Source organism: Syngnathus scovelli, chromosome 8, assembly GCF_024217435.2.
Source record: "Syngnathus scovelli strain Florida chromosome 8, RoL_Ssco_1.2, whole genome shotgun sequence".
NCBI lineage: Eukaryota > Metazoa > Chordata > Actinopteri > Syngnathiformes > Syngnathidae > Syngnathus > Syngnathus scovelli.
Window position 1 is genome coordinate 11,768,373 of NC_090854.1, and position 469,438 is coordinate 12,237,810.

General features: G+C 41.7%; 25 protein-coding genes and 3 long non-coding RNA genes across 66 annotated transcripts; 14 read left to right on the forward strand and 14 right to left on the reverse strand.

Annotated features, from left to right (window-relative positions):
• The first annotated feature begins 1,161 nt into the window (after positions 1-1,161).
• LOC125973627 (FAST kinase domain-containing protein 5, mitochondrial) lies at positions 1,162-134,549 on the forward strand. 7 transcript variants are annotated; one of them, XR_011087236.1, is made up of 11 exons: positions 1,171-1,275; positions 5,566-5,653; positions 34,614-34,678; positions 40,717-40,837; positions 72,023-72,163; positions 82,761-82,907; positions 94,556-94,681; positions 107,242-110,374; positions 110,433-110,485; positions 128,046-128,135; positions 132,183-134,549. XR_011087236.1 is itself a non-coding variant. In XM_049728013.1 (2 exons), the coding sequence occupies exon 2, from the start codon at positions 2,135-2,137 to the stop codon at positions 4,556-4,558; it is 2,424 nt and encodes an 807-aa protein (XP_049583970.1). In that variant the 5' UTR covers positions 1,162-1,275; positions 2,124-2,134; the 3' UTR covers positions 4,559-4,855. The 7 variants fall into 7 exon arrangements, 1 of the variants encoding a protein (XP_049583970.1); XR_007483243.1 differs by having other exon boundaries at positions 107,242-110,485; XR_007483244.2 differs by lacking the exon at positions 132,183-134,549 and adding an exon at positions 128,536-129,733 and having other exon boundaries at positions 107,242-110,485.
• On the reverse strand, positions 22,074-29,432 carry slitrk5b (SLIT and NTRK-like family, member 5b). Its single transcript, XM_049728005.2, has 2 exons — positions 29,165-29,432; positions 22,074-28,769 (listed from the first exon to the last, which is right to left on the reverse strand). Exon 2 carries the CDS (start codon positions 28,712-28,714, stop codon positions 26,117-26,119), a length of 2,598 nt encoding a protein of 865 aa, XP_049583962.1. The 5' UTR covers positions 28,715-28,769; positions 29,165-29,432; the 3' UTR covers positions 22,074-26,116.
• On the reverse strand, positions 65,686-79,849 carry LOC125973617 (protocadherin-17). Its single transcript, XM_049727996.2, has 4 exons — positions 77,375-79,849; positions 74,952-75,010; positions 74,633-74,802; positions 65,686-67,662 (listed from the first exon to the last, which is right to left on the reverse strand). The coding sequence occupies exons 1-4, from the start codon at positions 79,847-79,849 to the stop codon at positions 67,091-67,093; spliced, it is 3,276 nt and encodes a 1,091-aa protein (XP_049583953.1). The 3' UTR covers positions 65,686-67,090.
• pcdh8 (protocadherin 8) lies at positions 102,497-107,089 on the reverse strand. The gene is made up of 4 exons (XM_049728004.2): positions 104,200-107,089; positions 104,045-104,115; positions 103,689-103,822; positions 102,497-103,137 (listed from the first exon to the last, which is right to left on the reverse strand). The coding sequence occupies exons 1-4, from the start codon at positions 106,543-106,545 to the stop codon at positions 102,803-102,805; spliced, it is 2,886 nt and encodes a 961-aa protein (XP_049583961.1). The 5' UTR covers positions 106,546-107,089; the 3' UTR covers positions 102,497-102,802.
• Positions 128,932-145,661, reverse strand: LOC137840528 (uncharacterized). The gene is made up of 4 exons (XR_011087237.1): positions 145,128-145,661; positions 142,401-142,500; positions 130,290-130,350; positions 128,932-129,074 (listed from the first exon to the last, which is right to left on the reverse strand). It is a non-coding gene; the product is annotated as an uncharacterized lncRNA (long non-coding RNA).
• A 564-nt stretch (positions 145,662-146,225) lies between these two features.
• Positions 146,226-150,184, forward strand: si:ch211-199f5.1 (protocadherin-8). Its single transcript, XM_049728003.2, has 3 exons — positions 146,226-148,851; positions 149,275-149,473; positions 149,544-150,184. The coding sequence occupies exons 1-3, from the start codon at positions 146,425-146,427 to the stop codon at positions 149,855-149,857; spliced, it is 2,940 nt and encodes a 979-aa protein (XP_049583960.1). The 5' UTR covers positions 146,226-146,424; the 3' UTR covers positions 149,858-150,184.
• Positions 150,185-151,865: 1,681 nt separating this feature from the next.
• Positions 151,866-157,390, forward strand: cnmd (chondromodulin). Its single transcript, XM_049728041.2, has 7 exons — positions 151,866-151,942; positions 152,036-152,161; positions 153,844-153,984; positions 154,090-154,203; positions 154,276-154,429; positions 155,394-155,569; positions 156,389-157,390. The coding sequence occupies exons 1-7, from the start codon at positions 151,886-151,888 to the stop codon at positions 156,632-156,634; spliced, it is 1,014 nt and encodes a 337-aa protein (XP_049583998.1). The 5' UTR covers positions 151,866-151,885; the 3' UTR covers positions 156,635-157,390.
• Positions 157,391-167,063: 9,673 nt separating this feature from the next.
• LOC125973639 (endothelin receptor type B-like) lies at positions 167,064-174,534 on the reverse strand. Of its 2 annotated transcripts, none has more exons than XM_068651688.1 (8): positions 173,839-174,534; positions 173,319-173,727; positions 173,046-173,158; positions 171,419-171,611; positions 170,794-170,913; positions 170,574-170,704; positions 170,388-170,496; positions 167,064-167,726 (listed from the first exon to the last, which is right to left on the reverse strand). In XM_068651688.1, the coding sequence occupies exons 2-8, from the start codon at positions 173,679-173,681 to the stop codon at positions 167,619-167,621; spliced, it is 1,137 nt and encodes a 378-aa protein (XP_068507789.1). In that variant the 5' UTR covers positions 173,682-173,727; positions 173,839-174,534; the 3' UTR covers positions 167,064-167,618. The 2 variants fall into 2 exon arrangements, with proteins under 2 accessions (XP_068507789.1, XP_049583997.1); XM_049728040.2 differs by having other exon boundaries at positions 170,574-170,707.
• A 12,848-nt stretch (positions 174,535-187,382) lies between these two features.
• Positions 187,383-195,827, reverse strand: cog3 (component of oligomeric golgi complex 3). 2 transcript variants are annotated; one of them, XM_049728012.2, is made up of 23 exons: positions 195,617-195,827; positions 195,287-195,433; positions 195,139-195,200; positions 194,606-194,771; positions 194,388-194,462; positions 194,200-194,292; positions 193,901-194,026; positions 193,738-193,818; positions 193,622-193,665; positions 193,421-193,547; positions 193,113-193,204; positions 192,863-193,002; positions 192,118-192,278; positions 191,900-192,008; positions 191,698-191,816; positions 190,983-191,072; positions 190,226-190,346; positions 189,864-189,952; positions 189,624-189,758; positions 189,161-189,236; positions 188,909-189,036; positions 188,250-188,348; positions 187,383-188,107 (listed from the first exon to the last, which is right to left on the reverse strand). In XM_049728012.2, the coding sequence occupies exons 1-23, from the start codon at positions 195,785-195,787 to the stop codon at positions 188,078-188,080; spliced, it is 2,481 nt and encodes an 826-aa protein (XP_049583969.1). In that variant the 5' UTR covers positions 195,788-195,827; the 3' UTR covers positions 187,383-188,077. The 2 variants fall into 2 exon arrangements, with proteins under 2 accessions (XP_049583969.1, XP_049583968.1); XM_049728011.2 differs by having other exon boundaries at positions 191,698-191,825.
• A 2,486-nt stretch (positions 195,828-198,313) lies between these two features.
• Positions 198,314-220,943, reverse strand: mid1 (midline 1). Of its 5 annotated transcripts, none has more exons than XM_049728021.2 (10): positions 220,781-220,943; positions 205,024-205,745; positions 202,387-202,482; positions 201,300-201,407; positions 200,847-200,995; positions 200,646-200,773; positions 199,970-200,113; positions 199,588-199,749; positions 199,307-199,514; positions 198,314-199,032 (listed from the first exon to the last, which is right to left on the reverse strand). In XM_049728021.2, the coding sequence occupies exons 2-10, from the start codon at positions 205,687-205,689 to the stop codon at positions 198,684-198,686; spliced, it is 2,010 nt and encodes a 669-aa protein (XP_049583978.1). In that variant the 5' UTR covers positions 205,690-205,745; positions 220,781-220,943; the 3' UTR covers positions 198,314-198,683. The 5 variants fall into 5 exon arrangements, with proteins under 5 accessions (XP_049583978.1, XP_049583982.1, XP_049583981.1 ...); XM_049728025.2 differs by lacking the exon at positions 220,781-220,943 and adding an exon at positions 216,440-216,460; XM_049728024.2 differs by lacking the exon at positions 220,781-220,943 and adding an exon at positions 213,069-213,273.
• A 5,654-nt stretch (positions 220,944-226,597) lies between these two features.
• LOC125973629 (rho GTPase-activating protein 6) lies at positions 226,598-252,570 on the reverse strand. 4 transcript variants are annotated; one of them, XM_049728017.2, is made up of 15 exons: positions 252,554-252,570; positions 248,782-248,879; positions 239,034-239,127; positions 232,139-232,298; positions 232,002-232,073; positions 230,812-231,074; positions 230,520-230,718; positions 230,346-230,401; positions 230,122-230,272; positions 229,901-230,049; positions 228,845-229,024; positions 228,393-228,490; positions 228,115-228,320; positions 227,802-227,879; positions 226,598-227,588 (listed from the first exon to the last, which is right to left on the reverse strand). In XM_049728017.2, exons 3-15 carry the CDS (start codon positions 239,067-239,069, stop codon positions 227,098-227,100), a joined length of 2,139 nt encoding a protein of 712 aa, XP_049583974.1. In that variant the 5' UTR covers positions 239,070-239,127; positions 248,782-248,879; positions 252,554-252,570; the 3' UTR covers positions 226,598-227,097. The 4 variants fall into 4 exon arrangements, with proteins under 4 accessions (XP_049583974.1, XP_049583976.1, XP_049583971.1 ...); XM_049728019.2 differs by lacking the exons at positions 239,034-239,127; positions 248,782-248,879; positions 252,554-252,570 and adding exons at positions 232,951-233,051; positions 235,349-235,816; XM_049728014.2 differs by lacking the exons at positions 248,782-248,879; positions 252,554-252,570 and having other exon boundaries at positions 239,034-239,308.
• Positions 237,348-244,031, forward strand: LOC137840503 (uncharacterized). The gene is made up of 3 exons (XR_011087186.1): positions 237,348-237,799; positions 241,957-242,145; positions 242,699-244,031. It is a non-coding gene; the product is annotated as an uncharacterized lncRNA (long non-coding RNA).
• On the forward strand, positions 245,558-271,037 carry frmpd4 (FERM and PDZ domain containing 4). Of its 4 annotated transcripts, none has more exons than XM_049727992.2 (16): positions 245,558-245,679; positions 258,592-258,708; positions 262,266-262,426; positions 262,578-262,680; positions 263,256-263,301; positions 263,817-263,921; positions 264,460-264,567; positions 264,745-264,996; positions 265,102-265,238; positions 265,403-265,529; positions 265,690-265,779; positions 265,887-266,069; positions 266,150-266,282; positions 266,505-267,458; positions 267,984-269,150; positions 269,267-271,037. In XM_049727992.2, the coding sequence occupies exons 1-16, from the start codon at positions 245,636-245,638 to the stop codon at positions 270,421-270,423; spliced, it is 4,884 nt and encodes a 1,627-aa protein (XP_049583949.1). In that variant the 5' UTR covers positions 245,558-245,635; the 3' UTR covers positions 270,424-271,037. The 4 variants fall into 4 exon arrangements, with proteins under 4 accessions (XP_049583949.1, XP_049583950.1, XP_049583951.1 ...); XM_049727993.2 differs by lacking the exon at positions 245,558-245,679 and adding an exon at positions 249,259-250,013; XM_049727994.2 differs by lacking the exons at positions 245,558-245,679; positions 258,592-258,708 and adding an exon at positions 249,259-250,013.
• Positions 259,961-295,973, reverse strand: LOC137840502 (uncharacterized). The gene is made up of 4 exons (XR_011087185.1): positions 295,857-295,973; positions 295,695-295,756; positions 290,893-290,990; positions 259,961-260,062 (listed from the first exon to the last, which is right to left on the reverse strand). It is a non-coding gene; the product is annotated as an uncharacterized lncRNA (long non-coding RNA).
• Positions 271,481-275,881, forward strand: tlr7 (toll-like receptor 7). The gene is made up of 2 exons (XM_049727997.2): positions 271,481-271,607; positions 272,357-275,881. The coding sequence occupies exons 1-2, from the start codon at positions 271,593-271,595 to the stop codon at positions 275,489-275,491; spliced, it is 3,150 nt and encodes a 1,049-aa protein (XP_049583954.1). The 5' UTR covers positions 271,481-271,592; the 3' UTR covers positions 275,492-275,881.
• Positions 276,961-282,055, forward strand: LOC137840496 (toll-like receptor 8). Its single transcript, XM_068651516.1, has 4 exons — positions 276,961-280,011; positions 281,052-281,133; positions 281,510-281,620; positions 281,716-282,055. The coding sequence occupies exons 1-4, from the start codon at positions 276,976-276,978 to the stop codon at positions 281,739-281,741; spliced, it is 3,255 nt and encodes a 1,084-aa protein (XP_068507617.1). The 5' UTR covers positions 276,961-276,975; the 3' UTR covers positions 281,742-282,055.
• On the forward strand, positions 289,273-296,280 carry egfl6 (EGF-like-domain, multiple 6). 3 transcript variants are annotated; one of them, XM_049728027.2, is made up of 13 exons: positions 289,273-289,578; positions 290,922-291,028; positions 291,655-291,747; positions 291,838-291,957; positions 292,031-292,150; positions 292,774-292,908; positions 292,971-293,093; positions 293,393-293,455; positions 293,874-294,116; positions 295,094-295,162; positions 295,247-295,342; positions 295,519-295,781; positions 295,859-296,280. In XM_049728027.2, exons 1-13 carry the CDS (start codon positions 289,505-289,507, stop codon positions 295,964-295,966), a joined length of 1,614 nt encoding a protein of 537 aa, XP_049583984.1. In that variant the 5' UTR covers positions 289,273-289,504; the 3' UTR covers positions 295,967-296,280. The 3 variants fall into 3 exon arrangements, with proteins under 3 accessions (XP_049583984.1, XP_049583983.1, XP_049583985.1); XM_049728026.2 differs by having other exon boundaries at positions 289,274-289,578; positions 295,091-295,162; XM_049728028.2 differs by lacking the exon at positions 293,393-293,455 and having other exon boundaries at positions 289,274-289,578; positions 295,091-295,162.
• Positions 296,281-296,488: 208 nt separating this feature from the next.
• On the forward strand, positions 296,489-298,815 carry rab9a (RAB9A, member RAS oncogene family). Of its 3 annotated transcripts, none has more exons than XM_068651540.1 (3): positions 296,489-296,615; positions 296,993-297,113; positions 297,544-298,815. In XM_068651540.1, exon 3 carries the CDS (start codon positions 297,585-297,587, stop codon positions 298,191-298,193), a length of 609 nt encoding a protein of 202 aa, XP_068507641.1. In that variant the 5' UTR covers positions 296,489-296,615; positions 296,993-297,113; positions 297,544-297,584; the 3' UTR covers positions 298,194-298,815. The 3 variants fall into 3 exon arrangements, with proteins under 3 accessions (XP_068507641.1, XP_049584005.1, XP_068507640.1); XM_049728048.2 differs by having other exon boundaries at positions 297,566-298,815; XM_068651539.1 differs by having other exon boundaries at positions 296,490-296,615; positions 297,547-298,815.
• A 671-nt stretch (positions 298,816-299,486) lies between these two features.
• trappc2 (trafficking protein particle complex subunit 2) lies at positions 299,487-300,680 on the reverse strand. Of its 2 annotated transcripts, none has more exons than XM_049728049.1 (5): positions 300,568-300,680; positions 300,272-300,442; positions 300,046-300,194; positions 299,870-299,951; positions 299,487-299,799 (listed from the first exon to the last, which is right to left on the reverse strand). In XM_049728049.1, the coding sequence occupies exons 2-5, from the start codon at positions 300,362-300,364 to the stop codon at positions 299,701-299,703; spliced, it is 423 nt and encodes a 140-aa protein (XP_049584006.1). In that variant the 5' UTR covers positions 300,365-300,442; positions 300,568-300,680; the 3' UTR covers positions 299,487-299,700. The 2 variants fall into 2 exon arrangements, with proteins under 2 accessions (XP_049584006.1, XP_049584007.1); XM_049728050.1 differs by having other exon boundaries at positions 300,272-300,437; positions 300,568-300,667.
• Positions 300,681-300,835: 155 nt separating this feature from the next.
• Positions 300,836-418,820, forward strand: ofd1 (OFD1 centriole and centriolar satellite protein). Of its 4 annotated transcripts, none has more exons than XM_049727999.2 (23): positions 300,836-301,140; positions 301,231-301,419; positions 301,582-301,650; positions 301,722-301,743; positions 301,870-301,977; positions 302,043-302,179; positions 302,255-302,428; positions 302,514-302,620; positions 302,692-302,811; positions 302,912-302,985; positions 303,061-303,152; positions 303,223-303,412; positions 303,481-303,611; positions 303,684-303,795; positions 303,865-304,494; positions 304,663-304,813; positions 304,897-304,988; positions 305,471-305,611; positions 305,679-305,839; positions 305,925-306,080; positions 306,485-306,549; positions 306,711-306,793; positions 418,811-418,820. In XM_049727999.2, the coding sequence occupies exons 1-22, from the start codon at positions 301,048-301,050 to the stop codon at positions 306,754-306,756; spliced, it is 3,060 nt and encodes a 1,019-aa protein (XP_049583956.1). In that variant the 5' UTR covers positions 300,836-301,047; the 3' UTR covers positions 306,757-306,793; positions 418,811-418,820. The 4 variants fall into 4 exon arrangements, with proteins under 4 accessions (XP_049583956.1, XP_049583957.1, XP_049583955.1 ...); XM_049728000.2 differs by lacking the exon at positions 418,811-418,820 and adding an exon at positions 330,218-330,227; XM_049727998.2 differs by lacking the exon at positions 418,811-418,820 and having other exon boundaries at positions 306,711-306,903.
• Positions 306,855-328,915, reverse strand: gpm6bb (glycoprotein M6Bb). 2 transcript variants are annotated; one of them, XM_049728046.2, is made up of 7 exons: positions 328,756-328,915; positions 313,773-313,959; positions 313,217-313,373; positions 312,458-312,626; positions 312,307-312,380; positions 312,159-312,224; positions 306,855-309,324 (listed from the first exon to the last, which is right to left on the reverse strand). In XM_049728046.2, the coding sequence occupies exons 1-7, from the start codon at positions 328,757-328,759 to the stop codon at positions 309,175-309,177; spliced, it is 807 nt and encodes a 268-aa protein (XP_049584003.1). In that variant the 5' UTR covers positions 328,760-328,915; the 3' UTR covers positions 306,855-309,174. The 2 variants fall into 2 exon arrangements, with proteins under 2 accessions (XP_049584003.1, XP_049584004.1); XM_049728047.2 differs by lacking the exon at positions 306,855-309,324 and adding an exon at positions 310,188-311,428 and having other exon boundaries at positions 328,756-328,914.
• Positions 338,676-350,492, forward strand: glra2 (glycine receptor, alpha 2). Of its 4 annotated transcripts, none has more exons than XM_049728037.1 (9): positions 338,676-339,015; positions 339,231-339,352; positions 342,442-342,509; positions 345,088-345,311; positions 346,203-346,285; positions 346,393-346,530; positions 346,613-346,827; positions 348,318-348,467; positions 348,765-350,492. In XM_049728037.1, exons 1-9 carry the CDS (start codon positions 338,936-338,938, stop codon positions 349,047-349,049), a joined length of 1,365 nt encoding a protein of 454 aa, XP_049583994.1. In that variant the 5' UTR covers positions 338,676-338,935; the 3' UTR covers positions 349,050-350,492. The 4 variants fall into 4 exon arrangements, with proteins under 4 accessions (XP_049583994.1, XP_049583993.1, XP_049583995.1 ...); XM_049728036.2 differs by lacking the exon at positions 342,442-342,509 and adding an exon at positions 342,586-342,653; XM_049728038.1 differs by lacking the exon at positions 338,676-339,015 and adding an exon at positions 342,586-342,653 and having other exon boundaries at positions 339,241-339,352; positions 342,482-342,509.
• fancb (FA complementation group B) lies at positions 339,438-356,663 on the reverse strand. Of its 3 annotated transcripts, XM_049728008.2 has the most exons (10): positions 355,791-356,663; positions 355,414-355,569; positions 355,096-355,185; positions 354,860-354,988; positions 354,355-354,527; positions 353,489-353,919; positions 352,927-353,167; positions 352,444-352,753; positions 344,060-344,127; positions 339,438-340,263 (listed from the first exon to the last, which is right to left on the reverse strand). In XM_049728008.2, coding segments are annotated over exons 1-10 (2,472 nt in total). In that variant the 3' UTR covers positions 339,438-340,262. The 3 variants fall into 3 exon arrangements, with proteins under 3 accessions (XP_049583965.1, XP_049583966.1, XP_049583963.1); XM_049728009.1 differs by lacking the exons at positions 339,438-340,263; positions 344,060-344,127 and having other exon boundaries at positions 351,944-352,753; positions 355,791-356,276; positions 356,358-356,663; XM_049728006.1 differs by lacking the exons at positions 339,438-340,263; positions 344,060-344,127 and having other exon boundaries at positions 351,944-352,753.
• Positions 357,041-372,315, reverse strand: LOC125973641 (ankyrin repeat and SOCS box protein 9). 4 transcript variants are annotated; one of them, XR_011087184.1, is made up of 8 exons: positions 371,906-372,313; positions 371,764-371,843; positions 371,121-371,228; positions 370,852-371,002; positions 370,646-370,780; positions 370,023-370,214; positions 364,566-364,658; positions 357,041-358,667 (listed from the first exon to the last, which is right to left on the reverse strand). XR_011087184.1 is itself a non-coding variant. In XM_049728045.2 (7 exons), the coding sequence occupies exons 1-7, from the start codon at positions 371,970-371,972 to the stop codon at positions 364,630-364,632; spliced, it is 762 nt and encodes a 253-aa protein (XP_049584002.1). In that variant the 5' UTR covers positions 371,973-372,313; the 3' UTR covers positions 362,750-364,629. The 4 variants fall into 4 exon arrangements, 3 of the variants coding, with proteins under 3 accessions (XP_049584002.1, XP_049584001.1, XP_049583999.1); XM_049728045.2 differs by lacking the exon at positions 357,041-358,667 and having other exon boundaries at positions 362,750-364,658; XM_049728044.2 differs by lacking the exons at positions 357,041-358,667; positions 364,566-364,658 and adding an exon at positions 369,270-369,943 and having other exon boundaries at positions 371,909-372,315.
• On the forward strand, positions 357,050-367,557 carry mospd2 (motile sperm domain containing 2). Of its 2 annotated transcripts, XM_049728029.2 has the most exons (16): positions 357,050-357,198; positions 357,304-357,361; positions 357,909-358,064; positions 358,548-358,634; positions 358,740-358,894; positions 359,929-359,989; positions 360,076-360,114; positions 360,199-360,323; positions 360,478-360,666; positions 363,670-363,767; positions 365,407-365,500; positions 365,744-365,840; positions 366,090-366,210; positions 366,290-366,383; positions 366,501-366,542; positions 367,124-367,557. In XM_049728029.2, the coding sequence occupies exons 1-16, from the start codon at positions 357,166-357,168 to the stop codon at positions 367,274-367,276; spliced, it is 1,602 nt and encodes a 533-aa protein (XP_049583986.1). In that variant the 5' UTR covers positions 357,050-357,165; the 3' UTR covers positions 367,277-367,557. The 2 variants fall into 2 exon arrangements, with proteins under 2 accessions (XP_049583986.1, XP_049583988.1); XM_049728031.2 differs by lacking the exon at positions 366,501-366,542.
• gpr143 (G protein-coupled receptor 143) lies at positions 373,331-378,685 on the forward strand. The gene is made up of 9 exons (XM_049728035.2): positions 373,331-373,688; positions 374,488-374,597; positions 374,673-374,767; positions 375,092-375,184; positions 375,359-375,468; positions 375,554-375,662; positions 375,737-375,854; positions 376,088-376,343; positions 378,092-378,685. Exons 1-9 carry the CDS (start codon positions 373,433-373,435, stop codon positions 378,193-378,195), a joined length of 1,251 nt encoding a protein of 416 aa, XP_049583992.1. The 5' UTR covers positions 373,331-373,432; the 3' UTR covers positions 378,196-378,685.
• On the reverse strand, positions 378,744-400,789 carry tbl1x (transducin beta like 1 X-linked). Of its 3 annotated transcripts, none has more exons than XM_049728032.2 (15): positions 400,458-400,789; positions 385,588-385,693; positions 384,363-384,508; positions 384,064-384,283; positions 383,068-383,200; positions 382,455-382,596; positions 382,306-382,369; positions 382,098-382,195; positions 381,807-381,867; positions 381,594-381,715; positions 381,425-381,499; positions 381,195-381,322; positions 380,707-380,872; positions 380,522-380,623; positions 378,744-380,374 (listed from the first exon to the last, which is right to left on the reverse strand). In XM_049728032.2, the coding sequence occupies exons 2-15, from the start codon at positions 385,643-385,645 to the stop codon at positions 380,348-380,350; spliced, it is 1,542 nt and encodes a 513-aa protein (XP_049583989.1). In that variant the 5' UTR covers positions 385,646-385,693; positions 400,458-400,789; the 3' UTR covers positions 378,744-380,347. The 3 variants fall into 3 exon arrangements, with proteins under 3 accessions (XP_049583989.1, XP_049583990.1, XP_049583991.1); XM_049728033.2 differs by lacking the exon at positions 400,458-400,789 and adding an exon at positions 397,925-400,427; XM_049728034.2 differs by lacking the exon at positions 400,458-400,789 and adding an exon at positions 388,590-388,801.
• On the forward strand, positions 411,893-457,659 carry LOC125973630 (anosmin-1). Its single transcript, XM_049728020.2, has 14 exons — positions 411,893-412,226; positions 421,442-421,489; positions 437,054-437,116; positions 437,560-437,782; positions 441,740-441,924; positions 442,398-442,527; positions 444,667-444,872; positions 446,741-446,885; positions 447,833-447,985; positions 451,082-451,170; positions 453,367-453,538; positions 454,014-454,234; positions 455,162-455,303; positions 456,683-457,659. The coding sequence occupies exons 1-14, from the start codon at positions 412,020-412,022 to the stop codon at positions 456,739-456,741; spliced, it is 2,043 nt and encodes a 680-aa protein (XP_049583977.1). The 5' UTR covers positions 411,893-412,019; the 3' UTR covers positions 456,742-457,659.
• Positions 457,660-469,438: the final 11,779 nt, after the last annotated feature.

Sequence of the window (469,438 nt, forward strand, 5' to 3'; positions counted from 1 at the left end):
TGTATACCAATTTATTTGTGATATTATTGATTGGGATAATTTCCTTTTGGAAAAATGTTTTGTTTGAGGCACTAACTTTGATAAAAGTACTTCAATGAAATTGCTTGATTTTGTTCTGCTGGTCGCAGAGGTCATGTTTTAAAACGGTAACTTATTATGTTTTAATGCAAAATTATTTATGCTTATATGTGAAATTCATAGGGTGAAAAAGGTAATGAAAACGTGATAAGTTTGACCTCCGGTTAAGGTCACTCGAGTCCTTTTTGTGTCTTATGAATTAAAGTTAGTAGCTGCAGTATATATTTCTCATTTGGACACTTCTGAGCAGCAAATTTAATGTTGTGTTTAATTATTTTATTGTTTTAAGGGTTGAATGAATTTTCCCAGGCTACTGTTTAAGTTTTTACTTTAATACGAGCCTAAAAATAAAACACCAGCAAACAATTGTGATTCTGGCTCATGTGTGGTCTTTGCCTATGCATTAATGAAAATAAATACACTGATATCCAAGACTAACTTTTATCATTTATTTACACAATTATGATCATACAAGTATTCACGTTTGCATTTCCTGTTAAACTAAACACAATTTTTCTAATAATGTGGAAACGATTAGGAATAAGAAAATGCAATTAACCCACTGTTAATAGTTGCCTCAGTTTGTTTACATTCTGCTTAGTTTGTGTAGTATCACTGATGACTTTTAAATAGCAGTCTTAATAGGCTCTTCATTAGTATAAAGTCATATTTTGTGCGCATTGAAATTATTATGAAATTATTATAAATACATTCGTTCAACTTGGCTTGATATGGTTACTGTAAAAGTGTTACAACGTAATAAAAAATTTAAAAACAAAAGTATTAACACTTGCGTTTGGTCTTTTTGACACGACCGGGTTACCGTAGGCAACGCTGTGACGTTAGGACCGCCTTAACGGAAGTATCCATGACATTTGAAATATTTCAAAATAAGAACCTTTCCATTCACGTGATTACACTTAATCACAATAAACGACCAAGAAAACTGCTGTGTAGCAATTCATTACGACATATTTTGCACAAAAGTAAAATATATCCCTTGCCTTTATTTGTCTTAGCTCACAATGTTCCCTGGAACGGTTTGAAGCTTTTTATTATGAAGGTATAGGTATTTCAGGATTTCCTGTTAATTTCGTAGTAGGAGATGCATGTGACATTCACCTTCCCCATGCTCAGCTTCATGTCATCTTTACGTCAATACCATCACATCTACATTTTCACGTCGAGGAAGTGATGGTGAGTTTAGTGTGAACACTTATGTGTTCGTAATTCTTCCGAACACACAAATGAAAAGGAGGTTAATACAAAGCGTAAACAACATTGCCCTTAATCAATTGCAACATTCCGTGTTTGCATGGTCTCCGGTGTTATAGTTGTGTCAAGGCATGTTCAGTAATAATTACTTAAAAGTGTGTTCAATCATCTATCTGTCGCAGAAATGACTCTCATTTGAATTCAATTTACTGTATCCCAGAAAGCGATTTTATTGCCATTGTCAGTGAAAGGTTATGTCCAATGGTGCAACATAAAACTAAAAAGGTGACATGTAATTTAATAAAGTCATGCATATAAATAAGTATAGTGCAGCTCGTTTGTATTTAATCTTTATAAGAACTAACTAACTAACTAACTAACTAACTAACTAACTAACTAACTAACTAACATAAAACATTCGATTTTAAGGATTTTTTTTCCCCCAGTCCTTGACTTTCACAAATGTATTTACTGTTGATACATGCGTGATTAAGCAGAAGGCAAAATCAGTTTGAAAATGTAATTGCATTTACTTGGATGATTTAAACAGAGCCCATTAAAAATGTGTCCTAGTTCGGATGATAATGTTTACTGTAAATATTAAGGGAATAAGAAGTTCATATTGCATGAAATTTTGAGAATGGGTTCACAATATAATGAAATAGTACCTGTTTCACTTTTATTCTTGTACTGTTTTTTTATGATTTAATAATTTGTACTTGGCATTTTCAGTGTAGCTGTAGAAGCCCCTCTTAGTTTACATTTACACTATAACATTACATTGTGATATAAAACAAAACAGTCAACAGTCTCGCATTTGTCTTTTTCAGCCGACAGATTCATGGCTGCCTGCGTGCTGTGTCGCTTGAGACCGAGGCTACGCTCCCTTTCGGGTTTGAAAAAGGGTTTTGCTCACTGCGTTATTAGCAAACTTGACATTGAGTCGGATGAGCAGGACAAAAGAACGTCTGCGTTCCAACTCATGGATGCCCTTCCGCTTGATGGCTACAGGGTCCATTATAGCCCATCTTCATATCACCACCCTGTAGGAACTAAATCTGCCCTCTCCAACAGTCAAGGTGATATTGATGATGAAGAACCATGTCTCCCCACTCTGGCTCCTTCCTTCTGGCAGCAGAGCAATCACTACAGCATAAACTCCTCACGGCATCTTTCCAGCTCCAAAAACACTTTGCTCGACTTAGCCTTCAACAGAGGTTCCGAATCCAAAATATCAGTGCAGCACCATCAAAGAATATCCACGTCACCTGATGTTCACGTTGACACTCGTGCCTTTCTCAAGTGCCGGCCTGATTATTCATCCAGAAGCCTTGATCTTACCCAAAGACCTCCTCCTATTGAATGGGAACAGGTGGTGCAAGTACTCCGAAAAGTGTCTGTCCTTAAAGGCACCATGAAACCGTCCGACATTTGCCGTTTCTTTGAGGAGCTCAGCCACACCGACGCTGACAAGGTGTCACTGGTGAAGACTGACCAACGCTTCATCATACTTCTTCGCTACTCAGTGGAGAACCTTCGCCTCTTTTCTCTACTTGAGCTCCTGAACATACTGAGCTCATTAGTGTGGCTGGAAATGCCTCATAGTCACACGGTACTCGGGCTGTACGAAGCCGAGCTGAGACGCCGTGCCGACCAGATGACTTTAGACCAGTTGCTTTTTGCAGCTGACTTGTGGCGCTGCCTTGGCAGGAGGGTGCCTCAATTCCTCAAGCAATTTTATGGCTTAGTCCATTTGTATCTGGGACAAGTCAGGCTCCCAGAGCTGGTCCAACTTTTGTACATCATGGGAGAAGGGAGGCAGTGCCCCAAAGACCTGATTGAGCCCATCGAGCAGTTACTCATGCGACACGTCCAGCAGCTCCAGCCGGAGGAGGTTGGCACAGTCTGCTTGGGCCTCTTCAAATCCCAAACGGCCCTTTCAGAGGTAGCGGTGAATCGCCTCGTCAATAAGGCGCACTCCCTCGTTGGGGATATGAGTGACTTTGCCATGGTCAATGTGTTCAAATACCTGCGTTTTAGCTACATGTTTCACAGTGCCTGGATGGAGGCCATGACGCACGAGGTACCACGGCGATCTCACGGGATGGGTGTTCAGGGGCTCATGCACGTGGCGCTGGCTTGCTCGGCTTTGCATTACCGCAACGACGGCATCCTCGTCGCCATCGGCGAAAGAATTCCGGCGCTGGTGCCACATTGCCGGAGTAAAGACTCATGCAAGATGTTGTGGGCTTTAGGCAACTTAGGCTTCCTCCCTGCACAAAGCCCGAATTTTTACCCAAGTCTTACCGAGGCGCTTAGATTGAAGAAGGCTGAATTTCTACGCTACCCAGAACATCTGCTCACCGGTCTTCTCGGCCTAGCCTTCGTCTCTCAGTTCCCCGAGGACCTGATCGAGTTAGCCTTGAGCCCGGATTTTGTCAGCTTAGCGCTGAAGTCACCGGAGCTGGATCTGAAGAAAGACTTGTTCACCTTGGACGGAGCCGTGGCTCTGGAGTTGCCTCACTGGACCGGTCCTCGGTTGAGCCTCCAACTGAGAGAAGAGGTGAAAGAAATGTTGTGGAAGTTTGTCCAATCGGACGTGTGCCAGAAATTTGAGGTGAAGGAGGCAGAGGCTGCACTGCAAGAATTGCTGGGAGGAGACAAGTTTGTGTGGAAAAGAATGATCCTGCCCCACACGCGATCCATCGACCTTGAAGTGCACCTTGACTCTTCTGGTCAGCCCGTTCCCGTTAATACAGAATGTCAAACAGTCACCCAGAACAGTTCCTCCAGATGTCCTCCAAAGCAGGGTTTGGGGAGAATGAATCTAGGCGTGAGCGTGACTGACAATCTCATAGCACAACTTACAAATGCCAAGAACCTCCCAGGTCCACCAATCGCCCCTCCCAAAGTTCAAACTCTTTCTGCTGTGCAGCCCGATGAAAGAGAAACTTTGTTTGACACCGGGTTAAAGTTGACGGGCGCCATCACAGAAATGATCACCGCTCCCAGCAGCCGAAGATCAGCCCCCGCAGACCCCGGCGCCATCGTGAAACTCGCCATCCAGGTGTCCAGCCGGAACCACTACTGCATACGGTCACAGCAGCTACTGGGCCTTTACGCCATGAAGAGAAGGCAACTGGAGTTGGCGGGTTACAAGGTTGTAGAGCTTTGCTATAACGAGTGGATTTCCATGTTGAGAAAAAGCAGAACTGAGAAGATGGCCTACCTTCACTGCAAGCTCTACAACAGCCTGGAAACTTGACCTCACACAGCTAGCTGCTGGACTTGAATTAATTAGGATGCTTTACAAATTTGCCATGAGAATGTGCTAAGCACAGAAAATGTCTATTAATAGACTTTTGTGTACATTATCCATATACTGTATGATAAAATAAAATGTGACATCTTAAAATTTGTTTAAAAAAAATCATCCATTTGTCATTATCCTTGTCCACACACTATCATGATGATGCAGAATATATTTGTGCAGTGTCTTGCAAAAGTATCCACACCCTAGTCTTTTTACTTAGTTTGTTACATTAAAACCTCTCATTCCCAATTTATTTATCTGGACTTTGTTGCATCTGCACAAAGTTGTTTTCAATTTTAATGTAATTTTAAGTTGTTCAGGGCTTTGTAACAATGGCTGATTATACGCTACAATATTTGTTTTATTTAAGCATTTTTAAAATGTATATAATGTACATTTTATTTCAAACCTGATACTAGTTTGTGCTGATCCGTCGAATGAGAAAATTTAACAACAAATACTAAGAAAACAACAAATCAAAGACGAGCAGGAAAAATAGAAATTTTCTTTTAAACCCTTGCTGCTATTATAAATAATGCCACTAGTGGGCGCTCTCCAACAAGTTACTAGTACAATACATCATCCAATAAATTCCAGTTCAAAAGCTGCGTCATGACTTTTGTATGACAATGCAGTAGGTTCATTCTGATGTCTTTAGATGGGATTTTCTACCCTGCAAACTGCAACCACAATAAATGTGATACATTCAATTAATACACCTACAGTTTTGACATATAATTAAAGTGAAAAAGATTCGGTATTTATATTTTCTGTAGAAGTGATTAATTGGTCCCATTGCTATGTTTAAGCTGTAAATCATACAAGGAAGTGGCAGAAAATGTAAATATGCAACCTTGCTATGATGAATCTCCCCAATCATTTAAATTTCAAATGATCACTTCAATAGCATTTCAGAGAAATAACATAAGAACAATAACAAGCTTTTCTATTTTTAACAGGTTCATGGGCTACTTATGTGGTCCTCGAGGGTTACCAGCTGCCAAGTCCCGTGTATCCCAGATCCTTCAAAATGGTGCCAAACATAAAGTAGGTGTTCCTAGCCAATTTTTGGGGAGCGCTCAAGCACCCCTAAAATTTGAGATGTATTATTATTTTTACCACATGTCCCTATGGTACTGAATGTAATATTTTGTATTTAATTGTAGCTCACGTTTTATATATTAGGAAGGAGTTAGGTTTTTTTTTTTTTTTTTCCACTTTCCTCTGAGTCAGATGAGAGACGCTTGCTGTTATGCCATGTGCATATGTTCATCTCAATCCAAGGCTACTGACTGAATGCCTATTAACTCATTCACTGCCATCACATTGATATTTGACATCTTGAGCCGTCAATGGCAGTGAATGATTTAAGACGATCACTCCTAACACCTCACGGAGAGTGGAAAGATCTTGGAAAGAACAATATTAGTATTCACAAAACTGCAATGCTGTTGTTCTTTGACTTTCGGCTTAATCCCTTTTAGTCAGGCAGTATCTAATACTTTACGCCCAAAAGACAGTAAGTGCATTTTAATTAGCGAAATGCAGAGTCAATGGCCTTGAGACATTACTGTTAGAGTGAATTCACATTTGGACCTTTCATGTGGCAAACTCTGGCAGCCAATTTCACACCTCTGGGTGAGCAAGGAGCATTCCTTTTGAAGTTCACACGACTCCCTTTCTCATTTAGCGCCTTTTATTAAATATTATATAACTCTTGCGCTCTCCCCTTTACCTGTGCTCAGTGACGTGTCTGACCTTGGTTTTGTATTTCGCAAACAGTCAATTTCTATAATTTCCTTGATCACTCGATGGCCTTTCTGCTTAATTAAGCAGCTATCAATACAAGTAGGTAAATAGAGGATAATCATCAGGCTCAGACACGACGTTGCAGGCAGTTAGCGGAGGCGCCGTGAATGCTGTCTCAGTAATCCTCATCTTATTTGCATTTCAATTCTTCTGCTTTTTCTCCGGCTGGAGGCTAATCCAGCGGCATCTGAATATGTGGCCTCGGCGTGCAGTCGGCATCTCTCGCCTCATCCCGAGGGAGAGATACTACATTGTGTCTCGCTCTAATTCTTTCATTTACTTCATTGTAGGGAACAGACAAATCCCAACGTCTCGTAAAACGCTGACGCAACAGCTCGAATGCAACAGAAGCGGCCAAAATGCGCAAATCGTTTTGTGGAGTCAGTCCATCCCTAGATGGTGTTTGGGCGTACGTCGTCTCGGCTCGGCTGACCTCTCGGACGCCGTTCGGAATTGTGTCTGGTTCTGAAGCTTTTAACATTCCTCACACACACATGCACACATTGTTAACCAACTGCGGTCTACTTAAATTGATGGAAAGTGTTTGCATTCAGCTCTATAGATACACTTAATAGAGTTCTGAATGGCAATAAACTGGAAGCAAGAGGTTGAAGACAATCTGTTTTGAGATACCGGTTCATTTAGGATCACCGTTTCCCATAGGAAATAATGGAAATTTAATGAGGAAGTTCCAAGGTCAAATTGTTGCTATCAACTCAAATTGATGGGGGAAGTCTTTGCATTCAGCTCTTGTTTGAACTACTTTAGACACGATTATTGGACGTAATATAGACAAACTTAAGCAGCTGAAGACAATCTGTTTTGAGATGCTGCTCGACTCAGGATCTATTATTTTTTCGCACACAGAAATAAACGGTTTCGGGGTCAAAGTGTTAGCGTCATTATTCCGCTATTGTTATTTATCTACAGGCAATGTTTTAAAATAACAGAGTGAGGATTGAAGGAAGGAAGACTTGCATCGAGACCTTTCCCTTTAGCACTTTAAGCAGTCCTGTTTTGATCAGCGATTTTGGCAGCTATGGCGGGTTGTGCTAACAAGATGTCAATATGGCTGACAAGTATGCTGAGTACTCGGCGTGATTCATGGGCAAAACACGATGGTACAAACCACGAGTAGGGAGTTATGAATACTTTGCGACTTTTTTGTTTTTAGAAAGTACATCTCGGTGTCATCTTGAACGTAAGCTCGCGCGGGGAGAGCCACGCACAGGGCTAATTAGTCTAAAACCATACTACCTCGTTTTGTCTCTTTGTCCTCCATTTTTTACACGCCTGCTATAAATACACCCGCTGACAATATGCTCCGAGGGCTTTGTAATTATCGCGGGATGTGTTTTAAATGCTGAAATTTCTCTGTAAATGTTTACTCCCGCCGAAGTCACGTACAGTATGAAATTCATTATGAGTTATACTTGGGTTCATTAGTCACTCGTTGCTCCACTGCTCGGTCATGACTTTTTCCATGCCCGCCACTTTATTAGGCACATTTACAGAATTGGATGAGTTCCACTACGAGCTGTTTTAAAGATTCTGCCTTTACAAAGATAGTTTTGAGAGGTATTCATTTGACTATCTTAAGGTGTGCTTCTAAAATTATGGTTACCTTTTCTTCAGGCTAATGGGATATAAAAGCAAGGAATTTTAATCCTTCATATCTTTTGATGAAAAAACTTGATTTATTGTAACCTTGGCTGATTGTAAGTCAGATGCAATATGTTATTTCCTTTCAGTATTTGTTGCCGGCCATCTCTTTGGGTCTATGAGGTACTTTCCGAGCCTGAGGCAGGGTGACAAGCTTCACCTCAGGTTTTCAACTCTTGGCAGCAGATACGCACTTTGCTCAGTCACACTGTTGTTGCAAAGTAAAATTCGCATGTTTTGACACTAGCGGACATGTTTTATTGGGGAGAGTACAGCATGCGGAATGTGCCTTTTAATATTTAATATATTATATTTAATATATAAATTTAATATTTAATATATATTATAATATTAATTTAACATTATATTAGTATTAATGGAGTTGACAATGGGTTTGTCCCTTTAGATGTTTTCAAAAATGGAGGGATATGGTTAGTATCATTAAAGTGCTTTGTTATAAATTATTCATATTATACCTTTTTTTGTTCTTGATTCAAAATTTCCATGTCAATTATTGTTGGTGTGAAGTGATCATACGTGAGCTGGAACTTATCCTATGGACAATTTAGAATCTTCTATTGTGAAATCAAACAAAAACATTATTCATATGAATATTTCAAACTCTATTTATGTACTTATGGTATAGGCCACTCCTCTCGGCTGACGTGCGGTGTTTCTCACCGTTTGTAATTCATAACCGGCGTTTGGTTCTGTTTACTATAAATACAGTATCTCCCTAGAGGCCGATTTACTTTTTTATTTGCCTGCAATCTTGCTTTGCTGCGCTTTAAAGCCGTTCCAGCCAGACTTGTGTGAAAAGTGTTCACAAGCACTTGATCACAGGTTTGCTTAGTGATGAGCATGGCTTCGCCATCTTTTCCTCATCATTCATCATATTGTGAGAGCAATACATATCACAAGTGTAGTTTATTGACTGTATAACTAAAATCACCATTTTAACATATTTCACCTTCATACAAGTGTAAAACGATTTTAACCACTGTAATACTAAAACAAAAGCCGTACTCACCTCCTTGTTTGCTGACACAGCACTATGACCTGCTCCCACAATAAATATTGTCAAATTGTGCTAAGCTTAAATTTATATCCAGATGTTGTATTGGATCCTATTAGACCATGCTGGTAGTTAATTCTATCAAGTGTGAATGTAGCAATTAAGAGAAAACAAAAGTGGCTCGGACTTGGTGTCATACATTTAGGAGAGTCGTGCACTGCTAACCTCGAAGCAGACATTAAAGCTGCCCACATTCTTTGCTTTTAACTCCTCCTTTCCTTTATGCTAATTTATATTTTAGTCTGCGAGAAGACCTCGGTAACCCTGTCGACAAATGTAAAGTGATGTGCTATGTAATTATTCATGACATTATCTCAAACACTCGTAAAAACTCGCTGTGGAGCTGTTCAGTGCCAAGTCACCACGAACACGCAATCGCCACATTGGCAAGTGTAGGGAAAGATTGTGGTCAGTGTGTTTGTTTGTGAATTGTGTCCTTGCCTGTGTTGTGTTGTCAGGAGGGCTGCTGAGGAAGCTGTTTGATGAAAGAAAGAGCTGCAGGAATTTAAAATCTTTCCAGTGTACCAAGTTCTGTTTGTAAATAATTGATGCTTTTTACAGTACATTCACATTGACTTGACATTGCAAAACATTGTGCACTGCTGCACATTGTTTGAGAACATTCCCATCCCGTGAAAAGCATTGCAACATCTGTGCCTTTCATTTTACAAGAGGAGCCACAGTGAAATCAGAAAACCTGTCTGAGACATAACAACCCAAACATTGTCTCATAATAATAATAATAGTAAGAATAATAGCAGACATTAGTACAATTTGCATCCCGAGGCAGGAGAGTTGATGGCCTTGTCATTCTTCTTATCCACATTTTTATTCCAAACCGATGACTGTGCAAACTCAAATCAGCGGTGTGATTTTTTTTTATTTTGCATAAACATGCTAAACAAGATGCTTGGTGGAGGTAATCCAATCCCGCTGAGGAAGCTTTTCATTCAGCAGAGGAACATGATGCCTATTTTAAGGAACCCAGCAATGTTATCTCTAGAAAAAAAGCACTTAGAAAGCTATATGTTGTCTCAAATAAGCATGTTCTGCAATTTTGAGAACCCTTCAAATCGACAACACTGCAAAAATGAAGGACATTTATATTTTTTTTCATTTTGCCCAACCATTTAGACGCGGCAGCCCGCCTGTCATCTTCGCTGATTTAATGGACTTGACTGCAAACCCACAGCAGTTGACCTCATTCCGCAGAAACCAAAGCATTCCGAGACCTCCTGATCAAAAACTGTGACTTAACGCTTATCAATCTATTCTGCTGCTGATTACAACCAGTTCCCCCTTTTAATCCGCACAACTTAATTATACAGGAGATGTCCGACTCCCAAGGACGCTCTTATGCCATAAGCACTGAATCCAAATATGCATACTAGATGTAGCATCTTTTTTGACAGGCATAAAAAAAATACCTGAAAATAAGTTTGCCTACTACATCAATGATGTCACAAATATAAGATGAATGGGCAAAAAAATGTCCTCAACACATTTGTCCAAAATTTTTAATCACAATCATGCAAAACAAACTCACATCAGCGCAAGCTATTTAATTGTGATTAAACATCTCTGAAACATCTTTAATTAGACGGAATTCGATCGACAAACCCCGCAGCTACCCTCATGCCGTACAAGCTGAGCCTTGCATTGTTTGATGTTCTTAATGTGTTCCCACGTCGTGCGTATTACGCGTGCCACAGAAGTGGCATAAGTTGCTATAGCAACAAGCCTTTTCCCCACTCAATTGTATTCCTGTGAGTGGATGTTGCTTTGATCGGGTAGCCAGCGGCTAGGTGAGCCGTTTAATTGTGCCATAACCGCTGGGAGACTCTTCTCTGTGGAGAGACGCAGACATGCAGTCGATATGTTTTACAAGAGGAAATGAAATATCATCAGCGTCCACTGGAGTCTTTGAAAAGTCTGAATTATTTATCCTGAGCATTATAAGCACTGATCTGTGCGGAGGACATTTTGGACCACATACAAAAAATATAGGTGTAAACTAGAAAACGCAAGTCACAAATTGATTTGACAACTTGTATTTAAAAAAAAAAAAAAAAAATGTAATGCACTTTTCTACTTTGCACATATGCACAGTATATTCACTGCAAAGGTAATTTCCGATATTCCAATATTAAAGATACAGCCTGCATTATTAATAAATGTTGCAAAATGGCCCATTTGAATAATTCATCCTACGTTCTTTGGAGTTTCACACCGTAAAGCCACCGGTGAAAAGTGCTTTCAAAGAATTGATTTTAAAATCTAATCTCCATTCTCATGCGTCTGCCATCCAGAGAGCTTCATTTGCAACAAAAAAGACAAAAAGAAAAAAGATAAGAAGATGAGATCAGCTGTAGCCGGTGGCTGGGTTGGTATTAAGTAGATGCAAATATAATTTCTTTGCGTGCCTTTCATTGAAGTTATCATTCAGTTTACACCTGAACGTCCCACCATGGGAATACTAGCTTTCTTTGGTCTTTTTTTTTTTTTTTTTTTTTTACATTAACTACCTTTCTTCCATGCACACACATTCACACACACTCCTCCTCAATTACTCAAGTGTTCCTTTTACTGTTGAAATTTATTTTGGTGGGGTGCTCTATATCACGGATGAGTGCTTTGCCAAGTGATCTGTAGCGAGTGTGTCAAGCTGGCGGTCATGTGTGGTCATTGCATCTGCAGCAACAAATACAGCTGTGTTCAACACTCCATCAGGGATGGATGACTGATGAACAATTTGCCTGCTAACTTGAGCAAGTTGACCTTTCGGTTTTTATGACTAAAATATGCTTTTGCCATCAGAGAGGTAGCATACTCTGCATGTGTGTGTGTGTGTGTGTGTGTGTGTGTGTGTGTGTGTGTGTGTATATGTGTATATACACATATGCATACAGACACACAGACTCTGTATGCATATGTATATATACTAGTATATGTATATATGTGTGGTTGGAAGTCAACGAAATAGAAAGAGAGGACAACCAGAACCAAGATGAAAAGGGTAGCCCTTCCATTTCGGCTCGCACCTTTAATATGGGTTGAGTCATTGGTTTTGTCAGGCTTATTAATGAAAGTCCCAAACAAAGGTGTAATTTTGCCTTTCAAAGCCTCAGGTTTGCTCAGTGTTTTGGAGATGTCTGTGTAGACATCAGAGGAGACTCCTTGTTTCCCCCCTAGTGTATGTAAGACAAACAAACAGCAGCAATGCGACTTGTGTTAACTCTATTGAAGAGCCACATTTGTTTTCTCCCAGACAGATACAGTACTTGCAAAATACTTTATGTTGCTATTTTGGGCTCAGCTTTAAATGAGCTTGCAATCGATGCTTCAATGACGCGAAATAGCCGCATAATGGATCGTTATACCTCACAAATGGACTCCTTGTATGGTGTTCATCCAGTTTTCTTAAGAGCAGGCTAGTGAATGCTATAAATAACAGAAGTGGCAGCTTGATATTAAAAAAAAAATAAAAAATAAAAACAGCAAGGCACCAACCACTTAAGTAGACTACATACTGGGAAACAAAACTATCATGCTAACCAAAACAGAACAGGACAGGAAAGCAAGTAATTTGTAAACCAAAAACAGTGAGCAATTAAAGGTCAAGGAAAAAGAGTCGAGTCGAAAGTAAAAAGGTTATTTGTGTTTTTAAATCTTTTTCTTCAATGCATTTATAATCGGCACCAATTATACACAAATTTTAGCTGTTAACAAATAAAGAATGTAATACATTAAAAAAGATAATCTTGAACATCCTATACAAATTCTGTATCCAGGGTGTCCCCAGAACTAAAGTTTAGTACAATTTTTTTTCAACATAATATTTTCAAAAGAAATGAATTTGACCTGTATCTCATAAAAAAACAAGTTATATCGAAAGAAGTCATTTTCATTAACTGTAATGAAATCTTGCAAATGGAGGGAGCAAGCTGACAGTTATCTATCAGCAACGGCGGGGGTCGCGGCATCGTATCTTTGCCGGATCGTGATTAACTGAGCGGTATGCGACTCGTGTTGCGGCGGAGGGTCGCCTCAGTCCGCCAGCTCGTTAGGAGCCGCCGCGCTTGATTTCCAAACTGGAAGGAGGAGGCAACTTGAAAGTAAAAATTGTTTTGATGCCCTCGCCACCAGCCGCTGGTACATAGCCCGCAGCACATAATGCTTCCTCGTGCGGTTAATGAGCAACGATATGAATGGTCAAAAGTGGCGTGCCGCTGTTGCCGCACCGCTCTTTGAAGTGGAGCCTTTTGAATATTAATGACATTCATGACCTATTTGCTACTTTACTTTATGGAAATTCTTGATGGCCGCGTTGCCCCAGCGGATTCAGGGAGAACGCGAGCATGCGAGCTGTGAGCAACAACCGTCTCATTCCAATGGGATGATGCGGTTCATCGTTTGAAAACGGCGTCCTCCACCAGGCTTTGAAATAGAGACAGTGAAACTTTTATGCAGCGATATATCCTTGACACCAGCTATTGCGAGCATCTTTCGTGCGACATTAATCGAATTAAGAAGGACTCACGTTTCAACAAAGAGAAATAATCCCTGAACGTTGAAGAGGACTGATTGAAAATTGTACGCAGTAGAAGAGGCAATTTGCATGTGGTGACCTTAAACATTCGCCCCATTGGCTGTTTTATGTTGGAAATCAATAAGGTCTCTGCTGTGACATTGAGAAACAATCCCTCAAAGAACTGCTTAGAACTGCTTTAAAAAAACAAGCACTGATCTGCCTTTTTGCACCACTTATTTTCCAGTTAATTCAGGAATTTTGAATGCCCTAAAGTCCAACAATTTGCAATTCAAAATTTGGGGGGGTATTTATTATAGGCTGTTGGAAATTTCGTACAAAATAATCTGTGCAAATCTATCAAGATCTCAGTTCACTTTATCTCAAGGGCAGATTGAAAGGATTTTTCTGAAACAAATATTCCAAAGGATTGATTGCTAGCTGTCCTTTTTCAAAAACAGTAGTTGTCGTACATGGCATCACGCGGAACAAAAAAATGTCTTCTTAATGTTCAAATCCATCTTGAATGTGCAAAGATGAAAAAGGCTCCCTTCAATGTGTTCCGTCCCGAACGGACAGGGAAATCTATTTGAACGAGTTGACAGGTTGTCCTTCTGTTGAAAAGGTGATAAGAGGGAAAGCAAGCTCTTCACGATATTCCAACCAAGTTTTTGCATCAGCGTCAATGTCTCGATTCGTCATTTTAGGGTGTCTGAACAACTGTAAACAGGACTGTCAAAGCATCGCATGATATTACGTCGCATCTGACGGTGGGCGAAGACATTTGCTTGACAGCTTGAGTATGGTCGTGCTCCCAGGGGTTCGGAAGATGGTTACCCAACACACCCACCTCGCCATCTGTCCGACTCCATTGTAGCTAGCTGCAAAGCCCACAAGGATGTGCACAGCGAGGGAAGACAGAAACACAGAAAAGTGCTTTTAGGAACTATGGCGCAACCTCTCCAGTGTCTTACATTAGAATCATCTTTTTTAAATGTTAGCTGGTGTGTGGTCACGAAATCTTGCTCGCATTTTGTGCGAAAGCAGTACGGCTCAATTTGAAAAAAACAAAACACAGTTTTGCAATTATACAAAGTGGACGTTTAAAACTGAAAACGGAAACAGTCGGTTCAACAGCTGTAGTTTGAATTTTCAGCGGAGGTCAAACTTGTTTGGATTCTAAAAAAAATTCACCATGCAGCACCCCAATGTTTTTGAACGTTGAAACAAATATTTTTTGTTCTTAGAGTATTTTTGAAACATTTTTGATTATCCTAGCGTGACATTATGTTCGTTTGAAAAAATCTACCCGATGTAAATTGGATATAATTCGGTTCAGCGTTCAAATGATGCCATAAATAAGTAAGACCGGTAGTTGGTAGTTTTCTCTCTTCTTCAGTGTGCGAAGTATGGTCAAGCTTGTTTTTCATTTCTTTCATTTCTTGAACTTTTAAATTGCCAGTCTCCATTTAGACCATACAGTTGAGCTAAAGTAGGACATTGTTCTCATTTCCCTCCTTCATTGTTGCTATTTAGTGCACCAGTCTCTTGACTAATGCATCCAATGCATATATAACAAGATGGGCTATGCAAAAGTATTTTTGGGGATTTGGGATACCTCATATCACCCCACATAAAAGGTCACATGCCTAATATGAATCTATCATGATTATGATTATTGGGCCATTATAGTGATCCTCAAATGAAACAGAATGAAAAAGAAGAGAGTAGAAAAATACATATCTGGCTGGAATTGCTCAAAGTGTTTTTTGGGAAACGGCGTAAGGAAAGCCATAATTTAAACAGACAGTGCCCTGTGCGGCATGTATGTACTTTGCTGTGATGTTAGTGCACCAGATGCCAAAAGCATGTGTAGATCTGTGTAGCTATGCGGGTCACTGTATGCCCCCAAGTGTTCATTCTGATGCCACATTGGCCCAGGGACTCTGCCTGAGTCCTTATTGGCTCAGTGTCGTTTATGTGACACTGCACTGAGGAAAAACATATTGCACTCTATTGCCTGGGTAGTTTTTTTTTAATTGTATGAAATAGAAAAATATGCATTTTCATCACTATTATTATTCATCTCTGTCTGGTTAATGTGGCCACAGAGCTATGTTTTTCCATTCATTTTTTCTAGTTTGCTGGCAAGCATTGTGTATTCTAAAATTTAAATTTTCAATTACTATGCTTAAATTACAGAAAAAAAATAAAGCCTTACAGAACTAAAAAAAAAAAAAAGCTTTCCTTTGTGATCAGTTATACACAAAGCTACAATAAAATGTAGTGCTGAGTTGTAAAGTTAAATGAAACATATCTTACAACCTGTGGTATCATTATTCTGTTTCAATTATTTTGCTGACTTATTAATTTTGTGTAAAACATTTTAAGCTCAAGTAGTCATTTAATAAGGGATAAAAGCTTGCCTCATTAAAGCAAATGCAATGCTGAAGTCATGTCCACCCATACAAATAATGAAAACTGCATGATGACCTGATAAATATTACCTACTTGAACTACATAAGTCTCTTCCAGTTGATTAACTGCCGCTCTTCAGGGCCAACTCCATTTACGGCCGAGCGGTCAGCTCCTCCCGTCTGTGGAAGGCCGGTTGTTCCAGAGACGGTCGGGAATTCAATTTTTTCCGTCGCAATCTGCAGTCATACGTGTCACAGCGTTAAATTGTGCTGCTGGATCGCATTAGTTTTCGGTGGGCAAAGTGATGACATATTTGTAAAAGAACGTAGGGAATAACATATAGTGCTGAATTATCTTGGTTAAAATGTGTCTTTGTAAGGTTGTGAAGTAATCCGCTTCAGCGTAGTTTTAATAGAACTGTCACTTCTGATGTCAGCCTTATTTTTCCTTTCCTGCAAAATTTGCTGCAAACATTCAGACTTCCATTTGTCGAGAGCTCTGCAGCCAAAAACTGGCATGTATTCAGGCTAAATGAACCCCTGGATAAACAGACTGCAACGTGGAATATATTCTTAATGAATTCTGGATGACAACCAGAGTAAACATTGTTTTTTTTTTCCTTATCATTGGGCAAGTTAAATTTCATTTGGTTTTGAGGGTTTTGCGTTCCATGTTCATGTGTGGACTATTAAAGGGTCATCTTGAACTGCCATAAACTTTGTCACTTCATGCAAAATGGAAAATAATATCTACTGAAACCAAGGAGAAACATTTTTGGGCCATAATTCCCAAAATGTTTGCGACAAACACAACACTGCTTATCACCCAAACAAGACCTGCTCCTTTTCTTGAGATGGGGGTGGAGGGAATGATGAAAGTTTCCAAAATAGCATCCAGTTTCAGCACAACACCTTTAGGTTTCTTCTCGAAAGCAAAAACAAATGTCAGGAAAAGTCTACGAAAATAGCTGAACTTGACTTGGGGTTAAGCAAGAAGCACTCTGTGCTGACTTCCATGACATGAGCTTGAAAGGTATTGCTTATTCATGAAACAAAGTTATGAGGATGTGCACACTTTTGCAACAACAGTATTCCCGTTTTTTTACTTCGATTTTTTTCAAATTTAGATTTACAGATCACATTTATTGTGGGAAACGTTTTGAAATAATTAATCTCATTGGTTTATCCCTCAAAATCTATCATTTACCTGTGACACAAATGCGGACAAGTGTGCTAGAAAATGGATGGATGGATGGATGGATGGATGGATGGATGGATGGATGGATGGATGGATGGATGGATGGATGGATGGATGGATGGATGGATGGATGGACGGATGGACGGATGGACGGATGGATGGATGGATGGATGGATGGATGGACGGATAGATGGAAAACATACATTACAGATTCATTCAGAAACTGAAAAAAATCAAAGGTCAGCCTCCCGGTCATGGTTTGCCGAGGTTCCGTGGTACTTAGCGTGTAGTTCACGTATTTCCGTTTGTTGTCCCCTATAAATTCCAGGCCAGCATCAGCGGTGCGTGGCACTACAATTTGCCCTTGATGTGCTCCAGAGCCAGGCGAGGGCGGAGCTGATATGAAGGGGGGGCGTGGGGAGAGGTTAATGCTCTGCGGGGTAGCGTGAATCCGATTGAGTGACAGTGAGGGGGGACAAACACTGAGTCATGTTGACACGGGAGGATGTTATTAATTTGCGTGCGTACAGGGAGAATTACCTTATGTACTCAGACAGTTTGGAAAGCCTTCTCTAAGCATCCGTTCGCAATGTTGCCAAATCCCCTTTTCTTTCTCTGGAATTGTCTCCTCTGTCGTATGTGTTCTCTAAATGGAAGGATGAGGAGGGATTGTGTCACTTCGCTCAGGTTTGGCAAGTCATAAGCCCGGATAAGCCCTCATGAATATTAGTGTCTTTTCAACAAAAACAGCTCTGTGTTGTTGCGAATATACTGGCAGTATGCCGCCCCCTGCCAAAGACACCCCCATCGACCCCTCCCCTCTTCAACCCTGTGTGTGTTTGCATTTATTGCCCAGCCCCTCGCAGCGTGTCATTTCCTCTCAAATCAGCAGGGAGACATCACACTGACATAAACAAACGTGACGGACACAGACAAATTGCTGTTTGTATTCAATATAGCAAAAAAAAAAAATTGAAGTCTGCCCCTTCGCTTTGTTTTGCCAACAGAGACGTTAAACGAAGAGAGGATGCAGCCACTGTGTTTGGCTGCAATCCTGGAGGCAGGCATGAATTCACTGAGTCAATAATTTATTCACACACATATAAATGCAATATACAGTACAACACGCAGCTGAAATTGAGTGCTGCCAGGAACCAAATACGCACGTTTGTCATATTTCCGCATGCAACTACACAACAATCCTTTTCCCAGTTTACATGCGCTGATCTGATTAAACTCACCTCCCCAATTTACTTACTTGGAGCTTGTTGTCAACTTGTTCGCTCATTGCGTTACATCATAAGAAGGTAGCTACACACGGGACCATTTTCAAAACTGAAAATTTATTAGAACAGTTTTGTTTAAATGGTGTCAAATGAAAAAAAATAAAACATTTTGAGGTCACATCTCAAAATGGACGTTTGTCAAATTATTCTCCCCACCTAAACACTGAAAACCGTATATTTTCAGAAGCAAGGCTCTCCTGATGGCGCTTCTCCAGCAAAGTGAAAATATACTGTGACCAACAATGACATATTACCGCCATCAATCATATTGGAAGACAGAATATGCAGTCGGGGGTTTTCAATCATTTTTACAGCTCAGTGTGAGCCGGGATTGTTTTGACAACGTCGTCGCCTGTACGTGGACGTTTTCTTAAACGTAAAGGAAAGAAAATCCTGCTTTATCGAGCTCGTTCTCTCGTAAAGGGACTATTAAACAAGTCGGCATCGGCTTCATGTACTTTCTGTCCCCAAAAAGTTTACTGCGAGATGTAGAGTCGGTGTTTAAATGGCAAACCTTTAAATATATGACTTTGTCCCTTTAAAGGGGAACTAAAACCAAAATGTCAAAACTTTTTGCTGTACGATAAATGTGCATATTCTCTTTATTCATTCTAAAACATTGCCTCTACTTAAGAGTTAGAGATTCTGCTTGTGAAAATTGGTTCGTCATTTTTTGTCTAATCTTGTCTTGTAGCCCCGATATCGTAATGCGATGCTGGATTCAATTACTGCAATAATAATAAAATATATCATAATATATTGCTGTATTGTTCCAATGTAATGCTTTAACCTCAATCTTCCCTCCATTACTGACTATCAAGCTCCATACAATAGTTATAATGAAACAGGAAGTAGCTAGCTCACTCACAAATTGAAGGGGGCGGGGCTTGGCAGAGATCTGTGTTCTACCGAGTGACAGACACGTTAGTCAAGAATTTCCTCAAGCAGTGGGCGTCCTTTTAATTGACGCCTTGCAGTTGCTATTTGCGTCAACTACAGAATCCATTTGCTAACTGAAATTCTGTAGTTGTTTTCTTTATGTGGGTTTTTATTGCTGCATTGCTTTTATCTCATTGTTATTTATTTATTTATTTATTGCAACCTGTTTTGTATGCCCTATTAAGTGTTTGTTTAGACCGAGTGTGCATTTGGACCTGGAAGCTGCAAAATTAATTGCCCGCACCGAGATCAATAAAGTCGTCTGAATGTGATCCAAGCACGTCAACAGGCTCTCACATGAATTAAAGCTTGGAGTCCTTGCTGAGTATTAAATATGATTTTACATTAATGACAAATAGCATTTGAGGGGACCCTCGCATCTCTGCAGTGTTTTGTGAGTCACTTGATGGCTGGCGAGGTAAGCGTTCCAGAGAGCCAACTATTTGTATGCAAATAATTTACTTTTAGAATAGAACATTTAAAAAAAAACATATTTTTTTTGGGTAAAACTGATAATTTTATTGAGGGTATTCTAAGTTTATAGAAATTCAGAAGTGAACAAACTACCGTATTTTCCGCACTATAAGGCGCACTGGAGTATAAGGCGCACCTTCAATGAATGGCCCATTTTAAAACTTTGTCCATATATAAGATATATACATTTGGCCCGCGGGCCGGACTTTATTGCCTGCTGTAGTGGCTCTATATTCGTCCATATATAAGGCACACCTGATTATAAGGCGCACTGTCGGCTTTTGACAAAATTTGAGGTGTTTAGGTGCGCCTTATAGTGCGGAAAATAAAGAGACCTTTGACGTCATTTCACGGCAAAAAACAGAAGATAAAGACAATATTTTTCTCTATAGGCAGACACGTTAAAAAGTTTTCCCCACAACTGTAAAATTACACTGAAATAGTCAGCATTACACCTTGTGAATGAAAATTAATATCCTTTGAGTGTACTTGACAAGCATCTCTTATACTAACGCCTAATCTTACCTTAGCCTTCAAAGGGAGAGAGACAAGTCACGCTGATTGCACAGTTATCTTCAAGATGGCCAAGACTTGCCCTTTCTCACAGAATCTGACAACGAATCTCAGTGATGAATTCACGACATTATCTCTCTTGGAATATTTCACACAAGTTAGCATAGCTCAAGCTCACTTGTGAACACTTATAAGGACATGATAACATATGGCCTCAAGACTGCTTTCAATGTGGATTATGCTAGCCACAGTAAAATTAATATTATGGCTCTTTTGGTTCTCTGGAATAAATTTTATTTCCGACGGGCTTTGCATAAGATTTGTTTGCTTTTGTAGTATTAAGAAATGCAACATTGAACAATGCTGTGATAGGAGCCTATTTTCAACTAAATGGCACTTGTTGGCTTTTGAACTTATCAATTAAATTGTAAATTTTCCGTCATCCCTTGTCCCCTTTGATTTCGACTTTCCCTTAGCATGAACTCTACTAAAGGCCTCCCGTATAATAGATCCCCCCCCGGGCAAATGTGATGTCAACGACTGTGATGTCAGTTAGAGCAAAATGTTTACGTATATTTTAATCGTCTTGTTTCAGTCAGACTAACGCAATAAGTCAATTTTCTTACTCATGTAAGTGTAATGACTAAGAAAGCTTGCAGGCACGGGGGGCTTGAGACATATGTCTAAGACTTTAACAACCGCGAGGCATTGCGTCGTGTACCAGATGTGCGGTTGTCTTCTCGGCGGTGAAAAGGAAGATGCAAGTATCAAGAAGCTTTGAGTCAGCGGCGTTTCTGCCGCGTCCGCTCGCCTGATGCGAGTCGATAGTCAAGGTTTCCTCTCTCGGCAAAGGCTTGCAGTCATACGCTGTCTTCGCAGCGCTTGACGCGTCTCTTGGAGCTTACATAATGTAGATCTGCCCTAATTTCCCCTCTCCCCGGCGAAACTGCTAAACAACATAACACTGCCGTTTTGACAAGCAGATGAGTCAAAAAAAAAAGGTAATCTTTGGCTGTTTGTCTGAAAATACGGAACAATCTCTTGTTTTAATAATGACCAACAGATGTAGTGGTATGTCAAAAACCCAATGGTACAATTATCTACAATTCATAAGTTTAAGGGCCTCTTATTATTTTCTGTGTCAGCCAAGTGATGGTTTCCATGGCTACCAGACCTTGATTTGAAGCTGCGTCTGCGGTGCGAACAGTACAATTGATTAGCAAACGTTTGTATGCAAATATACGCTTCAGTCTTGGAGGATGAGGTCTCATTTCACTTCCAACAATGTTGCCCCACCAAGAAAAAAGGCATATTTTGCAAAATGGCCCTGAGCATGTTCCGCTTAAGTTGTTTGCTGACACACTCGAAATATCGAATTGGTGACGTCCCATCATCCGAATCTTAGCGTTCCTTATGTAACGCATCATTACAGCCCATTTACTTGATTGGAACCATGAAACCTGATTTGAAATTCTAAAGTGGCCATTTTAATTTTAGTAATGCCCTAAAAACACCAATGGGGATTGCAGGCAACGTGCAGACATGCTGAAAGGAAGACAGAGGCAATTTGAAATGAACGCATATATTTTTATTCATCAACTAGCAACTAAAGCAGCAGCACATATACTGTAAAGAAACCTTCTTTGACAAATCTCTCCAGTGCTTGCGATCGTATTTCAGTCCTTGCAATTCCGCACGGATAAAACTAAGACAGAGAATTTCTTTTGTCAACTCGACAAAAACTAAATTAATAAGACACATAGTGCATTTGCTCTATGCCAGACGGTTGCATATTACTAAGGCGTATGAGGGCCGCACTGGGGAAAAAAAAAAAACATTCTAGAAGAGTTCATACAAGTGAGTAAAGTTGTACATAAAGGAAATTTTTGTCTCTCGCATAAAGTATATAAAAAGCAATAATATAAACTTATATTATGGGGCAATTTTGACATCATTTTAATGACTTTATTGTCATAAGATTTTACCCTCCGTATCATACACCAAACGTTGTTGACATCCATTTTCACAATTCTCAGAAGATGACGAGATTTTTATCTTTATTCTCGTGACGGGATCACAAAAATAAACATATAATTTACGGAAAAATAAGTTGTAGCTTCACAAGAATGAACTCGTAGTATTTTGTGGGAATTTTAGTATTGTTAAAATCGTGACTAGTAATTCTTCTTCTCATTAAATTTGGACTTCTTAATGCAATATTCCAAAAGGAGATTACACCCTTGCCTAGACCAACAGTCCCAAGTTACAAAATAAAATCTTCAGTCATTGATTTACATACAAAAACATTGCAAAACATATACGGTATATATATTAATTATATACAGCAAATACCTTGTTTGCACACAGGCTTGCTTTTGACATCATCAACAAAAAGCGCGTGAGATACCATTCATGTTGTGATTTAACCTCTTTTATCCTATTTGGTGCTTACACACTTGAAAAATACTTCATCAGTCAGTTCGTGGTACGATTCACCGCATGACGACGAGCACGTTGAGTCAAGACACCGATAACGCATACAACAACGTGACTAATATGCATAAATTCCAACCATGGGAGCTGAGTTAAGAAGACAGCTTCAGTGCATGTTACTGCAAATGATGTGTGTATTAAAGTCTCATGGAAATCCAGGGACTTTTGTTAGTTGCACGGTATCGACCCAGACATTACATAGACTGCATAATTTGCTCTCATGGAACACTCTATGCATATTACATCAGATATGCCTCTATCCAGAAATTCCATTTGTGATTTTTTGTGCTTTTTAATTCTTTAAAGCCATTGTCAAGTGTTGAAGAAAAACAATCTTGAGTCAAATGAATAAATTCGTAAGATCAATTAAGTTTTTGAGAAGTAAATCATAATCGGAATGTTCTGACCAAAGCATTTGAAAGAAATGTACAGGAAAAAGGAAAGGAAAATTTGGGGCTAATTTAAATTATATTAGTAATGAGAATAAATTCTTCATATTACTAGAATGATAATGTTTGAGGTGTTTTTAACCAGAATAGATTTGTAATATGACACAAATATAATAAGCGGAAGTACAAAATCTACACTATAACAGAATAGCCATGCTTTTTGCCGAAAAACAACAAAACTTTACTGTCTTAAAATATCATATTTTTCCTAAAATCATAACCCATTTCAATCTTTTTCCATGACTATTCCAGTAGTATTTTATTATAAGCATGGCCCGAATACTTTTTCTAAGCAGTTCATGGAACACACGGCAGTCTATACAGGATGTCCAAGGTTACTCTTCAGAGAATCTGTATGGCTGTATTGTAGGAACACAAACAATACTGCACGATTCAAGGAGTGACATCATTGTTGACTCTTGCAAGTCCGTAGTGCATTTTCAAAAGAGGAACCAAAACGTATCTGCTCATATCTACACTTCTTTCCTATAAAAATACATTTTTCACACGGCTGAGGCCTCGTATACTGTTTTTGACGAAAAATCTAACTTGTTGTATTGCACCATTTTGAAATTCACATATTCAACTCTATTTGCCCTTGTAACGTTTCTGCAAATTCAATCTACAATCCAACATTTTTTTCCCATAAAGTTATGATAATAATCCTTTACAACATTTCACGGTGGAGTTACATCATGAATCAATTCCAAACAAGTGCAGTAGTTGTCCGTAATCCCCTGCGGGGAGCTTTGAGGGAACACCACTGATTTGGAGAGATTATCCTATAAACAAGTGGTCGGTTCCCTTTAATTTTTGGATTCTCTCTTTGGTCTCAATCTGCAAACCAGAAAGCTCTCGAGATCATTTTCGGAGCTCCTCCGCAGCAATTGTATGTTCTTCACCTTGTCAAATTTGTCCAATTTCAGCAAAATGACTCACCTCACTTCACGCCTACTCAGGTCAAAACGGATGGGCACTTTAACAAATTAATTTCAACTTCGTAAGAAAGGGTTGGTGGTAAATATCCGTGGAAACAAGCTGGTTTATTTTTAGATAATCTTCACGGCTGATTAGCGCTAATGAAATGCAACCGATTTGAGAGTAAAAAGCACACATTATTGCAAATGAAATAGCTCCGGGGTGTCTGTTATGAAAAGATGAGTCATTAGGGGCCTGGCTTTCTGCTTGATTGTTCATATTTACACATTTAATTTGAACTGTTAAGCATTACGTACATACGGCAGCACTGGCGCTGACTCGAAGCGAGGCTCAGGCAGCATTAACATGCGTCTCGGGTCATCCTGTCAAAAGTGGATTCTTAGCATTTAGCCCTCAAGTGATCTCGCTTTCCCGCTTGATATGCAAACGAGAAAGATGTGGGCTAGCAAGAAAAAAATAAAAGCATTGATTCGAGCAGGAGTCAACATGGAGCAAACTGTAATGAAAATATGAAGAAAAATAGTTTTGTTACATGCTAGGAGGGACTATTGAAATGAGGCTACATGAAAATCTTGCTTGCAGTGTTTAAACTAAGCTAAGCTAATAACGAATTTAAATTCTCGTTCAAATTTTTTTATCTTATGTGTAAAATCTAACAAACGTATCAAACGTAATTGTATGTTTAAATTTGGTCTTTCATTTATTTTTTATGTATTTACCTCCTCACTTTGTAAAACTTTTTGAAGCAACCTGTTCATTCAGCACAACTTGACTTCACAAAATGAAATGGTAAAAGCAAAATACTCCACAAAACATGAACATGGTGCGCTGAATATTTAGCTGCACTTATTATATTATTTTGGATTAGTTCTGGCTAGGTTTTCAAAATATGTTTCGTTTCCCTTCAATAATCAACAGTAGTGTACATTGAGGTGTTAAGAGATTGAGGTTCGCCTCAACTCACGAGAGCAACAGCCGCAGTCTGAGGAAAAAAAAAATGTTCAAAACCGATTCATCAAAGTTCGGAATGTATGGAGTGATTTCATTGTTCCCAGGGAGCGGAAAACTCACACATAACGAGCTCCTGAAGATCATTTTGTTAAGGAAAGCGTTATTAAAAGGCCTACCATCCCATCTTGCCACTGCAATAAAAAGAGCATTATGCACGCTGCACAGTCATGAATCATTTTGGTGTTAGATCCGCTGTGATAAACGTCGGGGCAGCCCCAGCTATTTTTTGGTTCGCTGAGGGAGACTCTCTGTCTGACACTTTTAGGCTACAGTGTTAGAACATCTAACTCACAAAAATAGTTTGCCAAGCAACAACCCGCCATCCCACACAACACAAAATTGTCCACCTAATTACTTTTTGTGTAAAATCTTGAGTTTGTGTAGTTATGTAGTTCTCCAGTGCAAAATACAGCTGAGTTTGGACATTTAATCAAATCTAGAAACAACAACAAAGTCACGTGTCACTCGAAGCCATATGGTCCGAATGAATTGTTCATATCTCAACACGTTTTCAATACAAGTCGAGGTACTTGTGATTGAACCATCTGACATGGCGTACATGCCAGATAAGACCCAAAGTCATTACTCAATGCCACAAAGCTCGAGCATTACGCCAACGCATGCTGCAATCCTTCATACCGCTGAAGATGCCGTCACGTTTTACCTTTTTGCGTTAAAGTATAAAGTCCCGATTCAATGTTTGTCAGCCAAGGTACTTTAAAACTGTGTAAATGTTGTTCTTTTTTCAAGAACCTCAAGATAATCCGGATCAATGTGAAGCTTTGCCTTCAGTTCCCAATATTCGCTTCTGTTTGGCTCCACGTAAACAGTACTTGGCGTCGTGCAGTACAATATTGTCTGTTGGACTCTGTCGGGATGCACGTACTGAGGCCTTACGTCAAAGTCTGACGTGTGTTGACCGGCCTGACGTGCTGCATGTCTGCAAGGTAGCGTATGGCTGTAGTGGGGCTTCTGCTCCGGATTGAGGACTTCTCTGTAGCACGACGGATCATCTTGTTTCATGCCGAAAGGCTTATTGAGTGGCTCCGAAGCAGCGGTGCTGTATTCCGAGCCTATTACATTACTCGCCGCGTCTTCGTCCGAGTTCCCTAGAAAGGCGCCGCTGAGCTGGTCGAAGTCCGGAAATCCCTCGGCAGATTTGCTGTCGGCAGAAGCGTGACCTGGAGTTCTGCTTGTTTGCTCGGAAGGGGGTGGAATATATTCATACACGTGTCCGGCTGATGTTCTGACCTTTGGGACGGATCCCTTTTTGTACAGTCCATACTCCATGTTAAGCGAGCTAATACAAGCGTTCATGGAATTGTTCTGCTCGTTTTGATTCTTAAGGTGTCTCTTTCTCACTGTTACAAACAGTCCTGCAGCCACGAACACGGACATAATGAACATGAGTAAGAGGGCGAGGATCATCACGGATAAAGGAATGGCACTGTACTGTGTGTCGGAGTCTAGTGACGTTTCTATTGTGATGGTGCTGCCAGGGATGGATTCCTCCGAGGGTGGAATCATTGACGCCGGCATGACCGAGTTATTAGGGCAGAAATTAGCTGTCTTGATGTATCGCATGTCTTCCCCAGCGAGCCTCTTGGGTGAGCCACAGATGACATTGTTGACAACAGTGCCCGTGCTGAGCTGTTCCACCCACATCTTCAAGTCGAGAATGCTACACGAGCAATCCCAGGGGTTTTCGTACAAATCCACCTGCACCAGCGCCGTTAGCTGATCCAGCACACCGCTGACCGGTAGATATCGCAGGTGGTTGCTGCGAAGATTGAGGCGGGCCAACGTGAGGCCATGAAATGCTCCTACCGGAAGTGTTTTCAAGAGGTTGTTGTTTAAAAACAGTAGCTGGAGTTTAGGGACGTGCTGGAACGTGTCCGCTGTGATTTCCTTAATGACGTTGTATTCTAAATATAGGAACTGCAGACTCTCTAGTCCATAGAAAACATCTGCGGTAAGGTGGTCTATCAAATTCCCGTTAAGGTAGAGTCGCCTGAGATGAGTCAAATCACCGAAAGCTCTGTCGTGGATTTGAGCTATCCGATTGTTGCCCAGATGAAGCAAATCTAATCCAGTTGCCTCAATGAAATCCGTTCTGCGCACCACGGGGATATAGTTCCCAGTGAGATACATCTTTTTGGGGTTGTAAGGTTTCGGTTCTAAATCGGAAATGTTCTCGATCTTTCGCTCCTGGCAGTTGACGTTGAGGCCGAGGTCTGAAATCTGAAGGTTGCAGGTGCAGGCTGACGGGCAGTCCAAAGGCACGGGAGATTTGGTTTGGTAGGAAATAATTTGGCCGTAGTTCTGAGGTTTGTTCACCGCCAGTCGAGCAGTCGGTCTTGATTTCAATTTACCCGACTGCCGAGGTCCCTTGGTGGGCCTCGACGAGGATCTCGCGATGCCAGATGAGGTTAAGGAAGCCGTAGCGAGTGCCGGCGTGCTCCTGTAGTTGCCATCCGTGCTCAAATGCGGCTGAGGCGGCATCTCGTATTCAGCGATGGCTCTTCTGGGACACAACTCTTGCTTGGAGACCTCATCTAGATCCCTCCCGTGGAGGCGGAAGGGGAACTCGCAAACGACGTCGCCCACCAACGCCGTGTAGGAAATGCTCTCCAGCCACGTTTTGAGGGCAATCAGGTCACAAGAGCAGTTCCACGGGTTTTCCTCCAGCTGCAGCTCCACCACGCTGTTCATGTGCTCCAGCAGACCTAAGTAGGGAAGGACTTTGAGCTGATTTCCCCTCAAGTCAAGATGAGTCAATGGAACATGCTGGAAGATGTTCACAGGTAGAGTCGATATCAAGTTGTCATTCAGAATCAACACTTCCAGGTGCCGAAGTCTGCCGAGAGCGTTGGGGGCCACTTGAGTGATGTAATTATAATCTAGCTGCAGATACTCCAGACTTTCCAAGCCCCAGAAAAGCTCCTCCTTCAAGGCATCAATTTTGTTATTGTTAAGATGTAATCGTTTTAATCCTTGAAGTCCATTAAAGGCTCCAGCTTCCACCTCGGATATCTCATTATTTCCCAGGTGTAATATGGTGAGTCCTCGATAGTCGACAAAGTCGTTGGCGGCGAGCTTTCTTAAAAAATTACCGGTGAGCAGGAGATGATACTGGGGGAAGTTTAGCGGGTTTATTTCAGAGACGCTTCCAATGCCCCTGTTTTCGCAGCTCACCGTGAGTGTCCCCTCTCTTTCCTCGCACGCGCACACTCGCTCGCATGTGCTTTCAACAGACATTCCGGCTGTACATACAGAGGTGGCGCTCAGCAAAACACAAGCGAGCCAAAGATACATTTTCCTGCGCCTGACGTCCGAGCTCAGAGTCCCACTAAAGTGTCCTCAATGTCATCTGGAAGGAAAAAAGAAAGACAAACCATAATGGAGCATGATGATGATGCCAGGCAAGCGGGCAACTTCCACACAACCAGCTGTAGCCGGCACGAGTCAAAGCCTCATTTGTCGCTACCCAGAGGTAACTTCTGGCCGTGTGACTGCTGATTTAAAATGGCTCAAACAAACGCAGCAGTGAGCGAGAGAGAAAGAGCAAGAGAAAAGAGAGCGGGAGGACTCCCTCAAGCAATGTAAATAACACAAAAAAAATCAAGGTCAAAGGCAGACTTGAGTCCAAAACAACACAATCCCATCTCATTATATGTGAAGCACAATTCCAGCCGAGAGTTGTGCACGTGGTCGAGTTAAAGCCCGATTTAGTGCATCTTCTACTTGGAGAGAGAAATAACCTACCTCACACCCATGGGTTAAAACGCAGGCTCACCGGGTAATGTCAGTGCGCCTTTTATGTTTCATCCGTCAGGAGAACCCAACGGCGATCTATTTGGCACACTCCTCCAATGCCCTGAAGAGGACGGAAGAAAGGCAAAAGCAGTGATCGACCATAAATGCTTCTCCTCTGCCTCACTGTGCAGGCGGAGATGCTGCTGCGCCTGATAACAAAGTTCCTTATTCTCTCTGCATCTCTCTCTCTCTCGCTCTCTCTCTCCCCCACCCTCTCTCGCCCTCTCTTCCTTACCCGGTGGTCGGGAAGATGTCAAGTCATTTCATTTCACGCAGAAAGAATCAGCTCACTTGAGCATCGTACTGAGATGTGGGAGAAAAAAAAAAAGATTCATGCTGACCTACCTTCTGAAAGATCCCTCAAAATATCAATAATTCAGCCAAGCGGAGCGCTTGAGACGCGCTCAAACGGTTTGTTTTAAACCCGCTTATGGCGTTATTCATCCTGAAAGCAAAACCTCCGCTAGGATGTCACGTTACATCATTGTTGCGCTTAATCTGTCAATGTTTTTTTTTTTTTTTTTTTTTATAGCCCAGGTTGAAAACATTCACGGCAGCTCAACCTGACGAAAGCGGCTGATATTATTGGACTGCTAAGCCTCTGTGGGAGTGCAAAGGGGGGGGGGGGGGGGGGGGGGGGGAGATAACCTGACACCTTTATGTGACTTGTGCCAATCCTGGTTTGGAGTTCACTGGGTTTTCACGCTGCATCTCCATCACTTTCTAGGGGAAAAACTGTCACTGCCATCTAAAAACAGCACTTAAGTGGTTCGGGAGTCTACAGAAGAGCCTTAATAATCACGTCACTTCCCGCGTAATGCATTAGCACACTGGGACTCACCAGTGGGTCTATTGATCAGTTCTCCGAGCATCAATCTCGGAAATTAGAACTAATGGCTCACAGTGGCGCAGTGTTTTATTTCTTTTTTTTATGTGTTTCTTTAAACTGTAGTAAATGAGCCACACAGAGAATGACTCATTGCCCTCATTTGAATGTTTCACCTAGTCCTACAGTTCTGGCATGAGAGGTGTAATTTATGTGAATTATTCATTTGTCCCATTTTTTTGTTTGTAGCAAATGAATTCAAATGCTATTTAGTAGGGTGGTTTGTAAATCTACTGCTGAAAAAAATACCCAACTCACTAATTACCACCATCATGAGCAATATCAAATTATAGTGGCAAGTAAGCCTAAGTGTTCATAAAATAAAATAAAAAAATATGCAGAGGCTTCATTTTCAAAAAGTATATTGAATTTTATTAGCTATTTCATCTTTTTGCATTGACTGTTATAAAAAAAATATGATTCAATGAAAATATTTTTCACTTAAAATTAATATCAAAATTGGACTTGGAAAAATATTTAAAAGCAATCAAACAATTCCAAAATATTAGACGCAATTGTATTGCCCTTAAAAGTCAAATACAAGTAAAGTGTAACCGGACAGTTTTTTTTTTTTCTTCTTTTTTCCTGCACAATCCCTGAAATAGCTGTTGTTAAATGCACTGTCATGTTTTGGCCATTTCTTGTGTTTTAGAAGTTCCGTTTCCTATGTCGGCGACGTAGCCATAATTTGTATGCGAGCGACAACGCACCGCACTCTATCACTAACACAGTAGTTAAGTCATCCATGCATCCGTGTCCTTGTCGCACTCGTCGCAATCGAGCTGGAGCTCGTCTTAGCTGGACGAGGCAGAGGCGGTGTGGGCTTAGCAAATGTTCATATTCAACCATTCAGTTTCTATTTATACATTTGAGGGGGCGGTTGTGTCAATTTATTATAGATTTGACACTTGAATTCTGGCGCACCCAGATGGGCAGTCTCTAGGTTACGCCACTGCCTGTTTTTTGGCAGCCTACAAAATGTTTTTCGACGCAGACAGAGATGTCATCGTCTTTAAATGTCATTACGATGAACAAAGTAAAACCTGTGTTTAAAAATACCTACGTACTCGTAGAGGAGTCATAGGTGCCGAGTTGCCTTAGCCGCGGCAAGTAAAAGAGAGACACCTGTCATGCCCTTGTCAAGCTGAGGCCGTGCCGCTCTCGTGAAAGCCTGTCAAGTGTAATACATCACTGCAAAGCATCATCCTCTGCATCCCTCCATCCTCTCCATGGGGAGGATGGAGGGATGCGGCCCCAAGACAACATTCAGCATGCATGCCATTCGTCTGTTTACTCCGCCTCCAGCACATCATCCGGCCTAACGGGCTGGACCCAAACTCCATCATTCCGCTGGCATGTGAAAAAAAAGAATGAATCTTGGGCTACATTTACATTTCATGTTGATGTGTTGTTGGCTTGCCCTCTGTGGCACTGTTATGTGAAGAAGTAGGTTAAAGGGAAATTATCATTTTTGATGGCTTGTAGGATATAAATATTTGGATCTCTTGAGTGCGTGTATAGATTAACAGCAAGGCGCTGATTTCAGCAAAACAAGTCATAAGAGGAATGAAGTGTAATGTTATTTTTAATTCTTGACTAGAATGTACACCGCTAAGTCAGCATCTTTGTTATTGTCATCAAAGTCAAGGGAGGGTTTAATTATTATTCCATCTTTACATTATGGTGCTGAACTTCTCTTTCTTTACACTTGTATGCTAATTAAAGGGCCAGATTTATTTATAATCACTGTGCATGGCATAATCACTGTGCATGGCGAATGATTGACACTTTGTCTGGCAAGCCGTCTGTCTGATGGGTTCTTTTTCTTCAGGCGCGGTGGTTTCTTGCAAAATAAAACCACAACATGAGCCCAGAGAGGGCAGATTTCATTTTTATTATAATCCTTTACTACTCTGAGTCTCAACTGACATTTCCAACATTTTTTAATTGCAAACCACTGTTTTAAGAACATGTAAATCATTAAAACAGTGTGTAAAGACTTCCTTTGTTTCCCTATATGAGAAGCTGATTTTCAATCAAGCCTCCCAGAACAGACTGTTTGACCTCGATTTAACTACAAAAGCAGCAGATACACACACAATATCATTGCCAAAAGGAGCCCTTGCTCTGTATTAACACTTTAAAAATAAAAGACCAAAAACAGTGCCATCTGGTTGGGTACAACCCCCCTCCCCACCCCTCCCCTTGGCCTTTAAGCCATATTTCCTGTTCACTCACTAGACGGACAGGAAATAAGTGTTTACGTCTTTGTTTAGTGTCTCTCAGAGGCTTCCTTGCCACTTAGCATAATCTTCAGCAATTTGGTGTGCATCATCTCCGCGCACACACACATTCAACATATGTAAGGAAAGGGCATACATGCGTGGAAGACAATATGGTGACTAACTGTTACGCTTGGAGGTTAGAAATAACGTACGGCGAGCTGGAATCCCGCCGCCGCCTATCATGGTGTTCTACTTCTGATAGACGCTCCTTACAGATGGCGCACGGAGCACTTTGTCATTTGCACCCAGCTGGAACAAATAAGAGCGTTTGGCATGATAAATCTGCTCCGCTGCTGTCTGGCAACATCTTTAGTGGCCTGCTCTAACAAGCCGTCCTTATGTCCCACAATATGTGCTCGACCTGGGCTTCGACTCCAGCATTATCCCGAGAAAAAAAAAAAATGCTGATGTTGTGCTTTTTTTTTGTTTCCTTTTATTTTATATTGGATTCGGTGTTCTTTGTGTGCAAAGGTTTCTTCACGGGTGTGGTTTAAAGGAAGAACTCGATTGATTTCCAATTGTATTTAAGTTGGACTTGACAGCCCGCGTGCAGCCCGGGGCTTTGTGCTGGTGTGACCGCTGTGGCGCGCCAAGTTGCATGCTCTGTGTCCAACTAAACAATTTATGTGTTCTTCAAATATTTTGAACAGTGGCAGGGAAAAGAAAAATCGGAGGCCTTGTCGGGGCAAGATTTGTGGCATATCTAGTCTGAGCTGTCGCCGTAGATGAGGTCAAATTTTAACGGTCCTTGTCGTTGCTCAGCCAGGAACCAATTTCTCACCATCAAGGATTTGCTACTCAGGTCAAATGACAGTAAAAAAAAAAAAAAAAAAAAAAAGGCTTTCTTTGTCCGCATCTAAAGAGCTGAAGTTTTCACCTATCTTCTCTGAGGCATGACAAAAGAAATATGTTTTAACTTGAAAGACTTGGGGGGGCTAAAAAAATATCAATGACTTTATTGATTAATCTCCTTGCATCACTTTTATAGTCCATTTAAAAAATGTCATACGATTTTGAAGGCCATTGCTACTATCTGATGTTGATGATACGGTAGATAAGCGTAACACTTGACCATCAATCATTCAGGGGATGATTCCTCGCCTAAGAAGAACCATATTGATTTGAAAGCAGCCAGCAAATGACAGCCTTGCTTGTTGAGGTCAAAGCGAGAAGTACACCACCTTCCATGTTCTGCTCCCCCCCGAATCAGAAGGAGCTGCTCAAGTTAAAGGCTCTCATTAAAAAAAAGTAGTTTAAAGATAGACTTTGTGAAGATAGCAGCGGGGAGGAGGTAGAAGGAGGATAAAGTTTCTCCAAGCATGAAAAGCATCTTCCTGTACAAGTAAATGAACAGCAGGCAGCCCCCTAGAACATGCCTACTGAATTATTCCTCATTTCCATTCGGAAAGGATGAAGATTGCATTACTTGGCCATCACTGACATCATCTTTGACCCTCTCCATATGGATCCATATGCTCCTGACTTGTTCACCTCCAAGCAGATGCTGGAAGAGACATCATTGTAGTGCCTTTATATGCCTTGGCCATTCACTGCAGACCAAACACTTAACCTTTAAACCCTTTTTATTCTTGCAATCAAAACCTGATGCAGAAAGCACCTCATTGAGTTTATTTGTTTTTTTAATTCATCATCTTTCTGTTGCTCTTTTGCACGGAATGTTTGTGACATAGTTGAAGTATGACTTTCTTACTTACTGTGCTTTTTCCTGGCGAGCTGAGTAGAAACTTAGTAGTGATAGTCAAACGTAGCGTCGCTACATTTATAGTTTTGCTGTTGTGTATTGAAATCTGACTTGATTATAAATAGAGCTTATTTTACCCAGGATAATTTGTAGATTATTGCTGCTGTTCACTTCTGTTTACTCAGAATTGGTTTGTTGACGTATGGTTTTCACATACATTAACATTGAGAGACAGCATTGAATAACATCATGAGAAGTTGGCGCAATAAATGAGTGAAGCACTTTCTGTTTATAATGTGCAGTTTGCCATTCACATATGCATACTGCATAATATTCATTCATATACACCTGCCAGAAGCATTTCTGCTATCATTCTGCGCCATCTTATTGCCTGGTGTTGTAAATGTGTATATGAATATCAGAGAATTTTGATTGACAGCCATTTGGACACATTTGTGGGGGACTGCTAAAATATGCTGTGATGAAGGCAACAGTGTTTTTATTTTTATTTTTTCTTTCTTTCAGTTCAAGCTCGATGGCACCTTCTATTAGCACTAACCTGAGTGGACACTGCATTTTAACATATAAATGTAAGTAACATATTATATATTTTTATATTTTAGCTTATAAATGTAAGTAAAATATTTTGCTGGTCCCCTAAATTGGACAAGCGCAACTGAAAAATGATGGCTGTTTTAGTGATCTAGATTGTCAAACTGCTCATAGGGAGGAAAGACAATCACTTCGTGCTGTTATGACGCCCTCTGCTGCCCAAGTCTTTTTCTTAATCTAATTCAAATAGTTTGTGCAAATAAAAAATACAGGCAGAAGTTGCAAAAATGCTCACACTCAATCAGCACGTCCATAGATAGGGAAAATATTGCTTCTCCAGGTCTGTTCTCCCTCATTGATGTTAGATGGTGCACCTGTATTCAAATATAGGGAGTGAAAGTAAAAATTGTCTGAAAAAATACTTAAATATAGATACCTGTAAAATCTACTGAACTACAAAATAACAAAATACAATTACTTGTTTCAGGTGTATTCTTGCCACCACTGAGTACATGTTATTTAACCCATTTGTACCAATACATAAATAAGTTAGTAAGTGTATAAATAAAAAATAGGTCATTTATTCTGCTAATGAACAATAAAGCTTTTTCATAACCAGCATATGTCTCAAGGCATAAAAGGCCCTTAGGAGTGAAAACAATCATCTGTGGTGTACGAGCCAGAAAGAAATCACGGAGAAATTACACTGAAATCTGAACCATAACTAACACGAGAAGACCCACAATAACCCATGTTAAATTTTAAATGTACTCTAGTTATTGCCAATGGCTCTCATTTCTCCGTGCACGTGACTCGTGATTTAAAACCATGAATCAAGTCAAGCAGTTGCATATCCAGCCTAAAGATGTCACTGTTGACCTGTAAATCAGAAGTAAAACCTTTATTTTTATTTATTTTTTTTATAACTGCAGCATTCTCCTCCTGTCGCCATTCAACGGGCACACGAAAACAAAGATGCACAGCCAAATTGGATGCAAATCTAATTTTGACAATTGCCGGATGGATGGCACGCATCTTAGTGCCTCAATCTGATCAGCATAATTTAATTTGAATGTTAATTCAAGTTGCAAAGTAGCCCCGATACTTTTTTTATTTCTATTTTTTACAAGTAGTAAACAGCCTTTAGTTGTGTCACAACAACTTTGGCAAGCTTGTCACAGCAGCTTGCTGAGAAGCAATTTGCCAGTGCCAAAGTGGGTCCTGATGTGCATTTATTATTCATGTGTTTTAGGAGCATGATTACACATAGAGGCAAACGATGTCATCGCACTTGCCTGAATGAAAAGAAAAATAATAACCTATACACATTTTTAAATAAATAACGTGTCTGCTGTAAATCGTCACGATTGGGGTGGATCAAATGTCTGAGAGCTGTTGACTGTCTCCCAGCCAGGTGATGGGAGCAAGATAACAAGCAGACATGTTCACTAAGGTCAATTGCTGTGTGCTATCTGTCTGTGTTTGTGTGAAGCCAGATCCTGCACTCTTAATTAAACACCACATTGAGCTTATCTGCCCTTCTCATGCTGACAAGCAAACTAAAGACACATTTTCTTTGGGGCTGCTCTTGAATAAACAAAGCCAACCAACGCCCGGGTACCGAACGGACGCCGAAGCGCCGGAGACGACTGCGAAAAAACCGCAGTGTGCTAATCTGATGCTGGGTGATCTCTGCGGGTTTTATCTTTTGACTTGGGTGACTCAGGAGCTCAGGTAATTACCATGGTCAGAGAGGTCGGAATGAGGAAGTGTGTTGGGAGTTGAAGTTGGTCACGTTTAATCAAAGCGGCGGTCACATGCAGTGCTGTCTTTCCATGGGAAAGCGTGGCGGGGTGCCAATTACTTAGTAGACTCCATATCAGGATAACCACAGCAGTTCCCATTTTTGAAAAAATACTAATTCCAGTCATGTTTGGCGCAAATAATTGTGGCGACATATTAGCAAAAGTTAACTTTTTAATTGCTTGTGTACAACTTGTTGGATCTCCAGTGCCTACCCAGCCATCAAGTGTGAAATTAAACAGCCAAGTAAATATTTTATCTGCCTAATTCTGAAAATGTGTCAGTCACTGAGCTGCTGTGCTCCCCCACGAGAGTGGGGCTAATTTACATAATACCCGCCCCCATGCCGAGTTTCTCCGCCTATGACTTGATAGCTCGGCTGGGTGAAGATCCGAAGACGTTTCATTGTGAAAGAAAAGATTTGCAAGTTTGCCTGGCCATTTGTTGATAGACAGAATTCAATTGGGTCAATCATGCGAACTTACAAAATGACTAAATGGACTTTTGGACAGGAGGCAAACACTGAATATAAAATCTAAACACCCCTATTCAAATATGAGGTTGAAATGACATTAAAAAATAAGATAAATAATTCCAAATCATTTTCCACTACTTATGTGACCTCGAAACTTGTACAACTAAACTGAAAAAAAAATATTTTGAGAGATCAAGCAAAATTAAACAACTATGAGAATAAATTTGCACAAGTGTGCACACCCTCTTATAATGTGATTGGAATTCCTTATCTTCTAACTGAAGGGATGTGGCTGTGTTCAGAATTACCCAATCACGTTCAAGCTTATATGAAATCCACCACCGTTTAAAGTACCTCCGATTAACCCCAAATGAAGTTCAGCTCCTCTAATGTGCTTTTCCTGATATTTTCACAGTCACGTCTTACAGCACAAGGCGTGGTCTGCAGGGAATTTCCACAGCATCAGAGGGATCTCATTGTTCAAAAATATCAGTCAGGAGAAGGGCACAAAGGAATTGCCAAGGCATTAAATATACCGTGGAACACAGTCAAGACAGTCATTGTCAAGTGGAGAAAATATGGCACAATAGTGACACTACCAAGAACGTCTTGTCCCTCTAAAGCTGATGAAAAGAAAAGAAACCTAGCCAGGGAGGCTGCTAACAGCCCGACAGTGACCTCAAGGCAGTCATTTCTAGCATCATCCAATCCCAGCTATATTTTGCCCCCTCCACGCCCTAAATTCCAATTGCATGTGTGGAAAATATGTTTTGGCACGATGAAACCAAGGTTGATTATTTGGGCCATAATTCTGTTTGGTGCAAACAAAACACAGCTCATCGGTAAAAGAACAACATGGCGACAGTGAGGCATGATGGTGGCAGTATTGTGCCTTTGGGGCCTGTTTTACCCTCCTTTGGACCTGAACCTCATTCAAGGCGGAGGAAATTATGAAGAGTTCCAAATACCAAAGACGGCAAGTTCATTTGTTAGAGCGCAATTCATACACTCTAATTTTGCTTTGGCCCACTGCTCTGTATTTGATTAAAAAAAAAAAAAAAGAAAGAAATTGCCTTTCCCCTGCTTATGATGCAGCGTCACTACAGCAGAACAATGAGAACAATGTGATGTCACAAGATAGCTCCAGGCTGCAGCTCTGTGTCGCCCAATTACGGTGACCTGTCAAAACGTGACACCGATGTCGTTACGTGTCGTCGTAATTGTTCTGCAATTAAGATTCACATTGCCGCTTTGATTGTGGAGCGTTGCAGCAGAAAGGGGCTGTTCCGCGCTATTCCCCGCTGAGAGGAGACAAACATGAACTGTCAAAGTGTGTCAGCAGGATACTTGAGCTTTATTTAGCGACGTGACTTTAATCCACCGGGGGGATCGGGAGCAACTTTTTGATTGTTCGCAAGCGTTTAAAAAAAGAAAAAAAAAAAAAAGAGCCTCTCTGATGTTGCCACGGTAACACAAGAGGCTTTAATGACAACCTGTGTTCGGGGTGATCATTTGCAGCTCTCCTCTGCATCTCAGATGGCTTTACACCTTTTCACCATCAGGCATTCATTTGCATGTCAAACTCATTTGTCTTAGGCGCGATAATTAACTTGTGCTCTGATGTATGACAGCCTGCATGTTTGCATGCATGTATCAACAAAACTCTTGTATGTCCTCGTTCCATACCAGTGATGATCCTTTACCTGGCCCCCTCCCCGCCATTTCCAACTGGACTTAAATAAACACACTTATTTTTTTCGGGTTTATCAGACCTTCCACCAGGCAGGCACTTATTGGGATGCCTTCATTTTCCAGCTCCATCTTGTTGCACAGCCCGAGGCAGACTATATTGGCCAGTAGCTTGGCAAGTAGGGCTCGGGTAATAGGTGTACATCGTCAACATATTAATGTCTCCACTCAATTAAGGTTGAAGCTACATGTTGGCCAAATATCATCAGGCTAACAGCTCAGACTTCTTCCATGGGCACCTAATCAATATTTCATCTTGATACGCACAGGAAGAAAAACATATGCTGTTTTATATGTTGTTATAATAACTTTGTTGGAATTTGGAATGAGCATTTTACACATTATTATTTTTTCATATGGGACAATGTGTGGATGTTCCTAACTCCTTTTTCCGTGCCTGTGTTGTTAAGTCAAATCATTGGGCTCAGACGAGTCGTGCCATAACTCGGATATCAAGTTGCTCAAATTCCCATATGAGGTTGCTCCTCTTTAGACGGAAAACAAGCTGACACTGAATCGACAGCGCATCTGCTGATTGGAGCCCAGTCGCTTCCAGACGCTTTTAATCACCCAATCAATTGCACACAATCAACGGAATTGTTAATGACCAATTAATTAAGTGATCAATTACAGTGTCATCACTGTTAAGAATACAGCGGGACCTTCAAAGTCCAACCGAATTCGTAGTTGCAAACTCGAAATAATAGTTGCCTATAGTAAATTACTACATTGGTAATTAAATGTGCTTGTGAATATTTTCATCAGTTCACTCTTAAGGCATTGAATCGATCGCAGCAAAAAAAAAAAATGTTTCGCCTCTCATCCTAGATAGAACAGCTCCAGGCTGAGGGTAGGTGCAGAAATCCAATTATTTATCCTCGAAGTTAGAGGCAGTCATTAGGGGAAAGCCAATCACCGTTGCTTGGGCGGAGTCGGGCTAAGATTCAATTGTTTTCACTTTTAAAAGCTGGAATTGGCCCCAGCTCGCAATTTCCACATCACAATGAGGAACTTCTCTTGTCATAATAGTTTCATGGTCATAAGATCTCGACAAGTTTTGGATACTCATCAGCTCATCCATTGTTTACTTTTCAGCTTGCAAATGAAAATCAAGCAGAAAAAGGTCAAATCTGATTGGCTGCATTTCCTGTCGTGTAATCACGATTCATTAAAAAAAAACACATTTGATGACAAAGCCCGAGCTTCTTACTGATTAAGACAAAGAGAAAAGTCATGTCGGGCATACGTGACATAATCACCCTTTATAGAAAAATATATTTCATAACTACAGTAATAAATTTCATATGCACTTCTTTTGGAGCTCATACTTTTGAGTATGAATAAATGATGAGGTTATTTCCACCTTTTACAAGTACACATGCAAATGGGTGGGAATCTGCATCCAGCTTCAAGTCTCCCCACAGAGACAAATTTTCATTTGAACACATTATCGCCCCCATTAAATCTTGGGGAAATTGGTTAGCGAGCCGCCGACTTTATTTACGGTTACCTCGGGGCGTGTTGGAGCTTGTGCGGTCTCTTAAAATCTCCAACAAAAAAAGTTCACAGTTAGCGACATTAGAGTTATACATGCTTTGCTTTGACTTTTCAGATAATCTTTGGACCTTTTTTAAATTCAGCCTTGCTTGGTGAAAATGCACATACTCGATTTTAGCCCCCGGATATGAGACGTAGTTGTTCTTGTTGATGCATAAAACAAAGTTATTTGAGGTTATTTTTCGCAGTGTAGAAGCTTAAAGGCTTACTGTATCCACATGCGCTGAGATTGTTCGGGCAGTAAAGACTTGGAAGAATGATGGACTTGTGACCATCCGATGGAAAGAAAAAAAATAGACTGATGTGGAGTGACTGATAGAAGGAGAAAGGCAGTAATGATTGTTCATCACAATGAATAACACACTCTCAAATCCGCCATTGCTATTATCAACCTTGATATTGCAGACTTGTATTTTATACTTGGGTCCGGCTGTAAATCTTTTTTTTTTCTCTCTTTCTCTCTCTCTCTCTTTTCCCATCCTTTCTCAACAGCTGTTGCAAGCAGGGCTGATAACAGCACGCCCACGCTGATTAAATTGCAATCGATTGCTGGAAAATGTCAGGAAATGCAAGGATCTGCTGCCATTCGATGTGCATCGGCGGAAAGTTGAAGGTGAGACTGTGTATGTGTGTGTGCTGTGTCACGCAGTGTGAAGAATGACAGAAGGCTTCTGGCTGTTTAATTGGTGTTAACACTTGTGGCGCACAGTTTGCAAGCGCCGTCTCCTCGGCCGTGACCAGTCAATGAGAGTCAAGAGGGTTGAAGGCCTTCATAGGGTACAGAACTAACGGGTTTTGGTAACGGAAGGCATAATTGACACGGAACTACATGCTTTCTTCCGGCCAACTACTCAAAAGGTGATACAGTAAAACCTCCAAAGGTGAATTATTAATATCAAAATGTATGTCATGTGAAGAGAAGGAACTTTTTTTCTAAATTCATTACTATAAGTGAATTAAAATGCAGTAAAACTGCTGACACTTTAGTTTTAGAAGAGTTGAGGAGGCTAGTATGGGCACTTTTTGAAATATGACATAGTCCTTCCGTTTGTGTTTTTTCTTTTTTGATTTTTGGGTTAGCTCTCTTGGACACAAGTTGAACCAACTGAGCCTTTTCATTTATGGCACCCTGTGCACCTGTGGTCTCAAAAAAGTGTTTTTCAGGGTGAAGAATGATTTCTCTCACGTTGCCATAGGGGTGCAAAATATTAATTGTTTAAAAGCAGTCAGCTCACTTCACAGGTTTGAGGCAATTTTTAAATAGATCTCTATTATTAGAATAAGTAGTTGTACAGTGTGCAGTAATTGCCTTAATGATCTGCTTGTTAAAATACATAATTGTCTTTATTAATTGTGTTGCTCATATTTTACTGCCAGACCTTTTCCCATGTCTCGATAATTTATATATTTACTGTTATCCCACATTCACCATCTCTTATGAAATAATGATGATCTTATTAAACGTGTATAGTGAAAGGCACGCTTTGAACTTGCCAAATAGTGATCCGGCCCTAATTGTTAAAAACTACAGCCATTTCTATGCATTTTGTTGTAATTCACTGATTACACGTGTGACTATTTCTCATCTTATTTCAGGTGTTAATAATTCACATTTATGGGCCTGTGAAATCAGTTTAGCGTGATAATTTTTTATCTGTCAAGATGTTAGCTATGCGAAGGATATGCATGTGTTAGGTTGGGTTTTTTTTTTTTGGGTCGAAAATATCAGCTCCAAAGTCCATCCGGTCTATATTTTTGAGTGCATTTGTTATTATGGTTGCTCTGATGACTTTGAACGAGAGGCAGGGTTCAAGGACATAGACAAACAAGCATTCACACTTACATTCACGCCTTTGGATGATTTAAAGTCGTCAGTGACTCGAGCATTCATGCACCGTTTTGGAGTTTGAGCGACAGCCGCGGTACGCAGCGAAAATCCATCCGAGCGTGGGGAGAATTATATCAAAATCCACACAGGATGGCAGAGCACAGTCCAACCCCCAAAACTTCAGAATTGGAGGGAGATATGCTAACCGCTCATGCAGTGTCGTAGATAACAGATGGGACGTTTGTAAAACTTACAACTCTCAAAGGTCTCATATTGGAAATTAATTAAAAGAATAAAATAAAAGTCAAACATAATTATGAATAAAGTGATAACACAAAGTTACTGATGTGAACTTTTATATACAGCATTTTTTACAGAAAACCTGGCAGCAGCCTTGAGATGGATTTGAATAGAAACACCAGACAATAAGTAAAGTGACACGCCAGATGGTGTTTTCTTAGTTGGATATAAAAAGAGTTGGTTTTGACTAATCCACTCGGGAAAGCGTTACTAAATTCCTTTGAGAACAAGTAAGTGAGCTCGGGGTTTACCCGAATAAATGCAATGGTTTACTGGTAAAAACCCGACTAATAACACAACGCCTCAGTGCGATCAATAGCCCCACGAAGCGTCTTTTCTTCTGGATGCGTCGTGGATATAACTCGATAAATACAATCATGCAAAATACCCTCACTGGATCTATTCGTTTATATAACGCTTAGACTCGCGGTGTTTCGTAAATGAGCAAACAGGGAGCCTAAATTGAAATAGTTCTCGCTGCTGACACTTAGTCATGGTCAACCTGCTCACTTTCAAAGACAAGAGAAGACTTTCTCTCGGGGATTTTCTGGAAGGCGACACACGGGGGAGAAAGCCATTAATCAAAGGCACCCTCCGGTCACAAAAGAGCCTCATGGAAAATATCTACAACCTTCTCATTTCGGCTGCTAGATTTCTTGGCAAAGCCTTAAAGTGCAATGTCATGAATGACTGGCCTCCCTCCAAAGCCATTAATGATCCCGCGATTGAACCCCTCGTTTGCGCAATCAACCCCGCCACGTTCAAAATGTCATATCACGTTTGTCAGGAATGGTTATTCTGAAGGTCACATTGTGATCGTGATTCTTCGGGACCGCTGCTTATTGTACGACTAAAAAATGTTCGTTGACGGACAGCGGCTGCTCTCTCAAGTGGACCCCTGAATCGTTTTTTTAAATTTTTTATTTATTTAGGGGGGCTGTCGTGAACATAATCATTTCCCCGAGCGCATGAAATCGTCCAGAAAACAACAGCTGATGGATACGTTATGTTGCAGGCGTTCATTAGTCACTGTCAAAGCAAATATATAAAACACTCAATTCAAGCATGATAAAGCTTGGCCGACGACGTTCGTGCTACAAACAATATATTTCCGTGAGGAATTTGATGTCATCATTTTCACGGCCACGTGCATCTCCTGCCGTCGAAGCCATGTGGAACGCGTTGACTCTGACAAGGGGGTGGAATCGCCAAAATCTTTTTAGAGATAAAAACAGGACACAGGACTGCCGCTTGCTGTCTTTTTGTTTATTTAATTGGAATTCCTCTTCTGACAGCGGCATAATGAATCATACAGACAACACAAATAATTTGTGATTCACTATAAAACTTAACAACTGCAATAACATTTTAACTATCTTGCAATGTCCATCAACTGAATTGCTCATTCTTTAATTTTTTTTCCCCGGTTACGTTGGCGTGGCCAATTGTTGCTCGACAAATCACAGAGCTCAAACATAAGTCAAGTGCAGGTAAATTATGCGTATGCCATGCTCACTTCCAGTCAGGCAGAAACTAAAGAAACTTTCTGTCGGTTTGCGACATTCCCAACACACGCTTAATTTGAAGTGTGTACCAATATTTGACCACATGACACACGATATACTCAGTTACCGCTTTACTTACCGGTTTTCATTTAAGCGTGTATTAAATCGAGTAACTGGGCAAAAACCCGGCCGAGTGACAGCTTCTATCTCGAATAACCCGCACGTTCGCTCGTGAGTCAAGACGCCACTCTTCTGTATTGCATGAGCATAATGCACTTATCTTCAACAAGCATCTAAAATTAACCTTGGGCTAATGTGTCATCAAATTGAAAGACATTACTTGATTAATGTAGCAGCCATTTCCATTATACTACATTTATAAACCAATTAAAACAATCAAGCTATACAATGGCCATGCCTGTTAAACATGCATCAAGGATTTTTTAAATTTTTACTAATACACATTAATTTTGCATTTCAATCCATACTCTGTATTAAATATTTAATACATATTGTGATAAGAAAAAACATCCTTGATTTCCCCATGCAGTGTGTAGTCACTGGCCAATGAATACAATTGAGTGCAACCAGAACAGCAAATAATGATTGAGGAATTGCAGCCCATGTCGATGATAAAAGAATGTGGATTTCCCAAAGGGTCTCATTTGTTTAGAGAAAGAAGATAGAAATACATGTTGAATGGCTACTGTGTGAATACTAAATAAATGGCATTATTTGGTGAAAGCGTCTATGTTGAAGCTGTAAGTTGACACTAGTTGCATCTTGATTGTTTCATTTGAAATCATTTGTGGCTGTGCATAGAGGCGAAAATCACACCCACCAAAAAATTCAAGCCATAGTTTTTCTACCTTGCTGTAAATGAGAAAATATTCAAATTTGTATGTTTGTATTTAACTAAAAAAAAGTGTGTTTTAAAGTTGAAAGACAAACAAACGTCATTCACAGGGCACAAAGTGTTTAGGCAAACAATCATTTACACTCACATTCGCACCCATGTATTTTTAATGAATCGAGCATGCATGTTTTTGGAATGTGGGCAAACGACATCACACAAGCGTGGTGGGAATACTCAAGAACAGGAGCACCTGAGCTGAGAATCAAACACAGAACATCTGGACTGTGAAACAGATGTACTAATTACAACTTTAGCAAGCTGCCCCATTAAGAATCTTGCATTATTCAATGAGAAGATAGGGAAAATGTCTAAAATTGCACCCTATTAACGATGTGATCTACCAGTATTTAAAGATCTTATTAAATGAACTCTGAGATTTCTGTGGAGATAAATAAGAAAGCTTCCCTACATTTTGGGACATGGTTAAAACGCAGAATTACGTTAACTACCGTATTTTCCGGACTATAAGGCGCACCTATAGACCTAAAATGTTATCAAAAGCTGACAGTGCTCCTTATAGTCCAGTGCGCCTTATATATGGACCAAATTCCTAAATATAAACTGGCCCGAAGCATTGTGTCATGAAATCAATCAAAAGTGGCCCGCTGAAGACTATGAATCATGAATCAAAAAGACTATGGATCATTCTTTTGTGATTATAAAGTAATTTGTTGTGTCTGAAGTTGAAATAAAAAAGATAAAATGGAGAATGATTTGATTTGGATTTAAAAATCTGACATGATGCATTAATGGTGCGCCTTATAGTCCGGTGCGCCTTGTATAAGGACAAAGTTTTAAAATGGGCCATTCATTGAAGGTGAGCCTTATGGTCCGGTGCGCCTTATAGTCCGGAAAATACGGTAGCTAGCTTCCTTGAATATTGCAGAATTGTGAATGTTTTAGCGAGAAAAAAAGAGCTTGAACATTTTTTAACACTTGTCCTTTTTTTAATCATTCCAATTTGGCAGGATTCATAACAACACTCCTCTGTGATGTGCCATATTTACAAGATATATTTATTCTCATTTTCAAAGCCTTTGATGGATTTTCCTCTGTGTGCTCAGTAACATTCTTAGAAAATGCAAGATAGTAAGTACAACATTCATAATGGCAGTAAACATCAAACATGTTTTATATTTACTGAAGTGAGCATTAGTTGCTGTGAATTTTTTGTGTTCCTTTACACATTTTGCTGGGTGACCTTTGCTCAAGGGCATTGGCACTGCCTCATACCATGTCAGTCACTATAGCCTCTGGCATTGTTTTCTTTTTCCTTGCTTGCCACTGACAGTCAAGATGGTCTTTCTTGGCTGGCGTTGCTCCACGGCAGGCACACATCACCCTTCTCACAGACAAAAAAAACAAAAAAAAAACTCAGACGAGATGAGATGAAACATCGTAGGGCTGCACTTCTTTTCTCAATGTGACATGAACATTTTGCTCTCAACAGAACAAACATAGCGGACATGCCAAAGACTGTCTGGCTCCTTGAGTTTATGACACAACAACCTTCTTTTTCTATCTTGCTAGCATATTTTCTGTAGCGATTGTCCTCGTGAGGATAACGGCTGAGTTGGAGCCTATCACAGCTGACCTTGGCCAAGAGGCAAGGCGCAAGGGCTATAGACATTTACACTCAGATGCACACAATAGACAATAAAAGACAATGTGTTGTCTTCAATGAACCCAGACAATATACACGCTGAACTGGTCGGCAGTCAATTACATGGACTGTAAAACCGACGTAAGCACACGCAGAACATGCTAACTCCACACAAGGGGTGTTCAAGTTGAGATTCAACTGTGAGGCTGACATGCTATGCACAAACCCCGCTGTGCTGCCAACCACGTGACGCCCTAAAACTATTTGGAAATAATTAATTGATTTAACAGCTAAAACCTTGCCTGAGGACCACGCTATGCGAGGGCCGCTTGTTAGCGCTTATTAGTTTTAAGTGTTTCCCAGCATTGATTAAGCCATAGCACTTTTTTTTTTTTTTAATTATAAACATTTTAGTACTCACCACCAAATCAAAATGTCACAAAACTTGAGTCTTGAGTTTGGGTGCAGTTGATTTAGCTAATACATTTATTTTATTTATGTAGGCTAAACTGATGAGTCCACTATTGTTTTATTGCCCCGTTAAATGCAACACGTGAGGAACAAGCTTGCTCGTCACCAAAAACTTCTAATTGAAGTTTGGACATAAGACGTCACAATTTTTAACCAATGCGTCGCTCTTTCAATTATTTGACGATGCCGTTGCGTGAGACATTTTCCGATCAGGCAAGGCAGACTTAAGGCTATTCTCCGGAAACCGCGATGCATTTTTCATACAAAAATGTACCACGAAATCAGACAGCATGAACCCACAGTATTTTCAGCTGTAGAAAAGTGAGGGGTAATCACAGGTCACGGATGGCCAGCTCAGTTTTTAGGCGTACTTATCTGAGGCTGCGGTATTTGTTTAGGGCCGACAAAGGCGGCTGTCTTCTCCTCTTGTTAAAAGGGATCATCCGATGACGAGGCAGCGAGAGGCGAGGCTATAAATTTGATGGGGAATACAGGAAAGAGAAACTCTTATCGTGTAACTGCTTTCCACAAAGGTCATAAAAGACACCCCGCAGGCATCAATGTGCTGTGGAAGCTCTGGCCAGCAGATGAGGACTTGTTTGCGCAAGTGCTAACACGTGCATTTTATGCAAAAGTGCCTTGAGATAATGGTCTTAAAATGTGTGTGTGTGTGATTGTATGCAGTGTTGCCGCACACAATCCAATGGTACAACAATCGGAGTATATAATGTCCTTCAGCGTTGCATTTTATTTCCCCTCAGCCAAGGTGGAAGCATATATTGCTGTCCCTGCATGAACCCTCCACCAGAGTTTTATTCAGGTATCACTTTCTGCAAATGTCATTTTTCTGTTCCCCCTGTCTCCTTTTACATATCAATGGTGGTAGCTGACCAAAGAAAGTGAATAGCACTTATAGAGAGAGAGAGGATCTACCGTTGTGCACAGCACAAGTCGCTGTAATTGGGCTCACCACAATTTTGAAAATCACAACACCCCACCGAAAAAAATTTCCTTTTTGTGTGGTAAAAGTTTTTTTTCCTTCTGGTAGAACAAAAACCATATGGCTTGTGCAGCTTCTTCTGTCATACGCCACATGAAATCAAGCATAAGCATCTCTATAGAGCGTAATATTTTCTCATGAACCAATTGAACAGTAATTAAAAATGAAAGTTTTTCAGAATAAGCGTTTTTAAAAATACACAAAGGAAAGTCTTTTTGGGGACAGTGTTAAAAGGCCACTGGAAGTGCAGTAGTTCATGTCCCTTCTGCTCACCATTTCTTCGCTGTAGATTTTCTTGACCACAAGTGTTATTATATTTTTGCAGTAAGAAAGTGGTATCAAAGGGAGAAAAAAAAAAATTCAACTATTCAAATGCGGCTATAATCAGCTTTACTTGAGAGGACCAAGGGAAGTATCAGACACGACAGAGGAGTCATTATAACGGATTGGCGAGGAAAGATGACGAGAGCCCGAGCAATCAGTCCATCCTCTGGTGCAAGAACCAAATCCCCAAAGGAAACTCGGTGCAAACATTCGATTTGTTCACGGGCGCCTCTAAGTGAGTCTGACTTCTGGTGTGTCCTACCTCTTGGTGCACATCGAGCTGCAAACAATCAAAAGCAACTCCCGATTTGCAGCTTTCCTGCCACGTCTGTCATCATTTGCCTCCATCTTGACAGTCGTCATGGTTTAATCGTGTTAAATGAGATGATAAAGATAATTGTATATTCATTTGGTTTGATTTGGGCATAATCAGCGCCTTGATTTGTTTGTTTGGATCAGCTGGATAGATCGCTCAGATGTTGCATGATGGGCGGTATCATCAGCAATGGTACCATGTCACATCATTCAGACAAAATCTATATGTATATTATGTATTATATGTGTATATATATATATATATATATATATATATATATATATATATATATATATATATATATATATATATATTTACACAAGTAAAGCATGCCATTTTTCACATGCGTGCGCAGTTTTTAGCTTTTGCATCAGAGAAAGACGAGCAGGAAGCACAGGAACACACACACGCACACACACACGCACACACAGATTTTTCTCTTTTCAGAAGCTCTATTAAAACCTTTAAAAATCAAGTGTAAAATAATTGACCCTGGGGAAGTACTAATCTTATCTCATTTGCTAGCATATAATATCCTGACTGATTCCACTTATAATGTGTTTTTTGGGTTACATGTTGTGTCCTTTGAGAGCTGAAATGACAGGAAGGATTGCATCATTTAATACGAGTGAAGACTTTATTTTTTCTCCTTTAAGTGCTCATGGAACCAGAACCTAATTTGCATCTGCAGTCAATGGAATTGGTTGGGACATTTACAGGGAGCCCCTGCAGCACATGTGAATATTCCCAAAGATTATAAGATTGTGTTTGGCTTTTGTTCATAATGTTTCCGTGTTTGTTCAGGGCAGAGGGGGTGGCGCAAAGTGAGCCGCGCTTGCGGCTCGGGGGTCAATATTGCAAATAGTGTCTCAAGTTGAAGTCAAACAGTTTTGATCCCCAGCTGATCGAAACGTTTACTCATCCAAATGTATTTTCACTTATTGCCTGAGGGAACACAGATCCCCATCCACTAGCAATGGCGTTTTTATAGGGGAAAATAATCATCGCAATGATTTTTCTTTTGTAATTCAATTTTCTCTTTTATGGTCTACGTTATACATAGCATCTATAATTTACTACAACGTTTCAACAATGACAAACAAATTGTTCCTAAGATGCAGCAATGAGGAGTGGCTCAGAGATAGTCAAGCTTAGATGGATATTTTACATGAGCCACTTGTTGCTAGGCAGAATTTGTAATCGTTTGTGCCAAATAGACTGACGGAAAATTGGCAAATACAAGCTGATTGTCAAACAGGTCTGAACAGCAATATGGGAAAACAAGAAACAATTGTCACATACAAACCACGCCCACTACAGTTTGAAAATTAGACAGACACACAATAAGCAATAAAAAAAAAATCTGTGCCATTATCTTAAGTAGATTTTAGTCTGAGGAATTGATTGACACACAATTATCATTATAACTGTGAAATTTGTGTTTGATGATGTGCTGTCCGAATATTTGGCCAAATGGTTCAATAAATGTTGGGAAACACCGGCTAATTTAATTTATTTATTTTACGAGTGTTGTTAGCCATGTATTATTATTATTTTTACTTCATTTATTTGTTAATTTAATCTACTCTGTCTTTTTCAGTTTAAGAACTTCATTTCAGTTTTTCTTCATTGTTTACGGGACTTGCTTCAACTAACTTTTACAAATGTACATCATCTTTCTACGTCCTCCCCCAAAGCACCGAGCAGCAGATTGGTGAAAGGTTTTTAGATGTACGGTATGCCTCTTCTCACACCCACCGTTATGAAGGAAAATCAATATTCTTCCAAAAAGCAGAAAATAACGAACATTGTGTTCTTTGTATTTTAGTTCATGTTTTTATTCAATTCGAAGGACATATTTTTATGTCTTTTCGGAAGCCAGACATTCAATCCCAGGTCTGTGTTTAGCCTGTATATTGAGAAATATATATTTTCTGGTGATATGGTAAAGGAGGGTCTGAAAATTTCTGGCACTGAATGAATTTTAAAATTCTAGTACTGCTTGCATTGTTACTCTCAAATAAAGACAGACGGGAATTTTTGTTGACTTCATCCTTTAGGAGCGCAAAGAAACTCAAGAGTTTGAATGTACTATATCACTTTTTGACGTTAAGCTAAAATTGTTTTCCCCACCTTGATTGATAGAAACAAAGTTAGTCATCAGATCTGGCAAAACTTTAGAAAAAAAATGATAGAGTTAATTTTCATTTTCTAAATTGCTTTCTGAAACAAGTAGAATTTTCCTTGGAACTGAACGTAAACATGCACTTGTTGCTTTTGGAAAAAATTCATACTCGGCTATTGACTCGAGATGATAAATCCGCAAATGTCATACTGCCCAAAACCGGAATTGGCTGAGCTATTATGCCGCAATAGATGTGATGTCATGCAAAGGGGCCATTAGGCTACTGCTCTGTGTTGAATATAAAACGCATATTAACAAAGCCAAATTTCACTCGTACACTCCGCCGTGCACCCGGAGATCATAAACGAGAACCTTAGATCCCAGTAACAAGCCTTGTCTATCACTTTATTTAAACGCGTTTTGTCACTTTGCTACAGCGCCCCTGCTGACATTGAATTAATATTCATCTCCACCTTGAGACCTTTGCAAAACTTCTCATCAACACTGCCGCAGCGGCCGGCATGCACTGAGAATTCTCACTTTAATTATGGGCTCTTATTATCATTGCACAATGACCACAGAGGTCGATAATTCTTTGCTAAATTGACCCTCAGAGTGTTTTTTTTCTTTCACCCGCCTGGTTTAAATAAAACATTTTTCCATGCTTATAGAAGAGGAATATAAAGATCGCAATCGCAGAGCCGTGAATGAACAGCCGAGCGTAAACGCAAAGACCGCAGTTGTAAATAATAAAAAAGATTTCAAGCGCACAAATGAGTATATCAGGAAAAAAGAAGACATACTGTATATTTCTCATTTCAGACAAAGACAGATTGAGAAGAGAGATATTCTAACATTGCATGCAATTATATTCCAAACCATGCATGAGCAGAAACGGGGTGATTTCCCAGGGGGGGTTGTGCTAATCCATTCAAGTACCATGGCACCTTTTCATGCACTTCTTTAAACAAATGATATTTTTAGCCCGCTGTAAGGTCACGCTATTTACATGCAATTCCGCAGCTTCCAAGACTATTAAAGGTGGCAAGGCCTTCTTCAAACATTACACAGTGTTCTGGATCCCAATTTACACCTTAACTAGGTCTTAAGAATGAGTCAGATTCTTCCCTCTTTCTCTCTTTGTGATTGTGTGTGTTCATGTTCATGTGTGTCTTTATGTGTGTGTTTGTGAGGCAAAGAGCAGCTCTTTGTATGCTCTCATTTGCAACCCGGCAACACGTCCGCCATGCTCCAACGTCAGCATGCATCAGTTAATGTCTCGACGTGTTCTTTCATGGGAAATTTGAAAAAAAGCAGAGATGGACTTATGAATAATCTGATTTTCTTTCTTCTTTGTCATTGCTTCACTAACCCAGCGTAAAGCAAGGCAATCGGAAGCAGGGATGAACAGTGACAGTATACGTATATATCGGTGTCTCTGATGGTGTCTTAATCTTAGATTTACAACTAGTGACTGTCAAGTGACTCATGTCCCGACTTCTCTCGTTTACCTTCTTTTAGAAGAGATATTTTGGATGAAGGATTTTCCGACCTATCACTCCCAGTAGGGTAGCTCTAAGGCAAAAATGTGCGCTCCCTCTAAAGGGCAGAGGTGCTGTCAGACAAAAAAAATGCCTTTGGCCTTCCTTCTAACCTGTCCGCTGTACACTGTGGATTTTCCTGCACATTTTTACCATATTTTTCTAAAAGAGAGTTTCTGGCCTTTTTGCTGGTATGGCTATACTAACAAATCAAAGAAAAGTTTTTATTTTTTCCAACCAATGTTAAGACTTCAAAAAAGAGCTTTGAGCATGAGCGATTTATCGACGTGGAACTCTTGAGTTTCCGCAGCTAGTGGAAACATCCCGGGCCCTTTTTTGCACAGCATCACTTTATTGAGGTGAAGTCTTCTAGTCTAGTCTTCAATCTTCTGTTCTCAATAAACCATTTACACTAATTGACAATTTAGGATCTTTACCAAACCCAGAACTTTAGATTCGTGATGCGGATGTTCATAATATAACTTTTTCAAGTAACACACAAAAAAATGTCTTGTTTTGGTTTAATGCTCAGCAGTCCAACTGAATTCTCACGAGAACAAGCTGGGACTGTGAATCAAAAGCAATTAGCACGCGTTTACCTCCATCGACGAACCGGCGAATTAGCTCTTTTGCCAGCGTGTGCCTTTGTGCGTCTGTCATTTGGAGCTGTACTATAATCAAACGTATAGACGCGTACACTCGAGGCAAGGTGAAGAGGCGTGCTGGGATATTTACCCAACGTGCATTGCGTTATGGTTAACCTACTTTCTCTTATTCAAAAGAGGGGGAGCCAGGAGCTGGCAGCTGCTCCTCATACTTTTATGCCAACTGAGTGTTCTTTGAATGTGGCTCAAACACCATAGGTGGATACGGAGATTCTCTAATGCTTTATTTAGAGCTGCTTGAGCTTCATCAACGTCTCAAATAATCTTGCTAACCTGAAATTATTACACTTCTGAAGGTGTGTGGTCTCCATGGTCACAGTTTTAGGTCGTCCCTATTAGATCCAATGCAAAATAGAATATTGCCCAGTGCTCACTTAGGCAACTTTATAGATATCATACATGCTAACAGCTAACACCACTAATGATAATATCCTTTATAAATGTTAGTTTTCTTTTGCGTTATTATATTTTTATTATTTGGCAATAAATTTAACATTTACTTCTTTTTTTATTATTTGGCAATAAATATAATATTTACTTCATCACTTTTCGTTATATTTACAATCAATACATAATAATAATTTCAACAATCTTTGCACAATTATGATCATTTTAATGGCTGACGCCCAAGGATAGAGCTTTGGTACTGGATGCCGTTTAGCTGCTGCAAGTGTACCTAATGAACTGGCCGGTAACTGTATATCAAGGACAGCTTTCTCGGTCAAACTTCGTTAAAAATGCATCCTCCTAAATAATAATTAATTAATGGACTGAGCTCGTGGTGCCCATTTATATTCTCTTTTTTTACAGGCAGTAAAATGCCCGCACAAAAGAAGAACAACAACAACAACAAAATAAACAATCTATAAAGGCATTTAAAAAGATGAATTAAATAAATTCTTGTCAACAAAAGAAAAGTGGTTTGGATAACGACAGAGCGGAATTGTTTGATGTTCACTTAAAATAATAATTACCGTTTGCAGTGATAACACAAATGACACGTCAACACCTGTCGTTTTTATTATTAGCGGTCCCCCTCATGCGGTGGGGCTGCTGTGACATCCCCCACGTAAGCAATCATTAAGGAGATGTTTTAATCAGCCGAAAGACACGAGAGCAGCTATGCACGCATGCATCATTTATGCTCGCTTTACTGCTGGGGAACCGTGCTGCAGAACTTAACTAAAAAATAAATAGCATGGTGTTTTCTTTTGGGCTTCAGTCTCTGACAACATCGCTCAGAGAAACAATGCTCTTTAATAATTGACCAGCCGAGAGTTTTTTTTTTTTTCTCTCATCACTGCAGTGCTGCACCATTTGTTCCCCCCAAATGTTGATGCGGGCAATGAATTGAGATGGACGCACACTTCCCAAGGAATGGAAACAACACTTTGAGGGCATTCTTACATATATGATGAATGTCTTTGGAAGAGCTTGTCTGACATTTCAAAAGTGATTCACCAAGTGCTTTTATATCAATAGTTTGCTTCCTCTGGTCTCAATCAGTTGAAAGGGTTTGTAAACAATGTCTGTGTGTGTTTGTATGTGTGTGAGAATTTTTCACTCGTACAAAAATGTCACCATAAACCGATATCAGTCTCTTCTCAAGAGTGTAAACATTAGCAAGGTTTGCTGAACAGACTAGCAAGTGATTAGTCAATAAAGCGGCGCTAATTAACACCAAAGTCTGTTGATAACTTTAATATTTATCCGGACAATCAAGCATGATATAAGCAAACATGCGTTATATTGAATTGGAATTTTTGAAGCCCCTTCCCCACTGAGGGGTAAACATTTTCCACAGCTGGTAAAAAAATAAAAAATACACGTTCAGATTCGGTTTGTCCAAAGTCGCAAATTTTCGCCAAACGTTCTTTTGCCAAACGTTTAAATCATCCAAAACTGCACCGGTTATTTTTTGCGTTTTAACCTTGAGTTGCAAACTTTCCTCTCTCTCTTTCTCGCCCCATAAGTTTTCCAGCTTGTTTGTGACACGGAGACAAAGCGCTTAAAAGGTGACACTTTTGGAGACCCGAGATATTTAAACATGACAGAATGTCTTAGCGTCTCCGCTTTATGCATCTAATGGCCCACTTTGTCTGAGGGAAATAGGCAAGCGGTGGACTATTTTTGCCCAATTCAAAGGCAAGGAAAGTGTGTCATGACCCAGTAGCACATGATAAAAAAGCGGATGAAACTTGTGTGAAGTCCTGCCGCCTCGGCCCCCTTCAACGCTGTAAACATTATTCATGATCGACAGATTGGCATGCATCTGAACCCCTCCCAGAGGAGAGCCACTTTTGAACGAGAAATCTAAATAAAATGCGTGTGTAGTTTGGGAGCTTTTTGTTCGACGGGAGTCAATAAAAGGATTGTTAACTGCCGAGGGTTTAGAGTGACGACCGAGTGTCAGACTCCACCAAGAATAGTTGCAGGACAATGTGAAAAAAATTGAATCAAACTGTCTGGCCTGTCAGAGTGTTCAAAGTGGAAATACGCTTAGCGGCCACCCGGAGCGCCATCACAAACGTCGCTGTAACAAAGACAATCGCGGCCACTTTTGATTGACACTCTTGAGTCATTTCATTTATGTTATGAAAATGACTTTTTGACAGTTGATGAGGGTTAAAACCGAAACACACTAAGTAAGGCTTTGAATCCTGCTCGTCAGTTAGCAGGATTACTCAATTTCATTGGAGATTTTCATTGGGGAAAGTTCATATATGCACAAAAATTGGTCAGCAAATAGCAAACGAGAAGACTTTCCAGGGTTAATTTACCTGAAAATACTGCTACATATGCTTGAATACTGATTTTTATCTTTAGTGAAGAAGCATGTGGCTTATTGCCCAATGCTGTGTTCCAAGTAACTATAATGAGCAGCTGCCGTCTTAGTCAGGAGACCTTGTGCGCTGCATTAGATTTTTGCGGCAACATCCCTTTGGTAACAAGAATGTATTTACTTTTTTCACAACAAATGGTAGAGGCGTGTGACTATTACTTATGTCGTTTTCCAAGAGCCAGTTGTCTGAGAACTAACAGACAAACAAAATATCTCGCTCCATATTTCGTAACTTTTGTCAGATGAATTTATCTTGTTTGCAGCTTCCTCTCCCATTCCAAAAATATGCTTATTAGGTAAATTAAAGATTTGAAAAATTCTAACAATAACCTTAAATTTTTCCCCTCAATATTGTCATTTAGTATGCTTTGTTCCCAATGTCCCTTTCCTAGTTTAACAAATGCAAGGAATTAATGAATCTTAATTCAGTTTCATTCGTGAAATCAAATGACGCAATATCCAACCACATACAAACAAATTTATCCTCTTACTACGTGACCGCTGACAACTTTTCCAAATCATTTGACCCAAGGATGCATTTTAATTGTTCACTACTCAAGTAGCACACGGCGACTATATTTTTTTTACTACGTGAGATGAAAAAGAACGTTACATAATCACCTCAAGGTCTAGTGAGACAGAACAATCACTGAAAATTACACGCACCCAGCACGGCACTGTGCAGCAGGCTTTTAGCGCAACCTGCTCGGCAGCCTTGCAATCTGCTCCCAATGACTAGACAAATTACAGCATTTCTATTAGCAAATTTTGTCATGTCACAATTATATTGCAAATAGAATAAATTGACCAGTTCTAGTACATAGGTTTGACTGTGTTCAAATGAGTGCTTCCTGTTTATTTTTTGTTGATGGTGTCATTTGTCTAGAAAATTATGGGTTTGCTAAAGACAACAAAACAATAAAATAAATGTACACCAACTTACAACAAACAACTTTATTCAAAATGTTTTAGTCCATCACAGAAAAGATGTGAATTACAAATTACAAACCAAATTTTCGGAAATAGAAAATATTGCCACCTACTGTAGTGGTTGTGCAATTACACTTGCCACTTTTTGACTGAACTCAAATAAAAAACAGATGAGTAACAATTGCCGATACACATTCAGCTGTGTTAACAGTACACAGTTAAAAGTACAAAATGAAAAAACTCGCTACAGTAGACCAAGACATACTTCCAAATGCTGACAAGGGCCATGTTGCTGATGTCAGTCATTAGGCCACGCCCCTTAAAAGGCACACAATTTAGCCACTGTAATTTCCTGCTTGTCCAGGTATACAGTAATCCGACTTTATAAGATCGGTTTATTTCTTTACATTCATTTGATCATATTATATACAATACAATGCAAATTAAACAATACAAGCTCTATTTAAAAAAATAAACTTGTCTATCAAGATACCTGCGACGTTAGTTTTTTGACACTTTGGTCAAGTACTACTACGGAGTGCCTCTGAATTAAATTGGCAGCTATTACATTGGTTTTCATTAGACAGGTGTATCAAATGAAGTGAGGTCGGTTAAAAAAAGCATTATACTCCCCAGCAGCTTTGAATCCAAACTGCACATTATCAAATAGAAATACATTGTCTCCATGTCACTGAGTTTGTTAATTCAGTTCAACAGCAATCTCTATTGTGCATCTCTTACAATTAGCTTTGTGAAACTCTGCTAACAATTGAACGTAATAGACAGATAGAAGCTAGTGAGAATGTTGGCCGGGAGCTGGAAAGCCGCCCACCGTTCCACCGTGTCACTAATGGTGTTTGCGTGCTGTGATCACAACTGTGATGAATTAAAGGCAAGGGTCACATTTTGTGCACTGCATGTAAATGGATTGAAGGAAAATGGACACATCTTAACTTTAGCTTAAAATATTTAAATAATTAAATCGGAGCGGTTGCCTCAAAAACGTGACATTGAAACCATTTTGTAAGTTTCACCTGCCGGGTTGGAAACGAACGCGGTGTATTCAAACGGGGAGCTTCCAATTTTAACTTGCTTCTGAGTAATGTTGAAATAATCAAAGAAAGAAATTGATACAAATTTGGACTATGTGAGACATCACCAAAATGAGCAAGAATTTAGCTGGAGCCAAGTGAGCATCTAAAGTAGGAACTCTTTTTTTTTTTTTTGTGGCAGATTTATCCCGCCACATGGTAGATTCTGGACGTTTTACTAGGCAATCGCGCCACATGGTAGATTCTAGACGTTTTACACAGCCAGGCTTTGACCTTGGACTTTAAAGTGGTCTTTGTTGTGTCTGTTCTGCATAGCCTTGAATGCGAAAGCGTGTGAGTAGATTCTCCGAGTTGACACTGACTGAATGCGCTCCACGACGTTATTTTATTTACCTAGCGATTGAATAAACATTCATATATTGTCACGGGAAAAAATAAAGCTGCTCATTCATAACATTTAATGTGAACACATGGTACATGCACTCTTGCCCAGATTGCTACGTATCACAGCAATAGTAATTAAAGGCATGCTCACGTACCCCATAATGCCAGAGCGACGCTGTCACAAATGCAAATAGTAAATAGTTGTTCGCTAATGCAAAAAGCGAATAAGCTAAGCTATCGATTTTATCAATCCTCAGTTATGCGATATTACAGTATGTCCTCTTCTACATGGTAATAAAAGTTTAACCAAATGAAAGTAGCAAGCCACCATTAGTCGACGTTTAAAGGCAAGGCCAGCGTAAAAACGAGTTGTCCATTTTAGTCATTTAAATAGTTCAGCGTTGAAGGAACACCATGAGACTTGTAGGGTCGATATTATAATGCAAATGTGGAAGCATCACAATATGGATGATGGCATCCTCTCACTTCTGATTAACATTTTATCCAACAACTCCTACTATACTAATCACAGGGCTTATTTGCTTTTTTTGCAAAGTGACACCAATAAAAAATTAAACAAAAGCAGGTCACATGTTACATCTGCATGCATTTTGAGCTGGTGATTAGTTTGTTATGCATTTAGCTGATCGGTGATGGGGTGAAAATGTACTGTAGCCGGTAATGAAACCATCGAGAAGACATGCATGGTGAGCTCATTTGAGGGAAATTACATATCCCCACATGATTGTTAGCTTGACGTTACATCCAAAACCTGTCTCATTATCAAAATGACTTTTCCCATTATGTCACAAAGGGTCAATTTTGCTCTAAAAGAGAAGATTGTATTTCTTTGTGAGTTGCTTTCCAGGTGCACCATTGGAAAAAAAAAGAGAAAAAGAAATTACCATCAGAACCATCTCGCTCTGACTGCAAGTTCAATGTGTGTGTGTGTGAGGTGTGTGTGTGTGCGTGTGCGTGTGTGTGTGTGTGTGAGGTGTGTATAAATCATGGGCAAAGAACACCAGCTGTTCACAATCGAAGAGTGTCTTTCTGAATTCTAATAAGTATTCTCACCACCTCCGTCAATGTTGTTTGTATGTTTGTATAAAGGCCTATGCCAAAAATCTCCAGAGCAGTTGTCGTTACAATCTGGAGTGGCGGCTTCATGATTTGATGCTAAATTTACTTTTAATGGGGTTTTCGCTACATCTACTAATCCTTGTGGAAATACAGTTGAACAATTTATTTGCAGAAATACTTCATAATTAGGATCTGAGAATGATGGCCGTTTTGGAATTACTCTTCTTCTCGCTAATAACATTTTTTTTTTCCTCAATGTGCTGGAAAACTGACCAATTCTTCAAGCCTGGTTAAAATGTATTTGATTGGTTCCTAATGCTCCAAGTCGTGACCCTTGACCAGACAAAATTGCCCTAAACATCAGTTTGACTGATTGACACAAAATTGGGTCACATGTCAAAATTCAACATTTTAGTTTTTGGGCAAATTTCATGCCTTGTATTTTGACAAAACCTTACTAGCCTCATTTGAAAGTAGCCTTTTCAATTGGGCGGAGCATGACGTCAAAGTCTATTCATGATTTTGAAGATTCTACAGTTTCATATAATAGTATTATGTCAGATATTATTTTATATCAGATGTGAAAATCAATACAGACATTTTTTAACAACATACATCTGATTAGCATTATCTTTATTCACAATGGCATCATCTCTAAAGATTACAAGACTGTTCGGTATATATTGTAAATTGAGCCATTTTCTGACCTTAAAAAATCATTATTGATAATCACAGTGAGAACTCAATAACATAATCAGTGTAGATGAAAATGATTTTTAGAAATAGCATCAACTTCAAGGTCATTTGAACAACTTTGTTATGCTGTTACCTACAAAGTATAGCTCCCAGATTGAACAACGGTGGAAAAAAAAGTATTGTTGCTGGAGAACTGACTCGGAGTTTTCACATTGGTCATAATGATCGCTGGCTGGCTAATGTTTGTTGCATCGTTGCCTGAGGCTGAACTGGATCACCACTGGTGCTCCTTTATGTTAAATCGAGCTGCCTATTTGCATGAAACATAACACAAGTGGTTATTGGGCTTATGTCGGCGTCAGTATCACCGCTGTCTGTCAACAGAATCACATTACACCTCCCGAGGCCCCTTTTACTTACATTTATCAGCGCGAGAAAGAAGCTGTCGCGTTGTGGAACAGATCCAAAGCACAGAGCAGATCGCGGGGAGGGTTATTTCTAATGAAAGATGAAGTTGACCTTTAAGAGACACAAGATCGGGCATATTTGGGGTAATATTTATTAACGTGGTGGATTTTGAGGCGGTTTTATCCAAGCCACTGGCCTTGGCGGCGGTCTGTCCTCTTGAGTGCACTTGTAGTGGTGGCTTGACAGCTGATGTCACATATTCATATGCTCCCCCCCACCCTCACCCCCACCTTCTTTGTTGATCAAATATGTACTAACCGCCCTCTGGCTGTCATTTCATATCACACAGACGACACAATACTATCAGTTCCTTCCTTGTGTACTTTCCCCGAACATCAAACTCAAACCTCCCTTGGGCTGAAGTAATTAAATGACAGCTAATTCCTTTCATGAAATACCCATTAACATCATGTTGTGATTCAGACACCTTTGTCATTCAAAGGTGTTTTGTCGGTTAGTGTCAAAAGAGCGAACTGCTTTTTCTAATGTGTTTTTCTAACAGGTTGTACAAATATACGTAAAAGGAACTCATTAATCAACTCAATTAATTGGGTTTAATTTGCGATCCGTACATAAGTTTTCTGCAGAACTCGTCCTCATTAATGTCCCGGGTGAGCTGCAGCCTGTTCCAGCTGACTTTAGGCCACAATCATAGTTTATATAATCTCCATTATTTGAAAATGGATTTTAAAACACTGCAATGTGCATCCCAGCAGTTTTCCTACTAGGATAGAGATCCATAAAGAAACAATACACCAAGTGCCGAATCTATCATCTTTTTTTAAGGACAATTTTTCAATGTTGTTAAGTACATGTTAAGACATTAATATGACCTGGAACCTGCAAAAGCTGAAGTCCCATCAGAATTAAGTGTGAAGACTGGGATAACTCAATTTTTGTCATTTTACCGGCGCGCGATTTAAGGTTTTATGGCTGCAATAAAATCTAGGGGATTTATATCTTGGTGATTTATACGCCAATGATTACTTCTTCTAGATCCTTGGTTTTGCAGAAATTGTGGTTTCACCCAGATTTGGGCATTTTGTCAAATCTAATAAATCTGAAGCCGAATCATATTGGATCACGTTAGTAGCACAACTGTCAGACGATTATTTTCAGTTTCATTGGTTGGATCCCATTCAATAGCACCAGTCAGTCAGTTCACTAAAAGACACATACTGGGATTAGAAAAACAACAAAAAAGGTTGTGCTCAAAGTCCAAACATCTAAACACCAACTGTCATGTTCAAAAACGTAACTGGACTCTCACGAAATTCCCGATGGCCACCGCAATCGTGGTCTTGCTGAAACTAAACATGTTTGGTGTATCAATGGTTTCATGTGCGGTGCCTTTTTCGTAGAACCCAGCAAAAGCGATATATTGTTGCAGTTATATGCGCTTTCAGAAAATAACGCAGTACTCGGCACTGTATTCACCAACATCTAGTGTGACGTATAAAATATTCATCAGACAGCAACAACTGCTTTCAACACAACAGTAAGCAGTTACGGCCGTTACGGCTCTGATGTTACTTCCTACGCCGGAAAATCGCTGCTTCCACTTCAACACAGTTTGTTGTGGTTTATTCCAAATAGAGACAGTGTGGGCAAAATGCCAGCTTTTACAGGCAGTGTGAAAGCGGGAATATATCAGAGATCACGGCTCGCCAACCCCCGGAGGGTTTAAGAACCATGGGCATAAACAAGCTCTTTGTTTGCTTTGAGATCCAAAACATAAAAAGATTCTGTCATTTTAACATTCGACCCCCTGAGGGCAGGCACGCCGCCGCGTTCAATGACATCCCTCAGTCCAAATGAAAATGACCCTCTCCATATCGTCGCGTTGATGTGCCCAGCGTCGGCGAAAGGTGGAAAACGAGCTCTTAATCGGCCGTGTTGTTGAATTATTGAATTAAAAGCTTAAGTGAGCGGGGTGAGCGTGTCAATTTGGCACAAATGAAACGGCGCTCTCCTTGTTTCATTTCCATCTGAAAAGATGGCTTGTGTATGTAAAATGTGGAAGAATGGGGGGTATTACGCCGATCACTTTCATTGTCTATAATTCCTTTTCACCGCGACTGTCATCAATCTGAGAGACAAGTCGCATTCATCCAAACGCAGCGCACTAGTCTCTAATCTGCATTCTGCTCCATGCCGGAGCACTTTTCTGTACCAGAGCTCTGTGTAATCAAGGGAAAAAGGTTTATTCCAAAGCCAATTCTTCTTAATTATGGCAGAAGTGGAGGTTCAAACTGCCTCAGTGAGATGGAGTTTAAGACAACGTGAGGGCTAAGTGTGGCGCACACACACGGAAAAAGGAAAATTGTTGAGCCCTCGTCTACTTGACATTCCTCTCACCTGTCTGCCGACATTCCCCCGTGATCTCAAACCTCGGGACTGATCCACATGAAATGATGCCGTGTTTGTATTTCAATGGGATGAGTTGCCGTGACCCACGCAATCTCCTTCTCCGAGACTATTTCAACTTATGCAGATGAGCTCATCAGAGCTTGCCTGCTGAGATGAGACATCTAGGTCTGGAATTGTGTCAATAGCGGCAGCAAAACAAATGCAAATCAAAATCCAAATTAATGTGTTTTACCCGAGGAGGAAAGCGAGAGTCGCACTTAGAGTCTGTGCTCAGTAGATGACAGGATTCGGTTTTCCGCCAGCTTGCGCGCAAACATGGATGCAAATACACGTTCTCAAAGTGCTGACCGTTGAAAGTGAGCTACAAAAATTCCCAGATTCCACACCAAGAAACAAGAGCTTTCAATGTTAAGATAAAAAGTAGAAATCACTGCTATATTTGCCCGATCCATCTGTGTAAACATGCAGCCGCGCTTAGACTTAGTCGCTCTTCATAGGCTCTGTAAAGCAAATGAATTGGTTCTGGTCCAGAATTTTAGAGCAGAATTCCCCCAGTCCTGCCGATGTTTATGTCCCATGTCGTTCGTCTGCAGCCTCCTTCGCGAAGCAGGTTATCTCCAAAAAGGGAATCAACCATCGGATGGATGGACCGAATGTTTTATGTATGCCGACCAAGGCCTTTTGTCACACGCGCCCACTCTTTCATTCTCCATTTTGCTGAAAGTCACATCCAAGGCTGCGTTTTCACTGCGTGTCTGGATGCCTAAATTCCATTCACATGTATTTTCCGAGTTATCCTTAACCAATAAGTCTCCAAATGACCCACATGCCCCCCTCGAGTGCACATGGAAAACCAAACAGGTGTTAACAATGGGCAGAGGCAACACAAAATGAATCATAATAATAAATAATTAAAGACCTTGTGAATTTGGCACGCCACAGAGAAGCCAAATCTGAATAAATAAATAAATAAAAAAGGCAAGTGCATGAAATGAGGTGCTCAGATCGTGAAAAATCCGCACTTTCAAATGCTGTGGGCGTGTCAGTTGGTAACAAGAACACAGTTCACCTGCACATACGAAAAAAAAAAATCACAATAACAGCAATCACAAGAGGGTCTTTGTACTGCCTGTTTGTATTACAAACGTTAAATGTTATATGGTTTTCTTCTTGCACATAGTAACTGCAAGAAACCTCAACACTACTAAACTGGCATTCATCTGTAATCGTTCTTCTTGTTTGGTAACATGAAATATTCAGAGTATATTCAGTGGTCTTTTTTTCATGCGTGTGCGCACTGTGCAGGTGTGTGCGTACATGGCATCAATCGGCAACGTGAGCCTTGTATTAATGAGGTACACCCAAACCGACCAAGAATTCAAATAGTACCTTTTCCTCCTCAAAGACTAATCATGGTAACACATGTATGGAGACCATTCACAATGATTTATTATTTTGAACAGATAAGAATGAAGCAGCCGATCGGTACTCTTACCTGAATCCGTCAAGCAAATCAACAGTTAAGCAACGTACTTGTTGCCTTTTAAATAATGTTTTTCTCTTGATAGCTCATTAACCCAAATGCTAATATTGTGCGGCTATCTTTATACATGATGCCGAGTTACTATCCGTTGTACAAATTGTCTTCCTTGAACCATGTCGTGCAATTTGCTCCTTTTTTTTAATGAGCATTTTGGAGCAATTGATGGACATATTGTTCCCGTCGGTAAAATTTTACATATTTAGTGCCACGGGGGGCTCGTGAATAGGAAGTCATTGCGGATGTCCCCCCCCCCACTAATCAAATTATCTCAATTTTGTATTTACAAGTGTTAACACTTAATGCATTATTTGTTCGGTTGTTTGCCGCTGCAATGACCCATTTTACCCCCCACGGGGATTATTAAAATTTAATTTGCTCCACGGTCTCAGAGTTGTTCTCTAGGAGGAAGAGAGGGAAGAAAAGTCTCATAGCAGTTGAGTGTTATTTATTTATTTATATTTTTATCACACTCACATGTCTGTTTGAGATGTTTAAAATAAATAATGTAACAGAAAATATACTGACGCCTCAAGCTCCGCTGTCTTTGAATTAGCATCGCCGACACTACGTGACGCCATTTGGCGGGACGCATCAGAGAGTGAGTCAACTCACCTTGTGATGGGATGCACTAATGTACAGTGCATGTTTTTTTTTTTTTATTTGTAGTTAAAAATATAGAGAGCAGTGACAAAAAATAATGGGAAGGGGGGCACACCGAGCTCCTCCAACAAGCTTCGAGATTCGATCCCTCCAAAATACATCTGCTGCCACAGTGCATTGCTATTATTGGAACAGTTGCAGGGTTATTCATCTTGTTGTTAAAGCAACACCATGCGGTATTTGTACTTTAAAATAGAAGCTTGTAAAAGATGTTCAATGAAATATTATCATGTCTTTGTGGAGTTGCAACTTTACTGCTTTTTGTTGGACACATACTACAAGAATTGTTTGGGAGATGTGGATTGGCCATACTTTTGTTTGTACATTTCTTTTTTTTTTTGTGTGTGAATCCTAGTACATTTATCACTGGCGGTTACATCTGTGACATGAACCAGAGATTTACATTTTGAATCACAGCAAAACCTATTGCCGACCGTCAGCCGTGAAAAGTAGTTGCTGAACCCCGCATGCTGCGTTACAGTTCGGTTGGTTTCAGCCGCATCGCTTAAAAGGTTGCCTAAAAAGCTAAATTTGCTGCTCAAGTGATTAGACTGTGGACTTTTCCATCATTTTTCAAAAGATTGCATTTTAAATGTATTTTGTATTGTAAGTTTTTGATAACTTTTTTGAATCAGAAAACCAACCATTTTCACTGTTGATTTGTATTCATAACAGTCAAAGCAAAATTACATTCTGCACTTGAAGGGAGAGCCCAAGAGCAGATGTTTTACCATCACACAAATAAACAAAAAAAGTCATACTGTTGCTTTAACATCTCTCGTATATGAACACGACAGCTTCGGAAGTCATCATTGGTTGGAAAAACAACGTCCTTCCATGCACACAGTGTATACAAATTTAATAAAATACACAAGTACAGTACAGTAGCCCACATTCACGTGTAAGCCCAGCTTATTTTCACACAAACAGCAGAGAGGACGACGATCAAATTACAAATACATTCTTAAAAAATTGTTTCATCGGAACCTCCGAATGGTTTCATGAAAAGGGGCGTCCCCTGTTGCACCACCGTCACAGTTCATAAGACACTTCACTTTTGTAACGCCACTGATATGTATGCGGTCGGCCTTTAAGTTTTCAAAGTGACGTTCCTTCAAACACTTAATGGAGACAGAGAGCTTCACCGTACAAAAGCAGACAGGACTCAATAGCTTAACAGTAGCAAGTTTGTTCCAACAGCCACACAAAATTGGCGCTTGAAATATGTAAAATACAGACATCTAATTGACAAGTACAGTACACCATGGAAACACTTGAAGTCAGGTGAGCACTGATTGGCCCGCAAACCTTCACAGCAAAGAGTCAAGGACACGATTTTCACCGAAACACAACGAGTCACTTGGGATGGGCCGGTAATCAATTCATCGATTAATTAATCGTCGCGGTCTATTGAGTGCAATCGATCGATTGAAGCGGTTGCGGCAAAACTGCTTGGCGTACACTTCCGCAAGCAGCTGTTGACTCGGGCTTGATTTCAGGTGCATCTCAATCAATTGGAATATTGTGGAACAGTATTTCAGTAGGTTCATTCAAAATATGCAAATCATGTGATGTATAGACTCACTACACACAGGTTGAAATATTATATTTCATGATATTTTTAATTAGAATTTGGAGGATTATAGCTTCGAGCTAAAGAAAATTCTGTTGTGAGATATATCCACCCAATTTTGTGTCGAAACAGGTCTACCTTTTGGGTAGTCATGATCAGGACCCCTAAATTATAATCATTTTCAGCAGACCTCCCGCAATAATACTGTATTTTAATTTCTTGAGATGTTGAGTTTTGGATTTACTTTAGCTCTCAGCTATTGTCATCCTGTAACTTTATGAACTACAATAATGAACTTTTCAACAATATTCTGATTCCTTGAACTGCTCCCGTTAAATGCCTCAAGTAGTACCATGTGACGTTGGCTACGTCCTTGCATGGCCCAAATTCTCCCCTAGAACACTGGCATGGCAACAGTAGTCCAGAACATTCAGAAAGAGATTCTATTAAAAAAAAAAAATTAATCGATTAATTGATCATTATTTTTCGCCATCATCAATCAAGGAAAAGCACTCAGTTGCCCATCCCTACAAGTCATCGAGTAAAAAAAAACAAACAAAGAAAGACACAAAGCAGATGATTTTTGGTTATACAATGTTTGGACCCCAAAGAAACAAACAAGAAAAAACCCCAAATGGGCCCCAATCACACACTTGCGGGCGTTGGCCGCCGCGTTAGTTCCCCGAGTCCCGCTGCTCGTACTCGGACACGCCGCACTCCTGGCTGATGACGGCACTGTGAATGAGGCTGCTGGACAGCGCCTTGGGGCGGAGCTCGCGGGTCAGGTAGGAGGGCTCCTCCAGCGCGGTGTGCAGCGGGGAGCACTGGCCGTCCGGCGGGCCGTAGGCACTGCTGTCTGAGCCCCCCTCCCGCTCCTCCTTCACCTCTCGCTCGGCCGAGTCCAGGGCCGGCCCGCTCTTGGTGGGGCTTCCGGGCGCCGGCGGACTCTCCTGCAGGGGCAGGCAAGGCGCGCGCTGCGACTTTAAGTAGGGCTTGACGTTGGCCACGAGGACGGTGCCGTCCCGCTGCTCCTTCCCGAAGGTACTGAGGGTTTTGCGACTGCCGCGGCTGATGGTGCCATAAATCTCTGTCTCTACCATGGCATCCATTCCCACGGGGATGAAAAGGTTGGTGCGATTATCGCCGCTGTCTGCTTGGCTTCCGATCCGTAACTTTGGCATCCAGCATCTGTCAGAGTGTCCCAGTGCACGACACTCATCGGTGCAGTGGACTGATTTGTCTTGTTCTGCAAAAACAGTTTAACATTTGTTACTTGGTCCCGCCGGGTTCCATCGAGACTACCAGCATTTGGCGAGGGATGACTATCAATACTAAAAGCATTCCAGGGGAAAAAAATCAGGACATAACAAAGTATACAGTAGAATATCTACTATACGTTACTCAAAATGAGCTAAATAAAATGTGTAGAGTGAATAAATTATGAATCTTGGTGAAATTTTTCCTCATTAAGCTACTTAAGACCTTTATATTTTTCTCCTTGTGGGTCAATGACCCCCCCTCCACCGCCTCACCCTTTCATGATGCCACATTGAAACAAAAGGGGACAAAATGTAAATTATTATATCTTTTAGTTTCACTGATTCAAAATACAACATTCAAATGTATACGGCACATTACTAGAAATGTTCAAAATTCAATTGCTTTTTACGGTACAGCTACAGAATTGGAGCTTGGAAATTTTGCATTTCACAGTCTCCCGCATGATACCACATCAAAATGATGATATGCAATAAAACACATGAGCATCGTATTTATTATTTATTTTTTCTTCCCACTGCGGGTCAATGCAACAGTTGAGAGTGATTCATAGAATTCATGAAGGTCTTTTTTCCCCCTCCCCATCACAACCTGCGTAGGTGTTTCCTGGAAAATGTGCTTGTGGTGCAGGGGAAGCATTTCTTTTTCTGATGCAGAAGCAGCAAAAACAAGTACGGTAACTGTGTGAGTTGCATCAGCAAAGACTCGCACGCATAACCTCTCAAAAATGTGTCAACATCAATTTCAGTTAATTCATTAAAACAGATTCAAGGACAGCTTGGAATTACCATTTGTGGTACAATCGTTAACCTAACCTTAGAGGTTATTGCATCATTTTTCATCTCAACCCTCTTAATCAAGCAGAGAATAAGTAATGTGTGCCTATTGATTGAACCACCGTTAATATGTAGATGGAAAACGAATAAAATATTGAGGAGAAAAATGCAAGTCACATCAAAGACGTGCCTAACATGTCACATTTTGATAAAGAGTAAAAAGAGGTTCCATCTATCTAATTCTTGTGGATGGATGGATGGATGGATGGATGGATGGATGGATGGATGGATGGATGGATGGATGGATGGATGGATGGATGGATGGATGGATGGATGGATGGATGGATGGATGGATGGATGGATGGATGGATGACAGGTGGATGACAGGTGGATGACGGGTGGATGACGGGTGGATGGATGGATGACGGGTGGATGACGGGAGGATGACGGGTGGATGACGGGTGGATAGATGGATTACAGATGGATGACATATGGATGATGGATGGATGATGATGGATGAATGCATGGATAGATTTATCATGCCATTCTCATAAGGAGCATTAAAGAAATTTGTGTCAAGTCATTTGAAATTCCTTCAAAATGAGAGTCAAGGACAAATTGGAGTTTGGCATTACCATTTGTGGCACAACCATTAGCATAACCTTTTTTTTCCCTTAAGACTTTATTGCATCATAATCAGCTCCTTATTTGCATTTCCTGGCCATTTTTCATTTCACTCCTTATTAGACGTGTCGTAGATAATGACCCGTCCTTGCCACTAAATGACCTCATTTGCATGCATGGAAACATGAAATGCTGGGAAAAAAAACAATTATTTAATTCAGTAGCCGAATAGTTACTGGTGGAAATTAGCACTAAGTGAAAAACAATTACCTTCAAAACATATCAACTTGCGGCATGAATTTCATATTTAATGGTGGATATTGCTTTTTAAACCCCCCCTCCGTCCCCACCCCACGTGTTGCCTCCAACAGCCTTTGAGTGTCTGCGTGTATCTCTTTTCCATGGCCCGAAAAAAACAACATGTCAGGTTAATTGCCGAATGCAGTTTACCTGCAGGCTGAAGTGCGACTCGTTGTCTGTCCCGATATATCAGCCTTGCGATTGACCGAAGACTCCCGCAAAGATTCGGGTTGAAAAGTAACAGCGCCAAGCTATAGATAATGAATGAATAATGAATGAATGCTTATGTGTCTGCAAGCAAAAAGCCCACTGATCTAATCTAACGTTGAAAATTGATGTCGTTCTTCGTTCGTATTCCTCACACGTGACTCTGCTAGTGCTGGATGGCGAACCAACTAAGCGCACGGGAATGAGCCACTTGTTATTGCAGCAATTACGCCGCAATCAACATTTATTTGACGCCGCTGCAATAAGTATTAGTGGTTTGAGGCAACGTGTTACAAATGTTTGCACAAATGTCTTGCCAAAACAAGCATTCCATAACAGTTGTGTTTGTTTGGGGTCCATAACGTAAAAATGAAGTGACTCATTCCGACTAGAAAGCACAAAGTTATTCTTCCTGCTGCTCGCCTGCCTGCTTTAATATGGCCGTAATGATCAATTAATTGCTGGAAATTATGTCGTTTACTCACAAAGGCCCTCCTCCAACTATGAATGGAGACACTTGAAGTATAATGAATGAAACCGAGACCCTGATGTGGAAGCATCCGCTTGAGTTTTTCTTATCAAAAGGAAACTTCCAACCTCCAGTTTGCCGGGATGGGAAGCGCCCACAAACAAAAAGAATCCACACGCCTGACAGCAAGATGTGAAGCTTCAAGTGCCGAGCTCCCTTTCAGGAATGCAAGCAGTTGTCGGTCTAGGGACAGCGAAATACGCGGAATTCTCAAGCCTCGGGGGCTGCTTACAAGATAGCGTCTTGACTAAAAAGTGCACTTCGAGGTTGCAACAAGTATTGCAAACCTTTGAAATTAGGTTTCGAATTGTTAAAAAAAACACACACCCACAGCTATCCTCTTCCTGTTTTAATTCTCTGTCTGAATTGTTTTAAATCCCTGCTCTTAATTGAGCGCTGATTTCAAATTTGATTGGATGTGCAGTGTACGGAGCGATACTCGGAATTATGTTGGCCCATTCTCAGAATTTCAGAAGCCCAGCTTTGTTTGTTCGTGTTGCTTTTGGCATCACTTTTGGTCCCTAATTGGTTTTGACTATTTTTTAACATTTCAAATCGCAGTGTGCACACCGTGTTCCAAGTTATCATACAAATGATGTTTTGTACCGTCTACTTAGAAACTTCAAAATTTAACAAATGATTATTTTCAGTTTTTTATTCGGTGCAAAATATTCAAGCATTGTTTTGTTTACCCAGCAAAGATTTGAGAATAACACTAGTACTATTTTGGAACAGCTCGATAGTCTCATTTCTTCCTTCTTTGTAAAAATAAAAAATAAATAACACAATTGATCATTTTAACTTGATGTTTTTATGTAGTGGAGAATGTGGAATGTTCCTAATGCATTTGTGTGTTGGGAAGTAAAAGCTTGACTCACTCTCTAAGTATTGAGCATTTATGACCTTTATAGTCCACTTCAGTTTTTTTGTCGAAATGAGCCAAACATGTCCGTGTGAATGTTGAGTCCTCCATCACTTTGATTTAAATGCGGTAATCAAAAAACATCAGCCTCGAGCTCGCAATGACCAACAGATGGCGCGAACAATTGCTATAATTATCCCCTCTGTTATTTTTGACTTCTTTTGGAAATTTTAAGCCACAAAGTGCTTCTCTATACTTGCTTGTTCAAGTGTCAAGTAGGTAATTATTGCCTTGCACAACAAAGTTGTTACTCCCGGCCTGCACTCACATCAAAAGCTGACATGAATAAAATAAGTATTATCGACAAGCCCAATATTTGTCCCTTCATGAAATATATGTTTTCTTTTAATTTAGTCGTAACACTTAAGTGTTTATTTGGAACTTTTTCTTCACCACAAACAGAAATAAATGCTGGATCATTTGATGCATGGCGTCACCCAATTCTTTTTTTTTTTTTTTGCCAGACTGCCATAAATACTTAGATTTGGGAATTAGCCGTACACTAAAACCTGCTAACTTCTTTTTACCACGGTTAACTTTGCTTCCCAGGCCACATTGTGTTCAAGTGTAATTTAAACTCTTTGGTTACTAATCTCAGTTTTGAGTGACTCCTACAAATTGTAAGAGACACAATTTGTAAGAGATACAGCCCCCCCCCCACCCCCGTTCTGTTACAAAACGAACCCGAAGCTCCATCGACACTAAAATGACCAGTCTTTGATTCCCCCTACCTGCCACATTACATATTATGTGACTGAGATCAAGAGAAAATTCATGTGAGCTCAAAATGCATTTTACATCAAAAGGACAGACTAAAACATTGCTTTGATTTGGCAAAGCCACACTTGTAGATATTTTGAGTGCTCGGCTTTGAAGCATCCACACTGTCTGATTATGCTTCTGTGCTATTTGTTTCTCCATTCCTCTTCCACATAGATGGAATGATTATCTTATTTCTTTTTTTGTGTAGATACATGAGGGCAGAATGATAAGCGAGACAGGAAGATGCCGCGCTTATTTCCATAGCAGCCATCAGCACTGAAAAGAAGCTTGCAGATTATACTGATGAAGAGATGTGCCTGTTTTGGAAGCTCCAGGAAATCACACGGAGGTATTGCCATTGTTCTCTTCGACTTGGACTCGTGTAACTCATTGTGTCACATAATTCTTTTTTTTTGGAACAACAAAAGCGGGGACATGTTTATTTTTTATCCCTCCTAAATTAATCATGTTATTTTTTTTTATGGGCACGCAGTACATTAATAAATAATCAACTGCATTTTGGCACATAAATCACAGCTCAGATTTATAACGCCTTTGATTAAAAGTAGGAAGGTCACGATGAAGCCAGGACGCTTTCATCTATCGTTTCTGCCATTAGCTTCTTTACTCATTCTTTAATTCATCTCTGAATAAAATACGAAAAAAATTGAACATCGCGTGGCAAAATTGTACATTCACTTTCATGCTCACATGAAGTAAGCATTTCAATCTTTTAGATCTGATTGGCTAATAGCGGACAACCAACGAACGTGGACGCCCATTAGAAAGAGACTGAGAAAACGCCTAGCAACACCCACACTGCATCTGGCATCTGCGAGAAGTAATAAATATTCTGGGCGCATGATAGCAGGAGCTTCACAGGTGCATATATTACCTGTATCAAAGCAGCCAGGAGACTGGAGGGATGGCAAAGGTAAAGATATAAAAGCAATACTACTTAACACCGCAAGCTTTTTGTGCCCGAGCAAAAAAAAAAAACTTGTCTCTGTTTTTTGGGGAGAACATTTTCCAAGTCAATCCCAGTGCAAAAAAATGACACACTTTATAAATGTCATTCACTGCTAGCCATCCCAGTTAATATGCATCTTTGACATAAAATATATAACGGTAAATGGGGGTGAATGACATCATCAGGTGTCAACCAATCAACACATTGCAATTTAGCAGGAAGTTGTATATGACAGATATAATGAAGGTTTTTGTTTTGGTAACTTATTCATTTAAAATAATATGACAGCACGCACGATACAATGATGCATTTAGGAATTTTGATTCCGTTATCTGTATTATATACATGTTGCTAATCAATTTCACCCGATGCCATCTATTTGTAAAATACTTTTTAGCACCTTAGCCTAACAGTTGTGTCAGCCAAAACTTAAATTTCGGATGAATGGAAGGATGGAGTTCTATTTTTATTTACAGGAATTCAAAACTCAGACTAATCAGATTTAGTTTGACTGAAGTTTGGCCTGAAAACTACGGTAAATTCTTACACTTGGGCATCTATAATCTGATCAATGTTTACCTTTTGAACCTGCAAAAAGGAAAAGCGGGATCAAGGCCCTCCATTAATAAACGCAACACGATGCACCACCTCTTTGCGTTGCCCTTATCTTTCATATACAGCCGTATATATGAAATTCCTCGGGCGGCGCCGTAGTGCATGTAAATATTCCGTCGGCGCCAATGTGCGAGACATCTCTTTCAATATCTGTGTGTGTGATTGGCCTTAGAACTCGGCACTGAATCGCGTTTAGGAAATGTGCTGCAAAAATTGTGATTGAATTTACACCTCCTACGGAGACAAGTGTGGTCTGCCATAATTCCCCACAGTGCTCGCACAAGGGAGGGAGGGGGACGGTGGGGGGGTGGTTCACAATCTCGCTGGCTCACTTTTCTCTCCCTCTGGCAACCACCAGAGTGTTTCTGTCTGTGCCCTCCCGAGCCTGCCCGCGTACAGGCGGTTCATAGCAATGTAAATGGTGTGGAAAGTAGCGCATAGGGAGCAGATGACCAGAGCCGTTCTCCTCCAAGGCTCATAGCAGCAAATGAAAGCCATCGCCTCCTCGCTCCAGCCCGCCGTTAGCCTTTATCTCACCTGCGAGGCTGGCTCTCATATTTGCTGTTTGTCTCCACTCACGCTAAATATATCAATCCCGAGCAGGTCGGGTGGGTCGCAGCAGCTTGGCAATCATCTGCGATTGCACTCTTGGCAGTCATTTCAGTCATAATTAAACTTTAATATTCCTATTTTTAGTCGTAAAGCCCACCAATAATAACTTAGAAGCACTTTTGAGGGGCGAAAGGTGGAAGCACAGCTGCCACAAATACCTGTGAGCGTCTGTCACGCTGTCATGTTAAGTCAAGGCATGCGTGAAGCGTGTTCAAATGGAGGCCTGATCAAAAGAGACGCAGGCAGACGAACACTTTGCCATGCATATGAGTTTGTTTGATGCCAAAATCAGACGCGGGATGTTTGAACATTCCACCTTCACACATTGCACCCTTTTATCCTTTCAAAGTATCCCCTTTAAAGCTCGTTTTTACCTGGCACTCTGCGACACCAGCTCAAGGCGCCTGCCATGTAAACCCAGCAGCAGCCGCAATCTCAACCCCCCCGCCCGAAAAAAAAAAACATTGTAGATTTACCACCTGCATGTTAAACGTTTGTCTACCTCGGTGGTGCCCAACGGCAGGCGGAGCGGCGCTTAAACGAGTCTCTGCGCATAAAATATAAACAACGGTGCGCCGCAGGAGAGCGCCCGGGCATCTTGACGACGTCGAGTCCACTCACCCTGCTCGAAAGGCTGACCATTAACTGACGTGGCTTTCATCTTGAGGGCCTCCCTGCCAGACGTGTCACACTGGGAGCCTCGATTAGTATCCTGGTCACTATCAGCCTGGTCACTATCACCATGGCCACTGTCTCGGAGGCTTGCTCGTTCTGCATCCTTAAATGTAGAACTGCGGCAGGAAAAGGACAGAGGAGGGGCGGCATATAACTTTCCATTCTTACTGTGTGAGGACTGGTGTTTGATTGCCAGGCGAGCTTGATACAGGGATGAAGGAGCGCAAAAGACGCGGTCAGGAAGTGTCTGCATGTGAGCTCTTACCTTTGAACAAACGGCTGCCTGCTGCCAGCATAATTGGGCTCGGAGGGGAAGTTTTCTGTCTGGAAATGACAATAAAAATTGTGTTTTTATTCCTCCCCCAAAAAAATAATAAAAGCGCTTCACACTGTTCACTGATGACATTAGACACAGGCGTGGATTGAAATGATCTGTGGAGCCTCTTTGACACAGCCTGTTCAAACTGCGATTAAGCTGCCTTTTTTGCGGGTCGCCGTTCTGTGAAAACGCCACTAAATGGCTTTTGAGGTACTTTCAGTACTGCCGCTCACTTGTGCCTCCCTGTCTGGTGTGTTTGGACATTCAAAATACACATGCATAAGTTTGGGATTGTTTTCCCAAACATCCTTTTAAAACCTCACGGACATTTTTTTTTTTTTGCCGTATAATTTTGGGGCGTAAACTTGCCCATAAACGCCACACCAGACTCTCTGGTGCTAACCTTGTTTCTTATTCAGCAGCATTGTTCGTGGTGGGGAGGAAATATGGACACCGTAATACTTGTATTGTGTAACGGAATTCAATATTGATTTTTGAGTTTCTTTTAATCTTGTAACCATCTTAGGTGGTCCTTGGTTCATGAATAAGTTTCGGCTTTGACAAATCCGTATATAAATCGTAATTTACCGTAGTCGACTTGTAATCTATTCTATGTAATCTACGCAATAGTAAAATCATGCTTACGGTGCACAAAAGACACTTCTTCAGCTAGGCTTTGAATATAAAACAATCAAATAAAATCAGTAAGTAAGGCAGTAACTGAGCCTATCTTGCGCCGTCACCTTGAAACTTTCTATGTCGCAACAGTAATAAACTGATGCCCGCCTGAAACGGGCTTTCATCTGACATTTATATGAGTGACTCAAGTAATTAATTTCTTTCATTTTTGTAAGTTTTGCCTACGTCAACTCCTACTGATATTTATAAGCTTCAGTTCTGAGCAACTCAATTATTTCATTCCTTTCGCTAGGTAACGCCTTGGTCAATTACTGATAAATCGTAACACATTGGACATGGTTTTCTTCCAAGATACGAATGAATGAAAAAAATGCTGTGTCATGACTTACTCTCTGAAAGTTAGTTTTATTCTCATGTCAGTCACTGAAGGTTAGAACACTTTCTTTCAATGTTGGAATGTGCGTTAACTTTTTTTCTCCAGCAGCATTATTCTATACAGATCACTGTAACCTTCAGCTTTACTGATGCCGTTTCTACTCTGCAAACTCTATGTTGTGGTAAAGACATCTCTAGTGACACATGGTGATATCAGTTATACGCCAGTTATATGAAAGCCTACAACCAGAGCCATAAGAGAAAATTTGACATTAAGCCGCTTTTGCTTTTTACACAGAACCCAGTGAAGCGGGATATTACAGCACTTTCACACACCGATACGGCATCCTGCCATCAAACGCTTCAATGACTGAAGTCAGCCCCGGCTTCTTCTGCGAGAACACTTGTTGGACATACACATTGTTTTCAAAACAACACGACGGGAAGCGTGAGTGTCAGCTGTCAAACTTTACAGCCCCTGTCCCGTTGCCTCTGGTATGGGTTGGGTACTGGATTTTGCACGATGTTGTTATCAAATGGGTTTTATTGCATCACCTGGCAGTGACGAGGACACGGTTAGAACGGGACGCCGTTGTGACCATATGTGCGTCTTTGGCAAGACATAGAAAGGAAAGCACAAGTGCTTTCATTAGTGCCCTTTTCCCATCATCTTGAGAATAATGTGTTTGTGTTGATCACACCCACGTAGCACAGCGACTGGTGACAGCGCCAGGCCTTGTCATCTGTGCTACCGTCTCCAAATGTGAGACTGACCCAGATATTTACATGGTGTACGGGCTCACAATTCAACAAGACCGTGCTGGCCAATTAGCATGTTAGCTGGCGAGGCTCGGAAAAGCCTGTCATATAGGGCCGCTTCGTGCCAACTCCGGATGAGGCTTGGCAGATCTGACCCATATTTGGGATGGAAAAATGCGATTGTTGGGGTTACGCCGTGTGCATCTCACTGTCTGGCGCACACCGGTTGGGTAATGCGATCGGACAAGCTGCTCAAACACCTGTCTGCTCCAGCATCTCAGGCTGGGTTTTGTTTTCTCTCCACAGCCCAGGATCTGCTGGGGGTCACAGTGGCCTTGTTCAAGACTCCCACTGTTTGCCTATTCCCGCACGGAATGAGCGCGTGCGCGAGACAGCGTTTCCTCATTACGTGGCCTGCAGGCGAGCACTTTGCGAGAGAACAAATGTGGATAAAACATTACCCTTATTAGTAAACTGCCAACTAAAACAAAGTTGTCATATCATGCTTCATTTGCAAAGTGTTTGCCTTAAGCGAGCAAGCTGAAGTGATAATGGTTTTGCAGCTAAGCAGAGAGCACAGATCAGCAGCGTCTTACCTGTATCACTGACATCCTGTTTGCCGGCGTGTCTGTGCTTAGCCCGGCAAAGCTGGAGTGGCAGCCTGCCCTCGGTACCGTCAGGCTGTTCGGTGTTGTCTTCAGATACATGACCTCGGATCTGGGCAGCGTGAGCGGCAGGGGGCTCTGGTAGTCGAAGCATATAGGCGAAGTTATGAGCGAGGGGCTGCTCACCACATTCATGCGGCTTGCCGAATCTCTCTCCTCCATCTCGCTTTGCACCAGCATGATGTCACTCTTGTTGATCCGCTTCTTCTTGCCCTTCCCCACCGGAGGATTGGAGTACTCGGGCATGCGGCAGTTATAATTCCCGCTCTCTTTATCTTGATGCTTGGACTTGACGGCGATGGCCGTCATGACGGCTAAGAGCATGACAGAGATAATGCAGAGGGTAACGATGAGAGGCAGGGATACATCCCAGTGCTGCTGCTCGCCGCTCACTCCAGAGCCGCCGCCGCCACCTGATGCCGCTTCCGTATTGGCCTTGATGACCAGCTTAGCCACAGCGGATAAGGGCGGTTTGCCGTGGTCGGTTACCTTAACCACCAGCTCAACCGTGGGAGAGACTTCTTCCCACAGGGCGTGGGTTGTCCTAACTTCGCCTCTTATAGGATCCATGTCAAACAGGTGGTCATCATTCCCCTCTGTGATCTCGTACGTCAAGTGTCCACTGTCTCCGTGGTCGTGGTCCACCGCTTTCACCGTAGCCACGATGTAGCCGATACCCACGTTCCGAGGCACTGGGATTTCCGCCGTGTCATTTTGAAGGAGCGGTAAAATGATCACTGGGAGATTGTCGTTGACGTCAAGGATGTTGACCCTGACGGTGGCGGTGCTCTCCATGTGAGGGGAGCCTCCGTCTTTAGCCTGAACTTTGAACTCAAATGATTTGGTTTGCTCATAGTTAAAAGAGCGTGATGCGTATATGGCTCCATTTGTGGGGTTAACAGAAACGTACGTATAAACGGACACCTCGCCGATATGCGAGGGCATGATGGAGTAGGTTACAGTGCCGTTGCGGCCTACGTCCGGGTCATGGGCCAGCACGGAGCCCAGATACTCGCCCGGAATGTTGTTCTCGGGCACCTGTAGCACATAAACGACTTTTGTGAAGCGAGGCGCATTGTCGTTCTCGTCCAAGATTTTCACAGTGAACGACTTGGTGTAGTTCAAAGAGGGGATTCCGTTGTCTCTGGCCATGATCGTGACGTTATATTCGTCCTTGGTCTCCCGGTCCAAAGGCCTGTCGGTGAGCAGCGTGTAAAAATTGTCATTGTTCTCCTGCAGTCGGAAAGGAACGTTCCCCAGCACGCGGCACTGGAGCTGGCCATTTCGTCCGGAATCTTTATCCGTCACTCTGACAAGCGCGATGACAGATTCAGAGGGTGCCGCCTCACTGATGGCACCCTGCCTCACAGAAACAAAACTGATTATTGGTGAGTTGTCATTTTTGTCAAGCACTTTGACAGTAATTTTCGCATGGCCCGGTATGGGGTTCGGCCCGAGATCCTTGGCTTGCACATCAAATTCTATGATGGGATTCTCCTCAAAATCAATTTCCCCCTGGACTTTTATGACTCCGCTATTGGGATCTATCGAGAACAAATCTTGTATTCGCTCAGATGCATATCCCGTGAAAGAGTAAACCACCTGTCCGTTGCTTCCCTCATCATGGTCGGTGGCGTTCAAATCTATGAGTATTTTTCCAGGCGGGGAATTCTCCGTCAGTTCCAGCACATAGGAGGATTTCTCAAAAATGGGGCTATTGTCATTCGAATCAGTCACCCTGACATTGATTTGCATGGAGCCTGATCTCGGATACTCCCCCCCATCGATGGCGGTGAGGAGGAGGGTGTGATGGCTCTGGTCTTCCCGATCCAGAGGTCGCTGAACCACCAGCTCTGGATAAATGGTCCCGTCCCCTCTTACTTTTAAATCCAGCGAGAATGTATTGTAATCATCTCTGGTGACCTGATAAGTCTTGATCCCGTTCTCCCCGGTATCCAAGTCATGTGCAATAGTCAGAGGGAAGCGTGTTCCCGCCGCTGCATTCTCCGAGATGTCGATGTTAATGTGATCTGAGGGGAAACTGGGCAAGTTGTCATTGATGTCCTGTATGTCGATCTTGATCATGCATATTTCCTTATCATTGGCGAACACCTCCATGGAGAGCTGGCACTTTGGGTTCCGCCTGCATAACGTCTCCCTGTCAATCCTTTGTTTGGTGAAAATAAGTCCACTCTCCGGGTCGACGTCCACCAGGTGTGGTGCGGAATTCTCCAGCACTCTGAAGTTGGATTTTTTCCCTCTCTCCAGGGTCCCATATCCGCCGTCTTTCGCGATATTACCTATGACAGTGCCGGGTCCTTGCTCCTCTGGGACGGAATAACTAAGGTTTTTCAATGTCAGGGCTTTAACCCACAGCAGAAGGAAGATGGGAACAGAGAGACGCATCCCTTCTGTTGGATATGCGGTACTGGCACACAGGAGGAAGAGAAAAGAAAAAAAAAAACCTTGACTTTCAACCTGTTGATTATTCCGCCAAACCTTTAGTGGACTATATCCAAAGCTGGCATGTTGCTGCTGGGCTAATTGGATATCAAATCGATTTGTGAACCCCTTTTAATGGGCATTAGCTCTCTCACATGCCGCTCCGCGATGATGAACTCTTTCTGTAAACAAAGATGACCGCCCGACGACACCCGGTGCATGAATTAAAGATCAAATTCAACATTGGAATGCTTTGTTTCCCCTCTCAGCGGGGGCTCCCACAATGAATAATCGATGAGAATAAAGTATTAATATTCCCCTCTGCGTCCAAGGTTAAAGCATGGTGAAGGTTAGAGCTTCTCTTTCAATAGGAAGAAGAAAAAAGGAGGAGGAGAAGAAAAAAAGACAGAAAGGCGCATTGCCCTCATGCGACATCTGCTCTCTGCAAAGCTCCAAAATGCACCATCGCTCCGCGTTACCACCGCCGGTGCATTGTGACTTTAGTCTCCGGTGCGGCACACTGTTGCATAGGGGGGCTGCCTGCCTGCCTGACTGTGTGTGCCTCCTCCAGTAAAGTGCACGGAGCAAAAGAGCGGGGCTGCAGCCGCTCGCTTCGCCCTCCCCTTCCTCCGGCGCAACCTTTTGTGTGCTCCTTTCGCAAAGGAACACTCACAACGGCCACTTTTTCTTTCCCCCCTTTCCCTTTTTTTTGTGGTCCACTAATCAGTCCGCTAATCCCGTAATCCAGTCTGATTCGAAGGCGCTCCTGTTTGCATCCATCAGCCGCCACGCTTATCTGTTGCACGGCGGAGGAAGACGAGAGCGAGTCGGTAAGCGAGAGAGAGGAAAATAAGGTGCGATATGATTGAAGATAATCAGAATGAGTCGCGTCTCCTCCTCAACTGTTGAAAGCTGCTCCCCTCCTCCTCTTGCGTCTTTCTTTCTTTCTGCCCCCCTCCTCTTTGCCGCACACTCACGCGCCTTCCGTGCGCGCACTTTAGTGCTCCCTTCGCAGCTCCGGTGAGTGAGCGGTGACAGATCTCGCCGTCTAAGGTGGAGCACATGGATGGCGTGAAGAAAGGCTGTACTAGTGCTACGTGATTCATTTACTGATGTGCGCGCAGTATTGGTGGGGATGGAATACCAAAAAAAAAAAAGAGGGGGTGGGGGGTGCCCGTGGTAGTGAATGTTACTCCAAACACACACAGATGTGAACTAGGGGAGGATTAAGAGTGGATCAATGAACGCTACATGTGGTCACTCCAGTGAAGAGCCAGGATAAGATGTGAAATTAAAATGGATCACGTTAAATCCATCCACCCTTTTCAAAGCACATGTCTGGATGACAGGATGCAATCCAGTCAACTAAATCCACAAGTAGACTGATTGACAGAGAAAAAGTTTGGTCTGGATTTCTGATATGTGATCAGTAGGTGTACCTAACCGTCTGAACATGGAGTTTCACCTGTTGGTATTGACTTGATGCTGGCCAAGGGTGATAAAAGTACTCACATCCGGTCCGGAAGTAGAATTTCAATAACATCCTCGTAAAAGTAGTTTGACCGATCGATAGTTTTATGATAGCGATTAGGTTTTGGCGAGATGGCTCTGAGGTTACTGGCTAATGTTGAGGTGCACTTGAGCAAGGCATCATCCCCTCTACCCCAGCTCAGGTGATGCACATCTTTGCACACCTCTTTCATTTTCAATCTCTCCTGACTTTATGAATGAAATATACACCAGAGAGAGAAAAAAAAATCAAAAGTAAACTAACCTTATTTCACCATTTATGCTATCAAACATTCAGATGTTTATTTGTCGTATGTTCATTAAAAACACAAGAGCAGCACTTAGCAATTCTAACTTTACTGTTGAATCTGTCAAACAATGTTGTGAAGTGACTGACATAAAACAACTGAAAAATAAACCATCTATGATTTCTCAGACGAGATGGAGAATTTCTGAAAGGCAGCAGCTGGTTGTTGTTAGGCTGATGCAAGACACTACGCATCCACCTCAAATCATTCTTATAGCTGACTCCATCAAACACTTCTCTTAGATAAGGCCACTAGATGGGGAACACCTTGCTTCTCCAAATGTGTTGCAATGCGTCATGGTCATTAACATGTCGCTGCTGCCCCTAAGTCCCCAAGCTCTCAATCAATCAAACACAGTCTCACCTCTATCTATTTACATCTTTTTTTTTTACTGTGTCATCATGCGTGGGTACTGAAAAATACAATTTTCTCCTACTTGCAAGCAAACTCAGCAAAGGCCAGTTTTTTTTTTAGATGATAAAACAAACAAAATAAAATGATTTCCCAACCCAAGGACACAATTTGCATTACAATCTCAAGGCACACAACCAAACAAAAATGTCACAAAGTATATAAACAGTAGAGTCCAATCATGATGATCTTGTCTCTAGTTTCTCACAGATTTACCTTCAGTGTGGGAAACCTATAATTGAACACAAAGCTATTATTGTGTTGCATGAATGGCAACAAGTGGATACACAGATTCATTGTAACTACTTCTGCCATCTAATAAAAGAACAATAATTATTCTGCCTCTCAATATGTCTCTGTGGCATAGATACTGTATAAATGACGATCTGCCGTAAATAATAATTATAGTGATTTAATTTTCTGTGCCACACCTGATGTGGCAATGCACATTGGTTGACTGGTGCAAAAGTTGATATGATTATCTTGTGGTGTGGGTGTGGTCAACCATGACGGTGTGGTGACTTAAAAGAGAAATTAGAAAACAACCTGACATTTGCAGTTTCCAGACACAAATAGAGAAGAAACCTATGTTAGGTGTTTTTATGATGTGTCTGAAGTAATTATTTCTACCTTGATTGTTCCCCCAGATGTCCTCTGGCCCTGTGCTGCCTCTCACATGCTGGTGTTGGTACTACAACTAAAATTGGGGAGATAACTCACAATTGGTTCAGCGGATCATTGTGATCGTCATTGCTGTTTTGATCATCTCCAGTACACCACACACTACAAGACTGGTAAGTGCACACACTTGTGCCTGCTGTTTTTCTTTTCGGACATGTTCTGCCCCTCACCTTTAAGATATCAGTTACAGTATGATGTGTTTAAATTGCATAAGACACAACTACAATCTAGATGTTCTTTTTAATATACACATGTGCAATGTGATCCAATATAAGCGCTGCATCAAAGATGACTGACACTCAAAGCCCTCCACCAAGGCTTAAAATATTCAGACGTATACACATAAAGCTTGTGATCATGTCAAATTGGATTTTCCGCGGTATATTGAAGACGCTGCCAGAATGTGCAACCTGGATCGCAGCCAGATGACTCTTGGTTGACCTTACGTGTACACATACTGTTACGGGGGCGTATTGGACCACATAAAAGTGGACAAATAGTGTATGGTCAGATAATCATAAGAATAAAATTGTTACATGTAAAAACGGTAGTAATTGCATGAAAAAGGTCAGTAGTTTAAATCAAAATACATGGAGTAAAAAAAGGGTTTTAATGAGGAACAAGTCATATGCAAAAATTTAAAAAGAAACATGGTAACTAACCAAACAGTGATATAATATAATATCATAATAATAATATCATAAATAATATAATAATGATAACTAAGCAACTAAACTAATCTTATAAGAAAATGTACTCACTTTGTGAGATAATAGAATAATCAAAACATTACCACGTAAAAAAGACGGAGAATGAATTCAGAAAATCAAGGAAGAAGTTGCAGTTATGCCATAATCGAGTTGCAAATTTTTCAAATGCTATTAAAAAGTTATTTTTATAAGTGTCCTTCTGCAATTTCCTCTCGGGAATTAGTATAAAGCCACTCGGAAAGCTTTCAAAGAATAAACTAAATGCCATACTTATCCACACATTCTTTGCAGGGACAAAATGTGACAGTAAAGTGCAGAAAAATAAAGTAATCACAACGGCTGTGGACGGCAACACATTCGAAAAAAAAATGAAGGCCCTCTAAAACAAATATTCACACGTCAGCTAGAGTTACTGCCCAAAATGTGAAATGGATGACATCAGAACAACCTGTCGGGACCTTTGCTTTTAGTAAAACTGATGACACTACTGTTTTTCCACTCATGATGTCACCTTTAAATCTTTGCAATATTTTGCGAGTGTTAGCAGTGAAAAGCGCAATAGAGCATTTGAGACACTTTTTTTCCCCCCAATCCTCAAGTGATAGTGCCGCTTTGCTCACTAAAAAAAAAAAAAAAAAAATCTGTGGCAGAATAACTAATGTGCTTGACTCTGTTTCCGCACTTTATTACTTCAAAAATGAAACTACATCATTATTTTGTAAGGCCAAGACTTTCTTTTATATTTGATTTGCGCATTCAGGTGTACCTAATGGAGTGTCCAGACAGTGTATTCATTATGCGCATGTCCTTTTAGACGCTACAGTAAAAGGTTTGCAAGGCAGGATGCTCTCAGCTGGAGGACATTTCCAAATACTTCATTCTCTGATCAAATATCATACATGTTGGCATAACCTGTCTTTTGCCTCTTTTCAAACATCAATACTCCCGCCCTCTCACATGCACATATCAAGCTCATATCCAACATTGAAAAGATGGACTGACATTTAGCTCTCAGCGTTTCAACAATATGACATTTGCATTTCTTTTTTTTTTTTTTTTTTTATCCTCCTCCCTTCTACCACTCCATCGAATGTGGCGCTAGGCGCTCCCCGCGAGTATCATTGCGAGCCGAGCCCGCGGTCGGTCGTCTACGGGGCCAAAGAGCGAGCCCCGTCTGGCCCGGATCTTCATTTAATTCTGCGTTGGCCGCCATCTAAATCAACCCACTGCTTTGTCTCTGAGTTCATTTCCATTGTCTGCAACATGGCTACGGCACTCCTCTTGGGAGCATCAACTTTGCCTGGCTGGGTTGCAGACTGCATAAAATGTCCATTTCTGCAGGTAAGAGATAAGGGCAGAAAGAGAAGCTAATTATCATTGGGTGTATGTTAAAACCCCAGCAAAGGGCGGCTATCAACAGCGGTGTCTGCTCTGACACAGGCTAACTATTTAATAGGATCTGAACTCCAAACTCAGCTTCATATTCATAATAAATAACCCATGTCTCAATGCCAGGCTTTGGCTGTTGTGCTTGTCTTAAAGCGAACTCTGTAATGAGGCCGCCGCCCTCAAATGAATTGCGGGCTGTTGCCGGTAAAACACTGGGACGCTCCGCTTGTTTCACAACAAATTGAATTTCACAGAAAAAGACATTATTCCCGCTGTGTGTAACGTCATACTTGTTGTAATGGACTCCGTCGTAGTGGAGTTGACTAACATCTCGGCTCATCTTTCCCTTGATTCACTTTGCGCTCAGCCGGGGCCTGATTGCAGGTGAGATTAACTTGTTTGTCATTCGGGTTTTGCTCCCACCACTGGTCGCGCAGTCAACAGTGGAATACTGATGGCTGTCGACAGGAAGGAGGAGCGACGCAGCCCAGTAAACCGATGTATCAAGTAACAAGTGTTGTTCTCAACAAATTTAATAATAACAATAATAATAATAACAATAATAATAATAATAGCAAGAGCAATAATAACAACACCAATAATAATAATAATGCATGGTATTTGACATCAGTCAAAGACTATTGGATATTACCAACAGGATTAAAACATTCAGACCAATACAGTCAAGCTCTGATCATGTCAAATGGGATTTTCTATGTTAAATTGAGATCAACTGCCAGAATGAGCAAGCAGGATTAGCTCCAGTTGACAGACAATATAGCGCCACACTGAAGAGAAGACAAATACCACAATATCAGGTCAGACAAACAAAACTGAACGATTACAAGAACAACGTAATTGTGAGTGAGATGAAATGTGAAAAAATGTAATGTGAGGATTTGTGAGGCTGAAGACTTTGCGGCTTATTCTCATTATAGGGGGATGACTTTGGGTGAGAGTTGGGGGGTGTACATTCTGAATTGGCGGCCGGTCAATTGCGAGCCACGTATTCGCACTCGACCTTCACTCCTCCGGACCATTTAGAGTCCTTAATTAACCTACCATCCATGTTTTTGGAATGTGAGAGGAAGCCAGAGAAAATCCCTCCAAGCATGGGGAAAACATGCAAACGCCACACAGGAAAGCTTTAGTTGACGTTTGAACACAGAAGCAAACAATTTTAGAAGATTGGCATTTTTTCTGCTAGCACAATAGCGTTGCCTGAAAGCGTATACAAAATGTCCACTGAAATTGCTCTGATGCTTTATCGCTGCCTCTCACGGTCATTTTTACATGGTGACTGGCCGATTTCTGTCAAGTATTACGCCAGTAGTCGTTTTTTTAAACTCTTCTAAATTTAAACCTAATGGTACGCAAAGCAAGGCAAAACAGATTTAAAAACAAGGCAAGGCAAATGTGTTTATATAGCACATTTCAGAGACGAGGCAACGTGAATATGCTTCACACAATACCTAAAAGCCTTCGCAAACACAACAGCTGAATACAGCCTCGATCTGTTTGCTTTTTTTGTCTATAGAAAATGTCGGCCCACATCATTGTACAGTGTCGCATTTATCTTGTCTGTTTGATTCATTGGCGATTTGGACTCCGTAGTGCTGCTGCAACATCACACTATTTCCATGTCTTGTCCACATCCTGCAGCCAGAACCACATTGAGCAGCAGAAACATGTCTTAGGATATGCAAGGTATGATGTATGAGATTGTTCCTGAATCATTTCTCCTTTTCATCCGGGTGACAGCATTCCTCTCTCTGAGGCAATTGCATGCATTGAGATTCGGAACAGGAGTTTCAATGTTGCGATTTGACTGGCAAAAGGAGAAAGTGAACGATTGTACTCCTTCTCCAGCCCAGTTGTAGCTATCTATCCTTGAGAGGTCAGATGGGTCGAGCAGAAAGAGGCTATGTAATCTTGCAGATCCATCTTGGCCAACTTCAAACTGTACACAACCGGTCAGAGTTCTTTAAAGAGATTAAAGTGATCGAAAGCCTGCTTGAAACGGGCCCAAAAAGCAGAATTGATTGCTTGCAAACAACGGGAGCCCCCTCCCCCCGAAAGAGCGTCGCGGGACGATGTTTGCCACCACGGCAGTTTCGACAGAATTTCACTCATCCATCCATCCATCCATTTTCCATCGCGCTTGTCCTCATTAGCGTAGCCGAGGAGCTAGAGCCTGTCGCGGCTGAATTTGGGCTCCCTCCCACTCTCGAGTAAACACGCAGGAAAGATTCCTGAAGATTCTAAATTGTAAAGTGAACGTGAGTTTGAATATTATTTATTTATATTATTCATTTATTATTGATTTGTTATCTGATATGATTTATTTATTATTATCATCATTATATATTTTTGTCATGCGATCAGCTGGCTTCTTATAGTTTTGTTTGTTTTACTTCCCATCTGGAAACTTTTTAATGGATAGATCGATAAGAGCCGAGCATTTCAAAATGAATATCCCGCAACCTTGAAGAACCTTGAAATCATCCGCCTCCAATTTTTTGTTATGAGGATTCTATTCATAGACTTTAAAGACTAATGAGCCGGATTGTGTTTTTGTTTTTTTGTCTATTTAAATATTTCGCTGCTTGTCGGAGGAAGATTATTGCATATTGGACGAAGATGTACTTTCTCCTGACATTTCTGGTGACACCCTCCGGACCAGATTTTGGCGTTTCACCAGCAGCCGTTGCTCGGTGCATTCTCGGAGGTGAACACTTGTCATGTCGCTCGAGCACATCCACAGACAGAGCTGCGGGCCCGACGGTGCATCTAACAAAAGAGGCCTCATGCATCTCATAAGCCTTGTTATCAGGAGACGTGTAGAATAAATTATTTTTGTTAGCGACCAGCTGTGGATTTGCATGCAAATTCCAATCCTCAAGGGTCAAAACGCCATTTTTCAAACGTTTCAATTCCAAGTCCAAATTTCACACTCGCAACAATACAAGCGGAAGAGATTTGATGTTTCTCTGTGTGATTGTTTTAAGAGGAATCTCAGTGTTGTTTTTTTAGGTAAAATTGAACAATGCGCATCTGCCTAATTTACATTTTTGAGTACATAACTAGTGTCACTCTCTGTTAAGGAGGTGCCCTATAAATGAGTTATGCAAATTCACACCAAGGTACATGCTCAACAGTCTGCTTGCATCATCTCTACTGTTCACATGCTATTCACATCACATCACATCAAACACTGCTGGTGAGAGGCAATCTTGGGAATGTTGCATGCAATCTGATGTTCAAGGTTAGCAAAAGACATTTTTGAATTTGCTATGTTTAACTGAAGAATGGAACAAAAGTATCGTGGCGCATTGTGTGTCGTCAAGGCACCGAGGAAAATATGCTGGAAATTGCAGGGGGGGGGGGGGGTCGTACTTGAAAACACAGAGAAAAAAAAAAAAAAAGCAATGCGATTCTTGGCCTGCCATCAAATGATAATAGATTGTTTGGAAAATTGTGGCGGGTAGTTGAGCACTGACGAGAACGCGGGTGGTCATGTGACATTTAAAACCAATAGGGTGCACTAAGCCATGAGTTTTCTAAGGAGAATCTATTCTGATAATCCCATCACCAAAACCGGCTTGACTTTCAATCTCATCTACTTCAGACATCTTGTGTCTGATACCAATCAAAATCAAAAGGCTTGTTCTTTTTTTAATACTGAGCTATGATCCGTTAAGAAAATCAATGTAAATTGTGACATCTAAAAAGGGACACCTAACAGAATTTTGAAGGTCAATCTTATCAAACATACTTAGATTTGAATGTAGCCTCAATTCACTATAATCCTTCCAACACGGAATCGCTGACAAAGCCACGCCCCTCACCAGCATAAACTTCAATATCAAACATGGCCATTCCTGATGGCATATGTGAAAATGCAGACCCAATGCAGCGATTTAAATTTAGAAGAGGTGATACCTGTCAATCAAACATTTGGATAATCCTACTTTGTTTCTGAATCTTCTCAATTTTCTGAGCTGCCTTAGCTCTGCCTCTGCTTGCAAGTCTTATGCCCAATTAGTGGTGTCCCGATTCAATATTGATATCAGATATATATGCCCAATTGAGGGAAGATGAGGGATGGGCATTTTTGTTATTTTTAGCAACCATACCAAACTGCTCTTAGGTCATACTTGCAGTTTTAACAGAAACGACAGTGATTTTGGGAGGGAAAATTTGAATCTCCCACTTCTAACACAATTTGTCATACAATTTTCGAGAATTAACTCCAACAACACAGATTTGAACATGTTTGACGGTTTGAATAAGGTCAGTGTCAAACTGGCGCTAATAGATACTGAAAAGGGCAACTGCAGATATCTTGGGTAAAAGTCAATTAGGTTATTCTATATATATATATATATATATATATATATATATATATATATATATATATATATATATATATATAACCATTTTTATGCTGTTAAATCGAAATATGTGGACAGTGGCTTTGTTGGTTTAAAAAAAAAAAAAAAAAAAAAAAAGACAAAACAGGTGCCCCATTCCGACGATCATTGCGCGTCACCCATCTCAGGTTTCTATCACCCCACCCCAGATGGCAATCTCCCCATGCCATTCCTGCCGCTAATTGATCAAAAAATTCCGAGAAAGGCATCGCACAACCTGCATTTGAGCCACGATCTGCTGTCTTCAAAACTGCACACCGAGCATGACCAAGCTTCTTTTGCATCCTAGCCAGATTGCATACCCAGCCGAGGTGACAACACACTCCGTCCTACCAACGAGCCAGACCCTCAATCACGCTAGTCTTATTGCGTATACAGTCATAGAGTCGCTACACTCTAAACGACAAAACATTTCTGTTTGGGCTTGATTGGTCTAATGAAATGAAAGAGGCAATCTTTACACTGACCTCAACACATTAATGCACTTTGGTTGTTAACAGAAACGAGACCGATTGACACGCATAACAAGCAAGCCAACTCAACTATCGGTGCTTTTTTGTCAGAGAAGTTACAAATGAGAGCTGTTGTCGGAAGAATCAGGCCTGCACAGCTATAGATCCATACTATTTACCAACAGAGTGGGTTTTATTAAAGAAGCTGGCGCCTCTATTGCAAATTAGTCATATAATTGTAAATGGCCTGAGCTGGAAACACCGCGTTTCTGCAGCCGTAAGGAAGACTCACCCTCCGAGAGTTTCATTGATTATTCATCTCGGTAATGACCTCATGTCTCGGCCTGTTAGACTCTAGTGCTCATCAGCCTGTCACCTAGCTTGGCCAACAGACTGCCGCTAAATTTCACACCCACTTTTTGCAACACATGTTTATAAATAATGACAATCTCATTCAGATGAGCTTTTGATTCATGTTTCCCACCGAGGCTTGTCACTTTCAAAGGTGGGCATGTGCATCAGCTGTGTGTGAGGAGCTGCGAGGATGTGTGTGTCGGGGGGGGGGGGAGTGCATTGATGAGATGGCAGGGACACAAAACAGGAGACAAAAGCAATCATGGCATCGACTTGGAAGTTGTCAAAGTCATTGACCCGAAGTCGGTGAACGGCTGGAGGAGAAAAGGAAAAAAAAGTGAAGGATGCAATTTAGTGAGCAACTCCCTTGGACAAAGTCAAGCTGCACACAAAGTTGCATTCTTCTGCTTCACAACGACAAGCGGCAAATGTCCATCTCATAAGGATGACCCACTCTGGGAACTTCTATTGGGGAAGTAAGATTGTTTCACAGCCATGATTTCTCCCGGCTATACGAGGAAAAAGCTGATGCTACGCTTTAGTGCCTGTGTGGGCGTTTAATACATCTTGACAGCCTTATGTCTGCTCTCAAGAGGATTTTGGAGCATTTGATACAAAAAGGAGCAGTATAATTAGTTCCCAAATCTAAAATTGTTCTGAAACTGTTTTTTTAATAGCTTTGATATAGGGCAGCATAGTGAACTGGTGGTTTGCATGTCTGCCTCAAAGTCGAGATGATTTTTTTTTTTTTTCTGGATCCAACCACATTTTAAAAACATGCATGTCAGGTTCACTGAAGATTAAATGGATGTGATTTTTATTGTAAATGGTGGTGAGCTATAAATTTGCATAGAAGTGTTTTTTTCTTGTAAAATTGCTGCAATGTGGTTTGAACCATGGGGTCATTCTAAACATTTCATATAATTCCAAACTGCCAAAATACATTGTGTCATTCTGTGAGTATAATTCATGTGTACTAATGAAATATATAGGACATTATATCATAATTTGGTTTGACATTTTATCATCAGAAAACTCACAATGGTCACCGATACAAAATAAGCTATCTAACTATAAACGGACTCTGCATCACATTGAAAGCAACATCTTTTGCTAAATAAGCAGAATATTAGGGACGACAATAATAAACATTATTATTATTAAAAAAAAACTCTGACAATATCAATCAAAACAGTGTTATGATAAGGCAAATTATTTTGCTTGTGATCTCATTAGATTCTGTGGGTGGACTTAGAGTTGTAGGCGGCTAATGGTTTTCCACATCCAAACCAAAAAGGCAATTCTCTAATTTCTTGAATAAGTAGGAACAATAGCAAGCTCACAAATTTTGCATAAAACTCCACCTAGCTACATAAACGTTTAAACCCTTTAATATAAACTGTTTATCGGTGGGAAAATAAAGGAATATATATAATGTAAATATCACGTGTGCCATTTTGTTTCACGGAGGGGTGCTTTTCTTGTCCCACGTAGAGTTGGACAGTCACACGCCTGATAGTGAAGAGATGGAAGGGGAAAAAAAATAAAATAAAATAAAAGCTCCTCCCAGGAGAAATGAATGCAGGCGGGGGAGAGCAAAGTGAATGCAATTTCAAAGGTGGAAATAATGGAGGTCATGTTGTCTGATGCTCCTGTGCTAGCCACCAAAACAACCGGGAATCAATCACATTTGCGCACGTTACTTTCTGAATGTTAATGACGACACGTTTAAGTCCGTTTTTTAATAACGGTGCTCATATCACGACGGGGCCATCCATTATTCCCCAGACTCAATGAAGTGCAGTGCAGTTATCGGTGAGGCGTTATCAGCTGACTGGAGCAATAATATTTGAAATGCATTTTTTTCCCCCTCTCTTACCCTCTGTTTTGTTCAAGCTCTTCCCCCCCGCCCTGTTTTTGTTGTGACGCAAGGTCAAAATGGAGTTTATCCTCCGATATCAGCTGCCAGTCTAGACGAGAGCAGCGCTCACTCAAGGTGACATCGCTCCGCCGTCTGCTCTCAGCACGCCGCCACACCTTTCATTTCCTGCAAGCTCAAATTTACAACTTCATCCTCTGACAGAAGGAGTCAACATGTCTAAAGTGACCCCCAGCCTTTGATCCTCTGCCAGTCAACAAAGCTTTTGTGGCCCCTGACCACACCAAGAAAACAACAAACGAAGCACTTTTCGACTGCTCAGTATAGTCATAGCACTGTATATGTTGTGTGAGAGATCGTCAGGGTTGCTGCGGTAAAATCATTCACCTCATTTGATTTCAAATTCGATTTCACTTACTTTATTTCTCTATTCCAACGAGGCCAACAAGCAGAGGCGTGAAATACTTTTTCATGAGAAGGCCGAAGGTACAATAAACCTGTTGCCATTCATACATTACAATAAGTTATGAATCCTGTGAGCACATCATCTTTGTGTTCAATTAAACAGGCCCACATTTCACAATATACATACTTTGTACATTTGTGAGTGGATTGATTAAAGAGTATCATTATTTCAACATTCATACTTTTTGTGACTGAGATTTGTCTTTCTGTCCAGAGGGGGACAAAATAGTAATGTTGTTTCCAATATTAAACTTTTGATTCAAACTTAAAGTTTTAGTTTGTAATTAAAATGTCTAATTATAATAAGAAAAATTCAGAGGAAGTTTTAAAATTGAGATTTTAATAACAAGAACATCAGACTATTTTGTATATTTAGATCCTTTAAAAAGTCAGTTTCACAAAAATCTTACAAAATACAATATAAGATCAAATGACAGTAAAATAATAGTCATTTTACAAGAAATATCCTTTTTAAAAATGACACAATTTTACCAGACAAAAAAAAATCATAAAAATCATAAAAACGTTTTATTTTAAAAGACAAAAGCGTAAATGTTTTCTTTAGCTTGCCTCAATACACCCCTGTAGTCCATTCATGTGTGTTGAATTACTCAAAGGTTAGATACTGAGATGGCAAAAGTGACATTAAAGCTCAGAACATTTTTCACTTCTTTCCTTATCATTTCTTATCTCTGCCTGAAAACGTGATTCAGTAGGCTCCAATCATCCGTCTGAAAATTCATTTAAATGAACTTCTCAGCGAGATATTTATCCTGCAAAGTGGCAAACAGACGACGGACTATCAGAAAATTAAAGAGCACGTAACAGTTTTTAGGGAGGCGTGTGAAATTAAAATGGGACAAAACGGTGCGAAGCGTTGTGGAAAAGCAAACACTTCAAGATGTTGCCCGAACAGATTGGGCTTTTATTTTTATTTCTTTATTTAATTTTTTTATTTAGCTTTTCTGCTCATTAAGTCAATGAATAGACAGCCTTCTTTCAACAGAGAGCATTTGTCACCTAAACTCTTTTCAATCCTGCATGCACTGTGACGACTGCAACATAACTGATGTTTGAAATGTTGCGGGCCACAAAAATCGGACATTGGGGCGCAAATGTCCCTCAAGCCATAATTTGGACACCACTATTTGACTAAATTGCAGATTTTATGTATCAGTGACCTCTGAGGCAGTAATAGTTAAACCCCAAAAATTCTGCTTCGATTACTCCACCGCCCCAACACAAAAAATATGAGCTACTTTGCTCCCTATGTATTCATTATTTGAATTTCACAATACAAAGTGGTGCAAACGATTGACAGAATAAAAAAAAATTAAGATGTCACCAAAATCTTATTTTCTGGTAAGTCAGACGAAGTGTGGTTTAATCGTAGAAAATTGCTCTAATTTCGACTTGCAAGGCTTTTTGAGACTCCCCTGCGCATCTATGAATAGAAGTGCGTCAGAGTGAAAGCTGGACTAAATAAAAACCAAGCAAATGCAAATGCACAGCATGTGTAATTGCACATGATTCATGAACTCCAAAACGCCAGTCGCCGCGGCGATACCCATGATAATGACATTTCCATCGAGGGCGTCATTTGTGCACCCTCCCTCCCCGCGTTACCACGGCAACAGCGTGTTATTAGCTTTGACAATCCTCAGTCATGTTAATGCCAGGGAGGAAGGAAGTGAGGACGACGGGATGCCACCTAGTGGGATGTGACTAACCCACATATCTCAGCAGCAATTAGCATTAGGCCGTACAGTAAAGTGACAGGAACTAATTCCTAAATACTGTAGCGACATGAAAGAGGAGGGAAGTCACCCACAGAAGAGGAATGGCGTGTCAGTGGCAAACGGATCGGCGCGGGCCCACATCGGCGCGGGCCTCTCCAATTACTTCAAGGTTAACTGTGATCCACTAATAACTTCGGGGAACTGGAGAAACAAAACATTGTTAGCTAATTACATAAGCAAGCCATTTAGACTGATTGATGCAACTTATTATCCCGCGCTCGCCTTTTCGCTGGCCTCGCCGTCTCGCCCTCCCTTTCTAATTTGCTCTTTCCATATATAGGATAAGGACGCAGCTTCATTTGGCAGCCGCCTTCGCCAAGGAGATCGGCAGACAACGGGCTTCTTCCCTCCGCCCCGATTGATCATCATCTGGAGCCAAATGCTCCCGCGTGAAGTCACAGACGAGGTAGGGGTCAAACGACGCAGACCACCCTGATGAACTAAATTCATTAGTGATGCATTCATTGCTTCACGCAGACCGCAAATAACAAAGAACTCTTAAAGCAGAGGACGGGCCGGGGTCATTTATATTTATTATGGTTTTTTATTCCGTGTCTCCCTTGCCCCTGCTGATGTAATGCTCAAAAGCGACACGCCCGCTCGCCCATGCAGACGTCCTGTGTTGTTGTTGATGTCGTAATAACAGATCATCTTGAATTATCTCATTTTTCTTTTCTTTTTGTTTTTTTCTTTTGCTGGCCACCATTGTAAATAAGCTCAATAGTAATGTGTATTAGGCGGCGGCAGTGTCTCACGCCTCATGAATATGATTAATTGCAACAGCAACAAAAAAAAAAACTCGGAAGAGAAAATATTAATTTGCTTCGGCCGTGAGCTTGGGTTAGCTTGTCGGTGATAAGGAAGGAATGCAAGGGTACATGTGGCCAATTATTGTACGTTAATGTCGATTAATTAATCACGGAAGAAAAGGGGGTTTAAAATAAAGAACGCATTTAATCTCACTTTAATATTTGTGCACTGCAAGCGACAAAGAACTTCTCTGAGTGCCCATCATTCGTGGTACAAGGCTTTCGCTTATCGCCCGACCACTTCAAGCCTACGATATTACCTTCAGGCATAACAAACGCGGACACCATTGCTAGTTTGAGTGCAACGGTTCAACAGTTCAAGTGGACTTACTCTTCAAGCTGTAAAGGCTTTGTGTCTAAGAAATGTTAGTCTCACTTTTATCATCAACATTTCTATTTCACAAATGGAGAATATTGTTGTCTTTTGGATTTGTTTTGAATATCAGCAACAGTTTGACAGCACCTGCATGACTTCAGTTAAACAACTCAACAAGTCAACTTTAGTTCATTCTGTCTTTGAATTAAGACCAAAAAAATTTTTGACCAAATATTTATAATCCTCGGCAATAAGGGCCTGCAAGTATTAATACTTATCTACATTTCCAAAATGAACTGAAATAAAAAAAAAAATCACTAAATTATACACCCATACTCGAGATTAGACTCATTTTTATTGTCTTTGCACGGAGTACAAATACTAAGACGACAAAACCTTATTGTCCATTAACACTCAATGGGTTCCACATTTGGCACTCAGCACGCCATACTGCTACTGCTCTTCAGCAACGGGTCAAATGTAAAAAAAAAAAAATGTCTGTGATTATTGTCCGTGTGACAAATTTAAGTTTTAGTTCGGCAGCTGCTCCACTCAGCTCCCCTCTTCTTGCCCCTACCAGTTTAGGAGTCCCTTTTGGTCACGGCCAGCTATGAGGCCTTTGCAATTTGGGCTGGGGTAATATTTCTTCCTTCTCAGACATTTTTTCATTAAAAAAAAAAAAAAAGATCCACTGCAGAAGTCTGCGTAATTTGTTGATGTTGCACCCCAAATGCGTCATCTGTCGTCAAACAACAACAACACATTATGGGAAAGGTCATGCGGTGGACAACAAATGGAAGAGTGTGGATGTTTTCTGACATCAAAACATTATTTCTGTGCGCTATGCTTCCTAGAAAGAAAAAGAAATAACAATCATGTGGTTTCAGAAACCGTGCCACTACGCTGAACCAGAATTCTCCTGGTCACTTAAGTACACTTGAGAGACAAGCAAACGTAGAGTCTGACAGCAAAATATTTGATTTGTGGGCTCCCAAGTTTGACAATCGCAGAAAAAAAATGAACACAAAAGTGATGCACAATACCATAAAGAAATGCCAATTATCAACATTGCTGTTACATTGCGCACGGACAAAAAAAGACAAATAAGAAAAACAATCACACAACACTAACAAACCATCTGCTGTGTACACAACATTTCTCACCAAGAAAATTGAAAAGAGAGGAGCCATGCGCTCTTAGCGTTCTCATGCGGCAGGCGTGCACCCAGATTTTGACAATCACTTGTGTAAATATGTACCAAAGCCACCCCGTTCTGGTCCCTACTGGGGGTTTGCCCAACTTTGATGCACAACCGCGGAAGCAGCATGTACTTAATTTTTTTTGTGGGTAGTGTAAAGATTTATGCTCCATTTTGTAAACCCACTACACAAACTACGGTGGCCCAAAAGTTAACTTTCCCCAGAATAAAAAAAAATTCTAATTGTGTACCGTTAATTGTTTTGCCTGTCATTATAGATAATCAAACAAGGATATTTATTCTTAGTCAACAAATTATTTTTCGACTAATTAAATAAAATTGGATTCGCTTGACAATCTCTCATGGCACACTAATGTCCCCTTAAGGCAATCCATTTTATAACACGCCTTTCACCCATATTCATCTGGGAGAGGCTCCACTTCAACCGAAACCTAATGAGGACAAGCACTATAGAACAAGGATGGACAGATGAATGCAAGGCACCCAAGGAGTGCCACAGATCCCAAAAGCTTTCCGAAATCGAAACCTAGTTTCTACCATCCAGCCGCTTTTAGCACTTAGGATGAGGTAGGTCGTGTGGAGAACTTGCAGCACAATAGCAAGCTTCGTTTGAAATAGCAAGCACGTAGGAACGCGGGGGGGACGTTTAACAGAACTCCATTAAAAAAAATAAAGTGACCCTGTGTAATAGCAAGAGCTCATGAAATGACTCTTCTCTACAGGAGAGAGAGAGAAATGTCCTCTTTCTAATGAACTATAATGAAATGCTCTATAAATTGCTATTTAGTTTCTTTGATCACATTCTTCAAATTGCATTCAGAAAGTGTGAGTTGAGGTGCTTTCTTTCTGCTGTGCTAGTGTGTGTGTGGGATGGGGGGGTGAAAGAGGAGGGGGACTCACAGCAAAACGTTGCCCCCTAGCGGTAAAAGAGCTGAAGCTTTCTCACCTGTGATAAAAGTCTTTGTTCAGTATACAGCATTTCTATCCTGCAGCCAAGTCTAAACAGTTCATGAATGTAGATTGATTTTTCAAAGGGCATATTTGCACAATTTGTATTTATTTATTTATTTTGCGTACAGCTTCCCTTTAAATCACCTGGAGAATTCATAATTAATGAATGCTGACATTTTCACTTCTGTGGCCCAGTTTGAGTCATTTATAAAATCCACTAATGCTCCTAGTAATTATTTAAAAATAGCTGTGTGCCATGGCTGCAACCGTGCGTTGTGAAAGCTTTAATTATAGACAGTTTCATAATCAAAAGTAATTTTGTTTTGTATTCTTTCCACTTCTTAGTTTATTCTTTTGGTCATTATGTGACTGCAAGGACATGGCAAACATAAAAGTATTCCATACATGATGTAATCATTTTATGTTCTCCCTACATACTTGATACATACATGTGTGCAAATGATAAAGACAACATCTTTGATATAGTGTTTATTATAATGCCGTCCGGTTCTACACCATTGTAAAATGCCAAAATACCACATTAGTAGTAATTTATGTCTGTATTATTAACTTTTTAAATGCATTATGTTTGATGCAGATTCTGCTTTGGATGTCATGCTCTGTATGCTTAGCGCATTGTTTGTAAACCTAAACAATACAAAGTGTTAGACACCAAGCTATGTGACATCAAAGTTCTGAATTGCTAATGACAAAAAACAATAGTAGTGAGGTGAAGCAACTACTGTAAATTCAGCTGATTTGGAAATGTTAGCTTAACTAGCAAGCTATCTGGATCAATAACTAAATAGCGGATGGATGGATGGATGGATGGATGGATGGATGGATGGATGGATGGATGGATGGATGGATGGATGGATGGATGGATGGATGGATGGATGGATGGATGGATGGATACTGAACAGGATTTTAGTAGAAGCATAAAAAATATTATTTTCTCAAGTGACATTTGAAAAATGCAAATATTTGCTCTGTCACTGCAAATTTAGCTGAGATTTATTTTTGTCAGTGAAAATGAACAACGCAATACGGGCAGACAATCAAGTCACTGTGACACAAGTCACCGTTTGGCAAATTTGTTATAAAAAGTGAGGAGCACAAATGTCACCGTGTGCCGTTAAGAGAGGTGATGCCACACGAGTGTCTCTTGACCAGTGGTATCTGTGTGCCGGTTGCCCGGCAACGCCGCTGTGGAGAGCCCAGATACCTGTTTCCCTCTCACTTGGCAGTCTGTGTACAAGGCTTAGCAAAGCTGCTGAGCCACACAGCACTAAATAATGACTTGCTGTTTCATTTAGGACGTTTGCTCTGCCTTGGAAGGATGATTGCCTCGGGTCAGGTGATCGAGAGCGTGCGTGTTTAAGCACTGCGGAGGTTGTGCACGCTCCTTAACTCCTACCAAGCGTGCATACAGTACTGTGGAAAAGTTTGAACTTTTTTGTTTTAATGACTTTTTTTCCGCTGCAGTCTTTGATGTAAAACAGTAAACAGTAGGATGTATACAGTTAGCGGCTGATTAGTACTAAACAGTTTCTGAGAAACTTTGTCGAGAGGTGGTGCATGGGTCGAGGAAAGTCATTACATACAATGAGCCTCATTTACTAATACATGCGTAGGAACGTTTGTACTTTGCGCACAAATTGAGCATATTTGCAAAATCACCATCAGACAGCTGCGTTACCCTAACCCATTTTCTTCGCACAACTGTGCCATATGTTGATCGGAATTTATTCTAAACGACAACATTCCGACAAATGCGTTTTGTCGAGTAGAAAAAATGAGTAAAGCAGACAGAGTATCATTTTTATATTCACTTACACTAAAGAAGTCGCATTGGAGCAAATGGTGTCTTTTTAATTTTCAACAGCACTCAGTCTTGGCGTTCCATACGAAGATAAAGACTCCAGGTTTTTAAGTAGCTGCATCTGTTGTGACAACAAAATGGCAACAATTAGTTATGAATGGAGTCTTATCGACGTGAAACGGCAACTCGTACCCAAACTGTCTCATACGAGGTGCACTTGGTTACACACACAAAAAAAACCCACACACATTTCACAGCAAAAGTGCTGATGAACGCAACCCCGTGGCTCATTTTGACAGGTCAGTGCGCTACTATTTGACCTACAAGAAGTGTATAATGAAAGCTAGCGCATTGTATTGATTGATAAATGCATTTTTCCCCCTGTGTTAAATCGGCTATCTGTCAGATGACCGCACGTCACCGAGGGCACAAATTTGACCTCCTTTCTTATTGCCTGCCATTTTTTTTTGTTTTCATATAAATGTGCCCTGAATACACCTTCAAAGCCTGGATGAGTTAATAACTGAGCAACTTTGCATGCTGGAAGCGCAGAAGGAGATGTAAAATATATACGCTGAAGATATATTTCCATGAAGCATATTGCCTTGATGCGTGGGAGCTTTGTTTAGAGCCTCATGCACACACCAAAAAAGGCAACTAATCCTCTCCATCCGAGCTTTTATCACTGCTATCAAAAGATAGAAGAGCAGCTTCGTCTTGCTTATTTATGCTTATACCAGTGAAAGGCAACTCACTGCCCATTTCAGTCCCCCCCCTCCCCTCTTCCTCGTCATCCTCCCCCACCCACTCATATCAAAAGAAGCAAAATGGTTGAATGTGTCGTCAGTTTTAGGTCCTTGGCAGCACTTTTGGGGATGATTATCTCCTCTGGAGTGGCCCTCAGATAGCTATCATGTCATTTGTGACGATGGTTGTCTGATGCTCGTTATCCTTGCAGGCGGCTTTTGGAAGTGACCTTTAAAGATAATGAGGACAGTACACGCTCACACACTCTGTGGGTTTTCAAAGCCATCTTTAAATCGCCTATACGTGCACTCACCAGACGTAACATTAGGTACACCTGAGCAGTCTAATGACATCCGACAGATGAGTACAAAAAGCGATTCCTACATGAGTAACAGTTGTAGTTATATAAGAAAAAAAAAATTCGGCGGATTATTGCACAATTTCTTTTTTTTCAAAGGCAGATTTGAAGACTGTCTTAAACTGACACAAAAATGTTTGTTCGAGAAGTCCCACTTTTGATAGGAGTTGACCTTAAATGAACCAAGTTGTGATATAATTTACAAAAATGTTTTGAAAAATTTGAATTTTACGCAAAAAAGTCCAAACGTTAACACAGCAATGTCGGATTGTTCGGATTTTTCTTAAAGTCAAAACAAAATCTATAAAATAAATAAAGTGGGAAATTAAGATTGAAAATTCCTTACGATTAAAGTCTGCCACTTTTTACGCACGTTATATGTTGTTATTCTTGGCTGCTCACTTGCGAAAATCAAAGAGCCACGTCAACACACCCACAGCTCTGCGTTACACTTTTGCCCTCCATGGCGGCGTCAGCCTCCTAGTTGTATACACAAATGTAAATGACATAAAAGATGGCAAGGAAGAGTGACAGCAGCCTGCAGCTTTTTCTTTTTCTTTTTTTTTTTTTTTTTTACCTCTGGCATATAATGGCTCCTGCTTGCGCTTCCCCGCCCTCGTTTGCATGCAAGACGCTCAGCCGAGTAACCTGGGAGTCTTCAAAGGCCGTCTCCCGGGTAATGGAGCAGCATGAGATTTTCCATCTGATCATCACTGACTGCCGTCTTGATCGTGTCAAATCCAACTGGGACAAGAGTTCTGCATGTTAGCAAACTCCAGCAGGAGTTTCATCTGAAAAAGGAAATTTGCTCGGGTTTGACAAGTGAAACGTAATTGACGTTCCTTGATTCAATTCCACGCTTATCTTAATGATTTGGTGAACGGAGCAGGACATTGTGCAGGCGGGACAGACAAATATAAACCATCATTATCTCTGATGAAGCAAGGAACCATATTTGGTACCTTAAGTCGGAATTTAAATTGGACCCTGAGTGCTTCATTATGAGGCATAAGAAGCACATTTTGTAGCCAATCAGGAAAGAATAATTATGAAAAATTCCAGAGATGCAAATGCGTTGACCCCCAATTGCCCCAAATTATAAATTTCACAAGTTAGTTTTTGGTTTGGAGCAAAAACTGCCACAGATATTGCGAACCTTTAAACAATTTAACACAAATGGTGCAGCAACACAAGCAGACAGAACAACCGTAATCACAGGCAAATGTTATTGATCTGCTTAGAAAAATGACTCATATAAAAGCAAATTAATTGCCACGGTCTTCTTTCTTTATATGAACGTTATCATTTGTTTTTTGTTGGGGGTGGTCTAGAACAGATTAGTGCCATTTTCTCTCATTTCAATCACTCAGGGTTCAGTTTGAATTTGATATGAGGTAGGATTAATTTGAATTATTCTAGATATTTGTGACTTGCCATTGTTAGATTAATGTGGCATGAGTGAATGTTTATTCATATTGTACAGGCTGTCCTATGAATTTCCAATCAAGAGATTTTTCGTAAACAAAGTTTTATGAAAAGCATTTTTTTATGATCGATACGATTTCAGTTTGCGATCTTGTGTAATGACGGAACAGTATGACAAAGAAAGGTGAAGAAACAAGTGAATTATATGCAGTGACAGAATAATTGGATTATATAGTATGTTTTTTTTTTTGAGGAAAATGGACTATATCATTTTTTTAAAGTCCTGTGGAGTGATCTCAGCCCACTTGATTTTTATCTTTTGAGGCCTTTGAAGGTGATAGTGGATCAGGATAGGAATGATAGAAAGCAGAAATTATCTCAAGAAATTTATCACCAACACCTTTACAAAGAACTCCAGCTGTGCTGCGGAGGAGGACACGCATTGTAATGTGTTGTCCAAACATTGGCGGTCATATAAATTGTTTTTGTAGAGCATATAATAGAATTTAAAATGGTTTGGAAACTCATGAAACACCCTGTATCCATGTTCAGAAGCCATTTTTTCAATATAGTACTTTTATTTTGGGCTTGCAGTTTTAGGAAGAAAGATTCAGAGGAACATGTCTCAGCGTATTAAACAAGGACAGCTACTGGATCTATGTGACATATCGTAAAAGCACATCATTAAACATATATTGATTCTGATGTCACTCCTAATGAGAATTTACAAGTACATGAATGAAGCTCCAAGAGTTTTTTTTACAATCACACATTTATTGGGAAAGCCGCACTAAAAAATATATACAAATACACATCAGCAAATGCTAATAAACACTGAGCAAATTTTTACAAGTATTCACAGTTCACATGAGGTTAAAACTCAAAACATAGTCGCTACCTCTGACTCCGTTGCCACGGTTACAATATTTGGCTTGTGGAGTTTAGGGTCATTCTGCACCTGAGACAGGTAAGGTGGAAGGGTTCCCGTTCTACCCGTGTAGTTCTGCACACCGCCACTATGAGGTTTCTTGGGATTGGTCGCATAGCCGGACTCCTTCCAGGAGTGGGTGTAGCCATTCAGATCATTGAAGAGGATTTCCGGGGAGAAGCCGACAGCATACGCCAAGTCTCTGGGGTTCCTGAAGCACTGCTGCGGTATCGCACAGTAGGTGCCTTGGCAATCCCCCGCTAAGCTGTTAGCGGTGCTGGACGAACCTAAAGACGAGTGAAAGAAATAAGGATTCGTTTGGCTCTTACATGCGTGTGTTTCACAATAACCCAACGGTTCATTGGGGACACTTACTCTAATGAGATCCAATAATCTTTTGAAGAGATAATAATGATTACTTTTTAGGACTATTAATTGTGCTGTATTTCCCAGTAAGTGTCTATATTTGGCCCATATTAATTACACCAGTATAAAATTGCAAGGATTAATTCATTTTACAATTGCACTTTTTAGTATTGTAATGACTTGCGTCTCTGTTATTGCTGTTAAAGTGTGATTACATAGTTGTCTCACTTGGCTTTAAATTGTTACCATTTTAGCTATGTAAGAGGGTTGAAATTTTCGAAACATTTCTTAGTGTGATGCAGTAAAGTTCTACACTGATGCAGACTGCAAAACACTGTAATACAAATTTTGACTTACTTCTTATATACATATACATTATAATAACTTGACTGTTATTGAATTATTTTCTTTTCGTATATCTAAATACGTAGCTCTTCTGTCAAATATTACTTAGTGGTAAAAAAAGACTTACTTTTAAGTCTTGGGTGAAAGGTGCTGAAGCTCCTCTTGCCAGCGTCTCCGCTGACGTCCGAGTCCGAGTCATTGAAGTCGCTGTCCCCTTTGCCGCTGTCCTTCACGCTCAGCTGGTCAGTGTTGGTCGTGCCACTGCAAATCAGCACAGGGTCACCATGAGCCACCAGTGCAACACATTAGCTTGATTATTGATGCCTCCCTAATATAACCTCCGATAACCTAATTGCACACATGGAGAAGGAGTTTTGGGTTAGTGCGTCGGAGCCGAAAGAAAATCCTTCTAGCGGGATGGTTTGTTTGAGAGATCCATGTACCAAGAACAAAGTGGTTCCTGCAACTTTGGGTGACACTTACCTCACTTGCAAACAATACTTGTCAGCTTGCCATATAGATGACGGCTGGAAGTGCTTTGAGGGAATGAACACCTAAAAAAAATAAAAAAATAAAGTTGAGTTTTACTTTTAGATACAAGAAAAGTACAGATTGTGTTAAAGAAGTGAAAAAGACACCTTTGATTCTGAGTCGTTGCTTCTCTCCTCATACGAGCAGGAGTCATCCAAACTCGAGGAGGTCCTTTCCAGGAAGAAGCCTCTCGAGCCAGTGTATATGTTACCATTGGTGGACCCGGGGGGCGGCCTGCTGTCAAACAAATTGTGGCGGCCTTCCCTTTTAGATGGCCCTGAGCGGCCGCGGCCCACTTTGCACGTGACCACCACGGCCACGATGGCCACCAGCAGCAGAGCGCACCCGCCGCTTAGCAAGATGATGACCACCAGCGAGCCATCCAAGCCCGCCACGATGCCTTCTTCATCGCTTGAACGCAAGACCACCACGGCTCGGTCCTCGTCGGGATCCGTGTCAGTGACCACGAAGCGCACTGTGGCGCTGCTGGAGAGTGGCGAATGGCCGCGGTCGCTCACGACCACGACCAGTTCCAGGATGTCCCCGATTTGGGCCTTCAGCCATTGTTTGAGGGTGATCTCCCCAGTGTCCTTGTCCACACTGAATAATTTGCGGTCGCCTTGTAACATGTGGTAGGACAGCTCGGCGTTCACGCCGTCATCTGTGTCTTCGGCAGAGAGGCGCAGAGCCAGATAGGAAGCGGGGGCGTTCAAGGGCAGCGGGATATCGGCGGAGTCGTTAAACAACACGGGGAAGGTGAAATACGGGTAGTTGTCATTCTGGTCCACCACTCGGATTTTAATTGTCGACGTGCTCGAAAGTGAGGGGTACCCTTTGTCTTCCGCTTGGATGACCAGTTCGACTTCATGGATGCTTTCATAGTCGAAGGACCTGGCTGTGTACAAAGAGCCTGTTTGGGAATCTACAGACACGAAGGTGGAAACCAGCGACCCGCCTTGCACGTCAGACTCCAGAAGCTTGTAGGAGACTTTTGCATTTTTGCCCAGGTCAAGATCGCGGGCCACTACTGTGGTGATGTAAGAACCTGGAATGTTGTTTTCTATAATTGAGACTTCGTACGCCGACTTACTGAACAGAGGTGCGTTGTCGTTCTCATCGGTGACCCTGATGGTGTACTGCCGCACGGTTTTAAAAGGGGGGCTGCCCAAATCTTCAGCAACAATAGTCAGGTTATACTCAGGGATCCTCTCCCGGTCCAGAGTGGCCGTGGTGACTATCATGAAGGTCTCCCCGTAGGCTTGCTGCAAGGTGAAGTCTTCGTGGCCGAGAAGGCTGACTCGCACGTAGCCGTTGGAGCCAGAGTCCAGGTCCGAGGTGCTGATGAGGGCCACAAAGCTCTCTGCGGCTGCAGCCTCTGTAATGTACGCCACGTCGTCTGCACTGGCGGTCATGGGCTTGATGTTGATCTCAGGCGCGTTGTCGTTCACGTCCACCACGTCAATTGACACCTTGCAACTGGAGGACGCAGGCTCGGCGCCCAGGTCGGAGGCCTTGACACGCAGCTCGTAGGATCGACGCCTCTCAAAGTCCACACGGGCCCTCAGCGTCACATCGCCAGTGTGCGGGTCGATGTGGAAGACGCGGGCGGCTTCTGCTGTGATACCGTCAAAGGCATACATCACCTCGCCGTTGACACCCTCGTCAGGGTCGAAGGCGTGCACCCGCACCACACGGTGGCCCACCGGAGCGTCCTCATTAAGCTCCACCTTCAGAGAGCCATGCTCAAAAATGGGCCCATTGTCGTTGAAGTCTAGCACCTTGATGCGAACCGTCGTGGAGCCTGATCTGCTAGGCACGCCTCCGTCAGTTGCGGTTACCTCCACCAGGTAGGAGTCCTCCATCTCCCGGTCCAGCTCCCTCACCAGAACCAGCTCGGCAAATTTGACACCATCCTCCCGCTCATGCGCCTCCACGGCAAAGTGGCTGCTGGGGGAGATGTTGTAGCTCTGGATGTAGTTCTCACCCACATCCGGGTCAACAGCAATAGGCAATGGGAAGCGAGAGTCCAGGGGCAAATTCTCCAAGATTTCCAGAGTGCTCTCATTGCGGGCAAATGCAGGGGCATGGTCGTTTATGTCCCGCACTTCAATCTCAACGTGGATGAGCTGAAACTTTTCATTGGAGAGAGCCACCACGTCAAAGGTGACAAAGCACCGCGGGGTGCGAGGACACAGCAGCTCGCGGTCGATGAGCTCAGCCACGCACAAGAGCCCGTCGGCCTCCCGCATGTACACTACCGAGAAGTTGTTTTCCTGCATGAAGCGAAAGGACGTGTCATGGCCTTCGGCGGGGTCGATTTTCAAGTCTCGGGATAAGTTGCCTATTTCTGTCCCAGGTGCGTCCTCCTCGTAGGTGAAGTATCTTGTTGTCGTGCACTGGACTTTGTAAATAATTAAAGCCAGCACGAAGCAGCAGTGAGCAAGTCTTGCCATCTTGTTAAAAAACAAAAGAAGTTCTACTCATGTAAATCACAAATGACCTGAGCAGACCTCAGCTTTGTGAGTAAGTGCATGCTTCACACTTACAGGCAGGCTATAAACTGGGCCGTATGTAAATGAGCTGACCCATCCACCAATGGCCTGACACCACACGCCACCAAAAGGGGGCACTTTTGGCTAATGACGAACTGCTGCTTACCATTTGAAAGGCAAATGTTGAACTTTTTTGCACCTTAACATTCCAAAAGTAGTCTTGTAATTGTTTACTATTTTTCATTATTACCACCATCATTTTTTCTTACTCAGATTTTGTTCTACTGATGTACAAAGTATTCATTTAAAAAGAAGTATTAGTGCAGCAACCTGTAACCATAAGTCACACTCAGAGCCGTTTCTAATAATTTGACCTTCTCATCTACCTTATTAAGGGAAGTGAAATACAAACATCTGTGTGTAATGCAGTGCAATTCCACATCACAACAACACAACAATAAACATGTTGTCAAATGAGTAGCTTTCATGAATGCAAAAGTATTGATTACTGCTTTCCATTATATCTGCAGGTGTCCAGCAAATGTAGAGATTCTACTGAAATTCTATTATGCTCTTGAGCATGAACAGAAAACATGCTCTCACCGTTATTGTTTTGCGTGTGTGTGTGTGTGTGTGTGTGTGTGTGTGTTTTCATAGGCTGCTATGCAAATGTGCACTGACCCATCCATTGATGGTCTGGCAGCGGTCCACCCAAAGGGAGCGGAGGCTGCCAAAGAAGCTTTCAGGTCAAATCAACAATTATCTGATGTAAAAGTACAACTGCATGACAGCTTTTTGACTGCTATAAACCTTTGTGGAGCCAGATAGCATATTGGGTGGGTGGTCAAATGGGCCCAGCATCTCAGTATGAGACATTATAACCACAATCTGGCACAAGAAATTGAGTAGAACCTTCAAAGTTAACCTCAAGTTGTTTGTATATGGATGGCTGTTAGCACATCCATCTTTTCCCTCGTCCCTTAAAAGCTCTTTTCAAAGTCCAACCAATAAGTATAGTTCTTGCAATTCTCATCATATCTCATGCAAATATTAATTAGTCATTGAATTATTGATTGAATCTTCTGTAATTTTAGTAGAAGATGATTTGGCTTCGTGTTTACTACTAAGCTGACAGTATTTGGCACCGTTCTGCTGTGTTCCATTATTTAAAACTAATAATTCACCAGCTCTCCTGCATATCATCAAGCAACACAGTGCGTGCTCACCACTAAAAACCAACGACAGCCTCAGCAGTAATCAATAGACTTCAATAATCCGACGCGTACTCATGAATCAAAAGCAAAGTGGCTTTAAAAAGCTTAGTTCGGCGATTAACTAAAGAGGAAAGTTAAGGTTTCCACATTAAAATGCAGCTTTGTATCATCGCCGATGCTCACGAGAAAAAATCCACTTCTTGACATTCATAGAGTTCAACCTCTCTGCGACTCATATCATTCTGTGCAAACAGAGTGTGAGGGTAATATAAAGGATGAGCAAGAATGTGCCTTTGTCTTCCTCTTTCAAATAGCAGGGGAGGAATATTAATGCAGCTCTTCAGACCTCAAAAGTGTCGTTAGCGCCGTGTTGTTGCGGGGATACACGTCACGCTAATTGGCCTGTTATTAATCTGCAATTTAATAAATCAACATTTCATTCAAACAATAGTTCTCAAAAACAGGTTGGGTTATTTATTTATTTTTATTTTTTTGAAGGGTGATAAGAGAATAAAAAGCCAACACACACACGCACACATACACACGTCAACGCGCAAAAGAACATGAGTCAAGCAGACTTTTGTCAAGCATATGGGTGATTAGCCCACGCTGATTAAAAAGCATCCTCGGCCCTTCAAAGGGCCCTTGACGCCTTTGCAAATGTTTGCGTTAAATCTGTCTGAGCCGCCCCCGATGGGGTAGCAAGGTGTTAAAAAGCACACAATAAAGAGAGGGGGAGAAACAGACGGCACAGGGATGGTTGTGATAGTGAGGTGAGAGGTGCTAAGAGAGGGTGAAGATGCAGGTGATGGGTACTATGCAAGCTGATTGTGAAAATCGAATTTACTTCCCTCGGATAATGTGCAAAAAGGACACACTTCTTGCTCGGTTTTTTAAAAACGACACTGATCTGATGTGGATGTATTGACTATAAACTGCTTTTATTGTTATTTCGATGTCATTTCAACGGAAAACAGCTGTTGAATGGTAGAATGAAAGGTACTAAATACAACAATCAATGGTGGATGGAAGTCAGCATGCTTCAAGTAAATCATTTTTACTACGATAAGGCATGAATTCACTGCAACAAATTAGATTTTTTTTTTCCATCCATAACAAAATCCACCAATGTTATAATCATAAAAAGAACATTTAGAAGCATTTTTTTAGCGCTAACAATATTACACCATGAATGATGTGTATTACTAACAACTACAACAACAAAGAAATTGTATTTATTTATTTATTTAATTAATTAAAAAATATTTATTTGACTTGATTTATTTATTTATTTATCTCTCGAAACAAACCAAAATGTTCAGCCTAGTGTTATTGTACGTTAGAAAAATTAGCACCCCATCATACAAGATGTATCAAAAATATAAAGAAATTTGCCATAAATACTGTATATAGATCCTTTTGGAACATTTAAGTGAAATTGGATGATTGGTTTATCATTCATTAGCACTAAAACGCCACTGCTACATTAGCACTGAGGCCTCTACATGAATATTCATCATAACATAAATGTATTAAATAAAAAATAATGATAACAATTGGTGTTTGATGACAAGGCAAAGACAGCAACACAAAACGTGTCCGGGCTGACCCACTGATATTTTACACTTAAATTAGGTTGTGCCGTTCTCCTTATTACAAAGCAGCATAAAGCTGAAGGTCATATTACTGCACATTGTTGTTTTAAATCAAGCAAAGTTGCATGATTATGTTGGTAATGGCATTATTAAGCGTACCACTCGAGACACATCACAGGAAATGACATGATCTCTAATGCCTACTCATTTTCTTCGATCTCAGTTAATTTTACATTAGCCTCCCTCTTTCTCTAAATGAGGTCTGAATGAATGTATGAACCCGGAGCCACAGCTGTAAAAGAAAAAAGCATGTAAGTTACTCCTGCGTCTCTTTACCAGACACGTGGAGCTTTTCTGTTCAACAGCTCCACGTTGACTGCTTCTTGAAAATCCAGGATTTGATGGCTATGATGAGTCTGTGGCTAATACAGAATTATTAGCCAAATTAGTTGTTTGCCAGTAAGAGGATTCACATTTTAATCTGATCATACGTCTCACGTGCAAATCAATGTGGCAAAGGTGCCAAAACAACAGCAGCTGTACAGTAGATTAAAAACAATCAGAAGACCCCCCCCTGAATTGTAATTCTTTATTTTTGTTAATCCTATAAACGGAAGTTTGTGTAGTGTATTTAGTGCTAAGACATTTGAAGATAATATTGGCATGTGGGTTTATTTTTTTGGCATTTTGAATTTCATTAAGTAGGATACTGGGGGCGGCATGAAAATGGACCACAACATCCCTTTGGAGCCTGGGTGAAAATACTGAGCGAAATCAAAACAGCATGGAAAGTCAACATTAGCATGTGTGGTTTGCTTTATTGTTTCAAATTTTATTCAAGGAGGGTAAGTCAATGTTTACCATATTTTTTTTTTTTTGTCTTACCTCTGATGTGCTTCAAAACTGAGCCCAGCAAGGAAAACAGGCCATTGCAGCAAAATGGAGACTGCGGAGTTCAATACAGTACTGCAGTGTCCAGAGGTGATTCATATTTTAAAAACGTGGGGGAAGCCAAAAAATACTGAATCTCTGCAGCCAGGTGGAAACTGTGGCGGAAAATATTGCATCATCCAAAGCTGAGACACAACCGGGGTAAGTTACCATTTTTGTGTGTTTTGTCATTTTTTGCAGTGTGCCATGGCAATGCTAAATCTAGTCACCCAAAAAAAAAAGACAAATAGCGGTTTACCTGTAGTACATATTTTATATTGTGCAGTATAAAAGGTTAATTTGTGCAATGTGCAATTACATGTTATGTGTTAAATTAACTGTTTCATTTGAGCAACAGCATCCTGATTAAAACCAGCAGCTTACATCGAGAGTGTTTATTCCCCGAGCAATGCATCACAACAAGGTCACCAGAGGTCTGACGGCAAACAAAGCCAGGCTAACAAAGGAGTGATACCTGTTTGCCACTTTAAGTCATGTGATTAATGCAGATCACGGCTCCATTAAGATGCATGTGTGGTGACAGTAAGAACATTATGGCGGATGAAGAGCTTGGCCCATCTGTTCTTTTACAGGGGTGATTTTAATTAAAGAAAAAAAATACTGCTTTGACAGTCATAATAATTGGGATGGGTGGGTTATGATTTAGCCTGTCAGTTTCTTCTTTTTTTTGAAGGCCAATAGTGCGACCTTCACATCCGGCTCAGCCACCCACTCAGTCACCAAGCAAGCAGACAACGAGGGAGGGAAAGCATTTGTTGACAGTGGAAGCAGTAATCCTGGCATATGCCACAGGGAGCAAATGTCTCAAAAGCCCACCTTTTGGAGTATGTCCCACATGTCACACCTACTGCTGACAAATTGTCACCCTAGTTTTGTTTTTCTGCCCAGATTCCGGGATAATTTTAGATAAAATATGTGTAATTTTCTATGATGGTGGCTTTTCCTCACATTTAAACTGTTCCAGTATTCAGCATGCAAGCTGGGAGCGTTTGACATATTCGGGCTTATGGGTGCATTGAAAAACTCATTAAATATACAAAATATGATTTTAAAAAATTCAATGTTCCCTGAGAAGACTTGGACTCACTTGTCTTTTATAAAACACTGTGAAATTGTGTTTTATTTACTTATATTAGGCTTGAATAAGTTTGTCATATGCACAGCAGAAACTTTGTTATACAATTAATTAACAGTACAAGTTTTGTGTGAAGTAGCAGTTTCACTTCCCCTACTGTGATCAAGTACTTTAATTAAGTTTTAAATGAAGGCTTATTACAAAGGTGTCATTACATCTGACTTTTCACACGATTAATTGGCTCACAGGGGTTAAAAGCACTCTCAATAATAATAATTATATTAAGAATAAAATCAACTCAAAATCAAATCTTAATTTTGATAAGTGAAAATAATTTTAATTAAATCTGTGGCTTGCTATCTAATTGATAGCAAACTTGTTTTTCATATTAAGACTTTATGTATCTTTTCAATTTTTGTACTGCTTCCTACTAAATTCAAGCACTGACTCAAAATGCAAAAACAAAATGTGAAAAAGCACAAAGTATTATCGCTGCTCTTGAAGACAATATCAAAGTGCTGTGTAGCATCATTTGCATACGCATAAAGAGAGTGAACATGCTGCTGTTACGGATGTAGATGAAGCCATTTCCACCCATAAGATGTTTTTACATTTACTCTCAAAGGCATCATCGCTGCATGATGTCACAAGCTGTTGATTCAACTTCCTACTGATGCTGCAGTATTCAAATCTTTGCGCATGAACATTCCATTTTGATTGTGAGCTCTTAGGGCCACCTCACCTTTTTAATCAAATATTCTGGCATTGAAACATTCAGCCTGCAGCTGAATATCTAACAACGGCATCGCTGCAACCTTGAAGACAGCTCGGTGTGCACACGCACACATTCCCAGCGTTTATTCAATTTAGATTTTGTTCTCTGCAGAGGCAGCAAACTTGCAGCGGTCCTTTCGGGTCACCCCCTTATCAATTTCAGCGTCTCACTTTGACCCGGAATGCTCGACTAAACTGGGGGTGTACATGTCACTGCCGGGGTCATGCTGAGCGTTTAATCTCAGCGGTTTGGGGTGTCTGAAAGGCAGATAAAACGAGATTATCCCGCGCTTGCTGCCGGTCCTGGGTGAGGTGAGACAAGAGGTTGGAAGAAGCAAGGGAGGGGGCAGCAGCTGCCGAGGTGCAAAACGCTCAGACGAGCTAGTGGTCCCTGTTGCGTTTGGCACCTCCTGCGGTGCTACAGGACCAGATAAGACCCTCGACACTTCCACCCCCACCCAGCCCCGAGCTCATCCACGAAGCCAAATGTATAACATACTGGTCCTAATCACACTTAACATTGTGTCACAATATGCTCTTAAATGGCTTTTAGGGGCAAATAAATCACATTGCAGTCTTGATGTTATTAGGCCTAATTGTTTTGGCTTCCTGTTGAATTACAACCCCCCCTACCCAACCTCTTCAAATACTTCCTCTCTTTACCTGAGTGCTTGAAGTGATGCTTTTGAACATCTATTGAACGCACGCGGGACAATTTAGGGTCCATTTCCAAATGAAAAGGAACAACCATGACACCCCCAAAGGTGTTGATAATTCTCCAAAAGTAAAACAATAAGACAACTGATTAGTACATGAAAGTCATTTTAATTTGCCTCTTAGTTTGAACAATTAATTTTCAGCGATTGTTTTTCTTTTTTAACTCAAATTAAACGATGCTGCCTTGAAAAAAAGATTTAAAAAATAAATAATGAACTTGCCTTTGTTGTATACAACTAAACATTTACTACAAACACTGAGCTCCTTTTAATAAGTCCCCTTTAAACGGGAATTTAAACTTGAAATATCAACTTTCTTTGCATCAGTCATCTGAAATTTAATGAGACATTTGAGTTGACACAAGGCTGTTGTCATTTTGCCGCTACTGCGCCACACGTTATTGTCTCCCCAGTAGTGAGTGAACGATTCGTTCAAAAGAACAAAACGTTTCAGTGAATGAGAGTGAACGAATCACTTACTAAAGTGATTCGTTCGTTTTCCAGTTCATATGACTTCAGCCATTAGGTGTCGCTAATGCACAATGAAGCTAGTGCCACCTTGCCGTAAAACAAAACGAAGAAGAAAATGACGTAACTTCCTGTTTACGAACGAGTTGTGAATCGCATTTCCCGTTCACCTACCAACGAATCAGTGACTGTGATTTGCATGTCCAGTTCATTACGGAGAACAGATCAGTGAGGGAACTTTCCCGTTCGCGAACGAGTCAATGGGTGAACTGCCTTCCTTCTCGTGCATCAACGGATCAGTCAGTGAACGTGTTCCGTCTCCCTCCTGGCGTGAACTATGTAAGCCAGAATGTAGATTTACGATTTGCCAAGGAGGCGTGAACTATGTAAGCCAGAATGTAGATTTACGATTTGCCAAGGAAAAAATGCACGTTTTCTTCACGTTATATATATATATATAAACCTCGTGTTTAGTCCATTTCAATATTTTGACCAAAATAAATCCAAGGTCTAATACAATGAGTGCCAAAAGTCCCAATGATCGTGAGCAGCAGGGGGGGCCCCATTTCAACCCCTTACACTGAGTGCCAAGCAGGGAAGAAATGGGTACCATTGTTATAGTCACTGGTATGACTCGGCAGGGGTTTGAACCCACAACCTCCCAATCTCAGGGCGGACACTCTCCTCTTAGGCCACTGAGCTGGTAAACACTTGTATCGTAGTGTAACACTTATAGTCGTTTTTAAATAACGTGTATATATACGCCTAAATATTGTTATCCAATATATCCACTGCAATTTCACATTAGATTGCTGGTTTGAAATTTGCTTTTATTATTATTATTATTGTTATTGTTATTATTTTAATAAACATTATGTTGAAACTTGTCTGGTGTTTTATTCCTTGTTTTTATATTCGTCAATTAAAACATGAAAATCTGACATTTAGTTAACTGCTTTTCACTTTCACTTAAGCTTTTTCCCTAATGAAGTGGCCTGTGATTAGGTACACCTCATGGACACTTCAATAGGTACACTACACGAAGTTAAAAAAAGAAAATGAATGGAAAATGAATAAACGAATTGTTTACACTTATACAAAGCGAGGTACGAATTCTAAAAGCACATGTATGTGGTCATGCCTGGGATTGAACCAGGTTCTTACCAAGTGAGAGCCCGTGTCACTAACCAGTCAACTATTTCAACCCATTAGACCAGGGCTGTCCAAGTCCAGTCCTCACCAAATCTTTCGCTTTTTTTATAGTTATTAAATAACATGTATACCTGTGTACACAACGTGTTGTGATGACATCTGCTGTGGAGTCTTCACTGATCTAGTCGCTTGTGAGCTGCTCTATAAAACCATACATACTCCATACACTGTGAGCATAGGGTAGTGGTTAGTGCTCTGGGCTTTCACCCCAGCGACCCGGGTTCGAATCTCAGTGGGACCAAAAATATTTTATCATAGAAAATTTGCAACACAGTTGCTCGTGTAACCATATAACCTTAGAGCTAGGGTTAGGTTTAAAGTTAGGGTTAGAGCTAGAATTAGGTGTAGAGCTAGTGTTAGGGTTAGGGTTAGAGCTAGGGTTAGAGGTAGGATTAGAGTTAGGGTTAGGGCTAGGGTTAGGGTTTGAGCTAGGGTTTGGGTTAGAGCTAGGGTTAGGGTTAGAGCTAGGGTTAGGGTAAGGTTAGGGTTAGAGCCAGGGTTAGAGCTAGGGTTAGGGTAGGGTTAGGGTTACAGCTAGGGTTAGAGCTAGAATTAGGTTTAGAGCTAGTGTTAGGGTTAGGGTTAGAGCTAGGGTTAGAGGTAGGATTAGGGTTAGGGTTAGAGCTAGAGCTAGGGTTAGGGTTTGAGCTAGGGTTACGGTTAGAGCTAGGGTTAGAGCTAGGGTTAGGGTTAGAGCTAAGGTTAGGGTTAGAGCTAGGGTTAGAGCTAGGGTTAGGGTTAGAGCTAGGGTTAGGGTTAGGATTAGGGTTAGAGCTAAGGTTAGGGTTAGAGCTAGGGTTAGGGTTTGAGCTAGGGTTAGGGTTAGAGCTAGGATTAGAGATTGAGTTAGGGTTAGAGCTAGGGTTAGAGCTAGGGTTAGGGTTAGAGCTAAGGTTAGGGTTAGGTCTAGGGTTAGAGTTAGGGTTAGTGTTGGGGTTAGAGCTAGGGTTAGGGTTAGAGCTAGGTTTAGTGCTAGGGTTAGGGTTAGAGCTAGGGTTAGTGCTAGGGTTAGAGATAGGGTTAGGGTTAGAGCCTGGGTTAAGGTTAGAGCTAGGGTTAGGGTTTGAGCTAGTGTTAGGGTTTGGGTTAGAGCTAGGGTTAGAGCTAGTGTTAGAGCTAGAGCTAGGGTTAGGGGTTAGGGTTAGAGCTAGGGTTAGAGCTAGGGTTAGGGTTTGAGCTAGGGTTAGGGTTAGAGCTAGGATTAGAGATTGAGTTAGGGTTAGAGCTAGGGTTAGAGCTAAGGTTAGGGTTAGGTCTAGGGTTAGAGTTAGGGTTAGTGTTAGGGTTAGAGCTAGGGTTAGGGTTAGAGCTAGGTTTAGTGCTAGGGTTAGAGCTAGGGTTAGTGCTAGGGTTAGAGATAGGGTTATGGTTAGAGCCTGGGTTAGGGTTAGAGATAGGGTTAGGGTTTCAGCTAGTGTTAGGGTTTGGGTTAGAGCTAGGGTTAGAGCTAGTGTAAGAGCTAGAGCTAGGGTTAGGGGTTAGAGCTAGGGTTAGGGTTAGAGCTAGGGTTAGGGTTTGAGCTAGGGTTAGAGCTAGGGTTAGATCTAGGGTTAGGGTTAGAGCTAGGGTTAGGTTTAAAGTTAGGATTAGAGCTAGAATTAGGTTTAGAGCTAGTGTTAGGGTTAGAGCTAGGGTTAGAGGTAGGATTAGAGTTAGGGTTAGAGCTAGGGTTAGGGCTAGGGTTAGGGTTTGAGCTAGGGTTAGGGTAAGAGCTAGGGTTAGGGGTTAGGGTTAGAGCTAGGGTTAGTGTTAGAGCTAGGGTTAGGGTTTGAGCTAGGGTTGGGGTTAGGGTTAGAGCTAGGGTTAGGGTTAGAGCTAGGGTTAGGGTTTGAGCTAGGGTTGGCGTTAGGGTTAGAGCTAGTGTTAGGGTTTGGGTTAGAGCTAGGGTTAGAGCTAGTGTTAGAGCTAGAGCTAGGGTTAGGGGTTAGGGTTAGAGCTAGGGTTAGGGTTTGAGCTAGGGTTAGGGTTTGGGTTAGAGCTAGGGTTAGAGCTAGTGTTAGAGCTAGGGTTAGGGGTTAGGGTTAGAGCTAGGGTTAGGGTTAGAGCTAGGGTTAGGGTTAGAGCTAGGGTTAGAGCTAGGGTTAGGGTTTGAGCTAGGGTTAGGGTTAGAGCTAGGGTTAGATCTAGGGTTAGGGTTAGAGCTAGGGTTAGGTTTAAAGTTAGGATTAGAGCTAGAATTAGGTTTAGAGCTAGTGTTAGGGTTAGGGTTAGAGCTAGGGTTAGAGGTAGGATTAGAGTTAGGGTTAGAGCTAGGGTTAGGGCTAGGGTTAGGGTTTGAGCTAGGGTTAGGGTTAGAGCTAGGGTTAGGGTTAGAGCTAGGGTTAGGGGTTAGGGTTAGTGTTAGAGGTAGGGTTAGGGTTTGAGCTAGGGTTTGGGTTAGGGTTAGATCTAGGGTTAGAGCTAGGGTTAGGGTTTGAGCTAGGGTTGGGGTTAGCGTTAGAGCTAGGGTTGGAGCTTGGGTTAGGGTTAGAGCTAGGGTTAGACCTAGGGTTAGCGTTAGGCTTAGAGCTAGGGTTAGACCTAGGGTTAGAGCTAGGGTTGGGGTTAGGGTTCATTCTAACCCTAACCCTAACTCTAACCCTAACCCCTAGCTCTAACCCTAGCTTTAACTCTAACCCTAGCTCTAACCCTAACCTTAGCCCTAACCCTAGCTCTAACCCTAACCCAAGCTCTAACCCTAGCTCTAACCCTAACCTTAGCTCTAACCCTAATCCTAACCCTAGCTCTAACCCTAGCTCTAACCCTAACCTTAGCTCTTTCCCTAACCCTACCCTAACCCTAGCTCTAACCCTAACCCTGGCTCTAACCCTAACCCTAGCTCTACCCTAACCCTAGCTCAAACCCTAACCCTAGCTCTAACCCTAACCCTAGTCCTACCTCTAACCCTAGCTCTAACCCTTGCTCTAACCCTAACCCTAGCTCTAACCCTAACCCCTAACCCTAGCTCTAACCCTAACCCTAGCCCTAACCCTAACTCTAGCTCAAACCCTAACCCTAGCTCTAACCCTAGCCCTAACCCTAACTCTAATCCTACCTCTAACCCGAGCTCTAACCCTAACACTAGCTCTAAACCTAATTCTAGCTCTAATCCTAACTTTAAACCTAACCCTAGCTCTAACCCTAACCCTAGATCTAACCCTAGCTCTAACCCTAACCCTAGCTCTAACCCTAACCTTAGCCCTAACCCTAGCTCTAACCCTAACCCAAGCTCTAACCCTAGCTCTAACCCTAACCTTAGCTCTAACCCTAATCCTAACCCTAGCTCTAACCCTAACCCTAGCTCTAACCCTAACCTTAGCTCTATCCCTAACCCTACCCTAACCCTAGCTCTAACCCTAACCCTGGCTCTAACCCTAACCCTAGCTCTACCCTAACCCTAGCTCAAACCCTAGCTCTAACCCTAACCCTAGTCCTACCTCTAACCCTAGCTCTAACCCTTGCTCTAACCCTAACCCTAGCTGTAACCCTAACCCCTAACCCTAGCTCTAACCCTAACCCTAGCTCTACCCCAAACCCTAGCTCAAACCCTAACCCTAGCCCTAACCCTAGCTCTAACCCTAACTCTAATCCTACCTCTAACCCTAGCTCTAACCCTAGCTCTAAACCTAATTCTAGCTCTAACCCTAACTTTAAACCCAATTCTAGCTCTAACCCTAACCCTAGATCTAACCCTAGCTCTAACCCTAGCTCTAACCCTAGCTCTAACCCTAACCCTAGCTCTAACCCTAACCCCTAACCCTAGCTCTAACACTAGCTCTAACCCTAGCTCTAACCCAAACCCTAACACTAGCTCAAACCCTAACCCTAGCTCTAACCCTAACCCTATCTCTAACCCTAGCTCTAACCCTAACCCTAGCACTAAACCTAGCGCTAACCCTAACCCTAGCTCTAACCCTAGCTCTAACCCTAACCCTAGCTCTAACCCTAACTCTAGCTCAAACCCTAACCCTAGCTCTAACCCTAGCTCTAACCCTAACTCTAATCCTACCTCTAACCCTAGCTCTAACCCTAACACTAGCTCTAAACCTAATTCTAGCTCTAATCCTAACTTTAAACCTAACCCTAGCACTAACCCTAACCCTAGATCTAACCCTAGCTCTAACCCTAGCTCAAACCCTAACCCTAGCTCTAACCCTAGCTCTAACCCTAGCTCTAACCCTAACCCCTAACCCTAGCTCTAGCTCTAACACTAGCTCTAACCCTAGCTCTAACCCTAACCCTAGCTCTAACCCTAACCTTAGCCCTAACCCTAGCTCTAACCCTAATCCTACCTCTAACCCTAGCTCTAACCCTAACCCTAACACTAGCTCTAAACCTAATTCTAGCTCTAACCCTAGCTGTAACCCTAACCCTACCCTAACCCTAGCTCTAACCCTGGCTCTAACCCTAACCTTACCCTAACCCTAGCTCTAACCCTAACCCTAGCTCTAACCCAAACCCTAGCTCAAACCCTAACCCTAGCCCTAACCCTAACTAGAATCCTACCTCTAACCCTAGCTCTAACCCTAACCCTAACACTAGCTCAAACCCTAACCCTAGCTCTAACCTTAACCCAGGCTCTAACCCTAACCCTATCTCTAACCCTAGCACTAACCCTAGCTCTAACCCTAACCCTAGCACTAAACCTAGCTCTAACCCTAACCCTAGCTCTAACCCCAACACTAACCCTAACTCTAACCCTAGACCTAACCCTAACCTTAGCTCTAACCCTAACCCTAGCTCTAACCCTAGCTCTAACCCTAACGCAATCTCTAATCCTAGCTCTAACCCTAACCCTAGCTCAAACCCTAACCCTAGCTCTAACCCTAGCTCTAACCCTAACCTTAGCTCTAACCCTAATCCTAACCCTAACCCTAGCTCTAACCGTAACCCTAGCTCTAACCCTAGCTCTAACCCTAACCTTAGCTCTAACCCTAACCCTAGCTCTAACCCTAGCTCTAACCCTAACCCTAGCTCAAACCCTAACCCTAGCTCTAGCTCTAACCCTAACCCTAATCCTACCTCTAACCCTAGCTCTAACCCTAACCCTAACACTAGCTCTAAACCTAATTCTAGCTCTAACCCTAACCCTACCCTAACCCTAGCTCTAACCCTAACCCTGGCTCTAACCCTAACCTTACCCTAACCCTAGCTCTAACCCTAACCCTAGCTCTAACCCAAACCCTAGCTCAAACCCTAACCCTAGCCCTAGCCCTAACTCTAATCCTACCTCTAACCCTAGCTCTAACCCTAACCCTAACACTAGCTCTAAACCTAATTCTAGCTCTAACCCTAACTTTAAACCTAACCCTAGCTCTAAGGTTATATGGTTACACGAGCAACTGTGTTGCAAATTTTCTATGATAAAATATTTTTGGTCCCACTGAGATTCGAACCCGGGTCGCTGGGGTGAAAGCCCAGAGCACTAACCACTACCCTATGCTCACAGTGTATGGAGTATGTATGGTTTTATAGAGCAGCTCACAAGCGACTAGATCAGTGAAGACTCCACAGCAGATGTCATCACAACACGTTGTGTACACAGGTATACATGTTATTTAATAACTATAAAAAAAGTGAAAGATTTGGTGAGGACTGGACTTGGACAGCCCTGGTCTAATGGGTTGAAATAGTTGACTGGTTAGTGACACGGGCTCTCACTTGGTAAGAACCTGGTTCAATCCCAGGCATGACCACATACATGTGCTTTTAGAATTCGTACCTCGCTTTGTATAAGTGTAAACAATTTGTTTATTCATTTTCCATTCATTTTCTTTTTTTAACTTCGTGTAGTGTACCTATTGAAGTGTCCATGAGGTGTACCTAATCACAGGCCACTTCATTAGGGAAAAAGCTTAAGTGAAAGTGAAAAGCAGTTAACTAAATGTCAGATTTTCATGTTTTAATTGACGAATATAAAAACAAGGAATAAAACACCAGACAAGTTTCAACATAATGTTTATTAAAATAATAACAATAACAATAACAATAATAATAAAAGCAAATTTCAAACCAGCAATCTAATGTGAAATTGCAGTAGATATATTGGATAACAATATTTAGGCGTATATAGGTATACACGTTATTTAAAAACGACTATAAGTGTTACACTACGATACAAGTGTTTACCAGCTCAGTGGCCTAAGAGGAGAGTGTCCGCCCTGAGATTGGGAGGTTGTGGGTTCAAACCCCTGCCGAGTCATACCAGTGACTATAACAATGGTACCCATTTCTTCCCTGCTTGGCACTCAGTGTAAGGGGTTGAAATGGGGCCCCCCCTGCTGCTCACGATCATTGGGACTTTTGGCACTCATTGTATTAGACCTTGGTTTTTATTTTGGTCAAAATATTGAAATGGACTAAACACGAGGTTTCAGCCAGAAGGCAGCATTGTGTAATCTGGGTTTGAGACTGTGTACATGCTCGAAGCAAGACGTTGATGTTTTATGATTCTCCCTTTTAAAAATATTTTGCTGCCATATTGTGGCATTCATATGCAATTCATTTGATGGGGTGGGTTAATTATTGAACTATTTTTGCTGTCCTCACAAATATTGGGGATTCACTGTGTTGTTTCCTTACAAAGCGACATTGCCAACTACTGGCCTGGCATGCGTATTACACCTTTTTCTTTCGAAAAGCACAAAAAAACCTAACCATTTTCGCTCAGTTAATGCCGTGTATACTTTTACAAGGTATATTTGTGTAGCATTGATCAGCTATGTAAATAATTGCGTGACATACGTACGAATAACCATAATGTTTTTGAATGATAAATTAATTAGTCTATTAGGACCAAGCATGAATAATACAGGCTTCCCGTGTAATTAGATCTCCGTGGACCCCATGCACATGTTTTAACAAATCCAGAACATTAATATGGATGGCGTGTAAACATGTTTCTTAGCCTTCCTAATATGATTCCGGCACAGGCGCTGGTCTATTAAGACATTTAGGAAGACCTATTTTGTTGTTTGACTCTCACAAAGGCTGAGGCGGATGAAAAACGGCATTAGTATTCACAGACAAATCACGTTTGGCTCAGGTTCCTCTCCTCACTTTCCACTCCCAGCAACAATCCCCACTGTGCAAATAACGCTGGCAGCCCGGGAACAACACTTGCTTGCCGCACTCACTCATGTTTACACATTCCTGAACAAGCTTTGACCGCAAATGAAGAATACGTTCACCCGAGCTAAATGTACGCTTCAGAGGGGCAAACGACAAAATTATTCCGACAGGTTTAGTAAGTGAGAGCGTGTTTATTCTAAATGTGGAGTTACCGCCTGGAGGTTTGGGGATCAAAAGCAGGGATGAGAGTGCCATCTACAGGTTGAAGCTTTGTCATGTCAATTGATGCACACACACAGTGCTGGAAGCATCTCCCCCCCCCCCCCCCCCACCACACCCCCATTCCAAAATGCATTTCACAATTGCACAGCATCCCCGGTTTACGTTAAGCCCGAGCAAATGTAAACAAGCAAATTTAGAGCCCAAATTGGAAAGACTGTGCACTTAAATGATTGCATCCGTCTCCCCTGCTTTGTGCTTCCTGCCGCTCCAGCTTGCCTTTCAATACAATTAGGATGACTACTTCCCATTTCATGCCTCATATTGAATTTCCCTGCCTCCGGCGTGCATGAGTGAGGGCCCCAAAAGATCAGCTGGCCCCGTGCATTAACCTCTCCACTGAGATTCGGCCCGTGTGATGATTGCATGCACATATTTGACTTGACAGATCCCTAACCAACTTTCACTTTGATTTTCGTTCTCCAAGTCAACGCTGAACTGTGGGTGCCTGCGAATATCAAAGATGCCCTGGGTGGCCGCAGCTCGGGTGTGAGTGCCTACACCATGCACACTTTAGTGCACCGTGCCGGCAGTTATTATATCAGGTGAGGCTTTGCCCTCTACTCCGGAATGGCAATAATTGCATTCTCACTCGGACAGTTATATTATTCAAAGCAGGGAAGATGCAGTATGGACTCTTTTGCGCATGAATCTGTGTGTGTGCGCTCATAAAAATGTCCTCGTGCATATGTGTGTGTGTACGTGTCACCGTTAATTTGTGCCTTTTCAAGCACCAGGCTGCTCTCCTACTCTACTTTGAATATATTTCACATCTTCATATTGCCATTCCAGAATGTCACTGTCGTTGAAGCAATTTCCCCTCAGCCGTTATCTGATGGCTGAGCACGCTTCTTTCCCCATTGGCATGGCCCAAAAAAGGCACCGACTACAAAATGAAATAAATAAAAATGAGACGACTGGCTCCCCTCACTGGGAGACATTCTGCCCGGTCAAAGCGGTCCAAAGCGGGCTGGCTGCCGAAAGAGGATGCCGAGGCCAAGCGAGGAGCGCAATTGCTGCTCATTTGGCTTCGAGCTGTGCATGGAAGGCCTGTGCGAGCATGTTGTCTAATCCTGTTAGGCCAGAAGATGGCAACATTGAGGTGGGGGAGAGAGAGAGAGCGAGACACTTTTCCTCATTTGGCTCAGAGCACAGACAGAAAGTGAGGATCTGTCTGAGTCATGACAATTTGTAGGACAGCAAAATGATTTTACATTCCAACTTGATGGTCCTTCAGACTACAAAAGATATTTCACCTTGGCGACCAATGCAAACCAATTGGCGTAAATTGTGTAAAGTAAGTGTCAGTAAAGTTGACAAGTTTAAAGCATAATGTCCAAATAGGGTGGCTTTGGAGATAGGCTGACAGATTTAATAAAAAAGTGAGCAAGGTACCGAACACCCAATCTGCTACACGGTTGACGTCCTAACTGTTCCTTGTTTGTGGAGCAAAATATAACAAGGTATAAAGAGAATCAATAAAGTATATTAAATAAATAAAAGCTACCTTATCGTCGTTGTCCGGTAATAACCGCCACCTTTCAGTTTTTCCCCCCAAGGAGCTATATACCAATAAAATGCTTTACAGCAAAGTATTTCATAAAAATCACACCACAAAGGATTTTTACTAGACAGGTTTAGCACCTGTAACGTAAATCTATCTATTCACAGCCATTCCTGAATGTTGGTCATTTAATGTTTTCAAATGTTCTTAAGCCGAACAAGGACATACGCGCACATATAATGCGATTTAATTTGGACACCTACAATCTAAAATTCTACTCTTTATGTTCCTCAAAGCCAAGAAGAAATTATGTTTAAGAGCTCACAATGTCATCAAAAAGTGGATCTTTGACATTGAAATCAGCACATCTCACACTGTAGCTCAATGACTCATTTTGTTACCCATCAATCTGACATGGTTGAGTGAAATACTTTCATCTGCTCAAGGCATTACGCTTATTATCCAAGGCTGGCGACGTGTTTTAATAAAACAAAGTTATTGCATTGGGGTTTGGATGGATGGATGGATGGATGGATGGATGGATGGATGGATGGATGGATGGATGGATGGATGGATGGATGGATGGATGGATGGATGGATGGATGGATGGATGGATGGATGGATGGATGGATGGATGGATGGATGGATGGATGGATGGATGGATGGATGGATGGATGGATGGATGGATGGATGGATGGATGGATGGATGGATGGATGGATGTTGCACACGATAGTGGTAACATACATTCTGATTCAGCGTTGTTACTTTCACAGATTTCCATTTCCAGCATTCAAATGTTAATAGGCGGCCATTTACATTGCACTGTTTTTAACAGTAAACAGATAAAAACAGTAAACAGACAAAAACAGGGTTGTTTGAACGGCCCCCTAATGAGCACACATTCATAGATAATTCCGATTCCGTTTTAAGGAGATGCTGTCTTATTGTGGTAACTTAACGCACAAGCATATCCAATTAGGAGTAAAAAGTTGCAAAACGACACGCCGAAGAGGGCGCCCGGGGTGCGTGCGCTAGTTCATGATGGCGCTTCGAGATAGATTCATGTCGGGTGGGTGGGGGATGTTCGCTGGGAGGCTGCTTTGTTTCCTTCAGCGTGTCGAGTGTAGGGGGAGAGGGGGTGGAGAAGGGGCTCGGGGTGGCGCTTGGGTTAAGGGATTCAAATCCGGTCGTCGAGTCCTGCGGTGCGCAAAATGTTTTTGGAGTGTGCTTTGTGATAGTGGACTCCATTAGACGGCGAGTCTCAGGGTAGGCCGCCATTGTAGCAGCATGCGATGAGGTTAATCAGATGCCAGCTCCATTATGAACGCTGCTAAAAGGGTCTCTATGAATAGAATAGTTTCATTTTAATGAAAGGAAAATCAGCCCTGTGCTGTTACAGAACAGGGTCACAGTAAAAGAATAACGTTGACGTGAATTTGAAAGGATTTTCTTAGCAAAAAATAAAAGTGTTTTACGCGCCCTAGTTATTAATTATCCGTGATTAAGAAATTCTCTTTTCTGGCACTGCGGCAATGCTGCGTGTCTGCTTTGTTTGTTTTAAATGGCAGATTAGCTTAATTGATTTTTTAAAATCCATATTCATGTGGTGAGCCAATGACATCTGTTTGCTGAGATGCTATCAGTTGCTTCCCATTACAGCACAACAATCAAACTAACATACTCAGGGCTACTCAGTTAATGTTGCTTTTAATTAGTTTGTGTAAAGATTTCTGGCAGTATCAGAGCAGGTGCAGGGGATTTGAACATAAAAAAACTATCAGGATTATTGATACACGTAACTGGAAAAAAGAAAAGCCCTCTTCAAAATGAGCTGGTTAAAGAAGTCTGCACTCAACATGACCCAATCAATTTACTGTAAGAGAAATTTGTCCGAACAGGTTACCAACATGCAATCGGATAATCAATTATTTGTCGTTAGCTGTGGAGAAACAGCATGTGGCTCATAAGCTAATGCTATTCTCGTGTACATTCCATCTGTAAAAATTATACGTTCAACATTTGTACCAGTGAGACGGGAGTTAAAGTGTTAGTCAGAAAACCTTGCCTACTCCCTGCTTGTCTCAAGAACCTCTTCAGAACAGAGCTAAAGTGAGCTCTTTACTACAATTTTCAGTAAAGAACAGTTCTCCACAACAATACTATTTCACAAATCTTACAACATTTCAACACAGAAAACACACTCACACAGGAGCTGCTGTCACTCACATCTCATGCCCAGAGACTCACGCACAGGGCGAATCTCATTTATCTTTTAATTGCTACCTTAGTAACTCCTTGATGCTTCGACCGTGACCCGAAAGTAAATACATCAGTGGGGCTCGGCATCTGCCTGCCCGCGCCTCAACCAAATCCATCAAATTTGACCACCTGCGCCAAAATTTAGACCTTCTTTTAGGTAGTCTAAAATGGGCTCTGTCTTTTGTTCAGGTGAAACTGTTTGTTTGCTGATGTACTATGCTTTGGGACATCTGAAGGTTCCGGGCATACCTTTACTGGTTTTTGAAAGCATTTTTTGACTGATTTATGGCAATCATTTTTTTCCAGTAATTTTTACTTACACTGTAAATAATGTGCCGTGTTGCATGCCACACTGCAAGTCTGTTGAGGTTTGGCGTGTAAAACTCAACAAATATTAGTAAAGAGGCACAGGAATACACAAGCTTACCAATACACGCTGCTGTAAATCTTTTAGATGAGGGGACTGGCAAAGGCTGCAAGTTGATTTAAAGGCAGCGTACTCGCATGTAAACCATTTGAGGAATCCAATCAGTCACTATCCCGAATGGAAGATTGCCTCGGGCCCATTTCTATTAGCCTATGTTTTATTTCTGCGTTCTAACTTTTATGGCTCACTTTTGTGATTTTTTTTTTCCTTTTTTGTCTCTGCCATCCTCCGCCATTGAGGCACTTTAAATTACAATTTGAAAAGGGGAACGATAAATACAAGGGCATTACTATGAAGGCTGCAAAACATAATGCGCTAGCATGTGTGAGTGAATGGCGCGGATGATAAGATGTGACTGCGAGGATTAAAAAGGATATGCGGCCGTCAAAACAACAAACACTAACTTTGATTTAGGGAGCAATAAGGACAGGCCTAATAGAACAGTACACATTTCACACAATCTGCGGAAAATCTCATTTCTGGATGAAGGCGGACGAGCTTAAATTCGACCAAGCTGTGTCGAACAACAAAGCCCCTCTACGGGAGGAAATGTGTTAACACACTAGACAGTCCAATTCGCTGCAAAGAGGTTTTTAAGTACTGAAGATGAAGTGAGATGGAAAATCTCATTTCCATAAGAGAACAGAGGAAACAGTCTGGCAGAAGGTGTTTTTTTTTTTTTCCTGTTGAATTATCAGAGCAATCATAGCTGAGATGCAGCCAGGGCGGCAGACTAAAGGGGAGTATGAAGGTTCGGGTGTGTGTGTGAGGGGGGGAGGGGGCGTCGACACCCATTTTCCCCAAACACATACAAATGAACTTGAACGCACGTACACACAGATAAACACATAGATGCACAAACAGGGCTCAGTCTCCGAGGAGCGGACCGTGAGCACATTATGCAAACAGAGGCTTCTCGCATATGCCGCCGAACGTGCCTGCGTGCTGGCGAGAGAAATTAGGCTGATTAAAACTCAGGAAGGGAAAAGGAGGGCAGAGGGGGGGGGGGGGGGGGGACACAACAAACTCTTAGTCGAATCTCCTAGGGGCTAATTAGTATGTTGAATCTGGAGCCAAAAACACAGTGTTTAACAAATCTACAAATGGCGTCATGTTTTGTTTTGGGTTTCTTGTTAAAAAAGTAGCGGCGGACACCGGCAAGGCTTGATATGCAAAACGACAAGTGCAAATAGACAAGCGAAAGAGGCGGAAATGTGTTATGCATGTCGCCGCCATGACATTTTGTTCCCTGCACGCAATCAAGTTTATTTGCCGTACTCCGTCTGAATGTGTAATGTGACACAGTTACAGGAGTGACAACAATACGTAGCAGAGCCAAAGTCACTTACGGAATGACAAGATTCATAATGAAAAACAAGCACACTGTCGGGAACGAGGTTACAATAAAATGCGGGAGTGCAGTACACTAATTCTTACATTCTCCCTCAAAGCAGTACTTTTCATGTTTTGACACCAAGTCCCCAAATACTTGATTTTCAAGTACCACCGTAATGACCAAAATTAAATCACAGGTGTGTAGTAGGCGCAAGCGTTTATGTACAATGTGACCCTAAATGTATAATGTGGTACGAGTGAATCACTGTGAAAGTTTGCCTTTCTATTCAACAACAAAAAAGTTCCACTATTAACTTTTCTGCACAACTTTGTAATGAGAACAATTGAAGCGAGCCGCTTCACATCTTATGATAAAAATTTAATTCAAACGTGCATATGGGGGGGAAACAAAAACACCATGGAAGGCATTGTTGTTGTCCATGAGCCAAACCCCAAAGGTACGACTTCAATAAGCTACTCACAGTTCTTTCATTGTGCCATTTTATGACTCGCAACAATTTTTCAGGGAAAAAAAAAAAAAAGAACTGGACTGACTGATTAAAGGAGCTCTGCCCTTGTATAAAAGCTGGATTCCTTACAGGAAGTGGGGGAGAGAAGAATTGACGTCTCGTAAAGCACTCAACAGCGACAAAGTCATCCACCCCAAATGTCGGATGGAAAGGTACTGCAGGTACTTTTTTTCCCCTTTCTATGCCACTATTTATAAATTATTCACTCATCTCCAGTTACCACCCGAGTGCTGCTATTCAATATGCTGGGTTCATCCCAATTACATATGGATTACATTGATTTTTCATCATGGAATGAAATTAGCATTAATTGTGACCATGTTGCGACATGACTATAAGCAATCACATTGATTTATTCCCGTACATTATGTTTTGTCAGTACCATGTAGACATCACATTCAATGCTGCTACTTTCAATTAGCTGCTCCAAAACCGGAATGTTCTCAACGTGAGACTAATAAAGACCAATTCCATCCCATAGAGGAGGCAAATTCAGAACAGCCTGCTTCTTGAGAATATATCATTTATACACTTTTGATTTTTTCATGCACCTACTATCAGAGCAGTCAAGACAGCGCCAATGAATATATTCAACAACACGGCAAGACGGCGAACAGTGGGAAATCAGTTTTAAGTTTTCAGCAACAGAAACCGAGGTTTGGTTTAATATTTAAATCACCTTTCCACTCCTCGGAGTAATCTATCAATCATGACTGATCAATAGAACAGCCGAAGGACGTGGAGATGAGAAAGGGGCGAGCGGAACATCCAAGCGGAACAATTTACAACGCATGTTTTGATCTCACTGCGACATACACGCTGCGGTATGATAATTGCGGCGATGCCTCCAGATTTAAGGGACAACTGTGAGGTAGCGTACAGTTTTTCCTTTTTTTTTTCCCATTGTCCTACTCTACTGCTGCGCTAGAAGACTTTGTTTTGTATTTCTTCTTAACATCTGATGTTTGTTTTGAGTGATTTCATTGGCTACCCGTGTGTTTGCCGCGAGCTGAAATCCGGCCAAAGCATCGTCGCTGGCAGGACACAAGCCGAGTTTCAGAAGACGCTCCAAGCCATCCGAGCAGGTCACTGAAGTACACCTGTGGGAGGGAGTGGGTGTGAAGAGATGCTCGGGGACTAAGCGCACACGTCTGCTATTGTTAAATATTACATTTGCACTCGCCATAAGGTAGTGGTGGGAAATAACAAAGTACACATGCTTTATTAATGTACTTAAGTAGATTTTTCCAGTTATATATACTTGACTTGTTTATTTTTCCAATTACGCCCTACTAAGTTTTTGTAACAATCCGCAGATGACCACAACTGAAAGAGAGATGTAAATAGTAAAGGGATAAATTCAACCGTGTCTGAGATTGAGATCTTGGGGACTTGCAAGGTGGGGAAAAAACAGATAGAAGCAACATGAGCGAATGTTAAGGATGATCATACAAGAGCAAAAAATGTTCCCCAATCCACAAGTGCACTCATTTAAGATGAAATGTTTGATGTTGGCAGCGCCAAGAATGTTTTGTGGCAAATACGCTACGTAGTGTTTTGTGCCAGCCTAAAAAACACATTCAGCTCTGGTGTGTTTTTCATCTATTATTCGGTAATTGAGGTTTTTTTTTTTTTGTTGTTGTTACTTTGTCAGTTCAAAACATGGGCAAAGCAGTGGGAGCACGTTTTGATTGCGTGCCTAGTGATTTATTTTCTTCACAGTACGAGCACTATGAAACTCAATAAAACAGCAAAACTATTTTGTGAGCAGACAACTTTTTTTTTCTGTTTTGCCAACTTATTAAAAATAGACATTGTCTATAATTGACAGTGATGATTTATTTTTACTTTTGTACAAAAATAAGCTGATTTTGATTTTTTTTAAACTAGTTTGCGAGCAGACAACTTGTTTTTTTTCTGTTTTGCCATCTCATTAAAAATAGATATTGTCTATAATTAACAGTGACAATTCATTTTTACTTTTGTACAAAAAGGAGCTGATTTACATTTTTCTAAAATTATTTTGTGAGCAGACAACTTGGTTTTTTTTCTGTTTTGCCAGCTTATTAAAGTGACAACTTATTATTGACAGTGACAATTCAATTACTTTACTTACTGATTTAGATTTTTTTTTTTAAATCATTTTTGTGAGTTCTGCCATAGTAGTCAACGTTCTGCGAAAAATTTTTTGCTGTCGCTGACTCCATTTTGCAAACAAACTTTATGCCCAAGGAAAAACAAGTGTGACATCCAAGGTACCATGGACAGCAGCAATATGTACTTGCGCTTGTATGTATTGTATAATGTCATCTGACCTTAAAGGAACTTCTCTCCATCCTTCCCAACAGGCAAGAAGATTTTGTCAAAGGCCAGAGACTAAAAAAAGAGACAGAGGTCAAACAATTGGTGCAGATAACCAGCTCACGCACGCACGTGCAAACACACACATACCTCTCAAGTCAATATCGTGTGCTAGCCCTAAATGGAAAGTGTCCCCAGCGAACTCGCAGTGTGCCACCAGGAAACCCCACAGAGGAGCGAGCTTTAAAATATTAAAAAGCCCAGCACCATACTTAAAAACTATTTAGAAGATTATAATATGCGGCGGAGTGGAATTAAGAGACAGTGACAGTTAGACAGGAGTACAGCATGAAAGTAAATTATTTCACATGCCCCTTGGCTTGTACATACTGTCACTTTCACAGATTTTCACCCAGGCTAGGCAGCCACAGGTCTGTGTGGCCTTGGGGCGCTACTGCAGTCTGAAAAATCAACGCAAAATCTTACAGACTGCTAATTTAAAGCGCACATTTGAGCATGATATGGATTCGTAGTGAGCTTTTAGTGCACTCTGCAAAACATTTTTTGTTTCAATCTAGCACTTCTGTTGTTTCCTCAAATTGTGGCTGTCCCCAATTCAAACCATTTAAGACAAATCACACCTATGGACAATTTACGGTTTTCAATAAAGCTAGCATGAATGGTTTTAAAACCTTGAAACAGACTCGGTAACCACTATCCACCTCGTCTCTTCTTTTTTTCCCTCCTCAAAAATACATTCCTATCTGTATTGATCTTATTTCTTCACACATACACATGGAGTTGACTTCTGAATTTATTGGAATTTAGTTGCTAAGCTAAACAGTAGCACAAAAACACATGAGATTTGCGGTATGTCATGAATAATTTCCCCTTAAATTAAAAAAAGATCTTATGTGGAAATGGGATCGCCAGTATAAAAGGTGATTCTTGACTTCAATGGTATATTTGTTAGACTTTGATGTCTTGTGGATATGCGCTTTCATCCAGGTCATTTAATTCTCAGGGAATTAAATCGATCATAACTGGACTGTTTTGTTTGCCTTAAAAGACGTTTCACCTCTCATCTGAGTGGGCTTCATCTGTCAATAATGTTGCTGCTTGGCCAGCAGCCAGCTCATCTTCATGCTCTTGTATGAGCTTTACGTAACATTAACCGGCTAAATCCTGCATCTTAAATCTTTGTATGCAGACGTAATAATCTTAGAAGGCAATCGGCGTTTCCTTTCTTGAATGCTGCAGGCACGGTTTTGTCCGCCACGAGACGAGCCTTCCCTTCTCTATTTACCGCTCACGCCACTTGATTGGCAGACCGCTGGCGTCTTACGGCTTCATTTTGGGGCTCGGAGAGAGTATCGAGTCTACCGAGGCTAAAGTGCAAGTGAAGTCATCAGTCGATAGTGTTCAAGTCCGTTTGCAAAGCTTTAATGAAGTTGTCACGACTGAAGTTAATTCGTGACTCGGTGTACAGTCAGCCTTTAATAATGATTTAACAGGCAAAGAGCTAAAGTGAGGTCGTATAATTCAAAATTGAAGAGGAATTTCGTCTGGTCGCCATGCGTGATGGCACGCGAGATGTTATCGAATCTTGAGACACTTGTCCTCTGTTCCCCTTCATGGCAGCTGAAGAAAAATCAAGACAATTTTAAATCAAAAAGCACTTATGTTAATGAAAACTCTTTTGTTTTGTTTTGTTAGGACTGATGTTTTGTCATTTGTTTTCTAAAGTCATGAGTTCAACCAAGCGATAAGTTCAAACTAAACTGATTATCAGACAGATCAACATGAATTAGCTGATATTGTGCAGTCAAACCAGGAAGGCTCGCCTCAATTTCTATTTTTGCCCCCTCTGCCATCCCCCCTACAGCTTTCTTTCTTTTTTTTTGAAGGGACATGCAAATCTCTCAACACCACAGGACATCTCAATAAATTCTTCAGTGGCCTGTCAAAGTGACTTTCCACTCCCCTCACCACCAGCAAGACTCTACCGTGATCTACTATGAAATGGCCTCATTGTGCAGGGCATCAAGGATTTCGACATCTCCATCTCGGGCTGAGCTCTCAAGCGTGACTTTCCGATTCCGACAGCTAGGGGCCCAAGGCCATGAGCCGCTGGCGCTGCTGCAGCACTCTGTTGCTTCACACGTCTCAAAGTGGCTGACTTGTTTAAGGCGGCCGCACCTTTGCTCAATCTCTACGCGATTGCTCTCCGAGGACGAGGTAAAGCCGAGCGACTCAAGACCTACATGTGTCAGAGCGATGAAGCGCCCCTTCTCCAAATTTAGACTGCGTTTCTACAACTGCCACGACGTACACGCATTTTGATGAGAATTACAGTGTGTATACACAGGGGTCGGTCTGACACATCAGCATGTAACGTGATAATCTCAAAGAGGATGTTTGACAGATCATTTGGGCTCAGCAACTCATAGTGGTGTAATCCTTTAATATCTTCCCAATAACTATTAAGGATTTAGTGTCAATCCGGCTCTGTCGGCATCCGTCTCCGTTTACTTGAACCCGAGCTACCGCGGAGACTAACTGAGCCATTAAAAATCCTTAAACTCTCCAATCATGGGTCTTTAAGTTAACACATGAGGAGTTAGTGTGACCAGAGGTTGTACAGAACAGGATTTAAGGATGTTGTTTTTTTTTTTTCCCAAAGAGAGAGATTTCCAAACACTGGGCTACAGGCACAGTTGTGTGCCATGAGAGATCATTTAGTGCGCTGCGGAAAACTAGTAATTTTCATTTAATTGGCCAGAAAATGTACTATGTACACAAAAATTTGATATTTTTATAACCTATTCATGCCGGTTAAATCAATTTTTTTCAAAATCAAAATGCAACACCGCGTCAGTACAGCAACTCAATTTGACCTGTCCTGTTGCCTTAAGTCAAGTCAATTCTATTGATTTAGAGCCAGTTTACAGCAGAAGTGTTCTCAAGGCACTTTCCACAAGAAATAATAAGAAAAAAATCTCAAGGGCTTTCCTACCAATAAGAGGCTATGCTAGTGTTTGGTATATAATGGCTTTTGCAATGTGGCTCGGCCAGTTGTGGCCAATCATGGCCAAGAGGATTGTAATCATACGATGAATGGAGAAGGTTTGTTTTGACCTCCACTGAACCCTTTAGCCTGACTCACTGAAAACCCCGGGGCTTTGGGTTAGCTTAATAACCACTGAGCCAAATATTAAAAGTAAACAAATAACTGCGGATTCTGTAAGTTCCACTATTGACCTGGCGGGTAAAAATAGAGATAAAAAAAGTAATTTCAATCTGATGATAAACTACATCACTATGATACAGTGTTGATAAGATTACCTTTTTACTTTTGCAGAAGTGGGTGGTGTAATGGCGTTGAATCCATTGTTGATCTCTTGATTCATGCCGGCTCCCTACTTTGCTACAGTTGCTATTGAAAGAGGACTTTGCTGCCCAAACTGTTTGCCGAGAAGCCCAAACTCAAGTGAATCATGGCGTAAACAAAAACTGGCTCATGCCAGCTAAGGCAATACAACACAGTCCTGCAAGATCTCCCGCCCGTTCATCTCTTATGGCTTTACCTTTTTAGAGAAGTGTCAGTTTGATTTATCGTCAGGCTGATGGTTATTGGTTTTGGGTGTTTACCTCTTATCACTTCAAAAAAAATAAAAAAAAACTCGAGAGGCCCTGGAAACACACAGAGAGACATCAAAAATTAAGATCTTGACACCCTAGAAACACCATAAAAGCTTTCTATTATACTGCCCGGGGTATAATTGGCTATGCTGTCTGTATGTGAAGAGGGCAAAGGTACGGCGGACATTTTATAATTCATGGCTATTTTTTCCTATTCAGTATCAGGATTGACTCACCCAGTTTCTGTTTGATGGATGGAAGTGCACCACACACATTTTGTTTTTGCCTGTGATTATTGAAGTGAAATCATCACGAAGGCCAACCAACAATTGTGGCTAATAGTTTTCAGTCACCAATTCAGGCAGGTAGAAATTCATTGGAGTCAAAACATTTTTAACATTTTACGATTGATTAGTACAAATATGTCTTTCCAACCGACACAGTGATGATGATCGAATGACTTTCCAGCAGAGACAAGATGGAAAGGTGTTTATCCCAAAAAATTATCATTAAATATATGTCAAAACAACTATTCTTAGTCTTGTAGAAAATGTCCTTAAATGTTGCAGTTGTTGTTGCTGTCAATACCAATTCCTATGTCACCTTGTGAAATGAAACCAATTTGCAGATTTGTCCTGTGTTCTTTTTTTCTTTACTCTCACGGATATGGAGGATTTTAAAGAAAATCATGACAGCTAAAGCAACAGTGGTGCTATTTTGAACATCCATCTGTCCATCATCCCTTCCTTTTATAGTGCACCCTTAAAAGTTTGACTGTGTCAAATTGGACTTTTGGCACAATAAACACATGCGCTGCTGCGGTGGACGCACGCTCGCTGGCACTTTTGATAAAGCAAATCTTTAAAATGGAGGCTTACTGTGAAGAAAATGTCTCCAGTGGTTCCAAGGATTTGAAGTGGAAGACGTGAGGATTGATATTTGTGCGCCGAGGCCCGACGTTGAAGTTGCCCAAGGTCTAATCAGAGACCGACAACATACCTCGCCTGAGCTAGCCCCCCCTCGAACCCCCCCCTACGCACACACACAGACAGAGGATTTTCTCACTATTCAAGTGGCTGATAGATGAGCCCCTCTTTGTATTTCAGCCGCAGACTTTCTTAAATCTTAAAAGCCAATTCATCTTGGGCAAACATAAGGAGGTGGGGGGAAAGAAAACTTCTAAACTCATTTTTTTCATTGCTTGCCAGCGCCCGAGTGTCATTCACCGACCCCGCAAGCACTCATCTCTCCTTCATTAATTGTGTCTCACGACTGAAATTCAACCCCAGCTGGGGAAAACGGAACTCAAAGCCACCACGGCCCCCCCATCCCCTCGGCCCAGCTTGTTCACTGCATGTTTAAGTTGACAATAGCTTGGGAATGTTCTGCTCCGCCTGGCTGAGTGGGGGAAAAGATAGCTCACAAAATAGGCCAAATTGTGTTTCTGTTGTTTCCTGATGGACTCGATTAATCTTTACTTTGCAGGTACGGCGCTTTTCATGCGTTGGGCCGGAGTAGTTTATCTACTTGGGCTGTCAGAGGGAATTCGAGCATTTAGAGAGGCAGACAAATAACCGGCGTAATAAATCATTCTTCTTTGTTCGGCGGTGCATCGACGAGGCGGCCGTGCAGACAAGTTGTTTGAAGTTGAGGCACTTTCATTACACACGTGTCAACAATATGTGCAAAGCATTACGCTCTTGTTGTCAAGTGTTCTGGGGGCAAAGTGAAATCCTCCATTTCCCCAAAAGATTATCTTCCAGTGGGGAATGTGATATTCGCCGCAGTGCATCCTGCAAAAATCTCAGTGAGCCGTTCTTGTGGCGAGAGAAAATGTGTCAGCTTTAATTAGCAAATTGTCAACTGTCTACACAGACACCTTGTTGACGCGTCTATTCCACGTGAGCTACTTTCGCAATTCTTTGAATCCAATTTGCATAATTATATCTCATCCCGTTTTGTGAAGCATGCGCGTTTAACAGGGTGATGTGCAGCGAGGCCTATTAACATTAGTGACTGCTCACAATGCTCAAGTTTTTTCCTCCATGCTATGACGACAATGAGTTCTGCTGACTGAGCAACTCCGACAAAATCTGTCTACTTTCAATCTAAATTAAAAAAAAGCTGATATAAAGGCGCTTTCTCTATATCGCACATAACATCCCGACAATCAGTGATCTGGTCTGAGGAACGCTGATAATAGAGCGGCGATCAACCCTCAATCTGAGCGTGACGGCCGCACCCGCTTCTCCGTAACATTGTTGCTGTTGTATACATCACACCGGACAATTTAGCAGAAACTGCGTGAAAGGGGAACAACCACCTGGAGAGAAAAAAAAGGAACATCCTTGCTTTAACTGACTGTGTAATGGGACTTTTTATTTCTTTTTTTTTTCTTGGCCCATTCCCCATGCCTCAGGGGCCTCGCTGTTATCTTCTTGGTGGAGGTAGTCATTGTGGATTATAATAATCGTGGTTCTGGACAGATAACAATGTGGACTTGCATTACTGAGTCAAGTCATGTTAAATATTGGAAAATACTTTGCAAATGTGAAACTCTAGATGTACAGAGCAAACTTGGATGTGTGAGACTGTTGCGAATTCTGAATTAAAGGAAGTACACTACAAAATTTCCCAACTGAAAATATACTAAAACCTTTGCAGGTTTAATTTGACCTTCTTTTAACTTGTGAATGGGCGTCTAACTGTCTAATGTCTAACTGTCTAATTTTTCCAAATTTTTTGGGACAACTGCTGAAAAGCAAAATTTAAAACAGTTCTACAGAGCTACGAAATGACCAATAAAATTCCAGATTTAATTCCTGAAAATAAAAGTCCTGATCATCATGCCGTGCATATTTTGGCATCATATGACTAGCGCTGACATTATCGAATATTTTTAGGATCGATTATTCTATCGATTATTCCATCGATTAATTGGATAATCTGTTACAATTTTATTTGCATTAAAGTGTATTAAAGACATTTTCCCTGATTACAGTTTATTGGCCAATTATTTCTGCTTATTTGGTATTATTTAGTGATGAACACCTGATAGGTCAGCAATATCACACAAGAAGGGTTGATGATCATTGTTTTCGAAAGTAAAAGCAGATGTTAGCAAATGCCTTATTTTGATTCAACATAAAGGATCAATCAGTCCGCTTTCTTGAAGGATGAGAGAATTCAGGGAATTATTACTTTTGAGAGCCTGAAATTAGAAGATTTGGATGAGCTTTTCTTAAAAAATAATTGCCTCTCAACGATTACTCGATTATTAAAATAGGAGGCGATTAATTTGATTGTTTGTTGTCGATGGGTTGGCTAATATTAAAACTTCCACATATGACCAATAGAACAATTGATCAGCAGTACCTCACCGCTGTGAGGTACATCACCACTGCAACAGAATGTTCTTAGTGGCCACTGAGTTTAGAGTGCACCAGTGTCATCGGGAGGTTGACTGAATGGGAGAGTGTCAGAAAGGCACAGAAGGCGACGTCCTTGGAATGTGAAATGGCTCAAAGACCTATTGTGAACATTGCTATTCATCGCCATGTTGGAGAAGAGCACGTTGTGCAAAAAAAACCACTGAGAAATTGAATGGATGAATATGTGTATTCAAAAGTTTGGTGGAGGTCAAATAAGGTTCAAGCCAAATATCCAATGTTTTGTCATGTATGTCTATCACAAGTATTTAAAAATAAAATATAAAACTATCAAATGACTCTGGGTGCCTTGATGTTCTGTCGTTGCACTTCGCACTGCTCGTATCCTCGAACCGTATGTCAGATCAGTCATAATTGTAAAACCCACGGAATGTGCTGTTTGACTTATCCATCATCCCAGTCTCTTGGGTCGACTTTCTCGCTACATGTCACTATATAGCCGCAAGATTCATGACTTTTTCTTAGGTAATTGCTACAACCGTTACAGAGCATCTGTTGTTCACAGCTAGCAAAGGGCCCCGCTAGCCGTAATACAAGCTAGTCTTGTTGTGTTCCTTCCACTAAGATTGTTTATGGCAGCTACGGGACACGTCTGGAGAGACACCTTGAACACCTTAACATGGCTCTCCGTGCTAACATAGAAAAACTATCCTCCATCTTTATTGTCTCCAAACTCCTGGAGAGGAATCAATAAAACATAACGCTGGCTCCTTTCTGAGTTTAAGACTTCCGATGGGGTTTGAATCCCCCGTGTGGCGTTGGAGGCTTTACTCCAAAAAGAAAAAAAAACCCGCACAGTTTTGTTTTGATGTGTGAATTAATCAGCCGAGAGTATCTTCAGAACAAAAAGATCTGATGTTGCCTCTGGGATGCGAAGCCATCTGAGATTTCACGGTCCATATTTAAACGCATGTTTTGAAGAGAGTACTTCAACAGCTCATAATAAGCTACGGCAGTCTGGCGGCGTATCGTGTTTGCTTTAACTCGGCAAAACCTTCTTTCGCCCCCGCCCTTATACACACCGTTGAGTGTTAATGTCCCAATCCATGCCCTTGGCATGTAAGAGGTACACTGAATGTTCATGGGGAAAAGAAAAAAAAAAGTTCACTTAAGTAAAGACACAAAAAAAAACGTTTTTTTAACCTTTAAAGAGCTGTCAAAGAATGCTACAATTATTTTAATAGTCTCAGCATAGTTTTTTGTTGGGGGATCGATCACCAAGTTTGGCATTCTTCCCTACTATAGTTAGTTCGTGTTAATTAGTCTTCTTTATGGATTCTGATGCAATCGACCACAGATTAAAAAACAAGCAGTTAATTAGGAGTTGGGGGGGGGGGGGGGAGAGGTGTGACAACACCTGTGCTGTTAGAGCCACCACGTCTATATTTAAATTCAGAACTCCGGCAGGGAAAACTCAAGTAAACATTATTTGTTGTCTTTACAGATGCTGTGGTTAAGTTCTACATGTTTTTTTTTTTTTATCAGTAGCAGTCGTGATCATCATTATGATGTTTTACAAAACCAAATGCTAACAACAATGTCTCCTGTGTTTTTAAACACACTAAATGTGTTGAGGCTTGGAAATGGAAATAAACACTTCATAGGTCAAAATGTTATCATTATGAAACTAATTTGCCGGTGTTAAGTGCAATTTTACATTCTAATCATTGTTAGTATATAGCTATAATAACAACAAAACACACAAGTTAGCTACAATGAAGGAATCAATTGTTGTAAAGAAAAACAAATGTCTCCACTCACTCCATTAAGCACCAGTTTTATGTGTTTTTTTTTTAAGATTTGGTCTATTAAACTCTTTGGCAGAGTTAAGTATCTTTGATGTTTGAAGACTGAGAAAGAGGGCAAGGAAGAGGACCCAGAATTGGCACACAAAAGTCAAGTAGATATTTTCCAGTGGATTAAAATCTGAAGTTCAAATCATTATCATACATACAGTATGTCAAGTCAAGCATACATCAAACAAATATGAAATTCTAGTGGCTTTCTTTAAGTTGTCACCATAGAAAATATAACACAGAGTACCGTATTTCCCGGACTATAAGGCGCACCTAAAAACCTAAAATTTTCTCAAAAGCCGACAGTGCGCTTTATAGTCCGGTGCGCTTTATATATGGACAAAATTCCTAAATTTAAACTGGCCTGAAGCATTGTGTCATGAAATCAATCATAAGTGGCCCGCTGAAGACTATGAATCACGAATCAAAAAGACTATGGATCATTTTTTTGTGATTATAAAGTAATTTGTTGTGTCTGAAGTTGAAATAAAAAAGATAAAATGGAGAATAATTTGATTTGGATTAAAAATCTGACATGGTGCATTAATGGTGCGCTTTATAGTCCGGTGCGCCTTATATAGGGACAAAGTGCGAAAATATTAGTTATTTCTTTAAAACCGCTGTTATTTTGTTTCATTATAGAAAATACCTTTTTTTGTTTGTTATTTTGTTAGTTTTTGTTGGATGAAGCTGTATATGGCAACTCACCACAGTGTTGGCTGTAGAAGCTATCTCTTCGCATTGATTCCATTTCAACCTTGAAAAGTATTAACACAAAACGACCTATTTACACAACCTCAGGCTATCTCACAATGAACGACGGCGGTTATTTTTCAGTCAGGTAACGTAGACAGTGTTTTGCAACATATTGACAGCGGAGCAATCTGACCTTTCCACCGGAAATTCTTAACACATTGCCGAGAATAAGGTCCATCACAGGCAAAGATTGAAAAACAACAAGACTGTTTTTTTTTTTTGGGGGGGGGGGCGAAAATTGATTTAGAAGACCTAATATCAGTCCAGCTGATTAACAGAGTTCTCAAGTCAAACTGCATCATGAAACAGACTGGTCAATTTTGGACATCCCACTGTACTAGAGTGAAAAGCTTTTGATATTTAAAACTGTAGCGCTGAGATGTTCAAAGTGTAGAAAAACAGAATTTGCACGAAAACAAACCAGCTGCTTATGAATTCAGTTATTCTGTATGTTATTTGCTGCCAGGGCGGCATGGCCTCAAGTCCCGTCTCCTTTTGAGACCAAGTTGCCGTTTCCTCAAGCAAAAAAAAAAAATCCTTCTAATTGCTCTCCAATGAGCACAGCGACATATGTGAAGTGCAACACATCGCATATAGGTGCACATAATGTGACGTGAAAATATCCGCTCGTGATGTGTACTGTACTTGAGGTACATTTTTATTGGACTTATTTTATATGAATAAAAGAACTGCCATCAACATTTACCAAACAATAAACATCCCAAAGCTAACCCTGAACACTTGAGAATTATAAAAGGTATAGAAAAAAAAAAGTATTGAAGGCCAATGCAGAGGCACATAAGTAGGAGACACGTGCAAAAAGGAAGAATTATAGTGCCTTAAAGAGCCCGAATATTGAGTCCTTTAAAGCGAGCGCGCTCCCAGTGGAGCAATATTCAATTGAGCTCCTGCACTGTAATATGCTGCCGAGTTCTAATCGCAGTGAGAGAGCGTGAGGCGGAGTGCCCTCCACAAGCGCAGACTATCGTGGCATTTCTGCAGGCATATTACGGACCGCTGTGATTAGACAACTTGAAATGCAAAGGCGAGCTCTTGAAACGGAATGCATTTACAATCCCATTAAACGTGGAATTGTGTCTGTGGGCCAACTGTAAATTTGAGAGATTTTTTTTTTTTTAATTCGCCTATATTTTCCATTTAACCGCTTAGCTTCCTACTTAGCTCGGCGATGCGTTGTAATATGACAAACTTTCAAAGAAAGTGCCACGAATAGTGCAATTAAATAAAAACAATCATTGCAAGTCCTAGTAGATTTTTTTTTCATTTGTGTCATGTTTTAATTTGATGATGGATCGCTCTTCCGGGAACCATTTCAACATTTGGATAAATGCTTCAATGGTCATAATGAAGTATAATGTAGAACGTGGTAAGAAAAAAGTCATTCACAAGATGAATGATTTATGTAAAGTGTTTGCTCCCCACACTGTAATGATCGCTTCTGTCAGACTGAGTCACAATTCATCTTGAAAATACTCTACATCTGCATTTCAGATGGCAAGACAAGAGAGTCCAAAACGAAATATGCAAATGAGGCTCAGGCCAAAGACTGCATTTTCTTTTTTTTTTTTTTACATCACCATCTGCTAAATAGTTTCTTTCCATTCTAAAACAACAATGCAGTAAGCATAGATTCACACACATCTACAGAAAATAATGCTCTATTGTTGTGTGATAATCCATCGAGAGGCGGCGCCGTTTGACCCGGTTCCATGTAATCCAAAGAAAAAGATCGCCTACGCCGAAACTATAATCACCTCTGTTCTCATTAAAGTAAAAATCAGCCTACGTAACGTACGCATATAAATGCTGGTGAAACAAGCAGTGAGTGTTTATCGGCCTGTTTAATGAAGCAGCCGCGATGCACTCTGCTCTTTTATTTACTTCATTAAAAGTACATTACATTGAGAGCTTGCTATCGCAGGTTGCTTACACAGGAATCGTTTTTAATGTATGGAATGACAGGTGGCCGCACCACGGGATAGTGGTGAGCACGGCTGCCTTGGATTTCTGGTTCAGGGTTTGAATCTTCGTTTGCTTTCCTATATGTTGTTCTTATGTTGTCTTGCATTCTGACAAATTTGCATGTTCGCAACAGACAGATGGACGGACAGACGGATGGATGGATGGATGGAATGCTAGGTAGGATTTTTTTGGTAAGGGAGTAGCTCAACTGTTAACAATTTGAAAGTCGTAATATGCATACAGGAAGCTGAATTTCAATTCAGATTTCAGATGAAGTGGCTTGTTCGGCTAGCTTCTTCAAATTTGTTTTCTACGATACTTCTTTGACTTTTTTTCTTGTGTTTTCCAACAGTCTGGCAGGAATTTGGTTTGTGCCCCCCAAGCCCCAACTAACAACAGAAACCAACACAGGCTGACACAAGAGTGAAAGAAAGAAGTCTAACCTGCAGTAGGTGCTTTAAATGTATTCTTTTTTGAAAAATAAATGTATTTCTTTTACCTTACAGCAGTTGAGCCTGTGGGCTGCAGTCTTTATTGTGTGTTCCAAGAGAATGAAGCAAGGACAGTCCACCTTGCATTCAATTCCGGAAGAAGGACATCTGTGATGGTCAAACGACAAAACAAAACAAAATGAGTTGATTTAATAGCCACTTATCAAAACATGACAATGATGTCAAAGGATGTGTTGTCAGGTTTTAACAGATTCGCTCACCCTTTGGACCTGTCTTGTTCAATCAGACAAAGAGTAATTCATTTGAGGATCAACTGCTGTGGAAGGAGAGTGTTTGAGGGTGAGAATTTGAAGCTTGTGCAACAGAGTTCCTCCATTCGTGCTACTGAGGAAATACGCTCAGTATGAAAGATGGCAGCATCTCTTCACGTTCGCCCAATGATAAATATTTAATATATAAATTTTGTAGGTGGTGCGCACGATTGTTTACCACAATCACTTTGAACAGATTTTGATCAAATTTAGTGTGTTAGTCCATATAGAAATATTAATTAACTTTTGCTCAGGATCTTAATCACAAACTCGTTTTAACGGTGCATACAAGTTAGCATCACGCGTACAGTAAAAATGTTGGCCAATTTGAAATTCAACTCATGCCACATGTAATCAAATCATGATTTTGTCTTTAGTAGCAGCATGTCATCCATGGCTGAAGTTTATTCTTGCAAGCGCCCTTCCAATTGTTAATAACTGTTTGTTAAAAGCAAGGCTGCTTTTCAGGTGTTGTACAAGTCAGGAGACCTTGTACGCCTGACCTCTGTACAAGCTCTCCTCTTTCTTGCAAGAACGGAACAAAAAAGACAATTTTTGGTTTTTCTATAGTGTTACGGAAAGTTTTTCCAACGCAACATGTTTTTCTTGCTTTGTTACAGCTACAGTTGTTGCGAGAGCGCTTTATAAATAAAGGTGGATTGTATTTTAAACATATTCTCATTTAAAGCAGTGAAAATAAATGTACAAGTTATCTTTTTACATGTGTGTAACCGTTAATTTTATTGCGTATTGGCATTAAACTGTACTTAATTTTATACTTATATGAAGGTTATAAATGTTACTTAACACACTGCCTGTACAGTTTTCTGATGTTTTTTTTATTTTTGATTGTGTATTTATATAACCTTGTTTTATGTATTTATTTATTTTTTAGCACTCCATCCCCCCACTCCCCTCAAAGAGCCATTGTTCTTTGGGTCAGGCCGCAGTTGTAAATAAGAACTTCTTGTTTGCCTGGGTAAATAAAGGTTAAATAAAAAATACAAAAATTTAAATGGTGACATATTCATATTATCTGACCATCGGGGGCTACCCGCTCTGGGAAATTTCTAATCGAGTCAAGTAAAACCCTTTTATAGGCACAAAAAGCAAGCAATTCATTTCGGGAAATTGAAAGCCAAATGTACAAAGTGTTAAAATGAGTTAGAAGTGTAAGTGGTTAATAGTTCAGAATTCAGCTGTTTGTGTGCAGTTGATTGTTAGTTAATCGTGCAAATGAGCCAAAATAGAGCGCATTACTCGAATGCAGCCAGCAGAGGCGCTGTTGATTCGTTTGCTGTCCAAGAATAACAGTTTTAAAATATATATCTTTACATCAGAAGCCTCTGTAGCTCAGGCTGCTGTTAAATTGATGACATTTCTGGGTAGTACTGTGCTACTGTGAATTGCCGTTTCAAAACATTTTATTCCCAGTGTGATATTTTCTTTGAGGAACATGAAGATTGCGAGGGTAACGCGAGGCTCCAACACCGCTGTCAGCTGCATCCTCTTCCACTTCACTGTGCCTCTGTGGGCTTTTCCCGACGTTTCACTTCATTATTGTCAAAGTCTTTGTCTTACGTGGTGAGTGTGCACACGCCGTGACTGATGGCAGATCACTCGCAGCCAAATGGACACAATCTGTCATCTTCAACATCTTTTCATTAAGATGTATAGCAGACAAAAAAAATTGACATGGGGAAAATAAAGACGCTTGAATAGAAATGGGCGGCAAATAAGCAAAGGGAAAAAACGATTAGGCTCTGCATTTGTCACTTCTTTCAACTCATCTCTGTGTCAAAAAGTAAAGAATAAAGCAAAAAAACACGGAGGCGGTAGAGTGAAAAAAAAATTCCCCAATTATGACGGTGTATACTGGCAAACATGAGCTTGTGTATCCGATTCATGACCACTTCTTATGTAAGTAAAAGGCTAAACTATTTGTTACTATTAGCATTGCCCTATGTACAAGGTAACCTTAACTAATTACACATTGTGAAGAAAAAGCACCACACGTACTTAAGACAGACTGTTTAGCTTAATGCTAACAGACAATACAAAATGCCATTGACAGGCTAACTTAGAGGACTGGTGTCACGGTGTCCTAATTACACTATAACCCTTAAGCAAAAGAGATTTCAACACAAACGATGGCGCAACACTTGTCGACAGACAACAAATCGGTATTATGGGCATGTATTCTTGATGCTTTGTGAAAAATGACTAATATTGCTCCACCTTGTTGAATCATTTGTATAACTCTTTTTCACGTGTGTCTATGTCTCTGGTGGGCACGATGTGTATGCACCAGAAGGAACAGCACATGTCCATTAAATTGAAGTTTTTAAATCTTACTTATTATTGTACTGCTGTCATAGAACCAGAAACTAGAACCTGAGCGGATGTTTTTTTGTGCTAAATTATTATTTGGGTGGCAGACAAAAATGACAGAAATACACGCACCATTACGATGTGGCTTTGTATAAGGTCTCAGTGTCGCAGTACTATAGACCACAGTCTCCACTTGGCTGCAGCACTCAGTTTTCTTGCAGCCCACTCCTCTGGAAAAATCTGAAAAGAAAAATAATGATATTTAGATCGCTCAACAGTCAAATACTTACATCACAAATGTCCAACCCTGCCCACTATGCTGTTTCCATGACAACCAAGTGACAGTGGACTCCACTGCTCGACGTAGCATATAAAGTTAAAGTTAGAGGTCAGACAAACTCACTGAGCAAACTACTCAATAAAACAGAACTATAAGGAAACAGAAAAGAAATTTAGCATACAGATTGTGTTGACATTGCAATCAACCCAAGCGTTTTCAATTTCAATTTTCTCCGCTGAAATAAATTGACATGCCATTAATTCTTCCCAGCCACACAGCACAATTTCTTTGTTGCATATTTTTAATAAAGAAAAATAGCACTAAAAACATAATGAAAGCGAATGTAAATAAATTGCTTTTATGAAGCCAAAAGTCTTTCATACTTCTGTATAACTACATTTAATTGTCCCTTCAATAAATGGCCGAATGTGCATTTGCGAATGTATTTCTCCTTTTTCCCATTTCCCCCTCTTTTTATAATCTGGGATGGTTGATGATACGCTGCAATATATTGACCACCACAATAGCTCTCCACTGATTTCTTCTCTTTTGTCATTTTAGTCAAATCTGCAGATAACGTTTTAATTTGAGAGAGCCGTGCAATTGTTGTGTGTGTTTTTAAAGAACAAAAAGGCAACACCAGCTAAATTAATGGTTTTTGCGCGCACCCGCAAAAAGCACACACGCTCACACTGACGGGTGAAAAATACAATAAGTGCACATCAAAAGAGAGAAGAAATGTGCTTTTCCTCCAGTAAATAAAAGCTGCAACTAGGCGATAAACAGCGCTCGAAACTATCACAAAGCGGTGCATTATGATTATGCACGTCTTCAAATTGCCTTCATGCGCCCCAACAACAGGCTCGCATGTGTGCGTTTCTTCGATATAAATATATAATTCTAAAGACGCGGATTGGCCACACTTGGTCTTATTAGCGCGACGTGCGCTCGAAACCCCGCCAGTGCAGAATCTGGAGGTGTCGGGGACGCGTCGACACGCGTGTCCGTGACTGGCTGCTGCGTGTGCGTAAAGGCGCAAAGTAACTTTCTCCCCGCAGCCCGCTCGCAGCTCTCAGTGTCGGTGCGCGGCGAGTTCGCTCCAGAGCTGAACGGATTTCTCACTCTGCTGTCCCGGTGGATACTATCAACATGCAATTTATTAGGTCTACTCATTACTACTGGTGGATATTTGTGCTCTCCTTTCATCCGTTTTTCTGCGCCTCTCTGGCTCGAACCGAGGGGAATACGATCCGCTACCAGTGCAATGAGGAGGAGGCGGCGGGCACCGTGATCGGAAACCTGGCCAAGGACATGTCCTTGAACCCGCCCCACTCCTCCAGGACCAATTTTCGAATGATGAGGCAGTTTAATGACTCGTTCATCCGGGTGAGGGAGAGCGACGGGCAACTGAGCGTCGGGGAACGGATGGACCGGGAAAGAATGTGCCGACACAATCCACAGTGTCTCGTCACTTTTGATGTGGTGAATTTTTCCAAAGAGCGCTACAGATTGATCCACGTCGAGGTGGAGGTAAAAGACATCAATGACAACTCTCCGGAGTTTCCCAGCGCCGAGTCTGTGGTGGAGATTTCTGAAAACGCAGCCGTGGGCTCTCATATTCCTTTGGACCCGGCCGTGGACGCGGACGTGGGCTCCAACTACATCCAAAGCTATCAGATTTCTGTCAACAGTCACTTCACTATTGATGTGCTCCTGAGAGCAGATGGGGTTAAATATGCAGAATTGGTATTAATGAAGGAGCTTGACAGGGAGAAACAGGCATCGCTCCCTTTGGATCTGACGGCCACAGACGGCGGGAACCCATCCAGGTCCGGTTCGACCAAGGTAACCGTCCGAGTGACGGACTTTAACGACAACAGTCCAGTTTTTGATCAAAATAGTTTCTCGGTGAGTTTGCCAGAGGACGCACCGGTCGGCAGCGTGATCCTGGACCTGAACGCGGTAGACCCTGACGAAGGTCCGAATGGCGAGGTTGTCTACGGTTTCGGAAAGCAGGTTTCGCACGAGATCCGGGATCTCTTCCACGTGGATAGCAAATCGGGCCGCCTGACCCTCAGGAGCCCGGTGGACTTTGAGGACAAGCGTACGTACGAGCTGGACGTGCAAGCCACCGACCTGGGCCCCAACCCGACGCCCTCGGTTTGCAAAATCGTCATTCACGTGAGCGACGTCAATGACAACGCACCAGGCATCAGCATCACCCCCATGACCTCTATCACCACGGGCACAGCACACATAAGTGAGGCAGCGGAAAAGGACAGCCTGGTGGCCTTGGTCACAACCTCGGACCGGGACTCTGGGGTCAACAGCCAAGTCCACTGCACCCTCTACGGTCACGACCACTTCAAACTACGGCAAGCCTATGAGGACAGCTACATGATAGTGACAGCTGCCCCCTTAGACCGCGAAAGGATCAGCGAGTACAACCTCACAGTCATGGCCGAGGATTTCGGGTCACCCCCTCTCAGAAAGATCACCCAGTACACCATCCGAATCAGCGACGAGAACGACAATGCGCCCCACTTCACCAAGCCCGTGTACGAGGTGTCGGTGGCGGAGAACAACGCCCCCGGAGCCTACCTCGCCACCGTGGAGGCCACAGATGCCGATTTGGCCTACAACGGCAAAATTACCTACAGACTCGTGGACAGTCTGATTATGGGGTCCCCCGTGAACACCTTTGTCTCGCTCAATTCGGTGTCAGGGTCCATCTACGCCCTGCGAAGTTTCAACTACGAGGTCATGAGGCAGTTGGACGTGCACGTCCAAGCCAGCGACGGCGGCTCCCCGCAGCTGCAGAGCACGGCCGTCATCCGTTTGAAAATAGTCGATCAGAACGACAACGAGCCTTCTATTATCGAACCGCCTCTTTACAAAGGCTCTGCGGATGTCTTTCTGCCTAAAGACGCCCCTGCGGGTTACGTGGTTACGCAGATAAAGGCCACGGACGCAGACGAGGGCCTGAACGCGCAGCTGTCCTACAAAATCACAGAAGGGGGGCTGCTGGGTTTCTCAGTAGACAAAGACACAGGGAAGGTGCACGTGAGCCGACAGTTGACGTACGACCTCACGGACAATGTCAAAGTGGTGGTGTCAGTCAGCGACAACGGCTCTCCTTCTCTGACCTCCAGTGCGATCATACACTTCAATTTCATCGAGGGCACAGTCCCCAGCGTGCCCTCATCCGCTCAGGACGGCGACGAGTATCTATTTGAGTGGGACACGTCCGTGGCCGTCATTATCATCCTGGCGGGGAGCTGCTCCCTCCTCCTGCTGGCTATCATTCTCATCACAAGCATTTGCAGCCGCCGCAGGAAAGAGACGAGGGAGGGCTACGATGACAGGGAGGAGGCGCCCAAAAAGGCCGAGAGTGTGGAGAGCGGACGCGTGGACAAGCTGATCGTCGGTCACATGGGCACAGCCTTTGAGCCGCACACCTTCCCCGAGCAGCCGCCCGTGGCCGCCAGCAATGTGGCCGAGATGACCTGCGAGGACGGGCACCAGGCGGCGGGCGTCTTTGAGCCCAACAACAGGGTCGTGGAGGGCAAATTAAAGGTAAGTCAGTCATAAGATGCGAATAGTCTATTGGCACATTTGGATAACTTCAGTGCAGGGAGGGAGTGTTACCACTCTAATGGTTTGAATGCGTGTCGGTTGCTATACGAGCCCTGTGGCTGACTGGTGACCAGTCAAGGGTGGAGGCCGCTTTTCGCCTGGGGTGAAGCGTTGTGCCTACTCTGCTCGACCCTGAACGGGAAAAGCTGTGTAGAAAATGCATTCATGGATCACTGCTAATTTGAGTGTCTGCCTCCATGTGCGATTGTGATTGGCTGGGGACCAGTCAAAGGCGCACCCAGCCGAGATAGACCACCTCAACAGCGTAGAGGTCAACACTGGTAGAATCATTGGATTGTGGACATAATGAAAGTGTGTCTTGCCTTTTACCTCGGCTCATTTCCTCTCTTCTGTGACTTTCAGGGCTATTCCACTCTGCCCGGCTACGGCAAGGAAGCCGTCAGACCAATAACAATATGGAAGGGTAATTCGTTCACAACAATCTCAGCGAGGGACCCTCACATCAGCGGCAAGGACAGCGGCAAAGGGGACAGCGACTTTAACGACAGCGATTCCGACATAAGCGGGGATGTGCACAAAAAAGACTCGCCCCCCACAAACGGTGAGCATCACGGCGTCGTGGCAATTATCTCGCATGGAGGTCAAACAATGAATGTCGTTCTCCTCCGCAGCTCTGTGGGCGTGCACGAGCGAGTGCAAAGTGCTGGGCCACTCGGACAGATGCTGGAGCCCGTCGGCCACCAGGCCCAATACCAGCGTGGCTTCCGGGTCCAACCTGACAACTTTCTCCAAGACGGCTTCGCTTCCTCGGGACACCAGGAGGGAACACTACTATCCATCGCACGTGCCCAAAGGCAACGGCCTGCAAAGCGTGTACGAAAAGGTTCAACACCAGGAGTTTGATTATATTCTCGTCGGCCCGCCCACACCTGCCAGAATACAGGAAACTGACGAGATCTCCATTCCAGAGTACACAAACTCTTAAAAACATTCCATTGTACACTACATTGTAACTGACTCGACTGTGTGTTGTGATTGGTTGTATGTCATTTGTCTGTTGGCCTATCTTAACGTGTAAGATCATGTGGAATATGCAAAATTTTGTACATTAATAATATATTTTTCATAAGGCTTCAGTGTAAATGATAAGGACTTTTATTATGACTTTTCAAGAGCATGTGTTATTTAAAAGGGGACATGGGGCATCAAGGGGCTCTTCTGCTGTGAAAAACAATCAATATGAACATTGTTAGTGGTGTTTTCTTTTTTTTCTTGGTCACGTTGTTGCACAAATAAAAAAATGAAAACTGAATGTTTGTGTTACAAGTCAATACCGGCATCTTTTCTGGAATTGCACGATATGATCAATACTTAAAAAATATATATATATATAGCTGATAATTTAATTTGGTCAAAAAGGCTCCAAAATGGCCACCCCACTTTGGTAAAAGTAATCACGTTTAAATTGAAAATATGTATTTCTTCTGTTATTATTGCCATAGATTCTCACTGGTCCAAAATCTCTTTTATTGACAACTCATAAGATTTCACATAAATGCTGTAATGCTATATAGGATTCAAATAAGTAATACTACATTTTGTACAAAATCCTACTAACTGCTCATCTGAAAATATGGGCATTATGTATTTATTAATCGATTCACTCACTAATTTATTTTCATGAATGTAAATGACAAAAAATGATAGATTGCCATGGATGTAAACATTTTTATATCCATATGAAACTATTCACTGACGAAAAAAACCCAACCCCTTAAAATCCAATCATCACACTTTCTATACAAAATGCAACCAAATGATCTTGAAAATAGATTCATCTGAATAATCTCATCAATATTCAGACCTGCTTTGCCCAAAATGTCGACTGAAATGACTAAAAACTTTCCCAAACTCCTAAAAGATGTGTGTTTATAAATTTATTCATTTCATTTTGACATTGTGTAACAATAGAAACCCAAACACTTAAAATATGCTAATTTCACAATCAATAGAGCTCCCCAAAATATAATTCACTGCAAAACTGCTATAATTTGCCAAAACTTTAATGCAGATTAAAAACTGAAGAAAATTAAATAGTTCATCTGAGCACATAGTTTTTGCCCAAGTCCAACTAAATTCTCAAGTGATGAATAATGACAAATGCCGTAATGTGTTATTCTTGTCATTATTCATTCATTTATTTATTTTCAATATGCTCATTTCCCAACCATTACAGTTCATTACTTTTTGCATGAAAGCTCATAAAATGAATGTGAGAATTGGCTAAATAACCTCATCTGGCTCCTAAATGTGGTCTTGTGCTAAACTGATAACGTGCATAAGACAGTGTCGTAGTCATTCCGTGTGCTGCCTTCAATTTGCATGCAAATACTGCGTTGTTGATCAAATGCGCTTCACAATTGCATTTTTTTTTTCCAAAGGTCAAATAACTCCATCACCTTTCTGATTGCCTTCCAGCATACCAATTATCCAGAAAATGAGGTTCAATCTGTTTCCAAGCAACAGCAGCACTGCATATTTGACTCTCTTACCCTGTTTGTTCCCCCCCATCTCGTTCTTTTCCATTTGTAGCGTGAGTGAGATCATGTGACTGGCCCCGACCGCCGAGTTGGCTTTCCAAGCGCAACCTTAATGAATTAAGCCCGGCGCTCGTGTTTGATTGTGCGTGCTGACGCTACGACGCAGTGCTGCGGATCACAGAGCTCATTAAACTATTAAGAGGATAAAGGCAGCATTAATCACACTGGAGCACACAAACTGAAACAAGCTTTCCGCCTCTGCAGTTGATGACACTTATCACTCAGTTCAGACTTTTAAAATAAAAATAAAAGTGCTTTTAGTTTGGCACTACTGCACGACACGCCCACAGGTAACATCAAGAGGGAAAAAATTCCTCTGCACGTCATTCACACTGACCTGTGAAAATGAACCTCGGGCCACAACGGGAGTCTCAGTGGGAGAGTTTTCAGGGAAGACGAGAGGCAGGGCGACAATGGAAGGACACCCAAAAACTCAACCAAGTTGTGCTTTTGAGCCTTTCGTGCATCGGGTAAGACAAAGTGTAGCCTTTCAATTTATATTACACCGCAGATGTAAGGCTCTGACTGATGCGTCTTACTTGGGTCTTTTGAAATCCGCAAAGGTCAAAACTCCCTCGGGGACCGCTGGGCTGCTGAGATATGGCGCTGTGGCTCTTTCCGTTGGTGCCGTGTTGATGCTCTGCGCCTCCATGGCCGCTCTCCTTCTGAGGAAGGAAAACGAAAGGAATGTAAGTGTCCGCTATATGATTTTAATAATGACAAATCTCAGCAAAGACCCCAAACTCAACGACTCATCATGGAAGGTGCTTTGAAGGCATCGCTTATTTCCAGTTTCACCAAATCGGTTCACAAATTACTTATTCATAAATATTCTATGCCAACCATGTACAGTGACAGGCAAAGTGATTAAATAGAAAATAAGAAAGCAATTAATTGGCGTAACCTCGTTTTGGACAATTGGAATGTGAGAGATGCCTTGGTTCAATCAAAATAAAGCTTTAAAATATGCCGAAAGCAGAAAACGTCCAACCATAGCCTATCCGTAGCTACAAATTGTATTCAAGTAGTAAGTAATAATTTGAGTAAAAATAAGTAGGCATCCCGTGATTACGAACTACACAGTAACCTGATTTTTTAAATTAAAGCATGATTGTCAACTAGGCAAAAATATAAAATGAGGACATGCAAATTCAGATATTGCTCAAGGCCATTTTAAGGGAAAATATTACAAATTAAATATTTATTTGACAAAATAAAACGAAACTAAATTCCACCACTATTTTTTTAATTCAACTCTATTTTTTAGGAGAAATAAGAAATATTTTTCTTAAAAAATAAGATAGTTTCACACTTGCCATCGCTTAGAGTATTTGGTCAAGAGTCATGGCAGAATCCAATGCCGCATATTTTTCCATCTGAGATGCCATTGGCGTTATGTAAGTATGTGAATGGATAAAGCAATTCACAGGCCAAATAGGTTTTGACTCACTTCAACTATGCTAAAAACAAGATGAAATACAGTGTCACAAAAAGCTGGGAAAATGAGACGAGACTCATGCTGCAGGTCCTTTTGTTAGGGGGTGCAAGTTCTTGACTTGCCTCAAGTGGTGGCAACCACTGCATTGATGCAAGTTGCAAGGTATGATGACATGAGTTAATAAAAGGCTTTTGGGGGATCCAGACAGTGCGCAGGCACTTTTAGAATCCTTGTGTTTAAAACTAAATCACACATAGATCAAAATCAAAACTAGATCAAACATAGATCATTTCAAGTAGTCCGAAAATGAATGAGAGGTCGGGCATTTTGGTTTAAAGCAGCCAGTTTAGCCAAGTTCCGAAACTCAAACTTTGCCCAAATTCTACGTTCCAAATTAATTGGGTAATTCACAGATAGATGAATTTCCATAGTGACAGGTGGTGCTAGAAAGACACTACAACACTTTTGTAGTCATCTGAAGCTGTTTTAGTAGAGAAGTGCGCGTCCCAGTAAAACAATGTAAAACAATCGAATTTCGCTCAATGCGACGTTGTTGTATAAAGAAAAAAAAATAATGAGGACCGCCTGTCAATCACCTTAATGCAAATGTAAAACGTGCATTTTGAAATATGTTTGTCAAAGCACATCAAATGCTTGTGAGCCCACCGCGTATTTCTATGTTGACTCGCATCGTAATGAGCTCACCTGTAAAGCAAAGATCAGCAGGCTACCCATCGCCCCACTTGCCACCCCCTTCACAGCGCCCCCTGGCTCGGCTCCTGCTGAGCACAACGCACACAGGACGTCTCGAATGCGAGCCAACACGAGGAAAGCAAAAGCAGCATTGCACTTGTTTCCCCGAGCCCCTTTGCACTTCCAGCGCTTCCCACTCCACTAACGACTCATTTAACGTCCCGCGTTGAACGCTTGCAGGTGTACAGCGCTCATTACAGCATGAACATCAACGGGGAGGTGAGGGAGGGCTCCGTGGAAATCGATTCCGACGACAACGTGGAAATGTTCAAAACGGGCAGCGGAGACGAGGAAGCCGTGGAGATCCGGGACTTTCAAAGCGTGAGTGACTTTGCCCCCGTCGCTAAAAAGGTCGAGCCGACGTTCAGTCTGTGTGTTTTCGCAGAGCTGTGAGTGTAAACATGGCATCTCTGTGATTTGGCGCAGGGAATAACTGCAATCCGATTCTTCGGGGGAGACAAGTGTTATATAAAATCCCAAATCAAAGGCAACCTACCTCGCCTGGGAGCTCACAACAAAGGCTCACTGATGTCTGACCCGGTATGTGCACACTGGCCTCTTTTGAATGTCACAATTTCCACTTTTTCTGAGTTCTTCTGCTTCTCCTGGCAGACTGATGAAGACATGCCTGTGAGGTTTGATGAAGAGTTCCTCATCTGGGTTTCTTCCGAGCAGCCGCTCAAGGACATCGCTTTCTTGAGCCCCAAGATTCTGGCTCTGTGTGGAGAGCTACCTATTTACTGGCTCCAACCACTTATCCCCAAAGGTTTACTTTTCATAAAGTGACTCACAGCATTCCAAAGTCTGGGGAAGAACTGAGTTGATATTGGCCAGCTTTGGTCTATTTCAAAAGTCTTTCATAGTTCATCCCAGTGGAAGCCCGTGTGAGGGAAGTGCCCTACTAGATCGTCATTTTATTTGGCATTGAGGTTAGACCACACTCCAGTTTGTGATATTTGTTGGATCGTGTAAGAAGCTAACACAGAAATCTATATAGTCACTCAATACTTGACCAAAATCAATTGATGCAGAAGAACAATTACTCAAGATTCAATTTAAATTCCTTTCATCAAGTCGTTTAATACCCGCTGAGTCAAGCCAATCAAACAAAAAATAGGAGGTAACAACCTAGCAAATAAAATCAAGAATGGAGCTCACCGGGCAAACAGACTGGCAGAGTCTTTACTGTTGAGAAATCAAGTCTACAACAAAATAACTTTTCATCTTTTCCACCAAAATAGGACACATTTCAGCGGAACATCTCGGGGCCAATGTAATTAAATCTGGCTCGTCATTCCCTTCTTTAATCCTTATAGAATGTTTTAGTAGTCATTTTCACCTCCTATTCCTGATCACCTCTAGCTAATGTCAACCAGAAATAATTATAATGTATTTGAATTTATTTTGTCTGAACTGTCGTTTTGCCTGACCTGAGTAGTTGACGGTTCGCTATTGAAAGCTGCCTACGGTTTGTCGACACACTTGTGCCAGTTAGAGAAGTGAGTGAAACACATGTGAACACACAACGACAAAGGTGGATGTATTGTGTAGGAAAAAAAAGAAGGATAGTCATAAAATATGCAAGGCCACTTCATATCACTGCTGCTAATTGAATAATTCACCACGTCTGAGGAGGTTGGGGCCCATGTAGGATTGCACTTGGGAGGGCACGGTGGGCATCTTTGCGAACGCTGACCCAATACTCTCGCCTCTTGTGGCTGCCCTGACAGATGGGGTAAGGGGGAAGAGAAGGAGGAGGGACTCACAACGGGCCAAGCGGCAGTCCCGTGTGGAGGTGTTGGAGGTGACGGCAAAGGAGGACTCCTCCAGGTTGGGAAAAGATGGAGGGGAGGAGGAGCTTCAGTCAGATGTGGGATCGGGATTCAACCCAGAGAATCCCTATCATGTGAGTAGAGTGCGTTGTACTCGAAACCAGGCTTCAAAGCTGCTGAATTTTATATGAGCCGTCAAGAGGCGTTTACGGAGCTCTGCAGAAACCCTTGAAAGCAACAACAACCATTGAAACTTTGCTGTTTTGTCAACAATTTCACACACGACTGCTTTGCATTCGTCTGGCCCTGTTACGATGAATGTTGGAAAAGAAACAGTCGAGTTCCCATAACAGAAAAATGAAATTGGATGGATGGATGGATGGATGGATGGATGGATGGATGGATGGATGGATGGATGGATGGATGGATGGATGGATGGATGGATGGATGGATGGATGGATGGATGGATGGATGGATGGATGGATGGATGGATGGATGGATGGATGGATGGATGGATGGATGGATGGATGGATGGATGGATGGATGGGACACAATGATGGTCAAACAGATACTATCGATCACAAGTGTCAAGGTCCGGACCTCATGAGCCACTATCCAGCATGTTTGAGATGTTTCCCTTCTCTAAAAGGACAAAGTTTGAAAGAGTGTTCACAAATAAGTGTTTAGTATGTCACAGTGAGTGGGTAGCGGCCCAAACTGCAGGTCACCAGGGTAACAGCTGCCACCACAAGTTGTTGAACTTATAAAAGTGATGCAAAAACTCCCATTGCTTATAAAAATTCATATTGCCTAAGAGAACCCCAGTCACATGTTTGGCCGGATGAGAGCTTTGGACTTTTTTTTTCCTATATTCAGACCATCTAAATTGCAAATGAGCATGAATTTTAAAAAAGATCACTCATCAAAAGTAACACTGCTTGAAAAACTTGCAGCGCGGCGGAGGCACAGGGACCGTCGCTGGCGCCGACGAGGGAGGCGCCATGACCTTTGACTCCATGCTGGACCACCAGGGGATCTGCTGCGCCGAATGCCAGCGCAGTTACACGCACTGTCAGAGAATATGCGAGCCTCTGCGCGGCCACTGGCCCTGGCCGTACAACTACAGAGGATGCCAGGTAGCTTGCAGAGTCATTATGCCGTGTCGCTGGTGGGTGGCACGCATCTTGGGCCTCGTGTAAGCGATGCACCCAAGACCCTAAAGGTCTCTCAACTTTCTGCTTGTGTGCCGCTACACTTTCTTTTTAAGTTAGACTAGCAGAGAACTACTCGCAAGCGGGACATTTCAAGAATGATAGCACGTTAACTCGGAAGCATAACATGACTGTGTGAATGCGGAGAAAGAATCTCGTATAAAAGTGCATTAAGACATTTTTACAAGCATGTCTTTTTTGATCACTAGCGCTGATATGGGCCAATAAATATCTCGGCTAAACCTATGAAATAATTGAATCACAGAAGCCTTTTTGTTCAGCTCAGTAACATTTTCAGCAAATAATGGAAACGAAAAAGCACAGATGCCAAAGCATCATCAGATCATTGCATTAACCAAATGTCCACATTACAGTGATGTCATAACATAAGACTTTTCAAATGAATTTTAAAAGTGATTTCTGCCTACATGTAGCAACTTTTATTGAGCTTGGCTGCGATACGCCATGATACACAAACTAGCCTCATTTATTTATTCTTTAGCATTTTAGCTTAGCGGTAGTGTCTCTCAGCATTCATCAGTGGTAAACACAAGTATTGGTAATATCAATTTTAAAAGCAGTAGTTCTTTTTTCTTTCACACTAACAAACACAGTGTCTACAATTAGCAAGCATATGTAAGTATTGTGGCGCCTTAATGTGTATTGCAGCACGCTAAAAGGTATCCCTCTGACATCGTGTCGCTTTTGCGAGTGCAGCATTTGCAATAAATTGTCGGTTAAGTATTGGCTGGCCTTCATGTGTTTTTATGTGTCACATGTTGTTTCCATGGTTCCACTCCGTACTTCTCTGATAAAACTGAAGTGACAGCGAGGTCTGCCGCATCTTCCATTCACAGCTCCCAATGTGTTTGAAGGCAATGCAATTTGCCCATGCTGACATCTGTATTGATGTGAACTAATGTGAGATGAGTGTCGTAGCGATGATGGAAAATATTTCTATAAAAGTGACATTTTGATTAAACCTTTTTCTTTGCTTCACCCTGGTGAAAGGAGAAAGAGGGTACGGAAGCTGAGCGGCCCGATAATGTGATCGCAGCCTTTTATTTCACCGCTGTTATTTGAGCTTTTGGGCTACTCTGAATAGCTGTGACGAAAAAAAAAGGAACAAGGATAAAAAATCAAAAGAAATCTGATTACTATCTCCAAAGCCATATGCCACCTCTCTAAATAATTGAGAGGAGCCGTGTTGCGATCAGGATGATTTCACACAGTGTGATCCAGGCACATCAAACTACAACAGATGTGAAATTGCATCATATCTGCCAACACGTACAACCGCATTGAAACTCAGCAGTGTGAGGAAACGACACAAAGAGATGCTTGTCTCTTCTGCGGGAGATTTGTGCGGGTTTTCATGGGGGTAGAGGTGCTTATCACATCTGCTCCGCTGATAAGGCGTCCTGTGTGCTTCCGTAGGCTATATAATATTAATCCTTCTCCCACGTCTGCACATGCACTTAAAGGAAGGTGACAAGCGTGACATATCCAGGACCTCCTGACGGCTCGCGCTCTGCATGGCAGCCGCCAAAAGAGCCCCCCGAAGTAGCCTCCAGTGATGTAAATTTGCAGGGGGGAGTCCAATTTCCATCACAGCACTGTCAGCGCCATGGTCATTAAACTAAATCATCCCGCTGCGTGTCACATCTCTCCCTTCAATCATTGACTTATGTGTGGACTGCAGATTGCCGTCGCCCACAACAACAGTGTCGTTCGGACTTGAGTGATGTGAGGGTATCATTCTCAAGGTGTTCAAGGAGTTGAAAATATGCCGGATTTTAGGAGTGCTCCATTGTAGTGTCCAACAAGATGGTGGTACCGCAGTCCAAAAGATACAAAACATTTTGATCAGCTAGCAACTCGGGCAAGGAGCTCGTCGACATCCTTACGGCTCATTCTTGTCAAACAGCGCAAACGGATGAAACATTTCAGGGTGACTGGGGGATCCAGAAATTCATTTTCTATACTGCTGTGCTCATTAATTTTCCATCGCAGTTGATTTTGGGTGAGAATACACCTTGGATAATTTAAAGTATTCTATGAAAGCAACAAGATAGTTTTAAGCTGAATTTATATAAAAAAGAAAAAAACAAATCATACCGAATTCTGGTAAAAAGTTGACAGGTGGTGGCTACCTAGCTGCTAGCATCAGAAGCCAATCTCAGCTACGTAAAATTTGCATGTTCTCCCGATGCATACAATTCAGTTCAATTCAACTGAGCTTTGGTGCGTTTTGCTGTCAGCTATTTCTTCATTTGAGAACTATCGCCCACCTTCTCGGAATATGTTGATACAGCTGCACGAGACAAAAGCGTGTGTCTGCGCAAGACAAAGAAGATGAAAAGCACAAAGAAAGACAGAACAAAACCAACAACAACACACAAAAAGCCCACCATTTCACCACAAGCAACTGCTGAAAGATGGCATTCCAACAAAAGAGGGAGAAACAACAGTGGAATATGTTATCCCGAGGCCCTGTTTGCAGAAAGTCTTGTTTTCCCTTCTCCGTCTCATAAGAGGAGACGTATAAACCCCTATTGAGGAGAGGAGATGAATGCGTCAGAGAGCGTGCTCAGCGTGTGAGACGGTGCATCCCTCTGGAGCCGAGCTTACCCAGGCAGCCCTGCAGGCCCATGAAACAAACAGAGCTTTGTGAGCACTGACCCACTGTGCCCAGCGGCCACACTGCAAACCTCCACTAGTGTGCGAAAAGAGAAAAAAAAAGTCTGCGGCGGTGGCGGGCGGAATTCGCTCAACCCTCCACCTGCGTTTTCATCACTGTGAAACAAGAAAACGCAGGCGGGGGACGCCACCGCTGTGACAACTGAATTAAAAAGCCACTCGGAATGCCTCTTGTCCGGGATTTATTTTGTGGCACGCTCTAATCAAGGCCCCCCTACGCTCCCTCGAGGTCCGTATAAAAACGTCAATAGCTGCCCATAAATATGCCTGCTGTTGACCAGGAGGCATTAGAAGTGTGAAGTGAAGCACTCTGCTAGTCGCGGCGGCCTACATTTGATTGCATGTTTTCCATTACATCCAGACATGAATGAAATAAACAGTAGTGACAGACCATTTTGCACCTTAACCACAACACAGAAACCCTTTTAGGCTTTGCTCATTATGCTTCCTTTTTTTTCTGCAAGAAAGCACTGTGGTATATTCACAGATGCTGGCAAACACACACACACAAACACACACACACCAGCAATAAACACCCAAACACCAGTGATTGTTCCATTTCCTTCCCTGCTGAATGGTCCGAAATAAAAAAAAAGGAGATGGGGGTGATACAAGGCTTAAATGCTTTTAATCCCATGGTTGAGTGACCACTTGCAGCCCAGCCAATGAGTCTGACATTTGCAGCTCTTTGTATTTCTTGAACATCTGCAGGAGAGCTCACTTGAGACTCCTATTAGCCTCTGCCTCCCTCCCACCTTCAATTTTCTCACATGCTCTACATTTAGAATGCAAGCTTTTTGGCATGATGGAACCAAGTGTCAATGTCATCTTCAAGCAATAAAGGCAATATAGCTCAGCCATGAAATACAATTGTTGCCTTGAGGTACTTTATACATCTGAACTTCGTGAATGGCGTATACGCTGGGACAAGATATATATTAAGGGTTGAAAATATGAGTCGGCACGTCAACTTCGTTTCACAGTTTGAAGTCGAAGAATCGCCAACAGTATGGAGGCCTCACTAAAATCAACAGGAGTTAACTTTGCACGGAAAACTAGCTGCAATGCTTGTGTGGGAATATTTACCTAAATTGAAACCAGTAGCAAAATATTCAAGTCTATCCTCTGATACAACAAACGTTACCCACTAACGCTAGCTGACCAGCAGCCTTAAATCTCTGTGTCAGCCATCAGCAAATTTACCAAACACCCTTATGTGACAGCAAAAAGACAGGCACTAAACTGCAACGGTCGATCAATAACCACTTAATGGTAAAAATGAACGGGTAATGTCAATAAAGAAAACTTCCAAGCAGCATTTGTCTCATCTATCAGCTTTTTACCTGCAGACACCTGCAGACAATTCTCTTCCTTCTTCTGCTTGCCATCCAATCACAAATCAAAGACACCTTCAGGCTCTCACAAACAGTGGGATTTTATAAAAGTCATGCAATTTTTCATGTAACATGACTGTAGGTTTCCGCAAAGTATTTTAAAATATTTTTTTTTTAGTTTTACCCTTGCGAGAAAGTGGCGTGGAGCGCATCATACAAGGTCTTCTGACTAACATGACAGCTACTGTCACAATTCGTGCTAAACACTGAGCCTCCTCGTGATGACGAACATACAATTGCTGACAGTTACTTAGAACAGGGTGTTCAAAAATAACCGGCAATCAGGAGCCATCTGCTGAATCTTTGTGTGTGCCATGAACAATTTCTAAAACTTTACCAAATATGACAAAACAAATATTCTGAATATAACTTTGTTCTTCTGTCTATACCAGCAACGTATATGGACAGATGGACGAATTGAATATTCCTCCATTAGATGGCAAAATTTACCGTAAACAAGTGTTCACATTAGTCTGTCTAGTATCTCGACTTTTGACAGTTTTTTCTAATAAAAACATGAAAACAAAATTGCTTATTCTTAGCACACTGCATTTGTCTACTGTTTTGACTCAGATCAAAATCAGATCCCATTTTCTGAAACATAATTTCCTGTCGTTCCAAATTCCTTTGCGTGCCACAAAATACAAATAGATGGGAATGTGTCCAGCATGATTGAAATCAAATCGTAATTTAAAATGCAGATTTGGATTGATAGTTATTTGCATGTATTACATTTCATCTTGTATTTTACAGCCAAATAAATGTCAGCTAAACTGCCGGTGTAGTATATTTGTTTGAGGGCAAAGACGAAGAGAAAGAAAGGTTGCCTTCCAAAAATAACGGCCCGAGAGGTCGCGCGGTACGAGTATGCGCGCCAACAATCATCAAGCACGTTGGCAGCGTGCAAAGCAACACAAAGCACTCTCCAATTATACTGTGGCATTAGCGGTAGTTGGAGTAGCAGTAGTGGGATTACACTGCCTGTGTAATGAAACATTATAGCAATTCTCTGTGTGCAGCAGCCACAGCAGGATTGTTTTGCTCCATGTGCCGCAATCGGCAGCACACAAATAGAAAATGTGGAGAGAGTTGTTGCTCTAAATTGAACAAACAGAGGGATTTTTTTTTTCTTTTCTTAAAAACACGTGCTGTTCATCGAACTAAGTGATGGAGGTTTTCGGGCGAACAGCCGCCAACGTATGAGCTTTCATTTCATTTTTCTAAAGCGCTTGTTTTTATTAGGATAGCCGGTGAGTTTATGTCTATCCCAGTTGTCTTGAGCAAGCGGCAGACAAATAAACAAACACTCAGTCATACTCACATTCTCACCTACGAATAATTTAGAATCTTCAGTGAGTCTATGGCCCACCGCGCACTGAGGAATGTGGTCCAACTTGACTGAAATGGACCATTGCAAAATGTATTACAGTTAGCAACTCTTCGCTGGACGCCAAGTAATTGAGTCCCTGAGAACTTGTAACAGGTTTTGAGGCTCCACATACAAAATACACTTATTGTTTTTTTGTTTTTGTTACTGAACCACAAACACATAACGCGATTGTCAACCAAATTAATAGCTACGTTAACTAAGCTAGCAAGGTGCGATGCAACCAGCAACACCACTCATGAAAAACAAAAAGCATGCAAATTTTACAGAGGGAGGCCGCAGATAGTTTCAAAATTCAAACTCAACTTTTTTCTTGCAATGCAATTTTAATTTTTGTCTTTTGTAACTAACTCAAAATGTGATCAGGGTATGACTCATTTAGGATTTTAGTTAAACTATAATCACCACTTTTTTTATAGACTATTAACAGAGCACCAAAAGATCATCGGTATGAAAGAGAGTGACAAACCTCCCTCTGTGCATTCCCATTAATTTCTGTTCCAAAGACCTTGGCGGCGCTGCAGGAAATGCAACCCAGGTTCGCCATCAAATACGTTGTCAGAACCCAACATCATATGATCCTCCGGTGGGGTGCATAGAAGAGGCTATAAATAGCTCAAAGTCAAGCCGCCTTGAGACGACACAACTGCAAAAGTTAGGGGAGAAAAAAGAGCAGTTAAGAGGTTTTGTCGCTTGAAAGCAAAAGCGATAAACTTTATGAAGGCAATGCATTTTTTTTTTTTTTTTTTATTTTTTTTAGGAGTGAGCAAGCTCGGGCGCTCAGATGGGTCGCCCCAGGGGCCTGGCTCCATACTTAAGGCTTACAACAGCCTCATTATCTCACGTCACATCCCTGCAACAGTTTTGTCACAGCAAGACGGCCTCCTCTAACGCCACGAGGCATCGCACCAATCTCCTTGGAAAAAACTATACTGTACACCGTTGCCATATGGACACCATTTTGAACCGGAGTGAAGACAAAAAAGCCCGCGGGCTGATTCCCCTGATAACAAAATGAATATTTTATCTCATCTCCATCTCATTTGCACCACATTATTAAATACAACTCCCCGTTTTTTAATTAATTGATAGAACAGATCAAACACAGGTTTACACTTTGATTTTTATAGAGAATCATTTTTCCACCAACAACCATTTTAATCTTACTATAGGAAAACTATCATACGACGCGTGGCGCAAATTAATAACTGTCAGCACACTTGAAATGCTTGTCGCGCTTTTGCGTGAGCCGTTTCAGTGATGAGTTCTTTTACCTGACACCCCACTGATTAATTAATTTCACACTGTTTAATTAAATCCACAGTCTGGGCAGCACCGTAGGGGAGCCTCCAGATTACCAGAGGGGGTTTGAGACGGCTGCACCCTCCCTGCGGCGGTGTGCTGACGTCATCATGCGCCATCATGGTGTCACTGTCACTTGGACCTCATCTGTCTGCATTTACATTAGCAGATGCAAAGTTTGACACCACTTGACATTGTTTAGCATATGACACAAGGACTGCTGTTGTGGTGTATCAATAATCTTGATGTTAGCTCCAAGCGTAACCTGCTGAGAATATCCGCTACGGTATGTGTGAGATTGATGCATATGACTGGCTAGTTTATCATTATTTTCCAGACTATAAGTCGCTCTGGAGTATAAGTCGCACCAGCCATAAAGTGCATAATAAAGATCGGAGTATAAATCGCATTTTGGGGGGAAATGTATCTGATACAATTCTACACAAAGAACAGACATGTCATCTTGAAAGGCAATTTAAAATAAAAATAGAATAGGCAACAACAGGCTGAAGGTACCGTATGCTAACATTACATAAACACATAGTAAACAGGCCTAGAGCGCCCACCAACAGCTTCATTCTCCAGTCTGTTAGGATCCTGAACTCTCTTCCCCCTTCTGCGTAGCGTCCTGTACTTATTTATTGTGTTATTTTTTTATTTATTATTTATTCATCACTCTTATTTACTCATTGTTTGTGCCTTCTTGTTTTATTTTCTTGTGTTGTTTACTTATATGTACATTGTGAACTATGTCTTTTCACCGTGGGATAGCGGGAACGTAATTTCGATCTCTTTGTGTGTCTTGGCATGTGAAGAAATTGACAATAAAGCAGATTTTGACTTTGACTCATGTGGTTTAGTGTGAAAATGTGAAATGATATAATGTGTTAATAATGTCACACATAAGTTGCTCCTGAGTATAAGTTGCACTCCCGACCAAACTATGGGGAAAAAAATGCGACTTATAGTCCGGAAAATACGGTAATTGAGTGTTTTTAATGCAAATGATACAGTTAGCGGCTCACAATAGCCAAAGGTAAATAGTGGGCTCTCTTAAGATCAGAAGTTATCTGTTCCTATGTATTTTGTTATTAAAAACTCAACAGTAATTATTTATCTTAGTAAACAACCATCAGTTGAGATTGTGTGACCCCATGGCCTGAATTCAACAGTCAATAACCCTTTCGAAACTTGAACATTGTCAATATTTGGCTGTTACAAAGTTATGTAAATGAGCAAAAAACACAAAAAGACCCCTGGGTTACCCCCTTTCCAAAACGAATATGCGGTCATACAAAAGGGTACCGGAATACTTACTCATTAGTCGATGTTTTATTCTCAGAAAACAAAATCTCTGTTGTTTGATGTGTGTTTTGCTATCTGTTTCCCAATCTGTGATTGACAGATAAGCTTGTAAAACAATCCATCATTGTTCGGTGGAGCAGACTGACATCAGAGTAAACGAAACAATAGAAGTTGCTATTGTGCCCGCCATTGTTGTTGAGTCAAAAGCTCAAAGTCGCACTGATGTCGCCGCATGTTTTGTAGAAAGCAACCAGGGTTGCGCCTTTTTTGCGGCGCAGCGGGAAAATCGTGTGTGGGGGCATCAATGCGCGACGTACTCTCTCTGTTCTCTTGAAACATATTTTTGGAACATATTTTTGGATCTCTAATCACAAACAATAACAGAAGATGCTTTCATTTGGCACCGACGGGGGACGGTTTGGAAGGCTCAATTACACATTTAGATGGTGCGCATCCATTCTCGTTTCTTGATTCATCATATTAATGAGAATCAAACGGAATTCATGCAGCAAAGATAATCAAGTTTTTATTAATTGTTAATGATTGGTTAAACATGGGCAGCATGGTGCACACCTGGTTACCTTGTCTGCCTCAAAGTTTGAGAAACAGATTGGTGCATTTGCTGTAAAGTTAGACAGTAAAAGTAAATTGGCATATTGATGTTTGAAACACAATCAGTCTGGGAGTACATTTAAATACCAATTTGGTCATGGATCAAATTCAAATCTCAAGTCACTATTCCGCCGTATAGAGAAGTGATAAACGTGAAATGGTAAAAGCAACTTCCCTGCCTCTTGTAGTTATTAGCGATCACACATTAGTCCAGCTAGCAACGCAACCTTGAAAAACTCCCAGTCCCCACGCACAATAACAATGTCAAATGGCGGTTTTTCTTTTTGGTCTGTTTTTTTGTGCAAGGCAACATGTGTTTTGGCGTGAGTACCCTAGAGTTCACACCACTTGCCCTGGGCAAGGCCCGTGACTCACTCGCAGCCATTATACCAAATCGGCGCAAGTGTCAATCGCGTATGATACGCCGCTCGCTCTCTAATCACTCCTTTGGCCGTCACGTTAACATGGCAGCCATCATCGTGAATCTCATCACACCTTCCTGACACTTACGTGAATATTGTAAGGGCCCGTCGGGGACATCATTCAGGGTTACCTCTCTCTCTCTCACACACACACACACACAACAAAATCACGCCAACACGGTGCAGGTTTTTTTTTCCACACATACGAAGCTAAAACACTCATACAATTCACACTACTGAAATTTTTGCGCTTATATTCACTACTGAAACATTCTCACACACACTACTGAGATTTTTTTTTTCCGATTGAGAGCATTTCAGTAGTGTGTGAGGAAAGGTAATCCTGAATTAAGTCCCTGACGGCCCCTAATACGTTGTTGTGCTGCACGAGTCGTCGGCGTCTCCGCCCGCCTCGCGATGACTGATTGATGGCGTCTTATTTTTAATGCATTGTTAAATGTGTAATGCTGGGAGACATTTTATGAAAGACCTGCGAATGGAAAGGGGAAGGAAGAGCGCAGATGACAGAATGAGGTCAGGAGCAGAGATGGATGTGTGCGAGGGGGGGTGAGGGGGGCGGTGAGGGGCTAGACGGCAGCACCTGATAGGTCTCGCTGTCACAGGACGAGGTGAGCGCAAATAAGAGCGTTAATGCTGTGTCAGTCAGTTGCCACGCCAATTAAAAGTTGAACCGGTTGAAAAAGGTTCTCGCATTCCGCCGGTGTGCTCGCCAGGCGTCCACAAAAGGGAAGGCGAATTAAATTGCTGATTCTAATCGCGCTGTGTTTTCTGTTATTGTTTGGCCTTTATTGTATCAACACTGCAAAATGCTCTCATTTATCCTCCCTGGCGCAGCTGACATTTTTCCTGAATGCTCGGTCTTTGCATTTAGAGCGGTATTGGCAAACTCTCAGGGAGGAAAGCAAGTAAACGATTGACTTTGGATGGTGTCTGAAAGAAAGAAAACTCAGGAACCTGAGGACAAATGATGAATTCGCATAATTTTTTTTTCTGCAAAAAGAAAAAACTCTTTTCTTGTGATATTCCAACATCATTTTTTTCTTGGATGATGACACTGCAGAATACAATGATTGTGCTGTAAAATGAGACCACAAAAATGGCAGACGAGAACTCTTGAACTTTATCTGTAGTTAATTAGAGGCGCTTTAAATGCCGACAGGTGAGTGGTGACTTGAGTGTGTAATTGGTTATTTCTCAATGCAGCCACATCATTACTTCTACGAGGGTGTTCACACTTGTGCAACCACATTATTTCTGTCATTTTTTTCCCTCCCCTCATTAAAAGATTTTTTTTTTTTTCCCCCCAAATGAGTTGTACAGTATGGTTCACATTCATGGTGAGGAAAAACTTGAAATGATTTACCTCGGTCTTATGTTTTTAATCACAAAAACAAAATTATATACAGCAAATTTTAAAAATCCGAACCATTCTTTCTTCATAACAATTTGATTCTTGTCATATGAAAATTAATTTTTCTTACATTATGACCGATACCATTATTACAACCATTCTTTCAAATTGTTCCTTTTTTTCTAAATTTAAGATATTTTTCACATTTTTAATTTAACAGTTGCAAACACTTACAAATCTTTTTACATAGTTCACTTGTATTCTTATAATAAATTTTGACTTTATTGTCCAACTTGGACCTGAACAAATTTTAATGGTCTCTGATGGTATCAAGATGGCCCAGACAGTGAGCAATAGCGTTGCAACCACACTGTAAAATATTATTTAATTACTACTGTATTCTTAAAGGAGCATGAGAGTAAATACAGTGTTTACTTGGAGTGTCTTATGTGAGTTGTTGCCCCAGGTAGGTGTCCTCTCAGCCAGGCAAGCAGCCTCTCTGCTTACAGGTTTGATCTGACAGTTTATTGCGCCGGTCATCACAAGGAACTTTGTCCAGAGGTGGACGCCGACTGCAAAGGCACACCTGGAGAACCACACACACATCAACAATGAGGGCTTTAAACTTGCACAAACACCACTGTGGAGGAACATTTAGATCCCGAGGCGTTCCCAGGGCAACCGGAGACATGATCTCTCCAGCTTGTTGTCCTTCAGGGGGGACAAGCCTTAATAACCTCACCAAGGAGGAAGCATCCTAACCAAATGCCCGAGCCACCTCTTCTCACCAATCACCCAAGGAGATAGCATGGGCACATCAATTATTTCACACAAGCTAATAAACGTGTCCACTTTTTTAATTGGAAATGCCTTGTTGAGATACAACTTCATCTCCACAAAAAAAAAATCAAGTACTATAGAAAATGACATCCACACATTTTGAATAGCAAACATCCAATGTAAAAAGTCGCTCCTGAGCACTAGGCCACATTGCATAAATTGTCTTCTCTTTTGATAGAATCTTCTCGCATGTCTTATCCTTCCCTGACAGGCTTCTGCATCAATTGCCAGACAACCTGCATTCAGTGCATCCAGCAGGGACATCTCCCAGTAAGCCGGTGATCAAACACCTTCCATCTCAACAGCGTTGTCATAATGGGACTGCGCTTCTAACCATTCATTCACAAGGTAGAAGAAGAAGAAATTGTTCCAAATGATGACATAACAAGTCATGCCAGGCCCCAACAGCCTCATCATTGCAGGTGGAAATTGGCTTGTGCAGCAGTGAATGGAGCAAGGTTGATGAGGTGTTGAAGGGACCAATGTTAGGGATGCAGCAGAGGACTCCATTGTTGGAGATGGCAGCACACGTGGTGATATTTGGCAGCCTCCCCCCCCAATGTTAACATATGGTTGATTACACAGCCAACAATTGTGGTCATCGGAAATCTGTGGACTGGGATGTCTGCCTACGCCGTTTGATTCACCACACGTTCTCCATGCTCTTCCTCTCAAATTTGTCTTTTTGCTATCTATGTGTGCAATCTACCTTCGTTTCATATGTTCAGTGTAAAAACAGTGACACTGGATGTGTGTCACTTGCATATATTGAATATAAGCGTTAAATTAAAAGATCTGCAATGCAAATCTAGCTTGTAATTTGCAATTTGCACTTCTCGCTGAGATGTACTTCTGATGTACACCTAATGTTGAGAGTATATCAAATTTAATAAGACCCTGTATGGAAATTGTAGGCTGCTAGTGGTCACAAGTAGGAAGAGAAGCCGCTAAAGTGTATTGCAACGTGTGAATTTGTTCTCTTTCCTTTTTTTTCTGTTTTAAACGATATAAAATAAAAGCTTTTAAAATACGTCCCTTGAAAATTGCTGTGAGGCTATCTGCTGATGTGTTTTTTTTCTCATCTTTCCTCTCACAATGCTTTTCCGGACCATTTTCACTTATTGCACCCTTGGGTGCTTGCTCACTGCAGTCTGCAGTCCATTTTATGGACATGACTCGATGTGTACGAACTGAGAGGAGGAATGTACACTCACCGGCCACTACTTCAAGCACGTCTCTAACGAGAGTCAGTACAACACGAAGGATGTATGAAGCTCATGCACAGGTGTAGGGTTGCACCACAAATGTGTTTGTGTTATTTCTCCGCACCTTATTCAGGGCAAAATTTTAGATCTGGCTCTCGGGGGTGATACAGTGCAGTCCAACACCACTGCAAAAGCGCAATCGTAAACATCCATAAATCATATATCAAATAAAGGCAAAAGGCGACAAGAGTTCACACTGGATTTACGATCCAAAGTGTTGCCTTTACATTTTCAATGCACATTTAATGCTTGCCGGACTTCTTTGTGCAAAAAGGAGGATAAATCAAAAGCAGCGTTATATCACGGCGGAGTAAAAAAGACCTTATAAATCCGATCTAACCAAAGATCCAAACAATAAAGCACACAGTTCAACAAAAACAGGGCTGACACTGAATGACAGCAAAAAAACCTGAGAATTTATGTTCCCTAGCAACAAATGTTTTTCTTTCATGATGCTGACAAACACTAAATGTTTCTTTCAAATGCTCAGATAAGTCTTGGTTCCATTAAAAAAATTTAATTACTGCAAAAATGGTTGCAAGTTGCAGGGGTAATTTTCCAAGCAGGATAAATCTGCCATTTGTTTATGATCAAAATCATAATATTCTATAATCGAGAAAAATAAAGTTGCAGTTAAAAATATGAACTCTGAAAATCCTGTTACTTTAGAAGCCTCATAATATGAAAATAAAGTTGGAATTTCAATCTAAATAGGACACGACAGAAATACCTTTATGAGCATAGACTATATTATATTACAGAAATAATATAATTATACCTCCACAAATATTTAATGTGATAAAGTCGCCAGTTCACAAGAACGTTTTGGTACTATGAACATAAAATACAGATAGAAGGGAGAACATCATATTTTTACAAAGATGAAGATGAAACACACAAGGATGACCTTGTGGTGGGCGGTGTGGTCATAATACAGCATTATTTAGATGAATCCATACACAGAAAATAAGGCTGCAAGAAAAGAGCAGCAAGTTACTGAAATAACAAAATGAATCTAACCGTATGTGCTGTACCATATTTTCTATTGTTTTTCTCCAGTGTAGAAAAAGCGAGTTGAGTTCTACTACAAAGAAAGAAGTCCATTGAGTCACGTCATTTGGATGAAGCAGATAATATCTCACCTTGAAACAGCTTTTAAATCTTTCGCTTCCAAAGTACAAGGCCACGGGGTTGATGCATGAGTTGAGGGACGCCAGATTGATGCCAACGTAATCCAGCACAAGAAAGACACTAGAAGAGTGGAAATTCAGAGTCGAGTATTGCCAATGATTTCTACAGAAGATGTTGCCTCATATAATCCAACTCACTTTAGGAGCCGGCACCTGTTTGGATCGTTTACATCGTATACGGTTGCCATCAAGATTTTGCTGAGGTAGAGTGGACACCAACAGACAGCAAACACAAGCACCAAGTAGAATAGACTCTTTGATTCTCCTTGCTTCTGAAAATACAACACTGTTATCAATAACGGGTCAGGTTGAAAATCAGAAAAGATGAGTAGGCCTGCTTGGTGTCGCCATGTATTACTGTTTTGTCTTTGTTCTTCAGCACAGTCCAGGCGGTTAGCACATAGAAGATGACAGTCCAAGCCAGGGGCATGCAGAAGTAGAAGCTGAAGAGCCACCAGTGCTTAACAACTTTATACGACTGCTCGGCAAACAAGACACAAGCAGGAAATTATTGTCACAGGGACCATAAATCATATTTTTTTCATATATGTAATCATTTATAATATTGCTAATATAATACAAGCTAGGACACCATATATTACAATTTGTGCTAACTTTGCTGCTCACATTCACAGGTGTTGTTTGATGGAGTACCGTATTTTCCGGACTATAAGGCGCACCTAAAAACTTAAAAATTTCTCAAATGCCGACAGTGCGCCTTATAGTCCGGAAAATACGGTAAATGTATTTACGAAAAAAACATCTAAAACTAATAAACTAATACAAACCTGACACACCCGCTCCAATTAAATCAAACTGAATGTAAATAACATGCTGACTACTAATACTATTTACAATATACCTGCTGTGAAAGCAGTCATTAAAAGAACAAAGTAGGTTGTTTTGCAACCTACTGTATGACATCAATGGCTTAGGAAGTCACATCAAAGGTAGGTTGTTACTGGCGGATTGCATCAGGTCACCTGCATAAATGCTGTGGTCTGCACCGGATGGAGCAGACAAATCCTCAGATGTCGCTCTTTGTAGTCGGCATTTATCACGCTGAAGCCAACAAGTTCAGGTATGGCCAGCGTAATGGAGACGAGCCATATGAGAGACGTCCAAACGCACATTCGGGTTCCTTTGAGCCGTTGCCGAGATACGATGGCGAGGTACCTACAACACGCATTTTTTTTTTTTTTTACAGTTTTCGAAGGGTAAACATGATAATACATTTGGTGACATCTTGAAATTTGTTCCAACCCCCATAATTGCGCAATTTGGAGTTCAACCAACATTTTCATAAAGAATATGCACTTTAGTAGACCTTGTTACATTATTGTTGGAGTACACCACATTGGTAACATTTCTTTTGAAAACCAGCGTCACTAAATGAATGAGCATAATTTAATTCGTTTAAAATGCAATGCAATTCCAATTCAATCTCAAGACACAATAGCACATGAATACTAAAAAGAATACGAATTTTAATGGATGGCAGCACTCACAATTTTTTTCTCTCTATTATTTGCTGAAAGATTCACATATTCGCAGTTTTTTTCTCAGACTAATACAAAAATATTGCTTGGGCACAATTTGGTGGGGTCTTGAGGCCAAGAAATGACCTTGAAATGAGGGGAGGAGCTTAATTTGTCTCGAAGGAAAAAAAGTGCTTTGTTGCGATGTTGTGGCAGCTTCAGTACAGGCAATTAAGAAACCTTTGTAAGTGGGCATCAATTATTCACAGATATTTTACTATTTACAGCGGGTTTGGTCCCTATCCCCCACTAATAATAAAATGGAGTTTACTGTATTGAGACAGGAAATAAAATTGAATATGTGAACATAAAATGATTAAATTATTTGATTTGAATATCAAACCAAACCATGTATTGTTTTCTTTTTTCATAAATGATACAGCCTTTGCTATAAAACAATCTAATGATTTTCCTTCCCTTTTTTCCTAAGCTGCAAGAAATTCTTTTTCAGCGCTTCTTAAAACCAGTTTGGTGAGTCGTTTTTTTGACATTGAAGGCCTGAGATATGTTTTATTAGTTTCAGTGTTGAAAATGACCTTTCACAACTTGCCACTGAAAAGAAATTAAATGTGGTTTATTCGTCTGCAACAGTGCTTGCTGTCTATTCACCTCATATGTTCTATGCACCCCACTTGTCGAAACAGGGCATCCTGATTAAAATTGTGTTGTGTGGAATATGAATTAAGTGTTGTTTTCATCCATCTCAGGAGGGGGCCATTTTGCCATCACAGTGCCCCACGTAAAATTTGGACAACCCTCCATTTTTGCAGTCCACTGCTTGTATTACAACTTGGCGCAACCGGATAAGAAGTCTATTTTAAAATACGCTTTAATGAAAATTAACTTGATTTTTTTTCTCTAAATTAAGTGACAAAATAAACTTTAAATAAAACGTTTTTTAAATCCAAATTTCTATCAACCCTGACAATTGTCATCTATTTACCTGTCAACGCTTGCTTTAATAAAAATGAAATTGGATTTAATTTTTTTTTTTAATTAAGCGACAAACTTTAAATTAAAATTAGTTTTTTTTAAATCAGAATTTGTCTGACTGCAATTGTCATCTCTTTACCTGTCAACACTCAGAGAACACAGACTCAACACGATAACACCAACTGAAGTTTTCTGCATGAAGGGTACGAGCTTGCACAGCACAGAACCAAAGGGCCAATCTTTCGCTGTGAGCTACATGTGAGAGAAAGAAAACAACAACACAAAATGTGTTCGCTGTAATAACAATCAATTTAAGATAAGCCTGAAATGAACAGAACGTGTGTGAAGAGGGCCGATAAGGCCTCGCATAACGTTGGCCTTGTAATTACATGTTGTGAGGCAAATAACTCACCCTGTAGGTGTTGACTGGGACGTCTACCACAATGTGGAGGAGGTCTCCTAAAGCCAGACTTGCAATCAGGACGTCAGCCCCGCTCTTCATGCATTTGTTGCTATGAATGATCTTCAGGAGTATGGAATTTCCCACAAGTCCCAGCACAAAAAACACTACAGCAACCGCTGTCAAGAGATACTTGAAGCTATCCGGGATTTCGGCCGAGCGGGCGCACATAGGCAGGGGCCTCGCAGAGATGTTGGCTCTGTACTTGTCCATCCCAGAGAGTTGTGCACCGGCGACTGGCTGGGAATCCTGATCGTCGGCCTCGCTGCTAATGAGAACATTTCCAAGACAAAGAAGCAGAGCGACGGCCCACATTGTCTGCGGTCTCTTCAAAAATGGCCCTCGGATGCGTTTGCCAGCACTGATTTAGGAACGAGAGTAATTAGCATCAGAGCTGCCTCAGAGTTTGGCAGTAAAGTCACTCGATACAGTGATCAAAAGGCAAATTGTAAAACGAATCGTTCCAGCTTACCTTTTGATCAGAAATGCCGTGTAGTTCGGCTACTAGCAACGTCGCCTTGTGTGCGCCTGCAGTAAATACCGCAGCTTGGCCATTGGAAGGTTTTATAGACGAAGAAGCCGTCGTGGCCGTTATTCATCGGTGCTGTCAGTGGTGACTGTAATTACCACCTATGATGCATCACCTTCAATAAAAGGACGCCGTTGAAGTGTCTGTTGTTAAGAGTGAGATCATGTTATGGCTTTCTGCAGGTGTGCTGTGCTACAGCGGTAAAATGACTCAATCTTAAAATAAAAAAAAGAGCAGCATCTCTCACGGCAACAACATCATGGCATCTTACGAAAACACAGTCATCTGCCAACCACATCTTCCGCAAGTGTTCGGAAATACAGAACCTGTGAACGGAGGGTGTGTTCACACTTCGCAGGGTCATTTTCTTTGTTTTCTTCCAAGCGTAATTTAGACTTTCTTTCATAGCATAGCATTCTATAAGGGGTTCTTGGTTCACGAGGTTCATACCGTATTTTCCGCACTATAAGGCGCACCGGATTATAAGGCGCACCTTCAATGAATGGCCCATTTTAAAACTTTGTCCATATATAAGGCGCACCGGATTATAAGGCGCATAGAATAAATAACTCAACGTTGCTCAAACGTTAATGCAGTCACAATATAGTAACACTCGAAATAGTGAAAACAATAACAATATATCAACGTTGCTCAAACGTTAATAGCACACAACACACAAAATAAATACGTAGAGCTTACTTTAATAAATTAGTCCTCATCCATGAATCCATATTGGTCCATATATAAAGCGCACCGGATTATAAGGCGCACTGTCGGAGGTTTTTAGGTGCGCCTTATAGTGCGGAAAATACGGTACATAATGTAAGTATACGTGGTTGAGCCGCACAGGAGCTGTTTTTCCATCTGATTGTATAATATTTGTAGCTTAAACGTGCATTTTGTATAAACAAATTTAAGGCAATTCCAAATCATAATCATCTTTGAGGTGAATGAAACCAATTTAACGTAGGTGGCCGAGATAAGATTTATTAGAACGTCTTTGGTTGGAGGCGGTAATTAAAATGTCAATTAGGATTGTTTTGAGTTCAACACAAAGATCCATGTTAGACACGATGCCAAAATCAATGTGTTGAAGACTTAAATGCATCATTTTATTTACTGCTACTTGAAATTAGCTGCGCATAAATCAGCGGAAACTTTCAAACTATACAATCCTTATGTAAAGCAAAAATACTATACATCAGGGTTATAAAACCTTTTGGCTGGATTAACTTATATATTTATGTTATTTGATTCACGTCAGGTTTAAAATCACAAAATGAAAAGTGAAAGAGTTAGAATATCGCAATAGCACACATTTTAAAGCTAATAATTTAGCCAGTCTGCACACTGTGAACATCTATTGTGATGCGTATCTTATTTTGTAAAGATAGTTGCGACAGCTTTTGTATTGGATGGCATTGGATGATGCAGATGTCGCTAATGTTTTGGCTGATCCTATAAACTGTTGGTGACGAAATCACCGGTCTGTGGAGTGATGTTAAAATGTACATGACCAACACCCCCAGCCCGCCCCGGTCTACTACCGCTTACCGGTTGAATTGTTGTAGCGGAGTATATTTTCGGTTAGCAAATACCGCGGTCATATATCAGCACCCACAAACCCTCATGATGTTTTTTTTTTTGACACAACTTTTGTATTAGATGTCATTGGATTGTGGCGGTGTCGCTAATGTTGTGGTGGGCAAGTGCACAGAAGGTTTCTGGCTGTGCCATGGCAGACCAGCTACAGCGCCCGGAGGTACAATAGACACGCAGTGAACAGAAACATTCCTTTGTTAATTGCATCCCGTCTCCCTTTTGAAAACTCCTACTTGTACTCGGCTGGCGAAGAATGACCTTGGCAAGGAAGGTATTGGCGCAGTTCCACAAAAACAAGCGATTAAGGCAGAAGAATTGCTTGAGATGAGTGCGCGAGCATATGACGAGTGTTCTCGGTTAGGCGGCTGACATACAATGTTATTGCGAGTGTTTCTCTATATAGGTCACTGGAGAGAGCCAAGACACTTCACGGCCTATAAAAAAAAAGTGAAAAGAAACAAAGCTGCGAGGAACATTTTCCTGTCCGTAAGAGTAATAAAGAAGAATAAAGCAATCCCCTGTGATTTCACATTAAGCTTTTAAAGTGTTTTTATCATTGACCTGAATAGTTCCGTTTAAATCTCTTGTTTGTGTTTTAAGCACATTTATGATGTGGCCCGCATGGACCTAAAGAGCTTGTTTGCCATTCAAAATGAGTAGAAGGGAATATGTCCATGCACTTGTCTTTGACTCTCATTAATGTCGCCAGTTCGAGTTGTCACGCTCAGTCGACTACAAAAACGTCCGGCGTTTACTGGGTCAGCGCTTCGGCTGATTGACGACATGATTTGTTTGCGTTGTTTAACATGTTCAAACGAGGCACAAACACGCTGTCTGTTCCCCGCCCCGCCCAGCATCGATGGAAGGAGAAAGAAGACGCACTTATCAGAGGCATTAAGCGTGACTGATTGAGTTAGAAAATTACACCAGTTTTTTTTTTTTTTTTTTTTTTTTTTCCAACGACACAAAATTGTGTGGACATGTCAATCGTAACACGGCGGATGAAAACGTCTCAAGGACTCTTGCCTGAAATTGAAGAGGAAAACGGACATTTTTGTTTGAAGCAGCAATCTTGGGCCAATTTCAGCACTCAAATTTTAAAGAACCTTTTGCAGGGCATTGATCCAAATGTGTATCTGAGACAGATATGTCACACTAAATTGCAAAGATTGTTTTTGGCCTTCCTAATCTAACATGGATGGAGCGTGGGGTCAACATTTAATCAGCATTTGTCTGTGTCTACATAAAACATGAGTCCCTTCCTTCATAGTAACGCCCAGGCATTTTTTGTTCTCCAAGAATAAAGCAAGAACATAGCCAAAGGATAAGGCAAAAGTTAAAACGCATGCGCTTGATCTTTTGATGCTGTCTGAAATGAGGTCTACAGAGTGGCACTGAAAACTTGTGTTGTGATGTCAAACTCCAAAAGGGGGTAACTTTTGGAATCCTCATCCCTTCTGTCAGTTCCAGTTCCACGGCCTTAATACATGTTTAAATATCACAACGCCCCCCTAAAGAATATATCACATTCAGCCGCATAAATTAATGCCCCTTCCCCACAATGTTTACTGCACATGCAAACACTGACAAGCAACAGAAGCAGCTGGCAGTCATTCATTTTCAATGAAAGCCTCAGCAAGCGTCCCGCAGCAACCACAGCAGAAGATGTGGGAAGAGATCGTCGCTGCATACATCAGTGTTGCTTTCTGTGTTGACAGTGCAAAGCAACGTGATCACGGCGTTCCTCGCTTTCTCCCTGATCTCTACAACTTACACCCTGTTTGTCAAGAGACATAAACCAAAATAACTCTGGAATAGTGTCAAAGGCAGAAAGGATGCCTGGAAAGTGATTGGACTGACACCTGAGCTGCTATCCCATTCAATACACTACCTGAAAAAAAATACAATCCCAGTCAAGGTCATTTTTTTTGGTGTGTATAGAACAGATGTGAAAAGTCATCAAAAGATGGGAAACCATCTGTCCAGGATACACAACTTTCAAGATAGTCCCATTTGTAATGAAACATTTTTAGATCAGCAAAAGCATTGAAACAGATTTATGGTTTTTAATCTTCGAAATGGACTTAAAATAGATGAAAGTGAATACAACTTATAATTTGTTGCAAATCCTTTGCTTGCAATAACTGCACCGAGGCTGTGTGAATCGGCCAACTTTTGCATTCCTCTTTTGTCATGTCTTTACATGCCTTTCATTATTTTGTTATCGCATTCCTGTCCCTTTTCGGCCATGAAAGTACATGCTCTATCGGGTTTAATTCTTCACATTAACTTGGGTTGTCTAAACATATCCGCGTTTATTTTCTGCTGAACTGCTTTATTGTTTTGTCTCTGCGGAATAGGCACTATAGACTCGGTAAGTCTAAACCGTTCCACGTCTTCCCGAGGTACGGTCGATAAAATGAATGCTCCATTGGGTTTAAATCTGAGAATTGACGGGAATTCTTACCTATTTGAGTTGTGGGTCATTATCTTATGGCATCATTTGCAAATTGGTTTAGCTGCATCTTCCGTTTCACCTTGAGTAGCCTTTCAGAGTATATTTTGCTGCTTCTGCCATGTGTTACATCACTGAAGATTAGTGAGGAAGTCTGAGAAGAAGGCGTGCAAGCCCACATTATCCCCACTAAGGTCCACAGATGAGCTTGTAAATTTGGGATAATGCACAGAGTCTTTTGCCAGACTTTAACCTTTTCATCACTTTGCCAAAGGTTAGCCTCAAAAGTCCATAAAACCTTCTCCTGAAAATTTTTTGGGGCAAATTCCAGCCCGTCTGTCCTATTCTTCTTACAAATATGTGTTATGCATCAAAGAATTTGTACTTTTGTGCATGAACATAAACTTTCACATTCTGGAAGTTCTTACTGATGTCACTAATGGTGTCTTTTAGGGTCTTTCTTTACAGCTCTCTAAAAAATGTCTGCTGTCAACGGCTGTTATTTTGCTTCTACAAATGTCTTTAAGCTATGTTGTTTTTGGTCCCTGTAACAAGGACCAGAAATTGTTCACGTTTACACGTTTGTCACGTAGGATTGAACTTTTCATTTGAACCCACATTAAAAAATAAATAGACAGCAATTGGTAACTTTTTCCTACAGTGTAAATCCAGCCACTAATTCCAAATATTTATTTAGCTGCAAGAGGTGGCTGCAATGCTTTGATAGGATGGAGCAATACAGAGGAAGTCCACTGTGGGGTTTTGCACCTGTCAGATAAAGACCTGCGGCTATTTTGACACGAGCCTCAAATCATGTATCGACTTTAAATTTGTCAACACTCCCAATAAAATCTCATCGCTACGTTCCTCTTCTCCACGAGGCATCGATACGTGGACGTGGAGGAGAGGGGGGATATTGCTGCTCATGTTTGATTGTGGTCTCGGCAGATTTAATGGACATACTGGATGGGAGATGTATTACCCCTCTGATTTGTCCGACCCGAACAGATTGGGAGTGGGTGGCGCAGCAGACCCCCCCTATCTCAGCTGTCGCACTTTGCCGTGTCATCACTTTTCAGTGTGTGAGGGCAACTCTTGCCTGCCCCCCTTTTGCCTCTCAGGACGAGCACATCTGCCACCTGCTTAATTATTTCTCTCTGTGGCCCAAAAAAGCAAAAGCAGATCAAAAGGGGAAACGACGCACGCGGCCAGCGTTCCCTGATTGCGTCTACGGTGTCACGTCTCATTTCCACAGCCCAAAACGCTCGCGTCGTCTGGAAATGGCAGCAAAGGCTTTTCTCATCTAACTGACTGTAAAAGCCCAAGTGTGTGCATGTCTGCGTGGGCTGCAGCGGTGATCGGGGACTCTCATTTCACAGAGTTGCAACCCAAATAAGAATCTCGCCTGCAGCTCTCTGTCAGCCGCCTCAAAGACAGCAATCTATCAGGAAATAACAGCCAACTCAAATGTAAAAATCAATTCATGAGAAAATAAGGAGGCCTGTGGTTGAGGGAAAGTTCATGGGCACGTGTGATCATGTTTCTGTGCATTCAGCCGCTCTGGCGGTGAATGAGCCAGACAAATGATAGGGGTTACTCTGGCAGGAGAAGAGAGATGGCGCTTGATAGAAAAGCTGATGTGAAGCCTCGCAAGCTGCCTACTGCACTTGAGATGACAGAAATGTAGATTCCATTTATAGGGAGAAAATATATTTATTGATTGTGCTATCTTGCAGGGAAGTTTACGCTTGTCATATACGCAGGCAACCAGATGAACCCCTTGCATTTCTTGAAATTCATGCTTCAGTCAGCTATTTTGGTTTTTGTTTCTCTTTTTGGGAACATGTCCTCCATCACTTGCTTTAAAACTCACATAGTGTGTCGTAAAATAGTGCCAAAGCCCGTCTTCGAAATGATATTGAATTGTTCGGAATCACAATACAAAAGGCAAATGCCAACAACAACAGACAGAGAGCGGCTAAGTACGTGTTTCCAGATTTTGCTTCGGTCTTGCTGTAAGCAAACTTTATAGTAGACTAGAACTGCTTAAAAGAAAACAAAAAATCATTCCCATGTGGCGGCCATGTTGGCTGGGGTTACTGTCCCATCAAAGGTAATGGAAATCTCCAACAAACAACCCCTTCCACAATTAGTTTGTTAAATTTTGGTTCAATGTACTTTGCGATGGGACTTAAACATGCCAATTTCAAGTCATTAATTGTAGGAAAAAAGCCTAAGCATTGAATTTCTAATTCTGCAGTCCCGAGCTTTTCTCACTGTGATAATTAATGCACACCTCTAAATAACAGATATATTGAGTGAGCGTGAAGACGAGCATAGTGCAACACTTGGCATGTCACCAAAGCTCTATACACTCACATTTTAAAGGTGTGAACTATGGAAAAATGGCTTTCTAATAGCTTTTACATAAATAGTTCATGTCTGTAGTGCCTGCCTAGTCATAAACACCCAAGTAAAATTTTTTCCTATTTGGGAAAACATAGTTGGCTTGCTATGTCACAAATCAGCTAATTTACACTATAACTGCCCCTTAAACCAAGATTATCTATTTTCCACGTCCTTCAATTTCTACTCAGCGAATAAACGATAGATAATAGCAATTAGTGGGGTGAATTATTAATGAATGCAGTACTAATACAACGAGCTGTGCCTTCTGTTGGGGTGTTTTTACACGAGAAACTACACTGGGCCCAATTGGTCTCGAAGCATCTGTAAGCAATGCATGTTTACCAAAATGAACCGCAAATGATATGTAAATGCCACAACTGTAGAGGGAGGGTAGGGGAGGGGTGGGGTGGGGGACGAACAAACAAACAAAGCCTCAGTTACGCTATGTTGTTTCTTTCTTAAGGTCGTGCAGCCTCTCCCAGACAAATCATCAATAAGAGGACACTTTCATCTGTCTGTGTGGGTCAAATTGTGATCAAAATGAAAATCCTCCCTCGAGCTATGGTGACAGGGCTCGCTGGTCTCAGATCAATATCAAAAGTATGACTGGAATGTTTCATGAAGAGTCAGACTGGGAAGCTGAGGAGCTTCAGGCTGGTGATTTATGGTTGTATTTACCAGATATTTGAGGAAAACATTCCTCCTTCTGCGTTGAAAAGTTCAAGATGAAGGGCGGCCATGTTTCCTGCCCAAATTGTGTGTGTGGAGGGTTTCTTTTTAAAGCCCGCTATCAAGGACAAGGTCGGGCTGTTTAATGGGGGTAAACGTTTGTTCCCCTTTCAAAGGTTTGTACAATGTTAATGATCTTAATAGATGATGTTATCCCTCCGGTGAAAGTGGCCATCATATTATCCTCAGCAAAGGCGTCCTGCAGGACAAGGACGGAGCGCTTAGCACCAAAGGCATTGCCACAAATCACAGCCTCTTCACATGTGACACCGGGATGGGCTCACTGATAAGTGGTCGCACATCAAACCGGCTTGTTCGTTAATTCAATGTACATTACATGGGAAACAAAGATTTCCCAAATGACCTTTGCAGTTCTCTCGTCTGCGGGGGGGTCATTGAGCTCGCGTGGACTTTTTACCTTTAAGATACGTAAGCAAGGGTGAGGTCATGAAGGAATGGGGTCGAAATACAAAAAGTCCTGCCTAGCTACAAAAACAGATATGCTCAAACCTCATTGAATAAAGTACATAAGCAGACAAGTATATTCACATATTAAATCAATAAAAGAAACATTTTAAGCATATAATTATACCTACACACCAAATCAATAAAGAAGACATAACTAGACATTTTTGATAAGTGGTAATGAGAAAGGTTTTTATAATTTTATGATCTGATATATATTTCTGAGCACTTTGAAATAACAAATGTTTTTTGATAGATTGCCTGAATAGCCTTAAGGAACTGTTTAATGCATGCCTGATGATTTTCTAAATCACGGACACTGCCAAAGTCGTCTAAAAATGTTCAGTACTTGATTGTATCTTATGTTTTGACTAATGCTAGACGCCAGTTTTCGATTACTGCTGAACGTTCTGGACAGAGGGAAATATTTTGCCTAACAAAGAAAAGATATGGTTGAAAGCATGATTAAACCAAGAATACGATGACGTAAGCAAGCACATGGAGATCAAAAGAACAAACAAACGAAAACATGGTAAGTGGTGAGTACAAACTTTGCATAGTCAGGGAACATTAATAAATTGATGATGTCACAGCCAAAAGCTCACATAATTCCGTACAAAATGACAAAATTGAAAGAATGATGAATGGATGAGGTGGAACGCTGTATGTGCAAGAATGGAGGAGAATGTTTACAGGAAGGTCACTTGGAGATAAAACCAGCAGGTGCCAGAGGGAGACAGCCCAGCCAAAGATGATCGTCAAGGCTGAAAGACGGAAAGGAAATCAACAGCCCCCACACATCGAATCGCCCATAATCAGCATCCAACCCCACGGAACCAGCTCTCACCGAACCAGCACCCACTCCCATGGAATCAGACTCTCCTGCGAGCTTGCCCCACCCCAAAGACTCATCACACATCAAACTTGGCCCACACTGGCATGTGCAACGGAATATAAGCTGACCAAAGAACTTTGAACGTTGCCTTTTCTGAATGGAGACTTTCCGCTCTTGAAAGGCCCAGCGCTGTATTGTACTTTCCTGAAAACAGAGCTTTCTTAACAAGAATTGTGATTGAACTCAACCAACCTGTGTAAGTCTAATTTCTGCTTCAGTGTCTTAGCATTTTCCTAAATCTGAAGAAATCAAACGAGCACGCAGTGAGTAAATTGGGTAACAGGTGATAACAGGCAATGGCTTTTGCCGTGAGGCACAGATAGCACGCTCCCTAAATTGTGGACAAAATCCAACAGTCATGGACGACATGAGTGTACAAGCTTCGGGGTCAGGAGATAGGCACAAGGACAAGTGTGCTGCAAGTCATGTGTGTACACACACTAGCACAAGCTGATGGGATCCAATACACCAGTGCTAATAAAAAGGAGGACTTTACAAGTTAATGAGAAAAGCATCAGTACAGAGGTTCGCCAGGGTTATTTTTGAAGATCATTCTCCGAAATCTAATTCAAATGCACTCAGTCCACATCATTGCCAGTGAATGAAGGTTTTTGTCGAACTGTTAAACCAACTGTCAAATTAAAACGAAAAAATAAAAAAAATTGAAAATATGTTCCTTGATCCTTGAACAAAATCTAGATGAGACCTTCTGTGCGCACATTTACAATTACTTGACAACTAATATGATAATTACTATTATTAGTAGTATTATTATACGTACGTATATATATATATTATTACTGCAATGTAAAGGAATGATGTCTTCAGGGGTGACTTGCATGGACAAGACACATATTTATGTGGTTAGTAAGAGATTGGTATCACATATAACTGCATTTTTGCATTTGGGTCATGGGAGCTATCTAATTCTACTGGTTCAGAAGTAAGGCAACTAACTGAATTCCCCTGATGCATGTGAATTGTGTGTGAAGTGCGTTGACTGGTCAGAATACACGGAAAAGACAAGCGGGATCTGTCATGTCTCGTCAACGTGAGGCTCTATTGACTATTTCCACAGAACGGGAGAGCAGGTTTTACATAGAAGACAAGGCTCAGAAATACAGTACGTGTTCAAAATAATAAATTAAAAAGCAATTTAAGCATGCATTGTGTGAAAGACGGGTTCAATGTTTTCACAACACTAACAAAAATGTAATTAAAAGCAAAAGTTTGTTGAGTTTCTTTTCCTCAGTGCATTCACAGACGTACGAGTATATAGTACAGTATAGTCTCCTATAATGAGGTGCTGGATTCTCAGCGTCTCTCAAGAAGAAACGTATAATAAAAAAGGTAGAGTGCTTGAAACAGCTCTTGTTCAATGTTTTCATGTCAAACCTAAAGAGAGGAAAATAATGTTCGCCTTTGACTGACACCCTCAGAGAGGTTTTCATTTCAGTAGTCATTATTCTGCTTGTAGTGGTTTACAAATGAGAACAACTTCAAATATGATTAGAATGAAGCTAAAAAGTCATTAAAATCAAATAATGCTTACATTTCACGGGAATGTCATTTTATCAGAAATAAAAACTCATTGGCTCTACCTTGTGATTTAACTCTAACTCTATTTCCATCTATTTTATGTTGGGGTCTTCTTAGATCTGCCAATAACTCCAGATTACAAATGTATTTATTTTCATTTTATTTTATACTAACTACCATTTTTATTACTATTTTATTTTAATTTACTCCTTGTAAGGTGACGAAGTGTTAAAAAGGTGCCATCAGATAAAATGCACTATTCGTATTATTATTCAATATTACAAGAATCAATTTGCTTTTATTCTAAGAAATAAAATTGTAATATTACAGGAATGAGCTCGCATTTTTTTTTTTTTCATGTAAAATAGCCACATTCAAATGTTACTTTTTGGGAGCAAAAATGTAGCAATTTTTTTTTTTAAGAAAAAAAGTCAGCACTTTACAAGCACCTCAAGTCACCTATTTAAAAGAAGAAGAATTAGTTTGTAATTCCTTGACTTCTACCATTGGGGGAAAAAAAACATTCTCTAAAAATATCCCTGTATTCTCAGTTCAAATGTTTTTCTTTTCAACGTAGCCCTCATACTTCTTCGTAACGTACTTATCTACCGGATTGGACGTAGTGGTCGTCTAATTGAACAATAAGAATCGATTGCTGATGAAAAAATGGCGGCGAAGGAAAATACACAAGATCAACATAAGCGCATATACATCCACAGTCCTCGACTATGGACTACATAATTAGAATGCTGGCATCGAAACAGAAGATCAGAGCATTCATAGAGATTTCCCTGATTAATTAATTCAAAATTAATTGGCCAGTTATTTTCCCACCGTCGTACAAGGACGTTTAGTCAGAAGCACATCCTTAGAAGCTACATCCGACTTGCACTGGGAGTCACAAAGTCAGCTCTTGTGTGCGTATGAGCGTGCGCGTCTTTAAAGGCGCTTATCTCAGGGCCATGCCTTAATTAGCTATGATAAGGAGCTAATCAAGCGTGAGAAAGATGTATATCTTGAGCCACAAATGAATGCATTTTTTTCAATATGATGGGGTGAAGGCTACAGCTTAAAAATATAATGAAGAACCTAATAGTAGGCTAGCTATGTTATCTGACTATAAAAAGAATTTTGTGGAGATTGTCACCGATGAAAATGACTATTAAAGGGCTTTAGTAGTGATTTTAAAATAAATGTGCTAATGAGGCAACTGTCACTTGATGATTGTTTACATTTGAAGCATAGAGCTTGTCATCTTGGATTAGCTGCTTTATGGATGATTTTACTCTTATGACTAACACTGTGCTTCTTATTTTTAGACCGCAATTAAGCAGGCATAAAAGGGTTATAGCGACAAGCGTGAGGTCTTTGTTACTTTGTAATTTTATTGGAAACCAAAATAGTGCAGTGTAGGCGCATTATCTTGTCTTGGCTGTAATTTACCACCCATCCTGGTCAATAAGGATGCTACAAACAAGGAATTGTTTGTCGTAGCTGTTTTAATGGGCCGTTTTGAAGGATGATTGCCGACTGGTAACATCATGCCGTTCGACTTCCATCTTGAATTAATTTAATGAACGCTCGTTTGGTTACTGCATGCTTGCTAATTGGTGAGACATTGTCCTCTTTTATTAGTATTCCCAAAGTGATTCTTTGCTTGAGAATTAAAAGAATGATTAGAGAGTTTTCCTTCCCGACATCTCAATTCTCTTTTACTCGGTTGTGCTATTCATCAGTTCATCATAATTTAAAACGTGATATTAATTGAAGGCTTGGCAGCTCTGAAGCTATTCTGAGAATAGCAAATTGACAATTTCCACCTGACAAGAGAAAACATGTTTTCTTAATTAGTGGGTCGCATTTCTTCTGGCCATCTTGTACCATGAGTGTAATTATGAAGGAGCAAAGAGGCTCTGTGCTAACAAATGAGTTTCAAATAAAAGACAAATATGTCCATCTCCCAGGCAACAATGGCAGAGGAAGTGTTCAAAAATTGGAAACCCTACGTTAACTCACGGCCAACATCCTATCCGAGAATCTTCTCATTTGAGGGTGATTGACAGAACACGCAAGCGGCGCTTTAATAGCGATTGCAAATTCCCCCGGAAATTGAATGCATGCCGAGAATGAACTAAAATAAAAAAAATTGTGTTAATACATCAAAGCACATCAAAGCAATACCTCGACATGATGTAAATGTGCCCCGGAGGAGTTGTTATGCAGAATAAGGGATGACATGAGAGCAACGTGGTTGGAAGCTTCAGAAGATCATCTTATCACGTTTCCAATCATTACCAATTGTCCATATTCTCTTGATTGGACTGACTATGTGGAAAAGTCAATCATTTTTTCTAAAATTAGTTTAATGAGATGGGAAACATCTGCAGCATGGTGAACTAGTTGTGGTTAAAATGTTATCAACATATCACTGAATGTTTAAATATCAATAACATGATTATTTCCATTTGTTGAATATGTCGACGCAAGATAGGAAGCAAATATGGTGCCTTGTGCAAGTGTCCAGTGTAGGGGACATGAGATCAATCCAAGTGGATTTTAAGACGATGCTATGACATCAATAGCTGGGTTTAAATGGAGCCTTGTCGTGCCATTACAATGAACCTGAATGACAAAACGGAATGAAAACGCTCTATATAAACGCCTCAATCGTGTCATGCAGCTCTAAAAGGTCTGTTCTGATGCGTAAAGGCTCTTTAGTCAGAAGGATTTGAAATGGAAAGACAACAAAAAGTCTCCATGTAAAGCCAGTTATTGTGAAATAATCACTTTTCGGTCGCTGCTCTTATCTTTGAAGTGAGACGTTTCAGGAGGCTAGCACATTTTTTGTCATTTGATCAAATCTGAATGAGTGAATAATACATTAAGGATTTTCTTGTCGTGAGACGGAATGCGTGCGAGGTCAAAGGAGATATTTCAAATGTGAATATCAGAACTATAGGCAGACTAGTTCAAAACGCTGCTTGTAAACGTTACGTTGAGTACTAATTGAACCTAATGTTTATATTACACCATTGATATCATTTGTCCAAAAAAAACAAGAATGAATACCTGAGATTTACACTTCTTAGCTACTGCTGTAGGTTTTCAGTGGATGCAAATAATTGCCATGTTATATCATATGTCAGCAAAATCAAAAGTGTCACCCAGCAAAAAACCTGGCAGGCTTCAGTTGGGGGTCTCGGAAGCAGACCGTGAAAAGATCAACATACCGCTCTGGACCATTCAGTCCCTTCGCACGGATTCCAGACTGTCAGTCCACAGAAGGTCAGGGCACAGGTGCAAAGATGGTAACAGCGTGTTTGACAAGTAGACTCCCTAAAGGGCAGAGTCTCATTAGCCACATGATGGTCACAGAATTACATTCAAGTCACATAGGTCAAACCAAATCAATAGTTTTAATCAGAAGGTCCATAAATAGTACAAGTGTGCACATCATTGTAACGCCATACATTATATTTCCCCCCAATCAACTAGTATTAGTTTGAAATTAGGTATAAAAGAAAATCAAGTAAAAAAAACATAGCATCTGTCCTTTTTACATCCTTGTAACAGATCTGTATGTACTGGAAGTCTTATCACAAACCTGAGCAGTTGGTAGCACAGGCAGAAATGTTTCTTTTAAGCATTAGAAGCACCGTGCTAAAATATGCAAATAAAAGGTTTTGCGGCAATTTTCTTCCAATGGCCATCGAGGGAATCGGAAGGCGAGCTGCCTTACTGGCCGCGAGCTAAATGACTGATCAACAGCCCTCCAGCTCCCCTATTCACACACCCAAAGAGTCCTCGGCTGAACACTCCAACATATTCATCTTGCTGGCCGTGAACCATCGCTGTGTGCAAGTACGCTTTTATCCTTTACTATTTGCTGTTAAGTGAGATGCGGCTCGGTTCTTTTACACCTCTGTGTTTGAAACAAAAACAAAAAAAGCGGAGATCTTGACTTGTGCCGCATGGCTCAGCACATCTTTGGCTCTATTGGGCTGGATCAGCTCCGAGCGCGGCTCTTGTCGCCCCCTCACAGTCCCGCGGCTCAAAGTGCGACATCACAAGCAGAAGACTTCTGATCATTACTTATTCACAGACAGCAGCAGGTTAATCTGGGAAAAGAGAGAAGACTTGTTTGTGTAGCCTATTTAAGGCGGCTGTGAGTCAATCTGCTCTCAGCACAAATGAGACTCGCAGCTGCATTATTTAAAACATGTCGAATTTGGGTTCTCTTTGCTTCATGATAGTGCGTACCTGCTCCATTGACGGACATGCAATGATTTGGAGGTCCTCCCCGCTGTATTCCTCCTGTAGCAAAGTGTGCAACCTTTGGAATACCTGCTGAATATTATTCTGTACAGAAAAAAAAACATCACATCACAAGAGCTGAAATATTTATACAGACAAAGAGCTTAAGACGCCTGGCTACCAGGTCACTGATATACACAAATTAAAAAGTTACTTTTGACATGTATGATGGGGACAGACTGCGACCCTTAAAGCGCTTCAGACAATGGATGCATGGCTGCCACTGTATGGATTGAAAAAATGTCCCAGGTTCAAAAGCAAATGAAGAAACACATTCATATCACACTGACCTTTAAACGTGGTTACCTAGGCTACATTGGGTCATGTCTAATTATAAAACAATATCCCCCATTAATCATATTATGACTCCGCCTGTGAACTATAGACCTGAAGAGCAGTGCTCCATCTTTGCCAAACTCATTAGCAGCCCCTTTCACTACAGTATTTACAGCAGTGCGACTAATGTGATTAACTGAAATATGCTAATGTTCCGCTACGGATGAGTTCAAGCTGACTCTATCGCTGGATATAGCATTCTTTTAAACGGCTGATGATTAAAGCTGGGGGGACAAAAAAGGAAGCTCTTGCTGTTTTGAGGAACGCACCCGCACAGGCTTGAAAAGGATGAACTCGGTATCCCTGTTGGCCAAGTACAAGGACATGCTCTGCAGCGTGCTCGGCAGCTTGTTCTTCATCACCCGGTAGGTTGCCATCACGAGATCGTTGATCTTTGCTGAAAGGAGAGGGAAAATAAATTCAGGAGGAAAATACAGACATAGCCTGGAGGGTGCTCGGTACACATTGAGACGAACCGCGGCGAGATGCCAGTGGCCTTTCCCCGAGCCCCCAAAACCTACCGGGCTGAGCCCACGGCTGTTTAGATAGTGTGTATGCGGGGCCGCCCTGGATGGCCATGTTTTTCAGCTCTGCAACCTGTGTCCATAAAAAAACAGAGTTAGTGATGACCTTGGAAATTAGCAACATAGCTCAACGGTCTTCACAAATTCAATTAACTCCAAAAGAGAGACTATTTTGTAAGCCAAATGAACAATTGGTGTTGCTAGCAAAAATAGAGTACAATGGAAATGAGTTGGGTAGGTGGGAAAGAAGGAGGAAAAAAAAAAAAAAGGTAGACCGCAAATGATCTAAAGGGAATTGTGTTGAAAGAAAACAATATAGGAACATCATAAGCGCACATCCCAGCTGAAGGGAAGAAATTTGTCTGTAGGTGTCAGTCCAAATGGATTGCAATAAAGTTAAAAGCTGAGAGCTGAAGGTCAGGACGCGCCGTTTTCGCCTGAGGCCACGTCTGGCGGTTACCTTGGTGAGGAACTCCTCAAGGTTCGCCGTGAAGATCTGAGTCTGCTGCTGAATGAACTGCTCACAGCTGAACTTCAGGTGTCGGTCCACATCCTTCTTGGAGTCAATGTAGTGCTCCTTTATCTCAGGGGTTCCCTGCAGAGCAGAGAAAATGATGCTTTTATGTGCCGGCTCCCTTGGCAGACAGTGAATGGCATGTTGAATTAAAGGAAGGACAAAAGGGAGGGAATAAATAAAAACCTCCAACAGGAATTCGAGAATGGCGTTGTGACTGTTAAGCCGGAAGAAGTTGGGAACAGCCTTTGGGTTCAGGATTTTGAAGGCAGCAGCTTGACAAAGAACACATAGATGACAATATCAGGGTGCAGCATCGGAGTGCCCTCTAGTGGCGCAAATCAAATATGACCTTGGGTGAAGGTGGTGGGAGGGGCAAATGTGCCCCAGAGAGGCAGCAGTTAGCGTAGATTAAGGTGTTGGATGACACTGTAATTTTCAAATTAATTGTTGCCACCGGTGCATGTGATAGGCACAAGTTGCTTAACGAGCATGGGAATGTAATGACGGGCTTTATGGAGCTGAACACCAACGTTTAATTATCTTACCTCGCGTTTTCTTCAGGTCCAGCGAGATCTCCTTGATGGCAAAATCGGTGTGAAATGGAGCAATCTGTTCACGCATGATCAGCAGGTGCTTGATCAGGAAAAGCTGCCCGTCTATTTGTGTCTGCAAACGATGAAAGACAGAAAGAGAGGAGCGCCGCTCAAAATCCACAAACAGCTTCAAAAAGCTTCGTCTGTCTTTCCAGGCAGTCGAGAACGTGGAGAGCGCAAGCAGGCTCGGAGATGATAAGGAAATTCGGCTAATTAATAACTTCTGCACAGCCAGAGCTGGAAAGCGAAAAGATTCTGTGTGAGAGGGGGAAGCCCCCCCCCATCCCAAGCCATTTATTGCTCTAGCTCGTTATTAAAGATCGTCGGATGAAAAAAGAGGCACGGGGAGGACACTCGTCATCCGAAATTGATGTTGCCGCATTAATTCCAAATGGTAGGTTGAAACGGGCCAGTCAGCGTAGATATTAACAGCAAATTTGAAGGTGAGAGCGGCCCATAAATAAGAGGACGCTTGGCTGAACAGTCTGCGGAGCATAATAAGGCCGCCATTACAATAAACTTTAAATGACATCCCAGCTGCTTTAGTTAAGTACCCTATTGCCGCAGGAAGTTCTAACAAAACTGAATTAGGGAGGCTACAGCGTCCAAAAGACAGGCGCCGTTTCCAGCTGTTTTTATAATAATGCAAAAAATAGAGGGGAGGGGGGGGGCTAACAAAACTTCTCTTGAGCGAGTGAATGTGCCAAACCTTGTTCTTAAGGATGCTATCAGAGGCACTCAGCAGAGACTGGATGCAGGCAGATAAGGCTTCTTGAGATAAACCCTGGAAGACGGCTCTCTGGAAAAAGCAATATAATAGGGATGGGAATTAGGAAGACGAAAAAAAAAGATATGGGGATATCCTAGCCACAGATGCCCAAACCTCAGCATTTCCCAGACAGACCCTGGAGGCGGAAAGCAGTACAACTAACATTATAAATGTCTCCTAGATCCTTCTGATTGAAAGAAAGAAAAAAAAAGGAAAGCCTTGATTCATCTAAGTGTTATGGTTCTCTCAATCCACTGTGGGTGCATTCTAATGTAAATTGTGAATCACACGGCACTTTACATCCCGCAAACTGGTGTCGGAGATATGGAAATTAATATGCTAAAGACTTCTAAAGACCTTTTTGAGGCCACATTTTGGACCTCTCAGAGACAAAATGTGACCACTCACTTTTGGACATTGGCAGACTACAGAGCACCTATGGAAAATGTACTCGTCAATGAATTGAACATGCATGTTTGTAAAATGTAGGATGAAGTTCTTGCAAAAAGCCAACTCAAGGATGGGGAGATAAAAAAAAAAAAAAGAAAAAAGACATGATAATGAAGGCAGTGTTGTGCAACGATCTATTGAGACAACTGCCAGGCCTTCCAGAAAAACCAGATCAACTCTTCTACTGTGTCTACGGGGTACTCACATCTATACATCTGTACAGTTTGGAGAGGCAGACCAGCGTCCGTCTAACTGTGGGGTACCACATGCCGTGCAAATCGGCGGGGGAAACGGAAGGCTGCTGACGGGACGCCTCTGCTTTCCCTGCAAGTCCTTACGTAAACAAAGACGAAGGTCAGACACGTGACTACGACACCCTACGTGTTTAGTAACGCGTCAAAACGCACCGGCGTTACTGTTTCTTCTCCCGTCGGAATCCTCGAGGTGAACGTCGGAAAAGACGACCGCTTGGGACGTTTGTTTCATCTGCTCTTCCTTCAAACTCTGAGCGATTCTCTGGCGAGAAGGATACACAGGATTGATAAGATGCTAAATACTTTAGAGGGATGGAGTGTTAGGGGCAGAATTTACAAGCAGAGAGTGATGGCTTCCTGTCTGGCCTCACCTCCATCATCTCCAGTTTTTCTGGATAGGCCAGATCCCCGGGGGCAGGCTTGTAGCCCGTGATGTCCGTCTGGATGTAAATGTGCGTCCTGTAGACGAGTCTCTCCTGCACGTCCTCTAGCATCTGCTTGACCACTGCATCAAAGGCTCCCAGCTGTCCAGCTGTTTCAAAACACACATGCAGGTGCTTCTAAAATTAGAATATTGTACAAATCCTCATTTATTTCAGTGGTTAAATTGAAAAAACTAAACTCAAATACTGTGCGAGATCACCACAGACTAAGTGGACTGCTTTGATTTAATTAGTGATCACTTTGATTATGAAAGTTCGAGAAAAATCTGAAATTCTATTTGAGACATTGAAATATTTCTTAATATTTCAATGTCTGAAATATTGAAATATTAAGAAATAATCAAAATGTTTAATACGGAAATTAGGCCATCTGAAAATGGTTTCATTTAATAAATCTTTTTTTAAATGAAATCTTCAAATTGATGCAGCTGCATGTCTACTTGTGCGTGAATGTTCAATACAAATTTGTGCAGACCACGTGATGGGAATTTTATGAATACTACATGCAGAAAATAAAGTTTTATTTCATACACACCACATGACCACAAGATTAGGAGTAAGTTATGAGCACAAAAAAAAAAGAATCTGCCTTTCCGAATAATAACATTCCTCAGTTTGACCGATATTGTTTTTATTATAATACGCTCTGAGGGGAACAGACGCTTTAACCCACCGTTGTGGTGAACGTGGTCTTCCAGCATCTCGGTCTTGAGAATGCCACAGAGCTCCGACAGAGTTTCCAGGTGGACGACGTGGATGATCAGAGGGCGCAGAACATCATAAAGGGACACACACAGCTTCTCCAGTAACTCGCTGTCAAACAGTAAAACAAGTCTGAATTTACATTCGATGAACTAATAACCGCTTATCTCTAATTCCAGTGCATTTCAAAACACAGCAAAAAATGTAGCGGCATTACTCACTCCAGTTTGGGTGTGGGCTTGGAGAAGAACTCATTGTAAAGCTGATGCTCATCCTGGCACACATGAACCATGAAGGCACAGCCACTGCGGACCTGCACAGAAAACAGAAAAGTCCTTTTGAACCACCCAACAACAGTTGCGACGGCCCAAATGTCAGCAAGTTGAAGCCATTCATCATGTGCACCGATTCCTCGAGACGCCGGGAAATACGTTTGGGTCTAAGCCTGGGCGCGTTCTCGTCCGATGGGAAAAGTCAGAGGAGAGCTTTTAAGAAAGGCAGCTGTGCTTTGAGCTTGGTCGTGCCTCACCAGGGCGCAGTGGTCTTTGCCGTTCTGCTGGGTCAGATCCGTGATGGTGGAAGTAATGCTGGGTGTGAGGAGCTGCTCTCTCTGGTCCAGGTAACACTGATGGATTTCATCCAACAGGTGATGGTATCTGCAGGAAGACGCAGAGACTTGATGCAGACCCCATTGTGTGGAAATGTACTTTTAAAAATGGAGAGCACTCACTCTGGAATCTTAGCCGCCCGCTGTTCGATCTGTTCTATCAACGACTAAAAGAAAATAAAGGACACTTCTGCACAGTGCTAATATTTATTTAAAAAAATAATTTTAAAAAGACTTACTCGAACTTTGGGTGCAGCTGCTCTAAATCTAACATAGTAGAGAGTAAAGGCATTGTCAGCGTTGGCCAAATTCATTGGATCCTGGAAAACAAACAGAAAATTGTTCCATCACGAAACAAAATGACAATTATATCAACAAGATACAATTATGGCTGTGTCTTACCCTTTTCGTTAAAGAGCTTGAGAGGTTCTGCATGGTGTTTACAATGTGGACTTTCATGAAGTGCATGGCTTTGGAGAGACACTGTTTAAACTTTCCCATGTAAACAGGGTAGTCTTTGAAATTAGGCTTTAAAAAAAAAAAAAAAAAAAAACACAGACACACGCACAATTCATTAGCAAGTCGGTCAATTTCAGTACGGACACATACACCAATAGGGAAAGATCCCTTCTTTCTAGCAGGATTTTTTTTTTCAGCTTTTAATAATGTGGTGACAAGAACAAAAGACACAAAGTACTTACATGTGAAGAAACATACTCAATGCAGTCATCCAGTTTAGAGAGCATTGGTATAAAGCCTTCATTATTTACGGACAAGGTGGACGAGTTCAACTTCTGAAAACGCAGACAAAGAAAAATTTGTAAAAAATGTGTATATAATACATCGACTAAAATCAGATTTCTTGAAAGAAAAAGAAACAAAAGCCAACCGTGTTTATGTGCTCGAGTTCATTAAAGTATGAGAGTTTCTGTTGTATGTTCTCCGCAAGGTCAACAAGCTCTGCCTGCCAAGGAGAAATAATAGAATTTTTTTTTTTAAATATGAAGTAGCCAGACAAGCCAAGTATTGCAAAACAGTAATGTTATGTATGCTATTTATTTAATGACACCACTAAACATTTATTTTAAAGAACTCATTATTGCTTACTTGTTCTTTCAAAAGTTGCTCACAAGCCTCGTGTAAAGTGCCGGTCTTGTTGGACACGAACAAGTACTGTTTTTGCAAGGAATCCAGCTGCTCCAAAGCAGCACTGACATCTTTCAGGATGGCATCACATTGCTCCTGGTAGCAGTTCAGATCATCTCGCGTTCGCCTGCAATTCAAAAATAAATGTAGAATATATCGCTTGCTTTAAATGAGGTGCTAGTGCATCTTAGCAAAAATCTATGTAATTTGTCATCTGTGATAAAATACTGACAGATTGGACAGACGCTTGGAAAAACAATTATCTGAGGAGAACCACTATGTCTGTAAAAAACAACAATATAGGGGGGGGGAGAAAAATCAAACTAATGAATAATTTGATTCTTGCTGAACTGAGTTCTCCAACCAGAACAGTAAACATCTGTAATGTTTGAATACAACTCCAAACTTTATTACCAAAGGATAGTAGCATTGGACATGCCTCATAGTGCAACCAAGCAGTGTGCGTAGTATAAAAGCATTAAATATTGACACACCTGTACTTTGCACTCTCATCCTGATCCATGTTGGCTTGTAACTTTGCAAACCAGGCGAAAAACTGCAACACACAACATGTTGTGATGCTTACAGTACATAGCATGTGTCTAGTGACATGTAGAACGTTTAAAATGAGTATTAGGAAACCTGTTGTGCAGTTTCTATCTGATCATTGTCCATGTGGAGCATCTGGAAGCCTTTGAGGAGGATGTCCTCTGTTGATTGGGGCACAGTGGCGGTGAAAGTAGATGGAAGAGAGCGAGATGACAGATTGCCCAGGTCCTCAATTGGTAACTACACAGCAACACAGTCTCAGTAAATCCTCAATTAAGTATCATTTTTAAAAGTTATTAAATGCTGAAAAACGGAACGATCGTATTACTGTTAATATATTATTATATGAGTGAGTTTAGTGTAAGTGACAGTCATGAGAAAGTCAGTTAGCATCAATGCTAGCGAGCAAGCTCCGCAGCTCACCTCGGAGGGGATAGCGATCGTTTCGGCGGCGGCTCGGATGTCCAGCACGGAGTCCGTCTGCTTGCCCGTGAGGGGAGCCATGGCGTCCGGGCGTCCGTCCCACAGCGATAGCTTCTCCCGGGTCTCCTTATCTGTCAAGTCGAGTAGAGACTGCTGCTCAGTGGTCGCCATCGTCACTCGTCGGTAGGGAGGAGCTACAGAGGTAGCTTAAACGTCAGCAGGACACGAATGCTACTTCCTGTTCCGGAATACTAGTAGGCGGGGCTTAGCAAATGAATGAGGGTGAGCCAATCACATAGCGGTTTACGTTTTGTTTCGGTAATGGCTCATAAATGATTTTTTTAGATTAATTTGTATGAATGTAGAAAAGTAATTAATTTGAAAGTGACAAACATATATTATTTAAAACTAAAATTATTATTTTATTATCATTAAAATGTATTATTGTTTATTTATTATTTATTATTATTATTATTAAAATTATTATTTTACAGTGCCCAATTTATAAATACACTTACACAACAGCCTAAGCATGTGTTGGGAATAATTTGTGCATTCCCTACTCAATAGTACATCTTAATATGCAGACTCACATTTTAAAAACACACATATTCACAGGGACTGAGACACAATCATATTAACTACAATTTAGAATGTGTGGATGATGACCCCTAAGTGGACAAAAATAATACTTGCAACTCATATGCATATACTATATTTGTTGGTAATGTATGCATGATGCTTGAAAATTTATGCAGATCTTGTGGTTACTTTCATTTGCTGGATTTTAACAACCCCAGAATAAACGAGGGATTACTGTATTAAATACTTGATGTCTTATATTGGGTAGCGCATGGCCAAGTGGTTAGTTTGTCTGCTTCACAATTCTGAGGTTCAAATCTCAGCTCAGGCCTTTCTGTGTTGAGTTTGTAGGCTCTCCCCATACTTGCATGAGATTTTCACTGAGTACATTGGCTTCCTGCCCACATCTCAAAAACATGTTAGACAGGTTCATTGGTGACTCTAAACTCTCTATAGTAGTGAATGATTGTTTATGTCATCTGTCTGGCATCCCAAATGATGAGCAGTATAGAAAATGAATAGAGGTCAGATTGAGTTCAGTGCTGCATGTTTTGCTTGCAATATTTGGGTGGGACTTGGGTGAACTATTAGGAAATCTGAAAATTCTTTGGAGGAAGTCCAAATATTTTTGTAATTGGGTGGGGTCGCACTATACAAATACCGTAGAGGATATGACATGAATGAAATATGAAAAGGCACATGCAAAACCTCAAACTCTTTTTTTGCCGTACGCGACATTGAACCATGTGAGTTTACGAACTCAAAATCGATTTACATCAAAGTCTGCCATTGTGTTGTCTTTCTTTTCAAATTCCATTCTACTTGTTCCAAACCCATTTCTGTTTCTTCTATGTATATTTTATCTCTACAACAACAAAACTGGGGACCAAAAATGCATTGGAAAAACGCTTACATAAATACAAATGAATAAGTGGAGCCTGGAGGCATATTTTTAAGGACATTTTCTGTTTTTCTGTGGGTGAATGTGCAGTTTTCATTTTGAGGCGCAGTTTAGCATATCACAAGATGAGATGAAAAAGAAAACAATATTAGTAGGAACATTATGTCTTATTTTAAATTGCAAAAACCTTTTGATGCTGTGTAATAATGGGTAATTTGGTTTCTTTTATATGTATATGCTTTTACACTAATTGACTCATTTGGGGGAGAAATTATGAAGGCGGTGAACATACGCGTACGCATTTTTCATAATTGTTCGATAATGGCCTGCAGCATTTGTTGAAGGGTCTCAAAGCATGCAGGTGGCAACCTTGTAAAAGCCGGCCGGGGGTCTCGTGGGGAGGTCACATGGAGTTCAGTGTGCTTATCCGCTTTGCTGGAAAGGAGCCACTGCAGAGTTCAAGCTGTGTTACACCAGCACAAAGATACACGTCAGAGCACATCACGTCAAATTACACGTGCACACACGCACACGCGCACACATTGCTGTTTTTATTCCCTACCCACTTTTTGACTGCAATGTGATGAATGCTTGTCCAAGATTTAATCAGAGATTGCTGGGGTAGGTTCCAACGCGCCCACCACTCTCGTGAGGATAAAGCGGTTCAGAAAATGGATGGATGGATGGATGGATGGATGGATGGATGGATGGATGGATGGATGGATGGATGGATGGATGGATGGATGGATGGATGGATGGATGGATGGATGGATGGATGGATGGATGGAGGGAGGGAGGGAGGGAGGGAGGGTGGGAGGGAGGGAGGGAGGGAGGGAGGGAGGGAGGGAGGGAGGGATGGACGGACGGACGGACAGTGCAAAAAAGTCAATGGATGATCATGTTAATTACCCTACCTCACAAGTGCTCAGCTCAACAAACGAATTTACATGATTGACACTAACAAACATGATTAAAATTGCTCTTACCGTAAGCAGGGTCATTGCTGTCCACGTCATACCAAGTCATCTTACGCCGGAAAGATCTGAAGACAAACTGTTGCTTGGCTGGTTTTCACCCATTCAGGAGACATGCTTACAGAATTTGACACCCTGATTTTGAAGCCTGTTTTTTTTTTTCATACTTTACAATTTCTTCAATTATTCAAATTTAATTGAAACTGGAAAATAAAAATGAAAACATTTTGACTTTGAAAGTGACTTAGAAATACATTTTATTGTGGCAGTCATTTTTTTCCTCCTCAAAGTGCTGAAAAATAGAGATTTATCACACAGCCCTCAACTTTCGAACTATGATGATTCCTCAAAAAAAAAATTTCCATCACATGGACACAAATGCGCAAATTAAGATTAAGTAAAAAAAATTGCAGCCTATTTAAAATATTTTAGTCATTTAAAACAGTAGGTATCCCCTTTTAAAATGCTCCAGCAGAATAATGTACATACATGTGCAAAGTAAAATGCCTGACAATAATTTCAGAAACGCAAATTGTTAAACTTATTAAAAAGATTGCATGAGAAACATTTATTGTGCCTATCAAAACGTCCACAAAAAACGTCCAGCGATTCAGTTGCTCGACTCGCTTCCCTCTAGATGGTCTGGGATGGGCAGTCCAGTGAGGATAGTGAGACATCGGTTCCACACGTTGAACACAGGGCAGACGGGCTGTGCGAAGGGGATGTCAAACGTGTGCAAGTGTTGAGAGCCCACGGCGTCGTAGAACGACAAGAATCCCGAGTCGTAGTCGAGCAGGACGCCGAGTCGGCGAAGGTGGGGCGAGGGCTCCAAGGGGTTCTCCTTGTTGTTGTGACGGGCCACCCACGAGTTGTTACAACGGGACAGTACCCAGGAGGCCGAGTTCTTGCCCACCCACTCGTGTTTTGGTGCCGACTTGTAGGCGATACCCACTGCGAACCTCCATGACGGAAAAGAGGAAAAGAAAAGAATGACTAGAATAACAGTTTTGCTTTTCCACTGCACGTTATATAGCAATACTACGTCCAGAGCTAAGACACAACAACAGCTATGTAAGCTAACGTGCCTAATTTTTACTTGTCCTCCAAACAAAAACATTGTCATGAAAAATATTCCGTTTTAATTAGTTGCTAATTTTTGCTTAACTGTCCCAACACAAAACATTGAATTAAAAATGACAGATTTTGATTTTAAACCGGACTGCGATTATTCACCATGTGCTTCCTCCTATGAGAGCCTCCCAGTAATGGCGGCCGCTGTCGATGTAAACATTGCCGGTGACGCCGTAGCTGCTGTTGCTGCTGAAGCGGTCCTGGCTGTGACTCTTTTTGGACGACGTATCATCCCTCTCCACAGTCAGGTTGTCGTGGGACACCCGTAATTTTCGGTGAGCGGACTTTGGATCCAGCTTGAACGGTTGACCTTGGACAAATCGAGACAAAGGGCTTTGACGCCGGGGAATCTTGGCCGGGGAAATATTTGAAAAGTGACCTACTGTTGGTTTTGAGCTTGCCCGGTTCGCTGCTGCGGTTTCCGGCCTGGTTGATGGCTTTGACGATGAAGACGTACTTGGTGCCACATTGGAGCCCGTGCACTGTGTAGTGATTTTGCTTGATGTTTGGGACAATCATCCAGCTGTCAGCGGAATTGCACAAACCTGCAGAACATAAGAAAGGCAGAAGGCAATCTAGTAACAATCTAATTCCCATTCACATTCTCCTCACATTTTCCCGCTGCTACACTCAGGAGAGAGACATTGAATGACTAGAACACAATTTGTCATCAAACTTTTAGAAGTGATCAAGAGAACACTGACAGCGACAACACAAAATGAGGACAAACACAATCAACAAGCCCAAAAAAAAAAATTGACTTACTGACAACATTGGTGTGGCTGGTGAAGATGGCGTACTGCAGTTCGTAGGACACGACAGTGAATTCGTCATCTGACGTCCAGTGAACCGTGATGGTGTCGTACGAAGCCGTGCATAATTCTTCACGGATTACTGGCGGATTTGGCGCTGCAACAAGGAAGAAAACAAAACAGAACAACAACGACAAATGTTGTTTGGAGATTATCATCAAAGGCTTCGCTCTGCGCGGGGGTAAAAATAGCAAACAAAAAGCAATTTGTCGCAGGGATTAGACGGCACTTATTAGCATCAGGTCTTTGTGATTTGTTTAATGCCTAACAAGTGTAATTCAGATGAAGTCACTAACCCGGCAGCGAAATTCACAGACACAAACATTTGTTGTTTTGAGCATATGACCTTTTTTGTGTTGTTTTTAGTACCCGGCAAAGTTTGATTACGGAGCTTGAGATGAGGTTTTGTTCATTTTCACAAAATGATTGTCCATTTTTTATTTTTTTTTATTTGGTAAAACTGTAATTCATCAACTTCTCCACTAGGTAGCGCAATTATATTTTTGGAATGAGGTAAGAAGATGAACAGTTTGAGAAAACCCCAACTACTGGGAAAACCAGCAACCTCGATTGTTTTTAATCAAGCTAAGCAAAACGACATAAAAGCAAGCAAAAGTAAAAACACTCACCTGTGAGATAATCCAAACTCTCTAACATTTTTTTCTCTTTCGTAAAGTCTAGAGCAAAAGTATCAAATGTGTCATTCAGGTTTATTTCCGGTAGCAAGATCTGTGAGGATGCCGTTGCCATGGAGACTCTGGAGGATGTCAAAGAAGGCAAATCAGGCTCTGCAATTTTCATCAACTTTTTTACTCTCATTGTCCACTGACCTCTCGCAGACACTTTTGGCTGACTGAAGGAAGCGAGAGGGGTCGGTCTCTTTCAAAGTGTGGTCGGCCTGAGCGATGAGCGAAGCGGACCTCTCGACGCATTGCTTGCAGCTGCTGATTTGCTGGGCCAGCTTCCTCAGGCGCACCGTCTGGAAATCGATTGGTGAAAAATGTGCCAAAATTAGGCTTACTCGGGAACAATGAATAGAAAATAGCATTGGAAAAAAAACTTCCATGTGTGGAAGATCAATTTTCTGCCTTTGAGATTCCATCACACCAAAGATTGTGTTCAACCTTGGTGCTTCTTTTCATATTTATTTGGCCTTTTGTAGCCATTAGTTTTTCATCTTTTACAACAGCGTTCCAACAACAATGGCCGCCACTGTTGAATTCCAACATCTCAGCGGCTAGGGTTATCGAGGTTATCGAGATATAAAAAGTGACAAACCGTACCTTTCCCTCTTTTATCTTGGTACCGATGATTTGCCTTCTCTGCTGTATGATATTGATCAGGAGGTCACACTCCTCCAGCAGCTTGTTTTCTTGCCTGGATGCATTTATCTGGACACGGGAGACAAGTCCAGATAATCACCAGTCAGTAATGGAGTGTCGTCAAGTAAAGTGTACTTTAAGCCTATACAAATCCCACACAAGAGGGTTGACTCACTTAAACTACAAATAAGCAATTTGATTTCACGGTGCAGCGAAACAAAGCTCAGGTAAACACGAGGGAGATGAATATAAACAAAACTGCTTGTTTACGCACTCGTGTGGAATTTATTGTAAATTAATATTGTCTTCAGGTATCTGGGGCAAACTGGAGTGGGCTACTTTTCAACCAGCAAAGGCATTGTTTAGTTACTTTCAACTGATTTGCTAGTTGCTGGTAATTAGTTTTGAAATCAGGGACTAGTAAAAACTGTTCAAATATTTTAAAAGTATGAATGGTGATAAAAATTGCCAGCAATATATATATTTTTTTGTAAAGTGTGGACAATTTGTATTGACACAAGTTGATGCACAGTTTGTCTTTGCGGGCCACATGAAATGATGTGGCGGGCCGTATGTGGCCCCCGGGCCTTGAGTTTGACACCGATGAGATGCAGTATAGTGCAAGCAAGAAGAGCTCCACTTTGGCACAAGTGGGCAGCAATATTCTTCTCAATAGAACGATGACATGAAAGTCTATTCAAAAAATATATTTGTTATTTTTCTCCTCTAATTTCAATTTTTTTTTACCAATTCAAACTTTTAATTGTTCCCAATCAATGCCGATAATTCCATTACATTTTCCCGAAGTACGCACAAAAAAATAATAAAAAACTATGATCTCTTTTGTTTTTCTCCTCTAATTTCTCTTCTTATGACTGATTCAAACCGTTTGACTGACTCACTGACTGACAGACTAACTATCTGTAACTGAAAATAAAACGCTCACCTCAAGCATCGAGCCCTTGTAGGCGATAATTATAGATTTACAGGCTAATGACTGTTTGATGATGATGTAAAGCCACCATTTCCTGACCGCTAATAGCCTCACCTCCACGTGTTGGCACGTCTGGATGAGTTTGCCCATCAGAGTTTCCAACTCACTGGTCCTCTTGATGAGATTGCTAAGGTTGGTGTCCAAGGCATGCTGGGGGAAAAAAAGCCACAGAAACCAACAGCATTAAAGAGAATATTTAATTACACTCTGGCCCCACACTACGCTTTGAATGCAATAAATGCTGGAGCAGAGTTAAGCGAGAGAGAGAACAGGAATGGCCGCTGATTGGTACGACGGCCTGCAACCGTCACGACGTGCCAAAGAAGCCATCACGCCGCCTGCTGAGGCCGTGAAGCTTATCCGAGCATCTGTCTAACTAAACCCCGGCCCTTTTAATCACCGCCTGCGATCAAAGGCTTATGTCTCCAACTTCATATCTTGGCTGTAATTGGCTGCCATAACGACTCTCCCATTATGATACATTATCGCCGCTGAATTAAAGATTTATGATGTGTCATTACATAAAACTAAATGGAGCGATATATTGTACAGTAAGATTCAAATGGTAATAAGGTGCGACTTGCAGACGGCGTGATAAGTGTTTAAATAGACACCTGAGGATTAAGATAGAACTAGACTGAGAAGAATTGCGTAAGAATTGGATGGAAGATCGTGGTGACGTAAAACTAAGATCCGTCCTTGCTGCTCAGTATCAACGAGAAATGAACTCAACGCACACCTCAAAATCATGTTAATTTTTTAGAAGCGACTCACCTCTCGGGCATAGACAGTAATCTCAATGTTTGTCATCCGTGACATAGTTTTATTCTAGGGCGCTTAATTTATGTGCACGAAGTGGCAACCAGTCCACCGCCTCTCACCCATGTGACCCTAATGAGAACAAGCACTTTAGGAAATGGATGGCGCCAGATGTACAACTAAGTCACTTTGACATTGTCAGTCAAAAAAAAAGAATTATTTTTGCATTGGCTACCATCAGCGAGTGCAGCTGTGCTCATGTTGTTTAAAAGCATACGGCAGAAAACGAATAAGTGGAGAAAAAGCAACCCTGAAATGCACATTATGCCTTCAGCGCAGGTGAGAGTGAGCTGAAATGGGCTTTATATTCAATACATATGATTTATTCATGCGTAAGAGGGAAAGGATTCGAAAAGCCATTCAAGACGCTGAGCTGCAGCGAGAAAAGGTGAATATGGCAAAATAGCAATATCCATCAAAGTGATGCTGATTGTTTCCAACATCTGAGCCGAAATGTCAAGTGGAAGTATCTTGCAATTCAAATAAACAGAGAGAAGGGCAGCCAATAGAAAAACACGGCAGGGAGAGTGAGCCCGAGCATATCCTCTTCCTAGTGAGCCGGCAATACGTCCTCCCTGGTAAATGCAATTCCTTCATTTTGTTTGAACAGCCGTCCGATATGGACATCTCTTTTCCTAAAATCATTTTGTTCTGATGAGCGGAAAAAATCTTTCTCTTTTTTTGTCCACATTTTGTGGTCCACACCTTCACTGCGGCTGGTCTTCCTTCCTATGTAGCCTGATGTGTGTCCGTCCTGCTCTGGAATTTTATCTCGTATCAACATGTGGAATTTTTTGCCATTGTCTTCATTAAATGATGGATTTGAACACAGTGGCCTGCACTTGTACACCGGACACAACATTAGGTACATCTGAAAAATCTGATAAGCTTAAAGTCTTTGCTGCCAGGGTCAATCAAAAGTTAGCATGGTAAAGACAAGAATGCTTTTGAAGATCTTGGTGTGGATCTCATTACTTATATGCGTACCACGTGTCTGTGAGTGTATGAAGCTTTGACATTTAAAAAAAAAAAAAAGAAAAAGACCATTCTCCAACAGGGTTGGGGAGTGCATCAGCTCTTACAGCTGAACCCCTGCAGCGAAGTGTCACATTCTGAAAAGATGGCAAGTACTGCAACAATAAATATGGCCGTAGTAGCCTATTTATTTATTTTGATCAGAAAAATGATCCTGTTTTTTCAATGCAAACTTGATATTTTATCATGAAAATACTCCATATGCAAAAAATACTATATTTTGGAAATTTACTGTTATATTTTGTTTCGGAAACAATAGTTTGCTATGAAAATATGCCATTTAGTTATTTTTGAAAACAATATTTGCAAAAAGAAAACCATTTAAAATGTATCGTGTCAAGCAAATGCGTTAATGCATTTTATCATAAAAACACTACACGCTAAATTACAGAGTACATTTTACTCCAAAATGAGTCTATTTCTTCCCACTATGAGCAAAGAGAAATAAATGAACACTTTGAAGAGAGTATAATATTTTGAGTAAATTTTACACTGAAACCAATTTATAATGATAAGTACTTAAAAAACTTTTTTGCTACGATTGTTAACTAAATTTATTGTGTGAATTTTTAAAATGAAAACAAACTCATATAGCATTTTGTCATTAAACACTGCTTAGCAATGAACGTGATGTATTATGTTTTAAAAATATACGGTGCCATTAAGACAATAATTTGTCATAACAATATGCTACCATGGAAATATTCATTTGCCGTGAGCAAAAATATTTACCTGTGAAATGTATTTGAAAAAAAACTTTGCATGGCAAATAAATAAAGCGGGAAAATCTACTTCCTGTGTGTCAAATGTATTTTTAGGGATTAAAAGGCACCTCACCTTGAGTTTGTCGTATCGGTCTCCCAGACCGGCGACTTGGTGGTCCCTGTGTCGTCCGACCAGCTTGCACAAGGCGCAAATCAACTGCTCGTCCGTCAAACAGTACATGTTGACCTTTTTGTCCTCGTGCTCCACGCACATGACCCCTCGCATGTGGGAGTCCAGCAGGGGCTCCACGAGGCGGTGGCCCGTGAAAGGCTTCTTGTTGGGGTGGGTGGCCTTGAGGCAGTCGTCGCAGTAGGACACCTCACAGGTAACGCAGGTCTTCACGGCTTCATGGGGCGGTTCCTGCTCGCAGAACTGACACTGCACCCGATCTCCGGGCTGAGTCATGGCGCCGCCTTCTGGGGTTGCTCGCTCCCGCCGGGGCTGGCTGGGCGAGTTGGGTCCGCTGAGAGAAGCCTTCTGGTAGCGGTCGATGATGTTCTGCAGGGTGACGTTGCGCTTGAGTCCCTCTAGGCCTCGTTGGTTGAGGTTGATGACATAGCGGCAGGTGGGGCACTGGAAGGCGCGGATGGACTGGATGGGCTCGCTGGGGGTGCAGTGCGACACCAGGATGCGGTGGGCGCAGTTGGAACAAAGGCTGTGAGCGCAAGGCAGGAGAAGCGGGTCCTCAAAGAGCTCCAAACAAATTGGGCATGTCAGCTCTGACTCCAATGTTTCCATCTTCAAGCCAAACTAAGAGGAGAGGGCAGCGAAATCCAGGGAAGCCGCTCAGCTTTCTGCACACATACAGGAACGCTCATATTTAGACATTACAATGACTTCAAACTTCGGACATGATGATTTACATGTATCATTGTGACAAACAACCCAAATCTGAAAACCTTATTGAGGGAAGGCGGTTCAGAAAATGGATGGATTTGGTCGGTTTGTACTTTTATATTGTTTGCATTGTATTGTACTTTAAAATACATTACTACTGACAAGTGTGCATTGTTCCCATTTTAAGGGCAGAATTTTGCTGCCAGTGTCTAACACGGCAACACATCTGCCTTCCTGCCATTTCACTGGATCATCAGCCTTTTTAATTTGGCTCGGCTAAAGTATTTTCACCCCTCTCATCCTTCACCATATGCTGCGGCGGGGACTGACAGCTCAGTCAAGCAGAAGCGGATTGGCCCGCTTTGCTGATGGCTCGGGCCTCCGTGAGCTCCACACTATCACACACACTGACTCCTTTGTTCCCGGGCCGGGTCAGACACCCCAGCTGTGAGTGGACATAGCGCACCCTCTGACCTTCCACCATTCACACCCCCCACCCCTATTTCCACGGGCGGGGGTGAATCCTTGACATACCCGCTCATTATGTGTGAAGAACTTAAAAGCTTGTGTTAGTGGGGAAGTAGACAGCAATTACCTCGGAGCATGTTGGTTCCTTTAACGCACACACACACACACACACATGAGTTGACAAGTGTGGGATTGTTAAACTGAAGCTCAGGTGATATGCCATCCAATCAATAACTTCAACTTAGGTCTTACAGAATAAAAAGTGGAGTAACGGAGTCTCACCAAACTGTTTTCTGCTGCCCAAATACAGAAAATATAACAACTCTATAACAAACACATGCCGGATTACAAATTTCCCCCAAAACACCACAAATCTGTGCAACACTTTGCCATTGACCCACCGATGGATTCCGCCCCGTTTCGCACCGCCGATTCATTTCTGCAGAAGGAAGAAGACCTTTGACCACAATGGGTAGAAAAAAAATCACATCCACCAGAGCGGAGGAGGCATCGTCGGCAGGCTGGGAAGCATGGCTGTGACTCCCGAGACCGACATTCCCCTGAATCCCACCGCAGAGCTGATTGAGCGAGACCGGAGCCAGCACAACAGGAAAAGTTGCCCGACAATTCCAGGAAAGCTCCAGCTCCACCTACAGCCGGAGGGATGGCCGATACTGGAAGAGGAGCGTGTGCGGCTGTGTTATTGTGTGCGTGCGTGCGTGTACGTGTACGAGCAAAAGTAAGCGAGAGTGAGAAAGAGAGGGGCTCAGCCCATAAGCTAAAAAGGTTACTTTTATGTGATAGCAGCTCATATCAGTGTCATGCTTTCCTTTGTGTGAGTCGGTTGGTGTCCCTTTGACCTTTGCATAACAATGCAATGCTGTGTCAAACGGAGATGAGGGCAAAAATTCTTCCAGGAACTCTGCAGTTAATATAGAGAGAATCCAATCACAAAGAAGAACAAGAAGAAGACTAAGAAGAAGAAAAGGAACAAGAAGAGGAACAAGAAGAGGAACAAGAAGAAAAGGAGCAAAAAGAGGAACAAGAAGTGGAAGAAGGAGAAGAAGACTGAGAAGAAGAAAACTGAGAAGAGGAAAAGGTACAAGGAGAAGAAAAGGGACAAAAAGAAGAACAAGAAGAAGAAGAGGAAGAAGAAGATGGAGAAGAACAAGAAGAACAAGAAAAACAAGATCAAGAATTTCATTCAGTTGGACAAACTCCAACAAAATAAATACTGTGCACTACAATTACAAACGTTTTCATACAGTCAGAGGACTGCGTTTTGCTCGCATCATAACTGCTCCACATCAAACTCCATGCAATGTTGTGCTATTCACCAGGGAGGTGTAGACAAGCACATGAGTCACGTCGACAAAAAGTCAGACAAAACTCCCCCGTGATCCACCCGGCAAACACTGAGATGTCCAACAAATCCGAAGGACAATCCGGAGCGGCGTAACAACCGAAACAAATGGCTCGGAAACACAATGCCGGTGACTTGCAACATCTAAACTCTCCCCCGGTGATCGACACCGAGCCAAAGCTGACATGACATGACATCATCTGCCACATCCCAGTCGGCCTTCAAGTGGAGCTTGCCGTCAGCTTTCCATGCCTCCGCCACTCATCGACTGTCCCCTGAGTGACTCCTCTTACGGCTTCAAAACACACATACACACACTCTCTCAGTTGATATTAAAAGCTACGCTAAATTCAAACAAAACCTAAGTAGTTCTAGGAGACCGACATGGGAATCTTAGTGACATTCCCTGGGAATGACGAATGGGCCTTTGACTTAATCTCTTTCATCCACGGTCTACAGTTGAGAGTTTGTGGGTTCGAATTTCGGTTAGGATGTCTCCCGGAACTGCGGCTTCCCACCACATTTCAAAAAAACATACGAAAATGGTTGTTTGTGACCATTCAGTATGCCCTGTGATTGGTTGGCAACAAGTTCAGCGCAGGCATACCTTATACCTGTCCAGCTCTGTCGCCCAATCACAAGGCAGTGACCTCACAACCTCATTCGGACCCGGTCAACCTACGACCCATACGGCACCAAAAAACGGTAAAGCAAGCAGTCAAGGTCAAGCAAGGGCGTTCCAGTGTCAAACCGGTATAATAAAGATGAAAAAAACGGCTTAAGTTTGAATCAGCTTTTTTAAGGTGAAATTATTTTTGCTTAAATGATAATGCTAATACATTTTGACATACAATTAAGCGTAGTTACGCACCGCTCGGCACAAACGCGTGAAGCTTTGTCAAGAAATGAACTTATCACCGGCACGTTGATTTGATGAGCAAGTAATAGCTCGTTTAGAGATCAAACGAAGACAATGTCAAAAGATAGGGAGACAATTTCTCGCTCAAGCACTTTCTAATCCGTTTGGACGCGGCCTTTTATCAACCATTAATGACAGCCGCAAAGCATAGCGCTTCGCAGCCACTTTTTTTTTTTCGGGGAAGACACCTAACGCCATTACAGGTAATGAGCGCGGCCGTGACCAACCCGCGGTCCTGCCGGTGCACCACGAAGCCGCCACGCTCCGCCGCGGCCCGCTCAGGCCTATAATGTGATTTACGGCTTTAGCCCGGCAAAGCGCTTCATTAGAGCGACAAATGTACCCTGATCTGCTCCCCGACGCAATGCTGAGATTAGACGCACACTTCCTGCTTCCTGACCGGTCCGCCTCATTGTTGCCACTATTGGATGCTACTCCAAATTTGCAAAATCTATTCAACCAGAATTTACAATTGGGGTTCAAACTCTTGCATGAAACGTTGCCATGGAAACCATGGGTGTGGATAAAAGTGCAGACGCATCAACAAGCAAACAACAAAGGCATATAGCCTATATCAGTTTCTTTGTTGAAAGCAAACTACTCTTAACTTTTTGTGGTGGTTCTGGTAAGAGAAAATTGGTGCAAAAACAACTTGAAAGTCAGCACACGTGCATACCAGGAATTTACATCTCCAACAATCTCAAAAACAAGACACGAAAGGTCATGTTTTCAAATGGCAAGTGAAACTTAAAGAACGCTTGAATGCTTTCCGCTTAACGTCCGTGGAATTTGTGATATGTAAACATAGGTTTAAAAAAAAAAAAGTTACATTACAAACATGGTTCAAACTAAAAACAGCAACACACATTCCATTCCAGTGCAAATAGTGCTAAAGTGAAAATAAATACACTATAATGTCTTAAAAGTCATTATCCAGTTATTTTTGGATGTCCTGTTCCAAGTCACTGCAAACAATGTATAAACAAAATTACAAATATAATATAGGAAAAATCTTAACACCGTGGTTCTATTTTTAATGTTATATCCAAACAATCTTTGTCTACATTCCTTGCTTGTAGTTGAGGTCAACTGCACAAATTTCCTGAGTGTGACTTGGCACGTGCCAGCAGTGAGGAAAACACCATGTGTGCACCAGACCATAAGGAACATTTTTTTTTTTTTTTTAAACAATGAGACTTCCAACCTGTTGTTTTTGTTACAGCAACACACTTCAATTTGGAGAAAGCAAACATCATCAAGGGTTACCATGCAGAAAATAGTCACAGTGCACCACTGTGTGGCTCATTTAATAACTACAACTATTGTAGACCCTGCAGTGCAGGATTTGACATTTAGCTATGAATTGTTTAGATCCAACTTCAATTGGCTGGCGACCCTGGTCCAAAAGTCAGACAAGAGCGGAGGAGTACTACCACAGGGGACCGCGATATTTGTGGATTGCTATAATACGCGGGGATTTATTAAACCACATTGCAGTCCTGGAGTCATTCATTTCTTTGGCATGTTGATTTGATAGCTCTGGGATTTTACACGGATGTGGCAATATTGTTCAAATGTAAAGTACTGCAATAAACATTGGAGCCAGCAAGAGTCATCCATCTTTTGAATCAATTCCTTTTGGACAACAGAAAGTGGCAAAATAGCCATAGTCTGATTTTTCTGCTTAATTCCAATTTCCGAATTCCACTTCAAACATCTAAGTATCCAAAAAATGTCAAAACCAAAATATTTTCTCGTAATACTGTCTTACGAAGCTAATCTTTCTTTTAAGAGTCTTCAATGAACCAAACCTACAACACAAAGATTCAAACCAAGAAGCTCAAAACTGTGACCAGACGTGCTAACCAACCACTACTTCTCCGTTGCACCCGTGGTGGTCCACAATCTTGCAGATTTCACAAATTGTGACCTTAATATCCACTCCTTAAAGAACACCCACATGCGTTTCCACGGCAACGCCTGTCCAAGAGGCCATCAAAGGGAACAACACACTCCCGTGGGAAGATGTCAAACATTCCTCCTCACACAAACAAGATAAGTAAGCAATTAGCAGGACAAAGCTTGCGTACCAACTTGCATTCATGTCAAGCATGTAAATTGTTCGATGCACGCATGGAATAATTTAGGCAACCCTCATCGTGTCAATCAAAAGTGACTTTTCAGTGAGCGACATTTAGCAGGCTCTTGTAATAAAAGCCATAAAGGAATTTTTATGGTGGTCACTAACAGAGGGCGAAGCCTTCACATATTTACAAGCTCCAGTTCCGTATGCATGTGCTCTTTTTAACAAGCATGCTGCTCCACAAATAGATGCTCTGACTGGTTGGAAAAGTTCCGTCGTGCTTTGATGCTGCAAAATTCCCCCATCAGCCTTCCTGATTAGTCATCCGCGTCCCTTTGGGAAACATTCCGATCAAAAACACACCAAGGAATCAGTAAAGACGAGCCGGCCCAAACCTGTTTGAGCTGATGATGACTCAATGTTTACATGCATGCACACAAACAACTTACCCAAGTCATGATGGCATCCATCAATAAGCAAGGAAGAGAGCTAGCTGCAAGGGAGTCTCACAAATACATAGAGCAGAGACAGAGTGAATGGCTGCGTGAACTTTGTCCACTCCTCTTCCGTGACTATCCGGCCTCCGCTGACAAGCGGGCGGATCGAAAGTTTCCAGCCAGCCTCTCGATGTGTCAGCCCGCTTTTAGGCACGCAGGCCTGAGAATCGCAGCGCCGGCCAATAGTAGAGAGGAGGGGGCAGAGCGTGGAAAGAAGCCATAACTCTCCACAAGCATGTTTATGTCATATTCAAATAAAGCAAATCGACATCAGCTTTGAGTGCATGGGGGGGGGACATTTGTCTCAACATGTACTGTGACACTGATGATAGACTTGAGATTGCAAAGTATTTATCGCCTTGATCGTTGCACTCGGAAATTATAGGGTACTTGAGTCACTGAGCCTGATCGGCAGACAGCTGACACTAGTATTTTATCATTTGAAATAATAGGACTTGATGTGTTGGAACGTCTAATGTAATTTATCACCGTGAAGTTGTTTATATGTTCACATTTTGTGTTCCAGTAAAAATAAAACACATTTTCACCAGGACACAGACACTTGGAAAAATTGGGTAAAAATTTCAGGCACACTGACGCCTAGTGAGGGATTATTTTATCTAAAGAATAATCGATTAAAATATTTCAGGTCGGCACTGACATTTGTGTGACTGTGACAGCAATGATAGGCCCGATAGGCATCTCATTTGAATTCGAGTACAGTCTGATCTATAAAAGCCAGCGGATGTCGTTGATGTTGATTAACTTATTATTGATTGAAAGCGATGTGGCTCTGCGATTGATTGCCGTCCTGGATGAGCCACGCCTCTCTACCAATTGTCAAGTGACCTGAGCGCTCTGTGACCTTGTACGGGGCAATCTGTATTCATGAGTGACGGATGAGGGAGCCATAAGGGTTTATGTTGCTGTTGTGTTAACATTAGTGATGAAAAAATTAAAAAAGCACTAATATAACACAAAAAAATAAGCAGCAGTCTGATTAAATCAGTGGTCTGGGGAAATTGTATTGAAAAGTTTGAAAATGGTGAAATGTGACGACCACATCAAATAATATCACGTGCCAGATCTGGCCCTCAGGCCTCGGGTTTGACACCTATGATTTACACACTCTTAAAACTGCTTGGTTAAAAATGAAAACTAATAGCTAACCCAGCACTGGGTCCATCTGTCTCTTCCTTGGTCAGGAATATCAATCATTACATGCAGATTTAGTTATTGATTATCACATCCTTCTCTTTGTTGGCCATGTCAGCGTTGCCAGATAGCACACAGTTACTTTACGTCAGGCATTCTTTTTGGCGGGAGTTAGTCTGTCAAACATAATAGACCAGTGATCGATCGTTTCCACCATTTAATCTTTGTCGGTCAGTCTACACGTGATACAAAGCACAAATGATTTAGAAGATGGATTTTATCCATCAGCCGGCCCGTGTATGTTTCCCACTGTAATCAGAGCACGCAGGGATCCATTACAGCAGAGACATACTGTCTGAAACTCGTCTCCAGTTGTTGGCAGCCGATTGCCATGTCTTGGCGGCGTGCAATTAAAATACCCAAGTCAAACAAGACTGGCAGGGAGATGGTGTTTGGAGAAGTTTTCAACTCTGGCTTGGAGCCTGTGCACGATTCCCCCCTCCCCACCCACTTTGTAACTTTTGGAATTAGGACGGAACAACTCAGAACGACCTTGTCACGGCGGCCGAGAGTGTCGTGTAATAAAAGCCAAACGCAGCCCTCGGGGTCGATGGAAGTATGAAAACATAAGTGAGTGCACTCAAAACAAGTGCGATTTTTGAGCAATGTTATGGCACTGCGTCAGTTTCGTAAATTAACCGCTAGCATGATGATGACGACGGCGGCAGAGTGCAAAAGGTCAACGTGACGGAGGAAAACTGGGACACTCACTAGAAAAACGAGACGGTCCCTTACCTGATTGTGAGTCGGCCAGGCCACAGATGAGCACAGAAAAGTGATTCCCTCTCATAAAACACCAGCTTGCCTCTCGAGACTTCCTCTATGCGCAAACTGCCTCCTCAGTCTCAGCTCTATCTCCCCCCCCCCAAAAAAGCCTCCTCACACTGCCTCTAATCCTCTCTCAACAAAGTCAGGGCCGCTCCAAATGCTTCAACCAGACTTCTCAGGCTTTTTTCTTGTTTTGTTTTTTTGGCCGATTATTTTGTTGGCCGGGATCATTAACTTTGTCCCATGAGAACATGTTAAAAGGACCTCCTTCCCGTGGGAGGCTGTCAATCACACGTGGAGATGAGGAGCAAGAATTGGCCATTGGGGGACTCAGCATGATAGATGGGATGAGTGGGCAAGGGGTTGTAGGGGTGGGTGGGCAGCTGAACCTCCTGCGCCAACATTTATAATAGACTTGTATGCGCTAAACAGGGACGAGTGAGTAAAAATGTCAATTGTGGCTTTTAAAACAATTCGTCTTTTAGTGGTTTTTAGCACAGTCTCTACACTCAGCAGGGGCAGCGAGAGCAGAGAACATAAAGCTCCCGTTGCCATGGCGTTGAAGCAAGAGCGACGACGCATCCTGGAGCCGAAGCCAAACGCCACTCTGAGCTTTTCACTGGCGGACCTTTGCGCTCCGTCTCGGCGGCCTGTTTGTTTCTCGCCGCAGACTCCCGCTGTCTGTCACTGGCAGCCTCCCTGCAGCATCCCGGGCCAATTTGAACTGGCTAAAACATGTTTGTAAAGACACTTTTAGGGAGTAGCACAATACCTGAAGAGGGGTCGCTCGGATCCCAGTGACCGCAATGAAACTCCGCCCCCCCGCGGAAACAATGAATGAAATAAGGGCCTCTGGTGATGTGACTCCTTAAGTGCCCGAGCACGTTTGTGGATTTCAAAGCAGCAGGGGTAGCAGAAACACAAACAAATGGCGCAATGCAACTCCAGATCCAGCAGATGGCACTGTGATGGAAAAAGTTTTTTTTTTTTTTGTAAAAGTAGCAATTTTGTATTTCCTCAAATAGTGCCATTGACTACAAGTGCGACATTTAAAGCCACGAGGAGATGAACATTTGCGACTGTTAGCAAAGACAGCAAAATGTACGATAGCGTCATCGTTCGTTCATCGCGAAGGTTTGCCGGATGTTTTAGTGGATTTTCTTGTCGCAAGGACATTTTTTAACATCACCACGGTCGAAAATCCATAGTAAATAGAAGATTGATCGGTTTGGATGGTTAAAGTTGTTCTCCGATAGAAATTACCAAAAACACATGGCTACCATACCTAACTGAACCGAGAAGCTTGGTGGAAAGAATGCTGTCGTTTTTCCTCCCTAAGTGGTTGATGCCCTATTAATTTGGCAATATAAAAACAACCCCGCATGCATTACGTCAATTCTCATTCATGTCACCCCCCACCAATAATTTACAGGCAGAAAATTGACTTGAAAGTGTCACCGTTGCCGCCCCGCAGCCATAAACATCCATAAATTGTCTGTGAAGAAACGACTGGCAAGAAAATCTCATAGGCAGATTCATCTCGGCGCAATAAAGTGCAATAAGAGCGCTGACATTTACATTTGGAGCACGGAGGCCAGAGGGGAATCCGAGGAGGTCAAAATACCTCGCTACGACCGAGGTCAACCCAAAGTCACCTTCCGTTTTGGATTCAAATTAAAAATTTTTGCTTCTGCTGGTATTTTGCGGTTTTAGGATCTGTCCCCATTTCACCCGCTGTGGTCCAACGCCAGGTTTGTCTGGCTGGAGAACTTTTATTCTTGTGCATTCCTGCGTCCAAGCAGCAATTACGTGTCCAAACCAAAACAAATATGATCTACCCTGCGCAACCAAACATTTAACATTGACTGTGTCACATTTGATCAAGTCTCCACACAGACAAAATCAATTTTTTCTTTCTTAGACTCACTGTGGGCGAGCTCAGAGCCTCATATTTTCACTCATAATCAAATCCAGAGGTTGCGAAGCTGACAAAAACAATTCCGTCTTCTGCAATCAGAGCGCTGACACGCTTGTTATTATAAGCCCTATAAAGACGGAGAAACAGTCATAAGAATACTCCCTAATCAATAAATAACACGGCTGTCAAAGTGTTGAAAACAAATGAATATTCATAGATCTTAAATAAGGCCACTCGCAGCCTGAAGCAAAATGCTGCGCTTGCCAGTTGGCAAATGAAGAGTGGAAGGAGGCCAGAAAACCAGATCAGAAAGAAACTGAAGAAAAATATGATTTTAAAAGAGCAAATACGAAGCTACGTGAACTTTGATCTATGTGGGTTAAGTAGAAATGAAGCTCTCACAAGGGATCAGACAGGCCTCTGATAACTACAAGATACATGCTGACACACAATGCAAAGCAAACGCAATAAGTTTTGCACTTTTCCAAATGTACAAAGGTTGCCTTCAAAAATGCAAATGCAAACACTAGAAACATCCAAAAGTAGGAATTAAACTAACATGAAATAAACTAGATTAGAATTTGGGGGGGGGGAACACGGCATGTGGCAATCGTAGCGGAGGCCATATTTTGGCAAGGGCATCATGGCTGTTTGAGCAAGTCCACTCATCCATTCATTATCTACACCACTCATCCTGTTTAGGCTTGCAGGGATCTGGAGCCAATCCCAGCTGATTTACATACCCAATCTCAGGGCAATTCTAGACAAACAACTATTCACACTCTTCCGGCTAACCAAAACAGCAGCACCTAAGAGGGATTTGACTATTTGCAAATATTTTGCTTTTTTTGTGCTAAGACCACAAACAAAGTGTTAAGGACAGGCACAAGGAATTAACAACCATTCATCTCTATGCTCTTATTCACGGACACCCACGTCACTCACCAGGCCAGGCCCCGCCTTTTAAAGCCTTACACACCCAGAGTCACAGATACTACAGCACAACTTGGAAAACTCATTACACATCACATGAACACTATCACGTTTATTCGTGAAAACTTTTTATCTGATGATTCGATTAATCAATGTTTTGGAGAACAGTCAGTCAAGTAGCAATCATGGTAGCTCCACAATGTCGTGCGCATCCCTCTTTATTCCGTCCAGTCCGTCTCTTATCATCAGAAATTCTGCGTTGAAGTCAATTATATTTATCAGATACCGCTAACATTCTTTAAGATTATTCCCAACAATGCAAATGAAGGCCTCCAGCCTTCTCCAGTGAAACAACATAACTTGACTTTTGCACCATACATACGGAGCACATTACATCAAGCGGGCTGAGTCACATTGAATTAAGCACAACCACGCAGCCACACACTAAATTACAACATTCTCGAGCCAAAAAGGAAGCCTGACTTACTGTACTGTGATGTGCGTGATCCACAGAGGAAGTGATGCGCGGCCTCAGCTTCAGCACCGACTCCAAGAGCACATGGACGTCAGACTGAACAAAACATGCACACGCCCTCCACGCCCCACCCTGAACCTGCCTCGGGCCACAGCCGGAGGCTCATGCAAGCGGAAAATGCGGCCTTGGAACCGTCACTTCCGCAGGACTTGCCCCCGTGGATTCTGTCCCCCTAAACCCCACCCCCACCCTTCCCCCGCCCTTCCCCACGGGTAAGACAAAGGGGTAGCAAATGGGAACATAAAGCTATTGCAGGGAGGAGGGGGAAGCGGGGGGATGCATAAACCTGGTAAACAGATGGGATCGGTCTCCAGGGCTGGGCCTGCGCTGTCGCATGTGTGCATCATATGGGAAACTCCATCATCATTAGAGGGTGGGGGGTGGGCGGGAGTGGAGGAAAGAGGCGATCTCGCACATGCTCAGACGCCTTGACTTTTAGCTATCAAGGGTGTCTTTTCAAGCCAAGATGCCGGGCGTTTAACGGGAGCCGCCCCCCTCGTCTTGACAATAAGTAATGAGACCGAAATGCACCCTCCTCCTCGGCGACGCAGGTTCAACATTTTAATTGCTTTCCTCCCTCTGGAGGGAAGGTGGGGCTCGGCATCCACAAGACGCAATCAAAGCAAACAATCCGAAATAAATGAGGGCGATCAAAGCCGAGCCAATTTACACACACACTGTAATTGACTTTTCCCCGCCAGCGAGCGACATGCGGCGGCAGCGAGGCGCTTTGATGGCATTAAAGCTGCCTTCAGCTAGCGAGAGAGGAGACGTGCGCCGCTGTGGGTGATACAGTGCAACATCCAAAGTCGAAGGCCCCAAATGTAACACAATTTGGAGTTAAACCAAAATGTTCCGGAAAAATATCCCTCAAAAGACAACTTTTAAAGAATGGATAAGCGTTAATATGTGAGACGTCACATTCGAAGGACGGTGGGAAAACGGTTGTTCTCAAGGTTCACGTTTGTTTTTTAAAGTCTTTTTTTTTTTTTTTTAAGTCAATCAAGTTGAAGCCTGTGAGGCACATTAATTCACTTTACATGAGTCCCTATGGGAAGTTTGTTTTGAAATTTGAACAACTTAGCTGTCATCCAGCAGTAAGTGATAGTCCTCCACCACTCATGCCTAAAGCATATTATTTTGTCTTGAGTAATTCAACATAAATGTGAGACCAAAAACAATTAAATCTGCTCTAAAATAAAATGGGTTGCTCCCGTTCATGCATCACAAATTTACATGTCTCACAGTTAAGTCGTCTTTGTGTCATCCCACTCAGTACATTAGTTTTTATGAACTGCTGGCACGAAGAAAACCCAGGTATAAATCCAGTAATAGGGCCTGGGCAGTGTTGATAAATCTATTTATGTGAAGGATTTTCCTTAAAAAGGGGTCTGCGGCAGATGTACTTGGTTTTATTATAGGCCATCAAGGTCAGATTGAATTGCATTTACAAGACTGTCACAGAGAGCAAAGGGAGACACAAACAAGGTCAAAGCACACATTTTGTTTGGACGAGCAAGGAAAAGCAGTTGTACGCTTAATTAGAGTGAAAGTGACTTGGGTGTATTATTCCACTGCTTGACAACTCGGCTTTTGGAACTGCAATGGGGGAAAGGAAAAAAAAAAAAAAAAAAAAAGACGAAGAGGGATTCTTTTTGAAAGGCGCCTGCCGCATTCTTTGCTGCTGGGAGAACTTTCTAATTGGTTCCAGCAGTTTCTCAGGGGTGTTTAAAAGAGATCAAGAAGAAGAGCGATGCCTTTATCGTGACTGCAACCGCAGGAGAGATGAAGTCATCGCATAAGTCGATAGGGAAGGCCAGGCAGTGAGAGAGAAATGCATCCACAATTACTTGTGATTATCGCAAATTACTCTACACTTTAAATCCAAATTTAAATGCAAAAGTAGATTTAGAAATCAAAAACACAACATAAGACTTGTTTTTTTATTATTGTTATATTCTATGATTATAGACATTGTACCTTCAAATAATTATAAAATAATTAATTAAATTAAAATAATTAATAAAATAACTGTATTTAGTGTTATATATTATTAAACATGAATAACATATTTTTACATTCCAAACTAACATTTCAGGCCTTTTGAAACAATTTTATTTTTTTAATAATTATTTCATATCTTTAATACAACAACTTACTGTATTTGTCATATTCAAACAGATATAGTTAATTTGTTCCACTACAAAAAAAAAAAATCTGAATTGGGGGAGGTCAACCCTAATCTGAGACATTTAGGAAAAATGAACAAAAAGTTCTATTATTACAATTTGTAAAAATCCCACAAATATTTGTGGAGTGCTCAGTGAAAGGCCAAAATATTTTTGCAATGCATTCTTAAATTTGAAAGTTACCTCACTATATTCATATCTTATGTCGTATATGGCGTCAATTATGCGTGTGACCGATGTTTGTGGGAGAGGAAGTGAGGCTGTCCTCCAGAACCTCCAACAACTGAAAGAGAGCGGCGCGAACATCTGGTGCGTTCCGCCGTCATCAAGCATAAACGCATAAAAACAGAGCGGCGATGTCCGAAGGCACAACTCCAGATGTTGCCAATTGAGGCGGCAACATTGGAGTTTAAAAAAAGCCGTATGTGTTATTTGGTGGCGTCTTAAAGGTGACATGATGTGTTATGAATTATCCCTGTACGTACAAACATAAACAAACACCGTCTCCACAGCGACAAACTATTCCTTCAAGGCCGTTCGGGACACCTTGGCCTCGGCCTGTGAGGAATTATCTGGCATTTCAAATGGATTAACCATGAGCTCTTGCAGCAGCGGTGTCATTGATAAAAGAATGTTCTGGAGCCGGACAGCTGGCGCTTCGGCTATCACGCACGCACACGGGCGCTTCGTTTCCATCTGCACTTATTGGCTCGGACAATGAGGGCGAGCGAGCGTCCCCTCCCGCCCTTGTCAAAACAAGCAGGGAAGAGAGCCGACAGCTGCTGATGGAGACGCTTTTCGTCCTTTAATTGGAATTTAGGAACGTGAGATAGAAACATTAGATTAAAAATGGCAAAGTCATGCAAATGATTGTGTATTCAAATGAGCCGTCTTCGCTCCACTACACCCACAATGGGGTGGAATATTGGAAAACTCTATTTCGACATCCAATGTATACTAATGGTGTAACTTTAGTTCTATGTTTATTTCATATTCCTACCTGAAACTCGGAAAGATATTCCGAGTTGATGTGCAAACCGAAATCTTTCCACCTTTAGCGGAGGTCTACGCTTGATTGTGCAGGTGTACCCAATGGAGTAAGTAGTGAGTGTATATAGCGTATCTTATAAATAGAATTCCAGAGCGAGCGAGGATTTTGCCAAGAATCAAGATAAGTCATAAAAACAGACGTAGGGGAGGTGGAGTCGAAGCAGCAAAAGCAGATGCTGAATAACAAAAAAAGAGACGCAAAATAGTTCATGGTTATTTTGCATGATATTGAATTTCTGACACATGAGCACACAAAACAAAACAAAGCTTCTTAACGATTCATAAAGTCTCAAATCCATTTCAACTTGCTTTGAGGTTATATGTTAGCATACTGATGGATAGCATACTTTCTCAATTGAAAGAGTAGTTGACATTCTTAATTTTCTGTCAGGATTTGTATGTATATAACTTATCTTTTTACTATCTTCCACAACTGATTGAGGCAATTCAAAATCAAGTCATAATCAGTTGAAATCACATTATCATTCACTTTTGCATCCAACACGATTTTGCATGAATCAGATCAAACCAAACTTCTATGAACTAATGCTGTAGTTTGGCGTGCATCTCAGAAATGAACAAAAGTACAAACAAGCCTGAGCTTGTTTTTTTGTTTTTTTAAGTTGACACATCCGACTTCAACATCCTCCAAATCGTCCCGCCACCCCCACTCACCTCTAACGATAAATACTTTGCCGCACCTTTTCAAACCACAGCGGTGCCACCAGAGTGGCTGTGCATCAGTGCATCTAAAGTGTTTATGTGGGCTGTCATCATTTCCATAAATTAGCATCCAAGTATTAGGGGATATAAAAAGACTTGAAGTGGGGGCTGCAGCTGTATTTGGGTTTATGCATGAGGATTTATGCCCTCACAGTCACCTCAGCCTCACTAGCTTGGCTAGTCTGTAAAGTGGAGATAAAAGACCTGTTCTTAATTTGTATAAACTTGCTGCCAGTGGGTATTTCACTCTCTCTCACTGCCCCCCCTCCCTCCCTCCCTCCCTCCCTCCCTCCCTCCCTCCCTCTCTTTCACACACACAATCAGATCTTACCTGCTTCCCCATGGCTGCGGTGCTACAGTAAGTGTTCCTCCCTGGTGGATTGAGAGCTGAGAGAGTGCAGGCGAGTTAGGTGGCAGCTGCTGTGATTCCCGGAGGTAAACAAGGCAGGAGGCAAGAGGTGGAAGGTGTTCTGCCTCTGCTCTTGTACACTCCCATTATTGGTGTGTGTGTGTGTGTGCGTGTGTGTGCTCATACATACTTGGCTGTCATCTCTGCTGCAGGTTTACACAGGAGCACAAAGAGCCTCCGGGGAGGAGAGTGTTTTAACTCTTTGGTGGAGTGCGAGAACAGCAGGCCATCACAACCTAAACATGACCAAGTACACGTGTTATAAAGTGAGGTTTATAAAAAGGAGATGGACACAGGGCAAAATGAGCAGAGAAAAATGAAGCTCAAGCTGAGAAGCTGCCAGTAGCCAGCAGGCCGGAAACTACAGGGAGCAAGTATTTAAAGCTTTTGGTGTCCTCCACCCCTTAATGATCATTCATTCTGCAACATTCTGACTCATGCACACAAATCCCACGCGTGCAATAATGACATCACATATGAGGAATCCACTGTTCATCCCTCAAGATTGGAAAGTCTAAGCGAGAGTTCCAACGGTCACAGACCATAATTGTGCACTTGCAAACGATGCACTCACTAATTATGCATGTGATCGTTTTTTTTTTTTTTTTGTAACGGCGGTGGAATTTGGTTCAAAATTAGTAGGGGACTGAAAGAAAATAGTACAGAGGAATACTATATTTATCCTTAAAGAAAAGACGTATTTATAACAAAAGCACACAGAATAAAAAAACAAAAAAAGTATGTTGATTGTCATCATTTCTAGTGGTGAAAAAATGTTTTGAAATTGACAGCAGTCTGTCCACTCGATTATATTTGAGATCATCATCTCGTGAAAATATTATGGGCTATGTGGTTACTAAAGTCCCCTCCTACGGATTCGTCTGGATCCATGTTAGTTTTGGATACAGCTGTGTAACGCATTGCGCAGCCATGAAAGTGAAGAAGCACACTTCTAGCCTCATATGTTCTTTCTGTAGTGTTCTTGCCTGCCACTTGAGGGGTACGCTTATCTGAACTTTTTTTTTCCTTCACTTATCCAGTTGTGAAAGGGGAATACAGCACAGCACACCCACTCGGTAATCTGAACAGCACCGAAGTTTTTAGTTATTATCAATCAGGGTGGAGGATTTTGGATCTCTGCATGGTCAGCTCAATGATGCTGCGCAGGAACAGCGTCAGCATTTTTGATGGAATTTAGGGTCTCGGGTGAGCGGGAGCCTCTCCCCGGTCGGCTATGGGCAAAAGGTGAAGAACATCCTGGTCTGGTCGCCGGTCAATTGCAGGGCATATTGGGAAACAAACATTCGTACCAATGGAAATTTAGAGACGGGGGTCTCCAACCCATTTGAAGGTCAAATTATGTTTCATCATCAATCAAGTTATTATGCCTCTTCTTCATAAATGGTCATAAAATTATTTTTGGTTATACTGGTAAACTATTTCTCAGTAAGACACGAGAGATTTGAATCAGTATTTTGTGATTATTTGGCCGACATGTTAACAACTAGTCAACTGTGCTAACGCTCCGAACATCAGAAGTGCGAGGCAGACGTGCTAATCACTAGTCGACTATTCTGCCTGCTGAAGACCTCAGTGTTTAATCAAAGGGAATGTTTTCACAAACAAAGCCAAGAGCGAGGAAGCCAACATTTGAAAGTATTCTTTTGAATCACCTATGGATCGTGATTAAATCCGTCCATCTTCTTTAATCTAAATACCTCTATTGATGTGCGGACACATTGCTCCAAAGAGAGTACTGAGGCGTATCTTTCACTCTCAACCATCCATCAGGTAGCATAATGGCTGCCCGGAGATACGGCCGACGTGATGAGCGCTTTTTCCCTGGATCGAGATTGCAGCGCGTACGCTCGTGCTGGCTGGGGGTGAGCTGTGCTGACTCAGGGCTTTTGGCACAGCGTGGGCGGGCGGAGCAAGACGATTGGCGCCAGAGATGACCTGCCGCAGGTCACGGTAGAAGGCGGACCATTACGACTCGTGGAGAAATGATTTTACGTGACCCGCTGACTGAGGTGGCTGGAGAATTTGGAAAGATATTATTAAGCAGTCCAAAAGTATTGACTTCGTTTTTTGCTTATATTTTTAATAGGCAGTACTTGACATTTGCGATATCACTAAAAACCCATAACCTTGAATAAATGCTGCCAAGTCTGTCAAGCTTTCAGATTTAACAAAGGCGTTCACCATCTGCAATCCCTCAATAATACCATTCAATTTTTGTTAAACCACAAAAATACATTTCAGATAGACACCGTCAGAAGATGGTTCAATATGCTTTTGAAGGTTAAATCCACCATGAGGAAGTTAAAGCACAGAGATTGCAGAGTAAAAGTGAAACAGAGGACAGGAGAGGGCAATAGCGTTCTTGTAAAGCTGACTCACTTTTATTTCTTTTTTTAAATCGTTACCGTCTCTCAAAATTAGAAACGAAATGGGCCTCAATGCAATAGCTGGATAAATTTACGAAGGAAGCATAGCTGCTGCTCTATGTATGGCTATGTAGCATAATGTTAGCATGTTTAGCGAGCAACTGCATTCAAAGACTGACGAGATTAGTCAGAGGGTCAACAGAACCTTGCATTTCTCAGATTTGTTGTAAAAACAGTTCTTTTTAGCCAATGAGAATGTTTGCGAAGGTCTGCGGTTTGGCCAGGTACCAGTGAAGTTGAAGTGAACCGATGTGCTCAAACACACAATTTTTTTTTTATTTTCCAGAAACAACATCTGAGCGTTCCAGTGATAACAATCAATAGCGAATGCCTATTCGGAACGATCAGTACGGTCCCGTTCCAGCTCTGTGAGAACAATGGGTTGTTCTTTTTGCGAAAGATCCGAGGGAGGAAAGTCGTTTTGGAGATCGGAGGGACTTTTCACAATTTTGTCTTGGTGTTCTTCCAAGCATTAAGAAAGATGATGAATGAGCAGTTTCTTTGCCGTCACTGCAGGATTGTGTCATGAAATCAACACGTCTTAATGTTAGTTCATTCAGATGGGAGTTTTGAGCTGAGCTTCTTACTTGGCCCACTCGGGCTTTGATGCATATTCAGACACACACAACATATGTTCACTCAATCTGCCCGAACTTGTGCTCACTTTAAAATGCGCAGGTGGCTTTGTCGGGGTTTTTTGCTGATTCACTAAATTCCTTAATGCCGGGAGGAATAGAAGAGGCGGGAGTGTAATTTAAGTTCATCCGTCATCTTGTCCTAAACAACAACCGGAGCAGCTTTTGCTTTTTTTTTTCTTCTTCCTTTCTTTCCACGGGAATGCACTCATCTGTAATCATTTCCAAAGGAGCCCTCGTTATTAACTGCAGGCACTTTGGTTCATAACTTTCATCCTATTGGGGCTTGAGCCCCAGAAGCGGCAAAGGCTTTTTTCCGTCTTTATATTAAATGCATTATGATGAGCGTAATCTATTACATTAGTGGAGAAGTGGTGAGTACTATTACCCCACAATCTTGAGGTTCTGGGTTAGAATCCTCGGCATCGTGTTCGCATGCTTGTGCGGGTTTTATAATTAAAGAAGTTGGATGATGTGGCAAAAACAAAACTCAACATGAATTAAACATGTTGCCTGACTCGGTGGAAACTAACTAAGGAAACTCAACATTAATAATAAAACATACTGTTATAGTAGCAGAGGGAGAATTTGAGCTACATTTTATAATAGAGACATACCTAATTATATGCTACATACTAATTGTCCACAACATGACAAAAATACAGAACAGAATCTGGAAAGCTGTCTTATAAAGTCACATGTTATGATATACGGGAGAAATAACTCAAAGTAACACATTCTGTTTTTTGAGTGTGCCGCATAATGCTGCTAATACAATTTCAAGAAGTGAATCATTCACGACGCAGCCTGCCAAAGAAGTGACACATTGCAATCCAGCCACATTGATCTGCTGCCTGCCCCTCGACGCATCCCCTGAATCCACATTGCACATCTGCACGCGTTTATATGCGCGTCGAGGGGGAAAAAAAAAAAAGACTCCGAGCACAAAGCTGACAAAAAGCTGTAGTGTGTTTGTAACAACAAAACCATGTGTGCTCTTCGCACATAAACGTGATGATGATGGCATTCAATGAGGTCAGCGTAACAGATTGGGATCAAAAGGGTCTTCCATTAGACATTAATAAAGCCGGCGTGGCAATCATGAAATATTAAACGAAATTGAACTAAAAAGTTACACTTTGGGATGTGCCGTTCACACAATAATAAATAGGAATCCGAGGCTCACTATACAATGCTGTATTACTGCAAATTTGTCACGGCTGTCACGAATGATAGAGGAGCAATCCTCTCGTATTGATTATAATGCACTTTGGAATTATTATTTTGTGACTTCTTTCTACACCGTGCGGGCTAAGCAGTTTACAAATGAATGGATGGCTGAAATGTAATATTTCTCCAGGACAGCTTGGTCTCGCTCTGCTTCGGCCTCGCTTGGTCTGTCCTGCCCTTTGTTGCTTCTCCATTACAACAGGCACCAATCAATTGAGGCGGGATTAATTCAACCGTGCAAGCCTCCACTTACACAAAAATTTCACGAGTGGCGGGTCTTGGCAACCGGTTTGTGATGATTTAAAATGTGAATCGCAGTTGCATGATGTTGCAAAGTACAGTCCGTCAAATGCGTGGAAGAATTTTTGATATTTCCAAGGTCATTTTGTACTTGACAGAAGAATGGAGCGATTAAGACGAAAATGAAAGGGCGATGAGTCATGAGGTTCTAAAACTTAGCATACATACCATGGCTCGAGTGGAACTCTGAGGAGATTTTTGTCACGCTTGACCTTGAGACAACATTGCGGGGTGACTCTCTTCCTTATTGGACAGTCAGCCACCCGCCTTCATTCTCATTTTGCTGGAGAGGTGACCTTGGACTTCTCACTTCCAGCTGCTCCCGATGCCAGCCAGCCAGCCAGAGGATGGCACGCCTGCCGGGAACAGTGGCAGCTCTCGGGCCAAAAGGATCATCTTCTTGATGTCCATCAAGGCGCTGCCACAAGATACATTTTGTGAAATGAAACATCACATCTTAGGAGGAGGCCACTCACATGAGGTGACAGAGGCACCTCAGCCTATTAGATCAGCGAGTGGCATCAAAGTGAGCCGCAGGAGCTCGGAAAAAGCCCCGAGCCACAGTAATAACCCAAATAAACAGTCTTTCATGTCTCTTTTTTTTTTCAGGCAAAATAGACTAATAAAGATCAATAAAAAAATCTTCTCATAACTTGCGCTCATAACATTGTATTCAGTGTGTCACCTTTTCACTTTGTGTGAAGCTTTCTTTTGGAAATGTCAAACATTACCAGGCTACAAAAGTAGTTATTGGCTTTAGCAGTATCAAAGTGATTTGAAATGCTATGAAGCAACAATTGCTTGGTGCTTTTACCTCTGGTCTAATGCTGCCCCCATGTGGTCAGTAAGGGAACTGTCACAGTGACTCTGACACCTACAAGAAAAAAAAATAGAATTTAATCAAATGCATCATTTCTATTCACGCTGGCTTCTTCATATAATGAGCAAATGAATCCTCTTATTTGCAATAATCTTATATCAAGTCATTTACGGTGCAACACTATGATGATGTCAAACAAAGCATTTGAAAACGTGTAGGCTTTACCTGCAACAGCAACTCATCGGGGAGATTAAAAGGATGGAGCTAATTAAAACAAATGCAGTGAATACACACTTGGAGAATGTGGTGGATTGCGGATATGGTGTTTAATGCATGTAAAGAAAAATGTGTGAATAAAAACATTAGGTTTAGCACATTTACAGTAGTTCCAGAAAAATTGCAGTGCAATTATTAACATATATAAAAAAAAAAAAAAAAAAAGGCTTTTAGTAGGCTTTCGACAAACTTCTTTGCAGGGTGAATATCGTTTCTTATGCCAAATTATGAACATATCAACGACTGTGTTTATATTCAGCATTTGAATCTGGCTGAAATTTAAGTTATTAAATAGAAAATACATGTTTTAAAGGCTGAAATACATTTGATTGTCAAGACTATTTAGAAAAGAAAACATGTGTCATATATAAATTGACGATTAATGCATGGACATTTATATATCTTAGCAGCGCATATATACATAGTATATAGAACAATCAGTGAAACGATTTGAACTACCAGTGAGAATTTGCTACTAGCGTCATCTCAGCGGCTGATTATGATGGGCCAAAAAAAGTCTTCATGAATTTGTCACACCAGCGTTTCGGGCAGCGCATCTCCATTGTTTGTCGATAGGATCTGCCAAATATGGCCGTTTGCTTTACCGGAGGCCCGTTCAGGTGCAGTTCTAGTGCTTCCGCTCTGGGGTTGGCGAGGCAGACTGATGGAGGGCGCCGAATGAGAAACACGCATCTCACCGAGAGGTTGAAACAAATAATCTCCTCCATCGGCAAGGATGGCATCGACGGGGCGTCTCGCCCCGTCTGCCAGGTCGTCCGAGCCGACGGCTCCGGATTGGCTGATGGGTGCTTGGTGTAATGAAGGTAACGGTTGCTTGGATCCCGTCTGGTCGTGAGGGCCGTCGCCGCTGCTGCCGCGAGCCGCCGGGAGGTGTGGCCTGACTCCCGAAGCATCCAATGAGGTTGTTGTCGGGCTGACGGGCAGCTTGTTGTTACCTTGGCGACCGCTCAGCCCCTCTGACGATCCAAATGACTTCCATTCAGACATGTCTCCGAGGGAGCCTGAGAGAAAACAGACGGACATTTGAAGGTTGCGTCTTCCTTGCACTTTGTTGATTAACAAATGCAACACGAGTTATTTACGTGTCGTGCGACGTGAGAAAAGTAAAGCTTTGCGCAACATGTTTTTTTTTTTTTGGACTGTACACACATTTTGAGTTCTCGCTGTGTTTGTTAAATTAGCTGCGGTGCACTGCTTCGATGAAAACGTATTACCATTGATGTCAAGGTCAATGACGTTCTTGCTGAAAAGTGGATGCCAGGTGTCCCAGAAGTGATCCTCCAAGGCCTCTTCTAAGCACATACACAAAAGAAAGCGTGGGAATAATCACTGTGCCTAAGTGAAAAATAAATGCTTTGAGTGGACCTCTAATTATTCTACACGAGAGTATAATTATAGTTTACTTCACAGCATCTTGGAAGCAGAGTCATTTTAGATGATGCAATGCCATTCATCTCAGTTATAAAAACGCTGTCAGAGCCTCATGCTTTCACAAACACGCAGGTGTGCACCTGAATTCGACTTTACCTGTGGTAAAGGTAGCTGGCGAGTTTTGAGACGCGTGTTCGTTGCCGCTATCCGAGAGCGTCTGGTCGTCCTCCAGGAGCAGGAGTCGATCGGATAGGACGGGGGAGCTGTTGTCGTAAGGGGACGCCTCGCCGCTGGACAGGGACTCATTGGAGGAGCACCTCTCCATCAGGGAGGACTCGTGCGCTGCCCTCAGGATTGAATCGCTAAACAAACAGACATTATATGTGATTGATTAGCTCATCATAAGAGACAATCTGAGCCTAGTCGGTACCCACGAGTATCGAGTATCCTTCCGCCGCAGCAAGTAGTCCACAACATCGGGATCGGTTTCTAGGAGACTCAGCAGCACCTCATTCTGTAGCTCAGCAGGAACCTGACAGTGAGGGCAATATCGTTGTTATCATGTCATATAAATTGTTCACTTCAATGAGCAATTCATCGGTCGAGCAGACAAGACAATTGAGATAGCATGTTATTGGTTTTAGACTGGTAAAACGGCTCAACTAGCACTGTACACATCTTGTATTTCTTACTTTCACAAAATTCAACTTGACACCACGGAAGAGCGTCCGAGTCTTCACCGAAGTTGTACTTTGTATACCAGTGACCATAAAAGTACACTTTTAAAAACTTATAAAGTTAATGTTTACATTTTATGAGGCGCCTGCGCTCCATTAAAAAATTCCACTAGCTTGATGGTAAACAGTTTAGAGTGAGTGTGCCTTACCAGAAACAGAGAGTCACATGAATTGATCATGGTTTGGAGCACACTGATGATGGCGTTGCTTTCCTCGGCACGTGCTAAACTCTGGACAGCAAACTCCTTGTCGGAGTTTTTTTGCTTGTGCAAGAGGTTGGGCCCCAGGATGGTGGCTAAATTTAACGAGGTCATCTTGTTTCCCGGTTTCTGAAAATATCAACGACAGAATTGATACGTCGTTATTAAGGATGATTGTTGCACTTTGAAACATAAACAGGCATCATGAATAATAGTGTCTAATTGCTAGTTATTATCAATGACAAGGCAACTTCGACCTACTCTCTTAATACAAAACGTTTTCCCCATCCAGAAAGATTAATTAACCACAATCCTTAATTCACACGCACATCTCCCTGTGACATCTTACGCAGAGGTTAATTACAAACAATGTAACAACTCGGCACCGCTCCGCCACTATTCATTTCCTTGTAATCAGTAGATGTGACGTTGACCTTCATTTAGGCATACAAGCAGAAGCACAGATTTAAAGTAACATGATGATTAAAGGCGCACTTGCCTTCCCACAAGGTTCAGGAGGGCAATCAATTCAAAAAGGCGTATGCCTTCATTAAGTGAAAAAAAAAAAAACTGTTATATTTGGAATAAGTGGATCATTTTTTTTTTTGGAAGAATCTGTTTCTTCACATACTGTATTTTCCGGACAATAAGGCGCAGCTAAAAATCTAAAATTTTCTCAAAAGCCGACGGTGCGCCTTATAGTCCGGTACGCCTTATATATGGACCAAATTCCTAAATTTAAACTAGCCCGAAGCATTGTGTCATGAAATCAATCATAAGTGGCCCGCTGAAGACTGTGAATCATGAATCAAAAAGACTATGGATCATTGTTTTGTGATTATAAAGTAATTAGTTTCGTCTGAAGTTGAAATAAAAGAGATAAAATGGAGAATGATTTGATTTGGATTAAAAATCTGACCTGATGCATTAATGGTGCGCCTTATAGTCCGGTGCGCCTTATAGTCCGGAAAATACGGTAAGTGAAAAAAGGAGTGTCTTGTGTACCTTGTGTCCCTCCTCGTCCAGCATGTCATCAGCATGCGCAGCCACGGCGGACAGCAAGCAGAGGAGGCGATGCAGCGTGTCACAGTTACAAGGAGGAAGCAAGAACATCAAGAGCTGGATGGCCTTCTGTTGCTCGGCCCGCTCCAACACTGTCGGTAGAGGAGAAGACGTCATTGACTGACATCTGCTATTGTTCACGCCTATTTGTGTTTGCGCCTCACACGTTGTGTTGATGAACGCCGTGTAGAGCTCCCGAGTCAATAGTGGGTCGGGCATGTCGCGGAGAAATTCTTTAAGCAAGGCCGCCACGTCGTGAACGCTGTGCTGCTCGTCCAAATGGAGCTCCCATCCCTGATCCAGCTCTTCACGCATCTGGAGGAAAGAAAACCAATTTATACATTGCTGATGCAGTGGTAGCTAATGTGGCTAATTACTGACTTCTTACCTGCCTCACCCTTTTCTTGGAACTTCCGACACGGAAAATTCCCACAGTCTGTAAACCTACGTGGAGATGATATTCTCAGAAATTGATCATGAGCATAAATTTGCGAGAAAAAAAAAATACAACTTTAACTAATGACCCCATGATTCTGGGGAACTTGTTTCACAATGCGAGTACCGTGGTTTTCCAGGTGCTGGCAGCAGAGTTCCACCACTTTGGGCACTTGGGGGTACAAGGGGTTTAGGCTCAGTTTTTTGTCGTGCCTCTTCTTCCTGTTTTTGCTCGCCGTCTCCACTGGCAGAGACAACTGGAGGGCCTCCAAGAGCTGCGACTGGTTATCGTCCAGGTCGGTGATGCAGTCCACTGACACGCCGCCCTTTAAAAGTGGATGGGTGACGAGCACATTTTATTTTTTTTCTAGAGGCTGCTATTTGAGGTCATACTGGATGACTGTAAGCTTTAATCGTACCCTCCTGCACGCCCTCGGAGCCGGGTCGGCCGCTCGAGCAAACGGCGACTTATTGGGACTTTCTGAATTGGAGCTGAGGGATGAGTTGCTGCTCGACAGCTCCTTGTTGGCCCTCTTGAAGGTGGAGGTGAAGTGGAGGAAGGACAGCACTAATTCGGTGGGGTCGCAGTGCTGCTCCTGCGGCGCGTCGTGGCGCTGCTTTTGCGTGCGGTCGTTGCAGATGACTTGCGCCAACGGGATGCTGAAGGCTTGCGGTGTTGCCTCTGCGGGACAGACAGAACCTGATTATTCCTCAATTAAATATATCTACATTTTTTCCTAACGCTGATTGGTACCAATCAATCACCAAAAGTACTATTTTATAGATTTTGAAAATTTGGTGACAAAAAAAACCAAACATTTATTTTAGTTTAACCCAAAAAAGGAAAACCTTGATCCAGGAATGTAAAAATAAAAATAAAAATAGATAAATGATGTTCGTTAGTGCAACATTTTTGTTCATTTCTAAGTGGGGCTAATCCTTTAGATTGTATTAAGTCACATATTTGACATTACATAGTGTATTAAACAAGGCTGGACCGAGGTTGGCACACATTCAATATTCAGTTTGAGAGCACTTAGGGCTTTTGTAAACAAAGGGTAAAAAAGGAAGAGGCGGGCGTGGCTTTATACTGCAACCAATGAGCTGCCATTTCAGACTGTTTTTGTTTATCTTTCGTGAACTTGAGTACATTTGCTGAGATTCTTTTCAAGTGTCAGAGGCTGAGTATGGTTAAGTGGAAGGGTGGAGGAGGAGCTTCAGTAAATGACATTCCTCAGTGGGGAACATGCCTCAACGTCATGATGTAATCTAAAAAAAAAACACTAAAAATAACTACTGTAGTTGGGATATAACTGCACTTTGACTCAGCAAACTTTGAGATCTATGGAAACCTAACTCATTCACTGACATTGACGTCTAAGATCCATTAAGGGCCCAATCGGGTATCTTAACCTTAACCTTGCTTCACAAAAGCCTGAGTGAGAGAAGTGAATAATCTTATAGCAGATCAGTGGCGAGATGTTGCGCAACACTGCCACATAAGCCTTTAGCCAATTGGCACCGACTCAAGAGCATGGAGGAGTCAAGTGTCAAGGGTACAAAAGTGGTACCTGTGAGGGTGTACCTAAAAAAGCACTTAACACATTACCTCGGTCTTTACTCTTCTCCTTGGAAAGTGAATCCAGCTTACGCCTGAGCGACTTTTTGTATTTGTGGCCATCTAAAAAAGAAGTGTCAGTTGCTTTAACAGACAAAACAACAAGTGTAACAGTAATAGAAATATACATTTAGGAATGGTGACTTGGCAGCCCAAGTTCCGATCGCAAAGGAGTCGCCTGAAGGCAACGTCCTGCAGACGAACTCTCTCCAGCTCGGAGAGGCTTTGCAGTGGGACGGGCTTCAGACCCACGGAGCGTCCCGACACGCTGTTCCATGTGAAGTTTCCCTGAGGACACACACGCACAGAAATTAAAAGACACTAAAAGGAAGTGAAATTAATTTCCCGAAGACTCAATTATACCATTTGTACGGGGATAATTTTAGCTTAACTGGATGCCGGCATAGGAGAGTGGCGTGACAGCACTTTGTTCTCCAATAGACGATGTGTAGCTGGGGGCCGAGCCTTTACTAATGATGTTAATTAATCCACTGGAGCAATATGATAGTTGAATATGGCCCTAAGTATTGGGACACCAAGCAATTACAAGTCAGTGTCCCTAATTCAGCCAGTAAAGCAGAAACTGAGGGATAGCACTTGTAAATATGAAATGGCGGAAAATGCTCAATGCCACATAACTCATTCACTCCCATTGACGGCTATAGACGTCAAAAATCCATATTAACTGGGTCGGCAGTGAATGAGTTCAAGAACCAAGTAAACATGATCGTCCTTTATCTGAAAATCCTTTAAAAAAAAACTACAATTCAACAACCTCAATATTTCATTTGGTGTATAAAAGGCAAAATCATAACACATTTGTCATTGAATTTTTTTTTTTATCGCAACCAGCACTTGCTTAACCTTCAAGAATTCTTCACACGCTAAATTCTAATTACCTATCACACACTATGAAAAGCTTGAAAAGGATGTGACTGACCATGAACGTGACGACGGTATTAATCATTTCCCTGCGTCACACACCAAAGACTGATATCGTATGCAAACTGAGACGTGTTCACAGAAGCACACACACACCTCCTAAAAAAAAAACACATTCAAAGTCATGAGCACAATTGTCAACCCCCACGCTTAAAAAGGCAAACGTTGTGATTCGGCGCGCACGACAACTCCAATAATCTGATGCGCAATCCAGAAACTTGTCGAGCATCACCGTGCGCCGCAGATTACAGACGCCTCGATCCATCCGGCGCGAGTCAAGATAATCATATGAGCCGTGTTCCAAAGAGGCTTAGCTGTTCATTATCAGGATAAGGCTTACATTAAAGTGGCTGGCTTCCATTAAATGAGAATTAGGTTCACGCTACAGTAGCGGGGGATCAACAACATAACCTGCTGGGAATACGATCATGACACTGTTGCCAAAGATTCTACAACAACCGCATTCAACCACAGATTTGTTTTTTACATATTTATTTGTGTTCCTACATGTGAGGGTATGACAGCGAGTATACAGTAAAAACTAGTACCCAACCAATTTTTTTTCCCAAACAATGCTGGTTCCGATATCGGTAGAATAAAATTCCAATAACTGATTAGTTGTTAAATGAACACCCCCCCCCCCAATCAAATTATATTGGATCTCATTAGACTGTCTAATGTTTTGGCAGACGAGTGTTGCACAAGTCCCTTCTGTGACTAAATTTGACATCAGAGTTCCCGCATGGAAGTATCTGTGATGCAATGGCAAGAAAGTTTCCCACAGGTGCTCATCTACTTTTTTTATTCAAGCTCAATAACGTCTTGAAGTTACAGATTCGACTTCTCGATGAACTCCTACTTTGAAACGTTGAAGTCGACCTCGACACCTTAATTACACAAAACTTAGGTGGAATTATTTTATGAGCAGATAACGTGATTAATGTGACAGGGAAGCCTATTTTTCTGCCCGCAAACAAAATTATTTTACCATCAATGAGGCACAATTGAACACGCACCGCCTGGAGTCAGGCACAAATTCAGGCAAATGCACCACTACACAATCAGTGACGCACATAAAAAAAAAAAATGACATGTCTGTCCTGTTATTAGTCAGTCAACTCCTGGCGCTACCTCAAATGTTGTCATAAAAACACAGCATAAATCGTCAGTCAAAAGGGCTAACTCGATAAACAATATGGAGGAAAAAGTCAGATGACTTGACCGTATCATATTTGAGGGGGTGTGGGGATGGGACGCCATCAATCCATCGAAACAAGAATAAGTACATCTCTTTGTTTGCCTGTTCATGAGGAAAAACATCCGTTTAAGGCTACAAACTGTGCACAATGGACTACTTTGTGCAGCAACGTAAGAAGTCAACACGTGGCACAAGAAGGCACGCTAAGCACTTACGTTTTGGACTACTTTATATTCATTGCCTAAAAACATTTCTCACACCATGTACGATGCTTGGCCTCCATTATTTGGGGTTGTAGTTTGATTGGTAGTTGAGTCAGGCATGTTCTCAGCGTTGGGGATGGCCACAGCATTTGAGAGCAGAGAGTACGGCTTGATTTTTCATGAGGTATCATTTTATGTACTTAATATAGATAATTTTGCTCCCTCAACTTTGTCAGGGTTGGTAACAACACTTCTCTGTGGCGTGTGAAGTTTAGAATACATATTTAGGTTTTTTGGACATGGGATGTTAAGGCTGGTCGGATTTTTCTTTTTGCAAGCCAAAATAAAACACTCATGACAGCTTGACTACTTCCAACTCTCATCACCGATGAGTTTAAACACATTTATCTGCGTTTTCACTGAGACATTGTCGTGACAGCGACAGTGTTTGTATTCCAGTTGACCATTAAGCTGCTGCACCTTTCCTTACCTAGAAGACAGCACTTGAACCCAATTAAAAGGCTTTGTTGAGATGCAAAGCTTGTGTTGGCCTTTTCTTGGAACACAATGACAGGAAAGCTTGGAGGTAGTTCATACAATATGGAAAGATCGAAACATGCGATAATACACAAGAAACGCGCTTGGCCCCATTCGGAATGGTGGTGAGTGGTCCCCTGTGCTCAGGAAGCCATTCAATAGAGCTTGACTTGATTTCCTTTTCCCCGCATAAAAACATAAAAATTTGCAGTGGCTTTAATTATTGCGCCAGAATAATATTAGTATTAAAAAGGTGATTTTTTTTTCTTTTAGAGAAAAGCAGCAATTTCCTAAAATAATATTATTCACTAGGGAGCTCAGTAACACAATGTAGTATCGCATTAAGCTACTCTGATGAAAATTAAACATGTACACTCACATCACAGTTTGAAAGGTGCATGGAGGAAAAAAAAAAGTTTGCAAGCGCAAATTTGATGAGACAATGGAATCACACTTACGTGAAAGGTAACGCTACGCTTCAAACGAGGTTCACCCATTTCGAACACTCAAACGTGCAACGATTGCAAGGAACATTCCGAAGTTGCTTGATCCTCAACTAAATTGCCCGACAGAATAAGTAGCAGAGTCTTCATATTCGCAGACATGGTCCAAACTCTTGACAGGAGCGGAAAGTGTGGCGCGTTCACTGACCCACTTGAGAGCTCCATCGCGGAAGTACTTTATCAAAAGAGCGATAATAATAATCTAAATGGAGACGAAGGCGTTATAGATATCGTTATTTTATTGCATAAGAAAAGTTTACGTCACGATTAAATTTTATCTTACGAACGTGTTTATGATTTTACGTGGTTCGGGTGAACTTTACACCGTGCACTGTGAATTTTACGCCAGATTGACGGGGACGCAAACGCATCACCTCCTATGACCCTCCACTAACGTTGCTATGGTGAAGTACACAACGTTAACATAACATTAAATTAATATAAATAAATAAAATAAATATTAATAAATACCATTAAATGCAAAAATCTTTGATAAAAAATATTGCTATGTTTTAATGAAACATTATCTTCTATAAATTAAAAAAAAAGCCTGAGCGAGTACTTGAGTGTATATAGTGAATGATTTTTTTTTTTTTTGTCCCCCACATTCACTACAACTATACATCCCTACTATATTTACAATAACTGTGCACCCCTTGTAAGGGGAACCATTTGATCTCAGTCAGAGAGCAAACTGTAAGAGTACAGTGAAATCCTAATAAATCCATGACAGGTGAAGTAATACACCTCACCTACTGTCAGGTTAACCCTGTTATGCCCTTACTTTCCAAGCAGACACTTTGATCAGGATATGGTTCCCCACTGTCACTTTAATGGCCTGTGACTTGACACGCTGCAGATAATAAGATCGCGGGAACAAACGTGAGATTTGAATGAACTGATTATGACCTCTGTGCTTACATGCATTCGTCCAGCCGGCAGCTCTTCTGACTGAGGAGTAGTTGCCATAGCGATGCAGAGGCTTAATTCCATGCCATGCAAAAAAAGGGCACTGTGCTGTGGGAAGAAATATGGGCCCGTAGGAAAGCAAAGCCACGGATCAAGACGTGCCGGCTCACTATTTGACGGTATTTATGTAAACCAGATGACTCGTCTTTGTTCTAACGTTCACTCAGGCTACTGAACCCCCCCCACCACCACCACCACCACCACTACCACCACCACCTAGTGAGCACAAGACCGTTTAGTATTAACATGCGTGCAATATTCTTTTTTTAGTTCAAGAAAAGGAGTTGTTTGAAAAATCTTCCCATGAAAATTAAATGATTCAGTTCCGGAGTTAGTTATCCTAATCATCATCTTTCAGAAGGGTACCGGCCATCTTTTAAGTAACATAACTTCATTTTCCACAGCGCTCGTCCTTACTAAGGTCACGGGGTGAGCTGGAGTGTTTTCAAGCTGACTTTGGAACAGAGGCGGGTCACACCCTGGACTGGTCGCCAGACACTCATAGGGACAAACAAGCATTCGCATCCACATTCACACCAACTTTAGAGTTTAAAATGAATCTTGCATTCTAGGTCTATTTTCTTCTATTCTCATTCTGAGGCGTGTCTTTCTTTTCGAGAATACACGTGGCAAAAAGCCCAAAGAAAAAAATAAATGCAGAGTTGATCTTTTGCTCTTTTGCTAGGCTCTCATGAGGTATGCTGAGATCTCACGCGCTGTCACCCATTGCAGTCTCCGTTTCGGAATGAGTATTGTGGGAAAGTCACCAAAAAGTTTGACATGCTAAGTCAGCTGCGCTAATTTTTTTTAAAACTTTGTGCGCAGCATGGTGTGCTAGTGGTTAGCGTGTCTGCCTCAAAGTTCTGAAGTTCAAATCCCGGTGTGGAGTGTGCATGATCTGCTTGTGCTTGCGTGAGTTTTCTAGGTACTAGGTATTCTAAAAATGTGCATCTTGATTAATTGAAGGCTCTAAATTGTGTGTGTGAACGCTTGTTTGTCTTGGAATTGTCTGGCAACGAGTCAGTCTGGCGTGCCTTGCCCATGGATAGGCTCCAACTTGACCCTTATGAAGCGAAATAGAAAACAAGGTGAAAAGCAAAGCGCCATTGAAGACATGTCAAAGTTATTTTCTGTAGTATTAATCCATTTCATCAGAATTACATAAGCGCTCCGACACTCTTGCTGACGATTATAAGATGGTCCAGATATCTGGTTTTCATTACAAGCCTATTTATAATGTCAAGGTTCCATTGCACAAAATAAACAGTGTTACCATGAGGACTGGCCGTGCAGAACAAACAGTCTTAAATTATACGCGCGTTACTGCCACAGCAGATTTAGCACTAATGAAAAGAGGCGCTTGCGGCCATCGCCCTGGATCGTAAATCAAAGTATGTTTTTTTTTTTCATTTTTGTTTTGGAGAAAAAAATGACAGGGTAAGAAAAAGGCAATTTATTTTTCTGATACTATAACATCATTGGACTTAACTTTGAACATAAGTTGTTTGTTGCTAATTAATGTGGCGAAAGAACTCCCTTCCTTTTTGTGTGTGTGTGTGTACAAACAAAAAGGCCCATCAAAGGGTTAACCTTTTTTTTGGGTCCCAAATTATTTCGACATGAGAAGGCCATTTTGAGTCGCATCCAGCGAAATAGTTGCAAAATGTGTCAGCGTATTTCCATGCTGTCACACCCCTTTTTGACAAACACTCACACACATGGTTTGAATCCACGTTTGCTGACGTAAGCGAGGTCTGCTCGATTGTGAAAATGCAGCAATGTCGCAATGCCTGCAAATTCCAACTTTTGTTTTCATGGAACGTGTATTGCTTTCTAATCTTTCATTCACTATTGAGTTATTACTATCTGCATATATTGATTATTCTTGTATTTTTTTAATGATCACCATATTTATTAATACGATATGCTGACTATTCCGGTATAGTCTTCATTAATTCGAGTTGATACTCCGCTGCTGAATTCAAATTGATGGCATTAATTTTATATATCGTCGGACATATTTTTAGAAAATAAGGGGGAAAAAATAAATAAGTTTAAACACACATTGGTAGAGGAAAAATAAAATACAAATACCAACGTATTTTCAAAAAAATATTTTTTTTTTCTTATGAAAATAAAGAAATATGATTCAGGTGAAATGTTTGTTTTCACTCCACTGCTGATAGTTAGTATCGTTGCTGTTTATCTAATTCTCATGCGCTTTTATAGAGATTATTCATCAATACATGTTTAGGTTTGTTTAAAAATATGTGTATTGTTGTTGTTGCTCACTTCAATATGTGTATCAAACTATTCGTACCCTTACATGAATTTGCATGTAAAGTTGCTCCATACACCGCTGCTTTCATTCTCTTTGCCTAGTGTCAACACATAAGTACAGAAATTCTCTTGCGCTATTATCCACTCTGCCGCTGTAATACCCCAATTTAACTCATGTTTAATTATCCAATAAAACCCCAATTGTATTTTACTCCTCCTCTCTTAAGATTACAAAAAGCTGTGCTCCCTGGGGAACTTTCCATCATTACTGGAATTTGCAATCAGTCATTCTTTTTCAACCTGTTTTTCATAAGCACAACATGAGCAGAAACAAAATTCCATCAGTATAACAAAAAAAGTGAAATGTTATTATTTGAGTGAGGTGTCTGACCTGGTAGGACGTGCTCTCAGTTCCATAGTGCCTCATCAGTGCCGGGTCCAAGCTCCTGGTCTGCCTCAGTCCACGTTTGGAGATGGTCCTGGGACTGAGGGAGCAGGAGAAAACGCTGCTTAGGAGTCCCTGAGCGGACATGTTGGTCTTAAACAATCACCAGGGCAGCAAGAGTACACAAGACGTAGGCTTCATCCCGCGGCCACAAGTCCAAACGGAGCCCGAAGAGTGGATCTACAACTCATCACCCTGCATGGGATTATGAAAGAGTCCCCCTCCTCTTCACATGCACTCACACACACCCAGAGTCTGACTCAGGACCTGAGGCGGAACTTTTTCCCCCCCTTAAAGATTTGCAGATAAACAAAACTCATCCATCATTTCATCCCAGTTACTTCCCCTGACAAAACGCAATGACAAATTGCAAAGGCTGGCACCAGCGAGTACAAAAGTATTCCGAATACTTCCTTACTGTGTGTGTACTATTGATCAGTTGTCCTTATACAGTAGTGCAGTAGTTTTCAAAGTTTTGACGCCAAGTGCCACCTTTGAAAAATACTTTGCTCTACAAGTTACCAGCATCATGAATAATACGAAACTACAGTGGCATAGTAGGCCTAAGTGTTCATCAAAAACGAGACGGAGGTTTTTAAAGATAAAATGCAATAAGTGAGTTGTACAAAGTAGTTCGGCAGTGAAAATTTACAAGCTCGACAATTGGGGACTTTTGCACATATTTTGGGAGAGCAATACGCACAAAACGAAGAATTCAAAACATCAGTTCGACCAGCATAAAATGATTCGCATCTTAGCATTAGTTAGATCTTCTCCTGTTTGGTTGTTTTTATCTTTTTCAGTGGTTAACTTCTTATTACACTTAAGTGGGCATTAATATCATTAAGTGAAGAATAAAAAGCTTTTTCTGGCTGATGCTGCACTAAGAAAATTTAGGGGTTGAAATTCCCTTTAAGTATCGGTGGCTGGTATCGGCAGCCACCAGGGAACCCGATACCTTAAAATAGAGCGCGATACCGATACCTGGTATCGGGACTTTCTAATCTCAATTTTTTTCCTCTAGGAAAGTTGTTTCCAAATGCAAGGCTCAGATTGGGGTCTTTCTGTTTATCTAAATTATAAACAGTCTTTCATGAAACGAACACGATGGTTTTCTAAGTGGCCCACTTCATCAGCCGTACTGTATGTGGATTTCTCGGGTTGACTTTCTCCTAATTAGGCCTCGACTTGCCTTGAGTGCTATTAGCCACTCAGCATGACAGGAATGTTAGACAGACTTCCACTGGTATACATTCCCACTCCTCTTTGGGCTGCGCTGCATTTTTTTTTTCCTCCTCTCCCCCCACAGTCCCTGTAGTTTGTAGGGCGCTCCAGATCCCTGGCATGCGGTGCCCAGGGAACACGGTCTTCCTGTGGGAGCCTCGGGGAAAGGACCTGTGTGATAACGTGACATGTGAACCGGCGCTGTAAGGCCTCGATAAGCGCCCATCAGATACGCGGGTCCACCAAACAGACAGGGGAAGTGGCGATAAGAGGTCGGCGGCTTTGTGTTTGATCCACTTATTTGGCGGTGGCCATGTTGAAGACGATTCTCACTGCACTTCCTACTGTGTCACTTATCAAGTGGGATAAATTTGACTGCTGCTATTCGGAATGCCAAGAAAGGACATTTTTTACAAAACAAAATCATCCAGTTAATGACCAGATTAATATAATGCCATTTTCTGCTTTTAATTATAGTTGGATTGCAATATTATGAAGGATAATGTGGCATTTTTGGCAGCCAGCTTTTTCTGTACGTAGGAGGCTGTCTCCTTCCTCTCGTTTTTTTTTTTTTTTAGCTTGGCAACTACAAATGCCGAAGATTAAGCAGTAGAAGAAAAATGAAAACAACTTGACTATGTTTTTATAGTTGCTCATAATAAGGTTGTTTTGTCTGGGTTATTGTGTTTGACATGCTCTTGAGAATTCTTGTTCTTTTTTTTATGAGTCATCGCCTTTCTTTTAAAACGGGTTTAAAGGGTTATGACCACTAGATGGCGCTAATACACTATCCTGAAAGTCAATATAGTCAGTACATTAATTGAGTAGTGCAGTCAAAAAGATGATATTCATGCACTTGTGAAAGTTATTTAAAGGGGAAATTACTTCTATTAAACTAGGTCACGAGACCAGTTGAGGAACACTTGCACAGTTCCAATATGTAAAAGCAATAGATTGATAACAGAAATTATAAAGTTAACCAGTTGCTCTTTCAAGAAAATCTCCCTAAAAATAAATATCCAATCTTTGTTAAAATTGGTTGTAGGTGACCACATTTGAGCTTGGAGTGTTAGCTGTTGGCCACTTGGTTGCGCTCAGGAGCTAAACACAGATTTGAGTGGAGCAGCCAAGCATGGCATCAAAGTGCTATGAACCACTACTAACAAGCAAAATGTCCTCACAAAGCACCGGACAAAGAATAGAAGCCAACGACTAGCGAAATGTTGCATTTGCATCCATTTTTGACCTTCTCAAAAATATCCACACAACCCAATGTGTCATCACTGACATTGACACCGCATTTCCAGCAGATGGAACTGTTTGGGTTCCAGAAAGAATCGTGATGTCCTTGAGCAGTTTTAACTAAAAACGATGCATTAACGTATTCCGTTGAGTGCATCTATTTGACATCATTTCTTCTTCTGCCATCTCTTCGAATTGCACATGTCCAGTAATGGGTCTGAGTAATGGAGGGAGGAAAATGCAATCTCGTTGTCAGACAAACACTTGATTAAACCACTTTTGCAGCAGCAGCAGCAGCGTATGCATCGGTGCTGTGCCGTCTTGCGTTTCTCGTTGCTTCAAACGCGAGCTGCCGCAAAGTATTGATTTCTCGTTTTTCTCCATATCCCCTTGCTGTTGATAGAATTTACTCCGGGCTATCAATGTTTCAAGGAGGCCTCTACCTCTACCCCTCCCTGTGCACACCAAGCAACACAACAGAAAGCGGTTTGCCTTCTTGTTGTTAGTATCTGAAAGAGCGAGGAGACATGGATGTTAATGGGGATGCAAATGAGCAAAGTGGCATGGTGGATGACAAACTGGAGATGCAGAGGTACGTTGGATGATTCATATTCAAGGGTCAGATTATAGTCTCTCTTGTAAAATATGCCAAATCAAAATAGAATGAGTAAAATGGTTGATATGGTAGTTCATAACATGTCCCATCCATATATATTGTCCTTTTCACAATGCCTGTTGTGACCCTAGATCTATTTGCGGTATGCCATGTCGTTATATGAAAGTTGCCGAAATCTCCCTTTTCACTGGGCTCGGTGTCAAACGCCAATAAATAATGACTCGGATGTGCCAATTTTGTTTTAAAAAAGAGGCTAGTGTGTGGAAACTGACCTATTTTGTTGATATTCATCGACTGATTAACGACGAGTTTCCCTTTTGAGCAACAAAAAGTTACCCTGCATATGGTCATGCTAATAACGATTCGAATCCGTGACATTAGAAATGAAGCTTGACCGGCAGGCTCCGAGTTCGGCCCGAAGCGGCGCGCGGAATTCGTGCGTTGGCCCGATGACCTTCGGGAGCTTCACGCAGGCACATTGATTTTTTTCTCCCACATTTCAGCTAATGGCTGAATCCTATCTTCCTAGGGGGCAGCAGCAAGGGGGAGGGGCTTGTGCAGCCGTGTTGACACCGATTCGAGGAATGTGATATCCTGTGATCTCATTGACGAAAAATGACCGACTCCTGTGCACTTCCTGTCTACGGATCGAGCAGCGTATCCCGGGGTCGTTTTAATGCCACTCAGGCATAGTCGGTGTACAAAAAAAATGATCAAGATAGATGAGATTGTGGAAGATTGTCCCCAACTTAATGCTAGCCTTTGATTTAAAGTGCAAGCACTTTGTTCCTGGCTGTTTATTGATTACTGACTAATTAGCGATGATTAATGACCTATTTGGCATTCTTGTTTGTTTGCAAAAAAAAAAAAAAGCAGAGGATATCGGTGCAGTCGCCAAACAATGCAAATCACATCCCAGCTTTTCCAAACTCCACCGCAAGCTTTTAGTGAGGGCCAATCAGAAACACTTTGTTTATTAGCTACAGTTTTTCTTGCAATGCGCTTTGAGCCACTCTCATCATTTTATGCAAATCGGTGCATCTGCTGCTCGCTGTGCATCATAAAATAATAAGAGTGAAAAAGTAAAAGTCTCTTAGCTGCGCAAATCTTTGCTGATGGGCTAAAAATAAATTTGTGTAGCACTTCACCCCCCAACAACACACAATTGGAATTAATTGCGCTGTCATGCATTCTTAAAACATCTTACTGAATTTGAATAGTGGAATAGAGGAACCTTCACAATACACAAAAAAAAATAAAAAAAAAATAAAAAAAAGCAAAACACACTTAAGCAGCGCCTTAATGTACTGAAATCTCTGAAGATTACTTCCATTGAATTTCATAACGAGGCTATCCTTCGAGACGTTTGAGAATTTTGTCAAGAGGACTTGCAGCATGACATTGTCGTGACGAAAAAAAAAAAAAAAGAGCCGGCGGCCACCGGTACAAAGCGAGCAGCACGGGCCTCATTATCCTCATCTTCAATTGTCGCCTTCATGACCCAGAGACAACATGCTAAATGTGGTTCTTAGTCATTCACGATTGGCACGAGTACGAGTACGCAGCCTCTGTTCTTTCTCCAAATGCTGTGACCTGCGTGTCACAGAAAAGCAGGCCACTGATGCAGTGTGTTGTGGCCCCGGGGCGGGAGCCGGCCCCCCGTGATTGGATGGATTCATGTGCTGGATTTTGCTCCCAGGAAAATCTCTGCTTTTGTCTGCTTTACACGTTGACCATATGCTCACGCAAGGCTACTGCGTAGATAGCACGGGAACTGTGAAAACGGTTGGAATGTAATCATATTTGATACGAGCAAGGTGTTTATTCTTCCAATATTAGGAATTTATTCTCTAAACATAATGATTTTGTTATTGTGATTACATCTTTTTTTTTCATCACAAGTTGATTGATATTCTACTTCCGAAAAATTAAAGATTTTTTTTTTTGTACAATCTTACAACGTTTGTTATTTTATTTTTGGAAATATTATGACTTTACTGTTGGAAATTAAAGGCGATTTACTCGTAATATACTGACTGTCTCGATTCTAATAACATGATTGTATTCTGGGGAAACTGATCTTTGTTTTCTAGACAAAATTAGGAATATATTCTGATAACATTTAAATTTAAAAAAAAATATGAATGTATTCCCATAGAATGATGATTTTTTTATATCTATTTTTCAACATTATCATGTCAAATTAAAATGTTTTCTGAATGATTTTTTGTGATATTTTGACTCAGCTCTTAAAATAGAATTTGTCTTGTAAAATGTGGCCTTGTTTCCCACACAAAATTAAGATTGTTCTACATGACATCTGGTAAAAATTTAACATTGTAATATTTAGTGTTACAACTATAACCGAGAAAATTACAATTCTCATAGCACACTATTTCGGCTCTTTTCTTTTGGTAATGACTCCCACGACCTCCATCCCAATATTGACGACTTCCTTCCCATATTTATTTTCTGTTCAGTGTGGGCTTATTATTTCTGCACAAGCATGCAAACAGACAAAAGAAAATGTCAGCCTTCATGGAGTCCAAGTTGCGAGCTGAACTTTCAGCACTGAAAGGCTTTCTACGTGTACAGGCAGGGGCTGTGTTACGCAAGCACATCCATTTGCTTGCAGAGGCAAAGACACGTGCCTTTGTTCATAACTAATGGAAGACTGTGTACGCCAATCGTGCATGGCTGACTGCACGGGGCGTAAACAGTCATGATGTTAAAAACACCATGAAGAGAATGCCTCTAAACGGAGAGTTAAAACAAGCAACTACGGATGAAAAAAAAAGGATGCCACATTTAGGTTAAGATCCAGTTTGGTGGTTTATATAGGATTTAGGCTTGGCTCGTTTAAGGTTGACAGTTGGCAGGCAGATAATGATAGAGTTGGATTATGTTTTCAGCTTAATTTTAAGCTCTCCTGCCTGTAACACATGCCATCTTTAAAAGCCCCATACCGGGATCAGATTTTTATGTCAGCTATTGCAAATTGGTGTGCAGTAATAATGTAAATAACGCCTTTGAGGTGATTCCACCACTACTGCGTCATCTCTCTGTCGGCGGCCTAGTGGAGCGTTGGTGAATTTTGCCCAAACAACGTGCTCATTGAAGCGACGCCCCATCGGAGTCCAGCTGTTCGCCATTGATCCCTCTGTTTTCTGATGCACTGGCCTGGAATGTGATGTTATTTCATTAGCCAGGCAGAAGCGGCAAGCTCGCTCTCCTCCCCGGGGCCAGTCACTTGGACGGGGCCGCAGTGCGCAATCACAAGGGATCGGGGCTCAGTCAGACAAGAAAGGAAAAGTCCAAATCAAAGCAAGAGGGTGGCAAACTTTGCAGAGTCGGGGGGAACGCGGCCTAGAGCGTTTCAGTGCGAGGAAGGGGGGGGGGGGGACTCTAAATGCCTTGACGGGAAACGCTGGGAAGGAGTGCCCGCGCCGAGAACCTGTCAGCCGCAATGAACCCGGACGACAACGAGCTCGGCATCTTCACTGTCATTCAGTGAGTAGTCCCCCGGTGGCCCTTGTGTTGTCTCGTGATATAACTCAGTCGGGGATGATCACTGGCTCACGCTAGATGCTGATGTGTGTGTGTCTGTGTGTGTTTGTGTGAGTGTGTATTTTTATATATATATATATATATATATATATATATATATATATATATATATATATATATATATATATATATATATATATGGATGTTGAATATAGCGATGCTGATAGTTTTGTGATATTTAATATGTACCTAATGAGATTACATTTTTTTTCATGTGGTAAAAGAATGAAACTCAATGTGTTCTTAGCCAATGTTCAACTATTGAATGCACATAAAAGTTTGCATCTGACTGGTCAAATTTAACTTTAAGCATAGAATTCTAGAAGGAACTTATTGCATGTCTTTGCGATATGCATATTGCTTGGGCCAATATCGCGATATAGATATTTCTTAGATATATTGTGCAGCCCTATTATACATATATGAAATGGATGTTTCAAGTGTGATTCTTTTCTTCACTTACAGAGATAACCTGATTGCGGAACGTTTTCCTCTAAAATATGGATTATCGCCTCGTGATTGTATCGTGACTGATGTTATCAACATCATTACTCGGTGATTAGTGTGGCATATGCAGCCCTTTTGGCTTCAGATATGTGACGGTAGAGGCAGTGGGGAGTTCAAATTCGGGGCTGTGTAGATAAAGAGGAGGAACAGACTTCTTTAGTCAAATCGCCGCTCGAGGCCCTAGGCTACTATATCTGTGCTTCGCGTACATAACATATCAAATGTGTATTGCAGTGAGTCAATTAACGGTATTGTTTGGATTAAAAATCGAAACATTAAAAAAAAAAGGATCAGACTTGTTCCACCAGTGACCCACGTTCAAACAAGTATTACGATCAATTTAATAGCAGGTGCAGAGAAAATTACTACTCATCCGGGAAACCCTTCATCACTGCCATCTTTAATCTCACTTCTAAAAGCCGTTTAATTCACTGAATACATCAGCAAAAATTATCATCGCATGAGTGAAGTGGAATACTTCTGCTGCTACAGCGGCAGATTGCTGCGGGAAAATCGCAAATTATCCTCTTTTCCGGCAATTTCGTTGGAGAAGTACGAACAGTACAAAACCGTAATAAAGTAGAGATTTACTTTGGGTCACTTTCAAAACAAATTTGGCCAGGAATGGTCAATTCTGGAATTTCCCCGAGTGGGAAAAATATCTTTTCGAGGGGGGTTTACCTCATTTAAGGAGGATACACTCGTAAATTATGTTGGAAAGGATTCAACTAAGCACTGCAAGGCATTCAAAACAGCTGCACACTATTTTCAGTTTTTAGAGGCGTGGGGTTATCCAAAGGCAGGGTCTTGCAAAATTTAAGCACTGTCGGTTTTTTAAGTGGCCAAGTGGTCCCAAACGACTGAGTTCAGCGGATTCAAAAGTAACTCAAGAGGGGAGAGTACGGGATGAGCGGGGCAGGGGGATTGGATGTTTAAAGCTTCAGCCATATTCTCCTTAGATCACGCTGCCGTCTGACCTTAATATCCGCCGCCACTTACGATGGCTCGGGGCCGGCAAGCCCGAATGGGCAAACACAACTGTCCAGAATACGCTGAGTCTCTCAAAAGCTAGCGCCAAAGGACACTGTTGCTATATTTAAATCAAATCAGGCCTCATCTCTTCATTCACTGAGGTCAACCTCTGCTCTCGCAAATACGCTATATTGCCTTTTTTTTTGTCTCTCAACAATTCCCTCCAACTATCTGGGACATCGGATTTTTTAAAAACTATGCTTGGTTGACTTTTTCATTAACCTTGCCTTTGTGATGCTAGCTAGAAAAAAAAAATGTGAGACTGACCCTGAGTCATAGAGACAACATTCTTTATTGGGCGCATCAGTCGCAGCAACGACTTATAAGTTGTGGCATTTTAATAGAGGAAGGGTTGTCGCTTGACTCGAAGAAGGCAGCTACGAAATGTGGTTGAAAAATCGCCTGCTAACATCCGCCACTCTTTGTTTGGTAGTTATTTCTGGTTAGTCATCCATTACTATGTGACATATTTATTGATTCATGCTTATTATTCTTCCAAGCACCCGGCTTAGATTTGCAGTAATTACACAGCTGGAAGAACAGACTTAAGAAGCTCGATTAATAAACGACATTACCACTAGAACGGTTGTGAGCTAGTGCCACATGATTTTGGTTGAAAATAGAACTTTACTATGCTTATGGAGATTATGATACCTTATGAAGACAAAGTCTACAGTTGCGATTTTTCCCAAATGTAGTGTTGTATCTATGCTACATTTCTTTATACCTGTCCACAGTATGAAGCTCCATTTTTATACGGCCAAATATATTGCCAGCATTAATTAGCTGCTCGCAGTGGCGCAGATGCTCTCATTAGACAGATATTTGATGTTAGCACTTTCTGGCAGAGTGTTTTCTTTTTAGTCGAGTTATTTCTTTCATCCAAACATGGTCGGAGGCACATGAAGAAATATCAGGCCCACTTGGATCACAGACGAGGCTAATTGGCTCTTGGCAGGCTTTGGTGGCGATGCCCCATCCGATGAGTTTGATTTATGAAGATGCTTTTTTTTTCTTTGAGATAACACACCTGCAGTGATTCTTCATCTGGTGTCAAGATTTTAAGAAGTTTTGTTTTTTTCTCCTTATACTCAGTGATTTGTTTGATGGCATTTAGAATTAGCATTCTTTCCTCCTCTTCATATGTCAGACTCTCTGCAATAGTTACAATTTTGAACCGCTAACAACTCCATGGTGAACAGCAAAAATACGTGCGCATGTCTGGCTTTTGCCTCCGAGCCCAATTACAAATTAGAAAGTCAAGTCAACCATATTATAGAGATCATGAAGAAATGCAATAGAACCTCACTAGTCAAACGCCTAAAGCTGCGCATGGATTCAATTTTAGAAGTGGCAGTTTAAAACTCTTGAGTAAATTGCCTGCAACAAAAAGTAAAATGCTACTGAGTGAAGTGCCCACACAAAACGGTCCGATTGAGAGCTATGACTTCATACTTGTCACGGAGTGTTTCCAACAATTGGCAACTGTCAAACGGTGACACTTACCTCAAAGCATGAAGCTTCGATTCTGGGATGGGCCTTTTGTAACACCTTACTTTGGCTAGCTTGGGTTTCTTCTGTATTCAGTTGCTCCTCAGGGATCTCTTAAAGACAGAGGACAGCTTTCATTGGACATACTTAACCGTTTGGTAAAGAAAGAGAAAACTTTCTGGCTGGCCGTTGACCCAATATCATGACAAATGAACTTGTGGCTGAAAAAGCGAAGCGTGAAGAGTCTTTGTTGCTGAAATGCAAAAGTGCCATCAATGCAGTCATTGCTAATCAAATATCAACACTATTATTATAATATTGCTCCAGCCGGCAGGGCAGATTGCTTTTTCCTTGACAGTCACGTCTTTCGGGTATACCACTTTAAATGCTTGATGCACGTAATATTATCACCTCTTTGTGACCACAAAAAATTATACAAAACTATTTGGAACCCCGTGATGACAGAGAGGAAGCTTTAACAATTTCAAAAGGTCAAAATCATAAATTCAGACTTGAGTTAGCATGTGCAGCTGTGAGCTCAGTTGGAGAAGTAGGGGGTGATTTGTTTGTTGGTTATCTAATGTAGATACATTAGGTCCATGCTTGCTCTCCAGCTGTTGCTTTTTCCAGCAACAATATATTGTATGCTGCCCCCTCCCTCCCTTCATGGCTCCACAGCTGTTGATGACACCAGCCTTTGGGGGACTTCGGCTGCATCCTTTAGATGGAATTCTCGTGGCTCCTATGCACAGCCTTTCACATTCCTACATCTCTCAACCTCCCTCGTTTCCTCCCTGCCATCTCTCCATCCTCTCTCTCTCCCTCGCTCTCTCTCTCTCTCTCCCTGCTTCCCTCCAACGCTGTTGTTCCTGCGCAGCTCCCACACATAATTCCGCTGCGATGGAAATTAAATGAAGGTGGCTTAACGCAGGCATGCTTTGAAGGATGTAACCAGCGGGGGAAAGCTCCACACACACTGCCAGATCCTTTTCCATGCGCTGTAGTGGATTTGCGAGGCGAGGACAAGGCAATCACTCAGCCATGCAGAAGCCCAGACAACACGAATAATCTCTCCACCTGACTTGTGGAAGCTCCACTTTTTTTTTTTTTTTTTTTGCTTCCTGAATTATTTATTCCTCCGCTGTCAAAGACGGTGTTCGGACAATGGAGCACGAGTGAAGCAGTTGGCACATTTGTTGCCTTGACATGGATGTGTTCAGCTTTGTGAAGATGCCAAAGCTGTCAGGGTGAGTCTGCTGCTGCTGATGCTGCCTATGCCTGCGCATGTCACTAGGTGCTATGCGTGAATGCCGGCGTCATTTTAGACATTGAGCTAACACTTGGGGGAAGAAAAAAAAAATTGCAGGCTGTAATGGTTGTTCAGGTGGAAAAGTGATGATGTGTTTAACGAGTAGAAAGGAGCGGATGCAAGTGATGGTGTAGTTCAGGTTGTGCAAATCATCTGCATGCAAGTTAAGCCCAATATGATGAATGTTATTATTCACGTCCTGACCCAAAATTGACTTTAAGTGTCTTGCAATTGGAAAGGAAGTGGCAAAAATTATACTGTGAGAGAAGAGAGACTTGAGAAGGTTTGGCCTGGTGGCATTTGCTCTACAATGCAATTCTAAAAGCAAACAAAATATTACAGGAAAACTATTGAGAAAAAAACATCAAGTAGCCCCAAATTAGATAATAATAAACATTTGGGCACCTAATAAGAATCTGTTTGATCTTTTCAACTACTACATGTGATAGCATACTCAAAAACGTGGCCCATTATTAGTCCCGGAAACAAACCGCATGAACTTCCTCATATCTAAGGAGTCAACAACACTCACCTAAAAATAAACAGGAAGGTTAAAAGCTTTTGATCAAAAGCCAATTTCAAAGGCTTGTACTTAACGGAATGTCCAGTTTGCCGTCGCATTTGGAGTTGCTTTTATCTTGCTTCCATTGCAAATAAGAATCGGTTCTCAATTGCCTTACCTAAATGAATAATTAGACATTGCTGAAATAATTCCGCCAGAGGAGTTCTAATCAGGGATGCTCGCCACATGACCCACGATAAATTGGGACTGTTGTGAGTCCACAGTGTAGGATGTGGGCGGGATTTAAAAATGATTTGCTTCAAAGTGTCAAAGTGCTTGCAAAGAGCTTATTAGTATTTTTTATACTTCTTCTGTGTGATGTCAACAAAATGGATGTCACTGGCAATAGGAAACAAGCAACCCTGGTGAATGAATACATTTTAAAAAGTATACGCTTCTATAAAATTCTTTTAATCGTCCCCAATGGATTGTAGATTAATCTTCCTATGGGATTTGCCACCATTAGAAACAGCACTGATTTAATTTGGTTCAAATTGTCCTACTCTTTTAGCTCAGTCTGTTGGTAATTCACAATATTAATTTGTCAGAGAAATAATTTGTACGTACTTAACATACTCTACAATACAATTTTATTTAAATAAATGTGTCCCGATACTAGTATGTGAGACTTTTTTTCTCCTGGTTCTTCCTATGCGAGGCTCTTTCGTGGCACGGCGTCTCCCAGTGGCGCCCTGACGTCACTGCAGACTGAAGTGTTCATAAGCGCCACAAAGCAGCCTTCCCTGCAAAAGCGACATTTTTTTTTGTTGTTTACCCCCAACCCCGCTTGAGCTGCCAACTAGAATTTAAGTCAGCAGAAAGCTGTTTAGCTCAGGTTGATGGAGCATTTAATAGGCAATGTCTGCATTTATTCTAGACGTCTACATCGAAAACAGTTTGGGTTTTCTGTTGAATGATTTTTTGGATTAATTGCTGTGGATAACTAATTTTCTTTGGTTGCTTAAAAAAAAAGATGCTTTTGTGATGATTAAGAATGTGTTTCTATAGTATCACACGTCACTTAATCACTGGGACTGCTTTTCCTAACCTGATATAAATCAAGTCTGTTAGGCCACATCATTAGAAACACATTGACATGTCTTCTTTCCTCAACATGTGTGCGTGTGATCCATTCCCCGCACCATTTGCATACTGTAAATCGCTAACGTGGACACTTATTGACTCGTCGAAATGTTCGTCAGCATCCACGAGAGCTAAAGGCTCTGTCGTTCAGAGCGCAATCTCAAAGGAGGAGGAGATCAGAAACGGGAGCCAGCTGGCTGATGGATGAGGTCTTAGGCAATCGTTTAGTCTGTTTTGTCCTTTTGAGCTCAGCGTCAAAGCCAGTGAAGAGCACACAGTGAGGCGCACTGCTGCATCCGTGACATCACGGAGGGGGGGGGGGGGGGGGGGGTAGTAGATGAATACAGTGACGTGGCTTGGGGCTGGGTGATCATCGACGGGGTAAAATTTCCATCCATCCATTTTCACTGATAAGAATAAAACAATATAATCTTCTCCTTGCAAATTCCCCTCGACAGCTTTGTTTTTATCTATTGTGACCTTCGAGTTCTGGAAACATTAATCACCAAATTGTTACAGAAAATATATTATTTTAAAAGTGTTATGGTAACACTCCATAGGTGCTAATCTTGAGTAACAAGGGAAGACGTTAGCACAAAACTAAAATGTGCGTTAGCAGACGCCTTTTAAGTCATCCCCTGTCTCTTATTGGTAGTTTTTCCTCTGAAGCGGTGGTTTCTTATGTAACAATTATGATGTATGGGGCCAGTTACAGCTATTTTTCTTGAACAGATCACCTAGGAGTATTTTAAGGAATATGACATTCATAACTGTCACCTGTGTTAAGAGATCAAATAAAACTGCAAAACAGAAATAATAGTCTAACTACTCACCCTTTGAAGATGCCTGATGACACATGATGAGAGAGAACAGGAAGTTGTTTGCAGAGCCACACTGTCACCTAGGAACACAATATTTTGAAAATGCAGTTATTTTCATGCATTTTTCGCATAATAGGAAATAATGTTGACAATTTATGTCAAGTGAAGGACCATTAAGGAGGAATGCAGAGTAACGGAGACAAAAAACACAAAGCGCAGATGTCTTCATAAAAGTTTTATGAAGTAAACAACCAATGTTTTAAGTTCCCTTTTATTAATGTTCATTCAGGATTTGAGCAACTCATTTGACATCTTTCCTCTGAAAGACTGCAGTGCATTAGGTGTTGCTGTTTTGGTTAGCAATGGGGTTTAACCAGGCTCTTTCGAGACATTACCCCCGTGGATCTGGGAAGTACTTTTTTTCCCCCCGTCAACAGAAAAAGGAAGGGTCAAATTGAGGGTTAAGTGGATGACACACCCGGCTTTCAACTGAGCCACGGCGGCTAAAAGAGGAACAACCATTTATTTTATTCATTCATTCATCTTCCTGTCTTATGTCATGTGCAGTTAGACATGCATGTCATGTTACTGGATGCATTGCTTTTATTATTTTTTTTTTCAAGACTTGAATATGAAAATTATGAACGAATATATCGTATTACGAATGAAATATCACATTTATTTCAATGAGAATTTAGCTCATTAGGGACTCGTTACACCTTCGCATCAATAAATTCTGTGATCTAATTTATTTTTTGGGACTTTCGTGCTTTATTAATCAATTTGTCACAGAGTACTTTATTAATTTACTCATCATTTCTTCTCTTTGCTGACTCCAAATGAGGTGGTGGGATTTGGGAAGCTCGCTTACTCACAGTTAAATATCCGGGGCTCATCGTGGGTGGGATGCTCCCTGATGCAGTTTTATTCCCACCCAGAGGAGATTAGCGAACAAAAACACACACACAACCTCTTTCGATACAGAGCTGCTGAAGATACCCTGGTTGCCCGTGGCAACAATAGCAGGGCTAATAAAAGACAAACACGGTGTTCATCTGGTAAAATAGAGAAACAGCGAACGAAGTGAACGTTATAGAGCACGATTTTATACCAGTGCCATCGAATGTGTTTACAAATATTGATGTGGCTTGTTGCTATGCCACAGTGGCCTCCTTTTGATGTCTAACTAAAACATTAGTGACCAATCTATACACTGCAAAAAATGGTCATTGCGGTCAGTTCTTGGTCAAAAGAAGAAACGTCGTGCAGCCTCGACTCACGTAGTGATCATTAAATTAAGCAATCATCGGATTAGAAGGTTGCAATAGAAGGAGAGGGTCACTTGATTGACTGCTGCTATGGAGCCTTGAGGTGAATAAAGAATCCAGTGTGAGCACGACTGTGCTCACCTCCTGCTGGAAATAGCAAAGAATGCAGGTTTAAGGTTTTTTCTTCAGCTCGAGCCAAACATTTAACACAGTCAATACCACTCAATCCCTCGGTTGGACTGGACTATATAGAAAAGCACAATGAAGCTGCTTCGAACAAGCGCTCATCCTGACCGGGGTGGATTAGCTTCAAGGTAGTGGGAGAAACAGAAAAACTCAAGGGAGGGTTAGTTTTTTGGAAAAAAACAAAACATGTTTTTGCTCTCTAAAACTAAAAAAAAAATAGTCATAGAGGAATAAAGCCTTTAATCAGCGAGGTTCCTCTCTGTCTGAGCCACTTCTCCACGGGCCTCTTTGCGGGAGGCGCTCCGCTCATCTGCTGTCTTTCCACAGCTTTCGCAAGCGAACAGAATCGCATTAGGGGTCTGGCTCTGCATCTATTCATGTCGCTCATACGATACATGGATGTATTCAGTCCATTTGGAGAAAAGGATCCATGGATTTTCTGGGAGGGGGGGGGGCTTATCATGCGAGGTACTTCAAGTCCATCCCAGCTGACTTTGTACACATTGGACACGCCGTCTGTCATGCTTATGTACACAGGCAGAGCTAGAGGGGGGGGCAAGAGGGGCACTGGCACCCCTGAAATAGTCTCTCTTTGACATTATAGTGTTTTATGGCATAAATTATGGGCCACGAAAATAATTATTGGATGTATTAATATCGTAAATTATTGTTTTGTTGAGTAACAGTAATTTACTTGCAATTTGTTGTTCTATTTTTATCTGTCTATCTTTAAGAGATTATGGGTAAAATCCTTTCGTAAAGGTTGGTCAGGAGTTACACTTCATTAATGATTTTATCAAAACAAGAAGGCGGGTGCTTGCAGGTGTTGCCTTGATTTGATTGCATACAACTAAACTTAATGGGGATAATCAACGTGAATTATTCAAAAGTCGTTTTGAGTGTGTGCGTTGGGATGTGATTCTCTTGGCATTTGGCTTTTCTATAATGCATAATCACCATGCTCATGAACAAGATTACAGCGTTTCATAACACACTAGAAGTCTTCCTGTTATTCAAAAGAGATGAAAGAGAAAGTGAACTACAGTGATAAAGCAAGGATCACGTTGGTCATGCACATTTTATGAAGGGCTGGAAAGTGATCCGAGCCCGTCTCCCACAAAGTATAACTCAAAGTAATTTCCTCCAAATTGTACTTACAGATAACTTTGGATGACATTCTAATTAAGATACGGCAAGTTAAATCTTTAATTGACCGGATTTGATGGTGATCTGCTATTCAAATTTGAAATAAATCAACTGCTTCCTTTAACGTTCATATTTAGGAAGAAGTTTTTATGTATTGTGGGTCAGCTTTAAGTTAATATGGTGACATGCAAATAAAAGCAAGCATTTGAAATTGTTAGATTGACATAAAAAATATCCTTGAGGCATGCATATGACTTAATTGTAACGCTTGGGTAACTTGTTCATGAATTGTGCAGCATGGTTCACCCACATGGCTCTCGACTACTAGTCCGATGCGACTGCACAGCCATCATTTATTCATGCGATGGGGAGGAAGATCATTTTCACCGTCTACCGGAGGGTGAACTCTATTTAGCGTCTCTGCAAACCTGAGTCGCGCAACTCAAAAGCATAGCGCTTGGGAAAAGAAACGAGAAATCAAAGATCACGGGATCTATCACGCTTCGGTTAATGCGAACGAAAAAATGGATTTAAAGGGACGGTTTGTTCTTTGGGGCGAAAATCTTGAGGGCAAATCAACTGAAACTGTGAGTACTGAATCAACAGGTTGTTTGTGTTAGCTTCAATAGCAGCATTTTTTTTTTTTAACTTGTAAATTATATATCTATCAATAGCCACAATCCTTCAAGGTAAAATTATTTTGTGATATATTGCAGATATTTTACTGAACAAATATGAACGTTACAAAAGCCCTTCACTTTTGCTACTCCAACAGCTCGCTCTCTTGTGCACACACATCATTTTGGATGCAGTAAACGTGTTCTAAACATACACCGCAAGGCCTTTTCCAAGCAAATGCTCTGTGTGTCAAATATAAATCCATGCAACTGGAAATTCACACAGCCCACTGCTGCTTTGGGGAAACAAACACGTTGCCTCACATGAACGAGAGGAACAGTGTGCGCCAGAGGAAAAAAAAACAATATTTTCGATAGCTCGTCGGCTTGTTGCATTTTATGGCAAAACACTGCTGTGCTGCTGAGGAGAGGGCATGATATTCTTCACATCTCATGGCGCCGGCACGTGTACACATGCGAGCGGGGCATGCTCTCGGACACAGGCCGCATTAACAAAGCCACCCATGCAGACGCGAGAGCACTGCACACAACTTATTATGGCTGCTACAATAACTAGGGAAGCATTAACAAGCAGGCTTTGAATAATGGATGCAAAGAGCCCTGTTACACGGAAAACGAGCTTTTGAAGTGACATAACTTAGTGCCACTGCTCTCAATGTGCAGATACAAAGACAAGGAAGAGCTCAAGAAGAAAATTATTCTATTATCGGTATGAAGACACAAAAGATGCAAAATTGCACAATTTCAAATCAAGAGATACAGTATGTATGGCCTTAGTAGAGTGAAAATTGTATTAACCATGATCTAGTTAAGGTGAAGACTTTGAAAGATCACGTGGCCACTGGCAGAGCTAGAGGGAGAGCCACAGGGGCACAACCCCCTCCCAAGGCCAGATAATAGATTTTTTTACAGATCTTCATCTTTCTTTGAGTTTTCTGAAAGATGTTTTGCATTTGTAAATAATAATAATAATAATAGTAATAATAATAATTGTTTGGAGACCACCTGAGATATCCTTGGCCAAAATGGTGTTTACCTCACTCTTCTCCAATCACCTTGTGACCCCCACTCACTACCAAATTTGATTCTCATGAATATGTATGAAGGATAAAAACAATAGAAAAAAATGCTTTACCCATTTGAAGCTAGCTTGTCAATGCGATGACAACATCACAATGCACTCAAACACAGATGTCCTAATTGAATTGAGAAAAAAATTTATTCATGCAAGCCCTTGAATATTTCCACGCATTAAGACCCCGAAAAATTCCTGGAAGTGCTTCTTACTTTTTTATCTGCAAGTAGTCACCGAGGACAATTTCGGTCTCGGTGACACGAAGTAACGAGACAGAGACCCGCTGCAACGCGTGGCCTTGGATCAGGTGAACTACATTTGTGAACAAAGGCTGCTTTTATTCTCTGATAAACTTCACAGAATCCATTTGAGTTTCGCATTTGCTTTTGAGTGCATCTGATTAAAAGTTCTTGAGCGGGAAATTTGTCTTTTAGAATGTGCTGACTTTGGAGAAATAAAAGCCAATTTCATGCCTGTCACAAGTACAAGCATGAGATATGCTTATGTAATTAATTTGGTTTGTATTTTCATACTCTACATTGTCCAGTTGATCGTGTTGGGATCGCTGATCACTTTAGCCTTTTATCACACGCCAAAGCCTACAGCTAATTTATTTCCATTATAATTCAGATATTGAAATGCAGAATATATATATATTTATATGTTTGCATTTTGTTGCTAATAATATCAACCCCCCTTTGAGCCCATTTCAACTCACGCTTCAAGGGACATATAAGGACATGCAATTGTGTCCTAGTTGAAGTATTTTATGCATATTTAATCACATATTTTGAGGTTAATGAATAAATCTAATGTTGTTTTGGTTCATAGAGAACATGAGACAGTCCGCCTCATAAAAAAAATGTCTCATATTCTGCGTCGTGATTTAAGCGTTTCAAAAGGTTTGTTGTGTTGCCACAAGTCTTTAGTGTTTTTCCACAAACCGCATCTCGGTTGTTTGTGGAGCTGAACAAGCTCTGGCATAATGCGATGGAATAGAGTCAGACTGACTGACTGAGTGACTGACTAAGCAGCGTGCGTGATGTGCTGCTAACGCTTACGCATCACGCACCTCCCTAGGCGGAACAAAAACAGGTCCCCAACAACCCTGTGTCATTTAGCCAAAGTCTAAATAGTTATTTTTCAAGATGCAGTCCATTACCTCAAATGACTGAAGTACCAACCAAGATGTGCTAATGGAGGTATTGATATTTCCGAAGTGAGCCGCACATCACTAATTTTCAGTCTCCATGACACTGTTGTCATGTAAACAGACAGATTAAGTGGGGGAGCCAGACCAGTCTTTAGGGTATTTCCAATATTTTTTTTTCACATCTCCACCCATACCCTGAAGTGTAGTGACTCTTAATCAGCATTTTTTTAAACATTTTGGGGATTTTTTGTTTGTTCTGCGGACCCCTTGAGATATCTCCCCCCCCTAAATGAAAAAAATCCTAGCTCCGCCAGTGTGTCCTCCTTATGACTATAATGCTTAGTCCAGTCTTTAACCTGTCTTTCTCCTTAAGTCCCCCGGGATAGGATCCAGACTGCCTTGAACAGGATAAGTGCTATAAAAAATGTACGGATGGATGGATAAGAAATGTCATGTCTGAAAGTCTCAAAGGAAAAACCATTCTTCAAACTTCATCTTGTCTGAGTCAAAATTCCCCCTTAGGGCCACGACTTTTGTTTTTTGGCGCTCTCGACTTGATGCCTCTTCCCTTCTATCGTCTGCAGCCACAGGACCAAGTCGTCAGGCTGGCCGCCCCCTTCGGGGACGTGGAGTACCTCGCAGGGACCCCCCAATGGCTGGGACATGGGCAGCAATAGAGAGGGGCGTGACTGCTACATCAAGTGAGTGTTTTAAAAGAGCCCCCCCCCCCAGATGTTTCAGACCACTTGGCAAAGCTATGATTATTCCAGCAGCGTCACCGCCTCCACGGCATCTCCATCTGTGCATTCGGAATACTGATTCGCTTTTCCTTACCCTGCTGTGCACTCTCTCTCTTTCTTTCTTTTTCTCTGTGCCCTGCACACCACACTCTTCCTCTCACACACCCACCACACTCTGCACGCAGCCTTCTGTATGCAGGACTTCTTTTTTTTTTTTTTAAACTAAATTTACCTGCGCTGCAATTTGATTTTCAAACTGCTGCTTGGCTCATTCGTCAGAAGATTCCGGCTTAATGAACTGTCACGTGAAGGTAAAGAGATGCTAAGTCTGTGTTGTATATGTGTTTTAATAATGGTGAAATGTTCTATAGATTGGACTTCACAGATAAACCGATTGACATTTTTTATCTTTAATTCTCCTCTCTGTCCTGAGTATTTACGTGATGCGCCAAAGAGGAGGTGAAGCCAAGTCACACATGGGTTGTAGCCCGGCGTGCGTGATGTGAAGAGGTGTTATATAAGAAGTGAGAGTGCTGGATGCAGTCAGAGAGTGCATCTGCATCAGGCAGATTCACGGAGGCTGTTCCGGCGTCAGACGTGGCTCATCCAAATTTTTGGGAGACTCATGAATAATCAAACGTCCGTTTGTGTGCCCGTCACAGAGGCCGGCGGGCACAATGCAAGTCGGTAGCATTCCTTAAAGGAACGTGTCTGCATGACAGCGGCATATATAAATAAACCAGTGGGCATTTAATATTAACAGTGTGACACGGTATTAAAAGGATGTGATGCAGTCCAGGGAGTGATTTTGCAAGAGTGTTGATTTGACAAAGATGGTTTTGATGGAGTACTGCTGAATATCATGTCTGCTAAGCATCAATATGTTTGTTTTTTGTTTTTTTTTTAAGGATTGACGATAAAATTTGTGTATTGACCATATATTCTCAAAACTACTCAATCCTCAACCTTTCGCGGTAAGCCGTGTAAGGTTTTTCTAAGCTGCGGGTAACTTAAGTGGGTGTCTGACAAAAAATAGCGCTGTTGCCATTTAAGGAGACAATGTTGAAGGGAGACACAAAATGTTGAAAGACAATTTACAGTTCCGTTATAATGGCAGTAAGTGGTTTTAGATATGCAAAGCGTGACAGGACAGCATCATCTGCCTCCCCCCCCTCCCCTACCCTCTACCACCTCTCTACCCCTCCCTCACCTTACCTGCTTAAGAGTGCTGCTGGTGTGGCCAGCTATGAGCTTGAATGGGGGGGGGGCAGATATTCAAGATGAAAAATGTTGAGAGCACAAGATGCAAAAAAGTCTGAAAAAGAAAAAAGTGACAGTGGTGGAAGTAGTAATTAGTAACAATATTAATTGATTGTTGAATCATGCAGTTCTTTTTAAGCAATTGACGTAAAATGAAACGTTGATATTTTTCGTTCAGTTTCTTGTTTGCAAGCATATTAAAGCTAACTATTGTGTGGAAGGATAATATATATCATTGTAAATATTTTTGGGGATTTGATTTCCTCTAAAGATCCACAAGTGAGGTGCATTTTGAATTCTGTGTGTAAATGAGCAGAGTGATGCAAAATGTCACACACATTATTGTGTTGCCACTCGTGACTAGCAACAACGCCGTATTTCGTTTTTAAATATTGACAAATGGAGGATGAGATTTCAAACAAAAAGCAAAGCAACATGAGTCATTCGCTAACACGGTTTAAAAAAATAAACAAGAAGCAGGTGTGAACAGAGAACAAAAGAGAAACACTGCTCTGTCCTTTCCAAAATGTAAATTATGCCTGTTGGAACAACAACTGTTGTCGGCATGATGCCGCGGTTGTCTGAATTTTGGGGCACGCCGCATTATACAAAATGAAATCCAAATGCAATGTTGTCGGTGCATCTTTTTCTAGGTGTCTTTCTAAAAATCATCAAGGAGCTATGTAGCTGCTAATGTTTATAACTAGCTACGTAATGGGAATGAAGCCATGTTAAGCAGGTGGCCGGCACCGGGGAAGGGACTATACAGGTCCATATGCTTTTGGCAATCTGTTGAGCTCCTCACTTGAGGAGGATTAAAAAAAAAAACAATGACTGATGTCAAGCTCTTTTAGCAAGTGAAGAATATTAAAAAATTACAGGGATGAGCAGGCCTTCACAGCCTCAAGCCCATCACGGACAAGTGAAAATGAAAAGGCACGCCGGATGGACTCGATGCACGAAGGTGGAAGTTAATCACAACGTCAGAGTAGAGTTATTGCATCTATACATTTCTGCCAGTCGGGCGAAGGCTGTGAATTATTTCAGGACGGGACTTTCATCACATAAACAGTATGAGGTGATTGATCTTGCTCTGACCTTGTGCATCGGGAGTTTTGTGGTGCGTCATGCAACGTCGCATCAGCCATCAAGTTTTAAGTGTCGTCACAATGAGACAAAATGTCAAGGTTTGTTTTTGGAAGTGGCCGAAATGACCCTCAAATAACCCCATCAAACAAGAATGGGAGACTCTACTCGTCTTCAGGATAGTTTTTTTGTGGGTCTACTCTTGATAAAAATGTCAAACGTGAAAAAAGCCCTAAAATTGGTGGATTTATTTCGCCAATAAATAATATTTACAAAGAGGGAAAAGGACATTTCAAGAAGCCCTCTATAACACATGTTGGGGCTCAAATAAAAGCTGTGCTCTGTTTCATGGCCACACTGTGCTACTGGAAGATAATAAGGTTCCAATTAAAAACAAAATTGTAAACATTTCCAAGAAGCGTGATACCAGAAAGCTACATTTTAGCCCCAGGCCATCACATAAAACAAAATGTCCCCTCCTGAATGGAGATTACATTGTAAATGGTGTTGAATGGGTCTGAGTTGTTATTAAAAGCAGACAGTAAATGATACACTTCTGAACCTTTTGACTTTAATATCAATGCTTGCCTAACAGAGTAGAATCCACACATAAAAGACTCCTTTGTCTGTCCAAAAGTTTCAAAAGCTATATTTTCAAGACATACGTATAAGAATGAATTGACTCCTCAACATTCTGCAGCACTTTTCCCTCTTTTCTTGAATTTGGCAACTGACAGATTTTGCTGTGTCTTTCTTTTGTCACCAGTTAATTGTTAGTCATTATTGTGGAATAGCACACGTGTCAAGAATAAATGCGAATTACACACTGTCTGCCTCAGCCCAAGGCTTTAATTAACCAACATTGCTAGCAAGATGGGATTAAGCCGTTCAGAAAATGGATGGACGGATGCTAGCAAGATTCTGCTTTTGATTCTGCGCTGAGAAAGTCTTCCGAGGGTGAAGGATGGAAAATAAAAAATGCTTTGCACTGCGCTGATGCTGAGATTGTCGTAGAAGATGCAAGGGCTGTCACATTCCCACGAGAGACGACATTACATGAGAACCTGGTGTTTTCGCTTTCATTTTAAATGAATCCATTCTCACGGGGACATAACTAGTTCACAGTAAAACAAACGAACATAATGCTATGAATCCTTGTCTTATTCTCACAGCCAATTCAGCCAGAGCAGCTCCCTGGAAGAGGTTCGCCTAGATGGAGACAAATTTGTGCCACCAGCACCCCGGAAAGTGGAGATGAGACGAGACCCGGTGCTTGGCTTTGGTTTTGTGGCAGGCAGTGAGAAACCCGTGGTGGTCCGCTCAGTAACCCCAGGTGAAATGACTCAGCTTTTACTACGATGGTGATTCATCCAATCATCGGCACCTTAGGAAATACTCCATAGAAGTAGAAATGACAAATCTAGGGCAGGCTTACTTAAATGATTCATCAATTCCAACAAGACTGTTTTCTTGAATGTGAACAGGGGGTCCGTCAGAAGGCAAGCTCATCCCAGGGGACGAGATCATCATGATCAATGATGAACCAGTCAGTTCCGCACCCAGGGAGAGGGTTATTGACCTTGTCAGGTAGGGCGACACAAGAAGAAACTTCTACTCATCTGACTAACACAGTCTGGCAGTTCTCATGCATTTTCATGCCAACTATCAAAATGTTCAAATCAGCTTGCGATGCACCGCGCATGAGTAAGATGGTGGCCATTGTGCCTGTAAACAGTTTATAAAAGCTATATTTATGCAATTAGATGTTTTTTCAAATGGTCTTAGAAGAAGACCTCATGCAATATTTATATGTTTATATGTAGTTTGAATTACAGAAGAGTAGAACCACTTATGTCATACAATTTGCAATTTGAACATTTCAAAATTGTCTTTTTTTTCTTTTTAATGTATTATTTATTATTATTATATTATTTCTATTTATTATATTGTTTAGTTTATTTTTAATGTATTAATTTGGATTTTTTTTATGTATTATTTATATTCCAAATATGGTTTCAAAATACTATGTATGTCGACTGGCAATGATGATTCAAACTAAAGAATTTGGTTTAGGGAGGAACATCTCAAATTTGGTAATATTTGGTTAGATGACAGGTCCTTTTTCCACAAAGCATAAGGCTGTGATATGCTTTATTTTACAGGAGCTGCAAGGAGTCCATTTTGTTGACCGTTGTTCAACCCTACCCAGTAAGTATCTTCCAGTTAGATGTTCATTTGTTCGCTTCTAATGTGAAAATATATCGTTAGCCAAATGTACTGCCAATGTATTCATTGTGAGTCTTATCCATACCTCAGATGAAGTCGATAACAAGTCAACTCTTCGTCACCACAATGCAGAATTGGAATATTACAATTCTCACCAGTAATCAAGCATTAATCAAAGATGCCTTATTGGATGAAACTATTTCACGGATTCAATGAGCAATTAAATTTGTAGCGAGATTTGAATAGCAGAAAGGAAAGGCTTTGTGTTGAGTTTCATAATACTCGAGAGAACCAAGCAGCTCTTCAATTCCGGTTTGTAATGACTTCAATTTACCAGACGCTTCTTTGCAGCCTCAATGACACTCTTGATGGTGACCAAGGTTATTAGGCTTCAAAGGAGGATACATTTGGACTGTGGTTTAAGATGAGGGGGAAAAGTATATCGGATTCATTTTAGAAGGGCCTGACTGTCCTGTTTTCTTCTTTCCCTCCCAAAGTCACCCAAGTCGGCATTCATCAGCGCAGCCAAAAAGGCCAAATTAAAGACAAATCCCGTTAAAGTCCGCTTTGCGGAAGAAGTCATCATCAACGGCCAGGTTCCCGTAAGTCTCACATGCGCTCAACGTTTTTGTGTCGACACAGAGCAGATAAGCCAATATTTCCTTTCATCACTCGGGAATAGAAAGCGTGTAGGCGTGAGTGACAGATGGAGGCACATGCTACCCCACAAAGCACTTGACTGGTTTGTAAAATGTGTCACAAAGAGAGAGCAACTATAGTGTGGGAACGGATTTGGGAAAAAAGGCTGATACATTGTTGTAATGAACCCTTGGGCTTCAGACAGCTAAGACAACAAACTGTGACTCTGTCGTGTTAAATCAGAAAGCGTATCAAAGAACAAAAATGAGATGCTCAGCTGACCTTTAATGTTACATTTTGTGGAAACAAATTGTTTGACTATCATTATGAACTGAGTGAAACCCTAAAAAGGAGACTGAAATATTTTGTAAGATTTTACGTGAAAATAAGCATCTTTTTGACCTGTGTCTCCCCACGGCTTAAAAAAAAACCCTAAAATAATGTCTCTATTCTTCTGCGTTTTCCTCTGCTGAGTTATTTTTGTTTACATTCCTTTCTCAGGAATCTGCGAAGGACAACTCACTTCTTTTTATGCCAAATGTTCTCAAGGTCTACCTGGAGAATGGCCAGACTAAATCATTTAAATTTGACAGCAACACATCTATTAAGGTAAGGTGGCCACTCTGGAATATAATTATATGATCTGAACCGACTTTATATTACTTCAACAGAACTGCTCACTGTGGCCTTTCGGGTTATATCTGTCGTCAGATTCTCACTTTAAATTGGACTAACCCTCGTTACCTGCTTTACTTTGAAATTGTTTTTGCATTCATGTTTGAACAGGATGTCATCTTGACACTACAAGAGAAGCTGTCCATTAAAAGCATCGAACACTTCTCTCTGATCCTGGAACATCGAGCCGAAGGATCGGCCAGCAAACTGATGCTCCTTCATGAGCAAGAAATGCTAACTCAGGTGACGAAGAGGCCAGGGTCACACAAGATGAAGTGTTTTTTCCGCATCACTTTTGTCCCAAAGGACCCTTTAGAGCTGCTTCGAAGAGATGCAATAGCGTTTGAGTACCTCTATGTCCAGGTGAGGAACAAATGAGAGATTAGATGCATGTTTATTGAACTAGTTGTGAGCAGTCAGTCAGTAATGTAACCTCTTGTCCTCTCTCTTTCTCTGTTACATCTCAAGAGCTGTAATGATGTGGTACTGGAGCGATTTGGGTCAGAGCTGAAATATGACACCGCCCTCCGTCTAGCTGCCCTGCAAATGTATATTCTAACCATCAATACCAAGCAGTCCCAGAAAGTCTCCCTAAAGTATATTGAGTAAGTAGAAAAGATTTCAAATAGCTTGACATGGTAAGGGAGAGTCAGAGCCGTTGAATTATTTACTTTCTGTTTCAAATCCAAACGTATTTTGAAAAATCTTCCCACAATTCTTCTCACGATTGATTGACCTTTTGTAATGTTTATGAATTGTACATCCACAGGAAGGAGTGGGGGCTGGCCTTGTTCCTGCCTCCCGCAGTGCTGTCCAGCATGAAAGAGAAAAACATCAAAAAAGCACTCACTCACATCCTCAAAACAAACCAGAATCTAGTTCCACCTGGTAAAAAGGTAACAGCAAAAGACTCACATTCATAGTCTTTCATCTCCATTTTTCCCCTTTACTCTCTGGACCTAAAAGAAATCCTTAACCTGACTAAGATACACAAGAAGTCGCTGAGAAATTCTGCCATGAATCATTTCTGACTGTATCTAATGTTGCATATTCCAGCTGACCGCCTTGCAGGCTAAGGTCCATTATCTGAAGTATCTCAGTGACTTGAGGCTCTATGGAGGTCGGGTGTTTAAGTCGACACTTATTGTAAGTGAAATTCTTCTTTATGCCAAACTCCTTTTAACGAAATGTGGCATGGACTACTCAGTGCACTCTATATGGGGAAGTGATAGTTGTGCCGATTCTATTCACAGCAAGGCGAGAAGCACACTGAAGTGACCTTGCTGGTTGGGCCCAGATATGGCATCAGCCATGTGATTAACACCAAAACAAACCTGGTGGCACTCCTGGCTGATTTCAGCCACGTCAATCGCATCGAGATGTACGCGGAAGATGAAAATAAAGTTCGAGTGGAGCTACATGTTCTGGATGTTAAGGTTGGAATCAGTTTCGATGTTGTTAAAAAAATATTCAAAAGGATCTTTATGATTCATTTACTTTTCTGCCTCTTTCACAGCCGATCACTCTCTTAATGGAGTCTGTTGATGCGATGAATTTGGCCTGTCTGACTGCTGGATACTATCGATTACTGGTGGATTCTCGCCGTTCCATCTTCAATGTGGCCAAGAGCACAGACAGTTTGGATAGAAGTATGTCCACGAAGGCCGTTTCAGTCAGAGGTGTCAAATCCAGGTCCAGAAAAATGAATCACTACCACAGTTCAGTTTTAGCCACAGGTGATTCAAGCTAGCTCCCGGCGCAAGCCAAACTGTGGCAGGGTTTTTACTTTCTGGACCCAGATTTGACAATTCTGATATCAGTCTTTCATTGAGTTTTTTTTTTTCTTTTTTCATTTGTGCTTCTATGTGCAGGCCACGCAGGAAGGATCAAGCAGAACTACCAGGCCATCGAGTGTACATATAGCACACCCCAAAAGGGATACGAAGATAGAAACAACCAGAGGTGCAGCCAGGACTTCTCAGACCAGGAGTGTGAATATCTGGACCGCAGCAGATGTGAAGGGCAACCCTCCTACATGGCAGAGATCCACCAGGCGCAGCATTCCACACACGTGGTTGAAAGGGCGGAGTTCTGCAGGGTACCATCCACCCAAACATACCTTAATGTCCCAAGAACCAAAGGCCAAGAACCCTGTAGGAATGCAAAGGTGTCTTTCATTTTTGGAGATCCTCCCTTAGACACCATAAACCCCCAAAATCTGGGCTACCAGAGACTGATGGATGACACTTTTGAGATTATGGACAATCACAGCCCGATGTACAGGCGACTTGAGGAGGACTACAAGATGATGGATGCCCTAGAAGACGGCGACGGATATCAGTATTCCACCAAAATGTTTGAGGAGCCGCTGCTGCACGATATTTGCTACGCAGAAACAACGGATGACGCGGAAGACGAGGATGACATCAGCTGCGAAGAGGACTTGGTGATGAGTGACATTGACAAGCCTACATTGCTGTCCCTCTCAGGGTCCAGTGATGACATCATTGACTTGACCTCGCTCCCGCCGCCACCGGAGGGTAACGACGAGGAGGATAACGATGTACTGTTGCACTCGCTCAACCTGGCCATTGCTGCTCCTCCTCCTGGCTTTAGGGACAGCTCAGATGAGGAAGAGCAGCAGGAGGCTGGGAGTCAAGCCCAGGGGGGTCGAAATGACGTCCCAGTGTCCCTCATAGATTCAGTGCCCGGCCACAGAGCTCAGAACCAGGGGGAGCCACTGGACGAAGCAGTTGTGTCCACCTTGCAAGCACTGGCGGCCCTTGCTGCATCCGAGGAACCCGCGCAGTCTGAGAGCAGCACAGGTTCCCCTTTTACTATTGTAACATTCATTCATTAACATCACAAATACTCGAGCCATTCACTTTTCATTTGTTGCTGTTCATTTTTTTTCCAATAAAGCTCATTTTGTTCTATATTTCCATTTGTGTGAGTTTCTTCAGTCATTCGTGCATCATATTCATTTTCATTACCTAATTGTTCATGTGATTTGTTTATATTTGGCAACAATTTTACCTATACATTAAATCTTTGTTAATACTGTACCAAAATAATGGTAAATAAATACCTGGTGAGCTTTTTAGCTACTTTGGTTAGAGTCTTTTGCAAGATTTATCATTCAAAGTAAATTGTCAGGGCACTGAAACAAAAAAAATCTAAAAGTCCATTTCAGATGGCACTAGCAGTTTTACAAATGATTTTTTTGTGCTATCAAAAATGAACTCTTCATCCATTCTCTCAATTACCATCTTTGCATTTCACTCATTCTCTTTTCCGAGATGTCTACAAAGAATGTTCTAATAATGTTTTTGTCTTTGTGTGGCGTACAGGTGTAGAAATATCACGAGCGTTTAGTCCGGAGTCATCCGATTCTGGCAATGAGACAAACTCATCCGAGATGACGGAAAGCTCGGAACTAGCCACCGCCCAGAGACACTCGGACCACCACTTGAGGATGCATGTAGCAGTGACGGATGGTTACCACGCCACCAATGATGAAAAGACAGAGGGACTTGGTGAAAGTGTTGCCGGGACCATACAGGAGCATCAGGGTGAGGAACTGAAATCCGCGACCAATGCCTCCTCACAGCTTTTCCACTCTGACGGTGGTGAGATGGAGCCAGAGACAATGGAAATTAAATCAGTCAGCGAATACTTCACTAAGATACACATCGACTCGATTATGAGCAGGCACAGAGGAAAGCAAACGGATTTGGAGAACCGAACCCACCGAGACACCTGCGACCCTTTGGAGAGATCCCACGTGACTTCCCAAGAGCTAGCTAAGGAAGAGCCGCTGCATCTTGTTGGGAAGTATAACACCTTCACGGTGAGGGATTCCTATTACGTCAATCAGCTTGATCTGGGGCGAACTCCCCTCAAAGAGCGCCATCAAAAATGGCTGCACAGAGCGCCGGGAAACAAAATGGACGATGCTCTCTCTCCAGAATATGTGAATGAGTCACAGGCCTCCCACACAGAGAGGTTGACAGTAAAGGGAGGGAAACAGGACTCAGATGAAAGAAGCCAACCGTTAAACAGCCAACTCCGCTCTCCCTCCAAACGACCAGAGGGCGTTGATACTTCACGGGACGGCGAGCAGCAAATGAAGAAGACGTCATCGGAGCAAGACGTCACACGGCTATACGAATACCATTTGAGCAAGCGCATGTCGTCTTTGCAGAGTGAGGGGGTTCATAGTCTCCAAAGTTCACAATGCTCCTCTATAGATGCCGGATGTAGCACGGGGAGCAGCAGCTGTGTCACTCCAATGGATTCTCCCCTTTGTGTCACCGACAACACGCATGTACTGTCCGACTCCTCGCTGAAGGGGTTGAGTTATGTAACTTCTGCTGAGGAAAAGGCGTATGCGTCGCCGGGACCAAATAAAGAACCCACGCAACTAAGGAAGAGCCAGGCAACGACCAGTGCCGACTCTGGGTTTGGAAACAGCCGGGACAGTGGTCACAGATTATCAAAGATAAAAGAAACCACAGGTAAAACTACGTAATGTCATGCCACTGACTCACTCGCGCACGTTCGAGAAATCAAATAATGAGATTGTCATTTGGATGCTTAACGGTTTTCTGTTTTCCTCCTCCCCCTAGTGTAGCCTGCGCACAGCAGAGAACGCTCGGAGAAGAGACATCTTTAGCGCTCTGTCATGAGACCAGTAACACCACCACAGTCATGTCACCATCGTTATTAGCAAGCTGCACGGAGCCCACTGGGCTAAACTGGGACAGACCTGAGTCTAGCCCATGTGCCCTGCCTTCTCCCTCGAGCGGATCCTCATGTGACCTTCTCAAAGACAGCCTCAGGAAGCCACGCAGGGTTCCTATGCGTAGGAGAAGCTGGAGCACCATAATGCCGGGCTCCAGGAGCTTTGAGGCATTGTTAGAGAGGACCAAAGCCACGTTCACGGGGAAGAGCGCCGGTCAGAAATTGGAGTCTCAACACCGCTCGAAAGCTCAGCGCATACTGTACGCCAAAACTGTCACCAAAAGCTTGTCACACGGTTCGGTCACCCTAAATTCAGCATGTGGACGACTGCCACAGTCAGCAGTAGCAGCAGCGCGGCTGGACGCAGGTGCATTGAGATGTCGTAGGCCGGTCAGTTGCTGCTTCACCTGGAAACAGAAGAACGTCGATAACAGCGAGCCCTCCCAGCTCAGGTTCTCTGTCGCCTCGATCGACCAGAAGAAGGCTGGGCAGAGTAGTGCGGTAAAAATGAGCCTGGAGGAGAGGTTGGCTCATGTCAATTCAATGAAGGGAAAAACCTACAGCCTTCGAACGGGGTTTGCTCTGGCGCGGACGGACGCTTTAGAGATGCTTAGCCTACTGCGTTCCGGCCGCGTGACTAAAGGCAAGAACGCAGAGCCCGGCCCGACGGACACGGAGACCTTCTCTCAGCTGCTCATCACGCAAGCTAAAGTGCTGAGCGGCGCCTGCGCTCAGATGGCCGCAGAGTACGGCAGCCCAGAGGAGTTGCTGCTCACGCTGACGCACAGTTTCCACACACTCTGCTGCCTCACGCAGGCCTGCATGTCCCTCGAGGAAGGCCTGCGCAGCGACACCGAGCGGCGCCGGTTGGCAGCCAAGGTGGACGAGGTGCTCATCAACTACGTGTGTCTGCTGAAAGCTGCCGAGGCGTCTTTGGTCAGCTCCCCCGAAGACCCGAGCGTGAAAGCGCTGATGCATCACTCTGCCAACATGGCTGCCATCATAGACGCACTAATCCACTTAATGACAACACTGTGCTACAAATAACGTAACCCAATTATTGATTTGAAAGCCATAACGTAACGAGACGTGGGTGTAACTACAAATGTGAACTGCTGTGAGAGAAAATAAATGCCTTGTGTACACTATATTTTATTAAACAATGTAGAAATATTTGAAACACGAAATTTTAAAAAGATTTAAGCCTTCTAAGACGATGCATACAGACCTCCACTTGAGTATTTAATAGTACATATATTATAAGAAAAATTCTAAATTCTATAATGGTTGTATTAAAGACTTCTCATAGTATGTTGTTTTGTAAAAAAGTAAAAAAAAAATATATCTATATAAATATATATCTACTATGGTGGGGAAATATTACGCACAGCTGTGGACAAATCATTGCACATGAAGCGATTAAATTAAAATAATGCACTTTTTCATTTGCTGGGTGATTACTGTACATGTATACTGTGTACACTTTCCCTGTCATGTTTTGGTCAACTTCATTAAAACTTTAAAATACCTCAAACAAGTCTACAATGTTTACTTTTATGTATGGCCAAAGCACAATTTCCAATTTATTAATTCTGCATTATTTTGCACAGGCACATTTCTAATGTGTACTTGTCTCTGAGCCGTCCAACCAGAACAACACAAGCTGAGAGAATGATGAGTTTGTTGATTTGCATTACTCACACACACACACACACACACACACACACACACACACACACACACACGGTCGCATGTGTCATTGCATAACTATGCAAAATAATTCATGCTTTTAGCATTTACTCTAGCTTGAGTGCTGGTGGTGCCTTTTGAATTAGTGATGATGATGGTGGGCTACTTCAGCATGAGTATTCAGAGTTAAGTGTCAGAGCAGCATTTCGTAATGTTAACGTCTGGGTGAGGGGAAGGGGAAGGGGAAGGGGAAGGGGAGGGGCCTGACCTGAATGGGTATTTTGAATAGTTTATAATTTTACAGTAAATAAAATATATATATATATATATATAAACATATATTTAGCTGTCAACTATGATATATATATACATATATATGTCAGTAAATTAAGTCATGTTAAAGGTTCAATGTGAAAAATGCGTGCATGTGATCATATAAGGAAGTGATTCCTGCGTACAGTTGGTGTTTAAGCACCTGCAACTTTCATCTCTCAGTCACTTTTGCATTAGAATCTCTTGTGTGCATCATGTTCTTTCAGCTGGTAAGTAACGTTTATTCTTAATTTTGCCATGTAAAATATTCAGATTAAGAAGTAGTGGCAAGGTCAGGTAAATTGTTGTGGAAGGTTAGATACTGAAAAGTCAACAAAGAAAAGTTCTGCCTTCATCAAATAATAATGTTTAGTTTTGGCTGGCACTAAGTGTCTTGGACTGTAGTCATAAGAAAAGCTGTTTATAATGTTTTGGTTACTCACAGTATTCAACTAAATATTGGTGATGAACAATGACAACATTATGGCTACCCTTACAAAACCTTTATTTACTCTACAGCAATTCCAAATTGTATGACTATTTGGGCATAAAACATGTACCTGAAGAAAAATGCTAATTATTAAAATAAATTTTAAAAATGTACTTTCTCAGTATGTGTTTATTAATATGCTATCATATAATATATAATGCATTCAAAAGAAAATCTCAAATAGGCTGTAACCACTGGAGTAGCTTTCACCGGGGGTTAATATGCGGATGAACGGGCAGACAGATAGATGTATGAATCTATTGTTGATGTTCTATCTCTTTCCGAGATATATGAATTCTACTCATTTCTACCTATATTATTTATTCTACCATCTAAAAATACATACAGATAATTTCATTTTTCCACTATTGACCAGCTACCACTGCTATTAGGCCTCATTCGATTTTGTACATTGGCCTAACAGAGGCCTGTCATACGACCCTTCCTCTGGCACAGATTTCTCTGAAGACATTGTGTGCTTCCTTACAGATGTGCATAGCACTCCTCGGACTTTTCTGCTGTCCTTCCAAACGGGCAGCTATCACCTACTACCCCAAAACTCTGAAATGCGATGTGAGTGAGTTTGACAACAGGAGCGTGGTGCTGGTGGATTGCGGCTCGAGAAACCTCAAACACATCCCGCCGGGCATTCCAAGCGACACCACCAATCTGACGCTCACCATCAACCACATACCTGAGTTGAACTCGACCTCCTTTCGCGGCTTGGACAACCTGACTGAGCTTGACATGAGGTGCAACTGCATGCCCATTAAAATCGGATCCAAAGACAACATCTGCACCAAGAGTTTGACGATAGAGGAAAATACGTTCGCCAGCCTCCGGAAACTACGAGCGCTATATCTAGATGGAAACCAACTTGGAAGTATCCCTGAAGGACTGCCTTTGGATCTCGTCCTGTTGAGCTTAGAAGTCAATCACATCTATCAGATTTTTAAAGCAAATTTCTCCACCATCAAAAATGTTGAGACACTTTATCTGGGTCAAAACTGCTACTACCGAAATCCGTGCAACGTTTCCTATTATATTGAAGATGGCACCTTTTTACAGCTTCACAATTTAACTCTGTTGTCTCTGAAATCAAACAACTTATCTTTTATTCCGCATCATCTGCCTCCAAGTCTGAAGAAGTTGTATCTGTACAACAATAAAATAGAAGCGGTCACAGAAGAGGATTTCCAAAACCTAACAAACTTGGAGCTCCTCGACATAAGCGGAAACTGTCCCCGATGTCACAATGTTCCCTTCCCGTGTACCCCTTGCCCAAATGGGTCCCCGCTCCAAATAAGCAAGTCAGCTTTTAAAATGTTGACGAAACTCCGGGTTCTCAAACTGCACAGTAACTCTTTGAGATTCGTGATGCCTGAATGGTTCAACGCCACAAGACACCTGAGAGTCCTTGATCTATCTTCTAACAATTTAGGGAAAGAGATAGAAATTACAGACTTCCCACATTTTCTAGGCAGTCTAGAGGAATTGGACCTTTCATTTAACTATATGCTCGAGCAATATCCCCAAACTCTAACTTTGAGTCAACAGTTTTCCCAACTAAAGTCCCTTAGAATCCTTCGTATAAAAGGCTTTGTGTTCCAGCAGCTGAAACCGGAGGGCATTGCTCCATTAAAGTCTCTACAGCATTTAGAAGTCGTAGACCTCGGTACAAACTTTATTAAAAATACCAACCTTAGTATCTTAATGGGCTTGCCCAGCTACAAAATGGTCAGCCTCTCCGACAACAAAATATCGGCCTTGTCCGAAGAGGAAAAGGCCGTCGGAAGAAAGGTGATGCCATTACGCTGGCCTCAAATGCTAGACTACCAAAAAAAGCAATTGCAAGAAACGCAGTACTTCCGATATGATGAAGAAGCACGCAGGTGCGAAAATAAAAATAAAGAATTTGGACCTCCTGAGTCATTTGCCAAAAAGGAATGCATTAAGTACGGCAAAATGTTGGATATAAGCAGAAATAACATTTTTTTCTTGCATGCGGGCTTTTTAAATCTGTCCGAGCTTCGGTGCCTTAATCTCTCTGGAAATGCAATGAGCCAAAGTCTGAATGGCACGGAATTTACCTACCTGACTCATCTAAGATATTTAGACTTCACGTTTAATCGTCTGGACCTGCGCTACTCCACCGCCTTTCAAGAGCTGAAAAATCTCGAAGTCCTTGATATTAGCTACAACAACCATTATTTTGAATCTGAGGGCGTTACTCACATGCTGAACTTCACAAAGAATCTCAAAAAACTGACAGAGCTACGCATGAACCACAACAAGATTTGGATTTCGACAAACACTGAGATGGAGAGTGATTCTTTGGAAATTCTCGAGTTCAGAGATAACCGACTCGATTTATTATGGAGAGACGGAAACATCAGATTTGTCAATTACTTCAAGAAACTGTTTAACCTGAGGGCACTGGACATTTCTCAAAACAATCTCAATTTTATCCCGTATCAAGTGTTCAGCGGTCTGCCGGAAAAGCTTTCGGAGCTCTACATCAAAAACAACCGACTGAAATCGTTTCTTTGGGGAAAATTACAACTTATACAAGAGCTGAAAATTTTAGATCTCAGCGGAAACAGTTTATCGACTGTTCCCAACATGCTCTCAAATTGTACCAGATCTCTCCAAAGGCTCATCTTAAGGAAAAACCGAATTTTGACCCTCACCCCAAATTTCCTCAAGGACGCTCATAACCTGAAATATTTAGACATTAGCTTTAACAACATTCGACACATCGAACAATCGAGTTTTCCGGAGGACGTCGTCAATCAGATGGATGAGCTGCTTTTGCACAACAATGATTTTGTGTGCACTTGCAATGTGACTTCTTTTGTCACGTGGCTGAACAGCACCAAAGTGCCCATCCCTAAACTGGCCACGGACGTGACCTGCGCCTCTCCGGAGAAACAACGAGGTCAGCCCGTGATCTCGTTTGACCCGCTGGCCTGCCAACACAATGACTTGGCCATCATTCTCTACATGCTCAATGCTTCCCTGGTACTGAGCTTCCTCATCCTGTGCATCTCCAGTCATCTCTTCCTGTGGGACGTCTGGTACATCTACCATTTCTGCCGGGCTAAGCTGAAGGGCTACAGCCGCCTTTACTCTCAGAATGCTCTCTTTGATGCCTTTGTGTGTTACGACAAAGAAGATCCTGCTGTGTTCGAATGGCTTACAAAGGAAATGTGTGTCCATCTGGAGAAGCGAGGAGATCGCAGGTTGACTTTGTGTCTCGAGGAGAGAGACTGGATTCCTGGCTACCCTCTGATTGACAACCTCTCGCAGAGCATCCAAAAAAGCAAGAGGACCGTTTTTATTCTCACCAATAAATACATCAAAAGCGGGAACTTCAAAACTGCTTTTTACATGGCCCAGCAAAGGTTAATGGATGAAAAAAAGGATGTTATTGTCTTGATCCTCTTGGAGAAAGTGCCTTGTAATTCCAAGTACCTTAGATTACGTAAACTGTTGTACAAACGCTCCGTTCTCGAGTGGCCAACAAACCCTCAGGCTCAGCCGTACTTCTGGTTCAGCCTGAGAAGCGTTTTGGCCACTGAAGGCCACAAGCAATACAACAGTCTCTTCAAAGAAACACTCTAAAACAGACCAGTATGACCAGTATGACCTTCCTGCTATTTCTCTATTGTGTGTCAGTTGAACAATTTACTCTTCAGTGGTTGACTTCTCTTAAAACGACACTTCAAAATGTTCAAATCTTGCTAACAACTTCAATTTATTTAATAAAGACTATAATTGTGACAGTTTGAGCGTGGAATAAATTATTTCACTTTACAATTCCCATTGGTGTGTGAATACGTGAGGTATAACTGCATTTACCATTTTAACATTTACAATTATTTCTTAGACTGATAAAAGTTTTGGCACATATAGCATTCTTAAGTACTCCTATGTACCCGCCAAGGATGCATAATTTACTGTGACCATTCTATGAACATTAAAATCCAAATAAAGCCATATGAGTGCTTCTTTGCATGCATGAATGACTTCTCATTTATTCGACATTTTATGAAACAGGGAAGTGAGAAACAAATGCACTTCTGCAATTCTTTGTCTGTGCTCAATGCAGGAAACTGTCTGAAGCTTGACATCTATGCGGGTTATTCAATAAATACCAAAAATAGTTGGAGCATTTCTTTTTTCTACGCGACTCCAGATTTTACACCACTTTAAAGCATTTGGAAATTCAAAGAGATTGGTGAAGCATTTGCAATGGTGAGTGTAACTAATCGAAATGTATTTAATTACATTTTCAAGTTTTAAATGTCTCCTCCAAGCTATACAAGGGCAGAAATTTGAATTGTTTTTGTTCTTCTAGCAATCTTGGACTTTTTTGTAATAAATCTCATCTTGAGGGGCGGGGGGGCACATGCATCAGTTCCTGTGTTGACTAAAATACAGTGCGATTCAAATTTTATTTATAGGGCATTTTACAATTGCTGCAGCTCTAAACAAAGTGCTTCTCATATAGCAATGCGACAATCACGTCAGTGTACAGCTGTCATTACTTTCTATGCTCTCCTGTTCATTTTATTGTTAAAAATGTATCATCAATGTATTATCAGCTGCATGGTCAAGTCTAAGTATTATTTTCAGAGTCATACCGTAACGTAAAATCTTGAATAAAATCTTATGGAGAAAAATATATATAGATATTTTCTCAACGGATTGCGTATGGTTTTGGAAGTTCGACTGTGTGTGTTTCATTTATGCCACACTTGCTATATGCCACTGTAGTTCAAGGGGAAGTACTGTTCTTTTCACTTAAAATGTTTAAACATGTATAACTGCAATTTAAAAGGTTGGAAATATGTAGTTTTAGATTTAATTTGTAATTTGAACTTTACAATTCTTCAATTTTTTTCATTTAACTATTTGTTAAGCCCTCGTGAAGGTTAGTAAAGGCAAAACACAACAAAATGGCGGACACTACTGGCGTCTGCTGGATAAATTTAGTACTACTCATACAGGTATTCATTATATGGTGAAATCTAAGGTCAGGAATTCGTTCAAGCTCTTTTTGTTGACTTAATTTTGTTGTTCATCTACAGACTGCCCCAACTTGGATGCAGTTGCTGCTGCTCTGTGCTTGTTTTGGGCCTGTGGCGAGCAAACCAGAATGGATGTTACCCCAGTTCCCTTGCGATGTCACGGCTCTGAATAACTCACGAGTCTCATTTAACTGCAAAGGGCGCAGACTGCAAAAAATACCAACTGGCATAACAAGTAACGCAACAGCGCTGAACTTAGCGGACAATCAAATCAGTCATGTTCCTTCTTCTTCCTTTTCCACTCTGACGAATCTCACTGACATCAACCTGAGCAGGGCAAACAAGAAGCAATTTGTGAAGATTGATGACAATACGTTCAGAAATTTGAGCAACCTGCGTGTGCTACAGCTGAATAGCAACCGCCTGAGGGCAGTGCCCGTCGCATTACCTCTTGGTTTGGATGATCTCGAGCTAAACAGTAACAAGATTTTGTCTTTGGATAAGAGCAGCCTTATCGGACTGACAAATGTGACCAAGCTACTGCTAGCCAAGAATTGCTACTACTGGAACATTTGCGGGACCAGTTTGAACATCACGGAAGGCACTTTTGCAGCAATGACCAAACTGCAGAATTTGGACCTGTCCTTCGACAACCTAACGGAAGTTCCCAAAGGACTGCCTTCATCACTGCACATGCTAGACCTGTCATCCAATCAAATCCAGCGCATATCGCAATATGACTTCCGTGGCATGAATCAATTAAAAATCCTCGGCTTGGGAGGGAACTGTCCGAGATGTCAAAACGCTCCTTATCCCTGTGCTCCCTGTCAAAACGAGTCCCTCTACATCCACGCAGATGCTTTTAAAGACCTCACCCAGCTAGAAATTTTGAGTGTGGCGGGAAACTCACTGACCCTCATCAACCCATCCTGGTTCAAGTATCTGACACAACTTAAACAACTGTTCATTTCATTTAATTTCTTGCTAAGAGTAATCACCGGGGAGGCTACGTTCTTTCAATACCTCCCTAATCTCGAAAAAATAGATATGTCTTTCAACTTTGCACTGCAGAAGTATCCCCAGACAGTACATCTTTCCAAGTATTTCTCAAGTTTAGTGTCACTCCAAATTTTGCATTTAGAGGGTTTAGTATTCCAGGAACTCAGAGCAGAGTCACTTAAACCTCTGTACGAGCTGAAAAACCTGTCTGCGCTGAACCTGCAGACCAACTTTATCATTCAGTCCAATTCCAGCATATTTAAAAAATTGTCAAACCTGAAAATGATAAACCTTGCTGAAAACCGATTATATCCGACGAAGGTGAGAAGTGTGGAACATTCAAGTATGGGACTCCATTCCGTTTCAAAGATCAGGGCGCGCGAGCCGCAACTCTTTGAGATAACGCACGAGTTAATCAAACAACAGTGCTACGATTCCGGCCGAGTACTGAGCCTCAGCTCAAATAATTTGTTCTTCATCTCCCCGCGGCAATTTGAAGGCTACGGCAACATCTCGTGTCTTAACCTTTCAGCCAACGGATTCTCGTCAGCGCTTAACGGCACGGAGTTCTCCTCCATCCCGACGCTGAAGTATCTGGACTTGTCATTCAACAAGATCGATCTAGCTTACGACTATGCCTTCAACGAACTGAAAAACTTAGAAGTACTGGACTTAAGTTACAATTCTCACTACTTTCTAGCCTTCGGTATAACACACAATCTAAACTTTTTACGAAATTTGCCTGTCCTGAGAGTGTTGAACATGAGTCAAAATTACATTTCCACGTTGACGACAAAAGAACTGTATAGTCAATCGTTATCGGAACTACAGTTTCAGGGCAACCGTCTCGGGCATCTATGGAAAGAAGGGGATTACTCGTACGTTACACTTTTCAAAAATCTAATCAATTTGACCATATTGGACATATCCGACAATCACATCAGCCAACTTCCCGATTGTATTTATGAACATTTACCCAAAAACCTGACCATGTTACGTATAAGTCACAATTCGCTGACAGGCTTCGGATGGGACAAGCTAAGTCATTTTGTTCAGCTTCAAAGTCTGGACCTGAGCTTCAATGCCATATCGGATGTTACAGGTATAGACTGCAATGTTCAGTTCACGTTGACCAACCTGGACCTGAGTCACAATAACATTTTCCAGTTAAATGATGGCTTTCTGAATGGCGCCAAAAGCCTCATGACTCTCTCTCTGAGATCCAACAAACTGAGCCTCATTAATCAATCGACCTTCCAAAGGGGCCCCGACTCGCCGATACTAAACTTATACTTGGCCGATAACCCGTTTCAGTGCACCTGTCGCATGTTAGACTTCATTCTGTGGATTGAAACCAGTGGTGTGCGCATCCCCCGACTAACAACCGATGTGAGATGCGAAGCGCCGGAAAACCAGAAGGGTCACGCGCTCATTTATTTTGACATCAACCAGTGTGTGAATGGCAGCCATGCTTTTTTTCTCTGGTTGCTTTCAAGTTCTTTCATCATTGGATTCATGTTTGTAGTGACGAGTGCGCACTTATTTTACTGGGACGCTTCCTACATTCTACACTACACCAAAGCTAAACTGATGGGCTACCACTCCCTGAACTCGGGCCACAATCTTTATGACGCTTTCGTGACTTACGACACAAAAGATCCACAAGTCTCCGAGTGGGTGATGACGAACTTAAGGGTGAAGCTGGAAGAGGAAGGCGAAAAGTATCTTCCTCTGTGTCTGGAGCAAAGGGACTGGATTCCTGGAGTGCCCCTGATGGATAATCTCCTTCACAGCATCCGACAGAGCCGCAAAACCATGTTTGTCCTGACGGAGGGTTATGTTAAGACCGGGGTCTTCCGGCTGGCCATGTACCTGGCCCATCAACGGCTGCTAGACGAGAACGTGGACGTGATCGTGCTGCTGATGCTGGAGCCCGTGCTGCAGCATTCCCACTTCCTGCGGCTCCGTAGGAGATTGTGTGGCAAAAGTGTGGTGGAGTGGCCTAAAACAGCGGCCGCGGAGCCATGGTTTTGGCAAAACTTGCGCAACGTCATCAGGGTGGACAATCAGGTCATGTACAACAAGACCTACTCCATGTACTTTACCAATAGGTGATGCGGTCCTTCTCGAGCGCCATTTTTTTTCCAATGACAGCGAGGAAATGGTATATGAATTGTTGGCAGCTTTGTGAAGACACTATTGATACCTTGCAATTATCTTGCTAATGTTCTAATTGTTCTTCCTTTTTTTTAAACCCTTTCAAAACAGAATTATAGCTACAAAATAAATTAAAATACCTGCACATCAAGTCTGTCTCCTTTACGTGATACCTACATAAGAACTGGGTGAAAAAAAGGATAACTGATGGGAAATTATAAGTAGGTAGGTAAAAAAAAAAAAAAAAAAAGATTTTGGAGGGGAATATATACAACCCATTGAATTCATGTAAAAGGTATCTGATTATTTTAGAAAGAAAATGAATTATAAAAGTATGGGTAACTTATGCCCTAATTACATATTTTGTATAAAAAAAACAAGTGTTAAAAAGATTGAAAAATAATCCTACTTTTAAAAAATATATTACAGAATGTACTCAATAAATGTACACTGTAAATACCAACCAATACAAATGTAGGGTGATTGTCAGCCACTTTAAGTGGATAAATTTAAATAATATATTTGGGGTATAGTAAATTAATTAAAAATCTATGAAATGTACTATGTAAATGTCAAGTTTAGTGTCTACATTAATTAAAAATCTATGAAATGTACTAATAATACGCCGCCATTACTCCATTTGACCACACAGCGTCGCTAATGTTACGCTTTTCATTTGAAGAATGTTTGGCAACCTCAAACGCTATTCGCTATTTTATTTAGACGTGAAATAACATCATTTCCTTTCATGCAAATGCAGAGAACACAATCTTTGATTTAATTCCGACAAAAGGAGGATAGAAATGCACAGCTGAGAATTAAAAAAAAATGTTTGACTGCTGCTGTAAAATAAATAATAAATACGTAACTAAACGGTATAGAGAGTACATTTGGGTTTAGAGAGAGTATTGACTCCAGAATTAAATCATAACTGCATTTTTTTTTTTTAAGACGAGCCGTGTCGTGACGTCAAGGTTCATTTACATACTGCATAGTATTTAAAGGAAACTAGCGGAAGTCTAGGGCACTTCTCCTATCACTATTTGACGTGTTGTCTGCTGCCTCGCGCTACAGCTGGTGAGTTCGCATCTTTTTCTTAACCTTAAGGGGGTCCGTTTTACTTCAATTCTGTGCGTTCCATTTTGGATGTATGGCGTTGCATCCGTTGTGCACATCAGTTTCATAAAAGCGTCTTCGATCTAATCTTAAGCTTGCTCGAAGTCGCCGTTAGTTATGCAGAAGATGAAGGATATGCGTGTTTTGAGATGTGCGTGTGTCGGTATAGTTTGGAGGGGCTTTAAGAGCGTGCTTTTGCTATGTAGCGGCCATAAAGGGCGTTGGTTCCGCATCTATACGTTTCAACTCGAGGTCTTCAAGTCACATGATTTGCTTCCTTAGATTGTCCAGATCTTGATTGTTAGAAGTGAAACCTCTCTCTTTTTTTTCCCCCAAGTAAACGCCACCATGTGTGACAAACCAAATATCGACGAAGTCACAACCTTTGACAAGACCAAACTGAAAAAGACCGAGACCCAGGAGAAGAACACGCTGCCGACCAAAGAGGGTGTGTGACCTTTTTTCCCCCATTAGACTAAAATCTCGTTTACACATCAATTGTTGAGCCAATGTTTTTTTTCCCCCCTCTTTTTTTTTTTGCAGTCATCGAGCAGGAGAAGTCGGCGTAAAGAGCAACCCAATGTGCTGTACATTCCATGAGCCCTTCGGCTGAACTCTTATCTGCAATGACTCGCCATCACGTCACTTGGCTCTAATCACCTTTGGGCACAGTGAAGGAATGGCTTATTCACACGAGTCCACTTTTCTTTTTTTCTGTGGAGGCATCTCCTTAGGGTAGGAAGAAGAGAACCACACCTTATGATGATTGGTTTACACATCACCAATCTGCAATGCCTGGAAATGCTCCCATAGAAATCATTTTTTTTGTAAATCTGGAATACCTGTTTATTAAATATGCAGATTAAAAAAACTATATAAAGGATGTGTCTGGATTTGATTCAAATTTTTGGTTTATGCTTCCAAGGCAAATGAGAGGGAAACAGTTCATTAACAGATTTTATGCAAGATAATGGTCTCATAATTTCATGAAAAGCTTTGAAGGAAATTTCAAAGTATTCTGCAATGTTTTTGGGGGGAGGGTACATTTATTCGAGACAAAGTTACAGCTGCATCATGTGCATGCATCTGATGATGTAACTATAACAGGCCTCTTAACAGCTGTGCCTTGGGCTGTTTTATGGGAACAACACAGATTTCCATTGTTTGTTCCCGTGAGGACTGCATCTAAAGTCAGAATTGTGATGGTATGAGCACAAGTGTATTTTTACATTTCTAGCTAAAATTGTCACCATCCTGTAGTCATGGCTGCAAGCTCCACAAACATTCTGCAATGTGCTAACTGTGAACTCGACTCTTATCTAAAATATATTGGCACATAGCTTTATCATAAGATCGAAGTTGTCAACCTCAATTTTAGTTACCGAAACTTTTCTTTGAGTACAAAGCTTAATGGCAATGTATAAATATGGACTGACAACAAACTGGACAGCAGTGCTCACCAAACTGACTACTCAGCTAATTTGCAAAAAACAGCAAGTCGACTAGAAGCTTTACCGCCATGATAAAAATAGGAATAAAAGTTCTATGAAGATCAAACACATTGGTGGTTTGCAGGGCAGCTGATTGCAAGAAACTTTCCGTCCGGGGTTTTTAGGTTTTGCGCAAGTACAGCTAATGTAGGTTGTTCGAGTTGAGGCATGTTGGGGGTGCGGCTCCAAATCATCAAACATACAATAATAGTTTTATACCACCAATTAATAGTAGTTTAATAAACTATGTTTCTTAAAAAAAAATATGAGGCAATTTTCTAAACCGCACAGACAACAAAATTCCCCTATTCAATTTAATTTGTGGAATAAAATTAGAACAAGGAAGCAGGAGCAACAACAGAGCTCATCAAAATTGTTTTGTACTTTTGAAGGCTGTTTGAATGGCAAACGAGGGGCTGGCAGCCAGAACGGAACAGGAAGTCACACAAACACATACAAAGGAAATGACTGCAAAGAAACAGCACACTAAGGACACCAAGATATAAATATATATATTATAAAGCGGGATTTCACATGGTGGCCAGAAAAATTTTGAACTGCATTCAATTTGACACATCCAATTCATTTATTTATGCACGAAAGACGAACCAGATTTGCGGCATATTGCAAAACTGTGATTGAAATCCCAAACTGAGCTATTCTGTCGCTTTTTAACGCTGCGCCACAAAAAGAACAATTCATCTTTGTCTTCATTATCAAACCCTTGGTGGGAAAAATCTGCCGCTATTGTGTTATCGGCGAACACAAAAGTTGAGGGTGTGAAGCGCTCCAATCCACTCACTCCAATGGGTTTGCGTGACCAAAACATTCCTTGTGCTTTATATCTGGTTTAATTCAAGATTTTTGTTCCTATCTGTTTAACATAATGGACAAAAAAAAAACTCCTACTTGCATTGGTGGCTTTTGTAGTAACAAAGTGCATAGCAAGGACATCAGCTAAGGGACTTTGAGTTATGTGAAACATTAGAACTAGCTAAGTAAGGGGGGAAAATTCCGAAGCCCTGAATCATTCCAACTTGTAAAAAAAAAAAAAAAAAAAAGCCAAAAAAGACTTTAAATGGCTTAGAAGCTGCTTTTCTTAAAAGTAAATGCAATCCAAACATACTCTGAGTGAGTCCAGCAAAACATTGGCTTTGTATATAGTACAAATGGAGGCTGGGATCGTTTTTCCATAGGCCTCCCTCCACTTAAGTCAAATACTGGCAATTGCTGCATTACTGGATTATCTTTAGTATGTTTATATCTTTTTCCATTTATTTGCAGAAAATATCTCACGATTTCGAAAAAAAAAAATCTAAAAAAATGTACAAATTCTTTACATACTACATGATAACCTGTGCTGTCAAGCGAACACACTGGATCTTTATGCCTCTGGCTAAACCACGCCCCCCAAATGATGCCACATTCTTTGCAAATTCCACATGACAACATTGCCAAAATCATTCTTGTTCCCATGAACCGCCAAGCAAGCACTTGAATATTCTTTTTATCAAATTTTGTCAGGCTCCCAACTAAAATTGTATACATAGATGAATAAAATAATGAATAAATAATAATATATTCCCCCCCCCCCCAAAAAAAAAGCTGCAGACATACAGAGTCACTTTTTAAAATCTAACACTCTACACTACACAACAAAGGATTAGAACTAAAACAATGAAGATGATACCCGCTATATGCATCACATCATGTGACCAAAGGCGGAAAACAAACAAGTTAGACGGCTTCCTGTGGATGCCACTCTAGCTAGCATATCTTCAGAATACAATGACAATTCTTTTTGAGAAGCATAAGTGAAGCATTTTTGACAAGCAGCTATTAGGTGAAGCTTGGTGGTACAAAAAAAAGGAAGTTCAAAGAGAGTAGAAAAAAAAACCAGAAAGCGAATATGGTAAAAGAGGAACAAACCGAAGCGGAATGTAATCATCAGGGCCACACATTATTTAGGAAATGATACACTGGTAAATGATACACTAAAATCATTTTAACAACCTAACCCTGCATCACATGAGAGCTCCGCAGACCCCATTTGCAGGGATCAGTCTCGTAAGCGTCTACACATGTGTTTTATTTTTTCCCTGGCTTTATGGCTATTTAGCCTCTGGCAGACTCGCTGCTAGCGTCGTTTGACAAGGGGCCCAGAATAATTCCACCATAAACTTTTTTGCCTTAGTTGTCAAATGTGACACATTTTATTTACTCAATACTTCAATGTATCATTTCTTTAATTTTAATTTCGTGTGGGTAAACGTATTCAGAAGACTTTGGGTGAGGGGTAAATCCTGGATGCTTGCCAGCCAATCACTGGTCACGTTCAGAATAGGAAAAATAATCATTCACACTCACGTCAACAGTTAACCTAACATGAATATTGTTGGAATGTGGGAGGAAGCTGAAAAAAAGCGGCACAGAAAGAACATGCAAAGCACCAAGATTCAAACCCCCGAAACTATGAGAATAAATTATTTTGCAACACATAGCTGGTGAGAGGCTAACAAGCGCAGCTTCTTTGACTTGCTCCTGCAGGTTTTTTTTTTTTTTTTGCAATCCGAGTATGAATTAGGCAGATGTGTCCTGGCGGCAATGTAGTGTAGTGTGATTCAAAGTGACATGTGCATGCAACCTCTCAGCACAAAGAGGGAGAGAGAGGCATCAGCCTGGTGTGCAGAGTAGCTCTCCAGCTGTGAATGTGGCAAGCAAACCCCCCACTAATGTCTCCATGCACATCTAGTATGCACTGTGCAAAGTCAGACTCCAGCAAACTCAAGCTTGAGCATGAAACAATGGCACTGAACGCGCCAGAAAGACAAGAGGAAGTGAGCTGAGTGTGTGCAAAAGGCGAAAGACAAAGATTGCAAGAGTGATTTAATCATGTGATTCCTCCTAAGGGAAGAAAGGCTTTTGTAGAAAATGGTGATAGGTTGCTTGGTGGACGTGTGTGACCTCACTGATTTTATTGTACCTGAAACCAGTCTTGAAGCGATTTATGAAAAGTAGGAATGATAACATTCTAGTTATGATGTACAAATATAGTAATAGAACCGGAAATCATGAACTTCGTTCTGAAAATCTGTTTGTGAATCATAATGTATAAGAACCAAGTCATTTGTTTCCATTAAAATGAATAGAAATATAATTAATCTGTTTCCGTCTCAGCTACAAAATATCACATATGATCAAACTGAAGATTTTTTTTTTGTTTCTATGTCTTTCACCTTTTTATAAGTACAACCCTGGTGCAAGCTTGTTTTGGAAATCGAGACATCTCAGTCATTCACCCTGTTGCACACAGCTATGTTGTGACACAGGAAGTGACTTTTAAACGTCAAGTACAGCTGGTGAATTAAGAGTGGTGGCGATGAGCTTGAATTTCAGTTAAAGGGATTTTTATTTTGCAAATGATGTCATAATGCGCACCTATTTCTCAATTAATCTCAGTTAAGGCAAGATTTTTTTTTTCTGACGTGTGCAAGCAGATCTAGTGAAGAATGTCTGCATTCTACATGTCTTAACGAGAAGGGCGCAGTGCATGGCAAATACTTGAAGAAATATTTCGTTGTTTTTTTTTTCTTGCGTGCACGCGTAGGGGGTGGTGCTAAGCAAGCGTCACAGTATAGTTGGGTTCAAAGTTTCTTGACTGTGACTACCATCTGCATGGCCCTCTATGTAACGATAAATACACTGCAAAATTAATTGCATTAGTGCACCGGAATGGAATGGTGGTCCATTATAAGATCTTTATTAAAAATTTGAACTTTAAAAAGATAATACTACCTAGTTTAGCAATAACAACAAACTCAGCCCCAGCTAGAAACAGGAAATGAAGTTTTTCTTTTCATTTTCAGGAGGCTTAAGTTGATGGGCACAAAGTTAAAAGCAAACAATGTAGCCACATTGTTTCCAACATTACGTGAACGGGTTAAATGCTGCTTCCGAGACAATCCCAGTCGACAAGTATTTTGCTCTAGATGCACATGCAAGAGTGAATTGTTTTCTATTGCTGAAATAAACTCAACTAAGTCTCATGAAAATTATTATTTCTGTGCAACTTGTGAGGCATATTTTTGGTCGACCGTCGGGGCATTCGGATTTTGAAATTCCAATGTGCCGTGCGTGATGCGGCAGGAAGCACAAAAAGGGAAGTGAACGGTTCATGCTGTTCTGTAGCGAGGTGATAGGTCAGCATTACGCTTGACACCAACATCACTATAACAAGTTATAAAAAAAAAAAAAAGTGAAGTCATGTTACCACTTAGCATTGTCTGAGACAGAAATAATAAACCACAATCATGTTTTGAACCAGGAAATCCCATGAAAAAAATAAAAAAAATAACAGGGCGTCTGTCTGGCTTCTTCATGAATCCCCCCCCCCCCCCAACACACACAAAATGAAAACCCACACACGCACAAGAAGAACATGCAATCTTCACAAAGGAATTCCACAAGATTCAAACCCAGAAAGGAATTTTTACAGATTCATCCAATTTGATCCCTCATCATTTGACAGTCCTTTGGATACATCAATCATAGTAGAGTCGAATTCACTATTGCGCAACAGACTTCTTCATGTGAACAAGAAAGGCACGTAGAGCGAATACCTCTTTTCGGCTGGAACAATTCTAAACCTGCCCCTTATATTAAACAAAATGTAACACGTAGAATGTCCTTTTCACCATTTGCTGGCTCTGGTAGGTCACTACCCCATTTGGTGGACTTTGCAATTGGAAATAACTTTAATTGTAATGTTTCCAAATAGCCAACTAACAAACTAACAAATGAATCAAAATGTAACTTTTCCCACTTAGAAATAAAAACTACTGTATGCCTTCAGCTTCCATTAAGCTGAAAGTACATAAGCTCAAAGTGTATTTTATTAGCATATACTTATTTCAGTCCGTCTTGCAGACTGTGCGTGCCATCGCCCGCTGAGGGCAGGATGTGGTTACGAATGGGTATTACAAAGTCACCCATCAACTGCCATGCGTCTCCTTTTATAGTAGTAAAAGCTTTGCTCCTGATGACTCTGAGTGGATGAGCGTGTCTCCACGATGACTGAGGAATGGGGAGTCCGATATCGCCTTTCACTGCGTTATCAAATTAGAACTTATTGTTTGAAAGCTTGGCATCTATTTAACTTACTGCGTTTGTCGGAATGAGTTCTTGCGGAGTGCCCACGATGCAATGTTTGGGTTAACAAGGCCTACATAATTATTTGCAGAATGCATTTTTAAATCCACAGAGTTGCATTATATAGCAGATGCATTAGAGGTTATTCCTAATGAACACTTTTGAAATAGTGACGGAAAACAACACAATCAACGGCCGCCTATGTTTGCAATAAAGCAAATTATCTGAAGCAAATCGATGGCGTCTATTGAAAAAGTATCACCGCTTTTTTGTTGTTATTATGGGAAAGAGCTGTTTTTCACTGGACAGTTACAAAGAACTGTTCTGAATGTGTCAAGCTTTCTGTCAAAAAATACAACTGTATGAATGATGAAATATATCACCACTGCATATCAACTGATTATCACAGCCTTGTACAATATTTACAAAGAAACGTTTCTGCACAGCACAATCAGTACAAAAGCTTTAACAGATCAATTAAGCCACAGTCAACTCATTCAATTTCATATTTGCCAACGATTGCCACAAAGAGCTGCAACCTTTTGTTTAGCCAACGACAGGATGCTTTCTTGCATATTGGGGCAGGGCTCCCCCTACTGGTTAACAGTTAACTGTGCAATAAACGTACTCAAAGCAACACTATAATAAGCAAACAGGTTGGATACGCATAAATGGGAACCTTTTTGCTTCATCAGCTAAGTTTCCAAAATGGTCACATTTGAAACTATACTGAAGAAAGAACTGCATTAAAATGAACACATGGTGCATATTGTCAAACTATCAAATCCCATTTTAATGTTCCCCATTAAAACTAAGTGAAATATCAGAGATAGTACGTTTTTGATGGTTTTGACAGATGTACCACACCAAGCTATACTCGAAGTGAACTTTGGCAACATGAAATTAGGGGTCCAGATGTCTTTTAATGCTTTAGTAATCACCAATCCCGGTTTGGAGCGCCCTCTTGTGGTCAATTTATGGTCCAGGCTGACAGAAGCCCATGGAGACGTACGACTTTTTTTGTTCTTTTTTTTACCAGGGCTTCAATGCAAGTCTAACAGATGTTGATGGCTCTGAATCAATTTCCGTGCCCTAGTTTACATGATTATGTGGTTTATAACAACTATGATCACTGAAGCTGCATGGTTACCAAATTACCATTAAATCATAAAGCCATTCATCATTGAGGTTTGAGGGGAGCAGATGTTGACGTATGAGAGCTTATAATTTATGGGAGGTCTAAATGTGAGGTGGGGGGGTGACAATTAATTGATTATCACGTGACGCCTATACAGGTCAGGCTAATGCATGTTAAAGTTCTCCCAGGTAAGACAAAAACTGGATCAATTTGAGTTGTTTTCATTCTCTTTGCAGACCTGCAGTAGGAATTCCATGTGGTATGTGTATTGGGTTTCAGTGAGCAGACATAATCCCCACCCCACTTACCCACCCACCCCTACTTCACAACCACCCTAGCGCTCCTCACTTCTATATTTCCAGAGAGGAAAGAACAAATAATGGGACACTGAGCTTTGAAGAGAAAGACTTTTTTCTTTCTTCCCTGGAGGTGCCTTTGTTGTGGACGTAAATGCAACACAGCGTAGATTGTGCAAATAGAAAAGCGTGAGATCTGCTCTTGCACAGGAGCTATAGAGAGAACCGCAACACAAAAGCCAGTCCGAGAACTCCCAGCGATGACTCCAATCACTGTCGTCAGTGCACTTTTGCTCCTGCTCCACATCTCATCTCGAGATGCAGAAGCACAAAGGTGAGTTGTAAGCATTTTGAGCATTTGTGAGTTAAATGTTTTTTTTAACAGCATATATTTGATTAAACAATACCACGTTGGGCCAAATTAGAAACCCAGCCTATGTTTTAAATCTTTACACCCGTTTGACATTTTTTAAATTATAATTGAATGTTTGCACTCCAACAGTTGGTTAAATGGGGCAAAGGAAGTTAAAGGGCACCTGTCACTCTCCCTTGGGCTATTTTGGTTAATTTAACTCCTGTCTCGGATTCCTCAAGTCCCACCGGAGCCGAGACCACTTTGCCACCGCCAAACTGAGTCTATTTGGTGTCAAAACTTCCCAGCGACTCATCCTACTATGCATTCCTGAGATGTTTAATCTCTGTGTAAAAGGACTTCATTTACTACGGGGTATAAATATACAAGTGTAACGCAATCTCTCGTTATTTTAAATGTGATGCCTGACATGCACAGGAGTGGAGGAAGATGCCGGCTGAAAAAAACAGAGTACACTTCCGCCAAGATCATAAAATCCGTGGCGCACTTTATTCGGGTTTGTTTGTCTATTTGTTTGAAATATAGGTGCCAACTTCTCAGATCATGGAGGATAAAAGGATGGCCAGGACATTTTGTATCCGAAATACCGTCTGAAGTTTTGCAATAATGCAGGGTCGGTGCTTAACTGTTGCTAGGATAAGTCCCTGGGAAAATGTGACTGGACAAAGAACCAGTAAGTGGCTCTAAATTAAAAAAAATTAAAAAATAAATAAAAAGAACTCTAGAGATGTTCAACGCCACTCTTTTTTTTTTTTCCAGACCAATACCAGTACAAGAATTCAACTATTGCGTTATCACCGGTACCGATACCAAGTACCGATACTTTTGCTGAATAAAATGAGATTTAAGGAAAACCCCAAATCTAGTTTTGCCCGTCATGTCCGACCGAACATACGAACCACAACCGTACGCTTTGTGCTTAGCCGAGGGTAATGAGATGTTGCATAAAGCGTCAAGGTGCAGGAAGCAGGAAGAGTCTGATTAGGGTGATTTACACCTTCTATGACCGACATCCTGCCAACTGATTGTTGCTCCATGGGGAATCCTACTTTTATCACCGAAGGGAACATGTAGGCAGATGCTTTGGTTTGATTGTGTTTTCACACCACTGCTATAATTAACCTCAAAAATGGCAACTTAGTTTGACTGTGGATGTGTTGGACATGCTTACATGGACTACCAAGCTACACGTGTTTCAATGTCAAAAGAACATCTGAGCAGCAAAAGCAAAGTGTCCATAAATTCTGTTTTTGACAATAAGATTACACATCTTACCTTGAACCTCTCTTTGCTCCTCCATAAAGGCAGCTGAGACAAGTTTCCACTGGAAGCCAACCAGGTGTGTGTCGCTACGGCAGGAGGCTGGAGTGTTGCTATGGATGGAAGAAAAATCGCAGAGGCCAGTGTGAGGGTAAGAAAGGTCAAGTCAGACCCTTCTAATCATAATCAGGGATTGGTCTAAGAATCAAATTCTGTGATTTATCTATAAATTTTGAACAATTGGATGCTTTCAACTTTGTGGGACTGTCTGGGTAAAGACTATTTTATGAACACCGTGCCTCAGTGAACAAGGAAGGTCTCAAAAGGGATTTGGAATTTGGTGTGGAAGAACTAAACCTCAACCACATCAAACCACCAAAATCCTTTTTGGGGACAACCTGTAAAAGGCATCACTGTTTGAGCTGAATGGCACCGAAACAGAATAGGGGAAGTGGAGCCATCTGTTTTCAAGTATTTTATACGCGCTCCAGATGCTAGCACTGACATTGTCAAGCAGCTAATTATCTAACCATGGGAAGCCTCGTCATTGTGTGATTACACAAAAGTCCTGCAAAATTCCGCCTGGCGAGCCTCTGTAGTCTGTATTAAGAATATTCCATGCTCCTAAAAGTCCATTGTGGTCCTAAAAAAAATGTGAAGTGGAGTTTCTTAAACCACACTGGAAGCCTAATATTTGTGGTTTGACAATAATCCATCTTTTCCTCACCTTCCAACGATTAATATTTGTCTGTTTCTTCTCGCTAAACGTTTTTCCAGCCCAGTGCGAGCCGGGCTGCAAGCATGGCGATTGCGTCGGGCCCAACAAATGCAAGTGCTACCCGGGATACACGGGAAAAACATGCAATCAGGGTGAATATGCATTCTGCCTCAAAAGATTGGATTTTAAAGCACTGCTTCCAGTTGGAGACATGAAAAATATGATTTCTTTCTCCTTTGAAGATTTAAACGAATGTGGCTTGATCCCTCGCCCGTGTGAACATCGTTGCATGAACACCCACGGCAGTTACAAGTGTTACTGCCTCAACGGGTACACTTTATTGCCCGATGGATCTTGCGGAAGTGAGTCCCACCAGGTCTTTGCACATCGTGTTAGATTTTTATGATTTTTCTTTTTGCTGACTGTGCATGTTAGATTCCAGGACCTGCTCACTCGCTCATTGTCAGTATGGCTGTGAGGAAGTTGATGGGGAGATTCGCTGCCTCTGCCCCTCGGTGGGACTGCGATTGGCACCAGATGAGAGGACTTGCGTAGGTGAGGAGAGAAAAAAAAAACACTTGCAAAGAAACTGTTGTTAAAAAAAAAAAATTCTAACATATGGTGCAATCAAAGACAGATCAAAGTAGGATGTAAGACAAGAAGAGGAAACTCGGATACAAAGGGGGGGGGAGGAATTGGCTTTGGCTTGATTCCAATGTATTGGGGAGTTTTATGCGTAGGGGACAACTCTATAAAATTTCTAATTTGTGGCTATTGCAGGCTTGGCTGGTAAATCAGAGGGAGGCAATTAAGGTTTGTAGTTCCACTTCGCTTTCTGAGTTAAAACAGAGCCAACTTGGCTTGGGCACTACTAAAACAGATAAAGGAGTTGGAGACATTTCAGAGCCTACTTAGAGCCAACAAAAACTGGGGAAAAAAAATGTTGTACATGTTTTCATTTCAGCCAAGTTACCATTCCTGACATTTATAAGGCATAAACTCTTGACGCACTCATAAAATAGAAATAGAGCTTCACCTGAAGGCAAAATAGCTATCTCAACAGTGCATCCACATGAACATCAATAGAAGGAAACAACTTTTAACCAGTTGATACTCTGGGGATGTAAATCTTCTGATTGGTCGAGTGATTCTCCATTTTGTGTTTGATTTCCCTTTAGATATCGATGAATGCGCAACCGGAAGCAACCTTTGTCCATATAACAGGCAATGCGTGAACACATTCGGCAGCTACTTCTGCAAGTGCCGGGATGGATTCGATTTGAAATATGTCGACGGCAAATACGATTGTGTCGGTAAGGTAAATCAAAGATAATATTCAGAAAAAAGATCAGGAAACAAATCTTGTGATTTCCAGATCTGGATGAGTGTGCATCCAGCACCAACAAGTGCAGCCATCAAGCTGTCTGTCTGAACACTCAAGGATCGTACAAGTGCCGGTGCAAGTCAGGCTTCCGAGGCAATGGCTTCGAATGCTCCGGTGAGATCCCGGATACGATACACGATACCGAATTACAAACCGACTCGTCTCGGAGGTTCCATTTGAGATGTCCTAAATCTTCACCCGGTGTCCAACAACAGATGCTTTTCTTTCCCTGACACTCCGCAGAACCGACAGGCATTTTTACGGCTGCATATTTTTAGTTTGAGTATTAATACATCAGCGTTCTGTTCCAGTCTGATTTCCTGCACTTCAGAGCCAGTAAAGTTTTACAGATGGTAGACGAAGAAAGCCAGAGATTGTTTGCCGTGAATGAAGGTGCTTTCATTTTTTTATAGTCAAGCCGTTTTATCAGAGGTCATGGAATGGAAAGAGAGGCAGCGCAGATCATGTCCTCAATGGTGAGACTGTGCGGAATCCGAGACGCTGCTTTCATTGCAACCTCCCTGCCCGGCAACTCCATTAATGAATTAATCGCCTGCTTTTCCGCAACTCCTTCCGAGAAGTCATCTTGACTTTGCTCGTGGTTATCTCACAGCAGGTCCTGTTTGGCATCAGGCTTGTAAACTGCTGCATGGCATTTGTACAAATATTGCCGTGATTGAACTCTTTCGTAACCAGGTAATGAATGATCATTTATTTCATAATCTGAAGTTTGAACTGCATGTTAGTGATTGTTAACGTATGCAGTCTTGACTTTTTGTTGTCATTTGTAGTGCGCAAGGTATTCCGTCCGATGCATACCATCTGGTGAAATACTGAAAGCCCTCCCACATGTTTGAAATCCCACATGGCTAATTTAGTTCCTCTTGCCTATAGCTATACCAGACTACGAAGAACGAACCGGAACTCTGGGAGGTAAACTTGAGAACGAGGACATCAAAAACATCATCCCTGAACCAGTTGTGACCCCACCTGAGAAAATCCACCCGCAGCCTTTTGACTATGATGGAGAGCTACACACTGGTGAATCAACTGTGGGGACACCAGTGGACAAGATTTCTGAAGAAGAGGAAGAAGAAGAGGAAGACAACCAGCTCAATCCGAGAGGAGATGTTTTTAGTAAGTGGCTTCAGTTCTGTGTAAATACTAACTGGATGTCTGCTTGTTTTCTGCTCATATTTTGTCACATGGGCCATCATTGTTGCATTTCTTGTGATTTCATGAGATCACATGGGCTACGATACCATTGGGGTGCATGATTATTAAATGCGAAAGTTGTTTAGCTTGAGGTGGCACCTAAAGCAACAAGCTAAAGGGAATTTAAAAAGTGCGTTCAGAAATTCAAGCTAACACCACAATATTGTGATAATCGTTAAATATTTGAGTCATACTGCCCTGAATCGAATCGAATCGAATCGAAATGTGCCTTAAATGGTACACCCCTAATCATTCAGATTACTAAAATTATAAATGCTGGGCCTAAGGTCTTTGAACAAGTATAGGTTCAAGAAAGTTGGGACGGATGTATTTAGGTCGCATTTCACCTGTCATCTTTGGGGAAACGTCAGGGTCTGTGAAAGACGTTACCTAGCGAGAGACGGGCCTCAAGGCATCCATCACCTACCGGAGATTTTTTTTTTTTTTTACTCTTGGCAAGTAAGACCTGAGAGATACAACACAAGACATCCTGGATCAACTTCCCATACCCGTGGAGAAGGTTAAGAAGCCTTTTATTACGATTTCCCCAAAACAGCTGTTGTGCAAACAGACTGACTCCTTGCAGGAAAGTCTGTCATCAGCACTGGAGATCTTTCACTACACTAGACCACTTAAGGGTGTTCGGGTTCAATAAGTCCAGCTGTCACTTGACTGAATGTCGAAAGCCGCCTGCTCTTAAACGCTTGGGGGGCTGTATCCAAAAGTCAGAGTTCCTTCCTACTCAAGACATGATGACAGCAGGGCAAGTCCAAACTTGCTGGTCGAAATTCAATGTATGGCTTTTGGAAATGTTCAAGTCACATTAAAAAAAAATGTTAATCCATTTTGTATGTAGACCACAATACACAGTTGTTATTTATCTCTTGATGTCGCAGCAGAGGACTTTGAATCCGTTTTTGGTCCAGTCAAAGAGGTGAAACCGTTTGAAACAGCGCCACTTCAGGAAGGTATGAGAAATGACAATACGACTGCATAATGAGTTTTTATCTGATAAGTGGGATCATAATCAAGCTTTTCTTTCTTTATACTAGAGTTTATCATGGACTGCAATTTTGACCAGGGAGCATGTGAGTGGGTCCAAGACAAGACTGATGACATGGACTGGAGCGTAGCATACCATGGCAGAGGTAATGAATTTTCAAAAATAGTAGATGGAGATTACTAGTCTATTAGATGGAAGGGAGTTTTAACATATTACATCATATAATTGGTGCTGGTTAATACAGTTTATGTGAAAAAAATTAAAAATGGCAACTATGGCAATTTTGTTCATTAGTAAATCACAATCACAAATTTTCTTCAGGTGCTGAGTACTACATGTCGATGAGCGGTCTGCTAGGCAAGCAGGAGAACGTGGCCAAGCTCAAGTTGCTGCTCAGTGATCGCACCACGCAAGGCAGTTTCTGCCTAACATTCAGCTACCGTGTCGTGGGTCACAACGTAGGGACGCTCAAAGTGCTGTTGGATAACAACGCTTACCCGGTTTGGGAGCAGAGCCGCAGCAGGAATCAGGATTGGCAGATGGAGCTCCTCACTGTGGCCTGGAAAGAAGAAGCGCCACAATCAGTGAGTCATTTGGCGATGTTGCGTAATAATATGGACAGAAGGTAACACTACTGATGTCATTAATGAATGTCTTACAGATCATCTTTGAAGCTCAGCGCGGAAGAGGCGTTGGAGGGGAGATCGGGCTGGACAATGTAGTCTTGACCTCAGGGCCGTGTCAAGAAGATGAATCTCAGATCTTTTAGGAATCACCTGTGTCAAAGTCATATCAACAATGTTTCAAAACCGTTCTTAGAATCAGTGATTGCATATTAGCTGAAATGTCATGGCCTGATTTTTATAAACATCGCAAAACATTGAAAGGCCAACACTTGGTCATGTTCAGTCATTATGTATAATAAATTGCTTTAAATGAAAAAAAATATCATTTGAAACGCGATGTTACAAATCGATTTTTGAAGACAGGCTAGTTTCTATGATTAAAAAAAATTGTGCATTACTGCTGTAAATTCTGCTTTCACATTTCTCTGTAGTTTTACATTAAATTTCTTGTTTTCTATCTCTGTCTCTTATTGTGGCTGCACCGTGAATACAAACAACTGTTTAAATTATGCAACTTTGCAAACAACTGTTTAAATTATTTAACTTTGCACTCCAGTCAGGTAAAGGTAGTTTTGCACATGATCTACGTCCAAATGAGTTTTTTTTTTTATTTTCGCGTGTTAATCAGCCGAGCTCGCTGATTGGTTTATTCCGTCACGTGACCGGGGCTGTCCATTGCTTGCGGGATCGCTATCGTTAGCATCCCAATAGGCTAGCGGCGGTAGCATCGAGCCTTCGGAGTGACCAGGAAACGACCTGACGTTGATTATCTCGGGCCACGAAAAAAAAAAGGCAAGATCAAATACACGCATACATTGCACGTTTCTTTCTTTTCACGTTCAAACGGGCGCGGAAGCTAAATAGATCGAACTGCAATGTAGCGTTTTTGCAATGAACTAAACTTGTCTGTCTTCTTAACCCCAGCTGTGCGGATGTCTTTCGGTATTATTTATTGTTTATTATTTGTCAAATAGCTTGTGGATTATTCTCCTCTACCGCAGTATGTCATCGACATACGACGTACGCACGACATTACACATCACGTCACAGCTATGGCAATGTATGAGGCAATTACATGTTGGGAGCATTTCTACCTAGCAGGTTTTTAAAAGGTCCATTGCGAGCTGCCCAGCTGAAGTCGCTGTCTCCTGCCAACCGCTGTTTTGCAGGCAGTGCAAGTGGAGCTTACATGGCCGTCCATACCGAGACTGAACAAACGAGCATGTGACTGAGTAGCAGGGTCTGCACCACATGATCTGGACCAGTGGAGGAAGCTTAAATCAATCAGTGGTGAGTCTGCAACTGGCTGTCACATCTCGTGATTGTATTTAAGATTCGTTTGCTTGTATCAAAATTATTTTGTGTATTTAGTAGCCAATGACATTGGATTTACTCAGCCACAGAAAGAACCAGACCCTCGTGTATCTCAATAACAATCTAGTTTCCAGCAACGTAGTTTATAAAACACTGCTCATAAATGGCAGGTTTAGCATTGGAAAGGTGTGGTATCCATTTGTGTGTGCATTTTCATGTTGTTTTTTTGTACGTGAGTCACTAATTGTGTACTATTACTCACCCAACTTAGGTGTAGACAGCATGGGTGTCTGTCTTCATGTGTTTGATGTGATCGACTGGCGACCAGACCAGAATGTAGTTTGCCTGGAGAAATACTATAGCATTGTTTGTTCATTAAAGCAGTGATTATGTTGCATCTTCTAAGCAGGTCATCCCTTTCATCGCAGTGATTTGCTACGAGCAGCCATGTCAACCAAAACGTCTCTCCTGAAAGTTATCCTCCTGGGCGACGGCGGCGTGGGAAAGAGCTCCATCATGAACCGCTACGTCACCAACAAGTTTGACGCGCACCTTTTCCACACCATCGGCGTAGAGTTCCTCAACAAGGACCTGGAGGTGGATGGCCACCAGGTCACCTTGCAGATCTGGGACACCGCCGGCCAGGAGCGCTTTCGTAGCCTGAGGACTCCTTTTTACAGAGGCTCCGACTGCTGCTTGCTCACCTTCAGCGTCGATGACAACCAGAGCTTCCTCAATCTGGGCAACTGGAAGAAAGAGTTCATCTACTACGCTGACGTCAAGGAGCCGGAGAAGTTCCCTTTCGTGGTGCTGGGCAACAAACTGGACGTGAGCGAGAGACAAGTGTCCACCGAGGAGGCCCGGCGGTGGTGCCAGGAGAATGGTGACCACCCCTATTATGAGACCAGCGCCAAGGATGCCACGAATGTAGCGGTGGCCTTCGAGGAGGCGGTGCGTAGGGTTTTGGCGATGGACGAGCGAGCGGAGCACCTCATCCCAACGGACACGATCAAGCTCCACAGAAAGCCTCGTTCTGCCGCCACCTGCTGCTCATAACATCTAAGTTGCTCACCGCAACCTTCGTAAATAATCAGGATTTGCTTACAGATGAGGTCAGTTGAAAAGGGGAAGCACTAAGTGTGTCTTACTACATATAAATACGAAAGCACTGAGTTCAAAGATCACGTTTTAAGAATGAATTAACTGCATTTCATATTAGCTTTGTGTGGGTACCTAAAAACATGCCGATCTGTAGACGAGTGCAATTATGTGAAGATCGTGTTAATATTTAGATTTAGATTTCTTATTCCTCACATATCTTACTAACAAATCAATTGATTTTTGACACATTTGCACGTTTTTGCCTTGTAAATTGATTATTACTAAGTTCTCAGAGTACAAATGCTCCCTAATAAGCATTAAAAGTGGAAACTTGCATTTTTTTATTCACTAAATTAATTAAGAGGAAAGTAGTGATGCAATTGTGGCTATTGCTGAAGAGCACCTTTGATTTTTGGTTTGGGGGACATTGAGTCTGTTGATTTTTTTTTTATACTTTACAGTTGAAGGTCTTTTTTTTTTTGCTTTTTTTCAAAACTGAAATAAAATGATAATACTTGCATTTGTTGTTCATTATTCATATGCCAACCAACAAATAAAGCATCTGGGATGAACTGAATTCTTTGACTCTTGAATTCCAGAAATATGTGGATTGAATTTAAAGGTGATGTTATTCTACAAATTTCAAACATTTGAGAGGAAGCAAAGCTACCAAGAATTTATTCCCCTCCACGGTTTTCATATTCAACTTAGTCCTTGAGGCATGACCAAGATATGAAAGGCTTGACTTAAGTAGCACTGTGATGATGGGGGTTGGAAATATCTAAAGGCAGATTTTCTTCAAAGGTTTTATCGACTCACAAGATAAGAATGACTATTGATGGACTCATCAGTGACAGGCACAGGGCTCTCCACTTTGGGCTGATAGCAAAGATTAAACAGTTGGACTTTTCTGTTTTAAAAATTAACAAAATTAACTCTTCAAACTACTGCCAGTTTTGAAGAAACTTTCAACAAGACTGCACTCTAGATTTTTTTAAACTAAACATTTACTTGTGAGTTAGGCATTGGTTTGCCCTGGTAACTTCAGGTTTCTAAAACTGGGAGATCAGTTTAGGGTAGAGTGGCCTCTCAGTTAAGAATAATTATCATCAGGCAATAATAATAATAAAGAAGCAAATTAAAACTGAACTGGGAACTGGTTTTCAAAAGAACCGGTTTTTGATTCCCGTTTATAGGACAACAGGATTACTTTCAACAAAACAAAGTGGAAGAAATGAGTTACAGGTGTCACACCGGTGTTCCGCCTTTAATGGCACTCCTTTACACACAGGCTGCTTCCTGCTTTTGATATTATACGGGCCAACTTCCACCCGATTTGTATGAGTACAATTAATGCAGAGCAGCTCTGTACATAATATTACAAAAATGCTTTATAGATGAAACGTGTGTACAGTCCATGTGACTATTCACAAGACACAACGCAGAAAGCAAACTTACACCATTAATTAAGAAGATGTTTCTTTCCAAGAAACTGTACTTTCCTCTCAAAAGCTGTAGAGCGGATAGGTGCATTGGTCTCATAGAATGGATTCATTGCAAACTGAAATACAGAAAAATCCACATTAATAACTCACAAACTATTGAGAGCCATTAGATAACAGACGACTAACCTTAATGTATAAATCGTACACATCATTAAAAAAGTTCTTGATTCCATCTTCCTGTCTCACATCGTGAAGCATGATGAATCTTATATGTATGGCAAAAGTAATTAAAGAAAATTAGACCACAATCAATGAACAATCTGGATGCAGTGGAGAGGAAAAACACAACAACATAGTAAAGGATATGTCCTGCAGTGACAAAGGCGGACACGAACCACTCGTTGAACTTGTCTACCGTTTTTAAATACATATTGTTAGACTGCCACATGTTTTCATCCACCAAATCCAGGGCTGCGTGTGCAATAAACTGGTTTAAGTGACGGTGGTCATCCTATGGTCAAAAAAATAAACCCACTGAAATTGCACGCATCGTGGCGACATATACTAATATTATTAGGAACACCTTACCTTGCAGTCAGGTTTCCCTGATGGTAAGAACTCCATCTCAAACACCGGGTTGTCATGATGACCAACCATGACAAAGTAAAAACTGCCAGACATTATTTTGACGGCTTGTCCCTTGCAGTAGAATCACTCCAAGTGAAACAGCAATGAAACCGTCCAAGATTAGCGTCTTTTCTAGCACATTAACGACAGACATATACAAACGATTGCTGGTTAATAAATACGTATACGAAAGGCAGTACCAACATAGTATGTGTAGGTTAAATCGAAAGATATTATCATAAAAGTTAAAAACTCACCGTTTGTTTACCTGCTCTTGAAACTTCCGGTATGCAGCAACGGCTGGCGCATGTAGATGACGTCACGTTACATCACGTGGTCTGCTTGCAAAAATTATACCTATGTAATATTTTTTGATCAATTATTTTAATGGTGGTTGAAAACAACACTAATCATACAATTATAACTCAAAATATGTAGTTGATTGCATAAATCATTTTGCAACAAATGTATTACTGTGTCATAACTGTTGAACAATGCAGGATGTCCGTTGGTGGATTTAAATCTCAGGGCACGCCTCCTGCGTCATGAGAATGCGCTTGAGTTTCCAAGCGCAACCTAAACCACTCAAAAACAACAACAAATTAGAAATTATTTCTCACAATGTCATATTATCGTTGACATTGGCTGAAATCATTTAGGAATGCGCTAAGAGTTACAAGAGGTCGTCGATCTTCTATTGATTCCTTGAATTTCAGAACCTCAAATTATACAAAAAAATGTCAGCAAAGGAAGACGCTTTATCCCCAGACGAGCTGAGGAAGAGGCTTTATAAAACGCTAAGGGATAAGGGAGTGCTGGATACACTTAAGGTAAGTCATCAGTATTTTAGTCTGTAGCCAAATAAACGATTTCCTTTCAATTGCCTAATTCTTCTTTCTTATTTTTACGGTGTGTATAAGACTCAGTTGCGCAACCAGCTCATCCACGAATTAAAACCAGCACCGTTAAGTGGAGCAGGACCATCACTGCGATCAGATTCACTTTTGGTCTCAGCTTGCAACAACATGGTGGCTGACTATCTTCACAGCTCAGGCTATGAGTACTCATTATCTGTATTCTGCCCTGAGAGTGGCCTGTCCAAAGAGAAGGTAACACTGAAGTGCTTTACAGCCGGAAAAGTCAAGTTTATTTGTATAGCCCTAAATCACAGTCTCAAAGGGCTTCACATAGCCAAAAATTGGCAATTATTCTCAAAAGGGAGTCTTATTATTTTTTGTATAATAATAATATTTTTTGTTGAATTGTTTTAGGTGCTCAAGAAAGGAGATCTCCTTCGGCATCTTAAAATCAGCCCTGACTCACCACTTTACAAATCCTTGGTAATAAACAGCAAAAGCTGAAATTGTTGAAATGTTACGCATCAGTTTGAATGTGTCTTCTTTTCTTACAGTCTCAGACCATCGATAATACAGGTGAGCTATATAGTACATAAAATAATATATTTCCTCCATACTCATCTTCAATATTGAAGGAAATGTATTATTTTCTTTCAGTAAATGTCAATTATGTTTGTGACACATTTCCTATTTTCCGAACAGGCTTTTTAATCAACCTTGTGTCTCACATCACTGACCATCAGACTACGAGCCTTCGCCGCGATGCCGACACCCAGACAACAAGTTCAGCAAGTTATGAACAGTCTCTGGGTATGATTATTTCATTTTTCAATTTTCAATACACATGCATGATGTGCCCTTACGTTACGTTCCAGTTGAGAAGATGAAAATGATCGACAAGGAATATGAGAATGTGAATTACAGCGGCGAAAGGTGGTTTTCATTTCAGTCTAAGCTGGCTTCCTATAAGAGAGAGTTAGAATCCCAGTTGCAGACTGAAATGACAACAAAGGTAACAGAAACAAATTCCTCAAGCCTCAAATATCTTATTTCAATGCGGCTTTAATGCTGTCCGTATTTTCTTTAGTTGCAGCATTTTAAAGAGGTTGAACTCGCCAAAGTCAAGATGGAGGAAAAAGTGCAGTTCCAGAAAGAGTTTGACAAGCTCAAACAAGAACTGGAGAGAACCTACGAGATGAAGACGAAAGCGTTGAGCACCAGGGAGAAACATGCCATTGAGCGCCTTCAAAAACAACAGGAGGTGAATAACAAGCAGCACTGAGGGGTTTTTTTTGTGTGTGATTGACTTTAACCGATGCCTTCGCGGACACTTTTTATCGTCTCAGATCGAGGAAAAAGATGTGTACATGCAGAGGCAAATGGTGCTGAAGGAAATCGACACGCTGCGTAACAGAGAAAATGAGCTGAAATTGCGAATGGAGTCTTTCGAGGAGTAGGTTTTAAAATCATAAAATTAAATAGATGTATTGTTGACGATGATATTGACAAAAATTCTGAATGCAGGACTTGTCAAATACACCAAGATAAGGTTAAGGCCGGCGAAGAGCTGCTGAGGAGACGAGAACTAGCAGTGAAGACCATGGAAGACATGTATGACCAAAAACTGAAGAATGAACTTTCCAGGTATCTGAAGTTGTCTTTTGGGTCATCCCACTTGTTTCAAGTGTGCTTATTGCAACTCCAGAACTTTCCATTTGACATTGTATTGTGCATGTGACCTTAGTTATAAGATGGAGCTAAAGGAGGATTACAATAAGAGAACAGAGCAACTAACAACCAGTGAGAAGCGAAACAAAGGTGAATCTTGAAACCAACCCAATGTTGTTCTTCAACATTAAGCTCATGTTTAATGTCTCTTTTTTTTTTTCTTAGAGGAAAGCATTCGCATTGAACAAGATACGGCTGCAATCAAAGCCAAATTAGAGGAGTACAATAAAGCTTGCTCGCAGATGAAACGGTTGCAGGTGATAAAAACGTCAGAGTTACCGAATGAGTCGCATGACGTCCGTTGAAAAAAAATCTCTGGTCCTCAAGGGGGAGCTCGACACTGCGCAGCAGCAAACCCATCTGCTCCGTCAGCAGAACGAACTGCTGAGAGAAAGGCTGGAGAGTATGAACGACTTCCCCAGTTTGAAAGAAGACAACGCACACTTGCAGGGGCAAGTGAAGCTACTGAAGAAACAACTGGAGGAAGCCCAGGAGGAGAACCGGCATCTCCACGCAGGTGAGCGGCAGAATATTTCAATAGTGTTCTTGTTTATGTTGAGCGCCGGATGTTCATCCCACTTTCAGATTTGGGCAAGCCCTCCGACGAGGAGCTGGCCTTGCAGGTGGAGCTGTGCAATCTACAGAGCGCTCGCAAACTGAATGAGGAGGAATTTGCCAACCAGAAGCACGGGCTGCAGAAACAGCTCCAGTTGGAGGTGACTCACCTTCTCGCCTCACAGTGCGCTGAGTATCGATGTACGGAGTAACCCCCTGCTGGATTGCGGTAGGTGGAGCGATGCGGTCAGCTGAAGGTGCAGCTGATGGAATGTGAGGAGAAGCTGCGGTGGACGACCGCTCATGTTGACGACCTCAAAATGCAGCTTCGCCAAACCCAACAAGGTATCTGGTAGCTGGGGAAGCTTACTTTGGCTCAAAATACAAAACTGGGTCAAATACTTTTTTCCACAGCTCTTGAAAATGAAGTGCTCCTCAACCCCAAGCCTTCCCTGGTGGACCGCTCTGTGTTGGACAAGCTGGCCCTCCCTGACATCCACGTGGACCGAGCGGCGCCGTGGTCCCGAGCGGCTTACGTCGGTGACGTTGGCCAGCTCGCACACGCCGACTCCAACTCCGACTTGGAGATGCTGGCCGAATGCAACGCTCGCATGCGAGAGCTGGAGAAGGAGGCTGAAAGCTTGGAGGCAAAATGCCGAAAGTACCAGCAGAGGGCAGCGCGCTCCAGCGTCTCGCGAAGGCGCCCCTCAACGCCTTCAAGTCGGGCTGACTCGCCTCAGCTCACACAAAATTCTGACCTCTCTCACCCTTACACCTCCCACCTGTCAAAGAGCTTCATTCGACCACTTTCCCCCAAAAAAGCACGAACCCCCTCCCCAGCAGCCGTTGATGCCGGAAACGCCTTTCCAGCTGCTCAACACCGAGTGACCTTCTATCAAGACCAGCCTAGCAAGTCTTACGGCATAAGCAGCCTTTCGTCAGCTGAACTTCAGTTTACGAGACGTGATGACCCCCCTAAGGAGCAACGCTCATTCTCACATGTGCCCTTCCTCACCAGGACGACGCTTCCTTCAGATGCAGCAGGTACACAAAGTCGATAGTCATGTTCAACACAACACACTATGTGAAATTGAAATTCTTAAAAGCTTTAAAAGTTAAAAAAAAAAAGAATTTAAAATAATACATAATGTGTTCAGTGAATGTACATCTTACCCATAAAGTTTTCAGTATTTGATTCTTCGCTCTTGCCAGAAGTCGCTTCGGCGGCATTGCTCCAGGACTCACAGGACAGCCACCTCCCCTCGGCCCCCCAAGACGAGGCGTCCAGCTCAGGTGAATTCTCCCCCGAGCTGAGCCCCCCTCGCAGCCCTCAGCTCCAGAGCACGGTCCAAAATCGTCACAGGTACCGTCTGGCGCTACTTGCTGTTATTTTTTTTCCCCAACAACATTCATGCATCTGACATTGAATTACTACTTTCCTTTCAGTGTTCCAAATCAACAACATGTCTCCTCCAGCTCACATTCCTCCCCGCAGCCTGAGATGATAAACATTGAGGATCTCACTGGCATTTCACCAGGTAGCCTCAAGTGGTGCTTCTTCTTACCACTCCGAATTTTGTTGACATTTTACACACACAGCATAAAAGAACTCTGACTAGTCTGCTGCTGGCAGTTTGGAGTTGGACTTTGGAAAACATGTTTCATTTTACAGTATATCTACAAAATTAATTATTTTTAAAAATCCACACATTTCCTTGATTTAATAAATAAAATATGTTATATATTAACAATTTTTTACATTTATTTTATTCATTGATTTGCAATGAAAATATTTGCAATGTAGATTTTCTGTGACTTTCCTCAATAGGCGACATGTCTTGTCTGGAGGTTTTGGCTCATGTGCAGACCATTTTAATGAGTTTCTGTGTGAGACCAGAACTTCACACAGTGGCCAAGATGAAGGGCCTCCGATTATGTATTCTTCGCTGCTTCTGTGGCCCTGTTTAGGAGGGGCGGTGGGCAAAGCATAAAAGATCCCTTTGTCCGTGTCTCCCTCTAGAACCCGGCTACATTCCAGAGCTTCTCTTGGACACTGCCGTCCCTCTCTCTTCCTCCGAAGCCCCTGGTGGCCCCACTGTCCCCCGCCCACAGTCCCCGAGGGACCTCCCGGTAGCCGCAACTGACTCACCGGGCCGAGTGGGTGAGTGACAAGAACAGTTGACAAGTCCTGTAAGGTATTATAATACCTTTTCTTTTTTTTCCCCCAGAATCTTCCCAAATCTCAACAGCCCCTGAGATTGAGGATAAAGAGGATGAGGAACAGCGATGGGAACGAGAGAGAAAAGAAAGGCAAGAAGTGAGGCGAAGGGAGCAAGAGGAGGCCAGAGAGAGAGAACAGCAGGAAGTGGAAAGACTAGAGAAAGAAACTGTAACTAACTGACTAGTCCTTTACTTTTGTTTGTTTTTGTGTAAACCACTCATCCCTTTTGTTGGTTTCTTGTGTGCTTGCTTAGCTCTTACAACAACAACAACAACAGGAGGTGGTGGAGGAGGAGAAGGAAGTCAAGGGAGATGGGGACAAGAGGCAGGAAGCAGAAGTCCCAAATGAAAACCCCTTGGAGAAATACATGAAGATGGTTTTGGAAGCCAGAGAAAAAAAACTAGACAAGGTAAATCCCACCCATGCACTGGTAACAAAATTAAATTGAAGCAATTAAACCATTTGTGCATAATGAATTCAATGATTCAATGTCCATTGACATTTGTACCACTCCTTCTGGTGTGTGTGCCTTTGCCACCAGGGGGCAGTATAGAAACAGTGTAGCGACAAATCATAAAGAAGAGTTTCACAACTAAGTGACTCAGTGAGCGGAAGTAATATTGGTCATTTTATAAAATATGGCTATAAATATTGTTATATTGCAATTTGTATTGTGCTTTAGCTTTAACGTGGAAGTAAAAATAAAAATAAATCTTTTTGGGGATAAGGTATATTATTATTTAATTATTTTAAAAGAAAAAAATCCACTATACTCATTTTGACTTTTAATGATTTTTTTTTTTTTTTTGTCAGAGCTCTGGAGATGAAGAACACGTGAGCCCAGAGGTCAAGAGTTTGTCTGAGGAGAAAGATAATAGGTAAGGCTTCACTGATCCATTTTAATAATACATATATAATCCTCCACAATCCATCCCCGAATGACATTTCATTTATTTTCTGCTTTCTCATCTCCTATTTTACTTTTTACATCCCCGCTCAAGTAGAGTCGCACTTAATGAGCTCGTCTTTGTTTCCACAGCATTGCAGCATACTCGCACAAGGATGAAGATGATGATTTTTGGTGAACTGGTAATTTGCTGGTGATTGTTTTTACACTTTTGAAGAAATGCATGAACACCAACATGTTCCTTGTATTTGTTGTAAAGTGAAAGATTAAAAGAGATTTTGCTTTCACTTTTTTTATTTTCATTAAAAAAACAATAACAGGCCAATTGTGTGTGGGTTTTATCTCTTCAGCAAAACATGATGTTGATTTGTTTGTCCTCCAAATGATTGATAGGTAGCTTTTTTTTTCTTCTTCACGTTTTTGGTTGATTCAAAAGGAGACACTTGCAATTCACACTTTGGCTAATAGCCATTGCAAAAATGTCGAAGCTTGTTTAAAAGTTACAATTCACTGGGGGTAAGCCCTTCAACATTCATAGAAAAGATTTGTAGAAAATGTTTACTAATAAGATTTACATACAATCAGCTAAAGTAACCTAAAAGCATCTACAATTACTGAGCTAATCATTAAACAAAACAAGAACAGGCAAACACTGCCTACTTTCACAAAGTCAGCAAACCTCATCGTGTCTCAACTCTGCATTCAATCTTCATGCAACAAAAAAGTTAGCGCAGCAACTAACAGAATAAAATGATTACACAACAGTAATTATAACACATCAAATTCCAATGCAATTATAGAAAAATGATGAAAAAAAATGTTCTTAAAGATTTTACACAGTTCACACCTTCAAGTTCTTTAGATAATCCAAACTTGTTCCACCCAAACACACTTCCGGTTTGATCGCACTGTTGAGTCACTACAGGTCAAAATAATAAACTAAAACAGTAAGTTTGAGGGCTCAAATACTTATTTGTAATTAATGGCTGCAGTCAATAATTGTTGTTATGGCTTATATTGGCATGCTATAATACAGAGTGAAATTTAGGCTATGAAATTCTACTCTCTGTCCACAATATTAGGTACAGCCGCACTATGTAATATGAACCAATACAAGAACTGTATGAAACATTCTATTCAAACATGATACGATTACTGTATTATTATAAAATATTAAAAATCCTTAATACACAAGTACTCACAATTTGTCAAATTTAAACTACCTCATAGGTTTTCCTCCAATCAACTAGGCTACTAGCATTTCCAAAAGGCACAACCATTTATTTTATTGTAAAAAGTAATATATACAGTTAACAAGGAGCTACTTCCATTTATGGCTAGAAAAGTGGTGGACTCACTATTTGGCAAGCATTAGGTCAAGCTAAAAGTTCTACTAAGTCTTGAGAAAGCGACGGTGAAACCCTTTACAAGGATACGCTTGCTGTAAAGTGACACAAAAGATGAAAAAAAGTTCTCAGCTTGACAATAATAGAAACACAAGAATGTAACGATATCCTTCCAACATTATTGTAATGGCTATTTTATAATATAGTTTTTCAATTGGATCACATTAATGCTTTTCAAACTGAAAGCTTTGGAGGAAGCACAACAGCATGAGAAAAATAATGAAAAACTGTTGATGTTTTTTTTCTACGATGAAAAGACCCTGTAAGGAATTGTTCAAGTGAGCTCATTTTAGGAGGCATATTTTTGGTTTGAGTCAGCGTCAGTTCTCTAAAAGTGTGAATTTGAAGCCCTTTTCATGCCAAAGTGGAAAACATTGTGAAGCCATAAAAAAACATTTTTACAGATTCATTAAAAATGCAAAAAAATACTTTTCAGGAGGGGCTTTCCAATTTCTTGACATATTCATTGGAGAGGCAGGGGGGGGGGGGGTCATTAGCTATAAACTATTATCATTCAAATGATATCATTCAATCATGAAATATTTCACTGTGTATATAGTAAATTAATTTCTACGATATTCTTATTTTTTGCGATGCACCATTAAATAGTCTGGAGTATAGTAAAGGTCTCACTTTGAATTGGATTTAACAGGTATACCTAATGTTGTGGCTTAGTGAGCATTCACATATACAAAATTATAGTTGTACAGTACATGCTTTACATTTTTTCATTGTTCATCCAGCTCCAGCAGACCCCTGAGGTAGAGTTAATATAGGCCAGGAAGTTAATACGTTTGCACATAAGACTGCCTTCATGCACGTTTATCCAATTTTTAAATCTGTTGAAATAAATTCACAGTCATGTTTTTGTGCGTGTCATGAGTAGATTTTACAGCCTTAATAAACTTGGGAACAATTCAATACTTGTCAATGTATTGCCTCTTGTCACACTGTGGTTACCATATGTGTAACCAGAATAATAATGTGGATTCACCTTGCAAATAGTGGTTTGAAAATAATGACAACCAAAGAAGCATGTAAAAGAAGCAAAATACTGCATGTGGAATTAGTGCAGAAGCTGAAGCGTGTTAGTCTGTTAGTACGGCACAGGTGGTTATTGTAGCCCGACGGGTTCAGAATGGCCTTGTGTGCCCTTTGCGTGAACGTGTGTGTGCGTGTGTGCAATGGCCTTATGTGTAGGAATGAAGGCATTCCTTGGAGCGTGACGTGATGTCCTGCAGCTCCTGCTCCTCTTTCATTTTGATGTCTTGGTAGGCATGCATTTGACTGGCGTCCTTAAGGTAGGCCCAGTTTGCGGAGAGAATCATGAGGAAGTGGATCTGGAACAGAAGGGTGAGGTGGGTGGCCGGTGAGCAGGGCAAAGAGAAGAGGCAAAGCAAAAAGCTTGTCAAAAGGAGTCTTAAACTACAGTGCAGTGGACACCCGCTATTCGTGAGAGGAAGAGACAGCTAATAGCGAAAAGTCATGAATTATTGACAGTCATTATAACTGCAAATGAAAGAAAGAAACAACACGAACACCCAGCATGTCGGCCCTAATTTTTTGGGGGGGGATTAAACGTTACACAAAGGGAAGGCAATAGACCCTTTGTAGTTGTGGCGTCAAATCACGTCTGAGCGTTTTGATTCTTGTATTTGCCAATGTGGTGAGACCTAAACTAATATGAAAGCGAAAGTGAGATTTATCGGTTTTTTATTATTATTATTGGTAACAGGGGGAAAGATTAAAGCTACAAGGGAATTTTCTGAAAGTTTTTTTCATAAATTTGCAGCTACGTAAGTACTATGGCCTGATGATGAGCGATATCTCAAATGAAAGATTTTGAGCACTTTTCTGATCTGTATTTTTTTTCATAGGTTGACACAATGACCAAAGATATGTGGAAATATCACAAATTTTCACCACTTAATCTCACTTTACTTTTCATTAATTATGTCCGCCTTATGAATAATAGTGACGTTTCAAATTGGTTTGACGTCAAAAGGGTCTATTATTGTCAGATGGTGATTTGTATTAATTATTAAAATACTACAGAAATGACACCTTAACAGCATGTGGGTGAGTAGAAAAAGAAAGCCAGAGGATGCAAGCTTTTGGAGGTTAGTACAGAGCGTGCGCAAATAATCTAAATTTATGTCGTTTCAACACATTTTCATCAGGATTTAAGAAATAAACGAAGTAATTTTTTTTTTTTAAACAAAATTTGTTTATTTTATAAAGAATGTAAAGGCTACAGTCTTCAAAGGAAAAAACAAGATGTAATTAAATATATGAAAATGGTAAGTGACTATAAACAGACTTTTAAGCTCAGTGTTAAGATAAAAAAAGGCTCTTCAATGGCACTTTCGAGAAGAAATGAAGGACAACATTTTATAGTGAAGGCAAAACCAGCATCTGCTCTAATGTAAAAAAAAAAACACATTTAACCTTTTTTTTGAAAATCATAATCATACTAATGAGGAGTAGTTTTAGAGCCACACTGAAACTAACAAAAGACTTTGAGAATTAAGTTGAAAGGTTAAGAGAAGTGTGATTTTTTATTTTTGATTTTATTTTTGATTTAGAAAAAAATGTATACTATTTTGTGCTAGGAAAATAAACGTTTTGAAAAAAATTTGATACAATGTTACAAGAATAGTCATAGTCATGAAGCTGTGAAAAAAGAGAAAAGTAAAAAGTAAAGGAACAAGAATAAAGTTATAACATGAGCCAAAAAATAAAAGTCATTTATAAGAAAAAAGAACTAATTAATGAAAATAAAGTTGTAATATTACAATGCTAAATGATTAAAAATGGTTTCCTCATATGTTCAATAATTATTTTATTTTCAGTGTGGCTCTAACACACCATGAAAACGTAACTTAAACGAGATATGAGCCTTCGTTATATGCTAGACGTAAAATATGAAAGACGTGACAAGTCATGAGAGGGTTTATGACAAATAAAAGCGGCCTCAAAATTTCTTCAAATGTAAACTTGACAATTATTTGCATTTATCTAATGTGATGCATTTAAGCAGATCCAATGACGTCAAGTGAATACTGATGACTAAATGCTGTCTTCTCTGTGAGCATGTAAATTGAAGAATATAAATAACACTGGTGTGGTTTTTTTAGGCGTGCGTACTGCGAGAAAGTCATGTGACATCATCTAGAAGTGCGTGAGACAAACTAGTCTAAACACTCCAAGTGTCATTAGGCGTCCTCGCTAAGAAAAAAAAAAGCGCACAGTCAACAATTTACACTTTGTTCTACGAGAGGTTTTCTGTCTATTGTTTTTAGTTGGTTTTGCGGCGAGCGCCGTGCCGCGCTGTTGTTAAAAACAACAACAAGAAAAATGAAATTAAAACTTAGTGCAGCAGTCTTCTCGACTCTTAAACTTCAAAACGGCATAGTTATAAGTGGTAGCCATCATGTAGATCAGCTGGTGGAAGAGAACAAGAGAAGGTTGTGAGAGAACATGCGGGTGTACTCGGACCGCTTTGTTAAAAAAAATAAAAAGTCAGCTCGCAATGCAAATAGATCACACTTGAGTCTAGAGACACACAAAAGCTTTGGATGTACAAACATCAACGTGAAGTCAGACCTCATGAGAATTTAGTACGAATACAAACAAGACAGAATCACTGCCCAAGTGCAGTTCAGTTGTGTTTAACTTCTTGATACATTTTTATTTAATCTTTAAAAAGTACTGTTTATTTTATTTAGGTCCAAATTGTACTCATGTTTCATGTGCAATAGCTTTTTTATTGATTCATGAAGTCACAAATATTGATTGGCAATGCATATACAGTCTTCCTCCTTATTTTATGTATCTTCTCTTAACGCACCTCCTCAATTTGAAGTAAGATGAAAAAAATGGTTCTTCAGTGGTTCCACTATACTAATGTAAAAGATGAATTCAGTTTTGGGGTGATACCCAATAGAGCTTTTGTATTATTTTTTTTTTGATAACATACACTAACCCTGTAATCGTATTGGCACTATAAAAGCGTTTGTTTAGGTTCATAGTCATTGCTGACTTGAAACATTTTTGTATAATTTTCCACTAAATTCTCATGAGAACACAGTGCTAGAATCTTTGCAGATGGATTGCTAAAATGGAATGCGAGAGAATCACAACATTGACATATTTTGTGTTAAGGCTTTCTTACCAGAGCGATCACAGTGGCTCCAGCTCCAGCACAGGCTACGATGTACAAGTGATATGACAGGTAGAACTGAAAAAGAAAAAAAAAATTGTGTCACATCTGTTTTCTCTACATTAGGGCCACGGCACATACTTGGAAGATTTTGTCTCACCTCGCTGGTGTTGCAGATGTCACCTAGCGTGGATCCACAGGCCTTCCCTGGTGTTGCACTCCATGGGATGATTCCTGAAAGCTCATGGGTTACTTTGAAACTTTGACAAAAGTCTGCTCCCGTAGCTGCCAAGAAGTTCGCCACGTCTTACCGTACTGACGGACGTCCACGCAGATGGAGTCGATGTCGGTGAGGTTGGATGCGGACGATTTCATGGTAGCGCACGTGGACCACATGTTGTAAAAGAGGAAGACGGGCACGGCGGAGAAGCCGAATACGCCCAGCCAGGCCACGCCCAGAATGTAGGTGATGAACACAAACTGAGGACACACACGGACAGCATCAGAAATATATCCATCACATCCATCTATTTATTTACTTATTTACAATTTGTATATGTGCAGCACTTTGTTGAGTTCTTAAAATGGATTAAAATTAATTAACCATTACTTTAAACATAGTTTTCATGATTTTTGAAGAAAAGTCAGAATGCTGTCTTTCTGACAAAATATAATTAATTCAAATTCATTGAATTAATTATTATTATTATTATTATTATAAGTAGAATAAATGGTTGTATTTCCATTATTCTATTATTATTCTTTTTCAGAAAATTATTATCATTATTACGAAAACAAATTGATGTTTTCACAAGTGTGTGTATTAATACCAAAACAAGAATGTAAAATAAATAATACATAGTACATAAATAAATGCGTAAGGTTGTAACTCTTTTGTGGGATTTTGCTTCATTTTGTTCTTTTGCGTCTCCAAAAATACGTGAGGAAGCTCCTCCTTTGGGAGCGACTATGTGGTGTGCTTAACTTTCTCCCAATTCATCTTTCCTCCGCGCACTTAATAACTTCCAACAATCAACTGTGACATGCCGATGGGCTGTTTACAAAAATACCATTCCGCTGATGCATCGCCCGCAGAGGGTGGTCTTAAACTCGCTGTGCAGCTCCTTGACGGCGCCGGTGGTGTAGAAGCCCTCAGCAAGCAGGATGATGCCGTACAGGAAGAAGAAGGAGGCGATGCCGTAGATGACGTACTGCATCAGCTGTATTCTGAAACCAGACCAAAACGCAGAGCGGCTGCTCACTCTCAGTCCAAGTGTAGAGAGACACTTGATGACGATGTCTCCGGAGGAACTTTGAAAGTCAACAGAGGCTTCTAAATCGACGCATACACCAAACATGCTCAGCTCCTGTCATTCCTCCTTTGTTACCGAGGCTAATGGACGCTTTTGTAACAAGGTCCATATTAGGACAGCTCTGGCCCAGCATTTGGAAAACACAGTGGACTAAAAATAACCAGAATGAAGTCATTAAAGTGGTTTGCTTTTCATACATTTGGCCTCCTGTGATACCAGCAGAGAAAGATTACATCACAAACTTTGGAGTCAAACATAATCAAATTTTCTCTAAAATTCCATCTTATCGAGATGCCACACAGATTCCACTTACACGTCGGTGAGCATGGCGTGATCACTGGCCACCGTGGAGAAGTGACTTTCCAGGATGCTGACGGTTCCCGTGAGTGCCACGTGACCGCAGCCGCAGAAGAGGGCCACGCCGGAGAAGCACAAGATGGTCGCCACCAGCGACGCGTACGGCACACCGCCTAAACATTTGATGCAGCACTCGAAGCAACCTGAAAACAAATAAGATTGAAACACGGGATTTAAAACTAATTCATTCATTTGTGCAGGTTGTCATAGAAACACGCGTGTTGTGGAAATCGATGGCAGATGAAGTGACCCACACGGGGGCCACCTTTCTCTCGGGTGGTCGCACAAAGCTGCAAACCAACCAACCACACGCAACATGTTTTCCTTCTCCTGCGAGTGTGTGTGCGTGACAGGATGTTGTCGTCTGGGACGTCCTGCTTATGTTTGAAAGCGTGCGTGCATCCAAATGCGGTAAAGATGCTTCATGATGACATGGTTGATGTGCAACACAACAATGTTTGCTTCTTCTCACCACAATTTTAGAATCTGAGCATGAATGTTTCTGCTTCCTTCTGCTAGTAATTCCCAGATTTTATTCTTGCTTTTTCCATCAGGCTTAGCTGCTCGGGAGCTGAGTAGGTTTAAACAGATCTACAACCACTGGCACTTTAACTCGACCGCTCATCCGGACTGTTTGTGTAGTTCGGGGTGATGCTAAAATATTTGTCCCGGGCTGGGAATCGCAGGCGTCTGTGAAGGTCTGAATAGATGTGGGACAAAATGTTCCGGGCTTTTCTGTTTTACTGGAGCAAACTATCCGACAGGAAATACAAGCAGGGCTAAACATTTGCTTTCTTTGGTCAAGAGCTCAAGGTGGAGGATTTTCTTTGGAAGGAAGAGCCAGAACTTCAAATCTGAGAAGGAATTCAAATTCATTCAACGTGCCAGTTCGTAATTAAGTCCTATCAGGAAATGGAAATACGAGCATATGTGGAGTCATCCATCTCCTGATGCAACTTGCCATGGTAGCCACTTTAGCACACTTCCTGACTTTGATATCTCTGATGGACACATATAGGTGCTGTGTCTCCGCACAGGATATTGAGTCCAGCTGCAAAGTGATTCAAGTCCTTTTAAAGAGGGAAGCGATGCGTGAATCAGAATGACGTGGACTCAATCATTGTCTATATTTATAATAAATTCCTGTTGATTGTCCCAAACAGACTCACATGACCCCTGGTCACAAAATTAGGTACATGTGACTTTTTTAGGTCAGATTCTTTGAGTGCTCATTAGTGGGTGATGAAGTAAGATTAAATGTGTCTTTCCACATGTTGGCTGCTCGACGATCGGTGTGTGACACATGTTTAAAACATCAGCCAGTCGGGCCCCTGACTGCGCTTCTCTTCTCTGTTTAGAACATCTTTACAAGCAGTCAGTAAGCAAATACCGTTCTTTGCCCCAGAGTCAACTGCAGATGGCTTATGCAGCTGCGTGGATTTGACAAAGTTATATTTTAATAATATGGATGTATGGAAAAAAAACCCCGCACACAACAGCTTTTGGCTGTACAAAATGGGCCCCGTAAATTCAGACAGAGAATGTTTCTTACAGTTGCGGTTAAAAGCTTCTATCAACCAGCATTCTATGCAATGGAACAACAGAAATCTCAAATTGTAGAGTTAACAAAGTTTTGTTTTGTTATTTAATTATATTTACTTTGAGAAAATTAGCTTAAAATTTACAACACGATGGGTTGAATGTCCAAAACATCACATGCGGCCTATGCATTATATGTTTTGACATAAAATTTCTTATCGAGTTTGACAGCTAACAAATCCCATCGGCCATAATAAAAATCACGTTGGCAACTTTGTTCCCTTTGATGACTTTCACATGGTTCGGATCTCACTGCCACACAGCTCTCCTGCTCCGGTTAGGATTGTGAAGGCGACGGGAGGATGAGGGGGAGGGCCAGACAACTTGTTTGTGTTAAGCTCTCATTTGTCACGCTGGCATCACAAGGAGAGAGATACTTGTGAGTGTCATTGTGTGAGAGAAAAGGAAAAAAAAAAAAAAACAGAGGCAGAGGCCAAGAAGTTTGAAAACAAAGACGTGTCTGTGTGCGTCTCTCCATCACATCCAGTTCATTCAGAGCTCCAATGAGAACCGCGGCAAGGCTTTTTCCGGCCAACCGCTGGGTTCCAACCAGAATTGAAAATGCAGCGCTTGGCCTTGAGAGTCATCTAGACCACTTTAAAAAAAAAGTGTCTCCTGAGATGAAGGAGGATGGCCAGAAGGGCATCTTTGCCTTATATGTCATCACCGAGACATCGCGCATTAACTATCCTGCAGCTGGCGCCCCCGCCGTCCCACAAGCCCCCCATAACCCCCCCCGCTACATCCATCCATATATCACCACCAACCACAACATGACCACGGCCTGTCATCACCACAAAGCTGAAAACCTTCCAACAGCTGGAAAGCGTAAATACAGGGCACCCTCGGAATTATAACACAATCTAGTCATCCATTTTCTATAGTGATTGTCTTCATTAGGGGGTGTGTGTATGTATCTCCAACCTGACTTAATGATTGGTGGAGTGCACCCTGGACTGGTAACCAGTCAATCATAATTATGGTCCTGCTGAGGTACAATTTAGAGTCATTCATTTTATTTCTTAACAGAGAGGAGAAAACCCATACAAGATTGAGTTTCCAACACAGAACAAACATGCTAACCATTAGTTCACATTGAAAACAGCAGGGGCCCAAAATTGAACCCTGTGGAACACCATATGTGTGACTCAGAGGCTGAGACAAAGTTCTGACTGCCAAAGGATATCCTAACGCTTAAAAAAAGAACATGTCAGTAATGAAAAGTGGATCTCCACGCATTTAGCCATTTTAAAGCTGAAAACATTTTTAATTTAACATCCAAAAGAACATTCAAGGACCACAGTACAAGTTTGTAGAGAACAACGTTCTTATTTACTACATCACTACCACAAGCCTGCTCAAAACCTACAGTATTGAATATTTCATTTGTATATTAATTTTTCCGTTTTATTAGGCTGTCATGTGAAACATATTTGGATTCACACGTCGTATATCATCGTCGAGCCCCTGCAGGCCGGTATCACTGTAAAAAAGCACCGTCCGCCTTTTATCTGATGTGTAACCCTCATTGCTAACAGATGTGTCTGTTTACAGCTAACCATTGTTTGCTGGCACTCGGAAGGCAGCGCTGCCAAAACACGAACATATCTATGAGTCTTATTTTCCACCCTCGCTCCACTTAAAAGTCATGATGCCGCTAATGGCCTCCCTCCCGAGACAAGGCCGATCGGAGTGAGGGGAAATTTATCAAAAGTGGCCTCTGTGTTTACTTTGCTGAGACGGCAAGCAGCAGTTGTCCGATGATACCCGCCGACTGCTTCTCATCCATCCACAGTTGAACCGTCACAATAAAAACTGATAAATCTACAAATAAACCGATGGTAGCAATGTTCTGTCAGAGATTTTAATGTGACATATGTTTATTATTGTGGTCGCGGTTCATTGCACTGCAGCATACCCAGCGTTGTTTCTAATATATAAATATTTGGTTATAAAACATTAATAAACTGTCCAGTTGCCATATTGTCTGACATCCGTCCGTCCGTCCGTCCATTGATCCATCTGAATACAACTTATTCTATTCTGGTTTGGAAGAATTGGAACCTATCCCAGCTGACTTTGGGTGAAAGGCAGTCTTCACCCTAGACCGGTCTCGCCAGACCAATGAAACAGACAACCATTTATACTCACATTCCCACCATAGTGGGAATTGAACCCGAAAGTCGATCGACTAAACCTCAATGCCATCCAAAATCCTACAATGTTCGTCCAAATACTGTTCTGGCCCTAACTTGACCATCACTTAATTGTTCAACGTGTGAAGCAAGTATGCTGTTCCCAGACTCTTTCAGAGACCAAAGTAGCACCATGAATATCAATGCCGATAGATTCCTGATGGATGAGGGTGAACCCCAAGTAGGACCTCAACTTTTGAGTTGTCAAGAAGCTTTGCGTTTCCCATGTGAGGTCAAAGAGGTGTGTGTCTACTGGAATCGTCATATTTTGGATAAAAAAACGAAGAAGTTGAAGAGGAGCACAAAGAAGTGGCGGTGGTTAGACGGCGCGCGCACACAAGGCAGCTTGTTAAAAATACAGATGGGCGAGGGCCGATGGCAAGTGATGACCGAGGCGACAGGGGGAAAGAGGATCTTGGCAACGACGCGTAGAGAGGCCCCCGGGGGCATGCTAATGAGAGAAAGGCCTTTCAGTGGGGAGTGGGGTGAAGGGGGGGCTGGATTGGGGTCTTCTCACGGATACCAGACTTAGGAGAAAAAGGGGGAGCCTCAGGGGTCAGGGAAGCGAACTTAGCAGGGATCCCACAACACAACAACAAATGGCCGCACTAATCTTGAGACTTTTTTTTTTTCATGGGCGGCTCTGTTGAACACCAGGCGAGCTGACATCATGCTTGTAAAGACGAGATGCTTCGTTGGAACTCCTTTTATGATCACATTAGGACATTTATTGGATCTTTATTTTGTAATCGCCAAACTAATTGCACCACAAGTTAAAACCAAACACAAATTAAGTATTAGGAGTGGCATTAATCAGCTCCATCCCCTTCAAACATGGAAAAAGCATTTCAAATGGGATTATTTAAGGTATTTACACAACGTCCTCGGTTTACATGGATACAATACATACGTTTTCATGGTTACGATAAAAAAAAACAATGCTGTGACTTGAGCTCAGTGAGCATCTTATGGCCGCACTCCCCATTCACCCTCTATTTATTTATCTATTTATTTATTTTTTTGTTTGTTTGTTTGTTTGTTTATGCATTTATCTGGCAGTGAATAAACTTAATAAAGATTTTATGATCTAAATTACATGTCAACGTCCATTGGTTTCTTTAGAATTTTTTTTTTTTGTAACTTTTGAAAATTTACAATGTAGCAAGGCATACACAGAAAAAGTTTGATCTCAGTAATCCAAGCAAGTGAGAGGGTTGCTCACTCTGGACCTCATCTGAATGAGGGTGATGACCAAATTGTGAAACCAAGACACGGCCCTCATTGTGAACTTTCACACAACGAGCTCGACGACGGTGAATGCTCCACAGTCGGCCCACAAAAGATCACTTCTCAGGCAGCCGATTTGGTAAATCGTTACAAAAGCGTCGAAACTATGAAGCATGGAGGGTGTGGCCCACTGGTAAATACCGTGTGGTGAAGTGACACAGTTCTAAACAACACTCACTGTCTGCCTCCAGTCAAACTCATTGATTGCTTAAACAAAAAGCGCGGGCCACAAACTCATTACAGCGATTTTACTGACCCACTTCTGGCAGACAAGTTCGATATGTGAAAAACAAAAACAAAAACAGTCCAGTAGTTCCGGATTACATTGAGCAACAAACCGATGTCGATTGAGTTGAAGGGGTTTGCTTGCTGTCTCAAAAAAGTGACATTTTATCAGACTGAGAGGGAGGAAATAAGAGTAAAAAAGGAGAAAACCACAAGGAGTTGATTTATATGATGACTCGTGCCTCTTTGGGGCTCGGTGGAAAAAAAAGCATCTTTTTCCGCTTGGGTGCCTTCAAAGGCCCTTTTGCACCGCATTTTACGCTTACAGCGCATGACAGTAAATCTTCAGTGGACTCGTGTTGTTTCGGAAGCTCACAGCACAGAGGCTAGAACTCTAGTTACTTTACTGTAGACATGGCAGGGTTGAAATAATTTTTGTTTTTTTAAAAAAATGCCTAATTTTAGTGAAGCTTTTTTTTTTTAAATCAACGATTGAGTGATGCGTAATGTATCAAATCATAAAATTCACTTTAGCTGATCAGGTTGCCACATGCGTGGGCGCACGTGTTTGAGGTACTAAAGTACTCATAAAGTGGAATATCAACCCATAAGAGGAACATTTTGCAGCACTTAAGTAGCAGTTTCCTCCTCAAATTTCAAACCCTTTCCTGCTGTTATAACGAGTTTTTGACCAAACAATGGCCAACAACAGCGCCTGACTCAGCACTATTCTAATTGCATGTTTGTGTTAGCTTCTTATTAGGTCTGGGAACGCTCTCCAGTCATGTTTTCCTTCAGTCGTTCTTCCAAAAAGAATAGAAAAAAAACAGAATATGTGGCTCATCCACAGGCGCTGTGGTTTTGGCTGGCGGCACGTGGCAAGAAAAGTGTGAGACAGATGCTTCGTATTACTGTAGGCACGCTTGCAAAGATGTCGCAGAGCCTCAAACTGACAATTTAAGGATGTTCTTTGTCTCATTTAAAAAAAAAAAACATTGCATTTTTCGTGAATAGTTGTCTTTTTTTAAATGTGCAAATGTGAAATGATGCTTCCAGGCTACAGAGAGCTCATCTTTTCAAAAGCTGACCAAAAAAAGTTACGGTGAAAATATATACCTCCATTTTCCACTTAGGATAATGGAGGATAATAAGCTTGCTTCGTTTCCAGTTCATATTGATCTTACATTACAGAAAAATGTAATGCCAGAAACTCGCACGCACGCACACCACTAAAAAGTAGCATAATGGGAAAACAAGTTTCTCATAAACACATTTGTTTTGGGCTCTATTTGTGTATATTTTTTACTCTAATTATATAAGACAAGCATTAAAATAATTTAAAAAAATAACATATTTTATTGATCTATATTAATGTGACATACTTTTGATTTCATTTAAATTGATAGTAAGATTTCATTATTTGTTTAGATATTTTTGTACACATAAATAATACATTCATTTTAAATTACATTTAAAAATGTTAAAACCTTTTCGTACGTTTGTCTTTACACGATATGTTTACTCGCCTGTAAATCCAATTCTGTGCGGTTAATCCCTTGCATGCACCGACGCCATTGCCATAAGCATCTTTATATTTAGCTCGCAGCAGCAGCAGCCAATCAGCAGCCTTGAGTGATTCATCTTGTCCGATCAGCTCAGTTAAGTGATCTAAAGTCCGCCATTGTGAGAAAAGTCATGCAAGCAACGAAAGATATTTTCCCCCCTTCGTGGTTGAACAATGTGTTGACATAACGGGTTGATATCTGTTATGCCTCACGTGGTTGTGCGCCGTGAACCATCATTCAACCCTAACTGATTATGACCACAAACACGTGCAATACCTTGCCAAACTCTACAATACACATGCTGAGTGCACCCTCAGATGACAGTTAAAACTGATACGGGCCTCTTTTGGAGCAGACGTATGAGAATTGGACCGCACTTGTAATGTCAATATGCTTATCCATGCCAAAACTTTTAGCAAGAGTGGGAAAAGAATTGTGGGGTGCGGTATTTGCGTTTGGTGGATAGCTACATCTTGGTGTGACGGACGTGGCTAATTCCTGCTTCAACGACAAGGTTTAAGTATGATGATGGGCGAAAACTATTAACTAACTGTGGAAATAAAAGGAAATGAATCCTTCTAATATACATAAAAGATGCAGAATCATCACATTTGTTTGCTACCTGTTTGCTAGATTGAATTCCACTTGGCTCATTGAAAATATATTTTTATTAATGCGCGGCGGAGCGCTTTCATTGTGATTTGAACAATAAAATTGAAATATATTATTTTTTTCTTATGAGGAAAGAACAATAAGTGCAGTTTCCCAGTTTTATGTCGAAAGACATTACGAATACGACGACTGGCATCGACCATTTTTCATTCTGCGATGGGGGAATTTGATGTCACAAGAGGAAATTGTTCTTTGTGGACTATTGAAAAAATATTTTGTCTCTTTAAAACACATGCTGGGACAAAAATTTTGATTGTTGTTGCTATAGGAAACCAGGCGACATCATTCACTCCATATGAGCATTTCCTCAACTCATTCTCACAGTCCAGCTGCTCGCCTTGACACACACACAGACACAAATACACACACACACACTCGACATAATGGAAACGACAGTGGGTGTGGGGTGTCAAGAGGTATTTCCCATGAACGGAGGGAGCCCTCCCTCTTGGGATCTCTTTCCGCTATTGTCCTCAGCCTCACGCCGCCAACCTCTCACCCCTGACCCAACACTTGGCCCTGTTTCAAACCCTCCTGGACAGGCCCCTGCCCCCACAAGCCTCCACTGCCCACAACCTGTCACAGCAAAGTGGCTCAGCAGACCTATTTAATTCAATTACTTGGCCTTGAGGTGCACAAAGCCGACATCCTGGTTCTGGATCAGAGTAGGAAAAAAAACCATCACCTGAATATAACGCTAGCACATCGAGCCGGACTCAGACAAGGGCAAAGGGAATCCTAACAAGTGGCCAGCGGACGCTTCTGGCTGTGTACACTTCACTGACCTCCTGTGAGAGTGGGTCAATCCATGGCCTTATTGCTTTAAGCGGTAACAAGCAGCCATCTATCCAAAAGCATCCAGTGTGCAAAGCGAAAGCCATTTGGGACTCCATCCACTCGTGTAATGCTGACTTTCAACTCTCGCTGTGCGTACAATCCACCAAAGTGAATGACCAATATAAACAGTGACAGCTGTACCTCAAATTACAATATTGCAATGAGTCTCTTTAAATAATGCCATTTTGTCTTTGCATTATGAGCAATGTTCAATGTTATCATTTGATGGCACCGATACCAAGCCCCGATACCACAAGTACTTTTGATACATTAAATTTTTTCCCCAAAATTGATCATTCTAAACAAAGCACTAATGTCCCCAAATAGCATTTTTCCTTATATTTCCAATAATAGTTCCATGAAATCAATTATGAGTCAAAAACTAAGCAGTCCGATAGATTGATTGAGTGGCGTGTCCGTTTGGTCCACATCGTGTTCAATCACTCGCACATATTCTCTACGTTAAGAACAGTCATAAAAAGTAGCTCTACACTTTCCAGATGTTGCCGATGTATTTTCCCATACAATGGGAGTCAAATGATTCAAATGACTTTGGAGACATTGAGGACTTTGGAGACATTCATAACGTGCACACATATCCCGCTATGGGTTTGTGTGTGTGTGGTTTAGGAGCTCACAAATTTGAGAACACCCCTTCCAAAAAAAAGCTGTTGTTTACTGCCATTCCTCTTCGTCAGCTAAACCAGATGGGAGCGCTGCCAAACGTTCCCTTTTTGCATAACTCCAGTGTCATATTTAAAAATACAGCATTATTTGTCTGCAGTCTAAAAACGCAACTGTTCATTCAATCGGCTTGGACTCCCTCCTCCGCATCTGTCACTGCACAAAAGCTCAACTTTTGCAGACTTTGGACAGCTTGGCAGAGACACTTCCTGTGGGCCTATCGTGCTTTCCTCCGGAGGATTGTAAGCAGACAATGAGAGCTCTCGCATGGAAACAAGTGAGAGAGAAAGCAGGTGTGCGCAGTGGCCTTTAACTTGGCAGCCTTGGGTGCACAACATCAGGATGAGTCATCAAACTTTGGCGCCATGCTCCGCCCACACGCAAACTGGATTGGAGAATTGAATTGCTAGAATAAGCTAAATTCATTTTTTATGGCTGTCAAATGACAGAATTATGTGTTTTTAGACATGGATTTTTTTTTTCTGGGTCTACTCATGATTGATATGCCTACCAAATTTTGTTTCTAAGGACATTTGAATAAAAAATAAATAAATAAAAATCTGAGCGAGTTATTCGGGCAAATTTTCATCACCAAGCCTACAAAATATGTTGAGTAAGACACTGAGTTAATCTTCCTTATTTGTACTGCATCCTAAATTTGACAAAGCATTGCACCATTGCAACATCTCGATATGCAAAACACACCAGAGCTTTCATTCTACATTCACGCCAGCTACAATCTGCCGCTGGGCTTTCCTGCAAAGCTCTGTGCGATTTTCATTGGGTGCACCCAGGGAGGGGGGGACACCCCCGACATGCTTTTGTCTTACGGTTGTTTAGCAGCGGCGGTGAGCACAAAGGCCGATCTGTGGCGACTTGAATACACTCGAGCGGGCACTTGGCCAACAGCTCGATCCTTGCAGGGTCCCACCGTGGAGGAGCGCACTAATGAATTCTGCTCTCACACACAAACGCAAATGAACTTGCAGGAGAATTAGCTGGAAGGGATTCTTCTTCGACACAACTCATTTCAACTGGTGGTGCTGAAAGGAAGATTCACATGCAGCTGTTGAAAGCTCACTTGTGGATTTAATGTGTACAGGGTTAACAAAATTTATGAGTAACACAACTAAAGATTATTTAAGGTATCAGCTGTTGCTTGGATGATTTTTTGTTTTGAATATCAAAATTTAGGAGGGGGCTGGAACGGATTTATGACATTACAATTCATTTTAATGTGTAAAGACGATTTGAGATACACGTTTTGAGTTACGAGCATGGTCACTGAACGAATTAAGATCGTAGGTCAAGGTGTCACTATGTGTCAAGGTTTGGATAATCCATAAACTCTGCATTAGGTTACACAAGAGTGCGTAATAGAGTGACTTTTGCTAAGATCGCAGCTCTGCCAACCATGTAAATAAGTGTGGTGATATAATAGAGAAGAATGTTTTATATAATGTTTCGCTTTGTTTCGACCACAGTGCATCATATGATTGAGAGCACAGTTGCAATTACACGGCTCAGCCACTATGTCAAATTAGCAAATTCCTCTTGACTTGTCACAGCCACGCTATGGAATTAAGCACTGTTTGCGTCAGATCAATGTGATGCCAATAAAAAATTCACTTCATGATACTGTATTCTATCATTGATCACTTTTATCCTGCTTTTCTAAAAGACTTAAGGTATCAGCTTTGGTCTTCAACCCCCACTGGTTAACCCCCCCCCCCCCCCCCCCCCCAAACACCCCTGCAGTTTTAATCCTCTGGCCCAGATCCTGACCGACCTCTCTAGACTTAAAGTGTCTAGGCGACCACTCGACTCGCCTCAACACTTCAGGCTACGAGCAAAAAAAATGCATAATTACTTCTGTAATGTTTCCTTGCATACGTGAAAAAAGTTGAGCTTGCACGCCTGTTGAATGAATGCTCACTGGCTGCATGCTTCCATTGTGTCCCCATGGGCCTTCCAGAACAATCATCTGACTATGAACAAAAACACCGATGCAGACCTCTACGCCACTGGCAAACAGCAGACGTGCAAGCTGCCAACATATGGCGGATGTGTCGAAAAACACCTCATTAAAAGTTTTATCGGGCATGTGCGTGGCAGGAGGTTACGTTTATTTGGCAAAATAAAGGTTAGATTGTGTTTTATGCTGCTGTAAATCAATGAAGGAGTAAATTCTGAATTATGGAACATTGAAAGTCAAACAATCAAAATTCAGAATGATCAGAATGTGCCAGATGGACAAAGCAAAAGCAATCCATTTTTTTTATGGCAAAAGTGTGAGGTTATGCAATGGCTAAGTCAATCAGCATGCATTTCACTTGCTGAAGACACAAATGGAAGCAAAAGGCCCTCAAGAGCAAGCAGGAAGTGAAGACAGCTGCAGTAGAGGCCTGAAATTAAAAAGCACATTTTGTTCGTTTCACTTCAAATCCATTGTGGTGGTGTTTTTTGAGCCAAAAAGATGAGAATTGTGTCACTGGCCCAGTATAGGATCGTGTGGGCAAATCCGGACAAAACACAAACGCACAGTGAACAGGCTTCCAAGTCGGGGTCAAGGTCACTCACTGCACATGCTTGAGCACAGGCATCCCCAGTCTGGACCTTCTACTCTGATCACTTCTCAAGTCACAATAGTCAATGGGCTTGCTTTGTCTTTAACAGGTCAGAACTTTCCACAACATTAACATGCAAGCAGCGCAGCACACTTGCTGCAGGAAAGAACAAAACTTCAGAGTTGAAAATGTCATCATGTGTCGAAACGTCAGCTAGTCAATGAGGATGTTAATGATGATATTGGTAATTTGTTCTCATTTCTCATGGGAGGTGACAATGGTGAGACAGAAAGCAGGAAAAAAAAAAAAGATTACGTATGAAAATTGAATGCAGTTAACTGTATTTTGGCTGGCAAATGGAAACAAGCCCAGAAATGATGCAAGTGTGACGGCTGCCTCATTACTGAGCATCATTTCTGCAATTAATGACAACAAACGGAATACGTAATGTTGTTTCGGGTTGATTGATGGGTCATCGGAGGTTAGCGCATTTGAGGCATTTTTTGGCTGTCGCATCTCAAGGGGGACGTTAAGGGAGATAAACAACTTTTCATGCTCACATTTATGCCTAGGGTATTCAAGCAAAAAAAAAAAAAAAACTTTCCTCTGCTCCGATTCAGGATGCTGGGTCACGGCACACACGATCCACCACCGTGTGTGTGCTGATGTGACACTTTCCAGACATAGATGAGACTGGAATGTGGAAATCTGAGACAGGAGACTCATCTTCGAAGACACAAAATCATAACAAAGTGCTTGTGCGTGTGTGAGTTATCTCAAAGTGAACTTTGTAACATCTGACACCACGTTCATGCCTCTGCGCTGTCAAGAGGCATCTGGAAAACATCTGTCATCACCCAGGCATTACCGAACGTCAGCCGAGAAGCACTCACTTCATATTTAATGTCGTGTTCTAAAATCTGGACCCGATTTCGACAACCTTCACTGTCTACGATTCGGGAAAAGTTTCCGTAAAGGATGAAAAGTGTGAATTTTACGACGAGAGTCTGGCTCCAAATGGTGTGCTATGTTTGATTATTTAGGTCTTAAATGTGACACAAAATGGAATCTTCACAAAACAATCAGCTTTATAAAACTAAATATAATATATATAAAAATACAAACATGACATTATGATGAACAATGACTCATTGGATTTGTCAACAAGAACCAAAAATAGACACCCTCCTCAAATAGGCACCTCATTAGAAAGAAAAAAAAACAGACTGCAGCAGTAATTAACTCATAGATGCTAGATGTCCCTTGACCTGGATTTGAACCCTGACCCTGAGTCCAAAGTCAATGTTGCCAACTGACTCATCAAGCCACCTCCAACATTTGCTTCAATTTCAGTACACAAAACTGCCCAAAATGGCAACCAGCTTCAGCCCGCCCAATTCCAATCTTCAATCCAATCTGCCGGGTCAAAATAATGAACCTAATTTTGTGTGAAAGTAACCGTCTTCTCATAATTCACAGCTATTCAACAAGTGGGTTAAAATTGTTTAAGTGTGTGTGGACTGGTGGCTCGTCAATCACACGGCACATAGTATAAACAAATAACAAAATGTGCTTGCAATGGGTCGGACTTGCATGTTTTGGGGGGGTGTGAGAAAATCGTAATATGACAAAATGGTGGCAACATGTGACCACACGAGGAAATGCCCTTACGGCTTGCGGGTGAAAACTTGTTGGATGAAAGCGAGGAATAACATCCTCACATCTCAACTCCAAGCAACCAAGTCTTGTATTTATGGTTTTAAGCCCATGATGTTCTCTCGCTGTGTTAACCACAAAACAAGATGGTGGTTACCGTGTGAGAATAAAGAAGAAAGAGGAGGAGGGTTAGAGGATTCCGTTCAAAGGCCATGTTGCTGCGAGACTCTCAGGCGATTCAACAAACTTGGGTGTTCGTGAACGGAGGCGCCGCACAAAGGAGCGCCTCCAAATTAGGAGCACAAAGACGCCACTGTGGGAGCCTCCCAGCGAATTAATGAGCACTGATACATATTCTCACAAACGCCTCATAACAAATACGGGGAGGGGTGTCACGAGATTGCATGGCTGCGGCCATTTTGTGGTAAAATGTCCTGAAACTGAGACAGTTTTGTTATTATTAAAAAAATAACAATAATATAGTGGGGAAAACTAATTTCTTTTGACTCTTTGTTTCAGTTCCTTGGCCATTATGCTGCTCTTCTTGGTGTGTGCACCTTGAACCCCTAGGGGCAGTAAAATCCAGGCCATAAAGAATGTATGCCAGTAAGTATGGTCGGATTAACTGTCTACGTGTGTTGCTCCACCGTTATTCCATCACAGATGCTATTGGTGAGCTCATCTACGGTGTTTCCCATTATCTGCACATTTCCAGACAGTTATGTGCTTGTTTTAGGAGCAGAACATGCATCATTTTTTTTCCATTTTCCTTTTAACTTCTTTTTACACTTGAATGGCAGCTAAGAAGAAAAACAGCAGTTTATGACAGCAGCAGTGAAATTGATTTCCATTGCTTTTCCAGGAAAATCTGACACAAAAAAGAATTACACTTAAGAAGATCTTGAAATTTTTGTAAAGAAGTTTTTTTGGTTCTCACTTATTAGGATTACACAACATCAACTGATTTCTACTTAACTGTGCTAAGGGGTGGGGGCCAAGCAAATTCTATTCCATTTGGAGCTGATAGGACTTTTTGGGAGCATATCCAGCATAATGTTAATGCATTGTGGAAGAATTATTCCCTATTGTAAAAAAATACAAAAAAAAACCACCAACAACATTGAACAGTGTTATCCCATTATTGTTTTGAGTAAACTAGACATAAATATTGATTGGACAGCAAAGTGCTGATGTGTTGGGTGGGAGCGTATTGGGGGGGGGGGGGACACTCTGTTAAAACCATTCAAAACGTGACAGTGTTCTGGAGGCACCAATTCCCTGTGATTGTTTGATTTACTTACAGCTATTTTACTAGAACAATGCAAGACTATCAAGCAGTGAGTGATTGAATCTGATTGCTGATCAATCACTGATTGGCAAAGGCGTGCATCTATTGTGAGACAATAACGCGAGTGAGTGAAGGCACATACAGGCGCGATCAGGCAACACTTAATCTCTCTAATCGCTTTCCTCGACTCAATCCCACTTCGGACGCAACACATATTCCAAAACACACCGCAACTACATTTTTTAAATTTTGGTTCAAAGTTTGAACGGACTATTACGCACGGGGAAAAAAAGTTTGCACAGCCACATAAATCAAAGCCTGCGCGTTATTTTGAGTGGATGAATAAAAAGTTAAATGCACTCACCCATGTTTAAAGGTCTTCCCCGTGAGTCCGAGGGCGTAACCGTCAGATGCAAACCGTCGAGCTGTTTTGGGTGCACCGCTTCTCGCGAATCCTGAGATGCGCCCTAACTGGACGCTCGCAAACACTTTGGAGACAGCCCCGGTGACGTCGTCAACAAGGGTGGGAGGGGTCTAGGATGAGGATAGAGAGAAGAAATAGACTTCCATGAAAAAGCCTTTGAAATCTTTTTGAAGATTCACTCACTGATGCCATAAAATGCCTAAGTCATTTCACACACACGCAAAAAAAGTTTTTTTTAACTTCGTATTAGTAGATACTGTCACAAAATAAATCTTACTACAAGCATACAAAGAACACTGCAAAAAAATATATGAGTTTTCTTATAGGGTGCATGGATAATGAGGAGGGGGGGTGGCATTTTGACAACATCCAAAAACACACAGTTTTAGCATCATGAGACATCCATCATTCCATTTTCCAGAGGGCAACTTCAGCAGGGAAGCCCAAACTTCTCTCTACCCAGCCACTTCGAATGAGCCGCTTATTATAGACTAGCTCATCAACTCCGCACATTTACTCCAACTGATAAGAACATTTTAGTATACTTTGCTATCTAACACTGATTATTCACACATTTTACATAGTAGCGCGACTGCATGGCAAGAACGTCTGACTTTTGCAGTGGTCGCTTTCACACATTTTTTGTCATCATTAAAGAATTTTTTTTAAAGTGAAACCTTTTTTAGTTTCCTTATTCTCCCCTCCAGAAGAGTGAAGAAAGCGAAGCTTTGATGTAAGACTAAAGAATAAAGACTTGCTTTCAATCAAAGAAAACTTTAATAAAACGCTTGAAGGCCTTAGTAATTGTCTGACGTTCTACAGAAGGTCTCAAGATGATGAGTCATTATTAACTGCATCCCCTAAGCCTTGTGAAGTCAAAGGAAAGCTTGTTGTCCATGTGTTTATGGTGATCACAATAACGTGACATCTAAGTGCAGTTGAGAATTTGTTTCCAGTTTTTCATCAGTGGAAATCACTTAACATGTATACTGCATTAAAGGACTACAACAGCAACCACAACCATTGACACTGGAAAAAAAAAAATGTTGGGTGAACTCAAAATTACAAACCAACTAATCAAATTTGAAGTTGGGGAGTTCAAGTAAATCTTTTAAGTTCTGCCGTTGTGAATATTTGCTTTCCCACATTTCACAACAAAGAAATATCAGTTTACACAACCGCAGTGCCTTGTACTATTCCCCACAACCCCCAATCTAAAGATAGGGGGAAAAAGCAACTCAGCAAATTGTTTTGAAGAAAACAACTTGTTTGCTCTATTGACTAACATTGTTGCCAAAAAATGTCAATAATTTGTATTTGAAAGTTAAAGTACTCTTCTCGTACCAACAACGCAACATGGTACTTAGCAGGCAAAGAAAGAGCAATGCAAAACAACAACTGCTAAATTGTGGTTTTGAAAAGGGCGAAATCAGCAGGAACAACTTCCAATATTCCATTTGAGAGGGGACATAAAAAAGCGAGAGAACAAATAGCAATTAAAAAAAAAAAGAAGGAAACTACACCTGCTAATATGTAGACAGGTCGACAAGTATAGCAACCACAATACAATGAAATATAAAACAAGAAAGTAACTATCCTCAAGTGACCTCTTTTCTCCACTGCTATTGACTCACAAGAATATTTGTCATGTTGGACATGAGCTCGGAGCAGACTGAACGATTGTTTGCCTCACAGAAAGCGGTCCCCATCACTTCAGTGCGCCGGCATCCGGTAACCAAGGAGGACCCGGCGGCCCCCGAGCCGATCCGGCCCTTTCACTGGGGGCCAAGTGGGCAACGCTCCACGGGATGTTTCATCACGACGTGATCGGCACAACGGCCAAGCAACACAAGCAACAAGTTTTTAGTGGCTGCTTGAACCTCCGAAGCGGAACATGAGTTCAAGGAAAATGTTTTCCAGCAATATTTGATTTCGTGCATTAGAATGTTGTCATAAAAGTCGAATTGACTCAACACGGGCCTGTGTGTCCCCGTGGCGGTCAAAGGGAGAGAGTTTTTGGGAGGGGTCACATTTGGACGAGTCATCACAAAAACAAAGGAGCAAGTATGCGCGTCCTCGTGAGGCCAGCGCACAAGTGGGTCACCACACAGGGATGCATCATGAGCGGCGTGAGCAATGTTTTCCACTGTTAAAAAACACAGCAAGTCAGCAGCCATGAAACTGGAGATGGAAAACACTCATTCTTTGATGGCATGAGGGGAAAATTTGCCTCGTCTAGCTTTTTATTTATTTATTTTTTTTAAAAATCTCCTGTCTGAATTAGATATGACCTGATGGAGTGACATTTCCTTCAAATGACCCTTATAAATCCAACATAACATTGGAAAGGAGCGTAGCACCAATGCTTTGTATTATGCTGCTACCTAGTGGCTTCATGCGGCACCAACTGAACAAGTTGTTTAATGCTTGAGTGCAAGCTGAGCATTTAATCAAGCATACAAAGTAAATAATTGTACTTTATTTGTATATCAAATAATTATATCTAGATTAATTGCAGTGCATTTATATACTATTCACTGTATTTATTTTTTAGTGTTGTAAAAACATCTATTGAGCATACCATTAAAAATAAATTTAAATAACTACAACTACATTATTGAATATTTCTTGCTATAATAATAATATTTTTTATATTTTTACTATAATATTTTGTCACTGAAAAATAATATAATAAAATGTCATTTTACGTGCAAAATAACTTGAAAAGAATAATAAATAACCGGGATTCCAAGTCGTACAGGATAAAAGTAAAATTTAAAGTACGACTTCAGTGTAATGTGAACAGCAACAATATTTTCGACTTTCACCGCCTGTAATTTTCCATGTTTCCAAGACTCAAGCAGAGATGGTGCACACGCATGTCAACATAAATCAACATTTTCAATTAACAAGCGCCATTGAGATGTGTTTTTTTTTTTTTTTCCCTGCTGCGTGAAAGAAAATTTCTCCAGAGGACTCCTGTTACGTATGTTCCCTGACAGATTAAAGGAGTAGTGCGCTTGAGTTTACCTGAGGGAAATTATCAAGTCATTGGCTGACAGGCGAATCATGTTATTTGAATGGTATCGCCCACCAGCAGATGTTGGCTCCTGTGACTTGAGAAAAGATGGCGTGTGCTCGGTGTGCAATGCATCTTTGTGCTTTTTTGGGACTTTTTGACTTTCTGTGCATGCGGCTGATTATTGGGCGGTGGAGAATTGTCTGATAGAAGCGCCAACGTCATTGCTTTAATTTTTCTTAGAATGTCTTGACAGTCCACAAAACTTTATTTCTAAAGGAGAATAGTTAATGTAAAGTCACTGATATAAGGAAGGCAAAAAATATTATTATTTTTGCACAAAATGCATTAACTGCATTGTCTGTATGGTTCTCAATCTATGGATTAGTCAGTGGTTCTCAAAGTTTTTACATGAAGCATGACCATAACGACCAATATTCAAATACAGTAGCGTAGTAGGTCTAAGTGCTCCTGAAAGTCAAACCAGAGGTTTTATTGCTATAAAGAGAATTTAATATTAAAACATACCTTTCTGACAGTGTCAATCAAATATGAACATTACTATCATAGTAAAAACAAAAATCTTGAGATATACAGTATGTGTCCATTCGTCAATATATCAAATAAGCAAATTTAATACAGTTTCTAATTTGTTTTTTTAAAAAAGTTCTATCCCTCAATTCTTGATGACTCCCAGAAGACACGATGTCACCGCTGTGTCTGCCTAACGCGCACTGTCGATACTAATTATTCATTTAAAGCTTTGCTGACCCTCCAATGGGGTTGTAAGAAACACGACTTGTAAATCACATTAGCTGGGGTCATACATGAAGACTGCACACGGGACATACTAAGTTCAGAACGTGAACACATTTTAAGAGTAAATAAGATACATTATATTCTCTTTTTTGGTGCATTACATTAAATAAATGTCACAGAATAAGCCTTATTCCCTACTCTTGCAACAATATCCTTTTTATGTCACCGTCACTATTTCCGCTCTCCGCCTGCCGCCGCTCGGCCTCGCGGGAAATTGCACTGTTATATTGTGACATAATGGCCGTTTGTCCTACCGCTGGCTCGGTAATAGCGCCATTCATTACTACATGCAATTGTTTAAGCAATAGCCCGATGACGCTTTTATGGGCTCATTTGGGATCCGTCACAATGGACTATTTTGGCCCAAATTTCTCCCCCTGCATCTCATTACTGCCCTGTAGAACATTACTGGATGTCTGATGTATTATTAAGTCGCGGTGTATTTGGCTGTGTGTTATTAAATAGTGTTCTATTTGATACTCAGTGTGCTTTTTCTTCCCCTCCAAAGGCTTCATCCAAAAGATATCAGCCAGGGGACACTTCATCACACACATTGATTCGCGAATTAGAGATCCAAGTCGCCAGCCGGGACATAGCACAGGCAGACTGGATGTGGACATTCAAATCTGGTTACTTTGCTTTTTTCGGTCTGGAATGATTTTTATATCGAATAGAGAATACATTTGCGAAATCAATGTTTTTGAATTCAGGGCATGTGGGGCTGTTTCTCACCAGATTGAACAAATGTGCTGTTTTCAGACTAACCTCGCAATAAGTGAAATTCGCAATATAGAAATCACTTAGTAAAATCCTCCTGACACTAAACCCTAAACTAGAACATTATTTCTTTCCCTTCCTTTTTCAAATTAACAACCGCAGACTAAACTAAGTGCCACCATCTAGTGGTCAATCATGGAATTACACTCCTCCACCCGCATGCTAAGCAACCAGAAGATCAATACATCCAATTGGAAAGTCAAAATTAGAAATTCTTGCCCGCATTTTGCCGACGCAAAGGAAGCTGGCAGCAGGCGGTAAAAGAGAGACGGACGGGCGCTTTGGCAAGAGCCAGATAAGAATCATTTGTTATCTGATCAGTTAATGAGAAATCAAACTGATTCCTATTGGCGGCATTTAATTGTGCTTGGCAGCCGAAGCCCCCTCACCGCTTTTTGCGCTTTCATTAGTCATCGGAGAAATACAGCTGCTCCAATCCGCTTATCAATGTGTCTGGGCCGCGTTTCCATGGCAACTGTGTGTACTGCCCCACAGCTTTCTAAAAATGGTTCCATGGTGATAACGGCGCAGGGGGAAGCGGTGCTACAGTGCCGGCGGGAATGATTGGCACTTTAGCAACAGAAAGTAAAAATTTGCCTGTGTTTGTATGTGTGTGTGTTCTTCTCATTAAGAAAAAGATTTCAGCTTTGGTAATCGGGTGCCAGTATGCTCTCAATCGAGGGTCCCTCACTCTGCACGCTTTTTGGAAGCAGCTTTGGAATGGTTGTGCATCTGTTGAGGGCAATTTGCAAATGAGATTTTGATTACAAATTTGAAGCAAGAAATCCTTGGATTGCAGTTTAAATAGATCTTATATACAAACCCCGATAATGAAGCCACAATGTTGTATAAACTGTTCCTCAAAAACAGAATACGATCATTTGCTAAATCTTTTTGACCGATATTCGAACTGGCATGCCAATAACTTTGGAGGGCACTCTAGTTTAAGAAGTTTACCCATGGCAGACTTGTGGCAGAAGGCAAATTTAATGACCTCTCCAACCAAGAGTCCTCCCAAATGCAAGATCTCAGATTACTCATCCTCCACATGTAGGTGGTAACTATCTTTGAAAGCACCTCAGCATAAAACCAGAATAGTCTGCTTTCTATAGAAGCGGATGCTTTACGTGAGCGTGACAGGCCGTCCTCTTCATGTCCTCTTTTGCTATTTGACAGCTTGCGTGCTAATCACTTTTTGTGAAGCCATGTTTGTGCAAGCGCAACACATCTTTCTTCTTCTTCGCCTTGTGATGGAAAGATAAATCCATGCCTGATAACAACACACCCCGGTTGTCACATTTTCACACATTCATATTCAACACGCCTGTGTGCGAAAGAGATTAAGGTCCCCATACATATGTAAAGGCGAAAGGAGAATAAGCTTCTCCTCTGTGTAAATGGTGGATTCGTATACTTCCTGTAAGCGCCTCTCAAAAGAGCATCTGATGTAATTTCGCCAGGAAACACAAATAAGCCATTTTTGCATCATTCTGACGGCCGTGGAACACCGGAGATGAGCACACGTGCCGGAAATAGAAAAACAGCAAACCGGAGTAAACATGGATTTGAGATGAGGGAGGAACACAGGGGATGATGACTCATTGTTACAGAAGGGTTGAACTTTTTTTTTTTTAGACGGATTCTACATCCAACACAGAGAAGTCTTTGTGAAATAAATGGACGGGAACTGTAAATAAAGAAACTTTTTTTTTTTTAATTAGTGTGTCTTTCTGACTTCTTCCTCTACTGGCTGGCATGTGCTAATTTGTCCATTTGGCTAATAGGGATGGATGGACAGATGATCAATTGAAATTGATTCCAGACGCACGTTGAGGGTTGTAGTCTGGGCATCAGTTCAACATGGCAGTCAGGATAACGCCCCTGGGGTCGTGACTGACAGGTGAGTTTGAGCTCAGAGCTTCAGGCTGGAGATGAGCAAGCTGGAGAAGCATGCCGTCAAGCATTTAGAGCGTGATTCGCTCCAAATTGATGCGCTCAATGTCGGGAGCACGTGCCCAAACATACGAGCAAACCGAAGAGCTCGGTTTTACCGCGACGGAGGGATTATGATAATTGTGTTGTGGCACAAGAGAATTACAGAGAGAAAAAAATAATAATAAATCCTCCCTTCTCTTCAAGAATCCACTCATTAAAGCTTTGGCATTCTTCTAGCGGGCATGTTGGCAGCCAATCGAAAGAGCTCCAAGTTATTCTTCTGTATCCGTGCAAGGCCGGAGATCAGCCTCTTGTGAGTGGAATTAGTGTGGGGAGGGCGGAATAAAGACATAAGGAATCGATGGACTGCATCGCAACGTCAGATGCATCGGATACACGTTAGATTCCAGGTGAGCTCTTCCGGCACGAAGCAGCGAAGGAGATCAATGACAGCCGCTAAGCCGAGAACCTTCACAAAGCAAGGCTGTGATTTATTTGGAATTTGTTGGATGATGTAAATTATTCGGAGGCATCATTTTGAAGTTATCAATTGAGCGGAACATCCGTTTTAGACAACAATACACTCGTAATCCCCCCTCCGCAGAATAACAACACTAATTTTGTGTGTACGCGTGGGCAGCTTCAAAATTGCTTTGCTTGTTAAGAGGCTGTAATTTTAATGACAGTGTGGATAAATGACACTTTTAGGCTCCCAGACAGAGACATTACTCCTCCTCTTAATGATGCGCGGATTTGACTTTTCCTCCTTTAATTGCATGACCCACCTGGCCCAAAGTTTCCCCCTTATTAAACTAATGGCCATTGGTGCCATTAAAATGACACCAGAAGCTCCGCTTGGGTGTCATTATGGAGCTGCTGGAGCTGCGAGACAATGTGAAAAGTAGAGAAGATACGGTGGTTATTTTTGCCACACATCAGTCGCATAAATCAGGACACATTAAGCAAGCCTAGTTTGCTTCGCTTCCCATTAAAACCAAATGTGGAGACGTACGTATTTGCATTTTGCAAAAGTCTGAGCCCCCTCGCCCCCACACACACTCATAAAAAGGCTTGTTCCTACTATTCTTGTTTTGATAACGCATAGTTGGTCGTTATCATTGATGTCAGGCCGCACAATCGTCAATACGTCTGATTGTAGAAAGTCAATTTGTTTTTCATTCATTCGGGCATGGGCTAATATTAGATTCTGACCGTATGATAACCATGATCAGAAATATTATGGTATCAAACTATTAAAATTAGTTCTAAGATGAACTTTTTTTAAAAATGTTGGACAAATAGAAACTGCATTTTTTCCTATTGATTTCTACAAATGTAATTTAATAATTAATTTAATTAATAATTGTATTAATTTACTTTAGTAACTTTCTTCTTCCGTTTTAATTGTTCCATCACTGGTTAGCTATTTTCAGAACAGACCCACTGTTCCAAAACAGAAGAGGCTAACTAGTACCCACTGGCACAAATTTTGTTTTGAACCATACACATTACCAGAGCTAAAAACTAACCGTGTTTACAGCATCTCTTTCGTCCGTGCGTAACCGTTCACGCCTCGCTCTCTCTGCTCACCGAGAAGGGGGGAAAAAAGTTAAATGGAGGCAATTAACTTCAAAGAAATGGCTTGTTTACTCAACTCTGCTAGCTGCCAATCATATTGTGACCTGCTTAGAGTCCCCTCAAAAAAAGAAAAGCTGAGTTTATTACAGATGACAGCCAGCATTAGCGGTTATTGAGACAAAATACCATCGGCCCATGCTTACATTCAGTCCACTTGTTTTGCAATCTGTTTAGGTCGTCTGATTAATCCATTTGTTAGTTTGATATGACAACACAAAAACCTAATCTAAAACTGTATTGTATTACTGCTAAAACAAAATACAAAAGTAAATAAATGATGATCAGATCAGGAATTTCTACGTTGGATTTTTTCACAATACTATAGAAATGAATATTCCATAGCAGGCACTCTGTGTTGAAAGAGTTAAACATGCTTTAGGCTTCTGATGACACCCAAAAAATATATGAGCCGACACACAAAGAAAACCTATAAGCATGCCGCATATCCGCCACCACGTGATGCGATGTGACACTGGTGACCTCAGCATTAAAAGAGGAGGCTTTTCCGCGGGCTTCAAAAGGCCATGATGATCAAGAAGCCGGTCAGTAACCGAGCACCACGCCAATATGGCCTTGAGCGTGTCACAGTGTAAAGCACCGTGACTCCACATGCATTACAGACATGAGAGTGAGCACTTTGGAAGTAACCACGACACTTTCTAACTCTCTATCTTTCCATATGGGTCACTTCACAGTACACTCCCACACTGTCAGGCACAAGTCACAGCATTTTTTTTTTTTCTGTATTATATGAAGTGTGACCAATTATGGGGGAAGGGGGACGTAAATTCATCCTCAAGCGCCTGCTGTAGCCCACCACTCACAAGCAGACGCTCACGCGCAGACTAACCCACCTTACTGTATGCAATCTTACAATTTATTTTGCCCCATTATATATAATAAAGCTTTTCATTTGTTTGAGAAATAAAATACCTCCTTAAGAGATCATTGGAGACATGAATCGGGATTGTTTTCACACTTATTCCTGAAACGCTCTCATACACGGTAGCGATTCTATTTGTTTTTCCAGTTTGACACACTTTGTGCTAGCTGATTAGGAAAACAACAAAGCACCTCATATGTGGTCATGATTAACAACTGTTAGTTATGCTAAAATGTTATACTTAAAACATGCCCCGTGCAACTAATACAGGTTTTATGACAGCCACTCTGGTAACAGGTTATTCAAATTATAATTGATCTCAATGGGAAATGTTAATCCAGGGGTGGCGACACGAGACACCTCTGGCTCACGCAGCCTCGCACTGGATCTCCTCCTCCCTGTCTGTCACTCACATCTCATCTCGTCTCACTCGGAGAGGCCAACCTTTGCGGCGTCTCCAATCATATGCCTGCGAGTCTGTTTCCAGGGTAACCAGGCCACCAAATACTTGCCATCCAGCCTCTCACTGACTGGCGTGCATCCTTTGTTTGCACTATGTGTGGACTGTGGCGAGGATACAGGTGCTCCACAAACACGCACACGCGTTTTGCTAAATTAATAAGTCTCCAAATATGCATGATAGTCAATGCATCAGAGTGCATTCTTTCAAATAAATACATATTGTTACATAATTTGACAGAATACTGTACAATGTCCATGCGTGATAGATTGGAACCCAACACACGTCTGGCACTTGTGCGCGTGCGCATAAAAAAAAGCCCTCCAAAGGAGAGAAAGGCGTTCCTCACCCGTTCCTCCACTTTCAGTGCGCCTCCAACGTGTCTGCTGCATCTTCGGGGGAGCAACATGATTTTTTCTTTTCTTTTCTTTGCTTTTCAACCCATTCCTTAATGCTTCTTCGCGACCTTCTTTGTCCATCTTTTTTTTTTTCTTTTAAGAGTTGACTGCAACTAAAGTATGCAGTGGAATGCGCCACACGAGAGCTTGGCCATGCGGGAGGAACGTGCTTTTTGGGTGAGCATTGACAGATGGAAGAAGTAAAAAAGACAGCACCCGGAATGGGCTCCTCCTTGCTGATAATTTGGGGAGCTTTACTCTTCAACTTCAGGTACGCTGCTGCGTGAATTGACGCAAGTTTTACGCACGGGTAACCTTTTTTCTACCTTAGATCTGACAGTAATTTAAAATACAACACGCACATTCGCACCACACGCAAAGAAATCACACGGCGCGTAATGCGCTTTAACGCACGGTCCCACCCACCTGGCAATACATCACACCCGAGCCGTGTTTTTGACAGCTGCTCCGGTGCGTGTTTTCCAGGCTCGTGGACGCCAAGGAGTACGACCCCCGATCGTCGTCCAACATGTCGCCGTCCGACTTTCTGGACTCGCTCATGGGTCGAACATCTGGCTACGACGCGCGAATACGACCCAATTTTAAAGGTTTGTATTTATTTTTGGGATGGACTTGTTATAATTACTTGCACACTCCTAAAAAAAAAAAAAAAAAAAAAAAAAGTAAGCACCGCTTGATCATTAATTGATCCAGAGAAAGCCAGTAAGTACACTTGATTCAATTAATGTGGACGCTCACTGGCCACTTCATTAGGTACACATTAGGTATTACTGTAACCTTTTGTTTAATATATAAACGTGCTTGTGTAGTTTGCAGCGAAGTATAACATATATATGCCACTTCAGGAAACCCAAATATTATAAACACATCTAAAGTTACAATATGAAAGGTTCAAATGCAAAAGCAGACACAATTATGTGAAGTGAGTAAAATTATATAATTTTCGTTTTTACTTCTGGTTCCAAACTCAAACTATATTAGGATTATGATATTCTGATATTATAATATATGCCTTCTTATATAGAGTAGTCATCAATACTGATACCACTGGTACTTTTGATATGTGAAATCTCCCCCCCAAAACAATGACTGAATAGCAATTGTATATTCTTTTAAATTGTAATAGTTCTTGAAAAACACCCTCAAGAGTATCGCTGGCCAATGCAAGTACCTTAATATGAGGCTGGTATCGGCATCAGGTAACTGATAATTGATTGCCGCCCATCCCTAATTACTGTGTGTCTAAATTCAAATCTAGGTACCCTAATGAAGTGGCTAAAACCTCTCACCCCAACGCTGCATGTTTTTTTTCCAAACATCCCATCATGACATGTGTACAAATGCATTACAAACAAATGAGGGGAGGTGTGTAAATACCACAGTCCGTAGGGAGGTCTAGATGAGCGCTCGCAGTAGGCAGGTGGGGGTGCGGGGGGTGTCACCCTGACAGGTCCAAGTGATGGATGGTGCCCCCATGGCAAGGCTGCAGGCTTTCCGTCTTGTGGAGACACAAACAGCATCTGTCACTGGAAATGTAGGGGGGGACCCGGCTCGTTACGAGACGCCTCTGGTGGGCTGGTGTGAGTCCAGCTGTTTTTGGGGAGGGTCTTCCTCGAGTTTTTAATTGGAGTCAAATAGGGCAGCATAAGATAGAGTCTAAAGGACTTTTTTTTTTGCCAATTATAATCAGTCACTGGTATGAATGTACAAAGGTTGTGGCATAAAGTTAAAGATTGAAGTCAGTAAAGTTATAATATTGTAAGAATGACAACATTGGCCTACTATAAATAAAATATTCAATATCACATGTAATCTTATGGAATAAAGATGTAACATTATGTATAGAATCTTTCCATCTTGCTATCAAAATTTGCTCTGTTCTTAATTTTTTTTGTCATACTATATTATTCTAGAATTCAGTTTATATTCTCCTTAAATTCCATAATATTGACTTTTTGACTTTTAAGATTTTGTTCCCTTACTTCGTAACTCTTCCAATATTGCAAATTCTTTTGGTGATAATATTTTTTTTCTCCCAACTTGCAAATTGACTTGCAAAAGAAAAAAAACCAAAATGCAAAAACTCACAAGGAGCTACAGTTGGCCAGAGAAGCTCCTCCCACCAATCACTAGGCCACACCCCTCAAAGGCACGCATGCACCACTATTTCCTTGCATTCTTGGTCACATTTTTATCCTAAAATAATAATCAGGAACTTGTTTTTCCTGCAGTGAGCGGCCCTAATACTATTTTGATATCGCAGCTGAATCATAAACGCACCTTTTCGTACGAAGCAATTTCCGCCCCTTGCTTGTCACACCTTGACGAGTGCATTACGATGTTGAAGGATGACCTAGATTTCCTTTTGCTGACATTGTTGTGAGCTGCTTTTATTTTCCTGCTCGCCCCGTTAAGTCTTAGTCAGCTGACAACAAAGCGAGGCAAATATTAATACAGCGTCCGATGCAATATTGATGAGGAACGCGCGGGGAAAAGGCCAGCGGCAAAGGCTGACAACTTCACTTTGCGCCTTTCGGAAGGTTTGCTGGGATTTGAAATGGCAAAAGCAGGCATGCCTGGCAAGGAGACTTTTAATTTGATGCTCATAAAAACCATGTTGGAAAGTGATCTGATTGGAGACTGGAAGGAAAGCTTTTTGGCTCTCAGACAAGATTGAAGGGAAAGTCACTTAATTTGGGAGTTATGAAAGAAATGAGGACATTCAGAGTCTTTGCATTTTTCATAAGCACTTTTCCACATTAAAAAATGTCCATCAAAGCATGTACAGTCCCTGGCCACAACATTAGGTACACTGGGACAGAATCCAATGAGATCAATTATAAGAGCTGTTTTGATTGGGTTTGATTGTGATTGGTCTGGGTTATTGAAGTTAGTAAACATTTTAACAACCTTATATAAAATTATGCTTAAAAATGATTAAAAATCAAGTCATTGTCCCTGCTCTCAAATGCTGGGGTCGTGTCCCCTAAATGCGTGAAACCACACACAATGGCAGACAAAAAGGTTATTCTTTGTCCAGTATTGCTCTTAAGTTGACTCTAAATGTTTGTCCCACAAAATTATATTTAACACACAGTATCTGTATATTTACTATTAACTTACGGATGACAGAAAGGCGCTCTGAAGCAGCCACACCAGCTGTCTTGTCAAAACGCTGGCTGCCAAGTCAGACATTTAAAAAAAAAAAAAGAAAAAAAGCCATCCTTGTAATTCTGTGGGTGACAATGAGGCACTCTAACGGGAGATGCATTTTCAGGGTGTAAGTAAAGCTAACAAACTAATTGCATGTCACATTTGCTCATGGTAAATTGTATTCCTGGGGGTTATTTTAGGTCAGCTGAAAAAAAAGAAACTAAAATCGCCAAAAACTGATTAGTAGTCACGGTGAATGCTTATTAGACCGCAAGTCATAAGTAAGTTGACAACTGTAACAGAAAAATAAGTAAAATATCTTTCATCTTTATTCATTTGCCTTTATTTTAACATAAGGCTAACATATTAAACCAAAAATAATATATCATACAGCTCTCATTGAACTACATTGGATGGTGTCCCTAATATAATGTCCAGGAGGTTGAACCCAAGCACGATCATCCCTCATCACCGCTGCCCAATCAATGTGTTTACGGCGTATCATTGTCATTCCATTCCACAGGTGCCCCCGTAAACGTTTCATGCAATATTTTTATCAACAGCTTCGGCTCGGTCACAGAGACGACCATGGTGAGTTCTCCGACATTGCGGCTGCTCTACTGTGCACATGTGTGAGTGAATGTGTTATCTGTCCCTCAACCTGCAGGTCCACCCGTTAACGTTACCTGCAACATATTTATCAACAGCTTCGGTTCTATAGCTGAAACTACCATGGTGAGTTGAGGGGTCGGAAACACTGAGTGAATTCATTTCATCACCTTTTTTTTATCATCCTCTCACAAAATACAATACCTTGAGGTACGAGTTTAATTTATTCCGTGGCCACGCTCGTAACTCAAAACAACACCAACCATTAAGAATTACTGAGACTACATGAATCCGTTTCAGTCCTTCCCCCCTAAAAAAAAACAAGAAATTCAAAATGTAAAGTAGAACAGATGTTTTGCGAAGAAAACAAAGTTACATTCAACTTCAACTTCCATAAAGTTTTTAACATGTTAAGCAATTTTATCAAATTGGATTCATGTATGACAATGAGTCTAATGGCGGATCATGCGGCGAATATAAATGACACATTTTGCTTCCGGCTTTCATGATTCCCCTGCTTTTTTTCCTCATTAATCTAAGTTAATAATTCATACGGTAAACCCCAGCTGGTAAATCTCCATAAGTCCAGCCAATAACAGCGGGTGGCGGCTGGAGCTTCCATAAGCGCTGATATGCTAAAACATCCCCGCTGCTAACAGGGATAAAAATACAAAAACCTGCGAGGCCACACGGCAACACACCAGCAAAGGCTTCATAATGGCCGCTAATCACCACTTAGATCGTGAATGGAGGATGTTAATTTGCACACGGGCTGACAATTACATGGATTCCGACACGGGCGCAAACGCTTGCGAGGCGCCAACACGCTGATGAAATGTCAAACAACATAAGAGCGTGTCATTGGGGTGACACATGCTTCCCATTGCTCCGAGCTTTGCTCGCCGTAGCTAATAAACACATCGTTTGCTTTCCATTATGGCTCAGACATGATTGCACTTAATGAGAAAAGTTATTGCAAATTGGAACGCCACCACTTTATAATAAGCAACATATGAAACTATTTGTCAGGCAACCAGATGTTGAAGATTCATTTCCGCTCATTCATTTTAAAGTCTATCTTATGTTGTTCTTTAATTTTTGCATTGCAACTTTTTGAATTGGTGTTGTTAGCATGTGAGGTTGTGCCTTGTTGTTTACGTGTCATTTGATTTCAACAAATTGTTGTAGCCTCCCGCGAAGTGACTCACACTACAGGAGACACTTGTCTGATGATTTTGTATCACAGGTTTATTTCTGTCAGATCGAAATTGATTTTGAATGACTTGAGGCTAGGTGTCATAATTAATCGATTAATCAAAAAACAAATCAATTATCAGATTAATCGTATTTTCATAATCGAGTCATTGTTTCGAAAAAGAATTTAATGACGGATTGTCCAAATCTTTTATTTCCAGGCTCTCAAAAGCAAAAATTATTTGATTTCTGAATTATCTTTCGTGTTTAACCCAATAAGACATTTGCAAACATCTGCTTTTACTTTGGAAAATATTGTCCATCAGTTTTTGACTTACCACAGTTCTTTTCCAAGGGCAGCGTCGTACCACAATTTAGCGGGAATGCGCGGTAGTCCATCACCAACCTAGCAAAACACAACAAAGTCAGAATTATAGTTTTTACTTGCATGAGGAAAAAAAAACCTTCTTGTCCAATAATATGAATTCCCACTGTGGCAAAACAAAACAACTATTGATTTTGAAGGACACATGTACTTTGAGTTTGATCTGATCAAAAGCTAAACAATGTGGTTTTCTCTGCTCTACTGGGCAGAATTTAAACTGAACTTTAACCGTTCAATAAATGTTAAAGGATATAAACGATACGACATAATACGGTGGTGGAAGTTAATATCAAATGTCAGATTAAATGACTTTTTCTGGAGGGCACAGGTAATGCTGACTTTGAAAACATTTCGTGTGCTAACTTTTTCTTTCATGCCAAAACAAGAACCCTCGAGATTTCGAGACCACAAGGGTAGCCCTCCAATGTCAAAATTTAAATGAATCTTTAAATTACAACAAAGAAAGAACCCTATGGATTTGCAAGGGATACCTTTAGATCTGTTACCAATCCATAGGGTTCGTGCTACTTTCTCTTCTAAGTCAGCTCAAAACATTCAAGCCTCGTTGGCTCACTTACAAAACACAAATCCTATTGACTTTTAGGATCTGAAATGCTGAGGGTAGGTTAAGGTTAGGTCAGAAGGTAATCAATTCAAAATGATCATCCAAATTGATGGGGTAATTCATTTTTATCCACACAATAATCCTATTGATTTTAAAGTATGTCTTAAACAAGATGCTTCAAGATAAGCAATGTCAATTCAGGGTCAATTTTCCTCACCAATGATCACTTCGCGGGGACTACTGTTGTCTGTGATATTTCCCAGCAATGTTTTTGATTACAATTTCCCAACACACTAAAAAAAGAGGCAATATTGTATTAAAAAACAATGCAGATGACTGACTTTGTGTCACCAGTGTGCTCCCTCTCCCCTAAGCTGCACCACAAAAATATGCAAAGCTGCTTGTCATGTCTGCAGGATTACAGAGTGAATATCTTCCTGCGGCAGAAGTGGAACGACCCCCGGCTGGCGTACAGCAAATACCCAGACTCCTCTCTGGACCTGGACCCGTCCATGTTGGACTCTATTTGGAAGCCCGATCTGTTCTTCGCCAATGAGAAGGGCGCCAACTTCCACGATGTCACCACGGACAACAAGCTGCTGAGAATCTTCAAAAATGGGAACGTCCTCTACAGTATCAGGTGAAAGACGACGGGAAACAACAATTACTCCAAATAATAAATAAATTGGCTGCTGTGTGGTTGTCAAAAGATGAACTAAAAGTAAATTGTAAGCAAGAGTAGTGTCGTTTTATTTGTATCTCGTAAGTAGCCTAGAAGGGGTTAGTCCCGCCCCTTTTTTCCATAAAACTAATTAAAAGTACAGTTAGCGGGATTATGCGTCCAACTATAAAAAGTGAATATTAGCTCATTTCTTTAACATCAAAAGGTTGTCGAGACAAAGTTTAAATTAGATTTGATCCCATTGTGATTGCCCCCTTTGACATTGCATAAGTCACTGCTTGTAGATTTTTAATAAAAAGATTTCTGATGGAAAGAGCGCCCAGTAATCTCGGAGGGGTTTGTTAAGGATCAAAAGATTAAAGGGAAAAAAAAAATCGGGACTTCATGACGGGTTCGCATGGATCTAGGAGGAATTCAAAGCCAAATTGGGGACTTTCATTAAGGCTAAATAGTCGAGCGAAAACCAGCACGTGTGAAAATATTTAATTCCATTTCAATAGAAGGTCCAACATGAGCCGAATTCAATCTTCTCGAGAGACACAACTGAAAGTGTTTCAGTCTATTATGGAGGCTGCTCGGGGCTGAGTGGTGCTCAGGTGTACAGGCAGGGCGGGAAAGCTGGTTAGCCTCCATCGCTGTTCGCAATGGGGGAAAAATGGCGGGGGGCCCGGTGGGCACCCGAATGCATCAGCGAGACAATAAGTTGCAGTAATGAAAGTGTGATTGGAAGCCGCTGGAGTGAATCCTTGCCGATGTATCCCAGAGGAGCGCACGGGAGACACAAGAACACGACTATCACTCCACCTTCTGTTTTCTATCGTTAGTATCTATTCATTTTTGTCATGTCAGGTTGACTCTCATCCTCTCCTGCCCGATGGATCTGAAGAACTTCCCTATGGATGTCCAGACGTGTACAATGCAGCTGGAGAGTTGTAAGCATCAACTATGGTCCTGCAACTAGTTTGCAACGAGTGGTTGACCGTCACATACTGGTTCAAAATTTGTTGTATTTGATGTATTTTGTTTTGAATCCCTGCAGTCGGTTATACCATGAACGATCTGATCTTCGAGTGGCTGGAGAATGGCGCCGTGCAGGTGTCAGATGGTCTGACGCTGCCTCAATTTATCATGAGGGAGGAAAAAGAGCTGGGCTATTGCACCAAGCACTACAACACGGGTCAGTGGATGCGACTGTGCTGTATATGAAACGCAACCCAGTCATGTGGTTTCACAACCAGATTTGATCTTCTGGTCAACAGGCAAATTCACCTGCATTGAGGTGAAATTCCATCTGGAACGTCAGATGGGCTACTACCTGATCCAGATGTACATCCCCTCCCTCCTCATTGTCATCCTCTCATGGGTGTCCTTCTGGATCAACATGGATGCCGCCCCTGCCCGAGTGGCACTTGGTATTACCACTGTGCTCACCATGACCACGCAAAGCTCCGGCTCCAGAGCGTCTCTTCCAAAGGTATGAGCTTCAGAACATGGGTTTTTTTGAGTGATCCTTCCCGATGGAGCTTCTGAACATGCTGTCGGTCTTAACTGTTTGGGGGGGGTCTGCCTTATCCAGATCTGATTGGGATCATTTCCAGGACGTAACGAGTTCTCCGGAGGCTCATGCTCCACTTCCTCACCAAATTGAATGAAATGAGGATGTAATGTTTTTGACTACTATAAAAAAAAATCCCATTGCCTTCAGTTAAAATTTTGTGGATTATCATGACCTGGATTAATGGGAATTTACTCAAATTATATTATTGGAACGGCCTTCCAATAAATGTTGGGCAAGCAATATGAGGCTGCGTACAGATCATGGGAATGTAAAGTGCAGAGCGGATTTACCATTAAGCAAGCACAGGCAATTTCTTGGGACCCTGAGATTTCCAGCCCCCTTGAAAAAAAACTTTTTAACAGGGTGAGTGCAGAATGGATTTGGGAAAATGTGTTGTGAAGTAAATGGAGCAAAAAGAAAAGAGGATTTTTTTTTTTTTTTATCACAACTACCAAAGCGGCAAGGCGCAATTTGATGATAAACATACTCCAATTTTTTTGCGATACAGGAGCCCGGGTTTTGCCTAGGACCCCCAACTGACTAAATACGGTCCTTGTAAAGTGGATTTGGTTTAATGAGGCTTTTAGGCTGGTATCGCAGTTATCATCAGTCTAAGCCAGCATGAGTTGAGCACCGGCTCACATCCATCCCAAACGCACAAAGGAAGTTACTGCAACTTTCGAAAAAAGGAAAGCTAATGAGAAAGTCACCTTAATCGCCGATGCACTCGCAGTTACCTGTGCAGTTTCTATCAACTGTCTCCCAACGCACTTTGTACTTTTTCAAGCTAAGTGTGTAGCGCACGGCGCTGAGAGATCACAGTGTTTTCAAACTTGACTAAAGACGGCACACCGCCGGTGACTAATGTCTATCTCGCTTGTATGAACACCTGCAAACTTGCTCACAGTGAGGAAACGTGACGTGATTAGTCTGTTTGTATGAGGAGGGACAGAACATCAAACACATCACGATCTCAAACATGAAAGACACTCGTGGTGATAAATATTGAAAATGAGTCGCCACTCGTGAAAACAGTGAGCCGGCCCACTTGAGTGGCCTCATAAAACTGAGCTGTTACGTTTCACATGCTAATCGGAAGAAGCGGGGTGACGCTGACGTACGGCTTTCATCTTCCACACGATGATGACAAGATGGCATCAATATCTAGCGATTGTTTGGAGCCGAGGCGCGTTTATTGTCAGACAAACATCAATGCCACTGAGACGCATCTCTCGTTAGTTGCATATGAGGAGGAAAATGTCAAGACGATCATCTGGTGTTGATTTATTCAGGAAAAGCATGCCTGGTAGAATTATTTTTATGCCAAAACTCAATCAAAGTGCAATTGAACCGCAGGCTGACTGGAGAAGATCTAATAGAAAAAAAATGTTTCCCCCTGCCTGCAGGTCTCCTATGTGAAAGCCATTGATATCTGGATGGCGGTGTGTCTGCTCTTTGTATTTGCGGCATTGCTCGAATACGCTGGGGTTAATTTCGTCTCCAGGCAACAGAAGGAGTTTCTCCGCTTGAGGCGAAGACAAAGAAAGAATCACAAGGTAGACTTTTCCCACCTTCGCTGTTTACGTGAAGTTTGTGGAGGCACATGGAAATAAACCTCGGGCTGAGTGAATTATTATTCATAGCACACTGCGGGAAGGTTTGATTTAAAACATATGTCATTTTGACCTGCTTTTGAACAAGTTTAATTTTGGGCTATTATGTCACACTCCTGGACCATAGTTTCTGAGAACGACCCATACGTGCAGAGAAGCTACAAATATTTTGAAATGATATCTAACCTCTCTCTTTTATTAGTTTATGCCAGTTCAATGTGTCCACATGTGTTTTTTCAGGATGAAGACATGCGTGACGGACGTTTTAATTTTGCTGGCTACAATATGAACCAGTGTCTGCCAAGCAAGGACGGCTCAGCTGTTAAGAATGCCGCCCCGGCCGCCGCAAACCCTCAGCCCTCTGTCCCCAAAGACACGGAAAACATGAAAAAGAAGTTTGTGGACCGAGCCAAGCGGATAGACACGATCTCTCGAGCTGCTTTTCCTCTGGCCTTCCTCATATTCAACGTCTTTTACTGGATCACCTACAAGATAATCAGGCACGAGGACATCGACACAAAGTAGAGACTCGCTATCCGGTTTGTTTCGCAGACTTGAGATAAGATTGTTGAGGAGCAATGCCAAGTGATGTTCTTTCAGGGATGTTTGTGAATCTAACGGGAATGTTCAGGTTGTAGTATGGGGGGGGCACTGAAGATTTAGTAGCATTCCGGTTACGGTGGACCAAATCTTTTTCTAACCCATCTTTGCCTTGAGGTCTGTACAATTACGGAAACAAAGATGCTATTTGTAATCGTGCGGTAGCTTAGTTTGAGCCTCCGAGACTTCTCCAGGTTGCCACGGGAGGAACTTCTTATCAAAAGGATTTGTTTTATATTAATATCTACTATCACAACACTTCCTTTAAAGACAATATACTGTAAAGCGATCAAGGTAGAAGAAGATGGAAGAAGCAAAAGGACATGATGGCATCTTGTGCGTTTGGAATAATTCAAGGATCTCCTGAATAATAGGGGTAGGGAAAAAAAAAATCCCTACCAAGAAGTGAGTTCTTCTTTGGGATGTGACGATTCTCTATTGACCAATCAGTCGATTGCAAAGTACCGCCACTGAACCAAAGTGGTGAGCTTTACGTCTACCAATGAAAAAGCAAAAAAATTTACGATAGTGTTTGGTGATAATGGGATTTTTGTCCTTTACCTTTTGTTAGCCAGCTACGAAGCGCAGTAAGTTTTATGAAGTCCATATAATCGGTAAAACATTTTCAGTATAGTCTACTGGACCCGGTTGCCACAAAAGTCTCATTTGTGTCATCAATTGAAGCGAAGCAGACTAATCGTCATTGTTTTTCCTCTCCTCAACTGCAATTAGGTAGAAAAAAACAAAGTGTAGTGACTTTTGGGACAACCAGGGTTTTCCAAATTTGGGTCCCTAGGATTTTTTTTTTTTTTTTAATTGTGCCCTTGACAGTGAGTGTAAAATACTCATCGGCTGATCACAGAGCAAGGACACAATTTCTATTTGGTCCATGTAAATTTGTGCGTGTCAACGTTGGGGCACTGATGTACAGTGTATTTTTGTAAGTTTGGATCCGAGGGAGGAACCGAGTTTCTACTTTGAATTCTGAACTGAAACTTTGACAAACGATTTTACAGTTTCAAAGACATTTTGAGTGTATAGTAACGTAGTCCAAGTAAATGCACCAGATTATTATTATTTTTTTTTGTAGCTTTAGTCCAATAAAGTATAACTGAGGGAGCGCTTGGGTAAATTGAAAAATAAATAACCTTTCTGTATACTTGTCTCGCCACGGGCTGTGTACCTTTTGACATGTTGGATGGAGATATGCACTGCAGACAGCGGCGGCAGTGGGCGGAAGGACGACGCTGAAACTGCCTAGCGCGTATTCTATAGAACAACTAATGGACTTGGAGAACTCTTTTTGAATGCTACTATTGAAAACATTTATTTATCAGCCTGAACATCAATAAACATAACCGCACCACATTTGCTTCATTTTCTCTCGCTTCATGGAAGGCCGGCTCAACCATAAGCATTTATTGGAAGAAAAAAAACACATTTATATTGCTTTTCTGTCATATGAGGTCTACTTTCCTCTATAACGAAAACAACAGAGAAATGCTTCTTCGGCCCGATTGCAGGTCAGATAAGAAGTCTCATCTCACTGAGGTGATGACACTGGCCATGGGTGACTGCTTGGCCTGGGGTAGTGTGGATATTATCTGACAGTGGGTTTCCTCCAATGCATGATAATGGACCTTTACTGTTGTGCTGGCTCGAGAACTAACTGAAAGGGAAAAAGAGCCCGTTTGACGTAAAAAGGCTCATGATGATGTACTTGGCCAAAAGCCATCGCAGAATGAGACAGCAGCTATTTGGACGCAGATTAACTTCCTATAACCACACATCATACATTATGTGGAAATACGAGATAAATATGCAAGTCTGCATGAGCGGTCCCGCCCAAATCACAAGAATTGCACACTAATCAATAACACTAACCCGTCACAGAAATCCAATCAATTCTGAGCCAACATAACAGCCCATTTATATTGTTTGAATTATGTAAAGGTGGGAGTCATTAGGCCATATGTCAGGGCGTGAAAGAAAGATTAGTTGCAGTTTCGTTCAGGATCGAACCAACTTGGCTCGTTTATTGAGGTGTGGGGAGGAGGGCTTTGTGAGAACTGAGAGGTGAGAAATGAGTTGCCATGGCAACTGCACCCAATCAGGAAGGCCAAGGAGTGAGTGAGAGCAAATTGTTTATGGTCGTTATTTAGGCTGAACGGTATAATGGGTCGACGTGAAATAAAGAAAACCATAGGAGAATTATTATACCGAGTTGAGTATGTAGGTTTTTTTTCTATGCCGTATGAAGTAATAAAGATATTGAAATGTTGAGACTTACAATAGGACACAATAATTTTGAAATGTGACACTGTTTAGGTCTGCACAGTAGGGATAATATGCTGCTATTATTAGCACATCAGTCTGGGTACTGAAGACCAAGCATTGACCCATTATAAATTTTAAACGTGCTCTGATGCATGTATTGGTTGGGTCATTTTTCTTGACTTCTTACTCTTTTTATGCGTAGGAGTGGTTTCCGTTCCACTGAATCCTATAAAAAAAAAAAAACGTTTCTAATGTTTTGCTTAATTCATTTAACAACGGGCAAATTATTCATTCTTAGGATGGGAATTCATTTATCACTGTGCTAGTTTTGTTCAGGGTTGCAGAGAGCTGAAGCCTGCCTATCAGGGCAAAATGCAAATACAACCTCTCAGTCATTTCTTGTTCTACTTCTTCAAGTCACCAACGAGTTGAAAATGAAGTAGCATCTGTACTGACTGCAGCCATGCAGAGCACTTCATCCGAGGGGGAAAAAAAAAAAAAGTGTGACGAGGCTTGGGTGGAGAAAATACAGACATATACAGTATGAGTCCCCTCTGGTCAGTTTATGACTTCTGGTCAGGTCGATCTGTCAGACATGTTGTGCAATTGTGACATTTTCACAGAAGCATCATATGAGAAATTGCATCATGTCCCGAGAAGGAAACAAGTGAACCGTGAGGTGGAAGAACCAGTAAAAGCTTTCTTTGGTGCGATCCCACCTCTCTCCCTCGACATTTCTCACTTTGGGGTGAAACTTGAGAGCATCAACAAATAGTGTGAGGACACAAAGTCTGGAGGATTAAGACGAGCACAGCGCAGCAGAGTGAAGCGATGCCACCTCGGAGGTGATCAAGTGGAAATATGCTCAAGTGCGACAAAAGAATGCAAGCAAGTCAGCATCACTTTGCTCTTGGAGGCCAAATTAGATTTTTTTTTTCCAGGAGTAATCACATTATTTCATCTGAGTCTCCATGAGGGCTGCTAAATCCCCATCAAGCTGGGCAACAGTCAACTCTTGAATAAACTTGCGATACCTACTTACATCCAATCGTCTGTCTAAATTCTGCATACGCCTCTCCACGTCCTGTTGCCAGGCGAGTCGACACTTCTGGAGGCCTTCCGGCGTGCCTGGCTCAGGGGTCTCTATGGACTCCGACATACTTTCCTCATCTTCTTGCTCCCCACACAGCAACGGTGACACAAACTCCCGTAGTGACGCCACTTCCTTCTCCAAAGCCAAAGCCAGCATCTCAGATGACCCCTCTCTTCTTGAGCCACGGATGGGCTGGATGGAGGAGGATGCCGGGAGATAACCTAGCAGGACGTCCAGGTGCTGCAGCATCTGCAAGTGACTACCAAAGAGCAACCAAGCCCATAATAAGCCACTGACTCATATGCCTGATTCCTTGTCTGTCTACATGTGTTGCTGCACTGCTTGTTTTATGAAACAAATAGGTAGAAGACACAAGTGTTGAAAAGATGCCTGAGTGTTCTGCTTTTGGCAGTGCAAATGCATCCTTCTCACCTCGAGTGGACTGCCAGTTCCCCCTGGAAAGGACTGATGCGACGCCAGCACAGCAGCGAAACAGAAGAGAGTCCTTGAGAAGCAAACAGTCGATGCTGAGGGCTCACTTCTACCTTCTTACAGCCCACTCTCCGCTGCAGCCAGCCGTCAACATCGCCCAAGCTATGATCGGGAGAGTCTATGCGGAAGACGCAGTGATCGAGCACTGCCAACAGACACAGCAAGTCCTCCTGAGCCTCGGCTGGGGAAATATAAAAAAGGTCAGGGTCAACACGCAATTCAATGTGGAATTATAGAAAAATAGTCACAGTATAATAAGTCGTGATTCCATGAGCATAGTCATAATATAAACGTTTAACAAGAATAAAGCCAAAGAATATATTTTGAAAAATAATAATTTTATGAAAATAAAATCATAAAACTACTAGAAAGGCTTGTAATTGAAGAAGAAACTGAACGTCAAGGTGTCACTGCTACTTTTCACATAGCACATTACTCTCTAAATAAGTGTGAAATAAATGACTCTATAAATGTGCTGTTTCCTTTTAAGAGTGAATTTCACCTGTTTTAAGCTCAGGGTTGCTCAACAGCTGTAATTTGAAGTCTGCGTGGATGTCTAGAGTGACTTGACCACAATGCAGGACAGTCAGTGCCGGTACGCCGGCGAGGACTGAAGCTTCTTGTCTCGGAGCGTAATGGAGCATGACATTGCACTTGACATGGGCAGAGTTCAGCAGAGGCGCCAGCCTGGTCACGGCAGTCACGGCGAGTCTGGCCGTGTTGAGATCATTCGGGCCGACCGCGTCGTGCCGCTTGCTTCTTTTGGCTGCTGGCTCTGAGAAGGTGGCGGCCGAGGAGGAGGAGGAGGCGGCGGCGGAGGGTGAAGGGCCGAGCGCAGGGAGCCACAACGCTCGACTTTGGGTTTGGATGACTGCGGGCGTGGAGCCGTGGCCCGCCTCTGTCAAGATGGATAAGCTCGCACCGACCGCTGATCTGCAACAAAAATAGCACAGCGCTAAGGAGGCCTGACATCACAGGGACAGTAGCACAGATGTGTGTGTAGAAACACGAGTTGGTGATTAATAACAATATTCCAGATGGTGAGAATACATCAGAAATTGCAATGACTCCTGAGGCAATAGTTTTTCTCTACATGTGCTGGAACAGGTGGTGGGAGATAGCAGATTGCTCCCACAAACGTAAGGTTATTGCAGACGAGGAAGAAGAAAAAAAAAAAAAAAGTGTTGCCATGGCAACCACCTGCATTTGGCTCAAATTCACCTAAGACTGCAGATAATCAACAAGTAAGAATTACACTTCATCTAACTACACTCTGGTTGTTAACAGTGTGTTGTCATGCAACAAAAATGAAGTCTTAATAATCAATACATTCAAATTAACAGCTCTCCAACAACAAAATCAAATTACACTAAGCTGTCGGCGGCAAGTATCACTCCCACGACTATTCGTCCGTCGACGACGCGATGCCACAGCCTGTCAACTTGAGGTCTACGGGGCACCGCCGGCATGACTTGGGTCTTGTCATCGGTGGCCTCTTCCTTTGACTCGTCATCACTTTCCAAAAGACAGACGAGGCCTTCCTGGAAAGAAAGACGATAATGACTAATGGCAAGTGTGTGACAGCCCTGACAAGCAATGGCGGTTTGGAGTTTGGATGTCAACAGAAGACAAATACGGTTCAGAAATGGTGACCCTTGTGTTTAAGCAAGAAATGTTGCTCAAGTGGTGCTCTACAGAACTTGGTGGCAATTTGCTTTGTTTATTACTTCACCACAAACGCTGCACTTTGTGTAAGATGCAACTTATCAATGACAAGTTATGAGTGACAAGTGTCGGTGTGAATCCTCGGGAGGAGAGGTTGAAAGGGATTCCAACCTCACTGGTTGACGAGAAGATAAATATTCGCTTGTACCTGCTCAGGCCGAGTGAGATTTGGCTCTCGATTGTGGACTGCATCAGTGAGCGCGCGCACCGACTGCTGCACAACTCTCTCCTTAACTCTCACTTCTCCTTGAAGCTCTTGCAGCTCGCTCAGTCCACTCTAAGAGACAGATGACAGTCACATGACAGAGGAAGTCAAAAGACATGGGTCAGGATTGAGAAAATGTGATGTGGTCATGCAACTTCTGCAGTGATTTTAGATGTCACCTGCAGTCTGGACTCCAAAGCTTGAATTGTGAGGATTTGGTTCTCCGGGAGAGGGGAGGTGTTTGCTCTTTGCCTACTGTGCTCGCCTCTCTAAAATTGCAACATTTTGCTATTGTTGAAAAATCAGGTTAGGTGACATTACGAGGTGCATTACTATAATCATGTGCTTTGAAGAAAACGGAATCAAATCGAAATCACAATATCTGCCATACAAATTGCTATTAGATGTTTTTTTTTTTAAATCATTCAACCCGACTGGACTGAAAAAAAAGGACATTTTAGAAATTAAGTATCATTGACTGAGTTGGTTTTCCTTACAGAAAAGGAGATCCCGCAGAGGTCGGTAATGATGAAATGTTCTAGCGGCTGCCCCGAGACACAGTCATCCTTAAAAATTAACAATATTTGCTCGGTACCGCATCCAAGATAGTCATCCACGTGCACAGAGATAACATCTGACCACTGGGCGGCTACCTGCAAAAGAAAACTGTGTGATAATGCTGAGAAATGGGCAATGTGATTAGCCGTCAGTCTTTTTTTTTTTTTTTTTTTAAAGCACTTGTCCTAATTAGAGCCGCGAGTGAGCTGGAATCTAGTCTTCCATGAATATAACAGGGATGTTTTTGGAAAGTGGAAGGAATCCATCTTCACTGGCCACCCTAATTAAGATAAGGTCACATGCTGCTCATACGTACTTCAAATGTATCCTTCCACACTGCACACACGTGGCCCTGGTTGAAAGATACAACAAAGATGACTCCATTTCTTCCAGTGTCGACCACTTGTATATCTTCAGGTTTTTGAAACGGGAGTGCGCAAGTGTCTTCCACCACGCCGTTCTCCAAATAAACCAGTTGCTGATTGGCAGTGGCTGCAACCACAGTGCACCGCAGCACGTCGCCTGTTTGCTGGGCTGACAGCACAGAGATGCACCTAGTGATGCTGATATAAGGGGGAGGTAAAATCACAGCGCCGTCCAAGGTGCGACCGCTCCCAAGAAAATAGGCCACAGTCTGCTGAGAGGAGCACTGTTGTTGTCCCAGTATGAACACTTGTTTCTTATGCAGGGGGAGCTCACCGATAAGACAGTGGGACAGTTGGAGGGGCACCCGTATGACCCCTCCTGAATCACTTGGTGCATGAAACACAGCATCAGCATGCATCCACAGCACAGTAGGCCCCTGGAGGATGGAAACGTCCCCATTCGGTTTATAAGGGAGTGAGAACTCAACGCAGGGTTCCAGTTGGTTTGTGCTACTCACAGTGAAAAGTTTATAAAGAAAAAAGTCCGCCTTTTTATTCTTTTTTGCCACAAGGACGCACGGCGCGGTGGTCCTCCTCTGAAAACACAGGACGCTTTTCGATCTTATGACGTCGTCCACGCGTGCTGCGCTTTTGTGGCTAATGACAGCCGCTCCTTGCGATGTCTGCAGGAACGCTTCTTGATCCGGTTGGAAGGAAAAGCTACGGAATGTCAACTCGCTTGTCACTCGGTTGTCACTTAAGGCGTGATCAAATGTGATGATCTTACCACAGAACGAGAGTTGGTTTGAAGTGACGCCCTTCATTGTGCCTTTAAACGACTCGATGCATTTGTGATGTAATCACTGCATTAACAATATAGTGTTTACACTTGTAAAGGCGTGAAACTGATTTTCGATCGGGTTCGTGTCACTCCAAATCGCCCGCCAACCCGGAAATGTACGTCATGTCAGCAAAGCGCATTGTGGGAATTTCGTTTTGTCAACATCGGTGCAGTCACCGGCTTAGGCTAACTGGTTTACCCTCCGTGATCTGATAAAAACGTCCGGATCACATCATAGATTGCGTTCACGCCTTTTTAAAAACATATTTTATCTCGAACACAACTGCATCCGCCCCCCTTCCACCCTTTGTCCTGTCGTAAAACAACAACAAAGCGGAGAGGAGTGGCCAACGATTTGAGCCAAAATGGCTTCGTTCGGGCGTCAGTTTCTTACTTTACAGTGATTCACCCCAACTGCAGCGAGGTAGCGAACGAGCTAACCAGCAACTGTCAGAGGGAAGGAAACGCGCCGGTGACAGTTGGCCATGGCTGAAACAGAACAAAACCTTGGAGATCAGGTATTCCAACATTAAAATGTGAATCTGGATCGCATTATTCAATTCATTTATGTAGTTTTTCTTTTTGAACGCGTGTGTAAACTTCCATAAACTCTCATATGGCAGGACATTGAGGAGAAAATTGAGCAGACGAGAGAGAGATTTAAGAATGAATTCCTCAAAGGTAAGCGAGTGATGGTGTTTCACTTTTGGTTGTACATGCATACAAACTAGTTATTACACGTTAACTATAATAACTACTGTGAAAAACGTGACACAACGCCATGATGATATCATCACGAAGGGTCCAGATAAGCTTTAGAGTACCACCTAAATCAGTCACACATACTTTTACTTTATTTCATCCACATTTATACTAGCTTTGATGTAATTCTGAACACAAATAAAGTCTTAGATCTTAAAATCCTTTAACCACAACACAATCATAATACACTATTAAAACTCAAAGGTCCCCTTTGATAGGAAGATTTCACTGTGCTTTAGACTAACTGTTTCCCTACATTGAACTGAGGAACATAATTAGTTGCGGAAGAGCATTTTATTGTTTTGCCTTTCACTATATGTATTAACTTGTTATACACTAGGTACAACATCATTTTCCAATCTCCTTACAGTACAATGGGAGTCACTAATGTATGCTACATATTTGATGTTTGTTGATTCTTAGCCAGATCATTAGAGTTAAAAAAAGATGTCCATTTAAATGTCAGATTCATCAGACAAATATGACCAAAGAGATGTGGACAGACTACAGAAGGACAACTCCCTGGTGGAGGGCTACCTGATGTGGCGACTTTACGTGGTGGACGACGCCTTGAAAATGATTGATGAGAGTTTCCACTGGAGGAAAGAGTACGGCGTGAACGGTGAGGGGACCGGGTCGGGGTCGGGTGGGTTTCAACTCTTCCTGTCAATGGAGCTGTTGACGCCGGTTGTCAGATCAGTGCCTTTCCTGCTTCTTCTCGGACACCCATACACAAGAGTTCCATTGTGTGCTAAACGTTATGAATAGTCCGCCTCTAACAACAAACCTCACTGTCTAAATACCCTGAGGGGTTTCTTTGCTCTGGGGTAGTCTTTAATCCGGCAAATAAAATTTGTCAGTCAGTTGTTTTAAGGGAATGTGATTATAAATCTGTGTCAGAGGTCAGATATCTTGTCCTTAAATGAGTGTGATTTTCTCTTGAAATCTAATCATAGTTCTTTGTGATTGTAATGAAGGCAACTTGCCAGACTTGTTTTAGTTCTTGCCCTCGCCACAGTTTGAGGTTCAGGCGACGTGTTGAGCTTCCCAAATACGAGCCACATTTGTGAAGTCATCGTCTAACAGGCTTGTTTTTCTCCCTCAGATCTCTCGGAGAGTTCCATTCCCAGGTGGATGTTTGAGACCGGTGCGGTGTTCCTCCATGGATACGACAGAGAGGGCAACAAGCTTTGTATGTAGGACACTTGAGCCGTTTCCTTTCACCCTTTTGTTGGGATAACAAAAAGATATTCTATTACATGCAAATCACTGAAAATGTCTGTTTACATATCCCCAGTGTGGTTTAAGGTAAAGCTGCATGTGAAGGATGCAAAAACAATCATTGACAAGAAAAAGTACGTGGCTTTCTGGCTGGAGCGAAATGTCAAGAAAGAACCTGGGATGCCCATGACAGTTGTTTTTGACATGTCAGACTCTGGCCTGGGCAATATAGTAAGTTTTCTTTGTCATCTAGATTTTATTCAGAATGCGAGGGGGGAAAAAAAGCCATTAAGCTGCTGTGAAGTCCTCATCAGCTCCACTCGCAGGGACTGACGCTCTTCAGTGGTTTTACTCTTTGGAGATTAAAATAACCTTTAAATCCCGTTGGTCAATTCAAGGGGCTTTCTAATCCTGGAACGCGCCGTGTCACAGACGTGAGCACCCTCACACAGCTCTCCAGCGTACAAACGAGTTTCGGGCCTAAACCAGCGAGATGCATAGAAAGAAAAAGAGAGAAAAAAAACAGCTATAGAGCGTGCATACAAAATGAAGAGTTTAGAAAATCTGGTCGGGAAGCCAAGCCTCAGCGGGAGCCAGAGTACTGCTGTTCAGTATGATCTTGTTAAGGCCGAGGAGCGCGCGAGCGTCCACTGCATAGCAATGAGGACGCCTGCCAATTATTTGAGCCCCTTCAGGTCGCCTCTATTGATAAATCTCTTGTCGTGATGATTGCAGTCAGCGTGGAACGCTACGCTGAATATCCATCATGGATTCCTTGGGGCTCGGAGCCAAGTCTATTATTCCGCCAATTATTTTTGTAATTAATCGATAAAATGCGCGTCCTCTTTATGGTGTCAAAAGATGAAGACAAATATGAAGCAGTCTTTCTGCAAATATGTATGTTATGTTATCCCAACTACAGAGTGCCAATAATTTATTCTTGTAAATAAATAGACCTACAGTAATTATATTTTATAGCCATTCTGAAAACATAAGAAAAAGTCTGACATTTAACAAATTAATGGTAAATTCCCCACACAAACCTAAAATAAAAAATAATAATTACATTATTATTATTAGAACAACAAAGTCGTTTTTAATGCAACAATACTGAGAAAGTTTTTCTCGGCACACAAATGACTTTTCCTCTGATTATACACGAGCTGTGGCTTTTAGGTGTGCACACATGACTTAATAGCGCAACATTGCCAACAATGCAAAAGGAATGTTTGTGCGCTGACGCTTAAAGTATCACTTTGTTGCAGGACATGGACTTTGTGAAGTATGTTGTCAATTGCTTCAAAATTTATTATCCCAAGTTGCTCTGTAAGTAAAACAATGAGCCAAAACATTTTTGCGTTTGTCCATTTTTTTTTGTATTGAGCTAAAAACAACTTCTTGTGTGATTTCAGCCATGATGATTATTGTGGAAATGCCTTGGATCATGAACGGTAAGAGTCAGCCCCAGCGTGTTGGTAACGTTCAAATCTCGTTCCTGTCCCTAACCCACCTCTCTTGCTCTCTCCCTTATGTAGCCGCGTGGAAGATTGTGAAAACGTGGTTGGGTCCAGAGGCCATCAGCAAGCTTAAATTTGCATCTAGATCTGAACTCCAGTCGTACATTAACCCAGAGTACCTACCGCCCCACATGGGAGGAAATGTACGTGGAGCGACAAAAATTATATGGTTTCTTACTTTGATCATTTTTATCTATTGTATCTAACTTAGTCTGCATAGATACATATTCATTAAATACTTGATGTGCCTTCAAAACACCCTCCCATGTTGACATAAGCTCTCTGGGCCCATTTCAGGACCTGTTCAAGTACAGCTACCCTCCTCTCCCCGATGACGACTTCCAGACGCCCATCAGCGACAACGGACCCATCGTTAGCGAGGACGAGATCGAGAGCAAAGAGATCGAGAGTAAAGAGAGCGAGCCGGAGAGCAAAGATGGCCTCGAGTCCAGCTTCAACTCTGAGGTTGTGGCCAAGCCCAAAAAGGTATCGCTCCCCCTTTCATCTACCATCTTTCCACAAATAGCAGCTGTTTAGGGTTAAGGTTACTCAATCAGAACTGATTTACAAAATGGCTGCCATGGTAGGTGATGCTGTTTTGGTTAGCAACTGAGTTTAAATGGGCTCAGCTGTTGAATGAATGCTCTTCATGGGCTGTACCTCGTCTACTATAACAGACGTGGTCACTAGTTGACAAAATACAGTATATTAGTTAATCTTAATGATTCATTACAAAAATGCTAGACCGTTGTTGTTCTCTAATACGTACAAAAGGTAAGACGAGGATTACAGTGTGTACAGACTCTCTGCGGAGCTTGCTTCAATATTCAAATTTGGAAGCTCCCACTCATGAAGGTGACTTTCAGCATCTTCAATTGCAATGATGTCAAAGTGTCTGTCGTCATCTCACATCCATCCTTGTTTGGGCTAAGTCAAGTGTGATGTAATACTGGAAGACCGGTCGCCCACATAACTGGACGTCCTTTAAAGACACTTGCTAGAGGGAATACGGCCCACATCCACATCTTCTGTCCAACTCCCTCTCACTCTACTTTACCGTTATTGCAGCTCACTCACAATCTATTTGGTTACCCCGTGTGCAAAATAAGCCTGCATGAAATCAATGCCCGGCAGAAAGTTCATCACTATCAGACAGCCTTTTGATGTTCTAGTTGGGGTTATTTAATGCGCCTACATTTATACTATTCCTGTTGGCAGCCAACACCACTTGCACTCAACTTAAAACGTAACCGCTGAAAACACCAAAACCCACAGGCTTTGAATTCCACATGAATAAGAGAATTCATTGTATACTAATACCACATTGACCATGCAGAACAGATTAAGTCGAGACATGCAAATCAGTTAATAATGTTGTTTAAAAGTTAATTATACTTTATTGGTGCTGGAAAAAGTGGACTGACAACGTCAACACCACGGTTTTGAGATCTTGAGTCAAAGTTAGGACAAACACTTTGAGGCGTTGACATAGGATTAAGACCAAGACTTTGAGGTGGCAAGACCAAAGTGTTCAGGTCTTGAGACAAAGCCGAGAAACATCTTGAAGCATTAAGATGGATTCAAGAACCAACACCTTGATGGGCCAAGTCAAGACCAAAGCTTTGAGGGGTTGAGAATTAAAACTAAGACTTCAACAAATAGATATAGTCAAAGATATTTAGACTGAGTTAATTAAGACCAACCCTTTGAGAGACAAAGGCAAGACTAAGACTTTGGTTGAAACAGAGTCAAGACTAAAACCAAAGCAGGTTGGGAACGAGTCAACAAAACCAAGACCAGTTTAAAGCTTGTTGAAAATACATCCAAAGTCCAACTCCATGATGAACCTGAACTCTGAAAGTCAATTTGCCACAGGTGATTATTTCCCCTTGCTATTCAAATCATTCATTGTAACCAAGAAGAAATTTTACAACAGCGTTGGTGGAAAGTTGAAGCATGGAGGAAAAAAAGCGTCTGCAGTGGTTGTCCTATGCTTTCACATACCAACCAGCCTGCCTAATGGAGCCAGCTCTCGCCCACCATCTGTCCCCCCTTCCAGACAAGATCGCGTGGGATCCCGACGTCACGATACTCGATGACTCGGAAGCTAATTGCCTCTTTCTCTTTTTTGAAACAAGGGCTGGAGGTGGTGATGCAGCGTAGGATTACTGCACCCACTTACGGCGTTCACACTGCACAAGATTTCCGCCGGCTGCTCATGTGAGCGGGCTCACTTTTGAGTCCGTCCCGGATGCGAGATTTCTATTTCACCCTCTACATTTCAACCTTTCAAGGACCTGACAACATGAATGACTTTTTGTTTTTATGAAGGAACGAAGGCTACAGAAAGCCTGTTTTTTTTTTTTTTTTAGACAATCGCCAAAATGCACTCCTGTCGCCCACCAACCGGCACTCCTACCCAACGATAGCACAATATTTTTACCCTCAAATACCCCGTAAAAGTACTAAATGAGTTACTGTTTTAAAACAGTAGACCAAATCAACCCAAGTGCCTTGGAGAGAAAGCCTACAAACAACACGATGATGAGCACCAATCAGCTTTTCTCTCCTCCTCAAAATGTACGACCGCACAAGTCGCATTCGCTGCACTTCATTCATCTGATAACATTTCAAGCAATCAAAATATGCCGATCATCGTATTCATTGCCATTGTTAATCTTAATTAGGATTTTGATTTGCTTTTTTTTTATGATCCGAACAAACATTTGTATCGGTTTTACAAATACTGTAGTAGCAGTGCCTTTGATCATCTTAATACTGATGTATTTTGATTTTTAGACTGAAAAATTGATTTAGGCATGTGTTAACATTGAATCTACTTTTTAATTCTTGGAATGTATCATGTTTGCACTTAAAAATGATAACGACGAATAAATTGAGTTTTATTCTTAGCAGCTGCTTATCTCAATGTCTTCATTCTTGCGAAAGTGGTCATCTCAAGCTTGCATGTTGCTCGAATCACTCACACACACACACACACTTCCCCTATGAGTCACTCATTTTTCCATCACATGCAAAGTCCGCTCACCTTTGCTTACGCATCCCAACCACGTGAGCGCAATAACCGCGCCCCTCCCCTCTCCAGGAACAACAAAGACCACCTCCCATCTGCTTTCTCTTTCCGTCATTTTATGCAAACATCGTCAAAATCAACATCCTGTCACGATCTTGCAGTGGGATGATTCAGGCCAAAGTGTGTGTACGTGCTCCACTTTTGCCTTTTCCAAGTCACAAGTCTGTGGGTTATCTTAGTTCTGCATTCTCAAATGGACATGCTGCTTGTTGAACTTTGCATGCTTTAAATGAGTACAAGTTTGGGACCTTCAAAAGGGGGTTTCCAAGAAAATTATATCTTTTACGCAATTATCCCCCTTCAGTCACGGCATGCTGAGTCCAGAGCTCACCAATGCCACAACGTCGTTGCTTTTCCGTGTGTCCTTTTTAATTAAGAGTCCATTTTCTCTGCAGGTGAATTTCCTGGAAGACACCAGCGAGAAGGTTGACAACCGCATCAAAGGAGCCAGGAAACCCGTGACCACATTTAAAGGCACTCTGCTGGACATCAGGTACTCATGGCCCTCAATTAACACATTTTTTCCATCACAATCTCATCAAATATTTTTCCACAAATATACACATCTTGAGGGAAAAAAATGGTAGTATGGACCATTCCATAGTTCAACGCTGACCTAAAAAGAATTCAAGCTTGGAAGAAAAATCTGGAGTGACGGAAGACTTCTGTGGAAAGCTATTAAGTGGATTTATTGCTACAAGGCACCCGTAAAAAAAAAAATCATCCATCTGTTGCTGTTATACTCAACCCAATGAAGCAGGATATTGTCGCAATTGTGAACTGTCACTTTGATACGGCATCTTGCAGTCAGAAAATTTGACGTCCTAACTTGTCCCCCTCTTCAATTTAGTAAACACACACCTGGCTACTATTGGAGGAGAAATACATACTTCCTGTAATCTCGCAATTGTCAATGGAGCTTGATTTTTCTTTCCCAAACAAAAGTCTAGGAAATGGTTCAATAGGATCACGTGTAGCAGCTTGATCAAAATATTTTCCTAGTAAAATAATTAACTGTCTTGTACACTGCGATAACACACTCGAGAGAAGCTACTTGCAAAAAAAGCAGAAAGTTGCTTATATTGATTAAAATATTTTTTTTTTAGGGATGGGCGAGTATCAATACTAGGTATCGGTACAAACGAGCAAGTATTAGTCAGAGCTTGCCGTCAAGATCTGTTTCCGAGTACGTAGCCGCTTTGAAGTGAGGATGTTGACAGCTCAAGGCTACGAATCAGGCCAATTGCAGCCAGTCTTAAATGCTCCAATGTTTGCGAGCTGTGTTACTTACTTTTTAATGCTTCCCCCGGAGAGAAGAGGGCAGGGATTCTTTGATCGCCTCTTTCGCCCAAGCGTCACTCAACTTTGAGATTCACTTTGAGTGCTGTGGGCAAATAACACACATGGACATGAAAAAGATGAAAACGCACAGCAGTTCCTCCATTAGCTAACTTGATAAGAGAAAGAGAATGGATTTGCCCCCACCGCTGCCCTAAGTGTTTTATAGCATTGTTTGTGGGTTGATAAGATAACGACGGAGTGGGCGTCTCGTTACAGATTTTCCCAAATGAGCTCTTTCCTGTTTCTATCAGGTAATTGTGTAATTCCTGTAAGGGCGTCTAGAAGAGCTGAAGATGAGCCGCAGAGGGAGCCCCTCTTTGAATGAGCTGGTGGAATGTGACCCAAGGGGCAGAATGTTACAAATGACATCACTGCTTACCCAAACCACAAAAATGAACGTAGAACCTGTAAGGTCGAACGCTTTTGATTGCGCAATCAAGTTTGTTTAGATTTGCAACTTAAACTTAACAGGCAACATTCTCAACTGTCACTCTTCTGGCAAAATTATGAATGAGGTCACCTTTCACCTTCTCTCAACTCAATGAGGCTGCACCTATGTTTGGAAAAAGGTCATTAAAAATCAAAGCCGAGTGAGTGTGCACATGTATGTTGTTGTGATGATACAATTAAACGAAAGTATGATGGCGGTAATACGACAATACTGGCATAATAGAAAAGTGCTAAATGGGCTCTACTTTGTTGTATGTCAGCATGACCTAGATTAAATTCTCTAGAATGAGTCCCAAAACAGACAGACAACAGTTTTTTGGTTTTTTTTTTCCCTCTTGCAGCCCTGCAGAAGAGCTCAGTTTTGGTTGCGGAGATACAGAGAAGAAAAGCCTCATTATCCTGAGCAATGTGACCAAAAACCCTTTGACCTTCAAGGTGAGCGCATGCTTCTAGCAGATCATTCAAGCTAAAACGAATTGCAGTGAACCCCCGATTATCACGGAGGATGAGTTCCACCCGTCAAAAGTGAAAATTGTATATATAGCTAGAACACTGCTTAAATGTGGGGGTGTTATCAAAGTATGTTTTTATACAACATAATACTATAAAGTGCTATTTTTCCTCCTAATGGGGTGCTAACAATTTAGTGATATGAGAACGCTGGCTGTTCCTCGACAGGTACGGACCACAGCACCAGAGAAGTACAGGGTGAAGCCGAGCAGTAGCATCTGTGAACCCGGCGCCTCAATCGATATTGTGGTGTCCCTACATGGAGGTACCGTTCCAAGTTTACTGGATCTTACTAAATGCTTCCAAACAATCTCATGGGTTGGCCCTCCAAAGTGCCTGACATTTCTGTTCCATGAACATGACTTGTGCTTAAGTGAGGACAAGTCCCATGATGCCAGACATCATCAAGAAAAGCTTGTCTTGTTTTGACTGACAGGCCCAAAGCGGCATGAAAAGACATCCGCTGCTTCCTCACGCTTTAAAAGGTTTGCTTTCATAATTTTTTTTCGTCCAGGGTCTCAGGCGTCCCCCCAGGATCGCTTCCTGGTGATGGCCGCTGAGATGGACAACGTAGGACCTCAAGAACTTGGGCAGTTCTGGAAGGAAGTACAAAAGACTAAAATCATGGAGCACAGGTACCATTTGTAGCCCTACTATTGGTTTGGAGATTTCCTTGATGGTCTCGTTTGAGTTTCTTTTTTTTTTTCTCTCAAGGTTACGCTGCCATGTTCTGGAAAGTGTCAAACCCGCAGCAAGCCCTCAGTGGGAGGCGGGCGATGTCGGAAGCAGCAAGGATATAAACATGACGGTAATTACAATTATATATTAGTACAACATAAAGAGAGCCAAGGCATACTTTTAATATGTTGCTAAAGTCTGCTTCCTGGCTACGGTCACGGTGCAATGTCTGTTTGTATTTTCATAGCATGTTGCACAGATAGGCTACCTGGCACCGGATGACAGCTTAGTAAGTATGGACTGATTGAAGGCTTTTTTTTTTTTTTTTTTTTTTAATGCTTTCCTGCAAAGAAGCTGAAAATTTCAGTTCCCCATTTTCCCTCATTGGATTTTAGCTTAGCGTGCGGAAGAACGAGACAGCGTGGCTGACTCCCTCCAAACGTCTTTTTGGAGATCTCCCAAATTGATTTTGCTCATCAATATCAGGGCAGAGTGGAAGCTCTGATAAGCTCACTTATAATTAACCTACATGCAAGACAATTCGGCAATGCCATTTCTGTCACAATGCAACGCTAAGCTAAATGCTCACCAACTCTTTGCTCTACTAACAGGCATTACTTGTTTTTATACAGTTAAGGGTCTTTGGGTCAGAGTGTGACGCCACCCAAACTCGGTTCAGGATTTCCCAATAATAATAATCTCTCAACTTTTTTTGCAGTTATTTTTCCCAATAGGAAATTATGTGAATGGAAATCATCTTTTCATGTAACCTTTTACTCTATCTCTGTCTAGCGCTGTTTCCGTTGAAAACTTCTTCTATATTGTGTGTAAAAGCCAAGTGGCCTAAGTCTGTTTTTCTTCTCCCACCAGCTGATGCGATTGATGACGTCCAATTCCCAGCTGCAGCAGAGCATCAACACATGTTTGTGGGTCCAGAAGATTCTAGTCTCCTTGGTCCTGATTCTGTTAGTGCTCAACCTGTACTGTGTCTTCCTGTTGTCATCATCCCAGCAACTATCTTGACCACTGTACGTCTACAAAGAACAAACCCCCTCCTCCTCCTAAAAAGACCTTCCTTCGCCAAATTGACGGGCTCATTTTGTGATGCCCCTCAACAAAGAACAAAGACTTTTTTTAACAATTTTGCAGGATATTTTATGAAGCCAGAAAAGGATATTTATTGCAAAAAATATGGTGGGAAAAAAAAAATGTATTTTTGTGACCATATGTACAATACATTTTATATGATACTCTATGGCAGATAAGGAAAATAAACACAAGTCTTTGCAGCCTTGGCAAAAGAAGTCACATACTTAAAATAAAACGATGAAAGTAGGAGTACCAATTAAACTCCCTAAGTAAAAATGAAATACTATGTGGGGAAAAAACATCTTAACCTCTTAACTGTTGGTACTACTGTTTGGCTTGCAGGAAAAGGAAAGTTGAACAGTTTGAGAATTGGATTTTAATTTTATTAGAGAATACCTGAAGCCAAGATGATGCCCAAATAATACGTTTATAGCCAATGTAATAAAAGTTAACTTCCAAAATTGCAGAAACATCATGAGATGTCAAACTCATATGTATTTGAAGCGTGAAATTAATTTTAAGACCAGGCCATGCCAATTCCTGTTGACGCAGAAATGAAGCTCTGTACAACCAACCACACATTTCACGCATGCCAGAACCCACCAGACTGTGCAGATACAATCTACTTGACCACAATATTGCAATATTTGTATTTTGTTTGTTTTCACCGAAAAAAAACCCCAAAAAAACTCTATCTTAGCATGTGTTTAATTGAAAATTTGGTAGAGCCAGAGCCGCGGGAGATCTTGGTCTCCATTGCTTTTAATTAGCCAGCGTCGACCCGCTAAAAATACACAAGTAATTAGCGGCAAGCGCATGGACGAGGGTGCGCGGGCCCCTTGTAGCTTATTGACAATCTGCCTTATCTGCAACAAGATCCCACACCAAGCAATCAAGACGGCACGTGACGAGCAACCACCCCGGTTTGGTTATCAACGTGATGTCCAAACACGCTCCACTGATGAGTAGAATGATTTCCGGCTATAATGAGCACGCTAATGCTGTTGATTACTACAAGTTTGTTGGTGGGGGCCTGTGAGACTGCCTGGTCTAACCTACTTTTGAGTTTGAGCACTTCAAATTGTTGCCAACCTTTATCAGATGGAAAACCTGAATGTGTTGTTGCTTTGGACACTCTTGAGGGTGCATAAAATATGGATATAAAGCAACTACAATTTTTTTTTAAAGAAATTGATTTGGACTACAACAACCCACAAAAAAAAACAACTTGATGCATGTAATAATGCAAACAACCATGTGACTTTCATCCACACATTCATGGCACCGTAATTGCTTCGCCCGTCATTAATTCTATGCTGCGTCTCTCCGCTGGCAGCATTAGGAGCCACAAGCCCCTTGATGACATTGATTTTACATCAAATCAAAGCTGCCTCAATGTTAGCGTGACCTACGGCCATTCAGAATGTACTCATTCAGCCAGAATGGGAGTAGGGATCAATACAAAATGAATGAGTGGTGCATTTAAGTAGAAGGATGTTCTGGATGGAGTTGATGAAATGTATAGTGAGAGGAAGCCTTCAAAATGTCTTACATTTCTGCATGAATGAATGTGGTTTGATTGTCATCATAATCACAAGAAAAAAACGAGTCTTCCTAAATTGATACCACACAAACATAGTTTCATATATTTGTTGAAAATAACATGTAAACAAAGTGCATAGTCGAATGGATAGATAATGCGCAGTTTTTATTCAATTCAGCTTCTTTATTTTTTCTGCTGGACATTTTTGGAACTTTATCCTAATGAAATTATGATACAATATTTTCTCCTTATATTACAGTTCCACGGGAAGGCCAGGGCAAATACTATACAAGGCCAGAACCTCTCTAATCATGATATCACCATGCTGCTATGACTTCATTCTCATGGCATGAGAAATAAATTTTGCGGTCATTTTTTATTTGGGGGGGATACGGGACATTTTAGATAACAAGAATAATTAAACCGACGTAACTAAGTCTAAAAAATTGATATCAAAGCTTACCATGAAATTCAGTTTTTGATAAAACTACAGCACTTCTTAAATGCTGCTGTCTAAAACATGTAAATTCAGGTTGAAAGGCTCACACAAAGCCTGGTTGGGAAGAGGGAAAAAATCTATTTGGAGCATCAACAAGATGAGATGAAAGTGAGAAAACGTCTGCCAGCTCATGAATACAACATACTGGAGATTGGGGGAGGACGTTGACCTTCATGTGACTTTGTAGTTCAATTAAACATCCTTTCAAAGTCATGTTTGTACTCAAGGATTATGCGAGCGCTCCCTCTGTTGGAAAAGCAGAGAAATGCAGCCGCCTCCCTTTGCCGGGGAAGATTAAATGGAAAGCCCGTTCCAGAGGAAAACGGGTGTGAGGGGTTACGAGTAAGTACTAATGCGCTGGAATGTCTTGCTAGTGAGGATAAAAAGCGTACTAATACATGGAACTTGTATTCAGGATATGAAATAAATGCTTAAGTTTTCCATAACAGATAGTTTTTGAGTACTGTGGGCAGGTAGAGGTGATTGATGGAATGCAGCCTGTGTTTGCCTAAAGTGGTCCTGATGTGGAGGCGGCACAGCTGCATCAACTTCGGGACTTCTGGAGGCGGGCGACCCCCCCACGAGTAAGTATAAATTTGACTTAACTCTTATTCACACAGGAGTTTCAAAAGTAATACCTGCACTTTGTCTGAGCAACTTCTCCACAGCGCTATCGGAGGCCGCCAAGTCCATAGGACGTTTGCCCTCCGGGTTTTGTAGGGAGGTGTCCGCCCCGTGCTCCAGCAGAACTGACACCATCTCTGGATTGGATGCGCGGGCGGCAATGTGCAGGGGGGACTCGCCGGACCTGCCCACATTTACATTTGCACCTTTAAGAAGAGAGAGAGGGCTTAGTGAGAGGTATTCATTTCCAAAGTTTGTTTTGTGGTTTTGCTTCTGTTAAAATGTGACCATAATAGGTGCCATGCTGTTTTCATAATAAGAAAAAATATTAAATGGATTAAAAACAATATACAATAAAATGCAACCCTCCAGATGGAAAAATAGAATTCATTTTCCAAAATATGGTTAAATAAAAACAAAAAGTAGGAAACAGGTGGCTAAACCCACTGACTTAGGCGTTCCCCACAGCGCCATCACGAGTCCCCTTTTTTTCTAGGTTAGTGTTAATACACACACACATAAATACAGATTTACATAAAGTCATAGCCAAGACATTTTAATTTTATTCAGTGCTAGTCACAGGGCACTGATGCATTGTAAGCCGTAGCTAAGCAAATTAGTCAATCAGGATGTTTACCAAGTTCAAGCAGTTTCTTCACAGCAGTCAGCTGCTGACTGGAGCAGGCAACATGGAGCGGGGTGCCAGACTGATGAATGTTCTGATCCAAGTCAGCGCCGTGCTGGGCGAGAGATTCAATGCATTCTGGGTAACCTGAAAAATCATCGTTTTAAGACACAGACGTAAAATTTGTGGCGCCCCAAACTTGTGTGGGAACATCTCACCCTTAGATGCGGCCACGTGCATTGGAGAGTTGGATACGCTGCTCCCCATAGGCCTCGCTCTGTGCCGAAGGAGCAACGACACACAGGTCACATGACCCCGGCCGCACGCTTCCGACAGCGCTGTTCGTCCATCCAACGTCGAACTGTTTATCTTTTAATACAAAATACAACCACTCAGATTAAGACGAATAGCTGACCTACACCTGTTCGTGGGTGCTGAATATGCTGAATCAGCACCACAGACATTGCAAATTTGATGTTGTACTAACATTAGCACCATGTTGAAGCAGCAGCTTGACACAGCCTGCATGGCCCTGTAAAGATGCTCCATGGAGGGGGGAGACCTGGTCCAACGTGCTCAAGTTCACACACACGCCCTGTTCAGCGACACGACACACACGTTACAAAAAAAGAATTATTGTGAAATTACAAATATATTCATGAAATGATTGGCATTTTACAAATGATTGGAGATTTTCACAAAAAGATTTGTAAATTATTTTCCTTCAAAATGACAAAAATTGTGAACACTTCATGTCACAGCTTTTTGCAATGTTAAAACTTTTCATAAATACGAGATTTTTTTTATTCTATTTTTTGCAATATAGCAACTTTTTTTCTCATAATTAAAACAAAATGACTCTTTTTTCAATATTATATCTTTGTTCTTTTAAAATTAAGAAAATTCTTCTTTGCAAAGTTAAGGAAATGTGTATTTTCATAACAATACATAAAAGGCTGCCACTCACAACAGTGCCACAAAGCATCAAAGACAAAGCAACAGAGAGACAATACGCTGGCACAAAGGAGAAAAATCTAACTGCAGGCCTGCTGGTATAATAGTTGATGAGCCCTGTTGATGTTTGATAAGCTTCGTGAGTCTGAAAATTAATTATTTGAAGTCTGAGTTACCTGAGCAATGAGCCTTTGCAATGTCAGCATGCGACCATTTGATGCAGCATCATGAATTGGACTCCAGTCTGCTTCAAAATCTGTGTAGACAATACACACACATTCCCATCGCATGCTTGTAAAAACACAGTGTCTCACTCACCACTCATCAGAGGATTGGAGAAGAAAAAACTTGCTCCACTTTGACTCTCTTCATGGCCTCCTGACATTCTTCTTCTCTATGAGTCATGCACTAAAAGCACTTCTGCACACTCCACTTTACCCTTCTTTTCAAAACACGCCTAAAACACATCTGCTTCTCATATGTTGTTTTGGGTTCTTGACGTACAAAAGGGCTGTGATGTCATTTCCTGTTCAGAGCAGCTATTTGCCCTCCAGGAAGCAGGCGGTTTCGGTGGTGTGGGTGTGTCGCAGCCAATGGAGGTCCCACGAATGAGAGGGAGGCGGCTGGCAGGTTGGAGTTGGGTCGACATTTGACACCAAAAATGTGTAGTAGGAGACAGATGGGAGGAGTCTGGTGAACCCAACCCAATTGTAGTAGTCTGTTTTTTTTTTCTTTAAAACACCTGGAAATACAAAAAAAAAAAAAAAAAGTTACATGATTTGTCAAATGACTCATTGTTTTGAGGAATGCATATTAGGACACCATTGACAATTGGTGAACAAGAAGAAATATTACATTACATTATATTACATTAGTTTAAATTTTAGGAGAATTAAAAAATAATGGGGGCCCTGGGATGGAGCCTTGAACCAATATCAATCACTAAAAAAGTTAAATATCATTGCAAGGAATTTTATTCTTCAATATTAATTGAATTACAAAAAATAGTAAGGAATTGTAGTCAACCTCTGTATTTTAAAGAAAAAAATATTACATTAGTTTAAATTTTAGGAGAATTAAAAAATAATGGGGGCCCTGGGATGGAGCCTTGAACCAATGTCAATCACTAAAAAAGTTAAATATCATTGCAAGGAATTCTATTCTGCAATATTAATTGATTTCAAACTAAATATTAAGGAATTGTAATAAACCTCTGTATTTTTTCTTGTGAAGCAGAATTGTTTGGCACTGCCAATTTGTCATTAAACAGAGTCTTTGGAACGAGCCGTGCATAAAAGGACGAGCCGAGCCTTACTCGCTAGTCAGCTTGTCCAAACACAGACTCCGCCATGGTTCTTATCAAGAGGTCACATAACACACTAATGAGCTCCATAGTGGTGCACTAATGCAGTGGGCTGCTAATTGACTCTCCAACTCACATTAAATCTACAAAAGAACAGTGTTGCACAAGAGACAAAAGATGGCGAAGATTATTTAAATGTATAAATCAAAACAATGACGACATGCACATATGCATGCACGCAAAAACTACTAAATATTACGAAAAAGTGTGTAAAGTTTGTCGAATATAAACCTGTCCCTCTGGTGAATACTTGTAAATATATATCATTATTATTATTTATCTTTAAAGTTACCTCGTTGCACCCCGCATGCACATTGCTGCTTTCATAGTTGAAGCGCAGTTGCAGGGGGATTAAATGGAAGCACATGATGTCGCTCCCACTACCATGTGATCACTTCGAGAATTGGGCTAAGCGGACGCCTTTGATTTCCTGCCCCTTTCCCTTCCCGTGTCGGTTCGAAGTTAGCCGGGCCGACTCCGCCATGGCGTCACCGCGGCTGGAGACGTTCTGCTGCGCAAATCGGGACGCGGCCACCGAGCTGGTGGTCACCTTCCAGCCGCTCTTGTTCGGAATTGTGACAGCGGCCAGCGCGGTCGTGAGCGTGCTTTTCACCGTGCTGCAGATTCTGCCCAAGAGAAAAGGCTACAGGAGGCTCGGCCAGTATCCGCTGCCCAGACCCGCGTCTTCATCACGGATACTCTTCATCATCAGCGTGTGTGACATTTTGGGATGCACAGGTGACTTTTTCGTGCTAGCATCATACAAACCTTTTTTTTTTTTTTTAACACTTAGAGTGACGTACTTTGTAACTACTTTTGGGTATCTTCTAATCCAAGTTGATTTTCTGCAAAAGTTGTTTTCTGTAATGCACAACATTAGGTACACTTGCATCATCTAACCAGTTCAAAATAGAAGCCCTGAATACTGTTTTAAAATTTCTCGTTATAATGTGATACTTAACCATTTTTGAAATACAGTACTAAGTGTCTTGTACAGTTATCTGAATTATATGCACAATTGGCATCCATCCATCCATCAATCCATCCATGCATCCATCCATTCATTTTGTTTATGATGCAGCTAATTCCTATGTGGATCCTCACCCAACTCATTTTTCCACACTGGTCACCAAAAATAGGGGGGCATTTATTTGATATGCGGCGTTAATTTTTCTGTGCAAATTCCAGCGTCACAAATGTCATGTTTACATGCCAGTCAGTCTATTGCAAACAAATGAATGTATCACTTGTAGTAAAGGGAAACTAATAGTCATCAATTTGAAGTAGTATGGCTTTTATTTGTTCAAATTTAAGCTTTGACAGTGTTACTGTAAACTTCAGTTTGACAGTAAAGGGGAAATGAGAAGACTATTTGAGTCTATTTGAGGTATGGCATTTGATTTGTTCAAAGCAGATGCCTTTAGAGGAAACGATGTGCACAAGTCGTATGAACTCGCTCCGATTTGATGACTGACATTAGTTTGGCTAATGAACCAGTTTGAGGTTGCTGGTGAATAACTTTGCGTTACCTCTCCAGGCATCATTTTGAGGTCCTCTCTTTGGGTGGGCCTGCCCAACACGGTGGAACAGATCTCCGAGGCCAACAGTACAGAAACTTTGCCGGACGTCTTCTGTATCGGCAGCGCAGTAAGTTGTCTACAAAAAAAAAAAAAATCACAGTTGGTTAAAGATGCTCGGTGGCACACTCTTGTACCTTTGCAGATGTGGATCCAGTTGTTCTACAGCGCTTCGTTCTGGTGGACCTTTTGTTACGCCATCGACGTCTTCCTGGTGGTCAAGACGTCTGCAGGAATCAGGTGGAGCATAATTGTTTTTAAAAGAAACTGTCAATTATAGGATATGTAGGGAATGTGTTTAGTAGATTATAAATTGTGCAAATGCAATAGTGTGCTTGGTGGTCATTTGTGTAAACGCAGAATTACAGGAATGTTTGGAACCCCCCCCCCCCCCCCCCCCGGCTTTTAAAGTTCTTTTGACTGAATGTAATTCCTTGCTTAGTACATAGTAGGGAGTCATACTTGAACTAGTTAAGAGATTTATTATCAAACCCGAGCCGAGGACAAAGAGCCAGCCGCGGCATGTGTTGCGTGGTCCCATGACTTGTTTCCTTTCTCCCTCAGCACCATTATCCTGTACCACATGATCACATGGGGTCTGGCTTTGCTGCTTTGTATCGAGGGCGTAGCCATGCTCTACTATCCTTCCATTTCCAAGTAAGATCCTGACGCTCAGCTTCCACAATTTTAGCGCTTCCTGCGAGTCAATTCCACGATGCTAAGCTAACGCCCATGCTTTTCAGTACCATTAATGAGACATGTCCATGTTCTTGGGTTTTTTTTTGTGTGTCCTGTGATATTGAACTTTTTGTGTATTTCCTATTTGTTCAGCTGTGAACAAGGCTTCCAGCACGCCATCCCTCACTACGTCACCACGTATGCGCCCATGCTCTTAGTCCTTGTGGCTAACCCCATCTTCTTCCACCGGACCACATCCGCAGGTCAGCTTTTTGGACTACATCAGAATTATCTGACCCAAATTTACAAATATAAAAAAAAGGCATTCTTTTCTTCTTCTTCATTCAGTGACATCATTGCTAAAAGGACGTCAAGGGATCTACACAGAAAATGAGCGGCGGCTAGCCAGCGCCATAAAGATACGTTTCTTTAAAATTATGCTGGTGTTCTTTATTTGGTAGGTTTTTGGTCTTCTTCATTAGAGCGTTTTCAGTATTTTTTGGTGCTAATCATATTGTTGTGATGTTCCAGCTGGAGTCCCAACATCATCAACGAGAGCCTTCTCTTCTACCTGGAGATGCAGGGGAACATCGATGACAGCAGCCTCAGGAATATCAGAAATGCTGCCTTGATCACATGGTTTATCATGGTAAATTTCGAAACACACTAATTCCTTGTATAGTTTAATTAGTGATAATTATTTGGGATTTTTTTTAAAATTATATCTTTTATGAATATTTCCACAAATATTGTTGAATTTGTTTTACCTTAAATATCGGTGCCTGGTATCAGTAGCCTTCACAAGACCCGATACCTAAAAATGAGGTTCGTATAGCCCCGATACTGCAGACCCTCACTGCCGTGTGTCCTTTTTCGTCCCAGGGAATCTTGAACCCCATGCAGGCCTTCCTCAACACATTGGCCTTCCACGGCTGGACGGGCTTCGATGTGGACCTGAGCCCGCGGGGGAGGAGAGAGCTGGCCTGGGAGTCAGCCTCCACGTCAGTGGCCAATGCAGGGGGACACAACTCCATGGTGGGCACGGCCCTGCTCTACCAGAGCCACGTGCAGGAGGCCAAGAAAAACATGAACGGCAACGGGCAGCCGCAGTCCGACGCCATCAGCGTCCTCTCAGAAGGTAATTGGCCTCGCGGCGCCGCCAATAGCTCGCCGATGTATGAGGGCTGGTGATGACGGATGAATGGACTGCTTATTGTATTTGACGGAACATCCTAAAATGTGAGGTTTTATTTATGCAGAACTCTGCACACTGTGATCAAGTTTTTGTATTTACCGGTACTGTTGCTGCCCTCTGCTGGAGATAATGAGAATAAAACTTGGAGTACACGTCACATCCTGTATAATTGTTTGCTTTCCACGGATCAATTCGCTTCTTATTCACCATGTAACGCCTAGGGTGCTCATAATTGGACACGGGTGAGCTTAAGAAAAAAAAAAGCCAAATTTAAGGGGGAAAAGTCAAACTGTTTGTTTGTCCAAATTTTAGTTGGAAGAAGAAATAACTCTTTTGTGACACCAGTCCTGAACGTTTTCTGACATCCCTTGTTGGTCACGAAACAAAAAACAATGTGTGATGCAAACGATTGCTCTTGCATCACACTTCTAGCTTTTCATTTCCTGTTTTGCTTAGGGCGGGGGAAAAAAAAAAAGAGAGACATGTGATGGTTATCCCAGCAGCTCATGATGAATCAGAATAATATAACACAGATGATTCCATTATGTTCCGGTCCGGTCCAGTGAAAGCACCCAATATGTCTCAAGCTTGTGAGTCATTTGCAAAATAGATTTACAATCTGACGCAGTGGTATCTTCCCGAGATTGTCACTCACCTTTTTGGCCCCTCTCAGTGTTGTGTCTCTGTTCCTCACATTGTTTGGCTTGACATTGAAATCGTCACTGGGACAGCCAACGTGATGTCCTGCTCCAGAAAAAGACATGTTGAAGCAATTACCAAAGCCGAATTAAATGACACCATTCATAACACCAGCATGTGTTGAACTAATTCATTTGATTAATTTGGTCCCATTTCCATGCATTTCTTTTTTTTCCGCCCATGTGAAATAATGGAAGGCAGAAGGTTGGAATTAGCACGTCCGAGTTGAACTGTTGGGGGAATTTGGTCGAGGGGGGGTTATATTTTACTGCTCAAAAAACATGTGCACACAAACATACACAAAATAGGAGTTGCAGACAAGTCAATTATCTAGTAGCTAGTCAATAGAAGTTTGATACTGTATTTTTTCTATTGATAAAATACGAGTACTATACCGGTAGAGGCAGCTCTAAGAAATAAAAAATAAAACAGATGGAAATCGTAATCCTTAATCCTAATACGGCCACTACTACTAGTGGATATATTTCCATGGTATTCTGACATTACTGATATGTTGTGCAATATTTTGATTGTAATTTCCTTTCGTTCTTTTTTTGTGCATTCATATGCAATTTTTCATGAAATTGTCATTTCTACCAAAAACACTCTACATTTATAGCATGCAACATTTCATGTTTTTAACTTACCTCGCTTTCACTTGTAGTCCGTTTACTGGCATGATCTTTCTCCACTCATGTCTGGAGGTTTTCGAATAATCCACACATGATGATTTCTAATTTTTCTGCATGACACGGGCCACAAATGACAATTTAGCGTACACATTTATTTATAAGATGGGAAATATTTTGGCATTTTGTTTTAGCCAAATGCATTCAATGCAATGCATTCAAAGAAAATGTCATGACCTCACCTTATTTCCCACCCTAGTCTTTTATTTAGCAAAGGTATTTCCCAGGATGCATTTGCAAAAGAAAAATGCATTTAAAACAAATAAGTAATACGGTGCCCCCTCCCCTGTTTTGTCTCGCTAGGTTCAGAATCTAGCACAGTTGAAATCCACATATCCAGCGAGCTACCAGACTATGCCGATATAGATGCTGATGAGGAATCCTTGGGGACGTCAGGGAAGCACTAGCCAACGTCACATCGCACTTAACTACAGCTGGTAAAAAGAAAAGAAAAAAAAAAAGAAAAAAAACAGTAGATCTCCTTAGTCTCTGTAACACAACTCATTTTCTCATTCACTTGTGTGGCTTCTAGTGACCTTGAGAACGGTAAAAGTTTTCTGCTTGGCGACTCACAGTTAAGTCTTTTCTGCTCAATAAGTTTTTATTTTATTTAGCATCATGGCTGTAGTCTACCAATTATGTGTTTTTTTTTTTAGTTTTTATTCTCATAAAGTAGCAAACATGTTTCTTACATTGCTAGTGATTGAGGTGTGTTGTGCAAGGGCATGGTCAAGGTGCAATAAGACTGGGCCGTTTATTATTGATGGGAAAATGAAGCTTCAAATTTGCTTCATGAAACAGTTGTTTTTTTTTGATTGCTCAAAATTGCACTCTGTTCAACATTGGACTGACTTGCCATTTCTTAAACCCTTTTAATAAATTTTAGATTTTTTATTATTTGTAAAGTTTGATTAAAAAGAACAAAACAAAGAAATGACAATTGAATGCGCAAGTGTTCTGATATCAAAATAGAGTGATTTATTTGAGACACTGAACGACTTGAATGTTTTGTCTTGAAACGGGTGACCACACCCTGGACCAGGGTGCGCCAGAGACATAGTAATAGTAGCTGTCACAGCCTTTCATCCACATTGGCCACCAAACCCACAGCCCAATTTCTCAGTCTGACACAGACAATAATGGCTCTGAAAAAGTCAGAAAAACGATGGACCACCCGTTGACATCCTATTGTGACACCTGACAGAAAAAAAAAAAAATATGAAAGGGGAGCAAGGGGCGAGATAAAGAAACTGTCTGCCTTTCACTTATAACCAAAAAATTGCAAAAGCCATTGTGAGGAAAGGGAAAAAAAAAAAAAGTGCACTTCCCATTGAGCGCAACTTGACAGCAAAGGAATGGAAGAGGAACAAAGGGGCAGAGTGGAACTAGTTGGAAATGTTTTTTTTTTGTTTTTTTTAATGCTCAAACCAGTAAAAAATAAATTTAACATTTTGGATTGGATTCAGGGAAAAAAGTGCCCAAAAAACAAAAATGTGGAAAGGCTAACCCGCCATAACTGTTTTCTAGTTTGGTGGGTGTGGCCTTGTACAGCCCATTCAACACGCAATGTGAACACGCAACCGAACATGAAGACGACGACGACGACCATGATGATTTCGTAAATTTTGCCGTTTGTGCCTTCACTGGAAAAAGACGTTTTGAATTAAAAAGCGGCCTCGTTACGGCCCGTCAGCAAAGACCGCTCTAGCCATTAGTGAGCCCCTAACGTGACGTCAATAAGGTGGACTGTATATAAACATATATACACAGTATATAAGTCTGTGTATTAATCTAATTTACATATCTTTACATTCTTTACATGTACATCCAAAAAAGGGCAAAAATTCTCTTTGTAAACCACACTTTTTCACTCTTTTTTTTTGTCCGTGTTGTTTCCAATTATTGAGCAAATTGGGCCGGTTTGGGAGGTTTGTATTTTTGGGCGGACTGGTGTCCAGAAACTGCACGCTCCACCATTTCGCACTTTCAAGTCTATCTGTGGAGAGAAGGACGTAGGGGGGCGACGGGGGTCTTCGGACGAGCCGTCCTCCATCGGGAGCGAGGCTTCGCTATGGTCGCTGACCCTCATTGTGTCACCGCTGAGTTGCGGGGAGGAATTCTGCAAGCCTTCTTCCCATCAATGGCTGCCTTTTGGCATGCGTTTCGATTACGTCACCCTTCCTGCCAAGCGGCCGGGCTGCAGAGGACCACCGCTGCGGGCGGGAGGGAGGAGTGGCGGATGGTAGCGCTTCCTCACGAGACACCTCATAAAAACTCGGGGGTAGTAGCTCCAATGTTGTCTTCGTCGGCCTCCAATTGGACTCATCGTCAACACGCTCCATGTCTGACGGCTTCACCCCTGCATGGTGGTGAGTCGCTCCTCCTTTGTCCGTTTTTTTTGTCCTTGTAGTTGCTCCTGTGAGTTTTTTTGTTGTTGTTGTTGTTGTATTTAACTCCGCCTACGTGCCACGCCCCCCCCTCCAGGAGCACAGAGAGCATTTGCTGATGTCTAAAGAAGGCAGTCTGCTGCACATTCCAACGATTCGCCAGCCAATTCCGCTATTTCCGGAGGTCGAGGACACATACCTGCACGGGGATAGACTTGTGTTGGGAGACCTTCTGCATCTTGAAACTTTGTGTTAACTCGTTATTGTCTTTTATTTTCACTCCCGACACTGTTGTCTTTCTCCAGTATCAGTTCTAAGTTGATAATTCAATTGTGTGGGCACTTACCGAGCCGTCTGATGCGCTGGCGCCGACTTTGTCCCCGGTGCTATTCCAGCACACTTCAAAGATCCCACCAGTACCTCTATAGCTGTGCACCAAAGCCCCGGTCTGAAAGGACACGAGGGAGGAATCGGAATGAGAAGATGGTTTCTGGTCAGCCTTGAGGAGATGCGGCCGTGGCTGTGACTCACCGTGGTGTTCCAAATGTGAACACACTTGTCAAAGGAGCCGCTGGCGAGGTGTTTGCCGTCCGGGCTGAAGGCCACGCTGTAGACGGGCTCCTGGTGCTTGGTTAGCGTGTGGATGCAGACGCCTCGCTCGACATCCCAGAGCCGCACCGTCGAATCAAACGATGCGCTGCAGGTGTGCGGAAGGAAGCGCCGAAAAATAAATACACCACAAATGCTTTTTTGGTTCTTATCCCAGATAATAAACTATATGGGGCTTTTAACGCTGCTGCTGGTTTGTTTGAGATGAGGAAGTTGTATCAGTGGTGCTGACAATGACTGTTTTATTTCCTGTGTGAAGTATAAGCTTGTTAGTACATTCTTTTGTTGTGGGAAGTGGAACACATGCGTGAACATGTGGGTCAGGCTGCACCGCCGCGGGTCACCGAGAGTTAAAAGCGCCACAATGCGTCGCTTGGGGTACCAGTTCTGTTATCAGGGCTCTATCCCACCTGGCTAGCATGATGTTGGAGTTAGGATTGCTCGTGCCGGGCCCGGTCGGACTCCACTTGATGGTGTAAATCTCCTTACTGTGAGCCTGCAGATCGTGGACGCATGTTTCCTGTTTCATACTCCAGATCTAGGAAAAAAAAAAAGGGGGCAGGAGCCATAAACATCAAGAGGCCTCCACACTTTGGTGTGTTCTTTGTCTTGAAATCGTGAAGCAGAGCGCTGCTCTTACCTTTAAGGTCATGTCGTCTGAGCAGGAGGCGAGCAGCATTCCCGATGGATCCCACTTAATGGCGTTAACCTCGTTCTACCACACACACACACACACGCAGCGTTCATTATCGTGGCTCCCCCAGGACATTCTATCAGGAGTTCTACGGAGCCAAGCGTCCTATACTTACAGTGTGACCCTGGAAGGTCTTAAGTGGTCGATCGCTGCCGAGGCGACACACGTGGATGCACATGTCCGTGCTGCACGAGGCAAAGGTGGTGTTGTTCTGCCAGTCCACGTCTAGAGCTGGAGCTGTGGGAAGTCGGAAATAAAAAATGCTCATTAAGATGTGCTGCTGGTGTCTTTTCAGATTGTCCCACATACTTGATTGAACATACTTTACCTGAGTGGAAGGGGAACTGCTGTTTGGCTTCTCCTGTGTGCGCGTCCCAAATGATTGTCGTCTGGGAAAATCAAGTTTAGCATATCAAAGTGATGCATCATAATTCAGTGGGTGTAAATATGCTCAACTCCCAAGTTGATATTTCACAAGCTTAGTTTCCATGACAATATGTACTTTATGATTACATTAGTCATTTTCGCTCTGAAAAAAAAAAAAAGATCCTGGCGCATCCCTAAATAAAACAAGCTTACGTTTCACCGCTAGAGACAGACAAATGGCATCATGAACTACCTTATCTACGCCAGCACTGAGAATGGAGTTCCCCTTCTTGTTCCACTTGAGTGCAAATATGGGACCCTTGTGCTGTCCCAAGGTGCTCGCCAGATTTCCTAATGGAAGACAGCAATGTAGTGTTATAGCAGAGACCCCAAGCCCGATAACACCCCGCCCCCCCAATTAGTACCGAGGTTAATGGTTCCGCACAAATGACAGAACATACCGTCCTTCGTCCATATCCTGGCAAAACCGTCATACGAGCCTGTCGCTAGGAGCGTCCCGTCGCTCTGGCGGGTGGAAAGACACGCGGCTCTTAACGCAAAAGTCTGGACGACGACAACAAGACGCGCGCGCGGAGGAGCTGGGACCTACATTCCAGTCTAGAGAGGTGACATCTTTGTTGCTGGGGACGTCCTGCCCGCCTTCTCGGATACAATGCCGCAGCACCAGTTGGGTGGAGTTGGAGTTGTTGTTCTCGTTCAGGTTCCAGATTCTGGCGGTGGAGTCCCCCGAACTAAAGCCAATAAATACCAAGACTATTAGGATTCATGTAATCAGGCATTAACTATTAGGTGCATTGATGTTTTTCTGAAGTCAGTCCAAAGTATAGTGTGTGTTTTAGAGTCGTTTTTAATGACTCCTCTTAAGCTCGAATTGATTTGGAAATGCATGGCAGGTCACATCAAACGTCCTCATGGCTCATTGGTGTAAACAGTCTGAGCAGTGAAAGCGTGTTAGACAACAGAGCCAAGGTCTGCTGCATACAAGAAGGTGTCACTCTTGCTTTTCCCTACCTAATTCAGGTCAGCTTTGTCACACAAACTCACACACACACACACACACACACACACACACACACACACACACACACACACACACACACACACACACACACACACACACACACACACACACACACACACACACACACACACACACACACACACACACACACACACACACACACGAGGGCCTTCCAGCTTACCCCGAGGCCAGCAGATCACTGACAGGGTTCCAGGCACAGATGAACACTTCCGACTCGTGACCTCGCAGCACTGTGGCTTTGCTGGCGGGTATCTCCACGTCCACATCCATCTCCATTGACTCACAATGGTTATCTGCGAACACAAGAAAATGTCAACATGTGGAAAAAAAATAAAATGAACGGATGTGTCCGTGCTGTTCGTTATTATTTGGACATCAGCGCAGAATTGTCACTTAATGTCAAGGTGAAGGATTCAGCGTTAAAACAACCTGAGTTTCACTTTTCTTTACACAAAGAAAGTAAAGCCTCACTCACATCTAAACTTCCTCTGCTGCTGACACCTTGAAATTAAATCCCTCAAGTCCATGTTGACACAAACAGTCTCTCTCTTTCTTTCTCTCTCTCTCTGTCTCTCATTCGCCCGTTCGCAATCCACCTGATCCACACCTCTCAGGTTTCACTAACACATCAAGCTGCAAAGCGCCAACTATAGCACATTCTGCGAGGATCGCATTATTTGCCACTCCGGCGCTTCTGAGGCTAACGAATTGGTGAGCGGGTAGATAAAGCAGCATCCATTCCAAAATATACAGATAAGGACAGTAACCTCAATCTCCTATTATCGCAGCACACATTTGCATGGACCATTTGTGTATGCATTAAAATAAGGAAGAAAGTGCAATTAAAAGAAATATTTCCAGCAGGCAGCACAGTTGAGTGCACGGCACACCTGATAAGGGCTTGTATTTCTGCTGTGTAAGCAGGATGCTTGATAGCTGCATCAGCTACAGAAATAGCATGACCGCGTGTTCCTCATCGACAATTTAAAACACAACTTCAACAATACACATGCTACACAAACAACGGTGGTGTGTTTATCCCTGTAAATCACCGTATTCATTATTGGAGATTTTAAGCGCAATTGAAACATCTACATTCTTTGCAAACCCCCCCCAACATAAATATTTGACCCCCTTTCTATGATCTTTAACGTACTCATGTTGTGGGTGCCGTTCTCCTCCCCGTTGACGGTGGCGTCCCCATTCTTTGGCGCGTTGGACTGGTTTCCAGAAGTGGACGCCGTCATGGGGCAAGCGGCCTGCTGCTGGGCCAGCTTGTCGCGGAAAGCCTGCTGCCGCGTCTGCACCACGTCGGGCATCACGGCGTCGATGAGCGACAGCGACTCGATCGGCCGGCCGTCGAAGACCGTTCCGTCCTAACCAAAAAAGCGCTGTGAGCGACTCATTGCACGAAACCTTTTGTGACAATACGGACAGTTGTTAATCTCATCTCACCTCATTGATGCTAATCTCTGCCTCCACATACTGGAGCCCTTTCTGCAGGATGGAGATGAGGGCTGCAGGGGGCACTAGTGTACCATTGATGTTGGACTGGCTGATGTGGCTCTCGATGCCAAAGGTGAACGCGGAGTGAGAGAAACCTGAAAGCAAAAATCATACGTTTCTCAGTCCCGTTCCTGCCTCAAACCCAGTTACATAACACGTCTAACATCTGAAAGTCATTGAGACTCAATTTCGACTGACCTATTTAGAGCAAATTGAGATTTCTTTCAGGCTGTGGTCATTGCGACTAAAGGGGGTTTCCACCAATATTTGTGTTTGGCGACATCAACGCGTGCACATTTGTGTTATGTATGGAATGAAAGTTGGGGATTATATAACAGACTAACAGGGGGGGAACTTCAGTTTCTAGGAAATTACATATTATACGGCAGTTAAACCACTCCTCTGATTTTGACAGCTGTGGGTTGGCCCGCTGTGCTCCCCACGCATGCAAGTCAAAAGTTTAAAGACACCTCTGCTTCAAAATCAGGCACAATGGGGCCAACTTAACAAACCTTTTGCTCAAAATCCATGGGGAAAAATAAATAAAATAAAATCACAAAACATACATGCATACATTCAAACAGTACATAACAACCTCAGGCATCTCCTGATTGTATTTGTCTTTTTTTTTAGTATTCCGTCTTAATTTTCAAATCTCGGGAGATCCTCAACTTTAAATATAACCCGAGAGAACAGCAAGAATATAACTGCCAACGTCATCCACTAAAATGATAGCAACAAAAACGAAATAAAAATACGCATCGCTGCAATACTCCCGCTGAGCCAATAGTTGGCGATGTCACTGCAAAGAAACACTCCACACGTGCATCCAACTGCTTGTTCTTGCAGGTCTTACCATAAACAGTCTGAGGCGTACGTGCGTGTAGTTTCTCATAGCTAAGTAATGCGACTACACGGCGCACAACAGCGATGTTGTGAACACACACCCCGCAACAGTGCTGTCGACTCTATTGTTTAAGTTCTGCAAGTCTAAACACGAGACTTGTCGTGTCAGAAAGAAAAAATAATGGCGTTCAAAACTAGTCTTTCATGAGCCATTTTGATGCAACACTAGAGTCAACATGACCTTCTTTAGATCTTTTTTTTAATCAGTTCAGGTAAAAACAAATGGAATCAAACGGAATTGCATCAGTGTCAGCTTTAGAAGACCAACCTGATTCTTGGAGGTATCTGTAGACCAAGAAGTTCACTTCGTCACTGGTAATACTCATTTTAGCCCAAAGAAACAGCGGAGGTCTGTTGGAAGGCTCGGCTCACTCCTGGAGAGAGATACAAAAATAGAAGCGGGATTAATAATACGTCTCGGCACTCACATCACTGCAACGCCGCATCTTTTTATCTGTTCCACACAAACAGCAAGAATGTCTGCCAGATGACCATGCGCAGACATGGTTCGCATTTTCTTACTGGAATAAATATGATTGGTTTTTCACCAGAAAACCACGTGGTGCCTCTGTTGACCTGGCAAACCGCAGCGTGAAGGCGAAAGAGCCGTGATGATACAAGATGAAAAGAAGTCCAAATGTTTATAAAAAGCAAGTGACAGATTCTGCCAATGTGGGGGGAAAATGGCGGTGGAATTTGATTGTATTATTAAGCCTACGAGCTTTTTTTCCTTTCCGGGCAAACTGAACAGCGCCCGGAATACTTGCTTAGGAATCAATGTTGCATCAGGTATGAGGTATGTATGGTCGTCCAACTTGAATTGCTAACACCGCCCGTGGCTACTCCAATTCCCCTTTGGTAACGTAGCAACAAGAGCGATGGAGGAAAATACAGACAACAGTGTTGTCCCAATTACCAAAGAGAGCACAGCCAGAGGGGGTGACCAAGTTCCTCAAAAGGAATGATTAACTCTTTCACCTTGCTATAATCTTTGTTATGGGACTTCACCTTAATGAACCACAGCAGAGGTTCTGTAATTAAACTAACAGTTTTAATTCATGCAGGTACAACGCGTTTTGTTCCGCTGTCTCCCAGTGGGACAAACTGAGCTCGAAAAAGGAAGCACCCGATTAAAAATGTCCAGCAAATTACAAAAGAAGAAAAGCAGAAGAGACTCGCAGCATTTGTAAGACGTTATTATTACGACACATTTCCTTTCCCATACTTATCCCTTGCTTCAGCAAATTAATTCAAAAAGTCAAAACATCTCTGGCCTTCCTCTGCATGGAAACAAAAAAACGTGCGTTCCTTCGTTTCGAAGCGAATGTGTCCTGATTTGACCACGCCGCCCATTAGCTTACACTTGAGGGGGCTCGTGAAAGCCCAGTCACAACAACAGCAGCAACAACAACAAGAAAACAAACGGCACACTTAATTCCAGGGAAGCCTGAAGGCGCTCAGGCCCCGCTAGAGATGGAGCAAAGGCATCAGCATCAATCAGCCGGCTGTGATCCCTGAACATTACTACCTAGGCCTCCATAACTGACAAAATGCTTGAAGGTTTATCCACAGTGAGGTGATGAGTGGACTATGAAAGGCTCTCTGCTTAGCTTGTCAGTTCTGGTAACATTTGGAGTTGGGGGGTGAGGGGGGGGCAGTTTACAAGACAAAAATAAAGAGCAGATAGAGATCTGTTTCCAGCAGTTGCAGCAGTTCCAGAGCAATTTTTCAAGTTATCGTTAGCAGCTTATAAAAGCAGCATCGAGCTCTTTGTGTGACTATCTCGTGTTACCATTTTTTTAGATTGATTAAGAGTAGGGTATTACAGGTGTGGGCGAAATGTGACTTTTAATCAGCCGTAATCATCTCATTTGTGGTTAAAAAATGAACAGTCCAAGCAGTGTTTGCGAAAGTGCTGCACCGCCTACAAACGTTATCTTTATATAAGTGACTCCTCACTCACGTCGACCGCTAAGTGGGTAACCTTGTTGTCATGGGAACACTAATGTCTGCCGTGCTGGACTCAAGGCTCAGTCACACCAAACAACATCAATGTCATGAGTGAAAAGCATGCCAAGTAAAAGCTTTAGCTCTCTAGCTTGCTTTTACACAGTAGTTCGGGTACGTTTCTACCACCACAACTTGGTTTAGTAATATGTCGCTAACAATTGTGTCTCTTTGTTCGCAGGTAGAAAGCTAAGCATAAATGTCTTGTTTTTTTTTGGGGGGGGACAAATTAGTTTTCATTCCTACTTTCAACATCTTAGTCATCTAGTGTACAAACATCATAGAGTTTGTTCCAACTAACAATGGTACGTTATTAGTACAATATGTTCTAGGTAAGGTTACAGAGTAATTTTGCAGTCGCTGGAGCTCACGCGATGCATTGATTGGGTAACGCTGCTGCTTTTTGACACAGGGGACCAGGGTTGAAATTCTGGTCATGAACGATAGAATCCAAGCGGGTCCCTCTGCAGAACGTGATACAATCCACCAATTCCCTGACACTAAAACAGAAACAGGGTGAGGCCATGTAAATATTTTCCAGGCTCACTATGCTGGCAAAAGCTAGTTTAGTTGATTAAAATTCTCCCAGGGAAACTCTTGTCAACACTCTGCATCTAACTTCAAAGCAGAAATGTCATTATGTATATGTATGCAAATTGAATAATTCTACAATTCTCCAGAAACGCATCTGATTTGTGACAATATAATTACATTCAAATGAAGTTTCCGCATTGTTTATATGTGGTAGTGTTTAGTCATGGTAGTGAGGGTTGAGTAACGAGTGAGAGTGAGTACCGTTGATGCAAACCGAGAATGAAAGTAACACGCGACTACCGACCGCATTGACTTCTGCATAAAAACAAACTTGCAGGGTTGTGCGAAATGACAAGCAGCTTTGAAAAGTTTAGCAACATAAAAATTCAAGATGAAGTGGCCAATGACTTTCAAGTGGGGCTAAGAGATCATTTTTGTTTAGCTATATTGGCTAAGAGGTTTTATGGTCCTCGGCCAACACAGATAGAGCATGCAAATAGATGGTCATCAGTAGTTTGTATACAGGACAATGCAGTTGACATGTCTGTGCAGATGGTGTAACATGGTGCCAGCAAAGCTTTGAGGGGAAATTGGTGTATTTAAAAGGAGAAATACTTATGCATGGTAGCTGGGAACAAAAAAATAAATACATTTGGACGACAGAGATTCAGAGAATTAGATAATATCATTCGATTCGGTTCAAAGTAAAATGTGAAATACTACTCACACATCAAGCAGCCCTACAGTTAAACCTTGAGGTTTTCTTTTTCGTGGATCCGATGCAGAAATCCCAACTGTCTCTTTTTATTAGACCCCAACAAATCAATTAGTTTTTTCAAACATGAGTGAAAATACAAAGAACACACTGTTAAAATAACAGGAAATGTTGATACTAACATTAATTATTTACAACAGGCAACAGTCTATCACTAACCAGGATCATTTATGAGCCTAACCTACTAAGTACGTATATAAAGAATATCATTTTATACCTTTATGTCCGTGGATGTAAGAAGAGGAGAACATGAAAGCCTTGTTCTAGTTTTCTGCTCGGTGCTAAGGAAGAGGACTTCAAAACACGATATGTGTCTGTGATGGTTAGTTTGAACAAGTCCTGTAAACACTACATAGAGAACAAAATTTTTCAACCCCGGAACAGACTGAACCTTATTTCATGACACGGGCGATTATGCGCAAAGATCTCAGTGATTGTTGACTTGTTTGTCTTGAAATAAAACAAAATGTACGACACTATTTGCCTGCAAACGGCAGAAGTATTCCTGTTAAAAGAAAAACAAAATAAGATAGACGCTAAGCCTTCCACAACAAATCTAAAAAAAAAAAATATGAATAAAATAGAAACACAACATCCCCATAGCTGATAATTGGATGTGCTCATGCCTGGAATTTATGATCCAATATGCACACATAATAGCCAATGCAGCTGTGGAACTGAGAGCGTAAATGCAGGATTTCCTGTGTATGCAACACAAAATAAACAGATGGCACTTAACTGCCCAGTACAAAAAAATTGCTGGAAAAATGTGTGGCGTTGTGCCGATGAGCCCTGTGCATTTTGGAGCAGGGCTGCAATTTTCCCATCCCCCCACGTCCCCCTTCGCCTTCATACGCATTATGTACAGAAAGGCGAGGCGTTAAAAAATGGTGCAACGTTAACATTTATGGATGCCGAGACATCTTTTGCAATAAAGCCGCTGAACCAAGACAGTGCTGCATTTATGGCAGTCTAAAAATAGACAATACGCTACTAGGCAGCTAGCTATAGGCCCCAATTTATGGATTCCAGAATTCATTCAATTCACATATTCGGTCAATCAGAAAAGCTTGTAAATGATTGCATGGGTTCTGAGATATAACAAAACATCACCAAATTCCACTCATAATGAATGGAAAATAGCAATCCGCCAACAAACGGGATGTTGATTCAAATGTGCAAAACAAAAAGCAGCCTTCTCCAGCCCATGCAGGTCTGCGAAAAGAATGCCGCTGAAACCAGCATAGCAGGGACCCCATTTTCTCCTGAACAGTCACCTCCTGACAGATGTGCAAACAAGACCTGGAAACAGCAGCCATTTTCTCTTGAACTGCTCTGCTGAGTAAAACCCGCCTTTGAAGCTTCTGGTTGGGCTGCAGTCTTGAGCGGGGGAGGGGGAAAGCTTGGCCAGGGAGTGTGGGGGAGGGGAAGTAGAAGCGAGAAGAAGGGAGAGAGAGGAATGGTGGAATGGGGGCAGGGTGATATATAATGATCCTAAAACCAGGTAATCACAACAACAATTTGTGCACTTCATAGCGCGCCCCCCGCCCCCCTATCCCCGACATAAAACAGGAAAACACTGGTGGGGAAGTGATAACACTGAGGACCACTCGATTTATATCCAAAGACAGGAGGGAGAAAAACTGCACTATTTCAGGGTCATGAATCTGGAAAAAAAAAAAAACTGGTTTCAGCCACAACTCACACGGCCGATTCCCGTTTCCTGATTCGACGTGCGGCTTGTCTGTTCTGAGTCACTTGTCACCAGCGATGTGGTTTAGCAAATTACCCACTGGTTAACATTCCTTTAAGTCACGACGGATAATAAAATGACTGTCTGATGATCAGCTACACATTACAGATCTTTCCCTGGCACAAAGAAGTCGCTCACACCAGCAACGTGGGACCTCAAACCTCCAGCTCCTTTAAGGAGATTCACAATGAAATAGGTCATCCCAACCGGCTGCTTGTCACCCAGGTTGTAGTGATCCCAAAGCTCATTTTTCAATGGATTTTCTGTACAATAAGGCTTACATAGGCATTTTCTTGTTCCATAAATAACCGAGTATGCTATTGTGGCATATGGATGTGTGTACTCCCTCCCTGCCCAATAAATGGGGGATGGTGACAAAATTGGATTCTTCGCGGAAGCATTTTAGCAAACGTCCACTTAGCCCGCTGGATTAGATCAATTTGTCAGTTCACTCCATCCTTGGATGCAGATTTGTGGATTACGGATTGATCCGTAAATCAGAACCCTTTTGGAGTCTGACCACATTGATGAGTTTAAATGTCTCACACTCGATCAGCGATGCGCAAGATCATGTGACGCGCTTATCGGACTGGTCGGAAACAAGCATAGTAGGGCAGATTTCAACATGAGATATCTCGCTCTGATGAATGATTTGCTTGTAAATAAGGATATGGGTTGGATCATAAAAATGGAGATACCACAAGGCGAATCAAATTCTGTGGGAAATGCTGTTCTCTTCAAAAGAACACTGTTTAAAAAAAAAAAAAAAAAACTACCAGTGCAGCTCTTGACGGTTTTTGATGTGGTGCAGTGCTATCAAGCACGGAGCCATTATGGTTGGCTCATTTCAACAGTTTTATTGCAGAGGGTCTGACACTGTAATATTGTCTTCAATCTGACTCACGTCCATGTTTCTTTGACAAGCCTATGAGATTTCAGAAACTTCCGTTGTTTAGAATAGATACATGCATACGATAAGGGCTAATTTTCGCATCAGACATCAACATCATTTTCACTGACTCCAGAAAGGGGGGATATGCATAAAAAATATTTTGACATTGAACAAATGGCCCCGGGGGATTAATCGCCGCTAAGTCGTCAGTTCTAATGCGCTCTGACTCATTATCCGGCGAACATAACTGAGGTACGGTGATACCTCGGAAAGGTCGAACAATATATTAATTTGAATGACAAATGAGGAGGGTTAATAAAGATGTGTAAGGCGCTTACACATCTAATTTTTTAACATTGTCACACGAGTATAAATTAAAATGATATCAACCACGAGCAACAAGCAGTCAAGTGCGCCTTCTTGTATAATCTCAAACAAATGAAACGGCCGGTTAACATCAAGGTAACGTCTTCCCTTACCGGTGTCTCCTTTATAGTACCACTGTACAAAACAAAGATTAAACTATTTATTGCATGAGCTGTCCAGCAACCCTCCCCCCCATGTCCAGCCTTATCTATTAGTCAAATAGCCTGATATGGATGCTGTTGGGAGTAAGCGCAGGCGGCCTGCATGTGTCTACGACAGCGTGGGGGTGGGTGGCAATGAATATATTGTGCGCGTGTGGAAGGAGATTGCGGGACACAGACAGCGCCTCAGTACAAGACACGTACATGCAATACATAATCTGCTATCTTAATGGCTCCCACACAATACAAGCCGAAAAGACTACAATGATGCGAGTTCAACACAGATCGCCATCATTTCTGCTTTTCTACACATACAAGATGGTAGAGGATGTGCTGGCAGAATCAAATCTAGGCCAACGTGAGCCAGTGTGACAGGTCCTTTATGTTGTGTGATTTGTCAAAAGACAAAGTGTGCGTATCTGTGAGACATGAAGATTCATGAAACATGTAGTATGTGGAGAAGCGGGAAGTACCTCACTACTGACAGGATGTGAAAGTGTCATTTTTTGTCAGAAGGAAATGTTATCAAATGGTTGTATCGCAACCACGCTTTCACTATATGACGTAAAATGCTAGTTACTTACAGCCATATCTGTGGTCTTGGTACAGATTGCCAAGTACAAAGCTAAAAGAAAGAAACACTGTCCTTGAGGTGGCAAGTTGTCAACACAAAAGCCCGGGCTGGGCAATTATCTTTTTTTTCCGCCAGCATCAGGCGGGCTGCACAAATAAGCTATAAACACGGCGACGCGCACAGCAGTGTGGGCAATACAAATGTTACTATGGCAACCGGAAGATCTCGCTTTTCTGTCAACAGCTGCTCTTGCCACCCGAAGCAGCCCCCACACTCCTCGCGCTTCCCTTCCATCTGACTTTGAGGTCAAACCGAAATACTCAGCTTCGTTCCGAGCCGTGCTTTTTTCTCATATGCGTACGGTGCGATGCTAAAACTACGCCCACGTGAGCTCGGGATTAGTGCATGCGACAACTGCAGCAGGACATTCAAATTCCTGCTTGCAACAAAAGAAAGCATCGCATTAACCAAAATTAAATGCTCTAAAATGCGGTAATATGCACTCCAGGCCAGTAGTTGGTGATGACACTTAACTACTTCTAATTGCAAACAGCGCGACACCTAAAAGCGTTTCAAAACACAGCGGCTAAAGACATCAGAAATGCAGAGAGCAAAAGCATCTTATTGAAACACTAATAACATTGAAAGAGCAAACTGAAGAAAAACGGATCCCAGGATGTTACCACCATTTTGATTTCTCACGCAGCTTTGTATTTGTACCAACCATATCTTTTGTATTATGGCCCAGATTGTTTGACCTTGTATGCATTCGACCAACACACATTTTCCCACAAGCGTTTGCAGGATTTTAAGTGTGCCTTTGCAAAATGTAGCAGGCCTTGGATGTTTGTCTTTGTAAGATAAGGTTTCACCACCGTACGTCACAGCCCAGACACGCGAAGATGATGAGATTATTGTCACATGTACCGAAGCGATGATTCGCAACTGGTGGGTCAGGACCCAAAAGTGGGTCGCAGATTCATTTGGGATAGATTGCAGCCAGATAGGGCAATTTTTTTTTTTTTACAAGGGTTTGGTTTGGTTTATGAAGTTGCGAACAAGGGTTTGGTTTGTGAAGGCGCGAACCTGCAAATCACTGTTTTCCATTCAATCTTTTTTTTTTAAATACCAATATTATACTTACTGTAACTATAAATTTACTACGTTAGTGTGTATGTTTAAAATATGTATCCTCAAAGACATTTTTCCTGACTTATAAAAATGGGTCACGACTTGACAACAGGAAAACATAAGTCCCAGAGTGACAACAGTTGAGAACCTCTGTGCTAAGTAGTCGGTACTTCCCAGAAATTCCTGATGCTCCTCCAATGTTGTTGTTGGCCTAGTGAAAGCCTCTCGCACCGGTTTTTCTGGTCTTTTCAACTATTTTTGATGAAAGTCCAATAAGTATGCAAGTAACTGCATACTGGTTATATTGTCTGCCTACAAGTGTTGGACCACTGTTTGTGTTCAAAGATCCGTTGCTTATAAGCACCGCAACATTGTTTGTTCGGTTAGCTCATCAAGGGTGTTTTGCATTGTGTGTTAGCATTAAGCTAGCGTCATTTTGTGAGGCAAAGATAATGGGGTGAGGTTTATGACAAAACAAAATTATTTCTTTAGTTTTATAATAAACTTCAACTGGGAGTGGCAATAAAGCACATGAAGGAAGTACTTGGCCTTTTTTTTTTAAAGAAACATTTACTATCTGCCTGTTTTTTGTGTGTAATTTTCTGCCACCATCTGCTAACTCAATTTTTTGCTTGCAACTCCAGAAAATAAATTGTTCTAATTGTATCACTGCAATTTCCTTCCTTGAGATGCTTTGTCCAGCCACAGGACTTCTTTAGTCATGTTTTCACCCAATGCTGCAGTTCAACTAGCCACTGCAGACTTTAGAGGGTAAACCCCAAAGCGGCTGGCGTTTCCACAGCAGGGAGGGGTAAGACATAAATAGTGTGACATTACAGCAGCTCAACACAACAGAACCCGCCAACAATTTCAACAAAAAAGAGACACAGTAAACAGAGGACAGCAATGGAAGACATCCAACATTTTGGGTTATTTCCTCTTGGCACGAGGCTATTTATAACATCGAGAAAGCTTTGTTCGCTGTTTCCTTTCTATTCCATTTCTGCTGTTGCACAGAGGTTATTCACCATCGGCCAATCATCAGACTGCAGCTCTGTACTGAAAACGCTTCGTCCGCCAATGAACAGAGACAAAAAGGCGGTAATGGATGTGTTGTTTTGGCATCTCCTTAAAAAAAAGAAATATGCTTAGCAAACTGCGCTGTTAGAAGCAAGCTGAGTCTTTGTCTTCACTCTCCAGTAAAGGAAAAGCTGGATTTACAATTTCATTTTGAGGTCTTGGCTTGCTTAGCTTATACAGTTTGAGATATATTTGGGCTAACCAGAGCAGATACAGTAAGCAAGCCCAGGACATTTCAGAATCCATTTAACGGTTAACGCGCCATTACGTAAAGACGAGCAAGGTCAATATGTTCATTTCACAACACGTGAAATTTCATTTGTCAAGTTTGTAAGCCCTTTGCACTAATCACTAACTTCAAAAAAAAAGTCGGCGCCCCCCCCGACCTATATATTTTACTAGCTCCTCTCGGTAAGAGCAACGAGTATTCACAGATTACACAAACAAAAACGTTCTAGAAGCACAAACCATTCTCCACAGATACAGCAGCATTTTCCCTTAACTACAGTTTTATTTAAAAAACAGAGAAAAGAAAGTGCTTTTGAAATAAGCTCACGGTCATTCTATTCATTCCAATTCAATGCATGATTGAATGCGTCGGTTTAAAAAAATGGGTGCAAAATGTACTTTTGAATGTGAAGTTGTCCAAATGTTAGGATAAGACAAGCAAGGACAATAAGGAACATTAGAGGGCAATATCTTGTTTGGCTTTTAAAATATGAAGACTTTTGATGACAAGGTAACAAGGACGTGCAGAAGCCGCAATAGTTTTGGTGTAATATTGCAAGATCTGCCATTGCTATGTTTGTTGGCATACAAAGTGTCAATACTGCCAAGTAGTGTGTTAATGACTATAAATTCTGCAAAACAAAAATCTGTTAGAACACTACATGGGTTGTGTACGAGCTGCTCTTTCCTGTTTTATTCTGGGACTCTGCTTAGACAGACTGATCCAATATTGTAAGCGCCATTACAGCGATGTACTGTTCTGTCACCTCTGCAAGGACCAGGAATATTCTCGGTAGGTGTGAAAGGAGTTTGCAAGAGGAGAATCACAGACTGTGACTAAGGTGTGCGATGGAAAATCTGCAAATGTTACATTTATAGCTAACACAATATCCAGGCACAATCGCATATGACAAAGACAGAACTGCATTCGAGTCCAAGATTGAATCAGCCAACATGAATCCCTCCTGTCACCTTTGCCCGCAATCTGTCTTCACCCCCCCCAGAAGAGCCGGTACCAAATATCGCACAGAGGTATGATCATCCAAGATCTGAGACATGTCAAAGCCCATGCAGGGGTGTCACAGTCAAGTCGTGTGCTGAAAATGATCCGTGGTCTTGCCTCCGTTAAAAGGTGCTTGCAAAACTACATCTCATCCGGGGTCTTATAAGGAAACAAATGCATAAAATGAACATTCTGTAGTTGCAACAGTCATACAGAAGAAATGACAAGGATTGACCAACAGGTTGATGAGTCAGTCTTACTGCCCTGCAACGACCAACTAACGAGTACACTAACACGTAATCATGTGTGTCTCATTTTCCGAATGGCAAAGTTACAGAGGAATTACGACTTGTCCATCGGCTGCCATTGCTGGACTACAATAATCTTTGCAGCATGTCCGGACAAGAACGTGACACAATCTGTTGGTGTATGAATATAACCAGGTTGTGGATGAGAATAGCTAGCTTCGGTTATTTCGGTTGCCGCTTGTCTTAAAATATTCATACTAGCGCGGGCAACCACTTTGCGCCATTGAGAGGTTTATCCATATTTTCACAACGCACATTAACCAACGCTGTCATAACTTTCTCAGGCCGCTGAATTCATCACAACGGTACTGCTCAGGAAATGTATCTTTTTTTCTTTGTCGTACAGGAAATACGGTAATTTCACATTATTTTCTGTTACTACAGTGAAAATAACACTTTGTGTATATAGACAGTATATTCGAGTTCATACGTCTGGCTTGTAATTCACACAAGCAGATGTAATCAATGGTGATGGAGACTGGCGGAAAAGCAGCCCACTGCTTTATTCTCGTGGTGCGTGAGATGACTCTGATGTGTTTCATTTATGGTAGAAAGTAACATGCGGAAATGACATCTATTTGCCCCATGACGTCAATGTGTGTCGCGGGTTTAATCGAGATATATCAATGCGCGAGTGGCTCTGTCCGTTGAGGCATGTTCACGGGTTATTCCGATCGTTTTAGGAACCCGAATGCTGACCATAACTTGGATATTGAGGAAATGTATTTCTACTAAAAAAAATGAAAGCCAGTAGCACGGTATTTTAAAAAAAAAAAAATCCAACCTCAAACACAGCATGTTATTCGCGTTGAATAAGCAACATGGCAACAAAACAAGCAGTGGAACCCTGAAGCCAGTGCCTTCTACTTTTAAATCTGACCTTTGGGGTTTACCTGTAAACTGCCGGCAAGTTCTGTTTGCACACAGAGGGTAACGGAATATCTGGCCGCGTTCGTATAAAGGGACCTTCTACCGTACTAGGGATTTAAGAAGACGGTACACAAACTCAAACCACAAGAGAGTGCCGCATATTGTACATCGGATGTCTGAACTTTCCTTCAATGCAGAGCAGTCAGCATGTTTTTACTTTTGTTCTCCATGTGTACAAATAAGTTATTAGGAAACATAACCACTTCAGTGGAAGAGGGAGGGATTACTGTACTCTCCGATATTTCCTCATCTTGCATCCAAGCTATTTCTCCATTAGCAGCATTCTACCACTCCATTTAACTGCTGCCTCTCAAGCCATCAACCACACCAATTTACTTAATAGCTTGCATAACTGTCTTGGCATCTCTGCTTCGGCTCATAACTGCTTCAATTCTTACTTTGCTAATACATATTTAAGTGATTGTTTCAGTAATCATGAGTCAGCTCTCCGGCGTAGAGTCCTTCACGGGCCCTGCCCTTGGGCCAGTCCTCTCTGGGACTTTAGTTCAGTCATCGTCATGCAGCTGTTACACCGCCGATAGAACGTAAAATGTCTTTGTGGCGGGCGTTGCCGACTTCAATGAGCCTTGGAATTTTACAACACACAAACATTTTAAATGAGGTGCCTGATTTTGTATTTTGAGAAGGTTAGGGCAGAGCGCGAGAGAGAGAGAGAGCGGTCTTTTCATAAACACTGTGAGACACATTGCGGTGTTTGTCTCTCATAATCGCAAAGTCACAACCAAAGATTAGATATCTTTTTTTTTTTTTTTTTTAAACAATCACAAACAAAAGAGGAGTTGTTGCCTGTTGTTACAATTCAAACATAACACTGAGAGCGTATATATATCAGCATTACATACCACAATCAATCAGGCTCAAACTGCGGCCACCGTCGTCATATAGACATGGTTGGAAATGAAAGACGCAGAAACACATCAAGTGGCTTTATACAAGACTCCGAATATGCTACGGAATCCTGTTGATTCCATGTTGGGGAAAAACACACACACACACACACACACACACACACACCAAGCCTTTGCCCTAGTTACTGTAAACTGCAAATCACTCTATTGGTTCCTAAGCCACAGATTTTCCATATCCTTCATCTCTTCCTTGTATCATTCCATTGCTATGACTTAAAAGCAAACTGCGCCCACACCTTAATTGTCAACGCCGCAACCATTTGGATTACAATCTCCTATTATGTCCAAGGACTGTTTTGAATAGAAAACAATCAAGTGTGTTTTGCCATTCCTTGACAGAACAACAGATTTGCAAAGTCTGGAAATCCCAAATTTTAAAATGATTTTTGATTTTTAAACAATAATGCGTACGAGTTGTGGGTATTATTTTTGGACACAAAAGGTTTCGGCCCAACTGCGACGATATCTACATAATTACTGACTCAAACTTGTTGCAGATACATATGTCAATATTCCTTTTACTAAAGTTGCAAAGAGTGCGGAAAACAGAAGCCATTAGACACTGCCTAGCCTAGTCAACCTTCATCCACCAACCTCAACCACTGCCTATTGCAACTTTTTATTTACATTATATCGACACAGTATCTACTTTCGATACCAAACGACTCATCCGAGATTACAAACACAACCACAGTAAATGAAAACCCAGTATAAATAAATAATAATTGTAGCTTTGCACTGACTGGTACTTGTAAGGACGTTATTTTAGAGTAACCGCTGAGTCTGCCAGTTGGCTGGAGGCCCATGCGCACTGCAATGTCCCTTTTGGAGGGAGAGGAATCGCCACCTCAACCCCATGGCCTATCATAAGTAAATATTGCAACTAAAATATTTGGACCGCTTGATACAGGCGTTACAGCAGCAGAGGGTCGTCACTGACTTTCTCGGGACTTCCTTGCCCTACTTTTGCACACGATATAAAGCTGTTTTCAAAACACAGTCCTTTGAAACGAGCCAATGGATTTGTTGCTATCTCTTAGGTGAATCGGATCCAACTCCCCTGGCAGCTTTGAACGGCTTGGCCAAATGACAAGTCGTTCCATAAAATGAGGTCTTCTGTTCAATTCTAGTCTAAAGATAGAAATAAGGTAGCGTTATCTCACAGCTCAGGTAGCTGACTTTGCTGTAACTGTACAAAATTTAAACATCCAAACAAAACAATGATTTCAGACATTGTACCCCAAAAAAATAAGACATGACCAACTCATCCACCCCTCAATGAGAAGCATTAATGACATTCAATGTACACACTGACATAGTTAGTGAATGGGAACATTAGAGAAGTTGAAAGGCGGTCATAAAACACTATTGTTCTTTTTAACGACTGGCACTAAAACAGTTTCTTAAAATGACCGCAATTAAGGGTTCATGGCAAATGCTCAACTTTGGTGAGAAAGCTGGTTGAACAAGACGGTAAAGTAGGACAGTGGTTTAAACTGGATCCACACAAATTCCGCTCTATAGTTTTTAGAGTTGTGCAAGATAGGTGGTAGAAGCCCTTGGGCTGGCTGAACTACATCAACTCTTTTTGACTACAATTGTTGTATTATTTTTATAATACAAGTCACAGGCCCAATCAGATTGAACCATTTACATTTCAATCATTTGGCTTGATTATCTGGTATCGCTTGCCCTGTATTGACCCTCAGAAGTGTGTGACCGTCTGCACATACCTGGTGTTGTGACTATGAAATACAGATTATAATAAGATCAGTTTTACGTTAACTAAGAGGATTTGTATGGCTCCAATGAGGCGTATTGGTCCGATTAAGGGTTGATATGCACAAACCCTCAGAGCTATGTTTATTTTGTTTGAACTGAAACCACTTGGGAGTTTACACCCTGTCATTTGGGAGGGGTAACATTAGATGTATGTACAGTAACATGAACAGTTTCTTGAAAACCGAGAAGCAACCTATAGTACAGTTGAATGGCAATCCCATCCCCCACTCAAGTGTCTCCCAAGTCTGCATTTCCATATAAATATTTACAAAATTAAATAATAGGAGAGCAAAGAGAATCAAAAGTAGGTTAGTAAAATAAGGTGAAGTATTGTGATTTTCAAGCTAAAGTACTTATTGTTGTCCTTTGTCAAAATAAGCAAAAAAAAAGCCTCTTAAAACTTGTTTTTGTGCGTCAATGGAGGATCGGAAACGCGTGTAAACACCACCGTGGGTAAACAGTTAGAAACAAAGAGGCACACGGGGATAATAAAGATTTAAAATTGGGGAAATTAAAGGGGGACAGGCAGGAATTTCAACACACGTGTAGAGTCAATGGGGATATGAGCCGGTAGCTCACACTCATCCACGTTCAGCGCCATATGCACTCATTTCTTCCCCAACAACAACAATAAACGCGATCCCACCTTGTAGTTTTTATTTCAAAGAACAACTTGGAAGCGTACCTTTCGATATTACGAGAGTGAACTCGTGGTGTCCACCGCCGCCGCCTCTTCCACAAGGATATTCTCCCAACTTCAACAAGCTAGCGACGACTTTCCTCCCATTTTACTCAGCGTCATATTTCAAATTCCGACCGCTGGTGTATTTTTTTTTTTCGGGGTGGGGGTGCCAAATCGGCTACGTCCCCGGTAGTGGGGGAGGGGGGGCGTAAAGAAAAAAAATAATAATAAAAGCCGAGTTAGCGTGTCGCCACTGCGGGCTACTACGGAGGAGTTCGCCGTTCACTGAGGACGAGGGAGGGGGGACGCGAAAAGAGAAGGCAGCAAGCAGGCGCTCAACGCCAGTGGTGGAGAGACCTTTGAATACAACAAGGGAGAGAGAGCGAAGTGGGGGATGGGAGGTTGCTTCGAACTGACCTTAAACCTGAATATTGAACGCACATTTAAGAATAATTAATTACATCTGTCTGCCATTTTAGACCTCGTATCTCTCACAGCGGCCATGTTTGTGTTTTTATTAAACAAGCATCAACCTTCCAATGCGGCTGCTTACTTCACCACAAAGACATTTGCGGTTACGTGGATCTCGCAACGATATTCGGTGATCCAACACGTAAAATAAAGCAGAGTATGAAATGTGATCGTTTAAATTGGTTTTGAGTGTATTACTACTGTGTGCTATACGGTACAGTCGAGCATGTTAGCAGGCCTAGAGGCGAAGTTCCCCTCCCCCATGGCCGCGGCTTCTCTTTTTCGCCTGCCTGGTCAACCCGGCGCTTGATTAATTCTCCTTTCGCCTTGCCCAGTCATTCAGATTTGGAAAGTAAATAACAAGTTGACATCATTACGGCTCTACACTAGTGTGACACATTCCTTTGGTTACCGTAATTACGACAAAATGCGCGCAATAACTTCACCCCATTTTCTTTGTATGTTTCACGTTAAAATGGCTGTCGTGGAAATACACTATATCCAACTAATAGTGATGCCTTGAGCTATAAGAGCTTTGGGATTAAAGCGGTTTCCCGCCCCTTCTTCAAACTATAAGGAGCTCGGCAGTGTGCTTTGGAGGACACCAGTACTTTTAGCTTTACAAAAGGCAAAGATAAATTTCAGCTTCTTATTCCTATGGGGATTGTCATCTAAGTCTTGAATATTGTCACATGGAAAAAAAAAAAAATGTCAACTTGAGTGGGAGTGAAACACATTTCAACTCTTCTCTATTGTTTGCACTAAGCCACAGGCAGTTCTGGGCCGACCGTACTACACAAAATATGAGATGGCAACCATAATGACAACACCAGCTAAGACGCACAACAACACAGCCTGGCATTCACTGAATAGCCTTTTTGTGTCACAAACTGCTTAAAACGGAAATGCCACGTTTTATTCTTTATTTATACGCATGAAAAGACCAACACTAACAATATTTTTTTTCTGGTCTTTAGACTTCCGGCGTACAAGTTTATTGTTGTCTGCTAAAAAAAGTAACAACCTATATTTTTCCTTAAGGTGAATGCAAAAATGTGCACAAAATAAATTTATTTGTTTCACAACTAAACTATTAATGGCCTGTAGAATAAAAACAATGGCCATTTCCTAAGGTATATTTATATAGTAGTCCATTACAACAGCTGTATACACAATTCTGCCCTAGCAAATTCAAGAATTGTTTGATTGCATGAAAAGTCCAGCCCCTGCACTGTAAATCAATGCTCAAACTACTGGTTGAAAGACATTTGCTAAATAATAACTTGTAGTTCAACTTGAAAAAAATATTAAATTGCTTTTAAGCACTGTCTGTTTATGTATTTGATTATTTAGATATATTTCTATTTAGCTCCACACAAATAAATATGTATTAACTTGTGCTTGGGGAAATTCAAGGTTTTGTATAGATACGATATAAATGACGACAAAATATGGCTAATTGCAAGGCCATTTTTAGTAATGGAAATACAATTAAAATTTGATTGCACTTATAAACATTATCCACATATGAGTACATTTATTTGATCACAATAATAATTTATTGATCTCCTATACATTCAATATAATTCATAGGAATGAATATATTTTTAAACTGAAAAAGTGTTTAAATAAAGAAAATTTTACATACATTTTGTTTTCATCAAATCTGAACTTGCATTACAAACCTACTTCTTGCTCAGCTCTTACATGAACCATAGTGAACATGCTTAATATTTGATATTAGTATTTGCATTTGAAATATTCTGCTGTGGTATGACCTCTGGGAAAATATCAATTTCCCAAAAGTAAATGAATAATTTCCTTGACATTTACCGTTCTACCGGTTCCTCATCTTACGTCATCATCATTTTGTTTTGACACTTGCTTTTTGAAACGATCAAACTTTTATTACTCAACTCGCATGCATGACTTCCCTAAATCTACACAGAATCCACCCGTGATCCACCTCCCCCACCCTTGAAATATGTGCTGTGCGCCTCTATGAGGTGACTTACGGTTGGAGCACTTCCTGCCAGAGTCTGGGCTGACCTCCTAACAAAGAACAGGTTCAATGTGCCTCCCCTCCCCCACTGAGGGGAAGCTGATGAAGGTCACATGACCTCTCTAGACAGCACTGGGGAGCAATGGTGATATGTAAGGATGGGGGAAGGGTGGTGCTAGACAGTTATGGAGCTATTAGGGCCAGGAAGGGAAGGCGTTGGTGGTGGGGGTTGAAAATCCAGTGTGGTGATGCCTGTTCCTCATTGCGTCCATTGACGTTGGATTGGGTTGCCTCTGTTTCGAGTGCAATGAGAGTGGGTGTGTTCGCGATTCAGTATTTGAGTGTGTGGACGCCATTCATCGGAGAGTGAGCAGAGAGTGAGCTTTGTGTACACAATGTACGACAGCTCCCCTCCCCCCTGCTGCTCCCATCTCCAGCGGCTAGACATGGTTTCTGTGGCGCACTGTTATGTCATAGCGCACACACACTCATTTTCCACACAAAGCCAAGCCGAGTGCGGGGAAAAATAGCCAGATTATTTTACAATAGCAAAGGAAAGAGAAAGGATTGTGGCAAACATGCGCACTTCTTATATAACGAGCTATTTTGAAGGGAGCTCATTTCCATTGTTTTGTTCGAGGGTGAGGAACATATGGCTCATGGGCCTTATATGTTTCATACGTGTACGTAAATTCAAATGAAGTAATCTTCGTGCACTTATGCCCGTCAAATGGCACTCCAAATATCATTCTTAATAGAACTACGACTAGTGAGTTTTTAGTCTTCAATTGAGATGGAAGGTGTCAAGGCTACGAATGTCGTATAGCGAAAACTAGCTTGCGAAGCAGCGTAATAATAAACAAAGCACAATTTCAATTTTGAAGCACAATTTCAATGAGCCGATAATGGCCTTGTTAAAACAGAATGGTAGACTTCCTGAATTCTTGAGGCTTTTTTTCATGGTAGAAATGCCTATCAAAGTTCAGGTTATAAAGTGAAACGGAATTCAGGGCCTTGAAAAAAAGGCCTATCAGATATACTGTAAATTATTCACCATATTTTGTAGACGTGGAGTATGGGCAAGCCGGGGAATAAAAATGACAAAGGATTGAATCTCCCCATTTGAGGAGAGCCTACGCATCTTTCCGCTTGACCACAAATAATAATGATACCAATATTTATATGTGAAATAAAAACCCCTATGACCATTATTGGAGAAAGGCAATGTATTGGTTCTGATTAAATTACACAAGTGTACCTACTGCAATGTCGAGTGGGTTTCAGTGGGCGTATGTGCTGCGGCAGAGGGATTAACTGAAAGCACATGATGTTGCTACCATGTGATCTGGCATTATACTTTTCCGCTGCATGCTATTTATGTTCGCACATTTGCTGCTTGGTCAAATATATCATATTTTGTTTGAAGGGGCTGGGCCCATATCATGCAAGTGAGCAGCTGTATACCCCACATATACCCCATACTGACTGCGGGGCCAATCGTGAGTACCTGTATTATTTTTGTTACCATGACAACCAGGAGCACTACTACTACTACTACTACTACTACTTTTAACTCCAGTCGTTTCTAATTACAGAGCAGAGCCAACCGATGATGGGGGACAAAAGGCAGCAAAGGCAATAAAAGTATTTTCAACCACTTCATAGACAATACCATTTTTTCCCCCCATTTTCATAAATTGTTATGTTTGAACTTTTATATAAAACCAAAGTAAATTCGTATTTTGATTTATTTTTTTTATTTTTTTTGGTACAGTATGTAAAAAACAACCTTGGCAATTCTGTTATTAGGTTAAGTAGTATGGCCCTCGGAGGACTTGAAAAAGGCTCCCCACCCCGGCTTTTTTTCCCCTCTTACGAGGAAGCCACATTCTTCCCCGCCCCTCAACCCTGCGGTAATCAAATTCCTTTGACAGCACGGGGGGGAGGGTTAGGGTGTAGAAGAAGGCGGGAAAAAGCTGACAGATGTCAGAGATTCCAGGGTCGAGGACAGAGGTCAAGGGTTGGTGACCTGGCCAAACGAGGGCCTCCCTACCCCCCTGCGCTACAATGGCAGCCGATGACTTTACAATGTTTTCTTCTTACAGTGACTTTTAAATCGCTCTGTCGGAATTCCCCCTGAGGCGGCTGCTATTTTCATCCTCAGCCTTGTCTTTATTTACGTTTATCTTGGCCTTACTGCCAAAACTAAATGTTTTCATGAAACCTCACTTGATAAGAAAAGGAACACACCAAGGTGTGAGACCACTTTGGAAATTAACCATAACAAAATTATTTATCCATCCCTCGGTTTTATGCTGCTTTGCTCATTTTACATGACAGTTAGCACTGATGTGTTATGATGGCAACAATTTGAAACGGGAATGGAATAATTAATTATATTTGATCTAATAATGACTACATAATCATGGGAAAATGTGTATTTTATTGTCCTGAAGCTGATAATAGTGGGCAATGTGCTTTGTGTCTTCTAGAGAGGATTCTTGCCTCTTTAGCACACATGCAGTCAAAAATACGAAACAGCAGCCCCATGGCGTAGCTGAAAAAAAAAAAAAAACACGGCGTTCGTAGGCTTAAATGTCACCTTGTACCTTTTAAGCTTACTAATGAACACAGATGACAACGATTTTAATACTGTGTGATCTTCTTTTAATACCTAAAACTGGTATTCATTCACAGCGCATTTGTTTTGTGGGATTTATTCCCAGCCAGAACCTCTCATTCCTCTCCTCAAGGGTCCATGTTACACCGATCATCACAGAAGCGTTTCCATGGAGACCATTGTGTGAGTCATAACCTCGATCTGTTCCTGCTCGGCAAAGCTTTCACCGTGTATTCAATGAATAATTGAATCGGATGATGACATCTTGATCCATCAAGTCGTTCTTTTGTGTCGCTGTTAATGGTGCTAAGTTCAGTTGGTTCAGTTGAAACCAGGTTGTTACATGAATCACCCAGCCCCCACACATTTTTTTTTTTTTGTATATAGAAGTGATAATAGTTGGGGGAAGGGTATAAATGCTGCTTCCTTGCTTTGTCAGGATGCCATAATGCTGTGTAATGGGACTCCATTTAGCCAGACAAACATATCATTGTGACACAAACATTTTCACCCTGCACTGACCTTAAGGTTACGCCGATAGTCACAGAAATGGAGGATATACGTATATGTAGTTTAAAAAATGGCATTCACCTCCACAAAAATGAATCTGATGATTACTCACGGTGAGTCACTGAAGGGGAGCTCACTGGCCTCTGGGTACACTGGCTTCCTCCCACATTTCAAAAACATGCATGCTGGTTCATTGAAGACTAAATTAGGAGAGTGTTAAACTCGTTTTGGCTGCAATCCACTTTCAAGGTACGTTTTCCCTCAGTGAATCATTACGCCTGTGAAAACATTATAAATGTATATATGTCAGTTGTATAATCACCTCATCATATTTTTACATAAACATTTCCTGTACATTTGATTATTTATTATTATTATTTTAACCAACCATTTTATTTCCTTAATGGTCCACATCAAATGATCGGGTGGGCCACATCTGGGTGTTTGGGCCTTGAGTTTGACACCCATGTTTTAAATTGTCCGTACGACTGAATGTTTTGAGCCCCGTGATTGGTTAGTATTGGTTAGTAGTGTACGCCACCTTTTGTCCCAAATCACCAGGGATCGGCTCTGTCTAACCTGTGACCCTGCAAGTGCTTTAGAAAATTAATGTTGGACTTTCAAAAAAAATAATGCTCTAGGATAACAGTTGGTGGGAAAAAAAAGTGTTAAGACAAGAAGGAAACGGCACCGGATAACGCACATATTAAAATGTGTTCCATTTTCCATAGGTGTTGTTTGCTTCAAAATAGAAAAAAAAACTGTTTCCATTGTTGAGTTAAGACTGGATCATCCCCTGGAAAACGTGTACGCGCGTTTATGTGAGAAATCATTAATGATTTTCTTTCCTGTGGTCACAGTGCCATCTGGCGGCAGAATACTGTACTTCACATATTTAAATATCCTGACCTCCTCATGTGTGGTATATATATATATATCTTTACTTTAGATTTCCCCTCCTAGATTATTGATCACCGACATGGTAGCCCCCAAGGACTACATGAGAAGCCCACAGCCATGTTTTAAAAATGTAGCGGTGGGACATTGTGGTTTCCTAGGAATGTTGTAAACAGAGATGTCATTGTTGATAATCACCAGTCATTGACAATTATTACTATAATCTGTGTCCTCACATTAATATTTTTTTTTATCATAATTATTATAAAACTTTAGCAAATTAGACATTTCAGAAATGTTTCTGTTCTGCTTCACAGTTCTGAGGTTCCGGGTTTGAATCCCAGATGAGGCCTTTGTGCTTGGGTTGCATGCTCGCCATGCATGTCTGGTTCAGCGAAGACTCTAAATTGTCCATAGGTGTCAATGTAAGTGTGAACCACAAGGGCAACCTGCAGCCAATAATATTTCACATCATATATAATGTATGCCATAACATTTGGCTCAATAACTACTGTGGAATAGTGAACCGCCAGTAGACCATCACTGTGTCAACTTAAGGCACAATATAGCTTTAACAATAAAGTGCGGATATTTTTCTTTGTAAAAACCAGGTAATGACTACACGGTTTCACAAAGCCACACTGTTTTGCTAGATGGACAAGGAGAGAAAATACTGACCTTAAATAGAGTTTGTCCATGACGAGTGTATTTTTCCAACCTCATGCGCAAGACAAATATCCTTGAAAAAAAAAAAAAAAAAAAGTGAATGGACAAAAGAGCAGCTGTGCGGGCAGACAGCCTATCTAAAGCTGTGAAAAGGAGACACAATATTTGGATAATTCCAGGACACATCCTGACACTCACGGTTCACCTGAAAGGATAGCAGAGCACAGCTTCAGAAACATGAATGAGCTAAAGAGGGAGAGCAAATGGACTAAATCAGCACTTATGTGTTTATAATGGAGCTCTATTTGCAAGTCCGATGCTTGTTCAATGATGTGATTCTCTCGGTTGGAGCCGTGTTATAAATAAGAAGGAATAACTTTGAATTTCTGAGGTCAAACCCAATCTTCTACAGGAAACCTCTGATTTGTTTATAGTTGTAATTTTCCCCCCCTTGGAAACAATAGAAACACAAACAATCAGTTTATGGCCATCATGTACAGACAATGTTTTGATTTGGACATTTTGAAACTATCTTAAAGTGAACAACTGTTTTAGGGTAAAACTTTTGAAACAGTTATGAGAAAGTCATGAGATGATACATATATCTTCCATGTTAATATTTCTCGTCAGATGTAAAAAGAAGCCAATCATGATAAAACAAATAAAAAACAAAAAATATATATGACGTAGGTGGCATTACATAGAGGTCATTTTGGGTGGCCAAATTCTGATGTGCGAGTCCTAAGAGGAGGTTGCCCTGTAATAATTTTATTATTTGACAGACAAGTGAATAAAAAGGGAATCCAAACACGTACAACTATGTCTTTGCATGTGACTTTTCCCGACTTGGCTTGCGATGAAAGCTCCATGAGTGCAAACTTGTCGATTGCAGATGTTATCTGCGGCATTAATGGAAGAAGTGGATTTTTTAAATTTTGTGTCGACGACGGCTGATTGGCCTCGAGCGTCATTCTCACAATTACTATCACTCACAAGATTGGAATCCAAAGCCTCTTTAGACGTAATCATTTTGATGATACCAAGTGCGTTGGCCCACCACTGACGTAAAAGTCTTTGAAGTCATCTGCAAGCAAGCGTTGGCCTGTTGTTTTGCTGCAAGTGCATGATGAGAGATTAGAGACATGGGTGTAGTCAAGTCGCACAAGTATTATGTTATGAAGGTCACTTACGCTATCTAGCTAGTTAGCGATCCATCAACTGTATGTATAGAGCCGGTCCAGAACTCCAGGTTAGTAGATAGGTGAATAGAGGTAACAAATTGGCTGCACTTAAATTTACCGTATTTCCCCAGTTAATAAACTGGCCTTTTAGCAAACTGGTCTAAAACATCTTTTATATCAATTAATATGTTAAGAAGTCAATATGTAAAATTAATTAATAGCAATGGAAAGCCTAACCATAAAAAGAGAGGCTTACATTGCCTTGCTTACCTGACTGCTGTTGTCTTTGCTCATTGTCATGAAGACACCTCTTTCTTTTTTCATTACCTGATTTAAAATGCCGCGACATCTTTGCGGCACGCTGCTGCAAGCCATACAGCGCTACTAGTCTCGACAAGTTACAACAAGTGACAGAATGATGACGTCACGCGAGTAGCGCGTTAACGCTAACTGCGTAGTATTGGGCGCACTAGTACTGTGTACGTATATAACAACAAATTGACATCTTCAAGGATGAGTACTTTTGCTGTATTTTTGTTATATCATGGTTAAGGTTAACAATGTTTTACATAAAACATTATCTGCACTGTTAATCAAGGTTTTACAATGGCAACTCCTGAAGTCCAGAACAAAAAATTAACTTTACAGATTCTTTGGAAAATGCTTACAGGAGTGTCATCGAAGGACATGGTTTAATTTTTGGAGGTTTTAATTGTACTTGTGTTGTGATGTTGTCTATAATAGGGAATATCAGCCCTGTTCGGGTCAGACCATCACGGCCGATGGAGGTATGGCGTGGAGAGTTTGGACCACGAGGACCGCACACAGACAACGTGTTTCCTTCAGCATGTGCTATAAACCCCCTGAGCACACATGGCTGTAATAAGGCAACACATTAAGCCATTATGCTGCTTTTAAGGTACACACACTTCCGTGTTTAAATGGTTTTAAGAGTAGCGAGGGATCTTTCCCTCTCCAAAGTTCCACTGTTTGTCTCGGACCACCTGGGAAAGCAACGCAGAATGTCTAAGGTTGGCATTTCTGAGATACGTACAGTTGTGTTTGGAATAATAGTGGTGTTTGGGAAAAAAAAGTAAAATTGTTATAATTGTATTTGTTTACTGTTCACTCAAATGCAAAATTTGATATTTTGTTGTCATTAGGGTTGGTCATGGCATAAACATAATTTTTTTAAATTCGTATTAAGCAATGGAGGATTAAAAAAAGCTCTCCTAATGAAATAAAATAAAAAATGACTTAATTCAACTACTAAACAAAATTAAATATTGCTTCATAGAAGTTGTCACAAAACATTGATGTGTGAAAACAGGGACATATTTCTCTTATCCCCCCGCCCCCCCCCCTCTGTTTTATTATCTGCAGAATTCAGAAGGAGGGTTGCGCTGCTGTGAGAGTGGCCACAGCCTGAGTTGTAAAGTATAAAACTACGCACATTGCTATTCATTATTTGTTCAACTGCACTCACCCACAGTTAAAAATAAAAATTTATGGTATTGTACTGTTTTAACTTTATAGTACCAGTTCATCAGGCAACCCTACTGGTTACTATGTCCAAATAACAACAACTATTTCAGAGAATTTTACATTTGTGTTGCATAGAGTAAGCCATTTTGATTAGCCACGTTCCATACATTATCTGGCACGAACAAGTCAATGCGGGACACGGCGATTAAAGCCAACATCTCATGAAGGGGTGCATTTTACTTATAAAAGCTCATAAAAACAACATTGGAATAACACGGTTTGCTCGAGGAAGTTCTCTTTCTACTGACAAAACTGTCTCATAAACTTCCGAAATAAACACTCCCTCCGTTGGGCCCTAATAAATTAGGCAGCATTTTTTTCCCGAGCTTTTCTGACGTACTCTCTCCATACCGTAGGCGATGAAACTGTGCCAGAAGTCGGGAGTCCATCTTGAGGAATTTTAATCGGGAGGATGCTTTTTAATAGTTTTCCATGCACCATTGGAAAACACATAAAGCGACAGGAGGAAGAGAGGGCTTCCCTGGGATGTTGGGAAAAGTTAAAGCCATGTGGAAAGACTGTGAGCTCTTCTTTTGGTGTGTTGCGTGTCATCAGTAGATGGCAGCAGGTCTCACGTGTTGTCCATTTTGGACTTATGAAGGCAGCGGAATGGAAAGTGGAAAAAGAATAAAGTACACTGTCTTCCTGTTGTATTTTGCACGAGAGAAGTCATAATGTTATTGGAATAAAGTTGTCATTTTAAGGAGTGAATGTCAAAAGTCCCACACAAACCTAAACATAACTGCTCAAGAACAGCAGTCATTGTTTCTCTTCAGAGAACTAATGCTGTCATAATTGCTGTCAAATAAAATCCTAATTCAGTTTGAGAAAATATTAGTTTTGATTTATCATGAATTTTTGATTGATCTTCCAATGCTAATCTCAATTTTCCTCCTTTCTCACTCCTCCAATCATTCTTACAACTACAGGACGAGTGTGCTCGCCAAATTTACACCGGGAATTAGGCACTTGACTGTCGTAACTTCCAATTGTTGCTGTTGTCGCCTGCCTTGGCTACTTGGGGGACAGTGTAAGACCAAGATCATTTTTAATTATTTCTACTTCTATTTGATTGTCATTGCTGTATAATTGTTTTTACAATATTAAAAAATGTTTTCTCATTATTATTATTTGTTTACAAAACTGGATGCGCTCGCATTTGGGTACACTTTAGAAGCTTTAATTCTTCAGAGTTGACTAAGCTCCTCATTTCACTCACTTTAGGCTCCGCCCCTTAATTGCACACATGCAACACTCCAGTGCTTGTTGTGAGCTTTGACTTGTCCCACGAAACAGAAATCACACTTTAAGAAACTATTGTTTATTTTGTGTTAATATTCTCTTCCGCGAATGCCAAACCGCGAATATGCCGGGGTCCACTGTATCGCCAAGTCTGCGCTGCGCACTGCCAGGAATCCACCTGCCCCACGCTCCTCGCGCTTGTCAATCGCTACTTGGCCCACCAATCCCCGGACACGCTTGCCCGCGACCCCGCCCTCTTTTGCCATCCCCTCCCCTCTCCTCCCCAGCGTGTAAATTGAAGTTTCACTGTTTAGTTTCCCGGCTTGCAGCTTTGCGCGTCAGTACTGTGCGAACCGCGGAGGGATTTAAAACAAGCATTGCGAGTGGAGCATAGCGGAGCGCATCTCTTGTACAGCGGAGCAGAGAGCACCATGTTCCTCGGGAAGCTGCGGGCGTGCGTTGCCCTGTGCGTGTGGATTACGGTGCTGGCGAGCACGCGGAGCGGCGGCGTGGGTGCGAGGAGGCAAGACGACTCGTTCACGGCAACGGCGGCGTCCAGCGTGTACCGAGCCCGGTGCGCCTCGCGATGCCTCAGCCTGCACATCACGCGCATCTCCGCTTTCTTCAAGCACTCTCAGGTATCCTAATCAATCACGGTTGTTCTTTTGGCTGGCAAATTGAATGCGCGTCCACGCCAAGTGTCAAAGTTCCATAGAATGAATTTCTCTTTACTGTTGCTGCAAAGTGCAAACCCCCATTAACTCTTGCTTGACGCACTGCACCGCTGAAGCATTGACTACAACCAATTTAACGTAAACAAACTCACCTGTCGTGGATTTGTGATAACAAATCTGGATGATGCTTTTCACTCCATATTCAGATACAAAGATTTCAAAATATTCTCTCCATCCATCCATCCTTCGAGTTGGAGTGTATCCCAGCTGACTTTGAGCGAGAGGCGGGGTACGCCCTCGACTGGTGGGCAGCCCATCAAAGGGATCATTTTTCTTCAATTTTCTCAAAGTTTTTCCACTCAAGAACCAATTGAAAAAAAAAGTTATGTCATGCATTGCCGTATATACATTGGTATATAGATTCTCTGCACGTATTGATTTTTGGAGCTAAATATACTTTTGGATAATGTGTTTAGGTGGCAAGTATTCCAGGTGTTCTTTAACCTTTTTCTGTTGTCTCTACAAACAGGTAAACCCAATGATGGTAAATAATGCAATTATATCATCTACAGCCGTAGTGTAAAACATTTTTTAATTTTTGATAATACATGCATTTCATTGGATGACAACGTCATGAATCAGGGTTTGTAAAATTTCACTTTTCTCTTTAATTTCTCAAGTGTGTACATTCACACCAGTGAGGAAAACCCAAACTTGGTCAGATATGGATTCTTAATATCATCATAGAATTTGCTTTTATTGGAATTTTGGCTATTCAATTTGGAGATACCTGCTTTTCCTACCAGCGCTGATTTGTTAAAGTTACGGAATCAACTTCTGTTCGAGACCCAATTCATAAAGCAGAAATTGCAGTCTAAAAACAGTTGGGTCAAAATTAACCCAATTTGCGTCATAAAGGGACCAACACAATTTTCTCAGTCAATTTGACCTAATTTTCCCCCAAAATTGTTTTGTTCAAAACAACCCTAAAAAAATTAGGATGTTTGTACCAAACAACCCATAAAGTTGCTGCTCTCTAGCCTGAATCCCATGAATGCTTGTTTTTTATTTCTATCAACGCAAGAGGGAAAAAAAGACTTTGAAGCAACTTAAAGTTGACGTCAGCACCTCCCTAAATGATGTGAGGCTACCCTCCCCCCCACGCCTCCTCCGTCCCCTCCCTTGTCTTGTATACTCATAGGGGGGATGCTGTCACTAGTCTGCGGCTCCCGCAGAGGGACGCCGGTGTAAAGTAGCTGCATTCTGCGCATGAGTCAGTGTGTGGTGTCACAAGTTGTTTTTCACACTCCGGCGGTCTCACTGTTCTCTCCCGGGGACACGGCGGAGAAAAGAAGCGGCCGCTGATCCTTCAGCTGTCTGTCCGCCGGGCTCGCCTCTTCTTTATGCTCGACGCATTTGCATTTGCAAGGCCCCCGTCCAAGTCGGGGCCATTGTCGGGAAAGCGTCGCCGGACCTGGGCACATTTGTAATGAGGCCTAATTAATCAAGAGGTCAAGGCTTTTGTCTTGGTGTCACTATGAAAGCGCTAATTGGACAAGTGGCAGTGGTTCTAAACGCGGGATAATATACATGATGAGTGAAGGAGTCACTCGAGTAATGAGGAGAGGGAGAGAGAAAAACAAGTGGCGGTGCACAGCCAGAGGACACTGTGTTTCTTATTAAAGCGCAACTTGGCGAGAAATGTCGAGAATTTGTTCGTGGGGTTGTCCAAGTTATTTTTTTAATGACTGCCTTGGGTTTGCAAAGTCACGACATTAAATCAGCCACCGGCTGGCTCGATAGCTGATCGAGGAACTTCCCCCTTGTGCACTGCAAATATTCAAGCGTAGAACCTCTCTGGTCCTACGCCAGTCGTTCCAGGACGCAGGTCCTCTTCCGATTTGGAAGTAATTAAAAAGGTATGTTCCTGGGTTGATCCGTCCCCACCCTTAGTGATTTGTGACCAATTTGTTTTATGAGCTTTGGCTGATTTGTTTTCCCCTCAGCACAAGCAGCAGTCCTGCAGATATAGAAGTTAACTAGCATAATGCTAACCCACAATGCAAAAACCATAGATGGGCTAACAAAACTAGCATATATGTCACTGTTGTAACATAATGATATTGGAACACAAACAATGGAGCAACACAAGTAGATAGACAGTAAAACAATACTCAAAGGGATATAGTCTTTTTCCATCGCACAAAATGTCGATTAATTAATTCGATGGTCAGTCAAACTTATAGACATTTTTTAATTTATAATTATCTTCTGGTCTGGAGTAGCTCTGAACTACCCTGTATTGCCATTGGGACAGGTTGGAGACTTAATGTTTTCAAACTACAAATCTTTTTGTTATTTTAGAGTCGAAACTGAAAGACGTTAGGTGCATTGGACTTCAGTGCAACTCGGGATAAACAAAGCAGCACAAGCACCTCTAAAAATAGAAGGCCAGTGTTGATCATATGCAACGAATGCACATTGCTTTCATGTAGAAATGTGTGTGTGTGTTGGGTGTTCCTCATGGTCTTGTCAGCTGCAAAAACACATGGCACTTGCCCCCCTTGCCCTCTACCCCCCAATAAATGCCAACAAATGTCGCCGTGTGGAGGGCCACCACCGTCTTTCTTGCAGGGAGGTCACCTTCCTGCTAAACGCCAGCGCCTGATTTGCGCTAAACGTGCTAAGCTGCCATGTAGCGCTGCTGCAAGAGTCGGCGCGAACTGCAGGTGGATGCGTTTCCCAACGGAACAGGATCTCATTACGCTAACAGGCGCGCGAGTTGCTCAGACTGCTACTCTAATGACTAAGCTCTTAATTTGGGGGTCACTTGATATGTGACGGGGAGCACCTTTACGCTTTAAACCAACAGAAGAAGTCTGCTTTGTGCAGTCTGCTTTCCCATTTATTGTGAACATAAAAAACAAGTACATCTTTTTATCTGGCTATTTTTAAACATGTGTTCTGCACTGCTGCACTTTTATGGAACAAGTTGGGCTAATTTCCTTAATAACCACCAGACTTATGACTTGGCAGCTTGGCTTCTCAATCTGGGATTGTCAAATGACGGCACCGAAACACAATCATGTCAAAGCCAAATGGTAATAATAATACATCTTAGTGAGTTTTTGAAGCTAAACTGAGCTGCTGTTGACACAGATTAGCATTGTGATGCTAATGCAGTTAAGTTGCACCTTGCAGGGGTGAAAACATCCTGTTCTTGTAGTCTCCACTAACACCATAACTAGATTTGTTGGCTATCACCTTCTAAAAAAAGTATGTTAGGGTTAGGGTTAGGGTTAGGGTTGTACGTATCTCCGCCGCAGTCCAACTAAAGCGAATATTTGTAAGAAATGGCACCACTCCCCAAAATCAAGTGATTAGAACCCAAGTGTGTCAAGTACTTAATCGCTCTGCAGTTCGTTATCCTTTATAAATAATCACTGGAACTGTTTCGAATTGTGAAAAAAAAAAACCCACAATCTGTCTCCTTTAATGTCACTGTTAATCTATAGAACGTGTCACTCGTTGTGCTTTAGCTGAATGAGATATTTCGCATGTAATTTAAAGATCTGTTTTTCATTCTCTGAATCATCTTCACTGGACTGACACTCTGAGGATTTAGCACTTGCAGATGCCAATTTTTTTCCTAATGTGGTCAACTCTGAATCTTTGTTTTAAATGTCAGAACGAAGTCTCGAGTACGCTTCGTCCGTCGCTTGCCAGCGTTGTAGACGAGCTAGTGATGTCATAGCGGTTGCGAGAAGCAGATTTATTGACACGTCTCTCCACATTTGGGGAGTCTGTCACCCCCGGTATAATTGACAGTGGGGCAACACCCATGCATTCTGTAAATATTAGCCAAATGATTGAGAGCAAGCTGGGAGGCATGCGCTAAGTGGGATTTCTGAAAGCGTCAGTCTTGTAGTAGATTATTTATGTGAAAAGCAAAAGAAAAGAAAAAAAAACCCAAGGAGTGTCCAGTCAAGTGCTTGTTAAAGCCATAAAAATTTGACACATTCAATTGAATGTTTTATTTTTGTAAGTGAAAGAAATAAAAACACGTCGGAAAGAACCATTAGTCCTTGTTTGCGCCTTTGATATGAAATTGGTTTCAGTCTAAGTCAGACCTACACCAGGGTTAGTCTCATGTCTGGAGGTCTTCATTGCTGAAGACAGCGGATGAATGGGGGTCTATGTGGTTCAGAACCCCCCCCCCCCGCCCACCACCACCCCAGTAACCACTTTTAAAGCATAGCACTTGCGCTTGTAAATCTGAGTCACACTTAAACGCTCGACTAGACAGTGAAGCTTTACTGGAGACAACTTAAACTCTACTTAGTGCTGATTACAACAAATTTCTTTCCAAGTTTACACAATGCACCTTCATAGACATCAAACCCCTGCCTAGTGATTAATATGATCAATAATATTCAGGACAGAAATCTTGACAGTTTTGTAATGCAGTTGATTGTCTTCTGGATCCGTATTGTGTGGCTCTCCAGAGATCAAAAAGTTGTGAAAGGATTTCATTGACATTTGGTCCGTAGCTTTTTAAGAGTATGGTCGACCACAGGATGAACTGATTAACTTTTGATTGTGATCTGTGAAAGTGGGATTTGTTTTCAGCTCAATAAATTGTCAACAGATTTGAATGGATGTTTGTTCGGACTCAAGGACAAATATTAAAGCCTTCTGATGTTGCTCAATAAATTAGGAGCCTATTCCAAGGAAATTTGGGCTGAAGCTTCCTTGGTATAATTCAAGGACAAGCTGATTCAATTTAAGCAATGTGGATCTGGATTACTTTTTAAAGGTTTTTCTCAGATTACTCATATTTGTTATGTTGCTGTTTTAAGACTCCAGATAACATCATTTTGTTGAATGAGTTGTAGATCAACAGTTTGAATCTAGGTATTATTGTTTTACATGGACGTTGATGGAAAAACATGTGATGAGAGTAGTTACGAAGCTTCTTAGAAGAACCGATAAATGTTGTGATTGTGTTGTAGCTAAGTAGCAAAGATCAGGATGATTTGCTTTTTCATGTAAAATGTCAGCCATTTTGTACAAACCAAGACCGTTTGATCCATTGTGAAGATGACTGACTTCAATTCAATGTGGTCTGTAGTTTTGGCAAGGCCAAAAAACTAATTGATTGACAGAAGACACAAGGATGCTGGGTAATAATAGGTAGACGGACCTCCAAGTACTTCAAAGCGCCACAAATCCTAAAAGTTGTGGGCCTTTATTTAGGTGCAGCATAAGTGCCCTTAAGCGTGTTATTTTGGCGAGGACCCCTCTAACGAAGACAAAGGACACACTGGACACCGCTCTCCTTTCAAGTCCTTTTCTCATTCTACTTCCTGCAAAGAATCTGAAGTCTAACGCCTACAAACATAAATCCTATTCAAATAATGGTCTTCCAATGTAAACTGAGTCACTCAATTCAAACCCACAAGGAACAAAAGCCAACTGTTTCTCAAAAGGTAGAATCTGGAGATAAAAGAGGTTTTGGAGACAATGCAACACGCCCCTGGCCACCTGCTCCGACTTCTCAGCTGACAAGCGCTGCTGTGTACCACTGTGATAAATGCGCTGTTTACACGAGTCCACCAGTTCCAGAAACAAACTACCCGACCTCCATCTCCTTGACCACCCCAAATAACACCGGAAGATATCTGGAAAACATTCACCGCTTGGGGTCCTTGACAGTCATCACGACTGTGTAGTGTTCATGCTATGGAGGAATGTCATGGTGAGTCAGGGCGATGAAGTCCCGACCTATAATTATTCCCCGTCGTTCCCTGACATGGTGGGGTCAAGCCCTGGACAGCTGGGTCAACATCCTGCCGAGTTTCTCTGCTTCAGGGATGCTGTCACAGAACCAAATTAGAACCTATGTGGATCCCTGGATGTGGTGCTGTCACTGCTTTATTGATGGATGAGGGAAGCCATTAGAAAGAATTAAAAAAAAAAAAACTGGATGAATGATTTTGAAAGTGGTGTAGAGTCATGACAGTCTTAATAAATTACCACCGGTGGTGTTTGCCTCCGGTCTACATGTCAAGGTTTTATTTACAAGTTGCCACCAACAGCAGATTGAGACCGCTTGTATTGATCATTCCTCATAAGTTAGTGAGCACCAACAGCGATTTAATCATCTCCCCCCCCTCTACCAAACTGAACGATGCACTGGCGAGGAATAATTCACTTTTTAATCAACGCTTGGCCAAACAGAATGTTCTATTATACACGAGCAGTTGATGCATGCCCCGTCCGAGCTGGTGCTCATTTTTCCCCCATGAAAGGAAGATTCTTCATTTCCTTGCCGTTTTCACTCATGCATTTTTCATTTTTATCCGAACTCTTTTTTTATGAAAGATTCTCTGGAGACATGATCATACAATCACAAATTCCTTTGAAGCCATTTGACCAATACCCTTGACTCTAAAAGCTCGGCACTTACTGGCACTGGATGTCAAATTAAAACCCTTTAATGATAAGTTCCCTCCAAAGGTCTCATGAGATTTTTTTTCCTTCTGGATTACATTGTGGGAAACGGCTTTGAACTTGACATTGAACTTGAGCAGACTTTGCGCCTGCCGACCCTCTCAAGTCTGACCGAATCCCACAGCCTCGCAACGTCCACAAGTGAACGTCCGATCCAGGCTATTAACTGGAATGAAAGTCCTTTTATGAGTTCAATTTGAAAATTTCCATCCTATTTTTATGACCTATTCTCCCGGCGTATCAAATAAGACGAAGATAAGGCTGAAGCGACTGAATTTTATTCAACAATAGATCAAATGACCTCGTGCTACGTGGCAAGAGAATGATTTCCTCGCTTGCCTGGACTTGCACATGTAATCAAACCATTGCACGGCAACAAAAACCAATGGATGAAAAGTGTTTAATGAGGTGTCAACACACTGATTTAGAGCTATTACCTTGAGGCACAAAAGTAACTACCATTAAGAACACATGGCAGTGACGTAACCAGCCATACCAGCCTTTGTGCAGTCGACGCTAACGTCGTATGTCAGGACCAATATATATAAAGTAAGGACCCTCTGTAATTAGATTTGTTTTAAGATGCAATCAAATACATTCACTCATTCACTGCCATTGATGACTATGGACGTCAAAGTTGCATTTTTACCTGGACTGCTAGTTAAAAAGTTGAGTTTCTGAGCACAAATGTCAAAGTCCAGTCCTCGAGTGCCGCTTTTCATTCCTCCAACACACCCGATTCAAATGGGAATGAGAAATAAATCCGAAAATGGATGGATCATGAAAGGATTTGTTGGTATGGGACTCATTTGTGTTTATTCATATTGTATTTGGATTAGGTGGCTGGTCCACTGCAAATGTTCATTGGACTCACCTCACCGTGGCAGTAGGTAGACTAGGACTCTTCATGCTTATTTGTTGAGCAACAATTTTGACCGGTCAAAATCTCCTGTAATGAAATGATCATACTCTGTTTTGAGAGAGACATTCATTTAACACCCATGTTTATTATAGCTATTGTGGAACTGCACTGTTTTGGTTTCGTGGCTTGCAAATCTATTTTCAGAAACAAAAGAAATAGTTTGCGGCAGCAGCCTTGTGTCTTCTTGTGTGGCTTGACATTCGTACCATGATTTATTTATTTTTTCTCGGAAGAAACCTGACAGTTTTCTACCGTGAGACACAAGCGTGACCTAAAACCCTGGCTGCTCTCAATCTGCTTTGCGCTAATATCAATTCAACGTATGCATCCGCAAATCCTCTTACGGCGCCTGTTTACCATCCGGCGAGGCCAAAAACATGTTTTGTTTCCCTCCCTCTCGATATTTTCTTCTCTTTCATGTGCATCGGCTGCCCACTCCATCTGAAGCCTCTTTAGCGCTCACCACGCAAACGCAATTAAGCCGGGCCCAGAGTGACAGCATCATTCCTCACAGTGATAGAAGTCAGGAAATGACCCGCTGCTCTCCGCATATTTACAACACCCAGCACAAGACTGAGTACAAATGTTGGGCCCCCACCCTCGCGAGCGCAAGGTGGCACTTCCAGCGCAATTAGGGGGAAATGGTCGGTATCTGCAGCCCTCGCAGGCACACTGACATCAGTTCCCGCCTCGGTGACCTCGGGGACGTCTGTTGAGAGATCAAACGGCTCGTAAGAAGAGCCGAGGTCGCCGCGTTGGGCTGAAACTGACCAGAGGCTGGCCCTGCGGGGAACTGGAGTGCTGACCCCACTTTTCTGCTTGAGTTACACACACTTAAAGCACCTCTTCTGTGTGTGTGTATGCCGCATGGGAGTTGATCACAAAGGGCTTTGGCTTAAAGCGCGGCATGGCTTTAATTACATGTCTTTAGTCATCTTTGTTTTTTTTCTTATTCTTTGTTGGAAAAAAAAATCTGGTGACAGTAGAAACAAAATGGAGCAATATAAGAGTCAGTATAGATAAACAGCACATACTTTTTAAAAGTGATTTATTTATTTATTTATTATTAGCGATGCCTTAGCTAGACTTTAATTCTATCTGTGCTGTGACCACACCCCTAACAAAAAAAATGAAAAATACATTCATGATAAAGAAAAACTTGCACAATTGAAGGACTCTGTAAGCTGCTGTCATTTTTTTGCAGAGGATAAAGAATATGTGCTCGTGAGTATTGCTTCATTGTCTACTTGTTACTGCAAGCAGTACAAGCTGCTTGTTGTTTCCTGCCACCGTTTAGTAATTGAACCTGAATCACAACTCAAGTCAAAAAAATCATCTGAGTGATGGTTTGTATTTGGAATAACTCATAAATCAGTGCACTTGTGAGTGGGAGGTACCACTATTCCGGAAAAATTGTATACTTCAGTTCACAGAGATAGCCAGAAGTTGGTCGCCTCCATGCAGATTCATAGGAAAACATTTTTCTTTTTATAGAGCACGTTTGAATTTGTAAATACAAAAGTTATCTATCTATCCATCTGTCGGTGTACTGATCTAAAACAAAAAAAAATCAGGTGACTCTCTGATGTTCAAAACTTAAAACAGAATCCTTCTGTGCTCTGATCCACCATTTGGGCGCCCATGTCCTAAAGAATGTGTTAATTATGACAGCAATATTGTGAGTGCATTTTAATCTTTTAATAAGTCCATGCGGTGTGATGACAGGTGCTACTTTTCTCCACAGAACAACGGATCCTTGGTGTGGTGCCAGAATCACAAGCAGTGCTCCAAGGTAATGTGGTTTCACTCCTGTCATGAACGCGACGCGTGCGTGCCTCATTATCTTGGAGGGGATAATACGACATAAAGTGCAGGAGTCACGGCAGGACTAGTTTCGTCACGCCTGCAGGAATCGCTCGCAGAGATTTTGACGCAAAACCAAAAAAATCTTCACCATCCAGACTTCAAATGATTCAGAATAATTCATGTTGGGTTTTTCGGATTCTTGTTATTTGACAATGTGGATAAGAATGCATTGTCCTGCCCGGCCCCTCCACACAGCCCCCCCACCCCCACCCCCCCCAGGGCTTGTTTATGTTTCTTGCCCTCGTCGCGAAGAAGTCTGATATAAAGCTGCTGTTGACAGCTCGCCTGAAAAGATGGCGCTGACAGGGCCCGTCTGGATCTGTTGACAGGGCCCTCGGAGATGTTTTGAGCGAGAATACTAAGAACGCAACGCCAGCACAGCGTGGTCCAACTTATGAAACGTGAACAATGCCCACTAGAGCTGTCAGAGCCGCTCATCTCCTCACACAGCGTGAAAGCAGAATTCAATTGTGTTTGGCCCGCCTTGATTCAAAATAAAACGCCTTGGCTGAGCAGAGTTTACACTATAAATGAATGTCTATACAAATTCATGTCAGCTAAGGGGCATGTGTAAAATATATGCGGGGAGAACAGAACACCTTTGTTACATGAATGTCGGAGCCAACCATCCATTTTCTTTCCTGCTTGTCTTCATTAGGGAAGCGAGAGGGCAACCAATCACAGCGCACAAAAACAACTATTCAGACTGACATTCACACCTATGAGCAATTTCGAGTTGGCAATGAACATGTATGGTTTGGGGATGTGGGATTAAATCCAGAATACCCTGGGGGCAACACACACTTTCTGAGCCAGGAGTCAAGCTCAGATCCTCTCGACTGCAAGGCAGACATGCTGATCACTAGCACACTGCGCTGCCTGCTTGCAATACAGTATTCCCATTGACAATTATGAAAGTGTCACCATCATAAAACCTTTATTGAAACATCATGTGAGTGTAAAAAAAATGTGCTTTGGTGGTGAGGTATTTTTTTTTAAACTACACATTTGTCTGTGTTTTTGCCACTTGTCATACAAACTGCGGTTTAAGTCACCATTTTCCTAAAACTCCAAAACTCTGTTTGTTTTCTATCGTATCATTTCATTGACATCAGAATTGTCTTCCGTTGCTTTGCTTTCAAATGTATTTGATTTATTTATTTCTGTTGAACAAAAAGTGTCAGTTTCGTAACCTTGCAAAAACGTTTTAGATAATTTGATTTAATGACATAATTGCACATCACCAATTTGTGCCTATTTTTCATTGCTGTGCAAAAACAACATTGCTGCACGTAAAAGAAAACAATAGCGAGGTGTGCAAAAATCAAAATGCAAAAATCGATACATCACTAGATTTATTGTATTATGCTTGAATTAGACTATTTTAAAGCCACACTAGTTTCCCAACACAGTCCAAAAATGTGCCACATATTTTGCCAGGCAAAAAAAACCCAGTGTTTAAGGAATATTAATTTCATTCAAAATATATACATATATTTTTGAATCACTGCAGTGTATTTTCTTGGGGTTAAGAAATTGCAATAAATTCTTGTACAAATAAGCGGAGCATTTCGCATTGTCACATTATACGCACTATGTGGTAAACCCAAAGTTGTAGTGTGTACTGTATGATTTCATTTTCCTTAAACAAATTTCCCTCTTACCCTCAGTGGCGTCTCTCCAGAGCATACATGCTGAGAAACTCAATAAATGATGCTAATTAAGTGGAAATGCAGGAAAAGGCACAGTGGCGGGCATACTTACTTAAACATGGCCTCACAGCTGGCGACAGTCAGTGTCTCGGCGCAACTTCCTTCACAAAAGCACCGTTGGAATTACCTGAGGAGGCAAAAGTACTCACATTTTGTGCTTGAGTAGAAAATAAGTCGTAAAAGTAGAAATACCGATTCAGATCCTGCAATTGAGTTTAAAATTTCATTTATATCCAATATGGTGCAATTACCGCACAAAGTCTAATTTTCGATATATATTTTTTAGATTTTTGTTTGTTTTATTTAAGGCAGATAATTTTTATTTTTTTATTTTTCATGCTGCACTACCGATAAGCTATGAAAATATATTTTTCTGGTTACGTGAACTATTGCAATTTATTCAAATAAATAAGAATTATTCCAGAGATATTCAATATCCCTTTTTTTTCTCAGGCTTTTCCAAGTACAATTCTGTGGCTACTTCCCAGCACTGTAACTCCCAAATGAAATTTTGCCACAACAGTGACGTGCTGTCATCGTGTACGCATCGTCTGCATTACCTAGTGCGTTACGGCAGACCAATAAAATGTCCTCATCGGTGTGTAAAATGGTAATTTAGCAAAGGAAAGCATGTTGCCTGACAGCCTCTTTAGCAAATAATGGACTTTTATTTCTTAAATCCTACTGTGTCCCCTTGAGTACTTTAAAGTTAACAGCGAAGGCCAACCTCCTTGACGCTGTGAAGACTCTCGATTCCTTGCTTTCCACTCCCATGGCCAATATCGACTCTTGGCACTCGCCGTTCCCTCGTCATTCGGCAGTTTTGTTTTTGAAAGGGCCCTTTTTTTTTTTTTTCAAGCTGCTAAATCCAAACTGCGGAACGGTGCCCAAACCGAAGCAACAGTCCAAATGCTTTTCACGGCTTTGTGTGTAACTTGTGACTGCATTTAAATAACCAAGTGCTCTACAAATGTTGCTTTAATGGGTTTAATTGCATCCCAGGCCCATCAGGATGCAAGCCAGAGCTTCATTCAGGGCCTGGAGTCAATATTTGTTAGCAAACAGGAGCACACTTGAGGGTCTTGAGTTCCCACTGAGGGCCTGTTTGCTAACAATTGTGACAAATGCGGTACAGTGGCAATCTGTGAATAGCTCTGCAGTCGTTGATTAGCCTCTTCACTTCATGAAGAGCGCCCCGGTCAAACAGAGGGGACAAAGGCCGGTGGTTCCCCTGGGGTGGTGCAAGGGACACAAGGCCAGGCCAGCTAGTAACCATCACAGAGGGAAGCAAAAGTCAGGAAGGAGCTGCCTAATAATTTAGACAAAAGACACGGTGACCTCCCCGCTCCATCTGTTCAGCTTTTTAGGAACCCCGAGCCTCCTGTTTCCACGCGCCTCCACAAAGTCATCACGGTCAACCTCGCATGCGGTGTCCGGCGAGTCGCAGCGGTTTCCTATTATCATGCTAATTTGCTCTCTTTGCAAAGCGGAGCGATTTGGCATTTGGGGTCTTTTATCGTGCCGTCACAAGTCCATTGAGCGAGGGGGACAAAGTTCGTTCTATCACCTATTGTCTCCCCAACTGCTTCGGGATGACCGAAAAGCCGGAGGTCTCCGGGGGCAGCGAGTTGAATATTAGCCTCGACGTCCATCCATCCCTCTTTTAATAGCTGACCATAAATGGAGTCTCAGTCTGCACAGGAGCGTTCAATCTCAGTTAGCGTGGACAAATTTTGCCATTTTTCTCTTGTGTAGTCTACCGCTTATATTTGGCTTGGCAATTTGTCACAGAAACTATACACCTCACGGGAGAAGCTTTGTCAAGCCAATTATTTTGAGCGGCACGCACGTAACGACAGCCTGCTTTTGATTGGCCGCGATCGATTTTGAAAAATGTCAACTTTGAGATCCATTTTCAAAATCTTTTAAGTCTCTAAAGTCACGCCAATGTGAATCAACGAGCAGAAGGACACAGCTTCTACCTGTTTTTAATTTAAAGCGCTTGGCCAAGGCAACTGAATGCCGCGCCAAAGTAATGTATATTTTCAAAAGCACACGTCCGAGTCAGCTTCCACCTCTTTTCCTGAGGAAGTCAAGGTCGTCAAAGCTGTATTTGTCCTTTATAAAGAATCTATTTGACATTTTCATAACAAAAAGGTGGCGTGCTGTTTCTTCGGCGAGACTGGCCTCTCCATGAGTTATACTGTGTCGCCATGAAGAGAATTAAAACATCATTCGGATTATAACCTTGACTTGAGGGTTGATGACTTTACCGTACCTTGCATTTTATTTACAAAGAGTCCGCAGAGAGGGGGGGGGGGCTTCAGAAGAGAACATTGTCTGCTCTCAGTTTTCATGGATATTTCTACCAAAGCTTCCCATGCCACTTTATAAATAGGAAGCTTTTACGTGCACCCAAGAGCCTTTAATGTTGAATTTAAATGAGCCACCGTAATTTGGGAACTTTTGTTAATTTTGCGTCTGATTTCTTTTGGGATGGTAGGCAAGTTGTTATCTTTAATAAATTAATGGCCGATCCCACCCCTAAGTGATTTCAAATAATGATCTCAATTTAATGTGGCAAAATATGAAATCTGTAGTGAAGTTAGTCCACCATGTTTCTGGCATGTGTTCCTGACTATAGAATTTTGAGCTCGGTAGTGTGTAACGTTTTTCACAATTTCCGGCTAAACCCCCGTGAGAACATCTTTGGAAGTGCTTAATATTGAACAACAGTCTGTGGAATGCTACTGTGTCTCATTCAGGACATGTCTCTCAAAGCCCACCATCCTCCCAACCCCCACATCTTCTCACGCCAAAATAAATAGCTTGAACTTCCCTATTGAGTGTCTGCGAGGAGCAGAGTCTTCAATTATTCTCAACTAAGGGACGAAGTAGCCTCTGAGAAGGAAGCAGCCCTGGCAGCTTGGAAAGTGTGTCAGCGCCGTTTACGAGACATTTGTGTGGTCAGGTCGTCTCTGGCGGCCCGGTCGTATATCCCGCGACGCGGTGCGAAGGTGTGATAAAGTGTGTGCTTAAACGCACTTCAAAGCACCTTTTGGTCCAGTCGGGGCCAGACGTCGCTCTCACTTGGCCGTGTCGGCCCACATTACCGGCATCGACACCTCCTAGGGCTGTCTGGACCGGGGAGCCACCTGTCACTGTGGTGTCCCATCACAGTCCCTGAATGGGTGGATTCCAGAAGTGTCAAAATGAATCGATTAATCGACCACAAACTGATAATCAAATTATTCATGTTGTATCTTAATAATTGAGCAATCCTTTAGAGACTTTTTTAGAAACTAAAGATTGCCCAAATTTTCTGATTTCAGGCTCTCAAAAGTAATAAATATTAGATTTCTTTAGTCCTTCGTAAAGGAAAATGATTTATCTTTTGTTTTTATGTTCAATATCTGTTTTGACTTTGAAAACAATGACCATCAGTCATGTGACATTCCTAGTTTTTTTTTAAATCACAAAATAATGCCAAATAAAGAAAATGTATTACTTAATAAGCAGTAATTGAGAAAAATATTTTTTTTTTATACAAATAGAATTGTATCTGATTATTCAATTAATCAATGGAATAAGTGATTCTACAAATATTCAATACTAACAGCCCGGAAATGCAAGCTTGATGTCATAAAAATCCACCGAACAGCCAGTTGCAGGACAAAATGGACACGGGCATTAAATCGAAATTGGGTACTTTACACTTGCAATGCAAATCCAGCCTCAGATTCATTTGTGTTAGTTTAAGCCTGTGTGTGTGCGTGGGTGGGTGGGCACAGGAGTGTAAACTCGGGCTGGTCAGTCCCAGCAGGAAGGAGCTGATCTGGACATGGTTGTTAAGTTTCATTGGCCAAAGAGGGGGTCGCTTCATTGGCTGCTATATGTAGAGCTCATTATTCACATGGTGGGTGGCAGAAAGAGGAAACCCCCCACAGCAAAAAAAAAAAAAAAAGCAATGATGAGACCACAGGAGAGGAGGTGAGAAGACTGCTGCAGTTCAGACTTCTTCATTGGTCAAATTGATTATTCAACAGAGGGCCAAAACAACATGGTGTTTACAGACCCCGTTGAGATAACCCCGTCCCTTATATTTTCTATGTCTAAAGGGATTTAATGCCGTTGTGGGATTATTACAATGAAAGCTGCGGTGAAATCCTCTTTTGGACCCATTGCCCAGACAATCCGTTGTCATCCGGGTGTTTTTTCATCTTCGCATGATGAATATTGTCGCATACGGTGACAGCGCTCGTCCTCCTTGTCCAGGGTCCCATTTTTGGCACACTTCAGTGACAAAAATATACTTCTCGGTTTATTGATATTTTGCCACTGAAGCGTCGACGGTCCCATTCGCCGAAAGGAAGATTAGATCGCAAGGATCTTAAAGCTGATGTGCTTAGCAGATGCGAGCTCACCGATTTATCCCAGCTGCTGTAGCCCTGAACCTCGATGCGAGATGCTTTAAGGATCAGGGAAACAATGTGTGTGAGTGTGTGCGTGTGTTAAAGACTCTGTCATCGACAGCTGTCTTGACCCTTGACTTTAGGTTGATTGTTGCAGCAGAATGACTTAAAAGTCGCATTCTTTGCAGCTTTGATTTAAGATCCTCAGCTATGCCCTTACATTAAAGCGGGGGTACACATGCATTTTTTTTTTAAATGTGAAACCCTACAAAAGACGAGTCAACCAAATCTGGCATTTACTGTTTATAATATGTGTAGTGTACTCCAGATGACATAATAATATCGCCAATTGTGACACAAATATCTGATGTAGTACCAAAACTGCGAATCCGTAACTGCGAGAAAATAAAAAGTGTAGTAGTAGTTATTTTTTTCTGTGGAACCAATCCTCAACTATCACCTATTTGCAGTTTTTGTGTAATTAGTGTGAGGGGAGTATGTTGAAACCAGATATCTCATTCGATAAGTTTTGTTTGTCTCTGAGGAACCCAGTTTAGCCTGGGTTGTTACTGGAGAGTCTTGGCCACATGTAGCGTACATCCCCTTGATATGCTAGCTATTTATTTTAAAGGGTAATGTTTGAAATGATATTAAACTGGCAATTTCAAAGATTTTTAGAAAGGGGCTTCCGTTAATTGTGGTTCTTTTTGTTGTTTTAAAAAACTAAATCAAATAATGCTCGATTATCTGCTCTTAAAATGAAATGCTTTCAACCTTTTGAGCAAATGGAATGCATTGAAGCGCTCTGACAATGATCCTGACAAACTGAGCTGCCACTTCTGCCAGAAGCCCAACTTGGGAGGACAAGTAGGATTAGTGGATTCGAAGTGTTTCTGCGACGTGAATAAACAAATGGAGATAGTGATGGAATGTGTCTGCAGCGTGGGATTAGACGCCCCCCCCCTCCCGACTTCCAACAGCGTTCCATGCCTTCTTACATGCTGTTGCCCAGACAGAAGCCTCGGGCCCCGTTTCATTTTCGATGATGGAGGACAGGATGACAGTTTGTCTAGTTTGTTTTATCCCATCAGGGGACACCACACTGGGTTGTGTTTCTAACCAGCATGTCTCTGTTTTTCTGCACAACTCAAAAGTCCAATTTATCTAGACTTGGAATTGTCGCTGAACATCTCCAGGGTAATGATGCATTTTGCCTGGAAATGTACCCACGCTATAAACATTTGTATGAAATCAAATTTCCAGCCAGCCATCCATCCATTTGGTATATCGCTTGCACTTTTCAGGGTCGCAGAGAGTCGGCAAGTCTCCCAGTTAACTTTGTGCTAAAGTCAGACCATACTCTGGAGTGATTGCCAGTTCAGCACAGGGCACAAATGCAGTCATGGAGAAAAAATCTTGTTTTCTTGAATTTCTTTTAATGCCTGGTATCACTAAAGCACGGTTTTGGGCAGTACAAATACCATATGTAAGTGATTTTGGTTATTATCTAGAAATCGAGGAAAATGGCATTAAATTGAAGTCTAAAGTCTTCACTTGAAGTCTAAGGTATTTTGTTATCATCGTTACATTTGTCCAAGTAAATGTACCTTTAGTTGCACTAGGCATATAAACAACAAAATGAGGAAACAAGCCCGGTCTAAGGTACAAATATCATTTTGGGTCCAAAAAAAAAATGTCGCAATGACATTACTGCAAACAACTATCTCAGTTCTGAACTCTTGTCGCAATGTCTCATAGACGAGCAAAAAAAACGCAATCGAGCAGAATCCTTCATGAGCACGTAAACGGATTAGTACGCCCATTCCTATCTTGAACAGCGTCAATCAAAAACCAAGTTTCATTCCATCTGGCAACCACAAATCACTTAGGAAGAATATGTTTTTATTAACTTGGAGAACATTTTCATGAAACTATCTGAAAGGAAAAGCTAGAGATCTGGACGATTGATGAAGGAATTTCACCGTGAAATTGCTTTTGCGTGGTTGTTGACATCCACTTTGCAATGCACATTAGCGCCACCTACAGGACATCTGTGCAACTGTCTGACCTATCGTGATTGAACTAGAACAGAGCCGGGCCCTGTCATCTAGCACCAGTGAGCTCGAATCGAACAAATGCTCTTCTGCATGAATGACCGCTCTACATGCACGCCAAATTCTTGTCAAACGTCTTGCGATAAGAGTGGAAGCTTCTCTATTTTCCTCCCATGCTGAGTTCCTGTGGGCGTAATGGCTATTATGTCCATTCCGTGTATCTTGTTTTGCCATCTGCTCAATCCTCAGCGGCTGCCGTGACAGTGATGCATTTATTCGGTACTCCGCGTGGATGAAGCCAGTTCATTATCGGCGCTTCTGACAGTCGCAATAAATGGCCTCGGGCTTGGAAGAAGTGTTCCACGTGATCGTTTTCATCTCTCGCTCCCATGCATCTATCATCGCAATGTTTCGGAGAGCGTAAATCACGTGTCGTGGATAGATCTGACACAATGGGCTTTGGCGTTCCCATGCCGAAGACCAAGTGGCCTCCTTATCATCGATCTGACCTCACGGGATGGATACGTCCTGTTGAGTCTAATTGTCATGAAATGTAAACCGAGCTCGGAGAGAGGTGATAAGCCGGGCTCTCGTTACGGCCACTGGATGTGAGCTCTTGTCGCCCGACTGGCGATAACAACGCGAGATGGCGGTAAGAGGAGTCGCCCAGGAGGTGTGTGGGTGAAACTTAAGCGCGGTGAAGTATTAAGTGGGGGACAAAGCGCCAGTGGGGCCGAGCTGTGTGGGCTTTCCTGCTCATAAATAAGGCAGGCACCTCTGATTGTGGGCTGAATGTATAATTCATGTGCTCGCTGCCCCTCCTCTTCTTCTCTACCTCACTTTCTGCCCTCTTTGTTGTCTGCGCCCTCTCTGGCATGTCAATTAAAATTTAAAGCAGCGAACCGGCCCTCGCAGCCTCTTTTTTTTTTCCGAGGCAAATTCTCAAGATGACAATCATATTTTGATGCTATGCTCGCCCACATTTGGCAGAGCAAGTAATTTAGTGTCATCAATTTGTTTGCCGCTTTCAATTGGGGCTCATTTCAACTTCCATAGTGAGAATTTTGGAATTTAACCAAAATGAATGACCTACTGTTTAATTCTGCGAATGGGTCCTTGAGATTTTTTCGTAAATACTGTTACGATAGACACGTCCACTAAATTTTGTGGCAACTGGTGCAATTGGAGTCAAAAGCTAATATATGAAACGTTGTGAAACTTTTCAACTCCTCGAAAGGTTGATGTCATAATCCACCAACTTTAGACTGCCCAGGGAAAAAAAAACAAATCAGTGTCCCCCATCCAGCTAGTATACCTCTTTCTGATTGGGAATTATTTGGTGAATTCCCTTGTTGGAAATCATAAAAGTAAGACCCGTACAGTTTGCCCAAAATGGCTGCTGCAAACCAAAATAGCTGACTTCCTGTTCAATTTTGGTTATGCGTCTTGTAGACTTTTTTTTGTCAAACCTGTTATGTTGGATATGTTCACCCAAAAACTTGCATCAGGAGCTGTTTTCTTGGAACATAATAAAGCCTTGAAAATACCATCAAACTTTGACGCCTTGCTCCGCCCACATTAGCCAACATACAGAAAAATGCATCAAGCTCGTTTGAACAAATTCCCAAGAATAGGCCCTGGAATTCGCCCTAAATTGCCACTTCAAACTAACATTCCTGTCTAATTTTGAGCCGGGTTCTTTTTTACATACACCAGGTTACGCACATTTGTAAATATTGACAAGTTTTTCAAGTTGTCGAGGCTTTCAAAAAGGTGATTCATTCCTCAGAATGATAAACATATCCTAGTGCTTGGGGCATAATTCAAGTCATGCTTCAAATCGTGTCTACAACCACCTAAAAACACCGCCCAGCAACACCCGTTTGAAGAGCTAGACATTTTCGACCAAACGTCCGTGTTGTGTAAACATTGTGGAGTTATGACGCCGGCAGAGTTTACAGCAAACATTCCTCGAATCACCCGTAATTTACTCGGCAATTTGGAGGTAACTGCCGTTAGTCATCGGGAGGAAATTGGAAACGGCCTCGGTGTGAATTCATTTATTAAACCTAGTTATCTACATTTTGTATTGCTTGAGCGATAAAGAACGCCTCTTTTCAGATGTCAGAGGGACTTGCAGGATATTGCTACACGATTAGGATCTGTTTTGGACTCATTTCCATACAATCTGCAGATCAGGACCTGAACGTTTTAGTTTTTGCTGGTTTTATTCACCCCAGCATCAAAATTGGATGGATGGATGGATGGATGGATGGATGGATGGATGGATGGATGGATGGATGGATGGATGGATGGATGGATGGATGGATGGATGGATGGATGGCAGAATGTTTTCGACACAGGCCTTGTATTGGATGGTGCGTGTACCTAATCAAGTGTCCAGAACTGGAAAAGCCATTTTCTCTTTGAAACGAGTGCTCCTTTTGAATATCGTATTGCAAAGTCACATCTCAAGTCTGTTAATCATTTTTAGCCTACGTGATCCTTCACGCACACCTGCGCAGACGGGAAAGTGCTGCTATCTCGTGGACCTTGAACATCACGTAAGGCGGAGGAAATGATGTCTAGACGTTCTAACGCGGCGATATCGCCTCGCTGATTTACTCGCTCTCCTATAACGTTCCTTTGAAACTTTACAGCACTCCAGAGGGACATCACGGGAACACCGCTAGCCCTTTTGCACTCATTCACGTCTTGAGGAACACTTGCCGCTCGATACTTTTCGATCCGGTCAGGGCATTTTGACCTGTAAAAAAAACAAAACCAAGAAGTTAGAAATGGAGAACGAATCGTGTAAAGGCGGTTCGAAGTGCGCCGTGCCGCCTGTCGTGTTTGAAAGAGAAACAGTCAAACCGCCGAGTGTGGCTTCTCTCAGCGAGAAATGGAACAAGTGACTGGCATGCTGAGATTGCAGCTGCACCGCTAAAACATAACGAATTCCTCCGCTAATTAGTTTTAACATTCGTTCAATCTGCCTGTCGCAAATTGGGATGATTATTTTGCTTGTATTGTTATAACAAAGCAAACATTTATTTAGGGGGGGAAAATGCTAACAAAGGCAAAATATAATCGCTGCATAATTGGTTGTACGACAACTGCCAAAATGGTAACACAATGCTGCAAAAGATGTCATCCGTCGCAAAGATTTTCCATTGGCTGTGAACAACTTCTTTCAGAGAGTGACACCAGAACATGTGCGTAACATATCCTTTGCAAGTGTGACTTGCCATAGGGTCAAAAAAAAAAAAAAAGATACTGCAGCTGGCAAAGGAAAATGCCTTGGCTGTGGCTCTGAAAGATATATCACATGATAGAAAATGTACCCGCAAAAGCAACACGAGCCTGCGGTTGTCAAAAGTATCGTTTTCTGGAGAGACGCTTGGAAACATTCGTTTGCTCGACACGAGCTTAATGCAGATGGAAGGATGAAACCGGGAAAGAAAGATGAGTTTCAAAACTGGATTAGAGCGGACGTGGCCTGAGAGGGTGATTAAATGGGGGGGATGAGGGATGTAGCGTCTCGGCGACAGCCAAATGAAAGAGAAATTGAGTGAGACGTGAGTGAAGAAAATGTCCGCGTGCCACTGACTCCTGGATGGGTCAGTAGATGGGAGGTGAGCAATGGGAGTGTGAAACGTCCTAACTCAGTCGAGATTCTCGTCTCGCATGCGAGTTCCTTGCACAATTAGCGCACCCCAATTTTTTTTTTCTTTCCCCTCCTTCCTCGTCCCCCTTTCAGTCGGCCTCAAAGCGAGGATGGGCTGTGGCATCGGTGGCCATTCAATCTCACTCTCTCATCACCCCCTCCCCCCTCCCTTGCCCTCTTAACCACCACCACAACATTTTATTACAGCGTGAAATGGGGATTGAAAGCCGACTATGGAAGTTCCTACTTAACCATGCAGAGTGTGTCACTGGTGGGGAGAGGCAGATAAGAGGACAAAAGGGAAATTAGCCACACAACAACACACATGCTTTTGTCAAGACTTAACTGCTGAAGAGCACAGAAACAACCCCCAGAGCCTGATTACTTCTCAGACACAGTGTTTCTTTCTTATTTTTTTTTTTTTAGGGGCAAAATTTGTCCGCGCATAATGTCATTGGATAATTAAACACATTCCACTGAGCAGTTCACACAGATGGTATTTAAGGAGCGGATGATTTGCCACCCAAAGTGACTCCCAATTCCATTAGTGTGCGGCCATGGAAGGTCATCAGGTTAGGGCTGTTATAATTGAATATTTTAATAATTAATTCTTTTATCGATTATTCCATCGATTCATTTTCCAAGAAACATTTTCCTAGACGACTCTGTTAACCATTATTTCTGCTTATTTGGTATTATTTAGTGATTAAAAAAAAACTAGCTAAACAACAATGAAGCAATACCTGAAGGATTGATGGTCAAAGTAAAGGCAGATGTTTGCGAATTTCGATTAATCGATTAACTTCGATTAACTTAACCCTGTGTATCAGGAATTAATTGCAATGATGTCCCTTGTACTGTGTGGCTCTGTCATTTCTTTTGTGGCATTTAGGCTCTTGAGTTTTGTCAAAGGCTGTGCAGTTGAGGTAGTTTAAAGTTTACATGATGTTGCAAGTGTACTCCGATCAATCAATTGTCCACCTCCTGTGCGCAAATGCTTTTAAAGGGTGTGCAGAGCTTGCGGCAACTAGTGTTGTGGCCCTTTCCCAAACTTGTTGTTGGCACCGTTGCCATGGATTAGACTGCCCATCAAACTATGTAAATAGCGATCAGGCTCCTGATTGATGACAGCACCTTTTGTAACCGTACGCAGTCTTTTATATTTGCTTTGGCAGGACATCTGTCGTCGAGACGCGATTCTCTCTCTTGCTCTCCTTAAATGTTGGGAAGTAGATGGGGGGGGGCATGGTCGAGGTGTGAGGGGGGGGGTGGGATGGGGGAACGGCTGACAGATGTGACAGGTTGAAGCACACCTGCGGGGTGAGCTGATGTCTCTTTTGCACTAATGTTGAGCCACCTCATGATGACAAATTTGTTAACCGTTAACTTGGAACTGTTATTTTTCTTTTCTCACTTTTCTCACTAAAAGGATCTGAATGATGCTGTACAGTTTGGTGCCAATTCCAATTAGTCTTGTTCATCTTCATTGGAGTTCCATTCTATGGGCTTTCATTAGAATCTTTTTCACTGAAGACTAAAAGAAGACATTTTAGGGAAAAAAAAAAAGGCTTGTGTTGCTATATCCGCTGCTAATTCATCCTGTTTGGCACGCAAGCATGTCGAGGTATTGATGAATCTATTTTCACTTGCACGGATGTAATTGTGAGGAGCCAGAAGGGGAATCATCCCGAAGAAAAAAGGCAAAGGAATGCATTCAGAGCTTTCAATGAGTAAAATGAGCCTGATCCTTGGGCTTACGTGCGTGTGTTCACTGATTTGTTGGAGGGCTTTACTGGGCTTTACAATGCGGACGCCTTACCGGCAGAGTGGCCTTTAGATGCAGCCGCCGTTTTGCCTTGGTTGCCAGATTGCGACAACCTTACGATCCCCAAGGGCGTGGCAGATTTGGTGTCTTGAATGTTTGTGGCTAGACAGCAGTTTACTATGGAAGTCCCGCAAGGTCGTAATGTCTCCTCTCATTGGTCTCTTTGAGTCACGCTGTACGTATGACATCATTGTAAAAGACCATATATCTATATTGTCGGGAAAAAAAAAAAAATCTCTGAAAAAAGCATCTGTGAAACACCCACCACCTGGCCCATAGAGAGCGGAGCGGAACCGAGAGCTGACAGGCGTGGGCTCGCAGCGCGTTCCTCCACAAGCCAGATTTATGTTTCATCATACGCCCGCCCTTCGCAACTCCATAAAAAGCAAATAAACTTTTCACTGGCAATGGCAGAATAACAACAGAGACGCCTAATGAGCGAATTAATGGCTCATAAATATGAGTTGCCGCCACCCCTCGATGAAATGTGAAATTTTAACAGTAGGGTCAATGTAGTCTACACAGTTGGCGCTCTCATTCAAACAAAATCACAGAAAGTGACAAAAGAGTTAGTTGTGAAATCTGGAGTCAAAGTTTCTTTTCAGAGCTCCACCAGTTACAACCGATCCCCCCAAAACTTCTGGGAATGAATTATTTCTTTTCAAAGTGGCGCAAGGAGTTCAAGGTACATATTTGTTTTCAGACACGCTTCTCATCCTCGTTTAGCTTGCCAGGATCGTGGTCTTTGTCGGTATTTGACAGGGCACAGTTCTTCAACAAATGATCTTCAGATTTAGTGTGTAGTCAAAAAATGCATACCCGGTTTACACAATCATGTTGCAGAAGCGATCCGATGTCCAAAGATGGAAAATTGTTGGGCTGACTTCATCGAACAGCGACCCCAAAAATAAAAAGGCGGAAAAATGCAAACGTTTTTTTTGAACAAAGCAAGCATATTTCCACCCCATCTCAAATGATGGCAGTGTCACGCATCAAGAATGTGTGCAGCTATGTCCCAGTGTCACATCGCTAAGATGCTAAGATGAGGCATGTGTGCATTGAGTAGCTTTGGCTGCGGTCGCTGCGGTTTGGGTCGTTCTGGTCGTTTCGCAGATGCAGTCTGGCAGCGCTTTGTGTGATTTCACAGCGGCCTCAGCACCAGAGAAGGTTCTCCCCCTCTTTCCCGGTCCCATGTGAACACCCTCCCCTAATGTCGCATCTGCCAGCTTCTATTGGGTACAATCACTCTGAGTGAATTCAATTCATTTGGGGTGAACTGATATATCAAACGCTTTTCTAAATTCTATCATCTCATTATGTTTGTCAAAATGGCTTCTTGCCACGTCCATTTTATCCTGCACCTGTGCCAACTGTTTAGTCAATGTCTTCCATGTGGGAATCCCAAGAACTTGAAGGCAATGTGTGTTGTTGAAGCCGCCGGTAAAGGGGGAGGAGTTTGCTTCTGGTGCCACATGGACAAAAGCAAGTCCGGACATGAAAATGAGGAGCAGGTGAAGTGTTAGAGTGAAGAGTACGAAGTGCAGACAGTTTGGGGGGGCGGGTGTCTCGTGCTGTTAAGGCATGAAGGAGGAATCTGTCAGATACTACATCAACAAGAATCCAAACAGATTACAAGAGACAGGGCGTGTCCGCGCATAATAGACCGACCTCGACCCGTGTTTGCTTTACGATAGAGACTATTTATCAAGACTTCAAGGTATGCGGGCTATCTGTAGCAAAAAAAAAGGTGTGTGTGTGGCCTTGGGAATCAAACATCTTTTGATGTTGCTGACACCTGTCCTCCTGATTTTGTTTTATAGTGCCTGGAGCCTTGCAAGGAATCCTGGGACCTGAAGGAAAACCAATGCCAGGATTTATGCGAGGTATATCACTCTCTGATATAAACAGTAGCACATTTAAAGGCACAGGGAGGAACAGCCTGAGGTAGAGCTGTTATATTTAATTGAATAACTCGCATAACTGGATTACAAGAAGTAAAATCTCTGCCTCAAAGTTTCGCAGGAATCATTTTTCCATGTGGACTAATGTTACTGCAGTTGGTTCAGTTAGGGTTCAGCAAGCAATGTTTGCAAATAATCGCAAAGCTCCTGTTGTGCAGACAATTTAAGTTAACTCATTCATTGCCAGCTCTGTTAAAATTCAACTTTGACATCTATAGCTGTCAATGGCAGTGAAGGAGTTTTAAAAAGCAAAATTGTAATGAGCCACTAGTCAAGATTAGATTTATGCAAATTATAATGTTTACGTTTGAATTAAAATTGTTTGCGCCATCGAGATTTAATGCAAAGGACATACCTTCTCCCAGCCCCTCTTTCCCAAGAAGCACTACGAGTGCCTCACCAGCTGCGAGTTCCTCAAGTCCATCGAAGGTGTGAAGCAGGGCGACTGTCCCGCCCCGGAGAAGGCCAGCGGCTTTGCGGCGGCTTGTGTGGAAAGCTGCGAGGAGGACGGCGAGTGCTCGACCGTCAAAAAATGCTGCTCCAATGGTTGTGGCCACACCTGTCAGGTCCCCAAGAACCTGTACAAAGGTAAGTGAAAGCAAACAAAAATGAGATTTAAAAAAAAAAAAATCTAGTGGGATACATCGTGTTTGGTAGCACACATTTAATACAAATTCAACAGAATTATTTTTTTTCTCCACTGATTGCATGTAGATTTGAGTATTTGAGAAGATATGGTAATCACTGGATGACCCTAAAGTCAACTCCTATTACTCCAACAGCTAAGTTGTGTCACTTGAGTGGGTTGAGTGAGTTGTGAGGGTGCTGAGTTGTTAACTGACACACCATCGCACATCCGCTCTCAGCACGTTGTTGTTGTCGTCGGTCACTCAAGGCCAAATCGAAACACAGCGGGCAATCGATCTTTGAACGGCGGCCGCAATGGCCTGCTTTTAATCACGCCGCGGCAACCGTGCACACATATTCCCTGTGCTCAGTAATGACCGGCAAGCGCACGTGATCCGGAATGTGAACGTATGGACGCAGATGGTGAAAAGATCTTGAGAGAGAGAGGCTCCAGTGGTGGATGTCATGCCCCCAAAAGGTGAACAGAATGTTAATGTGGAAAGATGAAAAGAGCGCTAACCTTGGAACATTCCAGTGACCCCAGTCAATGAAAACCATCCAATGTGTTTTGGAGACCTTTATATACGGGCCCGCCTATGCCGTCATTGAAGGGAGCACGTGACAGCTAGCTGTCGCCGCCGCGTTTACACAAAATTACGCCAACATTACGCTCCGACGTTCCAGTGAAATTGTTCTTGTGGCCTCTCTGTGTCAAAGGTCTAATTAGTCGCTCATGGTTTAAAGGGTATAATTGTTTCTGTGTGTGCACAAGCGGGTGATGTGTATGCGCGTGGAGTCATTGCCATGATGATCCGTGATGCTGGAAGCTATTAGCAAACACAAGCAGAGTGAAATGGAGCATTTCCCCTGGTGAGATCATTCTCAGATGTGTCCAAGTGTGCCTGAGCATTTCGGAACCCCCAATGGACTTTTGATAGCCAACAAAGGTCGTGTTTTTATTGAAAAACATACAATATTTTGTGAATGTGTGATATTCAATATATTTTACTGGACCTCAAAAAACCTCAATGATAATATATACAATCCATGTTACTCGGGCTCATTTGAAATAGCTTGGGGTAAAACAATTTAAATATACCAATGGTATAAAATAACCACAAAAACTCCTGCAGATATTTGAAATGAGCTTTCTACATGATTTTATTAGTTTTTTTTTATGAGAAGAAGAAGAAAACTATTTTAACTGCCCCCCACAAAATGTAAATTCTAACAAAACTGCTAACATGCTAATATACCAAGGTAACAGCCTCTTTGGCAGATTAATCCAGATTTTGCAGTAGTTCAAAAACCAGATGTTTTTAGCCATCATTCTGTGCATCACAACAGCTCACTTTTTATTCACACACAACCACGAAACTCATGTATATTCAGATGTTTTCTTTGGCAACACTCACTTGCTTTCCCTGATTAACATTTACTTCATGGCGCCTCTCCACATTCCCAATACACACATGGTTGGTTAATTGAAGACTTTATAATGAATGCTGCATGGTTGTATTCCTTTAAGGTCCAAGCAATTGGATGGGGACCAGTCAAGGGTATACCTCAGGGAGTAGCTCTAATGCAGAAAAGTGGTATCAAAAGTGTTGGATGGAACATTATAACACACCGCCTTTACACTTTCAATCTCACACACCCTGTGAAAGGCTTGGTGCGTGCACTACATTGTAGTCATCCATGCCCTATACTGATGCAACCCGAATAATCATCTCTCACATTAATATGATGGGGAAAAAATAGAGCGTAAAATGTCAACGTCCAAATGATTCAATTGAGTGAAATCTAATGAACGTTTATTAGCTTATCCGCCATCCTCAGCCGACATAGTGTTTGTCTTTCACTGTCCGTGATTAGCACAGTCCTAACGGCAGCTTGTGTGTTAGTGGAGGAAATGATTATTGCTGGCAAGGTTGACTTGAATGGACCCCCAACCCACCACTCCACCCCCACCCAAATGGCCCTCGGACAGCAGAGTTACATCATGGTGCCTGGAGTAAGCATGCGGGACCATTGAAAGATGAACGCTGTGTGATTCTTGGGAGCGAGCCCGGCTCTAAAGTTATCTTTGGAAGGCATAAAGCTGCGAGAAAGTGCATTTGATACCCTCCCACATTTTGCGGAAGAAGCCAGGCTGCGAGCACAGATGTGCGCTGGTGTGGTTTTGTGCGTCTGCAGCAGGAGGACTTGGGTGACTTTGTGAGAAGATGAGCTAAGGCGGAGTGGAAGGGAGGAATGCTGCGGTTAGCCAGGCGCACGTCGTGGCGCAGGAAATGTGACACGTCGGTCCAGCGGCGCACGCAAACAACACACAAGCCGCCGAGTTGTGAAACCGCAGTACAATGACCCCCAGCTGTACGCATGTACGACGCTGTTATCATAGCGACTAAACAAAAGACACCGCATAGCGCTCAAGGGGCCCTTTCTTCATCTTCCAGCGTGTTCATCCAATCCCATTTTATGAGTTGCAATTAGATGAAATGCTGTGAAGTCAAAACACGGTCTTGATCACGCTGCCCACCAACAAGCGCTGCGGTAGCCTCCGACGTGCCTTGGACGCCAGTGGTCCAATATAACGTTCTAACGGGCTTGACAGCTTATTGACGATGCGGTCAAATCCCTTTCTCATTATCAGCAAAGCTGACGCTCTTATCTTCTACTTAATGGCAGCAAATTCAGCCTTGGATGAGCTTTCGACTGATCTCCTTCACTTAATAAAGCTTATATTTACCATGCGAAGACTTTACAAGTGCAGTGATGCAAGAGACCGTGCATGTGAGCAACTGCTAAAACACACCACTGCGGCCAGAAATCTCTAGAGGTACTACAAGATACTACCAACTTATCTCGACATGGGTCTACTTGTTATGGAAGTAGCAGCAATTTGTGTGTCCAGCTAATAAACTATACAAGTGGTGCAAATTCTCAATGTGGTCCAGTCTTTGTCCCCGTATCCCGAAGCTGGCTCTCTTATATTTGACTTAATGGCTGACCTCCTGCTCATGATGAAGCTCACATTTTCTGCGCATAGCGTGTCCAAGGCTCAATGCAGTGATGCAAGTGAGCAGCTGCTAAAACATCACCGTGGCCAAAAAAGTTTCAAAGAGTCATTGGTTGGCGGTACTACCAGGTACTACCTTATTCGTCTCAGTGCGGCTTAACTTGGTAATAATAAATAATAAAAAACTTGGTTTTGAGCTGATACCATACAGCGGATTGTTGTTTGAAAAGTTCCGAAAAGAACCTTAGCCTGGTTATTTTATCTTCCGTACTCACAAAGAGTAACCACCAACGGATTTGTAATCATCACTGATACATTTCAGGATGCAAAGCCAGACAGATCAATAGTTCAGCCCCCCCCATGAAAAAATTTGTATCTCTACCATGACCAACGTGCAGAGAAGTAAATACAGGAAAGCATCATTCTCCTTTATCTGTTAATCGTTCCGACTGATGCAGTCAATACGTTTCTAATGTAACGTTCTAAAGTGCTTGAGAGTTTATTGATCAAGTCGTCCAATCACTATCTCATTATCACCGTTCCCATTTTCTACTCCAGAAGCACTAAATTCAGTCTTGGATGAGCATTAGTCTGACCTCCTGCACTTAATGAAGCTCACACACACACATCCAGTCTGCGGCTTCAACTCAAAGGCCAATTGCAAAGAGCAGTGACGCGAGTGAACTTTGACGTTCGCAGCTACTAAAACACACCGCAGCGGCCAAAAGTGTCACAACCTGTCACAGTCAAGAGAAGAAGCTGTTGACCCTCAGCGTGGATCCCAGTGAGATCATGTCTCGTTCTCAAACGCCCGTGCTGCGTTTTATGTATTTTTGAAGTGTGTTTTGCGCAAATGAATAAAACGCAACGTTTAACTTCCAGACCGCTGTTTTCCGCAGGAGTCCCTCTGAAGCCGAGGAAGGAGCTGGTGTTTGCAGAGCTGCCCTCGGGTCAGCTGGAGATCCGCTGGTCCTCCAAGTTCAACATTTCGGTGGAACCCGTTCTTTACGTGGTGCAACGGCGCTGGAATTTTGGTATTCACCCCAGCGAGGACGATGCTACTGAGTGGGAGACAATTGCACAGGTACGATAACTTTTCAGTACCTATTCATTTGTGCTGGTGGTACAGTTCAAAACACAAAATGTTTATTTAGCTGTCTAATCACAAACCATTCTTTGGCACTGACTGGTGGTGTCCTCAGCAACTCGACACAAGTGAGATAAGTTCCAGGTCACCTGTGACTCAAATGAGCGTTATGCAAAACAAACTTGACCAAGGTTGACTGATTTGAACTCAACTGTACCGTTGCAAACTGAAATGTAAACTCAAGGTAGCGTTAGTGTGTCACCGTAGCATGCTACAGCTGTGAAACTACATCACCGTGGTGACGGACATCTCCACACAGTCGCCCATTCCTCAAAGTCACCTCGTCTTTTGAAAGTTCCACCGAGGAGAAACACGCGGATGACTGATGTGGCAGCAAACTCGCACAGAGGCTCTGACCCAACGCGAACCCTGACCCCCTGCCGGTCTCTCTCTCCCCATCTGTCCCTCAGACCGCCGAGGAGCGGGTCCAACTGGCCGACGTCAGAGCCAGCAGATGGTACCAGTTCAGAGTCGCTGCCGTCAATGTGCACGGGACCCGCGGCTTCACTGCGCCAAGCAAACACTTCCGCTCCGCTAGAGGTGTGTACGTACGTTTTGCATGTGTGTTTATGTGTGCTGGTTGTGTGGTCTCACGCACTCAAGTGTCAGTTCCTGCTTGACACCCACTGACCTCCATTTGTTGTGCTTAAGACCTTGGAGCAGGTGGAGCTTTTGGCTTGATTTACATTTTTGCTTTTTCTAATCAAAACATTTATTTTTATTTCTACTCACTGTTATGATGTGGATTTGTTGTTTAGGCCTCCGCTGTCTAAAAACACGCAAACTGTACAGATGGTACTGACTCACTGTACCTAATGTTGTGGCCAATGAGATGAACAAATTCAAAGTGAAACTGTATATAGTCAGTCATTCGAGTGCTCAAAACCTTTCATTACCAAATTCAATTACAAGAGGGTTTCCCCCCCTCCATCCCGCTTCCTTAGAGTCACGCGTAAATGTAATATGTCTAAATTAGACGGGATATTTCGACTTCCAAATGAATTTAAGTGTAGTCTTGGCTCCCAGTGAGGTGACGTAACTTTTTTTTACTTGCCGTAGATCTTTGCTAGAGATTAGCGTCATGTCGCTGCCTCGTTTTATGACACTAAACAAGTTTGTTTGACGTGTTGGCAGAGCTGCGCACTGAACATTTTTTTTTTAAATCCAGATACCTCACTTAGATTAGGAGCTACTTTCCCAACCGAAAATTCATTAAGAAAAAAATGTTGAGCAGTGGAAAGCTCAGGATAAGCTTACAACCACCTGGCTTTTAGTTTTGGTGGGTTGTCAATTATTTGGCTTTTTTTGTGTGAATATTTTTCTATCCAAAGGCACGTGTCCTTTAAAGAGACTCTATTCCAAAGTCAAATACATATGTGTCTGGTATTACATGTGTTGCCTGTGTATGTGTTGACCCGCACTGTCAATCCTTCATCATGCATGTGCTCCCCAGAGCATTGTGGATGGTGCTCCGACGGAGCGCGGCACAGGTGGAGAAAAAAGAGATTCCGCTTGGGGGAATAGAAAGTGATCCCCAATCAGGCCAATCAGTGGCAGGACATTGATAGATTGATGGGAGCTGTCATGGCACTGATGAGTTCCCGGGCGTTCGGTCACAGCATCGCTATTTACATAGCCTGGTCCGTATCATCTGATTGCAATTTTGCTCCTGCTACACTTTTTTGTTAAGGCAATTTGTAAGAAGGGAAGGCTTATTTGTCTTGCGCCGCCAACGTCAGCTGGTATGCGGAGTCCATGTGTCAGTGTGTGTGTTTGGAGTGGCTTAAATGTGTTTCAGGTGGCAGAGGGAAGGAGAAAGAGAGCGAAAGAGAGAGAGAGAGGAGTCATTTTCTCATTATCCCTTGCTCTGGGGCCTGGCAAGTGGCCCTGCCTCTCTCTCTCTCTCTTGATCTGTCTCTCTTTCTGACATAGCCGCACAGCAGCAGTCTCATATAAAGTACCCTCAAGCGATAGTTGAGTATAGTAATACAGGACTAGTATAGTACCGTATTTTCCGCACTATAAGGCGCACCTAAAAACCTCAAATTTCCATTCATTGAAGGTGCGCCTTATAATCCGGTGCGCCTTAGTGCGGAAAATACGGTAATAGAAAATGAATGGTAGACTATAAAGTCATGTTGTTACATATAATTTGAGTAAAAGTCTAACGGTGTTTAGATAGCAAAAGGAAATTTCTGAGATAAAATCTTAATTAAGGTACAGACCATGAAAATTGTACTGAGGTGCAATCATGAAGTATTTGTAATCCGTTCCTTTACGAGACTGCCAGCAAGAGACATCGCCGCTTTCTCTCCGCCATCAAAAGCGAGAAGCGGCACAGCAGCGGGAACATACGGAATCCGCTCGCACGTTCATCACGGCGATGCCAAGGCTGGCCGCCATGTGTTTGTTAACCCCTGACCACTAGTGCTGTCGTAGTCGTGATATGACACCTGTCATAACATCTCACGGCGCATTGTCAGCGGAGGGCTAATGACTTTACAAAGTGTCATAGCAGTCACCCCTCTCCTCCTCAGCCAAAGTGGTGAAAGGCGTTCTGGCTGCAAATGTAACTCCACCTTCAATTAGACTCGCCCGAAAGAACCTCGACGTTTTAAACATCTGCAGATGTGTGAAATTTGTCACCCTCGTGACAGCGTTTGCTCCTTCGTCCTCCAGACCCGTCCGCCCCGCCACGCCCGAGCAGCCTGCGTGTCACCAACGTGACGCAGGGTGATGAAGGCCTGGTGACAGTTCGTCTCAACTGGAGCTTGCCAGAGGAGCCCGACATTCCCATACATCACTACAAAGTGTTCTGGAGCTGGACCGTGCCCACCAAGTCGACGGTTCCGTCCAAGAAGAGGAGGAGAAAGACCACCAACGGGGTAAACGCTCCCTCCCAGTCCTTTCTCCTCGCTTCGTTTTCCGCTTTCCGACATTATCTCACTCAAAGTGCCCCTCCTCGGGATTCTCCAATGTTGCATGCGAAGCCATCAATCACAAACAGAGTCAGCTCTTCTGTTTGTTGCTTTTCCTTCCGCTGACTGATTGAAGAAGCCCTTCAACCCAGTTATGCTTTGAAGGAGGACACATTAATTGTGACTCATTCACTATTTCCACTATGATTGGGTCGTTATTTACTGTACTTCAGACACAGAGGCTACTAGGAGGCTAAAAATTGCTCTCTGACTTTATTTATTGTATGTCTTGCTGGCACTCATCCTTTCTGTTGCTCATGGTGTCTGTGGCTTTATGACATGGACCCATTTTATTTGCGCTTATAACACCCAAGTAGAAATGGTAAACAGATACAACGATGTGATTGTGATTGCTGTATCAACTAAGATGGAAATAGTATAGGAGCTTCGTAGCCGATGACAGTAATGCCGTACTAACTTTATGCCTACAAGTGTTTTTCATCATGTAATATTTCCCTACGACTAAGAGACTACAAGCCGGCAAAGGAATGAAAATATCATAAACTGAGGACCCCCTGTACTGTCTTCATTGATCAGGCCTTGAGAAGATCAGTCTTCCCCCCCCCCCCCAAATTAAAGACATCCATCGCTCATACCACAGCACATTCCTCCTTCTATTGTGCGTCGATCACTGTGGAGGTTTTTGTACAACTTAGCCAAGTCTCATAATTTACTACCGCGTTGCTGAAATGTATATGAAATCGGGCTAGTAAATGAGAAGTATAAATCCATGGCTACATGCAGTATAAATTATTTTCTTTGACATTTTTATACAGCCTTTGAGATGCTGTGTACATTTCTGCTAAGTTACTCCACTTCATTTTTTTCTGGAATTCTTGGTTGCGGCTAACAAATGGACTGTGATGAACCACTTTAGGAATGAAATGTTTGCATTGTACATCATTCGGAATATTGCGTCGCCAAATGCATTTTCGCTAACTAACCTGTGCTAAAATGTTTGCAGTAAGAACAAGTTGGTATTCAATCATTTGATTGTAAAACTCTTTGCTGTACAGTTTTAACAGAGTAATCAACTGCTGTTAGCGTAGAAAACCGACGAAAAACTGCCAAGAATTGACATTTCCTCTAAAAAGATGTATAACTGCCAATTTAAATTGTTTAAACTGCAGCGATCCCAAAATCAGAATCAGTTTCATTTGAAACTCATCTTATATCATTACCCTTAAAATAAATGGCTATTTGATTCCCCAAAAATGTAACATAAGTGCCTGAGTACATACAGAAGACTTCCACTAACATCCGCCCGTGAAAATCATTTCATTAGGGATAGACACGCAAAACCTGCTAGTCTAGACAACACATACACACCTGCAGAGAGTCTTCTTCTGAATTAGTTTTTCAAAATGAAGAGCAGATGCGGCACCGAGAGTCGAGACATCAGACACCTATTGACACATGTACTACTGGTTTCCACTTTGGCACCTTGGGGTCTTCCAAAGCACCCTGCTGGCCCAAGAATGTCAAAACACGCATGCAGTCAATAATAAGAGCTCATCAAGGCTCACTGTTGCCCCTGGAATGCAAGAAAGCCAAGCAGGGGATGGAAACCCTGGGAGGCTGTGACAACACGGCTCCCTCACGAGGCCCCGGTGGCTATCTCCTCACCACGAGGAGGCCTCCACATGTGTTCTTCATAAGAAGGGCTTTCCCGCAGGCCTGGCTTTGGCACAGGCTGAGCCTCAGCTCAGATGGTGACAAGCATTTGAGAAAGAGCTTCGGCGACATGACTCAAATGCCAACCTCTGTCGTCACAGACTCAGAGCTGGGTGGACCTGGAGGCCCTGCAAGTCAACAGCAGTTACACTATGGAGCTGCAGGCCGTGACGTATTGGGGACAGGTGCGACTGAAAAGTCCCAAGGCCTTGCTGCAGTTCAGCACCACCCAGAATTCGGAATCAGGTAAACACCACAGGACTTAGATAATATTTATCTGTTCCTTCAGCTGCTAGACTTTTATCACCCATTAGTCGATGTCATTGTGAGTTTGATGTTTGTCCAAGAAATTGGTTGCGCTCATTGTCATGCATATGCCTGTCAACGAGAGTGTTTACATATTAACTAACAGGTTTGCACAATTAATTCTACGCAATCAATAAAACAGTTGATTAATTATGTCAGACGTTGCAAGAAATTGAAACTTGAGAATCAAATGCAAGGCGCAGCATAAAAGGACATGTCAACTTAAAAATAGCAATCCATTAAAAAAACAAAAGTCCAGATAATGTTTGTGTCAAAGGGAAAGAAGATGTCTGGTAAAGAATATTTTTATACACTTGGGAAGTGTAATTTACTTTGAGACCAGCATGGTTAATACAAACTGACATTTCTAAGCAAACAGCAGATTAGCCGAGTGAAAGCTGGGAACGAAAGAACAAAACAAAGAGATATCAAACATCAAAAATTGTTGACTTTGACTAGTATGAACATTTATAAAACATGAAATAACTCTAAACTTAGTGCGATATTTGTAAAGCAAACTGAATCAGCTTATTATGCGGCGAGTAAGTCGTGCTCTGCGTGATATTGCTGATCTGTCGCTAAAGTCAGTTTTTCCTTAAGTTTGTTTGCATTCCGTTTGCACAAAATTCTTCTTATTAACTGTTAGCAGACAGACTAAGCCTCAGTGCTACAAGCATGCACATTTTTATGTAGCATTGAAGTTGGCTGCATTTGGACTCAAGCCTGTTGGTACCTATCCAGCTCCTCCGGCACATAAAGAACATGTTGTAGCAGCTTGATTTTGACAAGGAAAGTGTTGTCTTTGTGTCGCCACGTTGCGGCCATGACAGAATCAATGTGCTGTTTCAACTGCAGAAGCAAAAACTGTTTCCCATTTCTTTCCCTAGTAAAATCAGGGCACAAGTCAAAGAAAGAAGAGATACCCCCCGCCGGACCAACCTTGGCCAAGGCAAAGCGACCTTCTGGCCCGCTGGAGGTGGGCACACCCTTCTACCAGGATGGCCAGCTGCAAGTCCGTGTCTACTGGAAGAACCGCGGAGGTATGAACAAAATCTGTATTGATTTATAGCTTTAATAAAATCACATTAGCACCCCGTTAAGGTCGAGAATGATGAATGCCGTAATAATGTGTTATGCTTGGCTCTTTTCAGCCAAACAATGGAAGAATCTCTTCATCGTTACCTGATTGTTTAGATGGACTAAATGAATCAATGTGTCTATGTGTGAGGGCTAAAGGGAGGAAAAAATGGTGTAAAACGTGCACACGGACTGGCAGAGCGGAGCCACTGTTTAGTAAAGAACAATAAACACTCCGAGTGGGAGCTGCGCGATGGGATTTATTGACAGCTGCCTTTAATAGATCCCCGCTTAGGCACTCCATTTTGTTTTGCAAGAGCTGATGTCACACGGCACGGGAAGGCTTGCCCGCGTAGACATGCCTGTCCCAGCGGCGTCCATTTCCCAAGTCTTGGGTTAATACCGGAGTGGAAATATGGAAGCCTTGAAGGCAACGCTCTCAGGGTAACCTGTCAAATCCCATTGGCTGCTCCATGTTCTGTTACTAATCTATGTCACGGGCCAAGCCAAACTCTACATCCCGGAGTCAAGAATGCAAAGCCTGGCTTGAAGGGAAAGGCCTGGTGAGACACCAACTGCTGAATCAGAAGAGAGAGGCGAGGAGATGGACTCGGCCCAGAACTGTTCGCAAAGGTTGGCTTGGAGCGCCGCTAACTGCGATCAATCACGACCGGGGAATCACTGTGTTAGAGAACACTGTAAATCCTCATCCAGGCTCCTCGTTTCTTTTCGTCTGCAGTGTACAGTATGTGCCGCTGCCATTCATTAGACTTGAGGGATGACCCCGGTCTTTGGCTCCGGCAAGCCTGGTTCTACTACTGTAAACACAAAGATGGCCCGCCGAGTTGTAGTCTGGGGACATCTGGTTTGTGTGACAGACAAAATGAAAGGACAGGTTAACTGGACCGTGATTAAACCCTCATTCATCGTGATCCAAAGCACCTCAGTTCTTTGGGGTGTCTCCAAAATGCCGAAGCTGTGTACTTGTTCAGATAATATATCGCTGTCCGCCCAACACGCAGACAGAAAGCTGTAGACCGACGGCGATGTCGGCAGTCTGGTATCAACTGTTCTGATTTATTCCATCCGTACGGTCTATACTCTTTATTCTGCTCAGGGTCATAGGTGAGCTGGAGTCTAGCCCAGGCAAAAGGCGTTTTACACCTTTGACAAGGGCAGACGACCATTTACACTCACATACACTTCATCACTGAATGACTTGGCCTCTGGTGTGTCTGTAGAACAGCAAAGCAAAATGCATTGTGGACTTGATCAGATAATATATCGCCGTCTGCTCGACATGCCGACAGCGTCAGTCTGGCAATGACAACTCTGATGCCATCCAGTCATGAATTTTCTATAGGTCTTGTCATATCATAGTCACAAGGAGCTGGAACCAAATCCATAAGGCAGATTTTAGACATACTATACGGAGACAGAAATGAATCTATGCTCGGCTTCTGGGCTGTTTCTTGAACAGCAAAGCGAAGCTTCATCAGATAACATGGCTCACACCCAAACAAAAGTCTGGACGGTGCCAGAGCCGTCTGGTAACCGATAGTTTTGATCATCTGTTTGTTAATCTGTCCAATCAGTTGGTTAGCACCAGTAGCTAAAACCAAACTGCGGCAGGGTTTCTACTTTCTGGACCAGAATTTGACACCTCTGATCATACGGCGCATAAACAAATACAACAGCATGGGACTTGAAGTCAGCCGAGTGAACCACGACACCGCAAATGTCTCGAGAGCTGCTTCTGTTCTGTGTACCTGTTTTTCGTTTCCCGTTCCTTGTTGTACATGTCATCCTCTCTCAGTGCCAGACACCATATCTTCTTTATTTACTTCCCTCCCCTCTATTTCCTGGTACCCTGTAATTCCTCTCTTCTGCTTCCAAAGAGCTAAAGGGCTCCGGGTGCCAACGCTGCGTCTAAGTCTTCAAAGGGCCCCTTTTATCTCCCCGCTGCAACCCCGGCCCCGCTGCAAGGCGAACGCAGCGTTGTTCAATTATTAATCAGACACGTTTTTGCACACATTGGAGCGACACAGTTGAATGAATAATGAATTTGGTAACATTAGAGGAGGGCCACGCCGATGATGAACTCATGAGAGCTCTTTTACGAAGGCTAATGTGTCCAATTAAGGTCATTTCGGCTGTACCGAGGAGGATTACTATCTTATTTTTTAGTCACTTGGGGTCCAAACTGACATTTTGCCAACTTGATAGCAAACAGCTGCGACGCCGTCGTCCGTGCGCATCTGTCCACTATTTACGTGCTGTTAGATCTGCTTTAAGGCTCTACCAAGTCCCGGAGGAAGTATCTGGAAAGATTTTCGGCTGTTAAACGCTTCGCTCTGCTTACTAGCTAGCTGCTAACTGTGTGCGTTTGCTGCCAAATGTATGGTGTAAAGTGGCCTTTTAGAGATTCCTCCCAAAACGCAGCTGCAGAAAAAAACAAGCAAAGGGAAAAAAAAAAAAGAGACTACATTTTCTTGGCTAAAAAAAAAAAAGTGCTTAGTGCGTCAATGCATGGATTTAGAAATGTAATCAGTGGCAAAGTTTTTAAGTGGAAAAGTTTCGACTGCTTTTAGAAAATAGGAAGAGAACGATAAGTTATCTTGATCTCAAGATGGGAGTGTTGTCATTTAATCGTTTCAGCCTGTCTAATGAAATATCTTGTGTGTTTAATTTAAAATTGTCAGAATACAAAAACTGGGGAATGGGGCAACTTTCGACATCTTGCTAAAAAGAGAAATACTTTAAGTTAGCCACTTCCACTTTGACTGGCAATAGAAAAGTTATTGTTATTGACTCATCTCTCAAGCATTTACGCTATTAAAAGTAAAAACGGTGAAAACAGCTCATTCCCACAGACAAATTGCTTGTTCTTTTCCAGACCACTGCACTAAAACAGCAATGTTTTTTTGCTATAAAGAAGTAGTAAAAATGCTTTCTGCCGTTGATTGCCAGTTCTACAGCGCTACAAATAACTACAAACAACACTATTATGTGATTTTGTTTTTCTTTTTCAACATTTTCCCTCGTATCTAACATTCCAGAGCCTGGAATGAACCGCTACCACGTCCAGTGGATGCCTGAGTACTGCCACCACAATGAGACGCGGGGACCAGAAAAATCCTCCACGCAGGTTTGTTTACGGCAACCATTTTGCACCTTTTACAACGTGACACCTGGAACATCTCATGCGTCCAAAATGGACGTAAACATGTCAAGAAGTGTTAACATTGCTGAATAATTCAAATATCTATTCAGTTATTCTGGAGTCTTCACCTGCTCGTTTAAATGCGGCAATGTTAACATTACTGCAGTGACTGCTGTCTCCAATCATTTTCCTTATTTAATGGTCCTTGTAAATTTAATGTACCAGATTTTGACCTTATTTAATGATCTGTGCTTTCATTCTCGTCATGCTGCCATATTCAAATTGTGCCACTAGGGAGCAAAAAAAATGCAGTTCTATCAATTCAACCCAAGTCAGGGTTTCCCAAAGAATTTGGTTTGGGATCCAACATGGTTTGTGGGTCAATTTCTAAGCAGACATGCAGATTATTGCCAAATAACGTTTTAGTTCTTGTTTAGATTCCAGAAAGGAACCAGATTCTAACTTTGGTCTTGTGCTGAAAATGTTGGGCCAAGCTTGCTGAGGCAGAGCCTCATCAGCAGCCCTGTGCGATGCAAAGCACGTGCCTCCCCACCCTCACCCCTCCCGTTTTTATTTGATGCTTTAGCCCGGACAAATCTTCCACTCGATGAACCCGAAGCCCAATGGCACTCGGCAAATCAATGGCTGTTGTTGTGAACACTCTAATTCAGTCTTGTGGTCAGGCGATTGGGGTGATAGCCAATAAAAGGCATTTAATAAAGCAAATGTTCCGGGAATGGAGGACAGCATTGAAGGAGCCTCCACTCCAGGCTTCCTTTTAAGAGAGTCAAGGGAGGTGAGGGAGGGCTGGGGGGCTGTTTGGGCTCAGGCTGATACAGGATGGCAGAGACCTGGCCAATCAACACATTCTTTGGGGAGCCCGACTGTGGTTGCTTGGAAATATACATCCTGCTTCTATAGGTTGGCTGGGAAGGATTCCAGCCGTGTGCTTTCATGTGAGCGCAGCGTCTTTCTCATTCACTTTTAATCAAAGCTGTTTGGTATCAGAGAGAAATGTACACGGTGGCTCTACAGGGAGCACCCTGTTCAAGTTGAACTCTACTTTTTTGTCCAATGAGAGATCATAATTCATACGTCAGCGATATTTCCTTGAAAAGGAGATGAGAGATGCACTTTTTTGGGTGCTGCATCTAAAAAATGTTTGAGGATGTGCTTATAATGATTTGGTTCTCTGGTCTGGACCAAAGCAGTTGCATTGCTTTTGGAATAAGTTAGTGAGGACAACTTAATTTAAAAAAAAAAAAGGGAAAAAAAGTTCAACTCATTTTATAGATTCCATAGACTGAAATTAAAATATTTCCTGTTCACTTTTATTTATCTTTTTATAATTTGGCAATTCAGATAATGGATGGATGGATGGATGGATGGATGGATGGATGGATGGATGGATGGATGGATGGATGGATGGATGGATGGATGGATGGATGGATGGATGGATGGATGGATGGATGGATGGATGGATGGATGGATGGATGGATGGATGGATGGATGGATGGATGGATGGATGGATGGATGGATGGATGGCAAAAGGTTAAAGCTAAAAAAACAACCTTTCACCATCTCAAGACATTTGAAAATTATAAGAAAAAAGGAATCGGTTTACACCAAATATATTTTCATTGTTGGATGAATTTTTACAGTATAAGTTGGACTTTTTTTTATTATTATTAAAAAGAAACTACAATATTGTAATGTATTCAGATGCCCCACTAGCTATATCTGAATGTGACCAAAACATTCCTGACATTTCAATTCTTTCTACTCAACATTTTGAGTCTTGTGGTTTGTGCTGTCTTCAAATCTCAGCTAAACTGACGGCTCGGTTACAAACGGGCCGAGACCGACCTGTTCAAGTGGTCTCAGTCCGTTTGTTTTGGTTGCGTTCCAAGTTTAGGTTTGATAATATTCACACTTGATCACGCAAACCACCAGAATTCACACCCTGAAAGTGCGTGTTATTTGGCATAGCACACAAACAGGTCTGGCCACCGAATTATCATAGTGAAAAAAAAAAAAATGAAAGCGAGGTTCTGAGCCTGAGCGGGAATGTGATCTGCCTTGGCGCCGCGCTTTTAATTATCTCAGAGGCTCGGTGGGACGTGACCCCCGATGTCATGTCAAAGTCATCAACGGGACTCAATGGTGTGTTTCTTGGCTCAGGAGAACTACATCAACCTCCCGGGCCTCTTGTTCTCCTGCAAGTACAAGGTCACAGTTCACATGCTCAAGTCCAAGAGACGCTCCAAGGAGGAGAGCATCACCTTCCTCACGCCGTCTTGCGCTACCATCCGGAGCAAGACTCACAAACACATCCCCTGCCCGGGAGAGGGAGGCAAGTATTGAGATATTTGACAAAGCCATCTGATTACTGTTGATATAACAATTAAACTCTGCAAGTGTATTCAATCAAGGTAATGAAATAAAATCCATAAACTATCAAAACAAGATTTCAACATTTTGGGATTCTTGCCACCTGGGGGAAAAAAAAAAAAGTCTGATTGAGCCAAGAAATAGTCTGGCACGTAACACCCTGCGCAAGTGTTGGTTTATACGGATCTCTGTGGAGCGCAAACCTCCTGCAAGGCCAGTGTACAAAAACATGTATTGCAGATGTGATTGATGGAGGTTTTGCAAAATGTCGTCAGAGATATGGATGAAAAAGCATCGTCCTTGGCGGTGCTATTCAAGTTTGAAGTGTAATTTAGTGATTCCCCTTTGCTTTATAGATAGCATACCGACCTAAAATGGTATCAATCTTCTACTAAATACTTGGCAAGAAACTAATTTTTTTTTTTTTCCTCAAACAGCTGCAACACTTCCTAAAGTTTTGGCCAAGCCTGAAAATTTGACAGCAACATTTTCCATCAACGGAGGAAATATCTCCGGCAGCTTCCTGTGGCGTGTGTCTCGGGTGGCGGCCCACCAACGCATTACGGGCTTTCAAGTCACCTGGGCTGAAATCACCACTGAGAGTCGACAGAATAGCTTGCCCAACAGCATCATTTCCCAGTCCCAAATCTTGCCTCCGGTAAGAAATACCAGTACCAAATTGTCACATAGCTCAGCTCTTGTTTCCAGGGTAACACTTTTATCCCAACAAGTTAGCAGTATTCTCCTCAGTTTTTGTTGGAGTCTCAATTGCATCATTAAAAAAACAAAAAAAAAACGATCCCCTGATTTGCTGGTATTTAAAAGTGTGGAGTGACTCACAATGTCAAGACTGTTGAACCAAACACAAACAAATGGGTTTAAAACAAGCCCCGAATGATTAATTAATTAAAAGCGCATGGTCTTAAACTACTGCAAGTTGATTCTTCAATAATTTATCATACTCTATAGACAAAGTTTAAATCACTTCACTAGCAGAAGTAATGTTAGCATATGGTAAAATTATGATCTGCACAAGAGACTCCTTGATCACATTGCTGAATACGATTAATCAAGAAATCTGTAGGGTGTTTGAAACTCCGATAAGAAGCTACGATGAATTGTGAAACAAGTCGCTTGTGTTTCCGTGAGATAGAAGCTCCCAGGTCTTGTGTTTTATTTCTCAGTGTCGAGGCTGGCTTTAGGTTAACGCCCCGTGGCCTTCCTTTCATGAATCTTGTGCGCAGACAGACGCTCGGGAAAAGCTCCGAGACGGCGTTGTTCTCACACTCTCATATCGTTTCATCTGCCTTTGCGTCTTTTCGCTTTCATGCTCTGCGAGAAAGAGAAAACGGCTTTTTGACATCATCTGGCTCCTTCAACAGTACGGTGCGCCTATCTGCGCCTCCCAGCCTCCTGAGCTCGACTATAAATAACGCCGCCCACCGCACGCTTTATCGAGCCGGCTGCAGAGACGAGAGCGAGGCGGCCTTATGAAAGTCGTGATTTGTTTTTGTCTGAGTCCTCTCTGTTTGCCAACTTTGGTTTGAATTGCATCTGATTGCGTGTCTCTGCGGTCACTCGGCAGGATCACAATCTGCTCGTCGTGTCCAACCTGCGGCCGTCCACCTACTACAGACTGGAGGTGCAAGTAATAACGAGCGGAGGGGAAGGCCCCGCCACTGTCAAGACCTTCCAGACGCCCAATGTATTAGCAGTCAATCAACACCGTAAGTATGAGCTCACTCCTGACACTTTTCACATCAGGCTCTTCCCACCATTAACATTTCAAGCTGTTTCAACATTATCAGATCAATGACGCACTACAAGATGATTAGCCCTTTTGGGAACCAACCATTCATCCGTTTTCTATATCATCTATGTTGTTGAGAATTGCAGTCAGACGGAACCTACAGACTACATACCAGACGTAAACGTCTTAGTTAAAAAAAATTAAATACAGGCAAATATTACCACGAACGTCCATATTTTCATAAGCACAGTACTTCCTCTGACGTCCAAGCTGTCATTTAAAATTCAAACGAAAACGAACCCATGTCCGATGCGAGGCCAAAAAACTGCGACGTCGCAAATCATTGCGACAGGCCCATCTCTTTAAATCAGATAAGCCTTGCGTGCGTCCATGAACGATTGTGACAATAGACTTTTATTGTCAGACTTTATACATATATCAGTCTGCAATGTGACATGCTAACTGCAATATGTTGAATTTATCGATTCAAAAGTGAATTTCAGACGTTTTTGGATGGTACGCTGGCATTTTATGAGAATAAATGTGTCGTCATGGCAACACTGTCTCGCCGACTCGCCAAGGGCACTAGATTGTAACATTTTAACAGAATTTGATCCAACAAAACAAAAGCACATGAATGCTATTCAATGACAACTTTGTAGATCCGCTTTATTATTATTTAGATACTAGTAGAATTTTTAGATACTGGTACTTAACACACCCTTTGGTACAAACTAACTGTGCTTCAGCACAATATTTATTTATTGCAAATAATGTATCTTTGCTCATCTATATGCCAGTGACCATTAGTGAGAAACAGAACAATTAAATTCTCTTCCACTAGGGGGCAGAAGGTACAATTAACCTTTGTATTCACCTGTCATTCATATCACCAGATTAAGTTCGAGGAAACTGGCTCAGGTTTTACACAAAGTGCATTTGTGAGTAAACTGTGACAGGATGATATCTACTATAATTTATTCATTTTTCCTGACGTTTTTTGTTTTTTCTAACGCAAAACGTGCGCCTTGGCTCAAGAAATGTAGAGAAACATTTTACTACCGAGAAGGACAACATTAAAATGTGACAAAATGGACTTTTGCCTCATTGTGTGTGGGTGGAAAATGGCAGTGAAATTCAACGACGCCATGAAACAGGAAACGAATAAGCCCGCAAGCTCAGAGCTTGACCAACAGTCTTGTGTGTGATGAAAACGTTGCCTTGAAGAGATTCATAGCCGAAATGTATCAGTGCAATAACATCTTGGGACACTCCGATGTCCTTCAACCTCGCTATAAAAGAATCCTGTGTCGTGCATTTCACAGCTTTAATCTGTGCCTTTTTCCTGCCCCCAAGGGCCCAGACTCCGGCAACACCATTCCCATCACCAGAAACCATCGGTCGAAAGACACTGAGTCGCAAAGTGAGGCAAATCCAGTCGTTCTTTCCTTCCCATTTGTCAGAGACTATCCGGAAAGAAAGTGTGGAAACGTGAACTGTCCCAAAAACCGACGCCCCCGCCACACTCCCTTTTCCATTTACGAAACAACAGTCCTCTTCTTTGAAAGCGTCACAAGACATCCTTTTCGGAACCCCTCTGAGTCATCACGTCAGACCGGTGTACAGTTTTGACAATTTTACTACAAAGTCTACTGTTGTGTATTTGTTAGTACGCAGCTAATATGGAAGTCATCAACAACAGCAGCTTGTGTACAGTTTGAGGCGAACAGAGAAAAAAACAATATGTACGTCGTCGATTTGTGAAGAAAAGCACGAGATCTATTTATTTTGACCGATGTTTGGTGTCACGGTTGTCTAATCCAGAATATGTCACATAGTTCCATTGCATGTAGTCCATTCGACTTTTAAAAATGCGCTTCAATCGGAGAGCTTTTGCATGGCGACCGTTTGCATTCTGTTGGCATGAAAAAGAAAAATTTAAATGGTCCTTTTTCGATATGTTAGCGATATTCCTTTAACGGATTAACAAAGAACTATACTGGGAATACTATGTAATGTTTATTAATGAAATTATAACGTGTGGAAATGATGCATTGTACATCTTGGCTGTAGAAATGTTTGTCGTGGAACAGTCAGTGAATGTTTATATTTATTTATGTGTGTATTCCAGTTTGATTTGGATGTGTGTGGATGTGGATGTTGTGTGTGTTTTAGTATCACTTTTGAATGTTTTTTTTTTTTGTCGGGAAGCAACACAAATCTTGTAAAGACACTTTGTAAAAATGGAATTGTAAATACAGTCTTATGTTACATGTTATTTTTCCATGGTAGAAACTACAAACTGCGAAGTAATAAAATAATCCTTAACCAGATCCTCTGTGTTGTTTGTTCAGTCCGAGTGTGTGAGCGGTAAATAAACACACGCCTCCCCGCTGCGCTGAACTCTTTGGCCGTTACCGATGCTTATTTTGGCTCACAAAAACCCCACCGTGGCATCTTATTCACAGATGGCTCCAGGAGCCGAGGACATGCGCCCTCCGAGTCCAAATAAACAGGTCATCCAGCGCAGTTAGCGCCGCAGAGGTCCAGCAACCTTTCATCAAAATGCCCCAGTGTGTTTGAAAAGTGCTAAATGCCTCCTACGCTCGGTCGCCTTTTGCCCTCGTAAACCCGGAGAGTGGAAATGTTTACAAGAAAATAAAATTTGGAATTGAGTCTCAAGAGTCTCGCCTGTATTGTAGCGGTGAAATTGCCACTTGTGGATTCTTGTGTGTCTAATGGTCACGTCTATATAGCGGAGAAGTGAAGGGTTTAATGTGACTAATTCTTCTGGAAAGTCTTGCTCAAGTCGCCTAGGAGGGTTTTAAATTCTCGCTCTCAAACCTTTTTGTGCATACTACTATATGTTTCATCAGGAGGATGTTTAGCTCAGTGTGACACCAATGTAGCACATGGTAGCTTTTCTGTCCCATTTCTGGAAATTTGAAGCGGAATACTTCATCCTCCCTCTGGAGGTGAGCCCAATATCCTACACAGATTCTTCATTCCCACGCTTAGGTGAACCATCTCACATCTGACATCCGTCTCGAAACTATGAGGAATAAGACTGACAACCCAGACTGGAATCTTCTAGTGGGTGGAAAAACATCAATTTTACCACAATACAAAAGGGCTCAGTAGTATTCATTTCTAGTGATTACATGCTCTGTCTCTGTTCCACTTCAGACACTCATTGCCATGGAAACCAGAAGACGATAACTAGCATGTACGTCTTGAGGTGAGTCACAGTCCCTCAGATATGAAAAGACTATACATTGACTATAACACTATATTTTATATTTGTTATATTTTTCTTAAAAAAAGGTTAATTTTAACTGAATCCATAGACATATTTCTATTTTATGTAATAGGAAATTTTGTCCATATTGCCCAGGAATTTCTGTCACTCTGTTACGATGCTATCCAAGTTCACAGCACACTCACTTTCCTTTCAGCAAAGGATGGCTTCATGGATAACCATCCCACACTCCATTTTCACTCGGCTCTGATGAGTAATAGCCTCAATCTAGAGCTGGATCTGGGTCTATTGACTGAAAAAAAAAAAAAAAACCCTCGAGTGACAAGACATCAGAGTGCCAGGTACTTGAGCAAAGACCACTCGTGCAGCAAACCATCCTACTACTTCTGACACCCTATTCCAAAGGCAAGCCTCTTTACAAAAGCTAATGGTTCACTTCTGAAAACAACCTTTGTTAGCCAGATTTCAAACAAAACATGAATTGTCACCTGAAAAAAAAGTCATAACATTCCACTTTTGGTCCAAATTCCAATGTGATCCCAATAAAATGTATGTTTTGGAAAACAACTAGATTCAAGGCGTTGGCTGCGTGACTAAGCCTCCATGTTTTTTTTTTTTTTTTTTTTTTTTTTGCAGTTGTATCTTATTGCCAATAAGATGGCTAAGAACGTGACTTTACCTACTCACAGCAAAGAGATATTGTCTGGATAACCTGGATGGTCCTTTTCCCTATTTGCCTGGAGCGCTTGACAAGCCTGATTTAACCGGCGCTCACTAAAACAATTTGAAACGTGGGTTCCTCAGGCCAAGGCACACTTTTCCATTTTATGTCAGAGGATCTCAGATGAGCTCAGGCTCGGAGAGACGTCGGCGGCGTTTGTGGATGCTGATGATTTATGGCCTTCGCCTTGGATGGCGGCGTCTTCACGTTTGTAGATCCGGCAACAAACTATTTTTTACTGACATCATTTTTCCAACGTGCTCCTGAGCCCAAGCAGTAATATCCACAAATACACTCATGACTAGTTTTAAAACGGTGCTGCCTGATGGATAGCAGGAGATCTATTGTTGGTTTTCAGCACTTACCTGGGCCTTTTGATATGTCAAATTCCAAAAACTCTGGTTATTAAACACATAAAACCCCAATTAAGAAATTGCTACAAAAAGAATCATATTCATGCCCAACTCTTACGCTCACCTGTCAAAAATGTACTATTTTGTTATTTTTTGGACACTGTTGCCATGGTACCCATTACAGAAACTGGCCTTCAACTTTAGAGTAACCAGCCTTTTACTAACACCATTGTGGCGAGATACAGGAAAGCAATAAAACGGCACATTACCTCACGGACAGGCATTCAATCAAGCCAAAAAAACTTATTTATACAGTGCTCGTGTAGCCAGAATCATACATGCTAAATGAACTCCATCATTTACCACAACTCAACAGGTTTCCTAACACAGAGCTCTTCCAACCACTGCAAGCCACATTGGACCGCAGAAATAATAATAAAAAAGATACAATACAATAAAATGACCAAAAAATAAATAAAAAATCACTCGTGTATTTTTTGTTCGTTTATTAGGCGCGGCTGAAATGTGTTTTATTTTGAAAAATCACCGGATTCTTTCCATTCAAATAATGAAGAGCTCACTAGACGCATGTCAAATTACCGGTGTGAAAACACAAGCTTGCAAAAATGAGAAATCACCAGACGTGTTTGGAAAGGATCCGTTTCGTGGGGGAAGGCGCAGCAAACGTGCAACACAAGCGCCTATGCACAGAAAGAAAAAGAAAGTTGCATTTCACAGACAATACAAGAAAACTCCCCTGAAATATGGATCCATGGTGACAGGTGATTACCACGCACCAGGCCCGATATGCAGCGAGTGACTTCCCAATGAATCAATGACGACTTCAAAATTGATTCATCACCAAATAAATGTGAGTACCTTGAGAGCGTCATTCATACTTGATGGCATTGCATATAATTAAGAGAAGCGCAAGATATACAATATGTACTTGTTTAATTTTGCATTTGGTGCGTGGGCAGGCACTCCAGAGACTCAATATATATAAAACAAAATGTTGTCCATCCGATTTCCCTTTTAAAAGCTCCAACATGAACAGAGCGCTGCAAAATGAAAAAATAAAAAATAAATAAATAATAATATTAAATAGTAAGAATTCTTAGGCTAAGGGTGATGACCCACTGTTGCACTGCTAAATGCAAAAAAAAAAAAAAAAAAAAATTAAAAAAATGAGAGCAGTTACCAAATAACATTGAGGTTAAGCAGTTTGAACGTGAACGATATTTGTACTCAATTGAACATGTCATATTTCAACCTTTTGGTAATCAACGTGTTTATATGACATGTAATGTAATCTGCTTTCTTGTTTTCAACATCCATGGAGACGTCATTCTGCATCATGAACTAATAATTCAAGAATTGCTTAAAAGGAGTTTTAATTGGCAAATATGAGGTTTAATCCACTGCACCTGAATTTGGGTCACAGGGAGGACATCTTGTTTTGCAATGTTGTTCACCCACCTCCAACGTATGAATATTTAAAAAAATATACAGTTCATCGACGCAAGAAAGCCATCAGGATCCGATCCAAGTGAGCTCGATTAGACATGCGTCCAAACATCATAACAGCGGCGCCAAACCGTGAACCAAGGAGGACTTAGACTGAGGCCAAACGAAGCCTCCGAGAACAACGGAGCGCTGCGATGACGTTAAACAGAATCCTTTGCAATCACGGCAAAAGTATCCAAACGCAGCAGTTGGAGTTTCTCCTGTTGAGCTTTCAATTCCAATGTTCTTTACATTTTCAAACCAATTCCTTGTATTTCTACATTGGTCATGGGGCTTCCAGAGCATGTATGAAAGGCCCCGAGGTGTGTTTTTGTTAAATTCATGCATGTGTGAGAGGCCACATGTTGACGTCTCTTTTTATTATCTTTCGCCGTATTTCAGTGAGACCATTTAAAGTTGCTAAATTCATACAAGAAGCATTTAATAATTAACCAATCTTACAGAAAAAGATCAATTCACTTTCATTATTTCCTATAGGCACAATTGTTTGTAAATTCAAACAAGGGTCGTCAGAGGTCGAATGGTGTTCCATTCAATGTTTTGGGCGGTACCACTTAGTCGTCTGGGATCTTGTTTATGTACACTTCTATTATGTCACAGATGATTAGTTCTACTTGGTCGTTTTATGCTAAGCCTGCTCTCTTTTCTCGGCGCACAGCCAATATTTAGCCAAGTCTCCTTTTTTTCCTCCCAGCTGTGTGAGCCAACTCTGTTTTGCTCTCTTTTCAGCGCTGTCACATAGTTCCCGCTCAGTACACAGCAAATAGCACTGCCCTCAAGTGTGAAAAGCTCCAAACAAAAAGGGCATCCAGCCTGCTTTGAGGCTTGTTGCAAGATGTCCAAGTCTCAGAAGTTGCAAAGGAAAAAGGAGGAGGAGGAGCGTGGTTGTGGTGGGAAGGGTTGGGGGGGGGGGGGGGGGGGGGGGGGGTGCAACAACTCCATAATAGGTCAGTGAAAGCAAATGCTTTGTGTGCAATGTTAGCAGGTCTTATTCACATTTCATGACATTGCATTCCTATTGGACAAGTCAGGCAGGGCATATGGCTTTGGAAATTAAACACATCATATTGCGGGATTATTTGTTTGGCGTGCCGCTGGCCACGCACATCCATCCCTTCTGCTTGATTTGTAGAGAACAGAGGCAGCCAGTTCTTTCAATGGCGTTGAGCAAAGCTATGCCGTTTCTCCTACACAACATCCCAAAACACACGCACACGCACACACACGCACAGCCAGCAGTTTCTGCGGATTAGCATTGCAATGAGCCGTGTATAGACGTTAGCCAAACACGGGCCACCCTATAAAGCAATGACTGTAACGCTACTCCTCAATAGGAAGTCCAACAAATGGAACAGTGATTTGAGCTCATATTTTTGCACTATGTCATGCAAAGTTAACTTTATGGTGAATGTAGTATATTGGATGCCAGACTCAGGTGGAGGATAAAATAAAAATTCGGGACATTGGGCAATGTTTTCATTAACTTGTATTTGCTCGTTACGTATGGTGATGAAAGCATATATATATATATATATATATATTGCAATATGGTATTTTTGTAAAAGGGTTAGCGCTAAGGCTGCTAACTACTTTACAAAAATAAACGAAGAAAAAATATAAAATAAAACGAAGTTGCAAACAAAATATCCCTGGTGAAGCTAACGATGCATGAATCTTTTATAGATAATGAAATTGTTACAGTGAAATATAATGAAATAAAATTATTTTATACTGGTATCGCTTTTATATGATGATACAAACAAAGCAATGGGAAAGGGCTATAATTTAATCCACAACCATTCTTTTGAGTTGGATTAAAATGTAATTCATCGAAAGTATTTTAGTGAGGATTCCAAAGTACTACAATAGGAGCACAACCGGGTGCTAATCCAAATTAGGATTGTTTAGCCTTGGGTGGAGGTCTGCTTTTTTTTTTTTTTTTCTTTTTTCTTGACACTGTTCACAACCTGAATGATTTGAAAGGCTGATGTGACTCTCAGGTCATAAAGCGGAGCCAGACGTTCCCTGCAGATTACAACCACATGGACTCCATCTATTTACCATCCATCCACTCTGGGTGTGATGAGATGGAATATATTGTCTGTGAGATTGATGAAAAATAACCGCAATGTTTTCCCCTCCTCCTCTTCCTCCCCTGCCACCATTAGGGAGAGCAATGTACCTTTAATGCTGCGGTTAGGTGAGAAATCTGACCTTGCCCGGGGCGGCGGCGTGTTTCTGCTTAGGCTCTGTTGAGTGGGACCAGGCGGGGGGACAACATGAAAGGCGCTCTGTGTCGGCCCGAAAAGATGTTCGGTGCAAGTCTAATCAAGACCAGAGAGAGTGTGGACGGACCCGAGAATATGCTTGACACGTTATTCTGCGATGCATTATCGGCAAAAAGATCAGTGCTAACGTTCCGATTTGTTCCTTTAAGATGGACTCATTTGTGAGTGGTGTGCCAAACAAAATGGACTGATGATACTGAAGTGATATTGCTTTTGAACATTACTCTTCAATATTAAGTCGATCAGAACAAATCCACAAAATCAAACACTTTGTCTTCTTTGTTTTTCGAGTGGATAAATATATATAATATATAGCGCCCACTTACTTTACACAATCATTTTTCTTTTGCATCATACTGTGATGTAACCAAACACAGTATTTTTCCAGCACAAGTGTTCCTTTCCAGAGACAGCTTGTTGGAGGTGTTGATTCCTGGCAGTGAAGATAATGTTGGACTGCGTTGCAGGGAAAGAGGCGTTTTTCTGTTGTGTGGGAGGCAAAATATCACAACATCACGCTTCTCTTGTGCGGGAATCATACTGTTGAAAATGTGAAGGTCAAGTGGAACAAAGACACCCTGAAACATTTTAGTAAGAGGAATACAGCGTTTCTATTGGGCAACATTAGTATCGTGTGCCTAATGAAGTGGTTTGTGAATGTTTAATACATGCCATAAATGAGGTGCATTTTTTAAAAGAAAATCAATTAGTAAAGCACACAGTAAAATAATATAAATAAAGAAAATATGTAAAAAAAATGCTATTATTATTATTAATGGGTTAGGTTTTATTTCTACATATGATGATATTATTATTATTATTATTATTATTATACTTTAGGTCATTAAAACATCCCTTTGTGCTCGTGTAGTGATATTAAATAAATTGGGCCTTTCACAATGTTTGAATTATCACCAAAATAAATTATTTTCCCACTGACAAGCAGAAGGGTAAAAGTCAACATGAAATTGTTGAATGTTAATTATATCATTTATAATAATCATTCAGGGATTAAATTGACAATTTAGTAAACCACAGTTTTGAATAAGTGTCGCATAAAAGCAGTTCTGTGGTTTAAGCGTCAACCGCACAATCCATCAACATACAACGTGGGTTGGAAACCTATGACCCGTGGACCATAGAACATTTGAACCAGCATGCCATGGAATTATAAAAGCAATAAAACCTCAGAGAAAATAATTCTGAAGTAAGAGGTGAAACATTTAACCTACAAAATGATCACAATGGATCATAATAAAAAAATAAGTATTTTGATTGTATTATTTTCCCCCAAATGCGTTATGGCCCTCAGAGGACTTTACACAAACTAAACTAGTCCCTGATAGGAAAACGTTCCCTCACTTGTGGTTTAAGAGCTCAGGTCAAAGGTAAGCAAGAGGTCCACCGTGTTTGTGTTTACAAAGAAAATGACACAAGAGGAGCCGTTATCCAAATCCCTGATTCCAAAGCAAACATCCTCACCACAGGCATACAAAGTGAAGTGATCCTCTAGGAAAGTACTATCCATCTGCCCGATAACGGTTTATAATCCCCTCGGATTAGTGTTAATCCGCCTAATGTGCTTTCCTGAGAAAAAACACACTTTGACCCATGTGACCTGCCCCTAATGAATGAAGGTTGGACCTTTGCAGCTTGGATGTGCTTCCCATTCCCGCTCTTTTTGCATAACGTTTGGAAATTCACTCTGGGAGATTTTGTTTGGCGAGGCAGAGTGCATGGCCTCCCATTGAATCATTCACTACCATTACCGACTATAGACGTCAACCATCTATTGAAACGGGGCTGGTACTGAATGAGTTAATTTCAGAATCAGAATCAGAATCAGAATCAGAATCAGAAAACCTTTATTGTCATTCTACATAGTACAATGAAATTGGAGACCTCCATCCAGTGCATGAGGTAGACACAAGTAACAGTCAAGTAATCGACTAGTAGAAAAGTAGATGAAATAATCAGAAACAGTAGTGCGGACAAAGTGCAGTAATAGTGCAGGAGGAAAGTGTCATCAGTGTCGGCTGGAGTTGAGGGCGGCTATGGCTTGGGGAAAGAAACTGTTTCTGAGTCTGTTTGTCCTGGTCTTCATTTGCCTGTAGCGTCTTCCAGAGGGCAACAGGTCAAACAGGGCGGAGCCAGGGTGGGAGCTGTCCGCTGAGATGGCCTTAGCCCTGCTGAGGCAGCGGGTAGTGTAAATGTCCGTAAGGGAGGGGAGAGGGCGGCCGATGATCCTCTGGGCTGCCTTCACCACTCTCTGCAGCTTCTCCCTGTCAGCGGCGGTGGAGCTGCCGAACCATACTACGATGCAGTAGGTCAGTAGACTCTCGATGGAAGATCGGTAGAAGGTCAGCAACAGGTCGGTGTTGAGGTTGTACCTCCTGAGGACTCTCAGGAAGTGTAACCGCTGCTGAGCCTTCTTGACGATGGTGGTGATGTTCTCTGACCAGGAGATCCGGTCAGAGATGTGGACGCCCAGGTACTTGGTGCTGTGGACCCTCTCCACCTGCTCGCCGTTGATGAAGAGGGGAGTTGGCTCAGGGCTGTGTCTTCTGAAGTCTATGATGAGCTCGTTGGTCTTCTTGGTGTTCAGAGCGAGATTGTTCTCAGAGCACCAGTCGACCAGCTCCAGGACCTCCTCTCTGTAGGCTACCTCATCGCCATTGGAGATGAGACCGACCACAGTGGTATCGTCGGCGAACTTGACAATCCGGTTGTGTTTGTGAGCCGGTCTGCAATCATGAGTGTAGAGGCAGAAGAGGAGGGGGCTCAACACACAGCCCTGTGGGGAGCCGATGCTCAGCGTACGGGTGGAGGAGAGGCGGGAGCCAACTCTCACAGCCTGGAGTCGGTTGGTCAGAAAGTCATTAATCCAGGCACATGTGAGAGAGGGGAGTCCGAGAGTGTCCAGCTTTGTGGTGAGTCTGTCCGGGAGGATGGTGTTGAATGCCGAACTGTAATCCACAAAGAGCATCCGGACATAGCTCTGCTGCTGCTCCAGGTGGTTCACCGCACAATGGAGGGCTACGGCGATGGCGTCTTCTGTGGATCTGTTGGTCCGGTATGCAAACTGGTGGGGGTCGAGGTGTGGGGGAAGATAATCCTTGATGTGCTGAAGAACCAGCCTCTCAAAGCACTTCATGATCACCGGAGTGAGGGCCACTGGCCGGTAATCATTCAGGCTAGAGATGGCCGACTTCTTCGGCACTGGGATGATGGTTGAGGTTTTCAGGCAGGGCGGGACGGTTGCTAGGGCCAGGGAGCGGTTGAAGATCGTGGTGAAGGTGGGGGCGAGCTCCTCAGCGCATGCCCTCAGCACCTTGCCGGGGACCCCATCCGGGCCTGTGGCCTTTCTGGGATTCACTGTAAGGAGCACCTTTCTGACCTTGTGCTCCTGAACAGTGAGTGGAGTGATGTCAGAGCTGGGTGGGGGAGGGGGCAGGGCAGGGACAGGGGAGTGCTGCTGGGATGTTCCAAACCGAGCAAAGAAGCTGTTTAGCTCCTCTGCCAGCTGTGCGCCTTGGTCTTCGACTTGAGCGGCACTGCCCCTGAAGTTGGTGATCTCCTGGATTGCCCTGCCACACCTTGCGGCCATTGTTGCTGGACAGGTGGGACTCGATGCGTTTTCTGTGGTCCGCTTTCGCCCGTTTGACTCCTCTCCTCAGCTCAGCTCTGGCAGCGCTGTACAGAGCTCTGTCTCCTGACCTGAAGGCGGTGTCGCGGGCTCTGAGGAGAGAGCGGACCTGGCTGCACATCCAGGGTTTCTGGTTAGGGAAGACCCGGATGGTTTTGGTCACAGTCACATTGCTGGCGCAGAACTGGATGTAGCCCAGAACTGTGTCTGTGTGTGTCCCCAGCTCCTGGTGGTCGAACAGGTCCCAGTCTGTCCGTTGAAAACAGTCTTTGAGTTTGTGGAGTGCATCCTCAGGCCAGGAGGTGATGGTCCTTAAGGTGGGTCTGAGTTTGCGTCTGAGGGGGGTGTAGGCAGGGAACGCAGTAATGTTATAAAATAGTCAGCAGCTTGAACTGTTCTCCATCTGCACTGGCACTCCTTTTTTTGTGGCACTCCGAGTGAGGCAATACGTGTTTGGAGCCCATGTCCAAACACACCCATGTTTAGTGAATAGGGATTTTGGGTGCGAGTCCGAGCTTTACTATTCCTGGTCTCGGTTTTTGTAAGATCATTTTTTAAAAAAAAGATGTGACGTACTGCAGAACGCAAAATACAGAAAATACAAATTTATTGAATTTAAATCCGCGTACAACTAAAGGACGCCATTTGAGGTACTCGTACCATATTTTGAGACCAAGGCAAGACATGATCTGAGGCAAGACAAAGTTCATAGTTCACCATGCACGGCGTAGCGGGTGGGGGGTATGGTACAAGAGCCTAGCTCGAGGCCTTTGGGACGAGGGAAAGGTCAAGAGGTTGAGTTGACTCGTAATCCACAGTAGACATTTTCATCATCGACATTTCCTGCCAGTTAAAGGGACAGCAAACACATCTGCAAGTGTGAAAGTTCATAAAAGAAACACACCTGCCATCCAAAGGGGCTGTAAAAACGATAAATTGCAACTATTCCATGCCGATTACGTTTCAGCATCATGCCTTCCGGTGTCGCTCCGAAGAAACTTGCATGACAGTAAAAACTGAATCCTTTGCAGGCCCATCTGGAAGTTCACAGATGAAAAGTCTCGTAAAGCCGATGAAATTATAAACAGTTTGAAAACGGTCAGCGTTAGCTTAGCATAAAACTACAAAAGCCTACCAGAACATCTGAAATGTATTTGGGTTTATCACAGGCAGTTTAAATGGTGGCAGGTGTTAATTCTGCATATGTGGACACTTCATTTCATTCATTTTTTCCTTCCTGCCTTTAAATATTTTTCTTAAAACATATGAATTATTATTGAGTGTTACGCTTTATAGGTATGTATTAGGCATTTCAAGACCTGATAATCGCGGACCCCATTGTAACATTGACGAGCAGGCCCGTCCGTCCCCCCTTGTGGCATTCCGAGGCGTCTGGCCATATTTAAATCACTAACTTTCAAGTTTTTTTTCTATTTTGTTTTATTTTAATGCTGGTATGAAAATGAATGCCGATGCAGTGGGCATGTGGTTCTCATTAGAAACAAACATGATGTCAAACACAGTGAGAGCTTGGACGTCTCTGGCGTTTGCCAGCGACAGCTTGCTGCACTCCATCATTTGGGAAGATTTCAGCAAAAAAAAAAAAGAATCAAAAATATAAAGTGTGTGAGTCATTCAACAGTTAAATTTCACACACTTAACCCCCAAAACCATAAATAGTAACCTTTGTGGATTGAAAGTTCACCTCGTTTCATTTTCGCATTTGTGAGTCATGCCGCTTGAAACTTCTTACTCGCATCCAAAAATGGATGTGAGCAAGTGGTTGTAGTCGCCGCAAAGTGACTCCACAGGATTTAGTTTCTTGTTAGTGCTGCACTTTCCAATCTTTAAACATTATTCTAATTTGTCAAAGCAAGGGCCCCAATTCATTTTGAATGATTCTGACAGTGTATACGTTTGAAATAGTTGCGATCAAAGAACTATTTACAAAATGTGCCTTTACCGGTCTTAATTTTAATACTAACTAAATTATCCGGCCACCATTGTGTATTTCAACGCAAGAGTTGTATTCCATTTAAAGGAATGGATTCCTGGATGGATAAACGCAGAATGGTCAAAGTAGCCGAGATCAAAAGGTAAAACTACTCAAACTGTGCGTTAGATGTTCCATATCACAGCAACAATTATTTTCTTTTAGAGGAAGGAATGAGACAAAGCAAACAAACTATTATAATTTATTTTCCATCGCTGCAAATTTGTCAGAGTCTACATTTGATTTAATGCCCCAATAATGTGATCAGTTCATACTTATGAAGACATCATGCTTTGCAACAGATAAATCGTGCAACTCAATGTGA

What these genes read in the sequence shown, in the direction of transcription:
- LOC125973627 (XM_049728013.1), top strand. Translation starts at nt 2,135, where the DNA reads ATGGCTGCCTGCGTGCTGTGTCGCTTGAGACCGAGGCTACGCTCCCTT.
- slitrk5b (XM_049728005.2), bottom strand. Translation starts at nt 28,714, where the DNA reads ATGTATCTTTGGCTCGCTTGTGTTTTGCTGAGCGCCACCTCTGTATGT.
- LOC125973617 (XM_049727996.2), bottom strand. Translation starts at nt 79,849, where the DNA reads ATGCGTCTCTCTGTTCCCATCTTCCTTCTGCTGTGGGTTAAAGCCCTG. An exon ending in ACAGGATGTCAGTGATACAG is followed by an intron (nt 75,011 to 77,374) that starts GTAAGACGCTGC and finishes TGTCATTTCCAG; the next exon opens with ACAGAAAACTTCCCCTCCGA. An exon ending in TGGTCAGCCTTTCGAGCAGG is followed by an intron (nt 67,663 to 74,632) that starts GTGAGTGGACTC and finishes CTGTTTTTGCAG; the next exon opens with AACAAGACAAATCAGTCCAC.
- pcdh8 (XM_049728004.2), bottom strand. Translation starts at nt 106,545, where the DNA reads ATGGCAAGACTTGCTCACTGCTGCTTCGTGCTGGCTTTAATTATTTAC. An exon ending in GCAACGACTCAGAATCAAAG is followed by an intron (nt 104,116 to 104,199) that starts GTGTCTTTTTCA and finishes TATTTTTTTTAG; the next exon opens with GTGTTCATTCCCTCAAAGCA. An exon ending in AAGTATTGTTTGCAAGTGAG is followed by an intron (nt 103,823 to 104,044) that starts GTAAGTGTCACC and finishes GCTGATTTGCAG; the next exon opens with TGGCACGACCAACACTGACC.
- si:ch211-199f5.1 (XM_049728003.2), top strand. Translation starts at nt 146,425, where the DNA reads ATGCAATTTATTAGGTCTACTCATTACTACTGGTGGATATTTGTGCTC. An exon ending in TCGTGGAGGGCAAATTAAAG is followed by an intron (nt 148,852 to 149,274) that starts GTAAGTCAGTCA and finishes TGTGACTTTCAG; the next exon opens with GGCTATTCCACTCTGCCCGG. An exon ending in AGACTCGCCCCCCACAAACG is followed by an intron (nt 149,474 to 149,543) that starts GTGAGCATCACG and finishes TCTCCTCCGCAG; the next exon opens with CTCTGTGGGCGTGCACGAGC.
- cnmd (XM_049728041.2), top strand. Translation starts at nt 151,886, where the DNA reads ATGGAAGGACACCCAAAAACTCAACCAAGTTGTGCTTTTGAGCCTTTC. An exon ending in AGATCCGGGACTTTCAAAGC is followed by an intron (nt 153,985 to 154,089) that starts GTGAGTGACTTT and finishes GATTTGGCGCAG; the next exon opens with GGAATAACTGCAATCCGATT. An exon ending in GCTCACTGATGTCTGACCCG is followed by an intron (nt 154,204 to 154,275) that starts GTATGTGCACAC and finishes TTCTCCTGGCAG; the next exon opens with ACTGATGAAGACATGCCTGT.
- LOC125973639 (XM_049728040.2), bottom strand. Translation starts at nt 173,681, where the DNA reads ATGTGGGCCGTCGCTCTGCTTCTTTGTCTTGGAAATGTTCTCATTAGC. An exon ending in AGACCACAGCATTTATGCAG is followed by an intron (nt 170,914 to 171,418) that starts GTGACCTGATGC and finishes TTTGCCGAGCAG; the next exon opens with TCGTATAAAGTTGTTAAGCA. An exon ending in AACAGGTGCCGGCTCCTAAA is followed by an intron (nt 170,497 to 170,573) that starts GTGAGTTGGATT and finishes CCACTCTTCTAG; the next exon opens with TGTCTTTCTTGTGCTGGATT.
- cog3 (XM_049728011.2), bottom strand. Translation starts at nt 195,787, where the DNA reads ATGGCGACCACTGAGCAGCAGTCTCTACTCGACTTGACAGATAAGGAG. An exon ending in GATGAGAGTGCAAAGTACAG is followed by an intron (nt 194,772 to 195,138) that starts GTGTGTCAATAT and finishes TTTGAATTGCAG; the next exon opens with GCGAACGCGAGATGATCTGA. An exon ending in TTGAGGAGTTCCTCACCAAG is followed by an intron (nt 189,237 to 189,623) that starts GTAACCGCCAGA and finishes TTATGGACACAG; the next exon opens with GTTGCAGAGCTGAAAAACAT.
- mid1 (XM_049728021.2), bottom strand. Translation starts at nt 205,689, where the DNA reads ATGGAAACATTGGAGTCAGAGCTGACATGCCCAATTTGTTTGGAGCTC. An exon ending in AGACGTGCCAACACGTGGAG is followed by an intron (nt 201,408 to 202,386) that starts GTGAGGCTATTA and finishes TCCCGTGTCCAG; the next exon opens with ATAAATGCATCCAGGCAAGA. An exon ending in CAGCCACACCAATGTTGTCA is followed by an intron (nt 199,750 to 199,969) that starts GTAAGTCAATTT and finishes TATGTTCTGCAG; the next exon opens with GTTTGTGCAATTCCGCTGAC.
- LOC125973629 (XM_049728014.2), bottom strand. Translation starts at nt 239,174, where the DNA reads ATGTCCGCTCAGGGACTCCTAAGCAGCGTTTTCTCCTGCTCCCTCAGT. An exon ending in CCAAGTCACCATTCCTAAAT is followed by an intron (nt 232,074 to 232,138) that starts GTATATTTCTAT and finishes CTTCTTTTTTAG; the next exon opens with ATGGCCACAAATACAAAAAG. An exon ending in CCAGCACCTGGAAAACCACG is followed by an intron (nt 230,402 to 230,519) that starts GTACTCGCATTG and finishes ATCTCCACGTAG; the next exon opens with GTTTACAGACTGTGGGAATT.
- frmpd4 (XM_049727992.2), top strand. Translation starts at nt 245,636, where the DNA reads ATGAACCCGGACGACAACGAGCTCGGCATCTTCACTGTCATTCA. An exon ending in CCGTTGTTCAACCCTACCCA is followed by an intron (nt 263,302 to 263,816) that starts GTAAGTATCTTC and finishes TCCCTCCCAAAG; the next exon opens with TCACCCAAGTCGGCATTCAT. An exon ending in TACATGTTCTGGATGTTAAG is followed by an intron (nt 266,070 to 266,149) that starts GTTGGAATCAGT and finishes CCTCTTTCACAG; the next exon opens with CCGATCACTCTCTTAATGGA.
- LOC137840496 (XM_068651516.1), top strand. Translation starts at nt 276,976, where the DNA reads ATGCAGTTGCTGCTGCTCTGTGCTTGTTTTGGGCCTGTGGCGAGCAAA. An exon ending in GCTGCCTCGCGCTACAGCTG is followed by an intron (nt 281,134 to 281,509) that starts GTGAGTTCGCAT and finishes TTTTCCCCCAAG; the next exon opens with TAAACGCCACCATGTGTGAC. An exon ending in CACGCTGCCGACCAAAGAGG is followed by an intron (nt 281,621 to 281,715) that starts GTGTGTGACCTT and finishes TTTTTTTTGCAG; the next exon opens with TCATCGAGCAGGAGAAGTCG.
- egfl6 (XM_049728026.2), top strand. Translation starts at nt 289,505, where the DNA reads ATGACTCCAATCACTGTCGTCAGTGCACTTTTGCTCCTGCTCCACATC. An exon ending in CGAGATGCAGAAGCACAAAG is followed by an intron (nt 289,579 to 290,921) that starts GTGAGTTGTAAG and finishes TCCTCCATAAAG; the next exon opens with GCAGCTGAGACAAGTTTCCA. An exon ending in TCCGAGAGGAGATGTTTTTA is followed by an intron (nt 294,117 to 295,090) that starts GTAAGTGGCTTC and finishes TTGATGTCGCAG; the next exon opens with CAGAGGACTTTGAATCCGTT.
- rab9a (XM_068651540.1), top strand. Translation starts at nt 297,585, where the DNA reads ATGTCAACCAAAACGTCTCTCCTGAAAGTTATCCTCCTGGGCGACGGC.
- trappc2 (XM_049728049.1), bottom strand. Translation starts at nt 300,364, where the DNA reads ATGTCTGGCAGTTTTTACTTTGTCATGGTTGGTCATCATGACAACCCG. An exon ending in CAGGGAAACCTGACTGCAAG is followed by an intron (nt 300,195 to 300,271) that starts GTAAGGTGTTCC and finishes TTTTGACCATAG; the next exon opens with GATGACCACCGTCACTTAAA. An exon ending in TTTGTCACTGCAGGACATAT is followed by an intron (nt 299,952 to 300,045) that starts CCTTTACTATGT and finishes TGCCATACATAT; the next exon opens with AAGATTCATCATGCTTCACG.
- ofd1 (XM_049727999.2), top strand. Translation starts at nt 301,048, where the DNA reads ATGTCAGCAAAGGAAGACGCTTTATCCCCAGACGAGCTGAGGAAGAGG. An exon ending in GAGTGCTGGATACACTTAAG is followed by an intron (nt 301,141 to 301,230) that starts GTAAGTCATCAG and finishes GGTGTGTATAAG; the next exon opens with ACTCAGTTGCGCAACCAGCT. An exon ending in TCTCACTGGCATTTCACCAG is followed by an intron (nt 304,989 to 305,470) that starts GTAGCCTCAAGT and finishes GTCTCCCTCTAG; the next exon opens with AACCCGGCTACATTCCAGAG.
- gpm6bb (XM_049728046.2), bottom strand. An exon ending in CACGCCATGCTCACCGACGT is followed by an intron (nt 313,374 to 313,772) that starts GTAAGTGGAATC and finishes GTCTGGTTTCAG; the next exon opens with AATACAGCTGATGCAGTACG. An exon ending in GAGCCACTGTGATCGCTCTG is followed by an intron (nt 309,325 to 312,158) that starts GTAAGAAAGCCT and finishes CTTCTGTTCCAG; the next exon opens with ATCCACTTCCTCATGATTCT.
- glra2 (XM_049728037.1), top strand. Translation starts at nt 338,936, where the DNA reads ATGGAAGAAGTAAAAAAGACAGCACCCGGAATGGGCTCCTCCTTGCTG. An exon ending in GCTTTACTCTTCAACTTCAG is followed by an intron (nt 339,016 to 339,230) that starts GTACGCTGCTGC and finishes CGTGTTTTCCAG; the next exon opens with GCTCGTGGACGCCAAGGAGT. An exon ending in CACCAAGCACTACAACACGG is followed by an intron (nt 346,531 to 346,612) that starts GTCAGTGGATGC and finishes TCTGGTCAACAG; the next exon opens with GCAAATTCACCTGCATTGAG.
- fancb (XM_049728006.1), bottom strand. Translation starts at nt 356,663, where the DNA reads ATGAAGGGCGTCACTTCAAACCAACTCTCGTTCTGTGGTAAGATCATC. An exon ending in TGTGGAAGGATACATTTGAA is followed by an intron (nt 355,570 to 355,790) that starts GTACGTATGAGC and finishes TTTCTTTTGCAG; the next exon opens with GTAGCCGCCCAGTGGTCAGA. An exon ending in CTTTGGAGTCCAGACTGCAG is followed by an intron (nt 354,989 to 355,095) that starts GTGACATCTAAA and finishes TCTGTCTCTTAG; the next exon opens with AGTGGACTGAGCGAGCTGCA.
- mospd2 (XM_049728029.2), top strand. Translation starts at nt 357,166, where the DNA reads ATGGCTGAAACAGAACAAAACCTTGGAGATCAG. An exon ending in TAAGAATGAATTCCTCAAAG is followed by an intron (nt 357,362 to 357,908) that starts GTAAGCGAGTGA and finishes TTTAAATGTCAG; the next exon opens with ATTCATCAGACAAATATGAC. An exon ending in GCAAGGATATAAACATGACG is followed by an intron (nt 366,384 to 366,500) that starts GTAATTACAATT and finishes GTATTTTCATAG; the next exon opens with CATGTTGCACAGATAGGCTA.
- LOC125973641 (XM_049728042.2), bottom strand. Translation starts at nt 371,972, where the DNA reads ATGTCAGGAGGCCATGAAGAGAGTCAAAGTGGAGCAAGTTTTTTCTTC. An exon ending in TGCAAAGGCTCATTGCTCAG is followed by an intron (nt 371,229 to 371,763) that starts GTAACTCAGACT and finishes GTCGCTGAACAG; the next exon opens with GGCGTGTGTGTGAACTTGAG. An exon ending in GTTGCTCAGACAAAGTGCAG is followed by an intron (nt 369,944 to 370,022) that starts GTATTACTTTTG and finishes GCCCGCCTCCAG; the next exon opens with AAGTCCCGAAGTTGATGCAG.
- gpr143 (XM_049728035.2), top strand. Translation starts at nt 373,433, where the DNA reads ATGGCGTCACCGCGGCTGGAGACGTTCTGCTGCGCAAATCGGGACGCG. An exon ending in TCTTCTGTATCGGCAGCGCA is followed by an intron (nt 374,598 to 374,672) that starts GTAAGTTGTCTA and finishes GTACCTTTGCAG; the next exon opens with ATGTGGATCCAGTTGTTCTA. An exon ending in TGATCACATGGTTTATCATG is followed by an intron (nt 375,855 to 376,087) that starts GTAAATTTCGAA and finishes TTTTCGTCCCAG; the next exon opens with GGAATCTTGAACCCCATGCA.
- tbl1x (XM_049728032.2), bottom strand. Translation starts at nt 385,645, where the DNA reads ATGAGTATTACCAGTGACGAAGTGAACTTCTTGGTCTACAGATACCTC. An exon ending in GAACGGCACCCACAACATGA is followed by an intron (nt 383,201 to 384,063) that starts GTACGTTAAAGA and finishes TTGTGTTCGCAG; the next exon opens with ATAACCATTGTGAGTCAATG. An exon ending in CAGACGACATGACCTTAAAG is followed by an intron (nt 381,323 to 381,424) that starts GTAAGAGCAGCG and finishes TTTTTTTCCTAG; the next exon opens with ATCTGGAGTATGAAACAGGA.
- LOC125973630 (XM_049728020.2), top strand. Translation starts at nt 412,020, where the DNA reads ATGTTCCTCGGGAAGCTGCGGGCGTGCGTTGCCCTGTGCGTGTGGATT. An exon ending in AATGCCAGGATTTATGCGAG is followed by an intron (nt 437,117 to 437,559) that starts GTATATCACTCT and finishes ACCTTCTCCCAG; the next exon opens with CCCCTCTTTCCCAAGAAGCA. An exon ending in CAGAAAAATCCTCCACGCAG is followed by an intron (nt 451,171 to 453,366) that starts GTTTGTTTACGG and finishes TTCTTGGCTCAG; the next exon opens with GAGAACTACATCAACCTCCC.